The sequence below is a fragment of the Pleurodeles waltl genome, chromosome 5, assembly GCF_031143425.1.
Source record: "Pleurodeles waltl isolate 20211129_DDA chromosome 5, aPleWal1.hap1.20221129, whole genome shotgun sequence".
Classification (NCBI taxonomy): domain Eukaryota; kingdom Metazoa; phylum Chordata; class Amphibia; order Caudata; family Salamandridae; genus Pleurodeles; species Pleurodeles waltl.
Window position 1 is genome coordinate 271,872,683 of NC_090444.1, and position 576,716 is coordinate 272,449,398.

The 576,716-nt window shown below is 46.5% G+C and overlaps 1 protein-coding gene, 1 long non-coding RNA gene and 1 pseudogene across 4 annotated transcripts; 1 reads left to right on the plus strand and 2 right to left on the minus strand.

Moving 5' to 3' along the window:
- Positions 1-41,962: 41,962 nt before the first annotated feature.
- On the minus strand, positions 41,963-310,826 carry LOC138295610 (uncharacterized). 3 transcript variants are annotated; one of them, XR_011203642.1, is made up of 6 exons: positions 310,619-310,826; positions 309,733-309,787; positions 154,478-154,624; positions 98,569-98,758; positions 49,359-49,481; positions 41,963-44,979 (listed from the first exon to the last, which is right to left on the minus strand). It is a non-coding gene; the product is annotated as an uncharacterized lncRNA (long non-coding RNA). The 3 variants fall into 3 exon arrangements; XR_011203640.1 differs by having other exon boundaries at positions 310,595-310,826; XR_011203641.1 differs by having other exon boundaries at positions 49,271-49,481; positions 310,595-310,826.
- Positions 125,406-125,529, minus strand: LOC138297651 (U4 spliceosomal RNA; annotated as a pseudogene).
- A 3,227-nt stretch (positions 310,827-314,053) lies between the features above and the next one.
- On the plus strand, positions 314,054-322,746 carry SIX3 (SIX homeobox 3). The gene is made up of 2 exons (XM_069234009.1): positions 314,054-314,958; positions 319,124-322,746. Exons 1-2 carry the CDS (start codon positions 314,228-314,230, stop codon positions 319,320-319,322), a joined length of 930 nt encoding a protein of 309 aa, XP_069090110.1. The 5' UTR covers positions 314,054-314,227; the 3' UTR covers positions 319,323-322,746.
- Positions 322,747-576,716: the final 253,970 nt, after the last annotated feature.

Here is a 576,716-nt window from a genome sequence, read left to right on the forward strand (position 1 = left end):
TGACACAACACAGGTTTAGAAAAATAGGAAATATTTATCTAAATAAAACAAGACCAAAACAACAAAAATCCACAGAACACAAGTCAAGTTATCAATTAAAAGCAAAAAGAGTCTTCATGTAGTTTTAAACACACACTGACACTGTTAGCGTGAAAATGTACCCTGGGTGCATCAAAAATAATCCCGCACGGGTGAGTGTGTGTCAAAAAGGGCTTGCGATGCGTCGATTTCACTCACGAGCAAGACCATGCATCATTTCTCCTTTCGTCGGGTCGTGTGCGTTGTTTCTTCTCTCTGCAAGAAAGCGATGCGTCGATCCGATCAGCACTCTTGGGTCCGGACAGGCCTTGCGTTGTTTTTACATGCCCAGCGGTGCTTGCGTCAGAAATCCAGCCGCACGATGATCCAACAACCATGCAGCACGGGTTGCGATCTCACGAGCCTCCATCAGCGATGCTGCACGTCTTTCTCCAGCTCCATGCGTTGATTCTTCGGTCGCGTTGCAGGCACGTCGATTTTTCAGCCGCAGATCGGAGCCGCGTCGATCTTTTCCTTACACGGCATTCTGTGCGTGGATTTCTCCCTCTGAGGGTGCCAGCTTCTCCTTTCAGGGTGCCAGGAACTGGATGGGCACCACAGGGCAGAGTATGAGTCTCTCCAGAGACTCCAGGTGCTGGCAGAAAGAAGTCTTTGCAATCCTTGAGACTTCAAACAACAGGAGGCAAGCTCTAAATCAAGCCTTTGGAGATCTTCACAAGATGGAAGGCACACAAAGTCCAGTCTTTGCCCTCTTACTCTGGGAGAAGCAGCAACTGCAGGATAGCTCCACAAAGCAGAGTCACAGGCAGGGCAGCTCTTCTTCCTCAGCTCTTCAGCTCTTCTCCAGGCAGAGGTTCCTCTTGGTTTCCAGAAGTGTTCTAAAGTCCGTGGTTTTCGGTGCCCTTCTTATACCCAATTTCTCCTTTGAAGTAGGCCTACTTCAAACCGAAGTGTCTCTTGAATGTGAAATCCTGCCTTGCCCAGGCCAGGCCCCAGACGCTCACCAGGGGGTTGGAGACTGCATTGTCTGAGGGCAGACACAGCCCTTTCAGGTGTGAGTGACCACTCCTCCCCTCCCTCCTAGCACAGATGGCTCATCAGGATATGCAGGCTACACCCCAGCTCCGTTTGTGTTCCTGTCTAGTGTGAGGTGCAACCAGCCCAACTGTCAAACTGACCCAAATTCCCTTTTAAACTGTGACTCCTCTTACCACTTCTTAGGGCATAGGTCTGGTCCCCTTTCTTCCCAACTCCACCTCCTCCTCTCCTCTTACCTAGATTTAGCCCCCTTGTGCTCTGCATACTAATATTGTTATTATTTCCATCCCTGAGGGGGAGATCAGAAATCTTAGTCACTTTCCCACTCAGGGTCGAGTTACCTCTCTCCAAAACAATGCTTGTGCAGGGGTCACAATTCCCCTGACGTCCCCTGCCTTCCAGCAGCTTCAGCATCCTCTCGACGGCTACTGGACTTGTGCTGGCTCTTCCCTCGCTGCCCCGGAGGGGAATCCTGGCAGCTACATGCCTAGCGCTTTGTAGCTCCAAATCAGCCCGTGCCCAGATCCTGGGTCGAAAACTTGGCATCACCATGTTCCAGGGCAGGTAAGTTTTGCCCCTGTTCCCTCCACAGCAAGCAGCAATTAATCCGGGTACGGAGCGCTGTGCGCATCTCACAGCGTTTCCTGACGGAGCGTGTCCTGGGAGTCCTCTGCGACCCACGTTTGCCAGCCGCCATGTTCTCTCTCGACTTGCCTTTGTTTTCTCTTTACCCGTAATTTTGTTAGTAATGGTGATTGTGGTGGTGGGAATGGTGTTTAATGGTGGCAGTAGTAAATGTGGTAATTGGTAATGATGCACAATCGAGTACTGACAAATAACTTTTAATAACCTTTTGCAGTAAAAAATATACAGTGCACTAGAGGTGCCCAGGGACTGTAAATCAAATGCTACTAGTGGGCCTATGCATTGGTTGTGCCACCCACATTAGTAGCCCTGTAAACGTGGCTCAGACCTGCCACTGCAGTGTCTGTGTGTGCAGTTTTTGACTGCCAATTCGACTTGGCAAGTGTACCCACTTGCCAGGCCTAACCCTTCCCTTTTTTTACAGGTAAGACACCCCTAAGGTAGGCTCTAGGTAACCCCATGGGCAGGGTGCAGTGTATGTTAAAGGAGGGACATGTACTTATGTGTTGTATATGTCCTGACAGTGAAATGCTGGGAAATTCGTTTTTCACTTTTGCAAGGCCTATTTCTCTCAAAGGTTAACATGGGGTCTACCGCTAAATATGATTAAAGTGTAGATAACCTTTGGGAGCAGATGGACGTGTGGAGTATCGGGTCTCTGAACTCACAATTTAAAAATGCATCTTTTAATAAAGTTAGTTTTGAGATTGTGTGTTTGAAAATACCACTTTTAGAAAGTAGGCATTTTCTTTCTTAAACCATTCTGTGTCTCTTCCTGTTTGTGGATTCCCTGTCTGTGTCAGTTTGACAGTTGGGCTGTTTGCACCTCTCTCTAGACAGTGACAAAAAGGGAGCTCGGGTGTAGCCTGCATATCCTGATGAGACATCTGTGCTAGGAGGGAGGAGAGGAGTGGCCACTTACACCTGAAAGGGCTGTGCCTGCTTTCACACAATGTAGTCTCCAACCCCCTGGTGTGTGTCTGGGGCCTGGCCTGGGCAAGGCAGGATCTCACAAACAAGAGAGACTTTGCTTTGAAGTAGGCCTACTTCAAAGGCCAAAATGGGCATAAGAAGAGCACCCAAACCCCTGAAAAATTAGATTACTTCAAGGATTCAAGAGGAACCTCTGCCTGGAGAAGAGCTGAGGAGAAGTGCTGCCCTGCCTGTGACTGTGCTTTGTGGAGCTATCCTGCAGTTGCTACTTCTGCTTATGCAAGGCAACAGAGAATGGAATTTGTTGCATTCCTGCTTGAGAAGTGACTCCAGGGGCTTGGAGTAGAGCTTGCCTCCTGTTTTGAAGCCTCAGGGACAACAAAGGCTTCACCAATCAAACCTGAGTCGACTTGATGTAGACCCTAGCTTGCCAGAGGGTGCCATTCTAGTTCCTGGACCCCTGAAAGTGAATTCCTGGTGAAAAAACAGTCTACCGATGCTGGACGATGCCATGCGACTTTGCAAAGGACGCTGCTGCCTGTAACCACAACGCTGCTTGTCCTGAGGCCATGCACCTCAGTGAAGTGCAAATCCGACGACCCTGTGAGCTAACGCCGCTACCCCGGAACCGCAATTCTGCCTGCCCCGAGGCCGTGGACTTCATGGAAGCCCGCCAACCTTGTAGGCCTTGCGTCGCTGGAACTGCTGATCCTGGCCGACTTCGCTGACATCGGAGTGTCGTAAGTCCATTGTTGGTAACGTTCCGACGCATCACGGAACCTGCGGCACTGTGACGTCATCGTGACCCTGTGAGGTCACATCGAAGCATCGTAACTCTGCCGGACTTGCATCTGCTGGAATCAAGGGACCGACTTCGCATCCGATGCCGCTCACCTCCACTGCCCTGTAGCGAGGACCCGACACCGCTGCGCAACGCTGCACTCTTCCTAACCTGTGGCACCAGAACCGATGCCGCACTGAATCCAGTGAAGCCACTCTCCCAGACTCCGTGGACCGGCTTGTTTTACACTTGTTCTAAAGGTACTGTACCTGGAGTCGACCGACTCCATGAACGACTTTGTTACGACGCCGTGGTTTACCAAATTGCAATGTTTTCACCTCAGATCGCTGTTTTCTTGCTTGTAAGCGCTAAATTCATATTTTTATCTGTATATTGTGGAATTTGATCGTATTTGGTCTTGTTTATTTAGATAAAATATTGAATAGTTTTCTAAACCCGTGTTGTGTCTTTTTGTAGTGGTTCACTGTATTACTGTGTGTGTTGGTACAAATACTTTACACCTAGACTCTGAAGTTAAGCCTTCCTGCTCGTGCCAAGCTACCAAGGGGGTGAACGGGGGTTAACTGAGTGTGATTGTCCTTTACCATGACTAGAGTCAGAGTCCTTGCTTGGACAGGGGCGTAACCTGACTGCCAACCAAGGAACCAATTACTATCACTATTGATCAGCGGTTGGGATTTTAACTTGTATTTGTACTTGACATACAGTGATTAAGTGCACACTACTGTTTTCAGTGCAGGCCATTACGTGGCCACGTAAAGTTTTTCATTTTGCTAAATTTTTTTACTTTTTTTTCTACTTCCATACTTGGTGATCTTTGATTGACTTTTCTTTGAGCTTCATTGTTAACTTGTTTTCTGCCTTTGGAACCTTGCACTTTTGTTGATTTTTCAACATGTCCCAATCTGGAGATGCATCAGTTGCAGCTGCTTTTGACCTAGGGAAACTGGAGAGCTATAAAGTGGCTCAGTTGAAGCAGTTCTGTAAAAATCTTGCCTGGCCCATTAAGGGCTCCACAGGAAGGAGGAGCTGCAAAAGTCGCCAAGGGACAATCAAGGAAACTGAAGGGCATACAGAGGATGAGGAGGAGGAAGAGCATTCCATACACAATGGTATTGTGGGTCTGCCTGTTTTGTCCAGGGGGAGGGTCTCCAGGGCAGGTAGCAGTGTCTCATCTAAGGGTGAGACTCCTGGAGAGCTGCAGGACAGACAGGCAGAGAGGGCTCACCAATTGGAGTTGGAGAAGATGAGGATGGCCATGGAGGAGAAAAAGTTAGTGTTGGCCCACGAGCTCAACTAGAGGGAGCTGGATCAGAGGATCCAGTCTAGTAGGGATGGTGGCAGCAACATCATAGTGCAGCCTGAGAGGAGGGTGCACATTCCTAAAGATATTGTGAAGGATTACAAAAAGGGAGTATAACATATTCTTGAGGTTTAAGGGGTATGAGTCTGCTCTACATATGAATCTGGTCCCTGAAGCTCATTGGGGAGCGGGTCTGTGGAAGCACTTTGAGGTAGAGGGGAGGGATACTCTGACATCCTCAGGGGATACTCAGGGGCTCACCTACTCTATCAGGAATGATGCCCTACTGACAAGATATGGTTTCACCCCTGAGCAGTATAAGGAAAAGTTCAGGTCCTATAAGAGGAAGGAATCCCAAACATGGTTGGAATGTGTTGATTCATTCTGCAGATCACTGGATGGTTGGATGAAGGGTATGATGGGCTTTACAATTTGATTGCTTGGGAGCACTTATACAGTTTATTTTTTCCAGAGCTGCGCCAGCACCTAATTGATAGCAAGCTGACTGACCACAGGAAGCTGGCGCAGGAAGCGGACTTCTGGGAGAGCACCAGGGTCCAGAAGAGGTATGGGGGAGACCACGCCAAGGGTGGGCAGGGTCCCTCTCAGAAGAAAGGGGGAGTAAGGGTAAACAGTGGGAGTTCTCTAAATGGCCCCAACCTATTTCCCATGGTAAGGATTCACAACCCCCCCTCTGGGGAAAAGAAGCCATGGTTCTCCAAAGGGAGACCTGTGAAAGGGGGTCCCCCCGTAGGTGTTATGCATGTGACCAGTTGGGTCATGTGAGGGGGGCCCCAAATGCCCCACAAGTACACCAGCACTCACTGGTGCGCAGTCCCATGGTTTGGCTACTGTAGCGCTTGGGGTGGAGTTGGTTCCAGGTGGGTGGGAGCCAGCTGAGATGACCCTTGTCTTACTAGGGGACAGTGAGTTGGTCCAGAGAACCCTAGGGAACACTAAGAAGTACAGGCAGTGGGTGACCAGCAATGGACAGCGGGTAGAGGCTCTGAGAGACACAGGAGCCAGTGTGACTACAGTGAGAAGTCACCTGGTGTCTGAAGAGCATATAGATCCCTGGTTAGTTCACCAAGTAGTTGCAGTGGACAACTCAGAGCGCCTGTGGAGAGTGGCGCAGGTTCCCTTTGAATGGTGGTAGTCTCAGGTTCCCTGAAGGTAATTGTGAGTCCAACCATGCCTGAAGATTATTTGCTTGGCAGTGACCTGGAGGATTCCCCTTGGAAGGAGGGGGAACACAGGTCACACTTGGAGATGTTGGGACTGCCTGGGTGGGTATGCTTATCCACCAGGTCAATGGCAGCCCATCAGGGTGGTCAAGAGCCCCTATAGCCTGACACAGTGATCCAGGGGACCGCCAAAAAGAGGAAGGGCAGGGGGCATGGGAAACAGGCCCCAGAAGTTCCCACAGTCTGGAAGGAGGCATGGCCTTAGGGTGACCCCCCAGAGCCTACAGGGGAACCAGTGGCTGAAATGGGGGAGGTCCCTGAGCCGTCACAGTGGCAGCAGTAAGGGGGACCCACCAGGGAGGCATTCTGTGAGGCACAGGAGACATGCCCTACTCTAGAGGGTTTGTGGCAGCAGGCTGCAGACCAGGCGGCTGGCAATGAGCCAGGATCTCACCTTATCTACTCGGAGGACAGTCACCTGTACAGTGAGCCTAAGGTTCCTGAGCCTCGGTCAACCCGTGTGCTGGTGGTACCCCAGTGCTTCAGGACCTTCCTACTGGGGTTGGCTCATGATGTGCCTTTAGCAGGACATTTGGGACAGGTCAAGACCTTTAAACAGCTTGTCACCCACTTCTACTGGCCCCTAATGTGCAGGCACTCAGATGCTCATTGTAGGTCTTGCCAAAGTTGTCAGGTAAGCGGCAAGAGTAGGGGGAAATGTAAGGCTCCCCTCCAACCTTTTCCTGTAGTTAGTATCCCCTTTGAAAGGGTTGGTATTGACATTGTGGGGCCTCTGGATCCCAAGACAGCCCTGGGCAACAGGTTAATCCTGGTCTTGGTGGACCATGCTACCCGGTACCCAGAAGACATTCCTCTGAGGTCAATCACTTCCCCTGAGGTGGGTTGTGCATTGATGGGGGGTTTTACCTGCATGGGGTTCCCCAAGGAAGTGGTATCTGATGGGGTACCAACTTCATATCTACTTATATGAAGTCTCTGTGGAAGGTGTGTGGGGTAACATACAAGTTTACCAATCCTTACCACCCCCAGAGCAATGGTCTGGTTGAGAGATTCAACCACACCTTAAAGGGCATGAAAATGGGCCTGTCAGAGCCCTTGAGGTGGAAATGGGATGTCCTCTTGCCATGACTTATGTTCGCTTACAGGGAGGTGCCTCAAAAGGGACTTGGCTTTAGTCCTTTTGAGCTGATCAATGGCCACCCTGGGAGGGGGTCTGGTGAAGGAGGCTTTGGAAAAAGATCCTAGTAAATTTCCCCAGGATGTATTCAGTTACATGCTGGCTCTGAGAAACCAGACTGCCCGCTTCAGGGGTCTCGCACAGGAGATCCTAGAAGCAAGCCAGGAGGATATGAAACGCTGGTACGACCAGAATGCCACTCTGGTCAAGTTTCAACCTGGTCAGAAAGTGTGGGTGATGGCACCAGTGGAGCCAAGAGTGCTGCAGGACAAGTGGACTGGGCCATTTGAGGTGGTGGATCGCAAGAGTGAAGTCACCTACCTGGTGGACTTGCAGACTCCCAGGAACCCTTTGAGGGTCCTGCACGTGAACCAGCTCAAGCCACACTTTGAGCGGACTGAATTGTTCATGCTCCTAGCGACAGATGATGGGATGGAGGAGGAGAGTGAGCCTCTTCCTGACCTCCTGTCTGCAGGAGAGAAAGATGGGTCTGTGGAAGGAGTGAACCTCTCCCCCTCCTTGACTGCAGTGCAGCAGAGGGACTGTTGACAGGTGCTGGGACAGTTCACCTTACTGTTCTCCTTGATCCCAGGGGTCACACACTTGTGCACACATGATGTGGACACTGGGGACAGTACACCCATTAAACAAAAGGTTTCCAGGGTGACTGACAAGGTCAGGGCTAGCATCAAGGAGGCGGTATCCAAGATGTTAACCCTGGGGGTTATTGAGCATTCCAGCAGTCCTTAGGCCAGCCCTGTGGTTTTGGTCCTAAAGGCTGCTGCACCTGGTGCCACTCCAGAACTCCGGTGCTGCGTGGACTACCGGGGACTCAATGCGGTCAGTAAGACTGACGTGCACCCCATACCCGGAGCTGATGAGATCATAGATCGGTTGGGAGCTGCCAAATACCTCAGCACGTTTGATTTAACATCTGGGTATTGGCAGATTGCCTTGACTGAGGGGACCAAAAAGAGGTCTGCATTTTCTACCCCAGATGGGCACTTTCAGTTTTAAATGATGCCATTTGCGATTAAAAATGCCCTTGCCACCTTTCAGAGGTTGGTCAACCAGGTGTTGGCTGGACTGGATGAGTTCAGTGACGCTAACCTGGATGACATTGCTGTCTTTAATTCCACATGGGAGGAACACTTGCAACACCTCTGCAGAGTGTTGGAGGCCCTGCAAAAGGCACGCCTCACTATTAAGGCAAGCAAGTGCCAAATAGGGCAGGGTTCTGTGGTGTATTTAGGACATCAGGTGGGGAGTGGCCAGGTAGCACCCCTACAGCCTAAGATTGATATCATTCTGGCTTGGGAGCCTCCCAAGACCCAGACTGAGGTGAGAGCCTTTTTAGGCCTCACTGGCTACTACAGGAGGTTTTTCAAGGGATGTGGCACCATTGTTACCCCCTTGACTGAGTTGACTTCTAAGAAGCAACCAAAGAAGGTGACCTGGACAGAGGCTTGCCAGACCGCTTTTGATGCCCTGAAGGCTGCCATGTGCACAACAACTGTGCTGAAGGCACCTGACTACTCCAAGGACTTTGTTGTGCAAACAGCCGCCTCAGAGCATGGTATAGGAGCAGTACTCTCACAGCTTAATGAAAGGGGCCTAGGTCAACCTGCAGCCTTGATTAGCAGAAGTTTACTTCCCAGGGAATGAAGGTGGAGTGCCATAGAGCGTGAAGCTTTTGCTGTGGTCTGGGTGCTGAAGAAGCTAAGACCGTACTTGTTTGGGACTCACTTCTGGGTTCAGACCGACCACAGGCCCCTCAGATGGTTAATGCAGATGAGGGGTGAGAATCCAAAACTGTTGAAGTGGTCCATTTCCCTACGGGGGATGGACTTTAAGCTGGAACACCGCCCTGGTACAGAACACTCCAGTGCTGATGGTCTGTCCAGATTCTTCAGCCTTAGTGATGAGAACTCCCATGAGGTTGGGTAGTTTCTCCCCACTTTCAGTTGGGGGGACATGTGTTAGACTTGGCATCCTTGGCGTGGTCTCCCCTAACTTTTTGCCTCTGTTCCATAAGTTGTTGATGTGTGCTGGACTCTGTTTTTGCAGTTTTTGTCACTCTGGGCACTTTAACACTGCTATCCAGTGCTAAAGTTCAATTGCTCCTATGTAAAATGTATGTGTAATTGGATTTCCATGATTGGCATATTTGATTTACTGGTAAGTCCCTAGTACAGTGCATTAGAGGTGCCCAGGGCCTGTAAATCAAATGCTACTAGTGGACCTGCAGCACTGGTTGTGCCTCCCACATTAGTAACCCAGTAAACATGGCTCAGACCTGCCACTGCAGTGTCTGTTTGTGCAGTTCTTGACTGCCAATTCAACTTGCCAAGTGTACCCACTTACCAGGCCTAACCCTTCCATTTTCTTACAGGTAAGAGACCCCTAAAGTAGGCCCTAAGTAGCCCCATGGGCAGGGTGCAGTGTATGTTAAAGGTGGGACATGTACTTATGTGTTTTAAATGTCCTGACCGTGAAATACTGCCAAATTTGTTTTTCACTGTTGCAAGGCCTATCTCTCTCATAGGTTAACATGGGGGATCACTTACACCTGAAAAGGCTGTGCCTGCCCATACACAATGCAGTCTCCAACACCCTGGTGTGTGTCTGGGGCCTGATCTGGGCAAGGCAGGATCTCACAAACAAGAGAGACTTTGCTTTGAAGTAGACCTACTTCAAAGGCCAAAATGAGTATAAGAAGAGCACCCAAGACCCTGAAAAATTAGATCATTCCAAGGCTTCAAGAGGAACCTCTGCCTGGAGAAGAGCTGAAGAGCTGAGGAGAAGTGCTGTCCTGCCTGTGACTGTGCTTTGTGGAGCTATCCTGCAGTTGCTACTTCTGCTTATGCAAGGCGACAGAGACGGGATTTTGTTGCATTCCTGCTTGAGAAGTGACTCCAGGGGCTTAGAGTAGAGCTTGCCTCCTGTTTTGAAGCCTCAGGGACAACAAAGGCTTCTCCAACCAGACCTGAGTCTACTTGATGTAGACCCTAGCTTGCCAGAAGGCGCCATTCCAGGTCCTGAACCCCTGAATTCTGGGTGAAAAAACAGTCTACTGATGCCGGACGACGCCGTGCGACTTCGCAAAGGACGCTGCTGTCTGGAACCACAACGCTGCTTGTCCGGAGGCCATGCACCTCAGTGAAGTGCGAATCCAATGACCCTGTGAGCTGACACTGCTACCCCAGAGCTGCAACACTGCCTGCCCTGAGGCTCTGGACTTTAAAGAAGCCTGCTGACCCCATAGGCTTCGCTTCACTGCTGATCCTGCCCAACTTCGCTGACATCAGAGTGTCGTAAGTCCAACGTTGGTGATGTTCCATCGCATTGCGGTGCCTGCTGCCCCGTGATGTCATCGCAACCCCATGAGGTCATGCCGAAGCATCGTTACTCCGCTGGACTCGCATCTTCTGGAATCAATGGTCCGAATTTGCATCCTACGCTGCTTACTTCCACCGCCCGGTAGTGAGGACCCAATGCCACTGCGCGACGCCACACTCTTCCTAACCCATGGCACCAGAACCGATGCCGCATCCAATCCAGCGATGCCGCTCTCCCTGACTCTGTGGACCATCTTGTTTTACACTTGTTCTAAAGGTACTGTACCTGGAGTCGACCGTGAACGACTTTGTTACGATGCCGTGGTTTACCAAATTGCAGTGTTTTCACCTCAGATCACTGTTTTATTGCTTTTAATTGATAAATTCATATTTTTAACTGTATATCGTGGATTTTTATTGTATTTGGTCTTGTTTATTTAATTAAAATATTGAATATTTTTCTTAACCTGTGTTGTGTCTTTTTGTAGTGGTTCACTGTATTACTGTGTGTGCTGGTACAAATACTTTACACCTAGGCTCTGAAGTTAAGCCTGCCTGCTCATGCCAAGCTACCAAGGGTGTGAGCGGGGGTTAACTGAGTGTGATTCTCCTTTACCCTGACTAGAGTGTGGGCCCTTGCTTGGACAGGGGGTAACCTGACTGCCAACCAAAGACCCCATTTCTAACACTTGTGTTTTGTTACCTTTGCTCCACCCTTATTAAGGTTATGCTCAGACCATCTGAGAATCATGTTAGCTTCTTGGCTCTCACCTGCACACCTTTAGAATTAAAATAAGTTCAGAAGGACAGCATTTTTCAACTAAAATAAGCTTCAGACCTCATAAGCTAGAGATAGGTGGATTGCAACAGCATCAACTTTCCATTAGAGCAAGCTGTCATGATCCATCGTCTGCTGCCAACTATCAAAGACATGTGTTAATGGAGATGCATGTCTCTGAACTTCAGAGGTTCTCAGGTTTTCTACTGTAGAGGGGGTCAGCAATGTATGCAGAGTGTGGGCTCCGCTTGGTGTGGCGCTTTGCAGCTGTGACATTTACATAATGCAAAACACACAAGTGGAGTCAAAAAACACTAGGGGCCTCATTACCACCCTGGTGGTCTAATGACCGCCAGGGCCACAGTGGTGTTCGGACTGCCACCAATGTGTTGGTCCAAGCACCATATTATGACTGCGGCAGCACCACTAGATTACGAGTTCACGGTTGCCTGGCGGTGCTGGCTGTCCTAATCTGCTAGCCCCTTCTTCCCTGCCAGCGATTTACTGCCATAAAAAGGCAGGCAGGGACAAGGGGCAGGGGACCCCAGGGGGGGGCCATGCATTACCCATGCACTTGGCAATGCAGTGGACCCCCTGGCCAGCCCCGGGGGTCTGCTTTGCAGACAGTGAACATTGCGACGGGTGATGGTGCACCCTATGCACTACAGCATTGCCGTTGACTCTATTATGAGCCGGAGACAATGCTGTAGGCTGTTTCCCACTGGCCCACCAGGCGGAAACTGAGTCTCTGCCTGCTGACCCAGTGGGTAACTCATAATGGTCCTGGAGGGGAGGCTGCCACACTGGCAGCAACCTACCCGTCGGGCCTTTGGCGGATGAGCTTTTCCACCTGCTGAAGTCATAATAAGGCCCTTTGTGTCCCTGAAAGTCACAAAACTCTCATGAGATTATTATGGTGAGGGATAGCTTAGATTCACAGTCTAAACGTTCTTCTTCTTGTGTTTCAGAGCATTCCATGCTAGGTATTTGAGATACTTAGTTGCTTCAGTCAGGACATTGTTGACAGGAGATTAGAACTCACTGTGCTTTCAACTGGAGTTATCAAAGACTTACTGGTCTAAGTAAATGCAGACTTATAAGAATACCTCTATTAAACTACAAGAACAAGTTTGTAAAGCGGTTTCAAGAAATATCAGTTACAGTGAAACCAGGAATTTGGAGGGAGGTGCTGGAGCATAATACAGCTTTCTTAAGAGGGGCAAACTAGGAAGGCATGCAAACATTCGCTCAATGGTTGGTATACTATATAACCCTGCATCATTGCGTAAAAGAAATCCCAACATATGTAATGATTCTTCAACATGCTTAGGAACTGGTGGATGCATGTGTTTTGGTTATGTACCCACCTAAGGGCGATTCTGGGATAAGATATGAGGCCAAGTAAGGTAATGCTCAAATATTCATCCTAGTGTTAAGACCCAATCCAACAAGACTATGGCAGCCATCACATGTTTAATAGCAATGACGTCATTACTGCTTTCAGGAAAAACAAAGAGGCACCCTCCTTTACTATATGGTAAAAAAAATGTGAAAAGTTTATAATAGGGAAAAGCTATATGCATATGCAAGACAAACTGGTAATATCAAAAAGTTTAATTAGAAATTATAATATATGAGGAACACTTCTTGGTTAAAAGTTATCTTTTAATCGTATAGCTTGGAAATTAATTGTTTATAGAATGATTATGCTTGAATACTGACAATGTAAACAATTTACTGTGCACATACTGGTCAAATTATTTTTATGTTAATAATACATAAGATAAAAATGTATATATATATTTTTTAAGATGAATCTGTATTTTTTTTAAATAGAAATCCTAGTTAACATTAACAAAAATGATTTTTTTTAAATGCGTTATGAAGGACTTAATGGTTAAAATCTGAGATCAAGGCTTTAGAATTGTATTGCATATTGCTAAAGGATGTATCATTCGAATATTTACCATTTTTGTTGAGCTTGTTATTTTATAAGGGGAACTCGCAGATTCCTCGATTTGTACAGACTCTGTTTATGTTACTTTGAGTTAAGTACAGTATTAAGGCATTGCCTATGGTGGGGAGCTGAATGTATATTTCCAGGCGCAAATGCTCTACAGTAATGAGGATTTCATATGTTACTGTTACATTGAGAATTGTTCAGACCAAAGACTTGGTTTACAATTCACTGAAAGTAATTTTTGATATAGAAGTATATATTATGGATCAGGTTATTCCATACATCTACTATAAAGGGTTTGATTCCCTTTCGGCCCTAGGAAATCATAGACCTTTACCAGTTATATTAGAAAGAGACAATTATAATGCAAACTCTACACTGCAGCTTAAGACTAGAAGTAATAACAGGTAGAGTAAAGATATGCAGACTCTCTGTCTCTCACTCTCTTGTCTCATTCCCTCACAACCATGGCAGAGCAGCCTGCAAATGTAGAGTACATGGCCCACCACTGTGTCTGGCTGAATCAAATGAGGTAAGTCCATCAACGACCGTTATAGGATGTGTATTTGAACATCCATCAGAAAGAAAGTAAAGGTCCCTAACATGTTGGCAAACCTCTTCCATTTTTTGGGTATATTTTTCTCCACCGACCACTTGAATTGGTAGAGTTTCTACTTGGTTTATAAACCATGGTGGCATCTCACATTCCTCCAACAGTTACAATTGTGGAGACTCATCAGTTGCTCTGGTAGATAAATGTTTCACAAATTGGGATTCCACTTCCAAATCAGCCTTCTAACCTTTTTCAAAAACTAATTTTGATTATTTTCCTCTTTTATCCCTTTCCCTTTTTATATTAGCTGAACTATGCCTTTGAATTTTATCCATTTTGATTTCATGTTTTTACCTCATTCACCTGCACACTTCAAGTGATTTATAATACAATTTTGCCTTTCTCTGTCTGGATCTTACCTTCGCTATTTCTCGGTTGGTTTTCTTTGTGAGTGTATATATCTTAAATATCCCTGGTGCACTTCCATGAGTAAGCATTGAGTTCAACAAAGGTTTAGGGGGGAAAAGCACAAATGAAAATCAAAGAATGACTTGGAGATCCTTCGGCTGACCTCTGTTTGAGAATAGTAAAGTCAGTCTTGAGACATATTTGAAGTGAAGGTCGTTTCGGTATTTAAATATGCTGAATTGCTTTCTCGGCTCATTCAGCCAAGTTTAGTTAAGAATTCGAAAGGTATTATTTTGCGCTAACATTCCAAAAAAAGGTCTAAATGCACGGCTGGTCCCTGAAGGGCACCGACAAGAATAATAAGGTAGGGGGCTTGTTCCATGACTGGCAGAGGAGGCAGGCCTCTGACAGAACCTCATTTCCATCAGATAAACAACACCACATTCCGGCAGATGCAGCAAGAAGAGCTGTCATTTGGCACATAGTTAAAATAAAATAAGTTTTTTGGAATATACAGTCGATCACACTACGAATTGAACATGCATTTTGTACACCTTTGATAGACAAAGGTGAGCAAAAATGTTTAATAATTGGTCCCAATTTAGATTTATCAAGCATTAGTGATATATTTTAATTTCGAGAAAGCATTGTCAGTTTAAAGTTTAAAAAGTTATCTTCTCAGACAGTATAGGTTATTTTGTCACTGATTGGTACATCGCCCCAAAACGTGTCGACTCCCCATGTTTGAAATGCGGGCATTTTTTGTGCGGTATAGGCGTTACATTATGCGATGTAATGTGATAAATGCCTGTCATTAATCTGTCATGTTGTAGTTTATTAAATGTATGCATAGAAGGCTAAGCAGCTTTAATTCCTATTTTTCCTTCTGTGTATTTGTGATAGCGTTAAAAAACGTTCCCGTTGCTTGCGGAGTTTGTCCTGTCTTTTAAAAAGCAAATATTATTCGTACTCCCTGTGTCATCTACAAAGGGTGTTTTCAAGTTTGCTGAGCTACGAATTACACTTCCTTCAGTAAATCAGAATGAGTAGCCTTGTCAAAATGTGGTTAGTCAAGGGATTTGTTTTTTACTCTCCTTTCTCACTATTTGATTACCACAATCAACATCTCTACCATTTCTCATTCCTTTGTGTGCAAATATTGATACTGCCCAATTATAATTTTGCACAATGTCGATGGTGCAATTGTAACACGTTTTAAGCTTTCATGAAGTTGAAATCTAATTTTCAGATTATTTGCTTAATTTTACCTAAAAGTTAGATTTTTCATGTTTGTTATGGTTAACTTCAAGGCTTTAGTAAAAGTTAATTCTGAACATGACTTGTCAGCCTAAAGGCCTCATTTAGGGTTTAGTAGAGCAGAAAGACCACTGGAAAAATGATCACATTTGTGACACTTGAAACACTTTATCCTCATGGCTTGGCAAGTTTTGCTGTTAGCTTCATGTGAAGATGAGCCACAATTTGGGTTCACTTTTCAAATACCTATTTAAGATTTTGTTAAATCATTAGTTCAACAATCTCTTTATTAGCAAATAAAATTACAGAACAAAGCTTATAGGCCCTCATTTTAACCTTGGCGGTAAAAACCGCCTAACACCGTGGCTACGGCCGCCAAAAGACTGTCGTTGCAGCTACCGGCCGTCTGCCATATTATGACCACAGGTTGATATCCGACACAAGAATGGCGGAAATCCGGCTGTGGCCATGCCGGCAGATGACGGTAAAGTGGCGCTGCTACCACCAGCAGCGCCACGCCAGTAGACTGCCGCCAGCCGTATTATGACCAATAAAATGGCTTGCCGGTGTTCTGCTGGTGGGCGCTGCTGGCACTAGCATCGCCCCGTCCATCTCCTGCCAGAGGACCCCCTGGATCCAGGTAAGTTAGGTCTCTGACAGGGAAAGAGGGTTGGGGTGTCGTGTGTGGGTGTGTGTGTGAATACGAGTGTGTGTTGAGTGTTAAATGCATGTGTGCATGTACGGACGTGTGAGTGCGTGTATTTTGTGAAATGTGAATGCGTGTCTGTGTGTATGTTTGAAAGTGTGTGCTGATGTGTGTGTGAATGGATGTATGCATCCGTGTAAGCATGCAGGAATGGGTGTCTGTATGCATGTGTGTGTGTGTGTGTGAAGAGGGCATAAGTGTACGGGGGTGGAGGGATTTGGAGAGGTAAGGGCGTTGGGGGGTAACTAGAGAGAAAGGGGGGGAGATCCCTATCAGTGACAGGGAGGGAATTCCCTGTCACTGATATGGCCTACCGCCACGGTTTTCGTGGCGTTACGAATGCCACGAAAACCATGGCGGTAGGCGGGGTCATAATCCCGCAGGCGGAACAATGGCGGCGTCTGGGATGGAGATCGACCATCTCCAGCCCGGTGGCTGTTACCACCATGGCAGTCGGAGTGGTACATTGGCGGATTGGCTTCATCCAACCCGCCAATGTCATAATATGGCGGTAAGTACCGCCAGCCTGTTGACGGTACTTACTGCCACATTATCGCCGACCGCCGGGGTCGTAATGACCCCCATAGTGTGCCCCATAAAATTTAGACCCTAATTTAGTTTCTAATAAAATTGAAGTTCAGCAGAACATAGAAACAGCTTTCTTCTCAGATGTGGAACCATACATGTTTTCTAATAGAGCAGCTCACAGGGAAATTCAGTAGAATCTCTCAGAAATATGTTTAAGCAGAATGAGGCCATCTTAGAATGAACCCAAAACACATCAGCAAAATAATAGGACAGAATCTGTCAGGGTGTTCTCAGAAGCCTCTCTGCCAGTCTTTGACTGCCATCTATTAATCCCTTCTCTGCCAGGCCTTTTCCCCCTCAGGTGCCAAGCCTTTTTTTGGCTGTCTGGGGCAGTTCACGGTTAGGCCCTCATAACTTTCTGTCCACATAAGCTACCTACGCCAAATTTGCGTCCTTCTTTTCCAACATCCTAGGGATCCTAGAGGTACCCAGACTTTGTGAGTTCCCCTGAAGGAGACCAAGAAGTTAGCCAAATTACAGCGAAATTTCTTTTTTTTTTTTTTTAAACTGGAAAAAAGGGCTGCAGAAGAAGGCTTGTGGTCATTTTCCTTAAAACTGGCATCAACAAAGAGTTTGCAATGCGAACATCACCATCTTCCTAGCTTTTCAGGAACAGGCAGACTTGATTCAGACAACCCAATTTTTCAACACAATTTTGGCATTTTACTGGAACATACCCCATTTTTACTATTTTTGTGCTTTCAGCCTCCTTCCAGTTAGTGACAGAAATAGGTGTGAAACCAATGCTGGATCCCAGACGCTAAACATTTCTGAAAAGTAGACAGAATTCTGAATTCAGCAAGGGGTAATTTGTGTAGGTCCTACGAGGGTTTCCTACAGAAAATAACAGCTGAAATAAAAGAAAAATATTGAAATAGAGGTAATAAAATAGCCATGTTTCTCCACGTTTTTCTCTGTAACTTTTTCCTGCTATGTTAGATTTTTTAAAGCAATAAACCGTTACGTCTGCTGGACTCTCCTAGTTGTGGGGATATAAAGGGCTTGTAGGTTCATCAAGAGCCCTAGGTGCCCAGAGCCAATAAATAAGCTGCAGCTTGCAATGTGTTTTCATTCTATACCGGGTATACAGCAATTCATTTCCTGAATATAAAGAGTGAAAAATAGGTATCAAGAAAACCTTTGTATTTCCAGAATGGGCACAAGATAAGGTGTTGAGAAGCGGTGGTTATTTGCACATCTCTGAATTCCGGGGTGCCCATACTAGCATGTGAATTACAGAGCTTTTCTCAAATAGACTTCTTTTTTACACACTGTCTTACATTTGGAAGGACAAAATGTGGAGAAAGACCAGGGTCAATTACACTGGTTTTGCTATTCTGTGTTCCCCCAAGTCTCCTGATAAAAATGGTACCTCACTTGCATGGGTAGGCCTAATGCACGCGACAGGAAATGCATCATGGATACATCACATTTTTACATTGAAATCTGATGTATTTTAGCAAAGTCCCTAGCTGTAGATTTTGGCCTCTAGCTCAGCCGGCACCTAGGGATACCAAACCTGTGAATTTTTTAAAGCTAGACACCTAGCGGAATCCTGGGCGGGGGACTTGTGGGCCTCTCACCAGGTTCTGTTACCCACAATCCTTTGCAAACCTCAAAATTTTTCCTCACATTTCGTTGACAGAAAGTTCTGGAATCTGAGAGGAGCCACAAATGTCCTTCCACACAGCATTTCCCCAAGTCTCCTGATAAAAATGGTACCTCACTTGTGTGGGTAGGCCTAGTGCTCGCAACAGGAAATGCCCCAAAACACAACATGGACTCAACACATTTTCCCAAAGAAAACAGAGCTGTTTTTTGCATAGTGCCAAGTTGTGGATTTTGCCCTCTAGCTCAGCCGCTTAGGGAAACCTACCAAACCTGTGAATTTTTTAAAACTAGACACCCAGGGGGGGAATCCAGGATGGGGTGACTTGTGGGGCTCTCACCAGGTTCTGTTGCCCAGAATCCTTTGCAAACCTCAAAATTTGGCCAAAAAACTATTTTTCCTCACATTTCGATGACAGAAAGTTCTGGAATCTGAGAGGATCCACAAATTTCCTTCCACTCAGCTTTCCCCCAAGTCTCCTGATACAAAGGGTACCTCACTTGTGTGGGTAGGACTAGTGCTTGCAACAGGAAATACCCCAAAACACAACATGGACACATCACATTCTCCCAAAGAAAACAGAGCTGTTTTATGCAGAGTGCCAAGCTGTGGATTTTGGCCTCTAACTCAGCCGACACCTAGGGAAACCTACCAAACCTGTGCATTTTTTAAATCTAGAAACCTAGGGGAATCCAGGATAGGGTGACTTGTGGGTCTCTCACCAGGTTCTGTTACCCAAAAGAATCCTTTGCAAACCTCAGAATTTGGCCAAAAAACACTTTTTCCTCACATTTCGGTGACAGAAAGTTCTGGAATCCGAGAGAAGCCACAAATTTCCTTCCACTATGCATTCCCCCAAGTCTCCCGATAAAAATGGTAGCCCACTTGTGTGGGTTGGCCTAGTGCCCGTGAAAGGAAATGCCCCAAAACACTATCTGGACACATCAAAATTATCAAATTAAAAACTACCTGTTTTTGCGGTGGGGGCACCTGCATTTTTAGTCCTGGGCTAAGCAGCCATACAGGAAAACCTACCAAATCCAGACATTTCTGAAAACTAGACACCCGCAGAAGTCCATGGAGGTATGACTTGCGTGGATCCCCCAGTGTTTTCTTGCCCAGAATCCTCAGCAAAGCTCAAATTTAGCTAGATAATCAAATTTTTCCAACATTTCTGTGTGGGATCACTGCATTGGGACAAATTTCCTACCACCCAACGTTCCCCTCAGTCTCCCGGTAAAAATGATACCTCACTTGTGTAGGTGGGCCAAGGTCCTGTGACAGGGAAGAGCCAAAAACATGTCAAAACTGGGGGGGAACCAAAGCGGGTCCAAAAGGGCAGTTGGAAAAATAACATTTTTAGGCTGACAAGTGGGGGAGAATTGTTATCAGTATAGATGAGACAATGCTGGGAGGTAGGAATTCTGTGGATTCCTGCAGATTCCGGAAGGTTCTATCACAAAAATGGGGAAAAAATGTGTGATTTCCAGAAAAGTTGGAGGTTTACAGGGCATTGTGGTTAAGAAAACGGTGTCGGGTGCATGTGAAGTACACCACTCTGGACTCACCCAGATGTTTAGTTTTCAGATGTGTCTAGGTCTTGTGCCTTTTTCTAAATGGCTGCTTCCCAAAGTACAAAAAGCGCAGCCCTCACCATTCCAAGTGGGCCGATTTTTAGAGTTAGCCAAGCTCTCATGGCCCAAATGTAAAATCAAAACCCAAAATAATCAAATGTCCTCTTGCTTGCTGTGGGATAAGATGTTTTAGTGTGTGGGGGAGAGCTGAAAGACTGTTACCCCCTTCAGTTGGGGTGGGGGCATAACCAGGCCCATACTGGTTGGTAGCCACCACCCCACTATTTTTTGTCTTTTTTTTATTTTTATTTCCTGGCATCTAGTAGACTTTCTGTCCCCCAAGGGTGTGGATCAGGGGTAATTGCTCTATCTGCCCACTGGTGGGCAGAACAACTTTGGCCTCATTTATTTGGGGTGGGGGTATGGCCATACCCCCACCTTCTTATTTTGGAAAAAAATCTTCCCTGGTCTCTGGTGGGCTTTCTGCCCCCCTTGGGGCACATGGGCCTTCCAAAAATAAGGCCAACAGTAAAGTGCCCCCGTATGTAGAAAGCCTTGCCCAAGGGGCTGCTCCCAAACAAAACACACACAGACACACACACCAATCCCCGGTGCCTAAGTGGTTTCTGTCCCCCTACCCCCAGGGGCAGATCAGCCTAATACAAATAGGCCGATCTGCCAACAAGGGGAGCAGAAATTACCTTAAAAAAAATCCCCCCCCCCCCCCAGGGGAGCGACCCTTGCCTGTCACTCCTCTTGTGTGAAATTGGCGCCAAAAATAAAAATCCTGGTGCCTAGTGGTTTCTGCCCCCCTTGGGGGCAGATCGGCCTAATGAAAATAGGCTGATCTGCCCCCAAGTGGGGCAGAAAAGGCCTACAATATATTTGCCCCCCAGGGGAATGACCCTTGCCTAAGGGGTCGCTCCCCTTGTGTGAAATTGATGCAAAACAATAAAAATCCCTAGTGCCTAGTGGCTTCTGCCCCCCTTGGGGGCAGTTTGACCAAATTAAAATAGGGCGATCTGCACCAAAGGGGTGCAGAAAAGGCCTAAAAGTAATTTTGCCCCCTCGGGGAGTGACCCTTGTCTAAGGAGTCACTTCCCACATATTAAAAAAAAAAAGCAAAACAAATTAGCCCTGGCGTCTAAGGGGTTTCTGCCCCCTCCTCCCCCCCAGGCAAAAATGGCTTAAAAATAATTTGGCCCTCTGGGCTCCCTTCATGTCACAAACCAAAAAAAAAAAAACTCCCTGGTGTTGAGTGGACATTTCTGCTGCCCGATCGCATCGCGATCAGGCAGCAGAAATTCTGAGAAAGGCATCAAAGGCAAGGCCTTTCCTTTGATGCCTCTCTCGGTCCCTCCACATGATTGGAGGAGAAATACCAACGCATTTGTCCTCCGATCCGCACTGGAAGATGAGCTTCCAGTGCAGAGGGGCAGGCCTCTGATGAGGTGCGCTGACGTCATTAGACATCATGGGGCAGAGCGGAGGGTGGGGGTGGAAGGGGAAGCGATTCCCCTTCATCCCTGCAGTGGGGGTACCAAAGCGAGGCTCATGGGGGGAGCGAGCTGGTCCCAGGATGTAACAGTTACGTCCTTGGCGCCGCAGAGACTATCACTGACAGCAGCCACTGCTTTAGGGCAATCAGGTAATGTGGCAGCTAGAGATTCAGGTGTAATTGAAAAAATAGCCCACGTGCATTCTGGCATCATCATGCAACTGTGCAAGCAATGTGAGAGCACAGTCCTCTCTCTCAAAGCAAAACAATCTAAAGTTCTTCAAATAATCAGGCATTCCCAGTGCCGGGCATGACAGAGATTTTCTCTTAGCTCCAGGAAAGCTTTTATGCATTTGTTGTCCAATGGAATTGGATCAGGCACATCTCTATATGTCAACCTCAGAGAATGCTTTGTTACCAAGGAAAAGTTTGTTATTCACTGTCTACAGCAGCCAGCTATTTCCAAAAACATTCTGACTGATCTTTGGAGGACACATTCTTAAAATGGCTTCCACTCTTTCTCATGACACTCTCCTTTTTCCTTTCTCAAAGATATGTCCCAAGAATTAGACCTCTTTTTGACTGTATTGCAACGTGTTCAGGAACACTTTGGCCCGTATTTATACTTTTTTTAGCGCCGCATTTGCGCCGCTTTTTGACGCAAAACGGCGCAAACCTACAAAATACATTGGCATTTTGCAAGTTTACGCCGTTTTTGCGTCAAAAAACGACGCAAATGCGGCGCAAAAAAAGTATAAATACGGGCCTTTATGTCCATTCTCAACCAAGTGATTCAACAGTGCAATGGTGTTTTGTTTGCAAGATTCTTTTATTTCTGAGGCCACTAATAAGTCGTAGTGAACCAAAACTGAATGACAAGGCATGATTAATGAATCCAAATCTTTCTTTGGAATCTGATTAAAGATTGATGGACTCCCTGTGTACCATTGTGGGATTCAACACCATGCTAATATTTTCTCTCAAAATGGAAAGGAGGATAGATACTGACTATCCCTGTGCAACAGAATTAAGAAGAAAGCTTAGAAAAGATCTATAACAGTGAAACATTCTGCATACATGGAATCTGGTAAATTATGGTGGCTGGATTTGGTACCACAGGACACCATGGGATTACAATTTTGTAAACATCTCTCAAATCTTCAACAATCCTAATTTTCCATTGAGCTTTTGTAATCCCATAATCGGTGAGTTGCATGGATTCCTGATTACTTCCTTCAGGATTTCTTTCTGTATGATGTCCTCAATTTTGGTGTTATACCTTGTTAGAAATGGGGTCTCTAGCTGGCAGTGCTTTGTACCCTGTCCAAGTAGGGATCCTCACTCTAGTCTGGGTAAAGGAGACACACAGCTAAGATAACCCCTGCTCACCCACATGGTAGCTTGGCACAAGCAGTCAGGCTTATCTCAGAAACAATGTGTAAAGTTTTTGTACACACACATTAACACAGCGACAACACCACAGAAGTACTTCACACCAGTTTAGGAATATAGCCAATATTTATCTGAATAACACAAGACAAAAATGACAAAAATCCAACAAACACAAGCAAAGATATGAATTTTCAAAGATAACGCTTAGAAACACGATAGCTCCAACTAGGGCTATCACAATGTCTTAACAGTCATTCCCAACAGTCTGACGCCACTCACTAGGGAGTGTAGGCCGGTCACAAAGTTGTACACACCCCAGGTACAATACTTTTGTAAATGATGAAACAAAGATCTTGCAAGTAGTTGGAGCCGGTGTGGCATCGGTTCCTTTCTGCCACTGGGGAGGCAAGCCATTGGTTCCTTACTGCTAGGCAGGGGAGGTGATGCATCAGTTCCTTACGGTTGCAGGGGAGATGATGCAGCATGTGTGGCGAGCCATCCGTTCCTAATGATCCAGCGGGATCAATGAATCTTGCAGATAAAGACACAAGATGTCGACTTTGTGGTGTCGCGATCACTACACAGGGGGCCACAGGTGTGGTGGTGGAGTCGGGTGTCTCGGACAGTGGGGATGCAGAACTCAGGACTCACGTTGTGGCAGAACTTTGGAGGGCCGGAACGACATGAGCCTGAGGCATTGGTCGCGGTCATTGCACTCAGGGGGACCATGGCTCCGGTGCAGGCAGCAGAGCGGAGTCGGACAGCAGCGCCAGTTCTTAAGTCGCTCTGGAGTTGATGTACTTGGTTTCTTCTTAGTGCCCCAGGACTCACTCCCAAGGGCCCAGGTACTTGATTTGATGCCACCTGGTGAGTCAGGACTCTCAGCAAGAGAGCTCCGGTGCTGAGAAATGAAGTCTTTGATGTCCCTGAGACTTCTAACAGGAGGCAAGCTCAGTTTTTGGAGAACCTTTGGAAGCAGTATGTGGAAAGTGAAGTTGAGTCCTTTCACTCCGGGGACAGAAGCAGCAAGCAGCAGGCCAGCACAGCAAAGCAATAGGCAGAGTGGCAGTCCCTCCTACAGCATCCAGCTCTTCTTCCTGGCACAATGTCCTCAGTCCAGAAGGATTCTGAAGTTGTGGTCTCAGAGGTCCAATAGTTATACTCATTTTTGCCTTTGAAGTAGGCAAACTTCAAAGCAAACTCTTGGTAGTTTACAGGACCCTGCCTTTCCTGCTGTGGCCCCAGACACACTCCATGGGGTTGGAGACTGCTTTGTGGAAGGACAGGCACTGCCCTATTCAGGTGCAGGTGTCAGCTCCTTCCACCACTCTAGCCCAGTAAGATCTATCAGGGTACGCAGGACACACCTCAGCTCCTTTTGTGTGACTGTCTAAAGCGAATTCACAAACAAACAGACTGTCATTCTGACCAAGACGTGCATTCCAGCGGACAGGTAGAGGCACGGAATGGTTAAGCAAGAAAATGCCCACTTTCTAAAAATTTCATTTTTGAACTTACAATCTAAAAACCAACTTCACCAAAAGATGTATTTTTAAATTGTGCGTTCAGAGGCCCCAAACTCCAGATCTCTATCTGCTCCCAATGGGAAATTAAAGCTAAAATATACTTCAAGGCAATCCCCATGTTAACCTGTGGGAGAGATAGTCCTTGCAATTGAGGAAATTGAATTTAGCAGTATTTCACTATCAGGACATGTAAAACACACCGATACATGTCCTACCTTTTAAATACACTGCACCCTACCCATGGGGTTGCCTTGGGCCTACCTTAGGGATGACTTACATGTAGTAAAGGGGAAGGTTTAGGCCTGCCAAGTGGGTGTACATGCCAGTTCAAACTGGCAGCTAAAACTGCACACACAAACACTGCAATGGCAGATCAGAGACATGTTTACAGGGCTACTCATGTGGGTGGCAGAATCAGTGGTGCAGGCCCACTAGTAGCATTTGATTTACAGGCCCTGGGCACACATGGTGCACTATACTATGGACTTACTAGTAAACAAAATATGCCAATCATGGAGAAACCAAATTTAGACAGGGAGCATTTGCACGTTATCACTCGTCAGTAATGGTCAAGTACCCAGAGTCCTAAATACAGCAAAAACAAAATTCAGCACAGGATCCAAACAGGAGGTCAGAAGCCAAAAAGACAGAGGAAATCATGCCAAGGGCTGACAGGTCTAGCATCCCTGCTATTATTTCTGGAGTCTTTTGGTAAGGTGGTGATCTCTGAAAAAATATAATTTGGCTTGACTGTAATTCACACTTGTTCTACACATTTGATCAGTCCGATATCTTTTCCTGTGAAATCCCATTCTTCTGGATTTACTGTCTCATTTAAATCTAGGGGTAATTATTTTGCTGCTATCATTCATAAAGTCCTGCTGTATCTTGTTGAGCCAATTTAAACTCAATATCCTCATCACATTTGAAACTCAAACCCAATTGAGTTTACAAAACAAGTCAGTTGATCGACAGACTTACAGGACTTGAATCACAAACAACAAATTGGTGATTTTCTTCAAATGAGCCTATTTTTACAGGAACTTCATTTGAGATCAGATTTGTAATTCGCTTGTTTGTAATACCTACAACTTGGATCTTCTGTGTAGGGGTGGGACTTCCACTGTTATAACACTGGAATTGGATGCTCTAGTGTCAATCAGAAATGAACACTTGGTGGCCATTTACTTCGACTTGTACAAATGGTCCACTCCAGTCTAACTCTAAGACTGTGCAAACACTCAGGGCCTGATTACAACTTTGGCGGAGGGGGTTAATCCGTCCCAAATGTGACGGACATCCCGCCCGCCACATTACGAGTCCATTATATCCTATGGAACTCGTAATATGGTGGGCGGAATATCTGTCACATTTGGGACGGATTAACCCCCTCCGCCAAAGTTGTAATCAGGCCCTCAATCTGCCACCTCTAAGCAACTGTCATTGCAACATGCCCGAGTCCAAGCTCTCGTCATTAAACATAGGAAATTGTTAAATCACATTTTGATTTTGTACCTGCATTGTATTTTGGTTTACTTGGGGCAATTGATTTTGATTTAATCTTAGGTTACTCACATTCTGTTGAGCCATAGGGGATTGTGGGACTGGCATCATTTGTACTTGATTCTACATTGGTAATTGCACCTGTTGTGCAGGTACATTTTGTATCTGCATTTGGTTTCTTCTCTGTGTCTGATTGTTTATTCTGTCTTCATTGAGCCTACACTTGTGCTTCCAATGTCCCATTCTGTTACAAAGATGAGAAGGAGTCATTTTCTTCAATGGAGCAACATACACATGTATTTGGATCAGTTTGAGCTCATCGACCTGTCCCTGTGAGACAGCCATACCTCCCTGAACACCTTGCATTCCGGCTTGAAATCCAACTCCTTGTATACCACCTTGAACAAGAACACCTTGCGCTGCACCACCATTTTCTATGAACAACTAATTCTGAAAAACTCTGTGCCAGTATGAAGCACTAACCTGTTTGTCCCATGGAGACACAATGTTGACCAAGTTGTTTATTCCCAATTCCTCCTAGACGCTGTGTGCCTCCCACTTAAATGCACATGATCAGCGTCAAAATGCCCCAGGGGAAAGCGGAAAGGTGATAGATGAAAGAGAGAGAGAGAGCCACTGGAGCCACAGGTCTGGATCTGAACGACTAGTGATGGTCCTTGAAGAGTTGCGATTTCCTATGATAAATTACATTTCAGCTCATAACTCATAACCGTTTGCATACTAGTCTCTGACTACTGTGTGTAAGCTAGGTGTACCTGTTAGGTTCCCCTTCGGGCTTTAGATGGCTCTCCTTCTCTCTAGAAATTTTCAGGAAAAGATGTGGAATACCTGTGAGTAAATAAGAACTTTGAACCCACTATAACTACTTCCACTGTAATCACAGATTGATCACATGCCACCTTAATTAATGCCTAACTAAATGTGCTTGAAGTTCTGTGGATATCTTTTTTGATGACCTTGCTGAGATTTCCTAAGATGCTGACTCACTCGACTCCATCGTCATTTAAATAGGTAACAATTAGTGACAAGAAGTTCTCAGGTAATTAGGTTTACAGACATTCATGGGTTAATTTACACTTTGTACTTAGAATTCCAAGGAAGAAACATTCAGTGTCTTTTGATCACACTGAAAACATAGGGTTAATATCAAAGATTACGGTTCAAAGTTAGCATCACTGTAGAAACATAGGGTTAATAACAGAAGATTACAGTGCAATGTTTGCGCCACTATGGGGTTAATATCAAAAGATCACAGTATAATATTTGTAACACACTGGGGAAAAAAAAGGTTAATATCAATAACACAAGCATTCTGTTTTATCATTGTTACATCTCAGCGTAAGTTGAGCATAGCAATGAAACTTTCAGGCCATTCACAGAATGTTCTGTATCACTAGCACCAATTACGCAAATATCATATTAAACTTAGCGATAAACATATTCATTACATCATTTTCAAGATAATTGCACAAAATAATTTTCTTTCAGCGATATATAGCAAGCAACAACGATAAGTGTTACTACGCGACTGGTGGCGAGCATCCTAGTGACCTTAAACGCCAATGATGTGCCTTCTTAGGTGGATCGTGCTCTGAAACATAAGACTTCCAAATATGACATCAGCAAGTGTTTTCACAAATAAATGCTTTTCGAGCGCGCACAGTATGTTACTATCTTTTTAGTAGTCAACTCTCTCGATCTCTTCCACTCCCCAGAAGCGGCATCCAGGATACAGGATTGAACACGAAGATCAAACCTGGAGAAGCAGAGACTCCTTTTCTGCAGCCGGTGACCTTTGCAGCAAGCATTTCACTCAGGCCAGGTGAGGTTTAAATACCTGCTGCATCCAGCCACACCCAGTCTGAGTCATAGGAATGCTGGAGGCTTGAGCAACACATGTTCTAAACAAGCATTGGTTCCAACAAGTATTGGTCTTTGTAAACAAGCACTGGTATCTGTAAAACATTCTTATGGATTTTCTCAAACATTGGTCCCTGCAAAGGCAGATAATTGGTATAAGAGTTCTTTACTGGAGCACATCCAGGTTTTCAGGCCCAATAGCCAGCTTCATTTGTGCTAGCATAAACTTTTCCTCAAGCTTCCTCTGTTTCATCTCTTGTTCATCACTGGAATACTTCACTCATTTCAGGACCTCATTTAAAGACTTAGGGCCCGATTGCGAGTTTGGCAGTCCGAGGACAGCCAAACTTGCGGTAACGGTTGGACCACCTCAGTCCTGGAGGTCCGTCTGCCAGATTATCATCATGGCAGTCACACTGCCAGATTATGATCCTGGCGGTCGGACCACCAGGACACCACCTCCTCCGCCAGGATAAGGGATCCTGATGGGTTTGTAGTGGTCAAAGTCGTTGTCAACCAAGTTCGGCACTGCCGTGCTGATCACAAATTCTCTTTCTGCCAGCCTTTCCATGGCGGTTGCACTGCCATGGAAAGGCTGGTACAAAGGAAGTTCTAGGGATCACAGGGGGGCCCTGCACTGCACACGACTATGTTGTGGGCAGTGCATGGCCTCCCCTACCAGCAACCTTGGAAGGCACAGTCTGCTATGGCGGACAGTGCACATTCCGAGGATGCATTAATGCACATTTGCCTCTTGTGATGACTAAGTACAAATAGGTGATTACTATTCTGAAAGGCAGAGTCCATCCAAGGGATTTGGATTATGGAACGTTAAATCAAATTCAGCAGGAAATAAAGAAGTCTGTGCCATAGAGATGTTGGAGGCATTTCAGCAGCGTATGGGTCAAATGCATCTTGAACCTACGGACATGGGATTCTTTATTTCACAGTTCATGCTTGGTGTGAGGCCTGAGATTAGTTAGCATATACAGCAGAATGTGATTTGTTGACAGACTAAAGCCCTCATTATGATCTCAACAGCATTGCCCGACACCGACAATATGGCGGTGGTGCAGTGCTTAACCTTAGACAGTGGTTTCCGGTGCGGGGCACTAGCATTTATTTTTGATGGCCGGTACTTATTTTAATGCCTCAAACATTTGCTGTTAGCAAAAGATATCTGAGAAAGATGGGGGAAGAGAAAAACGAAAAGGCTTCACAAAGGGAAAAAGCTGCAAGAGTGAGCTGAAAGGGCAGGGAGTGGCTGTAAATGGATTAAAGAGGCCCAAGATGGCTTCAGGATTAAACTGCCTCAAGATTTAGTGCTCACACATTTAATTGCAGCAGTTGCGAGTTTCCGGAGAGCTTTGAGCACCAGCACATTTTTATTTACAAATTAGGCACTGCGGTGGTGAGGCTGCAGTCAAGCCGGCAGCCTCACCCTGTCATATTATGATGTTTCCACCAGGCTGATGGGTGGAAACATCGTATTACAACGTTTCCACCCATCAGCCTGGTGGAAACAGTGTGGAAGCGTTGGCCTTGACTCCCTCATGGTGCCTAGGCCAAGGTCTTCGGTTCTTCTTGTTGGTTTAGCATCTGGCCACTGAGCAGCAATTTGACCACTGCATATGGTTCTCTCTTAATTTAGGAAACATGTTCGTAAATGATGCAATATCCCCCCTGTTCCAAGACACATGAACATATCCTCCACCTGTTAATTCTCTCAGTGGGTAAGCTGTAGTTCCTTTATCATCGGGGGATCTAATTGTGGCTGTCTCCATTGGTTTCTATATTTTCATGTTTTTTTTGCCCATTTGTTTACTAATTTCTCAAATTCACTACATCTGTGGTCACATTTACCAATTCACTGATGTGCAATTGCATTCCTGAAGAACGCATTGCCTTAATTGACTCCTCTTTCAGCTGTACCTTCAAACTCCTCTGCAAAGAGATACTTTTAGAAAGATCAGCTTCATATTTATTTGCTAATTCAGTCAATTTATAATGCACTGTAGCCACTCTCCTTGTAATCTCCTTACAGAAATAAATCAGTTCTTGGTAATGATTCACATGGTCAAGGTGAAGGTTTAATTCAGTTTTTAATCTTGAGACATTCAATGGTCTTTCAGTCTCTGAACCTGAAGTAGTACTCGGTCTCTCTGTGTCCTCTGTCTTTGTGCCCTTGCTAGCAGCTTACTACAAACCACGGAGGAAAAATCCCATCTTCAAACAAGTTCATCTCTCACTATGCTGTTTGTATTGTGAAAACAAATCACCTTCTCTCGCCTAATGCCTGCATCGTTTCTGGGGACATCCACACAACAATCTGTGAATTTTGTGAAGTCAGAATATATCCTGTCACTGATGTATTTCGAATAGCTCCTTGGGCTACTGTAGTCGGTGCACAATTGATCTGGGAGTTTGGTACGTTTGTTACACGTCTCTACTGGATGGGCTGTAGTTACCCTAGTAACACATGCTGGTATTATCACTACAGAAGCAGTAACACCTGTAGGCATCACTACCTGGGCAAGCCCTATTTGAGCTGTAACATTCTGAATTACTTGCTGAAAAATAGGCTGTGTTGTAGCAGGCTGTACTACAACCGGCTGATTCACTGAAGGTTGAGCAACAACTGATTGAGTCACTGATAATAATCTTTCAATCTGATATTCATTTGGATCAATAGGAACTGTAGCCACTATCACATTATAAGTTGCTGTTGTACCAGTATTTGTAACAAGACCCACATCAGGTGGTGAACATGCAGCCAATAATTCATCTAAAATATAATTTCCTGAATCAGTATCAGTGTTTGATTTTGTTTCATCTTTTGTCTGCTTCTCCCCTGTAATCTTTTTCCTTTTGGGCTTTTCATATTTTTCAGATTGTTAATTTTTCTCATTTGTTATAGCAGGGTATAGTCTTGTTCCTTCTACTATTTTTTTCTTCATCATTGCTGTTACTCATGCCATATTGTATCTGTATAATTTCTCATAGCTCTTTTTGATCATATTTGATGTTTTTCTCTCTCTCTGGTGCAAGCCATTTTCTCCCAAGCACTTAAAGCTTCAAACTCTGTAGGTCTAGGAGGTGGCTTCATTTCACAAAGTATTTTTTTTAAATCTGTCAATAATTCTCAAATTAAAAGAACCGCATCTTGGAAAACTCAAAGGACATTCCTTCTCAGTGATCTTGTACCATTGACAAAGTTATGCACATGTATGTACATCTTTCTCAGTCATCCTTAGATATGCTGGCATACCTTCAGGAAGTGCCTCCTCACCCTCCGAACATTTCACAACCTGCACTTGAAATCATTAACAGACAAGAATAAAATAAATTAACTCTTATTTGTCTATCCTGGGATCTTGGACTACTTCTAAGTCCGATAACTCTTTATCTCTTTCTGTGACAAAAGCGCATAAGCTTCAGTAATACAATGTCAACACATCAACAGCAATTCTATAAATCACAATTAAATATGTGATCACAAATGATATTAATCATCACACATGATGCAGAACCCTATTTATACTCACACCCGAAGCACGAAAATCAGCAATCTGCAACTGCAACCAGCAACCACTTCAGAAACCGCACTCCGTCAATCTTTGAACTCTGGTTTTGGACAATGGGCATTTATCTTATTTCAGGGCACTTATTATTTTTTTCAGTTCTTGTTTCTACTATCTAACTATAACTCTGCTACCAACCTTGTTGAATCGCCTCTTATAGTGGTGCCTCTGAGGACTAGTGGGAGACTTAAAAAATATATGATGTTCCGCACCTCTGCTGAGCCCTAGAGGTGAGGTCTTTGAGGCCGATAGTATATGAGATTAGAACTGCACATTCTTAAATCATTACAATTTAATTTGCTTCACTTTGAGTCAATAATGAGAGTTTGAGTTCTATTTAAAGATTTTATTAAATCATTAGTTCATCAATTTATTTATTAGCAAATCAAATTACAGGAAAAAAGCATATAGTGTGTCCCATAAAAGCCAGTGCCTAATCTAATCTAGTTTCCAGTCAAATTGAAGGTCAGCAGACCCATAAAGAGCTCTTATCTGAGATGTGAAATCATATATTGTTTCTAATAAAGCATTTCACTGAGAACTTCAGTAGAATCGTTCAGCAACCAGGTTAAGCAGAATTAAGTCAGTCTCAGAATGAATCCAAGACACATCAGCAAAAGGAATAAGACAGAATGTGTCAGAGTGAGAGTGCTCTTGTGACTACGATCTATTAAGGTAAGTGTCTCTCACGGAAAAGGATTGAATTTGTCTGGACTGGTTCCTCTACCTAATCTGAGAACATGCTTTTATAACATCAGTCAGAGCTTGATGTCTTCATGTGAACAGGACAGCTTCCATCCAGATGGCAAGTTTTAACAAATAACATTCTAAACATGCAATACATTTAATTATTATCCATAGTTGTAAAGAAACATGCTGGTTTCTTCCCACCAACTGGTGTCTATAACTCAAAGAACAATCAAGGTAAATATGATACAGTTTTAGGATGACTTCACACATCTTTTGAACAGAGTCTATTCATGAAGAAACTGTTTTTAAGATTAATCTAACATTGCAGTAATTCTTCTCATAGATTAAATGGTCAAGAAACAAAGCTTTAATACTCTCCCTATTCATCTACTTATTACCGTAGAATGTTTGCGTCATCAAATGTTATACTGATGACCATGACACAGATCAAAACTAACAAAGAAGAAAGAACAAAGGAAAGGAAAGAAAAAATAGTTTGTCCTTGTCAGCATATCAGTCAAATGCATGTCGTTGTGCAAGCATTTTGTGCAAGCATCCAATGCAAATTCACATTTAAATGCAGCGTTTGGTTTAGGCCTGCAAAAATCCTTTTCTAAAGGTTAATATTATAATGTTTTAATTCTTATAAAAGACTCTCTATTACCAGCATCCATAAATAACCAGTATTCATTAATGAAATAATTATAACTATATTTTGCGAATAGTTATGAGTATTGGGCAGTATATTACAAGGTTTCAGCCCTGGAGGGATTGTTCCCACAGTTGGGGTGTTTTTTAATTTGTATGCTTGTGTTATACTGTTTTGCACTGTATCGTTGGATGCAGAGATGTTACATTACACGTGGGACACTACCAAGGTGGATGACTATGGGAGGTATCTCTTAGGTGAGACTGGGGGATAGTGAAGGTCAGGACACAACTGATAGCTCAATAAGTACTTCTTCCACTTACTGCATTGGTCATGGCATATAAAACTCCACCATCAGAACATACCCGCAATGTAGAATTTTGACATGGAATGTACAAGGCATGGCATCTCTTATTAAACACCACCGGGTGTACTCATATCTTAAACGTCAACAGATTCACATTGCAATGCTACAAGAGGCACACCTCACAGAGCTAGATAGATGACGGTCTAGATGGTGGGGACAGACGTCTGGTACTGTTGCATCCACTTACACCAAGGGGTTCTCATTTCGGTGGCTCCAGGAGTCCCCTTTGCACTAACTACTCAGAAGATAGACACAGAAGGCCGTTACGTTATTGTGGAGGGCCAACTGGATGGGACCCCTCCTAATTTAGCAGCAATATATGCTCCTAATTCCACTCAAACACACTTTCTAGATTCTTTAACACCTGCACTCTTTTGGGACCCACTAGCTAAAGCGATTTGGAGGGGAGACTTTAATTGAGTCCTGGACCTGCACTTAGATCGCTCCCATCCACCGCTATCTTCTGCCACAAGCAGCCGCATCTCCCACCACGTCAGATGATTGTGCACCCATATGCATCTCTATGATGTATGGCGCCTAGGTCATCTGCAAGAGCATGAGTAATCATTATATTCATGTGTCCATGACTTGCATACCAGAATTGACATCCTTTTTGACACCACCAACATGGGCCGTCTTTTGACATGATCAGAGCATCTAGCACGAACGCACTCAGACCATAACCCGCTGATGGCGACTCTGTCATGGGGCATGCTGTGACCCCTCATCCCCAACTGGCGCCTCCATCCGGAGGCTCTGTTGGACCCCCCATTCCATGACGCACTATTGCAGTGTATCCAACACTTCTTCTAAACAATGCTGGTTCTGCTTCCTCTCGTGCCATAGAGTGGGAGGCACATAAGGTGGTGATCCAGGGTCACTGTCTGATGACCATTTGGGGGGGGGTTCGTCGGCAGCTGCTGCGTGACCTCTCTGCTGCGGAATGTGATTTGCATCAAACAGTACAGATCGCTGGACAAACTGCATCGCCTTCAAGGCTTCGTCAGTATCGTCTCCACCATAATGAGGCGGAGTCCACCTTGGGCTATCGTGACTTTCGCACAATGATGGCTCTACAACACGCTCAGGGAGAATGCTTGGGCAGATTGCTTGCCTGGCTCCTCCGGGGAGAACATCGTGGTGCTCCAGCTCTGGTGATTCGACTAGCTGTTGACACAATAGTTACTTCATAGATGGCTATTACTGAAACATTTGGGGGCTACTATCAAAAGCTCTATGAGAAACCTACTGCCCCAAGCATGAGAGATGTGCAGGAATTTATAGGTAGGGTGACCCTCCCCAGGCTTTCAAATACCCAACGGGATGTTATTGAGGAACCTCTTCAATTAGATGAGATCAAGGAAGCCATCTCGCAAATTGCTCGTAACAAAACACCTGGTGCAGATGGCCTCCCGATCGAATATTATGCTACTTATTCCGCTGCTGTTCTGCCGTGACTCTTGGAGGTGTTTCAGGAGTCATTTGAGAGGGCCACCTACCAGAATCCTTGTGCGAAGCCTTGATAGTGGTGCTACCTAAATCAGGAAGGGATCCATTAGATGTTAGGTCGTACCAACCCATATTCTTATTGAGCTTGGATTACAAGATACTGGGAAAGATCCTGGCAAACCGATTACTCCCTGTAATGCAGGACTTAGTGCATCATGATCAGTCAGGCTTCATTCCAGTTCACAGTACTTTTCTCAACATACAGCGCCTGTTACATTTAATCCATAATACCCCCCCCCCCCGATGACTTGCACCGGGTGGCAGTTTGCTTAGACATAGAAAATGCCTTTGATAGCCTTCTATGGTATTCCTTTTTGCGAGTCTTGAAGCCATGGGATTTGGACCGCGGCTTCTGAGATGGATCAATACGTTATATACAGAACCGCTAGCCAGGGTGAAGACGGGTCAAGTGATTTCTAATTGTTTTGTTATACAGAGGGGGACACGTCAGGGGTGCCCACTCTCACCACTTATCTTTGCCTTAGCCATGGAGCCCCTCGCCTGTTACCTGCATGACCGCACTGTGATCGGGGGGTACCCGACTTGGGGTGGTACCACGTCAAGTCTCTCTATGCAGATGATGCTTTCATTTATCTCAAGGATGTACAAACCATGCTTCAGGAGCTCCAACAGCTTCTGGAGACCTTCGGGGAGGCCTCAGGTCTCTGGGTTAACTGGCCCAAGTCGTGTGTGTTCCCGCTGGCCCCATGCCCTCCCTCCAACAGAGGGGGTCATGGCTGACTCCCACTTGCAGTGGAATTATGACTCCTTCAAATACTTAGGTGTTAATATTTATCACATAGCGTGCGACCTTCTTGATGGCAACCTACACAAAGCAGTGGCAAATCTCTGTAATTCTCTTGCTTTCTGGCGATCTTTTCCGCTGTCGCTGATCAGCCAAGTGGTGATATCCAAAATGCTAATCCTACCCAGACTACATTACTTATTTTCACCACTGCATGTGGTAGTGGCGCATGTCTTCTTCAAAACGCTTGATGGCTTGCTCCTTGACTTGATCTGGGGTGATGGTCGTTGTAGGGTAGCTCTATCCAAAATCCAGAGACCAATGACAGAGGGCGGGCTGGGGTCTCCAAATTTTGAACTATATTATGCAGCGGCGCAACTACAACGGCTGATGACCTTGTTGGTCTCGCTCGCATGCCAGGAGTCGCTCACTATACGGGCTTGCATGGAAAATGTTGCGGTGTACACTTGGCTAATAGACTCTAGCGGCCTTCGCAGATCAATGACGCAACTAATGAAAGTAGCACACACATGCTGGCACTGCTTTATACAACCTAAGGGCCCACACATCCCAAATTCACTGGAGATTCACAGTTGGTAGATGCCTGGGATAACAAAGAAAATACGAGCGACTGACCATGATCATTGGAATGGAAAAGGGATTATCCAGCTGGGGAATTTATTTTCGGACGACACACTTATGTCATTTCATGACATCATCACAGGCAATGGCATTGCCCCGGGCAATTTCTCACTCATTATACTATAATGCAGGTCATGCATGGTCTATGGGGACCGGTAGACACAGAACCACCTATGTCCCAAGCACTACACACTATTTTGCTGACCAAGGGTATACGCCATGCCATTACCATATTATATACTACATTACATGCATCTGGAGTTAAACCTATGCAGGCTGCACAAGAGAAGTGGGACACAGTGTTGCCGCAACCACTAACTGACATGGAATGGAATAGTGCCTTACAGAATGTGAAGGGAATATACCGAAATGCCAGGTTCAGATTCACACAATTTCATTTTATACATCACGCTTATCTGGATCCCCATCGTATCCAACGCATGTTCCCCACATACAACCAGGGATGCCTACGCTGTGCCCTACCCTTGGCAAGATTTTATCACATGGTGTGGGATTGTCCAGCTTTGCAGACTACCTGGCACACAGTGATTGAAATAGTATCAGACATGACCACACATCCCCTTACCGTCACACCTACCTCTTCTCTCTTAGGCCTCCATCCCCGTAAGAAAGACAATAAATATATTCATAGATATATTGACTTAGCTTTTGTACTATTCAAACGTAGGATAGCCATGGCATGAAAATCCCCAGCTCCTCCGGCCGTATCCCAATGGTTAAAAGACCTGTTAATCTGGGCCAAAGCAGAGGTGCGTCATATTCGCTGGCTCCGAGCTTGTGCAATTCCCTGCAAAGGGGGGGAATGCTGGGGCCCTCTCGTACTCAATGTGGCGGCCAAAAATGATATACATCCCCCCTGAAAAGAAAGTTGCACACCGAAAACATGAATTGCTACACTCCCTGCATGCACCAAAGACGAATACACTGTACATTTCTACTACGACTTATCACATATGGCGGTTAACTTTTGCGTTAACGATAATAGAGATTTCTTCCCATTACAACATACATAGTCCCACGAATATAATGCTATGTTCTATGGTTTCTTGTTTCCCACGACGCTCGTGTTTGCTGCTTACAAAAATGTTTACAGGCTCATATCGAGAGGCGCTCTTTGGTAATCCTCCAACTAGAAAATGTTCAATTATATGCAAATAGATACTGTTTGTGATGACAATAATTTGATCAACGAAACAATTTACTGTACTGTCTCGTATAACATTGACGAATCAATAAATAAACATTAAAAAAAGGATTTCCCCTTACCCAATGCCCCTCAAATCCATGATATTATTGATGTCAGATGGTTCCAATGTGAGGCAAACACAATGCCAGTGGCTGAGAATATTTGCTAGCAGTTCACCCATCACCTTTGTGTTTTCTTTAATGTTTAATCACGTGAAACCTCACACTTTCCGCATGAGAATTTATTTTGCATTCAGTTCCACATTCAAAGTCACATTTCCCTCTTGAGGTTGTGCATTGCATTGGTACTATCAGAAGAATTGTTGGCTGGGTCATCCCAGCAAACTGCTTCCTCCAGATTCTACTGTAGCCTAATTTTCTCACTGGACATGCAACACCCTATATATTTGGCAGTATCACACCAGACATGTTCTTCCTATGTGTTATCATCAAACCACTGCCCCTCAATGCATCATGTGCCTTGCATTTTCCTAGCATTTCACCTGTGTTATACAGTACTTTCAATTCTATCACCTTGGAAGTATGGCTCATGTTTAACCAAAATAAGCATGTGCATTGTTCTTTACATATGACATATGCAAATATAATGGCAAAGCCAGATTATCAATCCCACATGCGCCCCTGAAGTTGTATATGATGTGAGAAGAGTATATTCATTATGTTCTATTATTTGTTGGTACACAGGAAGTGTCAGAATTAGAGATCTTCACTCCACTCTGTAACGTAAGTGTGAGACCGATGTTGCCGTTTAAAAACTCAGCAAACTGAGGCACTGGTGTCTAGACCACAGTGTCTGTGCTCTGACCCCTACAGCATAGTAAAATGTGCTAACTCCTTATTGCCTACTTAACTTTCTAGTAAAGCCATAGTTTATGCTATTACAAAATTCATCAATGGCATGGAAAGGTTAAATGTCTTCTGTGGACTGCAGCGCATGTGGTGGCATTCCCTAGGCTGACAGAAAGCGTGGATTCTGGCCTACCTGTGTAACCTAATTCCTGTAGGTTTTAAACCTGCTGGTGACCCTTTCAAAAGAACCATTTCAGACAGGAAAGAATCCCACTTTTAAATATTTGATAAGTTTCCCATAAGTAGGTCACATGGTCCCCAAAGTAAGATGCCTAGTTGTTAAAATTATTACATGCACGATTTTCATGTTGGCATGCACCTACAGTAACCAGCCCCCAACAGCCATTTAAACTGTGATAGGCAGTACCTGTCACACAAGGAAAACTAAATTCCAGAATAAAATCATAACTCTGCAACTTTGGTTTTGTGCAAACTACCAGAATATTTCAAGCACTATTTATATTGTTTGATAAAAATTCAATTCAGTGGTGAAGTTGGAATGTTAATAAATATTGAGAAAAAGTGACTTTACAAAACTTAGGGCCAACACACAAAGGCCCTCATTCTGACCTTGGCGGTCTTTTCGCAAGACCGCCGAGTTACCGCCGCGGTGAAGACCGCCGACCGCGGCGGTATGCCGCTGTGCGCATTCTGACCGCTGGGAGCGTCCCGCCGGGAAACCACCAGCAGCCACACTGGCGGTCGGCGGGAAAGTGGAGACTGGTCAACCTCCACCGCCACGCCAGCAGAACACCGCCCACAGAATTACGACCCACATTTCTGTGTGGCGGTCTTCTGTTGGCGGTCTTCTGTTGGCGGTCACCTCCCCATGGCTCCCGTCGCCTCCCGGAGGACCAACGCACAAGGTAAGTTGATCGTCCGTGAGGGGAGGGGGTGGGGGGGGTGTTGTGTGATGTGGGCGTGCATGGGGGTGTGCGTGTGAGTGTGTAGAGGGGGTGTGTGAGTGCGTGTATGCGGGCGGGGGGTGCTGCTGTGTCTATGGGTAATGTGTGCTGTTCGGCAGGTGCGCGTGTCTGCATGTATGTGTGCGGGTATGTGTCCCCGTTGTGTATGTGTGTGTAGGGGGTGTGTATATGTGCATGTTGGGGGTGTGTGCATGTCGGGGTGCATGTATGTGCATGTCGGGGTGGGGGTGGGGAGGGGGTTCGTACCACCTCTGGGGGGTGGCAGGGGGGTGGAGGGTGTGGGGGGAGGACTTGGGTGGGTAGTGGGGGGTGGGGGAGACCCCTATCAGTGCCAGGGAAGGAATTCCCTGGCCCGATAGTGCTTACCGCCATGGTTCGCACGGCGGTTCCCGCCCGCAAGAAACCGCGGCGGTAGGCAGGGTCATAATACCCTTGGCGGTCTTGGGACGACCGCCGGGCCGGAGTGCGCAAACTCCAGCCCGGCGGTCATGACCGCCGTGGCGGTCGGAGTGGAGAAGTGGCGGTCGGTCGCGGCGGGGACCGCCGCGGTCAGAATGCCATTTTTAATACCGCCGGTCTGTTCGCGGTCCGACCGCCGTCTCTCCGCCGACCGCCAGGGTCAGAATGAGGGCCAAAGTGACTTACGACTCATAAAGTTACAGATATGGCATCTCCTCACTCATGGTGTAATCTTCTCAATAAGGAAGAATTTCTGCATTGCAGTATTCAGTGCAGAGATTCTGTTCTTAGTGTGGAGATTACACCACTAGAGAGGAGATTCTGCACTTGTAACTTTAGCAAGTCGTTTGTCCCTTTGTGAATCAGGCCTGTAGACTTTGTCTACCTGAATATTCAGTAGGCTAATTAAACTTAGCATGCAGGTAGCTGGCCCCTGACAGTGGTTTCCCTTAATTTGGTGTGAAAAATGATCCCAGAGCAGAAACAATGTGTTAGGCATTTTGGCAGAAGAACTAGGTGGGAGTGTCAGCTAAGGAAGATAAGTTAAAGGGAGACCTAGGAAAGAAAAGCTTTTTGGGCTGTCTCTAACCAACTCAGTGAGATGGTAAGCTAGTCCCAGAGCCAGCTTAGTGTAGCTGAGGAGGAGGGGACTTCTCATTTCCCGAAACATACCTCCGGCTGGCACCCCAGCCACCTCTAAAGGCAGAAAGGTTGTGCTATCTTGGATTTTACTTCCAATAGTGTTTTGTGAGAAAGTTTGCAATAAGGAAAACAGGATGTGCTACAAATGTTAAAAAGGTTTGCTCTTGGTAACTTTTTCTTCATTGGTCAGGAAGTGTCCAGGAGTCACCCCATGCACTGGCTAGTACACCTACAAGGTTGGCATCTCACCCACAGCTCATCAAAACACTTTCTTTGCCTCTGGATGAAAAGAAGACACCTGGACTTGCTGTTTGTGACCTGTGTGGAGATTTCAAGGGCTGAACCTGCTCCCACTTGTATCCAGGAGTAAGGAGTAGACAGTGAGGGTCAGGAGGCTTAACTCCTTTGTGGCCACAGGAACACACATTGAAAAAATATTTTTTCCTAAAGTGGCCAACTGACAAGGAGTAACTCCATCTCCAGCCCGGTGGCCAGCAATGTGCCGCCTGGAGGATTATGACCCCGCCTACCGCCATGGTTTTCATGGCATTGGTAATGCCATGAAAACCAGGCGGTAGGCCATATCCGTGATAGGGAATTCCTCCCCTGTCACTGATAGGGGTCTCCCCACTTCCTCTCCAGTTACACCCCCACACCCCTACCTCTCCAAACCCCCCCTACCCTACCTCCCTACATTCACAGCCCCCTTCACACACACGCATAAACACACCCATTCCCACATGCTTATACGCATGCATACATCCATTCACACACACATCCGCACACACTTCCAAACATACACAGAGACACACATTCACATTTCACAACGTTCATGCACACACATGTCAGTACATGCACACACGCATTCAACACTCGACACACATCTGCATTCACACACACACACATACATTCACACACACAACACCCCCCACCCCTCTCCCATGTCGGAGACCCGACTTACCTTGATCCAGGGGGTCCTCCAGCAGGAGATGGGACAGGGCGCTGCTACCACCAGCAGCGTCCACCAGCAGAACACACGCCAGGCTGTTTTATTGGTCATAGGACGGGTGGCAGCGGTCTACTGGCATGGCGCTGCTGGTGGTAGTAGCGCCACCTTACCGCCATCCGCTGGCATGGCCACAGTCTGATTTCCACCATTCTTGTGGCAGAAATCCGGCTGTGATCATAATATGGCAGACGGCTGGTAGCCACGGCGACGATCTTTTGGCGGCCGTCGCCACGGCAGTAGGCGGTTTTTACTGCCAAAGTTGAAATGAGGGCCATGGTGTGTGGGACATTTCTGTCTCTCACTTAAACTTCAATTTTTCTCCCAGGCTATTTGAAGATCTCTGGGATACGTTTGAGCATTACACTGCATGCATATGTTTGAGGATCACTGAAACATCATTATTCTGTTGCTCTTTTGAGGGTGGCTTCCACAGAAGTATGTTAACTTTGCCCATACAAAGTGAGACCACTAATAGCTGTCTGAGAGCCCTGGCATTGGCAAAAGCATACTGCTCATGCAGGTACCTTGTATGCTTTTCGGGGTCAAACCCTGGGACATCTAGCAATGCAAATTGTGGCTGCTTGTGGTATTGCATAGATGCCCGAATTTTCTTACAATCTCTGCAAAGATAGCACACGTTTATATAAGTTAGGAATATGACCCACAAAGGGTTTTTGTCATTCAAAAGGGAGCAAGCTGCTATACCCTACTTCACAATTTGATTAGAGCTTCAGATAAGGAGTGGCAATTAATGAATTTAAGTATATATCGCTAAGTGGAAGAAAAGAAAACAACTATGATACCCTCATTAAGAGGAGATGAATGAAAAGCTAATTTTGGAATCCCTGACTAACTGTAGACACATCAAATCTAGTATTTAGAAGAGCGGTGGTATTATGATAGTAGTGGTCCTTGATGAGCTATAAATGTTTGCTTGTGTTTATTCCTAGGAACATATGGCTCTGGAGGACTTTGGTCCTGCCAGGAAGCACATGCCTCCCAATATGCATAGGGATGGGTGACAAACATAGCATGCATGGCCCACATGAATGACATGGCTCACATCCAGATTCACCACCCATGTCACTACAGCATGTGACCAGCACTGCTTAAAGCTCATACCTGAACTATTTCTCGAGTGAGAATTTCCCTTAAAAAAAACAAAAGACAAGAGGCATCTGGCAAAACAGGAATGGTTCATTTAATTAAGCATTACTCCCAGGAGAGCATTTACAACCCTGGAGTCTGAGGACTGTCTCTCATTGTACATAGGATTGAAGCAACTTTTATACATTTCTATAGGTGCAATAAATTCATAATAGACATTCTTTCCTTGGTACAAAATTGTGAACAGTTCACAAGGAGTCATAAATACACTTCCAGATAGAGAAAGCAGGTGATCTTCGACCTCTGATGGACATGATGTGGTCCAGTGCATACATGTCCAGATGTACGGCCTGAGGGTTATGTGGCCACTGCGTGTGCTGTGTCCTGATTGACTAAGTATACCTGGCTACGTTTGGCATCTAACGTTATGGTGTTTTGGGGCTTGTAGGTATCCCTCTGGCCAGGTATGTTTTATTGGGGCCAATCTCCAGGGGCCATTGTGGTGTTGCTGCCTATCTGTGGGATCTGATCTAAGTTTTCCTGTTTGTCTGTTTGGCTGCTGACTAAGCGTTACCCCATCTGTGACCTGTCAGTCATTAACCTTCAGGCCTGAGTCTCAGAGCCTACCTGACCCCATACCTACTTGATGGAGAGATTACAACAGGGGAATCTAACAATGGTGATGCGACTTCATTCATGAATGAAAACATATCGCTATGCACAATGACAATGATTAATCCAATATTAAAATTTCCCCCTCTGGTTGAATTTTCAACTACCATTAAACCCACATGTTAGGACAGTCACATTGTCGGTACCTTATTGCCTCACCTCCTTCGCTACTTGTACTCTACCCAATTTTATGACTCTGTTTTCACAGCATGAAACTCTCAACTGTAGGAAATCACACAAAAACAGTAACACGATGAAAACAGCAAACAATGATGTGCACAGACCAGTAAGCCACCAGGGGAGCCAGGAAAACCAATTTGTGAACCAATCCCGCTCAGGGGTACCTCCCTCTTCATGCACGCTTTCTGCAGTCAGTGCAATATTTGAATGGCAAGTGCCAGAGTTTCATTGTCCATGTCATTGCCAGGTATGAAAGCACAGCAAGATTAACCAATCTTGGCACACACCACACCCGCCATTGCAGTCATCAAGTCCAAGACATACTGATGTTGCATCACCCTGAGGCAGACAGCTGTCAGTTCTTCCTTGATTGCATTAAGGTCAGGCTCAGCACGTTTCTTCATTTTGAACATTTCCCACTGGGTTATTTGCAACCAGTGGACATTTGCTTTTTTCTGCAAGGTGAAGAAGGGTATGGACCCTCCCACCGATACTTGGGTGTTGGTGAACAGTTTAAACTCCTCAGGAATGTGCTTGTACTGAACCCAGACAAAATAATCAACAGTTCTTCTCCTTCTAGCCTAGTGCAAATGTGTCATTTTTTCCCTCTCTGGTATTGGTACAGTTCAGACAGATCCTCTCTGGGGATGACCAGGGTTGCGGTGTGTATATTGGCAAGGGAGCAGAGGCCACTTCATTCAGGGACAAGCTGGGTCTAAGAGAACTCGCCACACTGCCAGTAGGTCTGACAATGTGGAGGTGCCCCATTGCATGTCCGCAATGTGCAGTATTGTGCCACAATTGCATTCGTGTCTAGTAGAATAGTTCCTGTGCCTCTGAAACAGACGGAATACAGCTTGAGTTTCTATACAATTAGGGGTTACCCCCTCCCTTCTATCCATGTGTACTTATCTATCTCAGTCTCCCAGATGTCCAGACACAGGGTATCTATTTAACCCTCCCCTACAAGACCCATTTCCTTTCATGTCATCGAGGTGGATGGCTACGCACTGAAACTCCATGTCTGGGGTCCATTTGTTGTTAACGAAGCCAGCCCTAGACATGCTAAGAGCCACCCTGAGACCACAGATGGAAGTGGGAGGGGACGTGTTTGCGCACTGGCTAGGTGGTTTAGATACCTCCAAGAATCTCTTGTTGTGAAAATCTCGGGGCCAAACATTGTCCTCCCCTTTAGCTACATTCCTGCACATCCTGTCTAGCTGAGATTGGATATCGCAATGCTCAGTGAGAAGGTACAGTGCTGTAGGATTCGTCTCACAGTGGGTCAGATTTACTATTACCCAATGGGACTCTACTCTTTTAGGTTGCATTTTGCCCCTAATTCTACACAGGTACAAATGGAGAAGGCATTTTGCTTTTTCAGGGGCTACCTCTTTGGATAAGTAAAGCTTATCTGCACCTACTGCGTGTTGTATCAACGAACAGACTTAACATGACCCGGCTGATGTTATAGAGCCCACGTTGGTCATGTGCTGATACCACATGTTGTGCAAAAGAGCACAGTGGAGTGCATGTAGGATGCTAGTATTGGTTTTGCTGTAATTAAAGGTGACAAGAGTGAGATCCCTACGCAAGTGCTGTGACATTTTGTGAATAGACTCCATAAGACCAGACTATTCTTTGAAAATGCACTGACGCAGTAGCATTTCTAGCAAACAGAGAATGTAAAAATGCATAAAGACAAATAACTTAGGACACATTGTAGGTCTTAAGGTGATTCCGGTAGACATTTCCGGGGTCTTCTTGGTGATGGGAGTTTCTGAGTTGAAAAACAGTTTGAGAAAAGTCTTTGGAGCAAGGTGAGGTACGGGATCCCATTTGGGGTATGAATGTGAAAAGTCCTTGGGGCGTGTTGAGGCTCTTGATCCTGTTGGATGTGAGAGTTCTTTGAATCAGTCTGTGGCTCTTGATCCACTCAGGGTTCGGGTTCAGCCGCAGAAAAGGCAATGGTCCACTCTAGAGCTGTTGCATTTAACGGCTCAACTGCAGACCTGTTGGGCAAGAGCTATGTTTGGTTATTATAAAAGAAACAAAAACATTGCATCTTTGGATGTCGCCAATTATTCCTTAGGAATTTCTGTGCTTTCCATGAATTTGAAGAGGCACCAGATGGTGGCCCCACATGGGATACCTGGCTGGGAAAAAATGGGTTATTTTTATGAACATTTTAAATTTTTATGTGTCTCCCCCATCTCCGTGCTTGACCAAGTGTTCGTCTGAATAGTATGCTTTTACCGGGTGACTCTCATACATGTGGGTAATTTTAACTTTTAGCTGGTACTCTGTTGGTGTCGACGTCCCTTCAGTGCTCTAGTGTGTGCATGGGGGATGTCATCAGTGCAGTGCATTGTTTTTGGCCTACACGTGTGACGGAGATTTAAAAGAGGAGGCGTATTACACTGAACGTTAGTCGACAATCACAGTGTGCCCTAAGGTCACATGTGCACCCCTTTGGTCCTGGCATGTGGCATGCAACATGATCTTCCAAACTGTTTTTTTGGTGTCCTGACTATGCCTTTTTCTCAAGGCTTTATTTGGGCTAGCTTTGGACTTTTTAAAAAAAACATTTGGGGGGCTTTTCCCTAGACCTCTGATCTTTACTGTCAGAGAGCTGTTCGGCAGCTGTCTTGTGCCTCTGATTTGTGGAGTTCGAAATTGGGTTTGTTGTTCCCTTCAAATGGTGGCGAGTCCTTGTGTGTTGTCCGATTGCTAGACCTGCTGTGGGGGTGAGCATATTCTGTGTTTTAATGTACTCCGAGCTGCAATGGGTGTTTTGGTCTCCCTTTCCTGGCATCCCCCCTCTCCTTCGGACCATATCTTTTTGGGACTATGGTTCCCAGCTGCTGTTGGGACGTTCTAAGGGAAAGATGGAGGAAAATGACATCGCCGTACAGAGAGCCTGGAGAAAGGTTGGGAACTTGTTGAAGTTTTCCCGGATCATGGGGATGGACAGGGATGGCTGGATGTCCTGGTAAACCCCTTCCACCCCCTCAACACCATGCAGTACTCTGCAATCTGTTGAAACATGCATGCACTGTGAGAGTTACGTGTTCTTAACTACCCCAAGAGCACAGGGAGCCTGGCTCTCGAAGCTGGAGTACAGCTTTGTTTTGGAACCAAAATGGGGGCCCCTATTTGGTCAGGGGCCACTGGAGGCACTATTGCTGTTGGGACTAAAAGACACTTTGGTCCCAGCCGGGGGCCAAAGAATGGGGACCTTTTGAATTGGTAATAGGGACCCGTCCCATTTGTTTGTGGGTTTAAGGACCTGGGGTGCCTGCCTTTTAAGCAGTGGTTGGGGAGCCACCCTACCCCTCTTCGTCAAACTGCCCTTACCGTGGGGTATGGCGAACTAGCCATTTGAGTTTTACTGTAGTGGATTTTAAGGTGTATGTGAAGAGTATGCTTTGTAATGGGGGTACTAAGTCTTACTGCTTACTGGGTTCTGCATCTCCATGAAGGCATTGCTTCCTCAAACAGCTACCCCTCCCTGTCACAGTTGTGGACCGGTCCTTGTTGGGCTGGGATCCCTTTCCTCAGTTGCTGATGCCATGAATTAGTCCAACCTACCTGACCCCTGTTGCAGTAGTGCTGCAGTGGACTGATTTCTCTGCTGCTGAATATAAGGTGCTTTTAGGTTTCCCTGGGCTTACTTCTGTGGATGGGAGTTCCTCAGAGCCTGGACTTGTCTCATAGACTTCTTCTCATGGTGTGCCTTCAGTCGGCATCTGTCGGCCATGTGGCCCATTCCATGGCAATAGTAGCATTGTATGGGGATTGCCTGCTGCCAGCCACCCTGGTTTCTATCATTGTAGCTATCTTGGAACGCTCAGGGGTCCTGAAGTGGAGTTCCCTTCATAACTAGTGCCATTTTAATGCTTGCGGCCAATGTGGCCCCATCGAGGGTGGTCTTCCTAAGCCAATGTTGGATCAACTTAGCGTTGTCTCCTCGTCCTTTTCCTATTTCCTTCTGTTGAAATGCATTATGTGTGCTTGTATCTCCACCAGAGTTTAGTGTCTATCCCTACCACGCTGTCCAAACCGCTTCGTATTTTGGTGGACAGCCCCTTATTGAGGCGATTGTAGAAAAAGATGACCAGTCCATGGCAGTCCTGTCTCCTGTCCCCCACATTTTCTCATCTGATCTAGGACATCTGTTATGGTCTCCCCAGGCTTCATGGTTTCTGCCACCAACCCTCCTACAGCTGGGCAGTCAGGGAATATTTCCCTCAGCACCATCCATATCTGGTGCCTGCATGAACTGAATATGGCCCCTTCATACTCTGTGTTGGTCAGCATGATCACTGGGATGCAAGCTTGGGCAAACGCTGTGTTAGTCTGTCACTGATAATGTTACTTAGCAAACTCTTAACATTGACTATTGCTAGGGTGATTCTCAAAGCATGAAATCTATTTTCGGGCCCCATCTAACAACGGCAGCAGTTTGGCTCTTAGCCCCTACTTGTCCATCTGAGCCCATGTCACATAGATGATCCCTGACGTGCCCTTCTGTACAGCGGGCATATTCTTGTTTTGGGCCGCACCTCTGGTTTTCCTTTGACATAATGTTCCCATCTCCTCAGACACTCCTGCATGTAAGAAAAGTTCCACTTGGGATTGCCCTCTCCATGCCGGATGCAGTCTTCTGCAATCGCTATGTCCTCTGGTTCTAAGGATCCCTGCTCTGGCCAGGGTCTATCATATTGATCACTGATCTTGATCCAGCAGACTAGCAGGTGGCAAAAGGGTCACGTGAAGATTCTGCGTTCCTCCGGAGCTACTATATCCCTTGGGATTGGTTTGCCTGTCCTGTGCGTTCAGGGGGAGCATAGGACGTCTTTGTCGCTACTTTCCTCATGCGTACGCAGAGGGCCATTTTGGTCCTCGTATGTCTAAGCTGGGTCTGCACCAGACTGCCTTGGGCCCTAATTTCCTGGTCAGCCCTTTTCTTTCATTGGCATTTGGGTGAGGCACAGACCCCAGTCAAAAACATTTCTTCTGACTCTACCTTGGACTCTTCAGTGACTGGGGCTCTGTACCTAACCCACACTCTCCTAGGGTGGAGGGTGCGCTACTCTAGTCTCTGGTAGGCCTCCAGGGTAGGAGCTCTCTATCTCTCCTCAGCGCTTGCCTTTCCTCTGACTCCCAGCTATATTGCCTCCTTCACTCAAAGCTGTGGGGACACAGTCAGGACCTGCTCTTCTGCTCACTCTCTGTGGTCTCCTCGGCTACCTGAGCATACCCTGTGGCTCCCTTTTCACCACCAGATCTCAGCGGACTGGGACCTCTTCCCTCACTCGCTCTAGCTGTCTCACTGTCCAAGACTGCTATGAATCTCCCTTTCACTTGGGTTTGCTCACCAGAACCAGTGGGGGTGTATGCTCTTATACGGCTGAGGCTCCGTCCGCTGATCGTTGTGGATGGAGGGGTTAAGCTTCAGGGTGTTCTAGTGCCGGGTTGGGGTAGTGCATGGAGTGTCGGGTTCTGTTGGCCTGTAGGCCCGCCATGCCTAGACCTAACATCCTGCTGTTCAATTGGGCCCCTTTTGATCCCTAGACTGGCGAGCTAGTGTATCCTAATGCAGGGATAGCAGGCATCGGGGAGAGCACCTCCATACCCACTTATGGCAGGGGAGTAGAAGACGCCTTGCTCACTGATAGCGGATCAGTGTTATTGGCCTGGACTTTCTCAAAGATGGCCCATAGTTCTAGCAACTCTTCCCTTTTGTCATTCTTTTGCCCTTTGTATTTCTTTTTAAAATATGTTCTTATGTGTTCTATGATATTAATGTTCAAGGTTCCCTCTTTTGGCCAGGGGAACGGGTGTTCCTTGGTGTGTATGTGTAACTCATGGCAGGGCTTGCTCAGCTTTTTAGCCTGAGTGGGGAACTTACTCTGCATGTGCTTTAAAGGGGATTTCATTGTGGAATTTGAGTGGTCTTGTAGGGGACTGTTGCACTACTAGCTTTTAATTTTGGGGGATGTTAAGTTATGTCCCACTTCTCTGTTTTTAGGGATTTTTAAGTTGCTAACTTTTCAGTTTTTATAGAATTTCTGAGTTTTATTCTAGTGGTGGGGAAATATGTACAAGGGTATTACTGGACCTTCTCCGGTAGTGGGAAATATATACACAAGAGGGTTTGTAATCTGTGTTACACCCAGTGGTCCAAGCGTTCACCCTTTCTGACACTAACAATCAAGAAAGTGACTTCCGTGGATTATGCCTTGTCCTAGTTTGTCACATGACAAATGCTATGACTAAGGCTCTGATGTAGTCTCTTACCCTTGTGATAGCGGATTCAGGATGGACCTCAGCACTGTGGATTCAGTGGATTCAGCAGAGCTTCCAATCAATTCCAGCGCCTGCTCACCTTTCTTGTTGCACAAATGTTAATCTGTCCGGGCCGGGTCCTCTTCATTTGGTCATTGTCCCGTCTGAAGAACCAATCAACTCCTATCTGGCATGCAAAAGTGCTGCACGAATGAGAATTTACCTTAAAAAACAAAAGACAAGAGACGTCTGGCAAAACATGAATGGTTCTTTTAATTAAATATCATGGCCAGGAGAACAGTTCCAGAACTAAGGTCTGAGGACTGTCTCTTGTTGCAAATCAGATTGAAGCAAATTTTATACATTTCTCTGTGCGCAATAAAGTGATAAAAGACATTCTTTCCTTGATAAAAAATACAGTTGTCAAGGAGTCGTAAAAACAATTCTCGATAGGGAATGAAGGTGGGCGTCGATCTGCCGTGGACATGCTGTGTATCAGTGAGTACGTGTCAGATGTCCAGCCTGAGGGGCGCGTGTGCTGTGTGCGTGTGCTGTGTGTGATGTATTCTGATTGGCTAAGTGTACCCAAATACATTTGACATGTATCTTTATGGTGTTTTGGGATTGCACACATTTCTCTGGCCATGTGTGTTTTTTTGGGGCCAATCTCTGGGGACCATTAAGGTATTGCTGCCTATCTGAGGTATCTGATCTAAGTGTTACCCCCTCTTGTGACTTGTCAGTCATTAACCTTCAGCCCTGGGTGTCAGAGCCTGCCTTACCACGTACCTACGTGCTGGGATTGAGGGAGAGCTCACAACGGGGAATCTGTAAATGGTGATGCGACATTTGTGTATGAAAGCATATTGCTGTGCACATCAACATTGATTAATCCAATATTAACACAACCTAGCCAACATAGATCATCCTTATTCTGAATTTAAGCATCTAAATGTTCACCTTGATGACCTCTCTAACTTTTATTTTTCAAAAGAGGCTTTTCACTTTGAGGCCTTTTGTGGATATGTACACTGGCTTAACCCTCTGTGTGCCCAGGACAAGGTGATCTCGTCCAAGGCGCCGGTTCCCCGGTGCCTTGGACGAGATCACCTCGTCCTGCTAGGGCCCCCCGGGGGGAGCACTAGCGCTCCCCCCAGTGGCCAGGCACCCCCCCCCCCAGGCAGGGATGGAAGGGGAATCGCTTCCCCTTCCACCCCGTCCCCTCCCCATGGCGTCTGATGGCTTTCGCGCGCTGTCCTCATCAGAGGCCTTCCCTTTGGCGCTGAAAGCTCAGCTTCCAGCACCGTATCGGAGGAGAAATGCAAAGCTTTTCTCCTCCGATCACGTTGAGGGGGTCAGAGAAGCCTGAAAGGAGAGGAAAGACCTTTCCTCTCCTTTCAGGCTTCTCTGAGCATTTCTGCTGCCCGATCTCGATGCGATCAGGCAGCAGAAATGCCACTAGACAGGAGGGATTTTTTATTTTTTATTGACTAAATAAGGAGAGCAGCCCCTTGGGCAAGGGCCGCTCTCCAGGGGGGCAATTTGTTTTTTGGCTATTTCCGCTCCCCGTGGGGCAGATCGGCCTAAAATTATTAGGCCGATCTGAAATCCACTAGACACCAGGGAAAATGTTCTTTTTTTTGCTTTTGTTTTTTTGTATGTTTGGGGAGCGACCCCTTGGGCAAGGGTCGCTCCAGGGGGTACAAATTATTATTAGGCCATTTCTGACCCACCTGGGGTCAGATCGGCCTTGCGATCTGCCCCCTTGGGGGGGCAGAAACCACCAGACACCAGGGAATATATATTTTTGAGGGCTATTTGAAGTAAGGGGAGCAGCCCCTTGGGCAAGGGCTGCTCCTCGGGGGGCAAATTATTTCTAGGTCATTTCTGCCCCCCCGGGGGCAGGTCGGCCTAATATTAATAGGCCGCTCTGCCCCTAGGGGGGGGCAGAAATCCAATAGACACCAGGGAAAATGTTCTTTATTTATTTTTTGTTTTTTGTATGTTTGGGGAGCGACCCCTTGGGCAAGAGTCGCTCCAGGGGGGGCAAATTATTATTAGGCAATTTCTGCCCACCCAGGAGGCAGATCGGCCTTGCGATCTGCCCCCAGGGGGGCAGGAAACACTAGACACCAGGGAATATATATTTTTGTGGGCTATTTGAAGTAAGGGGAGCAGCCCCTTGGGCAAGGGCTGCTCGGTCGGGGTGAAAATTATTTCTAGCCCATTTCTGCCCCCCCCCGGGGGCAGATTGGCCTAATATTATTAGACTGATCTGCCTGTGGGGGGGCAGAAAACCACTAGACACCAGGGATAAAAAAAAATTGGTTTACTTTTATTTTTTTATGTTTGGGGAGCGACCCCTTGGGCAAGGGTCGCTCCGGGGGGGATTATTATTAGCCCATTTCTGCACCCCCTGGGTGCAGATCGGCCTTGTGATCTGCCCCCGGGGGGGCAGAAACCACTAGACAACAGGGAATATTTTTTTGTGTGGGCTATTTCATGTAAGGGGAGCTGCCCCTTGGGCAAGGGCCGCTCCTCGGGGGGCAAATTATTTCTAGGCCATTGGCCTAATATTATTAGGCCGATCTGCCCCCGGGGGGGCAGAAAACCACTAGACACCAGGGATAAAAAAAAATTGTTTACTTTTATTTTTTTATGTTTAGGGAATGTCCCCTTAGGCAAGGGTCGCTCCTGGGGGGCAAATTATTATTAGGCCATTTCTGCCCCCCGGGGGCAGATCGGCCTAATATAATTATTCAACAAATTGTTGAAAGTTGTTCTGCCCACCAGTGGGCAGATTGGGTAACTACCCCCGATCTAATATAATTAGGCCGATCTGCCCCCAGGGGGGCAGAAACCACAAGACACCAGGATATTTTTATTTTATTTATACTAACGCATAAGGGGAGCGGCCCCTTTGGCAAAGGCCACTCCCCGGGGGGAGGCAAAATATTTTTAGGCCTTTTCTGCCCCCCCTATAGGCAGATCGTCCTAATATAATTAGGTGGATTTGCCCCCGGGGGGGCAGAAACCGCTAGACACCAGGGATATATATATATGTTTTTTATTTACTTTATGTTTTTTTATGTATGAGGAGCGACCCCTTATACAAGGGTCGCTCCCCAGGGGGGCAAATTATATTTAGGCCATTTCTGCCCTCTTTGGGGACAGATTAGCCTATTTTAGTAAGGCCAATCTGCCCCCTTTGGGGCAGAAACCTCTAGACACCATGGATTGGTGTGTGTGTATGTGTGTGTTTTGTTTGGAGGGGTTAGCCCCTTGGGCAAGGGTCTCTCCCCATGGGGCACATTACTGTTGGCCATAACTGCCCCCCTTTGGGGCAGACTGGCCTATTTTGGAAGGCCCATCTGCCCCCAAGGGGGGCAGAAAGCCGACCAGAGACCAGGGAAGATTTTTTTCCAAAGTTATTTTTTTCAAAATAAGAGGCCACACCCGCACCCCAAATAAATGGGGCGAAAGTTGTTCTGCCCACCAGTGGGCAGATTGGGTAACTACCCCCGATCCACACCCGGGGGACAGAAAGTCTACTAGATACCAGGGAATACAAAAAATAAAAGAAAATAGTGGGGTGGTGGCTTCCAACCAGTATGGGCCTGGTTATGCCCCCACCCGTACTGAAGGGGCTAACAGTCTTTCAGCTCTCCCCCGCACACTAAAACATCTTATCCCATGGCAAGCAAGAGGACATTTGATTATTTTTGGTTTTTGTTTTACATTTGGGCCATGAGAGCTTGGTAACTCTCAAAACCATCCCACTTGGAATGGTTAGGGCTGCACTTTTTTTTACTTTGGGACGCTGCCATGTAGAAAAATCCACAAGACCTAGACACAACTGAAAACTAAACATCTAGTTGATTCCAGGGTGGTGTGATTCACATGCACCCCGCACCATTTCCTTACGCACAATGCCCTGCAAACCTGCAACTTTGCTGGAAAGCACACATTTTTCCCACATTTTTGTGATGGAACCATCCGGAATCTGCAGTAATCCACAAAATTCCTACCACCCAGCATTGTCTCATCTATACCGATAAAATTTCTGCTGCACTTGTCAGCCTAAAAACGCAAGTGAGGTATCATTTTTACCGGGAGACTGAGGGGAACGTTTGGTGGTAGGAAATTTGTCCCGGTGCAGTGATCCCACACAGAAATGTGGGAAAAATGTGATTTTTTTTAGTTAGATTTGCGGTTTGCTGAGGATTCTGGGTAAGAAAATATTGGGGGATGCACGCAAGTCACACCTCTCTTGACTCCCTCGGGTGTCTAGTTTTCAGAAATGTCTGGGTTTGGTAGGTTTTCCTAGATCGCTGCTGAGCCCAGTACCAAAAAAGCAGGTGCCCCCCGCAAAAACAGGTAGTTTTCTATTTGATAATTTTGATGTGTCCAGATAGTGTTTTGGGGCACTTCCTGTTGCAAGCACAAGGCCTACCCACACAAGTGAGGTACCATTTTTATCGGGAGACTTGGGGGAACGCTGGGTGGAAGGACATTTGTGGCTCCTCTCAGATTCCAGAACTTTCTGTCAACGTCGAGAAGAGATGCGCAGTTCCGACCAGCGCAGTGATGGCGATGCAAGGATTTCTGTAGAAAACAGCTATTGAACTGAATTCTAAAGGACCAGAACTTGATTGGAACCACTTAGCAGGGTAGGACTCACAGTTGACAGAGTACAGCAGCTGTAGCAGAGTGGAGTAAAGTCTTTAGTGCCCCTGAGACAGTAGAACAAGAGGCAAGACAGCAAGCCCTTGGAGTCACTTTGGTTCTGGGGATGTAGAGATGCAGGTCCAGCCCTTCCCACTCCCAGACGAGGAGGGCAGCTGGGCAGACGCAGAAAAGCAGGAGTTCAGCAAGGTCCACCAGAGTTCAATCGAGTGACTCTCCCTTCAGCAGCACAGGAGTCTTTCTTCCTGGCAGAATGTCCTCAGGTGCAGAAGTGTACTGATATAGTGGAGTCAGAAGTCCAGTTCTGATACCCAATGGTGCCTTTAAAGCAGGGAGGCTTCAAAGCGAGGCCTTTGAAGTTTGCAAAGCCCCTACCCTTCCTTCCCTGGCTCCACACACTTCAGGGGGTTATGCAGCACTTTGTGAGGGCCCAGTACCAAGCCCATTCAGGTGTAATTGTCAGCTCCTCCCTCTCATCCTGCTCATGATGGGCTGCCAACATGCAGATGGCCACTCAGTCACACCTAAGCTCCCTCTTTGTGTGGCTGTCTTGAGGGAATGCACCACAGCCCAGCTGTCACCCCCCTAGATGTGTACTGAGAGACACGCAGAAGGTACTAGATGATTTAAAGTAATAAAATGCCAACTTTCTATAAGTGGCATTTTCAGAATTACAGTCTACAATCCAACTTCACCGTAAATTGTGATTTTAAAAAGTGATTCCCATTTCTTCCCATTTGGAAAATACACTTAGAAAATGTAATAAGGCAATTCTAATATTAATCTATTGGGCCGATACAGCTTGCAGTAGTGAAAAATGAATTTGAGAGTTTTCACTACATGGACATTTAAAACTTAAATACACTGTAACCTGCCATTGGGGCTGGCCAGGGTCTACCTTAGGGGTGACCTATATGTATTAAAAAGGGAGGTTTGGGCTTGGCAAGAGGGTTAACTTGTCAGATCGACATGGTAGTTTAAAACTTCAAACGCAGGCTCTGCAATGGCAGACCTGAATGATGTTTAAAGGCATACTTAAGTGGGTGGCACAATGATCAGTCCTGCAGGCCCTCTAATTTACAGGCCCCAGGCACATGTAGTGTACTTTAGTAGGGACCTGTAAGTAAATTAAATATGCCAATTGTGGATACACCAATGATAACATGTTTTAGGGAAAGAGCACATGCAGTTTAGCACTGGTCAGCAGTGGTAAAGTGCCCAGTGTCCTAAAGTCAGCAAAAACAAAGTTAGCAAAACAGAAGGTCAGAGGGCACAAAAGTCAGTGGAAACTACACCAGGGATGCCAGGCCTAACAAACCTAAACCATATTTGAAAAGTACAATAAAACGTTTTAACAAACTAAATGACACAAAATGACAAAATCCATCCAATAAGGGGATCATATTATGTGACTTTTTAAAGCTTAAAGTAGAAATTGACCTAAAAATTACAAAACACCAATGATAGTCAATGATCGTGGTAGACAAGGACAGAATTTAAGGCTGACTGGGATATAGGGTGAGTCAAATACACCCAGCAGGCTCATCCTGGTCTAAGTCTCAGCCTTCCACACAAGTACACTTCTAAAACCACAAGGTCCTCACAGGGTGTCTGCAAGAAACCAACAACATGGTCCAGCCCAGGTCCAGTTGCCAGTGGTCTGCTAGGTACTTCCAGGAAACAGCGTCTTTCAGCGTGTTGTCTTCCTGTAGCCACACAGGAGGTCAGTAAACTTACCTCTAGATTCCACTTCTTTGCCCCCTGGGGACAAGAGGAACCAGGTTCTCTCAGGTCCTCAGTAGCAGATCCTCTTCTGATCATCCAGAGGTGCAGAAAGTGTTCTAGTGAGTGCCTCAAGGTGCCGCATTTATTCCTGGCACTAACTGGTTGGTGGGAATGACTCCTGAACACACCCCACTCAATTGGGTAAAGGTTTCCAGTGGTAACCCTACCCATGTTTGCAGCAATTCCTATGTGACGTACCACACAGCGGCTCAAAATCCTATTTTTCTTTTATATTTCATATGGAAGGGACAAAATTAATATCAAACAACATATGTACATCCAGACATAGCATGTCAAGTGAGGGGAATTCAGAGCAGAATGAAAACATAAGATTGCGGTTGGATTAACCAGAAAAAATAAAAGCAAAAGAGGGGAAGAAAAACCACCATAACTGAAAACCACCTCCCATGAGGGCCTAGATAAGTTGGATAATTACACTGAAATATCTGTCCCCAGTCACTAAGAAGCCTTAAGCATCCAATTTTCCCTTCAGTTTTCAGTTCAGCAGACTCTAGTTTAAAATAGTAGCCCATAATAGTACGCTAAGAGTTATAAGCTAGTTGAAGCTTGCTTTCCCAAGCCCGGGCCAAACTGATCCTAGCAATAATAACGGAGAAAAGAAGGACTGGCGTATTTCTTTGTGATGTCTTCAACTCTATGGAAAGCATAATATTCAGAGTATCAATGTCTACCTGGACCCCGAGTTTGTAAGAAAGCCAACAGCTGTAGCATCCAGTAGCCTTGAATTCTAGGGCAGACTAAGATTAGGGACAATATTTGCAGCCATTTTACCACACCTAGGACAACTAATAACACCTGCCTTGACCCCACCTATTTTGCTAGTCACTTAGTTGTATAATAAATCATCACAGTAGTTTTATATTCCTGTAGCTTCAGCAAGAAGTTAATTGAGTAGAAAATGTAGTGAAAGCCTGTGTGATTATAGGGGCACCCATCACTTGCCTCGACATATTGAACCATTTTGTTGCCAATATCTCGAGATCGTGCTACTTAATCTGATTGACGCAAGTATTTAACCTGTTAATACTGATCCGATCTTCCCCTTTGATGATTAAATCCAGTACATTATGCTCTGCGACATACAGATTCACTTCTGATTTAAGAAATCTCCCATCAGGAGGTATTCAAAGAAGCTTTTAGCTTAGAGAGTAAACTCCTGTTGTAAATCATAAAAAGAGGTGATTGTACCAGTTGGAAAAAGTGTTTGTGTTGTGGCGGTGATGCTCACACCGGCTCAACCCGGCCTGGCATATATACTACCTGCAGCAGCAGTGGACCATTATCAATAATAAAATTTAAGGTGGAGAATTCTAACTCCCCAAATGGCTGTACTCCACCCTGATGAGTTGTTTATGTTATGCTTTCAAATCACAGACCTGCCAGTATCCAGAAGAATCACAAGTAAAGGTTCAGCAGCACCATGGGTGTTACACACCACATACCTTGTCAGTCAGCTTAATGATAGGCCTGGGTGGCCTCGTAGCGTGGATGCCAGGTGAGTGATATTCCAATTGCAGTGCTCAAGGGCTCTGTTGGAGGTCTGGTGTCAATGGAGGAAGCCTATACTGGCGGGCAGTGCACCAAGTGGAGTTGTTTTGAATGGAATGGGGGCTGCAGGGTAGCTTCAGGAGGTCTGCTGTCTCAGTGAAGGTGAGGTAGAAGTGCTTCCAGGTGTGTGTCAGGCCTAGGCATGAGATTTTTCGGTGTGCTGATCCCGTTGACTCTTCTGCAGCTAAACTGACTGCCTTCACCCCTGCACTTCACTCTTGCCTGATGACAGCTAGCGAAAAGGAGGAATGAAGGGCCTACATAGGCTATCTCGCAAGCCAGGAAGCAAGGGAGCTTGCAACGAAGCTGCAGAGCACATGACAGAGAAAGCAGTGGTTGTGGGCACAATGGTGGATCTCCTTAAGGAGATCCCTGGAGCTGAGAAATTGGGATCTGAAGCTTCTGTGAGTATTCACATGGATATTCTACATTCTTCATTTACCCCCAAACCTGAGGCTGTTTCTTCCCCTGTTTGTGTACCAGCTTTCCTCACATTTGGAGGGAGGCAGACATTTCCAAGGAGAATGCTATTGATGCTTTAAATACAGGGGTATCAAGCGATTGTTGGAAAGGTCATAAAAACAATCCGGAGAACAATCATGTCTACTATAAAGGTGATGGGAGCTCAGTGTTGATGGCAGACTCTTTTGCATCGGAGAGGGGTTGTCACAAGTGGCTGTGTAGTGATGTTCTCTTGGACCCACATCAGTTTCCTCTTTTAGCTTCATTTTACATTTACATGTTTTAGCTGCATTGTTTTTAGCACAGCCTTTTAGCAGCAACATTTTACACACTTTACTTGCATGGTTGTTTAGTTAGCCTTGTCTCGCAATATAATCAGTACATTTTGTTCTAGGAACACAGTACATGAGATCCTAGTACTTCTGTTGCCTGTTAAGGAGACAGCCTCTAACATGTAGACGTAGCATTACATCAGAGCTATGCTTCCGACACAGTGGCTTTTTATTATATAAGTGATGCACTGACCCGGGAGGAGCAGAGGAGCACTCTAGCCGTGACCGTCTTGGGACAAATGCTGTATTAAGAATGCAGCTTTGCTGGTGCTAATCTACCAGCTTCCCACGAGCATTGTGATCCACAATACAGGCTCACTCCTTAAGCAATTTACAGGTATGGGGTACGGCCAATCCCTTAGATCAGGCAAAGGCAAAATCATGTACATCCGCTATGCTCTCAATATAGTCTTAGGGTTATGCAGGAACACTGAAAAATCATTTATCATGGTTGGTTTATTTATTCTCTTTACCATGTTTGTAATATCTGATCATGTAGCTTTGATTCATCTGCATAATTATAGCAACTCACTCTCTTTATACAAGATTACTATTGTTTCAACAAATATATTGAAAGCTTATTTCATATCTCTATTTCACCTGGGCATGCATGAGTGTTACAAAAAAAGGGTGAGATCTGTTTCAACAACTTCCGTGGGAGTTGGAGTGTCATGTTCAGGTTGCCACAATCACCTTTTACCCCAACACTATTGGAGATGTAGGTGAGGCACTGTTAGCTTGCCAGAAGTTGAGCCAGCAGTTTCTGATGGTGTGGACAGACATAGTCTCACACAGTCTGAAGTTCTGTCTAATAAGCAGTCCTGTTATTTTACTACAAAACGTATAACAGCTGGCCCGACCGTCTCCTTAGTACAGGATCAGCGCTTACCACCAGTAGCACAGATCCTTGATGAAATGGTCCTTATGTTTATGTGGTGGAAAGTCAGAGGCCTAAATAGCCATTTTAAAAGACTTGTGAGCAAAGGTACAGTAAATCTTTTTAAGCCACAAATCTTATGCTTCATCAAGACACATGTCGCATATAAGGATCAGACAATATTCAAGAAATTAGGTTTTCAATTGGGGGAGTAACAACTCAACAAATGTCACTAAGAGGTGCTGCTATTCTTTTCTGTTTTTCCTCTGAATTAAATCTAGTTAAAATGGTGGAAAATAGTCGAGGGAAGTGGGTCATTACACAGATTGAGGTGCATTCTGCTCATACCACAATATATGCGGTCAACGTCCTGAAACAGGATGATCCCCAGATATTCGATTCAATGAAGGTGGAACTCCTGTCTTGGTCAAGGGTCACTTTTTTGTCATGATTTCAACTCTGAACAAAGTCTGACAAGCAATCTGAGCACTTATGAGGGTGCACGGGTTGGTGGATGTATGGCAGACACTCAAACCTGGGAGCCCTAGCTTTGTTTATTATTCAACTGTTCACTGTTGCCACATTGATTATGCTTTCGATCCGCTTGGTCTGAGGTACACCATAAGTTCACATATGACCACAATCCCATAATTTTCTCCTTTAAGACCTGTCAAGCAGTGATAAGGCTACCTCAGTGGTCTTTCAAGCATCAGTTTTTACTGGAGCCAGAATACATTTGGATGACGATTCGTATAAATCTGGTTGAATATATTGGACATATTTTGGACTCTGCCACTATCTCAGTGATATGGTATTCCCTAAAAGCATTTATTAGGGGAAGTACAATTCAGTACATGGTCAACCATAATCATAGACTGTGGGATAGAAATAAACAGGTAAAGTCGAGTTTGCACGTCTGGAAGGGCTGCATTCTTCTGTGATTGTCTCAAAATCCTCAACCAAATGGGACTGCTTCATTCGGATGGTCAAGTGTTGAAGTGAGATTGTACATGCATTGAGAGAAAAAGCTCAAGCTGCTTTCTTGTAAAAGAAGGGGGAGGATTATGAGTACAGAGAATTGATTGGTAAGATCTTGGCTTTTAATTTTAAGGAGAAACAAAATCAAAATGGTATTGAGTGCACTGACGATGATTTAGGGCAGGATATGTGTCATCCTGTGTGATTCTTGAACAATTTTGTTCATTTTATCAATCTTTATTTAGTGCAGAGGTCAAGAGCAGTCATAACCCTAGTAAGCTAAGTGTGAATTACTTAGCATCCATCAAGATTCCCTGCCTAGGCTGTCACCATTTGAAATGCTTGGGATTAAATTAAAGATGTAACTCCCTCACTGGCAAAGCTGCGGGAAAATATTGGATTCCCTCTCAGATTTATAAAATCTTTGCTGATGTTCTGATCCCTCTTTTCACATTACGTTCCAAGAATATTGATCAAGGGCAGAAGCCGGAGAATCATGGGAGTCCAGCAATACAGCGGTCTTCCCTAAAAAAACAGGAAGCCCCCCACAGAGCAATGATCAAATGGGTCAATCTCACTTATCAAAGCCAAAATCTACTCCAAAGTCTTATCTGTTAGGTTGACAGTAATGATTTATTCTTTTGGTAGTATGCAACAGCATGATTTTATTCCAGGGAGGTATTGCACTATACATACTAACATAGATATTGTCTTATTTTATGTAACAAATAAACTGCATAGACTGGCTGGTATGATCCTACTCAATGCAGAGGAGACATTTGTTAGACTTGGCATCATTGGTGTGGTCTACCGTAACTTCCTGCCTCTACTTCGCAGGTTGTTTCTATGTGCTGGACTCTGCTTTTGCTGTTTTTGTACTCTGGGCACTTTACCACTGCTGACCAGTGCTAAAGTGCGAATGCTCCCTTTGTGAAATTATTTGTATAATTGTTTTTTCCATGATTGGCATATTTGAGTTACTAATAAGTCCCTAGTAAAGTGCACTAGAGGTGCCCAGTGTCTGTAAACCAAATGCTACTACTGGGCCTGGAGCACTTGTTTTGCCACCCACATGAGTAGCCTTGTAAACATGGCTCAGACCTGCCACTGCAGTGTCTGTTTGTGCAGTTTTAAACTGTCAGTTCAACTTGGCAAGTGCACCCACTTGCCAGTCCTAAACCTTCCCTTTTTTATACATGTAAGGCACTCCTAAGGTAGGCCCTAGGTAGCCCCATAGGAAAGGTGCAGTGTATGCTAAAGGTGGGACATGTACTCGTGTCTTGCATGTCTTAACAGAGAAATACTGCCAAATTCGGTTTTCACTGTGGAAGGCCTATCCCTCTCATAGGTTAACATGAGGGCTGCCTTTAAATATTATTAAAGTGCAGATTCCCTTTGAGATCAGCTAGAACTATGGAGTTTGGGGACTCTGAACTCACACTTTAAAAATGCATCTTTTAGTGAAGTTGGTTTTTAGATTGTTAGTTTGAAAATGCCACTTTTAGGAAGTGGGTGTTTTCTTGCTTACCATTCTATGACTCTGCCTGTTTGTGGATTAACTGTCTGGGTCAGTTTGACACTTGAGCTGTTTGTGCATCTCCTCTAGACAGTGACTCAAAGGGTGCTGTGGTGTAGCCTGCATATCCTGATGAGCCATCTGTGCTAGAGTGGAGCCATGAGTGGTCACTCACCCCTGAAAGGGCTATGCCTGCCCTCACACAATGCAGTCACCAGCCCCCTGGTGTGTGTCTGGGGCCTGGCCTGGGCAAGGAAGGATCTTGTGAACAACAGAGACTTTTCTTTGAGTTCGGCAACTTCAAAGGCAAAAAGAGGTATAAGTATTGGTCCCAAAACCAGATTGCATCAAGGATTCAAAAAGAACCTCTGCCTGGAGAAGAACTGAAGTGCTGAGGAGAAGTGCTGCCCTGGCCTGTGACTGTGCTTTGTTGGGCTATCCTGCAGTTGCTGCTTCTGCCTGTGCAAGGGGACAGAGACTGGACTTTGTTGTGCATTCCTGCTTGAGAGGTATCTCCAAGGGCTTGGAGTAGAGCTTGCATCCTGTTTTAAAGCCTCAGGGACAGCAAAGGCTTCACCATCCAGTTCTGAGTCTACATGCTGTGGACTCTAGCTTGACAGAGGGTGCCATTCCAGTTCCTAGGCCCCTGGAAGTGATTCCTGGAGAAAACCTGTCTAACAATGCCAGACGACGCCGTGCGACTTCTCTAAGGACGCCATTGCACGGAAAACACGACTCCACCTGCCCTGAAGCCGTGGACCTCGCAGAAGCATGATGACCCCAACGACTCCACAGTCTTCGTGTCGCCGCAGCTGCTGACCCAGCATGAATTTGCAGTGATCATATTGACATCTGTGACACCTGACCCCATCGCAGCGCCTGAAGCACTGTGATGTCATTGCGACCCCATGAGGTCACCCCGGAGCATCATGACTTTGCCAGACTTTGTATCCGCCTCACCTCCACTGCTCTGCAGTAAGGTTCTGATGCAGCTGCGCGACGCCTCTGCTCCTCTGCCCTGTAGCACCGGAACCGACGCCACCTTGGATCCAGTGACACCTCGTTCCTAGACTCCGTGCACCAGCCTGTTTTCTACTGGTTTACAAAGGTACTATACCTGAGGGTCGTACAACTCCGTAAACGGTGCCAGTGGTGCCACATTGTAGGAAATGACTCCGTCATGATGACACTTAACATCAAATTGCAGCATTTGCACTTCTAGGCACTATTTTTGTGTTTTTAAGTCCTAAAATTATATTTTTTATGGTATATTGTGGATTTTTATTGTATTTGGTCTTGTTTATTTAGATAAAATATTTACTAGTTTTCTACACCTGTGTTGTGTCATTTTGTAGTGGTTCACTGTGTGTGCTGGTACAAATACTTAACACATTGTCTCTGGGTTAAGCCTGCCTGCTCGTGCCAAACTACTAAGGGGGTGAGCAGGGTTAACTGAGTGTGATCCTCCTTTACCCTAACTGGAGTGAGGGTCCTTGCTTGGACAAGGGGCAAACTGATTGCCAACCAAAGGCCCCATTTTTAACAACATTCTATAGGGTTTCCTGACCCTTTCTTTGGGCAGTTATGATTAGGATAGGATTCAGCTTAAAATACATACACTTTGTCCACAGTTTCTATCATAAACGCAGTGGCAGGCACTTATTAGTGGAGAAGCATCCCAGGAGCTTCAGAATCAGTGGCACACTTGCCAGCATTGCCCATTGTCACAGTTACTCATTTTAGTTTATCAGGAACCATATCTATTCCAAGTTCTTAATCATGAGTTGTAATCACCCCTAGAGGTTAATGGTGTTAAGGAGGTATGTTACTGCTTTTGTGCATGATGTTGCCACATACTTAGTCAATGTCATTCTGGGCATTGCCATAATCGAGTAGGAGGCCCTATATTTTGGCAAAGAATGTGGCTATAAGCTGAATATCCTAATTTCATTAAGGACCCTCGTGTTATATCTTCGCAACCTATCTTGGCACTAGTACTAGGAGTGATGCACAATAAATAACTTTTTTGCTTCCATTACCATTGTGTGCATGATTTCAAATTTTGCAACGATTCTTGGTGTCCTCTAACCCATTGCTACATCAACTGTATTTTGCATAGCTGAGGACCTACATATTTGAGCAGGAATTCCATGACTTTTCTATCTGGTGAAGTAATATTATTTATTTGAGCCAAGCCACAACTCCGTACATGATTGTGAGAAGTTCTGCTCTCTATTATATCCTTTATATATTGAGCATAATGTTTAATTCCATTAAAGGTTCAATCCTTAGAACATTTTGATTACGTCACATATCATCACTGCTTCTCTGTCACCGAACCGCTCTGACAAAGCAGCTCACCACATCAGCTTCTATACATCTGCATACTTTTTTCTGTGTTCTCTCTGATTGGCCCTGAGAGGTAAAGGGTGTGTTGCAGAGTGTCGCCAACTTCATTGCTACTCATTGATGTAGGAATTCTGCATGTGATGCTGAGGGCATGCAAAGCTCATGCAACATGTCCCCATCTTTAATTTGGTGCAATTACATGTTTCTATACTGAATTGCACTGCTTGTGCAATACTCTTTTGTTTTGAATCTATCCTCCACATAATTACCAGCGGTGTGTTTGCTCCTGTATTCTAGTGTTCTCAATTTTCTTTGCCACTGAATAATTTTCTTAGATGAGACTTTGACTTCAACATTGCATTCATATGTTGCTAGTGCTAGGCTGTGACATCGTTATTACCATAACTAGTCACCACTATGTATGGTATCAACTGTTTGTTACTCTAATGAATACTTCATATCCTTATTTTTACCTTCACTTTGCCTGATTTATTTACACTACAAATTACATGATATGGGATCAGGAAATGTTTGAAACACGCAGCCTTAATACATTTTCCACATACATCTAGGTAACCACCCTCATTAATTTAGGATCAAAACTTGCAATGGTGGAACATTGCGTATATTAAACTTAACCTTTGCAAAAGCATTTTGGCATTCAGTAAACCACAAGCATTGGTCTTATTTTTCAAACGCTGATGAATGTGGTGGGTTTTACATAAAAAAGTTCAACAAATTTTGAACAAAATTCAGCAAGGTCAAGGAATGTTCTAATATGATGCTTGTACCTAGGGGTGGGAGAATCCCTTATTTCTTTCACGGTATTCATGGAACACTTTCCTGACACTCGCTGACCAAGGTCTGTAACCCTATTCCTTGCAAACTTACATTTACTGTATCCTGCATATCCTTACAAAACTTTCATTACTAGTGCCAATTTCATGTCATGTTTTGCTCTATTTCTACCTATAATTAGATCGTCATCGTGAAAAAGTATCAGTTTTTAAATGTTTTTAAATAATTTGCACATAATCTGTGAAACATTGCTGCTGCAGATGCTAGAGCAAGCGGCACCCTAACAAACAACCAAAATGAGTAACAAATGTTGTAATACTCTTGCTCTCAGGATTCAGTGGCTGCTGTGAGATCCACTGAGGTAAACTATTTAATCCCTTTCATTAGAGACAACTTTTCATTGATTTTATTAATATGTTGTGATTAAGATACCTTGAGTTAGCACATAGCCTTAACTTGCCATTGGCAAGTCTAGCTATGTCCGAAGGGACAACAATTCAGAAGACTTCACAGGTTCTAGAAGACCAGCAGAATGTAATTTATCCAACTCTTTGGAAACTTTATCTCTCAATGTTATCAGTATATTCCTAACTTTATTGACAAAACAGATGGCTCCTGGTTTAAAAAATATTTTGGGTTGATATCCAGTTAACTTTCCAATTCCACCTTAAAAGTCTTTTGGATAGGAAATAAAAATTATGGGCCAAGTGTATCAAAGCCTTTTACTGGTCGCAAATGGCCAATCATGCCGTTTGCGACTAGTAAAAGTATTTTCCCCATGTAACAATCCTATTCTGCGAGTTGGGAACCTGTTACCGACTCGCAAAATAGGTTTGCGAATCGCTATTAGGAAGAAGCATGCCAAGGTTGTCCCTTCCTCATTGCGAGTCACAGGAGGAAGTAAAAAATGTTTGGAATGCACTTACAAATCATTTGCAATTACCACCAACCACACATTGGTGAGAAGCCATTCGCAAACATGAAGGAGTCCTCAAGGGGCCCCTTCCCCTTTGCGAATGGAGGTGCAAACATTTTTTAACAGCAAGCAGTGGTCCCACGGACCACTGCTTAGTCTTAAGAAATGAAAAGAAAACTTTTCAGTTTTCTTTTTGTATTGCATCCGGTTTTCCTTTTCTGTCCTACCGCACACCAGTCTTCATTGTAAATCCTCTAAGATGATCCTAGCTTTTCTGGGCATGTTGTAAAAGAATAAGTAGATGAGTGTAAGTGTGAGTGTAATGCTTGCTTGGTCATTTGGACCAGGAGGGTCCCACAGATCTCTTGTGGTGAAGCAAGTTGCCCACTATAAGCCCAAGTTTATCTGGGGTTTTCTCTTAGAAGTGGTGGTCGCCACTGTGTAGTTATGGTTTATAGTCACTATTCACTTAAAGGGTGTTTTCGATTTGCATGTAACATTTGGCCTCACAAACCTATTTGCATGAAATGTATTAGTCTTCTCGTCACCTACGGCCCGAAATGCATAATTTCATGCAGATCTATGCAGAGGGGGAGGGGAGTTAAGGGGTTGAATAAAGACGTGTTTTCCTGTTTTAGCTCCCATTGAAAAGTTTGCTCATGCACGGCTCAAACCTGAACTCATTTACCCAAAACTTAATATGAGAACAAACCTTTTCTCCGAAAGTATGCTTTCATTGGTTTGGTGTGATTCTTCTCAGCTGCTAAAAAGTTTCTTAGTGGTCTTGAAAGAGTTAAGATTGTAAGTATCTATTGTTTTAAATCACAAGTCATGACTCACAACTCCTGTCAATCACATTTTCATTTTTTTCTAAAAAGTAGTTAGTTAGAGAAGCGCTCAAATATTTATTTGACTATCCTAAAACTCGCACGTCAGTACTGATTCACAGGTTTTGTACCTTAGAAAAAGAATGTACATAGACATGGGGACAGCATGAGAGGTGCCCGATTCCAGGAGGTATCTGGGAGGCACTCAAAGTTGTGCAAATAGACCATGAAACCCAAAATAAGAGCTCAAATTGCAAGCGTTGTTATTTAAGTAAAAAATGCTATTGAATGGCAGCTATTCAGGGAGCAGGGAAAATAGGCATAATTTTCTGCTGAAAGTCTTGATTTTCATTAGGATATTGGGTTTTTAGGCAAAATAATATAAATAGATGATAGATAGATAGATAGATAGATAGATAGATAGATAGATAGATAGATAGATAGATAGATAGATAGATAGATAGACAGACAGACAGACAGACAGACAGACAGACAGACTGGGTGCAGGACCTCAGCAGTAGAGGTTGGCTGGCTGCAGCTGGTTGGACAAAGGCTGTGCGCACTCCTTGGGCTGGGCGCAAGAGATCACGTTCTGCTCCCAACCCAAGGAGGAAGACCATATGCAGTGGAGGTTGCCTGCCATCAGTGGGTTGGGTTCAGTGCCCAATCGCTGCAGGGTGCAGTTCCACTCATCCCTTGCTGAACACAACCAAAGGCCATGCTAGGTGGGGGTTGCATGCCTGCAATGGTTTGGGCCCTGGACATGGTGCCCATCTCCAACTGTGCATGGGCTATAGTATAGAAACTGAGCTCAAGATAAAAAAAAACAAAGAAGATCACTGAAGAAAAACAGTTAAAAACCAGCGTAATGCTTCTGACGCTACAGATTAAAACATTAAGGACCTCAGCAGCAGAGGTTGGCTGGCTAAAGCTGGTTGGCCAAAGGCTGTGTGCACCTTGGGCTGGGCGCAAGAGGTCATGTTCTGTTCACAACCCAAGGAGGAAGGCCATATGCAGTGGAGGTTGCCTGCCCTCAGTGGGTTGGGTGCAGTGCCCAATCGCTGCAGAGCGCAGTTGCACTCATTCCTTGCTCAACACAACCAAAGGCCATGCGAGGTGGGAGTTGCATGCCTGCAATGGTTTGGGCCCTGGACATGGTGCCCAACTCCAGCTGTACCTGGCTTATAGTATTGAAATTGAGCTCAAGATGAAAAAATAAGAATTTATTTGAAGAAAAACAGTTAAAAACCAATGTTATGATTCTGACGCTAAAGATTAACCTCTTAGCTGCTGGGCCTTTTCTCCCCCAGTGCTGAGCCCTTTTTTGGCTATTTGGAGTAGTTCGCGTTTAGGCCTTCATAACTTTTTGTCCACAGAAGCTATCCACGCCAAATTTGCAACCTTTTTATTCCAACATCCTAGGGATTCTAAAGGTTCCAAGAGTTTCTGGGTTCCCCTGGAGGAGACCAAGAAATTAGCCAAAATACACCTAATCTTTTGTTTTTTTCAAAAAAATGGGAAAAAAGGGCTGCCGAAGAAGGCTTGTGGTATTTTCCCTGAAACTGGCACCAACAAAGGGTTTGCGGTGCTAAAATCACCATCTTCCCAGCTTTCAGGAACAGGTAGAGTTGAATCAGAAAACTACATTTTTCAACACAATTTTGGCATTTTACTGGGACATACTTCATTTTTACTATTTTTGGTGCTTTCATCCTCCTTCCAGTTAGTGACAGGAATGGGTGTGAAACCAACACTGGATCCCAGACAGCTAAGTATTTCTGAAAAGTAGACAAAAGTCTGAATTCAGCAAGGGGTCATTTGTGTAGATCCTGCAAGGTTTTCCTACAGAAAATAACAGCTGAAATAATAAAATATTGAAATTGAGCTGAAACAACAAGCCATTTTTCTCCACGTTTTACTCTGTAACTTTTTCCTGCAATGTCAGATTTTTTAAAGCAATATACCGTTACGTGTGCTAGACTGTTCTGGTTGCAGGGATATATAGGGCTTGTAGGTCTATCAAGATCCCTAGGTACCTAGAGGCAATAAATGAGCTGCACCTTGCAATGGTTTTTCATTCTATACCGGGTATACAACAATTCATTTGCTGAAATGTAAATAGTGAAAAATAGGTATCAAGAAAACCTTTGTATTTCCTAAATGGGCATAAGATAAGGTATTGAGCAGCAGTGGCTATTTGCCCATCTCTGAATTCCGGTGTGCCCATACTAGCATGTGAATTACAGGCCATTTCTCAAATAGATGTCTTTTTTACACACTGTCTTACATTTGGAAGGACAAAATGTAGAGAAACACATGGGGCAATAACACTTGTTGTGCTAGTCTGTGTTCCCCCAAGTCTCCCAATAAAAATGGTACCTCACTTGCGTGGGTAGGCCTAATGCTCGGGACAGGAAAGGCAACATGGACACATCACATTTTTACATTGAAATCTGAAGTGTTTTTTGTAAAGTGCGTAGCTGTAGATTTTGGCCTCTAGCTCAGCCGGCACCTAGTGAAACCTACCAAACCTGCACAGTTTTGAAAACTAGACACCTAGGGGAATCCAGGATGGGCTGACTTGTGGGGCTCTGATCAGGTTCTGTTACCTAGAATCCTTTGCAAACCTCAAAATGTGGCCAAAAAAACACCTTTTCCTCACATTTTGGTGACAGAAAGTTCTGGAATCTGAGAGGAGCCACAAATTTCCTTCCTTCCAATCAATCAATCAATCAATAATATTTATAAAGCGCGCTACTCACCCGTGAGGGTCTTAAGGCGCAAGGGGGAGGGGGTTACTGCTGCTCGAATAGCCAGGTCTTGAGCTGCCTCCGGAATGCGAGGTGGTCCTGGGTGGTCCTGAGGTTGGCGGGGAGGGAGTTCCATGTCTTGGCCGGCAGGTAGGAGAAGGATTTCCCACCTGCCGTGGTGTGGTGGATGCGAGGGACGGCGGCGAGTGCGAGGCTGGCGGAGCGAAGTTGACGGGTGGGTGTGTAGAAACTGAGGCGACGGTTGAGGTATTCGGGTCCCTTGTTGTGGAGGGCTTTGTGTGCGTGGGTGAGGAGCCTGAAGGTGATCCTTTTGTTGACGGGTAGCCAGTGCAGGTGTCTCAGGTGGGCGGAAATGTGGCTGTGGCGGGGTATGTCGAGGATGAGGCGTGCGGAGGCGTTTTGTATTCGCTGAAGACGATTCTGGATTTTTGCAGTGGTTCCTGCGTATGGGGTGTTTCCGTAGTCCAAGCGGCTTGTGTCGAGGGCGTGGGTCACAGTTTTTCTCGTGTCGGCGGGGATCCAGCGTAAGATCTTCCGGAGCATGCGGAGAGTGAGGAAGCAGGAAGACGAGATTGCGTTGACTTGTTTTGTCATGGTGAGAAGCGGGTCCAGGATGAATCCGAGGTTGCATGCGTGGTCTGAGGGGGTTGGTGCGGTGCCCAGGGCCGAGGGCCACCAAGAATTGTCCCAGGCAGACGGGGTGTTTCCGAGGATGAGGACTTCCGTTTTGTCCGAGTTCAGCTTCAGGCGGCTGAGTTTCATCCATTCTGCGACGTCTTTCATTCCATCCTACGGGTTGGTCTTGGCGATGGTAGGGTCCTTGGTGAGGGAAAGTATCAGCTGGGTGTCCTCGGCGTAGGAGATGATGTTAATGTTGTGTTTGCGTGCGATGTCGGCGAGGGGGCTCATGTAGACATTGAAGAGAGTCGGGCTGAGCGAGGAGTCCCTGTCGGACGACGCAGATGATCTCGGTGGGGTCCGAGCGGAACGGCGGGAGGTAGACTCTTTGGGAGCGGTTAGAGAGGAAAGAGGTGATCCAGTTCAGGGCCTGTCCTTGGATACCGGTGGAGCGGAGGCGGGATGTTAGGGTGCGGTGGCAGACAGTGTCGAAGGCAGCCGAGAGGTCGAGGAGGATGAGGGCGGCTGTTTCTCCGTTGTCCAGCAGAGTTCTGATGTCATCGGTGACTGCGATGAGGGCGGTTTCCGTGCTGTGGTTGGCTCGGAATCTGGACTGGGAGGGGTCGAGTAGGTTGTTGTCTTCAAGGAATTTGGTCAGTTGCTTGTTGACGGTCTTCTCGATGACTTTGGCAGGGAAGAGGAGGAGGGAGATGGGGCGGAAGTTCTTCAGGACGCTGGGGTCCGCCATAGGTTTCTTCAGGAGAGCGTTGACTTCCGCGTGTTTCCAGCTCTCGGGGAAGGTGGCAGATGAAAACGAGCTGTTGATGATGGTCTGGAGATGGGGGGCGATGATGTCGTCAGCTTTGTTGAAGATGAAGTGGGGGCAGGGGTTCGAGGGGGCACCGGAGTGGATGGTGTTCATGGTAGTTTTGGTCTGTTCCGTGCTGATGTGTGTCCAGGCGTTGAGGGTGATGGCTGGGGCTGTGGGTTCTGTGGTGGTAGGCTGGGTCTGAGGACCGAAGCTGTTGTGTAGGTCGGTGATCTTTCGATGGAAGAAGGTAGCGAGGGAGTTGCAGAGTTCTTGTGAGGGCGTGATGGAGTTGGAGTTGGCGTTAGGATTGGAGAGTTCTTTGACGATGTTGAAGAGTTCTTTGCTGTTGTGAGTGTTCTTGTCCAGTCTGTCTTTGAAGGATGTTCTTTTGGTGCCGCGGATCAGCTGATGGTGTTCGCGGGTGGCGTTTTTGAGGGCAGACATGTTTTCTACGGTGTGGTCTTTGCGCCAGGTTTTCTTGAGGGTACAGCAGGTTTTTTTGGAGTCCTTGAGGGCGTCTGTGAACCATTGAGGTTTCCTGGCGTTGGTCTGTCTGGGGAGGCGTCTGAGGGGTGCGAGGTTGTCAGCGCAGTTGGTGATCCATTGTGTGAGGCTGAGGACTGCGTTGTTGGCGTCGGTGGTGATGGTAGGTTGGTTGTGGCTGAGAGTGGAGAGTAGCTGCGTTACCCCAAGTCTCCCGATAAAAATGACACCTCACTTGTGTGGGTAGGCCTAGTGCCTGTGACAGGAAATGCCCCAAAACACAACATGGACACATCACATTTTCACAAAGAAAACAGAGCTGTTTTTTGCAAAGTGCCTAGCTGTGGATTTTGGCCTCTAGCTCAGCCGGCACCTAGGTAAACCTAGCAAACCTGCACAGTTTTGAAAACTAGACACCTAGGGGAATCCAAAATGGGGTGACTTGTGGGGCTCTGATCAGGTTCTGTTACCCAGAATCCTTTGCAAACCTCAAAATGTGTCCCAAAAAACACTTTTTCCTCACATTTCGGTGACAGAAAGTTCTGGAATCTGAGAGGAGCCACAAATTTCCTTCCACGGTGTGTCCCCCAAGTCTCCCGATAAAAATGATACCTCACTTGTGGGGGTAGGCCTAGTGCCCGCGACAGGAAATGCCCCAAAACACACCATTAACATATCACATTTTCACAATGAAAACAGAGCTGTTTTTTGCAAAGTGCCTAGCTGTGGATTTTGGCCTCTAGCTCAGCTGGCATCTAGGGAAACCTAGCAAACCTGCAGTAGCTGTATGAGTGAGTATGTGGCTCTACAGGTGACTGGTTGTATGAGTAGTTGTATGTGTGAGTGGGTGGTTGTCTAAGTGCCTGTATGAGTGATTAAGTGGGTGTGTGAGTGCCTGTGTGGGTTTATCAGTAGCAGCATGAGTGACTCAGCCACAAAGGAACTGCATCTGCCTGTTTATCCAACAAGAGTCCACAGTTTTGCACAAAACTGAAATACTTTCTACTGGTTAATTAGTAGGTTCTACCTTGTGGGTTAAATGTCCTGTGTGTATTCTACACTACAGCTGCATAATGGACCACAAGGAAATGTCTCCAGCGACCCCGTGTGCATATAGCAATGTGATTGTTCCTCCTATGTCTTTCTCCAGAATTCTGGGATAACATTAATCCTCCTATAGAGAGGCCAACGACCCTACAAAGATGTAAATCTCCTATAAACCAGGGTCCTCCCTCTGAGTTATATGACATAAGTGCTTCTTTGTTTTATGGAGATGTCCTCCTCATATTCCTCTGCATCAAGAATGCTCCATCAAAATCGGTGGGAAACACAAAGGGTGGCCTCTTGGTAAGTTGTACATCATCCTGGCAAAAGGCGGTAAGACATAGACATACTATTAAGGTAATTATTAGAAGTGGAGGGGGCTGCGCATGCCCTGGGCCGATTTCTGCCCTAGAGACCCCATCCCCTGGGGCCCTGGCATGTGTCCCTGGGTGCCCTGGTCTCAGCCAGACACCCAGTGTGCACAATGGGGACTGTGGCGGGAGCCTCAAAGCCCCTGTGCTTCCAGATGGCTCCCCACCTCCTGCAGGAGTCGGCATTGCTATTGCACACTGTGCTGCTTAACATGCAGCTCTGTGTTCAAGAGCAATCATTTCATCTCTTTCCATGTCTGCATCCCTGCAGGCAGATAAAGAGATTAAACCTCCCCCTCCAGCAGGCGAGACTACTTTGCTTCATCTTGGTGGGAGCTGTCAAAGCTCCTGCCAAATCAGAGCAAATAGTTGGCAGTCACCAGGGCCATTAATAGCTCCAATCTGACAGCCACTCTCACCGCCAGATAAACCCTCTCACACCTATACTCACTCCCAGAGAGGCTGCAACTAGCTCCCCCCATGCACAGCCAAAGGGCCATGCACAGCATAGGGTTGGGTGGTTGGGGGGGTTGGCCGCAGGATCTGACTGCAGGCCAGTTGTTGTGGGTAACCTCTCCTGCGCAAGGGTGAAGGCTGTGCATGGTGTAACGTAGGGTTCTTATAGGGGATGGCCTGGACCTGTGGCCAACCATCGCCACGCACGGCGGTGGTGGTTTGATTAACATAAAGAAAATTACTATACATTGAAGAAACCTTACAAATTCACTGAAAAAAACAAAGGTTACAGGGATGTAATGGTAAAAAAATGATTTTTTTAAACAAAACAGAGAAATTCACTTAAAAAAAACAAAGGTTATAAAGATGTAATAGTAAGGCTTACATTTTAAAGGTATGAAACCATGGAAATTCACCAGTTAGTGTTACCTCAAGTAAATATAACTTGTGTCTTAAGGTAACTATAACTCGCTCCCCCACCATGCACTGCTGATGACCCCACCAATTACGGCTCTCATGATATATACTTGAAGCACATGAATCATGAATTAGCCCAGTATCTTTTGGACCATGATCGTCTAGACCCTTCGCAGAATGGTTTTGGGAAGAATCATAGTACCAAATCGGCACTTATAGCAACCACCGATGTCATCCGCATGCAACTTGACCAGGGAGGAGTGGCAATTTTAGTATTATTAGATTTGTCTGCAGCCTTTGATGCCATTTTTTCATCTGTATTGGTGCAAAGGGTGAGGCAAGCACGGCTGAGGGGTTCGGCTCTAAATTTACTGGAGTCCTTCCTGAGGGATAGAACTATCATAGTCAGCTGTGGGGATTTTAAAACCATCCCTTTCCAGTTCCTTTGTGGGATTCACAGGGGTCTTTACTCAGTCCTACTTTATTTAACTTATATGTGTCCTCCTTGCAAAACTAATGTACTTCTTTGGGTTCCAAGTGTCCTCTTACGCAGATGACGCCCAGATCATCATATCCATCGATAGTGACTGGAGGTGGTGGACAGATTTAGGATGTGCATGACAGAAGTCCGCAAGTGGATGAAAGGGAACTTTTGTAAGATGAATGGGGAGAAAACAGAGATTTTGGTCTTCACTATGGACAGAGCAATCTGGTCTAGTTGCTGGTGGACGGATCCCGCTGGTAGCAACCTATTCCGGCATCTGCAGTTAAAAATTTGGGTGTGATCTTTGATAGCACGCTGTCTTGCGACACCCAGGTTAATAAAACAGTTAGCTCCTTTTTCTGGATTATTAGGAACCTGAAGAAAATCTTGCCTTTTCTGCCCAAAGAGCTCAGGGTAGCAGTTGTCATTGCATTGATTACATTTTGTTTAGATTATTGTTATGCCCTATGCCTTAATGCGAATAAGCATTCACTGAACAAGCTCCAAATTATTCGAAATGTGGCTGCACGTCTGGTTTTGACTTGGCCAAAATTTTGTTTTGTATGGGAGGGTTTGAGATCCCTTCAATGGCTGCCGGTGCAGAAACTGGTGTTTTTAAAGCCCTGTGTCTGACATATAGGGCTCTCCACCTTCAGGGCTCGATTAATTTGAGAATGGCCTTTAATTGGTATGTTCCGGGCAGATCCTTGCAATCGGTAGTACGCAGAAAGGTGGAAATACCCACGAGTAGGAAAGTTAAATGGGGGATCAGGTCTTTTCTGTGGCCCCTGCCAGGCTTTGAAACTCCGTCGCAGAAAACATTAGGAGCGTAAATAGAAAAAGACGTTCCAGAGACAGGTGAAAAACTGGTTATTCTCAAATTAAGCAACCAGGGTCTTGGCTTCTTCTGCTAGGGTCAGTTTCCTCATCATAGTCTTCTTCAGCTTATCGGTTCAATGCCTACACATTTTGTGCACTACAAAATAATCAAAAAATTACTATATATATATATATATATATATATATATATATATATATATACACACACATATATATACATATATATACACACATATATATATTCACTGGAGAACCCAAAGGTTAAAGGAACGTTATAGTTAGACTCACATTTTAAACATACAAAACCATAGAAATGAATCTGTTCATTTGGTTCGTTCGAGTATTTCAAGTAACTATAACTCGTGCCCTAAGTTAAATATCACTGGCGCCCTCGCCAAACACAGTTTTTTTAGGCAAATGTTGCAGTGATATTATTAATGATGTTATAAAAGATGTCATGTGTGCTGTAATATCTGGGGTAGTTAGAAGTGCATGGTGAGGGTGAGAGTTATAGTTACCTTAGGGCTCCAAATTGGGGGCTGTGTGACCCCCTCCAGCTTTTCAATTTTGCCCCAGGGAGATGGTGGTCCCTGGGACTGGGGGTCCTCGTGGATCCTGTTTTCATTTGTAGCCCTGGGGAGGTGGCGGTCCTCAGGGTGGTAATATGGCCCCCCCAACACATTTTCCACATTTGGCCCCACGGAGGTCGTGGTCCCTGGGGCCTGTTGGGGTTCCCAGGACCACCTTAATGATTTAATATTCTAGCTCCGGGGAGGTGGTGGGCACCAGGGCTCAGAGGATCATGGGGACTCCTCGTATTTCTATTTATTATTGCTCCAGGGAGGTGGCAGTCCCCAGGACCCAAGGGGCTCCAAGAGGCCCCCTGCAGTTTTTTTGCATGTCTCCCTGCGGAGTTGGTAGTCCCCGGGCTTTTGAAAGCCTTAGAAGAGGGGCCCTGTGTGCCCCCTCCTTATGTTTATATAAACCTACATGACCCCGGGTCCTCACCCACATGTGGGCAAAATTAAAAGTAATCACAGGAGACCTGGCTTTCTTTTTTTTTTTCAATTCATGGCGAAATTTGCAAATATTCACATATTTTGCTGTGATTTAAAAGAAAATGCTTTTTTGCCCTGACAGGATACCAGGGGGACCCCTGTACCAAGGCTAGGGATCAGGGTAAATGTACCCTTCTCCCTTTTTTTAACATTTGTTTTTAAAACTCAGCTTAAGTCGAGTCTCAAAATGGCTGCCAACACTTCCTGGTTGATGTGATGGCAGCCAATCAGATTTCTGCACAAGATCGGAAGATTTGCAAAGTGTTTGCACCTCTAGATATTCACATTTTGTGTTCCTTTAATTTCTCTTACACTACTGAACGAATTTACACCAAATAACAAAAAGCGTAATCTGAGGACTAAACCTTTCTGCAGTTGTAGTTGTGTTCAAAACTCTATGGGAATGAACATGGCAAATGTACATTTGTTGAGCTTTTTCTCTTCCCCTAGTTTACGGATAACTCTGAAGCTTCCCATGCAAAACAAGATTCTCCACTTCTTTTGGAAAATTTTGTGAAGATTCAGCAAACACTGCCAAAGATATAAGCAAATCAAAAAACACTTTTTCTATGGGAACTAGGGGCCAGATGTAGCAAAATTCCAAATTGCGAGTTGCATTTGCGAGTCCCAGCGACTTGCAAATTGCAACTCGCAATTTGGAATGCAGAAAGGTGTCTCAGACACCTTCTGCGAGTCGCTATGGGGTCGCAAAGACCCACCTCATTAATATTAATGAGATGGGTTGCAATTTGCGACCCCATAGCGATTCAGGGCACTCACGGGGATGGTGGCCTGCTGGAGACAGCAGACCACCATGTCCGTGACTGCTTTTAAATAAAGCAGTTTTTTTTTTCAAAGTGCAACCCGTTTTCCTTAAAGGAAAACGAGCTGCACTTTGAAAAAAAAACGAAACCTTTCGTTTCGGTATTTTTCAGGGCAGGTAGTGGTCCATTGGACCACTGCCTGCCCTGAAAATTTGTTTTTTTCTCCAGACACAAAGGGGAAGGGGTCCCTTAAGGACCCCTTCCCGTTTGCGCCTGGGTTACCATCCACTTCAAGTGGATGGTAACTGCGCTTTCATTTGCGACCGCAATCGCCGTCGCAAATGAAAATGCATAGCATTGCGAGTCGCAAATAGGAAGGGAACACCCCTTCCTATTTGCGAGTCAGAAATGCATTTTGCGAGTCGGATCCGACTCGCAAAATGCATTTCTACATAGCAATGAGGCTTTAGCGACTCGTAAACGGTGATTTTCGCCGTTTGCGACTCGCTAAACCCTTGCTACATCTGGCCCTAGGCCCCAACTATAACTACCTACCACAAAAAGTTTCAGGGTGATCTGTCGAGCAGGGGCCGAAAAAAAGGAGGGATCAAAAAACATGTTTCCCATGTTAATTACCATAGGAGTTTTTAACACAACTACAGCCCAAACCACTGGACAGAATTACACCAAATTTGGCAGAAAGGTAGGTTTTGGTACGCAGATTATGATTTTGCATATTTGGTTTAAATCCGTTTTGTAGTTTTTGAGAGATTAAAGGAGAAATACATTTATATATCTAGGGCCGCGGATACGTTTTTGTGGCAATTGAAGAGAATTTGTGAATGCGTGCTCCAACAGGAATGCTCTGATTCGCTGGACGCAATCTGACTAGAAAGTTGTGGCTGCCATTTTAGGTATTGGGACACAGTCGCTGAGGCTGAAAAATTAAATGAAAAGTGGCATAAGGTTAGGGGGAAGGTACCCTGACCCAGAAATGTGATACAGGGCTCTGTGAGGGTGAAAATATGTCCATAAAAATAGTTTGTTTCAGGCCACATGATATTCACGAATACCTCGCGATGGTCAGCGCAGCCCCCCCATGTAACGTTGAGATGAATTCACGAATATCGGCAACAACAAAAAATCACAAAGTTGTTCACACACTAATTCATTCACTCAATAGTAGAACTGTCACACCCAATCAGACCCAGTTAGACATTGACGCACCCACTCAGAGACCCACTAAGACCCTCATGCACCTACTCACAGCCCCACTCTGACCCTCATGCACCCACTCACAGACCCACTCAGACACTCATGCACCCAACTCACAGACCCACTCAGACACTGACACACCCACTCACAGACCCACTCAGACCATCACACATCCACTCACAGAACCACTCAGACCCTCATGCACCCACTCTCACACTAGATAGACACTCTCACACCCAGAGACACTCTCTCATACCTATTCTCACACCCAGACAGACAGACCACTTGGCTGTGCATGATGTGTGTTGGGTGGTTATTTGGGTTGGCCGAAGGGTCTGGCCACAGGCCAGGCTCTGCAGCCAACCCCGCCCGAGCACGGCCAAAGGCCATGCGTGGCAGTGGTTGGATTGACGTATAGTAATTAAAATTACTTTACATTAAAAAAAAAAACAAAGGTTACAGGGACGTTATAGTTAGGTTCTGAATCTACTCATATGAAACCATAGAAATTCAACAGTTATATTTAGAGCTATTTCATGTAATTATGGCCATGTGCGGCACGGGGTAGGGTGGTGTTATGCCATTAATTGTGGTTGACCAATGACTTTGTGTTTCACCACTGCACATATTAGTTGTTCAATGTTCATCAGGAGCACATTACATTCTGTATTCAGTTTAGCTGCCTATTGGCTTTAACGTGGCATTAGACATTACATTTGGTATTTAGGTTAGCTGCCTAGTGGTTTTAACGTGGCATTAGACATTACATTCTGTATTCAGTTTAGCTGCCTATTGGCTTTAACGTGGAGTTAGATATTGCAGTTGAGACATTGCAGATGAGCTGTGTTTTTGCAAGCTGTGTTTTTCCACATGGTAGACCAAGCTGTGTTTTTCGTATTGAACTCACACCAAACCCTAGCTGATAAGAGAGCGTAGATTTTGTGTTTACGTCTCAATCCAGCCTGGGAACGAGTGAAGTTTGGAGACTTGGCCACTCTCCAAACTTGTTCGGTTCCCACACTGAGCCAGCATTTTTGCTTTTAACGGAGGCCCTGGGCAGCAACAGGGGGAGATTCTCCAGGACTTCAGTCAGGAGCAGACGTCAGCTGCCTGGCCTCCCGTTTTGGTGGAAAATCTCCTTCTCGCAGTTGAACAGGAGTCATCAACTGGCAGGCATGAGAAGGATGACGAGCAGTGATAGGCCCTATGGTGATGAACTTTTGGCTTTTATTCTTTGCTTTGAAGTTATGCTATCATATAAATACATGTATTTTCTGTGTACATTGCAACTGAGAAGTACTTTGATATATTTTGCTTTCATTGCTGCGACTACTTTTAAACGTGTGCTTCCAACCTACTAATCTCGTCTTTCAGGAACCTCGTGGTGAAGTAATAATAAAAATAAATGTCTTCTTTAAACTAAGAAGTGCATTCCAGAGAAGTTTTGTAAGCTCGTCATAAGATAAGAGAAGGAAAGCAAAACAGGTGGTTAGCAGGAGATGGCGGAAGGGCCCTGAGGGCAACCCCCTCCGTGCACGTCCGAAGGAACATGAGTGGCGGTGGTTGGATTACCATATAATAATAAAAATTAATTTTCATTAAAAAAAATAGAAATTCAGTGAAAAAACAAAGGTTACAGGGATGTTATAGTTAGGTTCTGAATTTACTTGTACAAAACCATTGAAATTCATCAGTTATAGTTAGAGTTATTTCAAGTAACTATAACTCACGCCCTGAGGTAACTATAACTCACGCCCTCGCCATGCACTGTTAATTACCCCAGATCTTACAACACTCATGACAACTTCTATAATTTAATTAAAAGTATAAATGAAACATTAGCAGTCAAATTATTGAAGAAAACACTGCGCATGTTGGACGTCAGTTATAGTTACCTTAGGGCACAAGCTATAATTACTTGAAATAACTCTAACTATAACAGCTGAATTTCTATCGTTTTGTATGAGTAAATTAAGAACCTTTGGTTTTTTCAGTATATATATTTTATATATGTATAAAAAAACTACTGGCATTTGCCAGTAGGTAGGAGGACCTAGTTTCCATAAGAAAAGTAATTTTTGACTTGACTATGGGCCTCATTACAAACCTGGCGTTTTTCCGCCACAATGGCCCCGGCGGTTGTAATCCGCCAGGGCAGCGCTGCTTGCAGCGCTGCCCAGGGGATTACGAGTCCCCGACCGCCAGCCTTTTTCTGGCGGTCTGAACCGCCAGGATAAGGCTTGCGGTATGGGGAGTCGTGGGGCCTCTGGGGGGCCCCTGCACTGCCCATGCCACTGGAATGGGCAGTGCAGGGGCCCCCTGACAGGGCCCCATGCGGCTTTTCACTGTCTGCTGTGCAGACAGTGAAAAGCGCGACGGTGCAACTGCACCCGTCGCACGGCCGCAACACCGCCGGCTCCATTTGGAGCCGGCTCCCATGTTGCGGTCCACATCCCCGCTGGGCCGGCGGGCAGAAACTTGGTTTCCGCCCGCCGGCCCAGCGGTGATGTCCAAATTGGCACCGCGGGAGTGCAGCCGCATTGTCGGCCGACCGGTGGTTACAGCTTGGCGGGCGGGGGTAGCCGCCCGCCAATGTTGTAATGAGGCCCTATATATTTTGTGCCATTTGACAAATCTTCATGAATTTGTTTTTAAAAAGTGTCTTGCTGTGCATGGAAAGTTTCAGGGTGATCTGTCAAGTGAGGGCCAAGAAAAAGGTGGGGGGGTTGTCATAAAAAAACCATTTACCGTGATAATTCCCATAGAGATTTTAGACATGACCGCAACCCGAACTGCTTAACAGAATTACACCAGATTTGGCAAGAAGCTAGATCTTGGTTCAGAAAGCATGCTGTTTGTTAATTGGTGTGAATTCTTTCAGTAGTTTTTGAGATGTTAAAGGAAAAAATAATTTGTATATCTCAGCAGAGCCTAAGCACAGATCTCATGGTGAGATCTGTTTAGCTGTCAGCACTAAAATCAGAATGTGATGGCAGCCATCTTGTGACCAATATACATGATAGCACCCCATTCAAATTCATTATAATGATTGGCAGGTTTTGAGGGTCACAAAAAGGAGAACGTATAAAGGGTGATAAAAGATTTTAGTTACAATATAAATCATTTGTTGTTAGAGTGATTTTACCCTGTGAAAAGCCTTCTGCTAGGATTTCATGAATCATGTTTGAGAGAAAACTGTGTCTCATGATGTTCCCATAGAAGGTATGGAAGGTTCTCCAGAAGCTAAAATGAGAACATATTTTCTGTACATTCATACTATTTTTCTCAGCCATATGAGAATGAAGTATGACATTCTCAGGAAAACATATACATCCAACACGAGCAGCCTGTCAGTTGATTCCCTTGTGTTCCACGGCAGCCTCAAAGAGTGTTCTAAAGAACACTTAGAGCGGTAACCGTCTACGCATGACAAAGGTGTGGCACACCTGAAGCCATCTTGATTAAACTAAATTTGTAAAACGTAAAAAATTTCGGGGCATATTTATAATCTGTTTGCGCCGAATGTGCGTCAAACATTTTGACGCACATTCATGCAAACCGTGCACCATATTTAAACTTTGACACCCGAGCCCGCGAATGCCAAAATTCCGCCATGTGCGTCATTTTCTGGATGCGGGAAACTGGCTTGCGTTAATGACATGCAAGGTAGGCATTCCCGTCCAAAAAATTACTTAAACGCCCGTGCGCCTTATTTATGCTACTGCACAAAAATGACGCACGCCCGGGAGGCGGATTCGGAAAATGACGCACAGCCCGATTTGCATAAAAAAATAACGCCTGGGTTAGGGCAGGCATTAAAATGGGGCAAACACACCTGTACTTAATTAAAACACACAGAAGCAACAGCAGAGCTCCAAAAGGAAGACATTGAGGTGCTTTTCATCCACGCAGACGCTGAGCACAACACCAACAACAGCAGCTTCCACAACACCAGCAGTGTCCCCAAAGGCAACGCAGAAGGCAGGAGAGGATATTCTGCACCAGGACAACCCTTCTGGGACTCAGCCAACAAGACATCATTCAGAGGTACAGGCTTAACAAACCATTCAGCAGCTGCTGCGCAACATAAGAGTCACAGTTTGCACCCAGCTGCAGACACCCCGCACCATTCCACCAGAAACCAAGCTGCTAGCTGTACTACACATGTTGGCAAGTGGCTCCTTTCAAACCACTGGCACCCTGGTTGCTGGGATCTCACAGCCATCATTCTACACCTTCTTACCCAAGGTACTGGATGCCATCATCTCCCTCACACCCCGCCACATCAGCTTCCCCAACACACAGCAGAAGCAGCAGGAGGCAAAACAGGGATTTTACCAAATTAATGGCTTCCCACACGTCCTTGGTGCCATTGACTGCACACATGTACGCATAGTGCCACCTGCTGCAACCGAACATCTATACCGCAACAGGAAGCACACACACTCCATTAATGTGCAGGCCAATGTCGCTCACCGGGGTTTGATCACCAGCATCGTGGCAAAGTATCCTGGGAGTGTACATGATTCATTCATCTTCCGTCACTGCACCATCAATCAACACTTCCAGGATGGACAATATGGAAATGGACTACTTTTTGGTAAGTAAGGAAACCCAGTTACATACACCCTGCACAGCAACCCCCTAGGACACACAACACATACACCACAACATCGACATGTGGACAGGAACACACTGAGGTTGTGACACAGCTAGACATGTTTGATATCCTCACCCAATGGGAGACACACCTAGGGACAAATGACAGTTCCAAATAACAACAGATGCCACTACACAGACTCAAGGGAAAAATTTAAAATAACACAATGACAAACGCATGGCCCCAACTGGCAGTAAATTTGGGAAGATTAATCTTTCAATATCACATCAATAACACTCAATCCAGCACCCTTCAAACCAATACGTACTGTGTAGGGGGTGTGTAATGTTTTTTGCTGCAGGTCAAACACCATGACACACATAGCATGATGATGACTCCTATGAAGGTCACGTGCAATCATTGAGGCTGTACCAATATCTCACATCACTCCTGCTCTCCCATTGCCCACTACCAAGAAGCAAGTGGACTGTGCGAAGAACACATATTGATGGGACAATATTGAAAGTGCACATTCCGACACATACACATTGCGACAAATTAACACACACACAACAGATGTACTGGCATACGGACCTTCTGAAACTCAAAATGACAACCTCACAACCAAGTTAGCCATCTGAACTAGAACATGTTCAGTAATGTAGGTACACGTTACAACCTGAGTAGACTTGGCAAGGGCAGAGAAATAGGTCTGTAGTGAACTTGTCACACAAGTGAAATTAGTGCAAAGTCAATTGTTAACACGTCAGTGCTCACAACGTACGGAGATGTTTTGCACATTGTCACCTTGCAAAATCCAAGGGTCTCACTGATGGTTAAATAATTCTATTGCATATGTGAAATTGTATGGGATGTCCAGGGTATATTGATGCAACCGTGTTACCACCACTGTCAAATTGATTCTGTGTATGGAAGTATCATGTCACCCCCAGTTAAGACACAGGGACACCTATTTCACAAGTCACGATGCAAGGGAGTACACACTGTATTGCAACTCTACAAAAATACTGCTGACATCCGGTCAACAGCCAAACACCTGTTCAGATAAGGAAACAACCCAATGCTGATGGTACATCCTAGAAGTCTAGGATTCCACACAATAACACAAACACCAATGAGTCACAGACAACACAAGAGAACAACTGCCATGCAAAATTATATTTATGGTGCAAGGTACATCAACATGTTATCACTCATTTTCTCTTTCAGCTGATCAGGGCTATGGGATTCAGCCATGGATCATGACCCCATTGGCAAACCCAAGCACTGCAGCAGAGCGTGCCTATAATGAGGCACATAGGAGGACACGCACCATAGTTGAGAGGACCTTCGGCATCCTGAAGTCAAGATTCAGGTGCCTCGACATCACCGGAGGCAGCCTCCTATACTCACCAGAAATGGTGTGCAAAATAATTTTGACCTGTGCCATCCTGCACAACATATGTGTAAGAAGGAACATTCCCCTATATGAACCCGACCCACAAATGCCTGAAGAGGAGGAAGAGGAGGATGCTGTCCATCAACATGAGGGGGACCATCCAAACACAGCTGCAGGATTGCGTCGGAGACAACATATTGTCCAAAATTTCTTTTAACTCTACTCATCCATCACCACTGTCTTACCATATGTAAATAAATACCTATACTAATCACTATATCATGGTCTGGATAAGCATTTTTGTATAACATTATCTCTAACTATCAGAATCAGAGTGTAGCCTCATGGAGCATTGCTGAAATACCGATTAGGACACAGAAAATTCCTAAACTAGTTTGATACGTATGAACGTACAGCCACATTCACTCATACTGTAAATGACATATATCCTGTACATTTCACATTTGAAGGGCAATTGCAGAGGACCACACCTATTTTACACATACATTTTGGCAACATGGTTCATCACAGCATATGACTCACAACAAGACACCATCAGTCAATAAGGGAAAAATTGCCTCATACATGAGGCAGTGGATGTGCTATTGCATTGGTAACTGGAATGTATGACCAGACCCTTGACAGCAGTAAGTCTTACATCACCTGTCTTTGCAAGGACTATGTGTGACTAGATTTCCATACAAGCAGCAACTTCATAGCACAAGTGCCCCAGGTATGACAAGCATTGCTCACATGACATCCCCTGCACATGGCAGCCCATGTCCTAAGTCCAGCCACACCCATGTTCCCTGTCTCAGCCACCCTTCTTCAGAGGTCCCTGGAATGGGAATATGTGTCCCCAGATAATCCCTCCTCTACACACTCCCAGACTCACAATGTAAATCCAGTGTGCTTCCCTCTTCAGTATGGTATGCCATAGTCATTGTACGTCTGTCTGCATGGATGTCAGGTTAAATAATGCACTGGCTTGTAGTCTGTAGGACCTGTAATCACCTGTACATTGCTTCCCATGTGAAAGGTACTGTTGGCCCTTTGAACTTGAATCTCACCTACAGGACTTGTGAGAGACTGATGCTGCACACACCTGTGAGCACCTCCATGGAGACCAGCCATTTGAACATGCATTGCCCTTGCAGCTGCTTGGAACAGCACAGAAGCAGCTATTTTATCTATAACAGTGTTATGCATTGCCGTATAAATCAGCTGTGTAACACAGCCCTTGGGTTAATATGTTACGTTGCAACACACAGGACAAACACAGTTTTCCGTTTCCACAGTCTTCTTCCACCTTTGACCAGTCTCAGTCTGACCACTGTGTATTTACATTGTGAAATGTTTGGATCCTGATTGACCCTGCATCCTGTTACCCTAAAGGTTCCTTGGGCCTAAATTTGTATCATAGTTGCTTTCCCAAACCTCATATTCCTCTTGGGGTATTGTGTCAGAAGGGTCTACAACGCATACTCAAATACATTGTATAGCATAATCAGTTTATTTATTGTACCATGGGGGGGAACTTGTCTCCAAATAGCCGAATCAGGGCCTAACCCTTGTCTGGTTTTCATGTATGCATGAGTGACAAATTGTGACAGTGTACCATGGCTGTATGCATGGATTGGGTATGGTGCCTCCAGCACAACAAACAATGTCAGATAATGTGCATGAAATGTCTACACATGTTAGGACCCAGACAGTCCACGCGCTGATTTACATTGCTCCCAACATATTGATGGTGCTTGTGTGGTGAATAGCTGTGAGATTAATCAGCACAGAGGCACTGATGTTCTCAGATGCAGTGGGAATTTTAGAGGCCAACTTGTGTACAAATGTTGTGAGGACACCTGCCGGTATAAGAATCCTGAGACATTAACTTTGTCAGCACACCAAGGTTGCCCTGTTGACAGTCTCATAACACGTCTGTAGTGACAGGGTTGGACCATCCCCATGTGTGTTCTCAAATCCTCATTGGCTTTCCTTCTATTGATCTGCGAAGGATACTTTGTAGATAGAAAAAATGGCTCCACATACTCATGACTAGACCTGCAAGTAACTGTGACAACATAGACCCCAATAATTATACAGGCTAAACATTGGCCCACACACATGAACCAGACACCTCTGTGCATTTTACCACTGGAAATATGTGAACACGTGCTGTTTGGTCTGCTGGTCCTCCACTGCCACAGGAGAGACATGGCTCAGTTATATGACTCCAACTGTGGCGTAGCATTACAATTGTGTATTAGATTTGGGACTCTGTGTCACAAACACGGTACCCACATAGTATGATCCCATGCCTGACTCATGGTGGGTTAACAAACAAGTGCCTAGGAAGTAGTATCCAACATTCCAGGACATGTGATGGCTAAGTTTTGGAACATTGACATGAACAACCGTCTGCTATCTATCCAGTGCATGCTTTGTCATTGGTGGTGTTTATATTCCAAAAAACCTAGGAAGTGCACACAGCAGTTGTTGCTATGTGTATGACTAACACATGTCCTCTCTCATTTCCACACTGACTTGCATCTGAGGGTTGGACACATTGACTCCACATGCATACAAGCAGATTTGCAAAAATGCATCTTGTGATGCTCACACAGTGGGTCAACAACAATAGTAGTAGCCAAATCACACACATTGACCCATAGGCATTGAGTTATTGTAGTGAATTGTGTCGCCTTGCTATCCTCTCTCGACGCAAAACATGCCCAAACTGGGTAATACATAATTGTATCCAACACGTTTGGCCATCTATTGCGTCAGTGAAGAGTGAAAATCCGGTACACCAAGTAGAGGATCATGGTCCGCAGTAGTATGATCTGTCACATGTGCCCATACACTGTAATGCCCAATGTGGGTGCAATCAGCCTATCTCTGTATTGTCACAACTGCCATGTCCCATTACAAATGAGAAATGACCCAAACCCAGTTAATGACAGAATTGTTGACGCACATGCGTCAAAAAATGACGCATATGCGTCGAAATATGACGCACATTGCCATGAAACATCCATTGGCCCTGAGCGGTAATTCCCACACTGTACCCCCGGAAATTGGTTAAGTATGAAACATATTTGACAATATGGATGCGGGGTTATTTCTAATCATGTGCGTCAAAACAAATGTCACACAGAGGCAAGGGGGCTCCGGTGGGCAAAGGTGTTGTACTATCTGCAGAGAATATACAACACGCAGTGAAATGACCACCAGCTGAAGCACCGCTGGGCTGACCTTGTTGCCAGGGAGCAAGACCTGCTGGACCACCTGGGGATTGTGAATGGTGGCCCTGTTGGTGAGTACAAATCAGAGTAATGGGCACGTTTAAATGCTCTGTAGTGACAGTAGCTCATTTGTTCATATTCTGCTAGCAATGTTTTTGAACATGTGGAATGCTAGTGGAACATACAGAGCCATATTTCTACTTTGTTAGCAACGCAATTGCGACCTGTTTTGAAGCAAGAGCGGCGCAAACTTACAAAATACAATAGTATTTTGGTAGTTTGCCCCGCCTTTGTGTCAAACAGCAACACAAATGCGGTGCAAAATATGTACAGATATGGGCCACAGTTGCCTAAAGAGGTATACAAATTTCCTACACATTACCGTCATTTGTTGACGCAACAGCTAGACTAACTTTCTAAACACAACAGGAGCCTGTAAATTAGTGCTGGCTTCACGTCAATTGATGATGGCAATGTGGCTCAAACATATGTTTCATGTGCAGTCGGTGAGTGTATCAGGAAACATATCTTGGAATTCCAGACATTTTCAAGAAATATTGTGTCTCTCAATTGTTTTCGGATACATGTCTGAACTGGATTCTGACACATACGTAACAAGTTATAGCTTACCCCACGTAACATCTTAGACTGATATTTTGAGTTTGCAGTGCCACATTTCAATTAGGGATGGCTGGCAAAAGGTATGCACACGGGTTCATATCTCTATGGTTGGTGCAACTCACCATAGCTGTGGCACATCAAATGAAGAAAATGATACAAATTGAGGGCTAACAACTGTCCCTGGCCCTCTGTACATTGTACCTGTGTGTCTAAAATTGGTCTTAGTCGCAGTGTCTGGGTGACTGGTATTGCAGTCCTCACGGAAAGTGGCTTTGCATGTCTCTCATGGATACATATGATGAGAGGAATACACTCCATGATTTTGTCTGCTCACTAATGAAGGAGCAGGTTTGCCACCACATGATAGTTAAGGCCACTGCATGTGTGCAGATATGTGCGTATCACTCAGTGCGTCTGTACATGTTTGCAGTGGTATGTAGGATGCAGTATCATCATGTCTGAGAGGCTTTACTTTTGGAGTTAATATTACACACAGTATTTGTATTTGGAAGTGCTGTACAGTGCACAGACATTGAGCACATTTCTCCCTTTGATGCCTTACAGGTGGACCTGCACCTTCTACTATCGGAGAGGTGTCTCGATTTGCAGACCCAGACATCTCCAGTAAGTGTTGATATTTCTGTTCTGTGTTGTGTTTGCTGATGATGTGTGATTGACTCCTGTGTGTTGGACACATGGCAAGTTGTGATGCGCTGATCAATGATCTGTATTGTTCCTTGAGTGGAGTATCACTTTTTTCCCATCTTTGAGTTGGCCCATCCTTATCGTATTGTCATATTTTGGGATTCTAGGTCAGTCCTGTAGGCACGGCAATGTGAAGAGGGATGAGTTATGTGGATAAAACTTGAAATCAGAAAATGTAGCAGTGGACCATATTAGTGAATTAGTCAGCCAGTCAGACCCTGATTCTCCCAGAATAGGGATGCCAAAGTCTTACCCACAGACTTCAGCTTCCCTATTCACTAATGAACATGTTTGACTGTATGTTTAACTTCCTAAGAGCATGTAGCTCCACATGTTGTGCTACGAGTATGAGGCACTTGAGTACAATGGCCTAGGTGTGCATGCAGCTCATGGCCAGAGGTGTTCTTGCATCTATCTGTTTGTTGTAAGTAATGGGTTACTGGTAGGAAATGATGTTGACAATGGTCTGCATTTCCAAACATAAGTGTTGATGGGATTGCCCAAGGTTTGGGTGTATCCTATTTGGAGTTCCTCCTTACCTGTGGTTTGCTGGGCAAATCTATGTACAGCTTTCCAAAGCTTCCTGGGTGTCCTTGTTGTTAGAAATTATTAGTTGCTTGTCCACCCCCCCCCCTCAGGCACAGGCGTAGGGTTGTGAATAGTGTACCTAGGACTGAATATCCAAGTTTGATACACAGACATGTAAATCTGCAAATCACTTTTCCAAACCTAGGATACCCACTCATGATTAGCACCTGCATTCTATACTGGCAATACCATTTACAACTCGCAGATCTTGTGGCCCTAGATTGCCATCAAGAACATAGAAATGTGTTGGCCTGTCAGTGGTGGAGGATTTGCAGCATGATTTTTACCTGACAAGTGGCTGAACAATGAGGCCAAAGTCATTCCACTTGTTAACCATCTTGTAGGGTTTGGATGTGCTGTTTGATAATAGGACATTTGTAGGCTGACTTGCCATGTACTTCCTCAGGGACAATCAGTGATCTGTATGATGATATGGGCTGTTACAGGTACATTAGATGTATTGTCTGATTTACTTCTTGAGCCATTTCACACAATGAAGTACCTAATGTTTGGTTTTCTATTTGTCTTAACAGCTGCCAATATGACTCCCATCCAGATTCGAGAGTTTCAGCGCAGGGCAATGCGTTACCGCCACATTCTGGATGTGGATTCCGGGTACCACAACATGGCAAGACAATATCGCCATGAAAGAGCCTCTGGAGTTTGGAGGGCATTTGCCCAAGGGGGCCCTTCCGTGTCCACCACAGCCACCACCACCAGCAAAACCACTACCACCCAGGTGGCACCAACAGTAGCAGGGACCTTTGCTGGACCATCAACATCGACAGCTCCAGGACCTGTCACAGCACCACCTGCACCTCAGCCTACGGACATGGCAGCGACAAGGGCCCATACTTCATCCACTGGCACCCAGACCACCCCTGCTGCAGTCATAGACCCAGCAGCTTTTAGCCAGATGCAAAGGAACTTGGACCGTGTCCTATGTAAAATGACCAGACTGCAGCAGGCGGTGGCACAAGTAAACCAGAGGGTGAGTGCCATCAAAAAGATCCTGCAGAGGGCCAACTTGTAGGCTTATACTCAGCCATGATTCCCTCCCCTCCCTCCTCTTTCCTGGTTCTTTAACTTAGTGGGTTTATAGGGCTTAGTGTTAGGTTAGTATAGGCTGTTAGTTTAATTAGTAGTAGTGGGTGGGGGGTGGGGGTTTCATACTTTTTTCAACAGTTTTTTATTATGTGTGTGTTGACAATGTTGGGCTTTTGGTATTTAAAAAAAAATAATTTAAAAAGAAAAATACAAAAATATATATATTTGTTTAGTATAAGATAGTATGTGTTTAGGTAAGTATCTGTTGTCCTCTATGTGTCCCGTCTTATAAGGTGGGTGGGGGGTTTATGTTTAGATCGTTTCATTAAATGTGATAATGTAAGTTTAGCTTAGGTTAGTTAGGGACAGTTGTGGGTAATGTGTAGTTAGAGAAGTTTAGGTTAGGTAAGGTGTTTCCCCTGGTTTTAGCTTCTGTTTTTATCGTTTAATAAATATCTAGGTAACCCTTTACAGTATGTTTCAAATGCTTGTAGATAAGGGCCTTGCCATGAGAGAACAGTGTCTCTTTTGTATTAGCGTTTGTGTCCCATGCTGCAACCATATCCCAACTAAGCTGTTACATTGGCAGCTACACCAAATCTACTTAGCTAAGATTCGGCCATCCATTGCACCCATCACATACGGTTACTATGGATCCCAAAGTGTGGTTATTTTGTGATGTATGTTTTCAATGTCACATACTTTGCTAACAGATTTGGTATTGGGGACACTGTGCTAAGTCTGCCAACAGCCTGATGTCCAAACAAATCCTTATAAGGTGAGTGGTAGTATTCTCTCATGTAGTATGGTATACATAACTCACACCTATCATTTGTTACAATGTTCAGCACGGTTACTTATTTGTATGGAAACTCATACACATCCCTTCATGCTGTTTGGTGTGTGTTAGGTAAAAATTGGGGAAAATGTCACCTACGTAAGTTTTGACTTTCAGTAAAAATTTAAGGCACTATTTTCTGGATTAGACATCCCTTGAGGAGGTATTATTCTGTACATTGCAGCAGTTTGGTGTATAGTTTATATTTTCCTCTGAAATAACCCTCAGGGAGGGCAGATGATGGTAAAATCCAGGTCACTGTGCATAGTTATCAGCCAAGATTCGTTCAGGTCAGGTGTATAGACAATCAGTGATCACTGACCTGAGGTAAACATCACTGATGGCCATCACGGTTGATGTGTCACATTACACAGAGACAAAGTTGTTGTGTAAGTGTTATTTATTTAAAAGTGCTGTAGTGCTATATGTACATTGTCCATGATTGTGAGTCCATTAGTGTGACATCTTCCATTGTGGTCCTATGCAAGTGCAAAAAGACATGTCATTGGACATGCTAGGGTGAAGTGTCAGACAGTGCAGAGGGACATGATTTGCCAATGAGTTAGTGAGAGACAATCACAGGGCAGGGTGACAAGGTAAACAGTGGGTTGAAGAACAGTGCTTGAGTACAGTTGTTGCAAGACTGGCATGTTACAAAGCACAGGACCTTGGTAATAGGTGGCCATGTGGCAGGGACTAGTGCTACTGGGTACTCTTACGGGTGAAGGTGATCTGTTCCACGTCTTCATCTTCTGATGTGTGTGTAGTCTCCTCTGCCTTGGTTGTGGTGGTTGTGAAAGGGCAACACACACCTCAGTGTTTGAAGACATGGAGTCAGACATCCCAGTAGCTGCTAACTGTGGGGGGTCTTAAGGGCAGTACTGCAGCAAGGAGGAGCTGCTGGTTCTTAAGAATAGCAGCCACATCACGTGGTAGGCAGCCAGGTCGGCCCTGAGGGTTCAATAATGCATTCGTGCACGCGTTGACAGGATTGTTGTTGTAGGTGTTGGGTCAACTCTATTACAGCTGTGCTGATTTCCTTCAACCTTTTTTCAAGTTCCTGCAAGATTGTTGTTCGCCCTTTCATAGCTGCTGCCTGTTCTTCAGTTGACATCATGCACAAAGGCACCCCCTCTAGGCTGGCTGCCATAGTTTGCATCCCCAACTGCACCTCAAAGGCCAGCTCCCGCTGTACTCCAACTACAGATCACTCAAAGAAAGCTGGTGCCAGGGTCGTCAGAGTCCTCAGCTGTGTTGGAGCTGGCAGGTCGTACAATTGGGGTGGTGGGCGGGTCCTCTGTGATGGCTGCTAGTTCTGTGCTCCTCCTTGTGACTGAAGGTGGGGTCTGGAGGGTTCCAAGGACATCTTAGAGGGTCTGTTGGCTGATGTTTGTCAGCTCGTCTTCCATGTCATCAGGGTAGTCCTGGACAGGCATATCCACAGGATAGCCATAGTCCTCTGCAATGAGATACAGTACAATTGGTGTGTCTGTGTTGTGGGCTTTGTAATGTGACATGCCTGCCTTCCGATTATTTTCACATTGTGATATTCGTTCCTGTTCATTGTTCCTGTCTTTCATATTAGCATTCTCCCAGGCCTATGCCCCACCTGCATGTCACATGTATTGTGGTCAGTTTGTGGACTTGTCAGCATCACATCCTCTAGGTGTTGATTCAGGCCAAATTGTGAATTGCTACCTTCTTGTCCTACTCAACCCTCTGTCTACTAACATTCTCATGGTGAGGCCTTTCACTGGCTGTGGGTGCTCTGATTGCACTAGCACCACACTTAACAATCTGGACCTGCCCCAGTCTCTGATCTTTCACATCCACCTATATGTAGTTGAGATCTAGCATATACTATGTATAGCTTTGTTATGGCACAATATGGATGTCAGCATTGGTAATGAGTACTGCTGATGTTGGGAAATGTGGGGTACATTGGATTGCACTGATAGTCCTAGCAGTGTTCTATTTCCTCCTCTGACTGTGCAGGTGTTTTTCTGTAACCAGTTACATGTGTCCTCCCCCTCAATGCTGTTGTCTGAGCAGTATGACATTTGGGATGTTGCATGGTGTCATTGGAGCTATTGTGACCCAGGCACAGGGTGGACCCTGACATATGCAGCATGGCTATGGCATTACTGCTGTGTACCTCCTAATGATAATGACAATGGCTGATGTTTGAGAAACTTTGGACAATCACATTTGACTGGATTGGAACATTTGTCTTGATTTCAGGGGATTGATAACGTCACCCTGAACCCTCTAATTTGGGTGTGTTTGATCCATGGGGACGTTACTGCCATTAGCTACTTGACCTGCACACACAGAAGAGGTGGTAGTGGCAACTGTTGTCAATGTTACATTCCACTTGCAGGTATGGCCAGAGGTTGTTAATTGGGCCCTAGTTACTGTAGGGAGAATACTGGCTGACGTGTGACGGGCTCCCAGTTTTACGTTGTACCCTGCCCTCCTGGCCTGGCTTTACCTTTGCAGCATCCCCCCATGCAAAGGTTGTTGGTGTTGTGTAGTAGTGTGCCCCAGGTTTCCTCAGAACGGGCCATGCCCAGGTGCCGTGCCCATTTACACATTCATTCCACTCCCTGAATTTCAGGACTTACATGCATTGTGTAGTAGGTATGTCCACCCCCCTGCTTACAGTTAACATTTGTGCAATTTAATTCCCCATGCGACTTACCCTGCATTGTCTCCTGGTAGTCTGCGTTGTCCTGTCCTTGAATGCCTGTGACGATCTCCTCAGGGATGACGGCTGCGACCATCTCCTCCATGTGGTCCAGGGCCTCCTGCGGTGCTGGACTCCCACCTCCAGTCTGCAGTGCTGCCTTCCTGTTCCTGGCCATCTTTTCCTTGGTCCTGCGCTTGCAGTCATGCCAGCGTTTCTTGCACTCGATGACTGTTCTCAGTACTTCTGCCACACTGTTGATCTTGTCAACAATTTGTTGCCATATTGCCTCTCTCCTACTGATTGGCAACTTTGAGGTGATAAACAGTTGGTGCTGGTGTTCCGTCACCTCTTTAACCAGAATTTCCTGCTCCTCTGCACTGACGCAACACTGTCTTTTCTTCTTCTCCCTGTCCTGGGTCTTCTGTGGGCCCTCCTGGCTGGTTCCTGGTCTGTTGTCATTTTCCTGGGGTCTGTGCAAGCATCTGGGATCCATTTTGGCTCTCCTATGCACATTTTGCAGTGTTTGCGGCGCTTTTTGATGCAATTGCGTAAAAAAACAGCGCGTATCCTGTGTGCGACGCCGTAAACCGGCTCACAGTCATTTTCGCTAAATTAACGTTGTTTTCCTTTATGACGTGACGCATTGGTTTGAGTCCAAAAAAATGACTCACACCTGTGGTTTGTGCCGCTGTGCGTCAAAGTATAAATTTGACGCCCGCTCGGCACAAAGAAATAGCATTAGCCGGCGGTAATACTGTCTGCGCAGTTTTGTGTCAAAAAGTATAAATATGGCCCTTAATTTAGAAATGAACAAAATGAAGGGGTTTATTTTGTCATAGAAATTATGGTTAGTGCTGTAGAAAGAAAAATTAGGACATCTTTCAAGTGAGTTCTAGAATATCTTCTTGTTGTACTTCCAACAGAAGCAGCCTGTCAGTTGATTCTCTTGTGTTTTACTGCAGTCTCCCATAGTGGTCTAAAGAACAACTAGAGTGATAACAGTTTTACTTATGAAAAAAGTGTGGCTCACCTGACGTCATCTTGAGTGAATCATCCTTGTAAAACTTAAAACATTTAATTTAGAAAAGAACAACATGAGGGGTTTCATTTTGTCGTTGACATTATGGTTAGTGCTGTAGTAACAATAATTAGGACATGTTTAAGTGAGTTCTCAAATATCTTCCCCATCTATTTTAATGAAACATTCTTACATGTAGACTGAAACATGCACTTTCAACACCAGAAGCAGACTGCCAGTTAACTCTCTGGTGATCAGCAGTTTACTACAGTGTTCTAATGAGCAACTAGAGTTCTAACATTCAGAATTTATACCAAAAAGGTGGCACATCGCGACTGCCCTTGTAATGGAATTGAAGTGGAAAACTGAAAGTATTTTCTACTGAGGATTCTGCAGTAAATAAAGAGATTCAGGAAATAATACTCCCAAGATGGCCAGCAGAGAATATCACCCTAATGTAGCTCAAGTATAGCCCAATGACAGAAGTCTGCAAAACACCTAATTTGTTTGTCTTTTTGCAGTTTTATATAGTGCAGACTTGACCTGAAGGCATTCGAGTGCTTTACATGAGCATCAGTTATGTTACACAAGTACACATTTCCTTTGGGCTTTAGGTATTGGGAGATTAAGGCCCTCATTCCAACCCTGGCGGTCATAGACCGCCAGGGTGGCTGTCCACGGAAGCACCGCCAACAGGCTGGCGGTGCTTCATGTGGTATTCCGACCGCGGCTTTGCCCAGCCGGGTCCGGCGGTTTCCCGCCGGATTAGCCCCGGCTGGGAGAATCCTCCATGGCGGCGCTGGATTCCGACCCCCTTCCCGACAGCCTGTTTCTGGCGGTTTTCACCGTCAGAAACAGGATGGCGGGAACAGGTGTCCTGGGGCCCCTGGGGGCCCCAGCATGATTTTCACTGTCTGCATAGCAGACAGTGAAAATCGCGACCGGGTTTAACTGCACCCGTCGCACCCCTGCAACACCGCCGGCACCATTCAGAGCCGGCTTCTGTGTTGCAGGCCCTTTCCGCTGGGCCGGCGGGTGCTCTCTTGGCGGGCGCCCGCCGGCCCAGTGGGAAAGTCTGAATGGCCCCCGCGGTCTTTTGACCGCGGAGCGGTCATTTGGCGGCGTAGGTTTGGCTAGAATGACCCCCTAAGTGATTTGCCCAGAATCACAGGATGTCAAGCAGACGCCCAAACTTGAAACTGGTTCCGAAGCTGCAAGGTCCGCAGCTCTGGCCGTAACACCTCATTCTCTCCCCTAAGTGTTACATATAATCAAGTGATCAAAAGGATAAAACAAATCAAGAAAGCAAATAATTTAAAAGTGCTTTGTCGCTATTTGAGAACTATGTCCTCATTTTAGTCATTGAGAGCACTAACCATAATTTCTATGGGAATAAGACCCTCTTACTTTTATAATTTCTAAAGGAAATGCTTTAGATATTACAGTTTTGATCACATCAAGATGACGTCAGGTGTGCCACACTTTTGTTATAAATATAGGGCCAGATGTATGATTCTGGCCCATTGCGATTCGGTAATTGCGATTTTTAAGAAATCGCTATTACCGACTCGCAAAGGGCCATGTATCTCATTTGCGAATCGGTAATAGCGATTTCTTAAAAATCGCAAATGCAATTACCGAATCGCAAATTGCGATACTGGCCCCATTCGCAGCTATGGGCCTGTTGGCCCATAGCTGCGAATATTTTGCATTTCCAAAATTGCGATTTCTCACAGAAATCGCAATTTTGGAAATGCAAAAGGGCAGGGTGCTGGGGGCCTAAGGCCCCCTCTCCTGCACCCCATTTTTTTTTTTAAACATGTAAAGTACACACATGCCAAAAGGGCATGTGTGCTTTACATGTTACATTTAAAAATGCAGTTTTACTGCATTTTTAATTTTTGCACCAGGTTACCACCTGGTTGCAGACCATGGTATTTTGCATGTGCAAAATACCATTCTGCGAAAAATCGCAATTTGCGATTTTTTGCTGAATTGCCTTGCCACCTGGATTTTGCAAATCGCAAATTGCGATTCTAAAAATCCGGGTCGCAATGCAAAAAACCGCAATTTTTGCGATTTCTATTTTGTGGTCTGCGAATGCCTTTGATGCATTGCAGACCACTATTTTGCACCCGCAAACGGCCGATTTTGCCGTTTGTGAGTGCACATTTTTTTGATACATCTGGCCCATAGAATGTTAGCAACCTAGTTGTTCATTAAAATAATGTGGGAAGGCAGATGTCAGGGGCATGGACTTGGATAATTGAGGGTAAGGAGGAGGGTGCAGAGGCAACAATTTGGCCATGCTGGAAAGGTGGAGGGGCAATGGCAACACAACGGACCACAGAGGGCAGGAGAAAGGGAGACAGGGGCAACAAACCAACTGTTCAGGACAAGCAGGAGAGGCTGTGGTGATATAATAGACCAGTGATTCTCAACCTGTGGTCTGGGAACCCCTGGGGGTCCATGAAGCCTCCTCAGGGGGTCTGCCACTTCTTGGAAAATTAAATCATATTAACAGATCAGGGGCCAGATGTAGGTAGATATGGTTTTGTGACTCGCAAATTGCGAGTCAGAGCGACTCGCAATTTGCGAGTCACAAAACCATATGCAGAATGGTGTCCATGACACCATCTGCAAATCGCAAGGGGGTCGCAAAGACCCACCTCATTAATATTAATGAGGGTGGTCGCAATTTGCGACCTCTTTGCGATTCCCTGCACTCACAGGGATGGTGGCCTGCTGGAGACAGCAGACCATCCTGTCTGTGACTGCTTTTTAAATAAAGCAGTTTTTTTTATTTTTTATTGCAGCCCGTTTTCCTTAAAGGAAAACGAGTTGCAATACAAATGAAAAAATGAAACTATTTGGTTTCATTTTTTCAGAGCAGGCAGTGGTCCACTGGACCACTGCCTGCACTGAAAAAATATTTTTGGCAACATTCACTAAGGGGAAGGGGTCCCCTGGGGACCCCTTCCCTTTTGATAATGAGTTAGCACCCACTTCACATGGGTGCTAATTGCGAATTGCTTTGCGACCGCGTTCGTGGTCACAAAGCAATTCTGCATTGCGGTGCGAATCGCAAATAGGAAGGGAACACCCCTTCCTATTTGCAAGTCGCATTCCCATTTTGCGAGTCGGTACCGACTCGCAAAATGGGAATGTGCATCGCGATGCCCGTTTTGCATGGCGCAAACTGCGAATTTCGCAGTTTGCGCCATGCAAAACGGTCCCTACATCTGGCCCCAGGTCCCCAGCTTTCAGTAATGACTTAGTGGGGGTCCCCGGATACCAATAATGATTCAGTAGGGGTCCCCAGGTTCCAGTATTGATAAAGTGGGGGTCCGCAGAAGTCAAAATGTTGGGAACCACTGTAATAGACCAATGAGGGCAGAAGGAAGAGGCAGTGGCAGTACAACCATACATTCCAACAGCCCTGATCTGATTCAGGCAGGAGACTCCCGATGTTTTTTGCCCAAAAGGGTTTTATTTTATCTGTCTCCTGACTAAAAAATCCTCTTTTTTAATGTACGTCAATAGGGAAAATCAATTCCCCAGGTTCTTTTCAAAATCTCTCTTACCAATTTCAAAATGTAGTCAAGAATGGTACATTGGATCACTGAAGGCGGGAGGAATGGGGTAGGCACATGGACTTGGATAACAGAGGCAGGAGAGAGATGGGCAAGGGCATCAAATTGAACTTACAGGGCATGTGTCAGGGTTTGTAGCAGCACAATATACCACACAGGGCAAGCGGGACAGCACTACAGCACCAACGGACCATGGGAAGCAATGGGGAGGTGACAGGACCATGCACAGAGAGGAGGGGAAAAAGGCAAGGGCAGCAAACTGACCATACCGGACAGGTATGAGAGATAACTGCAGCATGACGGACCATGAAGGGCAGGAAGGAGGGGGCAGGGGCATGAAAACAGAGCGGACAAGGAAGGATGGAGGGGATTGGGGCCTGTGTCAGATACAGCAGACAGGTGTCAGGCCCAGCTCCCTTAATGGGTGGAGTGCCTAGCCTTTAAGCTCGTTGTTGTGAATCTCTCATTGATGTCCCTGGATTCAGCTTACCTACTGCCTGACATCCGCTCCAGTTGCCGATGTTCCTGCATCCTGCTTACCTGCTGCCTGACTTCCGCTCCAGTTGTTTCTTTGCCTGTCTTAGGTGCATCTACTTCCGGACTTCTGACTTCGATGCAGGGCTTCTTCTTACATCGTATTTTGATTCTTTGGACATATATCGCTAACGTGTAGTGTCTGGTCCGTCAGCCTTCTTCTGCATCCCAGCATTGACTCGAGCTCTTCAGCCTCCTGTAAAACATAAAAGACGCAGTAATATTGTTGCCCTGTATCATATCTTAATTACTGTAGTAACTATTGAAAAACGTATCTGAAGTTTTCGGGACTTCTACTTGAATTGCAGTACAAACTTATTGAATTATTTTGGAAACAGAGCCATAATCTTTCTGAAAAGAAAAATCAGAACAAGAGTTATTCATATTGGTGATTGTGTATTACTCCCACATGAGATTAAAAAAACTACTAATCATCGGTATCTATTCTTATTGAAGTAAGATTATAAAATGTATGCACAGGAAATGATGAATAGTGATTGACTCAATTATGAGACAGCAACCTTTTTGACAAGTAAATCAATAGGTGAACATTTTGCCTACAGGGACATATGCTATAATGTAGTTAGGAATATGGACTTACATACTTACTGTTTTTAAGTTCTATTTGTTGAAGATGTAGCAAACTTATATTGACGCATTCTGCTTAACAATCAAGGAGGAAGGGACAATAGGTATGGGTAATATTTGTTGCACTTTTGTTGAGGTACGCCTCTTTTATTTGGAACACTAACAGTTTGTTGTCTGTTTTAGGTACACAGAAGGCCTGGAATGAAGTCATCAAGTATTAGTCTGGGTTTCGCACTGTCCTGTAGCTATCCCTTTATCCGGGTGAGTCAGGCTAGATAGTTATACCGATCTGTCGGACTTGCTGGGAGGTAGGGAATTATATCTTGTGCCCATTTCACTCGTGCGAAAAGGTAGGTTTGTGATAGTGTTAGCGCGTCAATTTTTAATAAGTAAACTTACAAGGGGATGTGTATAGGTCGATGAACTTTTGACCCCTTTAAGATGTTCTTACCATAGATCCAATATAGGGAACAACAATCAATACACAATAATCAATAATCATTGGTCAAACCAATAATAAATAATCAATGGAGTCAGTAATTGTCACACACCATGACTTTCCAGCCATGAATAACCACGCCTTTGGTAAAAGTTTAGTAATTTTATTTACCTCATATTAACAATGCTAAAATCACGTAGATTAATCTCAAAGGCCAGTCGAAACGCATATAAGAACACATTTTATTAACCAAAAAGGCACAAGAAACAAAACCTAATGAAAGCTTGAATAACAATACATTCTAAAGCATCAGTGCAAATCATTAGCAAAGTTAACTTCAATAAGGCTACGTAGTCCATAGGGTTCAACAAAGAAGTCCGCCAACCATTTGTCTCTGTAATTTGTCAGTAGTCTTGCAGATACCCTCAACTAATCCAGATTAGCACCAGCATGTGGGGCTTCATGCAAAACAATTTAGATCACAAATTTAGGGAACATCTACCTAAGGAAAACTAAGAAAACAAAGAGACTGTGCTTGGTGAGCGTGGCTCACAGGTGACTGAGGACAACGTTCCTCAAAGGCCTCCTTCCAAGGAGGGGAATTCTCCATCTACCTCTGGCACAAAGTCAATGTTCAAGACCAAAAACTTACAGAACAGTCATAAAAAGTCATAAAAAGATAGTTATTACTAGAGTCCAGAATACGGATGATGACATGGAAGCCGCTGACTCTGATAATGACCCTGATGTTGGGGATGATTCAGATTTTTGGACTGGACCTAAATCTAAAATTTTTAAGCTCTCTCCATCCTCCTATGACCCTTTCTCCTCCAAGATTATTTTGGATACTGAGGTAATCCCAAATTCGATCCCCAATTAATTCATCATCCAAATTCTACTGAATGGATCCCTTCAGATCATGTCAGTGAATATATTGCGGCTAAATTGTGCCTTCTTCTAGAGCAAAACTCAGGTCAGAATGGCCTAGACCCTCCTTACCTTTCCATATTACTTCCACCCCCTCCGTAGACTCCAACATGCTGACTTTCTTCTCCAAGTATGGGAAAGACCCTCGGAAAGGCGTGGACAAGGCTTTGTCTTCATGCCAAGACAAATTGCTTGACATTGTTGGTCCTTTGTCACATATTTTTCATATAGCCTAATCAGAAAGATTGGACAAAGAGGATATTGATGCTGATGAACTCTCCATGTGGTTCCAGAGAACCTTTTGTTTACTGGCAAATGCAAATTGAGCCATTACCCATGAACGGCGCAAAGGCTTGCTTCTAAAACTGGATCCAAAGTTTGCTAAGCTGGCCTCCAGAGATCTTGGCCTCAAAGCGAATGGACTTTTATTTGGTGACTCCTTTATTAAGGGGTTAAGTAAATATGTTACAGCCTTCTCCTCCCTCGACAAGGACTAGCAATCCCTTAAAAAAGATATATCCAACCAGGTTTATGCCAGGGCCGGTAGAGGCACGAACTGCTTTACCGGCCGATATCCCAAAAACCAGGGATACAAGAGTTCCTTTGTAACAGCATATCAAGACTTCTGTCCTCAATTCTATCCACAGCGTTCAAGAGGTTTACGCGACCAGAAAACTTCATATTCTCTCAATCTTCAGGTAGGTCTACCTTCTGGCCCTCCTTCTGTAGGGGGTCGTTTACAGTTCTTCCTCATCAAGTGGTGTACTATTACATCGGATCCTTGGGTTTTAGCCACAGCCCAAGGCTATTTCATAGAATTGTATGAAACTCCTTACAAATCTGCTCCTCCTCTTCTTCTCAAATTCTCAGAAAAAGCGTCTCTTTTCATTTCCCAGGAAATGTTTTCCCTGTTACAAAAAGGAGCAATTCAATGTTCTCATCCCCATCCCTTAGGCTTCTGAAGCACACTTGTCCTAGTTAAGAAGAAAAACAAAAAATTAAGACCAGTCATAAACCTCAAAGCTTTCAATCAATTTGTTGTTTACAACATTTCAAAATGGAAATTATTATACATCTGCTGGACTCTTTGCTTCAGTTCGACTGGATGGTCCATTTTGACCTCCAAGATGCTTATTTTACCATGCCCATACACTGCAGCCATAGGAAATTCCTCCAATTTCAATGGCAGGGGAAAACATATCAGTTTTCCTCCCTTCCTTTCGGACTATCTTCTGCTCCTTGGTGTTTTACCAAGATTATGAAGCCAGTAGTGTCTTTTCTCAGGGCCCAAGGTATCATTTACCTGGACGATATCCTTCTGATGTTCCAGAATCTCCATTCTCTTAATACTCAAATTACTATCACCTCCTTTCTTCTAACAGATCTCGGCTTTCTTATAAACAAATACCAGTCTGTTATGGTCCTAGCACATCAGATGGAATTCCTCTGGTCCCTCATAAATTCCTTAGACGCCACTTTACACCTCCCATAGTCTAAAGTTCATGCCATCAAACAAGAAATTCTTCATACTCTGAAACTCCCAAATATTTCCCTCAGATCTCTTGCAAGGATTGTCGGTCTGCTTTCCTCATCAATTCAGGCCATTTTTCCAGGACCGCTACATTATCAAGCTCTTCAGACACTGAAGATTTCCCATCTCCGCAATGGTCTTGCTTATTCAGACTCCGTTCCTCTAGACCAAGAGTCCAAACTAAAACTTCAGTTATGGCTAGACCATTTAGATGCCTGGAATGGCAGAACTATTTTTGTTTTACCCCATATTTTGTGTTAGAATCCGATGCAAGCCTGATAGGTTTGGGTGCCTGGTGTGGTCCGATATCGACTGTAGGTTCATGGTCTCCTCTGGAGTCCTCACTGCACATCAATTGTTTAGAGATGCTTGCAGGGTCCTTTGCCATCAAAAGCTTTAAAAAAAACAGAATCCAATGCTCCATTCTTCTCAGAGTGGACAATCTCTCTGCAGTTCGCTACAAAAACCATTTGGGTGGAACTAAGTCAAACCATCTAGCCGAGTTAGCAAAAAGCTTCTGTGAGCTCTGTCTCCTTCACAAACTATCAGTTCACGCAAAATATTTACCTGGCTCTCTCAATTCCATTGCAGATTGGCAGTCTTGTCATCTTCATGACTTCAGCAACTGGAGGTTTCATTCTTCAGTTTTTGAGCTTCTTCATCAAAAATGGGGCCCTTCCCAAATAGATCTATTTGCATCCCACCTCAACCACCAACTTCCCAAGTTTTTCAGTTGGCGTCCAGACCCTCTTGCCTTAGCAAAGGATGCTTTCCTTCAACAATGGTCTCAGCCTCTCAATTATGCCTTCCCCCATTTCATACTGATTAACAGAGTCCTTGCTCAGATCTGAAGCCAAAAAGCAGTTGGTGGTCATGGTAGTACCTTTCTGGCAATCCCATGTATGTTTTACCCCTCTTCTGGAATTGTGAACAGATTTCCCCTTCTCCTTCCATCTTTCCCGGACCTTCTTCTCAGTCTGGAGGGACACAGACACGACTTGATCCTCAACAACACCCTACCCCTGTCAGGCTGGAGGATTTCGGGACTTCCCTCTCTTATGCAGGTATTTTTCTGGAAGCTTCCCACTATATCAGCAAATCTTGGGCCCGAGGCACTACCAAGGGCTATAGATCCGCCTGGTTTCTTTGGTCTATCTGGTGTTTGGGAATATCTGTCAATCCCTTTTCAACAGATATATCTATCATAGCAACTTTTCTCACGTCACAAGCAGGTACAGGTAAGACATATTGCACAATAAACCTTTATCGTTCTGCTATTTCCATCAACCACAAATACGTCAGTGGGAAACCGATCGGAGAACACCTGCTCATCTGTCATCTGTTGAACAGAGTAAAAGCTTTCAATTCCCCATGCCAAAATATAGTCAAGTGTGGGAAGTCAATTTAGTTTTGCAATTGTTTATTTCATGGCCAACATATAAATTGCTATCTTTAAAAATACTTTCAGCCAAGTTGACAGTGCTTGCATGCTTAATCCCTATTAAACGTTTATCTGATGTCAGAGCTTTAGATGTTTCCTCATATTTTTTCACTCCCACAGGTATCCTCTTTAAGATTCTTAGACGCACCAAAACAAATTTATCTTCAGTATTTTACCCTTACTTTCCCGCTCAACCAAATCTCTGTGTTGGAAATTGTCTTAAAGTTCATGAAGAAAGAACAACACTTCTCGGAACATCCTCTCAATCACAACTCCTCAACTCTTTTCAAAGATCCCACATTCCAGTCTTCTCCCCTACATTTGCCTGGTGTGTCAAATGGGTCATGTCCCTAGCTGGTATTGACACCTCCATTTTTTGGGGCCCCTTCTACTCGTTCTGCTATGGCTTCAAAAGCCTTTTGGGCAGGTTCCTGATAAGAGGACATTCTGAGATCTGCTGACTGGTCTAATGATACTACATTTGGAACCTTTTATTGTAAACCTGTTGTAACTGCTTCGTCTGTTGTAATTGATATGCTATAAACAAGCACAATATGAGCCTCCGGTCTTGCCATAAAATATAGGTTTTCCTAGTATTTATGACGGAAAGTCTTCATTTTATTAAAGACATGGAGGCGAGTATTATCCCTCCACAAGCACTCTCTCTCTTTTTTCCCTCCCACAGTTTCTACTACACCGGCTTCAACATCTGCATAGGAAGAGATTGTTTCCCTATCAGACTGCACCATTGTCTACTTTGGAGACGTTTTCACCATCCTGCTCCACATCTTCTAGGCCCACGAGGATCCCTCTCTTTTCCTTTGGATAAACTTTCTTCAAGGCAGTTTTATTTGGATTTTGGCCTTGACTATTATATGTTTGATTTTTCCTATGCTTACCACTTAATCTTACTTCTCACTCAAGAAAAGAGGGCTGCTTGCAGTCAAGTTAGGTATAAGTCCTTATGTTTGGCCTCTAATTGGGTCATTGTACTCTGTTTTTATCTATGCCCATTAGCCTACGTTGCCTGGCCTCATGGGATTTGTAGTTTGTTCTTTTTCCTTGACTGCTGCTATTGAATAGAGCAAGATTAGAAATGCAGTGTAATAATACTCGCCTCCATGTCTTTAATAAAATTAAGCCTTTCCGTCTTAAATACTAGGAAAATCTACATTACCCCAGATATTAAATCACTCACTACATTTTCTTTGACATCATTGATATTACTGTAACATTGCAGTAAAACTGTTAATGGCGAGGGCGCGAGTCATATATATAATTGCATTATATGCAGGGGGTCGCGAGGTCCCCCCTCAGCCCTGGGACCATCACCTCCCCGAGGCAAAAAGTAAAAAAAGTGATGGAGGTCCTTTTCAGACTGCAGTAGCACGGGGGAACACCACATCAACACCTCCCCAGAGATATTGTTATATTGTGTGTGGGGTGCCACGCGCATCCCCCCCGCAGCCCCACTAGGGACTACCACCTCCCTGGGTAAAGAGTAAAAAAAGTGAAGGGGGTCCTTTTCGGACCCCCTGTAGCCACGGGGACTACCACCTCCTTGGGGCTTTAAAAAATAATACACAAGGGGACCCAGGCCCCTCCGCAGCCCCAGTGACCACCACCTTCCTGGGGCAAAGAGTCAAAAAAGTGAAGGGGACCATTTTCAACCCCCTGTAGCCCCGGGGATGACCACCTCCCTGGGGCTCGCACGCTGGAGAGGGGCCACACAGCCCCCCCTGGAGGAGCCACTTTTGGCCCTAGAGACAGCACCCCAGGGCCGACTTCTGCTATGTCCCAGGGTGCCCACTCCCAGGACATAGCTGTTTGTTTTGGATTGGCTGCAGCTTTGACAGCTGCAGCCAAGTCACAGCAAACACTTCAGTTTCTGACAGCGGGAAATGTCAAACAGATCCTGCTGTCAGAAAGAGGAGTTTTCATCTCTGTTCCCTGCAAGCAGGTATGCGTGTGCAGGGAACAGAGATGAAAGCATTGCTCCAGTGACCAGGGAGTTTCTGTTAAAAACAGCTGCCTGCTTGCTGGAGCAATGGGACTGCGGGGGGAGGCCTTGAGGCTCCCCTGCAGTCCCAGATAGCCCATAAAGGGCATATAAGAAAATAAATTAAGAAATGGTCAGGGACCGCGGGAGGCCTTGAAGCTCCCCTGTGGTGCCAGATAGCCCATAAAGGGGTACAAAATATAAACATTTTTAAAGAATAGCTCAAGTGTGAAGATCACAGATCTCCACACTGAGCATTGAGGGTCGAGTCCAGGTGTATCTCTGGTCATTTCCCTCCTTTTTCTTTCAATTGCAAATGTTTAAGGCTCATACTGAAAGGTGATCTTACTGTTTTTAATTGATAAATACATTTTTCTTTTCAATTTGTGCAGAAATATCTCATTCTAAGTGCATCATCCATCAAAGCCTAAAAAACTCTCTATTTCCCTTTCACTCTCACTCTCTTTTAATCTTTCTCCCACTCACACACCCACTCACACCCTTGCACACTCACTCAGATAGTCAAGCACCACTCACAGACCCACTCAGACCCTTGAGCACCCACTCACAGCACCACTCAGACCCTTGTACACCCACTCACAGCACCATTCAGACCCTCAAGCACCCACTCACAGACCCACTCAGACACTTACGCACCCACTCAAAGACCCACTGACAGCCCCGTGCAGCCAATCACAGACCTGCACAGACACTGACACACTCACTAAGACACTGATGCATGCACCCTCACACACAGACAGAGATTCACACAGCCACTCTCATGCCCAGATACACCCTTTTACACCTATTCTCACACCCAGAGAGATAGGCTGCAGCCAACTACTACCACACACGGCCAAAGGGCTGTGTGCAGAGTAGGGTTGGGTGGTTGGGAGAGTGGCAGAAGGAACTGGCTGAAGGCCAGGCCTTGCGGGCAGCTCCTGCTGCGCACAGGCGAAGGCCGTGCCCGGTGCAAGGTTGGTTGCTTATAGGGGGTTGGCTGCAAGGCCTGGCTGCAGGCCAGGCGCTCGGGCCGATGCCACCATGCTCAGCCGAAGGCCGTGCGCGTCGGTGTTTGGAATAACATATAGTAATGAAAATTACTACATGTTAAAAAAACACATAGAAATTCACTGAATAAAACAAAGATTACAGAGACGTTATAGCTAGGCTCACATTTTAAACATACAAAACCATAGAAATGCACCTGTTATAGTTAGAGTTATCTCAAGTAACTATAATTCGTGCTCTAAGGTAACTATAACTCATGCCCTCACCATGCACTGACAATTACCTAAAAAATTACAGAACTCATGATATCTTTGATAACATCATTGATAATATCAATGTAATATTTGCAGTAACATTTTTGATCAAAAAATTGTGCATGGCAGGGCCGTGAGTTAAAGGTACCTTAGAGCACGTGTTATAGTTACTTGAGATAAGTGTAACTATAACAGGTGAATTTCTATGGTTTTGTACGTTTAAAATGTGGGACTAACTATAACATTGTGCTAACCTTCATTTTTTTCAGTGAATATATATATATATGCATATATATATATATATATATATATATATATATATATAGTTAGTGAAAAAAACAAAGGTTAAAGTAACGTTACTGTTAGCCAAATGTCAGTGACAACATTAATGTTTTGAAACACCATAGAAATTCACCAGTTATACTTAGCAGAGCTAGCTATACCTTGCGCTCTTGCCATGCACTGCTTACGACCTCAAATATTAACCCAAGCTCAATCCACTGGTAACTTGGCACAAAGAAGTCAGGCTTAATTTAGAAGCAATGTGTAAAGTATTTGTGCAACACTTCAAACAGTAATACTGTGAAAATACCATGCTAAAAGATTACACACAAGGTCAGAAAAATAGAGCAAAATGTAATAAATAAAACAAGACCTAAACGGCCATATCCAATCAATAGACCTGGAGTTATGAATTTTTAAAGAATAAACTGTAAAATAGAGCCTCAATCCAGAAAGCACCAACAATGGTTATCTGGTTGCACTGGACTGGGTCAAAGTCAACATATCAGGCCAATTGTGATGGAGCACAGTTCAGATACAGTTCCAGATTAGTCCTGCTGAAAATTTAACTTCTCAAGGTGTGTGCTAAGAGTCCTGTTCACATTGGAGAGGGTCACAGGTAGCAAGGAGAGTGTTGTGGGTGGTGGTTGGCATGAAGAATAGGCTGTGCGTCGCAGACAAGAGGGCTGGTGTTTCACACTGGCGGTCCTCGATGGGCAATCGATGCTTGCTCTGTGAAGGTGGCAGCTCACACTGATTTGCATGCAAGCAACAAAGGGTCCATGTGAACGGGCCCGTTTGCAGTTGTGAAGAGTCCAAAAGCTTGATTCCAGGACCTTTGAGACACACCAAAGGTCCAGAACCTGGGAGGCACCACTTGAAAGTTCAGGAACTCCCTGCTGCTGGGTCCATGAGCTGGAGCTGGTTGGGAAGCCTTTTGTGTCCCTGAGACACAAATCAGGAAGCTATCAGTTTAGCCTCTTCGGTCACTCTGCGGTCCTGAGTTCATTAAGAAGTTGCAGGTCCGTTTTTTCTTCCCCAGGCAAGAGGGCAGCAGGCAGTAGGTCAGCACAGCAGAGCAGCAGTTCCTTTAGAGCAGCAGGCTAGCAGAGTGGCAGCCCTAGTAGCAGCACAATAGTCCTTCTTCCTGGCAAATTATCAAAAGTGTACTGAAGAGTTGGTGTCTGAGGTTCATTACGTATACCCAGATGTGCCTTTAAAGTGGGAGAGAAGCCTCTTGAAGCATGCCTTTGAAGTGTACAGATGACCTGCTCTCCTGACTCTGGCTCCATACTAACTATTGTGGGTATGCAGCCCTTTATGTGGTGACAGGACACAGCCCATTCAAATGTAAGTGGGGTTGGGCCCACCTCTTCCCACTCATCCTGCCAGTGATGGCCCATCCAGTCACACCTAAGATCCCCATTGTCTGTGGCTGCCTATTAGGAATACACAAAGCCCAACTGTCAGCTACCCCCAATCATGTGTCCCAAAGAAAGGCTGCAGGCATCAAATGGCTAATTCAAGCAAATGCCAACTTTCTAAAGGAGTCATTTTCAGAATAGGAATTTAAAATCCGACTTCACCATAAGTTAAAATTTTAAATTGTGATTCCAGAGACACCAAACATGAACTTCTTATCTCATCCCATTTGGAAGTTACACTTATTAAATGTAATAAGGCATCTCAAATGTTATCCTTTGGGAGAGATGGACCTTGCAGTAGTAATAAATGAATGTAAGAGTTTTTCACTATCAGGACAAGCAAACTTAAAAGTATACTTAAAAGTACTACTTTTTAAATATATTGCACCCTGTCCTCTGGGCTACCTTCCAGGACCCAATACAATTAAGCCTGTAGGAGGACAAGCAGACCCCCCACCCTGAGCCCTAATAGGCCCCGGGAAGCCCATCCTCTGAACCAAATCAAGAAAGAAAAGAGGAGGAAGGCCTCCCTTTCTGAGCCTTCTTAGGCCCCGGGGACTCACTCTCCCAGGGGCATAAATATAAGGGGAGGGGCATGCCAACCCACAGCACCCAGCTAGCACACGTTGTGGGATGTGGGGGGGCAAGAGGGCCCCCGCAGCCCCAGCCTGCTCCCCGCATGGTTCGGAAGCTGGCATTGCTCCAGCTCAGAGAGGGCAACTAGTTCTGCTGCTCCCTCCTGGTGGGAGCAATATGTGCTCTTTTGATATGGGCAGGGAAACAGAACATGGCCTGTTCCTAGCCGGCTGGAGCATTTTTAAATCTCCCAGAATCTGAGAGCAGATTTAGTGTTAGTGTTAGTCTCAAACACATAAAACCACTGAAATTCTACAGTTATAGTTACCAATGCCCACACGCTTGATAACTTGCACTATCCGCGCTGCTCATATATGCACAGATAAATATATATATATATATACATATATGCATATATATGTATATATATATATATATCTATCACACAAGTCCAACATTTATATTAGTGACAGTCACTCCAACACGATGGACATGATAGTGACAACGGTCATGGCACCTAACACCCAGAATCACCAAGGTGTTCAAAAGAGTGTGTATGGGGTTCCCTTCCCCTTGAAGGCAGATAGATGCACCAGTCAGAAGCCAGGGAGAGAATGCAGTATCAGAGGCAGGGGAGAACGACACCAGGAAGCAATCTACTTCAGAACCAAGTAAATGGACAAGACAAGATAATAGAGTGTGTGTTTGTACTCACCAAGATGCTACCATAGCTCCAGGAAACTGGGCTTATTGGTCAGTGGTACAATGAGCTGGAGCTGTGTGTCCAGCTGCTCCAACACGTCACTTGCATGCTTAAATCAAATGTCTGAAGCTATAGCTAGCACACTTACTTCCAACTTTTCATTCCTCTTGGGTTTCATGAGCATTCAATGTGAGGAGGCTTACTAGTATATATGTAGAAGAACATTTGGGGAGGGTGGCTGCTGTAGTGGGCTTCACCCATGCTGTACCTGGACCAGTTCGCCAGGAAGGTGCCAGTCACATATGAGGGGCCTCCACTGGCTTTGTGCCTCAAAGTACCTTGTGTAGGGGCTCTTCCTTCCAGTACAAGAGAGACACAAGAATGAAGCTACCTTTGAAGGACGGTTCAACGCAGGCTGAATTGATGATCCAGAAAGATAACATGTAAACAAATAACTGTTCCCAGATGAATGATTTACAATCGAATGTATAATTTCTATAACTGTATGTTTACGGGTGACACCACTCACTATCCCTACAATACCTCAACTCTAATAAATTCAGTATCCCACACTATGGTGAACAATAACTCATTTTTTTCATTTTATAATTATTATACAATTCAAAAGTGTACAGTGTAATTTACACATCGACAGGAGAGAAAGAGACTAACCCCATACTTATATGATGCACAAACCAGGTGGGGGACAAAAGAAAACAATCAATAGCATAAAAGTACTGAAAATGTGTTAAAATGCTGCTAAATAACGTCCGATGTCCTAGGTCATCACAGGAGCATCTCGACTCAACGATGATGCATTAATTAGCAAATCGTTAGCCGCAAATATTGCATCAATTTCTGAGTCTCCTAAAACTGAAATGTGCACAACACAATCTTCCGAGCTATACAGTACAGTTTAATGAAAGTGAAAGTAATAGTACTTTTATTGTTCGGTTAATAAAAAACAAAAAAGCGTTAACGAATGCAATATTTCCTCAATAAATTTAAGAAAGCTGAATTTCAATTGGATGTTCAAACAATGAATTAGAGCTTGTCTGCTGTTTCTTATTTTTCAAATGTTTAAATGGAGGCGAAGAAACTGTCTTCCTACATAAAAATGAGAACTCTCACCATAAAAACATAAAAAGCTCTATGCCAGCCTATTTGCAAAGTTACAGACTCACAGCATGAAAGATGTTCATTCCAGGCTAGCACTGTACATTCGCTGCTCCCTTTATTTTCTAAGGCGTCAGAGTGTACCGATCCAACAAAACGTCAAAAGTTGTTCCGCATAAAATTAGTGTACAAAAGGTCACATCCTGCATGATTATACGCTTTTTGATATTTCATCATTCTGTGACACTAAACTTAATTTTTTACAAGTGGGGTTGGACGTGACAAGCAATTTTCCCTGGAAATACATAACTGTGAGAGGTAGTAGTTCTGTCATAGTGCAATACTCGCCTGACATTTTTATACCTATTTCCATTACCACTCTACACATGTATATATTTTTTAGGAATATATGGTGAAAACTTTTAAACTCATTTGTCAGGATAATGTTAATGATAATATTTTAAATATAGTGTTTGTCTGAGGAAACCCCATTTCAAGTTAATACTCCTTATAACTGTTGTTGTCAGAGCGGAAATGTCCCCCGCATGGCCGGGGAGAGCTTGTGTACCTCACCATTTAGGCTGCCATTAAAGTCACTGTAATGTGTACAGAATTCAGATTTTTGCCTCAGTGAACAAAACACAATCGGATTCACTGATGGCCTTAAACTGATACCCAGACCATGGCTTTGGGGTCTGGGAGGGTTAGGAAGGGGGGTCCCTGGGGAGACCCTATTATAGGCCTCCTTTTGAAAGTAAACTATATATTGTTAACAAGCTGACAATGCTAGCAAAATGAATATTGGTGGAAAGGACAGGCCACTTTGTCTGTCACTTCTTTTTGGAGAGGTCAGCAGCGACCTTTCCTTATGGGCCAGGAGGCCATGCCAGCCTCACCTTTTGACATAAAGAGTGTTTGTCAGGCCGAGCTAAGGTCTGCCTGACAGACACTCTTTATTTTCAAGTGAAGCAGCCAGAAGTTAGGCTTCTGGCTGCCTGCGCTGAACTTTGACTGGCTAAAGATGTTACAGTTCCTGTGGGTATGACCTCTTCAGCCTGGCAAGGCGCTTGGAGGATCTCCCCCTGATGATGAGAGGGCGAGACCTGGCGTTTCAGTTTTAAACCTTGAAGTGCCCAAGACTGAGTGTCTATCACTGATACCTCATCACAGAGTGAGGCGGGTCAGAAACTCTCACTGACCCATCCTACTCTGTGACGAGGTAGGGAGTGCCACCTCATCAGCCATCAATCTCAACTCTCCTGGAACCTCTGAGGTTTCCCCCTTCAAGACACTGCAGAAGGTAAGTGTTGTGTAATGTTTAGTGCACTTGTGCATGTGTTTATGTATGAATGCATCTGCATCTGTCAGTGCGTGCAGTGAATGGGTGTGTGTGTGTGTTATGTTGTCATGGTGCTAGTTAGGTTCGGGAATGGAATGCGTGCGGGTGAGCGGGGTGGAATCGGGGGAAATTGGGAGTTGGATGTGACTGGGAAACAAGGAAGGAGACGCTCTTGTTCGGCGGAAATAAATCTTACGAGTTATACCAAACAACGCGTCAGTCCCGTCACTACACCTTTTTGGCGACGAGCGTGGGATGTGATGCAGTCACATCAGGCATGCTGACACTCGAACAAGACGCGTTTCTAATTGCGGACAGCTGTCAGTGTGCATCGGAGTCTGACGAGCGACGTACTGGATGAGAGGACTTTGATGGAGCTGTAGTTGCTGTAGCCGATGATCTGTGCCACAATTGATGAGACTTTTGGGATTCGGGTGAGGTCTCTGGATTCTTTGTTGGAGAGAGCAGTTTGTGACTGAGAGCGTCAATGTTTTTTTAAATCTCAATGTCACCCAGCTACGCTTATTCACTACATCTTGTGCACAGCAACTTATAGAAAGAAGGACTTTAACGACTATTTCTTCAGTGAAACTGTAACTGAACTATAAAGAAAGTACTGCTACTGTTCTGCAGCTGTGTTTACAGTTATTTGTATTATGGCTTCCTCGATCAATTTACCACCTGTTCTTTTAGACATGCATGGTCAACTAGCCATTCAATGGGAGGAGTGGATAGATTTATTTGATAATTATTTATTGGCGTTGGATGGCCAACATTTTTCACCTTTGAGGAAGAAAGCTTTATTATTAAGTACTATTGGCAAGGAAGCCCATCACATATTTAAGTACTTACCTGAAATTTGCGATGATGATGGTCAACCTTTACAGAATGTTTTTGAGGAAGCAAAATTACGCTTGGAGAAGAGATTTTCTAAAGAGGAAAACATCGTTATGTCACGTTACAAATTTTACACCAGACCTCAAAGAGAAGGAGAGTCACTAGATGATTTTATTTCAAGCGTACGAGAACTGTCAGTGAAGTGCAAGTTTGGTGCAATGACGGATGAACTGATTCGAGACCATCTTATAGTTCATTGTCGGAGCAAGAAAACTCAGGAGCGGTTATGGGCAGCGAAAAATCCATCTCTTAAGGACGCAATTGGCATAGCCAAAATTGTTGAAGAATCGGAACATTGCATGAAGGAAATTAGTAAAAAAGACATTTCCTCGGGGGCGGAGGATGTAGCGTTTGTTTCAAAGAAAAATTTGGCTTCTAAGAATGGCAGCTTAGGTAGTAAACAACCTGTGTATGAGGGTAAACTTGGCAGATCAAAAGGATGTTCTAGGTGTGGGAGTTCTTCTCACAACAATGATGCCAAGTGGTGTTATGCACTAAACAAGGAGTGCAGAAAGTGTGGTCGCAAAGGGCATTTTGCTCGCATGTGCAAAGATATGCATAGAATGCGTGTGGCTATGACTGATTCAGTTGCAGAGGAGAGTGGATTGGAGGATCGGGTACTCCTTGTGAACTCTGATGGAGCAAATGTACAACGAGAAGTGAGACCGAGGGGCATTTTTTTCAGTTTTAGGCAGAAATGTTGAGTTGATGGTAGATTCAGGCTCATTGTATACTATTGTACCAAAATCAATGTGGATGGAGAACTGGTCTGAGGTGCCGTTGTTACCCAAGACATCAACCCAAGAGGATATCAAGGAGCTGAGATCAACGTTTTAGGATATTTTGTCTCACCCATTCTCTTTAAGTCAAGGAGCATTGAAGGGAAAGTATATGTAGCTGATAGCGGTCCTCCCATATTAGGTTGGGCTCATCAATATGACTTACATATTGTTATCGATCCTCATTCTGCTGAGAAGGTGTTAATGGTGAGTGATGCAAGCCTAAATGAAATTTTAAGGGATGCGAAAGATGTTTTTAGTGAAAGGTTGGGTGAGTTGAAAGGTTATGTTCACAAAATAATTTTGCAAAAAGGAGCAGTACCTGTAAAGCACAAAGTTAGAAAGGTACCTATAGTAGTTAGGAGTGAAGTGAAGAAAATGTTAGATGACATGATGAAAGAGGGTATCAGCGAGCCGGTAGAGGCGTCTTCCTGGATTTCTCCAGTTGTTATAACCAAGAAGTGTGATGGAAAACTTTGTTTCTGTGTGGATTTGAGAAGTGTGAACCAATTTGTGGTGACTGATGTATTTCGGTTATCAAACATAAATTAACTTCTGCTATTGCTTAAGGGAGGTAAATTCTTCTCTAAGTTAGATCTCAAGAGTGCATACCATCAGATTAGGTTGCATGAAGACTCCAGGCAATTTACAGCATTCATAACTATGGAAGGCACTTTCCAATTTACCAGAATGCCTTTTGGACTGTCTTCAGCTGCCAGTGTTTTCCAACGAGCGATGTCACATATCTTTAGAGGGTTACGAAATGTAGTATTTTTTCATGATGATATCTTGGCTTTTGGTCAAACGGAAACTGAGCACAATTCGGTCCTCAAGGATGTGTTGTGCATACTCGGAAAAGCAGGGTTAACACTGAGGAAGGATAAATGTACATTTTTAGCTGAGGAAATTGAATATTTGGGCCATACGATTTCTGGTGAAGGTGTTAAACCCAAAGAAGACTTATTAAAGGCTATTAAGTCTGTATCTGTTCCATCCGACAAAGAACAATTGCGTTCTTTTATGGGGCTCATTGAATACTACAGCAAATTTGTAGAAAATTTTGCGATGAAAACAGAGTGCCTGCGGAAACTGTTGCGTAAAGGAGTTGGTTTTGATTGGGAACTTGAGCAACAGGAAGCGTTTGATGTGGTGAAACAAGAAATTTGTAATGCAGGTATATTGACACCATTTGACACACTCCGCAAAACAATTTTAACTGTAGATGCCAGTGCATGTGGCGTAGGAGCAGTGTTGTCACAAGTGCAGGGGAAGAAGGAAGTAACAGTAGCTTTTGCTTCGCGCTCACTGACAGAGAGTGAACGTAATTATTCGGTGATTGAGCGTGAGGCGCTAGCTGCTACTTGGTCTGTAGAGCATTTTAGAACCTTTTTATGGGGCATAACGTTTACTTTGCGATCTGATCACAAACCCCTACTAAAAATCTTAAGTCCAGGCGGGGCTGGTAAGGGCTCTGCCAGGTTGGCTAGACTAGCCTCTAAGTTACAGGAGTATAAATTTGTGATTGAACACATTCCAGGTTGGAGAAATTCCCAGGCGGACTGCTTATCTAGATTACCGTTGGAATGTAAAATTGTCAATGATAGACATATGGTTTGTGAAGATGAGGAAGGTGCAGTAGCTTGGTTGTCTGATGTAGTAGTCTGTGGAGCTGGTACCTTTGGGGTTGAAGACTGGGAGCGATGTATGGAGAAGGATACGATATTGAGTGAAGTTTTACGTATGGTTTTAAAGGGAAAAAAAAGAGAGAGTGCAGTCAGTTTAGCAGTGCGACCCTATGTGAAATTAATCGATGAATTTACATTAACCAATGGAAAGCTCTTAATGAGAAATGACAAATTTGTACCTCCAGAGGGTATTAGAAGGAAGATTTTTGCATTAGCTCACGAGGTTCATCTGGGACAGACTTTGACAAAGAAAAAAGTTAGAGAGAATTTTTGGTGGCCTAGTATGGATGATTTGATTTCTCAATGGGTGGAGGATTGTGAGGTATGCAAAGAAAGTGAAAAGAGATTAAAAACTGGAGCCACGAGTGTGTGTGGACACATAGAAGATCCAGGTTCAACATGGAGTACTGTTTGCTTAGATTTCATTGGTCCTATTCAGGATATAAGGAACAATTTTCAAAATGCTTTAGTCATGGTTGATGTTCATTCAAGATGGATCATAGTCAAATTCCTGCGTGATATTACAACGAGAAGTACCATTGATACCCTAAACAGTGTTTTTCTTGAAGAGGGTCTTCCACGTATTTTGATAACTGACAATGGAACCCAACTCACTTCAAGAGAGATGAGGGAGTTTCTCGACAATCAGGGAATTATTCATCACCGCACTGCTTTATACAATCCTCGTGCCAATGGTATGGTTGAGAGAATAAATTGGTTGGTGAAAGGTACCATTCTTATGGTCATTCAAAGTGAGAAAGATGTGACGAAAATGGTGGAGGATATGGTGTGGGCTCATCGCACCACCATTAACAAAGCAACAGGTTGTTCTCCGTTTGAAATGATGAGAGGCAGGAAACCAGGTTCGAAATTAACTCCTGCCTGGTTGTTATATACTAACCCCAAGTCTGTTGAAACTAGGATTGAAATTTTAAAAAAAAGTGACATAGTCGAAGGGGATTGGGTTAAAATCAAACGAGGAAGGTTATCTGGTGGTCTTTCGAAATTTATAGGTCCATTTAAAGTCAGTCAAGCATGTAAAGATTATGTAGTACTAGAGAATGGAAACAAATGGAATATACGGAGAGTAGCATTATATCAAAAAGGGAGCGTTAAAAATGTGAAACTGTTGCGTGATGTGTCAAGTGGCAATAATTTTATGATGATGAGTGATGAAGAATTGGGCTGTGCGTCCAAGAATAGAGTTGCCAATCATTCTGGTAGCAATCTTTCTCAAAGATGTGACAGTAATCCTGGTGATTGCACTCCAGAGGTGAACATGTACTGTCGGAGTCAAAGAGCTCGCAAACCACCTCGCTACTTGGAAGACTATGTTCAGTTCAAATGAATCCATTGTTATGTCTCTCTTGTTAGTGTTGTGTACATTATATTTGTTTTTTTGTTTTTTCTTTTCTCTGAGCATTGATTGTGCTTTAGCAAATTTGTTTTAGTGTTGTAAGTTTTCTTTTTCAGAAAGGAAGGAGATGTGTTATGTTGTCATGGTGCTAGTTAGGTTCGGGAATGGAATGCGTGCGGGTGAGCGGGGTGGAATCGGGGGAAATTGGGAGTTGGATGTGACTGGGAAACAAGGAAGGAGACGCTCTTGTTCGACGGAAATAAATCTTACGAGTTATACCAAACAACGTGTCAGTCCCGTCACTACAGTGTGCTTGTCAATGGTGGGTGTATTTGTGCACACTTGTGAACGCATGAAAGTGTGAGTGGGTGTGTATTAGATAAATTAGTGTATTTGTGTGTATATGTAGCCCGTCTGTCGCCATTCTTGCTTTAATTACCAGCCACTGGGAGAGGTGTGTCCTGGCTTCTTTTGTTGAAAAGTTTTCTAGTCCCCCTCAATGGAATCTTTTGCCCCATTTGTGTCAGACATGGGTGGAGAATATGGGTCACTTTGTGTGTGTCCGAGGGGAAGCATGGAGCATGTGTGCGTGCTTTACTGTATGAGGATATTAATTCATCTTGGGATTTGTTTGTTTGGATGGCAAGTCCCAGAATAGATCAGCATACCAAGACTGTTCCTCCATGTCCAACTGCAACCCTTCTCTTGGATCGCCCTGACGGTCTAAAAAAAGTGATAGTAAGCACGTGCATGTTTGATGCTTTTGGGAATAATCAGTCCTCTGACCTTGGAAGCTTGAGTGAGGCTAAAAAGAAATATTGACAAAATGTGCAGCCTAACAGAGGATCTGGATGAATCTTAAATAAGCATTTTTCCAGGAGACCTTTTGTTTACAACATGGGAGTTCAATAAAGCCTGTAGGCAGTGGTTTATTTTTATACAGGAGACCTTGATAAAAATAAATAGGCAGTCTCTTGATTGTGAAAACCTTTTGTCAAAGACCATAGACAATGAATTTGTGATTCTGAACAACTTCTTTGTTAAAGCCAACTGGTAGGGCTCTGTTGAAAGTGAAATCCATTTTAGTAAATATAGTAGTCAATAATTATTAATTGTGAAAAGGTTTGTGTAACATTGCTTCCTCTCTATCCATGTTCATTTATATTTTCATGTGTAGTATTTAACTGTGTGTAATGTATTATTTTTTTTTTTTTAAATAAGGAGCACTTCCTGGGTCTGCAGCGTTTTAGGGTGAAGGGGGGTTGAGTGGGATGTAAAATGTGGGGGTCTCTAAAAGGGCATGGTAAAAAAAAGAGTAACCCTGAATCTTTCCCAAAAGGAATTGCCTATGTAATTAAGGGGTGGCTTAAAACATGAACACAAAAATCCTATGCTTCTGACATAACGCCACTTAACTAGCAATATCTGTGAGAGTTATTGCATCCAGACATCACACAAATTACAGAGATACATGTACAACAAGCTAGAGCCATTGTCTTTTCAAAAGCAGGTTATTAATATTGTATGAAGCAATAACAATGATCTTGTTATAAAAAGGTAGAATTGAAAATATTTCAATTTTGAAACAAAAATATAAGATTGTGAATTAATCATACCAAGGCCTGTGGAAGGGGGTTGTGATACGCAGAGTGTGGCAATCACTCCTAGTATCCACTTTGCACTACTTTCCTCTGCAGTTATTCTATTGGATATGTGAACATTCTTTCCACCCCACAATCTTCTCAAGTCGTCCATATGCATATTTGACTCCTCAAGCCTCCCCTCTTCTGCACCTTCTTCTTACTCTCTCCTTCTCCACGTACATTGCTTCTCGTTTATTTCACCTTCCTCTACACAGATTCTCATTCACACACCATTCTCTTTTACTTTTGGCCAGCCTTGTACCTATTTCACACACTTCAGCATAGTTTAGAATCACAATTACATTGACACATGTTACCAATGCTCTATGTGCTTTGCAGAGAGGCCGAGGACTGGATGAGCATGTGTTCTGAACACCTTTTTGTCCCACTGACAAGCACTGAAAGTGTGTTGTACTTTCTTCACCTCAAAGTTCACAGCTCTCAATTATGATTCGTTTATGCTATCACCAACAATCTGAGCTTGCACAGACACCTACAGTTGGCCCAGTTCAAAGTCCACAGTCCACAAAATACAAGATTATTATGCTGCATGAAGAAAACTATTGGAATACTGCATCCTAGAAGAAGCGCATACACCTATTGAAATAAATTAAGACAAATGTAAACAGGAACTACCAGACTAACATGGATTACTTTAATGGTTTTTACTGTCATAGTTGAGATATTGATCACCATTTTCCTGTAAAGGGCAGCAAAATAGCAGCCCATAGAGAGACATTTCAAAGCCAGTTTTAAATTACTGCTGGGCCTGGGAGCCAGAGAGGCCCAGCCCACTTAAAGCCCTGCTGGGGTGTTGTTACTGCTGAGTTCTGGGTCTCTCACCAACCACCTCTCTGTGAGTAAGACTTGAACCACTGTGCCCCACATTCTTGGTCAACTTCTAAAGGCTTGCAATGGATACTCAGTTTTTGGTCCTATAGTGAGGCTGCTCAGCACAAGAGAAGTAAAGGTTTCAATTGACATGACTGGATCTCAGTTGGGACCATCAGAACCAGTTCCCACACATGCGCTAACCCTCTGCCTGTTCATTCAACTATTAGTACTTGTACATCCTTGTGCTGTTTCGCAAACGCCCAGGTCCCTGAACCATAATAGGATCCGGAGGCCTCCAGACAGCCCACACTCCCCCCACCAGCTATACGCGGACCGACAAACTTAAATTGTTGGAAGAGGTTTTTATTTAACACCTTATCTTTAAAGCAAATAGTCATAAATCAAGTATAAAGAACATTCCACAAATATTTACAATATGCAAGTCATGAGAATTAGTGACCATAAATCTTTTCTGACAGGATCCTTTCCTGTCCTGAACCACCATTAGACCACACAAGTGACCCATATCTCCCCTGTATCCTTAGGAGGGGCGGTTACACTGACTACACCGTTCCTTGTCCTCACGCTCAGGGTTCCGCCCCCCAAACACCAATCAGACTCGGGGTGTAACAGGCGGCCAAGAGCTGGAGCCCCATGGACCCTCAGCGATCTGAGCTCCCTTACCCCTTGATCTGGTGTCTACATCCGCAGGTTGGCTCATAACTTCAGGATCCTATCCCTGGTGTCCTCCCGGGGCCCCAACCTTGGGCGAGGGCGACCAGGGCCCCAAAGGTCCTTCGCCCTCCCCACCCATGAAAAGACTACGAGCAAAAAAACACATGTCATGGATGAATTGATCAGTACCCGCATCAGATAGATGCACCTGGTCCTTGTGAAACATGTGGGGGCCCTTTAAGAGTTTGTGGGGGATGTTCCATAACCGCCCTGGGCCCGGGCAAAGTTTGGCCATCTCGGCGTTAAGTCAGCGTACTGAAACATTGATTGTCCTTGATTTGATCCCTGCGCCCCATTTGCGTTGAGGACCAGGCAATTGCAGCATTTGGGAATTGATTTGCCAACTTTGTGACCTCCAAGAATATTGTTTATCTTAGCGCCTTGTGACCCAACCGCACCAAGTCGTTGCCTCCTAAGTGAATGATGATAAGACCTGGGGACTGGAGCCCCCCAAAACCCTTCACTACATTGACCAATTGCTGGAGTTGAGTGATTCCCACTCCTCCAATTCCACACCAACGGAAAGCCACGCCTTGGACCATCATTGGATTCGCCCCACGGAGCTGTTGCACCCGGTACGCCGCCCGTCGAACAAATGAATGTCCCAAAATCCAAACTACATGCTGAGACATTGCACTGAAATGAAAAGAAAAGAGCGTGAGGAGATCACATACCAGAACCAATGCCGACATTATACTAGTTCGGGCCTAATGTATCGCCTACAGCAATCCGATGACCAACGCCCGATACCTTTCACCGCGGACGCCGACAGGCCCGCGGCTGCCGCCAGTGTAGCTGCCCCAATTCGAAAGGAATGGGAGGAGTACCCTTTATGGTCAATCCCTATTGCCCTCAGCGCTAACTTGAAGACCGCTAAGAATTGGTAGCGTGAGAGGCAGTCCCCGTTAGGGTGGATGAACAAGGCAGAAGAGCCCAGTGGAGGGCGGACTGAGAGGTAAGTACTCGTCAGAGTCACAGGACAAAGGGGGGAGCCGATCACGGCACTGAGTGTAATGCGCACTCCTCTTTTTAGCTGATCCGTTTTTGACTTGCGCAGGACTATTGTTAGAAACCCAGCACTGACTGTCACGTCTCCCCTCTGTAACCCTCCTGCGTGGTCGCCCCTGGAGGAGCCCACCAATTCGCTGATGCGAAAGGCCCCGTAGAAGGCTACCGAAAATGCTGCTGAAAATAAAGCTGACTCAGCCTGTGAGGAGCAGACGAATGGGAGTGCGCGCAGAAGATTCTCCAGCAGGGGAGCAGTTACAGGGCGCCTTGAATCTGCGCTAACATGGACAGCCCTGGCCCAACCCGCTAGAGCCTGTTTTATAATAAAAGTGTTCAAAGGTGCCTCCATGTTCTTGATTCTAGCGAAGAAACGTATCACAGACAGGTAAGCCTTTGCACAAGACACAAGGCGCCCTTTGTTTTTTAAATGCTGTAGGAATGCGCAAATTGCTGACTCAGAGAATACTTCAGAAATATGCTGTGCCTGTAAAAACCGCCTGTATTGGTAGAAATCGTTCTCATATGCCCTCCTAGTACGAATTGCTAGAGATGTTGCTACTAAATCTGGGAGGGCGGGGCACCAATTTTCCACAGAGATTCTGGGAACTCCGTCATCTTCTCCTTCCCCCGGGGGTGGTACCGCAGATAATCCTGCATTAATGAGCGAGACAGGGCGTCAGCAGCGTTGTTATGAATCCCTGGCACATGTTTAGCCCTGAAGGTAATGTTGTGTTGTAGGCAAGACAAAATTAAACGCTTTGACAGGCGTAGGACCAGTGGGCATGTAGCCCCTTGGCGATTAATGACTTCTACTACCGCCATGTTGTCAGACCAAAAGATTACAACTCTATTCTTCAATTCCTCCTCCCAAATTTTAACTGCTACAACAATAGGGAAGAGCTCCAGAAAAGCTATGTTCTTAGTCCAGCCCCAGCTAACCCATTCAGCTGGCTAGTCTGCCCCGCACCACAGGGGGCCCAATATTGCTCCAAAACCTATGCTACCTGCCGCGTCAGTGTACAGGCCCAGCGTAGGGCTGGAAATCGCCTGGTGGGGCCAAATAACAGCCCCGTTGAAATCTTGCAGAAAAACCTCCCACAACCTTAAATCCTCCCTATCCTCCAAAGACAACCGAGTATGGTGATGTTTTTCTGTTAGCCCGGCCATTGACCGAGCGATAGATCTAGAAAAGGGGCAGGCCATGGGAATGATCCTAAGCGCAAAATTAAGCTGACCCACTAGCACCTGGAGCTGGTGGAGGGTAACCTTTTTCTGCGATAACATTGTTTGAATGGACTCCTTGAATACCTGTAGCTTCTCCTGAGGTAGACGATACTCCCCTGCCACAGAATCAATCTCTATCCCCAGGAAGGTGATGCAAGTAGAGGGACCGGCAGTCTTGTCTGGGGCCAAAGGGACCCCGAATTCCTCAAACATTGAGATCAACGCCTGGAGCGCCCACTCACATTTTGCAGATCGAGGAGGGCCCAAAACTAAGAAATCATCCAAGTAATGAATGACGTTGCGGTGACCAGTGCGAAGTGAAAAAACCCACTGAAGGAATGTGCTGAACTGCTCAAAATAGCTGCATGATATACTACAACCCATGGGCATGCATTTTTCATAGCAGTACTCCCCATGGAATTGAAAACCCAGTAGGTGGTAATCTTCGGGGTGGACCGGAAGAAGTCAGAAAGCTGACTCGATGTCGGGTTTTGCTAACAAAGCTCCATGGCCTAAGGCCCTGACCTTTACTAATGCGCTGTCAACAGACGCATAGCGGACCGAGCACAGCTGAGGATCAATGGCATCATTTACTGATGAACCCCGAGGGGCAGACAAATTATAAATCAGCCTGAACTGCCCTGGGTCTCTCTTAGGAACAACCCCCAAAGGAGAACAAACAAAGCCTTCCAGAGGCGGGGCCCGGAAGGGGCCCGCTAGTCTGCCCAGCGCACATTCTTTTGCTAACTTCTTGGCCTCCACAAATGGGTTCCGCGAAGCGGAGATTACGTTTTTGCAGTGATTCACTGGTGAGACATTAAAGGCAGGAATCCTAAAACCAGAGGAAAAACCTTGAAGAAGTATCTTTGCAGAATCTGATGCAGGGTAAGCCCGTAACCACGGGAGCAGGGTGACTAACTTGATAGGGGACGGAAAGGGGGGGGTCAGTTAGATGGCTTACTTGCATCTCTACCTTTTTCTTTAGATTTCTTGATGCATTTAAATTCGGGGTGGGAAGGGTGCCCACAAAAGGAACAGTTGTGCCTGAACTTGCAGGACCCAGCGGGGCGCGAACTTTGTTATTAACGCATTCCAACCAAACGTTAACCTCTGTTTGACCCCAACCAATGGATGGATCTTCCACTTTAGCCCAGCGGAAATCCCTATCATATTCCAACCAGGCAGACCCCCGTAAGTGTGCTCAGCCTTCAATATCTTGTTTGCATAGTAAATCAATGAGGTGCCCAACTCTGGTTTCTTTTCTAACAACACAGACATGAATACATTAAAACCAAATGACCAGTTTGTAATGTTCTCCTCCACTTTTGGCTTCCTGTCCCCATAGGAAGATGACTTATCCTCCTTATCTTTAGCATCCACCTCCCTTCTTCTTGCCCTAATTAATGAAAATATGTCCACAAATTCTCCCTTCCAAATTTTATCTTTTACCTCTGCACTAACGTGTGCTGCCAGCTTACCTGGTCTCAATAGTAATACATCTGTTGACCCTTCATTTGCAGAATAATCCTGGCCTGTATTTTTGATGATGTTGGGCAACACATTTGAAACTACAGGGGTTGCAGTAATTACAGTGCTCGGTGTCGGGGTGACACGCGGACTGTTTGATGACGCCTGAGATGTATTTGAGGTATGTGCTGCCGCCAAAGCGTCTACCTGGCGTTTCAGTTCCAATAATTAATTTTGCAAGGAATCATTTGCAACCCACGGATTTGTGGGCGGGGGCGTGTTGCTAGCTGGGCCGTTAATGCTGGATAATAGGGTATATACTTCTAATAAGGCCTGCCTGGACGAATATTGTACCTGCACCTGTTGCTCGGGTGCCAGGGTGTAGGGGAAGGCAAGGGCGGCGCCGCAGGCATTGGCACCACAGGGAAGGGGGCTGTAGGGGCCCCTAATTGGCTGAGGGTGACAAGGAAGCCAATGATTTTGGAATATTAGCTAAGACCTCCTCCACACCTAGAGCCGGTGTCATGGTTGTGCCCTCACTTGAGCCCTGATGCACGGGTGGAGCGGCTACCGCAGGAACCGGAATCTCAGTCGGGGCAACCTGTGCCGGGGGACTGACCACTGCGGATGAATCCTGTCTAGGGGGAGCGGAAGCCGATGCCTTCCCATTCTTCCTACGTTTAACCGGGGGGAACGTGGCGCGAGGGGCTACATAGGACCGCCGTGGACGGCTGCTTTTTTCCCCATTAACTTCGTTATCTGATGTCACGTCACTAATGTCCGTGTCATCATTCCCTAACTTCTCCAAAACCATTTTTAATAACTGGGATAACTCTGGGTCCCTCCCTTCCCTCTTCGCAGCGCTAGCCTTGCTAGGTGGCATGATGAAATGCAAAAACAAAAAGCTACCCTACGGTGAAGCTTTTTTTTTTTAAAGGCGTTGGTGATGACCCTGCAAACCAAATTATATAACTCAGTTATCCAAACAGGTCAGCAAAACCACTAGCCTTAACGAATAGCAAGGACAGTAAAACCTGCCAATAAAGCTCACCCATACATGCTGCGCGCCAGTGCCGTACTCTTAGGACAACGACTTGAGCCAAATGTTTTAAAAATTTACAAACCCCACAAAAAGAGCAATGTCAAGATGCCATTAAGCGCAGAGCACCAAGCAAAAAACAATTGCTTCCACTAAAGGCCACACAAGTATAAACCAACACTAAAACAGCACAGTGGAAACCAAAACCCAACATAACATGGTCAAAAAACAAGCATGGAAAGGCATAACAAGCGTTTAACGGTACTACACGTAATCCACCTAAATAAAAAAAAGCAAGGTTTGGTCAATGAGCGCGCGGAAATCTCATGCCAAGCGAGGGCCCCTTAATGCTGCCCCCAAAAAACGCTGTGCACGCTGCCCAATTAGGTAGCCAGACATGGAGGAGTTAAGATGGAAAGCATATACAGCAGGAGCTTATGAGGATTGAACTTGAGTCCCCTGGTTCACAAAACCAAAGCTCTGCCCCTGAGCTACAAAGCCCCGCTGACTACCTCTGCCCCACGCTCCCCCTCTGAAGCTCAGGAGGCCACGAGGCACGCGGCGCAACCCGCTAACGATCGCGGCAGAACACGGGGTAAAATTTTCAATGAGCAATAATCGTGCCTCGCTTAGACCTCATTGGCTACGATACTGCCCCTGCGCCAAGACCAGCGCACGGCTACATACATATAATTCCAAATGCAGTCTGAAACGCACCTTGAAGACACGCGGCGTGCAACAAATGCACTATTTAGCTGAGCGTGATACTTACAGCTCCGACTTCGCTTCCAAGCACCTCTCGAACCAGGGCGAGCGGCAGACACCACGACCGCCTCACTGGCTCTGACTGCTCCTGATGAAAAAAGGGAAGTCCAGAGGATCCAGACGCCGATGAAATGTGGAGAAAAAAGAAGCGCCCAGTGGATCTGTCAACTGCGGGCCCCGTACTCGCCCGGCCGCCACAAATGGAAAAGAAGGTCAAGCCTTCCTGGAGGGGGCTCTTAAATAGCCCCCCACCGGTTTGTGGCGGCCGGATCCAGCCGGCAGCCAACGCACCCGCCACGTTAGCCCCCAGTTGCACTTCCGCCCCCACGCTTCACGAGGCTTGGGGGCGGAAGTTCCAGCCAGCCCTGCTCACCACCGGTGGGTAAGGGGATCGTTGGGCCTCGGAGGCCCCGTCCCCTAGCAGGCCACGCCCCCCCCTCTTTGGAGGGGGGCTTTACCCAGATTGCTGCATGTCTTTTTCTGTACACTAATAAAATGCAGTGCATTTCAATTGACAGTCTTGGGTGTGCACACACCATAAGCAATTCTTCATTTCCCTTTTTAGGGGGTTATTACAACTTTGGAGGAGGTGTTAATCCGTCCCAAAAGTGACGGTAAAGTGACGGATATACCACCAGCCGTATTACGAGTTCCATAGGATATAATGGACTTGTAATACGGCTGGTGGTATATCCGTCACTTTACCGTCACTTTTGGGACAGATTAACACCTCCTCCAAAATTGTAATAACCCCCTTAATGTACTGATGGCAAAATGGCTGCTCTGAGATTCGGAGATAGCATGTGCACCGGCAACCATTGTAAACATGTGGTGCATGCTAAGTGCAGATAACAGGCATCTGGGAATTAATCGGTCAACTGAATGTGCATCAATGTGGGTATCAGACCTGCGACTTACGATACTCTTTTGAATCATATAGCATCTCGGGAATCTGTGGTTGGCATCGCCAATAAATCCCTCCTGGCCAGTCTGTTCTTTACCTCGTCATGCATGACCGCTCATATGACTTTAAAAAGTCTATTGTGAAGCCTGGGCAGAAAGGGAAATGTGACTGCACATACAATTGGTTTACTTCTTGTAAAAGAGTTGTGAACAGTGTCATCTTGGCGTTTTTTTGGAGAGCACTTTAAGACATATTTTGGGAGCCTTTGTTCAGAACAACCTTGAATTTATTACCCATTTCCAGCTGGTTCAAGCCCTCAATGCTGAGCAATGTTGAAATTTATTAAACTTTCAGAAAGGGGAGGGCACTAAAAACAGCTGAAAGTTCAAGCTGCTCCAAGTTCAGCAGCCATACAGCAGTAAAAAAATCATTGAATATTGGACCCAGATATTTTTGTTTTGCAACATTTTCAAATTTTACATGGAACTCCGCTTATGGCTAGAATATTCATACCATGGCAGGATAGATATAAGAACTACTTGGTGGATGTTCAGTGAGCTATCCTTAAAAGCATCGCTTTGCGCGTGGGATACTTGTGATTATAAATAAACCCCCTTCACAATTACCTTTTTCCCTTCAATAGGGAAAATGAAATCACTGCTCTGAGGATGTTCCCTCTTTTGTGCAGTGAAATCTGATAATGTTCTTCTTAATTCGCTCCCCCTGCCTTGCCACGCCTCTTCAATGACTTTACCATGGGTCCCTTTCCAAGGTGGGATGCTAGGCACACTGTCCATTCAGATCGCACCCAAACACAGCTCTGACTCTAGGAGAACCATTCAGATTCCAGTGGTTGTCTGTGGTTTACCCGAGGTAAGGGGTGCCACGCTGCCTGTGGCCTGCTGCCCTCCTTGTATTGTAGTGGGCACTTACAGTGCGCATAGCCACCCTAGGGCATCACAGCCATGGGCGTAGGAAGTGTGGGGGACGCGGGGGATGTATCCCCCCCAGATTTTGGAGGGTGGGGGACACGGGGGATGAAGGTGGGGGGGACAAGGGGACACAATAATTTCCCCTCTCACATCTATTATTCAGAGGGCCATTAGCGTACAAAAGCTCTACTTATAACAGCCCTGTACCGACCATCCTCCAATCTGATGGTAACAGAATGAAGGTGAGTCAGGAGGCCCCCTGCTCTTTTGTTTGTCCTGTTCACACCTGTGGGCATTAAGGGTGCTCATAAGAACAAAGGGCACGAGGAGGAGAAAAGAGTTTTGGATGATTACTGTCTGCATCACCTGCCGCCTTGAAGAGGAGCACTGCAGGATACCTTCAAGAGGAGCTGCAAGACATTGAGCAAGATCTAAAGAGATAACAGAGTCCCACTCAGCCTGACACCTGCAGGCTAGAAAGGAGACTCTGTGAAACACAATGTTTGTATTTGCTTAAGATCACACCAGTTGGTGAAACAGTGAAGTCGAGATTGGGCCCAGATTTTACCTTTTCACACAATTTAGCTATTAGAAGGGTATATTTTTCTAACATTTATGTTTAATGTTTTGTTATCTAGGTAATGAAGGGCTTGATTATAGAGTGGCTAACAGGGAGAAGCCATATTTCATTTTGGGGCATTATGTCTATCGTTATTATTTATGTTGTTATCGTTACATACTTCAGCATATTGAAGTATATTATCTTTTCTCTATCTTTTCTTCACTGTACTCTGAAACAATCTACCCTATGCCACTGCACCCTACACCACTTGTCTCCACTCTGTGCTACTCTACGCCACTGCAATCTATGCTGTGCCACTCTACTCTACACCACTCTACTCTGCAGCACTCTACACGACGCCACTGCAATCTATGCTATTCTACTCTAACCATTGCACAATACACCCCTACACTCTTCACCACTTTACTCAAATCCAATGCACTCTATGCCACTGCACTCTATGCCAATATACTCTGTACCGCAGCACTCTATTCCACTGCTTTCAATGCCACTGTACTCTGCGCCACAGCACTCTAGGCGACTGCACTCTATGCCACTCTACAATACACCACTGTACTCTGCAACCCTCTAATCTGCAACATTGCACTCTGCCACTGAACTCCACGCCACTCTACTCTGCACCACTGCATTCAATGCCATTGTACTCTGTCCCACTGCACTCTTTTCTGCACCACTGCACTCTAATCTACTCTACTCTACACCAGTGGTTCCCAACCTGTGGTCCGGGGACCCCTGGGGGTCCGCGAAGCCTCCTCAGGGGGTCCGCGACTGTTTAGAAAATGATATAATACTAACAGATTAGGTCCGCGGCTTTCAGTAATGATAAAGGAGGGGTCCACAGAAGTCAAAAGGTTGGGAACCACTGCTCTACACCACTCCACTGTAGGCCCTTCACTCTACTTTGAAATCATCTCCTCTATGCAACTGCAATCTACGCAACTCCACTCTATGCTATGCCAGTCTAATCTACCCTGCACCACTCCAATGTACCCTGCGCCACTCCAATCTGCTCTGCACCGTTCTATGCTACTGCACTCTACATCACTATGCTCCACTCTGCAACAATCTACTCTTCACCACTATACTGTACTCTGCAGCAATCTACTCCATGCCACTGCACTCTATGCCACTCTATTCTACTCTGCACCACTGTACTCTAAGCCACTCTTCTCTGTATCACTCTACATGACTGCACTCTACACAATGCACTCTATGCCACTCTACTCTACACCAATGCATTCTATGACACTCTACTCTACACCACTGCCCTTTATGACACTCTACTCTGCAACACTGCACTCTGCCACTGAACTATACTCCTCTCTACTCTGCACCACTGCAATCTACTCTGCACCACTCAACTATATGCCACTCTACTGCACTCTACACAAATGTACTATATGCCACTACACTATGCCACTCTACTCTGCACCACTGCACCCCACCATTGCACTCTACACCAGTCTACTCTACCTTGCACCACTCTACTCTACGATGCACCGCATCACTCTATGACACCGCACTCTGAACCACTGCAATCTATGCTGTGCCACTCCACTCTGCTCCCCTCTACTCTTCACCACTCTACGCTACTGCACTGTACGCTAAACCAGTGCTGTCTTCGTCAATGCACTGTACACCACTTTACTCAAAACCAACGCACTCTATACCACCACACTCTATGCCAATCTACTTTGCACCACTGTACTCTATGCCATTTCAGTCTAGACCACCCAACTCCACTCTATGACACTTCACTCTGACATTACACTCCATGATACTAGACTCTGACACTCTATTCCATTAAACTCTAACACTTTCTCCACTCTGTAACTCCCCACACAACTCCCTGTACGCCACTCCATTCCACTTTACTCCACTCTATGCCACTCCACACCACTCTATGCCACTTCAATCTACGATACTCTACTCAACGCCACTGCACAGCCCTCTATGCCACTCCACTATTCAACAATGTACTATGCTCAACAACACTCTACCCATCTTTCTCTATGCTAGTTCATGTTACTTTACTTCACTCTACTCCAGTTCACTCTTATTTATGCCTTTCCACTCTACGACACTCTGCCACTCCACTCTACTCTATTACACTGTGACACTACTCCACTCTACTACTACTTTATGGCATTGGCGCTTGATTAGAGATTCAGATCTCCATTGATTGCCTTGTCACTCATATGAGACGTGAGTCAGATTTATCTTCGCCGTTTTGGTTACAAGCATTATGTAACCCTTTAACTCAAGCTTAACAAAGGCTTAGGATGATCCTGATACCTGTCTAGGGGATAGAAATATCATCGGCCAAAGTACCTTGACTTGAATTTGTGATATTGTACATAAGTTGGCATAAGCATAGGTACTATGAGCTAATGACTTCTTGATTCACTATTTGAGTCATTCATGTAAAAGTGGGTGTATAACAGTGTGTAAATCACTATTGTGGATGCTAACCTTGTAGGAAAGTAGCCTCTTTCTAGCTCGGTTACCCCCACATTTGGCCTGTTTGCCAGTGTGTTTGAGTGTGTCTACTGGGATCCTGCTAATCAGGACCCCAGTAGTTATGCTCTCTCCCTTAAATTATGATTGTTGCATACTGATAACCCAGTATTTCACCCAAGATTGGCATACTGGTGCCCCCTTATAAGTCCCTAGTATATGGTACTTAGGTACCCAGGGCATTGGGGTTCCAGGAGATCCCTAGGGGCTGCAGCATTTTTTTTGTCACCCATAGGGAGCCCATGCAATGGCTTCTAAAGAACTGCCATTGCAGCCTGCGTGAAAAGGTGCATGCACCCTTTCACTGCCAGTTACACCACACCAGGTCACTTATAAGTCACCCCTATAGCAGGCCCTCCAGCCCTGAGGGCAGGGTGCATAGTACCTGTGTGTGAGGGCACTCCTGCACTAGCAGAGGTGCCCCCACGACCTCCGGGACCATTTTCCCAGACTTCAGGAGTGTGGGGATGCCATTTTACACGTGTACTGGAAATAGGTCACTACCTATTCCCAGCTACATAATGGTAACTCCGAACATAGGTATGTTTGGTATCAAACATGTTGGAATCATACCCCCAAGGCTTTTGCAAGCATTGGTTGTATGATTCCATGCACTCTGGGGGCTCCTTAGAGGACCCCCAGTATTGCCATTCCAGCCTTCTGAGGTTTTCCAGGCAGCCCCAGCTGCTGCAACCTCCCAGACAGGTTTCTGCCCTCCTGTTGGGTGAGAAGCTCAAGCCCAGGAAGGCAGAATAAAGGATTTCCTTTGATAGAGGGGTGTTACACCCTCTCCCTTTGGAAATAGGTTTGAAAGGGGTAGCTTCGTTCCCCAGGCCACTGGAAATGCTTTGAAGGGCACATTTGGTGTCCTCCTTACAGAATCCAGTCTACACCGGTTCAGGTACCCCCAGTCCCTGCTCTGGCACGAAACTGGACCACCACCCCAGGTGTGCTGCTCAGAGCTCCTCCAGAGGGTCCCTGGGTTTTTCCATCTTGGATTCCAAGTTGGCAGCAAACTCTGGGAGCATCTGAGTTGCCAGTGCCAGCAGGTGGTGTCAGAGCCATCCCCTGATAGGTGCTTACGTGTTTAGCTGACCAATCCCCCTTTCAGGGCTATTTAGGGTCTCTGCTTTGGGAGGTTCTTCAGATTCAGATTGCAAGACTCTGCATCCTTTACTTCCCTTTCTCACCTAAGAAACTGCATCTGGACCCTCCAGGAACTCCACAAACTGCAACAACGAAGCAAAGACGACTTCTGCAACATTGTATCTCCAGCTCTTGCCAGCAAATGCAACTGTTTCCCGGTTGTGCATCCTCAGAGGACAGCCTGTCTTCAGTCTGCACCAGAAGAATGAACGAATCTCCCTTGGAGTGAAGGAGTCACTCCCCTGCTTCAGCAGGCACCTCTCCGCAACGATGACCATCTGCATGGGTCCCCTCTCCTGATGAGTTGCATGGATCCTGCATCACGGGTGGTGGACTGAAGTGGTCCTGATGGTCCTGATGTCCTACGGTCCAACTTTGGTGGAGGTAAGAGCTTGCCTTCCCACGCAAGACAGTACTCCTGTGCACCACGTGTTTTTCAGTTGCCAAGGCTTGTTGGCATCCTTCTATGAAATTCTTTGTGTACCATGTAGCTTCGGACCCCAGCACTCCTTCCTGAGATGCACCGCTTCCTCAGTGGTTCTCTGGCGGCGTGGGATCCTTTGTTTTTGTGCTGCATGGGCCTCCTTTTGCAACTCCTTTGTCCCCATGCTGGGGACTCCTATGTGCGCTGCCTGGTATTCCGTGGGCTCTCTGAGTTGCTGAGAGCCCCCTCTGACTCCTCCTCCTGGGTGGCCATTTTCCGCTAACCATGAGCTTTGCCTGTGCCAAGGCTTGTTGGTGGAATCCAGCGATGCAAACCATACTGCAATCATCTATCCGGTGTGAGATATCATCTGCACCAACCACGATCCCGCATCCATCTTCTTGGGTGCAGTACTGACTGTTGTTCTTCACCAGTGGTTCTTCTTTTGCACCTTGATTCGGGTTAGCAGGGGCTCCTGTCCTCCCTGGACTCTTCTGTGCTTCTTGGACTTAGTCCCATTCTTCCACAGGTCTTTAGGTCCAGGAATCCACCCTTTGTGTCTTGAAGTATCTTCTGGTTCTTGCATTATCTTCTTTCTCGTGTTCTTGTGTGTTCTAGGAAAGTTACTGTGATTTACTTCTGCTTTCCTGGGCTCTAAGGTGGGTTCTATTACTTACCTTTGGTGTTTTCTAATACTCCCAGCGCCCCTGTACACACCACACTTGCCTATGTGGGAAACCGATATTCGCATTCCACTTTCTTAGTATATGGTTTGTGTTTCCCCTAGGCCCATTTCTAACCATTGTGATTTTCACTAATTGCACTGTTTTCTAACTGTTTTTATTGCTATTGCTGCATACTAGTGTATATAATTGGTGTATTACTTACCTCCTAAGGGAGTATAGTCTTTATGGTATTTTTGGCATTTGTTTCACTAAAATAAAGTACCTTTATTTTTGTAACACTTAGGGGGTCATTCTGACCTCGGCGGTAAAAGGCGCTTACCGCCGGTCAGAAGACCGCCATAACACCGCCGCGGCCGCGGAAAGCCGCCACGGTCATTCTGACCCACAACGGCCAAACCTCCAAAAATCCGACCTCCACTGCATCCCGCCACATCTGCGGGCAGTGATAAACTGGAGATGACCAAACCTCCACCGTCACGCCAACAGAAAAACGCCCATGCCATTACGACCCACGAATCAACGCGGCGGCCTTTCCAACGCGGTATTCCATTGGCGGTACACACCGCCGCGGTCAAAATACACACACAGAACCAAAACACAGGCACATTGGACAATTACAAATACACACACCTGATACACATACACAACCCACTCCCACACAATCAATCAACTATAAAACACACCCCCACATCACCCACAAACCCCTACGACCACAATTACTGAGAGAAGGAGAGAGAGACACAGCAGACAATCCATAGCAATACACACTGAGGCACACTACACCATCACACACACCACATAGTAGCACAAAGCACCACACACCAACATACTCATCATCACATACACCACCCCACACCTCACCCACACCACCCCATGGCACCCCAAAGGCACCCACGCTTTTCGGACCAAGAACTCCGGGTCATGGTGGAGGAAATCCTAAGAGTGGAACCCCAGCTCTTCGGCTCACAGGTGCAGCACACCAGTATAGCTAGGAAGGCGGAGCTATGGCAGCGGATCGTGGACAGGGTCAACGCGGTGGGACAGCATCCCAGGAATAGGGAGGACATCCGCAAACGATGAAACGACCTACGGGGGAAGGTCCGATCGATGGTCTCCAGGCACAACATCGCGGTCCAGAAGACTGGCGGGGGACCCCCACCCACCCCTCCCGAATTTACATCATAGGAGCAAGAGGTCTTCAACATCCTGCATCCTCAGGGCCTCGCAGGAGTAGCCGGAGGAATGGACTCTGGTAAGTCCAATCTCAACTACTAGATCCCCCCCACCCCACCAGCATGCCAACCCACACCCCCACCCTCACCCCCAACCCCCCAGCACACATCCTCCCTGACAATGTCTCACCAGCACAACCCACCCATCCCAACACCAACTCCTGCATGCCAACACAATCCATGGACACCCATCACCCAAGCATGACCACTGCACTTACCCCCCCCCCTCCACTAACTACCCTCACAACACCTCCCTCAAGGGAATGCCTGCACTGGGGGACGAGGGCACCCATAACACGCACGCTATTGCACACACAGAAACAATAACCAAACTCTCTTACCCCATGCAGGACCCGAACGCCAAAACACCAGCCAGGAGGGTCCAGAAATGTCCATCCCACCCCCGGAACAGGCCCACAGTGAGGACAGCAGCTCTGTCGACACTGAACCTGATGACCAGCCCGGACCATCGGGGACCTCTGGGCAGTCGGTTCCCCTCACCCAGACACAGGCCACACCAGACCCGACCCCCTCTGCCAACACCAGCACAGCTCCCACCCAGCGGGCCCATGCCTCTGTCTCTAGGACACGTCAATCAGCGGTGTGTCTGCCACTACAGGGCACCCAGGCTAACCCAACACCCCAACAACAACAGGGACCTGGGGGCAGTGGGAGCGGGCACACCGTCCAGGAGACAGAGGCCGGGGGAAACCGGGCAGCTCGGAGGGCTGCTGTGCGACAGGGGGGGGAGGAGAGGCCCAGGGAACCCACTCTCCAAGAGGCCCTCACCACCATCATGGGGGCCTACCACCACTCCCAAGAGACGATGGCGACGGTACTGGCCAGGTTCACGGAGATCCAGGCACAGCAGGAGGAACGCTACATGGGGTTCAGGGAGGAGCTGAGAATCATCGGGACCGCAATGGGGACCATCGTCCTGGCCCTCAACAGGATAGAAGACGCGTTGCGGGACCATGTGGCACCACACAGGGCCCCTGTCACTAGCCCGGACCAGGAACAGCCTACCACCTCCGCCGGCGCTAGTGGACAGGAGGCCCCAACACCACGGCAGGCCACCAGAACCCCACCTCCTGCTGAAGAACAACCACCCCGTAAGAGGAGCCTGAGATCCAAAAAAAAGACAGAGTAGGATGTCAAGACCCCCGCCAGCAGGACATACCCCCTGAACTCTTCCCACTGTCCCACATTGCCACCCTGTCCAACCATGAACTGCCTCTGCTCAATCCTTCCACAGGCAAAAGGACAATGCACCTGTGAGACTGAGAACTGGACTCTGCCATGGACATTACTCCACCCCCACCCATCACCCTTATAATCACATGTACCAATATCTAGCCCTGTAAATAAATCACATATTGCACACAAATCAGTTTGGAGTCATGCTGTATTATTAGCAAATGTATTACATATTACTGTTCAATATCTGTTCTGTCAATTAGTGATGACAACATACCAATGTCAATACGCTGTAGTTCATGGGCAAACCAAGCAGAAGTCAGGCACTGAGTCATACAGCACTGAGAAGGGAAGGGAAAAACAAAAATTACCCAAAAAGATCTGGTGGGAACTACAGAAAGTACAGATGCAGGAGGCTAGAACCAATTGTGAAATGGCGTGGGTGATTCTTACCTGGGTGTTACTGGAAATACTGTTGTATCACTCTGTCCCTATTGTCTGTGTCGTCCTCTGAGTCTTCCTCCTCTTCACTCTCCACAGGCTCCACGGCTTCTACAACACCACCATCTGGACCATCCTCCTGCAGGAAAGGCACCTGGCGTCGCAAACCCAGGTTGTGAAGCATACAGCACGCCACGATGATATGGCACACCTTCTTTGGTGAGTACATTAGGGATCCACCTGTCATATGCAGGCACCTAAACCTGGCCTTCAGGAGGCCAAAGGTTCGCTCAATCACCCTCCTAGTACGCCCATGGGCCTCATTGTACCGTTCCTCTGCCCTTGTCCGGGGATTCCTCACTGGGGTCAGTAGCCACGGCAGGTTGGGGTAACCAGAGTCACCTATTAGCCACACACGTTGTCTCTGTAGCTGCTCCATCACATAGGGGATGCTGCTATTTCGCATCACATACGCGTCATGCACTGACCCTGGGAACTTGGCATTTACATGGGAGATGTACTGGTCAGCCAAACAGACCACCTGGACATTCATCGAATGATAACTTTTTCTGTTTCGGTACACCTGCTCATCGTCTTTTGGGGGTACCAAAGCCACATGGGTCCCATCAATGGCACCAATGATGTTGGGGATATGTCCAAGGGCATAGAAATCACCCTTCACTGTAGGCAAGTCACCCTCCTCTGGGAAAATGATGTAGCTCCGCATGAGTTTCATCAGGGCAGACAACACTCTGCTCAAAATCTTAGAAAACATAGGCTGAGACATTCCAGATGACATGGCCACGGTGGTCTGGAATGACCCACTGGCCAAAAAATGGAGGACTGACAAAACCTGCACCAGAGGGGGAATCCCTGTGGGTTGGCGGATGGGGGACATCAGGGCTGGCTCCAGCTGGGCACACAGTTCATGGATAGTGGCACGGTCAAGTCTGTATCGAAGTAATATATGGCGTTCTTCCATTGTCGACAGGTCCACCAGCGGTCGGTACACGCGAGGATTCCTCCTTCTCATCGCAAGTCCCAGCGGACGGTGCCTAGGAAGGACAACATGGAGCACAGAGTCAGCCAAACCACAGGTACGTACAGACAGCTTGCACAGTTAAAGAATGGCAATGGGTTGAAAGGCGTGTATGTGTGGCAATGCAAGGCCTAGGCCTGTGTGTCACAGTCAAAATTAAGCCATGTAGGCCCTTGAAATGGCGGCTGCCTGACCTGTGAAGTGGGACAATGGGATGTGAGGTCAATGCGCTGGCGGGGCACACCGTGGTGGTAGGCGGTCGAAGACCGCGGCGCAAAGCCGCATTGGTTAACATTGAAGCCTATGGGTTTCAGGAGCCAATGACGAAGTGCGCCGGCGGTCGCGGTACGCACCGCCGCGGTACGCACCGCCGCGGGCGTGACCGCCATTTTCTATCTGCTTAATCACTCGAGACCTGATCATCCACAGGAGAGGACCTATACTGCAAGTGTTGCTGTGACCTCGGTCTGGAAGATACAATGGCTGCTGCGACTGGGGAAAGGGCCCCTGCCTTCACGTCTGAAGAGTTGGAGAAGCTCGTGGATGGGGTCCTCCCCCAGTATGCGCTACTCTAAGGTCCTCCAGACCAACAAGTGAGTACACCGGGTGCACATGGAATGGGCTATGCCTGTGTGGATTGGGGTGGATGTCAGTTGGTGGGGTGGGGGGCGAATGAGGAGTGCAACGCCCGACAGATGAGAGCATGTGCCATATGGCAAAGTTGGTGGGGGGGGCCAATCACATCTAACATGCAGGTCATTCATGATTTCCTCCTTTCCACCCTGTACATGTCAAATAGGTCAGCTCCCATCAGAAGATCGAGATTTGGCGTGCCATCGCCAAGGAAGTCCGGAACTTGGGGGTCCACAACAGAAGGGGCACCCACTGCCGCAAGAGGTGGGAGGACATCCGCCGCGGAACAAGGAAGACCGCAGAAACACTGCTGGGGATGGCCTCCCAACCTAGGAGGGGTGCCAGTCGCACCATGACACCCCTGATGTCCCGGATCCTGGCGGTGGCCTACCCTGAATTGGATGGGCGCTTTAAGACATCACAGCAGACACAAGGGGGTGAGTATCAGCACATTCTCCTATCTTTCTGCGCAGTGGAGGCGTCTGGGTGGGGGAGGAGGGCTGTGGGTGACATTAGGCCAGGGCGCTTTCTGTAGTGTAGTCCTCTCCCTTAGGCATGGCTCTGTGCCCCCGGCCCCCACCTCGGTAGGGTGACAAGTACAGCCATTGAAGGTCCAGCATCTCCCATGTGCGCGTTTGACGTCTCTTGGCCTGTTGTCTTAGTCAGTAGTACTGAGTAGTGTACCCCGAATGCGCGGCTTAGTGCATTAGGCACCTGTGTCTGTCCTCTCCGCCAACGGTGTTGACATTGCATGCACTCAACCTGGTCTTCTTTTTTCTCCCCCCACCCTTTCTCTTCATCTTCTTGTGCATGTGTGCATTAGCATCATCAGGCGGAGGAGATTTGGCATCGGAGCACGAGGGAGCTGCAGGACACAAGGCCCCGGTGGGCCCAGGAACAGACACCGAGGGCACCAGTGATCCGGAGGGCGAGGGGAGCACCACGACGGGGACCGCTGGTGAGAGCAGCGAAAGCGACACGTCCTCGGATGGGAGCTCCCTAGGGGTGGCGGCAACATCCGTGCCCCCCGCCTCTACAGGTACAGCCGCCACCCAGCGCACCAGCCCCGCCCTCCCAGCAGCCCCTCAGTCTTCGCTCCGTGCCGGTTCGCCCAGGAAGGCGCGCGTCTCCTTCGCCCCAGGCACCTCAGCCCCTGCCCCTGTTGCCCCTGCTGCCCTCAGTGCGGAGCTCATTGACCTGGTAAGGACGCTCATTGTTGGGCAGACGACCCTTTTGAATGCCATCCAGGGTGTGCAAAGGGAGGTGCAACAGAGCAATGCGTACCTGGAGGGCATTCATTCGGGTCAGGCTGCCCATCAACGAGCGTTCACTGCTCTGGCCTCAGCACTGACGGCAGCCATTGTCCCTGTTTCCAGCCTCCCTCTTCTTACTGCCTCCAGCCTTTCTCTGTCTCCTGTTCCTCAGCCTATCCCATCCACACCATCAGACCAGCCTGCACACACCTCAACACCCAAGAGCAGCTCATCCAAACACAAGCACCACAGATCCCACAAACACTCACCCAAGCAACACCCAGATGCAGACATGCCAACAGCCACTGCCACCCCTGTGTCCCCCTCCTCCTCGTCTCCCTCCTCCCTCCCTGTGACGTCTACACTCACACCTGCATGCACCCCAACATCAGCCAGTGCTTCCATCACCACCTCACCCTCCAGTACAGTCCACACTCGTGCAGTCACCACCCCCACTGCCATTTACACGTCCCCTGTGTCCTCTCCCACTGTGTCTGTCACCCCCTCTTCCAAGACACACAAACGCAGGCAGACACCCACCCAACAGCCATCCACCTCACGACAGCCTACAGCACCAGCACCTTCACCCAATGACAGCACACCTGACTCTCCTACAACCACCTCCTCTACCTCCACTTCCATCTCCACTTCTCCTACCCTTTACCTTGGCCCTAAAAAACTTTTCCTGGCTAACCTTAACCTCTTTCCCCCCGATGAGCTCCCCCATCCCTCTTCAAAGAGTCCCAAGAGCACCGCAGCCACCACCAGCCCAGCTTCGGGTGTCACTGTTGTGCCTGGGTTCTGGAGCCCACCCTTTGCCAGCAGTGACACATCGATCAGCAGCAAGGTCACGTCCAGCCCCCCCCCCCCGGCAAGAGGACCCGCAAAATCAAGGGCCGCCGTGCGAGGACCGACAGGGCTGCCCCCAAGGAGCAATGTGCGGCCACTTCACCACCCACACCATGTAGGGGAGGCAAGGGCCCGAGAGCCCCATCAAAGGAGCGGAAGGGCAGCAGGAGCGCGGAGAAGGTGGACCCCACATGCCACATCCCAGCTGGGAAGGAGGACACTAAGGAGGCCAGGAGTCCGTCCCCGAAGGGTCCAGAAACGTCACGGTCTGAGGGCGACTGAGCAGGGAGTCCAGGCCAGGTCTGGCTCCCTTGACCTGCTGGATGAGCACCGCTGAACAGGGCCCGCGGTGCAGAAGAGCACCGCTGAACAGGGCCCCGCCGTGGAGTAGAGCACCGCTGAACAGGGCCCCGCCGTGGAGTAGAGCACCGCTGAACAGGGCCCGCGGTGAAGAAGAGCACCGCTGAACAGGGCCCCGCCGTGGAGATAGGCACCGCTGAACAGGGCCCGCAGTGCAGAAGAGCACCGCTGAACAGGGCCCCGCCGTGGAGTAGAGCACCGCTGAACAGGGCCCCGCCGTGGAGTAGAGCACCGCTGAACAGGGCCCGCGGTGAAGAAGAGCACCGCTGAACAGGGCCCGCCGTGGAGATAGGCACCGCTGAACAGGGCCCGCGGTGCAGAAGAGCACCGCTGAACAGGGCCCGCGGTGCAGAAGAGCACCGCTGAACAGGGCCCCGCCGTGGAGATAGGCACCGCTGAACAGGGCCCGCGGTGCAGAAGAGCACCGCTGAACAGGGCCCGCGGTGCAGAAGAGCACCGCTGAACAGGGCCCCGCCGTGGAGATAGGCACCGCTGAACAGGGCCCGCGGTGCAGAAGAGCACCGCTGAACAGGGCCCCGCCGTGGAGAAGAGCACCGCTGAACAGGGCCCCGCCGTGGAGATAGGCACCGCTGAACAGGGCCCGCGGTGCAGAAGAGCACCGCTGAACAGGGCCCCGCCGTGGAGAAGAGCACCGCTGAACAGGGCCCCGCCATCTCAAGCACCGCTCCGCTGGGCCCTTCATCTCAAGCACCGCTCCGCTGGGCCCCTCCTCTCAAGCACCGCTCCGCTGGGCCCTTCATCTCAAGCACCGCTCCGCTGCGCCCTTCCTCTCAAGCACCGCTCCGCTGGGCACCGCCGTCTCAAGCACCGCTCCGCTGGGCCCTTCCTCTCAAGCACCGCTACGCTGGGCCCTTCATCTCAAGCACCGCTACGCTGGGCCCGTCTTCTCAAGCACCGCTCCGCTGGGCACCGCCGTCTCAAGCACCGCTCCGCTGGGCCCTTCCTCTCAAGCACCGCTACGCTGGGCACCGCCGTCTCAAGCACCGCTCCGCTGGGCCCTTCATCTCAAGCACCGCTCCGCTGGGCCCTTCATCTCAAGCACCGCTCCGCTGGGCCCTTCATCTCAAGCACTGCTCCGCTGGGCCCTTCCTCTCAAGCACCGCTCCGCTGGGCCCTTCATCTCAAGCACCGCTCCGCTGGGCCCTTCCTCTCAAGCACCGCTCCGCTGGGCTCCGCCGTCTCAAGCACCGCTCCGCTGGGCCCTTCCTCTCAAGCACCGCTCCGCTGGGCACCGCCGTCTCAAGCACCGCTCCGCTGGGCCCTTCCTCTCAAGCACCGCTCCGCTGGGCCCTTCATCTCAAGCACTGCTCCGCTGGGCCCTTCCTCTCAAGCACCGCTCCGCTGGGCCCTTCATCTCAAGCACCGCTCCGCTGGGCCCTTCATCTCAAGCACCGCTCCGCTGGGCCCTTCCTCTCAAGCACCGCTCCGCTGGGCCCTTCATCTCAAGCACCGCTCCGCTGGGCCCTTCATCTCAAGCACCGCTCCGCTGGGCCCTTCCTCTCAAGCACCGCTACGCTGGGCCCTTCCTCTCAAGCACCGCTCCGCTGGGCACCGCCATCTCAAGCACCGCTCCGCTGGGCACCGCCGTCTCAAGCACCGTTTATGGTTCACTGTGCCCACCATGCCTCCTCCTTGACCAGTGGAGACTGTCATCCACCTGATGGACTGTGGCTTTGCACTCCCCAGGATGGTCCAGTGGGCAGCCCACCCACTGTGGAGACATTGAGAGACTGTGGCTTTGCACTCCCCAGGATGGTCCAGTGGGCAGCCCACCCACTGTAGAGACATTGAGAGACTGTGGCTTTGCACTCCCCAGGATGGTCCAGTGGGCAGCCCACCCACTGTAGAGACATTGAGAGACTGTGGCTTTGCACTCCCCAGGATGGTCCAGTGGGCATGGTGGCTCCTCGTGGATCTGGCGTCGTGGACTCATGTGGCTGTGGTGCCCCCCCCTTCCCTTCCCCCTGAGGTGCCTGTAGTTTTTACATCTGATGCCCCTGCAGTGTTCTCTCCAAAGGACTCAGGTCTCCTGTGTGGGCTTTGCCCTTATTTCTCAAGACTTTGGCCCATGGACATGCTGAATTCGTAGGATGTGCAGGACTTGGTACTTCAGTTATACACTGATGTGTATGTCATTAGTTTTGTTGTGAATATCTTTCATGGTTGTACGATAATTTTCTGGAGCTTTTTGGTACATAAATATTTATTCCAAATTTGATTATGTCCTAGCATTTTTCAGGGGTGTTTGGGTGGTGTCACTGTGACTTGGTGCTCTGCATTGGTGAGTACATAGTTGGGGGGGGGGGTCGCATATGTGTGTGCCCGTAACCTTTCGTCCTCCCCCTCCCGTGTGTCGTAGGTGCAGTACTCACCGTTGTCGTCTGCGCCGGACTTCGTACTCGTGGTAGATGAGAAGGTAGAAGAGAGCAGGTAGGATGTTTAATTCGGGTTCCATGCTGTCCTCCTTCCTCCTGGAGTGCGTAGTGGTGAGCGTTTTCCCGTCCGTAGTCTGTTTCCGCCATGTTTTTATCGGCGGTGCTCCCGCCCCGGAAAAGGTGGCGTATTGGTGAGTTGGAATAGTGTTGGCGGTACATTGTCTGCCGCCTGTCTGTTGGCGGTGACCGCCGCGCTGTTTGCTTGTACCGCCGTGGCGGTCGGAGTGTTAAGGTGGCTGTCTGTGTTGGCGGTTCCCGCCAGGCTCAGAATCCCATTTTTTTTACCGCCAGCCTGTTGGCGGGTTGGCCGCCGCTTTAACACCGACCGCCAGGGTTAGAATCACCCCCTTAGTATTTTCTTTCATGTGTGTGAGTACAGTGTGACTACAGTGGTATTGCATGAGCTTTGCATGTCTCCTAGATAAGCCTTGGCTACAGCTACCCCTAGAGAGCCTGGCGTCTAGACACTGCCTACATGTCACTAATAAGGGATAAATGGACATGGTATAAGGTGTAAGTACCATAGATACCCACTACAAACCAGGCCAGCCTCCTCCAAACCACTGTACTATATAGGTTACTTTTTACATTTTTCTTGTAATTGGTGACATTGGGTCATCCAGATAACTTGTGTAATGCCCGAATACCAGTCTTTCTAGATTTCCCCTGTTGATGTTTTCCCACTACATTTGATCTTTTATATTTTGATTGAATAAATGCATAAAACATTCCATTTGCATACTACTTTAATATCATTGTTTATGGGAGTGGTGTTGCATTTTATTCAAGGGACCCCTGTTCCTTTAAAGTTAGTTTACTGCTCCATTCTAGGACACTCTACTTACTCCATGATACTACGCCACACCAGTCGGTGACACATCATTCTCCTTTATGCCGTTAACTTTGAGCCATGCTGAATAGTAGTCTCACTAGTGTACAACATGGCTAAAACACATTGGCAAAGGCAATATAACTTGCATAGGCGAGACCTATTGGCTATGCCAATGCTTGTTTATAAGGTATGAACTTTAAGGTGACTTGCAATATCCTTATGTACACAGGGTGTATTTTATCCCATATAATACATGGTCACACTACCAACTTTCCCACAAACCACTTAAAACCCTAGTGCATAGCTTCTGTCATTCCAAGCTATTAAAGTACAGCAGAAGAAAGAAAAGCAACATTCATTTTTTTTGCTTTAAACAGCTGCATTAATTATGCTCTGTGACCTGACCTGCCTTTTACCTTGGCTGCTAGCTCTGGCAGAAGACAATGTAATGTCAGAATTCGACTGTAATAACCCTATCATAGTCATTTTCTGATGTCTTTTCTTTATAATCAGTGAATGTCTTTTCTTTACACACAGTGACTTGGTGCATCACAAACAGCCGTTTCTAAAGAAATTAGTGACTGCAGTTTATACAGAGATTAGAGAATCCATGTTTATATAGCCTGTAACTCCAAGAGCTGCTTCAGTTGAAATGCTCCTAGTTATGATTGATGTGGAGCTGAGCTTCCCAAGATCACACAAAGGAGCAGAAGTGTTATTAGAACTATGGTTTCCGAGCACAGTTTACAACTCTTGTACCTAATCGCTTTTGATCTCTCCAGTGCGGTTCCAATTGGCATGAGGCGAAGGGCATTACTGGTACCGGCACTTTTTTATTTTGAGAGGGAGAGTACCTGCACTTCTCCAGAAAAATGTAATACTTGCAATTGCAGAGTACCGGCACTTCTCAGTAACAAGCAGGTACTCTGGAGGAGACTACCTGCACTTCTATCTTTCCATTTCAAGCACTGGCTATATTGGACCACACATTACTCAGCGGTGACGATGTTTAACATCTGACATGTGTACTGAGCAGCACCACGGGCCACCCGCGCTGCACTCGGGGTGTTGGATTTCACGAGCTCTTTTATTAGCAGCTTCCCTTTAACATAACTTGGTTACTTTGAAATGACTAGAAAATAACGGGAAAATATTAAGGCAAAAATGACTATTTTAAGAATACTTAATAACCCCGAGCTCACACTGCAAAAAGAAATGTTGCTATAAAAATAGATTCCTTCTTTTTGTTATTATTCTCGATTGTGCGCGCGCCTGGTTCCTTCACTCTCGGCAACCTTGTAATTAAAAATGGTTAAAAGTCATGCCTTGGTAGCGAAATTTTTTCTGCTTTTTGGAAACTGTAACATGATAAAAAAAACTTGGTGGGAGAGCCTGCTCCAGTGGCTGAGCTGCTGGCCTTGGGATCAGGACGGCGGGTTACAATAATGCTTTCTTATTTTTGCATAAAATCGCTTATCCTGGGTCAAGCCACGTTGCCTCGTGTCGTAACTACATCTGAGAACCAGGTGCACAGAGCCCTTATCCTCGTCGTGTGCTTCCATTTTTTCTGGTTGCTGCGGACCGTGCGTCGTTCTATTTACAACGCCGTTCAGGCACTCTTAAAATAACTCATAAAGCAAACGCTGCTTCTTGGAGCTATAACAAATTCCTTTAAATTATGGTACACCAACTGCTTAAAATCAGTGTGCATGCACGTGTGTTAATGCGACGAGTTGAGAAAAAAACACTTGAATAGAAAACGGGCATTGTAGTTCGTTGGGGGAGTAGAGGCAATTGTCCAGGTGATAGTGGATGGACCGGCTTTCGGCGGGGGAATGTGTTTTGGGACGGACTTGAAAAGCAGCTCATTTGACACCCTTCTCGCCGCCTCCAACTCGTTAGGACTCCAGAGTCCGTCCCCCTAGCACCCACAGGATGCAGTAGGTGGGGGGATCCCCGGAAGTAAAGATGTACACAGGAACCGCCTCTCGTCCTCTTTCCGCACTTCACTCTCCACAGAAGTAATCCACCGACCCGCCCACTGCACGTCGCACACATCCAGTTAACACCATTGTTGCAATCTTTATTTAAAACTTGTTGCCAAGGTTACAAATTGCCGGCGCGGCATGCAACAGGTTCCTCTTAACTAAGCAATATCATTGCAGATTATCAGTAATGTGTGGGATTACAAGGAAGCGCATCGAGGATTATGCATAAAACTACTGTAATGTCACAAAGATCGCTACTTTTCACACTCTCAATGGACAGAACCTGCACTTTAATGCTCAGGGAGGCTGGGGCATAGCTAGGCACCTCGGATATTAACATTAGTCGGCGTTGCTAGAGAGTTGTGTTTGTCGAGGAACATGAAAAAACATACTTGCCAACTGTTGCGGGCAGCCAAAGTTTTTTTTTTTTTTTACAGCATGCTGCAATTCCTGCTTCCATTTTATTGAAACCATCGTCCACCTGTGCATGTAGATATGCATTTCAGGCACTTGCAGTGCCTTAACTGGAGACATCGAAAGTTGGTGTTGTACCTAGCTCAAAGGGGTGAGCTCCTTCATTGATGCTCAGTCAGAGCAGTGACGTGGCAAGTGAAACATTGCTGACTGTGATTTAAAGAAAAAGTGTACACTGCGCAAAACTGCTCAGCAGCAACCACCTTTGAGGAGTGTCCCCTGAAAAGCAAGGCTCGCGCTCATGTGTTGGTAGTCACATTGCAAATCTGAGATCACACACATCTTTGTTTTAGAGGCAGGAGACAGGAAGCGCGGAATGATATCTTTAACGAAAAAGGTGCCACTCCACTACAATAAATTTGCCACACATAGTCGGATCAGAACACCATACATTTATAGGTAGCTCGCTGTGTTCAGGATTCATCATTTGATGCCTTGGGAGAGATGAATAAAGAGGGTGACAGAAGTCATCACCACAGAATTAAAGAAAAGAACATTCTGGAATGAGCAGAATAAGGAAGCCTATGTAGTAGAACTATACTGGTATGGCAGAAAATGTGGTAATATAGTACAAAAGAAAGCTGCGCAGGAAAAATATACCCCTGAGGTAGAAGTGATGCTCATGAGTTGGGGAAGATACTCATACAGTATGAAATATACTAATGCTGGGGAAAAGATGCTCATGATGTAGAGTATTAAGTAGGTAGGGCGATCCCCAGGAGCTATCAGTGATAGTCCTGCAGCAGAATAGATGGTCATACAGTAGACTAGATTTTGGCAGAGATAGGGAGATGCTCAGAGAGTATCAGTGATACCCATTTAGTAGAAGAGAAGCTCCTGAAGTAGAATAAATACTGATGTAAAGAGGAGGATGCTCAGGCAGTATCATTGGTTTTCCCGCACTAGGTACTGGTGAGGTAGAATCGAAAGGAAGATCCTGAGGCAGTATCTGTGATATTCCTGCACTAAAAGAGAAGCTCCTGAAGTAGAACAGATATTGACAAACACAGGAAGATGCTCAGGCAGTATCATTGATATTCTTGCAGCAGAATAGATGATCATGAAGTAGAATAGATGCTGATGTAGGTAGGAAGATGCTCAAGCAGTTTCACTGGTATTCATGGAGCGGAATAGACGCTCATGAAGTAGAATATTGATGCAGGTCGGAAGTTGCTCAGAGAGTATCACAGGCATTCCTGCAGCAGAATAGATGCTCATGAAATAAAGTAGATATTGATGTAGATGGGAAGATGCTCAGGCAGTATCACTGGTATTCCTGCAGCACAATAGATGCTCATGAAGTAGAACAGATGCTGATGTAGGTAGGAAGCTGTTTAGGCAGCATCACTGGTATTCCTGCAGCAGAATAGATGCTCATGAAGTAAAGTAGATATTGATGTAGATAGGAAGATGTTCAGGCAGAATCATTGATATTTCTGCAGAGGAAGAGGTGCTCATGAGGTAGAATATTGCTGCGGTTAGGAAGATGCTCAGGCAATGTCAGTGATATTCCTGCAGTAGAATAGATGTCTATGCAGATAGGAAGACGCTGAGGTAGTAACAGTGATACTCCTGCACTAGATGCTCATGCAGTAGAATAGATATTGATATAGGTAGGAAAATCCCCAGACAGTATCATTGATATTCGTGAAGTAGAATTAGATGATCATGCAGAAGAATAGATATCGATGTGAATAGGAAGATGAGATGCAGGATCAATGATAGTCCTGCACTAAATGTTCTGTAGTAAAACATATGTTGATGCAGATAGGAAGATGCTCAGAAATTAGCAGTGATAGCCCTGCACTAAATGTTCGTGAAGTAGAATAAATATCGATGCAGGTAGGAAGATGCTCAGTCAGCATCAGTGATGTTCTTGCAGTAGAATAGATGCTCACGTAGTATACATCTATGCAGTAGAAAAGACATGCATGTAACTAAAAATAAACTCACTCTCCTCCAAGTACGACTCGCGCAAACCTTATACTTAATATCTGTCGTAGGGAAAACCTTTTTGCACCGTTATATGTTAAGCGACCGCAGCAATGGTGGAAATGGAGCTTTGCTTCATTTAGCATCAGTGCCGCCGTTAGGTTAAAATTACAGTGTGTTTGTCATATTATATGTCATATTATAATATTTGATGCAAACTGTAGTAAACCGTCCTGGCTTAAACCTAATTTATTTAATTAATTACTGTGCAAACGCGCTTCTAGGTGAAGGTGCTCAGTTGTATAACTTTCAGCATTATGCCCCACAGTTGAGGAGCGGTCTTACTGTTCCTGTCACTGAGGTGGTCACTGGTCAGGGTCTCAGTCAATGCACTGAGGGACAGACTTTCAACGACCTCTGCGTAAAAACGAAACACGTTCTGAGGAGGTTACGAGTAGAGCTCAGCTTTGTATTTAGGGGTGATTTCGCAGAACAGAGGGGCAGGATTTGCAATGGGTACAAACTTGGTAAAGATGCAGTTGCGCCCCTGCAGCCCCCGCGGTGCGGGGGGGGGGGGGAGGGCGGAGCCGAGCTCCTGGGGGAGGGGGGCATAGAACACTGTGCACGGTCGGCAGGTCCCTGACTAAGTCTAGTGATGTGGGGCCCCCATCCAGGTACTTTGGAGGGGGCCCCCTCAAATTTCGCTGCGCCACTGTCGTGCACTAATTAGCAGGTATACACTAAGGGCGTGCTACTAAGGTCAGCTCTCCACGTCACTTGGCACATGACTGAACTGGTGAAATGGGGTGTCATCCACAGACGATAAAAGGGGCGTCCACACGCAGACAAGGTCTGTGTTGTACTTCCTCTTCTCTCTCCCGGGTACTGTGAGAGTGGAACTGGAGCCCTGTCCTGGGGAGAGTTCTCGGCCATGCGTCCAGTGACGCAGCGATGCTCCTGGTTTCCTTCTTGTGGGCGATTGCTAGTAGCCCTAGAAAAACAAACATGAGGTCAGTCAGTGACATAGCTAGAGAAGGCTGAGAAGTTTAAAAAGCGGGCGCTTCCTTTTGGAGGAAGGAAAAGGGTTTGTGAAGAAAGAAAACACAGCCGCGCTCACCCCACCGTGAACTAGAGACCTGGCGGGCGCGTGGGGAGGGGCCGCCTCCCCGGAACCCCCATGCCTTCCCGAAGTCTTTGCTCCTTCCCACAGACAGGGCACGCGATCTTCGCGCACTGAGGTTACCCCGAACCAAGTATTGTCCTAGGACAATGGGCTGCCGGCTGCTCCTGACGCACCGAGACACTGGTCTGCGCAGCGCATTCCTGTGGGCGCCTTCACGCAGCGCCGCCATGAGGCCTGCCAGGGTGTTACATCTCCATCCCCCGGCAGAAGGCACCTGTCTCTGAGGACAGACTAAAAAACACAAATGCGAGCGCTGCAGTCAAACAGATGTACCGCAAAGAGCCTGTGTCACACAGCAACTCCCATACCCAAAGTATTTAAAAATGTCGGATCGGCGCAGTGCGTTCATACCAGACAGAACCTTCGAATGTCATTCTGGGCTCAATCCCTTTATGGGCCTTTATAATATCTGCAGATGAAGAGGATATTTAAATCTCGCAGTGTGTATATGAAACATTGATGTGTGAAAAACAATATTCATCCATTCCTTAATTCATCACCCCCGTCGTTTTTTCTTCCTGTTTCTTCCTCAAGTGGTCTGATTCTGTCCTTCTTATTCTTCTTCTCTTTTCCTGTGTTTGTCCTTTACTCTTTCGTTCTTCTCTCGCTTTCGTTCCTTCGTTCGACCGTTCATTGGTCGTTCGTGTGTATTCATCCATTCGTCCAATGCGTCATTTATTCACAATTTCATTCACTCACTGCTTTGCGAAACTCGCACTAAATCCCCCACGTACCCGTCTTTCTCCCCGCTCCTGCTCAGAGACACCTGGGGGGGCAGGTGGGGGCTGGTATGATGCTTTCGGCTAATGGGACCCTGTTAGCGCTAGGGTGCAGCGTGTTTCCAAAAAGTAAACACAGTCAGCAGAACCACCCCCGAGGAGAAGATTGGCAAAGCCACAGGGGGCGCCCAGAACACAATGAGCTCTGTTATCACTGAAACAGCCAGCACTAAAAATGTTAGGACTAGAGGACATCTCCGCAAACAACACTGCCAAGGGCTGCAGCAAGGGTGGCCGCGGGCTGTTAATTTGGAGAAGTAATACGCCTTAATCTTAATGCTGATCTGCATATGCAGTGGTATCCATTACCCCTCTCAATTCTCACGCGCTTGTAGTGAGCTTCGTCAATGTAATTAGTCAACATTCAAGTGCTAACCGCGGGAAATGAATGTGGATTTAAGGGCACAATGAGGCCCCTGCGCGCGCCGTAACGCACGGTGCCGGCCAGGCCCTATAGAGGAGCAGCACGGCCCCGGCTGCCAACTTTACGCAGGCAGGGACCTTTTTTTTTATAAAGCGGGCGATGGCTAACGAGTCCACGGGAGGTGACTGGCCCAGACAGCTGCCTTTCATGCATATTTTATCCAGCAATCAGATAATGCGTCCCGCCATCTTCTCAATTATTCACGGATAAACATTTTCGCGACGTTTTGACATCCGTCTGGGTGCCTGCTATTAATTTAGCAACCGCCGTGGTTAAAATGTGCGGGACCTTTCCTGACAGCGTCCTTTTAATCAGTCCTGGAATATGGATTTATGTGACGTTCATACAGGCGGGCCTTACAGCCACATATTCTTCCCACTCATGTATAAGCCAGACGCCACCTTCGCGTGGGTATAGCCTGGCTGGCACTAGCGTAAACGGAAGGAGTAATTTTGAGTGTAACACAACACACTAAAATATAATAAAATGTAAAAACAACAGACAGACGTGATTTACACACAGCTGGGTGCATATTTGGAGAAGTCTCATACTCCCTTTGTGTTTCATTTTACCAAAATACTGCATGCTGCTGGTTTTCCGGCTGCTTGCCAGAAAGTCAGTCCACCTGTGTTCCAAAGCCAGAGTTTGTGACCTTGAGGTTCCCTTGAACTAACGTCTTCACCTGAAACACAACCTTTTCTCTCTTGTTTTGGAGCTAATTTATCTAAATGTGACCGCGCATGGGTAATAATTTGCGAACCAGAAATGACCCAAAACTTACACTTGAAGTTTTGAAAACGGCGACACGTTTTTCAGAAACGTTTATGTTCCGAGACTGAGAAGAAACAGTATATGCATGTATGTCACTACAGAGAACAATTTGCACGCCAGCGCCAGCCTTACTCGTGAGGCAGTTTCGCCCCCTCCGTGGTGTTTGCTCTCCCTCTTAACGCGTGACCCCGTGACCTCTGCCGGAACAGCGGGCCACGCTAAGGCCCAGTCTGCCAGCTGAAGGAGTCCAGGATAATGCAAAGAACACACGGCATTTTGACGGGCTCACTTTACTAGAATTGGTTTTAACGCCGCGTAAATTGGAACACTCAGAAATCTTCCGGATTGGTTGAAAAAGGACACAAACTGGCATAAGAAGCAAATACTTCAGACCTTTCACGGGCCTGAAACTCAAGCTTCAGCAACAAGGCCCTTTGTTGCAGCTTCCTGGCACTAATCCCTTCGTCTAAAATCGAGACTTTCGCTGAACTCGCGGTGGCTGCCCGCAGCTCCGCCGTTTAGGGCGACACAAAGGGAGCACGCATCGCTCCCACCGCCTTAAAACTGCCTCCCTCATTGTGCGCGCAGATCGGCCCTGCGCGCTGAGAGACGGCGGCGAACCGAGAGAAGGGAGTGGAAACAAGCTTTTATATGTATTTTAGAGAAAGTCCACAAGTTTCTCCTTTCTTTCTACCTCTGTCCTCTTTACTTGCAACACTCTCAGTTTTCTATTTCTCCTCCCTTCTTTCTATCTTTTATTTCATTATTATTACCTTCCTTTCCATGTTATCCCTCCTACATCCCAACCGTCCCTTCCTTCACTCGGGGCCCTGAAAGGCTGTTTGCTAGTGGTGAAAAGTAGCCAAGAAAGGGGCTGTCAGTCTGAATCTCGGGCAGGGGTATATGTGCTGCATCTCTTGTTTATGTGATGCGACAATACCCTGCGTTGGGTGACAGTGGGACAAACACGGCTGCATGTGAGGGGGCACCTGGGTGAGCTCATTCGCCCAGAAACATGTGCTTCCAGGCCAGAAACTGATCAGGGGATGTGGCGAAGACCCCTGCTCCCTCCCTCCTCCCACCACACACACTTTTTGTGACAGCCTGAAGTGGAACAGAGAGCTCAGAGCTAACGGCTGTACAACACGGAGGGGCGAAGGGGCCAATTCTACGACATGTGAGGCGCGGGAGGGACTCGAATATTTTGCAAACTGTCACCCGTCGCTATATGAAGGAATTTGAGGCAGCTTTGATCCTCACCCTCTCGGAGCGGCCGCTGCTCTTAAGAGTTTAATAACTCGCTATAGCTCAGGCTTGACAGGGCGGGAGGACGAGTTTGAAAGGTGCCTTCACTTCAAACGGATTCTTGGAAGAAAAGTGATGTGGTTTCACGATGTATGTTTTTACCAACGCGACAGCAGAAACAACCAAACACAACTAGAGAGAGTGTGTGAGAGAGAAAGAGATGAGGGGCGGGGGCAGAGAGACAGAAAGGGAAATGTAGAGATAGCGCGTGCGTGAAAGAGCGGAAGAGAAATGGAGAGGACAGAGAGAGACAGAGGGGTAAAGGGCGGGAACGAGAGGTCGTAGTGAGGCCGAGACACAGGGGAATGGGGCGAGACAGCGACTAAAATGGAAAGAGATGACAGTTTGAGCACGAGAGATATAGAGATGGGGGTAGACAGAGTTCACGCGAGCCAGAGAAAGAAAGAAGAGATATTAGGGGGCGAGACAAAAGCAGATGGAAAGAAGAGAGTGGGCGAGAGATGTGGCTAGAGACACAGATGGTGAGACAGGCGGAAGGGAAAGGGAGCGAGAGACAGAGAAAGGAAGAAAGAGCGAGAGACCGCTGCAAGCAGCTCTTCTCATACAGCAGACACACATTCCTGAAGCGGACAGCACTTGGCGTGGCTTCTGAGATGCTCGTGGGGTCAGGAGCCTGCCGCGGACTGAAAGCCCCTTCCACACTCCCCATCCTCGCGTGCAGAAGAGCGCTCGGTACATTCGACAGACTCCGCCGCCTCCTCGTGCCCAAAATGGCACTATATTCAAAATGATATGAAAGCATGTGCTTACACACGGTATTTACCCACAAATATCCCTTCACCACTGTGGTAGACGCGGCCAGTGGCCAGGTGACTACCATCCCAATCAGAGAGACAGAGAGTGACCTCGTTGCCTTGGTCCGTGCTTGGTGGTGTCCGTGTCAACTGTTTTTACCACAGAAATGATACTTCAGACGCTGCTGTGTGAAGACGAGCAGAGGTGTGCATCACGAAATCACACAGTTGCACTATATGTAGTTCCCGTGCCACCTGAACCAGCACTAGGGCTCACTAACCGCTGGTTTCACTGATAGGAAACGTGGCTCAGCACAAACTCGCTCTCTCTAAAAGCAGTTGTCCCACTTGCCTCGAAACACTCCAGCCGCGCCTAGTGTGTGTTCAGCCGCAGCGCTACTTGTGCACCTGTGTGTGTGCGTGGTGTTTAGAAATGTCCTCGCTGATTGAGGATTTCGGGCAGAAGCTACCGTTTCTGTAGCTTATCGGCTAAGAGGTTGCCCAACGCATACAGAGCCCGCTTCACACCGCTATTGGTCACTAGATATAAGGCGGCCGATTCAAGGCATCCCGTTTTGCTTGCTGTCACCACTGAGAGGTTATGTGAGTGTGAACAGCTATTGTAGCACTGCAAAGTTATTTATAACGGCGCAAGCACCCCCTGGACTCAAAGTCAGAAATACCATCCATGAAAAAAAAAAAAAGTCAATACAGTGATGCATGCAAACTTCGAACAGATGCGATAAAGTGCGCGCTTCCTCAGGGGCCGTGTGTAAAATAAAGTTGGAAAATCACTTCTATGCGCTACTTGTCTCAGTTGATAATTTATCAAGACGTGGTGCCTGAATGCAATCGCCGACTAGCTATTAAATTATAGACATTGTTTGCTGTGTGAACGACATGTTGTTGCATGAGCTACATAATAAACAAAAAGAGATGCTATTTCGGTCTTGTTTTCCTCTAAATTGTAATTGCTTAGTATTATTAATGTCATAAAACATCTTGCTGTATTTTTCGCCTGAGGTTCGACACTTTTAGTGATTTTGAAAAGTGAATAAAAGTATAAAATACACCTACAAGTTCACACTAATTTGTTTACCGCCAAAAATAAGACAGGGCGTTTCGATTGCAAGACGACGTTTTTAAAATACACGACGACGAGTGTGTCCTAATTCCTGGAACCTTTCCAAGACTTTACATTTGGACAGTCTGCATTAAACAAAAGAAAGCACATAGAACTCTTTATGTGGCATTCGCAAGCTTGTTAATAAAAATGTCTGCTGGCAAAGCACCTACAAGCTGCGCGCCCCCTCCAAAAACAGGTCATGGGCTGCCCCACACTCAGGGCCTTATATACGTTTCCCAAAGGTCAACGGAAGCGACCCTTGACCCCATCCAAATGCAGGTGCCTGGAGAGAAGTCTCTGGGTTGTTGTCCACTGCTAGGCAGTTCACGAGAGCAGCGGACGCCACTTTTGAACACAACGTCACGCAGGAAGAATGGGCAGTGCTCAATGCGTGACGCCCCAAGCGGACATCGCTGCCCATTGTACTCTGGCCTTAGCATCAGCACGGGTGCCTAAGACCCCTGCCTCAGAAGTCGTTGCACTCTGTTCCCCGTGTTTACAACACCCACGCCCAACACAGCCCCACTCCTCCCCTCGATCGGCTGCAGGAGACATTACATTTCCAGGATGGGTGAAAAGCTCGGCACACAACCTCTTATGTGTATTCATGGGTAGGGGTGGCGTTATTTACCTGCACTGGCCGGACGGCTCCAGTCTCTCTAGCCTCCCCCTCAGCCCCTGCTCGCAGCCGGCAGCAGCGGTCGACGCACACGGAGCTTTACACGCCTCCGGAGAGGGTCGCATCACGTCTGACCCACTCACTCAAACCTTTGGTCTTCTTAATGTGGGTGTTTCTGTGACAGAAGAGAAAGAGAGAAGAAAACAGAATTTGCTCCTGGAGGTCAGCACGACTTCTGATGTTTAATAACCACCGGTACATCATAACTCCCCAGATCACTTGTGTCTTTTGCAGATACCCAGTGAACTGACGGCTGCTGTTCTGTGCCAAAGAGGCGTATTTCAAAATACCACAGTTTACCCACTTTTTTGTTCTGCCAATGAGAGCTTCAGGTTTACAAGATTCCGTTTGCGCCAGTCGGCAGTATAGTACCACACCCCGTGCGGCGCTGATCTGCAGAGGCAAGTGTGAAAGTGCAAAGCAGTTTGGCACGTGCACTATCAGAATCATGTTAGTGTCTGAGGGGGACTTGTTTCATAGTCCGAAGCCGAGAATTGTTCACTTCCGGGCCAGATGACAGAGCAGTACCGCATTATGTGCATTGCCCTGCACAGCAGAGAGGGGTTTTACCCATAGGCGCTCACCAGCAGGCAGTCCAGCCTGGCATCCTTTACACTTCCGTAAGCCTTTGATGCGTTCATGGATGCCTGCAATTATGTGCCCGCGGACTATGGTACTAATTGTACTCACGGATACATTTTTGCCAAGTCATTTTTAATTGTAGCAAAAAGAGAAGGTTCACGAGTGTGACAGTTTTGTGTCGAAACATCATGCATTGCAATGGTCTCTTTCTTGCCACCAGTATTACGTAAAATACATGTTCGACCACGTGTTTTGGGCACAACTTCTAGTCCACATGCCAAACTCTCACTGTAGCCAAGGGGACGCGACGTGAGCTCTGCACTATACGCCAGACATTACTTGAAAGTATTCCACGCCCACCACCAGATAGTGCAATAGCACCTACGCTTCACTGCTCAAGGAGGGGGCGGGGCAGGTCATCAGAGTCGTGGACCCCGCCACAGGCTTTGCAGCGACAGTCATCTAGAACTTGGCTGATGACTGGTGCTTGTGCTGCACGTGTGCGAGTGGCCCTGCAGTGCCTAGAACGAAACCTGTCAGATTCTCAGTCCCCACGAGCCTAAAACTGTAGCATCTCACGTATATATTGTGTAGGGTGAGTAAACTATACATCACACTGAACAAGAACTCAGGCTATGATTCTCAGTGGGATTAGAGACATTGTTTGAGAGCAATGTAACGTCATAGATAGTCTCAAAGAAGGACCTAACTGTTATTCAAAATAGGTCCATACTTTTTTTATATTCCCACGAACATAATCCACATTACATCTAGAATTCAGCATATAGAGTATCTAAATTACAAGACGTCATTTATTTTACTCGGGGACAAAAATATGATATAGACTGAATAGAAGTAAAGAAACAAAACCCCTCGCTACTAAGTGAAATACATGCACACTTGTTTTATAACACTGCCCGCTGTCGCATATGTTACTTAACTAACCGTGTATTCAAATGACGAAAGCAGGTATCCAGTAGCATGACAGCACATATGACGCTTTATCAAAAGTCGATATTTCATTCCTGTTGCAGACATGTTTTACAGGGCACGTGTTGCTCCTGATGTGCCAACGAGAGAAATGTAAAAGACTGCAGTTTACAAAACGAGTTCTCGGTTGTATTGCACAGTTTACAGCGCTCAGAAGCCTGCGAATCTCTGCGCAGCGCGCGAGCATAGAGCATGGGGGACCGTGGACCATCCTTCTGCTCCCTGGGCAGAGAGAGTCCCTGCGTGCAGCTTAGGTCTGGCGACATGTTCAAGTTCCCAGTGCCAGTGGGCAGGGTGCTCTCCAGGGCTCTGCCCACACCTCAGTGCTACCCGCACCGCCGGTTCTGCTCGTAGACTCCGCGAAACACGGCGGAAATATGGTGGAACAGACCCTGCGCATCCAGCGCCCGCTTGTTTAAAGGATAAACACTGGCACATCCTCACAAGTGTACTTAAAGCTAGGAGGATTTCCAGAAGCGTTCTTTGCGAGTGGGGGTTCTTGTGGTCCCATGCGCAAGCAGTGCTAGGTTCACTTTGTGTGGGCAGTGAGAGTGTTTGTGTGTGTGGAGAGGATGGTGTGTAAACCTCACACTTATGCCCAAATCCACAGAAACGCAGCTCGTTAACATCACGTATACAAGCTAAGAGTACAAAACACAAGCTCACTTACCCCAGAGTCCGCTGTTAGAGGGCGGGCTCGCTGGATCCACGCGCTTGGCGGCAGCAGCAGAGCTCATAGGCACATTGTAAAGTTATTTTTGTTAATTTGCAGGAGAGCAGTCTGTCAGACGAGGCTCTCTACCCACTCCCCGGTTGTCCAGTGCACACGTGCTGTCCCCAGATGTCCCCCCTTTAGCTAGGCTTTGAGCACTCGACTTGACTCACGGTCTCAGAGACTTCAGCCCAGACTTCTTCGAACAACTGCTAATAAAGTCAAGAGCGTTGGCGTTTTCCAACTCCCTCTCCCCTGACTCAAAACCCCCAACGGCCCTGACCTCTTCGTGGTCTGAAATCGGCATTTCACGGTTTCTTTCATGAATCTTCGGGTCTTCAGGCCCCGCTGTAAAGCGCCATGTTCCGCACTCGGGGTGCTCAGGGCCTCTCTTTGTCATAGCTCCTCGACAGACCAGAGGTCGGCGAGGCCAAGCTTTACGGCTCCCTGTAATCCGCCGCCATTTGGATGTAAATCACAGAGCGGGCCTGGACGGCTCCGCAGCCCGGTGAAAGCCAGAGAGTGTCCCTGGCCTGTTTGCAAGGCAGATTTCATACGTGAGAGATTAAGGGAAAATTCCAAATTGCGAGTTGCAATTTGCGAGTCGCAGCGACTCGCAAATTGCAACTCGCAATTTGGAATGCAGAAAGGTGTCTCAGCCACCTTCTGCGAGTCGCTATGGGGTCGCAAAGACCCACCTCATTAATATTAATGAGGTGGGTCGCAATTTGCGACCCCATAGCGATTCAGGGCACTCACGGGGATGGTGGCCTGCTGGAGACAGCAGACCACCATGTTCGTGACTGCTTTTAAATAAAGCAGTTTTTTTTTTTCAAAGTGCAACCCGTTTTCCTTAAAGGAAAACGAGCTGCACTTTGAAAAAAACCCGAAACCTTTAGTTTCGGTATTTTTCAGGGCAGGTAGTGGTCCATTGGACCACTGGCTGCCCTGAATTTTTATTTTTTTTCCAGACACAAAGGGGAAGGGGTCCCTTGGGGACCCCTTCCCGTTTGCGCCTGGGTTACCATCCACTTCAAGTGGATGGTAACTGCGCTTTCATTTGCGACCGCAATCGCGGTCGCAAATGAAAATGCATAGCATTGCGAGTCGCAAATAGGAAGGGAACACCCCTTCCTATTTGCGAGTCGGAAATGCATTTTGCGAGTCGGATCCGACTCGCAAAATGCATTTATACATAGCAATGAGGCTTTAGCGACTCGCAAACGGCGATTTTTGCCGTTTGCGACTCGCTAAACCCTCGCTACATCTGGCCCTAAACTTCTTCTCGTACCCTAAATTGGCGCCTTTTAATCCCCTCTACTAACTTGCTTTGTTCTTTAAAATGACATATTCATGGATGACCCCGTGAAAGGTGTATCAGCCATGACCTCCAAGTGTACGTATTTGTCCACATGGCGGGCGAGACCGAGCTGCCAGTGCGATAACTGACGCACCTTTTCTCCCCTGGTCAATATTTTCCTTCCAATTTCCTCTCTTGAGAATGTAGTGTTCCTATCATCGTTAGCAGTAACGTTGTCGTGCAGTCGAAGTTATAAATGAGACCGAGGACCATCATATTAAGGCTCGCAGAAGAGCAAGGAGCGGCCATAGAGAGCAATGCACTGACGTATGAAGCACTTAAAAAAACACAAGGGCAAGCAGATTTTCTCAATATGTCACGCAACAAGACAACTTTGCCGTGCTGCTTTGCGGGAAAGGGAGACATCAGAAATGAGTCTTATTTACAAAAATACGTTGCATTTCTGTTGCCTCCTTGCGCTGACGCACTGTGTACTGCCTAGCGCCAATGCAGGCACCCTTGCACATCAGGATTGTTTTTATGCAGAAAGAAGCGCCTTCCCCCAAAAAAAACTATACTTAAAGGCATTTTCCTTTTTCTGCAGAAAGCAGCACACCTGGAAAAAGGAAGTAACTAGGAGAAATAAAGATATTTCTCCTCATTGCGCCTGGAAGGTGCACCGTTTTGATGCATTCCCAGGTTTAAAAATCCTAATAAATCTGGAAATGCTCCAAAATCAATGGGTGGATGCATTGGAACTTCCACACATGGAACACCTCCCTGCCCCAAAGTAACTCAAGGCAGCGAAATGCGCTGCCTTGTGTCACCCTGGATTTACTAAACCTGGCCGAGCCACACAAGGTGTTTTTTTGTGGCCTAGTAAATTTCAGTTAAGGGCTTACCTCATGGCAAGGGCAAAGCAAGCATTAGTAAATCTGTCCCGAAGTATTTATGGTAAGTCTGGCGAATACCTGCAGTACAGCCCTGTGAGACGAAGCCCTGAATACTTGCTAGTAAGTAATCTTCATAGTTTTTTGTAGTATTCTATATATCGCGTAAACTGGATCCAAAGGTATTGGAGTGCTCTACATGAGCATCAGTTACAATACACAAGAATCCATTCATTTTTACATCTCAGCTCTATACAGCGTGCATGCACTGTCTCAAAAAGAGACATGTTGTATCTACTTCATGGGCTTCGGCCTGCCAGTAGGATTCCGATTTGCTGGCTCCATCTTCGCTTCATTATTCGTTCTCCCCATTTGTCCATGGCATGCACACGTCATGCCTCTTCCAGGGTTTACCCCTTCCTGAGAGCATGGACCAATTACTCCTAAATGTATGTAGTGGCCATTTTAGGGCATTGTTTCTGGACTACTTTTTTATTTCTTTAGGAGCGCTTACCACAGGTGTTCCTGTTTTTACTCGCATCGTTCTCAGTGGCAACAGTTGGGCGAACCTGAGTGGTTTGTTTTTCCTTTCTGTCATCGCATGTGAGTTGGGGGTTCAAACAGATGCTAGGGTTACTTGTTTTGGGCAGGACATTACAGCTCTTTACAACACGAGGCGCTCGAAGAGCCGACTCCCTTGAAGTCTAATATGCCTGCCCCCTTCCCTGCCCGCTCGGAGCAACCACCTTTGGCCTGCTCTTCCTCGTGAGAATCCACCTCTTCCTAATATGAAACACATTTCCCCAGCATTTGAAGGGCTACACGCCTCGGATGAGCAGGCCTCTTGCGATAGTGCTCAGCTTTTTTAGCACAATATGCACCATTGCATATTAAACCAAACAGGTACTATCCATTGCAACAAAAACAATTCTGGTCATTGGGCAGTGGCTTTTGATAATTACAACCCAACACTGTCCCAATGAAAACTGTCAAGAAGGTAAATATATATATTTCAACATTTTTAAAGCGCTGCATGTAACCCGCCGGCTACTTCAAACAGCAAAATTTATTATATACATGTGCACACTTTCTTTAGAGTTAGGAGAGGTACGATGTTAATGGGTTTGCTTAAAAAATGGTTGAGTATTTTTGAAGGGTATGGGGGAAGGGAGTAGAGTTTTATAAAGGGATCTCTTTCCTATAGAGTTTTTTTCTTTCCACTACAACAAAACCACCGGCTGCACACATGAGGAAGAGTACAATTAATTCACGCTGAATGGGTCTTTTAAAAACCCCTTCATCAGTAGAATGTCTCTTTCTGACATGTTCGGCCAGAGCTCTATGTGATGTCACACACACAGAGGTGGCTGAATTGCTTAATAAATATTGGCTATCACACACTTTGAGGACTCCCCTGTAAATGCACTGTGCTTTTTTTTTATTCCACCCAGGAGCACCCAAATACATTACACAAGTTCAGATTCATTTTTCAAGGCATGGGGAAATTAACAGATTTGCCAATAATCACAAGATGTTGAGTTAATGCCAGGGTTCAAACCTGATTCTACACTTCCCAATGTGGCTGCTCTGGCATTAGGTCACAACCCCTTTGTGACCCAACCACTGTGAACTTGGTGAATTGGCTTTCTGTTGGCACAGTGATTTTCTACAGGACAGGCTTAGTCTGACCTGACTCCTCCTTGTAGCAGGTTCCATAGCACAGTTTACCACTGCCAGTCACCCGGGCCGTACATCCTTATGTGGCATATCACTTCCTGTAGTCCCTCGGCTTCCCTTCCTGTCCCTGTATTCGAGGACTTCAGTTATTCATACTGGCTGAGCCAGCGGTTTGTTACTTGCTGCCTTTACTGAGTGCACCTTGTGTGCACCGGGTTCAACACACTGAGCTGACAAGTGGACAATCTGGTCTCTACTTTTCTAACCTCCAACCCTGCTTCTCTGACACCACTCCGGGCTACCAATGTGGTGAATAACTAACCTGAAGGAGGGGATTGCTTTGAGGCTCTGCATCGCATCTCCCTTCCTCCAATCAATATGAGATTTAGCATAGCTGGTATCACTAAAGGCCTCTCGGAGGGCAGGGCAAAGCCTTCTAGTTACTACGGCTAAATATCCACTCCATAACACATGGCTAAAAGACAATAACATTGACAGTGCCAATACATCTCGGATTTCCGAGACCAATGGGCTTTGGCAATGCTTGTTGTTCTTTAGGCACAGGGAGATTAAGTGGTTTGCTCAGAATTACAGGATGGTGAACCCACACTGAGACTCAAACCTGTTATGCCACATCCTAACATTCATGTCTCCTTTTGTCCCATCTCGTCCTAGTGCCAGCAACTTGATGTTGTTGTCACATCAAACCACGCACCAGATGACCTAACTTAAAACCATTGGGCAGTCCCTTCCACTCCCCTTCATCCTGTGTAAATATCCTCCCCAGCTCCGCCTCTTACTTGGAACCTTAAAAGAGGGAAGGGCCTTCCCTAGCGTGGTCACCTTTCACAAAGGCACAATCTGGGTAATAACTGTAAAAATCAGGCTTAAGGGTCAAAATTCAAGACCAAAATTCAGGAGAAAAGGTTAATTTTATGGGCACATCTGAGTAGGTCAAGTAATAATGTAAAAGTAAATGAACACACAGCTTGCAGAAGAAAAAGTCAGAAAAGGTTTATGTTCGTTGACACACGACAACATTGAGCAAACATTCATATGTTACTGGACTTATTTAAAAATTAAAAACTAACAATTATAGGTACAATGGGCAAACTGCGACAGCCAACATAGGGGAAAGCTAGCACATGATTCTACCACTTTACCTCAAATGAAAGTACCGGAAGCTGTGCTTTGTTGTTGAGTGAGGATTTCCAGCTCATAGTCCGTAGTAAAAGAAATACTAGAGGCAGCAAGGGAGCAGAATGTTGAGTAAGTGTTTATATCCTATTACAGAGAGATAGTGCATGTGTGGATGTGTATTTCATTGGGATTGTTTCCGACAAAACTAGTGCAGAGATTCAGCCAACCACTATTCCATGCCATTTTCTCTAGCCCTGCATTCATCAGCATAGACTCAGGCCCTCATTACGGCTTCAGCGGTCTTTTTAAAACACCGCAGAAGCCACTGCAGCCAGCATACCGCCAGTGCTGGCAGTGTGCTGCCAACCCTATTAGGAGTTTTCCGCTGGGCCAGCAGGTGAAAACAGTATTCCTGCCCGCTGGCCCAGCAGAAAACTCACCACAACATGGACGCTGGCTGGTAATGGCAGTGCACAATTTTCAGGTGTAAAATAATCCCTCATGCATGCAAAAGAAAGCAGTTAGGTGCACACAAACAGACAATAAAAAGGAAGTGAGACTAAAATACTTCTGTGTTAAAACCAAAGAAGCTATTGACAATGTCTTGAATCAATAGCTGAAGGTCTCGGAGGCAAAGAAGCTACTGGTTAAAGAAGGCTAAACCAATTACAGTATTCTAAATGAGGGACAGGGAGATTAATGCAGTTTATCTTAGAAAGTGACCAGAGATTAGTAGATTGACAGTACAAGACGTATTGAGGTCTATATGTGTAGTTAAGGAGAAGTGTTGAGTTTTATGGTCCTGATGAAGCATCATGGATCCACACGGACCCCTGAGACGCGAAACGTTGACCCATTTAATAGGGGTGTAAGGTAGTTTCTTACTCCCTTAATTGAGAGAGTGAATGAGCATTATCTCAAATCTCACTCTCCTTTTTGTTTTAACTTTCGCCTTGACCCTTCCTCCATCAATAAATTTGTGGTGGTGTGTTAGGTTTTGAGCCAATTTTATCCTTTTTCTGCTCTCCTATCCTTGATGTGCCTGTAGGTGGGCATTGTCCTCTTTTCCTCTTACCACGGTACAGAGACATCGAGAAAAGATGTCCAGCAAAGAGCCCCCTTGATGTGGTGCCTGTCATACATTGCAGCGCTGGTCTGACGAGGGCTTTTGCTTCTAGCAATAGGATTGCCCTATGTCCTTCTATTTTTTCTTTCTTTTTGGAACAGTGTATTTATATTTGTGTAAACCAATTACAGGTCAAACCTAAAAACATGAATAAGAGGCACAAAAGGAGCACACATAACAATTTAAAGAAACCTAGACATGTTCACCTCACTCATCATACTAGGGATGTGCCAAACAGCGCGCCACCATGCACTGCACTGCAACATGCAACATTACTCACTGCATGCTGTACCACAAGCAATGACAGTGCACCAGCCTGCATGGCACAGGGCACTATCAGTTACACAAAAGTGCACCACTGGCCTCAGCGCACTCAAATACAACCTTAGGCACATTACATAATCACTTTTAGAACAGTATACCAAACCCACCGGAACAGTGCATGACTACCCACAGCGTAATGTAACCCCATCAAAGGCATAGTGCACAATCACACACAGCATAATACACTACTACCACAAAACAGTGCACCATCACCCTTAGCAAACTGAACACCAAATTTCAGTATAGTCCATCTACACCCTTAGGACATCGGACCACAATCAGCGGCACAGTGCACCACACAGGCAAGCCACTGTGCACAGCTTGTTTCCGCAAAACACTTCCTTCCACACTGCCTCATTGTCTCCATTTTGGAAGCAGAAGTTCAGGTAATGCAGTTGAAAAGCACAATTTCTGTTTTCATGACGATACGCCCCCCCAATTACCCTCAGTTCTTGTTCACATTTCAATTTTGTAGAACCGTAAAGCATATCATGGACTTTTCCTGGGCATCTAACGTGTATGTTTTTGTTGAAAAATACGCCTAAGGGCAGTCATTACTACCTTTGATTGACAACTATACCATATCAATGAAGACTTTGCCATCTACACACCCTGAAGGGGTCACAACCATAATGACAGCCATTGTCAACATCATTTATGTGTTTATAACTGTTTGGCATCCAGACATGGAGGGGGGAGTTTTTCCACCTCAGATAGGCATTTAAATCTCCAGTCTATTCGTAAGAGTGCAGGTGCTGAACAATAGACGACATTTTGCACCAGTCAGTGTTTTATAATGAATCCCCAACTGATTGCCGCTCCATGGCATGCCAAAAAGGTGATGCATTCCTTTTTTTTCTCTCATAATGAGAACTACTGCCCTCTAATGGCATTTTTAAAGCAACTGTATTTTTCAGTTGTTAAAGTTTGAGGTCATGGATCCCGTCCGAGAGAGTGTTATTGGGCGCCTGGAAAGAGGTCTCTGCAAAGAAGTCAGGCACTGAAAAAACAATGCATGTACATCAGTGAAACATCTTGACAAACTCTGGCAATGCATTGATGGTAGTGCTTGTGGAGAGCAAGATGGAGTTGGGTTGGTCCTGTCGGTTGCCCAGTGGCCTGGCCCCAGTAGGCGTAGGTCGGGGTCTTGATACAGTGATCATCTCATATGTTAGTTGGCTCCTTTGGAGAACAAAAATCACAAAGAAGCCCACTGCATCAGGGGAAAAGAGGTCATCCTTCGGCCAAAGGCAGGCTAGGAAGCCAGTAGGTAAAGACATGTATAGGGCCACTGAGCAGTCAGCATGCTTTGTAGAGCACTGGGATTATCTGGCTGACGTACCAGACAATCCAAGGGCAGAACACATACTGTGGCCACAGTTGATGGTGGCCTGGCTCAATGTGGAAAGTGGATCAGTGCTGTAATTATTGACAATTTCTGACTGTTGTCAGATTTGTAACAGACAATGGACATCAGGGAGGATTTACAGACAGTTTGTAAAAGTAATGGATCTGTGGGCACTTTACCTCAGGCAGGCATTCAGGGGAGCTACACAGGCTGCCAGAATCTAATTTTAAAGCTGAATGTGATAGTTTTCGCCTCATTCAATCTATCAAAATTTTTTACTAACTGTTTGCTCATTTTGTTTTTTTGTAAAGTATATTTTTGGCCATAAAATGCCAGTCCTAGGTAAAGTTTACCTTCCTATTTGACGCAGCTAAGATATTGCTGAGCCGGGTACAAGAACAATGGCCTACTCTGTTTCTGTCGCATAAGGTGAATAACCACTCTAATTACATAGTAGCATTGTAGTTTTACCCTACCGATGGCAGATGGTCAATTGAATTGTATCACAAGAAACGTAAGAGCAAGTTTGTGTGTCTGAATGAAGCTCTCCAAGACCTTGAAACTACCTCTGGTGTTTCTTACAGACCTTCCTATGGGTGTCAGCAGCCTCTTTATATTAAAGCTGAAGACAGAAGCCCTCAACCCGTGCCTGATGCAGCAAGCTGAAGCTCATCTAATAACAAGGTTTACAAAAAGGTTAATAATTTACTGACCAGAATGTAAGCAGAATGCATCGAATTTGTTCCTTTCAATCCCTTTTTTCATCTGTCCATCCAAGCACCCACAAAAATCCACCTATATCCAGCCATCCACCAACTCACCAAGATCCATCAATTCACTGAGAACTATCCATCTATTAAATCTATTAAATCACCCACCGATATCTCCTTCTGTACATCCATCCTTGCACCCAAGACTCATCCATCTGTTCGTCCATTTATCCACCCACCAAGACCTAGCCATTCACACAGATCTATCCATCCAAGCACCCATCCATCCAAATCAAGCACCCATCATCCACCCATTCATTTATCTAGCAATCTATTTACCCAGCAAGAGCCATCCAACCACCCTAAACTATCCATCATACAATCACCCACACATCCATCCTTCTGTATATCCATCCCTGCACCCACCAAGATCCATCCATCAAACTATCCATCCATCATCTATCCATCCATCTGTCCAAGCAGTCATCTGCCCATCCATCCATCCATCAATCAATCCATTCAAGCATGTATGGCCTTTCCATTCATCAAGCTATCCAACCATGTACCCAGCAAGATCTATACATCCATGCACCAAGATCCAAGCATCCACCAAGATCTATCTGTCCATCCAAGCACTAACCAGCCATTCTTCCCACCAAGATTCATCCATTGAAACAGATCCATCCATCCAAGCACTCACATATCAATCCTTCCATCATCCATCCATCAATGTACCCTGCAATACCCATCTATCCAACTGCCAAGATCCAGCCATCAACCCTGATCTATCCATCATTCAACAATCATGCTTGAATGATGGCTATCCTTCCATATAACTATTCATGCACCATCAAGATCCACCCATCCATTCAGTCATCTGTCCATCCATCTATCAACTCTTCAAAATCCATACATTTACACAGATCTATCATCCAAGGATCCATGCACCAATCGATTCAAGAACCCATCATTCATCCAACTATCCATCTAACCATCCATGCACCCAGCAAAACCCATCCATCCACCAAGATCCAGCCATCCTCCTTGATCTATCCATTATCGAAACACTCATCCATCTTTCCCCATCCATCCTGCACCACCAAGATACATCCATCTGTTGACCAACCAACATTATTTAATTTACCCACACTCCTTTCTCCATCCACCCAACCACCTGTCGTGCCCATCCATCCATCCGTTCATTTGTCTGTCATTTCATTCATGCAAGCACCCATTTCCATCCATTTATCTATCTACTCTTCCATTCATCAAGATCCATCCATCCACTGAACCATCCATCCATTGATCCATCCATCTTCCTGACCACTGCAACACCTACACTCTCTTCCATTCATCAGTCTACCTATACACCCATTTGCCCTTCTATTCATCAATTCATCAAACCCAACACCTACCCACCTCAAACAATAATAATATAAATATTGCATTACCCAACTTTAATGAAAAACTACCATGCAAGTAAAATCATAATGCATATGTATGAGACGAAAACAGTAAACAAGAAAAAAACAGTTCAAGCATCAGACTTGAGCTTTTTAGTTGCCCTTCAAAATGTCACTGTGCTCTTTTAAAAATATGTATCTGTTGCATTCAGTGTTTAATAACCTTTCACGCTGTACTGGAAGCCAATTCTAGTATCTGCTTCACGTAGCTGCCAGTTGCATAATTTGCCAGAAAGCTGTAAAAAGTGACAGTGCTGAAATTGTGAACAAATGCTGTCCGTTATCAGATCAATAAGTACAATGTACATCAGGCTGAAACTACGGACAGTCTGTGTAATTCACGGGCAGGTGGTCACCCTAGCCTTCCTTATATACTGTAGCTCTAAAGCACAGGGAATCAAGGATTGCACAATGGTTGGGGGGTGGGGAGAGATGCAAGGTCTTTAGACAATTAAGTGAAATTATCGTAATGATGACTGGCAGTAAGTAGTCAGGAATCACAACACCAAACTATAGCTTGTCCCAGTCTTTACAACATGAGAATGTACCAGAGCTGATATTCACCACTCAGTATCAACAAATAGACCCACTGCTCTAGTATAATGCTGAACATGTATTCTTTAGATACAGTTGCAGTACATCACTGGAAATTATTTCAGTGCCAACTGCCAGGACTCTAGTTCGAAATTCTAATTGTTGTCCAGCCTGTCCTGGGATTTAAAGGTAGAATGGGCCAACCATGTGGCAGTCTCGCAAATGTTCTTAATGGTTACCCCTATTGCCTCTGGCCAATATGCACCAATTGATAGGATATTGCAGCCAGGCTGCCAATATTATCCAGGACTTTGGATGAATTAATTTAAATCCAGGCAGTATCCTTGTTAAGCCACATTTAGTGGCCGGGCATCTTTAATGACTCTTTCCAAACTTGATAGATGAGTGAGACCACCTCCAACCGGAATCTCTGGTAGAGTGGCACAATCGGGATTGTTGCTTACGTTTGGTGCTAAAGGAAGAACGGGATCCTCAGCCTCGAAAGGATGCCCAGAGGCTCTCCTCCGGAACAGTGGGAAAGCCAACATTATAGAGGGTGTGACTGAGTTAGGTGGTACGAGATGGCAGGCCAGTAGTCTCAGTATTTATGCTGAATTTGGCCTACCATATTTTGTCCTCCTGTGCCACGTTTTTTAGGTGATCTTGGAGCAGCTGGGGGTGTCGATGGGCGTGGCCGCCGGGCGGCCCTGGGAGTAAAAGACATGGCGAGGTAGGGCACAGTCTCTTTGATTCTTGCCCTCCCCACTGTGCAGAATGTCACAACCAGTCACTTCGAGATTCAAAGGGCATCGGAGCCGATGTGGCTGGGGATCTTGTGTTTGTTTCCTCTCACTCCTATCCCTGTTGTCACTAGTTAGTTTTCTTTAGCAATTGTGATTAGTTTGTGATACAATATGTATGTTGGCAATATATACTTGTGGGAAAAGACAGTACCAGTAACTTTCCTTTTGTTGCAGGTTGACACTATGTTCCATGTTTTTAAGTCGTGTAATTGATGCCTTTTGTCATACTTGGGCTCGGTGAGTTCATGGTTGACAGGGACACTTCAACTCCCCATGGCATCTCACATGTTATGCATAGAGAACACCAGGCTATCTGGAACTCAAAGGGGGCTGCTTGCAGCAATCGGTAAAGATTTTGTAATTTGGAGGGGGTGGGGTTGGATGCTTTCATGGCCCTTTAATAAATTTTTGAGCATGTGAAATTGACGATTCCAGGATACTGAGCCCTTTGAGTGTTTGCGGGGGAGGCAGCCTGCATCATGGAACCAAGACATAGCCAGGTTGCCCAGACGTTCTCCCCGGCAGCTGTGGTGGTGCCCCAACTAGGGTGTTTCTGGGGTGAGCAGGCCTCCCACATGAGTTTAGAGAGCAAGGACTTACTTAGCAGCAAGTGTCCGGTTTTCCTCAGCAGATGGTCCTTAGAGGGCCTATGAAGTTTAGAAGTGCCAGGGGGACCTGGTTGAAAAGCAAACCATGGGTTCTCAGAACGTCTTGTTGCACCGGGAGGTATTGGGTTGTAGGTGACACGATGTCTAGAGGAGAATATATTGTGGGAACTATATTACTGCATGTAAATATTAGTGCTGTGAAGTAATATCTAGTTTGATTTTGTTTACTTAATTATGGCCTGAGAATTGTGTATCTTACCAAAACTAAGACCATTGTTCTCAGGCTTTCATTGGGTTTGGGGGTGGTTGGTGAGTGAAATTGTGTTGTTGTGAAGGTTATCAAGATGTCCCCTCTCTAAGGGGACTCAGTGCAAGTGACCTCACCAAACAGTAGCCTGGAATTATCACTGTCAGTGCGTGTGAAAAGGCCAACAAACAGTTTTAGTTATCTAGAGAAGACAGTAGAACATTTGGGCTTGTTTTCAATTCCTAATTCCTACCACTCACAAAGTAAAATAAATTAAATTGTTCAATCTCTTTTTTTACTGGCAAAGAAGGAGGGGGTGCACCTGGAGCTTCATAAAACTGTGTTAAGTCCCATACAGAATGGTTTTGTATTCTGTAAACCCCCTGTTAGAGACAGTAGTCAGGTGTGGGACATGGTGAATACCTTATTTCAAGCAGAGTAAACAAGGGAAGGTATTGAGTCAATGGCCTTTATAAATATAGTAGGTAGGTTCTGGATATTGTATTGGATAAAGACTCGGTGTCAAAAACAATAGACAAAGGCTAGTACATTCTAAAAATGCCTGTTTACACTGCAATACGAAATTGGGTTATTGGTTGAGGGGAATGGAAGCCCCACTCAGGCATCAACCACAGTCCTTGTTAGGATAAAGAACTATGGGCCAGATGTAGCAAACCATTTGCGACTCGCAAACGGCGAAAATCGCCGTTTGCGAGTCGCAAACGTGGGTTTGCTATGCAGAAATGCATATTGCGAGTCGTTACCGACTCGCAATATGCATTTCCGACTAGCAAATAGGAAGGGGTATTCCCTTCCTATTTGCGAGTCGCAGTGGGATGCAATACCATTTGCGACCGCGTATGCGGTCGCAAATGGCATCGCAGTTACCATCCACTTCAAGTGGATGGTAACCCACTCGCAAATTGGAAGGGGTCCCAATGGGACCCCTTCCAGTTTGTGACTGGACCCAAAAATATTTTTTCAGGGCAGGGAGTGGTGCAAGGGACCACTCCCTGCCCTGAAAAAATACCGAAACTAAAGGTTTCGTTTTTTTTTTAAGTGCAGCTCGTTTTCCTGTAAGGAAAACGGGCTACACTTAAAAAAATAAAAAACTGCTTTATTTAAAAGCAGGCCACGAACATGGACGTCTGCTGACGTCAGCAGGCCTCCATGTTAGCGAGTGCCTATACTCGCTATGGGGCCGCAATTTGCGACCCACCTCATGAATATTCATGAGGTGGGTCATTGCGACCCCATAGAGAGTTGCAGTCGGTGTCTGAGACACCGTACTGCATACGAATTTGCGAGTTGCAAATTGCGAGTCGCATGGACTCGCACTTTGCAACTCGCAAATTCGTCAGTTGCTACATCTGGCCCAAAATTCACTAAATAAACCTGTGCCTAACCCTCTGGTATCTTGACAGAAAGCAGTCAGGCTTAACTTAGAGGTGATGTGTAAAGTATTTATGCAGCACGCCAACAATAATGATGTGAAAATACAATAAAAGAAAAATCCCAGACCAGTTTAGAGAAACAGAATAAACTGCAATTAATACAATGATACCACAATCACAAAAATACTATCAGTAGAACCAGAGAAAACAGTGCTTAAAAGCACAAAGTGCCTGTTACGGTTATCTGGTCACGCTAGACTGGGAGAAAGTCACAAGTTTAGGTTGAACGCAATGGAGCATGGGTCGATACAGAGACCAGGGTAGTCCCATGGAAAACTTACCTTCTAAATCTGGCACGAAGAGTTCTGTTCATATTGGAGGAGGCAGCGAAGAGGAGATGTCTCACTGACGGTCATTACTGTAGTACAAATAGCAAGCCAGGGGTCATGTACAGTCATCGCTGTAGTGTGAAGGTTTTGCTTTGCTGGTCATCGCTGGTGGTCACTGTTAGTGCAAAGAGCAGGTCTCTCTGAAACGTCTCAGTGGCAGTAATTGCGGGTGGCAGAGTCTTAGTGCAATTGGGCCAGTTTGCAATCAGAAGGAGCCCAAACATCAGGATTTTCAAAAAATTCACTTAGAAGGAACTCTCACTGATGCCAACAAGGGGTAGAGGACCTGTGGGAAACGTGTTGGGAACAATGACCCACTCTAGCAGAGGCCAGCAGCAGAGTTCAGGCAGGCCCAGTTGCAGGTCCAGGCAGGTCCAGGTGCTATGGGTTAGCTGAGCAGTTGCATGGACTCCTCTGAAGCTTGTGTCCTGTATTTCACACAGTAGGCCTGCCAGGGTAGTCTGTGATGAAAGCAAGCAGGTCCAATTTTCCTTCACGGACAGCAAGACAGTCCTTCAAGAAGAAAGGCAGTCTTCTGGAATCAGTGCAGTCCTTATTCTGTAACTTTCAAAGGTCTACGAGTTTTCTGATGCGAGCTCTGGAGGTCCAATAATTATACCCGTTGCCAGCCATTGTGTGTGGGGGCTCCCTCTCCTACCCCCAACACTGGTTCAGGAAAGTTCTTCCTCTTCCCCTGGCCAAAGCTCCAAACCCAGGAGACAAAGGGCAGGGGAGGCCTGGTGTCAAGTTCCCTTGTGTGTGATGTAGGCAAAGCCTTTTGATGTGTCAGTGAGGCTGAGTACAGCTCCCCCCAGTCATCCTACCAGGATGGCCCATCTTGGTCACACCTAAGCCCCCTTTGTCTTACAGTCTGGAAGCAATACACAAACCCCAACAGCAGAACCATTCACTGTCATGTGAGCCAGGACACTGGCAAAAAGGCACAATTGTTTGGGAAAAGAAAATGCTAACTTTCTATAAGTAGCATTTTCAGAATTCTAACATAAAATCTGACTATACCTTTAAAAAGGATTTTAAGTTTCAATTCATTTGAGTGTAAACATCATGTCTCTATCTGCTCACAATGTAAAGTTAGCACTTATTAAATGTGATAACTTAACCTATTTGTTAGTCAGTTTGGCAGATAGGCCTTACAACAGTGAAAAACAATCTGGAGTTTTTTTACTGTCTGTACAAGTAAAATGTAAGTGCAAATGTTCTACTATTTTAATACACTGCACCTTGTTCTATGGGTATTTAGGGGCCTACTTCTAGGGTGACTTACAAACAGGGCCCACTGGAATTATGCGGTAAGGCAGTGACAAATTATGTGCCAGTGTTCAGTAAATTATGCAGCAGGAAAAGCCAAATTATGAGGGGTAATGCTGCACATTTTGTGATGCAACTTAATTATATTGTCCGGTTTACACTTCTTAACACTGTCTGGCCAAATATAGCAATAATCAATAGAAAGGTGACCAGTCAGCCTTTGAAAAGGGCCTTCACTAGTCACTGCGTTTTTAGTGACTTTTGAACCATTAGAGCTAGAAACAATTTTTTGCTTAAATCTGCAGATTATGCAGCAGATGCTGAAGTATGTATCAAATGCAGTAAGCCTATAATTATGAATAAAATGCAGCACCCACACAATCGCATAATCCCAGTAACCCTGCTTTTAAGTATTAAAAAAGAAGGTTTAGGTCTGGAAAGAGGTTTATTTTGCCGGGTTGAAATGGCTGTTTACAACTGCACACACAGGATACTGTGGCATGCCTGAGAAATGTTAAAAACTGCTTCCTTTTTTGCATTTTTTATGCATAGTATTCAGCTGTGAATTTAGATTTGAGTAAAAGCATAGGCTGGACTTTAATTCATTTTTTGGTTTTGTTTGTACTACTGAGTTTTGAGCCTCTAGCACTCTGCCCCTCCTTGAGTAAGCCATGGACTGCGCTGTTTCGCTGCCCCAAGTGCCAAGAGAGTGCTCTTAGTGCTCATTTTAGGTCCAACACTAATGTGCCCACTGGACAGCAGAGGTGAAACATTCTAAAGGACATGATTGCAGCCCAGTAGCCCATGATTGCCCTGCAACACCTCAACCTGTTGCCAAATAATAGTTTTTGGTTCTGCTCCTCTGGCAACATGGGGAAATTAGCACACATATGTCTATGCTCTAAGCATGGGTATTTTCTACATATGTAATATATCTCTACATTGGTCTGTCCAGTACTAAGGCAAAATATCGAAGCAAATAGACTGTGTCAAGAATATTGAGGACAACAATATTGTGAAGGTAAGTTTCTATAGGTAAGCAAAAGTTACTATAAATAACTCCGTATATTTGCTCCTTGATGATATATAAACATCTTCAAGGCATATAGATGTGGTGTTAAGAATAGAAAATCAACACATCCCTCCCAACCCCCCTTGTTATCCCAAGTACTCTACCAGTGAATACACAGGTGAATGTTCAGGGATTTCTCATGGACCAGGGTTCAGATTCCACATAGCAGAGCAGGGAGAAGATTTCTGAGCTCCAGCACTGGTGTGTTTGACAGCCAGCTCCATAACACAGTTTGAACAGAACCTGAAACCCTGCAGTCTTCATTAAATTTGGCTTCCCAGCTTCATTCATGACTTAACAGACAATCAAACACCACAAGACATAGATAGAGACCATTACACGCTTTTACAAAAACCCCATACAGATTTGAAAACTTACATGACAATCCCCCTGCACACATACTTGCTTAGTAAGAACTTGCATCGTTTTCACATATAGAACACACACAATTCAGATCAACTTCTATATACACATATATGGACACAAAAGTGAAACCTAAAGCCACTCTAATTTACATTAATCAAAGATGCATCAAACAGGCCCATAAAACACATCATACCAACTTGAAAGATATTATAATTCTAACACACCACTAAATATGAAGGATTATGAACAAAAATAATATTGCACCAAGTATGAACCTACAACATAACTCAGTACATGAGCATGTGCGAAGGGAGCAGACACACACTCAACACCACTAGTTTTCACGGACATTATAAATGAACAATGCAATCCATGCATAAATACTGAGCTTCCTGTGACAATCCCAACATTGGAGAGTCTAATATAAATGCAAACACTTAGGGACAGATGTAGGTATATTCCATTTTGCGACTTACAAATTGTGAGTCAGAGCTACTCGCAATTTGCGAGTTGCAAATTGGAATGTAGGATGGTGTCCCTGACACCATCTGCGACTCGCAAGGGGGTCGCAAAGGCCCACTTCATTAATATTAATGAGGTGGGTCACAATTTGCGACCCCCTTGAGACTCGCGGCACTCACAGGGATGGTGGCCTGCTGGAGACATCAGACCACCATGTCTGTGACTGCTTGTAAATAAAGCAGTTTTTTTTTTTTGTAATGCAGCCCGTTTTCCTTAAAGGAAAACGAGATGCATTACAAAACTTAAAAAATGAAACGTTTTCGTTTCTTTTTTTCAGAGCAGGCAGTGGTCCATAGGACCACTGCCTGCTCTGGTAAAATGTTTTTAATGCCACTCACAAAGGGGAAGGGGTCCCATGGGGACCTCTTCCCTTTTGCAAATGGGTTAGCACCCATTTGAAATGGGTGCTAACTGTGATTTCTTTGCGACCGCTTTCGCGGTCACAAAGCAATCTGGCATTGCACTGCGACTCACAATTAGGAAGGTGACTCCCCTTCCTAATTGCGACTAGCAAACCCATTTTTTGCATCAGTAACCAATCGCAAAAGGGGTTTTGTGCATTGCCAAGTGCAGTTTGCGCGTCACAAGCAGTTAAATTCGCTGTTTGCGACGTGCAAACTGTGTGCTACAACTGGCCCTTAGCGTAACATTTTCCCGTTACAGATTTATACACAGCTTTTCCCCAAAACACATATTAATTCTACTGAAAAATAACTTTGCAAAAAGACGACATAGATGAAAAAACGATGCTGTTTTAGAAGGCAAACAAAACAACTCTCTCTGGTTGTAACCTGACCAACACCCCTATCACACAAAAAAAATGCCAGGAACCTCAAACTGAGTTCCTTGATCCATAGACCCATAGAAAGGAACTCTTCTTCCACACTCCCCGTTAAGAGACCCTGATTTCATCAGTTAGAAAGAATGGTAAAGTTCTATTACACTACATAGTGTTAAAACAATTCTAAATACACCAATCACAACAATAGAAAATTAAATCAACCAACCAAAGGCCACATGTACATATATTTGGAATCACAATTAGGGAATCGCAATCCCAAATGTAAGAAACTCCACTGAGTTTCTTTTGCGATTCCCGGTGGGTCGCAAATAGAACTGCCTCATTAATATTAACAAGGTAGGTCGCAATTTGTGACTCCCCAAGAATCGCAAAAATCACAGGGATGGTGGCCTGCTGGTGTCAGCAGACATCACGTCTGTGATTGCTTTTAAATAAAGCAGTCTTTTGTTATTACACGCAGACCGTTTTCTTTGAAGGAAAACAGGCTGCGTTTAAAAAGAAATAAAATGAAAGTTTCAGTTTCATTTTTGAAGAGCAGGCAGTGGTCCTTGGGACCACTGTCTGCTCTTCAAAAACGTTTTTGCATGCATTCACAAAGGGCCCCCTTCCCCTTTGCGGAAGGGTTAGCACCAGTTTGAAATTGGTGCTCTCTGTGATTGTTTTGCGACCACATTCACTGTCACATAACCATCATACATACCATTTAAATTCGGTATTTAGGGCCAGATGTAGGTAGGCTTTTGCACCTCGCAAACGGCGAAAAACGCCGTTTGCGAGGTGCAAAAGCCCTCAAGCGATGCAGAAACACATTTTGCGAGTCGGAACCGACTCGCAAAATGTGTTTCCGACTCGCAAATAGGAAGGGGTGTTCCCTTCCTATTTGCGACTCGCACCGCGATTTAAGTTGATTTGTGACCGCGAAAGCGGTCGCAAATCAACTCGCAGTTACCATCCACTTGAAGTGGATGGTAACTCATTCGCAAAGGGGAAGGGGTCCCCACGGGACCCCTTCCCCTTTGTGAATGCTCACAAAATTATTTTTTCAGAGCAGGCAGTGGTCCTATGGACCACTGCCTACTCTGAAAAAAAACCGAAACAAAAGGTTTCGGTATTTTTTTCTATTTGCAGCTCGTTTTCCTTTAAGGAAAACGGGCTGCAAAGAGAGAAAAAAAAACTGCTTTATTTAAAAGCAGTCACGGAGATGGTGGTCTGCTGTCTCCAGCAGGCCACCATCCCCGTGAGTGCCTAGACTCGCTATGGGGTCGCAAACTGCGACCCACCTCATAAATATTTATGAGGTGGGTCTTTGCGACCCCATAGCGAGTTGCAGAAGGTGTCTGAGACACCTTTCTGCATTCCAAATTGCGACTTGCAATTTGCGAGTCGCAGGGACTCGCAAATTGCAAATCGCAATTTGGAATCTTTCTACATCTGGCCCTTAGAAGGGACGCGCCCTTCCTAATACCGAATCGCAAAACCCAAATTGCGATTTGGTAGCAAGTTACCAAATCGCAGTTTGGGCTTTGTACATCTCAAAAAGCATTTTTCTAGTCGCAAACGGGGCAATTCTGCAATCGACCCGTTTACGACTAGAAAAATGCTTTGTACATGTGGCCCCAAATCTCATAAACAATTAACAAATCAGCATAAAATAAGTAAACGTTTTAGTATACTTGTGCCTGCACCCAAATGAGAAGAAATAATCCAGCGACGTTACCCAGACATTTACAAACCACTACAAAAATAAGTGAACTACAAATCATTTCCCTAACTAACTCACTTAAAATAATTTTAATACTGCTTCAATGTGTATGTAAGAAAGCAAACACAAATAGTTGTAACTAAATTGCTTACGTAATTAGCATAACACAAAAAAAGGACGATATATGCGTTTATTATTTCTAAATATAACAGACAACAACATGTTTGAAAAAGCAAGATACACTTTCACAGAAAGAAACTCCTGTTAAGCATATGTAGGTTACACCTACAGCAAAACATGTAGCAGCAAAGAATGTAGCCAATGGAAATGCACCAAATGCTACTCGTATGGTTGCAATGAGAGAACAATTACTGTAAATGATGCAGTCAAAAGCACAACTGAGCAAAACATCCACCAAATATGACAGAAACAGATGTCAGAAATTAAGTTCAAAACCTCAAGCAAGCTTCCACAAGCTCAAGCGCTCCACGTGCAGCAGCACTTAAAGATAAAACGGACAAAATCCCAACCCAAAATGTTCTGACAAAATAGTTAAACAAACCACTAAAACCGTCACAGAGATAGACATCCCCAAAAATGTACTAATTGCTCACACAAAAAACCCCACAATATGGAAAACAAATCTGCAAACATAAAAACAATATTCCATGTAGCTAATGGATGGCACGTTTCTACCGAGTGTATACTATCCAGGGACTACTGCATGAGAATAATATACAATTGATATTCACTTTCTTACACAAATAAATAAATACCTAATTAGAAATGTTTAGTGCAATAAAAGAAAAAATAAATGTACCAATTATGCACCATCTAAAATGATCATAGATTTGGGGTGTGCTGTGATATACACAAATATTCAAAGTGTATCCAAGCACAGCAAAACAAGGATGCTAATTCCATTATGACAGAGCCATTTGGCACCACTTAAAAAAATCCCCTTAATTATTTTATACTCCACAAGTAGCACATTCCAGTTCCAACTTAAAAACATGTTTGAGCTAGCATTTGTGCCTCCCAAAAAGATTGTAGAACTCTCTAGTAGATTTTTAATTGTACATAGAAAATGAAGACAAACTAACACTGCTCCTAGAACATTTTGAGGACGCCTGGGTTGCTTGACTCCACCACTGTGGAAACAGATATCAAGCCAGATTCCATAATAGCTGGTGTAATCCCAAACAAAAAAAATGGAGTATAAGGATAGCACACACATTGCAAGCCACAATTGGCAGACACTATCCAACTATCTTACAGTAGTAGTAAAGTTCTATTTTTCGTAATCTGCACATCAGACTGAGCCCTGACACACAGATCCATTAAGCATTGACATCTCTCCAGTCCTACCTTTATTTCATTAACTTTAAACAAGATGAGACTTAGACAATGAATTGCATGAGAAACTGGCATCACAAAATTCATGTTGTGATCCATGCCAGGAGCCTTTGCCAAAGAGTTTACCGTTTCCCTCTTTGGAAATAATTGCAGCCCATGCCCTTGACCTCTCCCAAAGAAGAATGCTAACCAGATCAGCAAAAAATGACACTTGAATGAAGGCTTCCTGAACAGGCATACGCTAATTGTTTGCCAAGTATAACATAGGCACAAGCACTCATCCTGCTGTTAAAAAAAGAACACTGTACCATAACTTTAACACTGTCAAGTGTTCAGTGAGACTCTAAGTTAGAGTACATGTCAAGTGTTCCCTGCTACAGCCCTCTCTCTCTCGTTTGGTGCCAAACAGAGCACCAGTGCCTAACTCAAATTTTGAATAGTAATTGTGCTTAAAGTAAGAATCACCAATTTTCGTAGCGCTTACAACTTGTGCAACTGCATCATGGGTACTTAAAAAATGTTGACAAGACAACCCCTGATCCCAGCGAAGAGCACTTCTCATGCGCAGTGCCTCTGTGACATCTTTTTTCCTGAACATGAATAAATTTCTTTAAAATTGATGAAGCACTGCTCAGCTCTCTACCATCAGTTGAATTCTCAACCATGAACATGGTAAACACATGAAACATCTATTATGGACAATCCAAAAACCTCATTGCAGCTTTTTTCCTATTTGTACAGTTTAACTCCTTTCTCAGCACATATCCACAGTGCTGGTAACCAAGGGGCATATTTATCCTCCCGTGCAAAAATCACACACGAGAGGAGGAGGGCCTTACATAAAACCGCCAAGCCTGCTTAGCCTCATGATTTAACACCTGGTTATGGGCAGGCATTAGGGGACCTGTGTGCCTTTTTCTATTGTCAGAGACCATGGAAACAGCCCAAAGGTGCCCGTGTCCCTGCCCTAAGGGACACCCTCACCCACACCTGGAGGACACCTAAGGATGGGGGGACCCATCCCAGGTAAGTCCAGGTGAGTGTTTTAACATTTATTTCAAAGTGCCATAGGGGGGCCTAACTTGGACCACCCTACATGGCACTGAGCCAAATGGCCATGCCCAGGTGACATAAATCCCCTGGGCATGGCCACTGGGGTGGGGGGCATGTCTCCTGTCTTAACTAAGACAGGAGTTATGTCCATGGGGTTTTAACATAAAAAAATGACGCTAGTCTGGGCAGAGGCATTTCTTTTTGCCTTTGCCCGTATTAGCGTCATCCTCTGACGCTAAACCCTCTGTTCCCCCTACGCCTCCCGCTCCTGGCTAGCGTCCTTTTCTATGATGCTAGCCGGACCTTACTGCCGGCTAGCGTCATACAATAAATATGAGGCCCGCCCGGCATCTTAGTTTGGCATTAGCCAGCTGTAAACTTTTTGATGCTGAACTGCGTTAGCACAGTTCAGTGTAAGTGTTTCTGTCAAAGCTGCTTCAGAGCAAGTGCACTCGGGAATCCCTGATGTTGCATGTGTGGCTACTCTAGGATCTGGAACAACAAGAAGCATCCTTCTTATTATTCCACTGAATAAAGACTTTTGTCTTTTTGTCAATAGCTGAGCAACGTGGACAGAAGACCTGGTCATCAGTCTTCCAGGATAATGGAAGACAAGGCTAGAAGCAGTGAGTGTGTCACCTCGCCATCAACCTGGTGGAGAACACTGGCATAACTGTTCATGTAGCAGACATTTTAGTACTGTCCCTAATGTCACAGTGAATATCTATACGTGACAATCTATGCATTTTGTTAGTCAAAGTACTAATAGGTTATTGTAAAGTGGTGAACTGAAAGGTAGATTAACATGCATTCACTGTAGGTCATTATTCAAAAGTGATGTGGTATAGCCTAAAAACCTTATATTTAACACATTATTTTGTTTTTATGTTCTAGCTTAGTATGTTAATTAACAGTTTGCACTAAAACAATGATTCCTATGAAAGAAGTATTTTAAAAATAATGTGCAAAAGAAGAAGTCTGTAGTTCTGTGCCATAGTTACATGAATGGGTTAACAGAGTTATGTCATTTAAAAAAACTGTAATATGAACACTGTTAAAGCTTACTAATGATGAAATTATAATTTTGAATGTTAAATGTGCCTTATTTGCATAAACGAATGTGCCATTTTAATTCACTTTGCTTAACCTAAGTGAGGCCTGCAAGGCCTTGTTTCCTGACTTTGCAGATAATGTTCAGAGATTCTTGCTAACATGCACTTTTCTTTCAGTCATCGTTCTCATGATAATGTTAGCTTGGAATTATATGTTCTATTGTTTTACGCAAAGTAAGTCTTAGAAATTAACCTTGAGCACAGTACTTTCAGGAAATGGGAAACTAAAACTGTATACATTTGTTTCAACTCGCACAGATGAGCGAAGACGGAAGACATTTCTCTTAATGAACCCGGGAATCTACAGTGATGTTGCAGTCCGTTTTGCATGACCAATTTCCATTGGATAATTTCAACAACTGAGTCATATGGAGTGATGGATGGATGGATCATTGTACCATATGAACTTTAATATACCGTTCCCCACTTGGATTTTCAGCGCTTCTTTCGTCACCCTCTCTTGGAGAGTTCCTCTACAGACTCCATTGAGGCTGTCTGCTCCATCCTACCCTTCTTGCTGAACACCGTGGACTCCAAGACGTATAGTCCCCTCTACCCTTGGCCCTTTGAAATGCCTTACTGAGACTTAGGCCCTCATTACAACCCTGGCGGTCGGTGATAAAGTGGCGCTAATACCACCAACAGGCCGGCGGGAAAAAAAATAGAATTATGACCACGGCGGAAACCACTCACAAAGAGAGCCATTTTAACACACCGACCGCCACGTAACCGCCAACAGCCAGGCCGAAGACAATATACAGCCCACACTATTACAACAGGCCTACCTGCCACCTTTTCCGGGGCGGTACCAACGACATCAAAGCAAGGCGGAAACAGTGCACGGAAGGGAAACAACTCACCCCAGGAGACTTAAGGAAGAACCACGCCGCCATGAAGCCTGAGTTGCAGGTGTTCCCCATGCTCGACTATCTCCTTCTTCACCATGAATACCAAGTCCGACGAAAATGACCACAGTGAGTACTGCCGCCTAGCACACATGGGAGGGAGAGGAAAAAAAGAGTGACACACACACGCAACGTCCCCACCCCCAACACCATACACACAAACAGATGCAGTAACATTACATATCTACCCCGTACCCCTCAGGAATAATGCAAGGACAAAAGGAATTGATTAAAGTGAGTGTAATAAGATAAAATACTAGAAATACATCCTTCAAAATCAAAACAGTATATACATATATACAAATGGAGGGACACTGCCCAGTCCACAATGTCTGTGGGCCACAGGGCAACATCACATAGGCCAAGGCCCCACTTGACTCCTGCCACAACACGGAGAGAACACTGCAGGCGCATCAGGTCGAAAATACACATGCACCTCAGGGGGATGGGAAATGGGGGGGCACCTCAGCCGGAAGATGGACCAACACCATTGGTCCGGGAGGGGGCAACATGCCCTGTGCGATGGCTTGGGGAGTGCAAAGCCACTGTCTCTCAAGTGGGTGGTCTGCTCACTGCTTGGTCCTGGGGAGTGCAAGGCCACAGTCTCTCAAGTTGTTTGTCTTCCCACTGCGTGGTCCTGGGGAGTGCAAGTTCACAGTCTCTCAAGTGGGTGGTCTGCCCACTGCTTGGTCCTGGGGAGTGCAAGGTCACAGTCTCCCAAGTGTGTGGTCTGCCCACTGCTTGGTCCTGGGGAGTGCAAGGCCACAGTCTCTCAAGTGTATGGCTTCTCCACTGGTTCTGGAGGGGGCTTTGTGCCCAGTGTGCTTCATCCTGGCAAGGAGGGGGTGAGTGCATGCCTTCTTCCAGTGGTTCTGGAGGGGGCGTTGTGCCCATTGTGCTTCATCTTGGCAAGGAGGGGGTGAATGGTTGCCTGCTTCCACTGGTTCTGGAGGGGGCTTTGTGGCCAGTGTGCTTAATCCTGGCAAGGAGGAAGTGAGTGGATGAATTCTTCAACTGGTTTTGGAGGGGGCTTTGTGCCCTGTGATGCAGCACATGGGGAGTGCAAGGTCACAGTCTCTCACCTGGGTGTCACACCCACAGGATTTGCTTGGGCCAGGACACACTACAGTCCATGGAGGCAGGACTACACACTGCCCGCAGACGGTGATGGCTGCTCAGTGGTGGCAGTGGTGGGGCTGGTGTTGGGGATGCCACTGGTGGGGTGAGTCTCTAGCCCTTCCCCTGCAGCCTCAGACGGCTGCCCACTGGGGCTGCTGCTGGCACTGCTGCAGGCAGTGATGCTGGTGGCGGCGCTGGTGTCAGGAATGCCCGTGGTGGGGTGAATCTCCAGCCCGTCCTCTGCAGCCTCGGACGGCTGCCCACTGGGGCTGCTGCTGCTGGCAACGCTGCAGGCAGTGATGCTGGTGGCAGTACTGGTGTCGGGAATGCCCGTGGTGGGGGGAGGCTCCAGCCCGTCCCCTGCAGCCTCGGACGGCTGCCCACTGCTGCTGCTGCTGCTGGCACTGCTGCAGGCAGTGATGTTGGTGGTGGTGCTGGTGTCGGGAATGCCCATGGTGGGGGAAACTCCAGCCCATCCCCTGCAGCCTCGGACGGCTGAACCGCCATGGTTAGTGGTGGGGGCTCTGATTCAGTCCCTGCACCAGGCCTCCTGACCTTCCTGCCTGCAGGGGCAGGCCCCTTGCCCTTGCCCTTCCCAGCTTGTGGTGCCTCCTTGTCCTTGTCCTTCACAGCTGGTGGTGCCTCCTTGCCCTTGTCCTTCACAGCTGGTGGTGCCTCCTTGCCCTTCACAGCTGGTGGTGCCCCCTTGCCCTTGCCCTTCACACCTGGTGGTGCCTCCTTGTCCTTCCCTTTGGCAGCTGGTGCAGGCACACTGTCAGTGGTTATGGCTGGTTCCCTGGAGCCTCTCTCACCTGTAGTAGCTGCCAACACTACTGTGGCCGTGGACTGGGTGGCTGAGGTGCTAGCCTGGGTCCTGACCACCCTGGCCCGATGTGAAGGACGGGGGGGGGGGGAGTAGGGAAGAGGTCAATGGCGGAGAGGAAAAGCTTCTCAGGGACACTGGGGCGGGAAGAGGGTGAAGGTCTGGGAGTGGAGGAAGACGGAGTGGTTGTAGGAGGTGTCAGTCTTCTGTGTTTGGGTGCAGGTGCATGGGCTGGATGCTGTTGTGAGGTGGATGCCTGTTGGGTGTCTGAGTGCTTGCGTTTGTGTACTTTGGGAGGAGGGGGCACAGACACAGTGGAAGAGGACACAGGGGACGTGTGTATGGATGTGGGGGTGGTGACTGCCAGTGAGGGGTGTGTAGTGATAGGCATGATGGTGATGGAGGTAGTGGATGAGGATGTAGTGCCTGCAGGTGTGAGTGGAGGTGCTACTGGGAGGGTGGTGGACGAGGAGGAGGAGGAGGACACAGTGGAGGCAGTGGATGTTGGTGTGTCTGATTCTGGATGTTTTTTGTGTGAGTGCCTGTGGGATGATGTGTGGTGCTTGTGTTTGCCTGAGCCACTCCTGTGTGTTGTCTTGGGTGCATGCTAGTCTGACTGTGTGCTTGGGATAGGTTGGGGTTGAAGGGAATGGGACTGGGGAGAGGAAGTTGGAGGGGGGAGGCTAGAGACAGGGACAATGGCTGCCATCAGGGAGGAGGACAGAGCCTGGATTGATCTTTGTTGGGCCACCATGCCAGAGTGAATGCCCTCCAGGAATGCATTTGTTTGTTGCAAATGGCCTGCCAGCCCCTGGATGGCATTCACTATGGTTGACTGCCCAACAGAGATGGATCGCAGAAGGTCAATAGCCTCCTCACTCAGGGCAGCAGGGCTAACTGGGGCAGGACCTGAGGTGCCTGGGGCGAAGGAGATGCCCACCCTCCTCGGTGAGCGGGCACAGGAATCTCGCTGAGGGGCTGCTGGGAGGGCAGTGCTGGTACGGGGGTGGCAGCTGTACCTGTAGTTGGGGTGGGCACGGAGGTGTCCGCCACCAGCAGGGAGCTTCTTTCAGAGGAGGTATCACTGTCAGAACTGTCCCCTCCTGTCTCCTCTGTGGTGCTCCCCTCGCCCTCCGTCCCACTGGTGCCCTCACCATCGGTTGATTCGGCCTCCTGGACCATGTGGGATGCAGCTCCCTCCGTCACCGGTGCCTCTGCTTCTCTGCCAGATGATGCTAATGCACACAAGGACAGGGTGACAAAACAAAAAGGGGGGGGACAAAGGATACACTTGGTCAATGGCTGCCCCAACACCACCGTTGGCGTACAGCACACTCACACAGGGAACAGGCATATGCACTAAGCAATGCACTACATGTCACAATGCTAGTCACCACCCCTAGGACAGGCATACCTAAGGCCAATAGCAGCATACCTGAGAGCCACAGACCCCTGCCCAGTAGTGGAGGCCTACTAGGTTGGTTGGAGGACTTTCACAACAGAACCCTGCCCAACATGGGACCTACCATGCAATGTCCTGCCTGGCTTAGGGGCACCCACAGGCCCACATCCCCCATCCGAAGACCACCCCACCACCATATGCAATGCACTACATGTCACAATGCTAGTCACCACCCCTAGGACAGGCATACCTAAGGCCAATAGCAGCATACCTGAGAGCCACAGACCCCTGCCCAGTAGTGGAGGCCTACTAGGTTGGTTGGAGGACTTTCACAACAGAACCCTGCCCAACATGGGACCTACCATGCAATGTCCTGCCTGGCTTAGGGGCACCCACAGGCCCACATCCCCCATCCGAAGACCACCCCACCACCATATGCAATTTGCAGATATGGAAACTATACTCACCCCCTTGTGGCTACTGTGATGGCCTCAAGCACCCATTCAGCTCCGGATAGGCCACGGTCAGTATGTGGAACATCAGGGGGGTCAGGGTTCGATGGGCACCCTTTCCTCGTTGGGAGGACATCCCCAGCTGGGCCTCCATCATCTTCCATGCCCAGTGTCTCAGGTCCTCCCACCATTTCCGACAGTGGGTGCTCCGCCTGCTATAGACCCCCAGGGTCCACACGCCATATACCCTTTTTCTGATGGGCAGTGGCCTGCAGAAAAATAAACATAGAAAAAGGTGTCAGCCATACCGTCCAGCCTCTTACACTCATGGCGCCACCACCTCCCTCGCATCCCCTTACGCACAGACATTGCCCACCATACATGCAGCACGCTGCCCAGGACCCTTCCACCCCCCTTACACGAGGCCCTCATACACAGCACTCCATGCGTTCATGCCCCATGCACCGTGGTCACAGTGTACTCGCCTGTTGGTCTGGAGGCCCACACAGCTTTCGGTACTGAGGTAGGACCCGATCCACCAATCTCTCCAACTCCGCAGCGGTGAAGGCAGGGGCCCTTTCCCCAGTGACTCGGGCCATGGTCGGTTCCAGACACAGGTCACAGCAGGACTTGCAGTGTAGGTCTTCTCCTGTTGAAGGTCAGGTAGCAAGTGAGAGAACAGATAGAAAATGGCGGTCACATCTGCAGCGGTCCATACCGTCACCGCCGGAATACATCATCATTGGCCACTGTAACCCATAGGTCCCGTAGACAACCAATGATGAGTTGCACGGTGGTACTCGACCGCCTCACAACATCAGTGGCATTATCTCATTTCCACCTGTCCATCCACACAGGAGAGGCGGACGACATTTCGGGGGGAGGGCAGGCCATGGCATCCAATTGCGTCACAGTACACATAGGCACCATTTGGGCCTATCCAACAACATACTGTTTCAGTAACAACATGCAATGCAGTGTACAGTTTGGAAATGTAGAATACTTACCAGATGCTCATAGTTTTGGCCCCTAGATTGCAACTGCTGCGGATGAATAGGAGATGGAGATATTCCCCCATGTACAGACCCCTGGTGGACTTGGCAACAATGGAGGACAGGCACATTATCTTCACCTACAGACTTGACAGGGCCACAATCCAAGAGCTGTGTGACCAATTGGAGCCAGACCTGATATCTGCTATCCGTTACCCCACTGCGATCCCCCTCTTGTGCAGATGCTATCTGTGCTCGATTTCTTGGCAACTGGTTCTTTCCAAGTGACAGTGGGCGTGGCAGCAGGAATGTCACAGCCAATGTTGTCAATAGTGCTAACAAGAGTGTTGTCTGCCCTGATGAAACACATGCGCAGCTACAGTGTTTTCCCCCAGGTGGAGGATTTGGCCACAGTGAAAGCTGACTTCTATGCAATGGGACATATCCCCAACATTATTGGGGCAATCAAAGGTACACATATTGCCTTTGCTCCCCCCTCGGAGATTAAAACAGGTTTCCAGAAATCAAAAGAGCTTTCACTCGATAAATGTTCAGATAGTGTGCCTGGCGGACCTGTACATCTCCCATCTCAATGCAAAGTATCCTGGCTCTGTGCATGATGCCTATATCCTGAGGAATAGCGTTGTGAGTGTGTGGGTGTGATGTGTGTATGTGTGTCAGGTGTGTGTATTTGGAATTGTCCAATGTGGTTGTGTTTTATAAATGTGTGTGTATTTTGAGCGTAGGGGTGTGTACCGCCAATGGACGGTTGTAAGTCCGCTGTGCTGATTCGTGGGTCGTGATAGTGTGGGCGTATTCTTGTTTGCGTGACGGAGTAGGTTTTGGTATCACCAGTGTATCACTGACCTTTGGTGTGGCGGACTTGTGTGGGTGTCTGTATTGTGGCGGATTTCGAGATGTGGGTCGTAATACCTGTAGTGGAATTCTGCTGCCACAACGGTATGTTGGCAGCCTTCAGCGCGGAGGAAAGCGGGATTTACTGCCAGGGTTGTAATGAGGGCCATTGATTGGCTGAGGATTGACAGAACCACTCAAGAATCTAAGGAGTCGATTTATTCCTATTATGAGAGATTGTTGCAAGCTTTCAAACATTACAGTGGTATTGAAAAAATATGAGCTAAAGATATGGGTCATTTTGTGTTCAGATTTGTGCAGGGATTGAAACCAGACATAAGTGAGATGATTCATCAGCATTTGATTTGTTGGCAGAAGAAACCGGTTGATGAAATCTTGCGGTATGCAAAATACTGGAGTGATGAACTGAAACTGGAGCAGAAAAAAAAGTGATGGTTATGTAATTAAAAGCTACACAGAAAGCTAGTCAAAGTCTGCAAATGGTAGTGAACACTGGTGGTATGCAAGGACTGCAACAGCAGGGAGCAAATGTTTTCCAACTTAGAGGCAGAGGACGTGGTGGTCAGGTAGACCAGAATGGCGTTGAGAATGGTCAGACTTTGAAAAGAACTGATCCCTGTCAAACGTTTGGAAATTTAGGACATTGGAGAAGGGAGTGTCCCCTTAATGTGAATATTAATCAGATGCAAAATGGAGGTGTAATGCAGCATCAAGATAATAAACAGGTTCAAATATAGAGAGTTCAGAGACCCTGAGTGCGATGTGTAAATGTGCCCCATGGACAGTAGATGCAAATACCACAAGTGCTGATGGCTCAGCAGCACACAAATGTTTCCAGACAGAATTTAAATTGGGTTGCCAATGTAGACTTGAATCAGTTGGCATCGTAGTTTCCTTTAATGGATTTGAGTGATGAGGATTTTTCAGAAATTCTTCAAGTCGATTGCTCAGATGCTCAATATTGCACACTATGCACAGCCTGGCAAGTAGATCAACGTGGTCCCTATGTAGATGCTGATGTAATGGGTCTCCACATCGGTCGTTTTTGGTTGACAGTGGGGCTACAAGCTTCACTGTCACAACATCAGAAGTACTGAATTTACCCCTTTCAGGAAGAAGAATTAAGGTTGTAGGAGTTGCAAATAAACGCAGTAGCAGAATCTGTCGCCATGAAAATAGGCTACTTTGAGGATGAGCATCAATTTGTGGTATGTGATTCTAGTCCTGTAAGCTCGCTTGGGCTTGACCTGTTGTGTAAAATAAATTGCTCTATTGCACTTCCCATGGAATAGCAATCCAGACAAGTGATGAAGATGTACCATGCAGAATTGTAAATCAGTACCCAAGTGACCATTGTATCCAATGCTGACATGTAATAATTTGAATGAAGATCTGATAGACAATGTATCACTTGAAGTTTGGGATTTTTCAGGAAAAGTGATAGGACTCATTAAGACAGTGAAACCAAATGCAGTGTATCTGAAAATTCACCCCATATAACGTGACACCTGAGACGATTGCAGGAATTACTCCCTTGATAAATTGCTTAATTGAAAAGGGTATCCTAAAAGAGATAATGGGAAGTCCATGTAACCAGCCCATTGTGGGACTGTGGAAGCGCAATGAAAAATACTGCATAGTCCAGGAGCTTAGAAAAGTGAACAAAATTGTTTTTCCATGTTCTGCCGTGGTACCAAATCCAGCAGTGATTTTATTCCAAATTCCATGTGAAGCAGAATGGTTCACCATGATTGACCTATGCCAAGCATTGTTTTCCATATCATTGCACGAGGAGAGACAATTTTTCTTCATATTTTGATTTGGCAGTCGTGTGTTTTGGAATGGTGCCATAAGGGTATACTGAGTCCATCGATCTTCAACAAGTTCTTGAAAAAAATCTGGAATCCCTTAACATGCCCTACCATTCAGTCTGGGTCCAGTACATTGATGACCTACTTGTGGAATCAAACACTCAATAAGCCTGCAGGAGAGACGCAATTGCCCTTTTGAATCATTTAGGAGAAAATAAACATAAAGGTTCTCCAACTACATTACAGTCTTCTAAGAAAGAACCTAGGTCACTACATTGAAAAGGTGTATGAAAGGTGTTGGAAGAAAGAATCGCAGCAATTTTGAAAATTAACACCCCATCACTCAGAAAGAAGTCAGAATGTTCCTGAGAATGGTTGGCTACTGTCATCAGTGGATTCCAAACATTTCCCTTTTCCCGAGGCTGACACACAAGGATGTGACTGTTTCGGTACCATTGCATGACAATTACAAACGTGCCTTCGCAGAGCTGATAGAAAATAGCTGTTGTGCCCCTGCTCTCGGAATGCCTACTTATAACAAATGTTTTTCTTTCTACTGCTGAGAGAGGGAGGAATGCACTCTCTAAGTTTTCACTCAGTTGCATGAAAATGCAAATAAGCCTGTGGCTTATTTTTTTACCACACTTAATCCTGTGACTTTGGCTTTGCCTGGTTGCCTTAAAGCTGTAGTAGCTGAGAGCGTCAACATAGAACAGTGCAAAGGCATTGTTATGGCTCATCCCCTGAACATTTTTGCACACCAGTCCGTGGAAATATTGTTAACCCAAATCAAAACCCACCATCTTACAAGCAAGCGATTGACCATATATGAACAGGTCACCCTCGCTGCACCCAATGATCATTTGAGGTGATGCATTATGTTAAATCCTGCAAATCTGTTACCTACTGTTGTTGAAAATGTAAGTTATTGTTTTGATGAGATTGAGCATGACTGTGTTGATGTTGCTGAACTATTCACAAAGCCGAGACCTAACATTCAAGATGTTCCCCTAACTGAAAATAATTATCATGTTTGTTGATGGCTCCTGTTTCAGAGAAAAAGATGGTATCCTGAGAGCTGGTGATGCAGCTTCCACAGTGTGAGAAATCTTCCTGGCTTGAAGAAGTATTTTCTGCCCAGGTAGCTGACTTAGTTGCTCTTACTAGAGCATTCTGTGTTTTGGAACAGCTGAAAATGACAATTTTCACTGCTAGTCAATATTGTTTTGTGTCATTCACGACTTTGGACAGTTGTGGTTCCAGAGAGGCTTTATGACCTCTTCTGACTCACCAGTTCAGAATGGGAATAAAGTCTACAATTTGTTGAATGCACTACAATTGCCTGCTTGAATTGCGGTTGTGGATTGCACTGCACACCGCAAATCCACTGAACATGGAACACTAGGAAATATGTATGTCGATGAAGTGGTGAGATACTGCTCCTCACTTCCTTTAATGGACCGCGGGTGCTGAAAGACCACCAATGCTAGCGGTCTTAAGACCACCCATTTACAGCTGATTTCTGAATTCCACCTGAAATCGGGTGGAATTCCAACACAGCCGTTCCGGCGGTCAGTGGTGAAGAGGCAGTTCCACTGCCGGCACCGCCATGCCAAAAGGACGCCATACACCATATTATGACCCATAATACGGCGTGGCGGTGTCCTGAATGGTGGGGCTCTGCTGGCGGTGGAAGTGCCAGGACCCGTCCCCTCTGGGATGACCTCCTCGACAGACGAGGTAAGTGGATTGTCTGACAAGAGAAGGTGTATATGTGTGTGCGTGTGAGTGTGTGTGTGAATGTCGTGAATACGGGGGTGGTGGGGTGTTTGTGGGTGTGTGTCTGCATGTGTGAGTGATTGTGGATGGGGTGAGGGGTGTGTGTAAGTGTTTGTGGATTGGGTGGGGGTCTTTTAGTGTTAGTGGATGGGGAGGGGGTGAGTGCCTGAGTACGTGTGTGCGGGTGTGAACGATTGAGTGCGTTAGTGTGATTGAGCAGATGGAAGTGGTGAGTGCATGTATGCATGTGCATGTGTATGTAAGTGGATGGAGTGAGTGTGTGAGTGAACGGGGAAGGCGGTGCGTGTTTGCGTGAGTGAATGTGGAGAGCGGGTGAGTGCGTGTATGCGGTACGGGGCAGGGGGTTGTGAATGTATGTATGCCCTGGGAAGAGGAGGGTGTGAATCTATGTATGTGCTGTAGGGGGGAGTGAATGCGTGTGTGAGTGTGGTGTTTGTTTATGTATGTTTGTGTGAATGGGGATGTATGAAGCGGCCGAGTGGGGGGGGTTTGTGTGTGGGAGTATGTGCGAGTGTGTCCTGGCGACAGGAATGCTTACAATGACAAAGTCCAAGGATGCTATCAGTGTGATAGCAAATGGCAACTAGGTGATGCAAACAATTCTAGGATGGAGGGCTTTTTGCTTGGATTTGAACCTGGGTCTGAGAGTAGTGAATATAGTCAAATATGACTTGAAAAGTAGTAGGACAAATTCAACAAGAGAGAAATATGTGAGTGATGATGAAGGTTATGTTTGAACCATTAAGGCTAGGAAAGAGAATCTCTTTTTAGTATCATGCACATAAATAGAGTGGAAGTGTGTGTAACATCTGAATCATGTTTGCCCTATACCTTAATCAGTGAGGATGTGTCTAAACATTTTGTACAGATTAAATTGGAGGAGTCTAAGGTATGAATGGTTGTCTATGTAAAGAGAATGATTGAAGTGATTGGGGAATTCTATAGAGAGTAATCTTTCAAGAACGGTGTCATAAATAGTACCACAATTTCGGTAGCAAAGAATTGGTCATATTTGTTGCGTGGAGGTGAACAAAAAGATTTCAACAATTTGCTTGAGCTAAATCATCCCAACCAAGTGATATGTTCAAGTGAGAGCCATTGACTTTCAGACAGCAAGTGGGAAAGGATACCTGCCGAAGTATTTTCAGGAAAATTAAAAGATTTAATCCATAGGATAAAGTTGATGGATGGTTTAGTTCCAGATGTGCATGAGGAGACTGCCAGTAAGTTTTGGAGATAACTTGTGTAAAGAGTTGAAAAGATTTTTCAAGTTGGACATTATAGAGGAAATCAATTGTTTTTAATGTTTAGTTCTTGTGGTGTTGGCATGCATGTTCAATGATGATTTAAGAATATGTGTCAACATGTGTGGTCTAGGTAAAAATATTTGATTTGAGTGGCATCTCTCATCCAATTTATTGGAGATGTTGACTATACGTGAGGGGCTAACATTGTTACCACTTTAAATATATCATCTGCTTATCATCATGACAAACGTAATGAAGAATCACACAACATACCATCTATTGTGACTTCAGAAACAGCATTCCACTCTTGGCTAGCTTAAACTTTTTTCCATAGAACCATGAATATTTTATTTCAAGAAGTGGTTGCAGTAGCATATTTCTGCTATTTGGACAGTTTATAACTGAGTGTAATAGAATGTTGGAAAAGGTTCCGAACATTTTGGAGGAGAAATTTGAAATGTAAGATTGAAGTGGAAGCAGTGGACTCTTCATTCATCGTGTGTCTGGAAAAGGCTATGGACCAAAGGAAGATCTTTTGAAAACTGAGGCAATGAACCAAGAGAAGATCTTTTTATCAGGGAAAACCCAAGTCCTACAAAAAAGGCAATTATGATGCTTTTGGGGCTAACAGAATTGTGTGTGTGAGTCACTCCTGTTTTGGGAATGATAGCTGCAATAATGAGGAGTCTGCTTATAAGGAGCCAGAAATTCTTGAGGTCAAAAGGATGGGAAGAAGCTTTTTCATGTGAAAAGGTGGGAATTGTTTTGTGTAAACTATTGAAACCATTTAGTGATGAAGATAAATGTGTTAATACGACAAATGATAGCAGGTGTAGTGTGGAAGCTGTTTTGCTTCAAGAAAGGGATGCATATGAACATGTGACAGCTTTAGCTTCAGAGCAATTATGTGGAGTAAGTTATTCAGTCACTGAAAAAGAAGCTTTGTCATGTTGGTGGGGAATGCACCATTTTAGAATTTATGTGAGGGGATGTCAATTTTTGTTATGCACTGACCATTAGGAGTGTAACTATGCAACATTTTGAGCTATATTGTAACACATTGAGAAAAAGGCCTGTGAACAACAGCCATATGTATTGTTGTTCATGTGTATTTGAAATAAATACTTACAGAGAATAACACACATTTATAGTGAATAACACATAGCTGTACAAAGTAGATTGATGGTGAAATGTGAGAAATTTCACACAAAAAGCTTGACGTGAAATTCCTGAAATTAAGTGAATTATACTGACATGAGGAAGGAGAACAATATGTGGTTAGGAGTTCAGAAGGGCGTTACTGTGGAACCCTATCAGGAAGTGGATGGAAGGAAGAGACAGATGTCCATTTGAGCAATGTCAGAAATATATTTGTGAAGCTGGCCTTATAAAAGTAATATGTATGAGGAAGAAGGTGCACACTTACATGACACTGAAGAATTGTCTGTTGTCAAGATATCATTCACTGGGTGAAATTTATTTATCATGCCAAGCGGGCTGCAATATTTTTGCAACTTGCCCATGGAGAAAACATTAATACCAGGGCAATAAAAAGGGAAGTGAGGAGTGGAAAAAAATCGACATCACACTAGGCCTGGGAGGAGTTCACAGAGTCCGACTCTACGGAATTTCGCAGAGTTGAAAAAAAACTCAGTGGAATTCCACAGAGGTGGAGTTCCGTGACCTACGGAGTCCTGAATGTGCCTGATCTCGGAAGTGCTAAGAAGGGTCGGGCCTGGTCAGCCAGACTCGACCCTGCTTAGCGCTTCCAAGATTAGGTGCATTCAGGAGAGGGCCTTGGCAGCGAAAGCTGCGGTTTTAGGCCTCTCGTGCACCGGCCTGTCCCTTGTGCACTACGCATGTAACAGAGCAGTGCCCAAGAGGCCTGAAACAGGTCAGGGTCGTAGGCAGCGAAAGCTGCTGTTTCAGTCCTTGTTTGTGCACCAGTGTGCACAAACAATGATAAAAAGAGATGAGGATTTACCTGGGTCTTCCCAGAGGTAATCCTCTCATCATGTCTGGCAGCGACGAGTCTCCCTGCAGTGGCTGCCTTCCTCTGTGCTCCGGTGTGCGCTGCAGGCCAGCTATGGGCTGCACAGTGCAAGCGCAGACTGTTTGAGCTTTGCAGCCCATACTGGGCTGCAGCTTACACTGGGTGATCACCGCTCCACTGAAGGGGCTAGCAGAGTTTTTGAACTTTTTCCGCACCTCGCTTGAGTTCCAAAATTTGTGTTAGATCCACCAGCAGAGCACCCCACATGGGCCTACATTGCACATGAAAGTAATTAATAATATAATAACTATAAAAAGATAAATTCTCCTCAAAACTATTATATATATATATATATATATATATATATATATATATATATATATATATATATATATATATATATATATATATATATAGAGAGAGAGAGAGAGAGAGAGAGAGAGATGTCATGTTCGAAGATATACATGGCCCTTCAACCAGTTGAATTAAAAAGCTATCAAATATATGGGAGGAATTCAGATTGATGGGAAAAGAAAGGACTCTGAAAAATTGGAAGAAAGACAATGGAAGAGGCAGAGGAAAAAATGGAAGATGGCCAGCAGAGGAAAACAGAACAGGAAACTCATCTCCCATGGGAATTGTTACAAGAGGACAGGAGACTGGACAATAATGGGTGACAACATAAATGTGGGAAATATTTCCACTTGTATGTTTAGTGAGACGGAAGTAGGATTAATTAAAATAAGACTTTATTTTTTCTGACCAATACAGCTGTGTTGACCTTTTCCATTTCACTCAGAAACTTAAACTACACAATGGTTTACTTTGAAGGTTACTTCTGTCCCTGGACCTATCCGCAGGGAGAGAGTAAGCAGCCTAAATATCAGTGATATAGACACTTTGTTCACGCTGGTGTAATTGAATACAGAATCCACTTACAAAGGGGACGCATTATTGAATCTAAGTGTCACGGGGATTGATGTGGAAATGAGATATCCCAACCAATTCAAAGTCAAGTCTACATTTGTTCCTAAATTAAACCATGATGCCATTGATACCTTTGAATCTTTGATCATATGTGATCTCCACTCTGCTAAAAGTTAATCTTGGTATTCTGATAATTTAACCAAAGAGTAAAGGGAGGCCATGAGAAACCTGCAAAATGACAAGACATTGTGAGCAGGCAGTCTGACAAGGGGGGGCAACGTTGCTGTCCTCACTAAAGAAATGCATGTTAAGGAGTGGTAATGTCAGCTCAATTAAATTGATTGTTATGAAAGTACTGATCTTGAAATGATTTGCAAGTCCAAAAGGTTGTACTATGACAAACTGGTGGAATGGAGAGACAGGGGTTCATTAGACTGAAATGAATTCATATTCCTGTATCTCATTTTATACCTTTTGCCTCAACTACACACAAATCCACAAACCCATCCAGTAGACCTATTTTGTCTTCCGTCAATGTCTTAGTGTAAAATACATCAAGATATAGTGATTGCTTTCTATGTCCATTTAATCAGACTCTACCTTCATACAAACAGGACAATAGGGATTTCCTCAATAGGACTGATGGAATAGTATGAGAGAATGATTTCTTATTACTAACGGTGGTTGCAAGAAGCCTGTACACAAACATTAAACACTCTGATGGCATTTCTGTCTGCAGTCCCTTCCTAAGGGCTAGATCCCTCTCACTATTCCTTCACACTGACATGCTTTTACAAATGATACAGTTTTCCCTTGAACATATTTTTTTCTGGTTTGAGAATAAATTATTTAGTCAGAAACAAGGGACTGCGATGGGTACCTGCTTTGCTCACAATTATGCTGGTCTCTTCATGGCATAGTGGAAGCAGGAGGTAGCTGGAGCATTGGAATAATTCAAATTTAAAGTAAACCTGTGGTTACACTTTATTGATGAGTTATTCATAATTTGGAAGGGAACTAAAAAGAAGCTGAATATTTTGCAAAACAGCTTAATAACAATGTATATAATATTGGTTTGACATCACAAATGGACACTAGGGCTATAGAATTCATAGACATAACTGTAGAAATCATCAACAACAAATTGATAGCTAGACTCCACAGGAAATCTACAGCAGGCAATACATGGATTGATGCCTCTTCCAGTCACCTAAGAAACTTAATTGAGAGCATTCCTTTGGTGACCTCCTGAGAGTCCGCACAAATTGCAGTACTGATGTAGACTTCCAAAATGAATGTGAGACCATGTTACAGAGATTTACACAAAGGGGTTACATACCAGCGATTCTGAAAGCCGTATTACAGAAGGTACAGAAAGTCAATAGGGAAGACCTCCCGATGCATAAAAAATTGCAGGTTGCAGAACCTGATACCAAGTGTAGATTTATCACTACTTATAATAATACTGCAGGTAAAACTAAAAGAATAATACATAAACATTGGTCAACTCTAACTTTGGAGGACAGCCTTAATTGCTACAAAATGAGAGTCCTAAAATTACCTTCAGGAAGGGCAAGAGTCTGAAAGACAAACTTAGCAAGAGAGATATATGTTGAGGGACCAACATTAAACCTATACAATTATTTTATCCATGTTCTAAGTGTAAAGCATGCATACATAGCAGCATGTTATATAATATAGATGTCCCTTGACAGGAGCCACCATCAAAATAAACTCTCATTTCACTTGCTTTTCTGAATTTGCCATCTATATACTTAAATGCCTGTGTGAACTATGGTACAAAAAGAATACTTGAACACACTAACACTAGGGCGAACAGTTAGGCAGATCCACATTTTCCTGTAGCACTCCATTTCAATGCACAGCATAATAGAGACATCTCTAAACTCCTATTTTTTGTCATTGACAGAGTACTGGAAAGTACAAGGGGAGGTGATAGAGAGAAAGCAGTCAGAAAATTTGAGTCATTTTACATTATTGAACTTAATACAAAAGCTCCTAATGGTCTGAACTTGGATAAAGAACTGTCTGTACATTTAGGATACGAAGATTCTGTAACAGGTTCTGAATCCTGCAGGACAGAGCACATTATTCTCCATCTTTAAATTAAGATAGTCTGTCCAGGTTCAGCAAGGCTGATAAGCCCCCTTTTTTCATCCCATATCCTTAGAGGACAGCTGTACACTTCCCCCAAAGGAAAGGTTTTAATTGATTTTATTTAGTAGGTTAGGCAGAGTAGAATGTTAGTTTATATGGTCTTTTTCTCCACTGCACTTGTTTTTGGTATTATGTGTATTACATACATTCTGTCTTGTTGGTTGTGTCTCCCACAGGTGCACACTTTTTGGAAAGTGTGATATGGTTTATTTGGATTCATTTTTTAAATACATTGCTTTGGAGCTCTATGATTTAACAGGAACGCTTCTGAGCTATTCTGTATGGTAAAATCATTCCTTCGTTCTGCATATATGAACAAATATTTTGGCCAATATAGGCCCCCTTAATATACTTCATCCCACTTGGGCATGATTATTTGATTTGATTTCAGTGCAAAATTTGAGTTGTTAAAATTTCTGTATTTTTTCATTATGGGCAGGTGATATCTCCATCTACCTGTGTATCCTTTTCTGGTTCTTCTTTTCTTTCTTCTTTTTTCTATTTTCTTTTTGTTTTTCTTTTCCTCTCTTTTCTCCCTTTGAGGTGGATAATATGTGATTAGTTTGTGATGGAATTATTAACACAGGATGTGCACAAAATATTTAATGTAATGAGTCAGATATGTGGTTGATTAATAGGGAATTGTGCATTAGCTCAATTAGGCCACCTGGGTGGGATGATTTCATTGGAACATTTTTGAGTCAATTGTCTGATGTTTTATTACAGTTACTACTGCTGCAATGTATCTGAAACTTTTCAGACTGCCATGGAAATTATTTACTAGATGGTAATCATCTCTGTCCTCTGTGGGTGTGTTGGTGGTTTTCTCAAACATTGAATATTATTATTTTTTTGTAAAACAATACAACTCAGTATTTAATTTAATTCTCACCTCATTTACTATCTTTCATGTTTAAGTATTTATTAGCAAACAATACTGAACAGTTATAACTCTACATTTATGTCAAATTCTTGTATGGTTCTAATATAATTATTCTATCATTATAATACTAATTATAAAAAACTAGCTATAAAAACCAGTGTGTCTTACAAACTACAATATGGCTAGCAATTTGTGCCTATCATCAGGAGACACTTGACCTTTGTCTTTGCACCTTTTGGAAATACAGTGATATATGCTCCATGTTTCTATGGTCACTCACCCGTAAACAAGGCGTCGGGAGCAGCAAAACGCATTGAGTGGTTTTTCATCCATTTGCTGTATGAGGTGATTTGTGCGCAAATTATAAGTTTGCACATCTTGTAGACTGTTGGAGTGCCTGTTATTTTTGCTCGACGACAACACATGAGACCTAGGAAGTTTGCTTGTGTATACGGGTAGTGTTGCCGTTGCTTGCACCACTACCGCTGGATATAAGGGGCAGGAAGGCGCTGGTGATATATATATATATATATATATATATATATATGGCTCTTTGTATCCTTTGGGATCCAGATTTTTGCCCTGGCTGGCTGTTGTTTTCTTGTGATCCTGCATCTTCCAGTATATATATATATATATATATATATATATATATATATATAAATAACCAAGAATTTTCACTGCATTCCACAACGTCTCAATAATGTGTATTTATTTTAAGTAACAACCACCAACGCGTTTCAACTCCCCATGAATTGTGAACAAGACTCCATGGGGAGTTGAAACGCATTGGTGGTTGTTACTTAAAATAAATACACATTATTGAGACGTCGTGGAGTGCAGTGAAAATTCTTGGTTATTTATACTTTTCGAGATTGGTCCTCTCTGTCACTGGGCACCGGCAGTGGAGTGCGCCGCCCTGCAACTCTCAGACCATTTTGTTCGACATATATATATATATATATATGTATATATATATATATACATATGTAATGCAGGGCACAGTGGGCACCGATGGAGACCTACATCTATGTGGTATTCCATAGCTGTCAAGTTTCTAGATTGCTGATTTTTAGACACTTAGGTCCATATTTATGCTTTTTTGCGCCGCATTTATGCCGCTTTTGACGCAAAAGTGGCGTAAACTTGCAAATTACAATTGTATTTTGTAAGTTTGCACCATTTTTGCATCAAAAAGCGGTGCAAATGCGGCACTAAAAAAGTATAAATATGGGCCTTAGAGTGACACTTTTGCACATGTAAAACCAAGCAATGATGTCCATAGGAAGAGGTAAATATCAGAAATTACACCCTTTTGAACAGTGAGAAGCTTTAAAAAGATCTTGATACTGTTGCATAACCCTTGAAATGGAAGGTTTGTAAAATGACAATTGCATAGTCGCTGTGCTTTATTTGCAGATTAGCATCTCTTGTACTATGAATCAGAAGTCAGCATTCTTCATGGCATCAAGGAGAACTCAGTTCTGTTTCTCACACATACACACACACACACACTTTCTCTAATATTCACTGGGATTGCTCATCAAACAAAGATACACACCCTAAATTACATCATGTCCCTTTTGGGTTTCTCTCAAATGGTCACTAATCCCATGCATTCGGGGGCAACATACAATTGATTTAGTTTTCTCTTCTCTAGTTTTAGAATGTCTCTGCCATACCCTATCCCTTTAACCTGGACGGATCATTGCACGATCAAATTTATCTGGTACATCGTTCCTATAGGCAGGCAAAGTGATCATGCAGTTCCTCACCTTACCAGACTTTTCTCTAAGATCACTCAAAATAGCCTGTTGTTAGACCGGGAATAGGGCAAACCGACCTTGATGCCTCAATCGAATCTGACACGCTGGTGTTCACAACTAGCTGCAAACTTCAGTAGAAAAATTAACCCCTCCCTCAAGTCATAATCCTAGTCGTAATAGGATTTCTAGTCCCTGGTTCTTTGATGCTCTAAAAGAAGAGAAAAAAAGATCAAAAAGGCAGAAAGGGCTTGAAGAAAAAACTATAGTGTAGAGACCAAAGTAATGTATTAAAAGGCACTTCAGACTTACATGACTTTTATTATCTCTATGGAAAGAGAATATATTATGAAAAATTGATTGAAAGGGCAGGAAACAAACCCAGAGAAATCTTTAAGATTGTAAATGATTTCTCGGACCCAGCCGCCTGCCACAGAAGCAAGGCTGCCTCGGCCAAACGGTGTGAAGAATTGGTCTCATTTTTCCACAACAAAATATAGGAAATTCGAAATAGTCTTTCCGCAACTTCGACTGTGGAAGCCAAGGTTTATACATCTACTCATTCCTCTAACACAGTGCGGAGAACACTCTGAGTTCTTCGCAATCTCGCTAGAGGATTCCAAAGACGCTGATTTACATCTCAAGTCGGTATCTCCCTCTGACCCATTCCCCCCTTCCATCCTGGATCTTGGAGTTGATGTTATTAACCTCGTTATGAACTTCATGTTAAATAAGTCCATGGCCACAGCTGCAGTACCGCTCTGTTAGAAGCAGGCCGAAATTATACCTCTTTTTAAAAAGAAACAAGTGTAGACCCCGATGTCCCTAGCAGCTATAGGCCCATTACACTCTTGCCCGCATCTTCCAAGTTATTTGAAAAATGTGTGACTCATCAGAGCTCCAAGTATATCGAGGTTAACAAGCTAATACATCCTGGCCAATCAGACTTCAGACCAAGGTTCAGCACAGAGACTGCCCTACTGGAAGTCTCTGCACATGTTGATGAGCACCATTGGTGTGGGCAGAGTGGCTGTTCTGGTATTGTTAGACTTATTGCCAGCATCTGACATGTTCCCTCATGATAGGCTCACCCTCTTTCAGGAGACTGGCATCAGAGATTAAAGGCCTGGAAGTGGATTAAATCTTTCCTTAAAGATAGGATCCATGAAGTGTGGCAACCTCCTTTCGCCTCTGGTGTTCAAAGTGTCTTAGTAGGAGTCCCCCAGGGCTCGACCCTGAACCCCACAATGTTTAATATCTATATAACTCCCCTTGCTGACCTGGTTGAATCACTTGTGGTCATAATAATATCCTATGCGGATGACACACAGATTATATTTCCCTATGGCCAGGAGGAGCCAAGGGAACAGGATGCTATTAAACCTTGCCTTTCAGCCGTCTTTTGCTGGGTGATACTGAAAATACGGAGGTTCTCAGTTTAGGATACAATTTTGACCTTAACCTGGAAGTTCACTAGCCGGAAGGAGCTTCACCACCGAATACCCAAGTAAAAACAATAAAAAACTTGGGGGTCAAATTAGACAAAACTTTGTCCTTTCATAATCAAATCAACTCTGTGGTGGACTTGTGTTTTGGCATCCTGCGCATGATAAGGAAATTCCTGCACTTCCTTTCGGTCTCGATAAGGATTACAGTGGGCTTGGTCTTAGTGATGTCTAGGCTGGACTATGCTAATGCTCTATATGGATGCCAGGAGCAATATCTGGTGAGGAAACTACAGACTGTAAAGAATGCCGGCGCTAGGTTAGCTCTCAGTCTGCCCAGAAGGAAGCATATTTCTTTGTATTTGCAAAATTTGCACTGGCTTCCTGTGATTGAGCAGATCTTATTCAAGACTTCCCATTTGACACACAGAGCGCTTCATAATTCAGGGCCTAACTACCTGTCCTTCCTGATCTCCTATTACATTCCTTCAAGAAACATGCGTTCTGCTAAAACCTTTCCGGCCATGATTCCTAGGATACATCTTGCTTAGGTAGGCAGGCATCCTTTTTTCTTCCTTGGGTTACTGGGCTGGAACAATTTACCTTTAGAACTTCGCCAGATAGAGAATGTAGGCTTGCTCAGGAAAAAGCTCAAAACTTGTTTTTTTGTTCAGTGGCCCTATCTCTTTCTTCCATTAATGTACTGCATAGCGGAGTTACATTCTCTGAGTAGTCGCACACTCTATAAATCCCTCTACATCAGCATCATCATCTACATCATCTCTCTGCAGTGACTGCATCAACCAATTGAGTTTTATATGAATGAATGAATGAATGAATAATCTTTCTTGTACAGTTAATTAAAATCATTACAATGGTGTGCCGTTTATTGCCAGCATAAAGTCAAAACAATTGTTTTAACATATAAAAAATGCATAAATATTACACTTAATAAATAAATACAGTATAAAACCATAAAAGTAGTTGTTGTTTGCCCCCCTCCTGTCTTATCATTCTGTTCATTTTCCTAAAAATTTCTTCTCAGCCGTCTTTAATATTTTCACCATATGTGAGTTCAGGATTGGGTCACCTGGTTTTAGGCATGATATTACTGCTTGTCTGTATGTCCTTATACCACGTTGATTAAAAAGCGATTTTGGCAAGCATTTTCTCTCTTGCTCTAAGGCAGGGCACAGTTATAAAAGGTGAATCATATTCCTCTTCCCCTTATTACATAACCTACAAATTTCATTAGGGCTCTCCTTTCCCCCTGAATAGTCTTTATTATCACCAGGTAACTTTCCTAGTCGAATATACAGAAATTCCATTCCTAGAACAGGGCACCAGCCTTCTTCGAAATAGAGCTGCTATCGTAAGCATTTATACTAATTTAGTACCCCCCAGGCATGCGATCTTTTCGATAATATTTCTTCCTCCTTCAAAAGAGATAGCATCTTGGTTTTGTTTTTTACTACTCTTGTGAAACATGCTACAGATAGGTTTAGCTTTCGTGCAGCCCTAAATCATTTATTGCCTTGTTCAGATAGACGCAGCCGGATGCTCACTATTTCTTTGGAGCTCTTGCCACAGAACCTGACACAGGTCATTCCTCTTATTAGTTTTTCTTCTGTGCCAAGTTTTCATGTAGGCCCCTTTTCTATCTATTGTCTGGTTTATTAGCCCGACCTCCAATGTATCTGTGCTGGCGATGCATTTGGGGGTAGGCGAAATAGCTGTCTATATGTTCTTAATATACTTGTATTTAGACATTGTGCATTGCGCCCTCTCAGTGGCAAACTGCCATACGTTAAGCTAGGTGCCAGTTTGGCAGATCTCACCATTAATAATGGGAAGATGCTAGGGCCTTTCAAGGTTCTTTTTAGGGTTGAGAGCGCTATGCGCAATGTTAGACCTTTCTTTTTTAACTCCTCCCTATATTGGGTAAAACACCCCCGTTCATCAAACCGTACTCCCAGGTAGCAATAGGAATGCACTAATTCCACCTGTTCTCCGTTCATGAACCATCTATATTTTTTATTTAACCTACGGCTACATTCCATTACCTTGGTCTTTTCCAAGTTTACTATCAAACGATTTTGTTTTGAGTAGTTTGCTAGCCCTCCCAGTAGTCTTAGAAGCCCGACCTGCATTTGGCTTATAAGAACCACATCATCTGCATATAGCAGATTAGATGTAGCTATCTGGCCTAATCTCGGTGCATGTGAGTTTACTATTTTTAGTTCTTGTGATAGGTCTGATAAAAACAAATTAAAAAGATAGGGTGCCAGGACACAGCCTCGCTTTAGTCCTTGAAAGGTATCTATTTTTCTTGACAAGACAGACCGTCCCCTATCCGTATCCTCACCCAAGTATCAGTGTACAGGAGCTGTTTTATATGGTAAACATATAACAAAGAAAGAATGAATTTTCCTACCAATTTAACTTGCATAACTTACGATAATCAGTCATTTAAAGTGCATCATTGTTATTTTTATATGATTTACTGAAGATGAGAATCCAAAATAGTTGTAGAATATTCTTCATTTTAGTAATGTCATGTCTATGACTACTCAACCACATTCTAACAGACAGAAGAATTGCCCGCATGATTGTACAGCAGTAAACTAAACTTCATGTATCCTAACTTGGAGTCTGAGTACTGGAGCACCATTCTCTTCCTGTTTTCTTTGACAGAGATATTGCAGGTAAATAAATGAACCGCCTTTCTCCCTCTGGTGTCAACTGATTGAAACACCTCTATTAAAAAAGATTTCAAAACTTTGCAAAGGAAAGATGCTTTGATATCTGAGTTCCCAGTTGACCACTGGTTGCATGGACCAGACATGTGACTTCTGTGCCAACGTGCCCTCCCCAGCCCCTCTCATCCTTGAACATATGTGAAGGACAGCAGTTGTTTTCTAGAGCTTACCTGGGTGGCAGCGAGTCCTGCTGAAGACAGGTGCTGAAGCCAGGGTGACAGTACTATTAATAGGCCCCACATGTATTCAGACACAGGGCAGCATACAGAGCCGAATTCACAAAAAACTGCTTAAATAAATAAAGCTCCATGCTGTCGAGCACCTCATAGGAGGTGGTCCCTTAAAGCACTATTAATGCATGATTAATGCATTTTAGTGCAGTGATGTGGAAACCACATTAAAATATGTTAGTCTATCCCCTAATGCGTGGCACATGGGAGGGCTGGTATTCCTTTACAAATCAGACCTTCCTAAGAGAAAGCATACACGGCACAGCACATTCTCGTACTGTAATTAATTGGAAGAATGTACACATGTAACATGAAGTGTTCTTTAGGATATTGTGCTGCCCCCCTCCTTGCCATCCATTGTCCAATCCATGCCCCTGCTCTTTCATTGCAGCCCTATGTGGCCATTATTCTGCCACTGCCCTTCTACCTTGCATTGAATGGCAAGCTTGCTGCCCCATCTACCTTCTCCCTACCCTCTGCTGACTGAGTCCATGCACCAGTCCCCTCCCTCCTACCCTGCATGGTCCAATGTGCTGCCACTACCCTCCTTTTAGCATGATGTCCCTGCCCACTCCTCTTGCACTCGGTTACCCAGTGCTACGACCCATCATTGCCCTCCTGCTTAGCCTCTTGCTTAGCTTGCTGCCCGTATCCTCCTTCCCCCTTCCCGCTGCCCTCTGATGTCTGTGTGCATGCCTGTGCTCCCTTCTTTTTGCCCACCATGTTCCATGGATCTGCCACTACCTGTGTTATCTACTTTGAGTGTTCTATTAAGCTTGCACTGCCCCACCCACTTGCCTAGCATGGTCAGATGGCTGCCATCTGTCCCTGCCACCTCCACCCTGCCTGTCCAAGTTCCATACCCTTATCCTCTCCCTCCTGTCCTCCATGGTCCATCTAACTGCCACTCACTTCTGCCCTCCATGCTCTGTTGTGCTACAACTGTTTCTCCTACCCTAGTGGTTGGTTGTGAAGCCCCTTCCCTGTCTTCTCGTGTCTGTGTCCAGCCCCTACCACTCCCTTCTGTCCTCCATAGTCCTTTGTGCATGCCCCTTGTTGAGCTGCCAATAACTCTCCTGCATGCCATGCATGGTCTTCTGTGCTGCCACAGCCCCTCCCACCTGCCCTGTGTGGTCAGCTTGCTGCCCCTGACCCCATCCCACCATCCCTCTATTGTCTGCGTGTATGCCATTATAGTCTCACTGTTGCCATGGTGTGTTGTGCTTCTAGTATCCATCCTGCTTGCCCTCCATGGACAGCTTGCTGCTCCTGCCCCTTTGCTCCCTGCCCTCAGTTTTCCATGTGTGGGCCCCTATCCCTTCCCTCCCTCCTGTCTTGTCTGGTCTGTTGTCATGCCCCTGCCTCTCCCTCCTGCCCTTCATGGTCCGTTATGCTAAAACTGTCTCTCCTGTCTGTATAGTATGGTGAGCTTGCATCCTTTGCCTCTTTACCCGCTTCTCCCTGTTGTCCCTGTTTACGCCCTGTCCCCTCCCTATTGCTTTCCATGGTATGTTGTGCTGCATTGCCATCCCGCTTGCCCTTTGTGGTGTATTGTGCTACTGCAACACCTGATGCCTGTCCTGTACGGTCAGTTTGGTGCCCCTACCCATCACCCTCCTGCCATCTGTTATCCGAACCATGTGCCTACTTCATTCCTCCTGCCTCCATGATCCAAGGTACCATACTTCCCAACATTTTGAAATTGGTAAGAGAGGATTTTGTCAAACAAAACCTGGGGAATTTATTTTCCCAATTGAATTACATTGAAAAAGAGGAGTTTTTAGGTAGGAGACAGATAACATAAAGCCATTTTACGCTTACAAAGAATTGGGAGTCTCCTGCCTGAATAGAGTCTGTTGGCACGTATGGTTGTACTGCCACTGCCTCTTCTTTCTGCCCTCAATGGTCTGTTATATTGCCACAGCCTCTCTTGTCTGTCCTGCATGATTGGTTTGTTGCCCCTGCCACCCTTTTCCCTTGCCCTCCATGATCCGCTGTGATTCCACTGCCCCTCCCACCTGCCCAGCATGATAACTTGTTGCCTCAGCTACCTCCTTTCTGCACTCGTTTGTCAGAGTCCATGCCCCTGACCTCTGCCCCCCGCCAGGGGGTTTTAATGAAGAACTAGATTCCTAACATGCTACATTTATTACAAAAGTATGGCGCACCTGGCATCATCTTGATGTAATCAAAACTGTAATACCTAAACAATTTCCTTTAGAAATTATAAAAAGGAGGGAGTCTTATTCTCATAGAAATTATGGTTAGTGCTCTAAAAAAACTAAAATGAGGACATATTTTCTCCATTCTCAAATAGCGACAAAGCACTTTTAAATTATTTTCTATCTTGATCTTTTTTTATTCCTTTGATCCCTTGATTATATGCTACACTTAGGGCAGACGACGTGGTGTTACAGCCAGAACTGCAGACTTTGCAACTGGGGAACAAGGCTTGAGTTTTGGCGTTAGCGTGACCTCCTGTGATTCTGGGCAAATCACTTAGGGCCTGATTTAGATTCTGGCAAAAGGGTTACTCAGTCACAAATGTAACGGATATCCTGCCCACCGTATTACGATCCCCATAGGCTATATTGGGGTCGTAATAAGGCTGATGGGATATCCGTCACATTTGTGATGAAGTAACCCCCTCTGCCATGATCTAAATCAGGCCCTGCTGCTGGTATTGAAAGTGCATGTTTCAGTCTAAATGTCAGAATGATTTAGAAGATATTTAGGAACTCACTTAAAACGTGTCCTAATGTTTCTTTCTACAGCAACTAACCATAATTTCTATGACAAAATGAACCGTCCCAATTTGTTCCTTTCTAAGTTGAATGTTTCAAGTTTTACCAGGTTGATTCAATCACAATGGCTTCAGGTGTGACACACTGTTGCCATAAGTCAGACTGTTAGTGCTCTAGTTGTTCTTTACAGCACTCTGGGAAGCTGCACTAGAGCACAAGGGGATCCACTGACAGGCTGCTGTTGGAAGTACATGTTTTACTGAGAATGCCAGACTTCATTCTAATATGACTGAGAAAGATAGTGTGAATTTACAGAAAATATGCTCTCATTTCAGCTTCTGGAGCACCTTCCATAACCTCTATGGGAAAATCACTGGAAAACGGTTTCACCTCAAACATGGTTCATGAAAACCCAGCAGAAGGCTTTCTCACAAGGTAAAATCACATTATAACACACTATAATTCCTAAAATTAGTATGGCACTATCAACAAATGATTTATATTATAGCTAAAACCTGTTACCACCCTTTATACTTTCTCTTTTTTGTGACCCTTAAAACCTGCCATTCACTACAATCCATTTCACTGGGGACCACTCCTCAGCACTGCAAGTGCTGCCACAGCATGTTGTCCATGTTGTGGCCAAATAATAAAAGGTGGGGGTTATTTGGAACCTGCATATATTCCCTTTGGGTCTGGGTGCGACACACTTCCCATTTGCATATTTTTATTTAATTCATTTTCAGGACACAGTCTTGTAATTGCTGCACAAACTCATTGTTCAGGTTGTCACCAACCAAGCATGATTGACTAGTATTCTTTAATTTGGCAAATCAGGGCATATCTGAACTCAACTGTCCAGATATGCACATTTTTTTTACCTTTAATGTTTCACAAACTACTGAAAGGAATAGCAAAAAGCACGCTTTATGGACCAAATGCTACCTTTCTGCCAAATTTGATGTAATTCTGTCTAGCAGTTTGGGCTGTAGTTATGTTCAAAATCCCTACTGGAAATTGCATGTGGAAAACCCGTTTTGGGTTCTCCCCATTTTCTCAGCCCCCCCCCCACTTGACAGATCATACCAAAACTCACCTGAACTGAGTGGCAAACTGGTTTTGAAAATTGTGAGATTTGTCAAACGCCACTAAAGTTATATGCAAAAACAGAAGAAAGAACTCTGGGTAGTTCCGTAGTTTAGGTGGAGAGCAGCTCTAGTAATGAGCACCCTGCAACACCAGTGACACTCTATGGGCCAGATGTAGGAAACACTTTGCGAGTCGCAAACGGCAAATTTTGCCGTTTGCGACTCGCAAATGCGTGTTTCCTATGCAGAAATGCATTTTGCGAGTCGGGACCGACTCGCAAAATGCATTTCCAAATCGCAAATAGGAAGGGGTGTTCCCTTCCTATTTGCGAGTCGCAGTGGTATCCAACTCCATTTGCGACCGCGTACGCGGTCGCAAATGGAGTCGCAGTTACCATCCACTTGAAGAGGATGGTAACCCACTCGCAAACGGGAAGGGGTCCCCATGGGACCCCTTCCCCTTTGTGACTGGACCCCAAATTATTTTTTCAGGGCAGGGAGTGGTCCAAGGGACCACTCCCTGCCCTGAAAAATCAGAAACTAAAGGTTTCGTTTTTTTTTGTAGTGCAGCTCGTTTTCCCTTAGGGAAAACGGGATACACTTCAAAAAAAAAAAAACCTGCTTTATTGACAAGCAGGTCGCTAACATGGAGGCCTGCTGACGTCAGCAGGCCTCCATGTTAGCGAGTGCCCATAGTCGCTATTGGGCCGCAATTTGCGACCCACCTCATTAATATTAATGAGGTGGGTCTTTGCGACCCCATAGCGACTTGCAGAAGGTGTCTGAGACACCTTTCTGCATCCCAAATTGCGACTTGCAATTTGTGAGTCGTAGAGACTCGCAAATTGCAAGTCGCAATTTGGGAAGTTGCTACATCTGGCCCTATATATATTTATATATATGTATAAGTAGATATACATATGAATATGCATGCCAGCGCGATCCCGACCACTTTCGCCTATCAGGGTCGGTGCCGGGCAGCAAGCAAAGGACCCTCTAAACATCCATCGTCACCAAGCACCTTACACAAGCAAGGAGAAGCCCTCACTTTGTGGTTCACGTCCATTAAATTTGATTTAAAAAATGGCTGACGCGTTTCTACCTGTCAAAGCTGTAATAACAAAAAACATAGTGCCCTATTTCTTTTTTAAAGCAATCCAATGCACACATAAAGATAGTAGACAGACTATAGTGCTCTTGCAAAATCTACAAACATCACATATATAGACTTTTTTTGAAAATCACAAAATATACATGTAATGAAACAATTGTAATAACCCCCAAAAATAATACTTAAATTATACCTATTCCCTTCAAATAACATCCATCTTCTCACTGATGTGGGCATTTCACGTTTCAATGTAGTGGGGACCCGAAACATAATACTCATTAGACCATAATTGCAAAGTAATACTGAATCATAAAGAGGACCTAATCAAAATTAGATACCCAGTGGTATCATCAATCCCCATAGTTCATCTTCATTTCCACTCATTCAATCATAAATAAACCCCATTTAGTGTAAAAAGCCAAGTTGCTGATCTCAAAAAGCACCCTATCTAAAATTCAAAACAATTATAGAACAAAGGCACCACAATATATCCTAAAATACATATAATAACATAAAGTAAAGAAGAAGGGACAAAGGGGAACAGGTGGAAAAATGTAAATACTTAAAAATACCTTCTCCAAATTAATTCCAGTAAATGGTCTGGAATCGCCAAAATTAACAATAAAAAACAGTGAGGTGCTTCAAATCTTAAACACCATTGTAATGATAGCAGCAGTAAGACTTACAAGTCTTAGTCACCATTAAAATAAAAAGTACAGTGAAAGAATAAAGATAATGAGAAAAAAAGGAGGACAAACACATTCCTTGGAATCTTCAAAAGTTCAAAACATAATTGTCCCATGATGCTCAAAATGGCCGTGGGTCTATATGATTCAACCCATATGTACACGGAGTTCCTCATCTTGATTTAATCCTTCAGGGAATTTGCTGTTCAGTCTTATAATATATTCTGATTCCAAATGTCTTAAGATGAGCTCTCTGTCTCCTCCACTCACATTTGACCTCACCCTATCAATCCAAAAGAAAGATAACTCATAAGGGCCCACTTTATGTACTTGGTTACTATGTCTTGCCAATGCGTAATTCAGATCATTATTCCTGACTGCACAAAAATGCTCAAGTATCCTTTTCTTGACAGGAAACACAGTACTTCCCACATACTGAAGGCCACAGGGGCAAACCAAGACACATACCACAAAGTCTGTGTTGTAATTGATAAACCCCTTGATCCTAACGTCTCGACCCGTGGGTAGTGTATATGTCTGTCTGTTCGTACTATGGCCACATGCCTTACATTTCTTACATGTGAAAAAACCCTGTTATATACACAAACATACATAGAAATAAAACCCAACAAACATTAACAAAAATAGATTCAACTTGGATACAGGGGGAAAATATTTAGAAAATGTATCTCATGTCTAATTAATATTTAAAAAAAAGCACATGAAAAATAAACCAATCATTATAAGTCCATTATAAAAAGTCTGTTGTATGGCTTGAAATTTAATTTTATAGATAAGAAAGAGTTTAAGATACAAATAACGAAGCGTGTAAATTTTTACCTCTTGTTCTCTTTTAGTCCTGAGACCAGACATTCCTTGTTTTTTGCTGAGCAAAAAAATATTTTATTGTTTCTGCTAGCATTGTACTGTAAAGCTGTTTATACTTTCTAGTGAAGTATAAATTAGATTTATTCATTCACTGGCCAGAATACTATACACCAATAGGCATAAACATATGTTTGTGAAACATAGTGAGACTGTGTTTACCTTTTATGCAAAACACAGATTTGGTTGTCTAGAAGATCTTATTGTACCAATATTGCATTTCGGTAGACCTAGTAAGCATTTCTTCCAGGGGCGTAGCTCCCATTGGTTTAGCAGATTCAAATGCGCCAGGGCCCCGAGCCCTGAAGTGCCATTTGAACCCAGACATTGCTGTATTTTACTACCCCAACAGTAGTCAAAGAGGTCATGTACCTTGCTTGCATCACGGTCCTTGGCATCCTTGGTATGCTATTGATTTCTTCACTTGGATCCAGGTATATACACTAACCTGGATATCTGATTTTACACCCTGGCTTGCACTGGGTGTATACCTTACTAAGAATCCATTGTCTGTATTTATAGGTGCAATTGAGTTACTTGGAGATTCCACTTTGTCCTCATTGTCCTTATGAAATAGATTCTACCCTTACTGCTTTGAAACATGTTGATCACTTCTTAATTAGGACCTAACATGTCATACTGACTTTAATATGTGCAGGATATGAACAGGAGATAATATCACATCTCACAAATGCATTTTAGTTTCACATTGTTGTCAATACTCACTTAGTGGAGGACACTACATACTAGCACTGTAGTGATACACCCTTTCAACAACTAAACTTAGTGACCCGATTAGCTTCCTGAAGGTTTTTTCTACATTTCCCATCACCATCAAGTTTAAGCTAACATTCCCCTCTTATGAACATTAGGCCCCCTCTCAGTACAAAGCGAGCACCAATGATAATAATCCAGGAACACAGTAATGTGATTATATAGTTCCCTTCTGTTGCTCACTTGCAGTTTTGAGATCTCTCTGGATCCACAACCTTCAAGTAGTGTTCCTCCTCTATGTACAACTTTCACCAAAGATTTATCTAACAAGGTCACTTGAGCAGATATGAGCTGTGACAATTATTTTGTTTCTGTAAATTAAGACATTTTCTTAAGTGAGCTTATTCTTAGGTAGGGGTCTAGTTTGTATATCACACTCCTTCCCGTCTAAGAACTCTCAAAAGGTAAACAGACTTCAAAGCTCTATACAGATCCTCAGCTCCTCCCGAAGAAAGTTACTTCAGTTGATATCCCCTTATCTCTGAGAAACTGACTTCCAAGGAGAAATCAGCCATGGTCATATAGCAGTCCTTTCAGTACTCTGAGTAGCTCTTCTTTCCTTGCTCATGAAGAACTGGAACTAAGAGAGGTAGCTTGGATCCCACCTTCTATACTTATCTTCAAGACAGAGGTATCAGGACTAAGGTATTAAAAACAGTTAGGGTTGGCTCTCTTTCTGGATGTTCCTTAGGCACAACTTTTCTGGAAGGTGATGGCTTTCACAGCAGATAGAAGTGACACTGAGTCCTATCAGGACTATCCAAAAGAAGACCACAATAAAGTGTGAGATCTCTGCAGCAGGCTCTCATCAGCCTTTTTGAAGCAGTAATCAGAGACAGACAAAAGGTCAGGCCCTACCTAGAAATGTAATAACATTGAACAACAGAAACTGCAGTTCCACCACTGACCCCGACCACCTGCCAAATGGCAGTGCTCAGGCAGACCTAATCAACACTCTAACAAGGCTCTCACTGATTTTCTTGGTGCAGCCATCCTCTACACTGTCTCACTTTAGTGTCTGGATTTCCACTCTCCAACTAGGGAATTGCAGTATATATACTTCCATTGTCTTGAGAAGCAGTATCCTCCCTCCATTGTGGGTCATGCTAAACCAGTGGAAAACCAAAATGGAACCAACTTGTCTCAATGCGCAGCCACTCACCATGCACAGAGACTACTACCAAACATGCTACATACCCAGTGCATATACACACACACTTAACAAACACATGAAATGTTATGGTAAAAATCTGGGGTTCGAACAACAGTATAACATTATACTAGAGGGGTCAGTATTCTCCTTGATGCATAGAAAAAGATCATAACACCATACTGAGTCACAAAAATTGTGCTTTATGTAGCTCTCCCAGGCCAGTAGTCCTATTGCTGCTATAAATATGCACTTTGTGGCCTTCCAGATCACAGAACAGATTGTGGATCTCGCATTGCCAGACACAGGCCGATGCCAAACAGAAAGTCAGAATACCAGTTTCACATGCATTCAGGATCACAAATCATGGGTACATGTCAGTTTACCATGCAGGAGACATTTCTGTCCCAATAGATATCCCTCTCAGATCAAACTACCCGGAATGTTACTCCACTATGGGAGAAGTCTAGTCATTGGATTAGAAAATCCTCCTGAATCCATGGTTCATTCAAGCTCTATGCTTCATTGTGAAACTCTGGGTCTCATAATGAGATAGACCATCACGATAACCTGGGGTTATTCCCCCTAAGTGTCTTCAACCTCATGACTAGTTTGTGATCTGCCTTGACAACAAAGCTGGCACCAAACAAATAATGCTGAAACCTCCTCATGGCCCAGACTAACACAAAGTATTCCTTTTCAATGGCTATCCTGTTCTTTTCCCTGGGAAGCAATGTGTGGCTTTTAAATGCCAATGAAGGCTCTCTACTCTTGGCATCAAGTTTACCCAGTACTGCTCCAAATCACTTTCTTAGGCTTCGTTTTGGATGTGAGGCTATCAATTTGTCATTTAGAGACCAAAGTTGGCCACAAAGTTCCTGTAATATCCAGTGACTCCTAAAATGTTCTTACTTCAGTCTGGGGGTGGAACCTCCCACTGCAACACAAACTGAATTTTACTATCCAAAGTATGGATCTTACCATTGCCCACCTGATGCCAAAGGTATACTTCTGTCACTTGGTTGGCCTCATGTCCAAGTTTGCTCCCTGTCTGCTGACCAACACCTGTTTCATGAATTGGTAAAGATGGCAATGTTATCAAGGGAGGACACACTGAGCTCTTCCAAACCTGAATAAACATGGAGCCTGAGGAGTCCCAGAGGGCTGGTGGTGGTTCTCCCAGCCCCCCAATACAACTTTTTCCCTGGGAGGAGATGGTCTGGCAGATCCTACTTTGTGAAGGCTTGATAGGAATCCCCGATGGAGTGGAGACTAGCAAGTTAGACTTATATATATCTCACTAGACATAAATGTAGTTTTGCTCTGGGAGTCCTGGTGCCAGGCAAAGCAGGGGGCAGGGCCCCTTAACTTCTCAGCTGCGGAGTTGGAACTGCTGACAGTGGAGGTCATGTCCTGTACTGCCAGATGTTTGGGAACGCAGAGGAACAGGTACATGTTTGAATGGAAAATGTATTTCTAACTAACTTGTTTTTTTAACATTGGCTAAATTGTCCTTTTTAGTTCCTGAATGAAGTGTTGTGATTGGAGTGTAGTCAACTCAATAATCTATCTGTTGTTTAACAAAGTTTTTAATTGTCTGTAATTGAAATGTAAAGTTATCTGGATGAATAAGGTGACCTTTCAATTCTATTTGCTCACAATTCAAAATGTTCCATTTACAAAGTGCGTGTCCCTTAATTCCAGTGGCCAGTAGAAAATATGCCATAAGTATAACTGAAAAATACAGCCATATGTACAAATGAGAGAAATGTAAAGTGCAGGAAAAAAGTGTCAAGTTATGAATTTGCCTGAATCTTTGTTTTTTGCACTTCAAATTTACCCCATTGTCTGTGTTATGAGTATCTGTATGTATTATACATGTAATGGTGCCACATATGGGGAAAGGTATGTCCTGTGCAGCTAGTACAAATGACATAGGCTCTCCGTCACCTATACAAATATATCCCATTCCTACACACACTTTTTTATATATCACCAAAAACCGTAGTCTCACTGACACACATGGCAGCCCTTCCATACTATCCTTAGTCATAGTTTGTGGTTCTAACCATTGTATCTGGGTCTCAAAACATTAGGCATTAAGTCAATGAAGCTGGGTGTGAGGGTGTGTACTAACAATGTACAAGTTATTTAGCCATCAGTGGTTCACAATGATTTGTACTCATCAGAAGTAGTTCTTACTACAGGAAATATTTCAGACCCCTGTCCTAGATGATGTTTGTGGCTTGAATTTGTAACATGAGGACATTTAAAGTGATGAGGGTACTCAACAGGTCACTACTAATTAGTATTTCCTAGGAAATAATACAATTTAGAAAATAATCTGTACTAACATTTTATAAATGCTTGTGATTGATTTTACAAAATTGTGTTACAGTAATACAGACAAACAAAACCTCACAAAATATTTGTTACTTTTTTTTCATAACCATACAGGTTAGCACCCTTCAGAGAAAGGCAATCTGGAAGGCCTTGGGGGTATACAAGCAGCACAGCATTCATTGCCATAAGAGGTAGGAAGACCTATGATGTTGGACCTGAAAGTCATCTGAAGGTGAGAAGCATGTGCGCTGCACACTGATTGCAATGATGGCCCACATACTTGCGGTGGCATATCCAGACCTTGATGGGCAGTTGAGAGCCCAACAGCAGCATCAAGGGGGTAAGTTATTGTTTGAGTTCTTATTGTTAGTTAACTATTTTTTGTTAGCAATAATTTCTGGCATCAACATAAAGGTTAACACACAACCAGCACATAAAAAGAGTTCTGGAAGGTGAAGGTTTTGTACAAGGTGTATGATGATGAGTTTTTTGAATTGATTTGTGTTAAAGGATTCCACTAGATTCCTTATCACTGCCAAAGGATGGTTTTGAGCAGACACATGCCTGTCTAAGAAAAAAGAGGTACCTGGATTTTGTCTATCTTATTAGGGACAGTTGTACCAAACAAACCACAACTGATGTTTCTGTCAGGTGTGATGCTCTATCACATCAGTGTTGAGCTTAGCTTGGGCCTGTTACAGGTGACATAGCATACAATGTACTTATGATACAGTGAATGTATCTGAATTCACATTGGTGATTTGGTATAATGACCAAACAATATTGGGCATCTGATCCAAAATGACTAGGAATGTGAGAACAATGGCAACATTTCTTAGCAAAACATTTAATACATTTGTTTTCACTGCAAAATTCAAGTCAGTTCATGTTAATAGTTGCAGATTGGAATGAAGCCTTACTTCTTTGCAAATATGCACATAAGCCAGTGTGTTTCATTGACGTGGATTTAGTAGGAAAACATTAATAATTGAAACAGACATGACTGTGTACACATTGGTGAAAGAGTTACATGTACCCCAAACAACATTTTTGTGTTTGCTGTTATGTCCAGATGTTAAATCAGTGTTGCAGCAAAGGAATAATTGACAGGGACTTTTGCAGATGGACAATGCACATGGTATAAAGGTTTATTGGTAGATATTTAGATTTTGTGACATTAGTTTTCTGTGCAAGGCATACAATCTGTACCATTCAGAGGTGTTAAACAATTCCATGATAAACTTGAAGCGTGTTTGAGAAATCATCTAAAATGAAATGGGACTAATGACGGTCATTTAGAAACCTGTGAGCAAATGGGTCCATAATATGTTCCCTACATGCATGAGGTAATGGTAAAGTATACCTAAGTTTTATAGTCTTGAAGCCAGTGAGGATTCGAAATTAGGACATGTTTTGTTAAATAACCTTGTGATTATTTTGATTTGCACTGATAGAATAAAAATGCTGTATGTGCCTTTTCAGCATCTTCAGGGCCAGGTGAAGGAGACATTGGCCAGGAAGGAGGGGAAGCATCTGGCCACTGTGTGTCTAGTGGAGAAACATCAGACACCGACGGACACAATGGCATGTAGGGTGAGGAAACTGGTAGGGAGGCCACCAGCTCAACATCTTCTTCAGAGGCCTCCACAAGTGACCAGTCCCTAGGGTTTGCGGACCCAACAGGACCTGTTCCATCTGCATTGTTGTCTGTAACCCATATTCCCGTCTCCAGTCCCACTCTTGCTCCAACTCCTAGTTAGCTAAACCCACCCTCCTTGAAAGGGCTGGGGTTTCCTTTGCCGCAGGCACCTCTCCCCACCCCGTACCCCCAGCTGGTGATCCACATTCCACCTGCGTCATGGCGCCATTGGCAAAAAAAGACAGGAGGTGGGACAAATGCCAGTTTTGCCGTTGGGCTAATCAAGATGTGCCTTCCCGCTGACATACCTGTGGCAGCTAAACCCCTACACCTGAGTTTGCAGAATCAAAAGGCATATAAGGACAATACTTACCTTTTTTCTACTTTTTAATTTTCTTGCCACCATTAAGCTGATTTTACTAGTCCTACTTTTGCTGCTGCTACTGGACTATGATGAAAATCAACGCCGTTGTTGCAGAGACCAATAGTAAGTGACTGTTTTACTTGTTACTTTCGGAATTGTCTGTGTACATTAGCTCTGGACTTGTGCATTTTTTTTCAAACAAACTTGAAAGCAATAGTACAATAATGTTCAATGCTTATGTGTGTAATGTGGTAGTTTAACAAATTTAAAGAGACACACTTCCATATTTAATTTACATTTACCAATTTGGTCCAAACTGCCTGCATGCTAACGGACACCTACACAAAAGTCACATTATTTCCAAATGTAAAATGTGTCCATACAGGTATGTTGAATCATTTTCTCTAAACTACAAAGTCAGATACACATATATTACACATTATTATAACTACAGAAATCTAATAAAATGTAGTAATTGCACTACACAATGCAACAAGTGGGTTTACAAGAAATGTACATTCAATGTCCTGCTTTGCTTCAGCCAGAACCTGCTGTCTGTTTCCCAGTCCTGTTCCTGCTTGTTCCAGCCAGAGCCTTCTCTCTGTTTCCCAGCCTTGTTCTTGCTTGCATCAGTCAGAGCCTGCTCTTTGTTTCGCGGACCTGTTCCTGCTTGTTCCTGCCAGAGCCTGCTCCCTGTTTCTCAGCCTTGTTCCTGCTTGCTTCAGCCAGAGCCTGCTCCCTGTTTTCCAGTCCTGTTCCTGCTTTGCTTCGGCCTGAACCTGTTTCCTGTTCCTGCTTTTGCCTCCTAGTTTGTTCTTTCTGTTTCTGTTTCCTCTTGGGTTCTTGTGCCTGGTAAGTGTACTATCAGTCCTCACCTGTGTGTAAGTGTTTTCCTTTATACTGGGGTTGGCTCCTGGTTTCCAGGAGGCAATTCCGGCCCCATCCTTTGTCTAGTGTTGTATGTAGTCTTAAGTGCCTAACAGTGACAGTGTGCTATTACTGTTTTCCAGCAATTGCTACTGTGTTTCCAGCTGGACCCACAAGGGCTTGTCTTGTGTATGTAAGTACAATCCTTGTTTGTGCCCTAAGGGTCCAGAGACAGAGTCACTTCTGCTGCCTCCTTTCTCTGGGGCTTGTGGGCTGACTGCCTGTAAGAGCAATCTGCACAGAGGCATTGATATTCCCTGTTGCTGTGGGAAGTTGTGATCCTTACCTGTGTACTACCTTAGTGGTAACCCCAGTGTGATTGTCCATTTCTGATTTGTTCCCTGTTTGTTCACACTAAGGTTGTTCTGCCTTCACTATCCTGTTTCTGTGCCTTACCATAGCTGTCCCGTCCCAGTGTATGCCTTTAGCTTCTCTTCTGCTTCGGTACACGACCTCCATAGGGAGATATTCTGTGACCTTAAGTGGTGTCCAAACCAGAGTCCAGACAGACCCGCCTGGAACTGTGAGATAACCCCTCTTTTTTAATAATAATGTCCCCCCTAAGTAGGCCATAGGTGCCCATAAAGCCAGGCGCATGGTATTTAAAAGTAAAATATTTAAAAGTTTAATGTTAAACTCGCCCTTACAGAGACAAGGCCATAAAAGCTATTTTCACTGTAGAAGATTTTGCTGTTTCATAGAAAGCATTGGGATATAATATTAATATTAATTAATGTTATCTCTGCCTAGAAAACAACTACAAAGTTTATTTTTGGACATTTAAAAATACATATTACAAACCCAATTCACTGGCAAAGTCATAATTGTACTGAATATTTGATCAAAAGTACTTTTATAATGTCATTTTGTACCTGCCTAAAGCCTCTAGAGGTTCATTTGTATGAGTTTCCAACTGTCACCCAGGAGCTGATTAGTTCCATCAGTGAGGTGTGAACTTGCTCCCAGAGCTGAGATAAAGGCCATGGGTTTGGTGAAGTGTTGTCTTCCTCTGACAGGATGACCATCTGGGCAATGCACTGGAACTTAATTAACTTAAAAGAGGCCAACCCAGTAACAGGTAGATGTAGCTAATACTTAGGTGTACCCGGTCCTTTGTCTCTCTGGTTAGCAAAGCACCAATATCATTGGGAGAGGAGCTGCATCAGAGCCAGTTTTGAGTGGCCTCCAAGGGTCATTTGATGGACCTCCTGCTAAACTACAGGGACACAACATGCTGCTAGAAGTCCCTTTCTGAAGAGAGTCGGCTGACCAGTTCCAATGGGATCTGCACTGGAGTGTATATGTGGCTTCTGCTAAGTGAGACTTGACTTCTCCAGTGCTGTTCTTACGGTCTTGGGACCCTAACCTCCTGAAAAACCTGGGACTTAGAAATATTTTAGTACCAAAGATCTTGGAAGGACTGGGACAAACCGGTCAAATCAATCCAATGAAGGTGCGTTGCTGATGGGCAAGATTCAGATTGATACTGCACAAAGCTTTTCTGCAGCAACAAATCTTTTTTAGTGGGACGTCGCAGAAAGGCTATCTGGCTTTGTGGAGCCCCATTTGGCTACAATGTTGTCTTTCCCCGCTGCAGGAATCTAAGCTCCAAAAAACTGACAAAGCCCAAAGGTAGAAATCTTCACAAGGCCAAGGTACCAAAGAATCCACTGGAGAGGGAACTTCCTTGGGCATAAATTTTGAATTTCTCATGTTAAGAGATTACCCACCAATGGTTATCTGCCTCACCAGCCCCTCGTCCAATGGCTATCCAGCATCGTGGAGCTCTTTCTGTTCCACATACTACTGCCATGTCACACTAAGGGGCATATTTATACTCTGTTTGCAGCAAATTTGCATCAAAAATTTTGACGCAAATCCGGCACAAACCTAACACCATATTTATACTATGACGTCCGACCCTGCAAACGTCAAAATTCAGCAGTGTGCGTCATTTTCTGGATGCAGGAAACCGCCTTGCGTAATGACATGCAAGGTAGGCGTTCCCGTCCAAAAATGACTTTAAGGCCTGTGCGCCTTATTTATACTCCCACGTCATTTTGACGCACAGGAGGGGGTGGCCCTTAAAAAATGACGCACAGCCTGATGTGACCGGGCGAGGGGGAATGATTCCTGTCTTTGCTAAGACAGGAGTCATTTCAATGGGGGTTGTGCGTCAAAAAATGGCGCAAGTCCGGTTAGAGCCATGATTTTTTACTCTATCCTGACCTGCACCATTTTTTGACGCACAACCCCCATTCTTCCCTACGCTGGCGCTGCCTGGTTTGAGTCATTTTTTTTTTACTCTGACCAGCCCGCAGCACCGGCTAACGTCAATCCATAAATAGGGCACCCACCTGGCGCATTGGAATGGCGTTAGCCGGCAGTCATTTTTTTTACGCAAACCAGCGCCGGCATCAAAAAGTATAGATATGGGCTCTTTATCAAAGCCATGTTCAATTGTGGTCAGCCTTAAATCTCTCTTAGGTATTGGGCAAGCAAAACCAGACAACTGTAGTTGGCGCATAACACTTTTTGGCACTATATATATTGAAAACATTAAACCTTCATATTTCCAGTCACCATTATTGAATTTTTTTGTCATCTTGGTGCTATTTTGGTAATGAAATTATTCACTATTGTTATAAATTGGAGGTCGTCTTTTTAAATTTTTTACTGTGCTGGTACTTTTAAATGCTTTACACATTTTTTTTAAGTTAAGCATGTCTGCTCTGGGCCATAACTTCCAGTTATACTGAAACCTTTATTGGACCTAATAAGAACAGTGACCCTATCACTTGTGGTGGACTACCATCCACACCAACTAATATTCCACTTTTTCACACCAGTAAGAAACCATTAGCTTCAGAAATCTGACTGTGTAAAAGATCCTAGCCTTAGCTACTACCTTAGTAGTTGTGCTGTTCAGTGGAACCACTTCTGGAGCTGGTAGCTTAATAGGCCACAGTCAAGATGTACTTGTTGCCGGATGTTGAGGGAGAGGGTTCAAATGGACTAACAATGTCAATGCCCAACTGCTTAAAAAGAACATCTACTACGCGTAGTGGCGCTAACTGTGCCTTGGTCTTACCTCCTGACATGGCACTCATTTGTCAAGTTGGTCTACAGAACCTCTCTTTGTCTCTCGGTACAACCTTGGCCAATAAAACAAAGAGTCTAGCCTATCCTGGGTCTTGCTTATGACCAAACAACCTGCAAAAGTACTCTGTGGGCTATTGACAGAACAGAATATGTCTGAGCCTTATGCTTCTTCCTAGCTCTTGGCTCATGATTTACAGGATTTCTAACTATCAGTTCATCCACCAAGTCAATATATTGACTTCCAACCATTCCCTTGTAGACCTGTTACTGGGCTTCCTTATAAAGTACCACAAGTTTAGGGTACTCAAATCGTGCCTGGTTGAATTCCTTCCTGATAGGTCCTCCAGAAGCTGGCAAACACTTACCTCTAGCAATGACCCAGACTCTAACACATCATCTATGTTTGGTGAATTTTCCTTCTCCCTGTCTAGAGCAGGAAAGATGGGTACCACAGCTTGCATATTCTGAGAGTCTACACTGATCCACTCACTATCCTTCTTGGGTCCTTGCAAATCTGAGATGGTCCCAGACTCGTCTAAGACTAATGTACAGCCTGTGCTCTTTTTCTACATAAATGACTCAGTCCAAGCCATGTAGGTTTCTGATCCTGGTACTAATTCAGGGTCAATCACATAATTTCCCAAGAGTCATCCTGTGCTTTGCTTCTCTCATACCCCTGCATCAACCACGGTCAACTTGCCATTGATTTGTAACTCAGCTTGGATAGTAAGGTACTCCGTGTCATTCCCATAGGCTACCAAGCTCGATCTCCTTGTGTTTGAGATACTTCCTTTCAACTATGGTCCTGTAAACACTTGTATCCCTCAGGGTAGGAATCCTTTTTGAGGATCCTTTAAGAAGGTAAGGTCATAGCTTATAGGGGGGTTATTTGGGATGTTGCACCCCCCCCTAATAAATTTACTTTCAGGTAAAGAGTTGGGTGTGGTGTCTGTTGGACTTCACAAGGAAGTGTTGCACAAACACAGACAAAAATGCACACACAGTATCTCCTTCTCTGCTTTGGAAGTCTTCAAAAAATGTAGTCATTTGCAAATTATTTTATTTTCTCTCACTACCCCTACCAATCTGCATTTGTCCCCCATACCCCTGCCTCTTTATCATCTCTAATGTGTTCTGTTTGTCCTAAAATGCATTTGAACATTATGTGCCAGTGTGATTATTTGAAAATATGAAGTTTGCACTCCCCCAGAATTAAAGGCCAAGCTACATACCTGCATGTGGGAGCAGTGCCATAAACATGGAGCCAAGAACTTTTGCTCTGTGCCTAGAGCACCAACCTTTTGCCTGTCTGTCCAGACCAGTGTACCTTATGAGGAAGAGAAGAGTGCCTTGGGAGCAAAGCCCAGCAAGGATCCTGGTGAGAGGAACCCAATGAGCAGAGGGTGAGGCATCCGATCCAGCCAGGACAAGTGTTGAGAGAGAGACATCTACTCTCTTGTGGAAGTTAGCAAGCCCCATTGGACTGCCATGAAGTTGTGAGCTGCAGTTTGGTGCTGCGAATGTCATTGAGGACATCATCTGTGTTTGTGACCCCCTGTGTTCCAGGAGGGAACCACTGGGGCTGCTTGGACCTTGCCCTTTACTATTGAAACTGTTAGGGCCATCACCCATTCACCTGGGACTGTGGGATGTCGCCTGTATCTGTGATTCCTTTATGCGGTGAAGGCCCCTGAGACTCTTGGTGCCATCATGCAGTAATTCAGACCTGGTTGGGACTGTTATCCGTATCTCCGACTCCAAATGCCAGGGTAGGGCCGCTAGGACCATTGGACCGTCACTATGTCAAAGGAGTCCACTTGACTAGCAGAGTGACTCAGGAACAAGTCCGAAATGTCTGCAGGAGCACTGCTCCTTCACTGACTTAACAGTAGGAACTGCAAAGAAGAAGGAGCTGCTGTACCCAAAAGCCATTGTTGTCAGAGACAGGGGGAGAGAAGGACCTTTGCTTCTGGTCTGTTCTGAAGTCTGAATTAGGGGTATGGTGGGACAGTCACAACACCAATAGAAAGCAAATGTGAGGACACACTTGGTGTGTGACTTAGAAAAACCTGTCCTAAGGGACAAAGAGAGCTTGACACAACAGCACTCCATCCTTTGATTCCTGTGAAGATACTAGTAAGAAACCTATAAAAACCAGAGCTGCTGTTCGACCTTTATTCTCCCTAAAACCCGAATGACTAACAATGTTTTGGGTACTGTGCTGAATCATAGGGTGCTTAGGCAAACAGAGGAACAAAACAATGGAAGAGGGGCAATGTGCTCTGTCTGATAGTCTTATAGAGAACTGCAAATATTGGGAGATTAAAACAAGGAGTAAGTTCCTATTACTGAATATATTAGCTAGGAATGCAGTACAAAGGACATAAATGGTAAACACATCCTCCAAAGGCCAGATGGAACCTCTAGTGTGAGGAGCAGCTTTGTTGACTTTAAAGAGGAGGAGCAGCTTGGTTGACTCTCCTGGAACTATGAACAAGGAGTGGGAAAATAAAAAACAAACAAAGCAACAGCAAGCCCACAAATGAAGGGAGTGTTAAAAAAAACAAAGGTGCGGAACTCAGGCAAACCTGGTGCGATCTTTATGACAAGCAAGAAAACCTATCTTGTATTGTTGCTAGGCAAAGAGTGATTTTACTTGTGGTCTTTAAGACTGTCTCTACCTAATGTAACATAGAAGTAAAACCATCATAGGAAGTTAAGTTCATGGAAGATGTGGTAAAGCACAAGGTCACAAAGCATTATGGACAGTGGCCAAATGTTGTTCCACTGGGCCCATTCTGTGCAAACCCTTTTTCTACCCAATATGGTGAAACAGCATGCAAAAGACTGTACTTTTAGGATACCAACTGCACACAGAACAAGCCATCATTCCATTCCTCCACAGCCCCCAATGCCACAATTCTCACTGATTTCTTCTCTTAAGAGCCGCACTCTGTAAGTAGCCACACACAACCTAGCACAATGAGGTGACTGATGCTGAATCCCAACAGTTTCTATCCTGTTATCCTCCCTAGAGTTTACAGCTTCTCCTCTGATGCCCCATTTCTCTAATGGTTCATAACAAACCTACAATGCTCTCACTACCCTATTTTTGGGAGCTCTCCACCCACTCTTCAAACACAGTTCCTTCAACTCCTTTGAGGACAAAGGGCCAGATGTATCATACAACCGATTTGCGATCCTCAAAAGCGATTTTTAAGAAATGGCTATTTAAAAAATGCAAAAAGGTATGTATGATTTTTGCGATTCGGTAATAGCGATTTCTTAAATGGCAAATGCTATTACCGAATCGCAAATAGAGAATCTGTCCCCATTCGCACCTGTTGGCCCATATCTGTGAATTTTTTGCATTTCCAAAATTGCGATTTCTTAACCAGAAATCGCAATTTTGGAAATGCAAAACCCCAGGGTGCTGGGGGCCTAAGGCCCCCTCTGCTGCACCCCCAATTTTTTTTGGGGGACATGTAAGGTGCACACATGCCAAAAGGGCATGTGTGCTTTACATGTACATTTTAAAAATGCATTTTAAATGCATTTTTAAATTTTTCACATGGTTACCACCAGGTTCAGCCTGGTGGTAAATATCGATTCCTAAATGGCCAAATCGCATTTAGGAATGGCTTCATACATGTGCTAAGAAATCGCAAATAAGGAATCCTTATTTGCGATTTCTAATTTAGAGAGTCGCAATTTGTGACTCTCTAAACAGGGTCGCAATTTTAAGGAATCGCTATTTTTGCGATTCCTTAAAATTGCGTTCAGAATGTCTTTCACACATTCTGAACTGGCTTTTTGCATTCGCAAACGGGCATTCGCACCGTTTGCGAATGCAAAAAACCTTGATACATCTGGCCCATGGTCTCAAGATCTACTTCTACCAGCCTTGCATCTGTCATTGAACTGTGTACTTAGAACTAGAACTTGCAGATCCCACACTTCTTACAGCCAATGTTCAGACACATTTAAGCGCACCATGAAGCATACAGCAACTACTTGGGTCCAACTTAGGTGGTTGAGGTCATCTGCCACTGGCATCCTGGGGTTCATCCTGCTATGACTCTGCAAACTGGGACATATATATACCCTTTTCACATTTAACTTTCAGGATAGTGAAGGCAAGCAGTAAACGGCTTCTCAGGGATGTTATGTGGGGGGGCATGAGCTCGGGACTCAACAATCAACAAACAGATCGTCAGGTATTCGGTAGGCAGTAAGTATCACAATAATCCACCAAGCTCCCTGGTATGCACCTCTGCACTTATAAATAATGTAGGCTTGTGCATGAGGTGGTTTTCAGGGGTAAAGGGAATGGGTTAGAGAGAAAGAGAGACACAGCTTGATTCCACCACAACCACTCAGCAGTACCGTTATGCAGAGTTAACTTCGATAATGCGCAGTATCACAGGGTATCATGAAGTACTTTTTTCTCACTGTAGTTATGTACTGTAGTACTTAAACCTGTGTAACCCATTCTTCCCTTTTGGTGTTTGCACTCACCAGCTTCCCTTCAGCAGGACACTGTGAACCTAGGGCCAAATGATTAGAGAAGCAAATTGAGGCTGGAAAACTACCAGATTCAGAAGCCAAAGGAATGATGGCAGTCAAGACCTGAATGGCACTGAAGACTGAGAGAAAAATTAGAGATACCTGAATTTACATCAGAGGAAGCCTACAAGAAAGAAAACAAAAAAAGGTGAAGGATAATGAACAGTGAAAGAACTAGCATGAAAGCAGACAAACGTGATACCACTCATGGAACCTAAATACTTATCTGTCTATTTTGACCCTAAAGATAACCCCGTCAGCCTGCAGCTTTCTTTGCTCCATCACCTCAGTCATCACATGCCCGTCTAGCATAGACACCATCCAGCATAACATTTGGCCCGATTCACAAAGGTAAACTTAGACTTAGGCCCTCATTACAACATTGGCGGTAAAAGCCGCTTACCGCCGTGCAGAAGACCGCCAACACACCGCCGCGGAATTCCGCCACAACTATTATGACCCACATCTCAGAATCCGCCAAAATTCAGACACCCACACAAGTCCGCCACTGTCACGCCAACAGAAATACGCCCACACTATCACGACACACGAATCCACGCGGCGGTCTTTCAACCACGGTATTTTATTGGCGGTACACACCGCCACGCTCAAAATACACACACATCTCCAAAACACAACCACATTGGACAATTCGAAATACACACACCTGATAATCATAGACACACCACTCCCACACACCCAATACAATATAAAACACACACCCACATCACCCACAAACCCCTACGACAAATTTACTGAGAGAAGGCCAGAGAGAAACACCACCAGCAAGAACAACAGCATCCACAGGCACACAACACCATCACCCACACAACTTCCACGCACCTCACACAACACACTACTACATATCACCACACTTATCACCACACAATCCACCCCACACATCACCTACACCACCCCATGGCACGGCAAAGACACCCCAGGTTCTCGGAGGAGGAGCTCAGGGTCATGGTGGAGGAAATCGTCCGGGAAGAGCTACAGCTATTCGGATCACAGGTGCAGCACACCTCCATTGCAAGGAAGATGGAGCTATGGCGAAGAATAGTGGACAGGGTCAACGCAGTGGGACAGCACCCAAGAAATCTGGAAGACATCAGGAAGAGGTGGAACGACCTATGGGGGAAGGTGTGTTCCGTGGTCTCAAGACACCACCAGGTGGTTCAGCAGACTGGCGGCGGACCCCCACCTCCTCCCCCACAACTAACAACATGGGAGGAGCAGGTTTTGGCGATTCTGCATCCTGAGGGCCTCGCAGGAGTGGCTGGAGGAATGGACTCTGGTAAGACAAAGCTTTACTATTACATCCCCCACCCTACCTGCATGGCAGAACATACCCCCACCCTCACCCTCACCCCCAGCACCCCTACTCCTCACAAATGTCCCAACATCACAAACCACACATCCCAACACCAAGCCCTGAATGCAACAACAAAGCATGGACACACATCACCAAAGCATGCCCACTGCACATACCCAAACACCCCCCTAAACCATCATCACACAAGCTCCCACACAGGAATGCTAGCACTGGGGTACACGGCCACGCACCCATTGCACACCATTACACACAGAGGGGGTCATTCTGACCCTGGCGGTCATCGACCGCCAGGGTCGACGACCACGAAAGCACCGCCAACAGGCTGGCGGTGCTTCAATGCCCATTCTGAACGCGGCGTTAAAGCAGGGCCCCATAAAGATTTTCACTGTCTGCATTGCAGACAGTGAAAATCGCGACGGGTGCAACTGCACCCGTCGCACCCCTGCAACTCCGCCGGCTCCATTCGGAGCCGGCTTCATTGTTGCAGGGCCTTTCCCACTGGCCCGGCGGGTGCTCCTTTGGCGGGCGCCCGCCGGCCCAGCGGGAAAGCCAGAATGGCCACCGCGGTCTTTTGACTGCGGAGCGGCCAAGTGTCAGTTCCCGCCCGGTGGGCAGCGCCCGCCGCCCGCCGATTTCAGAATGAGGGCCACAGATTTAATAAACATCCTTTTATACACCTGCAGGACCCCTACCCAACGTCACCGGACAGGAGGGTCCACACATGTCCACACCACCAACAGAAGAGGCCCACAGTGATGACAGCACCTCTGTCCAACTGGATCTAGATGACCAGCCTGGACCATCGGGGACCTCTGGACAGTCGGTTCCCCTCACACAGGCACAGGCCACCACAGACCTTCCCCATCTGGAAACACTAGCACACCACCCACCCAGCGGGCCCATACCTCCATCCCCAGGACACGTCAATCAGCTGTGTGTCCACCACTACAGGGAACCCAGGATAACCCACCACCCCAACAACAACAGGGACCTGGGGGCAGTGGTAGTGGGCACACGGTCCAGGGGACAGAGGCACTGGAACACAGGGGAACTAGGAGGGCTGCCGTGCGACAAGGGGCGGACAGGCCAAGGGAACCCACTCTCCACAAGGCCCTCTCCTCCATCATGGGAGCCTACCACCACTCCCAGGAGACGATGGCAACGGTACTGGCCAAGTTTCAGGAGACCCAGCACCTGCAGGAGGAACAGTATATGGGCTTCAGGGAGGAACTCAGAACCATCAGCTCCACCCTGGGCACCATCGTAGGGGTGCTGAAGGAAGTACTCAACACCAGGAGGGACACTGTGGTACTACAAGGGGCCACTGACACTAGCATGGATGATGAACTGCCCACCACCTCCGCCGGCGCTAGTGGACAGGACGCCCGCCACAGGACCACCACACAGGCACCCCACCCCCTGCAGAGGGAGAACCATCCCGTAAACGGTCCCTGAGATCCAGGACAAAGACAGAGCACGATTCCAAGACCCCCGCCAAGAAATGAGACCACCCTGATTGTCATCCTACTATCCCACCTTGTCACCCTGACCATAATTAAACTGCCCCAGCTCCACTTCCTATGCCCACATGTGCAATGCACCTGTGAGACTAATAGACTGGACTCTGCCATGGACACTCCTCCGCCATCACCCCTTACCATTTCACTACCCCCTCCAATTTTGGGCATTTAAGTAAACACACCTAAAGCACAAAAAGATCTGGAGTCTGTCTGTGATTTCGAAATAGTGTATTAGCAATTACAGTGACAAAATGTTTTTTAAAGTAGTTATGTCAACATACCTATGTCACACAGCTCTAGTCCATGAGGAATCTAAGCAGATGTCACATAGTGGGACCCAAATCTGTGAAACCGTAAGGGAAAGTGACAACTCAGTGACCATACACTGGGTGAAAACGTTAGACAGTAGAGAGGTAGTAGTGGTAAAGTACATGTAGTAGGCAGGATTGTATTCTTACCTGTGTCTCACTGGAAATATTGCAGGATCACTGAGTCCCTGTTGTGCATGTCTACTTCCTCTGCTTCCTCCTCATCACTGTCCACAGGCTCCACAGCTGCAATAACACCTCCATCTGGACCATCCTCCTGCAGAAAAGGCATCTGTCATTGCAAAGCCAAGTTGTGAAGCATACAGCAGGCCACGATGATCTTGCACACCTTCTTTGGTGAGTAGAATAGGGATCCACCTGTCATATGGAGGCACCTGAACCTGGCCTTCAGGAGGCCGAAGGTCCGCTCGATCACCCTCCTAGTTCACCCATGGGCCTCATTGTAGCGTTCCTCTGCCCTTGTCCTGGGATTCCTCACTGGGGTCAGTAGCCATGACAGGCTGGGGTAACCAGAGTCACCTGCAAATGGTGAGGGGCAACTGTTAGACACACACTAACCTGGAGGGATAACCCCAGACCCAGACACCCATTCCCACTGACTTGCCTCCAGGTGCTCACCTAACAGCCACACACGGTGCCTCTGGAGTTGACCCATCACATAAGGGATGCTGCTATTCCGCAGGATGTAGGCGTCATGCACTGAGCCAGGGAACATGGCATTCACATGGGAGATGTACTGGTCTGCAAAACATACCATCTGTACATTTAAAGAATGATAACTCTTCCGGTTTCTGTACACCTGTTCACTCCTGTGGGGGCGGACCAAAGCCACATGGGTCCCATCAATGGCACCTATGATGTTGGGGATATGTCCCTGGGCATAGAAATCACCTTTCACTGTAGGCAAATCCTCCACCTGAGGGAAAACGATGTAGCTCTGCATGTGTTTCAGGAGGGCAGACAACACTCTGGACAATACGTTGGAAAACATAGGCTGGGACATCCCTGATGCCATGGCCACAGTTGTTTGAAAAGTGCCACTTGCAAGGAAATGGAGCACTGACAGCACTTGAGGGGGGATTCCTGTGGAATGGCGGATTGCTGACATCAGATCTGGCTCCAACTGGGTACACAGTTCCTGGATTGTGGCACGGTCAAGCCTGTAGGTGATTATCAAATGTCGCTTCTCCATTGTCGACAGGTCCACCAACGGTCGGTACACCGGAGGATGCCGCCATCTCCTCACATGTCCCAGCGGACGGTGCCTATGAAGGACAACAGCAAGCACAGAGTCAAACAACTCAGAGGTACGTCCCCACAGTTTACCCAGAACACCAATCATACACAAAAGGTGGACTGTACGTGTGTTGAGTCTAGGCCTATGTATGTGTGACGCAATTGAAAAGTAAGCCATGTGGGCCCCTGAAATGGTGGCTGCCTGACCTCTGAAGTGGGACAATGGGATGTGAGGTAACTGCGCTGGAGTTGTACACCGTCGCGGTAGGCGGTCGAAGACCGCAGCGCAAAGCTGCATTGGTTAACATTGGACCCTATGGGTCCCAGGAGCCAATGACGATGTAGGCCGGTGGTGACGGTACGCACCGCTGCAGACGTGACCGCCATTTTCTATCACTTCAATCACTCGATACCTGATCTTCGACAGGAGAGGACCTACACTGCAAGTGCTGCTGTGACCTCAGTCTGGAAGAGACAATGGCTCGTGCGTCTGGGGAAAGGGCCCCTGCCTTCACATCGGAGGAGTTGGAGAAGCTCGTTGATGGGGTCCTCCCCCAGTACACGCTACTTTACGGTCCTCCAGACAAACAGGTAAGTACACAGGGAGCATGTTGTATGGGCTATGCCTATGTGGAGAGGGCTGGATGTAAGAAGGAAGGGGGCAGAGTGCTGCGTGCATGAAAGACGGTGAGTGCAAGTGCCACATGGCAAGGGTAGGGATGGGGGCCACTCACTTTGACGGTGCAGTTGGTAATGACTTCTCTTCTTCCCCTGTACATTTCATGTAGGTCAGCGCCCACCAGAAGAAAGATATTTCGTGTGCCATCGCCAAGGACGTCCGGACCCTGGGGGTCTACCACAGATGGAGCACCCACTGCTGGAAAAGATGGGAGGACATTCGCCGCTGGAGCAAGAAGATGGCGGAGGCTCAGCTGGGGATGGCCTCCCAACGTGGGAGGGGTGCCCGTCGAACCATGACCCCCCTGATGTTCAGGATCCTGGCGGTGGCCTACCCGGAGTTGGATGGGCGCTTGAGGGCATCATAGCCGACATAAGGGGGTGAGTACACTCTCATTCAGCTGACTTTGCGCGCAGTGGAGTTGTCTGGGTGGGGGAGGAGAGCTGTGGGTTTCCCTAGGCCAGGGCGAGTTCCATAGGCTAGGCCCCTCCGTAAGAAATGGCCCTATGGCACCCCACCCCACCTCTTTAGAGTGCCAAGTACACCTATTCATGCCCCTGTGTCATCTATGTGTGCAGATGTCGTCCATAGCCTTGTAGGCCATTTCCCAGGAATTGAACTGTGGAGCCCAAGAGCGCGGCATAGTGCAGGGGGCCTCTGTGTCTGTCTTGTCCGCCAACGGTAGTGGTAATCCATGCACTCAACATGTCTTTATTCTATCTCCCCCCCCCCTTTTTGTGGTCTTCCTGTTCTTGTGTGCATTAGCATCATCAGGCGGAGGAGCAGTGGCACCGGAGCACGAGGGAGCTGCATCCCACATGGCCCTGGAGGGCGAGACTACGGACTCGGAATTCACCAGTGGGACGGAGGGCGAGGGGAGCTCCACGGCGGGGACAGGAGCTGAGACCAGCGACACAGACTCATCCTCTGTTGGGAGCTCCCTTGTGGTGGCGGCAACATCTGTGCACCCCGCATCTACAGGTACAGCCGCCACCCCCCTACCAGCACCGCCCTCCCAGCAGCCCCTCAGCCTTCGCCCCTTGCCCGCTCACCCAGGAGGGTGGGCATCACCTTCGCCCCAGGCACCTCAGCCCCTGCCCCAGTCACCCCTGCTGCCCTCAGTGAGGAGGCCATTGACCTCCTCAGGTCACTCACTGTTGGGCAGTCTACCATTTTGAATGCCATCCAGGGTGTAGTAAGGCAGTTGCAACAAACAAATGCATTCCTGGAGGGCATTCATTCTGGTCAGGCGGCCCTTCACTGAGCTTTTCAAACTCTGGCCTCAGCACTGATGACAGCCATTGTCCCCGTCTCTAGCCTCACCCCTCCAACTTCCTCCACCCAGACCCAATCCCCTGTACCTCTGCCTATCCCAAGCACATCATCAGACCAGCCTGCACACACCTCACCACACAAGGGAAGCTCAGGCAAACATAAGCACCACACATCCCACAGGCACTCACGCAAGCAACACACACATGCAGACACACCAACATCCACTGCCTCCACTGTGTCCCCCTCCTCGTCGTCTCCCTCCTCTCTCCCAGTCTCGTCTACACTCACACCTGCATGCACTACCTCTACAGCCACTACGTCCCACACCAGCACACCCACCAGCACACCCCGCTCACGTGCAGTCACCACCCCCACTACCATTCACACGTCCCCTGTGTCCTCTCCCAGTGTGTCTGTGACGCCCCCTCCGAAGATACACAAACGCAGGCACATACCCACCCAACAGCCATCCACCTCACGAAACCTCCTACTACCACCACCTCTTCTTCCACTCCCAAACCCCCTCCAGCTACCCGTCCCAGTGTGTCCAAAAGAATTTTCCTGTCCAGCCTTGACCTTTGTCCCACACCTCCCCCACCCCGTTCATCTCATAGGTCCCGAAGTAGCACCTCAGCCACAACAACTCCGGGACCAGTGGTGCCTGTGGTCACAGGTATGTGGAGTGCACTGGCCACCAGGACCACAGCACAGCCACAGCACAGCCAGTCCCCCCCTTGTGAAGCATCAGAAGTTGGCCAGTGCCCGGCGGGAGAGGGGGAAGACTCCAGCCACCAAAGCCGCTCACAGGGGTCCCGGTGGGAGTGTGGAGTCAGCTGTTACACCTCCCAAGGTGGGGAAGGGCCACAAGAAACCCGGCAAGTCTGGGAAGAGCTGCACGGCGGAGAAGACCGCCATCATCCCCGCTGCCCAGGAGGCCACCACCAGCCCCAGCCCAGCTGCCCAGGAGGGCCCCGCCAGCCCCAGCCCAGCTGCCCAGGAGAGCCCCGCCAGCCCCAGCCCAGCTGCCCAGGAGGCCACCGCCAGCACAAGCCCCACTGGGCCATGAAGGACCGCCAGCACAAGCCCCGCTGGGCAGGGCACCGCCAACTCAAGAACCGCTGGGCCATGAAGGACCGCCAGCACAAACCCCGCTGGGCCATGAAGGACCGCCAGCACAAGCACCGCTGAACAGGGCCCGCCAACTCTAGCACCGCTGAACAGGGTAACGCCAACTCAAGCACCGCTGAACAGGGCACCGCCGACTCAAGCACCACTGAACAGGGCCCCGCCGACTCAAGCACCGCTGAACAGGGACCCGCCGACTCAAGCACCGCTGAACAGGGCCCCGCCAACTCAAGCACCGCTAAACAGGGCCACGCCGACTCAAGCACAGCTGAACAGGGCACCGCCGACTCAAGCACCGCTGAACAGGGCCCCGCCGACTCAAGCACCGCTGAACAGGGCCCCGCCGACTCAAGCACTGCTGAAAAGGGCACCGCCAATTCAAACACCGCTGAACAGTGCACCGCCAACTCAAGCACCGCTGAACAGGGCCCCGCCAACTCAAGCACCGCTAGCCCATGAGCGGCAGGGGCACTGACGCAACTGGGTCCGTCACGGGGTAAGTGATGCACTCTGGGCACCAGTCCCCCTCCAGAACCAGTGGAGAGATCCATCCACTACCTCTGTCCTTCACAGGATGAAGCACTCTGGGCACCAGTCCCCCTCCAGAACCAGTGGAGACATCCATCCACTACCTCTGTCCTTCACCGGATGAAGCACTCTGGGCACCAGTCCCCCTCCAGAACCAGTGGGGAGATCCATCCACTATCTCTGTCCTTCACAGGATGAAGCACTCTGGGCACCAGTCCCCCTCCAGAACCAGTGGAGACTGTTATCCACTTGAGAGACTGTGGCTTTGCACTCCCCAGGATATAGCAGTGGGCAACCCACCCACTGTAGAGACTTGAGAGACTGTGGCTTTGCACTCCCCAGGATATAGCAGTGGGCAAACCACCCACTGTAGAGACTTGAGAGACTGTGGCTTTGCACTCCCCAGGATATAGCAGTGGGCAACCCACCCACTGTAGAGACTTGAGAGACTGTGGCTTTGCACTCCCCAGGATTGAACAGTGGGCATTGAGCCCCCTCGTGGATCTGGCGTTGTGCACTCATCCGGCTGAGGTGCCCCCCCTTCCCTTCCCCCTGAGGTGTCTGTTGTATTTCTATCTGATACCCCTGCAGTGTTCTCTCTGTTTTGATCGGGTATCGAGTGTGGGCCTCGCCCATGCATTTTGGGCCCAGTGGTCCACGGACTATAAATGGTGCAATACCTTGACTTGTATTATTGGTGTATATATTTGTTTATAGTGTATATATATATTTTGGAGTACTGGATTTTAATATATTACAATTGTTACAATCATTTCCTTTTGTCTTTGCATTCTTCTGGGGGGCTTGGGGGGTGTAACTGTAATGTATCAACATGTATTAGTGTGTGTGTTGTAGTGGGTGAGGGTGGGGATGGGGGTGTTGCGTGTGTGTCCCCCTGTTTTTTGCCTCCCCCCTCCCCTGTGTCGTAGGTGCAGTACTCACCGTGGTCTTCGCCGCCGGCGTTCGTACTCCTGTTAGAGGAGCAGGAAGACTATCGCAGGTAGAATTTGATGTTCCGGTTCCATGATGTCCTCGTTCCTCGTGGGGTGTGTAGAGGTGAGCGTTTTCCCTTCGAAATTCCTGTTTCCGCCGTGTTTTTATCCGTGGTGAATCCGCCCTGGAAAATTGGCCTGTCATAATAGTGTGGGCGGTACTTTGTCCTCCGCCTGTCTGTTGGCGGTCACCGCCGCGCTGTTTGTTTGTACCGCCGTGGCGGTCGGAGTGTTAAAGTGGCTGTCTTTCTTGGCAGTTTCCGCCACGGTCGTAATTGCAATTTTTTTACCGCCGGCCTGTTGGCGGTCTTACCGCCGCTTTAACACCGTCCGCCAGGGTTGTAATGACCACCTTAGACTTTTGGTCAAAGTTTAGACCAAAAATGGAAGTTATCGATTTTCAGGTATTCACAAAGGTAAGTTACGAGAAGTATCTTTATATCCACACTCTGGGCGGATCATCAGCACTCAGGGCAGGTCATCCGACCCCGGGCCAGTATCAGTGCAATTACATGCACATTATCAATCCCACCTGCAACCCAGATCCAAAAACCAGATAAAAGCAGCACACAAGCAAGGTTCTGGTTTCTCCACAACCACACTATGCCTGCCTGCACTGCATATCCTAAAGCCATGCTGCCCACTTGTAGGAAAATAAACTACACAGAGGAGGAGACCACCATGAGCCTGACATTTATTGTGAGAAACTACAAGACACTGCATTGTCTCCCACTCTACAGCAGCAGTTCCTAACAGAAGGCAGCCTTATGGCAGCAGTTGGCCATGGTAGTCACTGCACTGGGGGAGGACATCCGGTCTGTGAATGACATTAGGAAGACGTGGCAGGATGAGAGGAGGAGGGTGAAAGAGAAGTACACCAGGATAGAGGTGGCCAGAGCTCTCCCGGGTACACAAATTGGAGCCCGCCTCCAACTCACCCCAATTGAAAGGGATGTCCTCTTCACCATAGACCCCCACTTGCTCCATGGGCTGCCTGTGAGTGAGGACCACAATGTGGTGCCAGGTAATATGCAATGATACTAACAATTACATCAAATGAGTAATGTTTGTGATACTCAAAAAATGTGACCATGAATGTTGTCCCAAGTAGGTGCAATCTGCATGGTGACTCAGACCCTCTTATGTCTCAGCTAGTCCATTACACTAGAAGTACCAGAACCCTTTGTGTTGGCAATTAAAAATTACAAACACTCAGTCCCAAACAGTGACCCATCACTGCTACCTCATGCACTTAACACTGGTGCATGGCTATAGATAATGTCCCTCATTCATTTACTACTGCTGTTGGCATGTAGATGCAAATGTGTAGTTATTTAACAGGTTGCACATATTCAAATATCTTGGTCATGTCTGATGACCTTTCCCTTCTGTTGCCACATACAGCCAGAGAACAGTCCCACACTGGAGCACAGGTCTGTGCACTATCAGGGAGGCAACGCTATGGAGCACAACATCCCATACCATCAGCCCAAACTGGTATATAAATATTGCCAGGGGAGGACATTGTCTCCTACATTGTTACCAGTTAACTCACTTATACTACGTAGAATTCATAAACAGTGCCAAACCTGTGAAATGAACTAGGTAATGTTGTTTATCACATGTCAACTAGTATGTTAACTGAGCACACATATCATTGTAGGCCCTGTGACGTTGTGTGACATCTGGTCAGGCATCACACACTGGGCAGATGTCAGGCACTGGTACATGAAAATGACTTTACCAAATGCTTCTGCTCCTAAACTGTAGTGTAAATGTCAGCAGTATGTGGTGTGTGTCTGTTTTCACTGTTGTCACTCATCCTCATATGCTCATATGTTGCTCATAACAGTATACCACATCCTAGCATGTTGGCAAATGATAGGTTAACCAAAAATGTATCTGTACAGTACCTACCTAAGGGTTCATATTGGCCCTCATGTAGGTTGATTTTGCGTGGGTCAGTGCAGCATGTCTACATGTAACAAGTGAGTATGCCTCACCTGATTAGGTTTAATGTGTTTGTGCCTTCCCAGGTATGCATCGGTCTGTCATTCTGGGGAACTGTCACAAGTGCCCCTATTGTTCATGGAATGCCACTCAAGTGGAGAGTGAGGCAACACAGTGATTTGTTCAGCCTTGACATAGTCCAGGAGGCCATTTCAAATCATACAAAGTGGCTTGCTTTGACCTCATAGACATGATTTACTGGTGTGTGCAGCTGGAGGTGCACAAAGAGTGATCCTCCGGTGCATTGAGGGGCACATACATTTGTCCCCAAGTCCATCATGGAGAGGTGGAGATACAACCTGTTTCTAAGTTTATGACATGGATACTTGCTGACAAAGTGCTAGGAAACAACATCTAAAGTAATGATGTTAGTCAGGCGTGTACTGATACTAGCAGGCTTGCATTTTGGGAGTGTGGCAGTGGCTGGCACATTGGGGTAGAGGAGGGGCATTCTAGACATCTAGTGGTTGAACTGCACAATGTGAAAACAGTAAAGATGGGGATCAGCCCAGCTTTTCCATGTGACCAAGTTGTAGGATCCTAGAACAATGTTCATTTCACTTTGCCACCATCATCACAAATGAGTGAACCTCTAAATAGAGGTCTATAGGATGTGTGCAGTACATGCCCATATTCAGTGTTAGGTAAAATAGACCATTATGTTGTACATGTACATTGGAAACATAGGCCAAAGGAAAAGCGCACAGCAAAGTGGCTGACCTCACAGTTCAAAATTAACAACGTTGTCCTGCTGGGAGTAGGGGCCTTTGAATAAATGTCACCCATACCTTGGTTGATAATTGTGTATATCAAACATGTACTTGTCAATGTACTGACAAACTCTGATGTGCAAACATTCATATGATGCATATTGACAATAAAAAAAGTAGGTGTCTACAAAGGTAGCCAGTGCAGGGCATCCTACTTATTTACATCCTATACCTCTCAGTAACCTCCAAATAAATACTTATTTGCCTGTAATTGTGGTACCTGGTTGATATGAGTGCCACCTGTAACGTGTAGAGCACTTGTCCATACCTCTGTTATGTACATACAGAATCATAACCATAACCCTTTACACTCCGTAATGGATACTTATATTGCATTACAGCTGCTGCCTGGACTAGTTCAGTGACATGAATGATACCATCTAGGAGTTTAGGAGACATCCTGGCTGTAGCAGTCAAACCCACTGCCATCCATCCATCAGGTAAGTGTGCTACATAGTGTTGTAATCTATTGATACCCTACCCATGAACAAGAACCAAATCCTTGTGGAAGGTGATGAGCAGATATTGCCATTTTAGCATTACTCTTGTAGTTGGTGTTTAAAATATACCCAACAAGGTCAGTGATGCATGTGTTGGTGTGCATAATCATATATAATCAATGCAGAACATTAACCATGGTGTTACTTCTTTTCAAATCTGCTGGATCACAGGCCAGTTCTGCTACATACTCAAGGAGCCCAGTCCAGCTGCTGACATCTAGGGCGATCTCAATACCACACATACCTGTGGTTGGAGCTGGTGAGTTTGCTTTTGCATTTCACATCTGCATTGAACACCTCAGTGCCACAGTGTGAGCTATCATATGTAGAGGTACACAAACCAGGTCACATGTGTAACATCCATTGATGTGAAGATAATTTGACTTAATCCCTGTGTTGCACCAGATCATGTTGTAAGCCAAATACTTAGCCTGTTGTAACCTCTGTCTCACAGGTGGTGAGGACAAAAACTGGATGAAGGACCATCTACCAGTGATGGACGCCAGGCAATCTGAAGGGAAACCCCATTCCTCTTCCAAGCTGCCTTATCAGCTTTTAGAACACCACAGAAGGAGGAGGAGGAGGAAAATCAGGAGCTGATTTCAAGTGATATGGAAGCCGATCCCATGACCACTCTTGTTGGCCCATGCGGCTCACCAACAAAATCCACATCTGCTGTGGTTGGCATGGTGCCTCATCCTACATCCCAAAGGATTGCCAATTCCCCACATACCCGACCCAGACCTCACCTCTTCACAGCCCTCATATCCAGGCCAGACATGCTGGTTCCCCTACACACTCCTACTCTGACAATGTCTCCCAGGCCTTCTCTCCAACATCTGAGGAAAATACCAGCCCTGGTGAGGAGCAGGTAGCTCCTAGGTACATATCTACTCCTCAGAACCTCCCACTTGATCCCCTCTCCCCCGCTGGTGGACCTGCTGGTCCCATCTGAGGCTGTCCCAGGCAGTGAGGGCTAGCAAATATCCATGTTGGAGAGAGGGAGGAAGATTTTTTCCAGATGCAGTCAGATGTGAAGCAGGACAATTGTGACATGGGGGCTACACGGTCTGACATGTCTGCCTCAGTACAGGACATGCGCCGACTCCCAGAATTAGTGCACAGAATGACCCAGGTGTTGGAGAGGATGGATAGATCCTGGGAAGACATGGGGAAGAGGCTGAATGACATCATGACCATACAGAGGGAAGAGAGTGCAAAACACCATGCATTGGCTATAAAGATGATGGAGGGGATACTCAAAATGATACCAAATCCTTCACAGTCAATGTATGGAAGGGAGCCACCACATCTACCTGCACCATCCCACCCCCAACCCATGGTCAAGCAACCTGCACAGGGCCCCCAACAATCCACAACAGGAACACTCCCACACAGTACAGGGAACATCTCCCCCTGTCCAGGCAGACCCCCACACTATACAGGGAACACCACCTCCGTCCAGGTAGACACTCACACTGTATAAGGAACCCCACCCCTGTCCAGGCAGCCCCAACCCTGTACAGGAAGCACAACCACCTGCACCTAAGAACCCCAGGAAACATGCCACATCGCAATGATCCTCACCACCAAAACTGAGAAGACGCAAGTGAGATTCCCCATGAGCACTGTAACATATGTTTGCACAGCACTATGTAAATAAAAGACATATTAGACATTTAAATTGAGTTGGGCATTAGTTGATGATGATGATCAAATGCTTAATGTGGCTATAGGCTACTTATGTGTCAACAACGTGGGTAAGACATGTTCATCACTAAAACCATCTGTGTGCAGTTGTGTCATCTGGAAGGCAGAGCTGACCAGCTCCCGACATACAAGTCCATACTTTGGTTCCAGCACAACAAACTACACAACACACTATTTTTGTTTTCTTCTTTTTTAATATATAAATATTATGGTAAAGTAAACAAAAAACATCTATTGGGAAGAGAGAAACAAAATCAAATAATATTCTTCACGGAGTAGGGGCAGGGGACATGGAAGGGGGTTAGGAAAAAAAACACATCAGAAAACGTCAGGGAAATCAGTCTAGGTAAAAGTGGCAAAGGAAAAGTCCAGTTGAAGCGTAAGGTCAAGTCAAATGTCATCCTGGTCATCCTCCTTTTCAATGACAATCAGATGCTCTGCAGTGGTAGTCTCTTCCTGGCTGGCCGTTGGAGGACCTGACGCCGCACGGGACTGAGACACAGGGAGGTTACGACAGGTATGGGGGTAAATAGAGTTGGAGGATGAACAGGGAAATACATGAAGGGTAGTATGGGAGGGACACTGACACAGGGCAACCATCATGGTTGCACCCAAGGAAGTGAGGATGGCATTGATGGTGGAAAAGGCACAGGCATTCTCCTCTCAGGACCTATGTAGTTGCTCAAGGATCTGCTGTAGGAACTCAGAGGAGGTGCCCTGCTCCCGCTCAGATGCCACCATCCCTTCCTGGGATGTAGCCACGGGGATGACAACACAGGGAGGGGTTTGGGTAGAACATGAGGGATGTGGGGTGTCGGGTACCCCATGTGATCCCATGGGGCTTTGGCCTTATGACTGCTGAGGCAATTGCCCAGAATGTGTACATGGTGACATGTGATACATATTGGTACAGCCTCACCACTACTCAGACCATGCTACCAGACACAGTATACAGCCCATGCACCTACCAGGTCTCTGCTGCTCCAACTCTTCCAACAGGGCACGGAGGGTCGCCTAGGCTGTCCTCAAGACCCTCCTGTACAGTGGCGTGAGGTGGGGCTGGTGTACGTAGGGCTGGGAAGACTGTCCCAATAGTTCTTGGCCTTAGTCAGGCCCAACAATTCAGGTCCTTGCAGCACTTGCGGCATGTCCTGGTCCACCGGTAGTAGACACCCACTGCACTGCAGCACTGCTCAATCTCCTCCCAGAGTCGGGCTTGTGCTGCATTGCTCAGCTGGTCCTGTGGGGCCCCATAAAGCTGAAGTTAATTGTCTAGCGCTCCCCAGCTACAATGTCCAATTCAGCCTCACTGAAGGGGGATGCCCTCTCATCAACTCCCTCAGCAATGTTGAGGGCAGTTAGGGTGAACAAAGCAGCAGGATATCATAGGATCCTGTCTGTAGGTGAGGATGACTCAGAATGACAAGAAAATGGTTGCCTTCATCTTCCTGTCACTGACCTCCTGCCTTGCATTTCCTCTGTGTCATTTCCTGTTGAATATCATTGGGTTCCAGCCTATCTCTGGATTCTATGCCCCGAGGGTGGATTATCCATACCTGGAGAATATGCTCCACAGGCAGAGCGTAGGATCTGCATTTGAGGCAGAGGCTCCGCATGTGAGGCATAGAATTTGCAATCAGAGCAGGATAAAAAAAAGACAAGTCTGACATATTAAAACATGTAGGAAGGACAGGAATACTAAGGGAGGAAGTGAAGGTTTTGTAGATACACTCTACACTACAGCACTTCCCAGTACAGTTTGGACCTCTGCATTGCATCATGGAACATGTGGTCAACATATCTTGCTTACATCTAAGAAGATTGTACTGTATCACCAAAGTAGGTGCAAGTAGTGATGTCAATCCCTGGACACGTAGGCCCTCATTTCGACCTCAGCAGTCTTTTTTAAAGACCGCCGAGGTACTGCCGTGCTGAAGACCGCCAGTGCAGACTTAAGTGGTTGGCACCTCCACCACTTTCATGCCTTGTTTGTGTGAGATACATGTATATAGGCTGCTTATATCCAAAGCTATTAGAAGGAAATTGTCCTCTCATTTAATCCTTTCTATGATTCTCATAAAATCTGTTGTGTCTTTGCCAAATGAACTCAAATCCTTCATGAAGGGAAACAGGAAAAAATTACCAAAGCTCAAAACGTGTTCCAGGAGGCTTTCCTTGGATGACACTATTGGATGCCTTGGAGGGACCGCCACATTCTTGTGCACCTTTGGCAGGCGATAGAACGTCGGTATACATGGATGATCAACTCTGAGAAATGTATACTTTTCTTAAATCAGAGTCCCTGATTCCTCCAGTGTTCCAATAAGTTGTAAAAGTCTTGGATGCTCCTTACATATTGTTCCCATGTGATAGGACTGATAGGACTGATAATGTGTCCTATCTTCAAGTTGCCTGAGAGCCTCCTTGATAAACAGTCCCTTTGTTTGTAGGACAATAGTCTCCCCGTCTTTATCCAACGGTTTGATTACTAACGTCATATTATTTTTGAGATCCAATAATGTAGCAATAATGTGGGGGGCCTCCTGTTGCCCCCACAGCCTTAGGGACTGCTACTTCCCCAGGTCAAATATTCAATGAAGTGTGGGGGGGGGGGCTGTGCACCCCACCCCCACACACACAGCCCCAGGTGCCACCACCTCCACAGGGCTGAATTTAAAAGAAATAGGGGGTCCATTGCAGACCCCCAGCCCTGGGGAGCACCACCTCTCAGGGGCACATTCTAATGTTGGAGGGGGGCCATGCAGCCCCCCCCTGGTGGAGCCAATAAGTGCCCTGGAGACCACCCCAGGGCTGACTCCAGCTATGTCCCGGGGTGCCCACCCCTGGGGCATAGTTATGTACTCTGACTTGGCAGAAACTTTGACAGCTCCCACCAAGTCAGAGCAAACCCTCTGATTCCAGCAAGTGAGAGATGCCAAACAGCTCTCACTTGCTTGAAGCAGAGGTTTCCTCTGTTTACCTGCCCACATACATGCGGGCAGCGAAACAGAGGAAATGATTGCTCTCACTGACAGGGCGCTGCAACTTTAGCAGCTCCCTCTCTCTGACAACAATGCTGGCTCCTGCAGGAGGCAGGGAGATGGCTGGGACCATGGGGTCCTTGAGGCTCCCCCTGCAGTCCCTAATGCACACTGGGTACCCAGGACAGATGGCCAGGCCCTGGGGGATGGGGTCCCTGGGGCCAAATCAGTCCGGGGAGGGGGACCATGCAGCCCCCCATCACAGAAAAAGTACATGGTGAGGCCAGGCCCCAGGGGATGGGTCCCAGTAGCCAAAATCTGGCAGGTGGCTGCGTGACTCCCCCTCCAACCCCCCCCCAAAAAAATAGTAAAAGGCTGGGCCCTGGGGATGGGGTTCCCAGGGCTGAAATTGGCTGGGAAACGGGGGACATGCAACCCGTGGAATTATAGTGGGCCTCAGAGGATGATATCCTGGGTACAAAATCAGCCGGGTTGGGGTGTCCTCAGCCCCTCTCACCCACAATGGACATTTACCAAATGAGGTAGCACATACTACCTAGCCAGTAGAAAGAGTTCCATTTGGCTAGCTTGTGCAAAACTGTGGACTCTTGTTAGATAAATGAATAGGTGATCTTCTATTCTGGTATGATGCTCATTTCACAGAAATTAAACCTCAACAGGAAGCACTTAGAAATATATACGTATCAGGTGTTGCAGTTGAAGCTCCACTTCTGAAAAGGACAAATGAGCCTAACTCCTCGGCTAGGCAAAGGCAAAGCAAGTGTGCTTACGCAGAGATTCAATATTGAAAAACAATGTGAAATCCTTTGTGAAGGTGAATGCATCTTTCATCCACTGGAGCACAATCAGACACTCTCACACCCACATACACCCTCTCTCACCCACTCTCACACCCAGACAATTTCACAGCCACTCTCACACCCAGAGACACCCTTTCACACCTATTCTAACACCCAAAGAGACAGGCTCTGCGGCCAGCTCCCACTGCGCATGGCCAAAGACCATTCGCAGAATGGGGTTGGGAGGTTAGGGGGTGTTGGCTGCACATTTGTCGAAGGCTGTGCACGGCAGTGGTTGGATTAATGTATAGTAATGAAAATTACTTTACTTTAAAAAAACATACAAATTCACTGAAAAAACAAAGGTTACAGGGACGTTATAGTTAGGAAATAGAATTTTAAAAAAAACATAGAAATTCACTTAAAAAACAAAGGTTACAGGGACAGGACATTATAGTTAAGTTATGAATTTACTCGCACAAAATCAGAGAAATTCAGCAGTTATAGTTAGAGTTATTTCAAATAACTATAACTCGCTGCTTAAATAACTATAACTTGCGCCCTCACCATGCACTGCCGCTTACCCCAGATATTACAAAACTCATGACAACTTTTATAACGCCAATAAAAATATCAATGAAACATTAGAAGTCAAATTAATGAAGAAAACACTGTTCATGGCAGGGGCACGAGTTATAGTTAGTTAGTGTGTGAGTCTACAAGTCTACGAGTGTGTCTGAGTGACCACCAGCATGTAAGATATATAGGGTACTGCCAATAGGTAGTAAATACATATATATTTACTACCTATTGGTACAGTATCCTATATATCTTACATACTGGTGGTCACTCAGACACACTGGTAGACTGCCAATAGGTAGTAAATATATATATATATATAAATGTATTTACTACCTATTGGCAGTCACCGGTAATAAGCTATAGTTAGGACCGTGTTTTCATCGAAAAAAGTTTTTTGACTTGCCTATATCTTTGCAACCGTTTCATAAATCTTAAACAAATATTCCAAATAAAGTGTGCCAGCGATTCTTGTTGCTCACAGAAAGTTTTGGGGTGATCCACCAAACAGGGGCTGAGAAAAAGAGAGTGTCAAAAAACATGCGTTTCCCATGTTAATTCCCATAGGAGTTTTGAACACAACTACAGCCCGAACTGCTGGACGGAATTACCCTGTATTTGGCAGAAAGATAGGTTTCGGTACGCAGATTATGGTTTTGGATATTTGGTGTAAATCAGGTCAGTAGTTTTTGAGATACTAACGGGGAAATATATCTGTATATCTAGGACCGCAGATTCTTTGTGATGTTTTGCAGAGTGATCGTGGTGTATTTGCGAATGTCACACCAGAAGGAATGCTGTGATTGGCTGGCTGGTACCTGACCAGAAGCCACCGTTTTAGGTTATGGGACACAGTACTCAGGGCTGAAAAAGAAAAACAAAAGTGGTATAAGGGTTCACGGTGGAGGTGCCCTGAGTTGAAGATTTTTTTTCATGATGTGTGATTGTTAGACTTTTCATCCTTGCCGTGGTCTCCCCTAACTTTTTGCCTCTGTTCCCAAGGTTGTTGATGTGTGCTGGACTCTGATTTGGCTGTTTATGTTACTCCGGGCACTTTACCGCTGCTAACCAGTGCTAAAGTGCAAGTGCTCCTTTCCAAAATGTGTATGTAATTGGCTTATCCATGATTGGCATATTTGGTTTACTAGTAAGTCCCTAGTAAAGTGCACTAGAGGTGCCAGGTCCTGTAAATCAAATGCTACTAGTGGACCTGCAGTACTGGTTGTGCCACCCACATGAGTAGCTCTGTAATCATGTCTCAGACAATGCAATGTCTGTGTGTGCAGTTTTAACTGTAAATTCGACTTGGCAAGTATACCCACTTGCCAGGCTCAAACCTTCCCTTTTCTTTCATGTAAGGCACCCCTAGGGTAGGCCCTAGGTAGCCCCAAGGGCAGGGTGCAGTGTATGGTTAAGGTAGGACATATAGGTGGTCATTCTAACCCTGGCGGTAAAAACCGCCAGGGCGAATGACCGCGGTAGCACCGCCAACAGGCTGGCGGTGCACCGCTGGGCATTCTGACCGCGGCGCTTCAGCCGCGGCCAGAAACGGAAAGTCGGTGGTGTACCGCCGACTTTCCGCTGCCCTCGAGAATCCTCCATGGCGGCGGAGCGCGCTCCGCCGCCATGGGGATTCTGACACCCCCTACCGCCATCCTGTTCCTGGCGGGTCTCCCGCCAGGAACAGCATGACGGTAGGGGGTTCCGCGGGGCCCCCGTAAGAGGGCCCCACAAAGTATTTCAGTGTCTGCTATGCAGACACTGAAATACGCGACGGGTGCCACTGCACCCGTCGCACCTTCCCACTCCGCTGGCTCAATTCTGAGCCGGCGTCCTCGTGGGAAGGCTGTTTCCCACTGGGCTGGCGGGCGGCCTTTTGGCGGTCGCCCGCCAGCCCAGTGGGAAACCCAGAATGACCGCCGCGGTCTTTCGACCGCGGTACGGTCTTCTGGCGGTTCCCGCTTGGCCAATCACCCCCATAGTAATCTGTTTTATATGTCCTGTCAGTGAAATATTGCTAAATTTGTTTTTCACTGTTGCAAGGCCTGTCCCTCTCATAGGTTAACATGGGGGCTACCTTTAAATCTGATTAAAGTGTAGAGCCCCTTTGGGAGCGGATGGACATGTGGAGTTTGGGGTCTCAGAGCTCACAATTTAAAAATACATCTTTTAGTAAAGTTGATTTTAGGATTGTGTGTTTGAAAATGCCACTTTTAGAAAGTGAGCATTTTAAATGCCTATACCATTTCTGTGACTCTGCCTGTTTGTGGATTCCCTGTCTGGGTCAGTTTGACAGTTGGGCTGTTTGCACCTCACAGTGACAGTGACACAAAAGGAGCTGGGATGTAGTCTGCATTTCCTGATGAGCCATCTGTGCTTGGAGGGAGTGGACGAGTGGTCACTTACACCTGAAAGGGCTGTGCCTGTCCTCACACAATGCAGTCCCCCCCCCCGGTGAGTGTCTGGGGCCTGGCCTGGGCAAGGCAGGATTTCACATTCAAAAGAGACTTTACTTTGAAGTAGGCCTACTTCAAAGGAGAAATTGGATATAAGAAGGGCACCCAAAACCACAGACTTTAGAACACTTCTGGAAACAAGAGGAACCTCTGCCTGGAGAAGATCTGAAGAGCTGAGGAGAAGTGCTGCCCTGCCTGTGACTGTGCTTTGTGGAGCTATCCTGCAGTTGCTGCTTCTGCCAGAGTAAGAGGGCAAAGACTGGACTTTGTGTGCCTTCCATCTTTTGAAGAAATCTCCAAGGGCTTGATTTAGAGCTTGCTTCCTGTTGTTTGAAGTCTCAGGGACAGCAAAGACTTCTCTCTGCCAGCACCTGGAGGCTTTGGAGAGACTCCTGCTCTGACAAGTGGTCCCCTATCCAGTCCCTGGGACCTTGAAAGGAAAGCTGGTGGAAATCCAAGGTAATCGACTTCGGATGACTTCGGACCAACGCCGCTGGTGAATCCAGTGACGCCGCCTGCACCCGACTCCGTGATCTTTGCTGGAACGCGACGACCTTCGCAGGCCCGATGCTGCTGCAGCCCCGCTGAAGTCTGCAACTCCGTGGAAGTCGCCGCACGACATCGTGACCGACGCCTCTCAAAGTGCGCAGATTCAACGTTTTGCACAGATGCCACGATCCCCGACTTCACGCATTGGCTTGTTTTCACTCTTCACCAAAGGTACTGTACTTGGGGGTCTACGCGACTCCGTGTCCGGCACCGCTGGTGTTGGCTTGTTGGGAATGACTCCATCACTACGCCGTGTTAACACCTCATCGAAGCATTTTGTCTTTCTAAGCGCTATTTTTGAGTTTAATCTTTAAAAATTCATAACTTGACTTGTGTATGTCGGGTTTTTGTCGTTTTGATCTTGTTTTGTTTAGATAAATATTTCCTATTTTTCTACACTGGTGTTGTGTCATTTTGTAGTGTTTTCATTAACCGGTTCTGTGCCGAGGACGTAATGGTTACGTCCTGCGGCACAGTGCTGCTGTGCCCAGGACGTAACCATTACGTCCTGGGCACCCAGCCCAGAGGGAGCGCTAGCGCTCCCTCTGTGGGGTACCCCCCCAAGTCAGGGATGGAAGGGGAAGCCCTTCCCCTTCCACCCCCGGCCTCCCCAACCTCCCCTGTGACATCAGCGCATGAGCGCGCGCTGATTGTTACAATGCCTCCTCCTTCGCGCTGGAAGCTCAGCTTCCAGCGCGATGTTCGGAAGAGAAATGCAAAGCATTTCTCTTCCGATCACGTGGAGGAGGCAGAGAGGCTTCAAAGGGAAGGAAATGTATTTCCTTCCCTTTGAAGTCTCTCTCTGCGTTTTGGCAGCCGGATTGTAAAGCAATCCGGCTGTCAAAACGCCCACTAGACACCAGGGATGTCTTTTTGAAAAATGAAACTGGCATAAGGGATCGACCCCTTGGGCAAGGGTCGCTCCCAGAGGGGGCATTTATTTTGAAGGCCTTTTCTGCCCCACCCCCCCCGGGGGCAGAGCGGCCTATGATTAGGCCGATCTGCCCCCAGGGGGGGCAGAAACCTCTAGGCACCAGGGATAAATTTTTTTTTTTTTGTTTAGTTTTTGGTTTTTGAGGTGGGGAGCAACCCCTTAGGCAAGGGTCGCTCCCCTAGGGGGCAAATTATATTTAGGCCATTTCTGCCCCCCTTGGGGGAAGATTGGCCTATTTGTATGAGGCCAATCTGCCCCCAAGGGGGGTAGAAACCACTAGACACCAGGGAGTTGTTGTTTTTTTTTTTCCACGTAAGGGGAGCGACCCCTTAGGCAAGGGTCGTTCTCCTGGGGGGCAAATTTATTTTAGGCCATTTCTGCCCCCCATGGAGGCAGATCAGCCTATTTTCATTAGGCCGATCTGCCCCTAAGGGGGGCATGAACCACTAGGCACCGGGGATTTTTTTTGTTGTTGTTGTTTTACAGATGGGGAGCGTCCCCTTAGGCAAGGGTCGCTCCCCTGGAGGGGCAAATTGTATTTAGGCCATTTCTGCCTGCTTTGGGGGCAGATCGGCCGATTTTAGGTCAATCTGCCCCGAAGGGGGGCAGAAACCACTAGGCACCAGGGATCTTTTTTTGCGCCATCACGCAAGGGGAGCGACCTTGTAGGCAAGGGTCGCTCCCCGGAGGGTGGGGGGGCAAATTTATTTTAGGCCATTTCTGCCCCCCCTGGGGGCAGATCGGCCTATTGTTATTAGGTGATCTGCCCCCGGGGGGCAGAAACCTCTAGGTGCCAGGGCTAATTTGTTGTTTGTGTTTTTTGTTTTTTTTTTAGAGATCGGGAGCTCTAAAAACTCCCTAGGTCTCTAGTTTAAAAAAAATGCACAGGTTTGGTAGGTTTCCCTAGGTGGCGGCTGAGCTGGGGGCCAAAATCTACAGGTAGGCACTTGGCAAAAAACACCTCTGTTTTCTGTAAAAAAAAATGGGATGTGTCCACGTTGTGTTTTGGGCCATTTCCTTTCGTGGGCGCTAGGCCTACCCACACAAGTGAGGTACCATTTTTATCGGGAGACTTGGGGGAACGCTGGGTGGAAGGAAATGTGTGGCTCCTCTCAGATTCCAGAACTTTCTCTCACCGAAATGTGAGGAAAATGTGTTTTTTTAGCCAAATTTTGAGGTTTGCAAAGGATTCTGGGTAACAGAACCTGGTCAGAGCCCCACAAGTCACCCCATCTTGGATTCCCCTAGGTCTCTAGTTTTCAAAAATGCACAGGTTTGGTAGGTTTCCCTAGGTGCCGGCTGAGCTAGGGGCCAAAATCTACAGGTAGGCACCTTGCAAAAAACACCTCTGTTTTCTGTAAAATAATGGAATGTGTCCACGTTGTGTTTTGGGCCATTTCCTCTTGTGGGCGCTAGGCCTACCCACACAAGTGAGGTACAATTTTTATGGGGAGACTTGGGGGAACGCTGGGTGGAAGGAAATTTGTGGCTCCTCTCAGATTCCAGAACTTTCTGTCACCGAAATGTGAGGAAAATGTGTTTTTTAGCCAAATTTTGAGGTTTGCAAAGGATTCTGGGTAACAGAACCTGGTCAGAGCCCCACAAGTCACCGCATCTTGGATCCCCCTAAGTCTCTAGTTTTCAAAAATGCACAGGTTTGGTAGGTTTCCCTAGGTGCCGGCTGAGCTAGAGGCCAAAATCTACAGGTAGGCACTTTGCAAAAAACACCTCTGTTTTCTTTAAAAAAATGTGATGTGTCCACGTTGCGTTTTGGGGCATTTCCTGTCGCGGGCGCTAGGCCTACCCGCACAAGTGAGGTATCATTTTTATCGGGAGACTTGGGGAAACGCTGGGTGGAAGGAAATTTGTGCCTCCTCTCAGATTCCAGAACTTACTGTCACCGAAATGTGAGGAACATTTGTTTTTTTAGCCACATTTTGAGGTTTGCAAAGGATTCTGGGTAACAGAACCTGGTCAGAGCCCCACAAGTCACCCCATCTTGGATTCCCCTAGGTCTCTAGTTTTCTAAAATGCACAGGTTTGGTAGGTTTCCCTAGGTGCCGGCTGAGCTAGAGGCCAAAATCTACAGGTAGGCACTTTGCAAAAAACACCTCTGTTTTCTTTAAAAAAATGTGATGTGTCCACGTTGCGTTTTGGGGCATGTTCTGTCGTGGGCACTAGGCCTACCCACACAAGTGAGGTATCATTTTTATCGGAAGACAAGGGGGAACGCTGGGTGGAAGAAAATTTGTGGCTCCTCTCTGATTCCAGAACATTCCGTCACCAAAATGTGAGGAAAATGTGTTTTTTTTAGCCAAATTTTGAGGTTTGCAAAGGATTCTGGGTAACAGAACCTGGTCAGAGCCCCACAAGTCACTCCATCTTGGATTCCCCTAGGTCTCTAGTTTTCAAAAATGCACAGGTTTGGTAGGTTTCCCTAGGTGCCGGCTGAGCTAGGGGCCAAAATCTACAGGTAGGCACTTGGCAAAAAACATCTCTATTTTCTGTCAAAAAATGGGATGTGTCCACGTTGTGTTTTGGGGCATTTCCTGTCGCGGGTGCTAGGCCTACCCACACAAGTGAGGTATCATTTTTATCAGGAGACTTGGGGGAACATAGAATAGCAAAACAAGTGTTAGTGCCCCTTGTCTTTCTCTACATTTTTTCCTTCCAAATATAAGAGAGTGTGTAAAAAAGATGTCTATTTGAGAAATGCCCTGTAATTCACATGCTACTATGGGCACCCCGGAATTCAGAGATGTGCAAATAACCACTGCTTTCTTGATAGCTATTTTTTACTCTTTATATTTCAGCAAATTAATTGCTGTATACCGGGTATAGAATGAAAACCCACTGCAAGGTACAGGTCATTTATTGGCTCTGGGTACCTAGAGTTCTTGATGAACCTACAAGACCTATATATCCCCACAACCAGAAGAGTCCAGCAGAAGTAACGGTATATTGCTTTCAAAAATCTGACATTGCAGGAAAAAGTTACAGAGTAAAACGTAGAGAAAAATTGCAGATTTTTTCACCTCAATTTCCATTTATTTTTTCCAGTTGTTATTTTCTGTAGGAAAACCTTGTAGGATCTACACAAATCACCCCTTGCTGAATTCAGAATGTTGTCTACTTTTCAGAAATGTTTCGGGTTCTGGGATCCAGCATTGGTTTCATGCCCATTTCTGTCACTGACTGGGAAGAGGCTGAAAGCACAAAAAATCATAAAAATGGGGTATGTCCCAGTAAAATGCCAAAATTGTGTTAGGAAATTGGGTTTTCTGATTCCAGTCTGCCTGTTCCTGAAAGCTGGGAAGCTGGTGATTTTAGCACCGCAAACCCTTTGTTGATGCCATTTTCAGGGAAAAAACCACAATCCTTCGTCTGCAGCCCCTTTTCCCATTTTTTTGAAAAAAACGAAATTTTCACTGTATTTTGGCTAATTTCTTGGCCTCCTTCTGGGGAACCCACAAAGTCTGGGTACCTCTAGAATCCCTAGGATGTTGGAAAAAAAGGACGCAAATTTGGCGTGGGTAGCTTATGTGAACAAAAAGTTATGAGGGCCTAAGCGCGAACTGCCCCAAATAGCCAAAAAAAGGCTCGGCACAGGAGAGAGAAAAGGCCTGGCAGCGAAGGGGTTAAGTTACTGTGTGTGTTGGTACAAATACTTTACACCTAGCACTCTGAAGTTAAGACTACTGCTCTGCCAAGCTACCAAGGGGGTAAGCAGGGGTTAGCTGAGGGTGAGTCTCTTTTACCCTGACTAGAGTGAGGGTCCTTGCTTGAACAGGGGGTAACATGACTGTCAACCAAAGACCCCATTTCTAACAGTGATATTCGCAAATACGTTGTGATGCTCAGCTCAGCCCCCCATGTAAGGTTGATGAATTTGTGGATATCGGCGACAACAAAAAAACATTAACAGAGTCATTCAAACCCTAATTAATTCACTTATAGTAGCAATCAGAAACTCATGCACCCACTCACATACCCAGTGAGACCCTCACACACCCACTCACAGACCCAATTAGACCCTCATGTACTCACCCACAGACTCACTCAGACACTCATGCACCCACTCACAGACCCACTCAGACACTAATGTACCCAGACACAGACCCACTCAGACATTGACCCACCCACTGACAGTTCTACTCATACACTCATGTACATACTCACATACCCACTTCGAGACTTACACCCCAACTTACAGACTCACTAAGACAGTGCACACCTACTCACAGACCCACTCAGACCCTCACGTACCCTTTAACAGACCCACTGAGACTCTAATGCACCTACTCACAGACCCATTCAGATCCTAATGCACCAACTCACAGACCCACTGAGAGACTGGTGCACTCACTCACAGATCCACTGAGAGACTGATGCACCCACTCACAGACCCACCTATACCCTTACGCACCCAGTCACAGACCCACTCGGACACTGACGCACCCATTCACACACCTACTCAGATCCTAACGCAGCTACTCACAGACCCCACTCAGACCCTCGTGCACTCACTCACATACCCAGTCAGACCCTCACGCGCCCACTCACAGACCCACTCAGACATTCATGCACCCACTCACATACCCAGTCAGACCCTCTTGGGCTCACTTAAACCCTCAGACACTCATGCACCCAGTCACAGACCCACTCAGGCACTGACACACTCACTCCTAGACCCACTCCTACACTCATGCACCCACTTACAGACCCACTCAGACACCAACTCACAGACCCACTCAGACACTGACACACTCACTCGCAGCCCTACTCAGACCCTCACACACTCATTCACAGACCCACTGAGACACTCATGCACCTACTCACAGACCCACTCAGACACTCACACACACACATTCACAGACCCACTCAGACACTCATGCAACTACTAACAAACCCACTCAGACCCTAATGCACCAACTCACAGAGCCACTCAGACACTGACACACCCACTGAGAACTTCACACACCCAGTCATAGAACCACTCAGACACTGACATACCTACTCACATACCCACTCAGATCCTAATGCAGCCATTCACAGACCCACTCAGACCCTCACACACCCACTCACATACCCACCAAGACACTCATGCATCTACTCATATACTGACACACCCACTCACAGACACACTCAAACCCTCACGCACCCATTCACAGACCCACTGAGACACTCATTTACCTACTCACAGGCCCACTAAGATCCTAATGCACCAATTCACACACTCACTCAGACACTGACGCACCCACTCACAAACTCACTCAGACCCTCACACACCCATACACAGACCCATTAAGACACTCATGCACCTACTCATTTACTGATACACCCACTCACAGACCCACTAAGAGCCCTCAGGCACCCATTCACAGACCCATTGAGACACTCATGCACCTACTCACAGACCCACTAAGATCCTAACACACCAACTCACAGACCCACTCAGACCATAACGCAGCCACTCACAGACCCACTCAGACCCTCATGCAACCACTTGCGTACCCAGTGAGACCCTCACCACCCACTCACAGACCCACTCAGACACTCATGCACCCACTCACATACCCAGTCAGACCCTCGCACACCCACTCACAGACCCACTCAGACCCTCATATACTCACTCACAGACCCACTCAGACACTCATGCACGCAGTCACAGACCCACTCAGACCCTAACACAGCCTCTCACAGACCCACTGAGACTCTCACGCACCCACTTATATACCCAGTCAGACCCTCCCACACCCACTCAAATGACATCACTAATGACATCATCCACACAACCACTCACACACCCGCTCACACACCCCATACAAGCTGACATACATACACTCACACACAAATACTCACATACCCATTCACACACCCAAAGAATTACTGACACACACCCACTCATTCACTCAGTGAGAGAAGTGTGGCACAATGGTTAGAGCAGCAGACCCTGATGCAGAGATCTGGCCTGGGACCAGGGTTCAATTCCTACCTCGGCGGGTCTTGGGCTCAGTTCCCTTGGACCAGATAATTCTCGCCTCAGTGTCTAATCTAATTAATGGATCTCACTCTGTAACTCTGGGCAATAGCTTGTTTAATCTCCACAACAGCGCTTGGATGCCTGGCTTCACCCTGTGGCTGTCCAGGAGTGGGTGCCTCACAGGGAAAAGCCAGGAGGGGTTCCACAGTGGTATGCATACAGCGCCTTGAGACCCTAATGGGTGAGAAGTGTGAAGTTTACAGTTTACTCACACAGCAATTGACATAACCACTCACTCATCCATACGGCACTCACTCATCTATTCAGAGACTCATACAGCTACTCACTCACCCAGTTACTGACCCATACAGCCACTCACACACATACTCATACACCTTTACAACCACTCACATACCTCCTTCCAAACCCACACAGCCACTGACTCACTCACCCATACAACCACTCTCATACTCGCACACTCAGTCATTCAGTCATTGACTCACTCACAAAAGCAGCAACTGACACACCCACTCATTCACCCATACAGCTACTCTGACACCAGCTCACACACTTATACAAGCACTCACACACCCACTGACTCACCCATATAGTCACTGACTCACCCAGTTACTCATCAAAATAGCCTCTCACTCACCCATGCAGCTACTCGCATACCTATTTTATACACCCATACAGGCACTCACACACACACACACACACCAATACAGGCACTAAGACACCCACTTACACACAGATACACACAGTCACACAGCCACTCACATAATATATGTTAGAAATAGTATCATTCATTAGTAGTACAGAAAGTGTAATATTTTAGCTTTTGCAGTACCTTGGTATATATGCTTAACACTCATAAACTTTTAGAAAACACTCACTGGATGATGTCATCAGTGATCTCATCAGTGATGTCATTTGTGTTGTCATCAGTGGTGCAATCAGTGATGTCATTGGCCATGCCATAAGTAATTTAATATGTAAGGTCATAATCTGTACATTATGGGGGCACAAGTTATGGTTAGCTCAGGTAACTATAACTGAATTTTACTGATATTGTACAAGAGAAATGTGAGCCTAACTATAACGTCCCTGTAACCATTGGTGTTTTGTAGTATATATATATATATATATATATATGAAATAATATCCTGCAACAGCTGACTTCAACCACCGAAGGGGCCGGTGCACGGCTCCGGATGCAGGCTCCGTAATTATACACGAATTTCCTTTCAGTCCATAATCATGAAAGAGAACGCCAGCACTCTGTACTGCTGCACAATGTTTAAATTATTCCATACCGAAAAAACGAAACTGAAACAAATCCAAAGGCTCTTTGATCATTTGGAATAAGGTGGGCTTTGAAGAAGACTGTTCCGGTTGAAACGTGTTGCCCAGAGCCTTTGGATTTGTTTCAGTTTCGTTTTTTCGGTATGGAATAAATTAAACATTGTGCAGCAGTACAGAGTGCCGGCGTTCTCTTTCATGATTATGGACTGAAAGGAAATTTGTGTATATATATATATATATATATATATATATATATATATGTACAGATTTATATTGTGTTTCTTCGTATCATATAAAATATGAATATTATACGTTTATTAAATAATTGTAATTCCATACTTACTTGTTAATTTTAGATTATTTCTTTTTATATTTTTGCAGTTATAAATTTTTAAATATTTTTTCACATTTTTATATTGCATATATGTCTACTTTTTTTAAAGTCACTATAATGTAAATAGTTTTAAATTGATATACTTACCTCTGTAATGTCGACATTTTTTACCTCAATATTCTTCCAGCTATAATGGAAGTGCAGCGCATTGCACTATTCTTGTAGTCACACAGACTCCTGAATAGTGAAATCTACTGTACAACTAAGCAATGTAAGTCATCAAGTATAATTTGATGCAACTTTTTTTTCCAGAATCTAATGCATATGATTATATCTGTGTTGCCTCCTTGTATTCTGTCTTTTAATTATGGCATTCTTTTTTTATCATATATTGTATTTTTAGGTCATCTTTTCATATGATGTAACCTACAGCGCTCTGAAACCTATTGGGTGAAGTTCACACTATAATAAAGAAATGCTAAATAAATGAAATACAAATATTACCTGGCCATTAGTGGTTTTTTCTGGTAATCCAATTTGAGGGATCGTTGGTATGTGCAGCTACTCACACTTCACTTAGATTGATTATTGTTAAAATAAACAGGGGAAGCTGACTGTATTTACCTTATCTGTGTTTGGATTGAAATTCAGGATTTCCCTAATTCGATAGCTGGGAACATTTACATCTTTTATCAGTTAACATAGCAGCATACAGATCTTCTGTAGCCACAATATTACAATAGTTGTGAGTCATCTTCAAGTTTCTATTTAGATATTTCCGGGTCACTGACCACTTGTAAACACACATGATAGGTTTGATCCATCTTTAGAAGATAGTTCATATTGTCAATAATTTCTGTGCCAGATGCACACTATCACCTAACACTAAACACTATAATATAGCAATAACTGCTTGAAGCTCTAATTTGAGAAAACAGACGTATTGATTAAAAGTGGTCCCCATCAATGTGATCCTCAGTATGGCTGGCCACTGACTTTTGTCCCGCACATATTTTCTGTGAATTTGCTGATAATCTTGGCATACCTTTCAATCCCACCCTGTCCTTCTCTGTCTATATTCAAAAAGTTGTATGTAATTGTTTTTGTTATACACAAGTCCTCTGTATATGTTCAAGTATGGGAATAACCTCTAGTGAATAAGTGAATAAGTGGTACATGTTTTACCACTGAGGGCGACCCTCATTTTCCAGCTTCAAATGCGGTAAGACAATGTTAAAGAAATAGGACAACAATATGCAAAATAAACAAGAGTACCTTTATAAATGCCAAAGAGAATGGAAACTAAAGTGTAATGTGAAAATGATGGGGGTGCTCTGAGGTGACAAAGCTAGCGTTTGGATCACATAACATTTTTGACTGGCTGTACTTGGTGTCCGTAGCGGTAAGTTAAGGCAGTGCTTGCTCTAAACACCTTTTACTAATATATTATGACAATGGGAATCTTGAGGAGGTAATTTGTGACAACTTGTCTTGTACATATTCGTTTTGTGGTGTTTTATGTGGTTGTAATGTGTTATGTTGTTTTGTGCAGCTGTGTATTTGTGCTGCAGTACTGCAATGTGAGTGTTTTGTGCTGCAGTTGTTATGTTGCGTTCACAGTTTTGTCATGATGTGCCCCGTTATGTTTAAATTACGTTACTTATTTTGGTTTGTGTGTGCTATTGCGTTCTCTTCTTTTCTTTACTTTAGATATGAAACAAGAGCACATGCTGCCACAGTTCTAACAAACAGCAGCAAATGCCTTTAAAATTCCTCTGGAAAGTAAACATTAACCACTGTTTAAGATGGTAAAATAGTACTGCTTGGGATATTGAACTACTTAACACACCAGTCATCCCAAACCTGTGGCAGAGACTATGCCTTAACTTTGCTTTGCCAGTGCTAACTTCATGTGTTAAGGCACTAGTTCTGAACAGGATGTATAGATTCAAAGGAGCTCCAACAGAGCTACCAATTAAAGAGCAGACAAGAGGAGAAGACCCCCAGAAAAAAGGTGACAAAATCTAGCGTGCATACTTAATAGATGTCTCATATCACAGTTTTAGTTATTCTCCTTCACAGACATTTGCACTAGAATTTGATCAAATAAATGTCGAATGGCGGATTGTACTCAAGACAAGTATGTAGAGCAACCACTATAGCCACTGGCCCATGATTCATAGCAGATGTGAAGCCAGGAGGGCAGCCTCAAGTATATACCCTAGCCCACCAGTGACTCCAATTAGACATCAATGGTGGCAAGCACACTTATAACTGAAAAGACTTGTAGGTGGATATGGATGCAATGTCGAAAAAGCACAAGTATAAGGCCAATTCCTTGAGCTCATTTTTGCAACTCAGATGACATCACAAAGGCCACGTCTAAACTAAGGGTGTGTGAGCTGTCCCCACTCTTATCTCACAACCTTCCCCTAATTCTTGTGAATACCACAATTACGATGCCAAATTCATGTAATTTTCTGCATTTCAGGTTTTACATTAAATTGGGACATGTGTGCATCTTTAGTTTCGAGAAAATGTTTACCACAATCCATCCTGTTTAAAAGTTGCTGTTGCTATAGTGTAGAACCATGGCACTCAAGGGATCCATGTGATGCTATGAGTCCACCGTGGTAACAAAAGAACTGTATTTTGGGAGTTAACTGTTGAAGGCAAAACAGCTGAGCCCGGCTGTGTGTCATATGTTGGTGGAATAAATGAAGATTCAAGTTTCATGCATTGTCCAGAGTGCTTCTTACCATTGGCGATGAGTTCTTGTGAGGGGCAGGACATCCACCAACATCCATCAGTGATGAAATATAAATGAACCCATGTGTCGATACTTCGTTAAATGGACATCTAAATGATAAGCATTTTGCACTATTTGCCCCGTACCATGAGTAACAAGCTGCAAAAGCGTGAATTTGAGCTTTTTAATCGAAAGTGAGTGTTTTCCTAGTTTTGGTGGCACTCAGTTGGTCATTTTTCAGCACGTGGTGGGTCTGCCTCGAGGTGATGGCTGTTTGTGAGAATTCTTTTTTCTACATTGGGAAAAGCGCCCCCGCCAAAGTGGGGGGGCGCGGCCCGTTAGGAGCCGGGGGCTACGAGGCCCGGCACTCCTCTCAGGTGCGCACCTGTGGTGCGCAGGTGGCCGGGCGGACTTCCGTCCCCAGGCCTCGTGAGGCCTGGGGGCGGAAGTCTTCCCCGGAAGGAACGTTGGGTCCGCTTTGGACCCTGACTGGTTCCGGCTGCCGCGAACTGGTGGGGGGCTATTTAATGGCCCCCCCAAGAAGGCAAGCCCTTCTTTACTATTTCGCGGCGGCTGGACGGGAGCGTCCGCTTTGTTCTTACACCTTAACGGGGATTGCTTATTGGGTTACCAATTCTTGATGATCTTCAAGTTGGCCTTGAGGGCATTAGGCGTGGAACAATCAGGTTACTCCTCCCATTCTTTTAGAATAGGGGCAGCCACACTAGCGGCAGGTGCTGGCTTGTTGACCACCACAGTGAAAGGCATCGACCGGTGGTCATCGGAGTGTTACAGACGGTACATTAGGCCTGAATTGGTGTAAAGGTAGCACTGTGCTAGTATATGAAGGCCTCACGCTCTTTTCTTTTCATTTCAGTACAATGTCTCAACGTGTAGTTTGGGTTCTGGGGCATTCATTTGTTCGTCGGGCGGCGTACCGGTTGCAACAGCTCCGTGGGTCGAATCCGGCGATGGTTCAAGGTGTGGCGTTCCGCTGGTGTGGAATTGGCGGTGCGGGCGTCACTCAGCTACAGCATTTGGTCAATATGGCGAAGGGATGTGAGGGGCTTCAGTCCCCGGATCTTGTCATTATTCACTTAGGAGGCAACAACTTGGTGCGTTTGGGCCGCAAGACTCTAAGAGAAACAGTATTTTTAGAGATTACTAAATTGTCAAAGCAATTTCCAAATGCTGCGATTGCATGGTCCGACATGGTGCCACGTCGAAAATGGGGTGCTGGGATCAGGTCAAGGACTATCAATGTTTCGGTACGACGGCTGAACGCCGAGATGGCAAAACTTTGCCCGGGCCCAAGGCGGCTATGGAACATCCCCCACAAACTATTAAAGGGCTCACACATGTTCCACAAGGACCAGGTGCACCTATCTGATACAGGGACCGATCAATTCATTCATGACATGTGGGCCTTTGCATGTAGTTTGCTTTCTGGTAGGGAGGGCGAAGGACCTTTCGGGCCCTGGTCGCCCTCGTGGTGGAAATTGAGATATAAATGTGACTAGAAGCAACAGGGGGGGTCCCCAAGGTGGGGCCCCCGGGAGGACACCTGGGATAGGATCCTGAAGTTCTGAGCCAACCAACGGATGTACACACCAGATCAAGGGGTAAGGGAGCTCAGATCGTTGGGGGGAACATGGGGCTCCAGCCCTTGGCCGCCCCGTTACACCCCGAGTCTGATTGGTGTTTGGAGGAGGGGGCGGAACCCGAAGCATGAGGACAAGGTACAGTGTAGTCAGGGTAACCGCCCCTCCTAGGGATACAGGTGATAGATGGGTCACCTGTGTGGTCCAATGGTGGTTCAGGACAGGAAGGGATCCTGTCAGAATTGATTTATGGTCGCATAAATGCTCATGACATGTAGATAAAGAGATGTAAATATATAATATGCTTGAAAAGTTATGAGATGTTTGATGTTTGAATAAACCACTTCGAACGTTTAAAAGTTGTCGGTTTGTGTATTTCTGGTGGGGAGTGGGGGTCGTATGGAGGCCTCCGGGTCCTAGGGAAAAGCGCCCCCGCCAAAGTGGGGGGGCGCGGCCCGTTAGGAGCCGGGGGCTACGAGGCCCGGCACTCCTCTCAGGTGCGCACCTGTGGTGCGCAGGTGACCAGGCGGACTTCCGCCCCCAGGGCTCGTGAGGCCTGGGGGCGGAAGTCTTCCCCGGAAGGAACGTTGGGTCCGCGTTGGGCCCTGACTGGTTCCGGCCGCCGCAAACTGGTGGGGGGCTATTTAATGGCCCCCCCAAGAAGGCAAGCCCTTCTTTACTATTTTGCAGCGGCTGGACGGGAGCGGGGTCCCGCTTTTGACCCACCCACCCTCTCCTTTTGTTAGGCAGTAGGCATGCGTATTGCAAAATTGAGATATAAATGTGACTAGAAGCAACAGGGGGGGTCCCCAAGGTGGGGCCCCCGGGAGGACACCTGGGATAGGATCCTGAAGTTCTGAGCCAACCAACAGATGTACACACCAGATCAAGGGGTAAGGGAGCTCAGATTGCTGGGGGGAACATGGGGCTCCAGCCCTTGGCCGCCCCGTTACACCCCGAGTCTGATTGGTGTTTGGAGGAGGGGGCGGAACCCGAAGCATGAGGACAAGGTACAGTGTAGTCAGGGTAACCGCCCCTCCTAGGGATACAGGTGATAGATGGGTCACCTGTGTGGTCCAATGGTGGTTCAGGACAGGAAGGGATCCTGTCAGAATTGATTTATGGTCACATAAAGGCTCATGACATGTAGATAAAGAGATGTAAATATATAATATGCTTGAAAAGTTATGAGTTGTTTGATGTTTGAATAAACCACTTCCAACGCTTAAAAGTTGTCGGTTTGTGTATTTCTGGTGGGGAGTGGGGGTCGTATGGAGGCCTCCGGGTCCTATGAAGAACGTTGCTATGGTCAACCTACCACGTGTGAGAAGGATGCATTGTTAAGGCGCTCAGATGGCTCGTATGGCCAGTTGTGTCACTTGGCTCTACAGCTAATAAGTGAAGCTGCATGTTTGAGTGAGATCGCGTTGTTATGGACACTCAAGCAGCTGAGCACATGTTGCAGAAACACAGCTTATCAGCAAAGGAGGGTTCTTGGACTTTTTAGAGTAAGCAGCGCAGACTGGAAGGGTGTGTGATCACATTCAGGAGGCCTAATGACTAATGTGCATGTTTCGTTGCCAATTGGATAGTGGCAAGGAAGGACATACCTAACATTGTGGCAGCCAATTGGAGTGTACCCAGAGAATGAGCTAATGTGCTATTTGTGAGCCTTTCAAACAAACTTAGTGGCACATTAGCTGTGAAGCGCCACTGTTCTTGCGCCCCCTTGCGCCCCTCCTAACGACACCATGAGTGGGCCGTGTTTACATGACGGTGCACCATGGTACACGTTAGGACAATAGCATTAAAATGTATGATGCTATTGTGGTACTTTGCAGGATTAGCGCCATAAATTGTGGCTCTAATCCTGCAAAGTAAAGGGATGCCCATTGAAAGTAATGAGCACGTCATTTTAACACCTTCTCTGAGCAGGCGTTAAAAATGACGCTACAAATGGTGCAGTGAAATGTTGTAAATTACACTGTGTCATTTTTGCAGGCCTCCCTACGGGGAACGCCCCCTTGCATACATTATTGCCTGGTGCAGGCATAACGTGGCACCAGGGGGAGCAAAGTGGTGCAATGCAAGCATTGCACCCTTTGTAAATATGGTGAAGGAGAATGACCTCCTTAATGCCACATTAGCATAAAAAAGTACGCTAATGTGGCACTAAGAGGCGCTAGGGCCTTGTAAAGCTGGCCTTAGACTGCTGACTGCCATAGTTTATGATTTTCTATGGTGTTTAGAAGAACTAGTCTATAAGATATGCAAAAATGATAAATCTACAAACAGTGGAGTGCATAACAAAGACTGCTATTATAGTAACATAAGAGCAGTTCCCAATAAATACTTTTGAAGCCAGATTTCCTACATTTTGAACACAAACTAGATCCAGTGTTATTATTTTGTATTATTGTTTTAGTCTATTATTTATGGAATTGTTGTTTTAGCTTGTTTATTGCACAGTTGTCGTTTTTAACTGTTGTTGCAACCTGTTATTCTGTTTTGCTATTTTTCCTTCCTTTGCTGGTCAGTATGGCAGCAACAACTATGTGTCAGCCTCCACAATTCTTATCTGACTGCGGGGAACCTCTTTTGCCCTGGAAAAAAATGAAGGAAGCTTTTTGACTCATACTTAATTGCAATAGGGGTGAAAAATTCTCAACAGCCAGGAAACAGGAAATGTTGTTGCAAAACCTAGACATCGATGGTTGGAATATATATGAGACTCTCAATGACATCACTCTTGGGCATGAGGAGGGCCAAGTTAGAGATGTGTTTGCAATGTCACTTGTTATTTTAGAACAACATTTTTGCCCACGCACCAATGTCTTCATGAAGAGGCATAAATGTTTTTCCAAGGTGCAGGCAAAAATTGAAAAGGTGGATAACTACATGGCCTCACTGAAGAGGTCAGTACGCACTTGCTAATTTGGTGACCTATTACATTCACTAATCAGGGATCAGCTTGTGCGTTATCCCAATGACACAGGAAAAACTCAGCTAAAAATCCTACATTGAAAGAGGCAATAGACATTATGGAGGGGATGGAGCACACTTCGGGCTGGGTTAAACAGATACAGACCCGGTGGAGAGAATAATAAGCACTAGTTCTGGGGAAGAGATTAATGAGGACAATAAGAAACCCATTAAAAAACCTGGTTGGGCCAAGGGCTCAGCCCAGAAGAAAGATGCCAAATTTAAGTGTGAAAGCTCTAACAATCTGTCTAATAGCCCTACTTGTTTGTGCACAATGTGGTCTGTTGAAACTGTGTATGTAATAACAACAAGGTGCAGGAAGTGTTTTTAGCGCAAGGGAGTGAACAGAAAGATGCTTTGCAAGAGTCTCTTCTCTCACAATGTATTAATATTGTGGATGCCCCTTCACCCCCGCCTCCACCTGCTGGTTTGCCATTGTGAGGTGGGTGGCCCACCCTTTCTCCTGCTTGTATGGAAGGCCCTGACTGGGGCCTGGTGGAGTGTCTGTGGGCCCGGATAGTTGCCTACTCAGGGCCTGATTACAACTTTGGAGGAGGTGTTAATCTGTCCCAAAAGTGACGGTAAAGTGACGGATATACCACCAGCCATATTACGAGTCCATTATATCCTATGGAACTCGTAATACGGCTGGTGGTATATCCGTCACATTTGGGACGGATTACCACCTCCTCCAAAGTTGTAATCAGGCCCTCAGTGTGCTCTGTCAGTTTGGTCTGTCTGGCTTGTGTCTGTAGTTTTCCCTCCAGAATTAGATTTAATGCATCAGCTCGGTGACAGTAGCGCACACTGGTTGGCTCTGAAATATTTTCCACGTTGTAACACTTATGGTAAATGTTGTACATTTCTCTGTTGCCCACGTATTGCATGTCAGATGACAATTGTTTCTGCAGCCACATTGGTTAGTTTTGATCTACCCTCTCGTGTGTGGGTAACACCTTATGTATCGCTGGAGACTCTGCTGCGGATGTGATGCAGGCATCATGACTGTCGATTTGGAATGTAATGCTGTACTGATGCATTATACTCCATGAACGGTGCAGTTCACGTGTTGTTATTATTTTAATAAATAAAGTTTAAAATAAATAATAATGTGGATGGAGATGCTGACGGAGGGCAAGTAAGAATGCCAGAGTATAAGATGACCATTGGTGAGAAGGAACTGGTTGTACTTGCTGATTCAGGGTCTCCATTTACACTCACTGGTAGATAAGAATTGGGAAAAAGACTATGGGAAAGAGGATATAAAATTGTTGCCTCCGAACATTAACCCGGAGGATTATGGGGGGGCTACCATGGACTTAATTGGATATACTCTTCATAAACATCAACTTTAAGGGTAGAGAGACACTTGCCAATGTTTATGTAGACAAGCTGAAGACAGTCTTTTGGGGTGGCAACGCGAAAGAGACTTAGGTACAATCTCCAATCCTAACTCAAAAGAATAGATCATTTTTGGTCAATAGTGAGTGCTCAAATGTTATTCAAAACTTCAAGGATGTTTTCCATGATAGATTACGTATTCTGAAAGACTTTCAGCACAGGATTACCTTGAAAAAACATGCAAAACCTGTTGTCCACAAAATTAGGAGGTAGCCTAACTTAATGCTAAAACCACAGAGATCGATAAACGTTTGATCCTGGGAGTGATTGATGAAATAGAGTCCTAGAAGTGGTTGGCTCCAATTGCTTTTGCTCCCAAAGACGGTGATAACAAGATCAGACTGTGTGTGGATCTAAGGGACCTCAATTAAAACATTTGGGTGGATCCCCAACCCCTGCCTAATATAGCAGAAGCCTTGGCTCTAGTCACGGATGCATATGTGTTTAATGTAATGTACTTGTGTGCAGCAAACCATCAAGTGCAGTTGCATGAGGACTCTAGAGCACTAACATCCTTTGTGACACCACTAGGAACATTTAGATTAAAAGGATGTGTTTTGGGCTAGCTTCGGCCACAGGGTGTTTCAGCGGTTCATGAAGATGGTGCTCAAGGGGACTGATTCAGTGATGCTCTTCTAAGATGACATCTTGTATGTGGAAAGGACACACAGAGGGGGTCATTCTGACCTCGGCGGTAAAAGGCGCTTACCGCCGGTCAGAAGACCGCCATAACACCGCCACGGTCGCGGTAAACCGCCACGGTCATTCTGACCCGCAACTGGCAAACCGCCAAAAACCCGACAACAACAAAAGTCCGCCACACCAACGGCCAGCGAAAAACTGGCGATGACCAAACCTCCACCGTCACGCCAACAGAAATACGCCCATGCTATTCCGACCCACAAATCCCCGCAGCGGTCTTTCAACTGCGGTATTCCATTGGCGGTACACACCGCCGCGCTCAAAATACACACACCTTTACAAAACACAGCCACATTGGACAATTCAAAATACACACACCTGAGACACATACACACACCACTCCCACACACCCATTACAATATGAAACACACACCCACATCACCCACAAACCCTTACGACCACAATTGCGACTGAAGGCCAGAGAGAGACAGCACAGAATAGAGTACACCATCACACAGAGGCAAATCACAACATCACCCACACCACATCCATGCACAAAACACCACACACCACCACACTCATCACACTCTTCAACACATACACCACCCCACACCTCATCCACACCACCCATGGCACCCTAAAGACACCCCAGGTTTTCTGACGCAGAACTCAGGGTCATGGTGGAGGAAATAGTTTGGGTAGAGCCCCAGCTCTTCGGGACACAGGTGCAGCACACCACCATTGCCAGGAAGATGGAGCTATGGCAAAGAATAGTGGACAGGGTCAACGCTGTGGGACAGCATCCACGAAATCGGGACGATATCAGGAAGCGGTGGAACGACCTACGGGGAAAGGTGCGTTCTATGGTATCAAGGCACAACATTGCGGTGCAGAAGACTGGCGGCGGACCTCCACCTACTCCCCCAGAATTTACAGCATGGGAGGAGCAAGTCTTGCACATCCTGCATCCTGAGGGCCTCGCAGGAGTAGCTGGAGGAATGGACTCTGGTAAGTCAAATCTTCACTACTTCATTCCCCCCACCCCACCTGCATGCCAAATCATACCCCCACCCTCACCCCCACCCCCATCACACCAACTTCTTGCAAATGGCTCACCATCACAACCCACCCATCCCAACACCTAGCCCTGCATGCGTCCACAAAGCATGGACACCCATCACCAAAGCATGCCCACTGCACATACCCATCTCCCCCACAAGCCACCGTCACAACAACCCCCACAAGGGAATGCCAGCACTGGGGTACACGGCCACCCACCCATTGCACACTATGGCACACACAGAAGCAATAACCATACTCTTATACCCCTGCAGGACCCGAACGCCACCACACCGCCCAGGAGGGTCCAGAAATGTCCATCCCACCCCCAGAAGAGGCCCCCAGTGATGACAGCAGCTCTGTCTCCCTGGACCCTGATGACCAGCCCGGCCCATCGGGGACCTCGGGACAGTCGGTTCCCCTCACACAGCCACAGGCCACAGGCCACAGCAGACCTACCCCCCTCTGGGAACACCAGCACAGCTCCCACCCAGCGGGCCCATGCCTCTGTCTCCAGGACACGTCAATCAGCGGTGTGTCCACCATTACAGGGCACCCAGGTTGACCCACCACCCCCAACAACAGCAGGGACCTGGGGGCAGTGGTAGTGGGCACACGGTCCAGGGGACAGAGGCCCAGGGAAACAGGGGAACTGGGAGGGCTGCTGTGCGACAGGGGGGGGACAGGCCCAGGGAACCCACTCTCCACGAGGCCCTCTCCTCCATCATGGGAGCATACCACCACTCCCAGGAGACGATGGCTACGGTACTGGCCAGGTTCCAGGAGATCCAGGTACTGCAGGACGAACAGTACATGGGGTTCAGGGAAGAACTCTGAGCCATTAGTTCCGCAATAGGGACCATCGTCGTGGCTCTTAACCAGATTGTCACCACATTGCGGGACCATGTGGCACCACAAAGGGCCCCTGTCACTAGCATGGACCAAGAACAGGCCACCACCTCCGCCGGCGCTAGTGGACAGGAGGCCCCCACACAACAACAGGCCACCAGAACCCCACCTCCTGCAGAAAAAGAACCACCCCGCAAGCGGTACCTGAGATCTAGGAAGAAGACAGAGTAGGATGCCAAGACCCCCGCCAGCAAAGGATACCCCCTGATGTCATCCCACTGTCCCACATTGTCACCCTGTCCAACCTTGAACTGCCCCTGCTCCATCCTTCCACAGGCATATGGACAATGCACCTGTGAGACTGAAAATCTGGACTCTGCCATGGACATTACTCCACCATCACCCATCACCGATTTTCAAGCATTTTCCTAAATTTAGCACTTAAATAAAATCACTTATTGCACTAAAATTATCTGGAGTCTGCTTGTCTTTTGAACAAATGTATTAGACATAACGGTGCCAAAATGTTCAGTTACATTGTGATGACAACATACCACTGTCACACAGCTGTAGTCCATGGGCAAACAAAGCAGAGGTCACGCAGTGGGGCCCACATCTCTGAAAACGGAAGGGAAAGTCACAACTCAGTTAACATAAACTGGGGGGAAACTCAGACAGTAGAGAGGCAGGAGACTGTAAGTATATGTGAAATGGCGGTGTTGATTCGTACCTGTGTGTTATTGAAAATACTGTTGTATCACTGTGTCCCTGTTGTCTGTGTCGTCCCCATCGTCTTCCTCCTCTTCACTCTCCACAGGCTCCACAGCTGCCACAACACCACCCTCTGGACCATCCTCCTGCAGGAAAGGCACCTGGCGTCGCAAAGCCAGGTTGTGAAGCATACAGCAGGCCACCATGATCTGGCACACCTTCTTCGGTGAGTACATTAGGGATCCACCTGTCATATGCATGCACCTAAACCTGGCCTTCAGGAGGCCGAAGGTCCGCTCGATCACCCACCTAGTCCGCCCATGGGCCTCATTGTACCGTTCCTCTGCTCTGGTCCGGGGATTCCTCACTGGGGTCAGTAGCCACGACAGGTTGGGGTAACCAGAGTCACCAATTAGCCACACACGGTGTCTCTGTAGCTGTTCCATCACATAAGGGATGCTGCTATTTCGCATGATGTACGCGTCATGCACTGACCCAGGGAACTTGGCATTTACATGGGAGATGTACTGGTCAGCCAAACAATGTAGCTCCGCATGTATTTCATCAGGGCAGACAACACTCTGGACAAAACCTTAGAAAACATAGGCTGAGACATCCCTGATGAAATGGCCACTGTTGTTTGGAATGATCCACTTGCCAACAAATGGAGTACTGACAGAACCTGCACCAGAGGGGGAATCCCTGTGGGTTGGCGAATGGGTGACATCAGGTCTGGCTCCAGCTGGGCACACAGTTCCTGTATAGTGGCTCGGTCAAGCCTGTATGTCAGTATGACATGTCTTTCTTCCATTGTCGACAGGTCCACCAGCGGTCTGTACACGGGAACATTCCTCCATCTCCTCGCAAGTCCCAGCGGACGGTGCCTAGGAAGGACAACATGGAGCACAGAGTCAAGCAAACCACAGGTACGTTACCACAGCTTGCACAGTACACGATTCGCTATGCATTGAATGGCTTGTATGAGTGGCAATGCAAGGCCTAGGCCTGTGTGACGCAGTAGAAATTAAGCCATGTGGGCCCTTGAAATGGCGGCTGCCTGACCTGTGAAGTGTGACAATGGGATGTGAGGTCAATGCGCTGGCGTGGCACTCCGTGGCGGTAGGCGGTCGAAGACCGCGGTGCAAAGCCGCATTGGTTAACATGGAACCCCATGGGTTTCAGGAGCCAATGACGAAGTGCGCCGGCGGTCGTGGTACGCACCGCCGCGGTACGCACCGCCGCGGGCGTGACCGCCATTTTCTATCAGCTTAATCACTCGAGACCTGATCATCCACAGGAGAGGACCTATACTGCAAGTGCTGCTGTGACCTCGGTCTGGAAGAGACAATGGCTGCTGCGACTGGGGAAAGGGCCCCTGCCTTCACTTCTGAAGAATTGGAGAAACTCGTGGATGGGGTCCTCCCCCAGTATGCGCTACTCTACGGTCCTCCAGACCAACAGGTTAGTACACTGGGACCATGCTTTGTGGGCAATGCCTGGGTTGAGTGGGGTGAATGAACGATGGTGCGGAGGGGAGCGTATGAGGCATGCATCAAACGACAGATGAGAGCATGTGCCACATGGCAAGGGTGGGGATGGGGGGACACTCACATCGAGCATGCAGAAAATTTTGATATTTTATTTTCTCTCCCTGTACGTGTCACATAGGTCAGCGCCCATCAGAAAGTCGACATTTGACGTGCCATCGCCAAGGACGTCCGGACCCTGGGGGTCCACAACAGACGGGGCACCCACTGCCGCAAGAGGTGGGAGGACATCCGCCGCGGGAGCAGAAAGACCGCGGAGGCTCTGCTGGGGATGGCCTCCCAACGTAGGAGGGGTGCCACTCGTCAATTGACCCCCCTGATGTCTCGGATCCTGGCGGTGGCCTACCCAGATTTGGATGGGCGCGTGAGGACATCACAGCAGACACAAGGGGGTGAGTACAAGCACATTCTGCTATCTGAGCGCGCAGTGGAGGTGTCTGGGTGGGGGAGGAGGGATGTGGCTATCCCTAGGCCAGGGCGATTTCTGTAGGCTAGTCCCCTCCGTAAGGCATGGCCCTGTGCCCCCGCCCTCCACCTCTGTAGGGTGCCAAGTACAGCTATCCATGGCCTTGTGTCACCTATGTGTGCAGATGTCGTCCATTGGCTTGTAGGCCAAGTCTCACTGATTGAGTAGTGTACCCCAAGTGCGCGGCGTAGTGCAGGGGGCTTCTGTGTCTGTCCTCTCCGCCAACTGTGTTGCCAATGCATGCACTCAACATGTCTTTATTTCTCCCTCCCCCTTTTTTTGTCTGCTCTTCCTGTTCATGTGTGCATTAGCATCATCTGGCGGAGGAGAAGTGGCATTGGAGCACGAGGGAGCTGCATCTCACATGGCCCCAGAGGGCCATGCAACGGACTCTGATTTCACCAGTGAGACGGAGGGCGAGGGGGGTTGCACAACGGGGACACGTGGAGACATCAGCGACACCGACACGTCCTCGGAAGGGAGCTCCCTTGTGGTGGCGGCAACATCCGTGCCCACCGCAACAACAGGTACACCCACCACCCAGCGCACCAGCTCCGCCCTCCGAGCAGCCCCTCAGAGTTCACCCCGTGCCCGCTTGCACACCAAGGCGGGCATCTCCTTCGCCCCAGGCACCTCAGGCCCTGCCCCAGTTACCCCTGCTGCCCTCAGTGAGGAGGTCATTGACCTCCTCCGGACGCTCATTGTTGGGCAGTCTACCCTTTTGAATGCCATCCAGGGGGTGGAAAGGGAGGTGCATCGGAGCAATGCATACCTGGAGGGCATTTATTCGGGTCAGGCTGCCCATCAGCGATCGTTCAACGCTCTGGCCTCAGCACTGACGGCAGCCATTGTCCCTGTCTCCTGCCTCCCTCCTCCAACTCCCTCCACCCAGTCCCACTCCCCTGTTCCTCTGCCTATCCCAGATACACCTACAGACCAGCCTGCACACACCTCAACACCCAAGGTCAGCTCATCCAAACATAAGCACCACACATCCCACAGGCATTCACACAAGCAACATCCACATGCAGACATGCCAACAGCCACTGCCTCCTCTGTTTCCCTCTCCTCCTCGTCTCCCTCCTCCCTCCCTGTGACGTCTCCACTCACACTTGCATGCACCACTTCATCAGCCACTACGTCCATCACCAGCACACCCACCAGAACACTCCGCACACGTGCAGTCACCACCCCCACTGCCATTTACACATCCCCTGTGTCGTCTCCCAGTGTGTCTGTCACCCCCTCTTCCAAACCACACAAACGCAGGCAGCCACCCACCCATCAGCCATCCACCTCACGACAGCCTCCGTCACAAGCACCTGCACCCAACGACAGCACACTTGACTCTCCTACAACCACATCCTCTTCCTCCACTCCCATACCCACTGCACCTACCCTTCCCATTGCTCCTAAAAAGTTTTTCCTTTCCAAAATGAACCTCTTTCCATCACTTGACCCACCCCCTCCATCTCGTAAAAGTCCAATCAGCACCTCAGCCACCACAAGCCCTGGACCTACAAGGACCATTGTCCAGGGATATTGGAGTCCACCACCTTCGAGGGCAGCTACATCAGCCAGCAGCAAAGGGACAGCCAGCCCACCCCCTGGGAAAAAATCCAAAAAATGCAAGGGCCGGTGCGAGAGGACAGAGACGGCAGCCTCCACAGGCACCACCCTGGCACCGTCAGGAAGTGGGGTGCCACCTGGCACATCTCCAAAGGGAGGCAAGGGACACAGAGGAACAGGCAAGGATGGCAAGGGCAGCACGGCCGACAAATCCGGCAGCAGGCGAGCTGCCCAGGAGGGCCCCACCAGTCCCATTCCGGGGGTGAAGGAGTACACCCACGGGCACGGGACACCAGCACAGGAGGGCCCCGCAAGCGAGAAGTTGGATGGCGAGTGAACACCATATATTGGCCAGATCTGGTGCCCTGGATACACATGTGAAGAACTGCTGAACAGGGCCCTTCAAGACAAGCACTGCTGAACAGGGCACTGCCGTCTCAAGAACCGCTGAACAGGGCCCTTCAAGACAAGCACCGCTGAACAGGGCACCGCCGTCTCAAGAACCGCTGAACAGGGCCCTTCAAGACAAGCACCGCTGAACAGGGCACCGCCGTCTCAAGAACCGCTGAACAGGGCCCTTCAAGACAAGCACCGCTGAACAGGGCCCTTCAAGACAAGCACCGCTGAACAGGGCACCGCCGTCTCAAGAACCACTGAACAGGGCCGTTCAAGACAAGCACCGCTGAACAGGGCACCGCCGTCTCAAGAACCGCTGAACAGGGCCCTTCAAGACAAGCACCGCTGAACAGGGCACCGCCGTCTCAAGAACCGCTGAACAGGGCCCTTCAAGACAAGCACCGCTGAACAGAGCATCGCCGTCTCAAGAACCGCTGAACAGGGCCCTTCAAGACAAGCACCGCTGAACAGGGCACCGCCGTCTCAAGAACCGCTGAACAGGGCCCTTCAAGACAAGCACCGCTGAACAGGGCCCTTCAAGACAAGCACCGCTGAACAGGGCACCGCCGTCTCAAGAACCGCTGAACAGGGCCCTTCAAGACAAGCACCGCTGAACAGGGCACCGCCGTCTCAAGAACCGCTGAACAGGGCCCTTCAAGACAAGCACCGCTGAACAGGGCACCTTCAACTCAAGCACCGCTCCGCTGGGCCCTTCCTCTCAAGCACCGCTCCGCTGGGCACTTCCTCTCAAGCACCGCTCCGCTGGACACCGCCGTCTCTGCACCGCTCCGCTGGGCACTTCCTCTCAAGCACCGCTCCGCTGGGCACCGCCGTCTCTGCACCGCTCCGCTGGGCCCTTCCTCTCAAGCACCGCTCCGCTGGGCACTTCCTCTCAAGCACCGCTCCGCTGGGCACCGCCGTCTCTGCACCACTCCGCTGGGCACTTCCTCTCAATCACTGCTCCGCTGGGCACCACCGTCTCTGCACCGCTCCGCTGGACCCTTCAACTCAAGCACCGCTCCGCTGGGCACCGCCGTCTCTGCACCGCTCCGCTGGGCCCTTCAACTCAAGCACCGCTCCGCTGGGCACTTCCTCTCAAGCACCGCTCCGCTGGGCACTTCCTCTCAAGCACCGCTCCGCTGGGCCCTTCCTCTCAAGCACCGCTCCGGTGGGCACCACCGTCTCTGCACCGTTCCGCTGGGCCCTTCCTCTCAAGCACCGCTCCGCTGGGCACCGCCGTCTCTGCACCGCTCCGCTGGGCCCTTCAACTCAAGCACCGCTCCGCTGGGCCCTTCCTCTCAAGCACCGCTCCGCTGGGCACTTCCTCTCAAGCACCGCTCCGCTGGGCACCGCCGTCTCTGCACCGCTCCGCTGGGCCCTTCAACTCAAGCACCGCTGCGCTGGGCACCGCCGTCTCTGCACTGCTCCGCTGGGCCCTTCAACTCAAGCACCGCTGACACATTGGCAGAAGGGGCAGGCCCGTATCAGTGTCGGACAGGGCTGCATGATACACTCTGGGCACCAAGACTCCTCCAGTACCGCTGGAGTCTGTCATCCACTTGTGAGACTGTGGCTTTGCACTCCCCAGGATGGCACAGTGGGCAAGCTACCCACTGTAGGGACTTGTGAGACTGTGGCTTTGCACTCCCCAGGATGGCACAGTGGGCAAGCCACCCACTGTAGGGACTTGAGAGACTGTGGCTTTGCACTCCCCAGGATGGCACAGTGGGCAAGCCACCCACTGTAGGAACTTGTGAGACTGTGGCTTTGCACTCCCCAGGATGGCACAGTGGGCAAGCCACCCACTGTAGGGACTTGTGAGACTGTGGCTTTGCACTCAACAGGATGGCACAGTGGGCAAGCCACCCACTGTAGGGACTTGTGAGACTGTGGCTTTGCACTCCCCAGGATGGCACAGTGGGCAAGCCACCCACTGTAGGGACTTGAGAGACTGTGGCTTTGCACTCCCCAGGATTGAACAGTGGGCATGGAGGCCCCTCGTGGATCTGGCGTCGTGGACTCGTGTGGCTGAGGTGCCCCCCCTTCCCTTCCCCCTGAGGTGCCTGTAGTTTTCCTATCTGATGCCCCTGCAGTGTTCTCTCCAATGGATTCGGGACTCATGTGTGGGCTTTGCCCATGTGATGAGGACCAATGGCCCACGTACAATGACAGAAAGCCAATTTTGACGGGACAATTTACATATGTGTATATAGTTATGGGATGTTCGACTTACTTATTTACTTAGCCTTACAATATATTTGAATTCCAATAACATATTATTTTGTCTTTGCATTCTTCTGGGGGGTTTGGGAGGTGTCACTCTGAGTTGTTGCTCTGCATTGGTGTGTAGGTAGTTAGGTGGGGGGGGTGTGTGTCGCGTATGTGTGTGCCAGTATTCTTTTCTCCTCCCCCCCTCCCCTGTGTCGTAGGTGCAGTACTCACCGTTGTCTTCTGTGCCGGCGTTCGTGCTCCTGGTAGAGGAGCAGGTAGACAATTGCTGGTAGGATGTGTAGTTCTGGTTCCATGCTGTCCAGATTCCTCGTGGAGTGTGTAGGGTGAGTGTTTTCCCGTTCGTAGTCTGTTTCCGCCGTGTTTTTATCGGCGGGGCTCCCGCCCCGGAAAAGGTGGCGGATTGGTGAGTTGTGATAGGGTGGGCGGTACATTGTCTGCCGCCTGTCTGTTGGCGGTGACCGCCGCGCTGTTTGTTTGTCCTGCCGTGGCGGTCGGAGTGTTAAAGTGGCGGTCTGTGTTGTCGGTTCCCGCCAGGGTCAGAATTCCATTTGTTTGGCCGCCTGCCTGTTTGCGGGTTGGCCGCCGCTTTAACACCGACCGCCAGGGTTGGAATGACCCCCAGAGTCACAATCATGTTTTGAGGCAGGTGTTGGTGGGACTCAGAAACAGTGGCCTCACCCTCAAAAGGGAAAATGTAAACTTGGGGATGATTCTGTTTCTTACATTGGACATGTGATTTCTGGGAATGGGATAAGCCCCAAGTCAGAGTTGGTAAAACAAATTCTGGAGACACCCACACTGGCCGATAAGGACCAGGTTAGATCACTCATGGCCTCGCAGAATACTATACAAAATTCATTCCTAATTTTGATAGTGTGATACAACCAATTATATTGCTTCTTAAGAAGGAGGCTAGTTTTGTTTGGGCACAAGATTGTGTGAAGGTGTTTTGTGTAATCAAAGAACGTATAGCCAAGATATCTACTTTGGGACATTTTGACACCTCCAAGAAGACCTATCTCACAAGCATGAGAGGTTTGGGTGCTGCGCTGTCTCAGGTGATGGACAGAGAAGGTTGTTGCCTTTGCCTCTCGCTCACTAAGGGGGGCAGAGGAAAGGTATTCGGTCATTGAGCGGGAGGCTTTGGCCTGTGTGTGGGCAGTGTACCATTTTAAATTGTTACTACGGGGCTTGCCTTTTGTTTTAAAAACTGACCCTAAACCCTTTTTCATTTGATGGGATTCAGAAATATTGACAATACCCCAGGCCTTGGAATTATGCGGCAGGGAGGGAGAAATTATACAGCAATAAAATGCAAATTATGTGGCATAATGCAGCACATTTTGTAATATTATTACTTCATTATTTCATCATTTTTTAACTTGGCAATACTGTATGGGCATTGGTTGCACCTCATAAGTAGCAGAAAAACAGCCAACTATAGCAGTAAGCAACAGAAAGATGACCAGTCCAGATTTGATAGGGTCCTTCACTGCACTGCAAGACGTCACTGTATTTTTAGTAACTTTTGAACCATTTGAGCTAGACACAAATGTTTTTTGTTAAAATCTGCAAATTATGCCACAGATGATAGGATTATGTGGCAAATGTATAATTATGAGAGAATTGCTAAGGCCATAGAATCGCATAATTCCAGTGGCCCTGACAATATCTCACTGCACATCAAGAGATGGGTGGAAGCTTTAATTGAATACAACTACTGTGTGGAGTATCTGTCGGCAGCTCGAAATGTGCCAGCAGATTGTTTGTCCAGGTTACAAATGGAAAGCTGTTTGGGCAAGATAGAGTTGACCATCAGTTTATGTGAGTCAAGGAGGCAGCCACAAATGAGTCTGAGTGTGATGAGGAATCAGGTTATGCATTTCATGGTTACAAGATAGCCTGACCTAAGATATCAAGCCATTCTGGGGAGTCAGTGATGAGTTATGTATTCTGGATGGAGAGTTACATCGTGGAGAGCGCATGGTCCCACCAGTGGGTTTGAGGAGTAAAGTTGTCAATCTTGCACATGAGGGACATCTTGGCATGAACCTGACCAAGCCTAGAGTCATGGTATGTTACCAGTGGCCTGGTGTGGATAGGCAGGTTGAAGGGATGGTTAAAGATTGCCTACAGTTGGGAGTGATTAGACTAGCTCTGTCAGGACAGTTCCTCTGCCTCCTGTTGAGGTCCCGACTAAACCCTGGAACAAGTAAGGGTTGGACAGTGTAGGCCCATTTCAATTGTTACCCACATCAGAAAGGTTTGTTTTAGTCCTAGTGGACTATACCTCAAAATGGGTTACAGCAAGTTGAGTGAGCTCAGTAACAAGGCATGTGACTGAGTTTTTGTTTAAGGTGTTCTCATGTGAAGGGGCACCCAAGACCATCCTAACCGGCAATGGTGTACAGTTTGCCTCATTTGAAATGAGAGAGTTTCTGGATAACCGTGCCATTAAGCATTATTATACAGCTTTCTACTCTCCCCAAGCCAACGGCTTGGTGGAGAGCATGAACCAGTTAGAGCTTGTGGTCAAACCCCAGTGTAGAATAGAATCTCTTTGAGGGGTGTACTCAGGGAGAAACTCTGGTCACATTGATTCCCTACTCATTTGATAACAAAGATTTCTTATTTTCAGTGTTCGAAAGGATGGAGTAAACGGAATCCATCCTGGGTGAACTTCAAGAAACATGCACAAAGAGTTGACCCACTGGTAGTCAACCTTCCCAGGAAAAAATAAAAGTGACAATTTGATGATAGACATTAGGTGCGAGTTCATGAATGGAAAATAAGGGATGTGGTCTTCATAAAGAAGCCGGCCTGGTCACCAAAAGGCAGATGTAAATTTCTGGGTCCTAAACACATAATCAAAGTGAAAACAAATGTGGTGGATGTAGATGATGGAGGGGTATGGAGGATGTTCCATTTAGCTAAGAGTGCAAGTAATGGTGGGCATATGAGTGCAAGTGATGATGGGCATGTGAGTGCAAGTGATGAAGAGCATCAGGGTGTTTCCACCGATAGGAGATTAAAAAATGAAAGGAAGGTGGTGAAGGAAAACAGTGTACCAGGTCAAAGTGGAACTCGCCGCAGTCACTGTCCCAGCAGGAAACCTATACACCTCAAAGATTATGTGTAACAGGCTGACATTAAAGTTTTACCTTTAGACATTCTTGCATTGTGTATGTAAAGGGCCTTTTATAGTTTATATAGACTTTTAGCGCAGAATGCTTGTAGAGAATGTATGCTTCTAGATTTGAAATGTTCTTTTTCACTATGTTTATCCTTCAGCAAAAACATCATTCTTCTATTGTTGTTTATATTGTATTTAGGTTAATTTCTCTTATGTATTAGTCTCATAATATTTTTTTTCCTTTCTGTTGTTAATAATTATAATTGTGTTCAGTTGTCTGTGCATTTTAAAATACAGTTATTTCTGTATATTCTGTTGAAAACGGAGATATGTTGTAATCTACGGCAGAGTAGAACCATAGCACTCAAAGGTCCCATGTGATGCTATGAGTCTACCATGGTAACAATAGAACTGTATGTGGGGAATTGGGAATTTACTGTTCTTGCAGTGGTCAGAGTGCTTCTTAACAATTGCAAGTAAAACAATTTACTGGACTAATGAAAAGAAGCCTTTGCAAAGCCAATAGATCTGGTTTTGCAGGCTGCACAAGTACAATGAAGGGAGCAGGAGTGGGGAGCTAGGTCTCCAATTGTAAAATAATCCTTCATACAGTTCAATGAAAGCACTGAGTGAAGACAGGAGGATGCAATCAAGCAGCCAATAGCATGGTGAGAGAGGAATACTTCACTGGGTCAAGCCAATAAATAATTGACAAATGTCTCAAGCCAATGGCTTGAATCGACTGGTGGAAGAATGTTGGGGGTTGAAAGGGACAGACCCAAAACTCACTTTTAGGTTTGACATTAACCAAGACCTTACCTGTATAATATATTTACTTAAAGAGGCTTTTAGCCACCTCTCTTCATACTTTGGTCTGTTGTTTTGTTATTCACATAGTGCCTCTGCCTACTACAACATATAGCATAGGAAAGTGACCCAGCCTAATTCAGCCTCTGGTTAACTTCACTTTGAGTGACTGCATTTTGCCTGCATTTGTCTTTAATTTGCTCTTTTACAATCAGCACATCCATACACAAGGTAGTTCCCTACAGTGCCAGTATTTTTGCTTTTACTTTATATTTACTTTAATGTTACCTTTTTGTTTAGAGCCTGAGGTAAAAGTGGGATCTTTACCAGATGTGCACAAAGGCCATCTTAAAACCTGTATCAGTTTCTGTCTACTGCTAATGTTGCTGTAATTTCCTTTTGAAGTGAACTTTGTTTATCTGACTGCTGGTGTTTCACAGCAGAGCAGATTGAGTCCATTTGAAATTGTTCTGTATTAAGTTATCCTCCTTTAACTATGTATGCAGTACACAGACCAAAAGTTTCAATATTACACATGTGAATTCATAAGTGAACAACTCTTCAGAACATGTTTATTCTGAACTCATGTTCAGCAATGGCTCTTTAATCAACTTTGCCTAGGAAGAAATTCAGCCTTTATTTTATTTATTGTGCTTGTAACGTGCTTTTATTTCCAACTTTCCTACTTTCTTTTGTCCTTTTTTCTTTCCTTTCTACTTTCTTTTTTTTCCTTCTTTCTTTCGTTCTGTCTCAAAGGCTGGGGGACAGTGCAGGATAATTGGCTTTTTAGGTCTATATTAGCCAATACCTTTTGATTTTATCAAAATTATGTGCATGTCAGAGTTACTTATAGGGTTTTTCAGCCACACTTCATCCATTTTTTGTGGTTGTGTCATTCACATTTTTCTCCAACCCACTCAAGCATGCATCAAGGGGCTATGCGTCACTCCACTTTAACCACGATGATTACATCCACACATGAAGTAGTTCCCTCTGCTGCCAGGGAGTGTCATGTTAATTTGTGTTTTTTGAGACCAAAACCCCTTTTGCCTTTAGTCAATATTTTTTTTTAGATTGATGGACATCTGGCAGTTTCCCAAACAATACCGTTTTGCAAAAACCATGACAAACAAAACAAGAATCGTCAAAAGACTGGCAGACAAAGCCAGACAAATTGGCTTTGCCAATGCTTATTGTATGCTGCAAACAATTAGGCTGTGATATCAAAACCCACCTTAAAGATGGCACATCCATTTGTAGTGCAAATTCATTAGGAAATATTGCCAGTTTGTGCAAAAAATTTATGCAAGTGTAAATGAAATTAAATACAGATTTATATAGCACAGCTTATCACCCGTGAGGATCTCAAGGTGCTGTCTATGGGCACCTGGAGATTAAGTGATTCGCCCAGAATCACAGGACATGGCGCCGACCCCCAGGCTTGGCCCCAGATCTCCAGCTCCCGAGGTGGTCGCTCTGATCGCTGCGCTACATCCTTTCCCCGAGGGTAGATAGGTCAGTGTTTGGGATATACACAAGATTGTTGCTCGCATTATAAAAACTGCATAATCTTAGACTAGACTGTGAAATGACGAGGGGAAATAACAGGTTACCTTACAATACATGTATTGAAACAGATACTGAGTCAAGTAGCATTTGAGAAAAAAACTTTATTGTAGTTGACTCAACTTTATTGTAGATAACTGCAGCTTACAAAAGTAATATATAGTGTAATTAAACAATATCACTAATTATTCCCCTACCGTGACTATAATTAAACAATATCACTAATTAGCCCCTAACGTGGTCCGTGACGGCTTAGAAAATTTAATAATATTAAAATATGAATAAAGTGTTTATAAATAAAGTGGCTGAATGTGCAATTGAACATTTTAAAACGTACAGTAAATGTCAAGGAATTTGAAATTGGAGGCTAAAAAATAAATTATTATCCTCAGATTGATTTGTGGGAGCAGTGCAGGTGCATCAGACAGAATATAGTATGGAGGATGTGTGTCTTCAAATGAATTTCGAAAAGCTCTAACCTGCCTATTACATTTAAAAGTGTATTTTGTATTTATATTTGTTTGCAGATTAAATAAATGTGTTATCATTTGTGTATTGATTTGATGGAATGCTTGTTTCTGTAATCTTTGTGTAATGTTTTGCAGTTCCAGTCGTTATTTAGGCCGGGTCCTGGTTTCCAGTAATGACTCAGTGGGGCGGGGTGGAGGGGGGACAGGGGTTGCTCCCTGGATTCCAATAAGGATTCAGTGGGGGTCCCCAGATTCTAGTAATGATAAAGTGTGGGGGGGCACTGCAATGGTGTAACGAAACGTGAGGGCGGCCCCGTGCAAAGTACGTGGAGGGGGCCCCCTCCCACCTGGACCCAGTCAGGGGCCTGCTGCCGGTGCACAGTCTGCTGTGCTAAGGGGGCCTCCTGGAGCTCACCCCCTTCACTACCGAGGCTGTGGGGGATTTTGTTACACCACTGGGCCTCTAAAGTCAAAAGGTTGAGAACCACTGCTTAGCGATCTCAACTACAGAAACTAGAAAAGGTTAATTCTAGAAGATATAAGCTATATAAAGAATCAATACATGAACTAAGATACATTTCTGTGGTTCCCCGCGCGCTCCTAGTAAACTCTGACTCAGGGAGCAGGAAGGATCAAACTGGGAGATGGGACATGTTCCACATCTGCTTACATGTAGTGTGACGTCAGGGGCTCTCCATCAAGTTACACTGCTATCTTGTTAGCTCTGCTGTCTTTGCCGTACTGCACATTTTCCTCTGCTCTCTCTTTAACAGCATATATTTTAACCTCTATTTCCTTTTGCTGGACCATTCTTGTTACCTCGATAACTCTTCCCCAGGCAAACTTGCTACTTCTGTTGTATGTGTACCAGCTCACACAGTTACATCTTCTCATTCTGTGCCAGAGCACTCTATTACATCTTCTTACTCTCTTCCAGGACACAATACTTCTGTCGGTGTAACATGGAATATGGAGATGTGAAAGAAACCTACAGTGTAAATGTACTGCTTGGAAACAGTGTTTTAATTGAAGAACATATGATTCGTTTTTAAATAGAGCAAGCTTACTTGGAAGCTAGGCTCTTTTTGACATAAAGGGTCTGCATCTGTGAACACTAAAACTCTAGCTACGGAGCAGCATTACCAAAGTATGAGTGCGGTAGAATCCTTCCTACCCAAAGATAACAGATGTCGGACTAGCTCATAGCTCTAAGGAAATAGACTAGATTGGTCAACCCTACTTCCGGGTCACAGATGGAAGTGACACCAATTTTGTGGCAGCCGTTTGAGGACAGGAATGACTACACCAAGAGCTGGCCTTTTTCTGTCACTATCACTGCCTGCAGAAATCTGCAACTTGTGGGCACTTTTCAAAGCAGCTTAGCCTTCTTTCTTTACATCATATTATCCACTGGAGAATAAAGTTGTATGTGTTGATTAAATTTCCCCAGTTTGAATGAATGTTCAAGAAAGAGACCTCTAAAAAATATTGAAGTCCAAACATCAAGGCGTCCTTGTTGAACTGAGTCAAGGGTTTCACTGTATATCAGTTTGTGCTTCTCTACACCTTACCTGAGTTGGAGCCTCAGTTAACGTTTTACCTTGAGATCATCGGTGTGCATGACGACGTTAGTGGGGCTGCTTTGAAGGAACGTGGCAGGGGCTCAGCTGAGAGAAAGTTGCCAATCCAAGCACGTGTTGGGCCAGACAGATGTGAAGGGGTGGACTGAATTCATGATGTGTAGAGGCAGACCAGTCCTATTGGGCCCCAAAAAAACAGCCTTCTGAACTTTATTAAGAAGTTATGAATTCGCCCTGCTGGTAAATTTAAACACAATTGCTCAATCTGTCGACTCCCACACATTCAGAAACTGAGAATTTTAAGAAGTCTAAAGAGAAAAGACCCCATAAGTAAGAGGGACCTGGGCTCCTTGAACCTTTGGCAAAGCACTGACCTGAATGGAGCTGCTGCCCTACAGCTTTACTTTGGTTTCCGGGACAGTTGTATGCTCTTGTTATACATTTGGTTGCAGACCATAAGACAGTCATTACTGGTAAAACGGTTAGCAAGAAGTTTGAGAAGTGGCTGGGTTTAAGGAAAAAGAAGACATTTGAGAAGTGACTATGTGTAAGGAGAGTTATGGGCTAGTTCCCAATTTCCCCCTTAAAACATGTGTTTGTGCCATGCTGGATTCTGTCCCTAAAAGGGAGTCTGGATAATTTAAAATGATACTCAACCTGTCTGCTTCATTGGGTGTTTTCTTGGTGTGTTACATCATTTTAGTCACGTTTGTAGCCATGCACAGGTCCTATCATTTGCTGGGTTCGCACTTGCTTTAACAAATGGATAAACTTTGGGTGCTCCGTGTCCAGGGCTTACTGTCAGTAATTCTGCACTTTCTGGAGTGGGACATAGGCTACCTGGATGGTTTCCTGTTCCTGGGTCCAGGTGCTTTCGACCAATGCAACCAGTCCTTGAATTCCTTCATTAGGTTCATGGGAAAGATGGGGTTCCCCTTTTAGAAGAAGATAACACCACCAGACCTTCGACTCTTCGATTTTGTTCTGTGTACTGCAATGAACATAGCAGAGGTTTGTGTTGCATGCCACAGGACAAGGTGTCTTAGTTGAAGTTGGCAAAAAAAACACGCTTTGACTCAAGGAAAGTATTTTACAGAAGTGTTAGTGGGACAATTTAATTTCACCCTGCTCATTATTCCTAAGGGGCATTATTTTCCAGTGCATTGACCAGGCTCATTCTGATTTGAATGCTAATAAGAACAGGATCCACCTCTCTCCATGGTGAGGTAGGATGATTTTGAAGGTTTAGGATAGTTTACTATTCCAAAACATTAACTGCTGCAGCCGGTGGTGTGGTTTTAGTACTATCTTGGAGTAGATGTGGTGCAGACAGACATGACCTGGATGATGGTTTGCCTCTGAATTGATTTGGAATTTATTTGGACCTTCTTAGAGGTATTCCAGTCCTAATGGTGCTTCATGTGTGGACAGGCCAGTTTCGGATCTGTTCAGTAGTGTTTTTGGTTTGACAGCATGTTCTAGTGCACTCAAATTAACCAATGCTATCCTAGGTGCAAAATTGATTGTTGAAGTGTTAAGTCCTCCTCTGTCTCAAGTATAACATTCTCTTTAGAGCAAAAATGATTCTTGAGATGATTAATATAACATCTGATGTTTCTTTTTATTCGAAGAGGCAGGAATTGGGACATTTCATCCCCAGACAGGTGAGGAACGTGCTTTCTTTGCTATTTTTTTAAAGTCTGGTGCCCTGACCTGCTAGATCTTAACTCTGGGAGGTTAGAATTGAAAGATAGGAAGGCCTGTAAAAGAACTTTTGGACACTGTAATAGCTTTGGAGAAAACCAACAAGCCTGGTAAAAGGTAATCATTCCATACTGTTATATTGAACTCCAGACGTTATGCCCATAAAAGAACAACGTGTGCAAATTAACAGTACTATGTATATAAAGTGATCAAAGCACAGAAGATTGTAAAACACGTTGCTGTCAAGTTCCTAAAAGGAAGCTTATGAGAGCCTGCCTCAGGGGATTGAAGTTATTGATGACTGACACACTAGAAAGGGTCATTGAGATTGCTTACACAGATCTAAACGTGGGTTTTCGTACTAGTGACTGCCATATTATTGCCCACATCTGTTGAACTGTGCCCAGGGGAACTCATTCAGGCCCTGCGAATACGTTATGAGCCTGTAACTTCACTGTTTTTGGTGTAGTAACAAGGCGGCTGTCCTATCCAGTTCCATTTTCTCGAAGATGGACCACTCAATATCATTTCCAGTATATCCATACTCAAGGTAATGTCTTGGCAAATTTTTGTGTTGTCCTTTTTGCGTTAAAGGTGTTCCCGTGCTCACCTATAATGACGCATATTTTCTGTGTGGTCATACCTCTGTAGAAAAATGAGCAGGGGAATTTTATCACATAGATGACATTACTGGAGTTTCAGTTTGTTAACCCCTTAAGTTGCCATGGAGACCCTGTTAAGAGACTCACCTCACAGCTTATGCAGGGGTAATATCACTTGGCTGGTGGGAGCTCTCTTCTCTACTACATGTGTCTTCGGCCATGTGTGTACCAACATGTTGCGAAAACTCTGACCTCTTATAAAAGAAAACATAGGTCTCTTGATTTTGATACCACCCGAAGTTAAAATGTTCCAGTGTTTATTTTTGTTAATGAGTTCATCCACTTACTGCAAACAACACAGTTGTTAGACATCTTGATTACCTTGTAATTATTGTTTTTGTTGTTCATCTGCACAAAAAGTGTGTGACTACAGGAGTCGCCAGCTCGTGCAAGACCATTAAGTAAATTATGACCCATGTTAGGGTAAGTTGAAAGCTCGCATGATTGCATGGACTTTTGCACTAGTCACCGAACATGTGTGTTGTGTAAGTCATTTGCAATGCCATTTCCTGTCACGTGTGCTGATAGAAGTGTTTATGTCACACGATTATTACGGAGCATGATCTCTGTAATCAATTAATTGGGACAATGATGTTTAATTTTTTCCCTTAGTTTGGTTCATATAATCGGTCAAGGTAGGAGCTCCCTGTCTCAGCTGGTGTGCTTGCACATAACATGAGGAAATAGGTATCCTCTCACAGCCTCGATGAACGCTCTTGATCAAACCTCAGGCACAGGAATGGCATAAACATAATGACATCTTAAAAGGATGACAGGGGCATTGTAACCATAACCATTCTAGCTTAATGTTAATGTTTTAATCGTTCCTAAGGTACGACCTAATAAAGGGAACTCCTGTGGCATACCATGAGGTATTTTTAAATCTGCCTGGATCCCTGTCCTAACCAGGCATAAGTTTATATCAAGAACTCCCTCAAAAAAGAGATTGATTCTCCCTGGTAGTATCATCTTATCGGAGTGGGAGTAAGTCGCCGATTATAAAGCATGCCATATAATATGGGTGTGGCCTCCTCACTCCAAAATGACTGATTTCTAGTTTTTACCATAGGACTTTGATTGTAAAGGAAAGTAAATCATTCTTCCATAGCTATACACTGCAGCCTTTGTGTTTTGAGTTTTTGAGTCAGTCTTTACCCGGAAGATGTATGGCGATTTTTTCTCCCTTCTCTCTGTTTGGTGGTACAAGAGCACGTGCCTTGTGTCTCGTCATCCTAGTTTGCTACTAACTAAGAATCTGTGCAAGAGAACCTAGAGACCTGTATGCTGCTCAAAATGGTGTTTGGATCTTTTTGAAGAAAGAGGCCAACTTGCTGTGGAGGAGGTGCTGGTAGGGTAGAAGAAGAAAGATTTGTAGAAGAGGAAACCACACATTTGATGACTAGTGACTTAGGAGTTGTGCTGAAGGGACAGCGGAACAATCTATCATCAATGCAGCATGGGGTCCTTGGGGAATTGCTTCTACAAGAATCTTGGTGGTGAGTCCTCTGTGTCCACGGCCCCCAAGATGACCCATGTGGCATCCAACAGTAGAAGATCAGTGGGGTCATTATGGAAGGCTTCCCTAAAAAAGACACCACAAGCCATGAACAAATCGCAGCACTTGAGAAATAGTGCTTTAAATTCCTGCTTCGTTAACGCTGTTTTGTCAAGGACTGAAAGCACTGAAGTTCTCTTTTGTTTCCTTGGGGATTGCGGGAAGAAAGGAAGTCTCATCACAATAACCATAGTGCCATGTGGAAGATGGTATGTGTCTCCATAGGAGTGTCCCATTTAGGCAGGAAAAGACACAAAAAGCCGAAGCAGAAAACCCCTCCTTGGCAAAATGAATAGTTCTTGATTAAAGTTGAAAAGCATTACAATTTTTGAGAAGCAAGGCATCAAAAGTAACCTGACAGAAAGTAGAAAGTGTGTCTAGCATAATCTTTGAGAGACTGAAGAATTCGATGGGGAAAAACAGCTGCAGAAACAAAGCAAAAGCAAGAGACAAAAAGGATCTAGGGTGGGTGTTGAATATGATGAAAAATGCGAATAAAAGGCATTTTGATGTATTCTTCTCAGATCCAATCTCTCCTATATATATAAGTAGAGCAGGAAAATAATTTACAAGAACATTGTTGAACACCATCTTGGTCAGGGAAGCTTTGGCCACACTATTTGGGAAGACAACCATCTCGGTTAAAAATAAATACATCCCTAACCATACACATCACCATAGGAAAATAGCATTGTCTTTGTATGGCAGACACAAGACCAGTGATTTATTGCCCAACATTAAGTGCTTATGTCATTGAGGCTCCTTGTGATGGTACTCCTTCTTCCAAGCTCTCTGCTGGGCATCCTGGACTGCACCCAGAGCTGTGGACTGTCAATGGAAACCTTACATAGTTACCGTGGTTGCAAGCACACCAATGCAAGCTAAAGGTGTTGGGTGAAACGGATCAAGAATCATTCCTGCGTTTCAAGCATGGCGCCTTACTATCTGTTGATAGTGAACCGAATGATTATGTCACCACCTCTGCATAACTGAGGCCGGACTCAGGTGATTTTTAGCTGCACCTTCTGTGCTCCATTGAGCTCCTTTTTTCTCAGCTCTGTGGATGTCTATGACATAGAAAATATCAACATTAAACGGTTTTACAGCTTTTGAAATGTGTTGTGGCATTATAATATTCTGCCCATGTCCATCAGTTCCCTAGGTAGGCTGATACAGTGTTGTGGCATGAAAAAGCTTAACCATGTTCAGCAGCTCAAAAGACATATCAATAATTCCTTCTGATTTCCACTGCAGTCTGGAGATTATACTGCATAAGCACTGGAGGACAGCTCTAGTCCCACATATGCCCCATCCCCTTGTTCCCCCCTCTATTTCAAGGGAACATCAATTATGTTGCCGGAGTGGGACCTTTGCTATGTTTGGGTAAGGGCTTGTGTTTATGCCTACATAATATTTCCACAGTTCTGGAGTCCATAGTAGGACAATTGCACTAACCTTGCTAGGCAGGGTAGACATTGGTGCAGTGCGGAACCCCCCAAACTGCATAGCAGCTTTAGGGACTCTTTCTAATTTGGCAGCGCCATGCATCTGCCTGTCTTGACCACAAGGCACAATCTCCCCTGTGGCCGTGTACTGATGTGCACAGCACTTAGCGGGGAGCATGGAAGAAATGCTAAGTTGTGGTACCAATTTGGGAAGCTCATTTTGCTCATGAGAAGCATAACAACAAAGAAAGTGGCTACGAACATGTTACCTTTTTAAAATTATGGAACTGTTAAAGAGATATGGAAAGTGGAAGCTGTATTTATGCAGATTTCTATCTCTTTATTCATTTTAACCTCCTGGATTTATGCCTGCATTAACCTATCAATGCTCATTTACTTCAGCCTTCTTATTAGGGAAGGCCTTAAATTCAACTGCTCCCATTCCAACAAAATGGCATTCAAGAGTGCCTCAATTTTGTCTTAAATACAAAATGTTAGTGCTCTAGTTGTTCATTATAATGCTGTGGTGGCACTATCTGTGATTGCTAGGGTGTTAAATGACAGACTCCTACTGGTGGTAGAAGTACGAGTCTCACTCCATGTGTCAGAATGTTTTATTTAAATGCATGATGAGTATATTCGAGAAGTCACAGAAAATGTGTCTTCATTTTAGCTCTCTAGATCACCAACCATAATTTCTATGCCACAAAAAGCCCCCTAGTGTCTTCATTTACTGTAGAATCCTCTGTATGAAACTACTTTCAGTTATATAGCTTTGAGTCTATCAAGATGGTGTTCAGGTGTGCCACACTATTGTCATAAATTCAGAATGCTAGCACTCTAGTTGCTTATTAGAACTGTATGGTGAATCAGCAGTCAATCATCACTAGAGAGTTAACTGACAGGCTGCTGCTAGTGTAAGAAGCACATACATGTTTTTCTGCATTTCAGAATGTTTTGCTGCATGGATGAGAAAGGTCTGGTAATAACTTTTAAAAAACTACAGATTTTAAAAATCAAAGAAAACACTGAAATTCACCAGTCATGTGTTACCAATCTATGTGTAACTTGCACCGCCACAGATTACACGTCATCAGAGATGTAACATGTGAAGTAATGAGAAGTACACAGCGGTGCAAGTTACACATAGATCAGATATGTATAACTGGTGAATGTCAGTTGTTTTTTAGCTTTAAAACAGATGTTTTGTTTACTATTGGAAGACTGACTTACTCAGTACTCTACATTAACCTTAGTTTTTTCATTGACTTTCTAAGGTTTTTTAACGTAAGTTAAAATCTTACTACTTTACTTACATAATATTTTATTACAATAAATCTACAGCCAACCCCCCACCATGCACGGCCTTCTGCCAAGGGGCTGGCCACAAAGACCGCATTCACCCTCAAGAGTCAACTGCCTGCACATAAGACCATAGGCTGTGCATGACATATGATTGACCAAAGGGCCTGGACACAGGCCGGGCCATGTGCCAATCCCCATGCAGGCGCCCAACCCCCTGCTGTGCCTGGCCACCCCTGCATCCAGTACCCTCAGACAGACAAGCCCCTGTGAGTGGTCAATGGCCCATGGACTCATATTATTCCTTTTTTAAATGATATATTTGGTCTTGGAGGACTCCAGCAAGAACATAAGGAGGGGCTGCCCTGGCTCCGCATGACAGTGACAACACAAAACATATTTATATTTTTAATTTTGGCCATTTGGAGGGTCCCTCTGGGGCTCCCCCCTGCCCACCACTCACAAGGGCTAGGAGGCCAGATTATCCCTACCATGACCCCTTCTCTGTTTTTAAATTTGTTTTTCAGACCTCTGGGACCGAGGCACCAAATCCTGTAATAGTGACAACAACATGCTTTTTTAGCATTTTTTCCTGGTGAACTTCTGCAGGCATCCCTCAGAAGTGCTAGATATCGCTATTTTTTAAACCTTAATTTACTTACCACAGCTGAGCACATTTACCACAAATCACAAAAAGCATTGTTTCTGACAAACTTGTCAAAATTCTGTACAGCTATGTTTTTTAAGGTTGGCATATCGCTTGCAAGACTCTGCTGTGTAAAAAAAAGCCTGTCTGTCACCCACCATTTGTTGATTTGCCTGGCACTCTTCTTTACAACCTCATAATTCATCAAGGCAGGTCTGGCATCATTCCTGTTCCCATCTGGGGAGCAGGGATCAAGCACTGATTGATTCAACTTAATTAGTGCCCGTCCACTGCTCCTAATGTAATCGAGGTACTATTTTGTTCTTTTTAACTTCTAGTGCCCTACAAATAGAAAGCTTGTGACTGGCAAAAATGTGCCCAGCAGGACAAAAAAATTGCAAAGTTTTACTTTTTAAAGCTAACTTTCTTTTCTCACTTTCCGCTCATGTTTTCTTTTGTTTTTGCTCGTGCGTGCACTTCTTGAAAGATGACGATTAACTTGTTCCAAGTATTGCAAAGCAACATTGTTTCTTTGTTATGTGTAAGTTCTGGAATCATGCTTTAACACATAATCCTGCAGTGCACCCCAACCCACCCCACTCAAATCCGCCCCACTCCAACACACCCCACTTTATCCTACACCAGTCCACCATACTCCAATGCAAACATCTCACCCCAATCAAATCCACTTCAACCCGTCCCACTCCAGTCCTCCCAACCCACTCCAATCTACTCTGCCTCACCCCAATTCTCCCCACTCTAATCAAAAACAATCTGCACCACTCCAAAACAGTTTGCCCTACTCCAATCCAAAACAATCTGCCCCACTCCATTCTGTCCCACTCCAATCCACCCCACTACAATTCAGTCCAGTCCACCCACACCAATCCAATCCACCCCATGCCAAACCAATCCAATCCAGTCAAATATGCCCCATTATAATCAACTACACCTCACCCTAATCCAATCTACCCACCCCAATCCACTCCAGTCCAATCCACCCCACTCCAGTCCAATCCACCCTACTCCAGCCTGATCCACTCTACTCCAATCCAACCCACCCTAGTCCAATCCATCTCACCCCACTCCAACCCATCCCACCCTACTCCAATCCAACCCACCCTAATTCAATCCAACCCAACCCACTACAATTCAATCCACCCACTCCAATCAAGTCCACCACTACCCAATCCACCTCACTTCAATCAACTCCACCCCTCTCCAACACAATCCACTTTAATCCACCCCATTCCAGTCCAGTCCAGTCCACCTTAATCTACCCCACTCCAGTACAGTACACTCCTCTCCAATCAATCCACCCACACCAATCCAATCTATCCCATTCCAATCCAATCCACCCCCACTCCAGTCCAATCCGGTTTAAGCTTCACTGCTTTCTTGCTGAAAGGGAAATGCAATTAAAAAACCTTTGTTCATCTTTTTTAACAAGTCTGTTGGTACTCACAATTTTATGCATGTGAATGACGTTTGAAAAGGGGCTGGGGTTGTATTTATCACATTTGACCACTTGTGTAAATATATCAAGGAAAAAGGCTGCAAACGTGACCTGCTCAGTTCCCTGTGCTGTAGACTGGCCTGAGCCAAACTGCTTCTTTGCTGATAGCATAGAAGAAAGACTGAGGCACCTGGAAGTGCCCCAAGACATTAATCACGGGCTATGTACTAACAATACCCCTACAACATTAGAAGAAACAAGGCACCAGTTCCCACAAGCAGATAAACGAGTTCATGGTAAATTTATGGGGGGTGTCTGACTAGAGGACAACAGAAAATTCATATGAGAAAAATGCTGTTAACAGTAGTGTTAGACTTTTCATCCTTGGCGTGGTCTCCCTTAACTTTTTGCCTCTGTTCCCCAGGTTGTTGATGTGTGCTGGACTCTGATTTTGCTGTTTTTATTACTCTGGGCACTTTACCACTGCTAACCAGTGCTAAAGTGCAAGTGCTCCTGTTTAAAATATGTACGTAATTGGTTCTCCATGATTGGCATACTTGTTTTACTGTTAAGTCCCTACTAAAGTGCACTAGAGGTGCCCAGGGCCTGTAAACCAAATGTTACTAGTGGGTCTGCAGCATTGGTTGTGCCACCCACATAAGTAACCCTGTAATCATGTCTCAGACCTGCCACTGCAATGTCTGTGTGTGTACTTTTACACTATAAATTCGACTAGGCAAGTGTACCCACTTGCCAGGCCTAAACCTTCCCTTTTCTTACATGTAAGGCACCCCTAAGGTAGGCCCTAGGTAGCCCCAAGGGCAGAGTGCAGTGTATGGATAAGGTAGGACATATAGTAATGTGGTTTATATGTCCTGACAGTGAAATACTGCCAACTTCGTTTTTCACTGTTGCAAGGCCTGTCTCTCTCATAGGATAACATGGGGGCTACCTTTAAATATGATTAAAGTGTAGATTCCCCTAGAGAGTAGATGGACATGTGGAGTTTGGGGTCCCTGAACTCACAATTTAAAAATACATCTTTTAGTAAAGTTGATTTTAAGATTGTGCGTTTGAAAATGCCACTTTTAGAAAGTGAGCATTTTCTTGCTTAAACCATTCTGTGACTCTGCCTTGTTTGTGGATTCCCTGTCTGGGTCAGTTTGACAGTTGGGTTGTTTTTCACCTCGCACTAGACAGTGACACAAAGGGAGCTGGGGTGTAACCTGCATTTCCTGATTAGCCATCTCTGTTAAGAGGGAGGGGTGGAGTGGTCACTCTCATCTGAAAGGACTGTGCCTGCCTCTGACAATGCAGGCTCCAACCCCCTGGTGTGTGTCTGAGGCCTTGCCTGGGCAAGGCAGGATTTCACAAGTAGGTGTGAGTCCCCTTTGAAGAAAGGTGACTTTAAAGACTAAAATGGGTAGAAGAAGGGCACCCAAATCTACAGACTTTAGAAAACACTTCTGGAACCAAGAGGAACCTCTGCCTGGAGAAGAGCTGATAGCTGAGGAAGAAGTGCTGCCCTGCCTGTGACTGTGCTTTGTGGAGCTTTCCTGCAGTGCTGCTTCTGCCAGAGTAAGAGGGCAAAGAATGGACTTTGTGTGCCTTCCATCTTGTGAAGAAATCTCCAAGGGCTTGAGTTAGAGCTTGCCTCCTGTTGTTTGAAGTCTCAGGGACAGCAAAGACTTCTCTCTGCCAGCACCTGCAGTCTCTGGGGAGACTCCTGCTCTGACAAGTGGTGCCCTATCCAGTCCCTGGGCCCTTGAAAGGAAAGCTGGTGGAAATCCAAGGAAATCGACTTCGGACGACTCCGGACCGTCGCCGCTGCTGAATCCGGTGACCCCGCCTGCAACCGACGCCGTGACCTCCGCTGGAATGCGACGCTCTTCGCAGGCCCGACGCCGCAGCAGCCCCGCTGAAGTCCGCGACTCCGTGGAAGTCGCCGCACCACGTCGTGACCGACGCCGCTCGAAGTGCACGGATTCAACGTTTCGCACAGACGCCGCGATCCCCGACTTCGCGCATCGGCTTGTTTTCACTCTTCACCAAAGGTACTGTACTTGGGGGTCTACACGACTCCGTGTCCGGCGCCGCTGGTGTCGGCTTGTTGGGAACGACTCCGTCACAATGCGGTGTTAACATCTCATCGAAGCATTTTTGTTTCTAAGCGCTATTTTTGGAGTTTAATCTTTAAAAATTCATAACTTGACTTGTGTATGTTGGATTTTTGTCGTTGTGGTCTTGTTTTGTTTAGATAAATATTTCCTATTTTTCTAAACTGGTGTTGTGTCATTTTGTGGTGTTTTCATTGAGTTACTGTGAATGTTGGTACAAATATTTTACACCTAGCACTCTGAAGTTAAGCCTACTGCTCTGCCAAGCTACCAAGGGGGTAAGCAGGGGTTAGCTGAGGGTGATTCTCTTTTACCCTGACTAGAGTGAGGGTCCTTGCTTGAACAGGGGGTAACCTGACTGTCAACCAAAGACCCCATTTCTAACAAGTAGTTTAAGGTGGGACCAGACATCTATAAACTTTTGATTGGAATATATGCAACATAGTGATACACCTTAAAAAACAACCTTTTCCTTTCACCCCTCATATGGGCGAGGGACAGGAATCAAGAAAAAGCGTGTGTGCTAGCCTTTCAATAGGAAAATCCGTACCGCATTCCAAGCTAACTTCAAATTCAGACATATCAATGCGGTCTGTGCGACGAATCACTGGTTCAGGCCAGTAACCCCACATCCATATCTGGGGATTACAAGTTATTTCTCCAAGAATGAGGGACTCTAACTCTGGGATATTGGGACCAATTCTGTGTGTTTTTGTCCTTTACAGGGGAAATAAAGTTCCCAAAACTGCATATGTTTACCACCTGCGTATAGCAAGTGAGAAGTCTATGAGGGGCCTTTTCAATTGACTGTGGGGTGGAGCGTGGAGTGGTCCAGAAGTGGGGAAAAGGAGGGTGAGTTTAGTTACAGCTTGGTGTCCAGGGTAATGGCAGGGTCGAAAAGTTCATTTTTGCTAGGGGAGCTTTTTATCTTCCCCCCTTGATGCAGAGTATGGGCAGGCATGGGGCATGTGCTGCACCTATCACCAACCCTTGAAACTCTACTACCATATCCAGGCTTGGTATCTGTGGACCAGGCTTTCTTGGGTCCAAAACTTGAAGATCAATAATTTCAGGCTCAGAAAGACTGTGAAAATTGTAATTGCCCGATGTGCTATATCCTCGAGGACACTGCTTAAAGCATCTCGTCATGAAGGCCTCGGAAGGTACTGCTGAGCTATTTAATTGAGGATGACTTGAATGTGAATCTAAAATAATGTGCAGTGCTGCAAAATCTGTTTTGCTCTTCTGTACTCACCTGGCACACTATGAGTCCTAGAAAATGGTTAGGGGACTGGCTCTAACCCTCGGGCGTTGAGTAGTTTTGTTAGGTTAAATTCACATTCTACAACTTTGGTGAGTGGACTTTAGAGGGTTAAATTCATTCTTCACAAAATGATACTGGGCAAAAGCATGTTTGACAGAGATCCATTTGTCCAATTTTAAGACACAGGCGATTATGGATATATTGCTTCTTTTGCTGCCACTGTGGAGCTGGTGGGGAAGGGCAAATGGAAAAGACCATTGTCGCCTTTGTGGCTGAATTTGTATTGCTGCTGGTTAATAATGCTATTGGCAACCTTTACATCTCACAGTTTAACATGTTAAAGGACGTGTAATAGCAATTTTGCTCCCAGGGTGGTCCACAAACAAGCTAGTACTTTTGCTGAGCACAGGACGAGAACCATGCTTCTGGCCCTTCTGTCCCCAGACCACGAGGGCCAGGAGGGTAAAAAGGGGGATTGGATCCAGGACAATGTGTTTAGGTTTAGTTGCTCTGGATTAATCAATCAAACATTTATAGAGCGCAGCAAATCACATGTGAGGGTCTCAAGGAACTGGAGCTGTATGCTGCTTCAAGGAAGTATAATCATTTGAGCATCCAGGTCTTTAGCTCTCCTCTGAATCGCTGGAGTGACGGTGCAGTCCTGAGGTGCAGGGGGAGGTTCTTCCAAGCCTTGGCTGCCACGTGCAAAAAAGAGCATCCTCCTATTTTAGCTCGACAGATACGTGGGGTGTCTACAAGGGAGAGGGAAGCTGATCAAAGGTGTCTGGTCAGTTGGTGGAAGGCCAGACATTTATTGATGTAAGCTGGTCTTTCATTGTGAGGGCCTTGTAGGCATGGTTCAGCATGTTGAACTGGCATCTCTTCTGAATCAGGAGCCAGTGTAGTTTCTTAAAATGGGGTGTGATGTGAGTCCTTCTCGGGAGGTCGAGTACAAGTGTTGCTGCTGAGTTCTATATTGTCTGGAGTCTCTTCAGGAGATGTGCTATGATTCCTATATAGAGCCTGTTTCCGTAGTCCAGTCTGCTGGTGATGAAGGCCTGCATGACGGTCCTTCTGGTGTTTGCTGGGAGCCACCTGAAGATCTTTCAGAGCGTGCAAAGGGTGTGGAAGCAGACTGATGAGACTGTGTTGACTTTTCTATTCCTGGATAACTTACTATCAATGATGATTCTGAGGTTGCAAGTGTGGTCTGTTGGGGTGGGGATTGCCGAGCTCTGTGTGCCACTATGTGTCAGTCCATGGTGAGATGTTGTTCCCAGAGATGAGGACTTCTGTTTTTTTTAGTGTTGAGTTTGAGACAGTTGTCTTTCATCCAGTCCACTATGTTCATCATGCATCTGTGGAAGCTAGCTTTTGTGGTGGAGGGATCTTTGGACAGTGAGAGGATGAGCTGTGTGCCATCGGCATAGGAGATAATGTTGAGTCCGTTTGGTTTGATGGTGATGGCCAGGCCAGGGGGTGCCATGTAGGTGTTGAAGAGGGTTGCGCTGAGGAACGATCTTTGGGAGACTCCACAGATAATCTTCTAGGGCTCTGAGGTGAACAGTGGGAGATGGGTCCTTTGGGTTCTGCCAGTGAGGGACGAGGCAATCCATTTGAGGGTGTTTTCTTGAATCCCGATGTGGTGGAGTCTGTTGATCAGGATGTGGTGGAAGATGGTGCCAAACATAGCGGAAAGGTCAAACAGGATGAGGGCTGCTGTTTCCCCATGGTCCAGGAGGGCTCTGATGTCATCTGTGGCTGCAATCAGGGCTGTCCTAGTGATGTGGTTAGCTCGAAATCCAGACTGGGAGGGGTCCAGGAGGTTGGGGTCTTCTAGGTGTTGGGTGAGTTGCTGGTTGATCAATTTCTTAAGGACTTTTGCTGGATGGAGGAGCAGAGAGATGGGACGGTAGTTATTAAATTCGTCTGGGTTGGCTGATGTTTTTTTTAAGGTGGAGCCTCACTTCAGCATTTTTCCAGGCCTCCGGGAAGAATGCAGCATTGATGGAAGTATTCAGGACCATCCTGAGCTTGTTGCCGATTGTCTTGCTCCCAAGGTTGAAGATGTGGATGGGGCAAGGGTCCGTGGGTGCTCCAGAGTGTACAGAGGTTTTGATGAAGACAGTGTGGTGAGGAGTTCCCAGAGGGTGAGAAGGTGTTCGAGGTTTGTGTTTTGCATGTGAGTTTGTTGATGTTGTCTGTGGTGGAGGGTTGGCGTTTGAAGTTTTCATAGATAGCCGAGATCTTGTTGTGGAAGAAGGCCGTAAGATTGTCGCACAGTTCCTGGGAGGGAGTGATGTCATTCTCGGTGGCTGCAGGATTAGTGAACTCCTTCACAATGGTGAAGAGTTCTTCGCTGTGGTTTGTTCTGGCTTTGATGTCATCTGCTAGTTCATTCCTCTTTGTTTCTTTCAGGAGGCATTGGTACTGGTTGAGAGTGGTCTTGAAGATGGTACGGTCTTCTGTTTTTTTGCTGTTACACCACTTCTTTCAAGTTTGGTAGAGTGTAGTTACTCGATGAACAAGATTGCTCTTTTGCTATGTTCTTTGACCGTGGCTGCCTTGGTGGGGATGAAGGAGTTCACACATTTTGTGATCCACTTGGAGAAGCTCTTTGCTACTTGTTTAGGGTCGTGTGGTTTAGGGTCGTGTGAAGAGTTTAGGAGGTTGAAGTAGACATTGTAGCTCCGCTGGTCTTCTGATACCTTTTTCCAGTTTCTTCACGTAGATATGGAGTGACGTGTACGTTGTGGTGGTCAGACCATGTGAGTGGTGTGGTGTGGATGTACCTGACTCTGTCTCTGAAGGAGAAGATGGGGTCAAGCGTGTCCTGCAATGTGGGTAGGATTGACAATGAGCTGCTTGAGGCTGATGTTGCTCAAGCTTTTCCAGGAGGTTAGTGGAGTTGGCGTCGCTAGGGTCGTTGAGATGGAAGTTAGGGTCCCCTAGGAATATGTAGTGCTCGGAGTTGGTTGCTTTCGGGGTGATGAGTTCTGTGATTGCGTTGCAGAAGCTGGGGTGTGGTCCTTATGGTCTGAAAGCAACAGTGCCTCTGATGGTGCTTTTTGTGTCTGTGTGGAGTTAGAAGTTGAGGTGTTCTATTACCAGTGTCGGGCTGTGTAAGGGATGTTGTGCAGTGGATGGTGTCCCTGTAGATGATGGTGATTTCACCTCCTTGCTTATTGGTTAGGTCCCAGTGTGCTATCTTGTAATCTTGTGATCTTCAGGAATGGTGGTGGTGATGTCTGATGTGGTGGCGGGGCTGAGCCAGGTTGGTGACTGTGAGGAAAATGACATCCAGGGTGAGGGAGAGATTGTGTCCCAGACCTTAGTTGGGTGTTTAACATGTGAATGTGCATTGAGTAGGATGGACTGGAGTTGTGTCGTGGTGGTCTCAGTCAATGTGTCGGGTGCATTGGTTGCTTCAATGCTGAAGGTAAGGCGGAAGTGTTGGCAGGAGAATGATCCACTGGTGGTACAGTGGTTGTTGGTGCGTCTGGGGTCCAGTGTTTGGAGGTCAGTGGCTGTGAATCTTTGTGTGGTGAAAGAGCCAGGGGTCCTGGTGCTGGGCACGGTCCAGGCATTAATTGGCAGAGATGGGCTTGCCTTTGTCACACCAGTGGTGCGCCCGTCGCATGAATCAGCTGCACGGCCATGCTGTGGCCTCCATTAAGTAGGTCCTTGGAGGAGGTAGGGGCGGTTGATGTGGCTAGGTGGGAGGCAGGAAAACAGGAAGCAGTCGGGAGTGGCAATGGGGAAAAAGGAATGAACATTAAAAAAAGGAGATATAAAGCAGGAGAAAGTACTCAGAAAAAATGGGAGAAAGGAAAAACAAGGGAAAGGAAGTAGAAAGCAGTGAAAAGCAGGATAAACCACTCAAAAGATTGGGTGAAGAAGGGAGAAAGCAGCAGTAACACAGCAGAAACCAGGAGAGAGCACTCAGAAAAAATAGAGGAGGAGAAAATAGTAAAAAATGAGGCAGAAAGTAGAAGAAAGTACTCAAAAATGGAGGGACATGAGGAGAAAGCAGTAAAAACAAGGCAAAAAGAAGGAGAAAACACTCAGAAAAATGGGGAGAAAGGAAGGAGAAAGCAGTGAAAGCAAGGCAAAAAGCAGGAGAAAGCACTAAGAAAAATGTGAGAAAGGAGAGGGAAAGCAGTAAAATAGAGGCGGAAAGCAGGAGAGAGCACTAAGAAAAACGGGGGAGCAGAGGAGAAAGCAGTAAAAAACAAGGCAGAAAGCAGGAGAAAGTACTCCGAAAAATGGAGGGAGAGGAGGAGAAAGCAGTAAAAATGAGGCAGAAAGCAGGTGAAGGCACTAACAAAATGGGGGCAAGGAGGGAAGAAGCAGTGAAAACGAGGTAGAAAGCAGGAGAAGGCACTCAGAAAAACAGGGGGGAAGAGGAGAGGGCAGTGAGAACAAGGAAGAAAACAGGAGAGTGTGATGCAGTTGCAGGGGACAGCTGGCCTGGGATCTGCTGGAATCAACTCCAGAGCGCGAATGTTCAAGTGTACTATGGACACTCCAGTATGACAATGGCTTTGCAGTCTTAGATAAAACATTTTAAAGGGGCATACAAGGGGTGGTTTAGGGGCTGTCAACATCTTGGCATGGAGGAAAGTGGTAGCTCCTGATCTCACCACACTCCGCTCGTCACATGGACTCTGCATACACAGCGTAGCCGTCTCCTGCTGGGGGTCACATGGGCTAGAGAGCTTGTTTTGTCACCCAACCCAGGTACTTAGGTACTCGGTGGCGGCTCTGGTGGAGGGGCTGTTGTAGCTGTAGGAAAGAGGGGCAAAAAGTGGGACATTTATTGGCGTTTTTTCATGAGCAGGCTTTCCTTGTGCTATTTTGTACTTGTGGTAAACAGGCATTGGGCAATTGGTACTTGTTGGGCTTTTTTCTGTTGTTGTGAATGCTAAAGATGAGGGGAGCTGCAAAGGTGGCATTTGACCCATTTTTGTGCAGGCAATTTTTCCTGAGGGTTATTTGGCTCAACCTGGTCAGGCATTTTGTGCAATTTCATTTGTTTTGCCACTCTTCTGTTGTGGCTTGTGGCATTCTTTGGACTGTTTTTCTGGCCAGGAGGGGCAAGTGAGGAGTGTTCAGCCTTATTTCATGGGGCAGTTTAGCTAAGTGAGCATTGAGTCTGTCCTAGGGATACAGAATTGTACACTAAGTGTTTTGTTGTATTCTTGGGATGATTTTTGGGCCACACTGCTGTGAATACATCAGCTTGGCAGTCAGTGCGAGTGTAGTTTGGTAAGAGCTTTTAAATTTGTTACATTTTGTGGACTCAGGGTCTCTTACTCCCGTTGGTAGGTTGTAGAACTGCTGGTTTGGTGAGTTCTATTTCGTGCTTGTTCTAGGACCCTCTTGATTTATTCTGAGGATGCCTGGTGGTGCGAGCAAAGGTTCCAAAAGTCTGAGGTACATTTGGAGGCCTTAATTCATAGAAAAGATGCAAAGGACGAGGTATTTGGCTTTGTTGAGGTCCCATGTGCACGTGGGGCAACATAGGTTACCTGCAGCACAAGCAGAGGGGCCTAGAAGACCAGGAGTTGCTCCTAGGCTGGCATTTCCACTGGTTCCTAAGAGGGCTAAGGGGCAGGGAACAAGGAAGGGATCGACAGGGGTTCCTGAGGGAGACCCATCAGCAGTTAACCGTGATCTAGTAGGGGCTCAGGGCTGTGTCCCAGCAGTGGTGGAGCCTGCTGCGCAGACCCTGGTGGCAGGTAACTCTGGACAAGTATTGTCTCAGGGTAATGTCTCAGCTGTAGTGGAGCCTTCGGCGGGTGGTAGTATTGTCCAGAATGGTAACAGTTATATGGCAAATGGAGTTACATCTGTGGTGGCCCTGGCCAGCCTAACTTGGTGACTAACTTAGCCAGCGTTTTGCTTTGGCTCTCCAAAGTTGGAATGTTATCCACTCCCCATTGGGGAATACCCTTGTTGGTGTGGCTGATGGTGATGATTTGGAGAGGGTCAGGTGATTTGTGGCCTCCCTGGCTAATTGATTGGCAATGATTCCATGTCTCAATGTGTACAATAATCCCACAGCAGTGCAGGCATTGTATTAAGGCTTCAAAGAAGGTTTCAGAATCCCAGGAAAGGGGTATGTGGGCATCTCTTATTGCAGGAATAAAAAGTTACTCAGGTCGAATCATGGCGTGGCTAGGGCTCAGAATCTCAAAGAAATTATCCTGGGGAGGGTGGCAGGTCCCTTCGATTTAGTACCTTTCAATGGATTTGTCTGTTCTCCTTTGGGGGTATTTCCCAAAAAAGGAGTCTGGGGAGTACAGATTAATACAAAAGCTATCAGCACCCAGGGGCCAGTCAGTGAATTAAGCCATTGATAGGGGCCAAATGCTCAGTCAGGTATTCTTCCCTGGACCAAGCAATTTAGATACTGCAGGAACTGGGACCTAGGACTCTTTTAGCAAAGTCAGACATAGGATTGGTTTTCCGTACAGTTACCAGTGCATCCGCAGGATTTCCATCCTCTTGGTTTTCAATTTGAGGTCTCATTTTATTGCGATAAATGCATGCCTATGGGCGTTTAGTCTCATGCTCCTATTTTAAGAAGTTCAGCACATTCCTTGAATGGGTCTTTAGGCTGAGGTCGGCCATCAGATTGTGTTACACTACCTCATCTGCGTTCTCTTCCTGGGGCCACCTAGGATGGAAGAATGTGCTGAGGCCTTGCAGACCTTCTATGAGCTGATTGTAAAGTTTGGGATACCACTGGCTCAGGGCAAGACCTTGGGGCCTGCAACTTCCATTGCATTTCTAGGGATAGAGTTGGATTCTATTGCTATTATCTTGAGGATCCCCTTGGGAAAGGTTGACTCCTTTTCACAAGCTTTGAAGGCATGTCTGGTAGCTGGTAAGGTCAACTTGCATCAGTTGAAAATGGTGGTCGGACAACTGAATTTTGCTTTACGCATCATCCCCAGAGGCCGCCCCTTTCCTTGGTCAACTGCTAATGCTATGTTTGGCCGAAAGGAGAAACATCGTCACCAGGTTGTCCAGTGAGGTTAGACAGAATTTGAGGATCTGAGTATTATTCTTGCAGGATTTTAATGGGAAGATGGTGTGGCCCAGGCCACCCAGGACCAATGAAGAAATAGGCCTGTTCACTGATGCAGCAGGCAGCGAAGATTTTGGTGACTTTTTAGGCCCAGCATGGTATGCTCAGTGGTGGCCCAGTAATTGGGTGTAGCCCGCTCTGGTTGCTAACATTGGTTTTCTTGAGCTTTTCCCTCTTCTGGTTACGTTATCCATCTGGTCAGAGCAGTTCCGCAACCAGTCAGTCATAGTTTGGTCTGACAACACATCAATCAACAGACAGCAATATGCAAAATGTTCCTCAGATTGTTGAAAGAAATTGTATTGCGGTGTTTGAAGTTCAATGTTCTATTTAAAGCCAACCTTTTCCCGGGCATGTTAAACAATGCTGCTAATGCTTTACCTTATTTCAAGATGCAATCTTTCAAGTGCCATCACCCAGGAGCAGTGGAGTTCCGTTTGCCCTTCCCAGACCAACTGTGGAGACTTGGTGCCCAAACTTACCGGACCTTGTGGCAGCCAGCCTAGCGCCCAGGACAAGGCATGCCTATGAGGGGGGATTTAGCACATATTCCAAATTCTTAGGGCACGTAGGAGCAGGGGATTGGTTTGCCTCCACTTCAGTCCATGCATTCCTGGGGTCCCTAAGGGACGAGGTGCAGTTGAATGCACATGCTAGATGCCACACTGCGGCAATATCTTGTTTTGCAAAGATGCTGGGGCACACAGAGGAGACTAAAACGTTCTTAGTGCAGAAGGCGGTGAGGGGTTGGCAATGTCTACAGGGGACCAGGCCTGACTCCAGGTGCCCCATCAACACAGGCAAGCTGGTTGCCTTTTGGCAACCCTGTAGACAATTTGTAGGCCGCCGGATGAGGTCTGCCTCTTTATGGGGGCAATCGCCCTTGCTTTCTATAAGGTCTTCAGGATAGGTAAAATTAGTGGCCAAGAACAAGAGTGATTTTGAAGGGGGTTTGCAGCAGGTGGAGTTTGAGTGGGTGGATGGCTCCCTGAATATTAGTGTTCCCCGCTCCAAGATGGAGCAGGCTGGGAGGGGGATCACATCCATTATATTTAGCTCCAGGTAATGAATGCTGTCCCCTGAATAACCTGAAGTAATTTCTGGCTCATTGGCCCCGGGAATTTGGGGCCCCTCCTGGTGCATTCTGATGGGACAGCTCTAACCAGATTTCAGCTCTGCAAAATACTTAACAAGGCCCTGAGGGTGGCGGGGTACAATCCTACTGAGTATGGGTCTCACTCTTTTAGGATAGGTGCTGCCACTGCTGAAGCGGCAATGGGGCTTACAGGCCTGATGGTGCAAAAAATTGGCAGATGGTCCTCAGATTGCTACAAGTGTGATGTTAGATTGCACATGTTGTAGAGCCTATAGCTAATTCCCATCTTCTCTACCTTTCTCTCGTGTGGACGCAGATGGAATGCATGGGGATTCGAGTCAGCTGCTGGATTTCTTGCCAAATCCTGTTAACAAAGAGGCAACGTTGATTACAGAAGTGCTGGGCTATTCTTAAGTGCAGCGCACTCATGCCTTTTATTTTGCAGTAGTTTTGCTACTATGCACATCAGGCAGGTTACCGCCTGTCCTTTTGTGAGCAAGGAGGGCTGCATTTGGCCGATTTCAGATCTTCACTGGACAAAATGTTGCCCAAAGGTTATATGCCCCCTGGGGTCATTATAGTACATCTCGGTGGCAACGATTTGGTGCACCTTCTCAGGAAAGACTTGTTTGAACTGGTGATCTCTGAGACTGGTTCTCCTGCAAGGAAATTTCTGCATGCTATGCTAGCATGGCCCAAGGTTGCAGTGGAGGGGTGCTCATTTGGTCGGATCACTCAACGACTCAATGAAGCGAGTGAATAATAAAATTGGTACGTTGTTCATGCCACCCAGGCTGTTGTCCATCCCTCATGGCTGCATAAAAGGTGAGCATTTTTTCCTACTGGGCAGAGTTCACTTGTCAAAGATAGGTAATGAAATGTTCCTAGAGAACCTGCTGGCCTTGTTAATTTATCGCCTGCATAGCTTGAGAGAAATGGAGGGAAGCCAGATAGTAGGTAAATTATGCTGGCCTATGGCGGGTGTAGTCATGCTTGATGGGACAGTTTGGGTCCATAGAAGGTATCCTTTCCTTTTAGACAAACATAACAGCTGTGTCATGGGACCCTCTAAGGGGTGATAGCAGTTAGTTGAATGGAGGTTGCAGAAGTGCGAGGGGTTGGAAGCGATCACCGGCATCCGATCCTTCTGGCCAACCACCCACACAGGCACAATGAGTGTCATGCTATCACAGTCCCATGAGGGGTGTTTATGATGGGTTTAGGGGGTGTTTGAGGAAGGTATCCTAGTGAGCACATGGGCCCCCTGCACAGGCCTATCCTGGGAGGAGATGTGGGTGGGTGCGGTCCTCCCCTAAGGAGGGACCCATCCAGGTACATTTTGACTGAGAAGGCGGGTTCCCGAGCAGGAGACCCTGGCACCAGTCATGATCTCACTCAGAGGCCAGTTTGTGGGTTTTTTTGTAATTTTATGTATAAATAAAGATGGCCAGATGTTTACAATCCCCACTGGAGTACCCGTTAGAGTGGAGCAATGAGGCGGTGAAATATTTAGGGATATGGGTACATAAGGATCCAAATGTAGTGATGCATGCTAACTACAGCAATGCTATGTTGATGTTAGAAGATATGGTGGACAGATGGATTAAGATGCCGTTGTCGCTTGCAGATAGAGTGGTAATACTCAGTTTCTTTACCTATTTAACAACATCCTCATTTCTCTTCCCAGCAGCTTCTTCAAACACATGAGAGCACAGCTGATCAAGCTAGTCAGGGCGGGTACACAGCCCCGGCTGGGATGGCAACTACTGACTCTGCCTATGAAAGGGGAGGCTTTGCAGCACCCGGTATTATCGCTGTGCACAAGCGCAACCTGCTTATTACTGGTATAAACCGCATAACTACATATCCCACTTAGCAGTCGAGGTAGAAGACGCACACCCAGTACCACTATGTCACATATTACCTCACATGTGCAGAGACACGCTGCACACGGAAATAAAGCAAGTGCTGGAAACTCAAGCAAACAAGCTGCAGGTATATGCCCCAGCGCTACCGCTTGGACATCACCCGGCACCGTCCATAACACAGGGGACTAAGGCACTGATGCTGATGAGATCAACTGGAATTTCCACAATGGGCGATCTTTATCACGAGGGAACCTTTCGGGCGCTCACAGACCTGCAATACATACAGAATGACACACCGCTTTTCTCTTTTTACTACCATCGCCTCACCCTCACTATACAGGACTTTTACACTGCATTCCCAACTGAGCCTCCGACACTGAATGTTCTTCAAAGTCTACTCACTAGCTCCGGTCGGCAACATTTGATCATCAAACTGTATGTAACCACACAGACTGACATACCCCTGCTGACTGACAGATCATTGGGACGGTAGAACCCCGGACTAGTCCCCTCCCCCCCCCCCTCCCCGACGCAAGAAGAATGGCAATATTGCTGATCATTAACTGGGTGCCTCACTTTCAATTCTAACATATGCATTATCCATTTCAAGGACCTTCGACAAATGTATTACACACCCCTGAGGTTGCATTACTATGAGATCAGAAAGAATGCATGTTGCAACCGCTGTGGACAGGCAGGTGCAGATTTCATTCACCTGGCCTGGCCTGGGACTGCGCTAGTATACAGGGGTTCTGGAGGGAGGTGGTGGCTGACCTGTGCACTTTGACAGCAGACTTCACACAATGCTCAATCCAGGTGTGTCTACTGGGGCTGCTGAAATCGATCCAACAGCAGGGGCGTCGATTGGTAGCGGTAGCGCTTTTGTTGGCAAAGAGACTGGTAGCTATCCACTAGGGAAAACGCTCATACCCTACACGTGCAAAGTGGCTGACGGATCTCTCATATTGTAGGGATATAATGGAGACTTACGCTGAGGAACTGCCCATAGCGTCTCGACTAAAGGATATCTGGGCCCCTCTCACAAATTATCTCTTGGGACAAGAAGGGGCCACTCTACCCTCATTGTAGCTTTGGGAGTAGCACATACCTAACAGTATGCAGGAAAGCCCAGATGTATTGATAATGAAAAACGCATGTTTGTATCTCTTAGATATGACAGCTATGTGCCGCTGCAGGCAAGTGTTGCTGTATGTTAGTGTGTTTTGTTCGTATATGATGAAAATCAATAAAAAAAAGAGGGCAAGAAGACTACCACGAGGACTGTGACGTCACAGATGGGTCGATATTGAGGGAGATCGTTGTTATTAAGGCAGAAGCCATTTTGAGCTCTGTCTTTCCTCCTCGTGATCCCAAGACTGGAGAAGAATCTGGTTCCCCAGTTCCAAAGTCAGCGGCTCTAGCAACCGGGCCACAGCTCCTCCTGCAATTTTGCACGTCATCAGCCCTATGTTTTTCTACGATATTACTGAATGTTTCATCTGACATGGGTTTTTTGCATTACCTAGTGAAATAACGATAGATTTTAAAAAATACAATTGCCATTTCCTTATAGAAGTTGACATGTAAAAGACAGGACCTAGTGTAGACCCATATGTGAGCTCTGCGAAATATCTCTGAGAGGAGAGGGCACTCTTTGCTCAAGGTCCGCAGGAAATTGCTGTGTAAAGGGGATTTCCTAAACATCCCGGTTCGAGAGTAGAGAGTGCCGGTGCCGAAGAACCCGCTGCACCGATGGAGAATGGAGACCTGGTGTAGACCCACATGTGAGCTGTGTGACTTGTCTCTGAGGGGACAGGGTAATCTTCTCTCAAGGTCCACGGGATATTGCTGTGCCTTTTTAAAGCAGCCCTGTTAGATAGTGCTGGTGCCAAGGCACCCGCTGTAGTGATGGAGAGGGGACACCTGAAGCCAACAGGCGTTTCTTGCAGAATCCCTAGAGGAATGTTGAAGGTGGGAAAGTGGAGATACTGACATGCAGACTACAGACGGAGGTGTGGTACATTGACGGATAGCTCCTGAAGCATCGTGTGTCGGCCGGCATAAAATATTGTGCAAGCAACATGAATCGAGCCAATGGACTAAAAAATCCCATGTAATGCCCTATTTTGAACCGCACACTACCACGAATACTCATGGAAAACATGAAGCAACGGCGAAAACCATTCCAAGACCAGGTTGAACACGCCGTCCATTTAAACGCATCCTTGCTGAATTATTTTCCCATATAAAAAAAAAGATCGTGTTCCACTTCTTTTTCCTGATATTTTATTCGGATATCCCAGCATGGCATGTGCCAGCAGGTAGAAGCATTTCAGACCTAGGGGAACAGTTCCCGCTGAAACTGCGGGGCCCAGGCCTCGTAGGTGAAGCATTTCAAGTGGAGCTTGTGACACATCATGCCAACATAACTTGGCTGCACGCGCTTTAAACACCCTTCCTGATTATTTCCATTTTTATCTGCTAAGCGTATTTTTTCGTTTGCATTTTTACCTGAATTTTAAATTCAAAATACTAGTTCAACTCGTCTCTTAATGGGTCCTTACAAAGAATATGAGAAATATAAGAACTCGTTGTTATAATAATAAAAAACAATGGAAATGCATAGATGGATGGATGAACAGACAGGAAGATGGATGAATACATGATTGAATGGATGATGCGAGAGTGTGGAGTGGATGGATTGATGGCTGGGTGGATGGATGGGTGTATAGATGGATGCATGAAATGAGCGATGGATGTGTTGGGGGATGCATGGCCAGATGAATGAGTGTATGGATAAATAGGAGGGTAGACTGACAGATCTTTCTGATTACCCAGCAATCATTATTTAGCTCTTGACTAGGACTAATCTCTTGCCTTTGTGCACTCACTCTCGGAGCTGAAACAGCACACCACAGCCTAGAGTTAAAGGTGAACGCTGCTGCCGTAGAAGCAATTAGAACCCTGTTTATTCAAAAGCATAACAATGAGATGAACAAACAATCTAAAAAAGCCATCAAAATAAAATGACCGAGTTTAGTTGTTTTAGTTGCGTGCAGCACGATTCCAAACAATGTCTGGAAGACCAGAGGCTGCTAATATGTCTCCAGCTCCGAGTCACATTCACGCGCCATCGGCCTCTCGAGAACTCACGCGCACTTTGACGCAAACGTGGCACACGTTTACGCACGCACGTTCAACTGCCCGGGAAGGTCTTGACCGCACTCTGCGTGAAATCTTTTGCGTCACGCGGAAAGTGCTGGAATACCAAGAATGTGACGAGAACAGCCTAAACAATGTACAGAAAATGATTAAAATGTTTTCCGTATGTCAAATCACCCTCGTTTGTACTTTGATTAGCAAGCGCTACCATTCTAACCTTTTGATTAAGGATAAAGTGTTTTTTTAACTTCATTATGCCTAAAACTTTGGTGAAAATACGTCTTAAAAAAGAATTCCCTACACTTTCGAAATAAGGATCTTAATTAATTCTGTTTATATGCCTAAAGCCGTCACGTCTTAGAATTAATATACAAATTTGGTGAGAGGATAAAGACGTAAAATACCATCAATATCCTAAATGAGAGAGAGACGGGATAACATCACAAGAGTGTTCCTTTGCCCTTCCAGCACCGTAGCCTCGCCTCACTCACTAGCACAATAAATGTATCGCGCACCACCTACTGGTGCATTTTATACTTTCGCAAACACACACGCATAAACATATACGGTATACTTAAAACATGCAACATGCAGAGGTGCACACAAATATACAGGAAACAAAACCAACGGAGATGTCAAATAATTATTAATAAATATAAAACATACAAAAACATAACATGGATTAAATTTTCGCGCGCAAATTATTTTGTAATGCTTTTTAAAAAGAAAAAAAATAAGGGATTCGGACCACACTCGCGCAGACACAAACACACATGTCCCTATGTATTTGTAAGTGTGCGTGAATATACATAATAAATACGCGTCATAATACAAAGTAGTTATTATATGTATTCTTACATCGAGAAATAGCTAGATGAATAATAATTAAATATGTCATTTGAATGACAATCGTTAAGTGTTTAAAGTGTGGAATAACGTAAATAATCCCCAGTATAACGTAATTACATTCAACCAGTCAGAAAATTATTTATCGGATGTGGATACCACATTATTTCTAAATCCAGAAAATATTTTATCTAGCACCAGATGCACACTGCACATATTAAACACATTGAATCTGGCGTCTGTGTTTTCCAGTTTTCTTCGGTTGTTTGTATACGTCGTATATATTTCTGTGTATCTAGAGGGAGAGAGACAGAGAGATCTATCTCGCCTGTCTATATCTATGTGTTTACGTTTCAGGACTACACAATCTAAACTGTAGCTGTGCGCGTTCACGTGTGTTAATTTGTGTTTATGTTGTTTTCCATTAAGAAAAAAATCCTTTCACTAACAAGAGGACTGCGGAATATTACATGTATCATATATATATATATATATATATATATATATATATATATATATATATATATATATTTATATATATATATATATATATATATATATAGTTATATATATTCAAAACATATATCTAGAATAAAGATAGATAGATAGATAGATAGATAGATAGATAGATAGATAGATAGATAGATAGATAGATAGATAGATAGATCTTCCTTATTCCCTTATTTGGCTTGGCTTTGTCATTGGGAAAATACGATAATACAATGATGAAGTCACTGTTCAGGGTTCAAACATAGCTATCAAAAACTATTGTCCCGAAAAATCACAGTTGCGAAGTTAATGGATAATAGCTGCTGTGTGTCATTTTTATGATGTGCGTGGATTTGGGCAAGTGTCCTTTCTGGAAGATCAATGAAAGTATGGATTTAAGTGGCGGGCTGCGCGGGGACGGTCGGCGTTTGCTCAGCAGCGGTGGTTCTCTGCTCTACCCGCAAGGCTCAGTGGAATCAGTGCACAGAACGGAGCAAAGGCCGCGAGCCGTAGACTGTGGGATTAAACGGCCTGCTCTGCTTTTTAATAATAATTGTGTGGTCCCGCCAGTCCAACGCACCTGTCTGTGAATATGGGGTGTGGCCTCCATGTTTGTGGGAGCAGGGTCTGCGCCCGGAGAACCCTCCGTGCCATTTAGCCATCAGCTGTACTGCCCCTGGCCTTGCGTCTACTTTTCTTGTTTCTCCTCGCGGTTGGAAAAGAACCCCTGTGTAGCCGGAAACATATTTTGTAATTTGTGTACCTCATGATGAGGAAATACACATTGATATTCAAATGCTGCCCTCAGGGAAGCAGATTGTTCCACATTGCACCAAGGTGTACCCTAGGTGGATACTAAAGCGGAGGGCACCCTTTTGGAAAGGGCGCCTTGAGTCGACCCATACGTCCTGCACACAGCATGCGGAAAGAAACACTCCTTGTTGACATAAGGTGCAATAAAATGTGCCCACCTCTGGCACAAAGGTGGCTGCGGGGATCTCTGGTGGTGGCCTGGCTTGGAGGGGGGCTGCCTTCACATTGCAGCTCACCCCGGGCGCTTTGCGGGCTCCCTCCCAGGCAGGCCCCACTTGTGGCGCGCATCATTAGAAGTAACGAGTTGACGTGAGGTAAACTGCACTGAGGGGCCTGTGCCCCCAGTGTGTGGCGAGGCGTCATTAGCCCGGCTAACAAGGCGTGCAAATGCTCTGATGGGGCCGCTTTCTCGTGCCACCGGGCCCCCTTAGCAGGAAGCCTGCTTAATGAGGGTCACTAAAAGCGGCTCATAACATATTCACATTTTCCACCACACCAGGAACTTTTTTTCGCCGCGGATAAAGTTGAAGCAACTTTGGGGTTGTTTACAGTCGGCTCGCCATTGGTCGCCGGTTCGAGAACAGTCTTTGGAAACATTTCCCCCGAAGCCCTGCTTGCTTTTTTTCCAAGAACATTTTCACTCGACTGCGCTTGTCGTGCCTGCCTGTCCTGCCCCATAAACGTAATTATGTTTTTACAGGTTCAATATGCTAAAAAAGAAAACTCTGAGACGTTTTTTTCTGCGCTTCTGACAGAATTATTAAAAGCAGCGTGATGCCTTAATGACACGCCAGTCATCCGACTGCTGCTGCGTGTTGTTACTATGTCAGCTCGCGTTGCCATTAAATGCGCTACCTTCGTCACTTTTCCTCAATTGCGGCATTAACTTCGGAGGGATGGTATTTATTTCTACGGCTCCTGCTTATCTGCGGAGCCAGCCCTCAATTTCCAATTAATCGGGATTATCGTTTAATATTTCATTTACATTCCTGAGGGGAGGCCGGCGTTGCTGACTCACTTGTCCCCTTTTCGTCGATTTCACGCGACATTTTGTTGAAATCCGCGCAGCTGCAAGGTGTTTAAATGTAGGCTCGCATTGACATGGCTAGCTCAATTATTTTCACATCCGTTATTAGGTCAAAATGTGTAGGATATATTTGGGGGGTTGGGGGCTGCTTGTGTCCTGGACACTGTAAACATGCCTGCCCCAACGCCTGGACAGGAACAACGAGCGTCTGGTCTATTTGTTGTAATAGAGGGGCTCTCGGGCAGATTTATTATTAGTTGCATTAAGCAAACCGTTTTAATTCCAGTGCCTAGAGTTACCATGCATGGACTACTTTGTTTGGCGAGCCAGGGATCAATAACAAAATACAGCATTTTACAAAAAACGTTGTATAACTATCAATTTGCAGGGATTCGCCACAAACATTTCACCAATGTGCCAATCAGCGCTTTGAAACTACGAGTTTAAGCGTTCTATACTTATTTTGAATAGATGAATACATTAAATGTCCTACCTTATTTCACGAATTTATCACAAGCGTGCTTGAGTCCACTGGTACGTTGGAGGCACTGAAAAAACATTAACAGGTCATTTCTCATATAAAGCTAAATGTTTTCAGGTGTGCCGACCTTGTGGCAAACTTTACAGTGGGCTTGTGGGGTGCTTCGAAGCAGCGAGAAGCACACCGCAGTGCGCGCAGCCGCTGCTTTCCACTGTGTGCTTTGCCCAACTCGCTTCAAGAAAGATGACATCTATTTTGAAGCTTGTTAGGTGGTGAATACAACCGGTTTCAGGAGACTTCAGTTCTCAATTCAGCATTAGGACAGATAGCTTCACAAAAGGGGATACCACAATGTAGGGGGATATATTCATTCTACACAGAAACTGTAAAATCAACAGTAATAATATTACAAGTCGTCCGCACAGGCACATTCGCGCGCGCACACAAGAATCACCATCACTCACAAACATGCGCACGTGCACGTGCTTGTACTCACGCATGCGAGACACTCCTGGTCACTAAGTACGCTTGGCAGAGGCTCCTCGGGCCTCCTGGAAGCCTTGGTAACAAGAGTGCAGCAGGTGCAATGGAGCTGAGGCCCAGGAATGCGTGGGCCTCTACTGCAACACATATGGCCGGGCCTGATAGTCACACGGGATTCAGTGGGGGAACGTTTTCCACGTCTGCATTGGGGCCCTTGCTTCGGTTTTCCTTCTGACCGTGGGCACTGCCCGACTGTGACTCTTGAACAATCCAATAGGAGTATAAACCGTAAGACACAGCGTGGCAGTTGATTAGGAAATGGACATGGCGAATTTGTAAACGTTAAAAACTGGCACACTCCGACGGCATGCCCCCACCCCTCACTCCCCACCTTAAAACTGCTGAGCGATGATACCAGAAGCTGGCGTGCGATCGGGGCCCTGCGCGTGAAGCCAGGATCTGTCAGGTCCAGTGGCAGGGCTTGGCCGTCCGCCTCTTGATTCCTCCTCTGCCGGCTGTGACTGCTTGCCTTGCCACCGCTCTAACCCCCGGCTCTCCCTGTCGGCCCAGTCCCGGGGCCTACCGGGTCCACACCCATCAGCTGCCTCCGGCAGAACCCATCCCCACCCCAGCTTTGGCGCACAAAGATAGAGTCAGCTCCGCAGCCCCCGCCCGCGCACTTCAGGACAGGAGGCTGTGCCCCTAAGAGGCTCGGGAAGGGCTGCCTCTCCCGCAGCCTACAAGTACTGACTGCAAGCTGCACCCTCCCGGCATGAATTACTGACAGCTCACACGTGAGATCTAGAAATGCACAGAAAGGCACTGACTGCCTTCCAACAGGCTGCTTTTAACTGCGCGTCTTCGCCAGCGAGCCATTTCTGTGTGATGCGCGCAAGAGCACAGCGCGGGCGCCTGGGTGAGACAGCGGGGTACACCCAAGGACACCTCTTGAAGGGTCTTACGTGCACTCACTACACTGGAGGCCAGCACAAAATTATCTAAACACAGCCTTCCACACAAACAAACCAACTTTTTGAGATGGGCATGTTGTATTAGGACACAAATCACAAATGGAGTCCCAAGTGGAGCCATTTCATTACGTATCCTAGAATATTAACTATTCTGGAACCGTCGAGTGCTAACTTATCTCCCGTGTCCCGGAAACGCGAGCATTCGCTGGCGATTGGCTCCAATCTACAAATCTCTATTAGTACTCCTCCCCCACACACCTTCACCACACACTGACCTTCACATTGCACCCGAGCATCCGAGCATGCCGGGCACGGGGTAAAACGAGAGCTCGCCGCCCAGGCAAACAAACGTAACTCAAACCCAAAGAAGAGTAAACTGGAAAGTCAAGATGCAATGTTATTCTCTGCCCTCCCCTTCCACCCTCCGCCCCCCACAAGGAAGACATGTAGCTGCGCTGATGGCAGTTTAGTGGAAATGCGATGAATGTGTAATACAGTGAGATTCTTCCAGTCCACTGGGCCTTCCCACTGCACCCATTCAGCTGCCACTTGGGATTATTTCACGAGCAGCGCCCTCTGAAAGGATCGCCAACAGTTTAGGAGCCTGGCTCGCGAACACCCGCCACCGAGAGCGGTTATTTTTACCCTCGCGAGGGCCAAGTCACGCCATGTTTTCGCATTTTAAATGTAATATCGCCTTTCTGTCCCCATTGACGCTGGGAGGTAATTCGGGCTCCGTGCGCTGCCTCCCGATCTGCATCGGAATGCAGAACAGATCTTTTTTTCAAGTTTTTGAATTCCTCAATGATTTTTTTTCTTCTACTAGGAAGGCGGCTTAGGATAATTATTTCAGCTTTATTGAGGGCAGATTAGTTGGAGTCTGGACGCTGCGTTTCAATACGCGTTGTACATGCACCCACAATGCTGGCATTGTTTGCTACTGTGTGTGACTCCATTCAAAATATACACTTTTTAACACCAGGAAAAGTCCCCTCTAAATATACAAAGTGCGGCTGGAAAGGCGCTCCTGACCCGTGCAAATCTCTGCACATCACACCCCCACAGCCACAGAAACCCGACAAAGGACTGCCGGCTCGAGCTGGTGATTAAGTCTACTTACAAGCGACATAGCTCCTGGCAAAAAATAGTTGCATGGCAGCTAAGTCAAGCGGGCAGTCAGATTGTGTAGGGAACACGTGTATGTGTGTATGTGTGTGAGTCTGTCTATTTGTATGGGTGTGGCCTATCTGGGGAGTATTTGTGTGTGTAGGTACGTTTGTTTGTCTCTTTGTGTTTATGCGGGTATTAGTGTGAGGGGCTTGTGTGCCTGTTGGCCTGCCTTTGCCTGCATTTCTGTGTGTAAGTTTTTGTATGTGCGTGCGTGTGTGTGATTTGGGGGTAGATGTGTGTGTCTGGGTTGTTGCTGTGTCGATATGTGCGTATTTCTGGGAACCTGTGTGTGCCAGCATGTGGCTGTTTTTTGTATGTTTCTGTGTGTGTGTATGAGTGTAAGATTCTGTGTGCTTGTGGGCGTGAATGCGTGTGGCCCTGTGTGTGTCTGTGTGTATGCGTGCGTGAGGCCCTGTGTGCCTGTGTGTTCATGTTTTCGTAAGTGCGTGTGGCCCTGTGTGTGTCTGTGTGGATGTGTGCGTGAGGCCCTGTGTGTGCATGCGTGCATGAGTGTGTGTGCTTGTGTGTGCATGTTTTCGTGAGTGCGTGTGCCCTGTATGTGTGGGGGAGAGGCATACGTGCCTATGTTTGTGGTGTGTTCTGTGTGTGATGGAGATGGTGTGCGGGGGTGTTTATAGAGGACGTTCGGTGTGTGACATGGACACACGTCACCTATATGGAACTACATGCGTGCTTAAAAAAGCCTTTGTCCCATATAGAGACATCGAAGACCGGTTCTATAACCTGAGCCGTCAAACACAGAGGCGCTGTGGCTGGTTGCATGTACGCAATGAAAACAACTTCAGCAGCAGCGGCTAAAACAAACTAAAAGTGCGACTCTACGCAGAACTAGAAGCGAAGACCGGAGTGCAGGGAGAGGGATATGTGCACCGAGGGCTGGCGCTAACAGACACACGGCCAATTGACAGAGCTGGAAAGAGACATCACCTTAAGATCAACAATGTCAGCCCCACTGGTGGCCAAAAAAGGCATGGGCGGCGCGGGACACCAACGGGTTAAACCAAACAGCGGGGAGGGGTGTCCTAGGCGGGCGTCCAGTGCAGAGTCCTGGGGCGTCTGTGAGCTCCCAGCAGGGGCAGAGTGGTGCCCTCTCCCACCCCGGGGTCTGCAGCGCACACGCAGACACCGGGGTCGCCGGCTCCGGGAGGCAGGTTCCAAATGATCTCATCTCTCCTTTCTTCCTCGACACTATTAGTGCTCAGATGGGCAGAATGAAGTGAAACTACGTGCAAGTCATGTGTAAACTGCCTCAGCCAGGGGGCTTTTATCCCGGCGTGTATATTCCAGTTTTGCCCATTTATCTACCCCCCACCTACACACAGCACCACAGACCCCCCACTTCCCTGGAGCTCCTTAGCTCTAACGAGCCTCGTTAGGATCACAATAATATTCCACCCTCTAATTGCTCATCCCATTCAAAAAAGAGTGCGTGCACAGCTCTTCCGCGCTCCGCCATCCCTGGGTGCAGGGGGAGCCCAGTGCCAGCCACAGATAAAATAAAACATACAAAAAACACAGCATCCTCCGCCTCCTCCTCTTAGCCTCTTCCCTCCCCCTGTGCCGAGGGCCGAGTGGTAACAGCCTCTTACGTACGAGGCTATGATTGGCACGCTTGACAGTGATTGGCAGCGCAGCCATGGCAACCCCACAACGACACCGGGAAGACCAATAGAAAAGCGAAACAAAATGTTTCAATGCTGCACTCACGGCGGATTTAGGGGAGATATCATGAGGCTGTTGTCATTAGGCGATTGCCCTTGAATCACTGAAATCTCGCCTGTCCCACAGTTGCTGCTTTTTGTGTGTGTGTTGCATTGTGTGTTTTTTCTCCCTGGTCATTGCACCTCTCTCAGGTCATTCCCATGGTTTTCAGGTCCCCTTTAGAGCTCTATCCTACCCATTTCTTTTTGCCAAACTTCCCGGACCGCTCCTCGCTGCTCCTGGCAGGAGGCGGCAGTGGAGGTGGAGGAGGTGGCGGAGGCGGCGGCGGCGGCGGCTCCCGGGCCCCGGAAGAGCTGTCCATGTTCCAGTTGCCCACCCTAAACTTCTCGCCCGAGCAGGTGGCCAGCGTTTGCGAGACGCTGGAGGAGACTGGGGACATCGAGCGGCTGGGCCGCTTCCTGTGGTCGCTGCCGGTGGCGCCCGGGGCATGCGAAGCCATCAACAAGCACGAGTCCATCCTGCGCGCCCGCGCCGTGGTGGCCTTCCACACGGGCAGCTTCCGCGACCTCTACCACATCCTGGAGAACCACAAGTTCACCAAGGAGTCGCACGGCAAGCTGCAAGCCATGTGGCTGGAGGCGCACTACCAGGAGGCGGAGAAGCTGCGCGGCCGGCCGCTGGGGCCCGTGGACAAGTACCGGGTGCGCAAGAAGTTCCCGCTGCCGCGCACCATCTGGGACGGCGAGCAGAAGACGCACTGCTTCAAGGAGCGGACGCGCAGCCTCCTGCGGGAGTGGTACCTGCAGGACCCCTACCCCAACCCCAGCAAGAAGCGGGAGCTGGCGCAGGCCACCGGCCTCACCCCCACGCAGGTGGGCAACTGGTTCAAGAACCGACGGCAGCGGGACAGGGCGGCGGCGGCCAAGAACAGGTATGTGTTCGGGAAAACTCTTCCAGAGGGGGCGGGGGACAGCAGGGGAGCTGGGAGGCACCACCACCACCGGGGGTGAGAGTGGGGTTCAGACCGGAGCAGCAATGCGCACAGAGCGCACTCAGTCTCGTAGAAATATGCCCCTGTGCCATGGCCACCCAGGAGAAATAGTAGCATGCAATGCTTCCTTCCGTGCTTAGGGAGGAGAAGCCCCCTTATTTCTGCAAAACGCGCTCAAAGTTATCTGCTGGTTTTCTCTATACTTTTTAAATTGTCATTTCCTCCCACCACGTCTTGTGGACATGATCCCCCCTTTGCGTGGCGTGTGCTCCCAGATGCTAGCATGGATGATGTTGATGTGTGCAATTGAATCTCACACTCACACCTAAATAGAGCACACTATCTCTGCTTAGTGCCTCCGGAAGGATGTATTCCGAATTAAACTCAATCGGCTAATTGTGCAGCATTTATCCACCCGAGGCGTCCACTCCCAGCCATAAAACTCGAAGAGAAAGTTGCAGAAGTTTACACAAAATTCCTCCGAGCACATGTATAAATTCCAAGTGAAATTATAAATTTAAAAAATGCATATAACCGCCCAACAGCTTTGTTATTCTTCCAACTTCATTTTCGAGATTTGAGTAGTTGAACCTACGGTGTGGTTTTGTAAAGCTTTGCGCTGCAGCTATTCCTCTAGGCTGTGATTTGTGACTCTAAAGTTGCAACCTCCCCATTGTAGGACAGAGCAATATGCTGCAGTATCTTACATTTTCTTCAAAGATATACTTTGCAGTGGATGGGCTGCTTTTGTATAAAGCTGCTTAAATAATTACAGATAATTAAAAACACTTGCATGTGAAGCAATTATGCATGTGACACGTTTTACACACAGATTCCAAAATAAGTTTCCCCGTTTTTGGCGTGTATTTCGGTCCCTTCCCTGCTCAGACAAAGGCAGCATTTAAGGTGATTTCACCTACAACGTTTTCTATTTAATTAGCACAGCATGGGTGTAAACAAAAGCAGTCCCATTGTTTGGCAAATTAATTCCCAAACATTGACAAACCGCGTAGTCGTAAAAGATTGCCGGTGAGTTTAAATAACACGCTTTATTCATTTCTAAAACAATACCAATCATTGTCAATTTTAATATCTATTTTTATATATGCATTAAGCACAACCTTACGCCTGATATTGAGTTTATAAATGTACGTATAGGTGTGGGTATTTTGCATATACATCCACACATATTCGCATGTATAATATAGCTCCCATGCCACGGCACAAGGCAAATCTTGCTCCAAGAAAGAAAGCGGGAAATGAATGGGTCACATTCTTTAAATGTGGACTTCTAGTTCTTTCGGCCTAAATTGGATTCTTTTTCGAAGTCCGGAGACAGTCTGCAGCAAGTCATAAGGACTGAGGCGGGAAGTCTGTCGGTGCCCTTTACACTCCGTTATAACTTACATAAGTGTGTTCAGTGCTGTTTCTTGTAAAGTGTGTTTTAAACATACAATGCTTATTCTTTTAGAAAGTTATTTCCCCCCACTATCAATGCTTGTGGTCTTTGATTTGTAGACATGACCGTGTATAATTTTAGGCGGAAATAAGACACTGTTTGCATGCGCTTGACTGTAAATGTTTCGCTAAGCCTGTAGAAAGGGTTGTATATTTTTTGGTTTTATTCTGACTGTTGTGGTAGCTTGTCTTCTGTGTGTTTGTTTCAAGCATCTGGCAGCTTCGGCGTTTGCATGCACGTTGTTTGCTGCTTGTACGTGCTCAGTGTGAGATGTCAACACGGTGTCCACCTGGTGGGCCCAGTAATCCCGTCTGTAAGCAGACATGGGGGCACTGCTGCAATTATTGCATGTACACAACCCCGGTAAGGCCCGCGCCGGGGGTGCCGGGGGGCTCACGGCTCGTAGGGGCTGCTGAGAGAAGTTTAGCCAGCTTGCCTTGAGAAGGGGTGCAGGGGAGACAGCGCCGCAGCCGGCGCTATTGAGTGGAGAGGGACAGGCCGAGGTCATCTCAGGCAGTGACGAGCTGTGCAAGGGACGGAGCAGCGTAAAGTCAAACAGGCAACACCAGATCACTCGTGGCCGCGGGGGGTGCCCGCTCTGGTCCCGCTGGTGGGGCCTCCGAGCTCGCCAGCTTTTTCACTATCCTTGGGCGCAGTCTCTGTCTTTCGGTTGTGCCACCTAACTGCTGGCTGTGGGGACAGCTTACATCTCCCCCAGTATTACCACAAGTGCTAATCAGTTGTCCTTGTTCGCTCCAGATGGTAGTTGGGGTATCTTGTGGATGTTGCTACCGGGGTAATACAAGCAGTATTGTCGCCTGTGGTGGCGGGACCTCAGTCGAATGATGTTGCCACATCCAACGGTAATGCCAGCTCACTGCTCTTCCCTGCTATTGGCAGAGATAGTGGTGGGCTCACAGTCAGGACAACATCGCCCTTTTAAAATCGGCCTTCTCGCAAGTGCAGGCTGAGAGCACGATTAAGTAAAATCTCAGAAGCCTTTCTTTTGAGGGACTATTGACCAAACAACATCCGCAATATATATATATATATATATATATATATATATATATATATATATATATATATATATATATATATATATATATATAAAATGTAACCCACCCCAGGCTGTTGTGGAGGAGAGCCTCCAAATCACCCAGGTGTATGATTCCATGGATGATTTTTTATTTATATATATATATATATATATATATATATATATACTCCCACATACATACACTCTGTCTCTCTCTGTTAAAACAGCCATGGAATCATACACCTGGGTGATTTGGTGGCCCTCCTCCACAACAGCCTGGAGCGGGTGAACAATTCACTGCTCTGGGGGTGATGTGCGTTTTGCACAACAACTCTCCATGGATTGTGGCTGTTGACACTACTAGTAATACCGGACCATCTATTAGCGGTTGTGGAGGCAGTGCCACTAGGTGGTAAACTGTGTGAAAAACCTGGCGTGAGACGTTGCGGTTATTTATTTTTGGTGTGTGTGTGTTGGTGGTGGTAAATAAGGTACAAGATCCATGATTTAAGATCTGGGGTAGTTCTCCTTAGGGGAGTTGCTGTGATGCATTTTTGGCCTGGGTTAGTGTCAGAAGGTGCTGGGAGAGTCTCATTTGGAGATGTTGCCGAACTTGCCGTTCTTTGTTTATTCTGCGGTGTCTATGAAGCTCAGCTGGAGTTGTTGCAGTGCTTTGTTTTGATGTGTTTGCTCGATGTTTTAGTAACTTCTAGGCCAGGGCACACCTTGATTTTACACGCTTCCATGGTCGGTTTTGTTTTATTCTTATTGGCAGCAATAGTAATTGCTAGTTTGTGGGGGTCACTGTATGTGGCTTGCCGTGGCGTGTTGCGTTTGTGGCTGCGGTAATACCCGCTAGTATTTAGTGTAAGTCTTAGTTGAATGTGTTGGCTACTTATGTTGATATTGTGTGAGTGTTTCGGGGACACTAAAAGTGGCTTGCAGTGGTGCGGTGTGTTTGTGGCTGCGATGATACCCGCTAGTATTAATTATAAGTCTTAGTTGGATGTAATGGCATTTTTGTTTTGATGTTTGTGTGTGGGGCAGTGTAAGTGTCTTGCCGTGGCGTGGTGTTTGTGGCTGCGATAATACCCACTAGTATTTATTGTGAGAGTTTTGGTTGGATTTGCTGTTTTTTTTTTGGTTTTTTTTAGGTGTATGGTTTGGGCACGATAGTTTGGATGGCTCTGAGTTAGAGTTTTTCCCGGGCCTTGTTGCGGCTGAGGTGGTAACTGGTAGAGTGTGTTTGAGATTTTTAGTCTGGAATGGTTCCGGCCCAGAGTATGTGTGGAGGCTGTAGGTTCGAGGTGGTATTGTCGTGCCATTCTTTTGCGTGTCTTAAGGCGGTGGTGGTAACTCTGGAGTGTGTTGAGAGACTCTCGGTTGCAACTGTTTTGCTTTGGGGGATGACAGGAGCATAACTGGACATTGTTGGTTTTTTCTCCCCGCCGCACTATATTTACTCTGTGAGGTGGCGGTAGTTAATGTTATCTCTGTGTTGAGCTCACTGATTTGTTTGTTGTGCTAAGTTTTTCGTGCTCTTCTTTGCTGACAATCTGACCTTGCCCGTCTTGTCTCTCCCCTTCTCTGACATTGCCCGGCTCCAGGCTACAGCACCAGGCGATAGGACAGAGCGGCCTGCGCTCCCTGGCAGACCCCGGCTGCCCGACGCACAGCTCGGCCGAATCCCCCTCCACGGCGGCCGCCAGCCCCACCACCAGCGTGTCCAGCCTGGCCGAGCGAGCGGACACGGGCACGTCCATCCTCTCGGTCACCTCCAGCGACGAGTCCGAGTGCGAGGTATGATCAGGGCCCGGCCCAGACAGACTTCACCAAGGCATCAGGAACACGGACTCGGAGAAAGCAATGGACCTGAACTTGGGCTCGCAGAGGGGGGAACGTGACAACTTGCACTCTTCACGGACGCGACCCCCCGCGCCTTCCACGGACGCTGACCCGCTTGCATGATGATTCAAACTCGATATCTGGGAAACATTCTCTGCCCAACTCCGTTCCGACCCCGCACCAGAAACTCCTCGGAGAGGGAAGTCAGACACCTTCTGTCGCCTTTTTTTGTTGGGTTTCCCTTTCTTCTCTGTTTAGTCCAAGTGATGGTCAGCCAAGATGCAATCCTCAGTTTTTTTTTTTTTGTTCCGCAGACAATCATTTTCTTCGTAAGCACCTTTTATCTACACTTCTGTCACTGCCTGTGTGGGTACTGGTCAATGTGGAAAAAGAAAAGTTTATGGCTGTAAACAGATTTTTATTTTTATTTCAAAATTTTATATGAATTATGTATATCTGAAATGATTGCGGTCATTTTCCCAGCTTGTAATATATGTGTAGAAATGCTTGTAAATGGATCTGAGGACCCCTTTGTTTATTGTCGCCCCCCCCCCCTCTTTTTACCTTGCCTCTATGCGCCATGTTTCATTGTGTTTGCTCTCACACTTTCATTTTTCTCTCCTTACCCTCCCACATTCTTTCTACTCTCCATAGCCTCGCCAGTTTCTCTCATTCACTCTCTTCTCTCACCCCACATACCTAGCCGTCAGTGTCTCATCCTTACCTCCACCCCTCTCGGTCTCACTTTCTAACTTTTTTTCTCTCCCACAAAATGTTCTATTTAGTTAATGATCTCTTCCTGTTACACCTGCTGTATTTCTATTTTTTACACGTCCCCAGTCTCTCCTGTGTCTCTCACACAAGCATCCTCTCCCCGCCTCTCACCTCTGTCTCTTTTCTCTCCCCACTGTCTTTCCTTTCCTCTCGTTCTCCAATCCTCACTGTCAGTGTTCCTCGCATTTCTTCTTGCTTAACTTTCATTCTCTCGCCCAATTTCCCTCTCACTTCATCTCCGAACTACCTCCATTATTTATCCCCCAGCTCTTGTCTCCTCTCGACTCTCTCCTTCATCTCTCCCTCTCTGTTTCACCCTCTCCACCTGGCTCGAGGTCTCTGCCCTCTGCACCTCTGTCTATTACGTTCTGTCCTTCACACTTTCCTAAAATTTCGCGCTTATACTCGTTCTTTTCTCGTGACCCCGTTTTTTTCTCTCTCTGTCGCTACCTCTCCCGCTCATCTCCCTTTTTTATTTCTTTCTCTGTATCTCAACGCAACCCCTCTCGTTCAGTTTCTCCGCCCGTGGGTTTCTGCTTTCTTTCTGTGTTTTCTTACTCGTTTCTCTTTTGTTTCCCTCGCTATCTCCCTCCGTCTCTCTCCTCCCCTTCTCTCTCTCTTTGTCTCACTTCCCTATCTCTTCACTCTCCCCACCCTGCGCTCTCTCCCGCACTTACCGCTCCCAGACAAACCTGACTGTCCGCCCTCGGGGGGCCCGGAGACCCCCAGGCTCTCGAGAGCTTAGGTGTGCAGCTGTAGTCATTTTATGCAAAGGCTCTGCTGAGAATCTTATAGCAGCTTATGGCCCCCCGCTAAGCTCCCTCAGGGGCTGGCTATTGTTCCCTTAACTTGCGTGTTTATCTATATGTAAAAAGAACTTTCTAAATCAAATACAGTATTCCATTTTCTTATCTACCCAGCGATGTTGGTGTTTTTGTCGATTTTATATAAAAGGAGCCTTTTCCTTATTTGAAGTAATGACACGTTTGTGGACACGATGCAAAAAAGAACAAAATACATTAGAAATAATCTGACAAAAGTCATGTCTGAGTTGCTGGCCACTCTGCAAACTGGGTGGAGCAACGACTGTGGGATTGTTGGATTCCGTTGTACATAGTGAAAACTGGGTGTGATCCTTGCAGGCGCGTCTTGGGAAGTACAGTGCAGTGATTGTGATGTGTGGAGAAGCGCACGAGAGCAGGTGTATCTCTATGGCCGTAATGTGAAAACTCATTTTATCAGCACAAGTCGCAGCCGGTGAAGAGACCGCATATCCGCCACCGCCCACCCTTAACCCACTCGCCCACCACGTCCGTCCACCGCTTCTTATAGGTGCCACAATGTGTATCCGTGAAGCCTCCGGACCCTGAGCATTTCACCCCAGGGGCCTCCAACTGGTGGCCACTCAAGGAACACTCGAGACTGGTGAGTTTTATACCTATGCTCGGCTCTAAATGTAAACAAACTTAGGCTACTAACACCCTCCCCCCCTTCCCTGAAGCTCCCACACTCTCCGCCACCACCGGCCGAAATACCATGTAAATCTCGCGGAGAGAATTTTTATTTGAATTACTAAGTACTGCGGCACCCACCTCTCCCGGGAAGAAACTTCTGCCCCAGGCGGCCCCTTAGCCGAGCTCAACACCAGATGAATTAAGGGACGTGTTTTTACTTGAAAACGCCATTTTCAACCAAAGCGGCTGAACAGGAACGCACCAGGAATGTGTGGTCCAAACGCGGAAGAAAACGTCACTTCCGACCTTCTTGCATTTGTTTGGTAGCCCCTAACTTCCTCCACCCACCTCTCAATCCTAGCACAATGTGGCCTCCTCACTGGGTAGCAGAGGGGCAGAGAAGGACCCGCCCTCCAACATCCGCCTTAGGTACCTTGTTGAAAGGAGTGACAATTCGAAGTGCTGTGGACCTGCCAGCACCCTGGTTTACACGATTTTGTATTTTCCCAGAGGGCGGCACGGGACCATCACAAACAGCCCTCTGCGAGCACGCCTTTCCAGCTGGGTGCTGTTGGGGAAGGGGGCTCATAACAAAATGTGAAGCAATATTCATTTCCAACTAAACCAGAAGTTAGTTGTTTGAAAACCGCGAACTGACGGAAAGAGGCAAAGTCGCTAAATATGAAGTTTCTCCCACGTTTTGTGCAAACTAAATTCTTCTTGTCCGTATGTAATTTTTATTCATTGTTGTTGATTTAAACAAATTTGTAAATAATGCAATTTACCTGGAATTTGAACAAGCAGAGGCCACACGCAGGCACCCCCAAATCCTGTCCCGCACACACCGCACGCACATCAAGTAAGTATTAAATTATATTTATATATATATAAATAGATATTCTTGTGCGTTGCTCCAGCACGTGGAAACTATATGTAAAAGGCGAGGATCACTTTCAGCCAGGTCCACGCGTCTTTGCTGAAGCCACGGATCTATGCGTTTTACGTTATCGTTTTGTAAGCGATCTGCCATAATATATTTAGTCTAATTATTATTGTTATACCAAAGTCATCGGAAATGTTAATTCCAGAATGACCCTGTGTTGGACTCTATGGACTCTAATAAACAGCATACTATTTTTTAAAAGGTACCCTGCTTCTTCTATATCTGGTGTTGTTTTGTGGTGGGGGTTGTCCTGCAGTCAGTACATCCTTCCTTGGGTGTTCGCTCTCAGGGCAATGTGGGGCGATGAGGGGATCTTACGGCTATGTTTCTAGCGCCCAAAACCCTGAAAGAGCTCTTTTTTTTTTTTTTTTTTTTAGTGCTCATTGCAGCAGCACAGGTGAGAGAACCGCGGAGACATTTGTAGAGTGAAATACTTTCTGAAACAGTAGTGTGAAATGGGGTCTCCAAGTGTCTGATGTCTGTTGGTGACTGTAGAGCCACGGAGCATGCATTTTAATCTGGACTTCACTACTTAGTCTGATGTGTGATCCTTGGCGCATTCATTTTATTGCCCCGGAACAACACTTTTAAGTAAATGCCCAAATCCAGTGTTTTTAGAAACAGCCTTTAATCCAGTATTAAGCACCAGAAACACGTCGCTGCCAGAAATATTTATTTTTTAACCCGATGAGTTTGCAAAAGAATGCTGGTCCTGCCTAGCACGTCTTAGCGGAGCAATTGTATGTTTAGGAAGTGTGCCCCATTGCCACCTCATACGAGTTTAGGTTCTTGTTAGTCAAGGAGCAGGACACGTACATCCGCAAACTGACGATAGCGCTTCGTTTTAAGGCGCTTACATTAACGACACAGTACCCGCCTGCCAGAATATTCTCTCCATCCCTGTTTCCTGAGAACACATATCTCACAATTGACAAGAGACAGACGCCATGCTAAAGCTTGCTAAACTGGGACAAGTGATCCACTCCACAAAATTGCTCTCATCATGTTTACCTTTCTGTTTTTTTTTTTGGGTTCGCTTGCGTTAATGTGTTATATAAGATGTGGAGGCAAACCGTCTAGGGGTTGGTTGTGTAAGTGGGGGATGTGTGCAGTCGCTCAGAACCGTCAAAGGGTGGTGCACACGAACAAGTACTTGGTGCTCTCAGCACACAAGTCCTTATACTGTGTTTTGAAAGACACGGCGGGCAACACCAACATGGCGTCCAGAACACTGTAACTAGTGTTAGGAAACGTGCAGTGTCCTAATATCCCCTGCACGCACTCCACGTGGCCCACCGGGACTGCGTGAAGTGCGGCCTGCCACCGGCCAATACTTCCCACTAGGCATATGTCAACCGTGCACTGTAGAGCAAGACACTTCTGTATATCATATAAGAATAAAAATATATGAGCCGAGTAGCGTACATCGGGGCGCAGTTCTTTCCAAACGCTTTCAATTTTGGAAAATAAGGGGAATGCGTTAGGTGATTAACTGTTGTGCCCATGACTAGCCTTGGATTCATGTGGGTAAACCTGGATAACATTTTGACTTCAGTTGGCCATAATGGATCATACCACCACTTCACTCGAGGGGTGAGAGAGGCTGGAAAGACCCAAGTAAAGTTAGGACACAGTTCGAGCCCTCACTAACCCAGTATCATCGCCCCTTCCCCCGGTCCGAGCAGGCCACGTTTATATAGAAACATGTGCCCACATTCCATGCAATCCCAGGGAATCGGGCTAGATTTAAGCACTAGGGCTGGGGATAGGAGTCGCCAATCCCTCACTCAATGGTGGAGATTTACAGAGTGACTGAAAGGTGAGAGTTCAAACAGGGGGGCAGTAGGTGCGGATCCTTTTCGCTTCAAACCTTCTGCACACAATGGATCGAAACAAATAAAGAAATCAACATAAAAGGCAGCTCCCGGTGCAGGGGAATACTGAAGCAGGCTTGACTCCGTGCTTAATTTGTAAACAAAATAATAAAAATAGTTAATAAATAAACACATTTAAAAAAGTGCTAGGAGCCAAAGTATTTCTAGGTTGTCCGCAGCAGCTGGCACTGCCCAGGGCTCATGTCACCGTTTCCACATGCCAGTGACAGCAGTGCTACATGCTAGTTTTTTTTGTACAAGGGATAGCAAAGAGTTAAACCTCCACGGATTAATTCAGCTAAAAAAAAAACACATACATAGCGCCACCACCTGGTGGATAAATACGTGCGCTTTTAGGAAGAATTGTGGGTGCTGAGCCCTTGCAAACACCTGAACAAATAAAGCAGTGTGACCTCCGCGGTCCCTAAGCCCCACAGTATCTGCACTGTGACCTCCGCAGCCCCTCAGCCCTACGTATCTGTACTGTGACCCCCGCAGCCCCTCCTTCCTACGGTATCTGTACTGTGACCTCCGCAGCCCCTCATCCCTGCGGTATCTGTACTATGACCTCCGCAGCCCCTCAGCCCTACGGTATCTGTACTGAGACCTCCGCAGCCCCTCATCCCTGCGGTATCTGTACTGTGACCTCCGCAGCCCCTCATCCCTGCGGGATCTGTACTGTGACCTCCGCAGCCCTTCCGCCCTACGGTATCTGTACTATGACCTCCGCAACCCCTCAGCCCTACGGTATCTGCACTGTGACCTCCGCAGCCCCTCATCCCTGCGGTATCTGTACTGTGACCTCCGCAGCCCCTCCGCCCTACGGTATCTGTACTGTGACCTCCGCAGCCCCTCAGCCCTACCGTATCTGTACTGTGACCGCTGCAGCCCCTCAGCCTACCGTATCTGTATTGTGACCTCCGCAGCCCCTCAGCCCTTCGGTATCTGTACTGTGACCTCCGCAGCCCCTCATCCCTGCGGTATCTGTACTGTGACCTCCGCAGTCCCTCAGCCCTTCGGTATCTGTACTGTGACCTTCGCAGCCCCTCATCCCTGCGGTATCTGTACTGTGACCTCCGCAGCCCCTCGGCCTACCGTATCTGTACTGTGACCTCCGCAGCCCCTCAGCCCTTCGGTATCTGTACTGTGACCTCCGCAGCCCCTCATCCCTGCGGTATCTGTACTGTGACCTCCGCAGCCCCTCCGCCCTACGGTATCTGTACTGTGACCTCCGCAGCCCCTCGGCCCTACGGTATCTGTACTGTGACCTCCGCAGCCCCTCCGCCCTACGGTATTGGTACTGTGACCTCCGCAGCCCCTCGGCCCTACGGTATCTGTACAGTCCTACATGTAGCTGTACCCAGGAACGACCCTATTCAGAGTCCGATCTCTGGCAGATTCAGTGGGCGTATGCCTGTGTGTTTTCAGAAAGGCCTTTAAAAGAGGGCACTGGCTGGGGTCAGAGAGTGAAGATAACACTCCTCCTCGGCAGAAAGTGGGCCCTGCTGATTTCGCGCCTCTGCTAAGGCGCGGGGTTTACAGCCGGGTTGGCAGAGGGTGACAGCACATGCTGCCTGGGCTAGTGATGGGCCATTCATGGCGCATTCCGAAGTGTAGTAGTAGGCGATATCAGGGCCCTGAGACTTGTGTATGTGATTATAAATTGCACAGAAGCCTCTTGAGCGCCCGCCTTTGTTTGAAAATCAGATTTAATGGAGCATTTGCGCAGGAAAGAGCCCATGTCCTACCGCTTCTAGTAGCAATGCTATAAATCCGCCTCTCCCTGCCCTTTCGGATACTCGACGACCTATCTCTGACAGCCCCACCTGGAGAGGAGATACCAAGTCATCCCCCCCATAACTGATTGTCCCCGCCTCTCCTCACAGACAACCTAAAGAGGGGTGCCATCCGCCGGCCCGTTTCAGATGATCTATTGCCCCTCTTCTCGCAGACAGCTCCCCAAAAACGGTAGGCTCTGTCAACCGGCCTCACAGTTTCCGATAGGCGCAGCCCCCACCCTCAGAAGGATGTGCTGCCCGCCTCCCCCTCCCCGGTCGTGGCACACACGAGGTTAGACCCCGGCCAGAGTGAAAGGAGACCTGCACGTTGGTGCCCTGCCTCGGCTCTCATTTCCTCGCTCAGCTGAGCACAACTTTCTATTCGTGTGTATTCATGCAGCGGTCATCGAGCCCCTCGCAGCGCTGGCCTGGATTCACGGGGGTGAGCGTTGGGGGTGGTGATCCCGGGGTGAGCATGCACCAGCTGTCTCCAACTTTGCGCACAAGGCAAATCTGCATTTACCAGTGGCGCAAAGAAACATGAAGTGTCACCCCCCCCCCCCATTCCCCGCAACGTACATGGAGGGTCCCCTCTGGGCTCACTCTGGAGCTGTCAGATAGGGTACTGGGCTGAGGGCCCCTCCTGGAGCTCGCCCCTCTCGTGTCTGCCGCCCCCCACCCCCTCCCCCCCATTGCGGGGGCTGCAGGGGCCTTTATTACGCCACTGGTATTTATGTATACACGTATGTATTTCTATCCATATAAGTGTGTGTGTGTACATTCGGTGTCACGATGCTATGCTAGTGAAAATAAATGTGGCTGAACGAATTAAATTACAGAGAGCGAGTGAATCAATGACAGCAAACTGAACTTGTATTATTATTGTGTAAAGGTCGAAAAAATGTGGTATTTACACGGTGCAGTAAGGCGTGTTCTCTGTTTAGCTTGTTCCGTGGTGCAGTCACTATCCAAAAAACAGAAACAGACCCATTCTTTCAATGCCTAGCTATTTCAATTAGCCTCTGGTTATGTTGTATACACCTTCTAGCAAAGTAAAAAGAACATGAACAAACAACATATGCAGATGTCCAGAAATATATTCAATCACAATTCATGGCAATTGGAAGGACATTGCACCCCAGGCAGCAGTAACAAGTAGCAGATTACATTCTATGCCTATGTATATTCTCAGAAGGAAGGGAAAAAGTGATATATATATATATACATATATATATACACACACACACACACGCGCTGTGGCATTGGAAATACATCTGACTCAGGAACTCGTTATTTAGAGTAACTGTCCTAGTAAGCATACATTCTCACATTTATTACTGCACTACAAATATCCAATTTGTGTTTATTACCACAGTACAGTACAAATGATAGAGAAAAATCCCCTTTAGTGTGCAAGATTGCATTTAACAATTACTTTACACAGAGAAATAACTATCTTCACAGTCACAAAATCTGTTCAGTGTGATTTTATTTTGCTAAACAAATTTAATCCTTTGAATCTTAATTTTGGTTAAAAACATTCTGTTGAAACTAATGGCCATGAAAAAATGCCATAACATAAAACATGTATGCAGATGGCCAGGTGATAATGTGCAATGCACTGCCAGTGTTGAGAGAGGGGCCACAACACACGCAAGTCATGCCCCTCTCCACCCTCAACAATGGCAGTGAATAGCATAGGATACTCTGCACGCACACACACACATTTATCATCATATATCATGCAGCAGAAAAATAACTGTGTTCCAATAACATGTGTGCCCACAATATTGTAAGAGTACGAATAAATGCACATTCACGCAGTTATTACAATGATGAAAAGGTCTCCTTAGAGTTTATTATCAATGACATAAGCATATCACTTTTTATTGATTGCATGTTACAGCAACTACACAAAGGGAAAGAAACAGCTCTCAAAATATTCACAAAGTCTCTTCAGTGGGATGGAACACTCTGCAAATCTCTCTCTCTCTCTCGATGCCCCTAACATCCCTCAATATGATTATACATAATATGTTACAGTCTGAGCATCTGCGTTTAAAGCTTATGTTATGGTACTTCATTTGTTCACGTGTATGTGTTGTTCAAACACAATGCAAGGGGTTCATTTTGTGCAATAAGGTAAAAATACCATTGAAAAAACCTTCTGGTTCTTAGGGGAGATATTCCATAAGTAAATTCAGTGAAACCTGCAATCTGTGGGGGACTAAATAGTGTATTTTAGGTTACTTTCTCTATACCGTTGTAATAACATGACATTTGGCATTTGCTTTGTAGTAAATAATTCCTGAATGTATGTTCATTACTACAATAGCTCTAAATAACACATTAACAGGCCACATTCATTTTATTTTGACTGATATATGCAAAGTGTGAAATACTTGTGAGGTTAATAATTTTGGTTTGGAGGAGCCTCTTTGTTTTGTTAAAAAGAAATTATATTCTGTCTGTAAAATGAAGGCATTTTTGAAGCGTAATGAAGGTAACAATAGGCAACGATTGGCATTAGAATGTCTAGATGCTGCTTAACGTTCATAAATAGAAAGTTTGTTAAACAAAAGAAACCAGCAAAGATGCTCAAAAGTGTTTGGGGCTGTGACTATGATAATGAAACTAATGGCTTACAGAGACCTGTGAAATATTTTCCATACCAAAATTCCACAGGGACAAATGAAATATGTTCCTTATTTCATGGTTGCCTGTGAAAACTTTTTTCCATCTTCAAAATGGCATCTCCAATCTTCTATGTATTTTTTTAATTGTTGTGCCATTGTTTAATCAACAATTTGTGCAATGAAGATGCCCAACCTACATTACAATATATATACATATGCACACATACATATTACTATAGCTCTAGATATCCCTCTGTAAATAGCTATACAAATATATGTATATGCTGCCCTTTCCACACACACGCTCTGATTTCCTTATTTTCTAAATCGCAGCCCACTGGTGACATCTCTAGTCTCCTGTAATAAAGAAATAAGTAGCTGCTCACCTGTCATAAGTGTTACATCTGAGTTGTGAAGTCAAAGTTCCTGCTAAAGGTAAGGGCAGGTCGCAGATCATAATTACAGCTGCAATTTCAACAAGGAAAACGAGATCTGTGGATTCATGTTTCTTTCTTCTAATCTAATTTTTCCTCAAATGAAAAGCGAGCTGCAGCAAGAAGTTATTTATGGCAGCATGTTAATTTTTTCACGCTTGTTGTTATTATAACAGTCATCTTTTTTATTGGTTGGGTCAGTGATTCTGCGGGACAGGCAGTGGAGTGTTCTACAAGGAGTTGGAGACGCAGGGAAGGAGACTGCCTGTCTGCAGACAAGGATGCTGCGATGGCTGGCATGTGTTGCATGGGGATGGACGGAGGGCCTGCTGCAGCGGTCAGGTCTGTAGAGAACTCTTTGAAGGGGGTGAGCAGGGATCATGAGAAGGGCAAAGAGCTGGCACTTCATGGGGCGTGTGAATGGATGCACAGGGTGGGCATGGTGATTGCTTAGATGGCTAAATGTATGCACGTTTTGGGAGAATGTGTCTGAGTGGGTGTATATGCGCGCACTCAGCCGGCAAGTACACATCTTAGTACCGGAATCAGTCTGCCCATGGCTTTTGTAAATAAATATTAGCGAACACATTGCCCTGGTCCTAGTTGGAAATATACCCTGTCTCCGGTAATAGCAGCCACTGGGCTGTAGGGGGCAGTGTGCATGAGCTCACCGTGTGTCTGTTGGCTTCTTTAATTTACACGTATGTTGCATGCACGTTCATACGCGTACCCAGTGGCAAGCGGACTTGTATATTCATGAGCTATATACACATACATAAGTGCACCCAACGACAAGAAGGCTGACTTATACACGTCTGCACTGCATGCGCACACCGGTTCGCGCACAGAGGCGCGTGGGCGTTTTGAAGTAATAAATATCTGCATGCACAGACAAAAGCGCACAAAGCGGCAAGATAGGTTTGTTTATGCACATATGTCTACATGCACACGCATAAAGCTGCAACGCAGGCAGGCGGGCGTGTTTATACGTTTGGGTATACCTATGCGCACACAGCGGCAAAAAGGCTGGTTTATATACGTGACTGCGTGCACATGTATGTCCGCACACAGTTACAAGCACACTTGTTTATACACACACACATATATGCGTACACGGCGGTAAGAGGGCTTATTCACATATTTCTGCATGCACCATCATATGGGTATACATGGTCAAGCAGGCTTGGTCGGACACATTTCACAGCGTTCACATACATATACGCACACAGCGGCAAGCAAGTTTGTTTATGCAGCGGCAAGAGGGCTCGTTTCTTCATGTGCTTGCATAAACATACAGACCTGAGCAGAGCTGTAAGAGGACGTTCATACAATTATGCGCACACAGTGGCAAGCGGACTTGTTTACACGTGTTTGCATAAACATAGATATGGACACACACACACACAGCGGCAGGCGGGCCTGTTTTATCTGCCCTGCATGCATGTACACACATTCGCACACAACTGCAAGCAGGCTTATCTATACACATAAGAACATGCACATACATATGAACATTGAGCACACAGTTAAACGCAGGCTTGTTTATACAATGGCAAGAGGATCTGTTTATTCGTGTGCTTGCTTAACCATACATACATAATTGTACACAGCGGTAAGAGAGCGTGTTTATTCACATGTGTCTGCATACACGTGGCCGTACGGGGTCAAGCAACCTTATTTATACACATGTGTTTGAATGCACATGCATGTGCTCACGCACCAGGAAGCGGGCTTACTTTCACGCATGTTTGCATACACTTACAGTGCTCACACAGCGGCAATCTGGTTTATTTATAAACATATGTTTGCATGCAGACACATGAACACACGAGAAACTGGGCGTGTTTATACTCGTTGCCACACAGATCCATATGTCCACACGCAGCGGCAAAGAACAATGCAGGGGAGTCATGTTGTGCTGCTAATTCGTGAGGTCTGTTTACTTCCACCATAATCACTGCCACTCCTCCCCGGAAATAATTGTAACGTCACACCCTCTCCACGTGCACACTTGGGACAGATCAGATTCTTTTAATTCTTAAAGATTGTCAGATTGTTTAAATGTTTACAGTTCCTGTGCCCCACAGCGTTTATGGGGACCTATGTATTTTGATTACTAGGACAGAGCATTGCATCTGTGTGGCTGGTAGTGGGGGTTGGAGGGGTTGACCCACGTGCATGGGTGTGACACCACCCCTCTCCACACAAAATGAAATGCAAGCATTCCCCGCTTCTTAAGAACTCCTGGCGCGTATATTGCAGACTAAACCCGGGGTCCTCAAACGTTATGCTCTCTGGCCACCCTCGGGTGCTACTGCTAGAGGCGCGAGTGGCAATGCCGCAGACAAGGCCCTCAGCCACAGCTATCCCAGCTGTGCCTGGCCCTGGCGCCTTGGATTGGCTAAACGTGCACTTTAGATAGACAAGAGCCGGTTTATAGCGTGAGACGTAACGTAGAGGAAACAGCACGGTGATGACGTCATATATTCGCTACAAGACGAAGCCGTCGCCACCTTCTGGGGCACTCGGGCTTTGTAAGAGGCAACTTTCTGGATGAAAACAGGTGACCGCTCCAAGTACAGGCCCCGCCATTTTAAAGATGGGTGGGTGGTGGGGCATCCCTTCACGTGTGTTCGTCACCAACTGTCTTTCGGACGTCCTATCTGTTCTGTCTTCGACGGGGGTGCACTTTCCGTGAGATACTGCCAGGGGCGTGACGGGAAACCGATACGTATGTACCATAAGGCAGTGGCCATTTTTGCCTTTTCTCTGAGCCCTATAAAACTGCACATAGTGACCCCTCCAAGCCGCATTGCCTGCCCCCTTTCACTGTACAGTAGATCGCTAATGGACTCTAGAAAAGACAGGAGGACTCTCAAAGCCAACTTTTCCATCTTTCCCCTCTTTGGTCCCTCCCCTCTTTGGTCAAAGATAATTTAAAACTGTTGGGTTTTGAAAGTGTAATTCTATTAAATAGTAATTGAGGGGTCAAGGGCAGAGACGATGATACCAGCTCAGCAGCACATAAGCCGCACGTTTGAACTTTAAATTGGAATCCCAGGCAGACGGGCGGCCTGCAGGTGATGCTGCAGAGTAAAGAGCCGATTCCACTGCAAAATGAACCGCGGGTAGGAGAGCGCGAGCTCCGCGCAGAAGTTCGCACGCGACATCGCGCAGTTTGCGCAGGTTCTGCTCTGCGCAGCAGAGGACGCGCCCTGCTCGCTCACTGCCAGTGCAGTTGGAAACGACAGGAGGCATCGATCGAAACAAGCAGGTTCGCGAAACATAAATTCCTTTTTGAGATCCTGTTCACATTTACTGTGAATTTGTTTTTCTTCTCAGTAGGTTGGAAGCCCGCTCAGCATATTTAAGGCAATTTTATTTTATTGATTTGTTTGTGACATGGAGTGGGATAGCAAATAGAGAAATAAGATCACAGAAAACAACATACGTGTTACACACATTTTCTACTCTTTGCACAGATCACAATCAATACCAAGGTAGGTACTGGCAGGCATATATTCGCCACAGGCGCTCATTTCTTTTTTGCACCTCTGTTCGTAGCGTCCTTCCACCCGTCCGGTTGTCCATCCGTCTAACGTTCATCTTTCTCTCCATCAGGCCACCCATCCGCCTGTCCCTCCGCCCCTGCATTCATTCATTTGCTCACTCTTTCACCTGGATACACAGAAACACGCTGCTCCAACTCTTGGCGGCAGAGTCAGATTTCACTCGCTGCATATTAAGATCTCATCTCACTAAATCATTAATCAAGCGGTTTATTTTTAAATATTTGCGGACCAGATGGTTTACATACATTGCTGCCTAATTAACGCTCCCACCTTTTTTTACAGCTGTGTACTTGGGCGGGAAAAAGGGAGGGTGCTGGCAGGAGAAGAGACAACTCGATAGTGGCCCGTGACACCCGCCCCTGTGTGAGGAGAGATTACTAATCACTGGAGTCCTTCCAGCTTGGAGATGGCTGCAAAGGCTGGATTTTCAGACGAGTGTTTAGCATCACAACTAATTTAAGGACATTATTAAATTGCAATTCTCCACAGGGCCGGTAATGACGGAAGACCGCGCTAATTATAGAGTTTATCCCCAGTTGTAGAGGGGCCAGAGGGTGCGGGGGTTGGAAGGGTGCTCTCTTGACAAGTAAGAGGGCCTCTGCACTCGGGTGTATGCATACGCTTTTGAGGGTACTTTTGCTCACCCCCTTACGAACCGATGAGAAGACTTCCTTTGATTACGTGAGACGCCTAGCAGCACATTGACAGTGACCTCCAGTGGAAGATGGTCCCGTCTGGAGTCGGATTGGCCTGGCAGGGTCAGGCCTGAACTGTTTCCATTGGAGTAGGTTCAAGACTGATTTGCATATGGCTGGGTCAATACTGAGGTGGGGTGGTGTGTAAAATAAGGATGGACTAAGATGTGCCAATAAATTACCAGTGACTGTAGCCATCACTTTTTTTAGGACCGGAACACCATCAGTCTGGTCCGTGCCCTTCCCCAACCCAAGAAAGGTGCTGACAGAAAACACAGCATCATGTCTGAGTCATATTTATTACAGGTAAGTAGAGTTATTAAAGGTAAGTAAAAACAGTCAAATTAGCTTAACGTCATGGGCAGTCAATACACAGGTGAGATAACAACACACAATAGGCAATTCAGTACATTTTGGTTAATACAATTATAAACGTGTCCAAAATCATAACAGGCCTAGGCTCTAAAGGAAACAACAGAATACATAAGGTAATGAATCAATGGGCATTTCAACAACAGGGTCTTCTGCAATCCCAAATACCTTTGGATCACACAGGTGTAACCACTTGTATCTGTGAGGGGCGGTCCCCGCCTCACTGTACCCTTATGTGTCTTTCAGGGTACTGCCCCTCAAACACCAGACTGCCTGTGTGGGTGAGATTAGGTGACCAGGAGCTACAGCCCCATGCCCACCCCAGGTAAACCGTGAGCACGAGCCCCAAAGTCGGTGTGTACATCCTCAGGTTGGCTCAGGATTGCTGCATGCTACCCTCAGTGCTGTTCTGGGGATTATGCACTGGGGGACCCCTCTGCTGACCAGAAGTGAATTTGGGATTAGAGTTCCTGCCACAAGAGTGACCAGGGCAATGAGGTCCTTCGTCCTCCCCACCACAAAAAAGGAACTGGGCAAATACCCATATGTCGTCTATAAACAGGTCCATTCCTGCCACAGAAAGATAGACGCTGTTAGAAATTAGGTCTTTCATTGGCAGTCAGGTTACCCCCTGTCCAAGCAAGGACCCTCACTCTAGTCAGGGTAAGTCACACACAATCCAAATTATCCTGTGCTCAACCTCTTGTAGCTTGGCAATGAGCAGTCAGGCTTAACTTAAAAGGCAATGTGTAAAGTATTTGTGCAATAAATCATACAATAACACAATGTAGCACAACAAAAGTACACCACACAGTGTTTAGAAAAATATATAATATTTATCTGGATATTTGCAGGTCAAAACGATCAAAGATGCAATAAGTAAATGTAGAGATATCACTGAAGAGTGATATCAAGTGTCTTAAGTCTTTTAAAAGCAAACAAAGTCTCTTTCTAGCACAAAGTAAGGGGAGGAGAAGTGTGGAAACAAAGGGGTGTGCGTCAATTTCTTGGGCCACACACGGTCGATGCGTTGTTTCGTTTCCACGCAGGGACGGCTGTGCGTCGATTTCCGGCACTCGGTCTTGGATCCTCTTCGGGTTGCATGGTTTTCAGATGCCCCGGGGTCTGTGCGTGGAATCCTGGGCTTGTGACAAGCTCTGCGTCGCTCCGGTGGGCGTTGCGGGGAAATTTCACCCGCACGGCAGGCGCTGCGTCGATTTCCCCTCTGGAAGTCGGGCAGCGTCGTCCCAGGTCGTCTGTGCGTCGATCCAGTGGGCCGTGCGTTGAAGTTCCGGTCGCAACACAGGCACCGCGTTGATTTTTTCCTTGCGAAGTCGAGTTGCGTCATTCCGGTTTGGCGTGCGGTGAATTTCTCACCGCAGGACAGGCTGTGCGTCGGTTTTAGCAAGCTGGGCGTCAAATTTTCACCTCACAAGGAGTCCAGTTGCAAGAGAGAAGTCTTTTTGGTCCTGAGACTTCAGGGAACAGGAGGCAAGCTCTATCCAAGCCCTGGGAAAGCACTTCTTCACCACAGACAGGGAGCAGCAAGGCAGCAGTGCAACAGCAAGGCAGCAGTCCTTCACAGAAAGCAGTCAGGTGAGCCCTTTGGGCAGCCAGACAGTTCTTCTTGGCAGGATGCAGGTTCTGGTTACAAGTTTCTTCTCCAGGAAGTGTCTAATGTGGTAGGGCAGAGGCCCTGTTTTATACACAAATGTGCCTTTGAAGTGGGGGAGACTTCAAAGAGTGGCTTAGAAGTGCACCAGGTCCCCTTTCAGTTCAATCCTGTCTGCCAGGGTCCCAGTAGGGGGTGTGTCAGTCCTTTGTGAGAGAGCAGGCCCTCCACCCTCCCAGCCCAGGAAGACCCATTCAAAATGCAGATGTATGCAAGTGAGGCTGAGTATCCTGTGTTTGGGGTGTGTCGGAGTGAATGCACAAGGAGCTGTCAACTAAACCCAACCAGACATGGATTGTAAGGCACAGAAAGATTTAAGTGCAGAGAAATGCTCACTTTCTAAAAGTGTCTTTTCTAAAATAGTAATATTAAGTCCAACTTCACCAGACAGCAGGATTTTGTATTACCATTCTGGCCATACTAAATATGACCTTCCTTCTCCTTTCAGATCAGCAGCTACCACTCCAACAATGTATGAGGGCAGCCCCAATGTTAGCCTATGAAGGGAGCAGGCCTCACAGTAGTGTAAAAACCAGTTTAGGAGTTTTAGACTACCAGGACATGTAGACTACACAGGTACATGTCCTGCCTTTTACCCACACAGCACCCTGCCCTAGGGGTTATGTAGGGCACACCTTAGAGGTGATTTATATGTAGAAAAAGGGGAGTTTTAGGCTTGGCAAGTACTTTTAAATGCCAAGTTGAATTGGCAGTGAAACTGCACACACAGGCCTTGCAATGGAAGGCCCGAGACAAGGTTAAGGGGCTACTTAAGTGGGTGGCACAATCAGTGCTGCAGGCCCACTAGTAGCAGTTAATCTACAAGCCCTGGGTACATACTGTATAGTGCCTTCTAGTAGGGACTTATAAGTAAATTAAATAGTCCAATTGGGTATGATCCAATGTTACCATGTTTAAAGGGAGCGAGCATATGCACTTTAGCACTGGTTAGCAGTGGTAAAGTCCGCAGAGTCTAAAAACCAGCAAAAACAGTGTCCAAAAAGTGGAGGGAGGCAGGCAAAAAGTTAGGGGTGACCACCCTAAGGCTGTCAGGTCTAACAGATGCCATCTTTGTGAAACATATTGTCACCCCTCAGCAATTTATGGGGGATGTTTGACAGCCAGCCTGGGCAAAGGTTAGACATATCTCAGTCACCGAATGGAATCATTATTCATTCTTGACCATATGTCCATACCCCAGTTGTGACGTGCAAGCATGAGACCAGGGAATGGCAGCATCTGGAAAAACCCTACCCAGATGTGCAAACTCCTTCAGAATAGCCTCCCTGAGACCCTTGCAGCCCACTTTTAGCAAGTCATTATTACCTAGCAGCACAACTATCAGGTCTGAGAACTGGAATCCCTCATGACCCCATGTCTCCTCCATCAGCTGCTGCATCTGCGAAATCCTGATACTACCAACCCCACACCACTGGAAGGAAATTACCTCAGAGTCTCTGGCTTGGGTGTACGGAGTAGGTGCAACCTGTGCACACAGACAAAGGAATAGTCAATGACCGACACAATCTTAGAGGGCATCCTACTGAAAGAAAGAAAAGGACAGGCATGAATAAATATACACGCAGAAGGATATAGAATCAATGTGCTTTCACCATAGGTCTGGGTGGATATAACGCTTGTAAGCGTATGAAAACCATCTTCCTATTCTCTTGACATCCTCATGAGACAGGTCTGCATCTGCTGTGACCATTGCCACCCTTATTCTGAAGGAGTATGAGGAGTAGCCATTCGGATTGACACCAGCTTCCTTAAGGATGCAAGACAAGACCATGACAAACTGATAGCATGACAGGCAGTACCCATTGAAATGATTGAATAATGCTGGAATGACAAGATTGGGTTAGATAGCTAGATTGGACCCCATGTGAGACACAGGACACATAGAGGAGCCTATGGCTGGTCTGAGTTTGAGAGATGTCTCCTTCCTTTTCTGATTAGTTTTAGATTTCCTTAATTAAATGCAGAACTTATCCTCATCTAACCAGACATCCTCCCTTTGTAGGCCCCCGTATAATCAGACTTTGACAACCCTACCAGTTTCCTGACTCGACAGAAACCATAAAATTGTACTGTAAACACAGCTGCAAACATTGTAGTCTTGTTAGGAGAGCAACACAACTTCTGCAAATCGCTTAACAGAAGGCCCAGTATTGGACCTGGGATTTTTTTGCAGGATCATCCCCAAACTTGTTGCCTCCTTCCTCCTATTTTTTCTGACCAGTTTTTGTTGGATTTAGGACTCTGGGCACTTTACCACTGCTAACCAGTGCTAATGTGCATATGCTCTCTGTGTAAATTGGATTGTTGATTGGTTTATCCATGATTGGCATATTTGATTTACTAGTAAGTCCCTAGTAAAGTTCACTAAAGGTGCGTAGGGTGTGTAAATCAAATGCTACTAGTGGGCCTGCAGTACTGATTGTGCCACCCACATGAGTAGCCCTGTAAACCTATCTCAGACCTGCCACTGCAGTATCTGTGCGTGCAGTCTTGTACTACCAGTTCGACGTGGCAAGTGTACCCAAATTGCCAGGCCTAAGCCTTCCCTTTTTATACATGTAAGGCACCCCTAAGGTAGGCCCTAGGTAGCACCATGGGCAGGGTGCAGTGTATGCTAAAGGTGGTATAAGTACTGATATGTTTTACATATCCTAACAGTGAAATACTGCCAAATTCAGTTTTCACTGTGCAAGACACATCTCTCTCTAAGGTTAACATGGGGGCTGCCTTTAAATAATATTAAATTGCAGATTCCCTTTGAGAGCGGATGGAAATATGGAGTTTGGGGTCTCTGAACTCACAATTTTAAAATACATCTTTTTGTGAAGTTGGTTTTTAGATTGTTAGTTTTAAAATGCCATTTTTAGAAAGTGGGCATTTTCTTGCTTAAACCATTCTGCGACTCTGCCTCTTTGTGGATTCCCTGTCTGGGTCAGACTGACAGTTGGGCTTTTTGTGCACCTCCTCTCGACTGTGACACAAAGGGTACTTCGGTGTAGCCTGCATATCCTGAGGAGCCATCTGTGCTAGAGTGGAGGGACGAGTGGTCACTCACACCTGAAAGGGCTGTGCCTGCCCTCATACAATGCAGTCTTCAACCATCTGGAGTGTGACAGGGGCCTGGCCTGGGCAGGACAGGATCCTGTGAACAACAGAGACTTTCCTTTGAAGTTTGCCTACTTCAAAGACAGGAAGGGGTATAAGTATTGGACCCAAAACCCCAGATTTTAGATCACTTCTGGAATCAAGAGGAGCCTCTGCCAAGGAGAAGAGCTGAAGAGCTGAGGAGAAGTGCTGCCCCTGACTGTGAGTGTGCTTTGTTGGGCTATCCTGCACTTGCTGCTTCTGCCTCTTAAAGGGGACAAAGACTGGGCTTTGTGGTATATTCCTGCTTGAGAAGAATCTCCAAGGGCTTGGAGTAGAGCTTGCCTCCTGTTTTGACGCCTCAGGGACAGCAAAGGCTTCACCATCCAGTTTTGAGTCTACATGCTGTGGATTCTAGCTTGCCAAAGGATGCCACTCCAGTTCCTGGGCCCCTGGAAGTGAATTCCTGGAGAAAACCTGTGAGGTTGCCCTGCAGCATCGTGACTTCACCGGTCTTCGTATCTGCCAGAGGTACCAAGGGACCAACACCTCGCAAGCGATGCCACCTCTCCTCCATCGCTCTGCAGTAAAGACCCAACACCGCTGTGTGACGCCTCTGCTCCTCTGCCCCGTAGTACCGGAACTGATACTGTATGGGATCCATGAACCGGCCTTTTTTCTACTTCTTTTATGAAGGTACTGTACCTGGGTTCCAGCACGACGTGTACGGCGTCAGTTGCATCGCATTGTAGGAAACGACTCCGTCACAATGCTGCTTAGTATTAAATTGCATCATTTGTGCCTCTAGGCACTATTTGTTATGGTTTTAAGTGCAAAGAATTTTTTTTAATGGTGTATTGTGGATTTTTATCGTATTTGGTCTTGTTTATTTAGATAAAAACTTTACTATTTTTCTAAACCTGTGTTGTGTCATTTTGTAGTGGTTCACTGTTTTACTATGTGTGTTGGTACAAATACTTAACACATTGTCTCCGAGTTAAGCCTGCCTGCTCGTGCCAAGCTACCAATGGGGTGGGAGGCGGTTAACTGAGTGTGATTCTCCTTTACCCTGACTAGAGTGAGGGTCCTTGTGCGGACAGAGGGCAACCCGACTGCCAACCGATGACCCCATTTCTAACGCCCAGCATATGTGTAGTAAGAGGGTGCCAGCCATCTTTAACACTCCCCTCAAGCCGAGACCAACCAGACAACGCTTTCTTAATCAGAAAACAATCGCCCCAATCCCTTGTGTGCTTAAGCTTAGCAAAGAATCCAATAGCTTAAAGATGAGCCCTCACATAAGAGACTGGCCTGCTATGTTCTCTGAGGGCACTTAGAAAGGAAAGAGGCCAATAGCCTCCACAGTAAACAGGTCTGTAATGTTGTGCTTACTCAAGAAGGATCTATAATACACAAAACATTTTTCATGTGACAATCCCATGCGCTTAGATAGCAAAGCCACCACTGGCTCTGGTAAGGCAGGACTCCAATCCTCCACAGATATGAAGGGTACTTTGTCATTTTCTGGGCCGCCTGCAGGTGAAAATTCTGATGAAAGTGATGCAGCATGGAGAAAGACAAGAATTCAGCAGCATTATTATGACTACCAGGCACATATTTAACTGTAAAAAATGTGTTAGATTTCAAACACAACAACATGAAATGTTTCAGTAGTTTCTAAACAAACTTGCAAGAAGCCCCCTGCCTGCTAATGGCCTCAGCTGCTTGTCAGACCACTAAGACTACGCTTCTATCCTGGAAAAATCCCCCTATACAGTTACTGCAACAACAATGGGGAAAAGTTCCAAGAAGGCCACATTCCTAGTGACTACGTTGGCATGCGGGGCTGCAGGCCAAGCTCCCCTACACCATTCTGTGCCCAATATGGTTCTAAACCCCACACTGCCAACTGCATCAATGAAAAGGCCAATAGCATGACTAGAAATTAGTTGTCCTGGGGACTGGTGCGTATTTCTGTCTCCTCTCCCTTCCCCAGCTTCATTGACTTTCCAGCACTGGTGAAGGCCCCCGCTGACGTTGTGATGCTGAGTTTCTGGGTTTGGACCTTTGCCCTTTAGATGGGCGGGGACTGCGTCATAGCTGTGAACTAGTGCTTGAAAGCCTGTTACTGAGGAGAGAACCCTCACTCTTCCTTCCTTTCTCTACTGCTACCACCCACCCTCATCCTTGTGGTCTCCTGTGAGCTACAGTGGATCCTGCCTCATCTCACTTTCCCCTCTCTCCCCGACTGATGCCAACATGGGCGAGTACAGACCCCCTACCTTCACCTCTCAACCTAAAATTGACCAATTTACCACCAGTGCTCCTGATACAAACAAACACTGCCTGATGGAGACCCCAATTTGATGTCCTCCACATCTTTAGACATACATCATATCCTCAAAGCTATTCAGACATCCTGAGAGACCCAAGTGTCCAACATTGGAGAGGTAGGCATTGAGGTCATCCAGTTGCGACCAGACCTCAGAACAGTGTTGGGTTGGGTGGCAGAGGTTGAGGACCACCAACCTCAAATCCACAGTGACCTCTCTGATGATGAAGACTGTGCCCTGGAAGCTAGGGCGGAAGATGCGGAGGGCCGCTCCCGGAGAAGTAACCTCTGCCTGGTGGAAATTCCGGATAGAGTTGAATCCCCCTATCCAGTAATCCCCATCCAGTAACCTTTGTAGAGTCACAGCTTCGTTCCAGGATGCCAGAGGAATCACTGTCATCTTGCTTTGTGATTGAACGGGCACACCATTGCAGCAGCCTTCTCCAAGGGCACCTCCGTGGCCACTGATTATTAAGCTCCTAAACTTCCACGACTGTGATGCAATCCTCAGGGAAGCCCGAAGTTACAGCCAGCCTCTCCACCAATCCTCCCAAATTATGATATTTCCATACTATACCAAAGCAACGCAAGCCCCACAGAACTCCTTTGATGCGGTCAAGCAGAAACTCAGAGAGATGTCCATTTCTAACGCACTACTCTTTCCTGTGAAACTCCAAGTCAGGTCAGGATAACAATTCTTCAATACCTCCGAGGCTGCTTGGGAATGGGCCATTGACAACAGTCTCTTTGTAAATATGGCACCCTGAAGGGAGGTTTGCAACCCGTCACTACCATTCCTAAACCAACTTGTATCCGGTCCAGGTCTAGACTTCGTCCCCTAGACATCCTCCCAAATGCAAGCACAAGAAGGCAGGTGAGAGAGTTCTCCAACAGCCTCAATGACTGATCTTAAAGATTCCCAACCTGAAACCCCAAAGGAATCATGCCTCTACCTTCCCAGGTCTGGTCTGAGTTTGGGGGTGATTCAACAGCTGCTGATAAAAGTCTCATGATGGAACCACCAACACTATAACTCTCTCCAATACATTCTGTTAGATCATACCCATGACCCAGGGTGCTCAATGAACATATGTTTCCTTTAAAAGCAATACATGATGATGGGGGGGGGGTGATCTTTCTCAACTGCCCCAATTTATGATTTTATTTGTTGTTGACGGGTGTTCGGTGGGTGTAGGATGCTTCTGGGGTAGAAGTGTGTGTGGGAGGGAGGTGGAGGGTATTGTTCTGTTGGGTGTTTTTAACTTGTTTTTTTATTATCTGTTACTATGAAGGTATGCTCTTCTGACCATCCTGTCTGCTCCATGACTCAGCCGTTGTTACCACAAGCATGGGTTTTCCCCCTGCCTACTACTGGTCCTACCATGCAGTTTACTCTCATCTCCTGGAATGCAAACCATCTGTTGGACCATATTAAATGCACTACTGTCCTCAAATCCCTTCAATGCAACCATCCTGCTATAACTCTCTTGCAAGAGACCCTTCTTCTTGGCACTCAATGTCTCTTTTAGTTGGTTCATTTATAACTGAATCTTTTACTTGAGGTTCACTTGAGGTTTCAGAGGTGCAGCAATCCTTCTATATAAGTCCTTTCCATTGGTGATCACCCAGGTACATAACAACCCACTGGGTATATATGTTGGTGTGATATGCAAATTGGAAGGGACGCCTTACACCTTCTTTAGTGTTTATATTACTCCACAATAACACAAACATATATTTCAGAATCTAACTCAATTGATTGTGACCCTCCCCCACTGCCCACTCCTCCTGGGAGGAAACTTTAACATGGGGTCTGACTCAACTCTGAACATCTCTGGGCCATTCACTTGGGGCCACCATTCTCACTCTTATTCCCGTACTTCTTGTCTGTCTTCCTTTGGGCTCTGCGATGCCTGGAGAGTATAGAACCCCAGTGGTACTGCCTACACACAACTCAGCATCCAATTGTACCCTGCATAGGCTACATTTTATTTCCAGCGGTTGACCTTCCTGTCACAACAGGGGCTTCTATGCTCCCTCGTGGCATTTCAGGCCGCCTCCCACAGCTCGTCCGACTCGGCGTAGGCATCTCAATGCATGGTTTCTTATAAACGGAACCAAATGCCTGGTCACACACCTGACTGAAGAACCTCAATTCTATTTTGATACTAATAAAAGCACAGTGGCAAATGCTGGCACTCTGTGGGCAGTGAGTAAACTGACAATTCGGGTGGTGGTGAAATGACACCTGGGACAGAGAGAGAGAGAGAGAGAGAGAGAGAGAGAGAATGTCATGAATGACCTTAAGGAACATATGCTCACTACCAAAACCACACTTGCATTTCACATAACTGAAACTCTGACTCAACAACTTGAATTAGATAAAACAGCACTTTGACACCTGGTCTCACATGAGGTCTGTCAGTGCTTGCGTAGAACTCTCCAATGCATATATGAGCACGCAGATAAAAGCAGCGTCCTTCTGTACTGTCTGGCAACCAGGTGCTTTGGATCACACTTCATCCCCACTGTGATGACTAAGGGGCTGATTTAGAGTTTGATGGATGGGTTATTCCATCAAAACGGTGACGGATATCCTGTCTACCAAAATATAAATCGCATTATATCCTATGGGATTTATATTTCACCGTTGTTAGGGAGTAACTTGTCTGCCAAGAAATAAAGCAGGCCCTAAGTTGGGAGCCCTGCCTTCCACAGCTAAAGACATAGCAGCAGCTTTTGCTAAATATTACAAATGCCTCTATACCCATCTCCAGCGTGTACCCTTTTGCAGTGAGCCCAACCACTGGCCTAACCACTTGCAGATGTACCCCTCCACATTATTACTAGGGCCCAAGAGTGTTCCTGGATGAACCTCTTACGGTCTAGGACATTTGAGGGGCTAGTAGGGATTTAAGACCTGGGAAAAATCCAGGCACGGATGGCCATCCCTTTTAATACTACTGTAATCAGATGACAGTGATTCCTCTACTAACCTTCTGCGATATAGTATTCCCTCACCTGCTTCAAATTTATACAGAAACGCTACAAACAGGGTCTTTCTCATTGGAGCTCAACCTGGAGACTATCGTTGTTACTCCCAAGACTGACCAAATGTCCTTTGACTGCAGGATATACTGCCTTATCTTTTTAATTAATACTGACATTAAACTGCAAAAATCTTAGTGGCACAACTTCTGATGGTCATCGGATCCCTAATACAACCAGACCAATGGAGCTTTATGCCTGGCCGCAGCACAAGACACTTTAAGATGCCTACAGGTTGCCCTCTCACACTCATACATTTTGTACAGATATTGTCCTCATACTGGTCAATTTCAAAAAAGATTTTGACAGTTGACTGGGAATATTTGCAGACAGTCCTTGACTGCATGGGGTTTGGTGCTCATTTTTGAGCAATGATCTCTCTCCTATGTACCCATCTGACAGCTCAGGTCACGATTTACTAGGTGCTGTCTGAATCATTTCTAATTGAGCATGGCACTCATCAGGTTGTCCCCACTTCTCCCTCCTCTTTGCCCTTGCTATTGAACCCCTATCAAGACTGATTAGATGTGACACAAAGATAAGAGACTGGAGGTGGGAGGGAGCGCCTGCGGACAGAATCCCATTGATAATGTTCTCCTGTACTTCTGGCACATCCACCCTTGAGCTTCTTCGTCTCTTTGAAGAAGCTTCTGGCATTCACTTGAACAATGAGAAGTTGTGGAAATGTAGAATAATCCTCACTCAGATACACCAAGTATCATTTGAAATGATGTTTTATTCATCAAAGAGACGATCTCATCCGTCTGCATTAACCTCATCTGAGCAACTGTCACTATTTATAATATAATTTTTTTTATCCCTTTACAGTGTGACATGTGCAGTGTTCCATCTCTTCCACTAAGATAATGACATATGCAACATTCCTTAACACTGCGAGGCTCATATACCACACACCTCCCTTCCATCAATTAACAAAGCTTATTTACAATGACTAAATCACACAATAGGACTTAAATTGCATTACGCTAAACAGGCACTCAAATATCCAGCTTTCTTTATGATTCTTCCCAACCTCCTTTTTATGGCATCATCTTCAATTCTCACAGAGGTGTCATCATTCCCCACCTTCAGTTTCTCATGAACCCTGGCCTTCTTCCCAACACCACCACCCTGTTCAAATTCCATATACAGTGATCTTGTGTTTTGATAGCATTGTTGAAATTCTTAATAACCTGTATTGGCTGTGATAACTGTGTCCCATCACTACCTTTTGTACCATGTTTTATCACCACAAAATCTCCTACAGTATCCTCTGTCTTCTTTGCCACCTTCCTCACATCCAAATTCCCTTTCCTGGTCTTTATTCTTTCTGTCTCTCTATCTTGCAAATGCTCCTTTAATCTACTTTTTTCTAATTCACCCTCATACTTGTTAACCCAAGGTGGTTCCATTGAAGTGTTGGGAAGCCTTCCTCTCTAGAGTTTAAAAGATGTTTTTCCCATTGTGCTATGGGGAGTAAATCTACACATTTTAATTTTCTTTTGTACTTTCAATTTCCAGTTAATTGCATTATATTTGGCCAACACAATTGTTTCCTTGAGAACTCTGTGCAATCTTAGAGTACCCCTGAGGCAGAAGCCTTGTACTCCTGAATAATGGATCTTTGCATGTACTCTGTTTATCTTGCACACCCCAATACATTTTACAAGAAGCAGATCCCAGCTTTCTATTAGACCAACCACCCCGTACTAAGGATATCACTTTACACAACACCTTATCTGAGTTTAGTTCCTCCCTCTATCTTCATTCTGAAATAATCTCACATACTAATTCATATACCAATTCTGTGTCTTCACCTAACTGCTCAGTGTCTGTTACCTCTGTATCTTTTATTGGAATAAGTCTTGAACGTATATCTGCAACCCCATTCTCAACGCCTGGAATATATTTTACTTCAAAGCCATATTCTTGAAGGGCAATCACCCATTCAGTTATTCTCCCAGAGATTACATCTAAGCATTTTGTACTGAAAATCTCAACTAGGGGCGTATGATCAGTCCTGATTTCAAACTTGGTAACCCACAAAAATAGTTTTCAATTTCTTCATCATGCAGTATACTGCAAGAGCTTCCCTTTCCACAACTGAACACCTTGATTCTGCATCTTTCAATCCTCTGGAAGTAAACATACGGAGGGTACGGTTTCTGAGAGAAGCGGACGCGGAAGTGACGGAAGCTCTCACGGGATCTCGCTGTGGGTCAGCGGTGCAGGTCGGCGATCTCAGCGGCTGCAGGTGCGGCTGTGGCCACGTCATCCCTGTGCGATTCTGCATTCCCGCATTTCCCCCTTGGCCCTCTTCCTGTATGGGCGTTCGAGTTCGGGGGCAACGGGACAGCGGAAGAGCTACTGAGCAGCGGAGGCTGCCTGCACTGGCAGTGTAAGCAACAGTGGCCAGTTGCTAGCAGCTAGGGGCAGACTCGGTGGTGCAGCTAGGTGCAGCGAGGGGCTGGGCACCCAGGAGTGATGCCGCCCTGGACTGTTGGTGGCAGGTGGCTGGTGGATTGTAACCTGGCTGGGAGCTAGTGGCTCGTGGCAGCTAGTTGAATTGTAGTTGCATTGGAGTGGGTTCCCAGGCCTTGGGTTCGGAGAACCCCCCCCTCCACAGCTCGGCATAGCGCTGCACAGCTCCACACCGCCATACTTTACCTTTCATCCACGTTTTGCTAATTTTGGACACACGGCTAGAAATAACGCCGGTGCGGACGGGTGAGGACCTTTGGGCAATTTCATGTTCCCTCTAGGAGCTCCCTCCAGGAGAGACAGTCAAGCTAAAACTTCGAGAAGTACTGAACAAAAAGGTCAATATTGTTGATAAAGACTACATAGACATACTAACTTACTGGGAGCGCCCGGCTTGGCAACTAAAGTTTCTGGGAGTGCCTTTTGTTCGACGATCCTTACCTGTTTAAATGACCTTTTGCATATTTTATCTCACTTTAATCCTCCTACTCTGGTCTACTTGTCGACCTGGGATTATTCGGGTCTTTTCTGATATATGAAACCTTCCAAGTGGGGAAATTAAGGTGCAAGTTGGGAAATTAAAGCACTGAACAAGAGTCAATAAGTAGATAAAGAGCCTGAGAGAGTCGAAAACAGGGGTTAAGAGGTAAAGGAGCTGTCGGCCAGTTCCCCAAGGTAATCCCTCCCCTGGATATTACGGCCAAAAGACTTTGAATAGGCAGAGCTTTCCTTCACCGGGCATGTAAAAAGACTAAATCGAATCCTCTAAGAAACAAGAGCATTTCTATCCTGAATACAAACATTGTTGCACTATTCTTCCCTTTTTTCAAAAGGAGCTACTTGATGAGTTACCACCCAAGGAGGAAGCTTTTGCAAACTCCAATGCTCTCGATAACCCCCAAAAGGCTATGGCTCTTTCTCCCTCTATTAGTAAGTCGCCTATCGTTGGGGAAATCTGGAGAACACTAATCTTCCTCCTTCCAACATGGGAGCCCTTCTCCCCCGGGATGTAGGGGATTTTACCTTCCCGGACATTGAGGTGAAAGGAGCGTATAACATAAAGAGCTTGTCCTTATGCTGTGTGACCCCGTCTCCTGGCCTAATACTTATTAGCAGTACACCTTTGGATACCACTTTATCTCCAGTATTCTCCTCACTTCCCCCTGATTTTTTGTTTCCTAGAACTTCTCCAAGTGCTCCTTTGGATCAGATCTAACCCTGATAGAGAAAGTCCCAATTCTTGCAAAGGAAGTCTCCAATAAACCGGGGTGTAGTTGTCCTAGCATACCGTTGTGTTCCTTGGATGCAAATTTGAATAAGAACTCAACCAAATATTCCGTCCAGTCTACCAAGGGAACCCAGGCTGGTAAACCACAAGTGTCTCTCAAACCTGTGATATGTGAGGACATTTTTAACTCAGAAAGCTTTGACTATTCTTTGGAAAATGTATTTTCACCCTCACCTCCTCAGTTGAATATCTCGGCGCCAGTAAACCCGGAGTTAAAGGTAACTTGCCCAGTGGTCCTGTTCCCAATCTTTTTACCGAAGTCTAAGATACTTCCCATCTGTTGGATTGCTGAGAACAAGGGGAATGAATCTATTAAGCAAGTAGACAATGAAGGGAATATAGGAAAGTCTTTAAAAGGGAAAAAGCTGGGAAGAAAAGCTAAAAGGCGAATTTCCAAAAGAAAACCAAGGAAGGTAAAGTTCGATGTCTAGACACCCACAGGAATCCCCTCTCCTAAGGAAGACAATAATAAAGTCCCATTCAAGGATAGGACTAATGACTTGGAAGACTTGGAAGACATAGCATCTTCCCCGTCTAGGGAAGAACTTGATTTAGTACCCTTTTGGGTCCCTCCCTTGGACAATTTAGATGAGCTACCTATTGTAAAGAAGGTGAAATCTTCCCTAAATCCACATGCCAATTCATTTTGTAATACGAAAACAAACTCAGTGACCTTGTATTTAATTTCTGACAACTGGTGGAGTAGTTAATTGTGAGATGGAGAATCCTTCCAGTCAATATGAGATGACGTTTTGCCTCGAGTTTTGTGTTTTAGTTGACTCAAATTTACTTCTAAACCGTTCTCCTTTAATACCTTGCTTTAGAGATATACCGGAGTTAAAACTAATTGAAAGTAGTGATATCTCTCATGTATTCCTGATGCATGGTCTCGATTCTGTAAAGACAAAAGTCTGGTTTTATTCTAAAACAATTGTAAACCTGGTTTTAGTAAATTGCAAACAATTGCAACATAGAGGCATAGATGTGGTCCCAGTCAGGAGAAAGGATTCCCATTGGTTTAGAACGCAGTCCCCCACTGCCCCATGTGTGAACAAAAGTAATCTCTTTCTTGGGTGAGAGTCTTCCGCTTCCCCCCTGGAAAATATTAAAGTCTCTCATTGCCAGGGAGGAAGAGTGGTGAAGTTCATTAAAGATGTCCTGTCTTGTCCTCGGAGTCCCATCCAAGATAACTGGAGCTGGTTGGCGTGGGATTTCAATAATACTAGGGTGAAGGGGAAATCACTACAACATGGTTTTAAACCATAAACTCCATGTGGTCTCTTGGAATGCTGCGGGATTAGAGAATCACACGGGCAAATTAGATCATATCTGCTCTCTTCAAGCGGACCTGATCTGCATCCAAGTGACCTGGAGTGTAACCAATCTCTCTTGCCCGAGGTACACGGTCCTTTGTCAAAAGGCACAGCCGTCCAGGAAGGGGCATGCAAAAGGAGGTACCGCTATGCTCCTAATTGATAAGTACAAATGGGAGTTCGAAAATATTCTTGTCTCACAAAATTCTTACCAGATAATTAGAATTAATCCAATATTCGAGGATGGTAGGAAAACGCCTATTTTAGTGGTAAATGCTTAAATCCCCCCTGACATGGAACATGATAGAATGTTATTGCATATGCTGAATTGTATTTCTTCTTTTTGTTTAAGCTCTCATGAAACTGTATATGGAGTATTGATATCGGGGTATTTAAACTGCAAAATCTCTAATCTGTCTCTCTCCACTTTTTGTGATATAGAGAGAGAATCTGTCCTCAACATTCCTCCTATCCTAGTTCCTTTAAGAATCAAGACGGACAAAAGGGGGTATATTTTATTAACATGCTTGAGGGAACTAAGTTGCATAATTTTGAATGGTCGATTTCAGTCGGACTCCCCAGCAGCCTTTGCTCATAAATCTCACCTGAATAATTCCATCATTGATTATTTTTTTGGCCTCCTTTTCCCTATTACAAGTAGTGGAGGACATGACAATCATCGTTACCCCATTTAGTGACCATAAAATCTTGAGCTTTACGCTAAAACTCCAAGGCCCATATTTATACTTTTTTAGCGCCGCATTTGCGTCGCTTTTTGACGCAAAAGCGGCGCAAACTTACAAAATGCAATTGTATTTCGTAAGTTTGCGCCGCTTTTGCGTCAAAAAGCGACGCAAAAGTGGCGCTAAAAAAGTATAAATATGGGCCTAAATGTCTTCTATTGAGCCATGGAATTTTAAGGGCCATAACATTATTTTAATGGGAAAACAGGTAGAATCTATTGGTCACCTTTGAAAATTTTATCTGGGAAAGAAACACTTGAAAGGGTCATGAGAACTATTGATGATTGGTATGAAGAACCGCTAAAATGTTTCTGTGACTTCATGGGAAACATCATTCAGAGAGACCAGTTAAAATGTATTAAGCCTTCACAAAATAAATGAAGGCTTCCTCTTTTCCTTTTGAATAGGAAAATCAACAGATTGGTTAGGTTGCAACATGGGTGGGAATCTGAGGAGAGGAGTAGAAGAACTTCCCTTCTCAAGAGGAGAAGAGTACGGATGAAGGTGGGAATAAGGAAGGAAGAGGCAGATCAGCGTTGGATAGCCTTGAGGGAAGCAGTCAGGGTTAAAAATACTCGTAAATTTTGGTCGCTCATTTCTGAAGGCTGCGGGTTACATAAAACTCCCTCAGCCCCTCTGATAGATGAGGCAGAATGGAGGGACTATGGGCCAGATGTAGAAAAATCCTGTATTGCGACTCGCAAATTGCGAGTCTGAGCAACTCGCAATTTGCGAGTCGCAATGCAGGATGCAGGATGGTGTCCCTGACACCATCTGTGAGTCGCAAGGGGGTCGCAAAGGCCCACCTCATTAATATTAATGAGGTGGGTCGCAATTTGCGGCCCCCTTGCAAGTCGCAGCACTCACAGGGATGGTGGCCTGCTGGAGACAGCAGACCACCATGTCTGTGACTGCTTTTAAATAAAGCAGTTTTTTTTTTTAATGCAGCCCGTTTTCCTTAAAGGAAAACGAGATGCATTACAAAATGAAAAAAATGAAACGTGCTCTGAAAAAATGTTTTCAAGGCCATTCACAAAAGGGAAGGGGTCCCCTGGGGACCCCTTCCCCTTTTCCGAATGGGTTACCACCAGTGTGACACTGGTGGTAACTGCAATCGCTTTGCGACCATGTTCGCGGTCACAAAGCAATCGTGCATCGCGCCACAATTCGCAAATAGGAAGGGGAACACCCCTTCCTATTTGGGACTCGCAGTCCCATTTTGCGAGTCGGTAACTAGGTTACCGACTCGCAAAAGAGGAATGGGCATCGCGATGTGGGTTTTGCGCGTCGTGTCGTGTAAAACCCTTTCTACATCTGGCCCTAGATTCTCTCCCTCTATGCGGAAAATGAGGAAGTTGAGTTAGGTGAATTGGACCTTAAGATTGGTAGTTGGTTGGAGCCTGATGCCTTCAGTGCCCCGTCAGTTACTGAGATCGAGGGGTTTATAAGGACAATGAGGGCCTCGGGAGCAATGGGCCCAGACGAGGTTCCAGTGGCAGTAATTAAAAAAGAGTCCTCACTTTGGGCAAAGATTCTTAACCCTGTATTCCACTCCTGTTACTCGAATGGTATAATCCCGATGTCCTGGTCAGGGAGTATCATAGTCCCTTTGTACAAAAAGGGTGATAAATCTTTAACCATAAACTATCGGCAAATAGCCCTGCTGGATGCTGTTGGTAAGATCTTTGCTAAAAGCATACTCGTGCATTTAACATCTTGGGTTGAAGAACATTCGATCTCCCTTTTGAACAGGCAGGTTTTAGGAAGGATCACAATACCTTAGACAATATCCTTTTAATGCTAACTATAAAAGAAAAGTATGTACAGGTTAGAGGTGGTGTAGTAAATGCCGCTTTCATAGACTTCTCAACAGCTTTTGACAGGGTGGACCGTAGGATATTATGGAAGAAATTATAAAAATTGGGTGTCCCTACAAATGTGCTACGCTTAATCATAGCCCTGCACTCTTCTACATGGTGTAAAGTACTTCTAGGTGGAGAGCAGGGTCTGTCCGCAGAATTCGTTACAAAAAATGGTCCAAAACAGGGTTGGCTGTTGGCACCCCTCCTTTTTTCTACATATATTCATGATCTTCCCTCTGTTTTAGGGAACACCCAAGGCTTTGTGCCTTTAATTGGAGGTGCTTCAATTTCTTGCCTTCTTTATGCTGATGAGATAGTGGTGCTTGATCTTACCACGAAAGGTCTTAACAGGCAGCTGGCTGCCTTATATGATTACTCTAAGCAGCATCACTTAAAAATAAATGCATTCCAGTCTCAAGTGGTATGCTTCTTGGGGAATAATTCCAGTAAAAAAATTAAGTTTACATGGTTAGTTGGTCAGCAGAGTTTGGAGCGGGTGAAATCCTACAGTTTTTCGGGAAAAACCTTATCCTGTTCCCTTAGTGATCAAGACCATATATGTAATAATATCAGCAAGGTTCTGTCTCAGTCACATGGTATATTAGCCTTTTATAATGCAGTGGGCCGGCAGCATTTTTCTCATTTACTATCTGTTTATCAAGCAAAAATCCCACCCACCCTCCTGTATACCATAGAAGGAATACAAATCTCAAAATGGGAGTTTTTTTAACAAGATAGAAGGCCGGATTTTAAGAAGCTTGGTCTCCTGTAATAATTCTGTATCTGTGTCAGCCTTAAAGCTAGAATTTTGGATCAAGATTATTTTAACACAGGTCCTAGCTGCAGTAATTCAGAGACCCTTCTGTTTAGCTCAGAGTGCAGATCCTTCCTTAAGATTCTTAGCATATAAAGAAATATTTGGTTCATTAAGAGATAAATATCCGTTTTTTTTAGAAATATTAACTTTGCTATGCAATTGCTTCAGTTAGATGTTCATTCATTTTTATCCCAACACCCCTCATCATTTAAAAAGAACCTAAAAGAGGCTATATGGGGCAAAAGCTTTTCATTGGATATGGAGTTTTGTCGTAAAAAGAGGAGGCTTAGGACATTAACTAATTAGACGACTTTTAATTACCCTCAACCTTATTTATTGTGGAACTTACCACATGGTGTACGACGTTTTCTAATTTTGTTGAGATCTAATAGAATACCTCTTAAAGATTTAACTGTTAAGTGGGATGGGTCCTCAAATATTTGCGATTTTTGCCAGCTGAGGATACAGAATTTTAAGCATGTGCTATTCGTTTGTCCCACCTTAGTTGAGTTAAGGAAACAATGGCTGAAACCGCTTTGTGCAAATTTTGATATACGTTCACCAGATGAGGTATTGAAATTTATGTATAAACCTCCAAACAAAATATTTTGTTTCAGGATTTTTAAATTTTTTAAGGCTTTTTAAAAATCTTTATTGATTTTATCACTCTTTTGGTGGACCTAACGGTTGCTACATTTTTAATGCTTTATTATATTTTACAGCCTGGGACGTGCTGTTCTGGACCCTCCTAGAAGCTATTTGTTTTGCTGTATGCACTAAACGTTCTGTAGATTGGTATCTAATTGTTCTTTTGTTGTTGGGATTTATATCATAATGTTATGCACTGAATTTTATATGTGTAATTAGTTATAGGGGGATGAAGACTAAAGTGACCAAACAGTAGTTTTTTCTGCGATTGTCGTTTCCTCCATGTAAATATTGTATGATATCTTAAGTCACAAGTGATGGGTAGAGACCTGATTGTATTGTACTGTAAATATAACTTTGTTTTACATTTTTCTCTGCTTTTTTGCATAGTATTTAAGATAGTCAGTATATATGTTTTGATGGGTTTTCTTTTTATTCTTACTTTTTTGTATAGATGATGAGGACATGTTGACCTCTTTGGAGTTTCAAATCGTGAAATAAAATAAATTGAAATTGGAAATAAACATGATAGTGTTCATACTATCCTGAGTTTCATGCAGATGCACAGTCCCCTATACCTTCATGCTGGCATCCGTGGTGATAATAGCTTTCCGGTTGGGATCAAAGTTTTTCAAATTAGGTGCTCCACAGAGTTCCTTTTTAATTTTTTGAAATTCGCTTTCACAATTGCTGTCACATACAAATTCAACTCTCTTCCTCAAAAGGAACCTCATCTTAACAGTGAGATCAGCAACAGCAAAATTCCTCACAAATTTGCTGTAATATTCCATCATTCCCCAAAACTTCACCAGTTCTTCTTTAGACTTGGGTAAACACATATTCTTAATTGTCTCTACTAATTCAGTTTTGGGTTTTATACCTTCACCAGTAATGTCATGGCCCAGATATTTTATAGTGTTAGTACAAACTTGCACTTTTTGAACTTCAACGTGAGGTTACATTCATCCAGTCTCTTTCATACCGTCCTAAAATGTGCATTATGTTCCAAATCATCCTTACCAAAAACAAGTATGTCACCGTGATTTATGCACATATCATCAATTCCCTTCAAAACCCTTTCCATCACCCACTGGAATACAGATGGGGCAGATACCAAGCCAAAAGGAAGCCTAGCAAATCTAAATGTGCCAAAAGGTGCTATGAAGGCAGTATAATCTCTTGATGACTCTTCCAACCCAAAAGTGATGATGGGCTGATGTGAGGTCAATTGTGTTAAATACATTTGCAACTCCCAGTAAAAGCAACAACCCTGTGATATTTGGTAGTGGTTATTTGTCTATAATCAAATTCTTATTCAGTTGTCTTAAATCCACACATAAGCGTAAGTTTCCATTTGGGTTCCTGGCTACAACAACTGGTGCCAACCATTCTGTCTCTTCTACCTCTTCTATTATCCCACAGTCTTTTAACCTCCTAATGTCCTCCTGCATTTCATCCCAGAGAGCAATGGGTACATTTCGAACTTAACAACAAACTGGTTGTGCATTTATTGTCAGCCTTATCTTATGCTTGTAATTCTTCAAACATCCCAGTTCTTTTCGAAATACATTTGGAAAATCAGATTTTATTTCTTCCACAAATTCATCAGACTGTAATGTTTCCACACAACACATTGCGTCTCTTTCCTTTAATATAATAGGTGGGTCGCTATTGGGATCAAACATTACACCTAAATCCCATTAGTGCAACTAACTAATGATGCTGTCACCTTTTTGTGAAACAAATCTTGCCAGAAGCAAGACATCCCCTATATTCAATAAGCCCAATGAAGTACCCTTGTAACTTTATAGGCTCTCCCCCATACGCACAAAACTTCATATCTGGTTTCCACAAGATGACTTTGTTTTCCAATTTGTTGCAAAAGGAACTATTTGAAGCAATTGTGATTTTAGCACCAGAGTCAAATAGTACTTTGGTTGCATCTCCTTTAACCAGTACGATGTAAATAGGGCTGTTTTTTTTCTACTGCATTAACCTGTAACATTATTTATCCACATTTGAAATCATCCATGTCAGAGTTCTCACCCTCCTGATTCCCCTGAACGTCTTCCACATCCACCCTCTTTACCTTAGTTTTACTGTTTCTCCTTCTGCACATCACAGGCAAATGACCCTTCATGCCAAATTTCTTACATGTGACTCTCAAGGCGGGACAATAATTATCATTTGCTAGATGTCCCGTTTTGTCACACCTGTAACATTTACGCACAGTGGTTTAAGTTTTACTTCTCATGCCACTCTCCTTTATCTATATTTTGTACAATTTTTCCTTTACCACGTGTCCCTTTAGGTCCTTTTCACCTTTTTTTTAATGACATCAACACGTTTTATTGAGTGTTCTATTCTTTTAGCAATTACTTTAATTTCATTAAGGGCAGGCTCATCCCTTAGCCATAACTCTCCCCTAACCTTCTCAGTATTATACCTTAACATAAATTGATTGCAGATGCGCTCATCTAATAAACTCCCAAATTTACATGAGGCTCCAATTCTTCTTAATTCAGTCACATAGGATTCTACAGACTCCTCATCTCTCTGCATTCTCTTAGTAAAATGGTACCTCTCTAGGATGGTGCTTACCTTTGGCAAGTAATGCTTATCTATTTTTTTTAATGCATATTTAATATTAATTTAAATCCCCCAACTCGTGTTTCTGAAGATAAGGCAGATGATCAAAAACCTCTTGTCCTTCTGGGCCCAATCAATAAAGAAGCAGAGATGTTTTCCGGCACTCAATGATGTACCACATACTTTCGCACACCTTTCAAAGACCTTCTTCCATTTCTGCCATTTTAAAGGAGGTGTACCTGGACTAGAGAGGAAAAAGACTGGTGCTGGTATGTTCTGCATAATGCTAGCCTATTCATTATGCTCTTGACAGTAAAGGTTCCCGACAACAAAGTCATTGTCCCTCCACAGAGGGTTTAAGTAGCACTGTCAAAAATTGCACCTCACATACATTGTAAACAGTAAAGCTCTGATCACATGAGTACATACCCCTGCAGAGCAATGAACAAAGAAGATGCTGGCAAGTGAGCGTAACACTGAATTAAATGTCGTTTAGAGACCTGGGCTTCGATGACATGCTGGAAAATGAGGTATCACTGTGTTGAGGCAGGGTCCCTTCGCCCAATGTGCATGCTCTTCTTGACGCACTTGCCGTTGCACTAAAGCATCACAGAAGAGGATACACCAGGAAGTGAGCGTATCATTGTGGTGTGGTCATGCCTCTTCCTCTCTACAAGAACCCTTTAATTGCCAGTTTGTGACAGAAAATATTAGAATTTGTGCCATAATGGTATAACATTGATAGAAGTTCTTAAACAATTTAAAGGTACTTCTTGCCATTCTCAACAGAACACACTGAAAGTGTACGTATCACTGCAAAGTGTGCATAACTGTATAACTGGAATAACTCCACCACTTCAACATGGACTCACTATTTGCCACATTTCTCCAAGCGCTCCAGTTGAAAGCAGTGATGTTCCTGAACGCTAAACCGTCACTCTGTTTACGTGCTTGCTTGACCAATATTTATCCACAGTGTGTCTTGCCACACTCAACAGGACATGCTAGAAATGTGTGTATCATTGTAAAGTGTGCATATCACTATATAATTGGAATAACTCCCCCACTTTAACATGGACGCACTATCTGTTACATTCCTCCAAGCGCTCCAGATGAAAGAGATGACGTTTCTAAAGATTAAACCGTCACTGTCTTTACGCACTTGCTTGCCCGATATCTCACCAAAAATCTCATCCACCGAAAGTCAGGAAGGTTGTAGCAAATAATGGTGAGTCAAGATTTTTCTTCCTTTATACTTTGAAATTTGCAGACGAGGCAGTCGCTCTATGCCTAACGTGACAATAAACGCCACGGGCTTTACAGGTGTCAGAATCTAAATGCAATGAGCAGAAATTCCTTACCTGAAGTCATACTGCCATGAAGTGATAACTACCAGGATATAACGTTAACAATCAAACTTTCCTGAATGCGGTGTTTTTAGCACAAGACCGTAAAGGAAGTGCTGCGAACAACACTAATCTTGCCAGTTTTTGAAGAGTAGGTATTCCAATCTTCTAACAATTTGTGCAACATCTAAAGAACTCCTGTGTTGCCTTTTGTTGAGATCTTCACAGCAATCCTGCTGACTATGCCAGTGTGGGAATATAGAATAATCTTCACTCAGATACACCAAGTATCATTTGAAAGATATTTTATTCATCAAAGAGAAGGTCTCATCCATCTGCTTTAACCTCATCTGAGCAACTGTCACTATTCATAATGTAGCATTCTTTATCCCTTAACAGTGTGACATGTGCAGTGTTCCATCTCTTCCCCTAAGATCATGACATATGCAACATTCCTTTACACTGTGGTGTTCAGATGCCACAGACGTCCTTGCTGGTTCAGGTGCAGGGAGACAGTGGTTCGAGTGCTTGGCAGGAAGGTATCCCCATTCAGTCTTATCTTCTTGTATCTGGGGATCCACATTTCCACACTGCCCGATCATACTCACACATTTAACCTGATGCACCTTATGAAAGCCACTAGAAACAACCTAATGGCCTGGCAAAACCTCCACCTTAATCTCCAGGGAAGGATCTCCCTCCTTAAAATGGTACTACCCCGCTTCTTGTTCAATTTACAGAACTTCCCATATCACATTTTTTATGCCAGGTTTCGTGAGGTAGCTGCACTATTGCTCTCCTTTCTTTGGCGTGGTGCTGGCCACCTAACGGGCCAGACCCCTCTATGGAGAGGTCGTATGCTGGAGAAATTATCACTATTGAAGGGCTTCCACAGATGGGACTTACTGGGGATCACTACTCTGGCTAATGTGTGTCAATGGTCCGCCATGTATTCATTCACCGACCTTTAAACCCAGTTCTCACCTTCCCATACTCTTTTCCAGATATATCACCAATTATGGCATATTCGTAGGTGTTATACAACACACCTTCAGGATCTCTCAGAATTTAGCCCTCTTGGGACAAAGCTATGGACTGGGAGGATGGGATGGGGTGGTATCTCCCAGCTATATTGCACACTGTTAAACAACGCCATGGAGACACCGGAGCGTCTCCACCGGAAGTGGGAGGAGTGGGTCAGGGAGATGGAGGAAGCTGAATTGGTTGAACCATGCATGGCCCCTTGAGAGCTGTCGATCTCAGCTCAACTACGTGAAATACAACTGCATGACCTACACTAGTCTTGCATGTTCCCCAGCACCTCCATGTGGCAGTCATCCTTCCTGATTCCACCTGCACACTCTGTCATGCTCCCACAGCCAGTTGTTTTCATATAGTGAGGCAATGTTCAAAAATTGCTGATACTGGTCTAGCATTGAAAACATGCTCTCGGCCATCCTTGACACCTAAATCCAGCTAACTTCTAAACTGGCACTGCTGAGTGTGATGGAGGACCTCGGGGGCCCTCGGGAGCTAGAGCTCTGGTGGCCAAACAGGACATAGTGCAATCCTGTAAACACTCTGATTCCCCATTGTTGAATTGGTGGCATGCTTGCATGATTCGTTGCGTCAGGCAGGAGGAACCACGGGTGCCCCGAAAAATTCTCAAAAATCCGAGGTAAACGGTGGGAATGCTACAGTTTATATACTAAATTGGACAATGGGGGTCATTTGAACCCTGGCGGTCGGAGACCGCCAGGGCTAAAGTGGCGTCCATACCGCCAACAGGCTGGCGGTACGGAGACCCATATTTTGACCGCGGCGGTAGCGCTGCGGTCGCACCGCCGGGGCCGGCGGTTTCCCGCCGTTTTAGCCCCGGCGGTGATAATCCGCCAGGGCAGCGCTGCAAGCAGCGCTGCCCTGGGGATTATGACTCCCCTACCGCCAGCCTGTTTCTGGCGGTTTGCACCGCCAGGAAGAGGCTGGCGGTAAGGGGAGTCCTGGGGCCCCTGGGGGCCCCGTGCAGCTTTTCACTGTCTGCATAGCAGACAGTGGAAAGCGCGACGGGTGCTACTGCAGCCTTCGCACGGCCGCAACACCGCCGGCTCCATTAGGAGCCGGCTCCTATGTTGCGGCCCAGCTGGGATGTTGTAATGGGCGCCGCCCGCCAAGCTTGTAATGACCCCCAATATATCCTATGTTGCTAATGGAAATGTGGGAACTGGAAGGGGGAGTAGTAAATCAGGGATGAGGATTGTACTTAAACACAGGGGCGGGGAGTTCCCCCCATGTTTCCCTTTGATTGATACCATGCCTTCTCTGTACCTTTAATACAAAATTTAATAAAATGTGTTATCAAACAAATAAGAGAACCATTAAGTTGCTACAGAAAAACTGCGCCATATTCTCAGGTCCTCTTTTATGTCGGTTTGGAGTCTTGTGTGATGGCGTTTGTGTGTAAGTTCAGTCAATCAATCTAGAAAATGGGCACCCCTGGAAATAAGCCTTAAGGGGAATTTCAGTTAACTGACTAGCACTGGTAGCTGGTTCAGGGTCACTTTCTTTAGGCCAACATGGAGTCAACTGACTGCTTAAAAGCGAGGGCTTTTTCTGAGGGAAGGCAGCACTCACCAGCCACGGTATCTATTTCAATCCCTAAGAAAGTGAGACATATAGTGGGGCCCACTGCCTTATCTGGCTAGGGGAGCCCCCAGATCATTGAATAACACTGTCAATACTTGCAGTGCCCCTGCACACGCCACAGACTCAGGCAGTACCAAGCATAAGAAATCATCCAAGTAATGAATCACCTCTTGATGTCCAGTCTTTGCCGTGAGAATCCACTGTAGCAGCGAACTGAAATGTCCAAAGTATGAGCTTGACACTGCACAGCCTATTGGCATGCATTTGTCATAGTAGTATGAGTTCCCAAATTGCAAACCTAAGAGGTGGTAGTCATAAAGCTGTACCGGAAGGAGTCTAAAAGTGGACTCAGTGTCTATTTTTGCAAGTAGAGCCCCAGGACCGTACTTTCACAGTCTAGACAATGGCTCTTCTACTGAGGAGTACCAGTCTGTGGGCCAATAGCATCATTCACAGAAACTCCCTTGAGTGCCGAAAGATTATGAATCAATCTAAATTGGACAGGTCCCTTCTTAGGTATGACACCCAGGACTGAACAGACAAAGTCCCTAGAAGGGAAAGGCCCAGCAGTCCTCCCCAAGGCACCCTCTTTAGCAAATGTTTTGAAGACTATGTGATGCATGCTGGCTGTAACCACATTGATATGAAGAGGAATGGGGGCCACTCCAAGTGCCAGAATCCTAAAACCCATTGAAAAACCTTGCTAAAGCAACCTGGCTGCTTCCTTGTTGGGATACAAATTCAAGCATGGGAGTAACCTGGTAACCTGTACTGATGACATCAATTGAAGGCTAAATGGAGGGCATAACAGTATCCTTTCCTGTATCTCTGGACTTTTTGCTACACTTGTATTCAGGGTAAGAGGGGTGGCTGCATAAAGGAACAAACATCCTTGTACTTGCACATGCTAACCTGCTTGTGCATAGCTTCCCTTTGAAGGCTCAACAAGACCCCTTCCTGTCCCTAGAGAGCTGGGTATGAAAAGGAGGCTTCTGTGGGGCCTTGTTGTTTACACTTTCTTGCCAGACTTTAACTTCTGTCTGAACCCACCCTATGTCAGGGTCCTTCACTCTAGCCCATCTAAAATCATAATCTAGCCACACAGTGCCCCCACATACATGGTGTGCTTTGAGAATCATGTTAGAATAGAATATCATAGAGGTTGTAGCCTCTGGTTTCATTTCAAGCATTACCGACATGTAAACATTGAATCCAAACAATTAATTTGTAATGGACTCCTCAACTCTAGGTTTTCTATCTTTTGCTGATGTGTCTTTTCCTTTCTTATCCTTGTCCTTGCAGTCCCTTCTCTTTGCCTTTATTAGTGCAAAAACATCCATAAAATCACACTTCCAGATATTCTCTTTGAAGTGTGCCAGCACATGGGAGGCCAACTTGCCCCTGTCTAGACAGCAATGTGGCTTGGCCCCCATTTGCCCTGGTAGATGTAGAAACACCTCCATCCACACTTGCATCAGTCTCTTTACCTGCTTTGACTGTAGTCATGTCCTTAGCCCCAGATGTCTTAGCTTCACTGCTCTTTCCTGTCTGTGGCCCCACCTCTACACTAGTGCAAGTTTTAGGGATTGCCTCCACCTGTTACTTTAAGTCAGCAATAGCGGAAAGAACCATGTTAAATGGGGCCCACAGAGAAGTCAGGGAGGAGTCCACCATCACCTTGTCATCTGGGGTCTCTAACTTAAAGAGTAGTTGGGCTACTGAACACAGAAGCTCTGCCATAGCACCTTATGAATTTGGTAATTGTCCTTCTGAAGGGTGTCTTGCTCATGTCAGAGGAGCAGTGTGGGCTGGCCTGGGGTGACTGTCCGTGGCTGGCCTCTCAAAGGCAAGGTTGCTACCAAAAGAGGGGTTTGGTCTACAGGAGGTCCCTTCAGGCCCAAAGATAGGGCTGACACAGCCTCCCTAATGTCTGCTAAGGTGGCAAGCACCTCATTGAATTCAGATGAGGTGGTCTGCAGAGGCGCAGCCACTAGCTCAGAGGGTGCAGGGCTAGACTGTTGTTGGGGTTCCGTAGTAATAGAAACAACTCAAGGGATGTGTTGACCCCCAGCTGCACCCACGGGCACTGTCTGTGCATCCTGAGCTGCCCCTACCTGGGATGGTACCTCAACCACTATAGGATATGAGGAAGCCTGTATACACTTTGTCACTCTGCGCATGACTGGTGGAAAAGTCACCCGGGGGGGACAATGGACTGCTGCAGGAGGTCAGACACAGCTACTTTTTCAATGAGCTATGAATCAGACCCAGAAGCATCAGATCCCCAATGATCGCCCAATTTGGCAAGTACCAATTTTAATAATTGCACCCAATCCGGGTATTGCCCCTTCCTCTTACCCATCAGGCCTCCCCTGGCTGCTATTCCCAATATAAGCCTAACAATTAAGGTCAACTGCATAGCAATGAAACACACGGACACAAGAATTAAAATAACACTTAAATTATGTTAAACAACTTATACTTACCCAACGATCACCTGGTCCACGCTCCTGGCTCTGCGAAGCTGGATATCTAATACAGGTGAAGGCAAGTGCAACAGGACTCTAAACACTGGGCAACCATACCAGGCCAGGGAAGTGGGGTAGGCCAGACAAAGGACAAGTGGATAAAATCCACACTGATGCAGTAACCCTTTAACCATGCCATGAACCCCACTGCCACGACCCCCTCTTGTGCCCTCTGTACTGTGGGTTTGACACACTGGGCACATGTAATATTTCCCTTGTGGCACCTTTCTGTCTCGTGCAATTCATGACCTCCCTCCCAGAGCTCCTGAACCATTGAACCTCATGTACTGTTGCTAATTTGTTCTGACTTGCACCTGCAGATAAACCACTTGTTCCCTGGACAATTAGCTGTATCCACCTTGACCTGTTGACTTTACCATACTGCTTTGGGTACCATTAATCATTGTTAGTTTTTTTCCAACTCCCAACTGCCACTTGCACTTGACACCTTCTCCAGGTACTTTGGCAACTTCCACTCTTCCACGTGAGACTTATGCCTTACTGGAACAGTCTCTCCATTCAGCATAAATACCCCATCTGAACCTGAATTGGCGCTTGGCCGCATTCCAGTCCTATGCAAGCATCTTTCCTGCACTCACCTCCTGAGTCGCACAGAACCTCCTGTGCTCTAGTTTTCCAAGCCTACATGCTGATCCCGTGATCCTGAGTTCTGCAACGCTTCCTGTGTCTTCATTCGTGGCTACGATTATGCCACCTTCTTGGGCTTCTTGCACCGCAGCCTCTTGTCTTCCTTTGGATTCCAGCTAAAGAACTAAGACAAGGCTAAGTGTTCAATCCCCTTAGGTTACAGAGCACAAATCTATAGTTTATTATCCAAGACTGTGTTTCTTGAGGGCATGAGTACGTTTTTGGAGATCAGAGATTGTAGGAGTCCCACAGGCACAAAGAGGCCCAGCGCTCCAGACTCTTTTCTTTGGAGCGCTTCAAATTTTATTATACCCAAATTGAAGGATTTTCTACAGTATTCCTTGATTTGTTGTATCAAGTATTGGAGAAGATTCTAGCGCACAAACTTGATTTCGAGTTTTGATCTGAACATTGTATATTATGACTTTCTTTGGAGTGCCAGAAAACTCCAGTTTAATTTTTAAATTGTTCCTGCTCTCTTTTGCATTATTTATGATGAAGCCTGTAAGTGCACGTTATTTGTAAAGCAAGTGCTAAAAACATTATGAGCTGAGAACTGTTCTCAAAGAACACTTCTTGTTGTTTCTAGTGCTCCATGCCTGCATCAACACAAATGAGATCCAGGGAGTTCAGACTCTTCTAAGTAGTGTCACAAGACAGCAAAGTAGGTCCAGTCTAGTGCAGATCCTATGATGTGGGCAGGTTGAATTCCATTCTCATCATAGCAGATGTTTTGAGGATCTCCTGATATATCAAGTGGTTTAGGGTGCATATCGCTAGTATTTGCCAATTGTACCAATGTAATGCGAAGACTAGCATTTCCTCATAACAATGCCTGAGTGTGAAGCCTGTTGCTGACCTGTAGGTGTTTATGGGCATAGTAACATCACAAGATAAAATAATGAATGGAGCGGTAAAACTATTCAAACGCTCACATCCAGTCACAGATCTGGGTTGAATCCATCATTTTTTTGCTTGCCACGTCACCCCAGTTTGGACCCAGCCAAATGCACATCAGTCTTGACCCTGCTCCCCATGGGAACAGTCTAGCCCAAGCTGCCAAACCTGGTCCTCCCTGAACCAGAAACAAACATCCTGGGACTGGTTTGGGAGGTATCATCCCTCATCAGCCAGACTAGCTTGAATCCAAGTGGCACAGCAAGCAATAAACACACATCTGGGCATACCCTAGCCACACAGGGCGCACATTGCAAGATCATCAAAATAAAATGATGGACTGAGTGTTGAAACTTTTCAAACACTCACCCCCAGTCACAGATCTGGGTTTATCCCATTGTTATTTTGCTTGCCACGTCACCCCAGTTTGGACCTAGCCATATACAGGATGCTTGTTTCCAGTCAAGCGAGGACCTGGACTGGTAGTTTGGACTGGACTGTTCCCATGGGGACCAGGGTCTAGACTGATTTGCAGATGAATGGGTCCAAACTGGGGTGGCACGGTGAGCAAAAGAACAATGGCTTAAACCCAGATCTGTGACTGGGGGCAAGTGTTTGAAAAATGTCAGCACTCTGGCTATCATCCTTTTGTGTTGCTAAATTTGCCCTAAGTGGGAAGGGTATGGCCATATGTGGGTCCAATGTTGACTGTGCCACTGGATTCAAACTAGCCTGGCTGATGAGGGGTGATAAACTGAAACGGTCCCAGGATGTATGTTCTCGGTTCAGGGAAGTCCTGGCCTGGCAGCTATGCTGGACTGTTCCCATGGGGAACAAGGTCAAGAATGATTTGCACATTGCTGGGACCAAACTGGGGCAGCATGGTGAGCAAAGGAAGGATGGATTAAACCCAGATCTGTGACTAGGTTGAGTATTTGAAAAGTTTCAACACTCTGTCCATCATCCTTTTGTAGTTTTTGTGGACAGCCAACCAGGTTCATGTCATAGGCTGTTGCCAAGGGTTGGGTGGGAGAGAGCGTGGTGTTTTGTATTGATAAAGTAATTGGAGATCGGGTCTACTCTGCACAATCTGCCTCTTCAGATGGACACACAGCTGTGTGTCTTTGGATCCCAGCCAAAGATATGGTAAATGTGATAGGTGGAGGACAGTTTAATAGTGTGCTGCACAAGAGAGGCCAAGGCCCCCGTGTCCGCTGTGTCCAATCAGTTCGGAAATTCATGTCCCCACATATAAACTGTTTGATGTTGTTACGTATAATCTGCATAATTAAGGGCTTTACAGGGACCACAACCATGTTTACCATTTGTAGCCTAATCCACAATAAAATATGTAGTTGTGTCCATTATCCAAAGTCCGACTGGGATTTAGAGATTAGGAGATCAAGATTATCGGAGACCATTTTGTATCAGTTGACATAGATGCCTAAGTATCGAAGATGTTCTGCTTTCCATTGGAATGGGAATCCTTCTATGGCAGCTCTCATCTCTCATCATAGCTCGCATCAATGACAGGGCCTAGCTCTTCCCCCAAATGACCTTATAGTCTGACAACTTGGAGAAATCATTGATGATTGACATAAGGGATGATAGTGAAGTGTTTAAATCCGTAAGCGTAGAAAGGATATCATCAGTGTACAACAGAATTTAAGAGGTGACTGCCAGCGTAGGGATCCCTCAAAGTTTGGGTGATTGTCGCATAGCTGCTGCAAAGGACTCTAAAATGAATAGGAACAACAAGGGACACCTTTGTAGTGTTCCCCTGTGAATGGAAAAGGGATCTGAATGGAATCAGCCACAGTTATGTACACAGTAGGGGAGTCGTAAAATGAACTGACTTTGTTGATGAAATCAACACCAATGACCTGTCACTGCAATGTACATAAGTCCCATTCTATCTGATAGAACACCTCCTTAGCACTGAGCGACAAGTTGAGAGAATTGTCTGCAAAGTCCTGTGGAAGCCAAAGAGAAGATCTAAAGGTGTGTACATATGATTGTGAGACGTTCGACCAGGTCAGTTTGACCCAGTGCAAAGCCCACTTGTGAGGGGTGTATAAGATCTGGAATAACCCGTTTGAGTTATTTGGCCAGAATACTTGCCATTATTTTAATATAAACATTAAGGAGAGAAATTGGATGTAACTGCTACAGTCCAGGGGACCTTTCCCAGGATTAGGGAGGACCAACATTAATGCCTTATTACAAAAGACCAAGTTGCCACCAGAGTGTTCTGCCTCCTTAAGGGCTTCTTAAAGAGAATGTTTGGCATCGGGCTTTTCTCATTTGTAAAATTCTCCCGGAAAACCATCTTCACTTTGAGATTTATAGTAACACTTGTGTGACTTTTTTTTTCATGAGCTCCCCCTCCAAAAACACACTGCCCTCCGCAATAAGGCATGGCAATGTGACGCTGCGATAAAAGACCTTCTCCCCAGTCTCAGTGCCTGATAGTTCAGTCCCATATAACCCCTTAAAATAAACTGCAAACGTCTGAGCTATCTGCTGGGGGTCCCATAACAGACAGCCATCTTCATCACTAGGAAGGCCATGTGTGCCCCCCTCTGCCAGAGTTGTGCAGCAAGAAGTCAGCCTTCTTTTTCTACCTGTTCATAATGCCTGGCCTTGAGTATATATATAAATATATATATATAGCCTGTATTTCACCTTAGCAGTTTAGAGGGTATTAATGCCCATCTTGGACTTCTCTAAATTACGTCTGGATGTTGAACACAGGCGGTCAGTATGCGTCCTTGTGAGGGAGTGGACCTCCCTTTCTAAAATGGATTGCTGTTCCACTTTATGTTTGTTAGTCAGTGCTGCATCTTTCATCATTCACCCCTGAATGGTACCCTTGGCTGCTGCCAAAAGGATTTGTGCAGAGGACACAGAACATGCATTTCATTTTCTGAGAGGTGAGTGGCAAGTGTGATTGGAGATGGGCCTTTTTAGAGGGAGCTTTGTAGTAGATATTACTATACCAGAACTTCTGCATGGACTTACTCAATGACCAGACCACAAGAAGTTGAACCAGGACATGGTCAGGGATGGAAGCATTCTAGTACCCCATACAGTAAGACAAGCAGGAGTTGTTGGGTGGGTGATCAGTAAGTAGTCCAACCTGGACTGGGAGCCACAGACAGAGGAAAAGTAAGAGTATTCTCTGTCTGTTGGATGGAGAAGTTTCCAGTTGTACAGGAGGCCCTGATTCTCAGAAAAGTGCTTTGGTTAGCTATATCAGGCAGGCCCTCTTATCCATAATCCTGTCCTGGGCCATATTTCAGTCACCCCTTAGAAATATGTGAGTGGTGCCCAGTTTGGTGATGAAGTGATTAATTCATAGAAAGAAATAAGTCTTGTTGCCTAAGAGAGCACATGTAGAGCCCAGCATGACCACCCTGGTATACAGATACAATTTAGTAAAAACATATCTCCCTTTCTCAACAGGCCAAGACTGCAACACTTTACATGGAATGGATTTCCGAATCACAATAGCAAATCCGCATTTTCTCTAGCAAGTCAAGGGTAGGGGTGTTCGGGCCATTGGTGTCATTTGCTAACTGGATATGACTGTCTTCACCCAATCCCTTTTTAGTTTGCAGACTTCCAGTCGAAGTAGGTGGGTCTCCTGAAGGAAGGGGCACATCCGCTCATCTAAAGGCTAAGTATGAAAGCATTTTTAATTCCATTTAATATAATTTGTGAGGCCATTCACATTCAGGGAAACTATATTGAGAGACCTGGTCAACATATGAGCAGCACCATGGGTCGAGGACAGGGGGAAAGTAGTGAGAAGATATCACAGGAGGGGGGAGGTGAGGAAATCCCTGGACAGAAGGAAGGGCGAGAGGAATGAGATAGTCCCAGGCCAAGGCAGTCAATGTTGGTTGTGAGGAAGTGAGAGGTGTACCCTCTAGCAATGCATGTCAGAAGAGAGTGGTGGTGAGAGCGTGTGACAAAACTCAATAAGTGTGCAAGCGTTATGAGTATAAAACATTTGTTAGTAGTACATTGCGGTTAACCCCAGGTAGCTATGGAAGATGCCCTAATGGTGAAAATGACCCAGAGTGATGTGGGGTAATGTACATAGTGTGGGTAATAGAGCATTAGCAATCACCCCATGAAGAACCCGTAACAAAAAAACAGCAGAGGATTCTGCAAAAAAAAAAAATGAAATTGTCAGGCCTCTTCATTACAACAGAGACATCATCAGTGGGAAGTCTGACCTGCAGTAGGCAAAGGATACCCAGTCTTTCAGGCTCTGGCAGGATGGACAGTCCTGTAGGTGTCTCTGATTCTAAGACCATTGTCGATTTCAGTGGAGATTAGGATTCATCTTGGGAGGATTCCTGAGTGAGCTCTTCTACTGTCTTTATCACCATGTCCTATTCAATTGAGGACCAGAATGAACAATCTAGTTGGCACCCATGGCCTCTAGAGGCACTGTCATCCTTGTGAGGAGGCCTGTTGGTGGGTTGGTGTGGCAGTGTTACATTCATGTCATGCAGACTGTCCAGAAAGATTTCCAATTCCTCTGGACTGATGTAATCTCTGGATTTGTCATTAAATGAACCAGGAAACAATATTTAATGTCCCATTTTTTTGAGTCATGGCTAGCTTTGGCCAAGAAATTGGCAGCGATCTGGATCCTGTTGCCTTCCCAACCATAGGGGCCATATAAGCACAACACCATCAGTAGTTTTCATGCTTGTTTGTGCTGGAGAAAACACCAGGCCTGGGTGGAACTTAGAAAGCTTTACTCCTTGGATTTCCGTAGAATTACAAAAAAACTCCATGAGATTCAGCAGAATTCCACCAACGGGCGGAAAAATGCTTGTCCGGCTGCACACTACTTTTTCATGCCAGTAGCATGTTCAGCACAAAAAAAATCAGCATGAATGGCAACACGCGGTGCGCAAGGGCATGGCCATTTTGTTTTGCCTGCTTCTGTTCCTCTCTCCTTGCTGGCTGCCTTTTCCTCCATCCAACCTAATCCAACCCCATCTGCTCTTCCCTATTCCCAATCCCATATAAAAATATTTGCATATTACCCACTGGTGATAGCCAGTAGGTAGTTATAGTTAGGACCTTGTTTCCATAGGAAAAGCATTTTTTGTTTTGCCTATAACTTTGGTGACGTTTATCGAATCTTCACAAAATTTCCAAAACTAGTTTGTCACTCACTTTTACTGCTGTTTGGAAAGGTTCGGGTGATTCATCAAGTGGGGGCCGAGAAGATATCTAGGGACATGGATCCTCATGGATCCATGGATCCAGAGGAAAAGTATGGCTCTGATTGGCTGGCTGGAACCTGACAGGAAAGTTGTGGCAGTGATTTTCTTTCTTGATTGGGTGAGGGGAGGGAAAAAAATGGGAAAATTATATAAGGGGTCAGGATGACCCCATAGGACACATAAAGGGGTCAGGGGCCCCTCATGAGCAATTTTTTTTCCTTTTTTTGGGGTCGACCCGCGGATCCGCAGGTCAAATGTGGGGCTCATCGTGACCTCCAATGTAAATCCATGATGGATCTGCAGATCCAATGCAAACAGAAAGAAATACACCTATTCATGCACAAAACCCTTGCCACACACAGGCCAAAGGCTTTGCACAGCATGGGGTTCGGTGCATGCGGATGGGCTGGCCATAGGGCCTGGCTGGAGGTCTGGACCTGAGGCCTACTTCAGTCACACTTGGCCGGGCACAGCGGTGGTTTTATTAACATAGGGTAATTATATATTACTTTACATTTAAAAACAGAGACATTCACTGAGAAAACCAAAGGCTAAAGGACACTTGCAGCCACAGCTCACAATTATTGCTATATCTATATTCCCTATATTGATATCTACATCTATTTATATACATATTCACTGAGAAAACCAAAAGTTACAGGGACTTTATAGTTAGGTTGACGTGTTATCCACACAAAACCATAGAAATTCAGCATTTACAGTCATAGTTATAGTTATAATTATCTGAAGAAACTATAACTCGTGCTGTTAAGTAACTTTAGGCCATGAGCTATAGTTGCTCAATTACCTCCTGTGTCTTTCTCAATAATTCTGCCCTGTAACCTCGTTGTAAGAAACGCTTCACCGTTTCCCATGGACAGACTTTCACATCATATTCATTACTGCAATTACACTTAGCGTGCACTATTTCCCCATACGGGATGCTAGCAATCAGATGTTTGGGTGGAAACTGGAGGCATGCAATATTGTATTACCCGCAGTTTCCTTCCTGTATAGCTTAGTCCCAAGTGTGTCATTCATGCAAAAATGTTAATCTTTTTGACAAAATCATATGCAGTCTCCATGGATACATGCCACACCACAAACAAATTATCTATAAATTGCAACCAAACTACTATGTGCTTGTCCCATGCCTCCCTGTGGTCGACGGGAGCACCTGCTCCTCCCACCAGCCTATGTGAAGACGTGTACCTGGGAGCAAAGCAAGTGCTAATCACCATGCTACGTAGTTGGTGGTGTAGTTGGTTGCCAAAAAGAAAGTAGTTATGTTCTAAACACCATCTGATCATTCTGAGTAGCATCTGCATATGTTTATACAATGTTATTGGACTGCCTCTCAGGAAATGCTCGACCACCCCCAATCCATTCTTGTGGTCAATACTGGCTACAGGGCTGTGACATCCAACATCATTAACAACTACTCATCCTTCTATGGTGTGTCATATGTTATTCTCAAAATGTTTCCAGTGTCCTTGACATATGATGGACGACTTTTCACAAAATCTGGAAGGAAATAGGCTATATATCTTGATACATTTTGAAACAAACCCCCTATTCCCGCTATGATTGACTTCCCAGGGGGTACAATGGTGTCCTTATGAATCTTTGGGATCAAGGACACGATAGGATTTTCGAATGATCCTGTGGCATAAAACAAATATGATACTGGCTAAGGAGGCCCAGATCACGCTGTTCATTTATGCTGACGTCACCTCGCCTTTTACTCCTCCTGTTTGACCAACCTGCTACATTTTGCATAACACCTTCAGTCACTAAGTTGCTTCAGTGCCTCTTGTTCAAACAATTTATGCACCCTTTGTCTGAATTTCTTATCACCACCTTGTCCTGTTTATGTTATTTTTTCACCAATGCTTGATATCTTCTCTGATGTGAATTTAAGGTGCTGCGTTTTGCATTGGCTTTCTTAAAAAAATATTTGTTGCCCTGAATGAGTACCTCATTCAAAACATCTATTGGATCATAAGGTATTGCAGGTATAAACATGGATGCACGCTTAAAAAGCGGGCTCCCTCTGTCCCCATATCTCCATCCCTTTTCCATCAGCTACAGCCTGTTCCGTAATTTCGTCTGTTATTCCCAAACATTTGTTTTCCAACTCTGTCAGTTCTATCATAATCTGCATGTCACAAACTTTCAAACCCTTATTCTGTTTCTGTGCAGGCTGCACTAATTGTTGCTGCTTATTCTTTGCCTGAAAATATTTCAACAACTTGAGTTTACGAATTACTTTGTATATATCCAACCTTGCGAATAGTTTAATTAACTTTCTAGGACAATACGACAAGCCCAATAATAGTTGTTTTTCTGCCTCATTTAGTGTGACAGTCGATACATTTATGATGGAGTGGTGTTCCTTAATTCGATCTACTTTTTCCTCCTCTTTGACCTCTGTGGGCAGGATTGCTTTTTGTGTACCTGTTGTGTTATTTACACCGCTTCCTTCTTCTCCTTTGTGCCTTGGTTCCCTTGGTCTTAACGTTTCCTGCCTGTCCTTTCTTAAAAAACCCAACTCCTCAACAATAGTTGCTTTTATGTTAGCACTTGCCATTCCCACATTGTCACTCCTTACACTATCATATATATATATATATATATTATATATATATATGCATCACTTCCAGTTCCATACTTGTTGCTGATTACTTCCACCTTTCTGTGTCGGTGCCATGCAGGGGTTAGGAGACCCATAATTATTAAACAAACACTGCAAATGACTGCCAGGCACTCCTTCACGGTGATTAAATATTTGATTGCAACAATGTCAGCGACAACACATTTCAGGTATGGAATCCTCTCTCTCTCTCTCTCTCTCTCTCTCTCTCTCTCTCTCTCTCTCTCTCTCTCTCTCTCTCTATATATATATATATATATATATAAAGAACAGAGAACTCTGGGTAGTTCCCAAGTTTAGCTGGAGAGCAGCTCCAGTAGGCGGGAGCGCCCTGCAACACAAATACTGATGCTATGCTTAAACACTTTGCTAGATAAACATACATTTAAGGTGAGCAAATCTAGAGTGTCGCTGATGTTGCAGTGTGCTCCCTACTGGACCCTGAGTTCTCTGTTCTTTTTTGCATAATTTATGTATAGATGCATTTCCTAAATTTAGGTTTAATATTGCAGATGGTTTACACCCAACATGTTAAATGTTCGGTGCCGCGTACCGTGATCAAGGCTACAGCCGAAACACGATGGGTATAAACCGTCTGCAATATTAAACCTGAATTTGGCGAATGCATCTACAAGTGTCCGAGTCTTCTTTTGAAAGAGAAGAGTTGTTGTGTGAAATATATGTATATGTATACATATATATATATATATTTTTTTTTATATATTCTATAATGCATTATTGGCACAGTGCATGTGATACATATAATCAAGCCCTCTCTAATCTTTTGCACTTCTGTAGTCTGCTCTTCATAGATCCATTTAATTGAAATTGGTACCCTCTGCAATTTGTGCACAATAGCAATTTTTGCACAGGCAATCTCAGGAAAGCATGAATCTTTAGCACTTTATTGCTAGTTTGCACTAATAACTTTTGCAATCTGTTCTTTATAGAGCTATCTAATTGAAATTGGCACCCTCTGCAACCTTTGCACAACAGCAGTTTTTGCAAAAGCAGTCTCGGGAAAGCATGGTTCTTTAGGGTAGCATAATGTAAGCTTTATCTGGGACAATGTACTTTACATAGACCAGATCGATTGCCATAGTGCATGTGATTCATGTAACTAAATTACCCTCCCCTTTATTTGCACTTTTTGGCTAATTTGCACAAATGACCTCTTGTTGACTGCCCTGTATAGTGGAATTTAAAATGAAGTTGGTACCTTTTGTGCCTATGTACATTACCCTCAGGAGGATTAGTTATCTGACTATTTTGTAAACAGAGAAATGATAAATAATGGTGCATCCAAATATCTACTGTAACTTATGCTTTATGCAGTATTAATTGAACAAATATGGCATCTTATGCAACTACTGTACAACTCATATTGGAATGGCAAGGTATTTGATTAACTCATTACATCATTGCAGAATAGCCTTTTGAGGATGAACTATTCAGATAAAATGACCATGATACCTGTTGCAGCTCTTTGAACATACATCTCCAGAAAGAGCTGGTGTGAGTAAGCAAGGAAGATACTTACTTTCTAGTTGTTGGTTTTAATTGACAGGAATGAGGGACTGTACTGTGTGAGCACTTTAAATGAGACACTCTGGAGAATAGGACTCTATAATCAAGTCTGCTTCACGTTATTTACTGCCAGTAAATAACGTGAAGCAGAAAAAAAAATTCCAGGCTTTATTTTTCTTCAATTCGAGGATTAATAGTGTGATTGGATGTGAAGCACTTGCGCAGTTCAGCTGTGCACCCACGACATTAGGCGGGAGTGGCTTTTTTTTCCGCTACAGAGTATGTATATATATATTTTCACCCACCGAAACATATATATATATATATATATATATATATATATATATATATATATATATATATATATATGCCTTGCTCATTAACAACAGGTAATTTAACATTCACACACATAAAGTATCTCTTCAGTATCACGATGAAATACTTTTAAAAAATCACATTTTGATGATGTTGGTGTTTTGGCTTAGTTCCTTGCAGTCAGTGCTATGATTACAGGCAATGATCGGATGCATTGTGGGGGGGGCAGGAGATTGGCACAGGCTGTGTGACTAGTCAATATCATCAATCATCACATCCAAATTAAATTCCAGTGGCCATAGGGGACCTGCAATGTTATTCTACTGTACTATTCCACTAAAGACAGTATAGACAAGTGTTTGAGCTAAGCATCACAATTCTTGTTTGTGTTGTTCTTCTTTCTTTGTTGATGTAACTAATCCTGCTGCTGGAGCTGACAACAAACAACAACCTCTGGCACCATCACAGCAGGGGATAGCCACCCAGCTGTGGCAAAAGTAGTTGGAGGTAGTGGCTGCTAAATATCACCAGCTGGTGACCCTGGCGGGTGAAGAGGAGGAGGCACAGGTCTCAAGTTTCATGGGCCGTCAGCCGGACCCACCTCAAACTTGTCCATGACACAGCCACCACCAAATGCAGCATGGGTCTTGCACTGCTGCCCATACTACCAGCCTCCTCCCTTGTCATCAGACTCATCATTCTCATCACTCCTCCTCCACCATTTCCTACGTGAACCGTCACATCTGAGGAGAGATGGAACTGCTCTAGCATGGGCAGCAGAACTTGGTCCAGAAAATGGCCAACATCTCCACTAAACTGGGTGTCCTCAAAGCCCTTTTTTAACTGATTTTTGTTTTATTGTCAGGGTATGTAATGGGCGGCATTGCTGGGAAGTTAGGCAAAGGGTGGAAGGGACTTATGTTGCTATGGGAGGGGGTTGGCCTGTTGTGGGTGGAAAGGGTGGATTTGAAATATGTGATTATCTGTCTTTCCATTGCTAGTTTGCATTGTATAGCATTCATGTTTTTGACATGAGAGTGCAATTAGAAGCTTCCCTCTGAAATTTTCACACTTTATACATAAACTTTTCCCCTTGGACTTTCCATACCTGAAGTCCCTTGTGATGTATGTATTCCTCATTAGGTTACTTCCCCCTTCCTGCTGTCAATTAATTAATTATACCCCACCACCATAGTGGCACTGTGTTGAAATAGCCAACTTAATTTGATTAGGTTTTGCAGCGCCCAGCCACCTAGCAATTATATTGTATAGTATACTAGTTAGTGAAGTTACTGCCCTTTTCATCACCTCTGTAACTATTATTGACCACTAATGGGGTCTGCCAACAACATACACAAAAATGCAATATTATCTCTCCTTCCACAGAACAACTTTACTACTAAGTTAATAATTAATTCTTCAAGTTCGTAACTGAATAGTTGAAGTGATGGTACCTCTGAAAATCTTCCCAAACCGTATTTCAGGGTTTCCGAAATAGTTGTCAGAAGGTTATTTGAGGTTGCAAGGGACCAGTGCAAATCCAAAATACAGGCTGTCCACAATGGAAGGTAGGCCGGCTACAGAACTCACGGAGGGCCCGCTGAAACACTACCTTAAATGGAACAAAGCATCAATGTAAAGGGCTCGATGAGGCAGTATTTTCCATACTATCGGGTTACTGTGTAGTCTGGGTCCACTGAAGTGAATGTGATGCGTCATCGTTGTGCTTCGCAGACTCTGTGGATCCGCTGTCACCAAGGAGCTGCTGCGTTGATATCGAAAGAATGATACAGCACAATTTCTCACACACTCAAGGCGATGTGTCAGTTTTTGCAGAAATCAGATGCAGGACCCGCTTCTGAGGCCCAGGGCTCAAGGGGGCACCTCAGGGAAGGGTATGACTGAGAGATGGCAGAGTCTAGTACCATCAGTAGAGTTGTAGGCAGTCTTTGATGTCCCCAAGACCACAGGAGAACAAGGGACAAGCCAACAAGTCCTTGGAGACTCTTGCGTTCAAGGATGTAGAGGACAAGTCCAGTCCTTCTCACTGCAGGCAAGAAGCAGCAGTCAGCAGGCCAATACAGCAAAGCAAGTAGCAAAGTGGCAGCCCCTCATACAGCACACAACAGGCAGTAGGCCAACACACCAATGCAGTTGCAGAGTGGCAGTCTTGCCTGGCAGCACAGCAGTCCTTCCTGGCAGAATGTCCTTGGTTCCAGAAGAGTTCTGATTTGGTGGGGTTGAGGGTCCAGTACTTATACCCAAATGTGCCTTTGAAATGGGGGGACTTCATAGAGTCCTTTGAAGATCAAAAGGTCCCTGCCATGCCTTCCCTTGCTCCTGATACTCTACAGGGGGTTATGCAGCCCTTTGTGTGAGGAGAGGAACAGACATATTCAGAATTAAGTGTTAGCTCCTCCCTCCCCATCTAGCCCAGGAAGACCTATCAGCCTGGTGATGGGTCATCAGGATGCAAATGTCACACCCAACACCCTTTTGTGTGAGACTGTATAGAGGGAATGCACAAAGCCCAGCTGTCATCTACCCCAGATGTGTATTCAGAGACATGTAGATGCCCAGAATGGTTAGACAATGCCATCTCTCTAAAAGTGGCATTTTCAGACTTACAATTTAAAATCCAACTTCACCATAAGTTGTGTTTTTAAATTGTGAGTTCAGAGACACCAAACTCCATGCTTCTATCTTTTCCCAATTGAAAGTTATACTTAAAGGATGCTTCAAGGTAACCCCAATGTTACCCTATGGGAGAGATAGGCCTTACAGTAGTGAAAAGTAAATTGGATTTTTCACTACCAAGAAATGTTAAACATAAAAGTAACATGTCCACCTTTTTAAATACACTGCATCCTGCCCTTAGGGCTAACCAGGACCTACCTAAAGGCTGGCTAATATATAATAAAAAAGAAGTTTTGGGCCTGCCAAGTAGGAGCACTTGACAGGTCAAAATGACAGTTTAAAACTGCGCACACAGGCTCTGCAGGGCTGCAGGGCCACTAGTAGCATTACATTTACAGGCCCTGGGCACATATAGTGCACTTTAGCAGGGACGTACAAGTAAATGCAATATGCCAATTGTGGATACACCAATGTTACCATGTTTAGAGTACAAAGCACCTGTATTTTAGCACTTGTCAGTAGTGGTAAAGTGCCCAGAGTCCTAAAGCCAAAAAAAATGTATTCAGCATAAAAGTGAGGAGAAAGGCAAAAGTTTGGGGGGGGTGACCCTGCAGAAAGGACCATTTCCAACAGGGGGTGTTAAAATATGGAAGCCAGCAGTGGTGGTGGAACCACATCCCTCTGATAAGGTTGAATAGGAGAGGTAATCTTGTTGTCCTCTGAACAGCCCTCCATACTGACAGTCACTGACTCATTGTCATCACTGTCACCTTCCATAATTTTAAGGCGTTCAGGAACTTTTCCTTTCCTTGTCTTGGAATTGTCCAGGATCCAATCCATGTCCAGATCATCAGAAGGGAGGCTTGGAGAAGACGAGGAGTACCCGTTCTTTTTCTTGCTGGAGATCGTGAAGCCAATGCTTGAAGAACAACATCTTGCTCTTCTGTTTTCCACTTTCTTACAACAATTGGGTACATTGCAGCTGAGACAAAGCCAGTTCAGACTGAGGGCTCATCGCCATGATTGTAGTGGCTGCATGGCTGAGAGACATGGGCTTGATCTTACCCATAGGTTGGGATGGTGCTGTTGATGATGCGGAAGTGCTGCTCCTAACCTTTTACTGAAACGTTCGTGAAATGATTCTGAAAAAGGTAGAGTGCGGCACACCAGTGGCGGCCATATCCTTCTTCCTCTCCTGCTCACTGGCCACTTTTTTGGCAGGAACAGCATTAGCTGGGGCCATCTTTGAGTCCTTTCTTAGCTCTGGCAGTTACGACTTAGCTGCACAAGCGTAAACAGAGGAGACTTAGATGGTGTGTGTCACTGCAAACCTTCTGTCTGGCTGTAATGTGTGTGATGATGTTTCTTGTGCACCTAAAAGCAAACATACAAGAAACAAATTCAGTGAAACAGTTCATTTCCAGTTGGAATCTGCAGACAATATAATTTAGTGAGGTCACATCAGAAAGAAATAACAATAGTTTACCCATTCCAACCCATAACATAATATTTTAATAAAATAAAGATTGAAAAGTTTACTTTGTGTGCCTCTATGGCCAATGAGAAACTTGTGGCAGGCAGAGGGTGCAGGGGACAATGAAATAATCCCTAAAACAATATTGCAGGTGTGTGCCTACAGGACACCTATGGCAGGCATGGGTATCTCCCTAGGAACTATGAAAAATCCTATGGGAGTCAAGGGAGAAAAAATAAAAAACAAATGCATAAAAACTCAGTTCATACATACTGGAATCATCCTCAAGCACATTAAATTCACATCAGGGACAGAAGAAAATAATAAACAAAAAAGAAAAAGGCAAAAGCCTCTTCTATCAATATCCTGTTAGAAAATGGAGACGGAGGCTTCCCAGTAACTGGAAATCGCACTAGGGTATGCCAAATCTTGTTCACACTCTTCAACTCTCTTTCTGGAGCCTCGTGTTGTTCCTACAGGGAGTGCAGAATTATTAGGCAAGTTGTATTTTTGAGGATTAATTTTATTATTGAACAACAACCATGTTCTCAATGAACCCAAAAAACTCATTAATATCAAAGCTGAATATTTTTGGAAGTAGTTTTTAGTTTGTTTTTAGTTTTAGCTATGTTAGGGGGATATCTGTGTGTGCAGGTGACTATTACTGTGCATAATTATTAGGCAACTTAACAAAAAACAAATATATACCCATTTCAATTATTTATTATTACCAGTGAAACCAATATAACATCTCAACATTCACAAATATACATTTCTGACATTCAAAAACAAAACAAAAACAAATCCGTGACCAATATAGCCACCTTTCTTTGCAAGGACACTCAAAAGCCTGCCATCCATGGATTCTGTCAGTGTTTTGATCTGTTCACCATCAACATTGCGTGCAGCAGCAACCACAGCCTCCCAGACACTGTTCAGAGAGGTGTACTGTTTTCCCTCCTTGTAAATCTCACATTTGATGATGGACCACAGGTTCTCAATGGGGTTCAGATCAGGTGAACAAGGAGGCCATGTCATTAGATTTCCTTCTTTTATACCCTTTCTTGCCAGCCACGCTGTGGAGTACTTGGACGCGTGTGATGGAGCATTGTCCTGCATGAAAATCATGTTTTTCTTGAAGGATGCAGACTTCTTCCTGTACCACTGCTTGAAGAAGGTGTCTTCCAGGAACTGGCAGTAGGACTGGGAGTTGAGCTTGACTCCATCCTCAACCCGAAAAGGCCCCACAGGCTCATCTTTGATGATACCAGCCCAAACCAGTACTCCACCTCCACCTTGCTGGCATCTGAGTCGGACTGGAGCTCTCTGCCCTTTACCAATCCAGCCACGGGCCCATCCATCTGGCCCATCAAGACTCACTCTCATTTCATCAGTCCATAAAACCTTAGAAAAATCAGTCTTGAGATATTTCTTGGCCCAGTCTTGACGTTTCAGCTTGTGTGTCTTGTTCAGTGGTGGTCGTCTTTCAGCCTTTCTTACCTTGGCCATGTCTCTGAGTATTGCACACCTTGTGCTTTTGGGCACTCCAGTGATGTTGCAGCTCTGAAATATGGCCAAACTGGTGGCAAGTGGCATTGTGGCAGCTGCACGCTGGACTTTTCTCAGTTCATGGGCAGTTATTTTGCGCCTTGGTTTTTCCACACTCTTCTTGCGACCCTGTTGACTATTTTGAATGAAACGCTTGATTGTTCGATGATCACGCTTCAGAAGCTTTGCAATTTTAAGAGTGCTGCATCCCTCTGCAAGATATCTCACTATTTTTGACTTTTCTGAGCCTGTCAAGTCCTTTTTTGACCCATTTTGCCAAAGGAAAGGAAGTTGCCTAATAATTATGCACACCTGATATAGGGTGTTGATGTCATTAGACCACACCCCTTCTCATTACAGAGATGCACATCACCTAATATGCTTAGTTGGTAGTAGGCTTTCGAGCCTATACAGCTTGGAGTAAGACAACATGCATAAAGAGGATGATGTGGTCAAAATACTAATTTGCCTAATAATTCTGCACTCCCTGTATTGTCATTGCGTTGCTCCAACAAGAACAAAAATTGGCCATGCGGCGACTAGTGGAATTTTGGCCAGAAGTCCATGTTACAAGAGTAATGTGGGGTAACTAAAATCCGCCAGTTCCGTGAGTGGAATTAAATTTTCCACCCTCCCTTACTTTTTCCCCCACACCTTCCAACACTATTACACCATATGCCCTTCAATGTTGTTCCCTGCCCCATGCAATAAAAAGTGCTACGAGTCAGCCAGCACTGGTCGCTTGATAGTGTTCTTTTTTTACATTCAACCATACTGCACATTAGCCATTCTGTTGTACAACATGGGTAAAAACATTGTCAAAGCCAAGTTCTCGTCTCATAGTGAGACCTATTGGCTTTGCCAGTGCTTGTTTTGAGGACACTGCTGCTCTCAGTGGGCTGGTTGTAGTGCGAAACCACGATTCACACTTCACCTTTCAAATGTTACCCCACTCCCTCCCTCCTTTCTTGGGCCTGTCCCCAGTGAGAGGAAGAGCGAGAGCCTTCCCCACCTCTTCCTTCCACAAAGACCACCACCACCTACCGCGATTCCGCCTGGTGAGCAGGAAACCATTTAGAAATTGACTCATTCTATAAATAATCTTTGACGTCCCCACAAAGACGCCATTGGGGAGGAGTTTATTAGCAAGGAACCATTAAAACAGATGTCATGTTAGCTTTTCTTTGACATTTGGGTGACACATCCCCCCTAGTGAATCGCTAATTGTCTTCTGGTCAGTCAGTAAACACTCTGTGCCATTGTCTGCCACGCAGCGAGTAGCAGCCACAAAATGAGGTCTTTAGCACGCAGCCTTAAACACGAGGCCTCAAAACGCATCTCCGATCTGCGGAGCCCAGACAGACCCCTGCTCCGGCAGATTGCAGCCCTTCTCCCCAAGGACGCGGGTTGCATGTCTTCTAACAACAATGAATATGCTGACATCTTGCAGCAGGCCTACTACGCCTTGATTACACACTTATAACAGGGTCCTTTTGTCGCGGAAACTGCCCAGTGAAGGAAAATGTTTTTTTTTCAATAATGCGAAACGGACACGACGGCATTAATGCGCTTTAGGTGAACACCAGAATATTTCACACTTTTGTAGGCACGAGTAGATTACATGATTTGCCCATAATCATAGAGCTTCGAGCCGAAGCCGTAATTTGAACGTGGTTCCCCGGTTTCAAAGTAGTCTGCTCTAGTCTCAAGTTTGGCTCTTTGTTAAGCCACGAGAAGTGACACGGTTACAGGTTGATAGCTGTCACTTACAGTATTAGATCTGCAGCATGTTAGCGCTATAGTAAATGCTGTCTGTTACTGGAACCTAAAAGGAATGTACTGTTCTTGTCTGGAAACATAAAATAAGTTGCAAACTGCATATGAACTCCACCACACGACAGAGCTAATTTACAGAAAAATAACACATCAAGACAACAAAAAACAAAATCAGACACAACAGAGCATGCCATAAAGCAACCACCACAACATAGTTTACAAAAGCTTAACAATACAATGGCAGTACAATCGTAGGGACGATCGTCTGCCCACCTAACGGATGGGTGATTGCCCTGCCACCGGGCTCTCAGGGGCCTTGGGGCCGATCTGGAACGTGATCTCAACTGACACCTTCATCTGGAGCTTGAATAGTACCTCTCCCTGCTGTGGCATGCTTTTGCCTAGCTGGGTGACCATTGGGCTTCTCAGTCCTGCAGGAACCTGTGCCTCTGTGTGCACACCTCAGCGCAGCCCCTTCAGTGCTGCCATGGAACTGATGCATTGCTAGGACCCAGCTGAGATGCTTCATTGCAGGTGCATAACAATGCTCCTCCCATGGCAGATCTTTTGAGGCATCATTAAGTGCCAATGTGTGCACCACCCTTTCCACTCTCTCCACTGCAATTTACCCTAAGCCAATAACTTGGCTCCGAAATCCTACAAGAAAATTGAAATTGATACCCGGGTCTGCCCATGCACTAACTCCTTCTTCTGCTCCTAAATCATGTCAAGCTTATTCTAAATGTGTAATTTAAGGTGACAAATTACTTTTGACTACTAATCATTTTTATAATGTGTGCAGTCATAACCAATTAATTAATAGTGTTGTGCTTGCAACAATTTTATTTAGCGGTTTAGTTATGCCACATTTTCACAGACACAATTTTATTTAAATGGATGCTGTTTATTTGTTCTGTTCATTTTGTTCCTGCTCATTACCCCACCCGCTCCATGTCCCCCTGTGTGTCTTTGCTCCTCCTCCTTTCGTGGAGCGCAGGCCATTTTGTCACAATTGGTTATTTTCTTTAGAGAGCATATATTGTGAATGAAACTTTCATCATTTTCCTAAGGTAACCTTTAGAAGGACACTTATGCTGGAAGTTCTGATGCAGACGTGCTAGCACACTAGTGTAAGAGTCTTTGAAAATGTTTCATATTGTGTTCTACATCTTTGGACTACTCTGCTGCTGTGAAAGCTTGGAGAATATTTCCTCTACATTACAAAAGAGTTATTGTTATAGAGTTATTTGCGTGATGATCTTTGTTCAGATTTGTCCAGTATGTGTTATCATTAGTCATGCCATGCTGAATTATCAGTTTTGCTTATTATCTATGCGTAAAATGTGTACAAAAAACTTTTTTGGGGGGTGAGTCAGAGACTTTCCCTTTTTTTACTTTAGATGTTGTTGGTGTCCTTTATGATCCTGACAGACAGACTTTTCATTTTTCTCACTGTACTCCTCCCATTTAGTTAGATGACTTTCTCTTCCCTCCTAGAAATGTGATCTGTTCCACTTATGATTTTGTTGCTTAATTGGGACTTGGGATAATTATTCTGTTTTCTGACTATGTACTCTGTATCTGAGCCTCTGTGGCATATATAAATTTTGCATCTTTCTGTAATGCCTATTTTGAGAATTTGTAATAAACCCCTTTAACTTTTTATCGATCTATAACTTAGTTATTGAATGGTCCCAGTCATAGTTTTAGTACTCTGCTAAGCTGAAGTTGTGGACCAGATGTCGAGGAGGGTGGTGACTTTGATCATGAAATCAAGGGTGCTGGTGCTGAGTTGCCGAAGGTGAATGCTGGGCTGATCAAAATACTGAAGAACAGTAATATATTAATGTTCGGCTCCCACAAAAATGGTATGTTTGTGTAAGAGCACCTCGTTTTGGTGGAACCTCTAGAGTAATCCCCAAACATTTTCCCCTAATTTTAATTCTTTAATGTCCATTCTGAGCTAGAAAAGAGTGTATGAAAGTCTGCCAAAAGTCATGTGTCTGAGAGACTCTGCAAAAGTGATTTTCCGAGTGTTTCTGAAATATTTGAAGTGTAAGAATGAATAGGGTGCATTGATTAGTGTGTGTGGTGTGTGCATTTGTGATTTATCTGAATGTATATGTTTGAGGAATGTATTTTTGTTTGGTTGTGAGTTTCTTAGGTATACTATGATAATTATGTTTCCTATAGGTGAAATGATTACTGTTGTTCTACATCTCATATTTGTAAACATATGTGAAGTTCACTTGAAGTTCAGTTGGTTCTACTGGTTGGTTTGGTTATCAGATTTGGTGAAATGCAACATCTCATGACATTGTTTTTACTTATCTGTAATTATGAGGTGTAGAGCAATGTGCTGCTTACAAATTGAAAGGGATTCTGAAGTAATAGGTTTTCTTTCCTAGGTTGCATGTTTAATTTGGGGTGGTGATTCTTGCTCTTGAGCAATGTTCCCTGTAAGGTGCGCTGTAAGGTGCGCGTGCACCTTTTCTTTCCCCACCGCGCAGGCCTCTTTGCCAAGCATGCACGTTTCTCGTCACGTCTCTGCCTGCATCACACATGCTGCCCACATCACACGTCGCTGCCTGCATCACACGAGAGAGTAAACCATACGTCAGCGCTGCGTTTAAAAAAAGAAACAGTGCGAAAACACAGTCACTTTCTTCGCAGCAGAGCAGGACGAGAAACTGCAGTACAGCGACCCAAGGAGAAATCCCTGCACAAGGAGAGCACCAAATGATAGCAGGTACGTGTGCTTAGTGGGCATCGGGGGGGGCAGCGGAGAGCAAAGAGCGAGCCGGTGTCGCAGCAGTGGACAGTGTAACACACTCAGAGGAACGGAGAGGGCTAGAGCAGAGAGATAGGACGGGAGATTGACAGATATAGCGTGAGCATGTGTCTTGAAACAGACCGCTTAAGGAAGGGTATGGAGTGTTCAGAAATGAACCACAGAACAAAATACCAAATAAATTGTTTCATGATGTTAGCAATGGAAGAATACAACTCAGCCAGTCAAAAGTCAGAAGAAATATTCTAGGTTTGGGAAAATGCAATAGGTTGGAAAACCGATCTAATAAAGAGCAGGGCACTAAGACAGACATGAAGGACATCCAAGTATGAACGGTGCCGGGTGACCCAAAGCATCCTGTATATAGTATTGTATGCAGTGTTCTCTAGAAAGTCAGTTGAATCCGTCTGTAGCAACAATACAAAAAATGGGGATTAATGACAGTAGCCTTTTTCATACTTTTCACACTCCGCGATTGGAAAAACCTCACACTGATTTTTAAACATTCAACGCCAAGGTGTGCAGAGATATTTTGAAGCCACCCTTTGCAGTCAAAATACAAGGCACCAGGCACATGCCTTTTCACAAGGAATACCTGTTAAACATCTGTAAAAATCCCAGGAAGCAGGCAAGTGACATAAAACTGACAAATAAACAAACAACGACATTTAAGAATGGTATGAGGAGTGAAAAGGACCTTCATGACCTTTCAATTACAAAACACCACCAAAGGACATGTAGAGAGTGAAGGAGAAAGAAGAAAGTATCTTTAAAAATACCAGATCAATAATATTAAGTTGACATATAGATTGAATGGCATGCAATGAAAATATTTGCACAGTTGCTAAATCACAACATTCTTACAACTATGGCACAAATCAAGCAGAGGAAATCATAGAGTAAGCCTCAATTTTTAGTTCGGCCTTTGAGACAATTTTAGCTGTTTTGCACGACTTTGGCTTTTGTAAAAATTATTATACAAAATATACACATATATTGGGGATACATTGTTTATATTACCTTTAAATGTGAGCTACTTTTGCCTGCATTTTGAATGCACAAATTAGACGGTTTTCCATTTCCTTTTAAACTTGCTGTAATTGTTAAAGTTACTTTGTAACACTGCAGGTGCTTGTAAGTTCAGTGCTTGGGTTTGATGGTGATTTATTCTTGTTTCATTCAACGACAACAACAATAATAATAAATGCATGCCACAACTAAAAGGCTTGTTGTTTGAATAATATCACTAACATAGCAGTCACATCAGTGACTGTTTTTTTAGTTTTGAAATTCTACTGCAAGCTTATGCAGCCACATTTATGTGACCGCATAGTTTTCCATTTTATTTTATAATGTTTGCATTACAAAAAAGAAATGCAAATAAACATCACACCAGTAAAGGCCTGATCTTTTGACTTTGCCGATGCTCGGTGATTCTGGTAATAACGCCAATCTGTGGAAAATTAGGGTATCGATACATCCGTGTTATATCAGATTATTGCGTTGCCTGCCATTTGGGTGTGCATGTGTGTGGGTAATAGATACAACATCTGATAAAATGCTTGTTTATCAAGGGCTGAAGCGGTGTCTTTAAGTACCTTTGTTGTTTAGCTGCGTACTACAGGCATAGGTATAGCCTGGTTCGAGGTACACTGTTCTTATCCTTAACATGGCGGAAGCAGCTTCAAGTAACATATGTTTGTACTTAATGCTGCTTGGAGAGAAGAGATTTAAACTGGCCTTCAGCATTTGAGGACTAAAATTGTGAGAACAACTTAACAGTAAACACTTTGATGACAAAATGTTGATTTCAGAGAAATAGGTACACAGTGAAATACATGTTGAGAGTGAAGAATTTATTTATGGATGTCTGTAATGTATTTTAATATTTATGGGAACTTTTAAAGTTCACCGTTAACCCTTAAAATGACTCATAGAATTATTAAGTACTGAAATTAAGCTAAGTGGAAGAGTTTCAAGTTTAGATTGTGAAGACTCACTGAAGCGGCGTGGAAGAAGTGAAATTCAGAGCATTACTACTTACACATAGAATGCTCTACTGTTTCATTTTTAGGTCTCGCGTTTACCGCAACCTTTTGCTTTTTTAAAAAAGTATTCATATTCATTCTTACTTACAGGGTCTTTCAGACAGTCATCTTCATCCATTGGTCTACTGTAGTGTCCTTCACATTTTGCTTCCACCCCCCACAAAGTACATCTTCAGAAACAGACTCATTCCACTTCAGACTTTGACCTAACTGACTGTGAATGATGGCATTTTACTCGTGCACAATGTGAACAACTGCACTAGATGTAGTCTGCTTTGGTGCCAGGGATTACTGGTGCAATGTGTGCTGTTACATAAAAAAGGCATATTCTGTTTTTTAGACAATGCTTATTTTCATCCAATATCTGCCCCTTGGCTTTCACTCCATTTCATCCATTGCTGTACACCTGTCCCATTTTTCCAACTTTATTTTTTGTCTATTTTCCCTGGCGCAGTGCTTATATTTTTCACTCATTCCTGTTCAAAACAACTTAATTCTGCAATTTGCCATCAACGTTCATCAACATCACAATGAAGTAAAAATACAGTTCTGAGATTCACCTAACTACAAATACAAATGTGATAAAAATATTGAAAATGCACAAATCCAGACAATAAATAAATAAAAGCAATGAGAGGATAAACACAGACATAATGGGTAGGCTAAACATCATTAGTTCATAGTGGCTACAGTGGAGATACTTTTATGTCTGATCCTCCACATGGCCAGGAAAAACCTGGAGACCACAAAAAACACCCATTGGCTTGTGTCTGATAGTAAAATCCTCAGTGCCTTTATGAGCCCTGAACCCTAAATTTAGGCAAAAGGGCAAAAATAATTTCCCCCTAATGCTCTGATATGTGGGACAAAAAAAAAACCATGTACAACTGATTCATTATGAGCAATACATGTGGGCAATTTTCCAGCTCTAGGCCTTGATTCTACCCCCCAACCAATGTACCCTTCCTTCCCCCACCGCACAGCCTCTTTACCAAGAGCGCACGTTTCTCGTCGCATGCATGGCGGCCAGTTTAGAATGTTTTTTCTGTAACTTTAACACACTGCAAAGCCATAAGAGTGGAGAAGTTGACTACACAAGTGAATGCTCATGGTCTCACCAGATTCTTCCGCCTTACTGATGAGAGCGTCCGGGGGCTGGGTAGCTCACCCTTATAAGATCTGATTAGTCATAGCGAGTGGGTGAGCAGATAACTTGAGGCATGTAAAGGCAGCATCATCGAAGTCTAACACATGATGTAGGTTTCTAAACAGATGATAATATGTAACCAGAGTTCGTCTAAAATGAAACATCAGGTAACCATTCAATTGCTCTGGAACTGTCATGCATAATGTTTTTGTAACTCCTATTACCTACCTATGCTAAATATCTTCTTTCCAATTACAGACGGTCAACATTTGGATTTGAACGGGCAGGCGTGAGTACCAAGGAAGACCAAGTAATTCTGTAGACGTTCCAGGTGGTATTAAGGGTCTCTAGATAAATCACGTTCATGATCCACACCTTTGCTTCTATTATAGGTTTGTTGGTCCAAGCAAATTATAGATTTGAATGGGCCGACATGCGTACAAGCATAAGGACAAGGTAATTATTTGGTAGGTCCCCCATCTGGGTCACCTAGCACATTGTAATATGGCAACATGCTGTAACCCACTGTTAACCATCTTTTCTTTTGTTGCAGGCATCTCAGACAATACTGTTCATAGATGATGACAGGCAGACCAGAGTAGCACCAGAAAGAGCAGGGTATTATTTGCTAGTATTTCCTTATGGTGCATCTGAGACGTTGAAACAATCAGGTGCTTTAATCATTTTTTCCTCACACGTGAGTAGAAGCAGAAAGACAAGGTAATAATTTTGCAGATTTTCATTGTGGTGTACCTAGTACAGTGGAATATGACAACCTACTTTAATCATCTTTTCTTCTCTTGCAGGCATCTCCGACAGCACTACTCATAGATTACAAAAGGCACATGTGAGTAGAAGCAGAAAGACAAGGTAATTATTTGGTAGATTTCACTTGTGATGCGCCCAGTACATTATAATATAACAACATTCTTCAACCCCCTTTTTTTTGTTCTTTTGAAGGCTTCTTAGACAGTGCTAATCATAGACTAGAAAAGGCAGAAGTGACTACAAGCAGAAAGACCAGGTAATTATTTAGTAGTTTTTCCTTGTAGTACATCTGAAACATTGGAACATAAGCATGTGCTGTAATCTATTTTATTCTTCCATTGCAGACATCTCAGACAGTGTTACATCTACAGGCAGGTGTAAGAACAAACAGAAAGGCCCCGGTAATTACTTGCTACATTTTCCAAGAGATGCACTCAATAGCATAAGAACTAACTTTAAATAATGTTCCTCACTTCAAAAACTGTTCCTCTTTTTTTTTTGCAGGCTTTGCGCATAGCAGGCTCAGACTGATTGCCACCAAGATGTTCAAGCACAAAGCTGTGACTTCTGCAGAGAGCAGTGCTTCACCACAAAGGAAGAAATACTGTGTTCAAAGAAGGATGGCTAAAAGAAATTGTGGAGATTGAGACACAGAAGTCATGAAGCAAGGTTTGCGTACAACTGGGAGAGCTATTTCTATACAATCCAGAAGTAGGCCAGATTTACAAAGTATGTGCAGAAGCAAAGATCGCAGGGGACTTTTCTACTGGGAAGAAATGGAGTGATGGCTGGAAGCTGGACTACTTGAAATGCCATCTATGTAGCAAAGTTCATAAATCTGCTTTGGTGACCCTAAGAAATAAAAGTGCCGCTGCCAGGCTGGGTTTTGGAGTGGCCACCATGCTGACTGAAACCGCCAGTGACAGAGCAAAGAGACTAGGGTGGTCATTACAACCCTGGCGGATGGTGTTAAAGCGGCAGTAAGACCGCAAACAGGCCGGCGAAAAAAAAAGGGAATTATGACGTGGCGGAAACCGCCAACATAGACAGCCACTTTAACACTCTGAGCGCCACGGCGGTACAGACAAGCAGCGCGGCGGTCAACGTCAACAGACAGGCGGAAGACAAAGTATCGCCCACAGTATTACAACAGGCCAATCCGCCACCTTTTCCGGGGCAGATTCACCGTGGATAAAAACACGGCGGAAACAGACATTTCAATGGGAAAACGCTCACCTGAACAAACTCCACGAAGAAGGAGGGCACCATGGAGCCGGAACTCCATATACTCCCTGCGCTTGTCTTCCTGCACCTCTACGAACATCAGCAACGGCGGCGCCGAAGACAATGGTGAGTACTGCACCTATGACATAGGAGAGGGGGAGGCAAAAGTCACGGACACTCACATGCAACACCCCCACCCCGAACACGACCCTCACCCCCTACAACACACACACCAATGCATTTCCGAACATCACAGTAACAACCCCAACCCCCCTGGAAGAATGCTAAGACAAAAGGAAATGAGTTCAACCATTGTAATGTATCAAAAAATAGTTAGCTCATATACACATCAATATATACACATTCAAAATATATACATCACGATTAGTAGTACAGGTATGCACATTTCAATGTCCGTGGACCACTGGGCCCAAAATGCATGGGCGAGGCCCACACACGATACCTGTCCTGTAACGGAGAGAACACTGCAGGGGCATCAGATAGAAATACAACAGGCACCTCAGGGGGAAGGGAAGAGGGGGCACCTCAGCCGGATGACTGCACCACGCCAGATCCACGACGGGGCTCCATGCCCATTGATGTATCCTGGGGAGTGCAAAGCCACAGTCTCACAAGTCTCTACAGTGGGTGGTTTGCCCACTGTACCATCCTGGGGAGTGCAAAGCCAAAGTCTCACAAGTCTTTTCAGTGGGTTGTTTGCCCACTGCTGTATCCTGGGGAGTGCAAAGCCACAGTCTCACAAGTCTCTACAGTGGGTGGTTTGCCCACTGTACCATCCTGGGGAGTGCAAAGCCAAAGTCTCACAAGTATTTTCAGTGGGTGGTTTGCCCACTGCTGTATCCTGGGGAGTGCAAAGCCACAGTCTCACAAGTCTCTACAGTGGGTGGTTTGCCCACTGTACCATCCTGGGGAGTGCAAAGCCAAAGTCTCACAAGTCTTTTCAATGGGTGGTTTGCCCACTGCTGTATCCTGAGGAGTGCAAAGCCACAGTCTCACAAGTCTCTACAGTGGGTGGCTTGCCCACTGTACCATCCTGGGGAGTGCAAAGCCACAGTCTCTCAAGTGGATAACAGTCTCCACTGGTTGTGGAGGGGGACTAGTGCCCAGATTGCTTCATCCTGCCAAGGATAGATGGAGTGGATGCATGTCCCCACTGGTTCTGGAGGGGGACTGGTGCCCAGAGTGCTTCATCCTGCCCAGAATAGATGGAGTGGATGCATGTCTCCACTGGTTCTGGAGGGGGACTGGTGCCCAGAGTGCATCACTCACCCCGTGACGGTCCCTGTTGCGTCACTGCCCCTGCCGCTCATAGGCTAGCGGTGCTTGAGTTGGCGGTGCTTGCCCTGTTCAGCGGTCCTTGCCATGGCGGTCTTTGCCCTGTTCAGCGGTGCTTGCCATGGCGGTCTTTGCCCTGTTTAGCAGTGCTTGCCCTGTTCAGCGGTGCTTGCCATGGCGGTCTTTGCCCTGTTCAGCGATGCTTGCTTCACAGGGGGTGGACTGGCAGTGCTTTGGCTCTGTGTCACACTGGCTGCCCTGGTGCCCGGTGCACTCCACATACCTCGAACAGGCACCACTGGTACCGTTATCTTTTTGGCTGAGGTGCTACTACGGGACCTATGAATTGGAGGGTGGGGGTGATGGGACAGAGGTCAAGGTTGCTCAGGAAAAGTTTCTGACGAACACTGGGACGGGTAGCTGGAAGGGGTCTGGGAGTGGAGGAAGAGGAGGTGGTTGTAGGAGGTGTAACTTTTGGTGATTTGGGTGCAGGTGCATGTTCTGGAGGCTGTCGTGAGGTGGATGGATGTTGGGTGTGTGTGCCTGTGTTTGTGTACTTTGGGAGGGGGCGTCACGGACACAGGGGACGTGTAAATGGTAGTGGGGGTGGTGAGTGCAGGTCAGCGGGGTGTGTTGCTGGTTGTTCTGGTGCGAGTCCTAGTATCTGTTGTGGTAGTGCATGCAGGTGAGAGTTTAGACGAGACTGGGAGGGAGGAGGGTGACGACGAGGAGGGGGACACAGTGGAGGCAGTGGATGTTGCTGTGTCTGTATGTGGGTGATGCTTGTGTGAGTGCCTGTGAGATGTGTGGTGCCTATGTTTGCCTGAGCTGCCCTTGTGTGTTGAGGTGTGTGCAGGCTGGTCTGATGGTGTGCTTGGGATAGGTTGAGGTACAGGGGATTGGGCCTGGGTGGAGGAAGTTGGAGGGAGGAGGCTAGACACAGGGACCATGGCTGCCATCAGTGCTGAGGCCAGAGATTGCAGGGTTCGATGATGGGCAGCCTGACCAGAATGAATGCCCTCCAGGAATGCATTGGTGTGTTGCAACTCCCTTTCTACACCCTGGATGGCATTCACAATGGTAGACTGCCCAACAGTGAGTGACCTGAGGAGGTCAATGGCCTCCTCACTGAGGGCAGCAGGGGTGACAGGGGCAGGGGCTGAGGTGCCTGGGGCGAAGGTGATGCCCACCCTCCTGGATGAGCGGGCACGGGGCGAAGGCTGAGGGGCTGCTGGGAGGCGGTGCTGGTAGGGGGGGTGGCGGCTGTACCTGTAGAAGTGGGGGGCACAGATGGTGCCGCCACCACAAGGGAGTTCCCATCGGCGGACGAGTCCGTGTCGCTGTTAGCTGATCCGCTGACCGCCGTGAAGCTCCCCTCGCCCTCCGTCCCACTGGTGTATTCGGAGTCCGTGGTGTGGCCCTCCATGGCCATGTGGGACGCAGCCCCCTCGTGCTCCGGTGCCCCTGTACCTCCGCCTGATGATGCTGATGCACAAAAGAACAGAGAGAGCACAAAAAGGGGTGGGGAAACAGAAGAAAGACAGGTTGAGTGCATGGCTTACCGCTACCGTTGGCGGACAATACAGACACAGCTGCACCCTGCACTACGCCGTGCTCTTGGCCTCTACAGATGCAGTTCCTGGTATATGGCCTACTTGCCTATGAGTGTCATCTGCCCACATAGATGACACAGGGGCATGCATACCTGTTTTTGGCACTCTACAGAGGTGGGGTGGAGTGGCACATTGCCTGCATTACAGAGGGGCCTAGCCTACGGAACTCGCCCTGGCCTAGGGAAACCCACAGCCCTCCTCTCCCACCCAGACCCCTCCACTGCACGCAAAGTCATGAGAATGTGAATGTACTCACCCCCTTGTGTCTGCTGTGATGCCCTCATGCGCCCATCCAACTCAGGGTAGGCCACCGCCAGGATCCGGAACATCAGGGGGGTCATGGTGCGACGGGCACCCCTCCCACATTGGGAGGCCATCCCCAGCTGAGCCTTCGCCGTCTTCTTGCTCCAGCGGCGAATGTCCTCCCATCTTTTACGGCAGTGGGTGCTCTGTCTCTGGTGGACCCCCAGGGTCCGGACTTCCTTGGCGATGGCACGCCAAATATCCTTCTTCTGGTGGGCGCTGACCTACATGAAATGTACAGGGGAAGAAGAGAAGTCATTAACAACTGCACCGTCGAAGTGAGTGGCCCACATCCCTACCCTTGCCATGTGGCACATGCATTCGCAGTCCTTCATGCTCGCAGAACTCTGCCCCCTTCCTACTTACATCCAGCCCTCTCCACCCAGGCATAGCCCATACAACTTGCACCCTATGTACTCACCTGTTGGTCCGGAGGACCGTAGAGTAGCGTGTACTGGGGGAGGACCCCATCCACAAGCTTCTCCAACTCCTGTGCAATGAAGGCAGGGGCCCTTTCCCCAGACGCACGTGCCATTGTCTCTTCCAGACCGAGGTCACAGCAGCACTTGCAGTGTAGGTCCTCTCCTGTCGAAGATCAGGTATCGAATGATTGAACAGATAGAAAATGGCGGTCACGTCCGCGGCGGTCACGTCCGCGGCGGTGTGTGTCATCACCGCCGGCGCACTCCGTCATTGGCTCCTGGGCCCCATAGGGTCCAATGTTAACCAATGCAGCATTGCGCCGCGGTCTTCGACCGCCTACCGCGACAGTGTACAACGCCAGCGCAGTTACCTCACATCCCATTGTCCCACTTTAGAGGTCAGGCATCCGCCATTTCAGGGACCCACATGGCTTCATTTACAACTGCGTCACACATACCTAGGCCTGGACTCAACACATATACAGGAAGATTTTTGTATTTTGTGTCGTGTTCTGTGTAGCTGTGGGTGCATACCTCAGAATTGGTTGACTCTGTGGTCGCTGTTGTCCTTCCTAGGCACCGTCAGCTGGGACATGTGAGGAGATGGCGGAATCCTCCGGTGTACCGACTGCTGGTGGACCTGTTGACAATGGAGGAGCGACATTTAATCATCACCTACAGGTTTGACCGTGCCACAATCTAGGAACTGTGTACCCAGTTGGAGCCAGATCTGATGTCACCAATCCGCCATCCCACAGGTATCCTCCCTCAAGTGCAGGTGCTGTCAGTATTCCATTTCCTAGCAAGTGGGTCATTTCAGACAACAGTGGCCATGGCATCAGGGATGTCCCAGCCTATGTTTTCTAACGTATTGTCCAGAGTGTTGTCTGCCCTGCTGAAACACGTGAGGAGCTACATCGTTTTCCCTCAGGTGGAGCATTTGGCTACAGTGAAAGGTGACTTCTATGCCCTGGGACACATCCCCAACATCATAGGTGCCATTGATGGGACCCATGTGGCTTTGGTCCCCCCCCCCACAGGAGTGAACAGGTGTACAGGAACCGGAAGAGTTATCATTCGATGAATGTACAGATGGTATGTTTGGCAGACCAGTACATCTCGCAGGTAAATGCTATGTTCCCTGGCTCAGTGCATGACGCCTACATCCTGCGGAATAGCAGCATCCCTTATGTGATGGGTCAACTCCAGAGGCACCGTGTGTGGCTATTAGGGGACTCTGGTTACCGCAACCTGTCATGGCTATTGACCCTAGTGAGGAATCCCAGGACCAGGGCAGAGGAACGCTACAATGAGGCCCATGGGCGGACTAGGAGGGTGATCGAACGCACCTTCGGCCTCCTGAAGGCCAGGTTCAGGTGCCTCCATATGACAGGTGGTTCCCTATTCTACTCACCAAGGAAGGTGTGCCAGATCATCATCACCTGCTGTATGCCTCAAAATCTTGCTTTGCGACACCAGGTGCCTTTTCTGCAGGAGGATGGTCCAGATGAAGGTGTTGTGGCAGCTGTGGAGCCTGTGGACAGTAATGAGGAGGAAGCAGAGGAAGAAGACATTGATAACAGGGACTCTGTCATACAGCAATATTTCCAGTGACACACAGGTGAGAACAATTTTTTTACTAATATATTTACTTTCACACTTCTACCTCTATCCTGTCTGTCAATTTGAAGCAGTATTTGCTAACTGAGTGGTACATTTCCATTACGGTTTCACAGGTGTGGTTTCCAACGTGTGTCATCTGCTTGCATCCTTCATGGGCTTGTGATGTGTGACATAGGTATGTTGACATTACATTTTCGAACTGATTTTGTCATTGTCATAGATAATACACATTTTCAAAATCACAGACTGACTCCAGATTGTTTTGTGGTTCAAGGGTGTTTATTGAAGTGCTAATTATTGGAGGGGGTGGCAAAATGGTGATGGGTGATGGTTGAGGAATGTCCATGGCAGAGTCCAGTCTATTAGTCTCACAGGTGCACTGCCCATATGGGCATAGGAAGTGGAGCTGGGGCAGTTCCAATCTGGACAGGGTAACAAAGTGGGACAATGGGATGTCAATCAGTGTGGTCTCAATTCTTGGTGGGGGTCTTGCCATCGTGCTCTGTCCTGTTCCTGGATCTCAGGAACCACTTGCGGGGTGGTTGTCTGTCTGCAGGGGGTGGGGTGCTGGTGTGGTGATCCTGTGGCGGGGCGTCCTGTCCACTAGCGCCGGCGGAGGTGGTGGGCAGTTCATCGTCCAGGCTAGTGTCAGGGGCCCCTTGGAGTGCCACGGTGTCCCTCATGGTCTTCTGTATGTCCTTCAGCACCCCTACGATGGTGCCCAGGGCGGAGCTGATGGTTCTGAGTTCCTCCCTGAACCCCAAATACTGTTCGTCCTGCATGCGCTGGGTCTCCTGAAAATTGGCCAGGACCGTAGCCATCGTCTCCTGGGAGTGGTGGTAGGCTCCCATGATGGAGGAGAGGGCCTCGTGGAGAGTGTGTTCCCTGGGCCTGTCCGCCCCCTGTCGCACAGCAGCCCTCCCAGTTCCCCTGTGTTCCTGTGCCGCCGTCCCCTGGACCGTGTGCCCACTGCCACTGCCCCCAGGTCCCTGTTGTTGTTGGGGTGATGGGTTATCCTGGGTTCCCTGTAGTGGTGGTCACACAGCTGATTGACGTGTCCTGGGTACGGAGGTATGGGCCCGCTGGGTGGGTGCTGTGCTGGTGTTACCAGAGGGTGGAAGGTCAGTGTTGGGCTGTGCCTGTGCGAGGGGAACCGACTGTCCCGAGGCACACGATGGTCCGGGCTGGTCATCTGGATCCAGTTGGCCAGAGCTGCTGTCATCACTGTGGGCCTCTTCTGTGGGTGGGGTGGAGATGTCTGGACCCTCCTGTCTGGTGGCGTTAGGTAGTGGCCCTGCAGGGGTGTAAAAGCATGATTATTGCATCTGTGTGTGTCATGGTGTGCAATGGCTGGGTGAGCGTGTACCCCTGTGCTAGCATTCCTGTGTGGGGGCTTGTGTGATGATGGTTGGGGGGTTGTTATGGGTATGTGCAGTGGGCATGCTTTAGTGATGGGTGTCCATGCTTTGTTGTGTCATGCAGGGCTTGGTGTTGGGATGTGTGGTTTGTGTTATTAGTACATTAGTGAGGAGTTGGAGTGATAGGGGAGGGGGTGAGGGTGGGGGTGTGTGATAGCATGCAGGTAGGGTGGGGGATATGATAGTTAAGATTAGACTTACCAGTGTCCATTCCTCCACTGACTCCTCCGAGGCCCTCTGGATGGATAATGGTCAAGACCTGCTCCTTCCATGTTGTTAGTTGTGGGGGAGGAGGTGGGGGTCTGCCGCCAGTCCGCTGAATCGCGATGTTGTGCCTGGAGACCACTGAACGCACCTTCCCCAGTAGGTCGTTCCACCTCTTCCTGATGTCCTCCCGATTTCTTGGGTGCTGTCCCACTGCGTTCACCCTGTCGACGATTCTCCGCCATAGCTCCATCTTCCTAGCTATAGAGGTGTGCTGCACCTGTGCTCCAAATAGCTGTGGCTCTACCCTTACCCTTACGATTTCCTCCACCAAGACCCTGAGCTCCTCCTCCGAAAACCTGGGGTGTCTTTTGGCGTGCAATGGGTTGGTGTAGGTGATGTGTGTGGGGTGTATGTGGTGATGAGTGTGGTGATGTGTAGTGGTGTGTGGTATTTTGTGCGTGGATGTTGTGTGGGTGATGGTGTTGTGTGCCTCTTTGTGGTGGGGTTGCCTATTGCTGTGCTATCTCTCTGTCGCCTTCGTCTCTAATTTTTGGTCGTAGGGGTTTGTGGGTGATGTGGGTGTGTGTTTTATATTGTGTTTGGTGTGTGGGAGTGGTGTTTGTATGTGTATCAGGTGTGTGTATTTTGAATTGTCCAATGTGGCGGTGTTTTGGAGATGTGTGTGTATTTTGTGCGCGGCGGTGTGTACCGCCAATGGAATACCGCGGTTGAAAGACCGCCGCATGGATTCGTGGGTCGTGATAGCATGGGCGTGTTTCTGTTGGCGTGACGGTGGAGGTTTTGTTTTCGCCAGTTTATCACTGACCTTTGGTGTGGCGGACTTGTGTGGGTGTCTGAGTTTCGGCGTATTCCGAGATGTGTGTCATAATAGCTGTGGCGGACTTCCGTGGCCGCGGCGGTGGATTGGCGGTCTTCTTCACAGAGGTAAGTGGCTTTTACCACCAATGTTGTAATGACCCCCTAGAAGCGGTTGAACGGCAAAGATCCCTGCCTGAGGAGCTAAAGATTCTCATCAAGATACCAGACAACTGGAGGAGCAAGAACTATGCCTTTGAGTTTTTGGAGGCCATCAACAGCGTGATACACTCTGACTTCATGGCAGAACTTCGCAGTGCTCGATATCACACATTGATAATTTATGAGAACACAGATATTTCAGTTACAAAATTGCTCATCCTCTACTTCAAATTCTGATCTGTAACTTCAACAGAGCACAAAACAGTGTTTGGGGAATGGTAGCTCTGAGTACGTGCAATGCGGAGGCTACCACTATAGCTGTAAAAGACTTCTAAACTGTCAATAAACTGGACCTTATTAAAATGGTCATGTTTACATCAGCTTGTGCATCAGTGATGCTGGGAAAGAACAATGGTGTTGCTACCTGCCTCAAACAATCCATTCCCCATCTAGTTGAGTAGCACTGTGTTACATACAGAGATTTTGGAGTTGATGATACCTGGAAAAAAGTGCAGATGATCAGGTAAATGGAAACATTACTGAGGACTGTCTACACTGTGTTCTCCCTCTCACCTGTAAGGAAGTCCAAGCTGGATTAAATTGCTTTGGTCACTGAATGTGAAGCAGTCTCCTTTCGGCCCCTCAATGAAGTGTGGTGGCTTTCAAGGCCTTTTGCTGTTGGTGCACTCTTGTGTAATTATGAGGTTGCTCTCAAATACTTGAAATCATGAAAGAGTTGAGGAGAATGACCCAATCGCTAAATATTGCTACAGAAAACTATCTGACGCAAACTAACATATTTCCTTTGCAGCACTGAATGACTTTCTGGGTGAACTTGCATCTTTGACTACTGTTGAAGCTGTACAGTATGCAAGAGCAAAACTTGGCCAAATAAAGGAACAGTACTTGGGCGACACTGTCTTTTGGAGCAACACAGTAAGAGATCTGATCACTTAGTACAGAAAGGACCAAGAGTATGATAGTGTGCCGATGTTATCTTTCATTAAACTTCTTTGTGAGCACATGGAAAGAAAGTTCCCAGAAGAGGAATTGAAGGAATGGACAAGCTTTGATTTCCATGAAGTAATAACACAATCACAGTTTGATTTGGGGACTGAGAATGTACAAAGACTTGTTGAAAAGTATCAGAAAGTCTTTGTCCTGGGTGATTGTGACACCCCTGATGATGTTGCTTAGCAATAAAGAGATTATAAATATGTGGTGGCAGAACATTTAAAAAGCGGACTGTTTAGGACCTTTCAAGACATGGTGAATTTCATTCTGTGGAATGCTGCACAGTATAGTGTTGTATCTCAGCTTTTTGATGTCTGTGAAACTTTCCAGGCTTCAAGTGCAGACTGCGAACGAGGATTCAGCCCCATGAATGCAATCAAGTCCAAATTAAGAAACAGACTCGAGGAGAGTCACCTAGATATGCTAATGAGGACAAAGGCCTACCTCTCAAATGAGAAATTTGACTTAGACCAAGTTTATCAGCACTGGAAGAATGGCAAGGACCGGCGAGAGAGACAAACATGTCACACATCTAATATTGGCACCTGACTTGTCTAAACTCTGATGCGGCTCCTCCTACAGTCCATGTATGGCTTGGGTAAGAGCATTTCTCAGCCTGTCTCTTGGCAGGGCCTCATGGCATTTATCAATAGTGTGTCAAATTGTAAATGTTAACTAATTGTACAACTTGCTCTATTTGATGTGCATGGCCCTCTGTAGCACACTGAGAGTATTCATTAAAGTTTCATAATGGTTCAACCTCTTAATTTCTATTTTCGCTAACTGGGGTGCAGCTGGCACTCAATAGGTCATGTCCTTGGGGTGTGCCACCAGGTCACAAAACTGCCCTAATGCCCTATTACATGGAGCAATGTTTATACATATATCCTTTTTTTGCTTTAGTGGTAAAACAAAGCTATGGAAAGGTAAATGCCAAAAGATCTTGGTAGTTATGTGCTGCGCTCGCGTGAATGGTCAATTTCTTGGCACACGTATCCTTGGCTGCAGTGCACAGAGACCTTACACTGCCTCACACAATGGAAAAAAATTAGAGGGAACATTGCTCTTGAGAGCACTGGAGCAAGCGCACTGACTAAGGTGGATTACTGCAGGACAGAATATGCCTAGTGTGAATTGTAGCTCTTTATTTTCTGGCTTACTGCTCATGTTTTGAATTTTACTAATTTCTAAAGCTTTATGGTTTTGATTGAATTGTCTTACTTGATTTACTGATTTATCCTTTCTTTCTAGGGTAAAAAGACAATGATTTTATTTACGGTATTGTTTTTAAAGAGACTTTGAGATTGTTTCCTTGTTCACGGATAAGTCGTGCTGTCATTAATTAGTCAGTCAGAGAACTGTGCTGGGATTTATGATACGTTATGACAAAGCAGTTCTTGGTTGGTTGGTTGCTGGTGAAGCTGTGCTGTAATAAACTGACCGTTGACAGACCTGCACTGTGATTGATCGCTGCCTGCCAGCTTGTTTGTTGTGACTTTGAGTTGATTTGTTTAGTTTGTTTTAAGTGAAAAGAATGTAAGAAAAGCTTAAGGTTACTGTACTACATAAGGGCAGGAATTATTGGCAGACAGAATGCCAACATACGAGGTGATGAAAGAAGTTGGGTACTATACATGACCCTGGATTTCAGACTGGAATAAATATACTGCACATTATGAAGTTTTACTATTCCTATTGGAAGATACCTTTAATGTTAGGAAGTTAGATTTCTTGGGACAAACTATGTATGACATGAAGCTGATGCCTAGCCCTACTTGGGTCGAGGCGCTTAATAAATGAGATCACATGGTGACAGAGAAAGGGAAAAGGAAAGTGACAAAGTAGGTGAAGAGTTCATTTCGACATTGGCTTGAGAGTAAAATGAATCTGCTGAAAAAAAGATGGAACAAGAATATGATTAGGGCAGGGTGGAACTTGCAGAGTTTAACTCCATGGAATTCTGTTGAATTACATACAAACTCAGTGAGATTAAATGGAGTTCAGTGAGAGGGTGGAATTCTGGCATGTTGTGCTGCTTGCACTGATTTTTTAGCATTGGGAGCTCATTCCACGCTGTAAAATCAGCATGAATGGCACCACGTGGCATGCCAGAGACTGCTTCTTCATTCTGCTGCTTGATTAGATTTTCTACTCGAGCATCAGCTTTCACAACTTGAATGGGCATGATCTGTCTTGACTGCCCGTGCAGAGAAATCTCACTGGAAGGTGTTCTAGCACCTGAGAATTGTGCTAGGGGATGCAGATTCTCCCTCAGCTCACCAACTTAACATTGGTTAGCCACGCAAGTGGACACCGGCACTCCCTCGTGTTCAGTCAGGGAGGAGTGGCCAGTGTAGCACTTGGGGAGGAGTTGGTTCCAGAAGAAGGGTGGGAGTCAGCTGAGATGATGCTTCTTTCATTAGGGGGATAGTGAGAAGGTCCTGAGGACCCTGATGCCAGAGAACACTAAGAAGTACAGGCGACAATCAATGGACAGAGTGTGGAGGCTCAGTAAGACACAGGAGCCAGTGTGACTACTGTCAAGTGTCACCTGGTATCTGAAGAGCAGGTGGTCCCCAGTGTGTTTTACCAGGTAGTTGCTGTGGGTGCCATTACACATTGATGCATGTTCCAGTTGAATGTGGGGGGGGGTCTCAGGTTCCTTGAGTATAGCTGCAAGTCCAATCATGCCTTCTGATTGTCTGCTAGGTACAAACCTGGAGGATTCCCCTTGGTGTGAGGTGGAATGCAGGTCACACTTGGAAATGGTAGATCTGCCTGATTGGGCATGCATGACCACTTGGTCTATGGCACCCAGTACGGGTGATCAGGAGGACCTAGAGCCCGAAAGAGTGACCCAGGTGCCTGCCAGGAAGAGGAGGAGTGGGGGCACAGGAAACCCACCCCAGAAGTTCCCATGGTCCGGGAGGAGGCAGAACCTGGGGGGATGCCCCAAAACATACAGGGGAGCAGGTGGCTGAACTGGGGGGTGTGCCTGAGCTGACCCATTGGCAGCAAGAGGTAGGTCCCACCAGAAAGGAGTTCTCTGAGGTGCAGAAGACTTGCCCTTATCTTGAGGGTCTGCAGCGGCAGGCTGCAGACCAGGTGCTGGGCAGTAGTCTGAATCACATTGAATTTACTGGGAGAATGGGCTCCTGTGTAGTGAGTCTCAGGTTGCTGAGCCTGGGGCAGCATGAGTGCTGGTGGTACCAGAGTGCTTCTGAACCTTCATACATGGTCTGGCTCATGATGTGCCTTTGACAAGACATTTGGGGCAGGACAAAACTCTTGAAAGGATTGTCACCCGCTTTTACTGGCCCCAAATGTGCAGGACCTCTGATGCACATTGTAGGTTTTCCCAGACTTGGCAGGCAAGTGGCAAGAGTGGGGGACATGCAAGGCTCCCCTCCAACCATTTCTCATCATGAGCACCCCTTTTGAGTGGGTAGGGATTGACATTGTGCGGTCTCTGGACCCAAGGACTGCTTTGGGCAACAGGAACATCCTGGTCATTGTGGACCATGCCACCTGGTACCCAGAGGCTATCCCACTGAGGTCAGTGACAGCACCCTTGGTGGGCCGGGCATTGATGGGGATCTTTTCCCGCATGGGTTCCCAAAGAAGGTGGTATCCGACGAGGTACCACCTCATATCTACCTATATGAAGTCTCTGTGGCAGGAGTGTGGGGTGACCTGCAAGTTCACCACTCTTTACCACCCACAAGAAAATGGGTTGATTGAAATGTTCAACTGTACCCTGAAGAGCATGATCATGGGACTGACAGAATCCATGAGGTGTATGTAGGATGTCCTCTTGCCATGCCTTCTCTTTGCATACAGGGAGGTACCCCAGAAGGGACTTGGCTTTAGGCTCTTTGAATTGCTGCCTGGGCATTCCGTGAGGGGACCTCTTAGTCTGGTAAAAGAAGGCTGGGAGAAAGTTCTGAGTAGGCACCCTCAGGACGTATTTAGTTATGTGCTGCCTTGGGAAATTCGACTGCGCACTTCAGGAAACTCGCTCAGTCAAACCTGGAAGCAAGCCAGAAGGATATAAAACTATGGTATGACCAGAATGTCACTCTGGTTGAGCTTCAGCCTGGCCAGAAATTGTGGGTCAAGGCCCCAGTGGAGCCTTGCACTCTCCAAGACAAGTGGACTGGGCCTTTTGAGGCAGTGGAGCGCAAGAGTAATGTCACCTACCTGGTGAACTTACAGATTCCAAGAAACCCTTCAAGGGTCCTACATGTGAACAGCCTCAAACTACCTTTTGAGAGGTATGAATTGACCATGCACTTGGAAACAGATGATGGAATCGAAGAGGAAAGTGAACCTCTTCCTGACCTCCTATCTGTCAAGGAGCAAGATGGGTCTGTGGAGGGTGTGAACGTCTCCCCCTCACTGACTCTGGAACAGCAGAGGGACTGTGGCCAGTTGCTGTCACAGTTTGCCTCGCTGTTTTACTTGACCGCATGAGTCACCCATTTATACACCCACAATGTGGACACGGGGACAGTCCACCTGTGAAACATGAAATCTACAGGGTGACTGACAAGATCAAAACCAGCATCAAAGAAGACTTCTTCAAGATGCTAGCATTAGAGGTGACAGAGTTCACCAGCAGTCCTTGGGCCACCCCAATGGTCTTGGTCCCAAAGGCTGCTGTCCTAGGTGCCGCCCATGAACATAGGTTCTGTGTGTACTACCATGGGCTCAATGCTGTCACTAAGACTGACACGCACCCCATCCCCAGAGCTGATGAGCTCGTAGATTGAATAGTGGTTGCCAAGTTCCTCAATACCTTTGACTTAAGGTCTGGGTATTGGCAGATTGCCTTGACCGATGGGGCCAAAGAGAGGTCAGCATTTTCAAATCCATAGGGGCACTACCAGTTCTGGGTCATGCCATTTGGGTTGAAAAATGCCACTGCCACCTTTCAAAGGATAGTCAACCAGGTCTTGGCTGGGCTGGAAGATTTAAGCGCTGCCTACTTTGAACAGACATTGCAGTGTTCAGCTCCCACTGGGAGGATCACTTGCATCACCTGTAGGAAGTGTTGAAGGCCCTACAGAAGGCAGGCCTCACTATTAAGGCCAGGTAAGTGCCCGATAGGGCAGGGGTTGGTGGTAAACTTAGGCCACAAGGTGGGGAGCAGCAAGGTGGCACCCCTACAACCCAAGATTGACACCATTCTGGATTGGGAACCCCAATACCCAGACAGAGATAAGAGCCTTTTTAGGTCTCACCGGTTATTACAGGAGGTTTGTCAAGGGCTATGGCACCATTGTTGCCCCCTTGACTGAGCTGACTTCCAAGAAGCAGCCCAAAAAAGTGATCTGGACTGAGGATTGTCAGACCGCTTTTGATGCCCTGAAGGTAGCCATGTGCACAAAACCCATGCTGAAGGCACCTGACTTGTCCAAGGAATTTGTTGTGCAGACCAATGCTTCAGAGCATGGTGTGGGCACAGTTCTAGCTCAGATGAATGAAGAGGGCCTAGACCAGCCTGTAGCCTTCATTAACAGGTGGTTACTCCCCAGGGAACAGATGTGGAGTGCAATCAAGAGAAGCTTTTGCTGTGGTCTGGGCACTGAAGAAGCAAAGACCCCAATAGTTTGGGACTCACTTCCAGGTTCAGACCGAACACAGCCCCCAGGAGCTTAATGCAGATGAGGGGTGAGAACTCAAAACTGTTGAGGTGGTCCATCTCCCTACAGGGAATGGACTTTACAGTGGAACTCTGCCCTGATACAGAACACACACATGCTGATGGTCTGTCCAGATTCTTCTGCCTTAGTGATAAGAACTCCCATGAGGTTGGGTAGTTCTCCCCACTCTCAGCTGGGGGAGACGAGTGTTAGACCTGGCATCCTTAGCTTGGTTTCCCCTGTCTTTTTGCCTCTGCCTCCTGTATTTTTGGCAGTCTGCTGGGATTTGTTTTGCTGATTTTGGTACCCTGGGCACTTTACCACTGTGGATCAGTGCTAAAGTGCAAGTGCTCTCTGTGCAAATTGTGATCATGATTGGTTATCCATGGTTGGCATAATTGATTTACTAGTAAGTCCCTAGTCGAGTGCACCATGTGTGTCCAGGGCCTGTAAATCAAATGCTACTAATGGGCCTGCAGGGTTTCTGTGTGTGCAGTTTTAAACTACCAGGTGGACCTGGCAAGTGTACTCATTTGCCTAGTCGAGTGCACCATGTGTGTGTTAGGGTTTGTACACAGCAAAGAGCATGTCCCCTCTCACTGCACTAGTGGGTTCTGTAATAGCTCCCTTTTAAACTTACTATTGAAAGCCTTTCTTGTTATCTCACCTTCCCCCCCCTAGGCTTCTGTGTATGTTGTTTAATGTGCTGTTTTGTTTACACATTGGGCCTTGCTTTTACCAAGGCTTCTTTAAAATACTCCTCCCTAGGCCATGTGTTAATCCAACTCATTTGTATAATAACTGAAACTCTGCACACCTTTCAAGAACATGTGCAGCATGTGAGGACCACACCCAGCTCCTCAAACCACACCCAGCTCTGCACACCTTCCAAGAACATGTGCAGCATGTGAGGACCACACCCAGCCCTTCAAACCACACCCAGCCCTGTCTATAAAAGGCATCCCCCGAGCCTCACCCAGTGCTTGTGCTCGTCTACCTCCCGCTTACCTGAGAACAGATCCCTCGGCGCTGGCACTCCTGCTCTTTACAGACTTTCATTGACTTCAATGGACGCAGCTTCTGGCTCTTCCTTCTTCCGGTTTCCGGTTCCTCCTTGCTTCAGCCTCTCTCCTATGAGTAACCTGCAAAAGAGAAAGAAGACAAGGTTAGACTGATCAGTATCTCTTGCCAGCAACAAGTAAGTGCAAAACCTTTTATTACCTGAAAGAACTTTGACAACAATTTCTGGATTCGTGTATAGACAATTTGAAACGAAATACCTTCCACGAACATTGTGATTCAAACTCTTTGTTACAAGAATATTTTGCAGAACTTTGTGAAGCAAACATTGTTTTTTCTCATGGAACTTTTAAGAATCGAACAGTGGAAACCATTAACAGCAAGGCAAACAGTAAATCAAGGACTTGCACAAATTACATGCTGTATTTTGATGTGAAAGTACAGTATTTGTTTTATAAAAGATTCTGGAAATATGGGAAAAGTGAGTCTGCTGGAATTTAGGCTTTAGTTATATTATGATGAATGTTTGATATTGGTAATTCTGATAACGGTATTTGTTTAATGTTTTAGAAGCTTTACAGTAATAGAAAACACATCCCAGAGCAGTAACACATTCCAAACCTGGAAACTAGAGACCAGAATCCAAGAGGTACTTTTAGAAGAGAATTTCTAATAAATAAAGGGATAGTCAGGAACCCATTTAGGAATAGGTTGCACTTATCTGTTCTTTGTTTATGTTTCATTAGGCACCAGTTTCTACAGAAGTCAGAAAGGGCCGCAGATTTGTGCAGCACTTCAACAGTGGAAACGCAAGAACGGTGTTGTCTCTCTTTTTTATTTTATCCACTTCCCCCCTTCCCTTGAGCTTCTGTTCTTAGTGCACTGTTTTAAAAACTAGTGTGCTGGAACAAGCAGTTTCAGGGTGGGGTCGGATTGTCTTCAACCTCCATCAGAACTGAACAAGAACTCAGGTGAGCTGGACTTTGACAGTGTGTCCAGGGCCTGTAAATCAAATGCTACTAATGGGCCTGCAGGGTTTCTGTGTGTGCAGTTTTAAACTACCAGGTGGACCTGGCAAGTGTACTCTTTTGCCAAGCCCAAACCTTCCCTTTTACTACATGTAAGTCAGCTCTAAGTTAGGCCCAAGGTAGCCCCATGGGCAGAGTGCAATGTATTTAAGAGGTAGGACACGTACTGGTGTGTTTTACATGTCATGATAGTGAAATACTGCTAAAGTCAGTTTTCACTATTGCAAGCACTATCTCACCCATAGCATAACCTGGGGGTTTCCTTGAAATATCTTTTAAGTGAAGTTTCCCATTTGGAGCAGATGGAGATAATGAGTTTTGAGTCTCTGAAGTCACAGTTTAAAAATGCATCTTGTAGTGAAGGTGGTTTTAAAATTGTGTGGAGGGAGGAGCTGACACTTGCCCCTGACTAGGGCTGTGCCTGTCCTTACACAAAGCAGTCTCCAACCCCCTGGAGTGTGTCTGGGACCAGGACAGAGAGAGGCAGGGTCTTGAGCACTATAAAGACTTTCCTTTAAAGTTTGCCTACTTAAAAGACAGAAATGAGTATAATTATTGGACTTCCGAGCCCCAACTTTAAAACACTTCTGGCTCAAGAAGAGACTCTGCCAAGGAGAATAGCTGAACAGCTGTGAGGAGGAATACTGCCCCTCAGCTGTGTGTGCTTTGCTGGGCTGGCCTGCAATTGCTGCTTTGTAGAGGACAATGACTGGACCTTGCTGTGTATCCTGCGTATGAAGTTTCTCCAATGGATTGAACTGAGCTGACCTCCTGTTGTGAAATCTCAGGTTCACCAAAGAATTCATCTGCCAGCGCCTGGGCTCTTCTGCTAAGAGTCCTGCCTTGCTAAGTAGTGCCAAATCCATTCCCTGGGCCTTTGGAAGTGGAAGCTGGTAACCTGAGTGAAAATCCACCCACTGGAGCCGTTGCAGCAGAGGAATCAGCGCAGCATCTGCACCACAGCTGAAAAATTTACGCACCGCCTGTCTCACGGCTGCGAAATAGAGGCACCGCCTGCTTCAGCGTGGATCTAACATTGCCGTCCATCGTGATTTTCCACGCATCATCCCTGGGCATCAAATCTTCAACATTGGCTCTAGGACCAAGGCTGCGTGCCCATAAATCGCTGCATCGTTCTCCTGCGGGGGAAAGAATCGATGCCTCGCCTACCTGGCGGGGAAAGAATTGACACACGGCCTCACTTGCGAGCAAGGAATCAATGCATTGCATGCTTTTCTGATGCATCTCCTCTCCTTCGGCTTTATTTTTTATGCATTCTAGGTACTTTGTGCTAAAACAATGAAACCATTGACATTTATAGGTTAAGGGGGTCATTATGAGTTTGGGTGTCTTTTGGCAAGACAGCTTTGGTGGCGGCTGCCAAAAGACTGCCATGTTGGTGGTATTCAAACAGCCGTATTAAGAGTCACACGCTGAAGACCGCCAGAAAACAGACACAAATCTTACACCGCCAGGGCACTGGAGGGCGGGAAAGAGGCGGTTCACCACCAGCACCACCAGCCCGACAACTTTCCACCCACAAGATTAGGACCCACAAATCACCACAGCGGTTCTTCCATGAAGGAAAACCACTGGCAGTCCGAACCTCCATGCTCAGCAACTCACCTCAGACACAACACAACTCCACATTGGACAGTTCGAATACCCCACACCTGACACACATACACACACCAGACTCACCTACTCACTTACTCCCTGCACCATATAGCACACCCCACCCAACCCACAATCCTTTGCAACAAAAACCACATACAGAGACAGCGAGGACCTACGAACGTATTACTTAGCACTTATACACCATAGGCACATATACACTTCACACTCAGCACACACCATACAACTGCACGGTCAACACTATATACACAAACTGCTGCAAACAAGCACCACAACCGACCAGCACATACAACCAAACACCTCCACCCTCAAGCGAGGACATCAGGAAGAGGTGGAATGGCCTATGGGGGGAGGTGCATTCCATGGCATCGAGACACCAAACTGCCATCCAAAAGACTGAGGGTGGGCCTCCGCCTCCAGCCCCAGAGTTCACATTCTGGGAGGGGAAGATCTTGGACATCCTGCAACCAGAGGGCCTGACTGGAATACCCGGAGGACTGGACTCTGGTAAGTAACTAACACTCCCCTGGCACAAATTTGTCTGGTCCAGCATGCTACCTCACCACCCAATCACTCCAAAATTCACTCTCTCTTCCACCACACCTCCCACCTAATCACCTAATGCCCCTCTCCTGCATGCCACACCACCACCCAGCCCCAGTGTCCACAGGGTCCCTGCCAAGTGCACGTATAGCATTGCCAATCACGATCACTGCAACTCCCATAATGCACCTTGCCATCTCCATCAAAACCTGCAATGTGCACATCACACCACATCTCTTGCGTGTATGACTTTTGAAACAGCTACACCATCTGTATGCTTTGCCTGCTACGGCAAAACACAATGCCAATCAATGCCAAACACAGACATAACAGTACTAAGGGCCACTTATCTAGATCAACAACCCTGAAATGGACTGATCAAGGGCTTGAAAGTAAGAAGGTATACTCCATGCACAACATGCACAGTCAGGACAAGCAATCTTGCATACACATATAACCTTCTCCCACTTGGACACCATGCTGCAATGTACAGCCACACTCACTCACATCTAGCAAGCTTGAACTGAAACCTGCTTGCAGGGCACACCTGTCATGTGAACCATCATACAGGTATGGAACCCACCCACCTAGCTAAAGTTACCAAGCCTGATTGACAACAACCCCTTAAAGAGCATGGTACATATGTCACAATCCACTATCCACAAACTGTGTTAGCAGTGCTGCACCTTTCATTGCCATTGTGTGGAATCAAGTCAAGCCACTGCATGCTTCAGAGAAAGAGACAACCATTCACACCACCACCATTTAACCCTCTCCTACTTCATCCACAGGTACTCCTGCCAGTGCAACCATGGAGAGGATACCAGAGACTGACAGACCTCCTCAGAATATAGGCCCCAGTGAGGACAATGCCGCTGGATGCCTGGACAGTGAGCACCTACCTGGCCCATCTGGGACCCCTGGTCAGTCTACCACTCCCTGCCTCACCCTGCCCAAATCAAACCCCCCCCAACCTGTGGTACCAACATCACAGCCAACCCTTCATCTTCACACCTGTATCCCAAGGACTGTTCAAACTATTGTGTGCCCCACAGTACAGGTACCTGAGTCGACCCCTTACACCCAAGACAATGATGGTCCTGCTGACACTGGGAGTGGGGCACACCATACCAGGGGCACAGGGACATGAGGGAGGGGAGGGTTTGGAGGTAACCTGTGGGCCACGGGACGGGCAGCCAAGGGAGTCGCCTGACCAGGAAGCCATCCCCCAAGTCCTGGGAGCATACCAACAGTCCCAGGACAGGATGGGCAAGATCATTAACATGTTGGGGGAAAACCAAAGGCTGCAGAGGGAATACCACCAGGAGGTCATACAGCGGTGGCAGGCCCCCAATGCCATCATGGCCTCAATTGCAGGGGTGCTCAGGGACATTAACACTACCTTGCGTGCTTCCTCAACCCACCAGCAGGCCCCTTCCACTAGCCACATCACATCTGAGCCTTCAACATCTGCAGCACCTGCGGCACTTGTGGCATCTAGTGGAATGGAGGCTCTGCCAGGGGAACCACAGGCCTCTGGCACCCCTCCCTCTGTAGCTGAAGAACTCCCCCCGCAAACATGGACGTCCACCCAGACATCTGGCTGGAGCAGATGGCAAGACCAAACCCACTGCCAGGAAGTGACCCTCTCCTGATTTCTCTCCCTCGTGTGCCACTGAGACAACCTGTTGACTGTTCAATTACATTTTTCCATTTTACAATGGCCCTTGGACAATGGACCTGTGCTACCTACAGCTGTGCCACATACTCTGATGATTTCATCCACATGACTCCATTCATCACCTGCTGGACAAATAATGCACAATGTAGATCTCAGCAACGGCATATGCGTCTTTAGTTGTACATACACAATTGTTTGGTCAGCAAAGCGTTATGTGGGTATGGCCCCCTAAACCAACAGGCAGTGTAATGGACAGCAGAGGGAGGCATCCTCTGCAGGAGACACCAACAACAGACATGTCCCAGGGCAGATGTAAGGGAGTCACTAGTCCAACCAAACACCAGATATATCCACTTATCCAACCTGCAAAAAGACCATGATAGACACTTCCATCAGGATAGTAGGCATGTGGCACACAAAGCACATATGTAGTTCATAGTTGTCATGCCCAGTGTAGATTGCCAACTAAACAGGGCCCAAGAGATGTCACTTCTACATCACCAGTCTCAGGAAATACATCACAAAACACTGTAGCTGGCATCTGTCATGTGCAAAACTCTACTCTCTAAACAGGAATGCCTCAAGCAATAGGTAGGAGAGGCAAAGATTCACAGTACACAGTTACTCACTGGAATGACATGAGAACAGGAGAAAGCAGGACACATAGCACACTACAGGTTGGAACATAGGAGATGTGATTCTTGCAACCTGCATAGAGTATACATGCTAGAGATGAGACATTTTAACTCTGCACCTTACATGTAATCAGTCACCTCCCACAACACACACATAGGGATAAGAACACATTACACCACTGATGATCCAAATCAGGAGGACCATTGACACCAATCAGTGTGGAAATACAACACTTGCAAATACACACACAACATACCTGTATGTTACTGGAAGTACTGAGTGATGAGCTCAGTCTGCACCTTCCTTATCTGCCTCCTCATCACTTTCCATGTCTGCATCACCAGCCACTTGTCCAGCTGCCTCATCATCATCAGCTAGTAATGGTACCTCTGTTGTGACACTGCACTGAGTGGATGTGTTTGGATGTGTTATATGTGGTACACGGTCCATTGTAGATGCACTTAGGAGTATGCTGAGTAATCATATATGTGTGGGGTGTCAGCTGCTCTGGCTCTGTGATAGGGTCTGACTGATCACATGGTTGTACCACAAATTCACATAGTACACATCAGATGTGAACTGTTTGGGTGTCTGACTTGTATTGGTGGGCTTCTCCTTCACCGCATGCACCTCTGGCCCTGCCCCAGTCAGCCCTGCTGCCTTCAGTGAGGAGTATATTGACCTCCTGAGGTCCATCTCTGTGGGTCAGTCCGCCATTGTGAATGCCATCCAGAGACTGGCAGCTCAGGTCCAACAGAGCAATGCGTTCCTGGAGGGCACTCACTGTGCCATGGCTGGCCTACAGAGATCCTTTCAGGCTCTGGCCTTCACTCTGACGGCAGCCAGTCTCCCTTTGTCTCTCGTCCCCCCCTCCACCTACCTCTTCCCAATCCCAAACTCCTCTCCCCATACCCATCTAAAGAACACATACACACAGGCATGCATCCACCTCAACAGACAAGGGTAGCTCAGAAAAACACAAGCACCACAAGACCCACTGCCGTCATGCACACAAGCAACACCCACCTGCAGACACACCAACATCCACTCCCTACACTGACTCCCCTGCCACTTCCTCCTTCACAGACACTACACCAGACACACCTGCAGCCACCACACCATCATTCATGGATGCAACCACCAGTCCTATCTTACCCACAGTCAGCACAATAGCAGGCCTGCAGACATCCACCCCAGTCACCACATCCGCAGCCACCACAACCACCGACACCCCACATGCAGCACATGTACCATACCTGCAGACACCACCCCAACAGACAGTCAACTATCTACCACAGCATCTCCTCGCACCTCCTCCCCCATCATCTCAAGGCACCTACACACCCACACTCACCCACCCAACAGACACCCAGCACCCACAAGCATTCTACGTATGTACTTGCACCCAAGACATCCATCAAGACACATATCACAACCACTCCCTCTCCCTCCACTCCCAAACCCTTTTCCCATGACCGCCCCTGTGTGTCTATGAAGCATTTCCTCTTGGAGTTTTCCCTGTTCCCTGTTCCCTACCCCTCACCCACTGTGTGATACCCCAAGCACTCTGTGTCCCTCCCCAAGTCCAGCCCTTCCATCTCCAAGTCCTCCTCTGCCCCCCCGGTAGTACCCATGCCCCTCCCCCTTCCAAGAAGTCTACCCCTCCCAAGCCCAAGCCTAAGGATCACCCTCCCAAATCCAAGGACCCTCTTGCAAGCACAAACCTCCCCTCCACCCTCCGCACCCCTAATGTGCCTACCTGTCCTTTTGATTCCCCTACCCTCTGGAGGTCATTTTGCAGCCAGGAGTCAAGTAGGGGCACAGTGAAGTGCAATTTGTGCCTTTGGCACTTTGGACTGGTCAATAGCCTTATCATTGTACATAGTTATTTTCATTTTGCCATTTCACCTTATTGATACATTTGGGCCAACCTGGCGTTGGATTTGATGATAACATACTTGTACTGCCCTTCATTCTACATAGCTGTTTTGTTTTTGTTGGCTTTGGTTTGTGAGTGTGACATGTGTGTGTGTGAGGGTTGTGCTGGCTGTTGAGCCTGGCCTACATGTGTGTCTGTGGCTCTGACATTTGTCCCACTGTCAATGCTGTGTATTGTGTGTAGGATATATCTGTGTTTGTTACATGCATGTATGTATATGAATTGTGTATTGTTTGTGTCACCATGTGTAATGGTGGTGTTGTGTGCCCTTGTGTGGTTGTTGTGCGCCTGTCCATGTGTGTGGTGGTGGCTATGTCATATGCAATGTGTGTGGTGTGGGCATAGTGTGACATATGCTTCCTTGCATGGCAGTGTGATTGTGTTGATTAGTTGTGTGGTGTTGTTAGATGTTATTGTTAGTATGTGTTGTCATGTGGAGGTGTGCAGTGAGATTGCTTGGCCTAGTGTTTGTGTAGTTGTGGTTGTGATGTCGCTGTGGGACTCAGCGGTGTTGTGTATAATTGTGTTAGACAGTGCCGGTGCTGTGTGTGTGCAGGTTGGTGTGTGCATGGCACGTGTGTGTTGGCCATGGTGTATGTAGTACGGGTGTGCATGTGTGTAGTATGTGTGTGCATGCGTGTATGTAGGTGTGCGCGTGTGTTCGTATGGGTGTGTGGTTACGTGTGTGTGTGGCCATCGCAAGCCATCCCGGCTGTGTATGTTGTATGTGCATGGGTACTGATGACTTTCCCTCCAGTGTCTGGTGGAGGTTGTTGTCTTCGTCACCGTCGCTGGATCCGGAGTCATTGTGCGAGCAGTGGGAGGACTTCCATTTCAGGTTCCATGGAGGCTCTGGGCAGGTATGTGTTCCTGAAGGTGAGTCTTTCTTTTTATACAGTTGGTTTCCGCCAGGGTTTTGGTGGCGGTGCGACCGCGCCGGAAACCTTGATGATGTGCAGCCTAGTAATGTGTCCGGTGGAAACATGGTCCCCACCGCTCTGAATGTGCCTACCGCCATCCGCGGCGGCCTGATCGTACTAGCGGTACTGGCGGTAGTTTGGCTGTGTTCTGTTGGGAACACTGCCATGGACATAATTTAGCGGTCTTCACCACTGTGCCACCCGCAGTACGACCGCCAATATGGCATTCCTGAGACCGCCAAACTCGTAATGACCCCCTAAGACTCTTTTAACTTTAAATAGTAATATCTTTATTTTTTATTTGTGTATGTTGGGTTTTTGTCGTCTTGGTCTTGTTTTACTTAGATAAATATTGGCTATTTTTCTAAACTGTTGTGGAGTTCGTTTGTGGTGTTTTCACTGTGTTACTGTCTGTGTTTGTACAAATACTTTACCCATTGCTTCTGAGATAAGCCTGACTGCTTGTGCCAAGCTACCAAGGGGGTGAGCAGGGGTTATCTTAGGTGTGTGCCTCCCTTACCCTGACTAGAGTAAGGGTCCCTACTTGGACAAGGTATAAACTGACTGCCAACTAGAGACCCCATTTCTAACAATGTGCCATGGACTAGAGCTGAATTTTATGCATTTACTAATAATTTTATGAAATTGAGAGAGGGTCCAGGAAAATGATATAAAGAGATCCATAGATTAACACATATTTCCCAGATGTTGTGAACTGCTTTGAATGCAATGTTTGAAACTGTGGTTCCTGGTGACTTGTGGGTTAAGTGTAAGGCTGTTGTTGGATGGTCCACTCAAGAACCAGCAAAGATTAACCTAGTGGTCTTCCTTCCGAAGCGGTAAATACCAAAGGCAAGAATGTGATAGAGCATTTGAAAAAAGTGAGTTCCTGAGAAGGATGTAAATTGGAATACAATTTTGAGACCTTCACAAAAGGTTAAAAAGTCAGTCCAGGCCATTGATGAGAAACTCATGCAGAATTTCAAAAGGCATAATGGAGTCAGAAACTCAGAAATGGATTGGGCTAGTGGATTCATGTTCGTTTTAATAAATGGTTTAAGGGCAGAAATTAGTAATCTAATTCAGCAAAGTGAAAAAGCAGAGCATAAAAATACATCCACAGTACCATCATGTGGTGGTTTCTCATAAATATGTGCCAGTGTTTACATATAAGTGCCGGTTTCGAGCACCGGAGAAAACCGGCATAAATTACGCACAGCTATGTACTCTGTATCTGAGCCTTTATGACATATAATTTTCATTTTTCTGTAATGCCTATTTTTAGATTTTTTAATAAAATCCTTTAACTTTTCATATATCTAGAACTTAGTTATTGAGTGGTCCCGATCACTGTTTTATTACTTTGCCAAGCTGATTTTGTGAGTCTGATGACGAGGAGAATGGTGGCTCTTATCACTTAGATCAAGGGTTCAGGTGCCGAACTGCCGAAGGTAAATATTGAGGTGATCAAAATATTGCTGTGCAGTAAAATATTGGGGTTTAATTCCAACATAGGCAGGCATCTTTTCCACCCCAGGCATTATAAACAGAAGTCTGCATAACAAAAACTTCCTCAGGTTCAGATTTCTTGATAGATTTTGCTAGGAATAGCCATATTAGCTGAGGACCGCCTGCAATATCTTAGGCTGCCAACAGTGTTTTAGTTTGCCTACTGCATAACATTGAAATTAACTCCAGTAGAGGAAAATATCTCATCCTCCACCCCAGGAAGATTAGAGCCAACCAAAGCACAAGTGTACAGGCACTTCTATGGACTTCTTAGAGATAAAAGCACTCATTGACTATTGTTTATAAGCTGACTAGCACCCTTTAAAGCTGCTTTTCTCACTAGATCATACTCTAACACCTGACAAAGAACAGCAGAAGCTTAATCATCCACCTACTTCACCTTGACAAGAAGTACTAGAGAGCCTAAATAGTAGAAGTGACACCAGAACCTCATAAGCAAAATATCACCTAATTGAAACGTTGTGCTCTACATATTGTTTGCAAAAATATTAATTCATTGGAGTTAACAAAAGAAAATCTACCCCAAGTATATCATATTTTTGTAAGCCAGATTGTTTACAGATGGTATTTTTGCTATTGTATTCTGACATACAACCAAATACAGATTATTCAGTGTTGGCACAGAGAGCTTCTGTCTTCTACTAATCAACAACACTGTCTAACAATGCTAAAAAAAAAGGAAAATACAGCAGATACGAGCCAACCAGGAAAGCTTTATCGCTAGCCACCACACAAAAATAGAAAACCACATCTCTTCATCTCACCGAACAACTGCAGAATCTACTCTTGCCAAACCTCACTGTAAATAAAAAACATTGGACTCCTTAGGGAGTTGCTGACTCAACACTTCCTTCTGCTGAGACACAATTATAAAGCAGACCATCAGTATCTGCAACTTCAGAATAGTTATGATCCAGGCCAATTATTTGATTTTTCTAGCCTTCAAGGAGATCTTCCAGCTACTCAAAAATCCCAAAATATTAAAAAAACTCAATAACACACAAATGATGCAAGTAATCTAAAACATTCTAGCAGCCCCTGATCTCCAAAATTCAAGAGAACATCCTGCATCCCCCAAGAGCACAGAAGAACATTACCAGCTTGATAATCCCAGCCTATTTGTGAAACCCATTAATACTCTCTCAGTCTTAAAGCATGCATTTGACAACCACAACCACCTATCTGCATTGAGCTGCCATAGAGGTGTCTTCAGCAAAACACAGTTTGGAGCCAGCTCTCTCTAAGACATTCTACCACTGGACCATAAAGTCATCCTAAAGACTAGAGACGGCAAGAGAGGGGTGGTAAACTGGCATGCACAATTGATTTTAACTACACCAGTATTCCTAACATAAAAAACTAATCTTTTGAGGGCACAGCAACGCTCTTCTCCATCAACCCTGACTACTCTATCATTGCAGCTGTAATTCCCCTTGCTAGAATCCCAGTTTCTTTGAGAATTTCTTGGAAATGACGCTACACTTTTTAAGGGCAACAAAATTATGAGAATTGGTGACTTCACTTTGTGGACTTATAGGCCTCAACTCAAAGCTTTATCAGAGTTAATAGAGAAAATGCAAGGTCTCTGCTGCCTACAGAAAGTTATCATCCCAACACTTACAGGAGGATACATCCAATATTATCTTCATATATAGCTTCAAGTGAGGTCTTCAAACTGGGTGGCCCACCTCCTAGGGGTCTGCCACTGCCTCAGCAGGTACTTATAAATATAGACTACCTGGTATTGTGACCTTGTTAATGTGACACTTTTCCAGGCTGTGTCTGTTTTCTGGCGGTCTTCAGCGGGGGTCTCATTCAAATGTAGAGCGCTGGTCGCCCATATCTCTGGGGCCTCTGTGTAATGGCTCAGGAGAAAGAGAAAAGAAGTGAGGTCGATTCATAGCATTGAAAAGATATCCCAGAGGAGGGGGCACTAGGGAGGAGGGGGGCTAAATGTTTTTGTATACAAATTGATCAAGACAGCTTCCTTGGAGAGGTGTTCACCCTGAAAATCGAACCTACAATATCGATGAGACAGAATATTGAGGACAAAATGCTGAAAGAAAAATACCAATGGGGAACTAAGTCTGGATTTTCTGTACCTAACTTCGCATATATGTGACTGCGTGGTACATATACCTTCAAGGATCGTTGATGTGGAGTTAGAAATATTAAATCAACACTTCTCTATATGCACTTACCTTTCAATATTTGTCCCTCTATATTCTTCTATCTCAGTATTATTGGTGTGGATTTTCAGTAGTAGTAACCCCTTAGAGAGAGGCACCAGGGAAAGGGTCTAAATGTGGAGACTTGTTATTTTTTTAAAATAAAAGGGCCATCACTACAGTTAATGTATCAGGCCCATTAGGTCCTAGAGGTGTGAGGAACCACTGCACCCCAATTTTCTTTAAATATTTTTACCGAGTTTAAGACACGAAATGCAAACAAAACAGCTCACACATACAAACCTGTGTACAAAAGAAACACGTCAACCCAAAACAACTACACTGAGGTCATGCACTTTTGGGGGACACAATTCTCTCACCAGGATCAGTGGGACATAAAAGCATATAGGGAGTATCCAGTATAACAAAGCGAAGGGAATGCAAGGAAATGAGACCGGCAGGTGAGCCATAGAGAGCTCATAGGATGGGGAACATGCTGTGTGGTGGGTCTAAGGAGTCAGGAGATTGAGTAGGGATAAGGCAATTCGGGAACACAGAGAGATATACTCTAGGTGGTGATGCTCATAGCAAAGAGGCAGCAATGAGGGAAAAAGGGTGATCAAGAGAATGGCAACTGGATGACAGAACCCTTGACAGGCAGGGCAATAGGTCAGGGTCAAGACAGCGGCCAGTGAGAAGGAGGAGGCTGGATGGATTGTGCTCATGCAAACCAGCAACAATACTAACAACCAGACCCTAAAGCACAAACTCAAGGGGGCAATGATGAATAGCCACCTAGTAGTCCGGGGTCGATAGGGACGATAGCCTATCATGGGGCCTCACCCGGGAGGGGGCCCCTGATGTCTGTAAACAAAGGCTCCTGGTCATTCAGTCAGTAGAGCAGCCATTTATATGCCACCATGGTCGCCACATTTTCAAGCCTGTCCTCCTGGGTTGCAACAGCCGGAGTGGTCCACTGGAGAGAATGCATAGCTTAGCTGCAGTCAGTACGGAGGTCACCCAGTGAGCTTTGTCAAGGGTAAGTGTCAGAGGTCCTATGTGCCATGAAGGATCACTAGGGGGAAATGGAGAGGGGTGGAGTGGACAAGCGCATCTCACAGGAACCCCAGCCCAGAAGGATGTGAGCATTTGGCAAGACCAAAAATTGTGGACACTGTCACAATTTGGTGACTAACAGTGCTAACCATCTGGCATAGCTTGTTGAGCAGTACATAGTAAACATCGTTCATAAAAGGAAACACATCAAGCCTGCTCTGAAAGCCATTTACTGGCTTGGGGTCAAAACCAGGATCAAATTTAGTGTTCTCAATACCGTCTACATATCCTTCTGTGAAAAAGGTGCCAAAAATCTGCATAAACTAGCTCTACAATCCAGCAAAAAAACGTTTGCTCAGTGGCTGCTATCTTGATCTTGCAACTGTTGTGCAAATGGATGAAACAGAGAAAAATATCCCCGGCTGTGCACGGCCCAAGACTGTAGAGTACCTTCAGCCCAAGACTGTAGAGTACCTTCAGCCCCACTTTGAGAGAGAAACACAGCAACTTGAGTTTCAGTAAACTCTCTAAACAAACTGTTCGGAGACTCCTTCTAGTAGAACTACTAACTATGATATGAATGAGGACACTTCATCACAGATTACCAGCACCACATATTCGTTTTCATGGTACAGTGATAAATAATATATGCAGCAAGCACTGGATTTTTTTATCACAACAACAATTGTGATGTCCTCGGCAGCTGTTTTTATGCAATAGAATGTTTACAGCTTATTTCTAAACAGAGAAAAGTGCAGTTTGTCCATGCTCACAAGGAGTTGTTGGAGTAAATTGTAATAGGAACAGAGGAATTCACCTTATAATGTTATAATGTTTTTTTTTAAAATATTTGAGAAAATAGGGACATAGGCAAGATGTCAAAGACTTAAAGAAAAAAGTGGGTTTATATTGTGGTGTTTGGCCCTGTGCTTCCACCACCCAACTGACATTCAGATCCTCTTCAGGTAACCAGTTTCATAAACGATTTAAATTATAGTGGAACTCAAACTACATAAATATAGAACATGACATAATATGCTCATATCATATAACAGAGAAATTAACATAAAACACTAAAGAGAACAAACAATTGTCTTTAGTGAGTTTCTCACGCAAACCATTACATCAAAAGTTTTACTGTTGGGGGCATGGCTGAACTGCCCACAGGATGACCGCACCCTGCTGAGACTCTGCACCATCACTGAGCCTTAATTCGGAACCAGATGGCTGTCTCAAACCAGTCATGAAGTAAACTACACTGGTACACGAGCGTGGGGGTAACAGGTATTTCTACTCAACTTGTTTCCTGAACCTGTTTTACCTGCTTTCTTCCCCCATGCCCGCTCTTCTCACTCACGACAGTTGCCATTTTGAATGTATATGCGCGGTAGCACTCGAATTCTTTTTGCTCAGCCGCCTTTGATAAAATAATCAAAACACCAAAGTCTTCCCTGTTCATATGGAGGAAATGCTCATATGATGTTCCTGAATTTGACTGAGGTTTTAATTTAACATTACCTTGCCTGCATGGGTCATACTATTGCCTTCTGTACAGCACAGGACAGTATTAGTTATACTACAATCATTATGGTGGTGGACCTATGCTGTATGTAACCAGGTCTACTCCTTTTCGCCTGCTAATCGTTTGCTACTTGTAAGAGACTTGTGGCGAGGGTAGAATAGGCTAAGTGCAACAGAGCCCGCAAGACAGCCCAGGGGTACTATTGATGGTGAATTTCATGGTGTGGCATTCCAGAAAAAGGTAAAGTTTGGTTCAATATACTTTATTGAATCAATTGCGTTCTATATAAAATAGCATGTACTGCAATGATCATGATGATAAAGCAGAATAATATTAATGTTGTGGCAATGAAAGTGAAACAAAAGAAAAGTCCCACTATAGTGTCAGAATGCTAGGTATTGGAATTCCCACCTATGCCACTAATGTACTATATTAGAGCACAGTAGTGCTAGTCCTAATCAGCCCATCAGAATCCCTAAGAAGACACCATCCCAAATACCTGGATTTGATAGTAGTGCAGAGGGCTCTTAGTCTACCGAGAGTCCTCTCTCTTGTAGGCAGGTAAAGACATAAAGGCCCTCATTTCACCGGTTGCATTCCCGCAGGGTCTGTTTGGTGATCCCCGCTGGACTGGCGGGCGGAAACCTGGTCTTGGTCTTGGATCTTGGCCGCAACACGAGAGCCGGATCCAAATGGAGCCGGTGGTGTTGCGGCTGTGCGACTAGTGCAGTTGCACCTGTTGCGCTTTTCACTGTCTGCTATGTCTGCTTTTCCCGCCATGAAAAGGCTGGTGGGAGGGGGACTCGTAATCCCCTGGGCAGCGCTGCAAGCAGCGCTGCCCTGGGGGATTTAAACTGCCGGTACAAAAGTGGCGGGAAACCGCCGGTCCCGACGGTTCGACCGCGGTGTGACCGCGGTGCTTCTGCCACGGTCGTAATTCCCAGGGAAGCACTGCCAGCCTGTTGGCGGTGCTTCCGACAAAACAGCCCTGGCGGTCAAATACCGCCAGGGTTGTAATGAGGGCCAAAGTCTCAGCAGACAGCTGCAATGAAGCGATAGCATGCACTGGCAGTCTTCTGGCTGGAACTCTCCCTTTTATGTATGGGGGCACAGAGACATTTTAAAATAAAGCAACTAATGTTTTAGGAAAACTGCCCTAACTAAAACACAGGTTTCTGTGAAGTGGCAGAGATTGCGGTGTTCTACTTTGTGACTGCAACATATTGGAGACAGCTTTGAGCAGAGCACAGTATAAGAATGTCAGGGTACAAGGAATGAAAATAGTTTCTATGCTAAGAGCATTCAAGATAAAGGAAAATACAACATCACTGCAGAAGAGAGCTTCTGCTCACAAAATAAAATTAATTTCAACTACGCCAAAGGGTACAGGCTTCAGGCCTATGGCTAAAATAATGTGCTCATAAAGCTACTAAGGTACCCTCACAACAGAAAAAAACATTGACTGGATTAACTGTTTTTTCATGATTCATGCTCTTAAATGGCATGGTTTTGGTCCTGGAATTTTAAAATACATACATATGTGTTACTCGTCCCCAACTACCTCCATTTTTGTTAATAGCATCCAATCCTCTTATTTTTCCTTCCTTTGTGGCACTAGGCAGGGATGCCCATTATTGCCATTACTTTTCATATTAACGTTTGAACCATTTTTACACTCATTGCAAGACTCTCCTTCTTTTCAAGATTTTACACACAAAAACGTCCAAATTAAATTTACAGCTTACACAGATTACATCATCTTATATGTTTCAAACCCACAGTCATCTATACCTGCATTACAGATATCTTAAATATATATTACAATCTATGTGGTATATGGTTATAAATTAAATTTTAATAAATTGGAAGTACTTCCCTTCAACAAATTCTGTTTAAAGGAAATGTTTGTAGAAACTAGCATTAAATGGATCTCCAAATACATTAAATGCTTAGGAATCAAATACACTTGTTCAATCAAAACAACTATTCAAATTAATTCAGAGGACCTTCTTCAAGAGATCCTTCACCTATTAGATAAATGGTCACCCTTTTACTTCTCCTGGTAGGGCAGGTTAGAATCAATTAAAATGATGATGCTCTCTGTTATTCATTTTTATCTGTCCATGCTTCCTGTTATAATCCCCTTGAAATTCTTTAAATCCTTTAATAGCACTGTGGGTAAATTTTTATGGAATGGATTGAAAGCATACAGAACTTTATCCTCCTTGTGTAAACCTAAAGATATCGGTGGAGTCAATTTTCCTAATTTTCGACAGTATCATTCCTCTTTTTTATTAAAACAAGTTCTACCTTATATATACTCATCCGTTGACACTACCATACTGATCTGGCAGAAAATTGAGGACCCTTTGATTTCCCTATTTTCATTTCAGTCTGTAGCTTATTTTCCCGACTCTCCAAAATCTTTTATATCTCCCACCATTTCACACTCTATATCAATTATTTTTCTGGTTCTTAACAAATCATTATCACAATTGCATGCCTTTCTTGAGTCTTGTATCTGATACAATAAAAATATCAAAATATCTAACTGTACAATTTTTGAGAAAGATTGAGTTGCTAAAGGAATTATTCAAGTTAAACAACTTTTGTGAGACATGCAGACCCTCTCCTCTTCTGAACTGTAGTCTACACTTGCTCTTTCTGCTACCTCCATGTTAAAATAAAATTTTCTAAGTTTTTCTCTTACACAACAATTATCCTCCCTATCACAGGCCCCTTCCCCGAATTCGGCTTTCTTTCCTATGCTATTATCTCCCTCTATATCTATTAAAGCCTTGTACATATACAAATTTCTACCTTACCATCTTCTCAATCATCCTAAACATAAAACTGAACTTTTATGGGACTCTGAACTACAATTCTCTTTCTCTGTTCAAACACGGAATTCCATATGGTCTAAAATAGATCATACCAGCTGTAATGCTAGCACCACTCAAACTATTTACTACTTTTATCATAGGCTTTTTTTGACGTCTTCCTCCCTCTCTAAATATAATCCAGATTTATCAAACCTCTGCTGGACATGCTTTAACACACCAGGTACCTATTTGCATTTCTTTTTTCATTGTCCACATATTGATTCCTTTTGGTCCAAAATATGTAATACTATTACATCACTATGCAATAAGAACTTTCCATTTGAGATTACAAATATTTTTTGGGAAGCTCTTCGCCTATGTGGACTGATGCATGTAAACTTGGCAAGTTTGTTCATTTGCTTATAGATGTAGCATTTCAAATCATTACCTCTAATTGGAAAGATGCTAACAAAGTCATCTTTTACCCCTTCGCTGCCAGGCCTTTTCCCCTCAGGTGGCAGGCCTTTTTTTGTCTATTTGGAGCAGTTCGCGCTTAGGCCCTCATCACGTTTTGTCCACATAAGCTACCCATGCCAAATTTGCGTCCTTTTTTCCAACATCCTAGGGATTCTAGAGGTACCCAGACCTTGTGTGTTCCCCTGAAGGAGATCAAGAAATTAGATTTTCCCTGAAAATGGCATCAACAAAGGGTTTCCAGTGCTAAAATCACCAGTTTCCTAGATTTCAGGAACAGGCAGACTTGAATCAGAAAGCCTAATTTTTCAACACAATTTTGGCATTTTACTGGGATATATCCCATTTTTACTATTGTTGTGCTTTCAGCCTCCTTCCAGTTAGTGACAGAAATGCGTATAAAACCAATGCTGGATTCCAGAAAGTTAAACATTTCTGAAAAGTAGACACAATTCTGAATTTAGTAAGGGGTGATTTGTGGAGGTCCTACAAGGGTTTCCTACAGAAAATAACAGCTGAATTTAAAAAATATTGAAATTGCGGTGAAAAAAACAGGTATTTTTCTCAACGTTTTACTCTGTAACTTTTTCCTGCAATGTCAGATTGTTGATAACAATATACCGTTACGTCTGCTGGACTCTTCTGGTTGCGGGGATAGATAGTGCTTGTAGGTTCATCAAGAACCGTAGGTACCCAGAGCCAATAAATGAGCAACATGTAGGAGGCTGGCCTGGCTTATAGTGGGTTCCAATGGTTCTTACACCTTGTGCCAGGTCCAATTATCCCTTATTAGTAGAGAAGAAGTGTTCTTGCTGCTTAGACTGATAGAGGTAGCTATAGCAGAGCAGCTTAGGCTGAACTAGGAGACATACAAAGCTCCTACTATACCACTTATATCACATAGGTACTATATCCTACGAAAGACAATACTCAGAGTTACAAACAAATAAAGGTACTTTATTTTAGTGACAATGTGCCAAAAATATCTCAGAGGATATACTCTCTTAGGGGGTAAGTAAAATACACAAAATATACACAGAAAACAAAATCAGGTAAGTAACACAGTCAGAAAGTAGTGCAAACACTGTAGAATACAATAGGATGCAATAGGCCTAGGGGCAACACAAACCATATGCTAAGAAAGTGGAATGCGAACCACGAATGGACCCCTAGGCTAGTGTAGTGTGTAGAGGGTCGTAGGAGTGTAAGAAAACACTAAGGGTGTCCAAGATACCCCACCCCAAGACCCTGGAAAGTAGGAGTAAAGTACCACTATTTCCCCAGAAACACACTAAAGTCGTTATAAAGGATTTTGCAAAGACCACAACAGACTACAAAGCAATAAGGATGGATTCCTGGACCTGAGGACCTACAAAGGAAGGGGACCAAGCCAAGAGCCGCGAAAGTGTCAAGGGGGGCAGGAGCCCGTTAAACCCCGGGTGAAGGTGAAAAATGGCTGCCTCTGGATGGAAGAAGCTGAAGATTCTGTAACAACAAAAGGTGCTAGGAACTTCTCCTTTGTGCAGAAGATGTCCCACAGAGCGCTGGAGGATACAGAGTTGTTTCCTTGGCAAAATACCTCACACAAGCCTTGCTAGCTGCAAGAGTTGCGGTTGAAGAAAAAGGGTGCTGCCTGGGCCCAGGAAGGACCAGGTAGCACCCACAGAAGTTCTTGAACATGGGTTCAAGAAGTCTGAACACGGCGGTCATCTCAACACTGCAAAAGAGGGTCCTACAACACCGGAGATTAACTCAGGGAGCTGAGCATCGCAGGATAGAGTGCTGGGGACCTAGGATTGGGTGTGCATGCAGGATGTTGTGGAAAGGTGCACAGAAGCCCTTGTATCTGCAGTTCACACGGTGCACAGGATTACTGTCTGGAGAGGGGAGGCAAGGACTTACCTCCTCCAAATTTGGACAGTCTGGATCACTTGGGTCCACCACCTGTGTTCCAGGGGCTATGCTTGTCAGGATGAGAGGGGTCCCAGAGTACAGGTGATGCTGAAGTTTGGTGCCTGCTGAAGCAGGGGGAAGATTCCGCCGACCCATGGGAGATTTGTTCGTGGCTTCCAGAGCAGGATGAAGGCAGGCATCCCCCAAAGCATGCACCACTAGGAAACAGTTGTGAAAGCCAGCAGGATTAGGCGCTACAATGTCACTGGAAGTCTTCTTGCTACTTTGTTGCAGTTTTGCAGGCGTCCTGGAGCAGTCAGCAGTCGATCCTTGTCAGAAGTCGAAGAGAGAGGTGCAGAGGAACTCTGGTGAATTCTTGCAAGTCCTTATCTGAGGAAAAGCCCGATAGAGAGACCCTAAATAGCCCTCAGAGGAGGATTGGCCACCTAGTCAGGTAAGCACCTATCAGGAGGGGTCTCTGACATCACCTGCTGGCACTGACCACTCAGAGGCCTCCAGAGTGCCCTCATACCTCTGGATCCAAGATAGCAGAGGTCTGGGACACACTGGAGGAGCTCTGGTCACCACCCCTGCGGTGGTGATGGACAGGGGAGTGGTCACTCCCCTTTCCTTTGTCCAGTTTCGCGCCAGAGCAGGGACTGGGGGTTCCCTAAACTGGTGTAGACTGCTTTATGCAAGGAGGGCACCATCTGTGCCCTACAAAGCATTTCCAAAGGCTGCGAGAGGCTACCCCTGCCCAGCCTTTAACACCTATGTCCAAAGGGAGAGGGTGTAACACCCTCTCTCAGAGGAAATTCTTTGTTCTGCCTTCCTGGGATTGGGGTGGCAGCAGCGGTAGCTGCAGAGAAAACCCCAGAGACCTGGGTTGGCAGTACCCAGGGCCCATAGTGGATCCCCAGGGATGCATAGAATTGTGTCCCCAATACCAGATTTGGCATGGGGGGACAATTCCATGATCTTAGACATGTTACATGGCCATGTTCGGAGTTACCATTGTGAAGCTACATATAGGTATTGACCTATATGTAGTGAACACGTGTAATGGTGTCCCCGCACTCACAAAGTCTGGGGAAATGACCCTGAAATATGTGGGGGCACCTTTGCTAGTGCAAGGGTGCCCTCACACGTTGTAACTTTGCATCTAACCTTCAGTATGTGAAGGTTAGACATATAGGTGACTTATAAGTTACTTAAGTGCAGTGAAAATGGCTGTGAAATAACATGTGTGTTATTTCATTCAGGCTGCAGTGGCGGCCCTATGTAAAGATTTGTCTGAGCTCCCTATGGGTAGTAAAATAAATGCTGCAGCCCATAGGGATCTCCTGGAGCCCCAATACCCTGGGTACCTAGGTACCATATACTAGGAAATTATAAGCGTGTTGCAGTGTGCCATTTGAAATTGGTAAAAGTGGTCACTAGCCCATAGTGACAAATTTAAAAGCAGAGAGCGCATAAGCACTGAGGTTCTGGTTAGCAGAGCCTCAGTGACACAGTTAGTCACTACACAGGTGTACACATTCAGGCCACAAACTATGAGCACTGGGTTCCTGGCTAACATGCCAGGCAAGATGGTACTTTCCTACACTACACCTTTCAATGGGTTTTCATTCTGTACCGGATATACAGCAATTCATTTGCTGAAATATAAAGAGCGAAAAACAGGTATCAAGAAAACCTTTGTATTTCCAAAATGGACACAGGATAAGGTGTTGAAAAGCAGTGGTTATTTGCACATCTCTGAATTCCGGGGTGCCCATACTACCATGTGAATTACAGGGCATTTCTCAAATAGATGTCTTTTTTACACACTGTCTTACATTTGGAAGGAAAAAATGTAGAGAGAGAGACAAGGGGCAATAACACTTGTTCTTCTATTCTGTGTTCCCCCAAGTCTCCAGATAAAAATGGTACCTCACTTGCGTGAGTACCCCTAATGCTCGCGACAGGAAACGCAACATGGACACATCACATTTTTACATTGATATCTGACATGTTTTTTGCAAAGTGCCTAGCTGTAGATTTGGCCTCTAGCTCAGCCAGCACCTAGGGAAACCTACCAAAGCTGCATATTTTTGAAAACTAGACACCTAGGGGAATCCAGGATGGGGTGACTTGTGGGGCTCTCACCAGGTTCTGTTACTCAGAATCCTTTGCAAACCTCAAAATGTGGCAGAAAATACACTTTTTCTTCACATTCAGGTGACAGAAATTTCTGGAATCTGAGAGGAGCCACAAATTTTCTTCTGCCCAGTGTTCCCCCAAGTCTCCCAATAAAAATGATACCTCACTTGTGTGGGTAGGCTTAGCGACTGCAACAGGAAATGCCCTAAAACACACCATGAACACATCACATTTTTCCAAAGAAAACAGAACTGTTTTTTGGAAAGTGTCTAGCTGTGGATTTTGGCCTCTAGCTCAGCCGGCACCTCAGGAAACCTACCAAACCTGTGCATTTTTTAAAACTAGACACCTAGGGGAATCCAAGATGGGGTGACTTGTGGGGCTCTCACCAGGTTCTGTTACCCAGAATCCTTTGCAAACCTCAAAATTTGGCCCAAAAAACACTTTTTCTTCACATTTCGGTGACAGAAAGTTCTGGAATCTTAGAGGAGCCACAAATTTCCTTCCACCCAGTGTTCCCCCAAGCCTCCCGATAGAAATGGTACCTCACTTGTGTGTGTAGGCCTAGTGCCTGCGAAAGGAAATGGTCCAAAACACTGTGTGGACACATCAAAATGATCAAATACTAAACTAACTATTATTGGGCGGGGCACCTGCGTTTTTGGTCCTGGGCTCAGCAGCCATATAGAGAAACCTACCAAACCCAAACATTTCTGAAAACTAGAGACCTGAGGGAGTCCAGGGAGGTGTGACTTGCATTGATCCCCCAGTGTTTTCTTACCCAGAATCCATTGCAAACGTCAACATTTGGCTAAAAAAAATGTTTTCCTCACATTTCGGTGACAGGAAGTTCTGGAAACTGAGAGGAGCCACAAATTTCCCTCCACCCATCGTTCCCCCAAGTCTCCTGATAAAAATGATATCTAACTTGTGTGGGTGGCCCAGGTGCCTGCAACAGAAAAAGGCCAAAAACCTGTAGAGATTGAGGGGATAGCACAGCAAGTTGATATGCACATATTTTTCTTTTATACATCTTTATGCTGACTCTGCTTTAGGAACCCACACAAGTGGGGTATCATTTTACTTGAAAGACTGAGGGGAATGCTGGGTGGTAGGAAATTTGTGCCACAGCCGTGATCCTACAAAGAAAAGTGAGGAAAATATGCTTTTTAAAGCAAATTTGGAGGTTTGCAGAGGAGTCTGGGTAATAAAATGTTGGGGGATCCAGGCAAGCCACACCTCCCTGGACTCCTTGGGATGTCTAGTTTAAAAAACGTCTGGGTTTGGTAGGTTTCCCTAGATGAAGGCTGCACCCGGGACCAAAAACATAGGTGCCCCCCTGAACACAGGTAGTTTTACAATAGATCATTTTTATGTGTCCACATACTCCTGTGATGTTCCAAGACCTAAAATTGTGAAAAGAAAAGCACTTAGGTTATGTTAAAATGACCACTTACCCACCATCCAAGTTGTTGGCATGCTTCATCGTGTCACGGGGGTGCTGCAACGCCAGATTACAGCAGAGCAGGTTTTGTCATTTTTAGCACACATGCTGGTTGGATTTGGCACGAGGGTGAGTAATGGTTCAGTGAAATGCACTGTTAATAACTGAAAGGCCAAAAAATGGAACCAATGACTCACAGCTCGTGAGCTGTAAAGCCGCGTCAAGGCACCAACCGCTTTACAGTCCATTCACACACCTTTCATATATGACAAACAAAAGAACATTCACGCCACCAGCCACGGTCCCAGCACATTACAACACTCGCATCAACAGAGAGCGCCATTCAAGGACCCTATACTTTCATACGCCCACATGCCTGATACAGCAATTATAACAGCTGATGGGAGTGAGTGGACTGGCATTTGACTGGCACTGCCAGCCAATCGCCACCCCACACACACCACCAGCCAAGCGCCACCCAATGCACACCACCAACCAAGCGCCACCCCATGCACACCGCCAGCCAAGAGCCACTCCACACACACCACCAGCCATGCGCCACTCCATGCAGACCACCAGCCAAGCGCCACCCCATGCACACCGCCAGCCAAGCGCCACTCCATGCACACCGCCAACCAAGCGCCACCCCTTGCACACCGCCATCACTTTTTTTTGTTTTTAAACAACAAATAGACCACTAACTAATTATAAGTACAAAACCACAAACACAAAAGCTCTAACTGAATGCATGACAGTAATGCCAACAGTGAAATTGAATATATGAAAATACAAAACAGGCAGTGTACGCTCACAGTATTTCCCCCAAAAAGTTTTTGGTGTGGTAACTCCTGAAACAGCCTCCCACACACAGCCCAGGCTTTAAAGGATAGTCCGGACAGTACATCTGGCTTTCCTTCCGGATACCTCTTCGGGCACAAAATTTACATTTCTTAGCGGGAAGTGGGTGGAATCTGATCAGGAAAGTGGCAATCTTTCAATCTAGCCACATCCTCCACAATTGCCACTCTAGGAACTCTTGCATGATCCACCATAACAAGGCTCTTTATCACTGACTCCTGAAATTTAACAAATTTCATCCTTGACTCAGGGGAACAATCCTTAAACACTATAAAAGCATTAAAAGGTGCCAGTTTGAATAAATGGACGGACAACTTTTTATACCACACGTAAGACTTACGAACAGCAGTGTAGGGTTGCAACCTCTGATCTACTCTATCAACACCACCCATGTGCTAATTGTAATCTAAAATGCATACAGGTTTGTGCACTTCAGCAACTTGACCCCAAACAGCCACAGGTGAAGTACTCTCATCATGGATGGTAGTTAGCATGTACACATCCCTCCTGTCTACAAATTTCAGAGCTAGCAGCTCATCATTCCGCAAGGTACTGCACTGTCCCCTCTCAAGTTTTTTACAGACAAGCTCCCTTGGATAGCCTTTCTGGTTAGAGCGGATTGTACCACAAGCAACAGTGTCCACTCTGAGCAACTCCTTGAACAACTGAACTCAGGTGTAGAAGTTATCTACATACAAATGGTGACCTTTGTTAAACAGTCGTCTACCAACTTCCCACACAATTTTCTCGCTAACTCCAAACGTGGGCGGACAACCAGGGGTGTCAATCCTGGAATCCCCACCAGTGTAGACCCGGAAATTATAAATATATTCTGTACTACTTTCTGATAGCATGGTACAATTTAATTCCATGCCATGACCTCTTGCTGAGAAGGTACTGCCTAAAAACCAAACGACCCTTGAACAGGACCAAAGACTCGTCCACAATTATTTCTTTGCCTGGCACATAGACCTCTGAAAACCGATCTACAAAATGATCAAGGGCAGGCCTAATCTTAAAAAGACAGTCACAATCGGGGTGATCTAGTGGCAAGGTTAAAGCATTGTCAACAAAATGCAGCATCCGAAGAAGAAGCAAATACAGATTACGATTCATCGTTGCAGGAAATATAGCCGTTGCTATCAAGGGACTAGTAGACCAATAAGAAGCCAGTGACGGCTTCCTTACCAACCCCATCAAAAAGTCAAGCCCAAGAACTTTTTCATCTCTTCCAAATTTGTGGGAATCCAATGGGTAGCTCTAGACTGAGGCCTAAGTCTGGCAGCATTGTTCCTCAAATACTGCTCTGCATACAAATTATTCTGCTCAACAATGTCTTCCAAAAATACCTTGTCCATAAACAACTCAAAGAAATTAATAGGCAAAACGTTTTCTGTATTTACTCTACACCCTGGGAGACTAGTAAAGGCATGCAACTGTGGCTGCTTCATGTTTGGGGCAACCCAGGTGTTAGGTCTTCCAATGGGAAGCCTTTCAGCCTCTGGCTGCTGCACCATTGGCACATCTATGTCCTCCTCGAAAACAGGCCTTTCATCTGCACTGAGAGAGGCTTCCTCATCAGAAGATTCCTCTCAGACAGAAAACTAACTCCCAGATTCTCTCTCTTCCTCCTCTGCCTCAGATGCAGAGTCCGTCTCATAATCATGGTCAGAAGACGACTCAAAAAGCATGCCAACAACCTGCTGAGTGGTCACTCTGAGACTAGCCATGATCCTTTCCAAGAAGTGTAAAGTGAAAAATGCGGCAACAATAACCAGCACTGTCTAAAATAAGTAATAAACAAAGTGTGGCTTTATTACAAGTTATGTATTCAAAAACTATACTACTCACTTGCCTGACTCACCAGCAACTAATCTGCACAGACTAAGCAATCACCAATGATATCAGATTAAAAAGAAAAAAAAAAAGCATATTAGACATAAGACAACACAAATATTGTGCAGAAATCTAAGGACAATTTCACACACAATCCTGCATTTTGTACACCACCTACAAACATGTCATTCATGCATGGCAACAATACTCCTTTTGAGTAAATTTACTTACCTAACACATTCAACTATGCAAACCGCAGGTCAACCACTGCCAAAACGAGCCACATCAAAAGAAGCAAAAGCTTTGAACTAGAACAAAAAAAATAAATTAACTGTTATAATCACAAACGCAAACACTTCGCCAGTTGAGAAACACCCCGCCACCAAAGGTTAAAAATTTTCCCTGGTGTCTAGTGGTCTCCGGGCCTAAAAAAATACTAGGCAGTTCTGCCCCCAAAGGGGGCAGAAACGATGTAAAATATTATGCCCCCCTGCACAAAGAACACACACACAAAAATAAAATCCCTGATGCCTTGTGGATTCTGCCCCCCTTGGGGACAGATGGGCTGAAAAAAGAAGGCCAATCTGCCCCCAAGAGGGGCAGAACTAACTAAGAGTGTTTCTCCCCCTTTGGGCAGTGACTTTTGCCCAAGGGGGCGCCCCCCCACACAAAAAAAACAAATAAAAACTCATCCCTGTTGCCATTGTGGCTTTTACCCCCCCAGGGGCAGATCGGCTGAAAAATAATTAGCCAATCTGCCCCCGGGGGGGGGGGCAGAAACAGGGTATAAGATTATGCCCCTTTGGGGGAGCGGCCCTTGTCCAAGGGGCCACCACCCGCACAAAAAACTCACACACATGCACATAATCCCTGGTGCCTAGTGGATTCTGCCCCCCCTTGGGGGCAGATGGGCCAAAAAAACAAGGCCCATCTGTCCCCCAAGGGGTGCAGAACTACCTAAAAGTGTTTGTCCCCCTTTGGGAGTCGACCCCTGCCTAGGGGGCCACCCCTGCACAAAAAAAAAAAAAAAACATCCCTGGTGCTATCGTGGCTTCTACCCCCCCTTTGGGGCAGATGGGCTGAAAAAGAATGAGCTGATCTGCCCCGAGGGGGAGCAGAAATGCCGTATAACATTATGCCCCCTTGGGGGAGCGGCCCTTGCCCAAGGGACCGCCCCCACACAAAACACACACACGCACTTACAACAAATTCCCTGGTGCCTAGTGGGCATCGGGCAGCAGGAATGCTAAAGGAGGCATTGAGGGAAAGGAAAACCCTTTCCCCCGATGCCTCTTTTGTATCAACCCCCCTCCGGTCGGAGAAGAAACTTACCTTCTTCTCGGTGACACGCAGGAAGCAAATGGCTGGGAGTTGGAGGGCGCGTGAGCTGAAGGGAAAGCGATTCCCCTTCCAGCCCTGCTGGGGTGGGAGGGAGGCCCTCGGAGGGAGCACCAGTGCTTCCCCCGAGGACCGGGTGCAGGACGTAACAGTTATGTCCTGGGCACATGAGCGGTGCTGTCCATGGTGTAACGGTTACGTCCCAGGCACCCTAGGGGTTAATGGATGGTGGAGCTTACTTTGTCATCATCACAGAGTCGATAGAGCACCTGCCACCTCCATGCAACTTCTTCAAAAAGAATCTTTCTGATTACATCTAACTACATATCTGTGTAGTCAATCTTTTCACACTGATAACAGTAATTATGTTTTTCAACCACCATGATTCAGTAGTTTAAATCACATTACATTGTCAAATTTATGTTTTATGATATATTGTATTATGCTGTGATACTCAATAATAATAGACACTAGTAATGCTGTTTTTATTTTCTATACATTGTTTATTTTTCCACATCTCTATTCCTCTTTTAATTTTCTTATTCTTCCTTTCATGGTCTATTTCTTCATCTTTTTTGCTTCTTCTCTATCTTTATCACTTCCCTCTCCTAATATACACAAATATAGAACATAATATTGATAAGGTACCTGCTAGACATAGGGTCTCTAGTTGGCCGTTGGTTTGCACCATGTCCAAGAAGGGACCCTCACTCTAGTTAGGATATGGGAGATACCCGCTCAGATAACCCCTGCTTACCCCCTTGGTGGCTTGGTACGAGCAGTCAGGCTTATCTGAGAAGCAATGTATAAAGCATTTCCACAATAACACACAGTAATGAGTAAAGACACTACAAAACGATACCACACCAGGTTTAGAAAAATAGCCAATATTAATCTATATAAAACAAGACTATTTAAGATAAAAATCCACCATACAGCAAAAAACGTATGAATTCTGCAAGGTTTACTCAAAAATACAGTTACTTGATGTTGATAGCTCAACTTGGCGTCATGATCAACAAAACTACCACTTCAGGCCAGCCTCGGTGTCGCGGGCCAGTTACAGTGTCAGGAAAACCCACAAACAGTACCTTTGGAATTGTAGGGTTTTGTCATCCTCGCGGTGAGCTCCAGAGTGCAGTGCCGCTGATGTTGCAGTGTTGGTTCCAGAGTCAGGTTCGGAGTCGTCGGGCCCTTTAAGTCACACGCCTTGGGGATCGAACTCCGGGCTGATGAAGTCAGGAGCGCTGGTGTGGATGGCGTCGTAGTTGCGGTGCGAAGCAGGATGATGCGATGTGCAGTGCCCACAGGTCATGGTGCAGGCAGCGGCTCGGTGACAGCGTCCAGCAGCATTGGCAAGACAAGGGTTGCGGTGTGAAGCAGGGGGTGCAACGTATGCTGTCACCAGGTCACAGTGCAGGCAGCGGCATTGTTGTTGCTCAACCGCTGTTGTCAGTAGGCCCAAGCCAGCGGTGCGGGACGGGACGAGGCTTCGTGTCCCTCACGAACGGTGTCCACAGGCCATGGTGCAGGCAGGATGCCTGGCGGTGACGCTGGAGTTGATGATGCTGATGTCAGTGGACCGGGGCTGCAGTGCGGGACAGGACGGTGCTTCGTGTACCTCATGAGCAGTGTCCATAGGCCACGGTGCAGGCAGCGGCATCTGTGTCAGCAGGAGCAGCATTGTCGGGGGATCCAGGCTGCGGTGTGAGTAGGCGATGCCGGAGTGCTGAGCCCACAGGTCGAGGTGCGAACAGCGGCTCGGTGAAGTCATCCAATGACGGCGTCAGCGAGACCAGGGTCGTGATGCAAAGTGGGGCAACACGACTCTGTGCGGCATCGGCAGGTCACGGTGCAGGCTACTGGCTTCGTTGGTGGTGGCGTGGTGGTTTCTTTTCTTGAACAGAACAAAACGCAAACTTCCCAGTGTTGCAGGTTGAGGAAACTGAAGTTTTTAGTGTCCCTGAGGCTTACAACAAGAGGCAAGCTCTACCCCAAGTCCTTGGAGAACTTTCTCAAGCAGGACACAGAGTAAAGTTCACCCTTTGCACTCTTTAGAGGCAGAAGCAGCAACAGCAGCAGCAACAGCAGGCCAGTCCAGCAAAGCGACACAGCAAAGGGGCAGTACTCCTCCTCCAGCTCTTCAGCTCTTCTCCTTGGCAGAGGTTCCTCTTGATTCCCAAAAGATTCTAAAATTCAGGGGTTTGGGGTCTTCTTCTTATATCCCATTCTGCCTTTGAAGTTGGCAAACTTAAATGCAAAGTCTCAAGTGTTTGCAAGATCCTTCCTTGTCCAGGCCAGGCCCCAGACACACACCAGGGGGTTGGAGACTGCATTGTGTGACGGCAGGAACAGTCCTTTCAGGTGTAAGCGACCACTCCTCCCTCCACTCTAGCTCAGATGGCCCATCAGGATATGCAGGCTACATCCCAGAACCCTTTGTGTCAAGGTCTAGAGGGAATTCACAACAGCCCAACTGTCGAACTAACCCAGACAGGAAATCCACAAACAGGCAGAGTCACAGAATGGTTTAAGCAAGAAAATGCCTACTTTCTAAAAGTGGCATTTTCAAAATCACAGTCTAAACACCAACTTCACTAAAAGATGTATTCTTCATTGTGAATTCAGAGACCCCAAACTCCATATTTCTTTCTGCCCTCACAGTGAATGTGCGCTTTAAAGTTATTTAAAGGCAGCCCCCAGGTTATCCTATGAGGGAGATAGGGCTTGCAACAGGGGATCCCGAGTTTGGCAGTATTTCATTGTTAGGACATGTATAACACACCAGTACATGTCCTACCTTTTAAATACACTATACCCTGCCCATGGGGATACCTGGGGCCTACCTTAAGTGTGCCTTACATGTACCAAAAGGGGAGGTTTGGACCTGGCAAGTGGGTACACTTGCCAGGTCGAATTGCCAGTTTAAAATTGCACACACGAACACTGCAGTAGCAGGACTGAGCCACGTTTACAGGGCTACTTATGTGGGTGGCACAATCAGTGCTGCAGGCCCACTAGTAGCATTTGATTTACAGGCCCGTGGCACCTCGGGTGTACTTTACTAGGGACTTACCAATAAATGAAAAATGCCAATCATGGATAAACCAATCAACAGTACAATTTACCTAGGGAGCACTTGAACTTTGGCACTGATCAGCAGTGGTAAAGTGTGCAGAGACAATAAACCAGCAAAAACAAACCTGAAAAATAGGAGGAAGAAGGCCAAAAGTTTGGGGACAGCCCTGCCAAATGGGCTATTTCCAACAGTACCTTTACATTAAGTACATACATTATTCATGTTATGTTTCATTGTTCACAATTGTTTGTTATATTACACATTTCTGTATTTCAATTATGACATAAGGTTTATTCTGTACCTTCTTGTTAAATGTTTTCAATAAAGCTTTCCTAAACAACTTTTATTCTTCAGATTGCTAAGTTTCCATGTCAGAGTTCAGACTTGTAGCATACTCCCTAGCCAAGGAACACACCAATGACTACACCACACACAAAGCTGAAAAATACCTTCTTTATTGATCTCGGTGTAACTGTGAACCCAACATTATAAACCAAGCATTAATTGCATTCTGCTCTAACAACTATGTCACACATCTAGAAGTCCATTCCGAGCCAAAACGATTCTGTCACAAAACTCACAAGAAACTACAATACTGACAGCCAACATATCTTACACTATGCACATAGCATTGTAAAGGTCACAAAGATTACTTATCAGCACTCAGACTGGGCAGCTGTTCCATTATAAGGATCATGCTTGTCGAATACTGTACTTTTCTTAGACAGCAGCAATATTTATTGAAATATAATATAGTTATTCAATGATGTAAGCAAATTATTAAATCTCAGTAATGACACTATGTACATAAAATTTATTGGCCCATAATAAGGCATCCCGCTGAAATTTGACCTGCTTAATCTATAACTGATATTTACTCAATGGAGAGGTGTATATAAACAATATGATCCCTTTAAACACGTGCATAGCTACATTGTATTACAACAGTATTTCCTAGACTGTTTTCAAACTTTAAAGAGAGGTCAATTTAAAGATAGAGCATGACAAAACAGACACAAGGTGCATAGCCTACATAGGCTTAATCCTGGAGGCTTCAAAGATCACGAGTTTCAGATTATTTTGGTAGTTTTCAATTAACCTTCTCTATGACATCTCATTCATTTATGACAGTTTGATTTTGGGCTATTGAGTTATTTGACATAAGAAAACAACAGACGTAAAACTGTGGTCATCCCCCTTTGGCTATGACAACCTATGTTTGATGTGTTTTGTTTTCTTTGGTTTGGTAAGTAATTATAGAGCAAACATATAAATAATATTTGACATTTTCACCAGAGACATTTCCTTTGAGGAGATCATCTGATTTTTTGTGTGTGCTACCTTTCCGTGATTGATCAATGGCTTTAAACATACATTTAGTAGGTAGACATTTTCCCTTCAACACAGTGATTGTACTTCTCGGATGTCTGATGCCTGCCTAAAATGAAGTTTTTTTTATGTGGCCCCATATAAATGCATCACAATCCAGAAATAACATTCACTTCACCTGATCTTAGCATGTTTCAGCCAGGTAAGCATTAATCTATATTCTTCTCCAAACATCTTTGACAAAAATATACTAAATGAACTGATAGTCCCTTTAGTATTAGTGCACTGGTATTTGATTTTTGTTGAACGTTTTCTACAAACATTGAACTTAACATTTAATCAAAAATTTCACATATTGCCCCAATAAATCAATTGCAAATGATGATCAAACAGCAAATAATAACTGGTTGTTAGAAACTGGGTCTCTGTTTGGCAGAGATGTGCACCCTGTCCAAGTAAGGACCACAGTCCTACTCATGGTAATTCACAACACAACCTAAATTATCCTGTGCTCACGCTCCAGTAGCTTGGCACAGAGCATGGAGGCTTAACTTAGAAGGCAATGTGTAAAGTATTTGTGCAATACCTTATACAGTCACACAGTGCAAACACCACAAAAAGTACTCCACGTCAGTTTAGAAAAGTAGATAATATTTATCTGAATTATATAAGTCCAGAACAACAAAAATCCAATGTGCACAAGTCAAGATATTACTTTTTAAAGGTTTAGATGAGTCTCAGTGGTTAAGAATCAGTGGTTGTATCCTCTTAACACACAGTACCTAGGATGCGTCAAAAATAATGATGCAGAGGGCCGCAGAGGAGGAGATGCATCAGAAAGTAAAGCGGTGCATTGGTTTTTCTGGTGCAGTGAAGGTGATGCATCATTTCTTTCCTCGCGGGAAGGTGATGCTTTGGTTTCTGGGAGCGCAGCGGGGATATCTTGATGTCCAGGGGCAATGCGTGAAAAATCCAGAATGTGTTGTGAAAAGACAACAGATGCTGCAATGATATGGCAGGCGATGCAGTGAGTCTTCTGCCACGAGACAGGTGTTGCGTCATTTTTTTTTATGCACTGGATTTCCTTCTGTTTGGTGAAGTCTTTGATGGCCCTGAGACTTCAGAGCTGGAGGCAAGCTCAGTCCAAGCTCTTGGAGTGCACTTGTGGGGGAAGACAGAGTCCTTCCAGTAGAGTCAAGGGCCAGCAGGCAGAGGGCAACAAGCTGGTCAGCACTCCTTCCAGCAAAGCAGTCCAGATAAGTCCCTCTGACAGAGTCCAGTTGTAGGTCCAGAAGTGTCTGATTTGGTGGGGTCACTGATCCAGTATATATACACCCAGAAGTGCCTTTGAAGTGAGGGAAACATCAAAGAGTGTTTTTGAACTGCACAGGGTCCCCTTTTAACCCAGGCCTGTCTGCCAGGAGCCCTGTTTGTGTGTCTGTGTGGGGAGGGGTATCAGTCCTTTGTGTGAGGGCAAGCCACTGGCCTTTGAAGTGTGAGAGACCCTCAACCCTTCCTGCCCAGGAAGACCCATCAGTGTGTAGATGAATGCAGATGCAGCTGAGCGTCCTGTGTTTATGGCTGTCTGGGTGGAATGCACAAGGGGAGCTGTCAATCAGCGCCGACCAGACGTGGATTTGAGGCACAGAGAGCAGAAAGTGCAGAGAAATGCAGAGAAATGCAGACTTTTTAAAAGTGCCATTTCTAATATAGTAATGTAGAATCCAAATTCACCAGTAAGCAGGATTTCTAACTACCATTCCAACCATACCAAACATGACAAGGCTATTCATCTTAGATCAGAAATTACCACCTAAAAGCATATAAGGGAATTTCTAATGCTGGCCTATGATAGGAGCAGGCTTCACAGAAGTGAAAAACGACTTTGGGAGTTTTTCACAACCAGGACATATACAACGTATAAGAACATGTCCTGCCTTTAACTTACATAGTACCCTGCCCTATGGGTTGCCTAGGGCCTACCTTAGCGGTGACTTATAGGTAATAAAAGGGGAATTTAAGGTTTGGCAAGCAGTTCTAAATGCCAAGTCAAAGTGGCAGTGAAACTGCACACACAGGCTTTGCAAGGGGAGAGCTGAAACATGGTTAAGGGGCTACTTATGTGGGTGGCACAATCATTGATGCAGGTCCCACTAGAAGCATTTAAATTACAGGCCCTTGGCACATCTACTGCACTTTCCTTTGGACTTATAGGTAAATTAAATATGCCAATTGGGTATGAGCCAATGTTACCATGTTTAGGGGAGAGAGCACAAGCACTTTAGCAATGGTCAGCAGTGGTAAAGAGTGCAGAGTTCTAAAACCAGCAAAAATGAGATCAGAAAATTGGAGGGAGGCAGGCAAAAAGTTGGGGGAAGACCACCCTAAGACTGTCAGGTCTAACACTGGCCTAGATTGTAAGCCTATCAAAGGGGTTATAAGCTAGACTGATTAGGTAGTATCTAGACTTTCTCTAGTTTCTTGCATTGCTGTGATGGGAGTTCTAGACTTATAGGTAGGAAAAGCATTCTAGTGTTCTAGACTGTTGGAGTTTTGTATGTGAGCATCCCTAGAGACAGTTGATGCAAGATATGTACATGGATGGGGTATTGTCTAAAGAGAAGCATTACTCTTGAAATACACCTTTTATTTGATCAACACACCTTCTGTGTTATCTGATAGTGTCATACTCAGAATCCACACAGACAACAGGAGTGGTATTCTCCATGTCTATGCCCCAGTACCAAAGTTGTGTCATCTGATTTTTGCTGGCCGAAACACCTGAACTCCTGATGCCACCTACCTAGTATCAGTCTCCACAACTTCTGATGATGCATGTTTAGTATAGTTCTCCTTCTACTGAGCTTGCTGGCACAGACGTGACCTGCAGATGACTGTGCTATTCTGCCTGTGATGTCATCAGCATAAGGCATTGTGGCTTGCCTGATCCAAATGTCCAGAAAGCAGTGACATTACTGAATTAGAAAAATGCCTGATGCAAGTTGCACACATTTTGAACGGTGAGTATAACTGTTCATTCCACCATATTTCTGCGTCTATTTCTTCCACATGTTTTCCTATGTGTTTGAAATCTATGGATACAGCAACTACATTGGACAAAACGTTACTCAGGTATCTGGTCAGATACCAGTGTCTTTGTGTGTTTCCTTTTATTGATATTTTACCATGCAAAATGACATGGGGCCTGATTATGATCTTAGTGGATGGAATACTCCATCCACTATGTGACGGATATTCTGTCTGCTGTATTATGATTTCCATAGGATATTAATGGAATCGTAACCCATGGATAGGATATCCGCCACATTTGTGACGGAGTAACCCCATCCACCAAGATCGTAATCAGGCCCAGAGCACCTCCATTTTGCTAATGTCTCATGGTGAACGACTCATTAAGCAGTCAAAATTGAAGAAAGCTTTTACTTGATACTCCAGAAAATGTTAAACCAATTTGATTGTTGTAGGAAAATAACACGGTTGATGCAGTGCCTGGAAATTGAAGGGCATGAAATGTTCAATAGTTTAACTAATTTCGAAAATGAGGTGGATGTTAGCTTGACTGAATTAAATATTTGTACAAAACATGTTGGATAAAATTACTTGCCTAAGATTAATAATCTTTCAGAACTTTGTAATTTTGGAATGTGGGTGCAAAAGGATGATAAAAATGTTGAGCATTTCATCACTGTTAGAATCTTAAGGCAAGCATTGAGCCAACATGGAGGGGAGAATTAGGATGTTGTTTATGACTGTATGTAATTATGACAAAGTTAGAGAAGAGCTGTGGCTCAAGGATGACATTGATTTGAATAAGGTGGTTGAGACTACCAAATGAATAGAACACTCCCTGACATGTGTGGAGGAACTCAAAATAGAGAAAGAGAGTACATTATGGGCCTGATTACAACTTTGGAGGAGGTGTTAATCCGTCCCAAAAGTGACAGTAAAGTGACGGATATACCACCAGCCGTATTACGAGTCCATTAGATCCTATGGAACTCGTAATACGGCTGGTGGTATATCTGTCACATTTGGGACGGATTAACACCTCCTCCAAAGTTGTAATCAGGCCCTATGTGTGAAGAGGAATAAGCCATTTATTAAAATGAAAGATCTACCCAAGCTCAAGTTCCTGCACTTTAGATGTGTTAAAGTTAGACATTTGGCCAGCAGAGAAGACTGCACTTCATTAAAATTGTAATCCGAAGAGACACATTGCAAAATGTTAAAGGAATGGAAGATAATGCACTATGAATGAAGTTAAGAAGGAATATAAGAATGTGATGTCATAAGTATGTGGTAATACCAGGAATACCGAAAGATTGCATCATATCAATAATGTTAAACCAATGGGATTGATGTTCATATGATGAGGGATTAAGGTGTGTGTTTGGCTCTCAAATCCAATGTATGTTTTGTAGATAAATGTGATAGCAAAAAATTGATAGTGATGATACCTTATGGCTATAGGGGAAGTCAAGTGAACTGAAAGAATAATTTGAGTCAAAAACAAAGTTTAAAAGGAGGTGTAGCAAATGTAATGTAGGTTGGCCAGTTGAGGAAAGTAGGGTTCTTGGATTGCTTCATTTTAAAGACAGGTATTTTTTCTGGATCTTAATGCTTATTCTCAGGCGTAGAAAAATAGTGTGAATAAAAACTCACGGACATTTGGGCCAGTGTTCCCAGAGATATTTGTAGAGAATATTGGGTGCATGAAAGTGTACGTACACAACATAAAATATTTTTACAAATTATTCTGCCAATAGTTAGCAAATTAAGAAATATCTCAATACTTGTCAGACATGCAGGGTAGGGTAAGCTAAAGAAATTATGTAAAGAAAGCATATAAGACATGTGAAAGCAACAGAATGACAGGCCCCAGTACTGACAGCCTATAAGCTCAATGGCAAAATAAGACTATGCACTGATGTAAGAGAGTTTAATACATGTGCGAGTGTGGATACGTTTTCAGTTCCCAATTTTTCAGAGATGGTAAACATGGTGGCTGATCTGTAGGTATTTAAACTCACCTTTAAATAAAATCTGTTTAAAGGGAGATTTAAAAAATTTAACATCTTTTGTGACATCTTTTAGTGTGTTCATATTTGTTTGCAGGATTTCTAATGTGGTATCTGCAGCCTCAGTATTTCATTAACTTATGAATGATTAATTAGAGGAATGAAGGGGTGTAACATTGGAAGGATGCTGTCCTTATTTAGGGTAGTACTGAAAAGGAACATGATGAACGAGTAATAAATGTACTTGCAGTTTTGAGGAAACGTTTATTTCTAGTAAAAGAAAACCATGTACATTCAAAATAGTTCATATAGGAAACCTGATACTAAAGATGAGATAAAATCAAAAGGCAATCTGGTGATTACAATTAAATATGAATATGCAAGACCACTAATGATGAGCCCAGTACTTTCAGGGAATGACAGAGTACTACGGTAAGCCTCTAGGACATTTTTCTAGAAAATAAGATGTTTTAAGAAGTCTGCATTTTTATGATTAAAAAAGCGTGAGAGAGAACTAAGGAACATGAAGATGAAATTGATGCTCATGCCTTCCTTAGTTATATTAATGGAGCATTGTGTAGCAATGCACAGGTGCTAGTGCAAAGATGTTGGGCGTTGCACTGATTCATAAGGTAGAGTATATGAAAACTTTTGTGTTCATGTTGAAATCAATTAGAGTCAGAGAGGGATTATTCCACTATTGTAAGAATGGCCTTTGCGGTGTATTGGTTGATCAACACGTTTAAGAATTTACTTTGGGTGTTTTGTTTGAGGTTCTCATGAATCATAAACTGTTAATAGAAATATTTTTCTTGCAAGGCATGGGTCAAGTATCCTCAAGGATTTGCAGATGGGTGATTGGGTTTTAAGATTTAGATTCCATTGATTTTTTTGAAACATTTCTTTATCTAGTTATTTAAATAGTATCACATATAAGTCATATTTGGGTGTGCAACAGTTATACATAAACAGCAAAAAGAGAAAGGCTAACAAAGGGAAAAACGGCTAGTGAAGAAAGAAGGAGAGGCCTCTCTTGCCCCAAGTTCTCATGAACAGCATGAAGGCACATAGGGGAGGACTTCGTAGATATGAAAGTGGACCACTTACTGTCAAAGTGAGGGAGTTTATCCAAAAAGTGGTAAATTATTTGTTCACAGGAGGCAGTCACTGCCATGTCCTGCAACCAGTCAGCATGAGAGGGAGATGCCACCTGCCAAAGGCAGAGGATTGCCAATGTGGTCACCACCAGTGATGTGTCTATCCAACAATTCAGATGAGGGTGCAAGTCTGCTACTTCCAAGGTATAGTGGAGAAAAATCAGTTCCGTGAAGGGCCATAAAGACAGACTATTGCATGAGTTAATTGCTCCAAGAACTTGTAGTCAGTACACATGAAGTGAAGAGCAGAAATATATTATATGCACAATGTCACTATCTCGGTCATTGCATCTCCAACATACTTCTCTAGGGGTCAAATTGCCCATTTTAAGTCAGTGTGGAGACCAATGCCAATCATGTAACAGTTTGAAAAAACTAAACTTGAGTTGGGCTTCACAAAGGCTTCTTACTTGAGTATACAAAAGTTTGAGTTATTCTGTATCAGAGTAGACTTTGCCTAAGTGGCCCTGCAACCTGTCCCGTAAGAGGTGCCAAAGAGGGATAGAATGGAGCTTATCAATAAGTACTTTGTATAAACATGAGATACTTCCTTTATTGGAGCATAATTTCCATAAGTAGTCATGGATCATTGATTCAGGAAGTTGGGCTTTCAGAGGTATCTTTGTACATTTCAAGCAGTATTTGAGTTGCAAGTATTTCCACAATTGCCTTTCCACCAACCGAAATTTGTCCTGGAGACCTAAAAAAGGTTTATAACCCTCTGCACTCCAAAGTTGATCCATTGTGTGAATACCTCAGTCTGACCAATCCTTCCATCTCATTGGTTGATCACCTATGCAAATGGATTTGTTGTTCCAGATGGGAGCTTTATTGTGGATGTAGGCATGCGACTTAAGGAGTCGATGCAAGGGCTTCCATACGCAGAAGGATTTCTCTAGTACAGAATTGGTTTTGCCCTCCACCGAGTTTTGTGCATAGTAAGGGGAATCACATGCAGTGGTGCCTGTAAGGAGAGCACATTCATTCAGAATCCAGTCAGGGCGTTCTCAGACAGTAGAGATAAGGCAGATGTGCCAAGTGGTTTGCCTTAAAGTAGAATGACATATCCGGTAGACAAAGACCTCCTGCTTCTATTTCAGCCTGAAGCTTGGTAATTTTAAGTCTGTGTTTATGTCTATCCCACACACAAAGTTTGATAAGATTATCAAGTTTGAAAATCATGTATGTTGAGTTAAAGTTCAGGGTCATTCCAGAAAGATAGTTAAAGTGGGGTACAGTTACCATCTTCACCTTTTGGATGCAACCCCTTATCGACAACCCCAAGGTAGACCATTTTTTAAAGTCCAGTTCTAGTGAGCAGGGCCTCCATGTTATCTTTTGTTGTCTCTGTTAAGTTGTTACTTCTACTAACTTCAAGATATCTGATTGACATAGTGGACCATGTTCAAGGGGGCCCTGCCAGGGGTAGTGAGGTCGTGCTATTTAGAGGTAGAGCCTCACTTTTATTCCAATTAATGTGATATTTAATTTCACTATTAAGTATATTCTAGAAGATTGTCCATTACAATTGGAGGAGAAGGATAGTGAGAGTTGTGCATAATAATTGGTTGAATTTGTTCAGGAGAGTAGAATAATTGTTAGTGTACCACATACAAATTAAAATGAGATCTTTCCAAAACTTAATATCAAGAAATGGGACCAGATAATGTTCATTGCTTTAAATAATTTTCTTCTAGCTTCCCAGTGATATTTGAGTCATTGATAGCAGAGATTGTTAGTTCAATGAATGTCAGACATGTTGTTAGCTTTTACTAGTATATTTTTTGTATCCTCGTGATATTTCAATCATTAATAGCAAATATCATTAGTTCAACAAATTGCACAGATATGTTTTGTGCACTTCACTTTATCATGACTATGGTTATAAAAAAACAGGAAAAACAAAATAAATTTCATGAACGAAATACTTAACAGAATACACCTTTTAACAGTTCAGGTTTAATACCACCCCCAAGAGCCTGAAAAGTTGGAGCAAAGTTCAGCTATATTTTGGATTTATACAATGGGTATGTAAGAGTCAGACATTTTGGACCACAACTTTGCCAAAAAATCTAGTTCACTCAATTATCAAATACATCAACTCATTTCACCTGGAGAGAGGCAGTTAAGAGATTACTAGTGTAAGCCTGTGAACTTTGTATAATGGTAGTCCTTAGGTTAGGGAAACATCCTTTTTTATGACTTTTTTTATTACGAAAGTCGTGGTTAACGAAAGCGTAATAACGCTTTTTTTTAACCACGACTTCGTATTTTTGTGCCTTAACTACGTATGTTCTGAACAACGAACATGCGTGGTTAAGGTACAAAGAAGGGAGTTGGCGAAGGTAAGTGGTGGGTTTAGGTTTTGGGGTGGGGTTGGGGGGGTGGGGCATTTTTGGTTTTGGGGAGGGGGTGGGGGTCCAGGGGGTTTTAGGTTTTGGGGTGGGGTTGGGGGGTGGAGCGTTTTTGGTTTTGGGGAGGGGGTTGGGGGGTTAGGGGGTTTTAGGTTTTGGGGTGGGGTTGGGGGGGTGGAGCGTTTTTGGTTTTGGGGAGGGGTTGGGGGGTTAGGGGGTTTTAGGTTTTGGGGTAGGGTTGGGGGGGTGGAGCGTTTTTGGTTTTGGGGAGGGGGTGGGAGGTCAGCGGGTTTTAGGTTTTGGGGTTGGAATGGGGGGTGGGGTGTTTTTGGTTTTGGGGAGTGGGTGGGGGGTCAGGGGGTTTTAGGTTTTAGGGTGGGGTTGGGGGGGTGGGGCGTTTTTTGTTTTGGGGAGTGGTGGGGGGTCAGGGGGTTTTAGGTTTTAGGGTGGGGTTGGGGGGGTGGGGCGTTTTTGGTTTTGGGGAGTGGGTGGGTGGTCAGGGGGTTTTAGGGTGGGGTTGGGCGTTTTTGGTTTTGGGGAGTGGGTGGGGGTCAGGGGGTTTTAGGTTTTGGGGTGGGGTTGGGGGGTGGGGCATTTTTGGTTTTGTGGAGTGGGTGGGGGGTCAGGGGGTTTTAGGTTTTAGGGTGGGGTTAGGGGGTGGGGCGTTTTTGGTTTTGGGGAGTGGGTGGGGGCTCACGAGGTTTTCGGTTTTGGGGTGGGTTTGGGGGGTGGGGCGTTTTTGGTTTTGAGGAGTGGGTGGGGGGTCAGGGGGTTTTAGCTTTTGGGGTGGGGTTGGGGGGGTGGGGTGAGGGATGTAGGGTGAATGGTGCCTATTGCTAATGATTTTATCAGGAATGCCTTTACAACGAAATATCGTTGTTAAGGCATTCGTGGTAAAATCATTAGTAGTAGCAACGAGGTCGGTGTTCCGACCTCGTTGTTAAGGCAGTAGTTGATTTTGCAGTCGTTGTTTCATCATATATTCCTTTAAAGGCATTCCATTTGATGATCATAGTAGGTGCAGTGTTGTGATTTCTGGCAACATTTTGCCAAATGTGGTTTTCCTGTGTTTCACGAAAGACTGGATCCTCCTGACCTTTTCGGGGGAGCCACCATGTAGGTGTTGGGGAAGGTGGGGCATTTCATTGTACAGTATGCGCATTGTGGTCGGAGGTGATATGACTGAGATAATCAGTTTGGAGAACCGAGGGAGCAGGGAGTAGGAGAAGAGGGTGCAGTCTTATTGTGCATATAAGTGATGGGATGCTGAGTAGAAGGATTCAAGTCTAGGGTGCTCACTGGCACTTGATATATGAGTAAACGGAATACCTTTTTCTTGCCATATGCATGCCTCGCACATTTACGTGAGGAACCTGGTGGTATTGGGAAGAGCCATGGTGAGCATGAGTTTGGAAGTGCAGCTTGTGGGGAGGAGATTTCCCCAGGACCATCTCCATGTGCCAGTGCCACATCACCATAGTAGTGCGATGGAGCAAGTGCCTGCCTGTCCAGGTGGAGTGTGTGAGTGAGGGACGGGGTGGTATCAACAGGGGAAAACAACAATATGTAGGGCATACAGCAAACCACAGTATGCACAAACAGTTCAGAATTTGCAAGCTGTTAGTAGTATGGAGGTGATGGCTCAACAATTGGTTGTGCAGTCTGTAAGCATGAATGCCCCAGTTGAGCGTTTCTGAGATGTACCAGGCCCAGTGATAGTAACATGAGGTGTAAAAGAGTGAAATTGGTAATTAGTGGAATCATGAGCTCTGCCAGGTGTGATAGTGTCTGACTGTGTGGTTGCACAGGATGAATGTAGGGTAGAGAGTGAGACAAGCTACCTTACCGGCCATGACAAGTATGTAGGAGGAAGATTAAATTATAGCATCTGCTGTTTGAGGAGCCACCAGTGGCAGGGTCTGAGAGCCCTACCGGGAATTGTCAGATGGACCAGATACCTCACCTGAAGGGAAAATGTGTGGACAACTCTTGTCGCCTGATATTCCGGTGCCGGTCCCCAGGGTTGCCGCCACCCAGAGGGCTCATTTATGATCTTCAATGATTTGTTCCAGGGAGGGGGACTTTGATGGTATGTGCCTTGGGGAGGTCCCCGATCATGGTTTGTTCCTCCACTTCTACCAAGGTTGGGGGGAGACCACGAGGCACCCCACCTCTTCTGTAGAGGAGCTGTAGTGGTACTTGCCTGCCCAGTTACAAGCATCCTTGGGGGTCTGTGAAAATGATGGAGGCACCCTTTGTCATGATTTCAAGGCAAGGTGGAAATAACAAGGAATACAGAATCCACAGTTGTCACAGCCATAGTTTGACCTCTAGGAAGGAGCACTGCAGCTGGATGGCTGGAGTGTAGTCTGGACACACAATTATGAACTTATTCCTGAGATTCAGGGGTCCGGCCAGTCTGGCAGTTCTCAAATGATATTGCCATCCTTGAAATGTAATAACTTAGCCAGTGGGCAGCAGAGGCACACCTCGGAAGAGGACGTGAGACAGTAATCAATGGTCTATCTCCAAGGAGAAGAAGGGGGTAAGGTCTGATGCAGGGACAAATGACTTGAACCAGGTTTCCAGGTAAGCCAAGGGATTGTGTTCCTCAACTCCGTCTAGCGGACCCAGGATCCGTATGTTGTTCCTGCGTGAACAACCTTTAGTATCCTCTGCCCTTTCTTCAAGTTGTCTGATTCTTGGAGATCCAGAATCGTACGCTAATTATCGGTGGCTAGCAGTTGCAGGGAGGCCAATGTTTTTCCCCCCTTGGAAAATTTGACTGTGAGCTTGCAGTGGTCATCACATAAAGAACTCAGTTCCCGTCACCAAGGAGCCAAGCTTTGTTTCCATGGAGATTTGGGAGTTCTCGATTGTGGCAAGCACTCTGTCAAGCTTGTCTGACACTGAGAGGTGCAGTGTGTCACCAGGCATTGGAGTGTCCACAATGGTGGCCCGGGGGAGTCCCTCACCGTGAGTGCCTGTTTAGGCGTCACCAACCACAGCCTGCCCGTATTGGGATGGTTAAGGGTATGCCAGAAAGGGGTGAGGGAAAGTACGGCAGAGTAGCTGGCACTGATGGTAAAAGGACTGTGTCTTACAGAGGGTAATGTGTTTTTCTTTGTCAGTTGTCAGGTGATAGGAGTGGGGGTGACAATGACTTGCCCTGTGCCAGCTGCAAGAGGAGCACTGAGGCCAGCAAGCATGTGTCCTAGCTAAGGGCCATATAGTCTGTGTGGGGTGATTGCTGTTGGGTCCCCCATGGGTCACTACAAGAGGGCAGGGTGGGACTTGGAGCCAGCCATATTCGGCAAGCTGTCAGAAGTAAGTTTGCACATATTGGGGTGTTGGCACTGTATTTGAGGCTGAGTGGGGCACCCAGTTGCAGTCTCAGCACCCTGATGGATCTAGTCCACGTCCGTGCCCTGTCAAGCGGGGTTCTCTTTCCGCCCAGTTCCAAGAGTTCCACCAGTCTCAAATCACTCCACAGGGCCTGCCATGGACCCAGACTAGGTTATGAAAGATGGAGTGCAAGGGGGGAGCAGGGGCTCAGGTCTCCCCTGGCTAGCAAGTCTTAAACGTTGCACACCTTGTCATGGGGGGGGGGAATCCCGGTGTCTTCCTGATGGGCGCTCTGTAGTCCAGACAAACAATTGTGTGGGTGCCAGGGGCCATAGGATAAATCATGTAGTCCCCGGTGGAGCCACCCACTGCAGTCTAAATGCTTTCCCTGGTGCTCTATCTTAGCACTGATGCAGTGAATATCTGGAGTGACTCCAAGCCCTGGTGGGTAGTGTCCCACCCTCCACTGGGCCACCACCACAGGAGCACAGATTTTTGGCCTGCCTGGGATTCTCCGGGGGTGCTGTTGCTGCAGTTAGCTGCTGCAGCTCCCCTGTTCACTCCGCACTACAAGTTGAGTGCCGATGTGGGGCGTAAGGAGGAGTGTTGTGAGCCATGGCCTCATGTAGTGAGAAGCAGACCCTCAGCTCTCAACCGGGGAAGTGGCTTAGGCGACTGCAGGGCATTCCCTGTAGGGCCTCTACTCCACAAGCCTCATAGGTTTTATCATTTCCCCAGGCCTCCAAAATTGCCTCAGATGGGACAGCTGCCAAGCGTCAATGCTGAGGGATGGCAAGCTGCTCAGGTCATCCTCAAAGCCAGGCCTGGTGGTCGGATGATGACAGATGGTAGGGCCAAAAACCACAGCTCTAGCGATGAGCATCTACCATTTTAGTCAGTTAAGCCAACACCCCCCAAAACCAGTTTACCATACATACCTTAATATCCTTTTAATTCATTCTGTTATATCCTTTTTATTTCCCCTAACTGTAGGTGAGCTACATTACAACAACTACCTGGTATAGGCACTGTTTTATAGCAATACCAGATCATAAGATCATTGGACTCACACATAGGGGGTCATTCCGACCCTGGCGGTAAAACCCGCCAGGGCCGTGAACGACAGAAAGCACCGCCAACAGGCTGGCGGTGCTTTCCTGCCCATTCTGACCGCGGCGGTAAAGCCGCGGTCAGAAAAGGGGATCTGGCGGTTTCCCGCCGGATTTCCCCTGGCTGGGCTGAACCTCCATGGCGGCGCTGCAAGCAGCGCTGCCATGGGGATTCCGACCCCCTTCCCGCCAGCCTGTTTCTGGTGTTTTTTACCGCCAGGAACAGGATGGCAGGAATGGGTGTTGTGTGGCCCCTGGGGGCCCCTGCACTGCCCATGCCACTGGCATGGGCAGTGCAGGGGCCCCCTAACAGGGCCCCAGCATGATTTTCACTGTCTGCTTAGCAGACAGTGAAAATCGTGACGGGTGCAACTGCACCCGTCGCACCCCTGCAACACCGCCGGCTCCATTCGGAGCTGGCTTTTGTGTTGCAGGGCCTTTCCCGCTGGGCTGGCGGGCGCTCCCTTGGCGGGCGCCCGCCGGCCCAGCGGGAAAGTCAGAATGGCCTCCGCTGTCTTTTGACCGCAGAGCGGCCAAGTGGTGGTTCCCGCCGCCCGCCAGGGTCGGAATGACCCCCATAGTGTTTTATTGCAGGAATTACCTGTTATGATCACTAATTCCACGTCCAAGCATATACCTTAAGTTCTGCAACCCACTGCTTTATAAATCATGTAGCCGCTCCTCAACCTCACACAACTTAGGTTAAGTATTTGTGCTATGTGTGTAATCACTGTTGCCTATGTCAAACCTTTAAATTATCTTTGGGGTTACAATGTTCCATGTGCTTGTAATTATCCCTAGGTTTGACTAAGAGGCCTCATATTTTTGTCCCACATGTTTGTACAAGTCTCTTTTTCTCTTATTGTAATTATTCATGCGCTTGAGAATTATCCATATGCCTGCAGACAGGGACTTTCCAGTCAGGTACTTTCCAGAGTGATTCATAATTATCCATGTGCCTGCAGATAGGGACTTTCCAGACAGGTTCTTTCTAGAGTGATTTGTTGCCACCAATAGGGGGACTTTCCAGCACGATTCACATGCCCTTCTAGAAATTACTATCTATAAATACTTGTTCAAACCCCAGTTGGGTGCTTGGCTTTATGTACTGAAAAAGAACCCTTATCTTTCATCCCACTCACCTGGATCATCGCTCGCTCTTCTCCCGGATCCAAGCTTTTTACCCTGACACAGTCGCACCTGCGTCCACACAGACATCTCTGAGCAGCTCATCGGACTTCTCTGATCCCCACATTCCAGACAAGACCTGCCGTGAGCGACAGCAGGAAATCTTCTCAGCTGCAGCCGTTCAGGAACCGGCCCATTGGTCATTCCAACATGCGAGTGTGTAACCTCCAATGTAAGGAAGGACAAAGCAAAAGAAGAGAAAACAAGGTTAGAGCACTAGTCTTTGTTTCTCGTGTGCAACAATTCTAAAAAGATAAAAAGATTTCAAGACTTGTGAATAATCCAGGCATAATACTCCCACACTACCTGCTGGAAGTTCAAGAGACAATTTGAGAACTTTCAAAGAGAAAAAGAGAATTCAAAACAAAGAACAGTCAAAAAATAAGAGCTATTGACGTAATATGCCGCCAGGAAAAAAACTGTGAACTGTTATCCAAAGCTCAAGAAAGGAGTCGGAATTTCTATCCCACAAGAACTAAAGGAGTACATATTTTCAGTGTTGTTTTAAGCATAGCTGAGTGTGTGTATTTTCATTGCTCCAATATTATTTGAACTACCAATGTTAACGCCTGCCAATGCTAATATAGTGTGTGTGTTCCTTCCCTTTAGTTGACTCTCCTGCACACCCCAAAAGAGAAAGACACTTGACGTGTTCCTGAACAGGAGAGCGAGCTAGACACCACTCAGAGGGCTTCAGTCTTTGTCTCTTTTATTATTTTGTTCCAACACCCTTCCCTCCTAGGACCTTATTTGAGGTTATCATTCCTTGGTCATACATTATGCTGGGAGAGAGTATGGTCCAATGTCGTCTCTGCAGATAAGTTCTCCAAGTGAGTGGCTTGACATTACCAGACCAGATTTATAAAAGTGTCTAAAAATTCTATGATTGTGCATGTTTGTGATATTGCTTCCACCTGTGGTGTTTTGTGTTGCTTTTTAAACTTATATAATTGTCTGGGTATTACTTGTCATGCTTTTCCTCTGTATAATGTAATTCACTGTGCACCTTAGATCTATTAGTGTGCTCCTTTAAGTAAAAAAAATACATAAAGCAAATGACTATACATGCTTACAAAATCACTCCATGGTTTCATCTTTAGGTCTTTTGATATTTGAAGAGGTGAGTTATTAATTCTCTCACTCGTTCTCTAAATAATTGAAATTACTTTGTACATTACATCAAGTCAAAAGTGTGCTCCTTTCTTAAAAACAAACTTTTACATCCATTAATTTGAAAACAACATACTATGACAACTAAATGGCAATGCACCAAAAGTCTTTTGCACAACATTGAATGCATTCCAATAATCAATTGCGCTTACATACTCAACATCCTTAAATGATTTCTTGATTACCAAGTAAATACTGATGCTTTCAAACACTGACTGTTAGATCATGTTAATTTAATTTATTGTTAACAATGATATCTCCATGACTTTAAATAAGATTATTATGGTTTAATTTTCCAAATAATCAGGCATAGTTACATACTTGATGTTTAAAGCTTTCAACTGCAATTGTTCATTGAATGCCTACCAATAAAAGTGAACCACATAGAGATGATGAAAATTAAGCTTACAGTTCTGAGATCCTATTCAATAACTATGATAAAGATAGGGTTACCTAAGGATTATATGACGGAACACCGAATTAAAAACAACTACTAACCTTAACAACGAGGTCGGAACACCCTCAACCCCACCCTAAAACCTAAAACCCGTGACCCCCCACCCACTCCCCAAAACCAAAAACGCCCCACCCCCACAACCCCACCCTAAAACCTATCTTGGAGATTGTCACAACCTAAGGTACTACTCTCCTCACACAAGTAATATCCTTCAGGCATTTCTCAGATATTTTTCAACTGCATACGAGGCACCCCAAACACAGCTGCAGATGTAGCAGATGCCTCACTGTCGGGCCTCACCCTCCCAAGTATCTCCATTAGTGACAGAGACTCCTTGAATGACGTGATCTCTGCGGCTACAACAGACAGGCCATCCGGGATCTAGCTAGAAATAAAACCCCAGGCCTGGACTGGCTGCCCGTAGAGTTCTACCATACCTTCTCAGGCAGCCTGGCAGCCCACCTGGTGGAGATGTTTAATGATGCACTGAAGACCAGAGAATTACTGCAGTCACTCCGGGGATCCCTTTTAGTCTCCATTCTCAAGCCTGATAGGGACCCCACTACTTTGGCATCATACTACCGCTATTCTCTGAGTGGATTTTAAGATCTTAGGGAAGATTCTCTCCAGTAGATATGCCCAGGTTCTACCCGAGCTCATTCATTCAGATCAGAATGGCTTTGTGCCAGGGTGCTGTACCTCTCAAAACATCAGACACCTATTTCATACAGGACCAGACACGATTTCAGTGCGTAGCCTGCCTCATATTAGATCTTGAAAAGGCATTTGATTTATTATCATGGTATTACCTTTTCCAGAAGCTCTCCCAAATGGGAATAGCCAATCACTTGCTCACATACACTAAGCCTATTATACACTAATCCCACCTCCCAAATTTGGTTAGGGCATCTTATCTCACCCTCCTTTCTGGTGGGACGTGAACCAAGCAAGGGTGTCCATTGTCCTGCTTTTCACAATGGTAGTGTAATCCTTTGCCTTCAGACTATGGAGAGAGGGTCAGAACTGGGGCAGCCCCCTGCTGTGTCCCTCCATTCCAATGATTTACTCTTGTACTTACAAGATGTGGATGTTGATCTCTCCTCACTACACACAACGTTGGCTGATTTTGCCTGAGCAGCAGGACTTCTGGATTAACGGGATAAATGTGTCTTTTTATCCACTTAGCCCTAGCTTGGCCCTATGGGAAATTCATCTCAGATACCACCCTTGGATGGCGTGTGACTTCAGTCTGCTACCTGGGGTAGCTCATGCTGGTAAGAGAGCCCTCGCTAAGATGGTAATCCTTTCCCATCTTCTTTATTTTGCAAACCTCCCCATAGTCCTGCCTCTGACTTTTTTCAGTGACCTGGATAAGCTGCTATGTGCTCTCATCTTGGGAAACAAACACCACCGAATTGCCCTGGAAAAACTGCAGCTGTCAGTTGGTCGGGCCAGCCTCAGTGCCCTCTCCTTTGAAGCTTACTTGCTGGTGGCACTGTAACAATGAGGGGCACGCTAGATAGCTGGGTGCAATCTGGGAGATACATGTCAAGAACCAGGCCCTTTGTCTCCGGCTATGATCCGGAGATTTCTGCACCTCAAGGTCACACTCCCATCCCCCTGATCTCTACAGGTAGGATGGCTTACAGATCCCTGGTCTGAACCCACAGCCTCACCAACAAATCCCTGCATATGCTCAGCACTGCCTTTGGTGGGCCTCCCCTGCTTTCCTGGCTTCTACTAGACTCATAAGCTACAGAGCTGGTAAGAGCAGTCGCTAACCTCAATCGGAGATCTATTCACTGATGGAAAACTCCTTTACTTTGATCAAGTTATAACAGACTATGGTGGTCATTCTGACCCTGGCGGTCAAAGACCGCCAGGGCGGAGGACCGCGGGAGCACCGCCGACAGGCCGGCGGTGCTCCAATGGGGATTCCGACCGCGGCGGTAAAGCCGCGGTCGGACCGGCACCACTGGCGGGCTCCCGCCAGTGTACCGCCGCCCCATTGAATCCTCCACGGCGGCGCAGCTTGCTGCACCGCCGCAGGGATTCCGACCCCCCCTACCGCCATCCAGATCCCGGCGGTCCGACCGCCGGGATCCGGATGGCGGTAGGGGGGGTCGCGGGGCCCCTGGGGGCCCCTGCAGTGCCCATGCCACTGGCATGGGCATTGCAGGGGCCCCCGTAAGAGGGCCCCTACATGTATTTCACTGTCTGCTGCGCAGACAGTGAAATACGCGACGGGTGCAACTGCACCCGTCGCACAGCTTCCACTCCGCCGGCTCGATTCCGAGCCGGCTTCATCGTGGAAGCCTCTTTCCCGCTGGGCTGGCGGGCGGTCTGAAGGCGACCGCCCGCCAGCCCAGCGGGAAAGTCAGAATTACCGCCGCGGTCTTTCGACCGCGGAACGGTAATCTGACGGCGGGACTTTGGCGGGCGGCCTCCGCCGCCCGCCAAGGTCAGAATGAGGGCCTATGTCATCCCACCAGGACCATTCCTCATCTATGGGCAACTGGGCACAACCTGTCAGGTCCTCTGAGATACGCATGATGCAGAACCCATCATACAACCCTTTCTCTATTTATCATTTTTTGCTCCCCTTACAGTCATTAAGGTTTTTGGGAACACTGTAAGGACTGAAGATCATAAGATGCGGAACCTGGGAAGGGTAGTGAAAGTCAGGGGTGGGTCAGAAATGTCTGAAGAAAACAAGGATGGTAAAAACAGGATGATGTATGTAAAAGAAAAGCAGTTGTACATGGACAAGAGGTGAGGAGGGCAGTCATCTAACTACTTGGATATACAAGGCCATTTGGGAGCTACCGTAGCTTCCCTAACTGCTCTGAGGGGCAAATGAAATGACAACTTTAGGTGGGTGCTCCATGACGCTGAATGGGAGTGGGCCTTAGAATTTCTCCACCAAGTGTATAGGAATGCCGCTTTAGGAACATACAGTTCTTCATCCTTCACAGGGCCTATCAAACCTCTACACAACTCAACTTCTATTTCCCTACTGCACATCTCTGTTACCCCGGATGCCACTCACCAGAAGCTGACCTACTTCACATACTGTGATCCTGCACATCCCTTCAGGGTTACTGGCAGTCAATACATGATATGTTGTGAGAGGTTACAGCACTCCCCAACGTCCATACATGGGAGACATGCACTTTAAGTATCTTCAAGCATAGGAGATATTTGAAGGTATGGACACACTTTGCAGGAATGGCGCTTCAACCAGCCAAGAGAGCACTCGCCCTCCAGCGATGGCATGGCAAGGAGCAATGAGAAAGTGGAGGAGGGTGGTGAAGGAAGTCCCATTTACGGAGAGGTCCATCACCTTTGTAGGTGCCCTATCCCACCAGAATGACCTTCTCTTCTTACCAAAATCTTACAGCTAATGGGAAATTATGACCTTCCCCTGTAAACTACACTGGCTTTGCCAAGACTAGCCACCACTGCCCAAAGAATTCCAAACCTGCTTTATATCAACTCCTTTCCTAGTCCCCTCAGTTTCCCCCGTTAGCCTTGGGGTATCCCCGCCGCCCTCCTATGACCTTGCAGGCCCCATGCATTATGGAAAGATCATGTAAACTGAGAAATGCTTCCACCAGGTGGCCCATGTAACTGCATGAACTCACTGTGTGTGCCACAACTCTTCCTGGAGTTGTGGCAGGTGTTATCGCTTACTCTGGTGGTCCTGGGGTCCACCACTCTTCTGTCCATATATCAACCTCCTCCCCTCGGCCGCGTCACTGTCTCTGTCTTCGTCTATCTGCCTCTCATGGGCTGATTCCGGGTTACCGGAATGTGGGTCCTCCCTGAAACACCGTATCTCTCCCTCACTTTAATTTTATCCTCCTCAGTGACATCCGTGCTCTGCTCTGCGTCATCTACTCCGGAAGTACCTCTAGTGAACCATCCCTCCTGCTTTTCTCCCCAATACAGGCCGTTTTGCTTGGAAGTGATTCCTGGGCCTGGCTCCTGAAAACATAAGTCCCTTGTTATTGTCTTTGTTGTTTCCTCCTTTGCTTTATTATGATTGTTGGTTTTGTTTTCTCTTGCTTGGTGCGTCGAAGAACGGGTGACACCTGGGAGCTACGCCAATAAACTAAGTAAGAGGGGTTCTATATCGGGGTTCTCTTCATCGATTGTTTTAGGGCTGAGAATGCATGTATTTGGGACCCTCAAGTAGAATCATATTTCTATTTCTTAGGCTCCTTGTGCCTCATGATATGGAAAGGACATTGGATATGTATGAAAGATTGTTATCAAATATGCTTTACAGGCCAAAGAGTAGATTTAGAATTGAGCCCTCCCTGTGATAGAGCTGGGGGAGATTATGGAGTGCAGGGTTCATTTCCCTGAAGTTTTGATGAGCCTGGCGGTGGAGTGTAGGGCACCTTTTCTTTGAGTGGTGGGATGGAGTCCTGTGGATATCCTGCTATTAAGGCATTGACAATCCTCCACCTTTTTCTTGTGCGTGCGCATTAATATTTATTTAAAGCATTGCACCATTTTGGCTGCCCCAGCTGCACACTCAACTGTACCTCTTTAAGAACCATTGTTGTATTTATTAATGTAAAATCTCCTCCATATTTTTCAATTTATGTCTTTTCCTTGGATCGCTTTCTAGTTATTTTGTGTTGGTATATTAGGATACACTCAATAAAAATGGTTGCATGTGTATTCTGATGTAGTCTAAATTTTAGGGCTGTCTTACATGTCTAAAAGTCATTAATATGTGGCACTGTATGCCCTATGCTAGACAAAGCACAAATGATTTGAATGTTGAAGTTGCACTGACACGTCTTTATTACATTTGTTTACACTGTAGAGTGTGACATAGGTATTTCTATTAAATCAAATGTTAGAAGGAGTAAACTGATACTATGATGTAATTTAGATTTTAGACTTATAGAATGTATTGAAATGGATATTGAATTTCTAATGATTCATGAATTAAATATGCGTGCAAAAATAAAGAAATGTAGTTCCACATTATGCTGACTGACATGGATTAACTGAGTCTTTTCGTTTAAAGTGAATGTAACACATATAATAATGAAATATTAATAATGTTGAATAAATAAGTTTATATATTAAATGAGTGTTTAAAATGTATCAATTAAATGTATTGCTCTAATTCTCTTGTGTGAGCCTCAGTGAGGCCTGCTAAGCCTGTATTTCGTGACCGTGCAGGAAACTCTGATTCATTCATTTCCAGGAAAATTCTAACTTTGGGAACAGGCCCATATTGTTTTAGACATAGAGAGTAGTACAGCAATGTCCTTGAATGTAGTAAGTTATGGAACATGGACTGTTATTCTATAGAATTGGTTCAAACTTCTGTGGAGCCACATGGATGGAAGATGTTTCCATGACAGACCTGGGAAGATTTATTGGTGTTGCAGTTTGGAGTTGTGTGATCGGTTTCTATTGGATGATGCCCCTTCAACGTGAAAATTGTCTGTCACATTTGGCTAATCCGAATGCCGTGTGAACTTTGATATATTGATGACCAGTGGGACTTTGGTCAGATGCTTTCCTGATTTCCCACTCGGTCTTTACAGATGTCCTATGACCAGATACTTTGCTGATGAAGAACCCTGCAAGCTGTGACTCTTGGAGAGGTATCTTCCTCTGTGCCTACGTCCCTTTGAGGTGCCCTGCTGAGACTTAGAGATTTTCTCCATAACACTTGCAGAAGACTCTTGGTCAAGCTTCTGGTATGCTAACAATTTCCCTTTTTACCTATCTTTTGCCCACCTTATCTAGTAACTTTATGTCCAAGATTATCTTTTTCCAAATTCTTTTTGTCCCTTTTGCCCAGATGTGTTCCTCCCCACACATGTCTTTCCCTGATTTGGCAAACTAGGTTTTCCCCAGTGCCCAGCTAAATTATGACTTTGCTAAACTGAATTGACTGACTGATGATTGCTAATCCTGAGCAATGCTTGATTTCTGTATCTCAAATATTTCTGTTGATAATATATATTATCCTTCTTGAATGCTTAATTTTATTAATGTTAGTCTGCCTGAACTTATTTCATCCCCTTTGGCAACCATTGGTGATTAAGGCCCTCATTTTGACCCTGGCGGTCTTTTGACTGCTGGGGTTAATGTGGCGGTATCACCACCAACAGGCTGGGGGAGTATACTGCCACAGTATGGTGGTATGAACCGCCGGGCCAGAGATGTGCATCTCCGACCCGGTGCTATAATGAGCTGGCCTACCGCCATAGTTTCTGTGGTGGTAGCACCACCACAAAAACCATGATGGTAGGGTTACTGGTGACAGGGTATTCCTTCCCTGTCACCGCTAGACGGCTCCTCCAGCCCCCCAGCAATCACCTGGCCCCTCCTACCCCCACCTAGAGTAACAGCACCCCCACCTCCCCTAAAGTAACAGTGCCCACCACCTCCTTGAGTAACAGCCCCCCACCCTCAAGCCCCCTCCCCACACTCACACACCCACACGCATATACCCATTCACCACCAATTCCATACATGGATTCACTCACACATACTCACACGCATTCACACTGACATACTCACATGCATTCTAACTGACATACTCACACGCATTCACACTGACATACTCACATGCATTCACACACACAGACACCCCCACCCTCCCACCACCCTTCCCTGCCGGATGCCGGACTTACCTTGTCCAGTGAGGAAGTCGTCCAGCAGGGAACGGGAAGGGGTGCTGCTACCGCCAGCAGCGCCCCACCAGAAGGACACCGCCAGGCCGTCTGTTTGGTCAAAATACAGCTGGCGATGTACTTCTGGTGGGTGGTAGCACCGTCCAGGCACCTTGACTGCCAGCATGGTTACTGGTGGATTTCCACCCTAAATGTGGCAGAAATCCGGCAGTAACCATATTATGGCGGGCGGAAGACTGCCAGCACTGGCGGTGTTCTGGAGCCCGTGGCTTTGGCGGTCTCGCTTTGAGACCGCCAAAGTCAAAACGAGGGCCTATGTATCTTCATAATCTGGTTTTGCAAACTTTTCACATGACTTTGAGCTTGAGTTTGTAATAAATCCTTTAACTTTATTCTTGACTGGATTTTTCCTTCCAAGGCCACATTGGTCATGGTGAAAATGCTCCAGCAATTCTATGCTTTCTGTTTTTATGGACTGGTGAAACCTATACCACCACATCATTTTAAGTAAATATTTACCAACTTCTCTATGTATGAAATGAATTTGGAAAAGTAGCTTTTTAGATTTTATTGCTGCATTGCCCCCTGAAGGGAAGGATCTCCCTCTTTTAAAAGTAGAGGTTTTCAATATGAATAAATTCCTTCCAAGTAAATGTTTGTCTGTTCCTTGCTGCACATGTACATTTGTGTAACTGAAAAGTTAGCAATTATTTTGTATGGTATTTTTGCCTATATATTAATCACATGCTCTTCAAAGACTCCATATGCAGACAGCTGGAACAGGGGAAGAGCTAGGCAGAGTTAGTATGTGGTTGCAGTTGTGGTGATGGAGCTCCGCGCAGAGGACCTTAGCGTGCTCCCTGACATTTCACCTTAGCGTCCCTTTTCCCCAGAGGGGTCCAAGGACGACTGTGACCAACGAGGCAGAAGTGACTGGAACTGTGACTGGGGGTCACCAAAGGACCGAAGCACACAGTAGTCCCAAAGCACAATGGGAGCAGGCAAAGCAGGCAAGGTGAGTGCGCTGTGCTCTCACCGCTCATCCGCATGCTTGGAATGCCAGAAAACATCTGCAGCACTAGCTGCTTTCCCTGCTCCCTCGTCAGAACTCCCAGAACTGCTTTGAGACTCAAGACGGGCTAGCGTCAAAGTGCCTTCCAGAGCAGTGCCCGACTCAATGCGCAGATCAGTGGCACTTGAGAGGCACTTGTGAGGCATTCGATTGGCAAATGCAGTGGCTGTAGCTAGCCCCCACTGAGTGAGAGTCCAAGCTCCACTGCTCCCCAATGCCAGCAGACGACACCACAACCCTCACTGCGAATCCCAGCAGAACTAAGAAGCAGTAAGTAAGAAGTGGGCAGCCCTGACTTCGTGCAAGACCTGCCAGGACCCACATACGTCTCACTATCCTTGCCCTAAGCCTACATTCCACAGTCATGGGCAAGGGCTTACATCGGTCTAGTGCCTCCTTGTTTACCTCAAGCCTCCCTGCTAGATGCACTATTCTTGCAAAAAGTCCTGGCGAAGCACAAAACAGGGGAGTCCTCAGATCAATTCTCATCATCATACCCAGAAGGTGACCTACCGCCCATTCCAACTCGGTTACCAGGAGGAGAGCCACCACAAACCTATCCACCACAAGGAACACTCAGAGAACCATACAAATGCACCATGCCCTGAAATCTTCCAATAAGGCTCTCCAAACAGGGCTTATCATTCAGTTCCTCATAGCTCCTCCTAACCTCGAAGCTTCATTGGATCCATCTATCTCTGGCTACTATGAGGATGACGAAGGGGTCTCCCCGATGGTCGGCCTGAGCAAGAGATCAGATCAACATAATCCCACTGCACTAATTGTGAAGCAAAGGTCATATTCATACCCTAGGCTCAATGGTGCACCAGGGTGTCATACATCCATGCCTCGGCAGTCCTTCAACATCTTCCTTAACTCCCAGGCACCAGACCCTTCCCAGCTGGTATTACCAAATTCTGAAAAAGCTGCATGCTCAGTAGAGCATTTGAAAAATGAACAAGTAACCACAGTGCAAATCCATCATTATACTCCTCCAGTTACACATGCTTCAAACCAGTCTATCCTTCCAGAGTTACCTGGAACATCTTGTCCGCAACCATCCCAACTGTCCAAAACCCTGACACAGGAGACCTTTCCGCCTCCTTTCTTCATCATCTGGAGTCCAAAATAGAAAGAACATTGGAGCTTACCCCAAATTTGTTTAGAATGCTAGCAGCATCCAGGGAGTTACTCCCAGACACACAAGACACCAACAGGAAGGGGAACCTGCATTTGACCGCAATAAGTGGAGCACAAAACTCCATAGGCAAGGCACTAATATGGCAGTCCACTAAAATGGAGCTATAAATATACCTTCTCCAGTCAATCGAGGAGCGCATAGAGAATTTGGGAACCAAGATAGACTCCATTGAAGACACCATTCAAAGATGTCTGGATTCCAAAACGTGCACCCGTTCATTTGTGGCCACCATTGACAGCTGGGCAACTCTCCCTGAGATCGTAGGTGAGCTTGTCACCGCAGTTAGGGGTAATGCCTGCAGCTCTGTTCCAGCAGCTAGAACACACACTGCCTATTAACTCAGGAGACTCGAAACACAGAGGGACCACTCCCCATCTCAATCACAAATGTAATCGCTAGCCCAAGCTAAATCTTGGCTCCCTTGGCCCTGCTGCATGAGACAACTTATTGTCCTCCCCAATGGGGCCCAGGTCCATTATCACAACCCAGTCTACCGGCAAGGACAAGGAGGCTCAACCCAGTCCTGTGCCAACAGGAGCCTCCCTTTCCAGGAGGACCAAGAAAAACTTTTAAAAACAGTACAAAAAAGCTACCAAAACAAAAGGAGTGGCATTACAGTCAACAATCCAGAACCGCCCCCCTTCTGTAGCAAACGACCAAGCACTGCCATACCCAATTTTCACATCTAAATTAGGTTCAAATAACCATACAATACCTGTGAGTTCAGGATACGTCCCCAAGACTCCTCTTACCCCCAAGATCAATGAGGAAGACCTGCCTCCTGGTACGACAATTACGGCCCCTGAGCCCACTATTGTGCACAAGAACAACAGCAAGAAGGTGGATGCGAGCACTCAGGACTCCCTTGCCACATGCCCCCCCACCCTAAACTCACCCTTACTGTCCTAATCAGTCCTACACTCTGGCATCCCCAGGCACCATCCAAAATAAACATCCTAAGACAGAGCTGTAGGGCATCGGTCCACTAAGCTCAACCCAAGCTTGTAGACTGGAAACAGAAGTGCTAAAAAATGCAAAGGAGGGGTCTGGCGCTTATGAGGCAGTGTTAACCCCTAGATACTATATTAGAGGACCACATGACACCCTAAATAGGGGTAACATACATTTGCCCTCAATATGACATTGGTGGTAAATCCCACCTACCGCCATGGTGACGGCCTCCAAAAGACTATTGCTGTGGCTACCTACAGTCCACCATAATATGACCGTAGCTGGAATTCCACCAGAAGGCTGGTAGAATTCCGGCTGGGGTCATGGTGGCGGACAGCAGCAGCACCACGCCAGTAGAACGCCGCCGACTGTATCATGACACATAATACGGCCTGGCGGTGTTCCGCTGGTGGACTCTGCTGCTGGCAGCAGAGCCGCGTCCTCCTCCTGCCAGAGGACCCCCTGCAAGCAGGTAAGTTGGGTTCTCCAACAGGGGAGGGAGGTGGGGGTGTTGTGTGTTTGGGTATGTGTGTGACTGTTTTTGTGTGCGTGCATGCATGTGTGAGACGTGTGGAATACGTGTGTGCATGAATGGGTGTGAGTGTGTGTGTATGTAGTGTCGTGTGAATGCGTGCATGTTATTATGTATGTTAGTGTGTGTTGAGGTGTGTGTGTATGAATGTATGCCTGCGTGGGTGAATGTGGGTATGCGTGTGTATGTATGTGCATGTAGGTGTGGGTATGTCAGGGGTCGGGAGGGGGACAAGGAGTGGGGGAGGACTCTGGGGAGGAGGATGGGGGCGGGGGAGACCCCTACCTGTGCCAGGGAAAGAATTCCCTGGCACTGATAGTGCCTACCGCCATGGTTTTCGTGGCGGTAAGATTGCCACGAAAACCATGGCAGTAGGCAGGGTCATTATCCTGAGGGTGGGATTGTGATGGTCGCCTGGCTGGAGACCGAAGTCTCCAGCCCGGCGGCTGTTACCGCCCTGGTGGACGGAGTGGTACATTGGCGGTTTGGCTTGAGCCAAACCGCCAATGTCATATTTTGTGGAAAGGTACCGCCATCCTGTTGGCAGTACCTTCCTCAAAAATAACGCCGTCTGCCAGGGTCGTAATGAGGGCCTTTGTTTTTTCAAACACTTACTATCTCTGGCCCTCATACATTCGGAAGACCTTGCTTGGGTCAGATACCAGAAGCTCCCCGGGGACATCCAGGGAGAATCAACTGTGGTTGGACTTTGCCAACAGCAACATCAAGCCGCAGTGCTCAAGGAGTGCCTCAACTGGCAGAATGGGGAATAGACATTAAACTCCTTCCCTCTGAGAAATTCCCTTATGTCCTCTACTCCTCTCCCCCAAGAAAAGGGAGACATTTTGTCCTGTGTGGCACCAACAGCACCAGCAATGACCAAAATCATCAAACTTGTCCTAAGAGCTTCAAGGCTATTTGAAAACCTACACGAGCAACCAAAGGTCCATGCTGGTCCAGCCCCCTCATGGCTGACAAAGCAGCAGATCAAAGACCCTCCAGTTGGCATCCCTAACACAAGCTCGAGACAGAAGCAAGGTCAGAAAGCCTCAGACAAGAGCTCACAATCATCACCTGGAATGTGGTAGGTCTCAAGAAACTCACCAAAGAAAATCCTAAGCTTGATTACCTCCGAACCGGTGACATCTTATGCCTGCAGAAGACATGGGCCGTAGCACCAACACCGCTCACAGGATACTATGAATTTCATGTCGCTGCCACAAAATGTAACATATTTGGCAAGTTGTTTAGTGGACTTTCTACCTTTATCAAGCATGCCTGAAAAATCGTGGCCAATGAAATATTTATCAACTGGTGCGCCCAATGAATTGCTACCTTAACCCCACTCATCATCAGAAGAAAGTGGCCCTGGATTGCTTACTAAACAAGATCCATGAGCTGCTGAATAAATATGACTCCCATCAGGCAATCATAGCCGGGGACTTTAACATAAGGGCCTTGGGCAAGCCTCCTAACTCCCTCTACTCGACAGGTGATGACACCCCACTACAAGCTCTCCTTCACAACCATAAAATAACTTCCATTCAAACCCAAAAAGAAGCATGCTATCCCCATTGGTGCACAATCCCCGCCTTCAGGAACATATCCACCATCAACTACATCTTTGTCAGTGAAGAGGAGGCTTCCAAACTTTGAAGTCAATGACAGGGATGAAAGCAACCAGAGACCCCTGCATGCAATTCTGCAATTAGTTCCTAAGGTCTCTCCATGACTACTTTCACTCTGGGAACCAACTATGGAAGAGTGCCAACAGGTCCTTCACATGATTAAATGGTCAGCGTCCTTTGAGGTAAACTCTTAGCCTGGATTGGGGAAGGAAAGACAGGCCCCAAGCCAACGAGCATGATAACACATTCGGATCATTTGGAGGAATTAGTAGAAGACCTCTAACAGACATTGGGGAGAGGAGAACGGAAATCCCCAAGAAGGAGCTCTCTTACCCTTAACATTTCCCCCATCCATATTAAAAAGCTCAGAGCTTGTAAGCGTATTCTCCTGGAGGGCCCTGGCCACCAGAAGAAGAGGTCACTAAATACAACATGGCCAAACAGTCACTGCTCTTAGAGCTTCCTATGAACAGAAAGCATGGCAATGCAAAAAGGAGCACCTTGATGCATAGTGTCTCAGAATGTACTCCCTATTAGAAGACAAAAAACATTCCCGTCTTTGGAAGTTCATAAACCGCTTGAGCAACTCGGCACCAACTAAAGAAAATGGTGTGGCAGAAGGGTTGGATCAGCTACATCAAGCAGCTGTACACAACATACCAGGTGGGAGCAGTTATATTTCCTCCATCTCACACTGCTCTAGATCTTTGGGTCCAAGGTGGTAGTCCCATAATGGAAGGTGCTGTAATGGCCACTATCAAGAAAATTAGGCATGACAGGGCACCCGGGCTGAACGGGATCCCTGCCTTTGTGTTTAAAACTGTCCAAGACTTTTGGGCCAGAGTCCTAATGCCACTTTTCAACCACGCTTTTGTTACTGCAGCGATACCATCCTCTTGGAGGTGCTCAATCCTTTTCCCAATTCATAAAGAGGGAGATCTATCTAATCCAGCAAACTATTGTCTCATCACCCTCCTTGATCTTGAAGCTAAAGCCTATGCCCATCTTTTCTTGGAGGAGCTTGAAAATTGGGCATCAGAAAAAAGGATCCTCCCTTTTTACCAGTCTGGATTCAGGCACGGCTGCTCAGTGATGGACATTATAGCATCAGCACTTTTATGCAACCAAGCCATAAGGAGCAAGCATCCCCCCCCCCCTGTTCTGCTGCTTCGTTGACTGCAGTGCTGCTTTCATCAGGGTGGACCGGGTCCAACTATGGGTAAACCTTACAGCATTGGGGATCCGACTCTTGCTCCTCAAGGCTATAATATCACTTTATCAGGAGGCATGGATCTGTGTAAAAACAAGCCCCTCCACAACCACTGTCAGGGTGCACACCAACCACAGGCTTAAACAGGGTTGTGTTCTGCCCCCTCCTCCATTTCAATCTTTACACTGCTGACCTATGCATTGCTTTGGAAGTGGTTAGCTTAAACACTTGAAGGCTAGGCAGCGTGCACCTTCCCATCTTGTAGTCCGCAGATGACACTGTAATCATGGACCATACCAGAGCCAGCTTACAGAGAGCCTCCAACACTGTCCACTGTTATGACCAGGAAAACAAACTCCAAGTGAACCAAGGCAAAACTAAGGTCATCGTCTTTGATAAATACCAACTCAAAAAACAAATCCATCTGCAGCCAGGATACCTACATATTTCAACAACCTTTCTGGGTCTCTGGTTCACGGAAGTGGCCAAACCAGCATCTCACTTTAGGCACCTCAGAAATAAGCCCCCCTGTGTCATTCACAGTCTGAAACACCTAAGCAATTGATTACAAAGCCCAACTGCAGAACCAATACTGTCAGTCTTAAGAGCGAAATTGATCCCAACCCTTGAATATGGCCATTTAGCCTTTCCTGGAGCCTTTGACATGCTTCATAAAAACTCCCAGATCACTGCATACAAGAAAGTCATACATGCCCCCAGGCAGCCCGAAGAACTAGCCTGAGACTGGAGCTGGGTCTTGGGAGCCCAGACCTTGTGTGCCAGGGGGATTTATTAAAATACTATTTTAGGATCTTGCGGGCCCCAGAGCCCTCCCTCAAACATCATCTCAAATCAATCTGTGAAGTAGAGGGCACCCCATGGCAAATTTGGTTTTAGCACAGGCCATCAGTAGTCTGAACATTGTGGAGACTAGCCTGCACACCCAAGAAATTCCATACCCGGAAAAGAACTCTGAACAGGCAGGTAATGCCAACTTCCTTTGAGCAGGACATTGAAAGAATATCCTCCAGTTCCATCACTGAGTCACTGAATGCATCCTACATTCGGGGGAAGTCCCAGCCTTACTTTCAACATGCACTCTCACCCCAGGTATGTAGGAAAATCCTCTACATGAGGCTCATCGCTCTGCCAATTTCGGATTTTAATCCAGCCTGGGTTCGGCACGCAGAGGCAATCTCTTGCAAGCTGTGCAACTATCACAAAGAATCTTGGTTACATCTGCTGTGTTACTGACCCAAACTTGGTGATGACCATCGCTGATTGCTTCTCTCCCTGTTCTGGACCAATGGGATCAGATGGTGCAGAGAGGCCCCGGAACTGTGCTTGAATGACAACACTCCAAGACCCTTATCTAGGCTGGGGAAATTCAACGACTCCATCCGTCTTGCACTTCTCAATGCCCCTACGGGGTGTCACTGGCCTTCGGCAGTGCACTTCACACCTCTTGTGCTACCCTCATGAGTAGCTGCCAGCCCTTACTGTCCATGGCTAGGGCCACTTGCAAAGCTTCACAAGTCCGGGAGGCTTAGAATATCACATGATGACCGCTTTATACTTTCCATCTCCCTTGTGGACCTCACCCAGTGAGGGCCGGGTCGCCAAATCAGTCTTCACTAACATCACAACGTCTCCATTAGTAAAGCACTCCGAGTACCAAAACTGAATCAGGACAGACCACCTTGCACATTCCACTCTTGTGGATTCCACTTCCTTTGCACATAACTGTCAAAACCTTCTGGTTTCACTTATTTAAAAAATAAATAAATAAATAAAGATCTTTATAGGGCACTGAACTTTTCTTAGAAACATTACTGCTTGTATTTTATGCATTGTTAAACGCTCCTATTAATTATTGTTGCCAATGCACCTATGTGTAATCATACTGTATGGTTTCAAACGTACTGATTTTAATTAATCAAACATGAATACATTTGAAATCAGACTCCATATCTGATTAGAGAAGGCAAGAGCCAATGGCTGCTCCTAAAAGAAGTATTTACAAAGCCAAAACGGTGTTGTTAAATATGTAAGAATGTTTTTAAGTAGCCAAGATAGAAACTAGTCTTTGGTAGAACTATTAAAAAAAAAAAAAAAAAAAAAAAAAAAAAGTGTTTACGCAGAAGGTAATTCTATTTTTACTGTTAATCTAGGGTAGCAATTTAGACCAACACAGAGGGATCATTTGGCGCACATGGAGAGGTCAAACATTCTTCTGTCAAAGAACCACATCTTAGGAGCTCTGGCGTCATTTGGGAGTAAGTAGAAAGTGACCAGACATGTCCAGTGGTCCAGCTGTAATTGCCCTGGCCCTTTCTTGTATCCCACCAATGGCAGCCATCAAAAACAAACAGAGGCTGCCTGGCAAAGCCAGACTTACCCTATCGGTCACTGGGCATTTACTCAGAACACAAGTGTCATGGGGACATCAAAGACGATGCTTGCAGCATTCGTAAAAAAATCAACAATTTCGGGGAAGGGGGGGTGGGGGTGGGATGGACACTTTCCCTGGTCCCTTACCCTACTTTACACTCATGAGCATTGACGCTTCAGGACATTAGCCCTTTTGGGGGTTGGAGAATGCAGTCATTGCAGCGAGCCAAGTCATAGCTCGGCTGTTCAGACTGGCCCTTCAGCAGGTGTGTATGTGTGGGGGGCTGGTGCCTCAGGCAGGGTTGCTCTGAGGTAAGCAGGCCTCCTGCATGAATTTTAGAGAGCAAGGATTTCACATAAGAGCGATTGTCTGGGTTAAGCTCTCGGCAGGGTACCCCTTAGTGTGTTCTTCAGATGTTCAGAGGTGCCAGGGAGCCAATTTGAAGGGCAGACCAAAACTCATCAACTGATTTTTGATGCATAGTGAGGTATTGGGTTGTCGGTGACTCAGTGTCTACCTTACTATGTATTATGGGGACTCTGTGTACAACCATGTAAATAGGAATGGTGTGCTATGTCGTTTAGTATATAAAGGGCATATTTATAATGCCCTAGCGCCACCTTGCGCCACATTAATGTCATTATTTTTTAGGGTCCGGAAGCCTCCAGACAGCCCACACTCCCCCCACCAGAAATACACAGACCGACAAACTTAACTCGTTGGAAGTGGTTTTTATTATCAAAACATTTAAAAAAACATCTTATAACTTTTTATAGCAAACTAGTAATAACAAGTGTAAAAAGATTATTCATTGCATCAACATTTTCATATTTACATGTCATGAGAGTTTAGTGACCATAAATCAAATCTGACAGGATCCCTTTCTGTCCTGAACCACCATTGGACCACACAGGTGACCTCTATCTCACCTGTATCCATAGGAGGGGCGGTTACACTGACACCACCCTACCTTGTCCTCATGTTTCGGGTTCCGCCCCCCCTCCAAACACCAATCAGACTCTGGGTGTATTGGGGCGGCCAAGAGCTGGAGCCCCGTGTTCCCCCCAGTGATCTGAGCTCTCTTACCCCCTGATCTGGTGTATACATCCGCTGGTTGGCTCAGAACTTCAGGATCCTATCCCATGTGTCCTCCTGGGGGCCCAACCTTGTGGACCCCCCCAGTTGTTTCTAGTCACATTAATATCTCAAATTCCGCTGCACTTCACAACCTAACAAAAGGAGAGGGTGGGAGGGTCAATCGCAGGCCCCATCATGAATCCGGCCACTGCAACAGGTAAAGAAGGGCTAGCCTTCTTGGGGGGGCTCTTAAATAGCCCCCCACCGGATTGCGGCAGCCGGATCTGGCCAGGAGCCAACGTCGAGCCAATGCCTAGCCCCCCCACTGTACTTCCGATCCAACGCCTCACAAGGCGCGGGGGCAGAAGTCCAGCCAGCACTGTGCACATTCCGGTGCAGGAAAGAAAAGGGGAGTGCCCTGGGCCTCGGAGGCCCCGACCCCTAACGGGCCGCACCCCCCCACTTAGATGAGGGCGCTTTACCCTAGGGTCCGGAGGCCTCCAGACAGCCCACACTCCCCCCACCAGAAATACACAGACCGACTAACTTAACTAGTTGGAAGTGGTTTTTATCATCAAAACATTTAAAAAAACATCTTATAACTTTTTATAGCAAACTAGTAATAACAAGTTGTAGACGGGTCACGGAGACCGCGTCTTCATTGCCCAGGATCTGCCATTCTTCGGCAGGCTTTCCCGAGACGGCGTTGCGTTCCCCTGGCAACGAGGGGACGCCGCGCCGTAACAGCTGCAGCGACTTCCGGGTTCGGTGCGGTGAAAAGAGGAAGGACAACGATCCTGAGGAGAGGAACGAGACGGAGAGAACGCCGACCGCGGGAGCAGCCATATCAACAGCAACGCCAGAGACGCAGGAGCCCGACTTCGGAAGAAGAGAAGAGACGCCGGAGATCATGAAGGGAGAGACGCCGAGGACGCGAGAACTCCGCCACGACCCTGGAGGGTCGTGGCTTATGAAGGTACGGTCCCTCTTAGGGGCAGGAGGGTTACGGGGAAGCACGATCACTGGGAAAGGGCACCAGGGAGGCGGGAGGAAGGCCGGGGAGGGTTATTGAGATACAAGGGAAGGGGAAGAAAAGGAACCGACACTGCACGGACACCGGAACCCCAAACCCCACATCCAACACCCCCTCACGGACCCGCCCTGCTTGCTGCCCTTACCTCTTTGAACACAATAAACAAAACCCGATCCCACAGAGGGACTTACCCGTTTCTTTCTTTTCCTTCATGCCCGGAATCTGAGGGAGACGTCCACATCTTCCACCGCCGGGACAGACCAGAGGGAGAGGAATCCTAAGGAAGAAAGAAACAAATTAAGAAAAGCTGCAAAACCAGAGACTTACCGAACCTATATACCCTGAACAAGTGAATATCCTGTGAATAGAAACAGAGAATAAAAACTTAAAGCATAAAACCTATATACGACCTCTCTGACTCTGCTTGCTCCGCTCGCATATCAGCCCACCACACAAGTGTTAAAAGATTATTCATTCCATCAACATTTTCATATTTACATGTCATGAGAGTTTAGTGACCATAAATCAAATCTGACAGGATCCCTTCCTGTCCTGAACCACCATTGGACCACACAGGTGACCCCATCTCACCTGTATCCATAGGAGGGGCGGTTACCCTGACACCACCGTATCTTGTCCTCATGTTTCGGGTTCCGCCCCCCCTCCAAACACCAATCAGACTCAGGGTGTATCAGGGCTGCCAAGAGCTGGAGCCCCGTGTTCCCCCCAGTGATCTGAGCTCTCTTACCCCCTGATCTGGTGTGTACATCCGCTGGTTGGCTCAGAACTTCAGGATCCTATCCCATGTGTCCTCCTGGGGGCCCAACCTTGCGGACCCACCCAGTTGTTTCTAGTCACAATTATATCTCAAATTCCGCCACGAGGGCGACCAGGGCCCAGAAGGTCCTTCGCCCTCCCCACCCAAAAACAGACTGCGAGCAAAACCCCACATGTCACGAATAAATTGATCGGTTCCCACCTCGGAAAGATGCACCTGGTCCCTGTGAAACATGTGGGAGCCCTTTAAGAGTTTGTGGGGGATGTTCCATAGGCGCCCAGGGCCCGGGCAAAGCTTGCCCATCTCGGCGTTAAGCCGGCAAACTGAAACATTGTTAGTCCTTGATCTGATCCCTGTGCCCCATTTTTTCTGCGCACCATGTGCGACCAAGCAATTGCTGCGTTTGGAAATTGCTTCGCCACCTTAGTGATTTCCATGAATACAGTTTCCCTTAGTGCCTTGCGGCCTAATCGCACCAAGTCGTTGCCGCCTAAGTGAATAATGATAAGATCCGGGGACTGCAGCCCCCCACATCCTTTCGCCATATTGACCAAATGCTGAAGTTGCGTGATGCCTACTCCACCAATTCCACACCAGCGGAATGCCACACCTTGCACCATCGCCAGATTCGACCCACGGAGCTGTTGCACCCGGTACGCCGCCCGTCGAACAAAGGAATGCCCCAGAACCCAAACTATATGTTGAGACATTTGACTGAAAAGAAAAGGAAAAAGCGTGAGAGGTCACATATTAGCCTCAGTGCCACCGTTATACCAAATCGGGCCTGATATACCGCTTGTAACATTCTGACGACCACTGCCCGATGCTTTTTACTGCAGTAGCCGGCAGGCCAGCAGCCGCTGCCAGCGTGGCTGCCCCTATTCTAAATGAATGGGAGGAGTATCCTTTTTGATCCATCCCAATTGCCTTTAGGGCCAACTTGAAGACCTCAGAGAACTGGTAGCGTGATAGGCAGTCCCCGTTAGGGTGCATGAACAAGGCAGAAGAGCTCGCTGTAGGGCGGACCGTGAGGTAACTATTCATTTGCAACACCGGGCATAAGGGGAATCCGGGCGCTGCCCAGAGTGTGATGCGCTCTCCTTTTTTAAGCTTGTCTGTCTTTGATTTGCGCAATACTATAGAAAGGGACACTGTGCTGACTGTCATGTCACCCCACTGTAACCCCCCAGTGTGGTCGCCCCTGGAGGAGCCCACCAATTCGCTGATGCGGAAAGCCCCGTAAAAAGCCACCGTGAATGCTGCAGCAAATAAAGCCGACTCAGCCGGTGAAGAGCAGACAATGGGGAGTGCACTCAAGAGGCTCTCCAGCAGGGGAGTGGTGATGGGGCGCCTGGCATCTGAGTTAACGTGGGCCACCCTTGCCCAGCCCTCAAGCGCCCGCTTTATAATAAAGGTATTCAAGGGTCCCTCCAGTTTTCTGATCCTTGCAAAGAATCGTATCGCCGCCAGGTAAGCCTTTGCGCAAGACACAGTGCACCCCGGATTTTTAGATGCTGCAGGAAAGCGCAAACCGCAGACTCTGTGAAAATTTCTGAAATATGCTGCGTCTGCAAGAACTGTCTGTAATGGTAAAAATCATTCTCATAGGCTCTCAGTGCGTGGTGCCAGAGATGGTGCTACTAAGTCTGGGAGGGCGGGGCACCAATGCTCCACAGAAATTCGGGGAACTCCGTCATCTTCTTCATCGCCTGGGGGTGATACCACAGAAAATCCTGCATTAATGAGCGAGACAGAGCGTCAGCTGCGTTGTTATGAACCCCCGGCACGTGTTTAGCCCTGAAAGTAATGTTGTGTTGCAGACATGTCAAAATCAGGTGCTTTAACAGGCGAAGGACCAGGGGGCAAGAAGCCCCTTGGCGGTTAATAACTTCCACTACCGCCATGTTGTCAGACCAAAAGATTACAACCCTGTTCTTCAATACTTCTGCCCAGATATTTACAGCTACAACAATAGGGAATAGTTCCAAAAAGGCTATGTTCTTGGTCCAACCCCTGCTAACCCAATCTTCTGGCCAATCAGCCCTACACCACAAGGGGCCCAGTATTGCGCCAAAACCTACGCTACCTGCAGAATCTGTGTACTGGCCCAGTGTGGGGCTGGAAATCGCCTTGTCTGGCCAAATGACTGCTCCATTAAACTTCTGCAGAAAAAGATCCCACAATCTTAATTCCTCCCTGACCTCCACAGACAACCAGGTGTGGTGGTGTTTCTCCGTCAGCCTGGTCATTGAACGAGCTATTGATCTAGAGAAGGGGCGGGCCATAGGAATGATCCTTAGTGCAAAATTCAGCTGACCAACTAATACCTGAAGCTGGTGAAGGGTCACTTTCTTCTGAGACAACATTTTTCGGATGGACCCTTTGAAAGCCAGCAACTTATCCTGAGGCAAGCGACACTCGCCAGCCACAGAATCAATTTCAATCCCTAGGAAAGTGATGCAAGTAGACGGGCCAACCATTTTTTCTGGCGCCAAAGGGACCCCGAATTCCTCAAACATTACGATCAACGCCCGAAGAGCCCACCCGCATTTTTCAGAACTCGGAGGACCCAGGATTAGGAAGTCATCCAAGTAATGAATGACCTCGCGGTGACCAGTACGAAGAGAAAAAACCCATTGAAGAAAGGTGCTGAATTGTTCAAAATAACTGCAAGATATACTACAACCCATGGGCATGCATTGATCATAGTAGAATTCTCCCCGGAATTGAAATCCAAACAGGTGATAATCTTCGAGGTGAACAGGAAGCAATCGGAATGCTGACGCAATGTCGCTTTTTGCTAACCACGCCCCATGGCCTAATGCCCTGACTTTTTCGACTGCGTTGTCCACTGATGCATAATGGACCGAGCAAAGTTGAGGATCAATGGCATCGTTAACCGATGACCCCAGAGGGGCAGACAAGTTGTGAATTAGCCTGAACTGCCCTGGTTCCTTCTTAGGAACCACTCCCAATGGGGAACACACAAAGCCTGCTAAAAGCGGACTTTTGAAGGGTCCTACTAGTCTGCCCAGGGCCCGTTCTTTAGTGAGCTTCCTGGCTACCAACAAAGAGTTCTGAGATGCGGAAATTAAGTTCTTACAGTGATTCACTGGTGTGACATTAGAAGCAGGTATCCTGAAGCCAAAGGAAAAACCGTTAAGAAGTACCGATGCGGAAGCCAAAGCCGGGTAAGCCTGCAACCACGGGCGCAACGCGTCCAGTCTAATAGGGGAAGGCAGGGGTCGATCAATTTGATGGTTTACTAGGATCCCTGCCCCTCTCTTTTGACTTCTTAATACATTAAAATTCTGGGTGGGAGGGGTGCCTGCAAAAGGAACAGTTATGCCTGAACTTACATGAGCCAGCGGGACGTGAACACACCTTCCTTTTGAACGCCCAGCATGATCCCTTCTTATCACCTGGCACTTGTGTCCGAAAGGACTGCCTCCCAGAGACTTTGTTATTAACGCGTTCCAGCCACACGTTAACCTCAGTTTGATCCCAGCCAATGGATGAATCCTCTACCTTAGCCCAACGAAAATCTCTGTCACATTCCAACCAAGCAGACCCCCCCATAAGTGTGTTGGGCCTTCAGTATTTTATTTGCGTAATAAATCAAAGAGGTGCCCAATTCTGTTTTTTTCTCCAACAGAATTGACATGAATACGTTAAAGCCAAATAACCAATTTGTAATGTTCTCTTATATTTTGGGCTTCCTTTCAGCATGAGAGGATGACTTAGGTTCTTCTTCTTTCTTCTCAACTTCCCTCCTTTTTGCCCTTATTAATGAAAATATGTCCACAAATTCCCCCTTCCATATATTTTCCTTAACCTCTGTACTAACGTGAGCCGCCAGCTTACCTGGTCTAGATAGTAATGCATCTGTTGTCCCTTCCTTTGTATGGTTATCCTGACCATGAGCCTTGCTGGAACTAGGCAAGACGTTTTTGCACTATGGGGGATGATGCGAGGACGGCGCCTGGTGTCTGTGTGACACTCCGGCTATTAACTGAAGCTTTCAGAGAGTTTGAGGTATGCGCCGCCGCCAATGCCTCCACCTGGCGCTTTAGGTCATGTAGTGAATTCTTCAAGGAGTCGCTTGACCCCCATGGTGTTGTAGGCGGCGGTGTGTTGGAAGTTGGGGGATTAATACTGGCTAACAGCCTGGATACCTCTAGTAACGCCAGCCTGGAAGGATCCTGCATTTGCGACTGCTGTTCGGGAACCCACGCAGGGGGTGGCACAGATGGTGCAGGCAGAACTACCCCTGGTAAAGGAGTGGGTGGTGCCCCTGATGGTGATTTAGGGGCCAAGGTGGACAGGGACTTACGGATATCAGCCAAGACCCCTTCTATGCCCATACCCGGTGATGGAGTGGCCGGAGGCGTGGGGGGGCTGCGTTGGGGGCAAGAGGTTCAGGTCGGGCAATCTGTGCTGGCTGGCTAACCGCTGTGGAGGGCGCCTGATTAAGGGAGGCCGGGCCGGGCGTTTTCCCCTTCCTACTGCGCTTAACCGGTGGAAAAGCAGCACTGGGCGCAACATGGGACTGCTTTGGGCGGGGGCTCCTATCTCCACTAACTTCTTTCTCAGGGGACCCATTGACCTCTATTGCGTCATCGCTCCCCAATTTCTCTAAAACCAATCTTAACAGCTGGGACAATTCGGGGTCCCTCCCTTTGCCCTTTGGGGTGCTAGCCTTTTTTGGTGGCATGATGACTGAAAAAACAAGCAACTATCCTGAAGCTGAAATTGAAGAAGGAACAACATTTGTTTTTTATATAGTGTTAACGATGACCAATTTCCCCACGCGAAGACAGTCACCCAAGGAAACGGCATGGCAAGCGGGAAGCTTTAAATTGGATGTCTGGATTCCGACTCCACCAATTCCGTCTCGACGAAGACCCAGCAGCCGGCAGTAAATCAATCGCAGGCCCCCTCGTGAATCCGACTGCCGCAACAGGTAAAGAAGGGCTAGCCTTCTCGGGGGGGGGGCTCTTAAATAGCCCTCCACCGGATTGTGGTGGCTGGATCCAGCCAGGAGCCAACGTCGAGCCAACACCTAGCCCCCCACTGTACTGCCGCCCCAACGCCTCGCGAGGCGCGGGGGCGGAAGTCCGCCCAGCACTGTGCACCTTCCGGTGCAGGAAAGAAAAGGAGGCCCCGACCCCTAACGGGCTTTGGTGAGGGCGCTTTACCCTACATTAATGTGGCCCAACAAGGCCTAAATCCCCATGCTGTATTTACAAAGTGGCGCAATGCATGTATTGCCTCACTCTGTAACTCTTTACCCTACATTATGCTTGTGCCAGGCATAATGTATGCAAAGGGGGGTTCCCCCATTAGGGGAGCCAGAAAAATGGCGTGAGGAAATCTATGAGATTTCCTTGCGCCACTTTTTACAGCACTTTTAGTGCCTGCTCAAGAGCAGGCGTGAAATGGGGGCTTCCATTCTGTAGAATGGGGGCTTCCATTCTGTAGAATGGGGCCCTATCTACTCTGCAGGAGTAGTGCCAATATTTTGGCGCTACTTCTGCAGAGTATATCAATAGCATCATGAGAAATGACACTATTGCTCCCTACCCTGCGTCATGGTGCACCGTATTTTAAATACGGCGCACACATGGTAGTGGTAGGGGGTGCTAAGGGGCACGGGGAAATTTCCAAAAATCTGCCCCAAAGTGTTTTTGAGTCATAAAGTTTTCAATTCCTGCTTTGAGAATAAATACAGCCTGAGGTTGTGACATATCTAGTCAAGCAACAGGATTATGGTCTCAGGCTGTGATTTCATAGCTTGCATTCATTGAGAGGTGTGAGGTCACCCTTTGATTTGGCTGTGGGCATTGATGCATCCCCTTCCAAATGCACCTTTTATCACGAGTGGGCCACTAACCAGATTAGCAGGCCTTGACTTTCCTAGATTACTGCTGGTGTATGTGACTAAGCCAGCAGTGTCGGGCACCCTCTATAAAACCTTCTCAGCCTATCACATCATAAATAAGCCCCAGCACTGCTCTTCTTCTGACATCGATAAGCGATAGTGACGTGACTATTTGAAGTTTGTATGTCTCTCACTGTTCAGGACACTCTGAACTCATCTCTACTCCCTGGTCCAATTTTACTCTGAGCTTATGGCACAGATCAATGTGATCATACTTTTTGCTGCAAGTGTCACTGAGTTATGTTTGCTGTCATTTCAGTGACTGGCCATGCAATGGGACAATCCTGGGCCCATATTTAAGAATAAGTGTCACATCAGCTCTGATGCACCACTTTTCTTGCGCTCCCTACTGGCACCTAACAACACCATAGTTGTGCTGTATTTATAATACAGCGCACCATGGCGGTCATTAGCACAATAGGGTCAACATTTTTTACGCTATTGTGGCACTTTGCTACAATACCAAAAATCAAAAATGTTGACGCTAGTGCTGCAAAGTGCAAGGAGGCCAATAGGTTACTGTGGGAGCGTCATTGCAATGCTTGCTCTTAGAATGATGCCAAAAATGGGGCTGTGAAATCTTTTAAATTTCACTGAGCCATTTTTGCAGGACTTTAAGTGCCGGAACCCCCCCTTGCATACATTATGCCTGGCGCAGGCATAATGTAGTGCAAGGGGTTACAAAGTGGTGCAATGAATGCATTGTGTCACTTTGTAAATATGGCGATGCAGAAAAGGCACTTTAGCGCTGCCTTAATGTAAAAAAAATTAAGTTATGGTGGTGCTAAGGTGGCGCAAGGGACTCTTAAATATGCCTTCTCGGGCTAGGTTTTCAAGGTCCTTGTGCCACCGAAGCATCACTTTTTGTGATGCTCCAGTGGCGCTGTGCACTGCGCTGTATTTAAAAGGTGGCGTTAAGCCACTTTTTGTGGCTTAACACCACCTTGTAAATATGGCCCCTTCACATGCAACACTTTGCGTGGTGGGACGTGCAATGGGTGTTGCTGAGGGCATTCCACAGCAGCACCGATTGCATTTTGACGCTACTCCAGATCTACGAGGAACAGTAAATATGTGGCAACGCCAAAATACAATGCCACCCTAAGGGTGTCGTTAGCATGGCGCAATGAGGATAAACGCTTTCATTTCTCTTCCTTTTTTCTCTTTCTATGTGTGCATAGAAAGATCAAATCGCCATTAAAGATTGTTTTTGTGCAGGAAGGTGGGCTTTCCTGCACAAAAACAATCCTCCCCGCAACTCAGCCACCCTTGCACCATGGCGCAAGGCTGGCTGCGTTGGCACTTGGCAGCATATTTTGCATCGGCGCAGGGGGAAACACAGGGATGCGCGGTATTGCAGTTAATAATGCACATCCCTGCGTCTTGAAGATGACGGAATGCGCCGCCGTCATTTTTGTGTAAATCTGGGCCCTAGTTTCTTCTCTTCAATCAGTGGCTGCCCGCAGTCACACCTTTCACCAATAAAGAATAAACACATACAGACATACATACGCATGTGAAGAGCGAACCGTTGTGTGAATAGAGTTCACCATTTTGTTTTCCCCAAAAAGACCGACTAGCAACACGAAATAGTTTTCTCCATCTTTTTAAAATGTTACATAATTGTTTTACAGCGTAATGATCTTACCAATACCAGGGCACATCAACCACGCAGCGTGTCCAATGCTCTTCTGTCCTGACCTCCAGAACCCTTACCATGAATGACTGGGGGGGGGGGGGCGGGGGGCTTTGCTCCCCCAGAGCTCCCCAATCTACAGCACAACGCCGTATTAATTACAGTGGTTGGCACTTAGAGAGCTATTTCATTTCATCTCAGTTTTTATAGGTAGGGCGCCATCATTTAACATGTAGATTATCTCTCTGCAGCATTACCAATGCTCCTAAAAACTGACACTTTGAACCTGCTGCCTTGACACTGATAAAACCCGTACGGTTCTTGGTTTATACCACGAGGTGGACATGCTCAGCACTCTGCATTCACACCTTTAGCATCCCTCTAAGCTCCGTCGATTCTGCCTATTCTTGTTATACCGAATACTCCGACTTTACACTATTGACCCACTTTTCAGTGCTCTGTTAATTCATCTCATTCTTGACCGGTCTGCACAGTGACCACGAGCTGAACGGGGATGTTTAATGAGTCAGCATTTGTTGACAAGGTGAGAGTCAGGTAGAGCCTGTAGCATGAAAGGTGCCCTGCCAGGGCCGCAGAGTTTTGTGCAGAGCCACTTCCTCTTCTTGCCTTATCCTCTCCTCAGCATCAACAGCACAAGGGAGAACAAATGCGAAGAGGAAGCTCAGTGTTTCCCCTTCTGATCCTTTTAATCAGTACATGCAGCACAATGTATGCAATCTAACTAACCATATATGAAGATTTTGTTTGGAAATGGCACTCAGTACTTTAACGACTTATAGTAGCTTCCAGATCTCGTTGTCATAGAAAAAGTTAGGCCCAGTGAAGTGACGTATTTTGCTCGGGATCAAAAATTTGGACATTAGGATTTGAATCTATAATGCAGCCACTGATCATCATACATTTAAACTAAGTCATAATACTCTTCCAAGCAGCTGAAGTCAGACCATGGCAATGCTGACAGAGTGCACTGAGGCAGAGGCTACCGGCAGAAGGAGTGAGGGCGAGAGTTAGGGAGCGAGGGTCCAGGCACTAGGGCCCTGAAGAGAGAGAGACGTGCAAGTGAAGGTGGAGGGAAAGGATTCTTACAGACAGCCTTCAAAAAGGAGTAGGGGTGAATGCAGAGGGCATGAATGCCACTGGGGACTATCTGGGTGGATGGCCTTCCTGAGGATGGATTTAGTAGTTGTCTGATTTGTTTGATGCCTGCGGTACTGGATATTACGACTATATACCTTTAGTTTGGAACACAGTTTCCCGCTTGAGGTGACGGCCTTAACACAAGTCTGTACACCCCGATTACTCAAATCTCAGTTATGTAATAGATGAGCGCCCTCTTGGGGTCAAAATAGTGAAGTTATTTATCTTCATCCGATTAATAATGTGGAAGATGAAAAGCAGGATGGAAAGATATAATCATTTGAGATCACGTGGCTAACAAAAATTAACTAAACTAACAGGCGAACTTAATGGAAGCAAACAGTGGTTGTCTGCATTGATTTCCTCGGCCAACTTTAGAAAGCATCCATAACCAATGAAATAGCATAGCAACTAGTTCACGGGTCATCTTTACCGAATCGCACAGTTAACATATCTTTTGTGAAGTCTCTGTTTTTAAAAAATGATTTTTATTGGCATTTGTTTTATTTGCATTCAAAGTTGATTTGGAATAAAATATAAAAAACAGAACAGTCATCAGGATACACAAATATGCACATGAAAATTTCAGTTCTGAAGGGTGGTTCAAAAAGAACATTATATACCGGTGCCAACAGTGCAGGACTAAGATCTATTCACAAATCTGCAAATTAAACCTCAAAAAAGTATCAGCAATTAAAACAGCAATCTGCAGCCCTTAGTCTGAGGGAGTGGGGTGCGCTAGGAGGCAAGGTAGCAAAGTTATGGAATACAATCAGTATATGCTGTAGCATGATAGTAAGGTAAATACTATGGAATGGGATGATGTAATGAAGTGATGTGGAGATGTTCTGGAATGGGATCTTTAGAATGTAAGCCCTCAGCAGTCATTGTGGTGCTGCAGGGAAGCAGTGGTTGGTTCATCCTTGGAATAAAGTTCCTGTTTAATTTGTATAGGGATGACTGAATTGGTCTCTCTTGCTTCAAAGGCATCATTCTTTTAAATGTAAGCAACTGGTTGAAGAATTTATAGCAGACTATTTAGCTATTCTTAGAGTTTTAGAAGCAAAATGTGACTTTGGTCCAAACTTAAATATTAATTTATGAGATCAGTTAATGTTTAACTGTTATAATAAGGACATTCAGGAGTGTATTTTAAAGTGTAAAAACCCATCTTTGGATGGGGTCATGGATATTGCTTTTAGTATTGAACATTCTGTAATATCTTCAAGATTTCTTATGGAAGATCTGAGAAGTAAGATAGGTGATGGACAAACCACTGCACAAATTGCCAATGTGAGTGAAATGGATAGGGTTGGTGTCAACACTGTTTCTAACAAGAATAAGTACATTTAGAAAAAGTTTTCAGCTGCATGTTACAAGTGTGGATCGAAATATCATTTGGGAAACAGTTCTTGTCCGGCACAAGGCAAGAAATGTAGTAACTGTAAAACAAATTGGACATTTTTACACATTTTAGAAATCTGTCAAGCCCAAAACCAAAGTGAGTTGAATATGTATGGAAGAAGACAAGTTGTGTGACAGTTTGAACAATGCTTTATTGACAGTGGAAGTTAATACTTTAGGTAATAGACATAAAAGATGCCGAGGGTCTATTTGTGATGTGGAAATTGGCACTGTCAATCTGGGTGTGAATGCAGATTCTGGTTTTCCTATAACTATTCTAGCTGATGTCACTTTTGAAAGGTTTTGGTCAAATCAGTTATTACTTACTGATATTAATCCAAAGGCTTACGGTGAATATGATATACTCACGAGGGGTTATTTCATGGACGTGATTTCTTTCAAAGGCAGGAAGATATTTATCACAATTTATGTAGCTGAGAATGAACATGATATTTTAGGACGGCTGGATCAAGTAGATCTAGGTATTATTCTCAAACCGGACCACAAGGAACCAGTAGTGTTAGGAGATTTGCCTGTGTTATGTGTGGAACATTCTATGCACAAAGCAGGTGCAAGTGCACTGAAGGTTCCCCTAGATAAGTATCCAAATGTGCTCAATGAAAAAGCTGGTCTTATAAGAAATTTTCAGCACATCATTAAAACTAAAAAGCAAGTTTGACTTGTTCCAATGTCTGTACGGAAGGATTTAAAGATATTCCTAGACAACATGTGGCATTATTACTCCGGTGGAATCCTTGGAGTGGGTGTCTGTTGCAGTTATAGACCAGAAGAAGAATGGAGACATCCGCTTACGTGCAGATTTGAGAATTTTAAACCACAATATTCTTGTGGACTTTTATTCTCTGCCCAGGATTAATGATATGCTTGCCAACAAAGGTTCCAGTAAACTTTTTTTCTACCATAGATCTGTGATCTGCTTATCATCAAATACCATTGACAAAAGACTCTGAAAATCTGACCACGTTTATTACCCCTTTTCGGGCTTATATGTACAAGTGAATGCCATTTGGACTTGCATCCACTGCAAGTGTTTTTCAATGATTAATGGATAATATTTTTGAAGGGCAGGAAGGCATTCAAACGTTACAGGTTGATGTCTTAGTACACACTGATGATGTTGATTACTATACAGACACTGTTTGGAGGTAGTTATGCAAAAGCCAGAGAAGCATGGTATGACTGTCAACCTAGGTAAGTGCAGGTTTATGGAAAGTCAAGTTGACTATCTTGGTCATGATATATCATGTGAGGGTTAAGACCCAAAGAAACTCTCTTGAAAGCAATCACTGATACCCCTGTTCCTGATAACAAAGATACCCTCAAAGCATGTTTAGGGTTCAGTGAATATTTCTCCAGGTTTGTGCAAGGATATGCTGTCACTGTGCAGCCATAGGGATTCCTCCTAAAAAAAAAAGTTACATTTGTGGTCAGATGAAATACAGAAAACATTTGATTGTATCAAGAAGTTAATTGTAAATGCATCTGCCATTAGTCCTTTCATTCATGATGCAAAGAGTGTCATCACTGTGGTTGGTAGCCCCAGGGGCGTGGGGGAGTTTTGAGAAAATTTGTCAGGGGTCAGGAAAGAACGATTGCATTTGCTTCCAGAATGTTATGTCCAGCAGAGGTGAAATACAGTACCATAGAAAGGGAAACTCTTGCATGGTCATGGACAGCTAAAAGTTTCAAGATGTATATCTTGGGGACAAAATTCATCCTAGTCACTGATCACAAGCTGTTAATTTATATGTTGTGGGACAGCTGTTCCAATAAGGCCTCCTCATGTTTAATTAGGCTGTTATCGAGGTTGCAAGAGTTCAGTTTTGATATCAAGTATGTTCCTGGTTGTAAAGAATATTAGGGTTGACTGGTGGTAATGTCTCCGTGTTAAAGATGAGGAGTATAGCAGTATAGATGAAGATGAGAATGAGTGTGTCATGACCGTGACTGATGCCAGTGAGTATTTCAGAAATTCTGACATTGAATGGGATGAATGTTGTCTCAAGTTTGAGGGTTTGAGCTTAGTGGAGAAGTATCTAGTGGAAGGATGGCTTCATGACAGGAGTTTGAGTGTTGAGATGAGAATGTTTGCTCAGGATGCATCTGAGTTGTCAGTTGTTAATGGCATTGTCATGCAAAAGGATGCTTTTGTACCGCCTATTGGCCTACATGATGAAATAATTACTTTATCCCGTTCAGCACATTTAGGAATTTCAGCAACTATCAAGAAAGGTAAGCTGTGTTTCTGGTGACCTGGTGTTGATAGACAGGTTAGGATATACATTGAATATTGTGGTGAATGCTTGTGCTCTGATAAGCATTGGAAATCTTCGACTTCCCCGTTATGTCCTGTGGAATGGCCCTTGGGCCCTTGGGAGAAAATTGGACTGGACTATGCTGGTCCATACAATTCGCTGAGCAATGATAAAAAGTACCTTATTGGGGGTGTGGATTATTTGTTCTAAATGGCTGTATTGTGCATTTGTTAGTGCATCTGATTCTTGCAATACCATTACAATTTTTGGAACATTTATTTGTGCTTGAAGGGAATGTTAAGGAATTCGTGTCAGATAATAGGATGCATTTTGCATCTGGTGAAATGGCTTTCTCAGTAGACGGGACATAAAACATGTTAAAGTGCCATTGTACCGTCTTTCCTCTAACGGTTTGGTTGAGAGGGCAAATTGTCTGTTTAAAGAGGGTGTGCATACTGCTTTTTCCAAGAGGTTGAAAGTAGCAGCATTTTTGAAACAGAAGGATAATACCACCACACATAGCACTACGAGTGTTGCTCCTTTCGTTCTGTCGAGAGACACAAAAACATTGTTTTTGTAGAGTCCAGCTTGGTTGGAAGGTAGAGTAGGGCATCAGGGTGTAAGTGTGGATTTGGATGAAGTTCGTGAACGTGTTAAAATGAAACAAGAAGCCAGTAAAAAGTATTTTGACTGCAGGAGACAAGAGAAAAAAGTGTGTTTGGTGCCTGGAGATTGGGTTGAGATAAAAAAAAACATGAGAGTGGTGAAAGGTGAATCTAGACTTTCTGAGCCGGTGCGAGTTATAAAAGTGTCCAAAATGGCTGTATGTTAGCAGAGAAAGGATGGTGGAACAAGAATGCTTTGGTTAAAGTGACAAAAAAACAGGTGAAAATCATTAGTGAAAGACCTATTTCTAGAGAAATGAGAGAGCAGAAAAAAGAGGGTTAGTTCATTATGGAGACTTGAGTGACAGAAAGAAAGGTACTGACTCTGCTCCCTCTTCAGGGAGTGGTGATTGTGGATCTGTTGGTAATGCTAGAGTGGCCAATCCAGTTGGAATCAGGTCTGAGTGTGGTGATTGTGGCACCACTAGACTAAGCAATCCTGTAGGAAACAGCTCTGAGAGTGGTGGTTATGGCAGATTGACAAAGAGTAATATAATTAGATCCTGTTCCATGAGATTCAGGGATTATGTTACATACTGATGCTTTGTTTCATACTCGCAATGTTTGTATGAGAGTGTTTTGTCCTCCTTTTAAAATGTTTATTTTGGTATTTAGGTTTTTAATTTTGTAGTTCAAAGTGTCATTTTGTGTACTGAAAGGGGGAAGGTGTAGTATGGTAGTAAGGTAAATATTATGGAATAAGATAATGTAACAAAGTGATGTGGAGATGTTCTGTATTGGGATCTTTATAATGTAGGCACTCAGCAGTCACTTGTCCTGCTACGGTGCAGGGAAGCAGTTGAGGGTTCATTGTTGGAATAAAGTTCCTGTTTAATTCGTATATGGATGACTGAATTGGTCTCTCTTTGTTTACCCTTTCACTACGTATGCAATCAAACCAATGCAGATTATTAAACAGTAAACATAATAAAGAAACAGGAAAAAACTGCACTTGCACGTGGTGACAGTATAAATGAACACAGGGTATATGAATCCAGACAGTGGCTTAACGAAAATTGAGGAGGCCCCCTGCAATGTACATAAAAAGCCCCACCTCTTGACTCATTTAGGAGCTCTCAACCCATGCTACTGTGCTGAGGGGGCCCTTGGAGCTTGGGAGTCCCCCCGCACCGCAGGGGCTTCAGGGACCTATGTTGCGCTACTAAATCCAGTGGGTGACCAAAGGGATTAAGTACAACAAGGCCATATGGTTAGGGATATCCAAGTCTTCCAGCGGAAACATAGTATTACAGGGGAAGAAGGGGCAAGGGGAGGAGGGATAGTGTGTAACACTGGAGGTGCCAAGTTGAGAGCGCAGTCAGGGTCACTCCATCATGGAATTTATCTAATAAAGCATCCCATGTATGTGAAATAGGATATTTACAGAGTCCCTTCACTTCCTCACAGTATAGAAAGAGCCCATGCCAAGGTCACTGTAGATATAGCCCTGTCGGCTATATCGAAATAACACACAGACACTTGTGTGGTGTACTGGGGAAGAACTGCATCAGCGCAGCCCCTTCTTTATTTATAGCCTCTGTTCCGCGCTCCGCCCGGACGCGCGGAACAGGATACAAATTATAGGAGAGGCCGGATGGCTCTCTACATCCCTCCCATGTTTTAGTTCACACGGGCAAGTAAAACAAATACACATACCCGACCATACCTAAACAAAAGAGTCCAAAATGGAACACCTGAGACTCACACAAAACAAAAGAGAAAGCAATACAGAATAAAGAAAAGAATGATCAGAGAACAGAACTGACTCTTGTCCAGCATCCAACATAAGCAACCAGACATCAGATAACTGTCCCTGCTAAAGATGGGCAGTGGTTCACTCCAAACCCTGGAAGCAATTTTTCGGATTCCACCTTGCAATACCACAGGAGTGCCATCACCGGACGATGACACCAGGACTCCACTTGTGACTAGTATAGATGACAAACAAAGTCTTTGAGTTGACTGTTCGGCATGGGATTAGGACGCAGATGATACCTTCCACCTCTTTTGGGCAACCCTTCAGGCTCGACATCCCTCCCCGATGGGTTATACATACCCGGGATCGATACCATACCACTTTCAGCCCCTCCCGCATCACTCGGGAAGACACCAGACTCTTCATCGATCTCTCCATCTTCCCCGGACGGGGTTGAGACTCCCGCTCTCCTGAAGTGTGACACATTCCTGGTGACTCTCTGCCTTCCTCGAGCTGCCGTTACCATGGCACCTTTTACACCAATGATCTGCCACAGTTCAGGTTCAAAAGTTGTTTGGAACTTTCCTCCTGGCCAACGACTTTTGACTACCACCATGTCACCTTCTTGAAAGTCTCTAAACCTACTTCGCCGTTTCTCCGTAGCTTTCTGGTTAGTGAGTTCTCGGCGGCGCTGGGTAGCTTGGACATCTAGTTCTGGGGCCACCCAGTGAGGACCAGCCGGGATACAATCTCTTGGTGGAACTTTAAACATCAACGCTGCAGGGGCGCACCCAGTGGTGCTGTGCGGGGTCTGGCAATAAGCACCAAGGAACTGCTACAAACATTTCTCACCATCTTCTCTTTGTTCCACACCTATCCGTATATCTCGGTTTAGAGTTCGCATAAACCTTTCAACATCACCGTTAGCCTGAGGCCAATAAGGCATGACCTTACAATGACGTATGGCCAGACCATCAAGATAAGACCGAAACTCTTGTCCATGGAACGGGGGCCCATTGTCGGTCCTGATCTCGTCAGGGAGTCCAAGCATGGCGAACGTCTTTTGAAGTACGGGCCGTACATTCTCAAACGAAGTCAATGACACGACTTCAATAACAGGAAACTTTGTATACGAGTCTATAAGGACGACTGTCAACCTCCTGTCTGGGAAGCTTCCGAAGTCCATGCTTACTTTCGTCCACGGCTTTTGACTAGCCGGCTCAGTGATAATTGGGCAGCTTGGTGGCTCTCCGGATGTGATAATGCATGAATGACACTTCCCCACCAGCTCATCAACCTGACCGTCCATGCCAGGGAACCACACTTTCGCACGCAACCTCGCTTTGGTCTTGGCAGCACCCTGATGACCCTGATGGGCCAACTCCACCACTCGAGCCCACAGACTCCGAGGCAGCACAATTCTCCTTCCCCGAAGAATCAGCCCTTGACCATCCGTGGACAGCTCATCTCGCACCTTCCACATTCCCTGCATGGTCTCCTTGTTTTCCAGATTGGATACTTTTGTCTTTTCCAGGAAATGTTTCCATTTTCTGTGCTCTAAGGCTTCCCTGACCTGATTCAATACCACATCTGTTTTGGTGGTATCCACAATATCGACTACCCTAAGGGCATTAGGACATGCCGACTGCACAACCATGTTAATGAACACTTCCGTGCTCTCTTCATCCTCTTCCTGGTATTCATTATTGGAGACGGGTGACAAGACAAGTAATCAGCTGGGTTGTTTACCCCCGGTTGATAGACCACAGTGAACGGATAGGGTTGAAGCAAGACAGTCCACAGCTCTATTCGTGGAGGCGCCAGACGCGGGCTTCCAGCAAATAAAGACACTAAAGGCTTGTGATCAGTTACCACTCGAAATTCTTGTCCATATAAATACAAATGAAAATGTCTGCACGCCTGTCGAATTGCTAAAGCTTCTCGCTCAATCTGGGCATATCTGGTCTCAACTGCAGACAATGCCCTGCTGGTGTATGCAACCGGAACCCACTCCTGATGATTCTGTTCCTGGAGAACAACGGCACCAAGGCCTACGGGGCTGGCATCAACCACGACCTCCGTCTGTCGGTGGGGATTAAAGTTCGCCATGGTTGATTTATCTAACAGCGCTGCTTTGATGTCTGTGAACACTTCGTCTACAGTCGGGCTCCACTCCCACCTATGTACTCCTTTCGTGAGTTGTCGGAGGGGTTCTGCCATGGTAGCGAGCTGTGGAATGAACCTCCCACAATAGGTTGCCATGCCTAGGAAATTTCTCACTTCCGTGGGATTCTTCTGAACCTTGGCTTGCCAAATGGCATCGGCTTTATGTGGGTCTACTTGCAACCCTTCGTTGGAGATAACATAACCAAAAAACTCCCCCGACGTTTGATAAAATGCAAATTTTTTCTTGTGGAGCGTCAGCCCTGCATCTGCCAGTCTCTGCAGAGTGGCTCTCAAGTGATGATGGTGTTCGTCTCTTGTCTTAGAATGTATGAGGATGTCATCACTCAGATTTATCACCCCCGGTAACCCAGACAAAGTCTCTCGAATAGCATTCTGGAAGACCGCTGCAGCCGAGGATACCCCAAAGCTCAACCTCTTATACCGCCGGAGCCCCACATGCGTTAAGAACGGGGTGATGTTTCTACTCTCTAGATCGAATTCTAACTGATGATACCCAGCATTCAGGTCCAATTTCGAAAACCACTGTGCCCCATTCAGGTCTGCTATGATGTCGTCCATGGTAGGTGTTATGTGTCTCTCTCTCTTGATGGCTTTGTTGGGTATGCGCATATCGACACACAGACGAATAGCACCAGGTTGCTTGGGTTTTGGAGCTACTACCAGAGGTGAAACCCACGGTGTTGGCCCTTCTACCTTTTCAATTACTCCTTGGCTTTCGAGTAGCTGCAACTCCTTTTCCACTGCAGGTCGCAAATGAAACGGCACACGTTGCTGTCTTAAAGCAACTGGCGGGACACTTGGGTCTATGTGAAGTTTGACTTGTTTGCCTTTTAGCCGTCCCAGCCCTTCAAAGAGCTGCAGAAACTCCCCAACAAGCTGTTCAACATGGGACTCATATATTTGTCGCGCAAAGAACACCAATTCCAGCTCCTCCGCAGTGTGACACCCCAACAGTGTGCCTCGGTCTCCTGTTACCACATAAAACTTTCCTTGCGTTGAAACACTTCCACGGGCCACAGACACTTCCACCGTGCCTTTCAGCGGAAGCGGCTCTCGACCTCCATAGTTATATATTTTAGTGGTGGTTGGGGTAAGAGATGGTGTCGGGACCAACTGTCGGAACAGGGTGTCATCCATTACATTAACAGATGCCCCTGTATCGATGAGTACTGTTGCTGACATGCCGTTAACTTGTATGTTGCTCATTGGTGGAGGTCGCTTCTTTTGTTGTCTCCCACCGGTGAACGAGATCACAAAGATGTCTCCGTCCTCATCTTCTTCAAAGACGGGCATCCCTTGAGTTGTGCTTTCTCTAGAGTCATCATTGTCTTTACTCACACTCCTGACTTTGGCGTCTTTTCCCTTCTGATCTACTTGCCTGTTTCGTCCTGAACTGCACACTTTAGCAAAATGGTTGTTCTTGCCACACCGGTTGCACGTTTTCCCTTTTGCCGGGCACCCCGCCGTTGTTCTGTGTTCATACCCGCAGCTTCCGCAGGTGCGTTCACTGGGCCTGAAAGAGTTCTTCCTGCGTCCAGATGGTGGACGAGTGTGAATGGCCTCTATCTGCTCTTCCTTTACTTGAATTGGACGTGTGGTTGACCCGGCTGCCAACGATTGACCCCCTCACCGCCGCCATGGCATCCACCCGCACCGCCGATAGTTCGTGTAATTGTGCCAAAACCAGTATGTCGTCAAGAGAGATGCCTTGCTGGAGTAAGATGAGTTTTCTCAGGGTGTTGAATCGGCACCCTTGGATGATCTGGGCTCTAATCTCCTCTTGCTGATTAAGCCCTACTCACGAACTTGCTAGCTTTCTCAGCCGCGCATAAAACATGTGCACTGACTCGACATCAGTTTGTTGAGCCTGGCAAAGCTTGAAGCGTTCGTAGTCTGAGTTTAGCTGTGGGTCAAAATGTCTGTTCAATGCTACGACTGCAGCGTCAAAATCTGACTTATCACCTGTGTCTGGGAGTGAATCAAATAACTCTTGCAGCTCGTCTCCGCCCATCAGCAGCATGAGGGATCTGCACACCACTCCATCTGTTTCTCTTGTGGCGCAGAAGTAGTTTTCCAGACGATTCAACCATAGGCGCCATCTTGGTGCTGCAGTGGCCGGATCAATAAGTTGACTGAAATGGGGCAGCACAGTGACTGAGGAATGAGCACTGGTGTTCACTTGCGCAGGCAGCTGAGGGTTGTCTTGCTGTGGTGCACTCATCTTCCTTTTCCACTAAACTGTTGGGTCATTTTTTTTTCCTTCTAGTGTCCTTGTTGTGGTTATGTCTCTTTAGTTCCCTTTTTTCTGCTGCTGCTGCAATTATAACTTGTAGCGTCCTTTTTTTTCTGTGGGGGCTCTAGTTCCCCTTTTCACTGCTGCTGCCTTTATGGCTTGCTGTGTGTTTTTTTTTTTTTCTCTGTGTGCGCTGTAATTCCCCTTTCCACTGCTCTGTCGCTTCCCCTTTTCCTCTCTTTGTTGTTGGGGCCTATTTTGGGAATGTTTTCCTACGATGTTGCATTAATTATTATTATTTTTTTTTTCTTCTTCTTCGTCTCTCTTTTTTTTTTTTTCCATGGAGCTCTTCCACTCCTGGGCTGTAGACTGTACGGAGCCCAGGCGCTCCGAGACCAGCCAGCGCGCCCCTCGCTCAGGGGAGCGCGGCTGTGTACTCGCGTTGCCGTCTCCCGGCAACCGAGCGTGCGCGACAGTTCCTTAGCGCACGGCCGCCCCCCACGTGGTATTTACAAGCCTCGGACGGGAGTGCTGAAACAGACTCACCATCCGAGGTAGCGCCGCCTCCTTCGTCCTTTGGTCCGCGTCATCGACCCACACGGCACCGATTAGCGCGCCGGGCACAGATGGGCAGTGACCCGGCAGGCGCGCAGCGGCTCTCACCAGTGGTGCAGCGGGCCCACTCCGCTCCGGTAAGCCACGAAGCACACGTTTCTTTGTCACACGGCTGGGCCGGGGTGGGCGGAATCACTGGTCGTCACGGGCGCGTTCGGGTGGGCTCCGAACTCGTCTTTCCTCCACTCCTGCGTGGCACGGGTTTCATGGGCCCACTCGTCGCCAGTGTAGATATAGCCCTGTCGGCTATATCGAAATAACACACAGACACTTGTGTGGTGTACTGGGGAAGAACTGCGTCAGTGCAGCCCCTTCTTTATTTACAGCCTCTGTTCCGCGCTCTGCCTGGACGCGCGGAACAGGATACAAATTATAGGAGAGGCCGGATGGCTCTCTACAGTCACCAGGGGGTTCATCGCCTTCCACTTACAGGTTATAAGCCTTTTTGCTAGTAGGAGGGTGAGGTCTGCAATCATGGCACTGCTCTATGCTTTTTGACCTATCAGTAAAGACCCAGAATGCATAGCTCCCAAGTGTAAATCAGGATAGATTCCATGCAGTGAGTCATGTGTGTGGTTACTTCAGCTCAGTAATTTGTGAGTAAGCGGGAGAACCACAGCATATATAGAAACTCAGCGTCATGTAGTTAACAGCAGGGAGAACATTGCATCATTGCGTTTGAAATAGCGGTTAATGTTATGTGGGTTGGGGTAGGCAAGGTGCAGTATTTAAAATTGAATCAATTTAAAACAGGTGTTTCGAGACACCAGAGGAGGGTAACCTGGAGCAAGAGCCACTCACCATCAGCGCATGCGCAGCCGAGGTCAGTTTACCAGCACACTGTCAATTTGGCAAGTGGCACTGCTGCGTGTGTGAGCATTGCGCCTCCTAACCATCAGATCTGTTGTCCGCCCTCCTAAAACATGTAAGTATTGGGCAATTAGATATTGGGAGGGCTCCTGTTGTAGCTCTTCACAGGCTTGGCGTAGCTCTCCAAGGAAGGAAGCATATAGTAGGAATTGGCCAGGTGGGAGTTCAGTACCAGTCAAGAAATCCTCCATCGAGAGGATCAAACCATCTTCATATGAGTAGCCCACCGTATGTAGCCCAGCTGCGTGCCAGTGTGTTACTTCTCTTTGTGTGGTGGAGATATGTCTGTGCTGCATTTCAGGAAGTGGAAGGGCCAGAGCATAGGGTGTGCTCAATCAAGTAACAAACAGTGCTCTAAGATAACATTGGTATGCTGTCTGGAGGAGGGAGACATCCCGTGCTGGGGGTTTAGTAAAAGGCGTCCTCCTGCCTTCCTCCTCAGTCTTCTTACTGAGCGCTCGGCCTTTTCCGTCCCTCCTGGATCCCCGCAGGTTTGTCCTTTGGTGTCAGGTTCGTCGGGTTGCCTTTTCCCTGGTGGTGATCATTATTTCCTCATGGTGACCTGCAAAATATTAAATAAAAAGTCCGTTAAGCGGCAATCGCTTCATATTGGGTAAAATAATACAAACTTTTGATAAAATATAAGTATGCTTATCTGATGAATTCTTGTTTAAGGAAGTAGTGAATTTAACCGTCTTTTGTTGTACTGAGGAAAAGAAACACATTATTATTTGATCAAGATCTGGTGATTTGATAAACATTAATATACCAGGAGATGGACATTGATGTAAAACTATAAATGTAATAAGCTTAATAAATTTATGAACATTGCTAATACCGGGAGAAGAACACTGATTTTAAATCTGTAGGGTATTACATCTGTTAAACTCTTGAACACTGACATATATATATATCTATAAATATATACATATATATATAAAGACAACCCCAGCGTCGTCAGGTAGGAGGCTGGTGTCTGCCTCAATCTAGCTTCGTCTCCTCGTCCCGGTGGGTCAGGCTTGACCATTATTGTGGTCTGCTTGATTTGCACAGAAGCAGGGAATTACATCATGTCCATTTCACTCCTGCAAAAAGGTAAAGCCTGACAGAGAGGTGTCATACAGCATTTTCAGACCGGGGTCAGCAAAGAAGCATATACCTTATAAAATTCGGCCACTAAGCCACCAGGCCCTGGGGCTTTGCTGGTGGCAAGGGACTGGATCGTCTCTAATATCTCAAAGTTGGAAATCTGTCCAGTGAGCTCTTCCCTGCCACTGGCGAGATCCACTTTAAGCTATCCCAATGAAGAAGTCACATATGGTGCCTGGAGGCGGCACAGAGGTTGATGTATTTAGTAGCATTTAATGACGTGTGAAGGCCGAATGAATGTCTCTCTGTGTGTGAATGAGGTGCCCCTTAGCAGTATGAATAGAAAGGAAAGGGCACCTATCCAGCTCCTGGCTAATCAACCATGCCAGCAATGAACCTGAGCGGTCAGCAGCAGCATGCATGTGTTCAGTATGTCCGCATAACTGAGGAACCACGAATTGTCCAAAAGGGCTGAGTAGTCCTGACGGGTCTGACCAAGTCGGTCTCGACCAGCATCAGAGGCACGAGCCAGCTACTCAAGGTCTAGCATCCTACCTTCCAAACGTGAGATGTCAGCATTAAGGTGATGGTATATATTAAGTCTAGTATCCATACAATAACCCCAAATAGTCACTGTGAAGACATCCCAATCCACTGAGGGAGAGGAGGCCGAAAAAGCATTCAGATAAAAAAATACTCTATGATATTTGTTGTAATGGATGCACAAAATGGGGGATCCTCAAAAGAGGATGCCTAGAGTCGCCAAAGGGGAATTCAGGCAGGGACGTAGTCCCCACAGAGTTGCAGTGTGACTAGGTTATGATCAGTGTGTGTGCGGCCCAGATAGTTTGTGTGCATAATATCTGGAATAATGCTTCAAGTGCAGGTAAATCTGTCTCTACAGACATGTAGGTCATGCACATGTGAATACCGGGAGCATACTCTTGCACTAGGGTTGTGATGATGCCAAATGTCTATCAACCCCCTGTGATCCAGCCACCTACTAACTGTGTGTGGACTGGAGGTAGCAAGCGCAAGGGAGTGGTGGAAAGGGACAGTCCAGCCCTATGTCGACAACACTGTTGAACCCCCACCCACCCCCCCAAGGATCCAAAGAATAACACTCAAACCTACCAGAGTGGAGAAAAGAGACTGGTCTAAAAAGCCTTATCTTCATTACTGGCATATATAGCACCAAGAAGCAGTCACCTACAATCTAAGGAGCCTTCTACAAGCTCATATTGGCCTCTGGGTTGACAATTATTTGTATGGTGCTAAAAGGTACTCCTGCCCTAACCCAAATCAAGACTCTACAGGTGAAGTAGAAAAATTGGTAGAGAAGACTTGGCCGCACCACCTCTTCTGTAGCATGGATGCCTCTAAACTTGTAAGATGGGACTCCTATAGATACGCTATGTGCGTGTGGCGGTAGAGTAATTAAGAGTGTACCACATATCTACTAGAAGCGATGTGAATACCTCTCATATTCCAGGTAACAACATTTGTGAAGCCCATCGCTTGGTAATAGAGGATGTGAATATATCAGGGATCCGAAACATGGATTCCTGTACATAATGAAGCTGATCGGGTGTAAACGAGTGCATTGTGTAACAGAAAAAAACTACATCTGGGGAGAACAGAACAATGAACAGTGAATACCACAGAGAGCAGGTACACAACGAGCACCCTCCCAAACCAGTGTATTAGAAAACCCAGTAAGAAGGTGCCGGCCTAAGGGAGTGTACCAGGAGCCAATAAAAAAGGGGGTAAGTGCCATTTCTCATGTTAAATAGTAAGAGGGAATGCTGGTTCCCTCAACCACCCAGATCCCCACATTACTGGAGTAAACAAGGCAAGGTGTGCTATGGACGCCAAGAGAGACCACAGAAGGGTCCTGAAGCATCAACATGTAAATGAATCCCATTCTCCCCACACAAGGAAATCAAACTGTGTTACAAATGGTACAGTTAGGACAGGGGGTGGAGAGGGAGATAAAAAAGAAATTAAAATCTGGAGACAAGTGAATAAGCACATGCTTATTAAAGGATGTTGATAGAAGATTGAGGAGTTACTACAGGCATCCCCTTGGTGCTCAGAGGGACAATGTCAGAAGTAAGAGAGTCATTGTCTCCAGATGTTTTGGAATCCCCTTCATTTGCACTGTAGTGTGGCACAGGATCACAGAACTCCGCAGCCATCTATAGAGAACTGCATCACTCCTGACTAATTTCTTCTACATTGGGGAATCTATGTTTCCTCGGGGCCAGCAGCTACAGGTGTTGCGCGTGTCTTTGCTGTTTCTTCCTCAAAGGCAGGACCTGCCCATGTCTGGTAGGTGAGAAACGATTAGCCATCATTCCATTTTGTTCCATTCAGGACCATACGTCTGCTGGGTCAGTGTAAAAGAAAGTTTCTCCATTCACTTGGATGAAGAAGCACGCCAGGAAGAGAAGTGCATATTGGATGTGGTGTTGACGGTGGGTGCACTTGACCTCAAGGAAGGAGTGGTGCTTCTGTTGCACAGCAAGTGTATAATCTGGAAACATCATAACACGGACATTGTCCATGTGCATGTCACCATGCCTATGTGCTGCACTCAGTAACTCACCTTTGTCTTCGTAGTGCATGAGATGGGCTACCTGTGGTTGGGACAGAGTCCTGGGGGTGAGGGGCGGTGCACCAGGTCTCTGAGGGGCGGTGCACCAGGACTCTGAGAGAAAGGTGACAGCAGTTCCGCAGGGGTCAAACTGCATATCCAAGTGTCTTTGTACGCCTCCGCATCCCTTCCATCAACTCCCTTGGGAAGGCCAACCGTTCATGTTTTTCCATTGAGATCTCCCTTCAGCATCTTCAGTGCATTCTTCCAGAATGCGTACTTTAACTTGCAAGGCAGTAAGGTGAGTTCACAGATCCGAGGTTTGTGGTAGGAGTGCTGTTATTGTGTGTTCTGCAGTGCACACTGTATCCGCAAGTTTCTGATGGTCATTGCATAGCAAAGTAAGCTCTGCGGCAACGGCATTAGTATTAAATTCCATGGAAGCATGAGCTCATTCAGTGGCTTCAAGTACGGCATCCAGCTTATCAGAAACAGTTGTGGCATCAGACGGTTTACTAGTAGGGTCCGTATTCAGCTGGCCACTGGTTGGAGGCATTGATTGGCATGAATGGCTGATTGCAGCACCAGTCCTGGGGCGCACCACACTGAGGTATGTCCAGGAGGGATTGCCAAACGGGTGGAAGGACATTAAGCGACCCCAGGTCCACTTGTGAGTTCATATTAAACCACAACACCTCACAGCATCAGCAGCCCACCGTGAAGGATCCTGCGGAGAACAACAGTTTAGAGTCTAGTGTCTGTAGAGGGTGCAATGAGTAATTTGTGATCGGTGAGATGTCGCAGGTAGGTACAACTCAGGACCACTCCAGAGTCAGTAGTCATTGCAGCATGTAGCAGTTTCACAAATGAGTGACAGCAGTGCTGGGGTGGTACTTGTGGATAACAGGCTGCTGTCCGTGATTGTAAGCTGCAGAGGATGAGAACCAGCGGCAAAGACATGCATGGTAAAACAGTCTTGGGGGCGCTAGCAGGGTGATGACAGAGTGGTACTAGTAGGTGGGTGTTTCAGATGCAGGGGGCTGAGGAAGGTGCCCATATAAGACGTGTTGTGTAATGAATGTTTTGTTGCACCTATATTCAGTTTCGCCCTTGCTGCAGCCCCGATCCGTGCCACACCACAATACTAGCAGAGGTAACAAGATGCTGGGGCCAACAGGGGAGAACCACAGCGTAAGTGGTGAGGCACATAAATCAGCCAGCCATCAGTGCAGGGCCAGTAAGGTGAAGATATGGAGCTGCGTGGTCCAGGGGACCAGCTGTGTAGGAGGAGAAATTTAGGAGCACCGTAGGATTGCACCAGGTCAGGCACAGATGGGTCAATCCAGTAGAATGGGTCATGGGGTGGCACAACAAAGTTGAACGCAGGGCTGCTAAAGGAAGAAGGCCACAGTTCGGAAAGCGAGGCATCCCCTGGGGATTCTAATTAGGCACACCAGTAAGAATAGTGGCCAGCACATTTGCAGTAGTATAGTGCAGTAACCTTGCGGTAAGGCTGGTGGAATCACATAGAGCGCCCTCAACGGTGACGATTCAACACAGCACAGATCTCAGGGTAAACGCTGTCTACGTAGGGGATGGGGTTCCCAATGTTCATCTGGGTAGTCGTCAGGCAGCTTTGCAAGGGTCTTCTAGGATCACAATGACAGGCAGTTACCTGCAGAGAGAATGCCAGTCAAGCCAGTTAGTAGTACACCGCACCTGCAGTGTTTATGCACCCTTTCACACCTCACCAAGGCCCCTCAGCTGTCCTGACACGTGATGGGGTCAAGCAGGTAGCATCACGAACATACTGTGATCGTCTAATATGGGTATTCCAATTCTCCACAGGCAGAGTACAAAGGCCACGTCAGGCCCGCCTGAAGGCCCCTGTTCCCCGCAGTCAGAGTGAGCAGTGGTACTGTGTCTTAGAGAGGCCAGAAATCCCAATCTCCAGGCAAGGCAGGTCTCTAGTGGTATCCACAGCCTGGGCAGCAAAACTAGGGGACTGGATGGGAATTCATCACAGCATGTTATTTAGGATGATGGGAAGTAGTCACCCCATAAGAAAGAGGTTAATTTGCCACAGCTAGTTATCTGAAGGAGTTAGTTGACAAGTCATATATGTAAAAACACAGAAATAACTAACAATGCTGACCATCAGCTGACTCTTAAAGGAGCTATCCAGTGTATAAAAAACACAATTCTATTCACCCAACCCTGCATCTCTCTCACTAATAAAAGGAATTACTGAATTCTGCTTTGTTTGATAAAGTCAGCTTGAATTTGTAGATCTGGCCCATAGAGTGTAATAGTGTATTGTAAAGTGGGGTAGAGTGGAGTGGTGTAAAGTGGAGTTGCGTATAGAAGAGTGGCATAGAGCGGAGTGGCATAGAGTGAAATATGATTGAGTGGAGTGGTGTAGAGTGGAGTTGAATACCATAGAGTGGAGTGGCGTAAAGTGGAGTGGAAAAGGGTGTGGTCCTCCCACCTCAAGTTCCTTTTCTGAAAACTTCAGTTTTCTCTTCCTGCCAGAGTCTTCCATTCTTGCTGCTGTTCCTCCAGGTGGTTGCTCAGCAGTTGGAAAAGGGTGTGGTCCCCCCTCCTCCCAGGTGTGGAGTGGAATACCATAGAGTGGAGTGGCGTAGAGTGGAGTGGCATAGGATGTAGTGGTGTACAGTGGAATAGCATAGAGTAGAGTGGTACATAGTGGAGTGGCATAGAATGGATGGGGTGCAGAGAAAAAAGTAGGCCTGGGTGGAGTTGACGGAGTCCGACTCCGCGGAATTCTGCTGAGTTGAAAAAAACTCTGTGGGATTCCATGGAGGCAGAGTTCCGTGACCCGCGGAGTCCTGAATACACCGGATCTCGGAAGCTCTAAGCAGGGTCGGGCCTGGTCAGTCAGGCCGGACCGTGCTTAGTGCTTCTGAGATTGGGCACATTCAGGAGGACCGTAGGCAGTGAAAGCTGCTGTTACAGTCCTTGTTTGTGCACAAACAATGACAACAAAAGAAAGAGACAAGGACTTCCCTGGGTCTACCCAGGGGTCCTCGTCGATGGCGATGAGTCTTCTTCAGTGGCTGCCTCCCTCTGGATCTGTACCAGTGCTCATGCTGCAGCTCAGTTATGGGCTGCACAAGCGCAGACTGTCTGCGCTTGTGCTGCAATATGCACCGGGTGAGCTCTGCTCTGCTGACAGGGCTAGCAGAGTTCTGAAAATTCCGTTAGCTCCGCCAGCAGAGAGGAGCTCCCCGCACACCCCTAGTAAAGAGGCATAAAGTGTAATGGCATAGAGTGTAATACCATTGAGTGGAGTGGTATAGAGTGGATTGGCCTAGAGTGTAGCGGCATAGAGTGGAATAGCATACAGTATCGTGGCCTACAGTGGAGCGGTGTGAAGTGGAGTGGCATAGAGTCAAATAGCGTAGAGTGGAGTGGTGTAGATTGGGTGTGGCATAGGATGGAATAGCATAGAGTGGGGTAGCATAGAGTGGATTGGCATACAGTACAATGTCATAGAGTGGAGTGGCATAGAGTGGAATGGAGTAGAGTGGAGTGGCGTACAGAGAAGTTTTGTAGGGTGGAATAACAGTGGCATGGCATAGAGTGGTGTAGAGTGCAGTGGCATATAGTGGAATTGTGAATTCTGGAGTGGCTTATAGTGGAAGTAGAGATGTGTACAGTAGAGTGCGGTGGAGTGGCATAGAGTGGAGTAGTGTAGAATGGAGTGGCATAGAGTGAAATGGAGTAGAGTGGAGTGGCATAGAGTGGAGTGATGTAGAGTGGAATAGCATAGAGTAGAGTGGCGCATAGTGGAGTTGTATAAAGTGGAGTGGCATAGAGTAAAGAGGCATAGATTGGAGTGGTGTGGAGTATAATATCATGGAGTGGAGTGGAGTAGAGTGGGTTGGCCTAGAGTGTAGTGGTGTACATTGGAGAGTTGAATAACATAGAGTGGAGTGCTGTATAGTGGAGTAGCACAGAGTGTAGTGGCACAGAGTGGAATAAAGTGGAGTGGTGTAGAGTGGAATAGTGTATTGCGAAGTGATGTAGAAAGGATTGGTGTAAAGTGGAGTTGCATAGAGTGGTGGAGAGTGGAGTGGTGTAGAGTGCTGTGGCCTATAGTCGAGTGGTGTAGGGTGGAAAAGCATAGTGTGGCGTGGCATAGAGTGAAGTGGCTTAGAGTTGAGTGGTATAGAGTGGAATAATGTAGAGTGGAGTGGCATAGAGCAGAGTGGCATACAGTGAAATAGAGTAGAGTGGAGTAGCTTAGAGTGGTGTAGAGTGGAACAGCAAGAGTGGAGTGCTATACAGTGAAGTGGAGTACAGTAAAGTGGCATAGAATGGAGTGACATAGAGTGGAATAGCGTAGAGTGGAGTGTGTAGAGTGTTGTAGCATAGAGAAGGCATGACAGAGTGGAGTTGCATAGAGTGTAGTAGTGTAGCATGGAATAGCATAGAGTAGAGTTGTGTAGAGTGGAGTGTCATGTTGTAGAGTGGTGTGTCATAGACTGGAGTGGCGTGGAGTGTTATAGAGTGGATTGGACTGTTGTAGAGTGGAGTGGTGTGTTGTATAGTGGAACACACATGTAAAGGAGTGGAGTGAAATGTCTTATCGTAGAATGTCGTTTTAACAGATGTAGCAGGAAATTTGGCAGGAATATGGAATTTGGAGGGGAAAGATTCCTTTTTTAGTAGATCTAAATTGGTTCAGTAGTGTTAAAGTTAAAAGGCATAAAAACCACATATTATGCCATGTAATACCTCAGTAATTTGACGATATGCTCTGGTACAACAAAATGACAAAACAGCATATGATTGGGTAATGAAAGCCCTTACAAAATTAAGAGTTAGCCATAATGTTTAGATCACACGTAGGCCCTGACGTAAGAGGGCCTAGTGCCATTTTAGCGCTGCCTTAACATCATTTTTTTCTCTCTAAGGAGGCGCTAAGGTGTCCTTTTCCCTGCAACAGATTTACAAAGTGGTGCAATGTGTACATTGCGCCACTTTGTAACCCTTTGCGCTACCTTATGCCTGCACCAGGCATAATGTATGCAAAGGGAGCATCCCCCCGTTAGGGGGGCCGGAAAAATGGCGTAAAAAAATCGAAGAGATTTCTTTGTGTCATTTTTTGGGGCACTTTTAATGCCTTCTCAGAGCAGGCAGTAAAAGGGAGCACATCATTGTTTTCAACAGGCCCCTATGTAAGGTTCAGGGTTAGTGCCAACATTGACGCTAACATTGATCAGTACATCAATAGCTTCAAAAAGTTTGACGCTATTGCCCCTTACCCTGTGCCATGGTGTGCTCTATCTTAGATATGACAAACACATGGTGGTGGTAGGGGGGCGCTAAGGGGTGCAAGGAAACTGGCACAGCAAATCTGTCACAATTGTGATGAAGCAATCCCCTCCTCAACACTGTAAATCAGGCTCTTAGCCTGTGTTTTCGGTTTGAAGTGGAAATGTAGTGTAGTATTGCATTATAAGTGCAGAGGAAGGAATCTAGCAGTTTTAGTAAGTCTGGGATTAAGGAAAAAGCAGTTTTATTATTTCATATATTGGAAAACAAGTTTACTGCTCTAGTAGCTACAATAGTTATATAAATAACAAAATAAAATATATTAAAAAATTAAAAATAAACTGTAGTACATTATACTTCACTTTAAAATCCAGAAAACAGACTAAAAGCAGTCTTAACACTATGGTTGTCTTTTAATTTTGAAAGGGCGAAATATTGTTTAGACCACACTAAGGGGGTCATTACAACCTCGGCGGTCTTTTAACAAGACCGCCGAGGGACCGCCGTGCGGAAGACCGCCAGTAGTGGCGGGTTGCCGCTCGGCGTATTATGACTGTTGGCTGCTCTCCGTCCTTTTTACGACGGAGAGCTGCCAACAGCCATACTGGCGGGCGGCGGGGAAGTGGAGGTTGCTCCACCTCCACCGCCACGCCAACAGAACACCGCCCAGCGAATCACGTCCTGTGATTCGGCGCGGCGGTGTTCTGTTGGCGGTGTGGTGTCAGCGGAGCAGCCCCCATGGCTCCCGTCCCCTCCCGGAGGATCGGCGAACAAGGTAAGTCGATCGTCCGTTAGGGGAGGGGGGTGGGAGGGTGTTGTGTGTTGTGTGGGTGCATGGGGGTGTGCATCTGTGAATGTAGAGGGGGGTGTGAGTGCGTGGATGCTTGCGGGTGTGTTGCGTGTGTTGGGAATGAGTGCGTGTATGTCTGTATGTATGTCTGTATGGATGTGTGCGTGTATGTCTGTATATGGGTGTGCGTGTCTGACTGAGTGTGTGGATGTAGACATGTATGTTGGTGTGTGTGCGTGTATGTGTGTTGGTGGTGCCTGCGTGCGTGTCTTGTGTGTGAGTTATGTGATGTTGGGGGTCGGGGTGGGGAGGGGGGCCCTGCCACCTTTGGGGGGTGACAGGGGTGGTGGGGGGTGTAGGGGAGGGAGTCGGGGTGGGCGTGGGGGAGATCCCTATCAGTGCCAGGGAAGGAATTCCCTGGCACTGATAGGGCTTACCGCCATGGATTTCATGGCGGTTCCTACGGCTGGAAATCCACGGCGGTAAGCCGGGTCGAAATACCGGCGGCGGTATTGTGAGGGCTGCCGGGCTGGAGACCCAGGTCTCCAGCCCAGCGGTCGTCTCCACCCTGGCGGGCGGAACAGTGAAGCGGCGGATGACCATGGCGGTTACCGCCATGGTCATAATACAAAAAAAAAGACCGCCAGCCTGTTGGCGGTCTTACCGCCGCTTTAACACCATCCGCCAGGGTTGTAATGACCCCCATAGTGTAGTACAGTGTTTTTTAAACTTTTTAAATATTTTGTTCATTCTTTTAAGTGCTGTGGTACTCTGTAAACTTTTTAAATATATAAAGTAATAAAACTACCTTTCCCTGCTATTAAAGACTTACCTAAAGTGTCTCAATCCTTCCTAGGCACTTTAAAAACCCTACTACATTTTATTTCGACTGAACCAGAGAAGACTGTCAAGTCGACGGTGATCCGCCCGTCGTATTTCGATGTTACCCCCCTGCAAGTTGAGGACTTGCGACATATTGCTGATGGAGGGGGATGGCGGCGAGTTCCAATTAACTTTGTACAATGGCAGTGGCTATGGAATAGAGGTAAGTGACACACACAACAAACACACACACACTCTACCTTAGACATATGTGTCCCCCTGCACTGCACACTACACAACACACCACATGCACACCGCCACCTATCACAGTTCTAACAAAACGCAACCCATACATGCCGAAAACACACATTGACATACATCCATGACACAACATACACACCATTGACACTGCACCCACATATGACACAACCACAACAGCCACAGTTACACACTCTGCTATACAAACACACACAACTATACATATCACAACACTGTTTGCCACAAAACAACAACACTCTCCTGAGTGTGTCACATGGCAACACAACATACACAACAACAGTGGTCTCACATGAAAATGACACATATACAGATACAACCACATCACCCACTGCAGCTCCCCCGCCTCAAACAGCCAATTCACACACACACACAAATATACACATACTAACTCACACACACAACAGATAGCACAAACCTATCTATACAAGTCAATTTGCAATGTGCATACATGAACACCTTTGTTCAGTGTGAGTGTACCATTGTTGTGGTGCCAACATTCATTTTTCAATAATTGATGACACCACAATGAGAGTTGTGTATGTGTGTGATGTGTGTTGTGGCAGTGTGTGCCATGCCATTTGTGACACAATTGTCTCCTCGACATATGCACGTCAAAGTGATTTAAAATAATTATTGTGACATGTATATGCCTGCAATGGTCCTGACCTCCCATGCAGTGCCCACCTACTATATCCTGGCAATGCAGCATCACTATCTTTGAGTCCAGCAATGGAGGGGAGGGTCGTGTGATCTCTGTTGGTCGGTGGCAGCAGTGATGGTAGGTGCTGTCTAGTCATGTCTAGTCGAAGACAAAGGTGGAATGGGGGAAAAAGGTGAGCTTTCTCCCCCCCGCCCTCCTCCAATCTGCCTACCGGCAGAAGTGGAGGTTGGATCGCCACTTTTTCTGTGGTGGTAAAGCACATCCAAATTTACACAGTGGGAAGGGTGGCTGGAGTCCCGCCAACAGCCACTTTTCCCTCTCCCCCCTGTTGGCCCGGTGATGTTTCTTGCTGGAGACAGATGTTTGAATGCAGACTTTCATCTATGGGAACCGCCAACATCTAAATAAGACGGGCGGCAAACAGGTTTTCAGTCAAAAAAATCGATGGCAGGACCATTACCACCAACATCTCAATCAGGCCCAAATTGTGTGCTAAACAACATGGCTTCCTTTTAAATTTTGTAAGGGCTTTGTTTACCCAAGGATATGCTGTCTTGTCATTGACTTGTACCATTGTATGCTGCAGCCCAATACATCACTATGTTTTTGTACCTTATAACTTTTTAACCAATGAAACAATTTGTTATCAAGTAAGAAAAAGGATCATTTCTATAGTCCATTATCATTACAAATTTGAACAAATTCTTTCTGGCCATTTTGGAGCTACATCCTAGTAAAAGGTGTATGGAAAATGCATTGGAGGGAAAATGTGTTTTAGCACCCTCCTTTTATCTTTGCACCTACCTTAATGAAGCACCATGAATCTTTGCATTGTCTACCAATGGAGGAAGGGGGATAGATCTGCAAAGTTTCATAGAGATTTGTCAAAGAGTAGCAAAGTTATTGCCATGCTAAAATCTTGTGAATACTAACTATAACTAGAGAATGGCTACTGCCACTCTGTCATAATCCACACACACACACACACACTCAAACACACACACACATATTCACTGAAAAGGACCAAAGGTTAAAGTAACATTACAGTTAGGTGTCATAAAAAGATCTGTTATTGTTAGGTGAATTTGTCAGTGACAACACTAACATTTTGAATTAAAAAACACATCAATTCACCAGTTACAGTTGTCAAAGCGAAGTATAACTTGCGTCCCCACCATTCCTTGCTTATGACCTCACATATGGCATCACTCATGACAAAGTCTATGACATTATTTATGACATCACTGATGACATTTCAAATGACCCACCCTGGAGGGCTCATATTTTAAAAGGATGGAAGCCCACTTTTTTTAAACAAGACCACAAATCAATGAATCATTCATAGGTTCACAGTACCATAAAAAAAATATGTTTTTGACCCCATAGGGGTCCCTCTAGCACCGTCGCACCCGGTCTAAAGAGGCAGTGTATCCCTACCCTGTTTCCAATATGTTTTTTAAAATCTTTTTACAGGGCAGGCAGATAAATCCCTAAGTCCTAAAATGGCTACCGCCACTTCTTTGATTGTGTGGTAGCAATCAATCAAATGTTATCTTTTGATGCGTTTGATCCTTGGATCCTCTGCGGTGTGATATATACATTCAATGAGAACCTTCATTTCTCAAAAAATATTGAATTAATTGCTAATTACCCCACAAATTACGGCACTCAGGACATCTTTGATAACATCATTGATAATATCAAAGCAATATTTGCAGTAAAACTTTTGATGAAAACACTGTGCATGGTGGGGGCGTGAGTTATAGTTACCTTAGGACACGAGTTATAGTTACTTGAGATAACTTTAACTCTAACAGGTGAATTTCTATGGTTTGGTACGTTTACAATGTGAGCCAAACTATAACATCCCTGTAACCTTTGGTTTTTTAAGTGAATTCCTATGTTTTTTTTAATTCTATTTCCTAACTATACCATCTGTGTAAGCTTTGTTTTTTTCAGTATATACATAAGCCCATTTAAATCATCCAAACTTCCTTTTTTAATCATAAAAGAGCAGTGTACTCTCAAGTTGGTGAAATGCTATGATATGTATTGATGTTTAATTATATACACAGGCATCCGCATGACACACCAGGTTTTAGCAAAAGCCTTTGCCATAGGTTAGGGGTGTCTCCTTCGTACATGACTTAAACATGAAAAGTGTCTTACAAACAACAATCTGCGATCACATCTGTGAAGAAAATAACCGCCATTTTGTAACACAGAAATACAACTTGCAAAAAGCATTGCAAATCATACATTGTATATCAGACAATAGAATACAAGATACGAATTGCGCCATTTAACCGCAGACTATAACATACAAGTTACATTAATAAGGAGTATGGTTTATACTGGTGTTCCTACATATATCGTGCTAGTCGTAATGTTGCCTGATAATGTGACCGTCCTGTGAAAATCAGAAAGGAAATAATATTAAAGCAAAAGAACATTTCAGCCTCAAACCAGTCAATCTTATTTATCATTATGGCTATCGAACATCGCATTCAGCTTTTGCTGAACATATCATGTTAAATTGTTTCTATTTTTAGTTATAGTTACTTCAGTTGACCTCTATATTTTGAACTTAAGACAATATGTTTTAGCTGACATTGACACCTAACTATAATGCCACTTTAACCTTTGTTTTTTCAGTCAATTTCGGACTTTTTTTTATTGCAAAGTAAGATATTGTTACCAGATGTAACTATAACGTCATCTTAACCTTTGTTTTTTCAGTGCACTTCTGATGATTTTTCAAACTTAAAGTAACAATATAAAGAGATGTTATTTTTTAGTAAGGCAGACTTACTGTCTGTGTCAAAGGGTCAGAACACCAAAATATAAAAAGCTGGCCCATTAGCTTCAGCAAGGATTCAGCACACCAACCTATACAAAGCAGGCCTACTGGCTTTATCAAAAATTCACCACAGTAATTGTCAATAACCATTTCCCAAAGTAATCCTTATCAATATACATATTGTGAAGCATACTAATTATTGCCATAAAACTATTTCAAACAAAACATTTTTATTCCAACCAACTCTAATGGGGTCATTTTGACTACGGCGGTAAAAACCACCAACTGCTGCGGCGACAGCCGGCAACAGACCGTTGCCGCGGCTACCAACTGTCCGCCAGATTATGACCACAGCCGGATGACAGTAAGGTGACGCTGCTGGCAGCAGCAGCACCACGCCAGTAGACCGCCGCCCCTAAACACAGGTAAGTGGGTGCTCTGACAGGGGAGGTGGGTGGGGGTGTTGTGTGTGGGGGTGTGGGGCTATGTGTGTATGACTGTGCATCCTAACAAAATTGTCTTTAGTCTGTAATCTGTAATGTTGGGGAGTGCAGAAAAGTTTACTCCTCAAAAACGACTGGGAGACCATTTGATGTTTTTTTTGTTACACTGAAACATTGATGTAAAATCATGCAGAATGGGACGAGATCTCCCCCCTCCATCACAAATGGGCATGGGTGAAGCATCCACTATTTCTTACCTGCCTGTAGGCCTCTGTTCATCTGCTGCAGCTGGAGGTCAAGATGACAGTGAGATGTCATAAACACAGTTACTCCACACTGAAAGACCAAACTCAAATCAAGGGCCAGGCCTAGGGTAGCACTGAGCATGCGGTAACCATGTGCCCTGAAAGCGGCAGCCTCAATCCCAATCAACAGGTCCATACTCTGCTACTGAAACCTAGCTCAAGGCTCATCAAATGCTTAAAAACAGCTTATCAAAGCTTGAGCACAAATGGATTAAACTACACCATGCAAGTGGTATGTAGCAGCCATCCTTGACTGAGGCAAAACGTCACAGTAGCAAGTTCTGCTTTGTATTTGTACTTTGGGGGTCATTCTAACCCTGGCGGTCGTCGACCGCCAGGGCTAAAATGACGGGGGCACCGCCAACAGGCTGGCGGTGCCCCGCAGGGCATTCTGACCGCGGCGGTTCGGCCGCGGTCAGAAGTGGAAAACCGGTGGTCTCCCGCCGGTTTTCCGCTGCCCTTCTGAATCCTCCATGGCGGCGCAGCTCGCTGCGCCGCCATGGGGATTCAGACACCCCATACCGCCATCCTGTTCCTGGCGGGCAAACCGATGGCGGTATGGGGTGTCGTGGGGCCCCTGGGGGCCCCTGCAGTGCCCATGCAAATGGCATGGGCACTGCAGGGGCCCCCGTAAGAGGGCCCCACAATGAATTTCACTGTCTGCATTGCAGACAGTGAAATGCGCGACGGGTGCCACTGCACCCGTCGCACCTTCCCACTCCGCCGGCTCCGTTCGGAGCCGGCGTCCTCGTGGGAAGGTTGTTTTACACTGGGCTGGCGGGCGGCCTTTTGGCGGTCGCCCGCCAGCCCAGTGTAAAACCCAGAATACCCGCAGCGGTCTAATGACCGCGGTGCGGTATTCTGGAGGGGGGAACTCTGGCGGGCGGCCTCCGCCGCCCGCCAGAGTGAGAATCACCCCCTTTGTCTCTAATAATTAGGAGTGGGTGCCGCCGCACTGGTAAACTGCAAATGGTGTGTGGAGTAGGCAGACTCCACTAACTCTGCTGATGGAGTGGTTTGCTCCCACATCTACATAGAACCCACCACAAGATGTCCATGCACCTCATATGTTATAGAAATAATTGCAAGCTCGCCTGGGGTCATGCATTCAATAACCAAGAAGGCTTATATATTTTGTTTTAAAAAACTTTCCTAGGAAGCCCACTGTATTAGAAAGTTCCTACATATATTGGAGGACTGTGTATTAGACCAACACTACTTGACCGTATCGGTATTTAGTTCACATAGGTAGGCTTAAGCTAGGCTTAAGCTAGCCCACAGTAACATATCCAACCCCTAAACTAAACAGGGTAGGAGATGTTATTAGCAACCTCGCACATGACACTCTGATTCCCAAGAAATCCGTGAAAATAGAAGTAACCCTTTTACTAGTCATTCTTGCATGCCCAAGGTAAACGCAAGATACGACAAAGCATTTTCAAGCATTTGTTGAAATGATTGTATTTTTGTAAAGAAAACTTGATCTGCGATTATTAGAAAGATGAGACATGTTACTCAGACCACAAAGAGACCTGGACTGTTCTTATACCTTTGTGGAAGCTGACAGAATTGTCTCTGGGTCCCTAAAACAGTGAACACCATCAAGTCTCTAATTTCAGGCACTATATTTTGACAGAAAAAGCCTTTGAGAATGTTCAATGTTGTTTTGTATTTTTTATGAACAATGTTGTTCATTAAAGCTGCTCTGTGTGCATTTTGTATAGCAGGTATTACTGTTTGAATGGCTATAGTCTAAGACTATGCAGTAGGAATGATTTGATTTAAATACCTGAATAATGGATTGTTCATAGGTGAGACACAAGGCTCAATTATGCATTGATATTCTAGTTGCAATAGAATTTCCCTACCATGGCACTGAAATTCATGTTTATCCTAAAGGTATGATGTGATGATGTGATGTGATGATATGATGAACGAGACCTTATCCTAGCCTTCTTTATTGTGATATAGATGCATAGGTCTCAGAAATTATTTTATGTAATTTGCGTTCCTGATCCGTAATGAGATCCGAGACAAGGCATTGGTGTATAGCCAATGGTGCGGCCTCCACTCTTACATTACTTAAAATCATTGAGCAAGAATATTTTGGTAAAATTGGCAATTAATTTTATCCCTAACTCCAGGGCAGGGGCTACCACATGGTCATTTTGAATCTGTTTTAGCACTTCAGGCAAAACAGCAATTGATGTGTTAATGGTATATATGGCAGTGAAAACAGTACCTGATGTAGTGCAATCTTCAGCTGGGAGAACCATGCCAATTGTGAGTCACAGAGTGAGAATTGTAAATTTATTTTGGGGTCAAGTTGATTTGTTTTTTGTGCTATCCAAAGTGGAATTTCCTCTCATTTGGTTGGTATTTTACCCATAAAGGCGTTGACAGTAACTGTAGACTAACTGCAGGCACAGCTAACCATGACTACCCTGCTTTAACATTCCTTTCTGGGGTAGTTGTTATAATATGCATAACAAACTCCATTAGGCATCTATACAGTTTAACTAAGTGTGGGTAAGGACCGTGATTATATAATCCTCCTTCATTTGGAAAAGGTGTGTAGCCGGTTAAGACTTGCCAGGTTGCCCCGTCATTACCGAGGGGACCCAGTCTAACATGTTGTAATGTGTGTGGGAGGGTGCCTTGGAACCAACGCTGATGTTCCTGAAATGTTAATGATATTTCTATGTATTCATAAGGTCTATATGCAGCTGGAACTCCTGGTTCATTGTAAGTGTGGAATGGTAGTATGTTAGTGTCGACTGCAGAAAAGTGAACCTGGGAATAGAAGACTTTACATTTATAAGGTTTTTGTGCCTCATCCACAGTTGGTAACATCTACCCCACAATTGGCGCTCCCATGTACAGTTAAATGTGCAGTTACTGCCTGTCTACAGTTAACAGAAATAACAATTGCCTATGCCATGTTTAATGAATGGTATTCAAAGAAAGGTTACACTATTGCGGGGTAATCCTGTTTATGCTTGAACAACCTGCAGACATAACTGGGTGCTTCCGATTAAGCTGAGGAGGATAGATCGTTTTCACCACTGTTGTCTCCCTATAGAGGTGAAAAGGAGCCTTGGGTCCACAGCAGAAAACTACTCAGGAGACCTGTTAAATAAGTACAGGACCTAAAATATTAGTGTTGCCATGCTATATGGTTTCTAGAAATATAGCAGGACTGTCTATTAGACCAACACTAATTGACAGTATAGGGACTTAGGGGGTCATTCTGACCTCGGCGGTAAAAGGCCCTTACCGCCGGTCAGAAGACCGCCATAACGCCGCCGCGGCCGCGGTCAACCGCCACAGTCATTCTGACCCACAACGGCCAAACCTCCAAAATTCCGTCCTCCACTGCAGGCCGCCACATCAGCGGGCAGCGATAAACTGGAGATGACCAAACCTCCACCGTCACGCCAACAGAAATACGCCCATGCCATTACGACCCACGAATCCACACGGCGGTCATTCAAACGCGGTATTGCATTGGCGGTACACACCGCCGCGGTCAGAATACACACACATCACCAAAACACAGCCACATTGGACAATTTGAAATACACACACCTGATACACATACACACACCACTCCCACACAATCAACCAACTATAAAACACACACCCACATCACCCACAAACCCCTGCGACCATAATTACTGAGAGAAGGAGAGAGAGACACAGCAGACAATCCAAAGCAAGACACACTGAGGCACACTACATCATCACACACACCACATAGTAGCACAAAGCACCACTCACCAACATACTTATCATCACATACACCACCCCACACCACACCCACACCACCCCATGGCACCCCAAAGGCACCCACGCTTTTCGGACCAAGAACTCCGGGTCATGGTGGAGGAAATCCTAAGAGTGGAACCCCAGCTCTTTGGCTCGCAGGTGCAGCACACCAGTATAGCTAGGAAGGCGGAGCTATGGCAGCGGATCGTGGACAGGGTCAACGCGGTGGGACAGCATCCCAGGAATAGGGAGGACATACGCAAAAGATGGAACGACCTACGGGGGAAGGTCCGATCGATGGTCTCCAGGCACAACATCGCGGTCCAGAAGACTGGCGGCGGACCCCCACCCACCCCTCCCGAATTCACATCGGGGGAGCAAGACGTCTTGAACATCCTGCATCCTCAGGGCCTCGCAGGAGTAGCCGGAGGAATGGACTCTGGTAAGTCCAATCTCAACTACTATATCCCCCCCACCCCACCAGCATGCCAACCCACACCCCCACCCTCACCCCCAACCCCCCAGCACACATCCTCCCTGACAATGTCTCACCAGCACAACCCACCCATCCCAACACCAACTCCTGCATGCCAACACAAATCATGGGCACCCATCACCTAAGCATGACCACTGCACTAACCCCCCCCCCCCTAACTACCCTCACAACACCTCCCTCAAGGGAATGCCTGCACTGGGGGACAAGGGCACCCATAACACGCACGCTATTGCACACACAGAAACAATAACCAAACTCTCTTACCCCATGCAGGACCCGAACGACAACACACCAGCCAGGAGGGTCCAGAAGTGTCCATCCCACCACCGGAACAGGCCCACACTGAGGATAGCAGCTCTGTCGACAGTGAACCTGATGACCAGCCCAGACCATCGGGGACCTCTGGGCAGTCGGTTCCCCTCAGGCAGCCACAGGCCACACCAGACCCGACCCCCTCTGCCAACACCAGCACAGCTCCCACCCAGCGGGCCCATGCCTCTGTCTCTAGGACAGCTCAATCAGCGGTGTGTCCGCCACTACAGGGCACCCAGGCTAACCCAACACCCCAACAACAACAGGGACCTGGGGGCAGTGGTAGCGGGCACACCGTCCAGGGGACAGAGGCCGGGGGAAACCGGGCAGCTCGGAGGGCTGCTGTGCGACAGGGGGGGAGGAGAGGCCCAGGGAACCCACTCTCCAAGAGGCCCTCACCACCATCATGGGGGCATACCACCACTCCCAAGAAACGATGGCGACGGTACTGGCCAGGTTCACTGAGATCCAGGCACAGCAGGAAGAACGCTACATGGGGTTCAGGGAGGAGCTGAGAATCATCGGGACCGCAATGGGGACCATCGTCCTGGCCCTCCACAGGATAGAGGACGCGTTGCGGGACCATGGTGCACCACACAGGGCCCCTGTCACTAGGCCGGACCAGGAACAGCCTACCACCTCCGCCGGCGCTAGTGGACAGGAGGTCCCAACACCTCGACAGCCCCCCAGAACCCCACCTCCTGCTGAAGAACAACCACCCCATAAGAGGAGCCTGAGACCAAAAAAAAAGACAGAGTAGGATGTCAAGACCCCCGCCAGCAGGACATACCCCCTCAAGTCTTCCCACTGTCCCACATTGCCACCCTGTCCAACCATGAACTGCCTATGCTCCATCCTTCCACAGGCAAAAGAACAATGCACCTGTGAGACTGAGAACTGGACTCTGCCATGGATATTCCTCCACCCCCACCCATCACCCTTAGAATCACATGTACCGATATCTAGCACTGTAAATAAATCACATTTTGCACACAAATCTGTTTTGAGTCATGCTGTATTATTAACAAATGTATTACATATTACTGTTCAATTTCTGTTCTGTCAATTAGTCATGACAACATACCAATGTCAATACGCTGTATTTCATGGGCGAACCAAGCAGAAGTCAGTTACTGAGTCAGTCAGCACTGAGAAGGGAAGGGAAAGGCAAACATTAATGAAAAACATCTGTGGGGAACTACAGAAAGTACAGATGCAGGAGGCTATAAGCAATTGTGAAATGGCGTGGGTGATTCTTACCTGGGTGTTATTGGAAATACTGTTGTATCACTCTGTCCCTATCGTCTGTGTCGTCCTCAGAGTCTTCCTCCTCTTCACTCTCCACAGGCTCCACGGCTTCTACAACACCACCATCTGGACCATCCTCCTGCAGGAAAGGCACCTGGCGTCGCAAAGCCACGTTGTGGAGCATACAGCACGCCACAATGATATGGCACACCTTCTTTGGTGAGTACATTAGGGATCCACCTGTCATATGCAGGCACCTAAACCTGGCCTTCAGGAGCCCAAAGGTTCGCTCAATCACCCTCCTAGTACGCCCATGGGCCTCATTGTACCGTTCCTCTGCCCTTGTCCGGGGATTCCTCACTGGGGTCAGTAGCCACGGAAGGTTGGGGTAACCAGAGTCACCTATTAGCCACACACGTTGTCTCTGTAGCTGTTCCATCACATAGGGAATGCTGCTATTTCGCATAACATACGCGTCATGCACTGACCCTGGGAACTTGGCATTTACATGGGAGATGTACTGGTCAGCCAAACAGACCACCTGGATATTCATTGAATGGTAATTCTTCCTGTTCCTGTACACCTGTTCATCGTCATTTGGGGGGACTAAAGCCACATGGGTCCCATCAATTGCACCAATGATGTTGGGGATGTGTCCAAGGGCATAGAAATCAGCTTTCACTGTAGGCAAATCACCCTCCTCTGGGAAAATGATGTAGCTCCGCATGAGTTTCATCAGGGCAGACAACACTCTGGATAAGATCTTGGAAAACATAGGCTGAGACATCCCAGATGACATGGCCACTGTTGTCTGGAATGAGCCAGTTGCAAAGAAATGGAGGACTGACAGAACCTGCACCAGAGGGGGAATTCCTGTGGGTTGGCGAATGGGGGACATCAGGGCTGGCTCCAGCTGGGCACACAGTTCATGGATGGAGGCACGGTCAAGTCGGTATCGTAGTATTATATGGCGTTCTTCCATTGTCGACAGGTCCACCAGCGGCCGGTACATGCGAGGATTCCTCCTTCTCATCGCTAGTCCCAGCGGACGGTGCCTAGGAAGGAGAATATGGAGTACAGAGTCAATCCACTCACAGGTACGTACAACACAGCTTGCACAGTACAGGTAAATTTATGGTTTGATATGTTTGTATGTGTGCCATTGCAAGGCCTAGGCCTGTGTGACGCATTAGAAATTAAGCCATGTGGGCCCTTGAAATGGCCGATGCCTGACCTGTGAAGTGGGACAATGGGATGTGAGGTCACTGCGCTGGCGGGGCACACCGTGGCGGTAGGCGGTCGAAGACCGCTGTGCGAAGACGCATTGGTTAACATTGAACCCTATGGGTTTCAGGAGCCAATGACGATGTGCGCCGGCGGTCGCGGGACGCACCGCCGCGGTACGCACCGCCGCGGGCGTGACCGCCATTTTCTATCAGCTCAATCATTTGAGACCTGATCATCCACAGGAGAGGACCTATACTGCAAGTGCTGCTGTGAACTCGGTCTGGAAGTGACAATGGCTGCTGCTACTGGTGAAAGGGCCCCCGCCTTCAGTTCAGAAGAGTTGGAGAAGCTCGTGGACGGGGTCCTCCCCCAGTATGCGCAACTCTACGGTCCTCCAGACCAACAGGTGAGTACACTCAGTGCACATTGAATGGGTTATGCCTGTGTGGAGGGGGGGGGATGTAAGTTGGTGGGGTGTGGAGGGAATGGGGAGTGCAACGCACGACAGATGAGAGAATGGGAACCATGACAAGGTTGGGGAGGGGGGGGCATGTACTCCAAACATGCAGATATGTGACGGTTTCTCTTTCCCACCCTGTACATGTCAAACAGGTGAGCGCCCACCAGAAAATCGATATTTGGCGTGCCATCGCCGAGGAAGTCCGGAACTTGGGGGTCCACAACAGACGGGGCACCCACTGCCGCAAGAGGTGGGAGGACATCCGCCGCGGAACGAGGAAGACCGCAGAAACACTGCTGGGGATGGCCTCCCGACATAGGAGGGGTGCCAGTCGCACCATGACCCCCCTGATGTCCCGGATCCTGGCGGTGGCCTACCCTAATTTGGGTGGGCGCTTGAGGACAGCACAGCAGACACAAGGGGGTGAGTATCCGCACTTTCTCCTATCTGTATGCGCATTGGAGGCGTCTGGGTGGGGGAGGAGGGCTGTGGGTGACATTAGGCCCGGGCGCTCTCTGTAGTGTAGTCCGCTCCCTTAGGCATGGCCCTGTGCCCCCGCCCCCCACCTCTGTAGGGTGCCAAGTGCAGCTACCCATGCTCCAGCATCACCCATGTGCGCGTGTGTTGTCCCTAGACCTGTTTGCCTAGTCAGAAGTACTGAGTAGTGTACCCCAAGTTCGCGACTTAGTGCACGAGGCACCTGTGTCTGTCCTCTCCGCAAAGGGTATTGCTAAGGCATGCACTCAACTTAGTTTAATTTCTCCCCCCACCCTAAATCTTTGTCTTCTTGTGTTTTAGCATCATCAGGCGGAGGAGATTTGGCGTCGGAGCAGGAGGGAGCTACAGGTCACCAGGCCCCGGTGGGCACTGACACAGACACCGAGGGCACCAGTGATCCGGAGGGCGAGGGGAGCACCACAACGGGGGCCGGTGGAGACACCAGCGACACGGACACGTCCTCGTTTGGGAGCTCCCTAGCGGGGGTGGCACCATCTGTGCCCCCCGCAACAACAGGTACAGCCGCCACCCAGCGCACCAGCACCGCCCTCCCAGCAGCCCCTCAGTCTTCGCTCCGTGGCCGCTCGGCCAGGAAGGCGCGCGTCTCCTTCGCCCCAGGCACCTCAGCCCCTGCCTCTGTTACCCCTGCTGCCCTCAGTGCGGAGCTCATTGACCTGGTGAGGACGCTCATTGTTGGGCAGACTACCCTTCTGAATGCCATCCAGGGGGTGGAAAGGGAGGTGCATCGGAGCAATGCCTACCTGGAGGGCATTCATTCGGGTCAGGCTGCCCATCAACGAGCGTTCACTGCTCTGGCCTCAGCACTGACGGCAGCCATTGTCCCTGTCTCCAGTCTCCCTCTTCTATCTGCCTCCACCCTTTCTCTGTCTCCTGTACCTCAACCTATCCCATCCACACCATCAGACCAGCCTGCACACACCTCAACACCCAAGGCCAGCTCATCCAAACATAAGCACCACAGAAAACACAAGCATTCACCCAAGCAACACACAGATGCAGACATATCAACAGTCACTACCACCTCTGTGTCCCCGTCCTCCTCGTCTCCCTCCTCCCTCCCTGTGACGTCTACACTCACACCTGCATGCACCCCAACATCAGCCAGTTCTTCCACCACCAGCAAACCCTCCACTACAGTCCGCACACCTGCAGTCACCACCCCCACTGGCATTTACACGTCCCCTGTGTCCTCTCCCACTGTGTCTGTCACCCCCTCTTCCAAGACACATAAACGCAGGCAGACACCCAAACAACAGCCAACCACCTCACCACAGCCTACGTCCCAGTCACCTGCACCCAAGGACAGCACACCTGGCTCTCATACAACCACATCCTCTTCCTCCACTTCTCTCACCACTACTCCTACCCCTTACCTTGGTCCCAAGAAAAATTACCTCTCCAGTTTTGACCTCTTTCCCTCCCCCGACCCACCCCCTCCAACTGGGAAAAGTCCCAAGGGCACCTCAGCCACCACCAGCCCAACTACTACAGTGCAAGTGGTGCATGGCATGTGGAGTGCACCCTTTGGCGGCAGTAACACTACGGTGAGCAGCAAGGGGACAGCCAGCCCCCCCCCAGGCAAGAGGACCCGGAAATTGAAGGGCCGCCGTGAGCGGACAGAGACGGCTGCCCCCAAGGAGGTGACTCCGGCCACTTCACCGGCCACAGCAGCCAGGGGAGGCAAGGGCCCGAGAGCCCCATCTAAGGAGCGAAGGACAGCGGGGCGGAGAGGACAACCACCAGGAGCGCGGAGCAGGAGGGCCCCACAAGCCCCATCCCGGCTGCAAGGGACGACACCAAAGGGCCCAGGACTCACTCCCCGAAGGGGCCTGACACAGCACGGTCGGAGGGCGACTGAGCAGGGTGTCCAGGCCAGGTATGACTCCCTTGACATACTGCAAGAGCACCGCTGAAGAGGGCCCCGCCGTGAAGACAGGTACCGCTGAAGAGGGCCCGCCGTGCAGAAGAGCACCGCTGAAGAGGGCCCCGCCGTGCAGAAGAGCACCGCTGAAGAGGGCCCCGCCGTGAAGACAGGTACCGCTGAAGAGGGCCCCGCCGTGAAGACAGGTACCGCTGAAGAGGGCCCCGCCGTGCAGAAGAGCACCGCTGAAGAGGGCCCCGCCGTGCAGAAGAGCACCGCTGAAGAGGGCCCCGCCGTGAAGACAGGTACCGCTGAAGAGGGCCCCGCCGTGAAGACAGGTACCGCTGAACAGGGCCCCGCCGTGAAGACAGGTACCGCTGAACAGGGCCCCGCCGTGCAGAAGAGCACCGCTGAAGAGGGCCCCGCCGTGAAGACAGGTACCGCTGAAGAGGGCCCCGCCGTGAAGACAGGTACCGCTGAAGAGGGCCCCGCCGTGCAGAAGAGCACCGCTGAAGAGGGCCCCGCCGTGAAGACAGGTACCGCTGAAGAGGGCCCCGCCATGAAGACAGGTACCGCTGAAGAGGGCCCCGCCGTGAAGACAGGTACCGCTGAAGAGGGCCCCGCCGTGAAGACAGGTACCACTGAACAGGGCCCCGCCGTGAAGACAGGTACCGCTGAAGAGGGCCCCGCCGTGAAGACAGGTACCGCTGAAGAGGGCCCCGCCGTGCAGAAGAGCACCGCTGAAGAGTTCCCCGCCGTGAAGACAGGTACCGCTGAACAGGGCCCCGCCGTGAAGAGAGGTACCGCTGAACAGGGCCCGCCGTGCACAAGAGCACCGCTGAAGAGGGCCCCGCCGTGCAGAAGAGCACCGCTGAAGAGGGCCCCGCCGTGAAGACAGGTACCGCTGAAGAGGGCCCCGCCGTGAAGACAGGTACCGCTGAACAGGGCCCCGCCGTCTCAAGCACCGCTCCGCTGGGCCCCGCCGTCTCAAGCACCGCTCCGCTGGGCCCTTCCTGTCAAGCACCGCTCCGCTGGGCCCCGCCGTCTCAAGCACCGCTCCGCTGGGCCCTTCCTGTCAAGCACCGCTCCGCTGGGCCCGCCGTCTCAAGCACCGCTCCGCTGGGCCCTTCCTGTCAAGCACCGCTCCGCTGGGCCCCGCCGTCTCAAGCACCGCTCCGCTGGGCCCTTCCTGTCAAGCACCGCTCTGCTGGGCCCCGCCGTCTCAAGCACCGCTCCGCTGGGCCCTTCCTGTCAAGCACCGCTCCGCTGGGCCCCGCCGTCTCAAGCACCGCTCCGCTGGGCCCCGCCATTTCAAGCACCGCTCCGCTGGGCCCTTCCTGTCAAGCACCGCTCCGCTGGGTCCCGCCGTCTCAGGCACTGTTTATGGTTCACTGTGCCCACCATGCCTCCTCCTTGACCAGTGGACTCTGTAATCCACCTGAGAGACTGTGGCTTTGCACTCCCCAGGATGGTACAGTGGGCAACCCACCCACTGTAGAGACATTGAGAGACTGTGGCTTTGCACTCCCCAGGATGGAACAGTGGGCAACCCACCCACTGTAGAGACTTGAGGGACTGTGGCTTTGCACTCCCCAGGATGGTCCAGTGGGCAACCCACCCACTGCAGAGACTTGAGAGACTGTGGCTTTGCACTCCCCAGGATGGTACAGTGGGCATGGTGGCTCCTCGTGGATCTGGCGTCGTGGACTCATGTGGCTGTGGTGGCCCCCCCTTCCCTTCCCCCTGAGGTGCCTGTAGTTTTGACATCGGATGCCCCTGCAGTGTTCTCTCCAAAGGACTCAGGTCTCGTGTGTGGGCTTTGCCCTTGTTTCGCAGAACCTTGGCCCACGGACATGTTAGATTCGTAGGATGTGCAGGACTTGTTACTTCAGTGATACACTGATGTGTATATCTTTTTGGTTTTTGTAAATATTTTTCACGGTTGCTCAATTATTTCCAGGTGCTTTTTTTGTAAATGAAAATTTATTCCAAATTTGGTTGTGTCATTGTATTTTTAAAGGGTCTTTGTGTGTGTCACTGTGACTTCCTGCTCTGCATTGGTGTGTACATATTGGGGGGGTGGGGGGGTCGCATATGTGTATGCCCGTAACCTTTCTTCCTCCCCCCTCCCGTGTGTCGTAGGTGCAGTACTCACCGTTGACGTCTGCGCCGGAGTTCGTACTCGTGGTAGATGAGCAGGTAGACGAGAGCAGGTATGATGTTCAATTCGGGTTCCATGCTGTCCGGATTCCGCGTGGAGTGTCTCGAGGTGAGCGTTTTCCATTGGAAATGTCTGTTTACGCCGTGTTTTTATCGGCGGTGCTCCCGCCCCGGAAAAGGTGGCGGATTGGTGGGTCGTGATAGGGTGGGTGGTACATTGTCTGCCGCCTGGCTGTTGGCGGTGACCGCCGCGCTGTTTGTTTGTTCCGCCGTGGCGGTCGGAGTGTTAATGCGGCAGGCTGTGTTGGCGGTTCCCGCCAGGGTCAGAATTGCATTTTTTTTACCGCCGGCCTGTTGGCGGGTTGGCCGCCGCTTTATTACCGACCGCCAGGGTCAGAATGACCCCCTTAGTCCACAAATACCATCAGTGAGTGTTAGTAGGTTTTTGGCTAGCTCACAGTACCATATCCAAACCCTAAACTAACCAGGGTAGGAGATGTTGTTGGCAACCTCGAACATGTCACTTTAATTATCAAGGAATCTGTGGAAACAGATTTCACTCTTTCACTAGTCACTCTTACATGCTCAATATAAACACAAGAAAGAGATGTGATTATTAGAAAGATGAGACATGTTAGTGTAATCAGCATTATTAGAGTGTTAAACAAGATAAACAATTCACCCATGTTAATTGTTGCTACTGTTTGCCTACTCCTATTTGTAGCTACCAGTACACTAATGAGAGCATAGTGGGTGTACCCTTCTGCCAGATCAGTTGGGATAGTTTGACTCCCATACCTTGGTGTTAGGCGTATGGAAGCAAAGGTTATTCTTCTTAGCAGTATGTAAGTCAGGTCAGGTTCAGCAGGACTGTATCTTAGTCACAGTTCATAGAAGTTCTGTGATGATCCCATCATGGAATTATTCCTTTCACTGACCTCTACCATGGAAGCTGTTTATATAACAAAGTGTTGTTCTTATCACACTGTGGTAGAGGCGCAGAGCAGTTCATTTTGTTCTACCTGTCTAAAGGAAAGTGTCTCTTAACGAGTAGAGCAAGAAAGCAAAACAATGGCATTGTGTTCTGAAATGTGCAGCTCCGGAACTAACTGTGCAGACTAAAGGGCATCAGTACCTATCAGAAATGCACATACAGCACATTTACACGTTAGCAATAGAAATGTGGAAAAAAATAACACAAGAAAGAGATGTCAACTTAAGACTTTAAAAGGAAGATTACACGCAAGCCATACAACAGCTGTGTGCCTTGCAGACCCCAACAATGCTGTAATAAATTATAGGTGGTGCTCCTGCCCCTGTGTGGGACACCACAACAACCATAATTAAAAAAAAGCCCATGCTAGGCATTCTGGGGCGCTCCTGGGATTGCTGTTTCAATAGTAAGTTGGTTAGGCTGTTTCTTTTTTTAAATATAATTGAGTGCCACTGCCCCATCCAAGGCACTCATAATCTATTTTATTTTCATAATGGCAGTGCGAGGAACACGCTGCCTGTGCTTTTTAAAAAAAAAAACAGTAGGTGCCTTGGTCCGTTCCAGGGTACCCACAACATGCACTATTGATGGGGTCCACGAGGGAAGCCACATGACCCTCAGTGCAACATTAGCTCCCCTGCCAGCACCCAGGATGTGTGCTGGAAGGAGCCTGCTCTATTGTTTTGCTCCTGCAAGGCAGAAGTAGCTTTTGTTTTTGCTTCTGCTGGGTGGGAGCAAAACTATGTTCACTACTTGAGAGACTTTGAAAAGGGAATTAGATTTACATTTTCTGCCTCCACTCTTCTGGGCAGGGAAGAAGGCAGTGTCCCTGGAGATGGGGTGTCCAGGACACTGATCCTCTTCAGGTCATCAGGGGTGAGGTCCCTCGGCCCAACCTATGGATCCAGGAGGGAAGCCCCATACCCCCCTTCTACCAGACTACACATTGGGCCTGATCGATTGGTCCCCGGGAGCCTTTAAATTGCATATCTCCTCCAACAACGATTTCAACATTCCCAGGGGATGGGGTTCCTTTGTTCTCTGTTTACGGTTCAAAGAGGGGGCAACACAATCTCCTCCCCAAAATGATTACACTGGCCACATAGAATGGGGCACCTGGGGATTTTTAGTGGTTTGGGTATGGAGACTGCACAGCCCCACAGTGTAAAGTTTTTTAGTGCAGACTCCTTAGGCCCAGGCCCACCTCACAGACAAAAGTCTGCCCTTCTTTTTAAAACACCCTGCAGACTTGTAGTACTACTGTGATACTATTTAGAGAAATCATTTTTAGCCCTGAGGTGGGTTCTGCACCTGGCCCAAGGGGGCAGAGTATCCCTACCCTGCCCCTGCATATTCTTTTTTTAAATCTTTCTTTCAGGACAGGGGACTGAGTCCAGAGTCCTAAAGTGGCTAATCCAACATCTTTATAGATGTTGTGGCAGCCAAGCAGATCTATCTTTTAATATGTCAGATGTGAGGAGCCTCCTTGGTGTTAAATATACATACATTTTGAACATTAACATTTCAAAAGTAACTAAACACATTTATACTATATCAAAAAAGCATGCCTTATGAATCAAGAGCTAGCTTTCTGCTAAATTTGGTTTAAGTTTATCCAGCCATTTTTCCTGTAGCTGTGTCTAAAGTCTCTTTGGAAAATTGCATGGAAAAATGCATTTTCGAACCCCATCTTTTTCTTGGCCCCTACTTGACAGATCACCCCAAAACCTTCTAGGAAAAAGCTTAGATAGATTTGACTTTTTTTGGAACGATCATGCAGGCTTGTCAAAGAGTGTCAAGGTTGTTAGCAAACCAAAAAATAAAATTCCTACATAACTGTGTCCTAACTATAACTACCATTATATATATGATTCATTTTACATTCTATAGTGATTTACTCTGTTTAATCTCTGCTTGTTGTGTTGGCTTGCTGAGTAATCCAAAATTGGCGGAAACTCTAAATGTAAATATAACCAGTGTGGACTGTCTCTACCTCCTTCCCCTTCATCTGGGCCTCTGTACTCTCCATTTGGCAACAGTACCCCCAGAACCCTGAGCCACTGGTCCCAGCTCCTCTAACACTGGTAGCAAGACATTTCCCAGAATGCAGTCAATGAGCACCTGGGGGATAACTATGGCCTTCCACTGGGTCACTTCCCCACCCCATTCCAGGCACCCTGGAGCCATAGGGTGGAAGTAACCCTGCCCATGGGCCTGAGCTGCCCTATACACTTGTTGGGTGTATTGCTCTAGAGAAACCATTCTTTGCACCATCATGGTTTGACTGGCACTGGGTTTCCTCAGGGCAGTGACAGGCATCCCATTAACTGTGACATGATGAAAGTGACAATTTCCTCCCTAAGGGATCAGACGTTTACCCTTAGAGTCTTTTTCCAAGCTAAAGGACATCAGGGCATGTTCTATCGTCTGCACCTGGGGCCACATTGGCCATCCCTGTAGGGTTATCCCCAGTGGGTGGTTTCTGAGGGCGGACAGAGTGGCTCTGCTTGTGTCCTAAAAAAAAAACAATTTAAACAACTGTGTTGGAAATGGGGTGCCATCAGCCATCGCCCACCAGAACCTCCCACTGTTTCTCAAAAGGGGCATGGGTCTAGGCCTGGGCGGAACTCGAGGAGTTTTGCTTCGCAGTATTCCACAGAGTTACAAAAAACTCCATGGAATTCGGCAGAACGCCACAAATGGGCAGAAAAATACTCATGCATCTCTTCACCCTGATTTATGTCCCCCTTGCCTGACATTTCACACTAAAAATCAGAACAAGCTGCACCACTTGGTGCTCATGGGTGCAGTCATTTTGTGTTAGCCAGCTTTCTGCTGCTCTGTGTATGCTACTAGGCCTTTCTGTATCCGTCTCAATCTTCCCCCATCTGGTCTTTATCCCACTCATCCACCCCTCATTTACTTATGTTTTATCAGTGTGTGTCTTTCTGTGTGTGTTTTTTACATGTTTGTCCTTGTTCTTTTTTACTTTTTTGTTACTTATTGTATTTTTTTTGTTTTCACTTTCCATGTATGACTGTCCTCTTCCTCCTCCACCCCCTCCTGTTCCACTTCCTTCTTTCTTTCTTATTACTACTTCGTCTTTCACCTGGCCCCGTGGCAGAAGCAGGCAGCAGCGGAGGCACCAGTGCCATGTGCCAAACCTATGGGCACCAACACCATTAAAATCTGCAGCCCCGCCACATTTTTACTGAGGTAGAGGTGGCCATGCTTGTTTTTTGGGTCTAGCACCACCTCCCCTCCATGCTGGCAGCAGGACTGGGAAAGGATATGCCCTGCGGGTGCATTGGCTACTGTAGGGGAGAGTGTGTCGGTGTGTGTGCCATAGCACAGGGATGTTATACGGTTCCTACTTTGGTAATAGTACTGTGTGCTTAGGATGGCTGCACCACAGATTGTGGAAGAATGAGTGCAACCCACACTGCTTGGTAGCTGTTGGGCCTACTCCTGGCTAGCTCACAGTGCCTCACCCAAACCTGCCAGGGTTGAAAGACCGCTAGAGCAACGTCAACCTGGCACGTTGACTCCTCAGGTAAGTCATGGAAAAAGATCATAACCCTTTCGCTCGGTTACTCACACACAAGATACAAACTGGATTTCAATGCATTTATTGAAGCAATCACATTCTGGAATAAAAAAGCATGTGCTGTGATAATTAGTCATATGAAACAAAGCAAGGTAACCAACATTACAATCAAAGTGAAGTAGATGATCAACCCCACCATGTTGTATGTTTCTAGATGGTATCGAGATTCCTACCTAACACTATGACCCTCATTATGATTATAAACCCCGCTTACCGCCACGCTGACGGGAACAACATACCGCCACGGTGGCGGATGTCCATTCACCATATTAGACATATACACCAATCCGACAGAATACTGCCACATACACAAATCCGCCAGACCAAAGGTCAGTGATAAATGGGGGTCCTAAAACCCATACCGTTACTCCAACAAAACAACGCACATCACATTATGACCCACGAATCACCACGGCAGACATTCAATGGCGGTAAACCATTGGCGGTATGTTCCGCCATGCTCAGAATAGAAACCCACATACAAAACAACACTAAATTGGCCAATATTAAAGACACACACCTGACACCCAGACACACACCACAAACACACACCCACTCCACTATAAAACACCCACCCACATTACCCACAACCCCTTATGAACACCAATTGCCACCAGGGCACTGAGAAGAAGAGCACAAAGACAAATAGACACACACACGACCTACACCCATACACCCCTCACGAACTCCACGTCACACACCTCCCCACATTACCCAACACACCCTCACCAACACACATCACACAACACCCATGGCACCACAAAGGCACCCCTGTTTCACTGGTGAGGAGTTAAGGGTCCTGGTGGAGGAACTTGTCAGGGTAGAGCCACAGCTCTTTGGAGCACAGGTACAGCAGATTTCCATTGCAAGGAAGATGGAGCTATGGCAGAGAACCATGGACAGGGTCAATGCCATGGGACAGCATCCAAGAACAAGGGACAACATCAGGACGAGGTGGAATGACCTACGGGAGAAGGTACGTTCCATTGCAGCAAGGCACCAGCTCTCCATACAGAGGATTGACAGTGGATCCCCACCTCCTCCCCCACAGCTCACAGCATGGGAGGAGCAGGTACTGGCAATACTGCATCCTGAGGGACTTGCTGGAGTTGCCGGAGTACTGGACACTGGTAAATCAGTATTTATTACCTATCAACCCCCCCAATACCTGCATGCCATCTCAAATCCACACCCTCCCTCCTACCACTCTACTCCATCGCACACACTGCACCTACACATCTCACTAACCCCAAAGCCAAGCCCTGCATGCCATACCAATGCAGTGACAAACCTCCCAACCCTGCATGGACACCCATCACTAAATCATGTATAGCATAGGGAAACTAACAATCCCACAATACATCACCATACACAAGCAAAAGCTGGCAGGGCAACACCAACCATAGAGGGCAAGCTAGGGAAGTACACATGGCATACACTTGAGGCATGTACATCCCCACAGGTACCCCAGCCAATGTCAGTGGAGAGGAGGTACCACCACTATCCAGTCCCCCAACAGAAGAGGCCCCCAGTGATGACAGTAACTCTGGACTTCTGGATCTGGAGGACCTACCTGACCCATCAGGGACCACTGGACAGCCGGTCACTCAAGCCCACCCACAGACCACCACAGAGCCTCCTCCATCAGGAATCAACACCAGCAGTGTGCCCACCTGTACAGTGACACCAGGCCACACCTCCTACCCAAGACAATCAGGGACCTGGGGTCAGTGGCAGTGGGTACACCATTCAGGGGAGAGTGGCACAGGCCAACAGGGAAACTGGGAGGACTGCTGTGCACCAGGGAGAGGACAGGAACAGGGAACCGACTCTCCAGGAGGCACTCTCCAAGATCCTGGGAGCCTACCAACATTCCCAGGATATGATGAGCCAGATCCTAGACAACGTGCAGGAGAACAGCTGGCCCCAACACAGGACCCACAGGCCACCAGCACCCCTCCCCCTGCAGAAGGTGAACCACCCCACAAACGTTCCCTGCGAAACAGACAGAAGCCAGAGACACTTGCCAAGACCACCACCAGAAAATGAGGCTCTCCTGAGTGTCCCCCTTGTGTCCCACTCAGTCACCTTGTCCACCTTGAACTGCCATTGGTCCCCTTCCTATGACCCCTTGGACACTGCACCTGTGTTACAAACAGACTGGAACAATGCTCTGGACTTTTCTCCATCATCACCCCATTCCACTGCACTTTCCCCTCTATTTCTTAGCACTACAATAAACACCCTTGGAATAAACTCGACTACTAGTATTTTGTGTATTGAAAATACATTTTTATTGATTGAAACAGCTGCATCCATTGCAAATGAACTGTACATAGTGAGAGCATAGAACAAATGACCTGTTGCTGGCTGTAGTGATCACATCAGGACATTGTTGTCATATCACCAACATCTGTAAAATGATAATCCATAGGTGACAGTAAGTAGAGGTAACAAGTGGGTAAAGCCAGCATGCCACTGCCACACAGAATACAACAATAGTCATATAAATGTGAAGTTGCACTGTCTCACCTGTGTGTCATTAGAAGTACTGATGGATAACTGATGTTCTGTTGTCCACATCCTCATCCTCTGCCTCCTCATCCTCATTATCCTCAGGGTCCACTGCTGCCACAGGGTCATCTTCAGTCACCTTCTCCTGCAGAAAAGGTACATGGCGTCTGAGGGCCAGGTTGCAACATGCAGCATGCCACTACTATCTGGCAGACCTTCTCGGGTGAGTAGCACAGGGAACCTCCTGTCAGATGAAGGCACCTGAACCTGGCCTTCAGGAGGCTGAAGGTCCTCTCAATTATCCTTCTGGTTCACCCATGTGACTCATTATAACGTTCTTCAGCCCTTGTCCTGACGTTCCTCACAGGGGTCAGCAGCCACAATAGGTTTGGGTAGCCAGAGTCACCTGCAGGTATTGAGGGACAACATTTAGCCACACACTATCCTACTAGGTTAACAGCAGAGGCATACACTAACATATGCCGGGTGGGAACCAAGGCTCACCTATAAGCTACACCCTGTGCCCCTGTAATGGGCCATCACATTTGGGATGCTGCTATGCTGCTATTCCTCAAGACATAGGCATCATGCACTGAACTAGGATATTTACCATTGGTGTGGGAGATGTACTGGTCCGCCAGGCACACCATCTGCACATTCATGGAGTGGAAACTCTTACGATTCCTGTACTCGTGTTCATTCTGGCGGGGGGGAAACGCAATACCGTGAAGACAGGTACCGCTGAAGAGGGCCCCGCCGTGCAGAAGAGCACCGCTGAAGAGGGCCCCGCCGTGAAGACAGGTACCGCTGAACAGGGCCCCGCCGTGAAGACAGGTACCGCTGAACAGGGCCCCGCCGTGAAGACAGGTACCGCTGAACAGGGCCCCGCCGTGCAGAAGAGCACCGCTGAAGAGGGCCCCGCCGTGCAGAAGAGCACCGCTGAAGAGGGCCCCGCCGTGAAGACAGGTACCGCGGAAGAGGGCCCCGCCGTGAAGACAGGTACCGCTGAACAGGGCCCCGCCGTCTCAAGCACAGCTCCGCTGGGCCCCGCCGTCTCAAGCACCGCTCCGCTGGGCCCTTCCTGTCAAGCACCGCTCCGCTGGGCCCCGCCGTCTCAAGCACCGCTCCGCTGGGCCCTTCCTGTCAAGCACCGCTCCGCTGGGCCCCGCCGTCTCAAGCACCGCTCCGCTGGGCCCTTCCTGTCAAGCACCGCTCCGCTGGGCCCGCCGTCTCAAGCACCGCTGCGCTGGGCCCCGCCGTCTCAAGCACCGCTCCGCTGGGCCCTTCCTGTCAAGCACCGCTCCGCTGGGCCCCGCCGTCTCAAGCACCGCTCCGCTGGGCCCTTCCTGTCAAGCACCGCTCCGCTGGGCCCCACCGTCTCAAGCACCGCTCCGCTGGGCCCCGCCATCTCAAGCACTGCTCCGCTGGGCCCTTCCTGTCAAGCACCGCTCCGCTGGGTCCCGCCGTCTCAGGCACTGTTTATTGTTCACTGTGCCCACCATGCCTCCTCCTTGACCAGTGGACTCTGTAATCCACCTGAGAGACTGTGGCTTTGCACTCCCCAGGATGGTACAGTGGGCAACCCACCCACTGTAGAGACATTGAGAGACTGTGGCTTTGCACTCCCCAGGATGGTACAGTGGGCAACCCACCCACTGTAGAGACTTGAGAGACTGTGGCTTTGCACTCCCCAGGATGGTCCAGTGGGCAACCCACCCACTGCAGAGACTTGAGAGACTGTGGCTTTGCACTCCCCAGGATGGTACAGTGGGCATGGTGGCTCCTCGTGGATCTGGCGTCGTGGACTCATGTGGCTGTGGTGGCCCCCCCTTCCCTTCCCCCTGAGGTGCCTGTAGTTTTGACATCGGATGCCCCTGCAGTGTTCTCTCCAAAGGACTCAGGTCTCATGTGTGGGCTTTGCCCTTGTTTCGCAGAACCTTGGCCCACGGACATGTTAGATTCGTAGGATGTGCAGGACTTGTTACTTCAGTGATACACTGATGTGTATATCTTTTTGGTTTTTGTAAATATTTTTCACGGTTGCTCAATTATTTCCAGGTGCTTTTTTTGTAAATGAAAATTTATTCCAAATTTGGTTGTGTCATTGTATTTTTAAAGGGTCTTTGTGTGGTGTCACTGTGACTTCCTGCTCTGCATTGGTGTGTACATATTGGGGGGTGGGGGGGTCGCATATGTGTATGCCCGTAACCTTTCTTCCTCCCCCCTCCCGTGTGTCGTAGGTGCAGTACTCACCGTTGACGTCTGCGCCGGAGTTCGTACTCGTGGTAGATGAGCAGGTAGACGAGAGCAGGTATGATGTTCAATTCGGGTTCCATGCTGTCCGGATTCCGCGTGGAGTGTCTCGAGGTGAGCGTTTTCCATTGGAAATGTCTGTTTCCGCCGTGTTTTTATAGGCGGTGCTCCCGCCCCGGAAAAGGTGGCGGATTGGTGGGTCGTGATAGGGTGGGCGGTACATTGTCTGCCGCCTGGCTGTTGGCGGTGACCGCCGCGCTGTTTGTTTGTTCCGCCGTGGCGGTCGGAGTGTTAATGCGGCGGGCTGTGTTGGCGGTTCCCGCCAGGGTCAGAATTGCATTTTTTTTACCGCCGGCCTGTTGGCGGGTTGGCCGCCGCTTTATCACCGACCGCCAGGGTCAGAATGACCCCCTTAGTCCACAAATACCATCAGTGAGTGTTAGTAGGTTTTTGGCTAGCTCACAGTACCATATCCAAACCCTAAACTAACCAGGGTAGGAGATGTTGTTGGCAACCTCGAACATGTCACTTTAATTATCAAGGAATCTGTGGAAACAGATTTCACTCTTTCACTAGTCACTCTTACATGCTCAATATAAACACAAGAAAGAGATGTGATTATTAGAAAGATGAGACATGTTAGTGTAATCAGCATTATTAGAGTGTTAAACAAGATAAACAATTCACCCATGTTAATTGTTGCTACTGTTTGCCTACTCCTATTTGTAGCTACCAGTACACTAATGAGAGCATAGTGGGTGTACCCTTCTGCCAGATCAGTTGGGATAGTTTGACTCCCATACCTTGGTGTTAGGCGTATGGAAGCAAAGGTTATTCTTCTTAGCAGTATGTAAGTCAGGTCAGGTTCAGCAGGACTGTATCTTAGTCACAGTTCATAGAAGTTCTGTGATGATCCCATCATGGAATTATTCCTTTCACTGACCTCTACCATGGAAGCTGTTTATATAACAAAGTGTTGTTCTTATCACACTGTGGTAGAGGCGCAGAGCAGCTCATTTTGTACTACCTGTCTAAAGGAAAGTGTCTCTTAACGAGTAGAGCAAGAAAGCAAAACAATGGCATTGTGTTCTGAAATGTGCAGCTCCGGAACTAACTGTGCAGACTAAAGGGCATCAGTACCTATCAGAAATGCACATACAGCACATTTACACGTTAGCAATAGAAATGTGGAAAAAAATAACACAAGAAAGAGATGTCAACTTAAGACTTTAAAAGGAAGATTACACGCAAGCCATACAACAGCTGTGTGCCTTGCAGACCCCAACAATGCTGTAATAAATTATAGGTGGTGCTCCTGCCCCTGTGTGGGACACCACAACAACCATAATTAAAAAAAAAGCCCATGCTAGGCATTCTGGGGCGCTCCTGGGATTGCTGTTTCAATAGTAAGTTGGTTAGGCTGTTTCTTTTTTTAAATATAATTGAGTGCCACTGCCCCATCCAAGGCACTCATAATCTATTTTATTTTCATAATGGCAGTGCGAGGAACACGCTGCCTGTGCTTTTTAAAAAAAAAAACAGTAGGTGCCTTGGTCCGTTCCAGGGTACCCACAACATGCACTATTGATGGGGTCCACGAGGGAAGCCACATGACCCTCAGTGCAACATTAGCTCCCCTGCCAGCACCCAGGATGTGTGCTGGAAGGAGCCTGCTCTATTGTTTTGCTCCTGCAAGGCAGAAGTAGCTTTTGTTTTTGCTTCTGCTGGGTGGGAGCAAAACTATGTTCACTACTTGAGAGACTTTGAAAAGGGAATTAGATTTACATTTTCTGCCTCCACTCTTCTGGGCAGGGAAGAAGGCAGTGTCCCTGGAGATGGGGTGTCCAGGACACTGATCCTCTTCAGGTCATCAGGGGTGAGGTCCCTCGGCCCAACCTATGGATCCAGGAGGGAAGCCCCATACCCCCCTTCTACCAGACTACACATTGGGCCTGATCGATTGGTCCCCGGGAGCCTTTAAATTGCATATCTCCTCCAACAACGATTTCAACATTCCCAGGGGATGGGGTTCCTTTGTTCTCTGTTTACGGTTCAAAGAGGGGGCAACACAATCTCCTCCCCAAAATGATTACACTGGCCACATAGAATGGGGCACCTGGGGATTTTTAGTGGTTTGGGTATGGAGACTGCACAGCCCCACAGTGTAAAGTTTTTTAGTGCAGACTCCTTAGGCCCAGGCCCACCTCACAGAAAAAAGTCTGCCCTTCTTTTTAAAACACCCTGCAGACTTGTAGTACTACTGTGATACTATTTAAAGAAATCATTTTTAGCCCTGAGGTGGGTTCTGCACCTGGCCCAAGGGGGCAGAGTATCCCTACCCTGCCCCTGCATATTCTTTTTTTAAATCTTTCTTTCAGGACAGGGGACTGAGTCCAGAGTCCTAAAGTGGCTAATCCAACATCTTTATAGATGTTGTGGCAGCCAAGCAGATCTATCTTTTAATATGTTAGATGTGAGGAGCCTCCTTGATGTTAAATATACATACATTTTGAACATTAACATTTCAAAAGTAACTAAACACATTTATACTATATCAAAAAAGCATGCCTTATGAATCAAGAGCTAGCTTTCTGCTAAATTTGGTTTAAGTTTATCCAGCCATTTTTCCTGTAGCTGTGTCTAAAGTCTCTTTGGAAAATTGCATGGAAAAATGCATTTTCGAACCCCATCTTTTTCTTGGCCCCTACTTGACAGATCACCCCAAAACCTTCTAGGAAAAAGCTTAGATAGATTTGACTTTTTTTGGAACGATCATGCAGGCTTGTCAAAGAGTGTCAAGGTTGTTAGCAAACCAAAAAATAAAATTCCTACATAACTGTGTCCTAACTATAACTACCATTATATATATGATTCATTTTAAATTCTATAGTGATTTACTCTGTTTAATCTCTGCTTGTTTTGTTGGCTTGCTGAGTAATCCAAAATTGGCGGAAACTCTAAATGTAAATATAACCAGTGTGGACTGTCTCTACCTCCTTCCCCTTCATCTGGGCCTCTGTACTCTCCATTTGGCAATAGTACCCCCAGAACCCTGAGCCACTGGTCCCAGCTCCTCTAACACTGGTAGCAAGACATTTCCCAGAATGCAGTCAATGAGCACCTGGGGGTAACTATGGCCTTCCACTGGGTCACTTCCCCACCCCATTCCAGGCACCCTGGAGCCATAGGGTGGAAGTAACCCTGCCCATGGGCCTGAGCTGCCCTATACACTTGTTGGGTGTATTGCTCTAGAGAAACCATTCTTTGCACCATCATGGTTTGACTGGCACTGGGTTTCCTCAGGGCAGTGACAGGCATCCCATTAACTGTGACATGATGAAAGTGACAATTTCCTCCCTAAGGGATCAGACGTTTACCCTTAGAGTCTTTTTCCAAGCTAAAGGACATCAGGGCATGTTCTATCGTCTGCACCTGGGGCCACATTGGCCATCCCTGTAGGGTTATCCCCAGTGGGTGGTTTCTGAGGGCGGACAGAGTGGCTCTGCTTGTGTCCTAAATAAAAAACAATTTAAACAACTGTGTTGGAAATGGGGTGCCATCAGCCATCGCCCACCAGAACCTCCCACTGTTTCTCAAAAGGGGCATGGGTCTAGGCCTGGGCGGAACTCGAGGAGTTTTGCTTCGCAGTATTCCACAGAGTTACAAAAAACTCCATGGAATTCGGCAGAACGCCACAAATGGGCAGAAAAATACTCATGCATCTCTTCACCCTGATTTATGTCCCCCTTGCCTGACATTTCACACTAAAAATCAGAACAAGCTGCACCACTTGGTGCACATGGGTGCAGTCATTTTGTGTTACCCAGCTTTCTGCTGCTCTGTGTATGCTACTAGGCCTTTCTGTATCCGTCTCAATCTTCCCCCATCTGGTCTTTATCCCACTCATCCACCCCTCATTTACTTATGTTTTATCAGTGTGTGTCTTTCTGTGTGTGTTTTTTACATGTTTGTCCTTGTTCTTTTTTACTTTTTTGTTACTTATTGTATTTTTTTTGTTTTCACTTTCCATGTATGACTGTCCTCTTCCTCCTCCACCCCCTCCTGTTCCACTTCCTTTTTCTTTCTTATTACTACTTCGTCTTTCACCTGACCCCGTGGCAGAAGCAGGCAGCAGCGGAGGCACCAGTGCCATGTGCCAAACCTGTGGGCACCAGCACCATTAAAATCTGCAGCCCCGCCACATTTTTACTGAGGTAGAGGTGGCCGTGCTTGTTTTTTGGGTCTAGCACCACCTCCCCTCCATGCTGGCAGCAGGACTGGGAAAGGATATGCCCTGCGGGTGCATTGGCTACTGTAGGGGAGAGTGTGTCGGTGTGTGTGCCATAGCACAGGGATGTTATACGGTTCCTACTTTGGTAATAGTACTGTGTGCTTAGGATGGCTGCACCACAGATCGTGGAAGAATGAGTGCAACCCACACTGCTTGGTAGCTGTTGGGCCTACTCCTGGCTAGCTCACAGTGCCTCACCCAAACCTGCCAGGGTTGAAAGGCCGCTAGAGCAACGTCAACCTGGCACGTTGACTCCTCAGGTAAGTCATGGAAAAAGATCATAACCCTTTCGCTCGGTTACTCACACACAAGATACAAACTGGATTTCAATGCATTTATTGAAGCAATCACATTCTGGAATAAAAAAGCATGTGCTGTGATAATTAGTCATATGAAATAAAGCAAGGTAACCAACATTACAATCAAAGTGAAGTAGATGATCAACCCCACCATGTTGTATGTTTCTAGATGGTATTGAGATTCCTACCTAACACTATGGCCCTCATTATGATTATAAACCCCGCTTACCGCCACGCTGACGGGAACAACATACCGCCACGGTGGCGGATGTCCATTCACCATATTAGACATATACACCAATCCGACAGAATACTGCCACATACACAAATCCGCCAGACCAAAGGTCAGTGATAAATGGGGGTCCTAAAACCCATACCGTTACTCCAACAAAACAACGCCCATCACATTATGACCCACGAATCACCACGGCAGACATTCAATGGCGGTAAACCATTGGCGGTATGTTCCGCCATGCTCAGAATAGAAACCCACATACAAAACAACACTAAATTGGCCAATATTAAAGACACACACCTGACACCCAGACACACACCACAAACACACACCCACTCCACTATAAAACACCCACCCACATTACCCACAACCCCTTATGAACACCAATTGCCACCAGGGCACTGAGAAGAAGAGCACAAAGACAAATAGACACACACACGACCTACACCCATACACCCCTCACGAACTCCACGTCACACACCTCACCACATTACCCAACACACCCTCACCAACACACATCACACAACACCCATGGCACCACAAAGGCACCCCCTGTTTCACTGGTGAGGAGTTAAGGGTCCTGGTGGAGGAACTTGTCAGGGTAGAGCCACAGCTCTTTGGAGCACAGGTACAGCAGATTTCCATTGCAAGGAAGATGGAGCTATGGCAGAGAACCGTGGACAGGGTCAATGCCATGGGACAGCATCCAAGAACAAGGGACAACATCAGGACGAGGTGGAATGACCTACGGGAGAAGGTACGTTCCATTGCAGCAAGGCACCAGCTCTCCATACAGAGGATTGACAGTGGATCCCTACCTCCTCCCCCACAGCTCACAGCATGGGAGGAGCAGGTACTGGCAATACTGCATCCTGAGGGACTTGCTGGAGTTGCCGGAGTACTGGACACTGGTAAATCAGTATTTATTACCTATCAACCCCCCCAATACCTGCATGCCATCTCAAATCCACACCCTCCCTCCGACCACTCTACTCCATCGCACACACTGCACCTACACATCTCACTAACCCCAAAGCCAAGCCCTGCATGCCATACCAATGCAGTGACAAACCTCCCAACCCTTCATGGACACCCATCACTAAATCATGTATAGCATAGGGAAACTAACAATCCCACAATACATCACCATACACAAGCAAAAGCTGGCAGGGCAACACCAACCATAGAGGGCAAGCTAGGGAAGTACACATGGCATACACTTGAGGCATGTACATCCCCACAGGTACCCCAGCCAATGTCAGTGGAGAGGAGGTACCACCACTATCCAGTCCCCCAACAGAAGAGGCCCCCAGTGATGACAGTAACTCTGGACTTCTGGATCTGGAGGACCTACCTGACCCATCAGGGACCACTGGACAGCCGGTCACTCAAGCCCACCCACAGACCACCACAGAGCCTCCTCCATCAGGAACCAACACCAGCAGTGTGCCCACCTGTACAGTGACACCAGGCCACACCTCCTACCCAAGACAATCAGGGACCTGGGGTCAGTGGCAGTGGGTACACCATTCAGGGGAGAGTGGCACAGGCCAACAGGGAAACTGGGAGGACTGCTGTGCACCAGGGAGAGGACAGGAACAGGGAACCGACTCTCCAGGAGGCACTCTCCAAGATCCTGGGAGCCTACCAACATTCCCAGGATATGATGAGCCAGATCCTAGACAACGTGCAGGAGAACAGCTGGCCCCAACACAGGACCCACAGGCCACCAGTACCCCTCCCCCTGCAGAAGGTGAACCACCCCACAAACGTTCCCTGCGAAACAGACAGAAGCCAGAGACACTTGCCAAGACCACCACCAGAAAATGAGGCTCTCCTGAGTGTCCCCCTTGTGTCCCACTCAGTCACCTTGTCCACCTTGAACTGCCATTGGTCCCCTTCCTATGACCCCTTGGACACTGCACCTGTGTTACAAACAGACTGGAACAATGCTCTGGACTTTTCTCCATCATCACCCCATTCCACTGCACTTTCCCCTCTATTTCTTAGCACTACAATAAACACCCTTGGAATAAACTCGACTACTAGTATTTTGTGTATTGAAAATACATTTTTATTGATTGAAACAGCTGCATCCATTGCAAATGAACTGTACATAGTGAGAGCATAGAACAAATGACCTGTTGCTGGCTGTAGTGATCACATCAGGACATTGTTGTCATATCACCAACATCTGTAAAATGATAATCCATAGGTGACAGTAAGTAGAGGTAACAAGTGGGTAAAGCCAGCATGCCACTGCCACACAGAATACAACAATAGTCATATAAATGTGAAGTTGCACTGTCTCACCTGTGTGTCATTAGAAGTACTGATGGATAACTGATGTTCTGTTGTCCACATCCTCATCCTCTGCCTCCTCATCCTCATTATCCTCAGGGTCCACTGCTGCCACAGGGTCATCTTCAGTCACCTTCTCCTGCAGAAAAGGTACATGGCGTCTGAGGGCCAGGTTGCAACATGCAGCATGCCACTACTATCTGGCAGACCTTCTCGGGTGAGTAGCACAGGGAACCTCCTGTCAGATGAAGGCACCTGAACCTGGCCTTCAGGAGGCTGAAGGTCCTCTCAATTATCCTTCTGGTTCACCCATGTGACTCATTATAACGTTCTTCAGCCCTTGTCCTGACGTTCCTCACAGGGGTCAGCAGCCACAATAGGTTTGGGTAGCCAGAGTCACCTGCAGGTATTGAGGGACAACATTTAGCCACACACTATCCTACTAGGTTAACAGCAGAGGCATACACTAACATATGCCGGGTGGGAACCAAGGCTCACCTATAAGCTACACCCTGTGCCCCTGTAATGGGCCATCTCATTTGGGATGCTGCTATTCCTCAAGACATAGGCATCATGCACTGAACTAGGATATTTACCATTGGTGTGGGAGATGTACTGGTCCGCCAGGCACACCATCTGCACATTCATGGAGTGGAAACTCTTACGATTCCTGTACTCGTGTTCATTCTGGCGGGGGGGAAACGCAATATGTGTTCCGTCAATCGCACCACTGATCTTGGGGATATGTCCCATTGCATAGAATCCGGCCTTCACAGTGGCCAAATCTTCCACCTGGGGGGAAAGCAATGTAGCTGCAAATGTGTTTTAACAGGGCAGACAAGTCTCTTGCTAGCACAATTGAGAACATTGGCTGTGACATTCCTGCTGCCAAGACCACTGTCAGTTGGAAAGAACCAGTTGCCAGGAAATGGAGCACTGATAGAACTTGCACCAGAGGGGGGATCCCAGTGGGATGATGGATAGCTGAGATCAGGTCAAGCTTCAACTGGGCACACAGCTCTGTGATTGTGGCCCTGTCCAGTCTATAGGTGAGTATAATGTGCCTGTCCTCCAGTGTAGCTAAGTTCAGTAGGGGTCTGTACACAGGGGTATGTCTCCATCTCTTATTCATCAGCAGCAGTAGGTATCTATGGGACACAAGAGTGAGTAGGCTGTCCCAATTGGAACAGCTATACCACAACAGCAGTCTGCATCGTGCAAATATGTATTGGGACAGTGTAAATTTCAAAGTATGTGCCTATTTATTCTGTGACACGACAATTATCGGTAGGCCTGTTCACCCCCCCTGAAATGGCAACCGCCTGTCCTGTGTGGAGGGACAGGTGTAAGTGAGGTAATTCCGCTGAGGTTGGGCGTCGTGGTGGTAGGCGGTCGTGAACCGCCATGCAATTCCTCATTGGCTAATATTGGGCCCTATGGAGTACAGTGGCCAATGGGGATGTATGCCGGCAGTGATGGTGTATACTGCCGCGGACGTGACTGCCATTTTCTAAATAATTCCTCACTTGTTTCCTGACCTTCCACAGGAGAAGACCTACACTGCATGTGCTGCTGTGACCTGTGTCTGGAACCTACCATGGCCTGTGTGACTGGGGAAAGGGCCTCAGCCTTCACTTCGGAGGAGTTGGAGAGACTGATGGATGGGGTCCTACCCCAGTACCGACTGCTGTATGGGCCTCCAGACCAGCAGGCGAGTACATTGTGGGCATGATGCATGTGGCATGGATATGTCAGTGAAGGCATTGTGTAAGGGGGGGATTATCTGTTGGTGGTGTACATGTCGTGCGCTGGGCAATGTGTGTGCCAATGATGTTGGAAACGGGTATGGTGGGGCATGTGTATGACAGCCTGGACTGTTAGTTTAATGGTGTTCTCCTGTCTTTATTGCTTTTGCAGGTCAGCGCCCATCAAAAGAAGGGAATATGGTGTGCCATCGCCAGGGAGGTGCAGACCGCGGGCCCGCACCTCCTTAGCAATGGCACCCCGGGGCAGGCGGAGCACCCACTGTCGGAAATGGTGTGAGGACCTGAGACACTCTGCACGGAAGACCACGGAGGCCCAGCTAGGGATGGCCTCCCATTGAGGAAGGGGTACTCGTCAGACCCTGACCCCCCCGATGGCTCGCACACTGGCAATGACCTACCCTGAGCTGGATGGGCGCTTGAGGAAATAACAGCAGCCACAAGGGGGTAAGTACAGTGGGTATCATTACAAATTTTGGCTGGTGGGGTGGTATCCGGGTGGTGGTTGTGTGTTAGTGGGTGCCGCTAAGGCCAGGCCAGACATTGCAGCGTGGGTCCTCTGAAGGTAATGGTTGCATGGCAAATACAGGTAACCTAGCTTGTTAATAGTCACTTCTAGGAAGGGCTGCGTCAGTCCCAGGTGTGCTGCAGTTGGCGGTGTGTGTGCTCCTCATCATGCCTTGGTGACTAGACATATCACTGGTAGAGCAATGCATATTCCGTAGGCCTGTTCCCTGTGTCTGAGGGTGCTGTGTACGCCAACGGTGGTGTTGGTGCAGTCAATGACCCAGTGTATTCTTTGTCTCTCTCCCCCCTTTCTTCTTTTGTCATCCTGTCTTTGTGTGCATTAGCATCATCTGGCGGAGGAGCCGGGGCACCAGTGACAGAGGGAGCTGCATCCCACATGACCCTGGAGGCAGAGTCCACAGACGCTGATGGAACCAGTGGGATGGAGGACAAGGGGAGCCCCACGGTGGAGACTGGAGGGGACAACACAGACTCTGAAACCTCCTCCGATGGGAGCTCCCTGGTGATGGCGGACACCTCTGTTACCACCCCAGCTGCAGGTACAGCCGCCACCCCCGTACCAGCACCGCCTTCCCAGTAGCCCCTCAGCGAGTTGCCCGTGCCCGCTCACCCAGGAGGGTGGGCATCTCCCTCGCCCCAGGCACCTCAGGCCCTGCCCCAGTCAGCCCTGTTGCCCTGAGTAAGGAGGCTATTGACCTCCTGAGATCCATCTCTGTAGGGCAGTCAACCATTGTAAATGCCATCCAGGAGCTGGCCTCCCAGATGCAGCAATGCAATGCATTCCTGGAGGGCATACACCGTGGATTGGGGGCCCAACAGAGATTGATTCAGGCTCTGGCCTCCTCTCTGATGGCAGCTATTGTCCCTGTTTCTACCGTCCCCCCTCCAACTCCCAATTGCCAGTCCCATTCGCCTCAAACCCAACCCATCCCAGGCACACATACAGATGTGCATGCACACAAGGCAACACACAGAAGTGGTACAGGCAAACACAAGCACCACACTTCATCCCACAGGCACTCACACAAACACCATGCAGTTGCAGACACAACAACATCCACTGCCTCCACTGTCTCCCCTCCTCCTGCTCCACCTCCCTCCCAGTCATGTCCACACTCATACCTCCATGCACTACATCTACATCCACTATCAGCATCATCACATGAGGCAGAATACACACCTCACTGGCAGACACCTCCTCAACTACCATGCACACGTCCCCAGTGTCCTCTCCCACTGTGTCTGTCCCCATCCCTAAAGGACACAAATGCAAGCACTCAGACACCCAACAGCCATCCACCTCACATCAGCATGCAGCCCATGCACCTGCACCCAAATCCAGCAGACATACACCTCCAACAACCACCCCCTCATCGTCCACTCCCATTACTCCTCCCACCCAAATGTCCGTAAAAAGCTTTTCCTTTCCCAAATTGACCTCTTCCCTACCCCTCCCCCATCCTGCACGTATGGGCAGGGTACCAAGGACATAGCCCAGCACCTCAGCCAAACAGTCCACGGGGACAGTGGTAGCACCACATACTCTTGGTGGTAAGGAAACCTGACCTACAACCCAGAAGGCGAAAGAGCCAGCACCACTTGGGAAGAAAGGGAAGAGTCCTGCACGACCAGGGAAGAGTGTGAAGAGTTCTGCACCAGCTGTGAAGAAGGGGAAGGGGCCTGCACCAGCTGTGAAGAAGGGGAAGGAGCCTTCACCAGCTGTGAAGAAGGGGAAGGAGCCTGCACCACCAAGCGGAGAGGGGAAGAGCCCATCCATCCCTGCCAGAAAGGGTAAGGCATCCATGACCCATGAACAGGAGGAGACGAGGCACTCTACGCCAGCGGAAGCTGTCAGGCTAACACCACCACCACTACCAGCTATCACGGGGCCCCCGCTGCCAGCTCTGGAAGTGCAGCCATCAGGGAGTGCAGTGGCTGGCCAGGAGGCTCCTCCAACCACCACCACAATGCAGCCATCAGTGAGTGCAGGGGCTTCCCAGGAGGCTTCTCTAACCACCACCACAGTGCAGATATCGGACAGTGCAGGGGCTGCACAGGAGGATCCTCCAACCACCACCACAGTGCAGCCATCACCACCGGCGGATGCCATGTAGGCCACCCTCCAGGTGTTGCTGTGCGGGCTGCCCCCTCCAGAACCAGTGGGCAAGTCACCCACTCCATAGACTGTGGCCTTGCATGGCCCAGGACAGAACAATGGGCATGTTGCCCCCTCCAGAACCAGTGGGAAAGTCACCCACTTCAGAGACTGTGGTCTTGCACTCCCCAGGACAAAGCAATGGGCATGTTGCCCCCTCCAGAACCAGTGGGCAAGTCACCCACTCCAGAGACTGTGGCCTTGCACTCCCCAGGACAAAGCAATGGGCATGTTGCCCCATCCAGAACCTGTGGGTAAGTCATCCACTCCAGAGACTGTGGCCTTGTACTCCCCAGGACAAAGCAAAGGGCATGTTGCCCCATCCAGAGCCAGTGTAGACGTTCCCATATTCGGCTGAGGTGTCCCCCCACCCCCTCATGAGGTGCCTTCCCACTTGCAAAATGATGTCCCTGCAGTGTTCTCTCCGACTGTGTCAGGAAACAGGTTGGGCCTTGGACTGTGGCCTTGTGTGCCCTCATGACTTTGTATTGGACATTGGCCCTTTATGGATATTTGTACATATTTGGTTTGTGTGGTGGATTTTGCCATGCTAATACATTTTCGTTACTCCAGCATTATGGTTAGTGTTTTATTATGCGTGTGTCTTGTGCGATTGGTTTACGTGTGCAGTTGGTTGTGTGTGTGGTGTGACACTCTTGTTTTCCTTCCACCCTCCCTTGTGTGCTAGGCAGCTGTACTCACCGTCGTCATCTTCGTCGGCGTTGGTGTTCCAGGTGGAGCATGACGTAGAAGATCATCGGGAAGACTTGCAGTTGGGGGACCATGGCGGCGTGGTTCTTCCATGTGTCTCCAATGGTGAGTCCTTTCACTTCTGAGATCTGTTTACACCAGGCTTTTGTTGGTGTTGGTACCGCCCCGGAAAAGGTAGCGGTTTGCAGTGTCTTCATTTGGTGGGCGGTACTTTGTCTCTACTGCCGTGGTGACTGTTGGCGGTATTACCGCCACTTTAACACTCACCGCCAGGGTCGTAATGAGGACCTAAGTCTAGATCTGAGAGTATAGTGGTGGTAGCCCTCTGCCTGGCCCAACCTAGGGGTTTAGCCCGGTCCCCATATCTGAATCAAATAACAGGGGTCTGCCTATTGTGTGGAAGGCAATCTTTTCAGGAGGCTGAGAAGTCAGCACCAGCAAGGTTGCCTGTAGCGTGGTACACATCCTAGGATGATCATGACCGGAATGTCCTCTCTCCTCCTCGGGCCCATGTTTAGTTAATATAATGATCCATGCATTGTTTAGGCAACTGTTCTGATGTAATGCTGTGCCTCAGAGATAGAAGTTGGCTCCTGAACTGACAACATGAGTTAGTATATCATGCACTGCATGTAACAGCCTTGGACAAAAAGTACAGCTTATATATGGTGCAACGACTGATTAAATGTGCAGCATGAACCTTGCCTTCCTAGAATGAAGCAGCTGACAAAATATGTAAAAGCAATTGCTAAAAGCAGGCTCACTAAAATATTAATAAAAATGTGTGCAAATATAAACTAAAATACAAGCAGTGAAACAGCTAGGACAGGGGTGCCCAACCAGTGGCTAGAAGGATCTTCATGACATCCTCCACTTGCTAGTTATGGAGTGCATCTTCTAATATCCCACAAAGGAATAAAAAGCTAAAAAAAAATCTTTAACAATACTATAAAAATGACCATGCTGACAAATAGAACAGTCCAAAAGAAGGCAGCTAAATCAAAAGACATTGTTGGTTTAATAAAAAAGGATCCAAATTAAAAGTCATCAGAATCCCGCATGATGTCATCAAAAACATCAGTGGAGATGGAATCCAGGAAGGACCCCAATTCTGCAGAAGATATCACCACCAATGCCTCATCCAAACGGTCAAAGAAACACACATGATCTGCATCCTCAACTGCAGCTGAGGGGGCAGCATTCCGTGCCATGCCAGATGAAAGGGCACTAGGAGCCTAAGCATCCTTGTTCATGAAAGATGGCTCATAGAAGGCATCATGAAGCAATGAGAGTGTCAAGGACAACTTCACAAAATCATCAGATTCATGCCCGTATGAAGTACCTGTTGCTGGACGAGGCACATTTCCATTACATTCTTGTAGGGGAACCAAAAGCAATGAAAAACAGGTTGCACACAGCAGAACACTGGTCTAAATGAAATGGGCCAGACTTTAGCAAGCTCCTCCAACAGTGATACTCCAAAGTACTGCATCTTACGATCATGACACAGTTGATCTGGTGGGAGTTCCATCACTCCTCTTACCCCAATTAATGTTAATACTAGCAAGAAGCTTCCAAAAACATTAAACAAAAAGTGAGTGTATGGCCGATGGTATTATTCCAAAAATGGTCTGGAATGTACTTACAATTCCAGACCCTATTACCTTAAAAACTATGCAATCCCTGAGTTGTTAGATGTATTTAAAATGTGACTCACCAGTTCACTGAAGCGTTTTGGGAAGTTAGTATTTAAGAGGGATTGTATCTCTGCTGATAACCGTGCTACCTGTAGGTCTTAGGTTTTATGGGCAGATCTATGCACCACATGTTTCTGAAACAATAGTGCTTTCAGTCTGCTCAGCTTGTTGAAATTGACATTAGAAGTAGCAATGTAAGGCCAAATATTTGCTACTTTATTCTCATGTGTGGGTGGGAAAAGTACATTTCCACAGCAGGTCACTCTTTGAGAAACAGAAATCAAATAAGGGACAACTGCTCTCATCCCACAACAATCTTGATCACTGAGCATCAAGTAACTAGCATTTGGAAATAACTGAAATACTGGGTGAATCAAAAAGATGGGAATACCTTTCAAGTAGCAGTCTAGGATAGCCGCCGACATGATGCATGCGCCGTGCAATGCCACCTGTTTACAAATCACTGAATGGCTTATCGAATTCTCACAGTCACATCTGCTTAGAAAAACTTCTTTTTCTTCACTCATACACTCGTAATTGAAAGGAAGTGCCTATACCTCATGAATATAGCTCTCTTCTAGATGTTCAAATCTGCCGATTGGAACATGTTTCAGACATTAAGTGAATTGGAATGCTGATGTTGGCAGAGATATCACTTCATGTATTAACCACACTGATGATGGTGTTTCAGCAACTGTGAAAGGCAACTTTTATACCTTACTATATTAAGCATGGTGTAACTAGCTTTCTATTTTGCTATTATCTGTTGTTTCTTTTTAAGGTTGAAAGGAGCAAATAACTCTTTTGTGTTCACATGCTTCCAAGGCACGCAATTCACTTTCAGAAGCTGTGAAGTCCAACTCAACTGCATAATGGACCTAAGTTGAATTTGTCCATGTTGTAATAATGACATGATTTTGAATATTATCTAATGAAGATGACACAATATTGCTTAATGTGTAAATGCGAGTGGACAGTGTGTTCATATCATTTCATGCAATGGCCAAGGCTTTCTCTAAGTTTTCCTTATCTATTTGCCTTAAATGAATAGCAGCTTCCATTTGTGAAAACCTTCCATATTTTGTAGTATATTGCATACAAGAGTCTGTTAGAGTGTGGTTTTCTGGAACTTAGCAATAAATCTTTCAAATCTATGTCTTCAGAGACGAGAGAGAGGTGTTCTTTAACAGCTGTCAATGTGGTGTGTGGCAACCATTGTTGACAAAGTTTACCCACGCTATATGTTGTGACTATAACTGTATGTTGTGTGCTGACATAATTAGGGTCGGGTCTGCTTGCTTTAAAACCCTGTGATGAGTTAATAAAATGTGCATGACAACCATTTGTGTCCACTGGCCAAAATAACAACCCGTTGGCACCTCAAAATGTTGAAGTAAATGTACCATTCTTAACCATACTATTGATTACCTTTAATTTGCTGACAGAGGTCACATCTAAGGACACACTGTTTGATCTGTTTATGTAGATCATGAAACCAGTAACATTTTTGTAAGAGTCAATTTGTAGCTGCCACACCACGATGGGCAGAAGCAACACCCTCATGAGCTGCTTCAATCAGTTCTAGTCTACAAACTTGGTTGGGGATCACACGATCTCCCACCCCTGGTATTGCTCCATAAGGAATGTTTTGGGCACTCAACTGGTAGGAATATTTTGTTGAGTATGCTTTTGGTAGTGGCATGCCATCAGCCGAAGTGTTCCAAGCAGCCAAAATTTCATCATCCACCCTTGTATGAGAACAAGATATCACACCTGCCATAACAATTGTAGATTTGGTTGCTTCATCAGCCGTCTACTTCCCTACAACATGTATTCCAACACATTAATGGTCCAATGTATGTATTAAATGAGCCTGTGGCAGTTTGTCTTTGAGCTCTGTCACTTTCCCACAGAGCAATATATGCTTTATGCTGTTTGGATTAGAATCTCTTGATCCATTAAGGTGCCAATAGTATAGATTTTCATTGAAAGATTGAACACAATAATACGAATCACACACAATAAGTGTAGGGAATTCAGCATATGTTTGTTCCAGAGCTAAAATCAATGCTTTGAGCTCAGAAAGTTGTGCTATGCAATCCCCAAGGGACCGTGTGAAGGTTTGTTGAGAGTGGAACTCACCATCCCTCATTAATCTGTAAACAGCTGCACAAGCCACAGAGTATTGATGTTTGGTATCTACAGCAGGTTGAGCTGAAACAACAGTGTAGATGATATATTTATAGTGCTATAGAGGCATGACATAAGTGGGCATGGGGTATTCACGTTTGCATTGAAGAAAATCTCGAGTCTGTAAATTTTGGTAAAAAACATAATCAACTTCACTGCCAGTCAAGGAGGTGGCCCACTGTCTCAGTTGTGAATGCAGTGTTTTTACATTTTGTAATGCTGGCTTTAGTAACAGCCTTGAGGGCTGGGACTGGGTTAATGACAATGATGCGCTTATCATGGGCTAACACTAACAGTCTTTCCTTAATGGCAGCTATCTGACTGCAGTCAGTATTTTCTCAGTGGATGCAAAATGCATTCCTGAATTTGAGTATAAATGTGATTTGTATGGAACTGGTATTGTGTCACCTTCATTGAATGTGACATATGCAAATCCAATGGCACCCTGAATTATCTGGATGACCAAATTTGTTTTGTTTTCACATGGATGTAAGTATTTTGCTTCAAGCATGTCTGTTTGTAATGATCTCAAATGTGCATGTTGCTGTGTCCAGTGTTTGCTTGAGAAAGCTAGATGTATTAGATCATAAAGTGGTTTATGTGCTGTGCATAATCTGGTATGTACGCTCTGTCAAAGTTAAGGAATCCTAAAAAGGATTGTAATTTTTAAATGGTATTTGATTGTTGTAATTGTGCACACTTCTCTAGGAAGTACGGTGCCAGACTCTCCCCTCATTTGAAAGCTTGTATTCCAAAAACAGAACACTGAGAAATGCAATTTTCATTTTCTTTGTAGCCTTGCTCAGCAAATCCCAATACAATGCGATCTACCCTGGTATTGAGGTCATCATCGGTCAGGTAAATGTCATCTATATAGGACAGCGCCTGAGGATCAATATCATATAATATTGATGTTACACAGGCAGAGAACAGTCCCAGGCTGTTTTAATATCCTTGGCGGTGTCAACAAAATTGTGCGTGAGAGCCAAGCATGGATAAACCAATTAGATACCTGCTTTCAGGTGCTATATTTTGGCAGAAAAAAGCCATTGGGAATATCCAAAGTTTTTTGTAGTTTTTACAGACAATGTTGTTCATTATATCTGTGTTAGGTGAGTTTTGTATTGCAAAAGTGTGTCTGTGTGCCTCTTTAAATGTTTATCATCTAAGACTATTCTATATGAATTGTCCGGCTTAGCTACTAGAATCAAAGGGTTGTTCATTGGGGAGACGCATGGTTTGATCACTCCTTGATATTCAAGTTGTGAGAGAATCTCCCTCACAGGGCTTTTCATCATTGTTTTATATGGTACTGTGGTTATACTTGTGAGGTGGATTGTATAGGTATAACATGGTAGGGGATCCCCTATCCCAGCTCACGTGGTTGCGGTACAGCACTGGTACCTGGCCAGAGCTCAATCTGCAGCATGGGCATCTTTTATTGGATCTGGAAGTAGGACTGAAAAAGATGGCAAAATTATATCTTCTCCTTGTGGGAGGGTCCTAACAAACTCTGGCTGCCAGTCCTTTGCTTCCAATGGAATGTCATAACTGTGCAATCTCAGAAAATTACCTTAATTGTGCACATTATGTCCCCCTCAATCTGAATTTTTAGTTTATAAACATGATGTGGAGGAGCGACCCGCCTACATGGGGTTTTGAGTTCAATGTAGTCGTTATTTGCTATCACATCCAGAAACTCTTGAAGATTCTGGTGAACTATCGTGACCTCTGCCGCATTGTCTAGCAGAGTCACTGCCCACGTCCTGTTCTTCAGTAATGTCCTTAATATGTGTGGCATACTAGGTGAGATCCCTGCAACCTTCTGTTTTAAAATATATTTTTTTTCTGTGGAAGTTTCTCTTCTTTTTTTATCATGATGCTAGATGAGTGATGTGAGCCCTTCTATCTTATCATGTATTCCTCTTTGCTACATTCTGACCACCCACCTCTCTTGGGTCTGTGTGTCAGATCAAAGGAGCAAGAAGGTTGTGTATCAGTTTACTGACACCTGTCAGGTTGTTTCAAATTATGAGGATTTCTTAAATTATAATATTTTGCCGAGGCCTCTGAATGCAGAGATTCTCCTCCTTGTTTACCTTTACCCTTACTTTTGTTTGCACTAGTGTTTTTTAGAAGACTCTTGCACTTTTGTGGTACTATCCTTTTTGGAGTTACCTTTAAGTTGTGGTTTATTTGGTCTGGCCCCCAAATTATCCCAACCCACACTAGTCTAAGTATTTGAAATTATTTTTGATAGCTTGTGTTCCTGATCTATTTGAGGAACTTATGCAAGCCATTGGTAAACTGCCAATGCTGGTACTTCCCCTTTAATATTTACTAAGACTATTGAAGATACTGTAGCAAAAGTGCCCTTTAATTTCATCCCCTTTATCTTGGGGTCCTGTATTAGAAAACACTGTTTCCACTTGGTTTGTTTTTTGCACAGTCCACAACAGAATTTCTTCACATATGGCAGGAATTTTACCCATAATTGCATTAGTAGTTGCTGGGTTTGTCCCTGGTGTAGCCAATTGTTGAACAGCTGGAGTAGCCCTTGCTGGGGCAGTATTAAATTTTCACGTTACAAATCTTGTATAAACGTATTACATTATTATTTAAGAGGTATAAATCCTCTGCCAGAAGGTTTTGTACATTTTGAAAAGGTGTATATGTAGCCAATACTTGCTATGTTGGTCCTTTATTGCTGAGGGGACCTAATCTAACATGTGCAACTAAGTGTGGAAGGGCATCTTGAAATCAATTTTGGTGTTATTTATATGATAAAGGAATTTCTAAATAGTTGTGTGATCTGTATTGTGCTGGTGCAGTAGCCACAGTGTATGTGTGAAATTTATTTGTATTAGCAGGAAAATTGACCCATGAATAAAATGTTTCTGTTTTGTACGCACTGTGTGCCTCAACCATAACACTCCAACCCCATTAGGTAACCCATTAGCAGGTAAATGTTGTGTAACAGCATGTCTACAATTTACCAGAATTGCTACTGGTTGAACCATTTCTCTAAAACAGAGTTCAGAAATAGAAACACCAAATGGGGTATTCCTTAAAGACTCAAGCTTAAACAACCTACCGACTAATATAGATTAGTTGAGCTGAACCATATATAGGTGCTACTTATATAGCTGAGGAGGATTTTCCCTAACACCACAGACGTCTCTGTCTAAAAGGTGAAAAGGGCACCTTTGGCATACAAGAAAAAACTACACAGGAGATCCGTTAAAAATGTACTTGACCTTGATACATTGGTGGTGCCATGTTATATGTCTCCTACTTTGGTAAAAGGACTGCATGTTTAGGACGGCAGCACCTTCGAGTGCGGGACACTAAGTGCAATCCATGCCACTTGGTAGCTGTCGGTCAAACTCCTAGCTAGCTCACAGTGCTTCACCCAAACCTCCAAACCTTCCAGGGTAAAAGGTGATTATGGCAATCTCAACATGACACTCTTACTCCTCAGTGAAGTCATGGAAACAGATCATACCCGTTTCACTCGGTTACTCACGCATGGCAAGACGAGACACAAGATGCCAACTGGATTTCAATGTGTTTATTGAAGCAATTGCATTCTGGTATAAAAATCATGTGCTGCGATAATTAGACATATGAAACAAAGCAAGGTAACCTGCTTTACAATCAAGGTGAAGAAGATGAACAACCCCTCCATGTAGTGTGTTTTTAAACGGTCTAGAGATTCCAACCTAACCCTATGTCTAGATCTGAGAGCATAGTGATGGTAACCCTCTGTCTGGCCTGAACTAAGTTATTAGCCCTGACTCCATACCTGAATCAAATAGCAGGGGTCTTGCTGTTGTGTTGATTACAATCCTCTCAGGAGGCTGAGGAGTCAGTGCCAGCAAAGCTGTCTGTAGTGCAGCATGCATCCCAGGATGATCATGACTGGACTGCCCTCTACCCTCCTATGGACTATGTGTAGTTTATATAATGACCCAGGCATTGTTTGGACTACAGTTCTGATGTAATGATGTGTCTTGGAGATAGAAGCTGGGTCCAGCAACACAAGTTAGCATATCATGTACTGCATGTAACAGCCTTCAACAAAACAGCTTATATGTGTTACAAAGGCGGATTAAATGTGCAGCGTGAACCTTGGCTTCCTTGAATGAAGCTGCTGATAAAATATGTAAAAGCAATTGCTAAAAGCAAGCTAACTAAAATATGAATAAAAAAGTGTAAATATGACTAAGATCCATGCCATGAAACTAAGCTAAGATCGGGGTGCCCAGCCTAGGCACTGAAAGGGTCTTCAGTGCAGGGGTGAAGCATACCACACAGCAGCTAATGCACCTCTGGGTGGACATTATTGATTAAAAACAGGACCTGCTCGACCGGCTGGGTGTTGAGATTGCAGTGCTTGATAAGAATAATTTTTTTTTGTTTCTAAAAATACATTTTGTTTTTAAAAGCATGCTGCTCACTCTCAGAGGTAAGTTAAGTTTATGTTATGCATATATCTGAGCTAGCTTGAGCTATACTGATGCTCGGCACTACCTATTCGTCGCGCGCTTGGGTTTATTATTTAAGAAGTTATGCAGACTCCTCTGTCATGTCACTAAGATAGTAGTATATCAGAGAGTTAGCGTTCTTTGTGCCTTTCTCTATGTAGCTCATACAGTCCCAATCTCCCAGTGATGTATAGCATGCATTGAAAAGGGAGACTGAGTTTGCCCATCAAAGGGGGTGGAGAAGCAAGATCATTCTCTGCAATGCATTAGTAGTTCAAAATGTAGTTGAGGAATTTAGAAATAGGGCACTAGATTATCTGACTTAGAAAAGTACAATGCTACTGGGTCTGCCTGTCAAAATATGTTTTTAGAGATTAACTATTAATCTTTTTTATCTTCTTTACTTATTACACCAGCACCCAAAGGCAAGAGAGCATCAGAGCAGGGCGAAGGGGCTGCCACAACCAGCGCTGCGGTGGGTGGAAACACCACCACTAGTGCTGTGCGCCCACAGCAGATGGTTCTTATGGCCTCAGTAAGTCCTGTCATTATTATTTCCCCAAGTTTTACCTCTCCCCGCAAGTAAAATACCTTTGCCTTGTGTTATTTTTGTTACTGTCTTTTTTTCAACTCCTCTTTCTAATGTTTTTTGAATTCTTCTTATCCCTGCATTATCATTTTTTTGTAGTTCCCCTGTTTCTATAGCTGATTTCCTCCAGTCAGTAACTTTCTTCTGCTCTTTTTTTAAGCTTTCCCTCTCCCCTTGTACGTCTTGTGGTACTGTAATACTAAGTTAATAGATTTATGGCACTGTGACGATTGTCTGCCCAAGTAAGCTATTATTCACCACACAAATTTGTTGAGAGGGCTTTTTTGCTCATGCTCAAACAATCAAAACCACAGAGAGTGGGCATAGACCCGCCAGTGTTGTGCTATTGTTCATTTATATAGCACACCAGCAGTTGCCATGGTGGTGCAGCATGGAAGGAAAGTAATGACATCCTATAGCATTTGCCAACCAAGACCATATGACCCTCATTGACCATCCCACAGCTTCATTGTGCTTCAATAATTCATCATAGCTTTGTCCCTCCATTACAAAAAATACATTTTTGGTTGGTTTAACTACCTGGCTTTTTTTAAAAGTCAGCCAACAAACCTCCTAAAGTGATAGTTTCAATAGAAGATACTCCTGACTGAATTGTAGTGAGGTATTGCTGTTGTACTTTGTTCAGAATAATAATAATTATGTAGGGGATTAATCTTGTACCTAAAATGGGTAATTCTTTTTCTAGCCGTACAGACCAGCAGTGCCAGAGACAGTACCAGCCATGGTGTAGCAGGGAGTGTGACGGAGAAGGACCAGGAGGTTGGAGGGGGAGAAGTCCCAGCAGTGGCAGGGACAAGTGGTGGTAAGTCACATTGCTTGCTTATTGACAAGTTAAGTATATTGTATTTGTTAAGGAAGGCAGCTATCCCACCCATCATCAACACCTCCCTGCTCATGGCATTTTTCCTCCAGTGACCTCACTGTACAATGGTTTAATGCGGCACTGCAGTGTTGGCTGTGCAATGTGCGCCTACTTCGTAATGAGGCATTACAACCGAAACCGAAAACAAGGTGTGTTCCCCAGTGACTACTCAGTCGCCTTCTGCTAGCACTTCATTCCCTTATTCTTTCCTAGGTTCTGTCCCAGACTACCTAAAAATCGTAAAATCAATTCTAGGCATGCATCACATTCTTCTGACCAAGTTTTTCCATGATGGATTTATGCCTGTTCAAATTTTCCCCCTTTTCATTTGTCAACTATAGTGACTTACTAAGGAAAAGCTTAGCACATGATGATCAGTGACACGCCACTATTCTATAGCAAAACCACTACCTAGCTTAAGCCCTCTAACTAACCTTGCAATAGAGGAATTTTCCTTAATGCCAAGTGAAGTTATTTGTTGAAAATAATTAGTGGCAGAGGGCAAGGCCAGAAGTAAGTGGGATTAAGTGCCTGATTTATAGTTTTAGCAGATGGGACACTCTGTGATGAACGTTCAAAATAAAATGTATATCCTGTTCCCTTCCCTGTAATGCAGTGCATAGTTTTTGCCACTGTCTACTTACAGCAGACAGGGTATCGATGTTGTACATGAAGTACGTAACTTGGTATTATTATTATTCATCTGCCTCTTAGGAATCAGGGTAGTATTGTAAGGCTGTCAGAGAAGAGCAGGGCCTTTGGGATTACTGTATGTTAATAAATTGTCCATTACAGCTGCCCCACAAACATACTGCAGAGAGTAGCAGATCGGAAACTAGCATGCCTCTATTAATACTTCAAAACAAGATTACTGTTAATTGTACTGCATATATGCGTTACTCATTATCGAGAGGTAATTTTTCTTTTTGCATAAGAGCCTGTTTAGTTTTTACTATGAAATCCTTTAAATGAAAAAAAAATCACTTTTGTTCCAGTGGTATTCTGGCTAATTCCTTGCAGTCAGTCCTATTTTTATATGATGCATGTGTGAGGAAAACCTGGCCCCGTCACTAATCACATTAAAAATTCCAATGGCCCTAGGGGACCAGCAATGTTCTGCCGCTATGCCACTATATAAACAAGTATTTGCACTGAGCATTACGATTTTTTTCTTTCTTGAAATAGGTCCTCTTGCTGGGCCATCATGATGGCAGAAGATAACCCGGGCTGTGATGCCACCGGATTGAGGCCATCCAGGCCCGATATCACCAGCTGGTGGCTTTGGAGGAGGACGAGGAGGCATCTGCCACTGCTCCAGTCCCTCCAGCAAGCCTGGCCCACCTCCATCCCAGCCACTCCATTGCCAGCGCCACTGGCAGACAGGATCCAGCTACACACCACACCCCACCCTCAACATTCACAGTCCGCCTCCTCTGCCAGGTCCCACTGGAACTGGTACTGCTTCACCAAGTGGTGGCATGATTTCATGCCCGCCTAGATGCCCTTCAAAGTCCTTTTTTGAACATACGTTCTTTGGTAGGAGGAACATTTGTTGTGGGTGGAGAGGGTGGGAATTTGGAAAGGCAGTTGGGGCAAGGACTTTGGACTTACTTTGGGCATTGGAACAATTCATTTGTTTGGGGGAGGGGCGGGCCTGTTGTGGGTGGAAGGGTGGGTTTTATTTGCAAAAAAAGTAGTTTTTTCTTCTAATGACGACAATCTGTCTTTTGTCTTTGCACTTTCTTTAGTGCAGCCTGTTTTTTAACTGATAAAAATACTGCCATCTAAATAGTCACATAATGTACATCAACCTTTCCCTCTAGACTTTCCCTAGCTGATTCCAAAATCCCTTCCAATATAAATATTTGCTAGGTTATTTACTTCACTTATACCCAAACAATACCCTTCTACCAGAGTGGGAACAACACAGACTAGGTCTATCTTATTGTTTGAGGATGTTAACTTTTGTAGGACCCAGCCACTTATCCAAGTGTATACCAGTTAGTTGTACCCTTGCCCTACCACCCCCTATAACTATATTGACCACAAGTGGGGTATGCCTATTGCCTACAACATCCATAAAAAAATCTTAATCATCAGTAGAAGTTGCCAACCAAACTAGTACACTCACTTCTTAGTTCTCATACCTGAGTAGATGAAGTGATGGCTGTTACCTCTCGCAATCATCACAAACCAGATCCCACTCCTACCTAGGCAAACTCCAACTGTCTGATTAGTCAGAAGCATTATCCATCACATGCAGTTAGACTGAAAAGAAAACCCAGAGTTAGGTTGTTATTCATATCATAACTTATCAAAGAGACCAGACTACTACCATGATACAAAGAGACGTAATATTATTGCAAAAACTAGCAGTAGTAACTTCTGAGAATGGGGAGCTAGTATTTAATTAATTTATTAAAACAATGAAAGCTAATCTTACGAAATCCTCGAGTCAGAAGGAGTGGACTCAGAAGAAGGTTAAGCGTTTAAGCAACACACAGCCTTTATGTTGATGTTGATGAATTATATTATATATGTATCCCCTTTATGAGTGGATGAGTAAATGGGGCTGGCATGGGAAATTGCTTAGGTAATAAAAAGTGCTGCAGTGAGCTGGTGTCGCTTTCACCACATCCGCCTCACCATGTGTGTGATCCATGTATAGTGTAAATTCATAAGTCAAACCTCAATATATCGCACAGCCTGGGGGAAGAGAGTTAAGGGATTGATGAAGGGATGGGAATGGGTAGTTAGGGAAAGGTGTGACAAAGACAAATGCTACACAGCAACAATATTCATCAGGTTAATGAGCAGCACATCATCATAATTAAATCTATTGTGGAAGGAAATGAAGAATGGCAGTCCTTTTAAATGCATTCTAAACAGTTGTTCAGTCCCAGAGACCCAAATTATTAGGGCCCTCATTGTTTTGGCTGAAGCACCGCCAACAGGCTGGCGGTGCTTCAGAGGGGATTGCGACCGCGGCGGTAGCACCACGGTCACACCGCCGGGGCTGGCGGTTTCCCGCCACATTTGCCCCGGTGGTTATAATCCACCAGGGCAGCGCTGCTTGCTGCGCTGCCAAGGGGATTACGAGTCTTCCTACCGCCAGCCTTTTCCTGGCAGTTTGAACCGCCAGGAAAAGGCTGGCGGTACGGGGAGTCGCGGGGCCCCTGGCATGGGCAGTGCAGGGGCCCCCTGACAGGGCCCCTTGCAGTGAAATCGCGACGGGTGCAACTGCACCCGTCGCACGGCCGCAACACCGCCGGCTCCATTTGGAGCCGGCTCCCATGTTGTGGCCCAAATCCCCGCTGCGCCGGTGGGCGGAAACAGACCGGCCCAGCGGGGATGTCATAATGGGCACTGCAGGAGTGCGGCCGCATTTTCGGCCGCACGGCGGTTACAAGTTGGTGGGCGGCGGTTGCCGCCCGCCAATGTTGCAATGACCCTCCATATGTCTTAATGTTCTGTCATCTAGGTTTGAAAAATGCAAAGCACGAAGGAGTGAACCCACACAGTTCTAAAAATTACACTTGTTAAAAGAAAAATGACCATGCATATAAATGCAGAATTGGGTGGTGCATCTGCGTTCTTCTCAGAATGTCCATCTTGGGTGCCTGGCTGAACCAGTCCTGAAAGATAAGTAGGAGTGTTATAAAGCTTTCACCTTTCATGCAGGAGAAGAAGAGGCCTGTGGATTATAAAACAGTAATGATATTGTAGAGTCAAGGAAAAGGACGGAAGGTAAGCTACATGTGGAGTGCACCAAGAGGCATAGCAAGAGCATAGGCTGCTGCAGTCATTCGTGATGATTCACAAGTGACTAACTGAGAAGTGAGAACAATTGAACAACCAATCCAGACAAGTAGCTGTAGGCACCTGACTGATCAATCTCACAACTGTCATAAAATGTAGGCAAGTGTGTCAATCATGTGATGATGTTACATCACGTCTGTCTCCAGTTACAGCCCTTCAACCACTACCACATAATGGAGGAGTTTGACATTTAAGCCAAAACACCACTCAGAATTTCCCAAATCAACACACCTCTCTCCAGTTCACAGGGCTGAGTAGGCCTCTTGGAGTCATCATCATGTTGTTTTCCCTTCAAAGTAGATAACTTAATTCTTCTGGTTGTTGAGGTAGTCCTTCCCGGAGTCCTGACTCCAAGTAATGAATCAGTCTGACTCCCAACCCAATTAAGCTTGAGAGAGATAGACCTGCAGTGCACTGTTGATGAACAAGAAGAGCCAGGAAAAAAGTACAGCATGTGAGAAAAGGCCTCTTTTGTCATGGCTAGTCCCCACCTTTTGTTTGGTATGTGATGTAGCTTCAAAGTTGTTAGTGTCCAGGGCCCCTGCTAGCCAGGTTCCCTGGGCCAGATCGCTTTCGCTAAAACTGTTGTGATGCATTGTCACAATTGGCAACACCTTTAGCTGCTCTATTATGTGGTTCTTTGTTACCCAGGGCATGGTGTACTAAGGGTAGGCCCCTGAGGGTAGCAGCATAGATTGTGCCTTCCCTCTAGGGCCATGCATCCAGAAGCACCCAGCACTGGCCATTGCAGGATGAGTGTTTTGATGCATCCTAAAATGCAAACTCGACATGGGACACAGCCTGTGTGCCCTGTACACTACACACTCCATGCACTATAGATAATGTACCCCTCTGGCAGGCATCCAGCCCTAAGGCAGGGTGCACTATACTGTATGTGTGGACATACATGCATGGGTCAGCTCTGTAAGGGAATGAAAACTAGAAGGATAGGCATGGGACGGAGGCAGGCATTGTCGTCATGTCCTTGAAGGGAATGGGGAGGCTAATTCACTGCACCATGGTCCAACTCCAATCCAGCCATAGAGCTGCATAAGCTAGGAACAAAATATATAGGCCCTCATTACAACCCTGGCGGTAAATCCCACTTACCGCCGTGCTGAAGACCGCCAACATACCGTTGCAATGGCGGAATTCCGCTACAGGTATTACGACCCACATCTCGGAATGCGCCACAATACAGACACCCGCACAAGTCCGCCACACCAAATGTCAGTGATAAACTGGCGATACCAAAACCTACACCGCCACACCCACAAAAATACGCCCACACTATCACGACCCACGAATCAACGTGGCGGTCTTACAGCCGCGGTAATCAATTGGCGGTACACACCGCTGCGCTCAAAATACACACACATTTACAAAACACAACCACATTGGACAATTCAAAATACACACATCTGATACACATACACACACCACACCCACTCACCCAGACCACTATAAAACACACACCCACATTACCCAAAAACCCTTACAATGAACATTTTGGAAGAAGCACACAGAGAGAGATTAGCAAACAACACCAGCATCCACAGACACACAACACCATCACGCATACAACATCCACACACCTCAAACAACACACACAAACACATCCCCCCCACACATCACAACAGACAGCACCTCACACATCACCCACACCACATCATGGCACCTCAAAGACACCCCAGGTTTTCAGAGGAGGAGCTCAGGGTCATGGTGGAGGAAATCATACGGGTAGAGCCACAGCTTTTCGGATTACAGGTGCAGCACACCTCCATTGCGAGGAAGATGGAGCTATGGCAGAGAATCGTCGACAGGGTCAACGCAGTGGGACAGCATCTAAGAACACGGGATGACATCAGGAAGAGGTGGAACGACCTACGCGGGAAGGTGCGTTCCGTGGTTTCAAGACACCAGATTGCTGTACAGAGGACTGGCGGTGGACCCCCACCTCCTCCGCCACAACTAACAACATGGGAGGAGCAAGTCTTGGCAATACTGCATCCTGAGGGCCTCACAGGAGTAGCAGGAGGACTGGACTCTGGTAAGTCATATCTTTACTACCATATCCCCCACACCCCACCTGCATGCAATCACATATCCCCACCCTTACCCTAACTCCCATCACTCCATCATCTCACGTATGTCCCACTATCACAACCCACACATCTCAATACCAAGGCCCTGCATGCAACACCTATGCATGGACCACCGTCACCAAAGCATGTCCAGTACAGATACCCACACAGACCCCAAATCAACTACCACAAAAGGCCAAACACAATGATGCAAGCACAGGAGTAGAGGGTACCTCACCCAATGCACAAGATGGCACACACAGATACTAACACTCTGCATTTACACCGCAACAGGACCCCTACCCAACGTCACAGGACAGGAGGTGCCAGACATATCCAGTCCCCCCACAGAAGAGGCCAACAGTGATGACAGCAGGTCTGCACGCCTGGATCAAGATGACCAGCCCGGCCCATCAGGGACCTCTGGACAGTCAGTTCCCCTGCCACTGTCACTAGCCACCACAGAGCCTCCCCCCTCAGGAAACACCAGCACAGCACCCACCCAGCGGGCCCATCTCTCTGTACCCAGGACACGTCAATCAGCAGCGTGTCCACCACTACAGGGAACCCAGCCAAACCCACCAACCCAAGAAAATCAGGGACCTGGGGTCAGTGGGCACACAGTTCAGGGGACAGAGGCACAGGATAACAGGGAAGCTGGGAGGACTGCTGTGCGACAGGGGGAGGACAGGCCCAGGGAACCAACACTCCACGAGGCACTCTCCAACATCATGGGAGCTTACCACCATTCCCAGGAGACCATGGGCACGGTAGTGGCCATGTTTCAGGAGACCTAGCGGCTGCCGGAGGAACACTACCTGGGGATCAGGGAGGACTTGAAGTCCATTAACACCACCCTGGTCACCATTGCAGGGGTGCTGGCAGACCTTGTCAACACCATGAGGGACACAGTGGGAAACAAACGGGCCCCTGACACTAGCCTGGACGATGAACAGCCCTCCACTTCCGCCAGCACTAGTGGACAGGAGGCACCCCCACAGGACCAACATGCCACCAGCACCCCACCCCCTGCAGAAGGAGAACCACCACGCAAACGGTCCCTGAGATCCAGGAACAAGACAGAGAACATTGCCAAGACCCCGGCCAGGAAATAAGACCCTCCTGAATGTCACCCTTCTGTCCCACTTTGTCACCATGTCCACCTTAAACTGCCATTGCTCCACTTCCTATGCCCCATTGGACAATGCACCTGTGAGACAAAGAGACTGGGCTCTGAATGGACATTCCTCCAACATCACCCCAGCCCATTGCACACCCTCCTCCACTTATTAGCACCGAAATAAACACCCTTGAATCACAAATCAATCTGGAGTCAGTCTGTGCTTTCACAAAAGTGTAATTGCAAAATCTATGAAATATAGCAATGTCAATGTACCTGTTTCACATACCAATGTTACATAGCTGTAGGCCAGGAGTAAATATAGCAGAGGGCAAAAATTGGGACCCACATCTGTGAAATGGAAAGCCAAAGTGACAAGTCAGGGTCCATACACAGGGGGTCATTACAACATTGGTGGTAAAAGCCGCTTACCGCTGTGCAGAAGACCGCCAATACACCGCCACGGCCGCGGAATTCCGCCACAGCTATTATGACCCACATCTCGGAATCCGCCGAAATTCAGACACCCACACAAGTCCGCCACACCAAAGGTCAGTGATAAACTGGCGAAAACAAAACCTCCACCGTCACGCCAACAGAAACACACCCATGCTATTACGACCCACGAATCCACGCGGCGGTCTTTCAACCGCGTTATTCCATTGGCGGTACACACAGCCGCGCTCAAAATACACACACATCTCCAAAACACCGCCACATTGGACAATCCAAAATACACACACCTGATACACATACAAACAACACTCCCACACACCCAACACAATATAAAACACACACCCACATCACCCACAAACCCCTACGACCAAAAATCAGAGACGAAGGCGACAGAGAGAGAGCACAGCAATAGAGAACCCCACCACACAGAGGCACAAAACACCATCACCCACACAACATCCACGCACAAAATTTCACACACCACAACACATCACCACACTCATCACCACATACACCACCCCACACATCACCTACACCACCCCATGGCACGCCAAAGACACCCCAGGTTTTCCGAGGAGGAGCTCAGGGTCATGGTAGAGGAAATCGTACGGGTAGAGCCACAGCTATTTGGATCACAGGTGCAGCACACCTCTATAGCCAGGAAGATGGAGCTATGGCGAAGAATCGTCAACAGGGTAAACGCAGTGGGACAGCACCCAAGAAATTGGGAGGACATCAGGAAGAGGTAGAACGACCTACGGGGGAAGGTGCGTTCAGTGGTCTCCAGGCACAACATCGCGATTCAGCGGACTGGCTGCGGACCCCACCTCCTCCCCCACAACTAACAACATGGGAGGAGCAGGTCTTGACCATTATGCATCCAGAGGGCCTCGGAGGAGTCGGTGGAGGAATGGACACTGGTAAGTCAAATCTTAACTATCATATCCCCCACCCTACCTGCATGCTATCACACACCAACACCCTCACCCCCTCCCCTACCACTCCAACTCCTCACTAATGTACTTATAATACAAACCACCCATCCCAACACCAAGCCCTGCATGACACAACTAAGCATGGACACCCATCACTAAAGCATGCCCACTGCACATACCCATAACACCCCCCAACCATCATCACACAAGCCCCCACACAGGAATGCTTGCACTGGGGTACACGCACACCCACCCATTGCACACCATGACACACACACATACAATAATCATGCTTTTTTACCCCTGCAGGACCATTACGTAACGTCACCACACAGGAGGGTCCAGACATGTCCACTCCACCCCCAGAAGAGGCCCACAGTGATGACAGCAGCTCTGGCCAACTGGATCCAGATGACCAGCCCGGACCATCGTGGGCCTCGGGACAGTCGGTTCCCCTTGCACAGGCACAGCCCAACACTGACCTTCCACCCTCTGGTAACACCAGCACAACACCCACCCAGCGGGCCCATACCTCCGTACCCAGGACACGTCAGTCAGCTGTGTGTCCACCACTACAGGGAACCCACGATAACCCACCACCCCAACAACAACAGGGACCTGGGGGCAGTGGTAGTGGGCACACGGTCCAGTGGACGGAGGCACAGGAACACAGGGGAACTGGGAGGGCTGCCGTGTGACAGGGGGCGGACAGGCCAAGGGAACCCACTCTCCACGAGGCCGTCTCCTCCATCATGGGAGCATACCACCCCTCCCAGGAGACGATGGCAACGGTCCTGGCCAAGTTTCAGGAGACCCAGCGCATGCAGGACGAACAGTATTTGGGGTTCAGGGAGGAGCTCAAAACCATCAGCACCGCCCTGGGCACCATCGTAGGGGTGCTGAAGGACATACAAAAGACCATGACGGACACCGTGGCACTCCAAGGGGCCCCTGACACTAGCATGAATGATGAACTGCCCACCACCTCCGCCGGCGCTAGTGGACAGGACGCCCCGCCACAGGACCACCACACCAGCACCCCACCCCCTGCAGACGGAGAACCACCCCGCAAGCAGTCCCTGAGATCCAGGAACAGGACAGAGCAAGATGGCAAGACCCCCGCCAGGAAATGAGACCACCCTGATTGTCCTCCCACTGTCCCACTTTGTTACCCTGTCCATATTGGAACTGCCCCATCTCCACTTCCTATGCCCATATGGGCAATGCACCTGTGAGACTAATAGACTGGACTCTGCCATGGACATTCCTCCACCATCACCCATCACCATTTTGCCACCCCCTCCAATAATTAGCACTTCAATAAACACCCTTGAACCACAAAACAATCTGGAGTCAGTCTGTGATTTTGAAAATGTGTATTAGCTATGACAGTGACAAAATACGTTCTCAATAGTAATGTCAACATACCTATGTCACACATCACAAGTCCATGAAGGATGCAAGCAGATGACACACGTTGGTAACCACACCTGTGAAACCGTAATGGAAATGTATCACTCAGTTAGCAGATACTACTTCAAATTGACAGACAGGATAGAGGTAGAAGTGTGAAAGTGAATATAATAGTAAAATAATTGTTCTCACCTGTGTGTCACTGGAAATATTGCTGTATGACGGAGTCCCTGTTATCAATGTCTTCTTCCTCTGCTTCCTCCTCATCACTGTCCACAGGCTCCACAGCTGCCACAACACTGTCATCTGGACCATCCTCCTGCAGAAAAGGCACCTGGCGTCGCAAAGCAAGATTGTGAAGCATACAGCAGGCGATGATGATCTGGCACACCTTCCTTGGTGAGTAGAATAGGGAACCACCTGTCATATGGAGGCACCTGAATCTGGCCTTCAGGAGGCCGAAGGTGCGTTCGATCACCCTCGCAGTCCGCCCATGGCCCTCATTGTAGCGTTCCTCTGCACTGGTCCTGGGATTCCACACTGGGGTCAATAGCCATGACAGGTTGGGGTAACCAGAGTCCCCTAATAGCCACACACAGTGCCTCTGGAGTTGACCCATCACATACGGGATGCTGCTATTCCGCAGGATGTAGGCGTCATGCACTGAGCCAGGGAACATAGCATTTACCTGCGAGATGTACTGGTCTGCCAAACATATCATCTGTACATTCATCGAATGATAACTCTTACGGTTCCTGTACACCTGTTCACTCCTGTGGGGGGGGGGCCAGAGCCACATGGTTCCCATCAATGGCACCTATGATGTTAGGGATTTGTCCCAGGGCATAGAAGTCACCTTTAACTGTAGCCAAATCCTCCACCTGAGGGAAAATGATGTAGCTCCTCACGTGCTTCAGCAGGGCAGACAACACTCTGGACAACATGTTGGAAAACATAGGCTGGGACATCCCTGATGCCATGGCCACTGTTGTTTGAAATGACCCACTTGCTAGGAAATGGAGCACTGATAGCACCTGCACTTGAAAGGGGATTCCTGTGGGATGGCGGATTGGTGACATCAGGTCTGGCTCCAACTGGGTACACAGTTCCTGGATTGTGGAACAGTCAAATCTGTAGGTGATGATTAAATGTCGCTCCTCCATTGTTAACAGGTCCACCAGCGGTTGGTACACCGGAGGATTCCGCCATCTCCTCACATGTCCCAGCTGACAGTGCCTAGGAAGGACAACAGCGACCACAGAGTCAACAAATTCTGAGGTATGTACCCACAGCTACACAGGACATGACACTAAATACAATATCCTTCCTGTATGTGTGTTGAGTGTAGGCCTAGGTATGTGTGACGCAGTTGTAAATGAAGCCATGTGGGCCCCTGAATTGGCGGCTGCCTGACCTCTAAAGTGGGAAAATGGGATGTGAGGTAACTGCGCTGGCGTTGTACACCGTCGCGGTAGGCGGTCAAAGACCGCGGCGCAATGCTGCATTAGTTAACATTGGACCCTATGGGTCCCAGGAGCCAATGACGAAGTGCGCCGGCGGTGATGATACGCACCGTCGCGGACATCACCGCCGCGGACGTGACCGCCATTTTCTATCTCTTCAATCACTCGATTCCTGATCTTCGACAGGAGAGGACCTACACTGCAAGTGCTGCTGTGACCTCGGTCTGGAAGAGACAATGGCACGTGCGTCTGGGGAAAGGGCCCCTGCCTTCACTGCACAGGAGTTGGAGAAGCTCGTGAACGGGGTCCTCCCCCAGTGCACGCTACTCTACGGTCCTCCAGACCAACAGGTAAGTACACAGGGAGCACGCTGTATGGGCTATGCCTGGGTGGAGAGGGCTGGATGTCAGTAGGAAGGGGGCAGAGTCCTGCGAGCATGTAGAAGTGTGATTGCATGTGCCACATGGCAAGGGCAGGGATGTGGGCCACTCACTTCGACGGTGCTGTTGCTCTTGACTTCTCTTCTTCCCCTGTACATGTCATGTAGGTCAGCGCCCACCAGAAGAAGGATATTTGACGTGCCATCGCCAAGGACGTCCGGACCCTGGGGGTCCACCAGAGACGGAGCACCCACTGCCGTAAAAGATGGGAGGACATTCACCTCTGGAGCAAGAAGACGGCGGAGGCTCAGCTGGGGATGGCCTCCCAACGTGGGAGGGGTGCCCGTCGCACCATGACCCCCCCGATGTTCCGGATCCTGGCGGTGGCCTACCCTGACTTGGATGGGCTCATGAGGGCATCACAGCAGACACAAGGGGGTGAGTACATCTCACATTCTCATGACTTTGCGCGCAGTGGAGGTGTCTGGGTGGGGGAGGAGGGCTTTGGGTTTCCCTAGGCCAGGGTGAGTTCCGTAGGCTAGGCCCCTCCGGAATCCAGGTCATGTGCCACTCCACCCCACCTCTGTAGAGTGCCAAGTACAGGTATACATGCCCCTGTGTCATCTATATGGGTAGATGACACTCATAGCCATATAGTCCATATCCCAGGAATTGCATCTGTAGAGGCCAAGAGCACTGCGTAGTGCAGTGGGCTGCTGTGTCTGTATTGTCCGCCAACGGTAGCGGTAAGCCATGCACTCAACCTGTCTTTCTTCTGTTTCCCCACCCCTTTTTGAGCTTCCCCTGTTCTGTTGTGCATCAGCATCATCAGGCGGAGGTACAGTGGTACCGGAGCACGAGGGGTCTGCGTCCCACATGGCCATGGAGGGCCACACCACGGACACAGAATACACCAGTGGGACGGAGGGCGAGGGGAGCTTCACGTCGGTCACCGGATCAGCAAACAGCGACACGGACTCGTCCTCCGATGGGAGCTCCCTTGTGGTGGCGGCACCATCTGTGCCCCCCACTTCTACAGGTACAGCCGCCACCCCCCCTACCAGCACTGCCCTCCCAGCAGCCCCTCAGCCTTCGCTCCGTGCCCGCTCATCCAGGAGGGTGGGCATCACCTTCGCCCCAGGCACCTCAGCCCCTGCCCCTGTCACCCCTGCTGCCCTCAGTGAGGAGGCCATTGACCTCCTCAGGTCACTCACTGTTGGGCAGTCTACCATTGTGAATGCCATCCAGGGTGTAGAAAGGGAGTTGCAACACACTAATGCATTCCTGGAGGGCATTCATTCTGGTCAGGCTGCCCATCATCGAACCCTGCAATCTCTGGCCTCAGCACTGATGGCAGCCATTGTCCCTGAGTTTAGCCTCCCCCCTCCAACTTCCTCCACCCAGACCTAATCCCCTGTACCCCAGCCTATCACAAGCACACCATCAGACCAGCCTGCACACACCTCAACACACAAGGGCAGCTCAGGCAAACATAGGCACCACACTTCCCACAGGCACTCACACAAGCGTCACCCACATACAGACACAGCAACATCCACTGCCTCCACTGTGTCCCCCTCCTCGTCGTCTCCCTCCTCCCTCCCAGTGTCGTCTACACTCTCACCTGCATGCACTACCACTACAGCCACTAGGACTCGCACCAGAACACCCAGCACCACACCCCGCTCACCTGCACTCACCACCCCCACTACCATTTACACGTCCCCTGTGTCCTCTCCCAGTGTGTCTGTGACGCCCCCTCCCAAAGTACACAAACGCGGACACCCAACATCCATCCACCTCACAACAGCCTCCAGAACCTGCACCCAAATCATCTAAAGTTACACCTCCTACAACCACCTCCTCTTCCTCCACTCCCAGACCCCCTCCAGCTACCCATCCCAGTGTTTGTCAGAAACTTTTCCTGAGCAACCTTGACCTCTGTCCCACCACCCCCACCCCTCCAATTCATAGGTCCCGTACTAGCACCTCAGCCAAAAAAAAGTCCGGTACCAGTGGTGCGTGTTAGAGGTATGTGGATTGCACCCGCCACCATGGCAGCCAGTGTGACACGGAGCCAAAGCACTGCCAGTCCACCCCCTGTAAAGCACCAGAAGTTGGATAGTGCCCGACGGGAGAGGGTGAAGACTCCTGCCGGCAAAGCCGCCCACAAGGGTCCCGGGGTGAGTGTCGAGTCAGCTGTGACCCCTCCTAAGGTGGTGAAGGGGCAGAAGAACTCTCCAAAGTCTGGGAAGAGCAGCACAGCGGAGAAGGCCGCCATCCTCCCCGCTGGCCAGGACGCCCCCGCCAGCCCCATCGTCCCTGGTCCGGAGACCACCACCAGAGTCAGTGCCCTGGAGGGCAGCACTGTCGTCACTGGTCCGGAGACCACCGCCAGAGTCAGTGCCCTGGAGGGCAGCACTGTCGTCACTGGTCCGGAGACCACCGCTAGCATCAGTGCCCTGGAGGGCCCCTGCACCCACAGCCGCGCTGGGCACTGAGGGACCGTCATGCCACCCTCCGCTGCACTGGTCACAGACAGCAAAGTCAAGCACCGCTGAACAGGGCAAAGACCGCATTGGAAAGCACCACTGTACCTGTTTAAGCACTGATGAACAGGGCAAGCACCGCTGAACAGGGCAAGCACCGCTGAACAGGTCAGAAATGGCAAAGTCAAGCACCGCTGAACAGGGCAAAGACCGCCATGGCAAGCACCGCTGAACATGGCAAGCACCGCTGAACAGGGCAAGCACTGCTGAACAGTGCAAAGACCACCATGGCAAGCACCGCTGAACATGGCAAGAACCGCTGAACAGAGCAAGCACCGCTGAACAGGGCAAAGACCGCCATGGCAAGCACCGCTGAACAGGGCAAGCACCGCTGAACAGGTCAGAAACGGCAAAGTCAAGCACCGCTGAACAGGGCAAAGACCTCCATGGCAAGCACCGCTGAACAGGGCAAGCACCGCTGAACAGGTCAGAAACAGCAAAGTCAAGCACCGCTAAACAGGGCAAAGACCGCCATGGCAAGCATCGTTAGCCTATGTGTGGCTGGGACACTGACGGAACTGGGACCGTCACGAGGAGCGTGATGCACTCTGGGCACCAGTCCCCCTCCAGAACCAGTGGAGAACTGCATCCACTACCTGAATCCTTCACAGGATGAAGCACTCTGGGCACCAGTTCCCCTCCAGAACCAGTGGAGAACTGCATCCACTACCTGAATCCTTCACAGGATGAAGCACTCTGGGCACCAGTCCCCCTCCAGAACCAGTGGAGACTGTTATCCACTTGAGAGACTGTGGCTTTGCACTCCCCAGGATGTAACAGTGGGCAAACCACCCACTGTAGAGACTTGAGAGACTGTGGCTTTGCACTCCCCAGGATGGTACAGTGGGCAAACCACCCACTGTAGAGACTTGAGAGACTGTGGCTTTGCACTCCCCAGGATGGTACAGTGGGCAACCCACCCACTGTAGAGACTTGAGAGACTGTGGCTTTGCACTCCCCAGGATGGTACAGTTGGCAAACCACCCACTGTAGAGACTTGAGAGACTGTGGCTTTGCACTCCCCCGGATGTAACAGTGGACAAACCACCCACTGTAGAGTCTTGAGAGACTGTGGTTTTGCATTCCCCAGGATGGTAACCACCCACTGTAGAGACTTGAGAGACTGTGGCTTTGCACTCCCCTGGATGTAACAGTGGGCAAACCACCCACTGTAGAGACTTGAGAGTCTGTGGCTTTGCACTCCCCAGGATGGTACAGTGGGCAAACCACCCACTGTAGAGACTTGAGAGACTGTGGCTTTACACTCCCCTGGATGGTACAGTGGGCAAACCACCCACTGTAGAGACTTGAGAGACTGTGGCTTTGCACTCCCCAGGATACATCAATGGGCATGGAGCCCCGTCGTGGATCTGGCTTTGCACTCATCCGGCTGAGGTGCCCCACCCTTCCCTTCCCCCTGAGGTGCCTGTTGTATTACTATCTGATGCCCCTGCAGTGTTCTCTCCGTTTCTGGACCGGTATCGTGTGTGGGCCTCGACCATGCATTTTGGGCCCAGTGGTCCACAGACATTGAATTGTGCATACCTGCACTAGTAATCGTGATGTATATATTTGGAACGTGTATATATTTCTGTATATATGAGCTTACTGTATTTTTATTCATTACAATAGTTATACTGATTCCCTTTTGTCTTTGCATTCTTCCGGGGGGGTTGTGGGTTGTTACTGTGATGTTTGGATATGCATTAATGTGTGTGTTGTAGTGGGTGAGGTTCGGGGTGGGGTGGGGGTGTTGCGTTTGTGTCCCCCTGACTTTTGCCTCCCCCCTCCCCTATGTCGTAGGTGCTGTACTCACCGTTGTCTTCGGCGCCGCCGTTGCTGATGTTCGTAGAGGAGCAGGAAGACAAGCGCAGGGAGTATTTGGAGTTCGGGCTCCATGGTGCCCTCCTTCCTTGTGGAGTGTGTGAAGGTGAGCGTTTTCCCATTGCAAAAACTGTTTCCGCCGTGTTTTTATCCACGGTGAATCCGCCTCGGAAAAGGTGGCGGATTGGTGGGTTGTAATAGTGTGGGCGGTACATTATCTCCCGCCTGTCTGCTGGCAGTGACCGCTGCGCTGCTTGTCTGTACCGCCGTGGCGGTCAGAGTGTTGAAGTGGCGGTCTGTGTTGGCGGTTCCCGCCAGGGTCGGAATTCCATTTTTTTCTCCGCCGGCCTGTTTGCAGTATTACCGCATCTTTAACACCGTCTGCCAGGGTTGTAATGACCACCACAGAGTTAAAAAGGAAGACTTATGCTAGGTCCTACAATAGTATGAGATGTGGGAAGCAGTTCCATCCTCTTACCTGTGTCTCACTGGAAGTATTGCATGATGATGTTATTTTGGTTGTCTACATCTTCTTCTTCTGCCTCCTCTTCTTCACTGTCCACAGGCTCCACAGCTGCCACAAGACCAACATCAGGCCCATCCTCCTGCAGAAAAGGCACCTGGCGTTGCAAAGCCAGGTTGTGCAACATACAGCAGGCCACAATATTCTGGCACACCTTCTTGGGTGAGTAGTATATGGATCCACCTGTCAGATGGAGGCACCAGAATCTGGCCTTCAGGAGGCCAAAGGTGTGCTTTATTATCCCCCTAGTTCGCCCATGTGCCTCATTGCAGCGTTTCTCTGCCCTTGTCCTGGGATTCCTCACTGGGGTCAGAGGCCATACCAGGTTGGGGTAACCAGAGTCACCTGCAAAAATCGAGGGACAACTGTTAGACATCCTCCAAACATTAGGGAATCTTCCATACCCAGACAGCAAATTAAACTGTGTGGGGACTTTAGGCTCACCTATTAGCCACACACGGTGCCTCTGAAGTTGCCCCATCACATAAGGGATGCTGCTCTTCCTAAAAATGTAAGCGTCATGCACTGAGCCAGGATACTTGGCATTCACATGGGAGATGTACTGGTCTACCAAACACACCATCTGCACATTCATAGGATGGTAGCTTTTCCGGTTTCTGTACACCTGTTCATCCCTGCTGGGGGGGGAATGCCACATGTGTACCATCAATGGCACCAATGATGTTGGAGATATGTCCCAGGGCATAAAAGTCACCTTTCACTGTGGGCAAATCCTCCACCTGAAGGAAAACGATGTAGCTGCGCATGTGTTTCAGCAGGGCAGATAACATTCTGGACAACACGCAAGAGAACATTGGCTGGGACATCCCTGATGCCATGGCAATTGTTGTTTGAAAAGACCCACTGGCCAGAAAATGGAGTACAGACAGGACCTGCACTAGAGGGGGAGATTCCTGTGGGATGGTGGATAGCTGACATCAGGTCAGGCTCCAACTGGGCACACAGTTTCTGGACTGTTGCACGTTCAAGTCTGTAAGTGATAATGATGTGTCTGTTTTCCATTGTCCACAGGTCCACCAGGGGTCTATACACCGGAGGATGCCGCCATCTCATCACCTGCCCCAGCGGACGTATGGAGGAGAACTGTGAGCAGAGGGTCAGACAACACTTAGGTTTCACAAGGCTGTTTAGCACAAACATTAAATTGTCTCTATGTGCCTTTGTCTGTCCGTATTCCTGGCCTAAATAGGTGTGACCCAGTTATTTGGCCTGCCATGTGGCCCCCTGAAATGGCGGCTGCCTGACCTGTAAGGTAGGACAAGGGGAAATGAGGTAACTGCGCTGGGGTTGTACACCGTCGCAGTAGGTGGTCGAACACCGCAGCGCAATTCAGAATTGGTTATCATTGGGCCCTATGGGTTCCAGGAGCCAATGACGATGTACGCTGGCGGTGACGGTACGCACCGCCGTGGACGTGACCGCCATTTTCTATCAGTTCCCTCACTTGATACCTGACCTTCTACACGAGAGGACCTACACTGCAAGTGCTGCTCTGACCTGTGTCTGGAAGCAACAATGGCTACAGTGTCTGGGGAAAGGGCCCCTGCCTTCACTGTGGAGGAGTTGGAGAAACTGGTTGATGGGGTCCTCCCCCAGTACACACAACTGTACGGTCCTCCAGACAAACAGGTGAGTCAACTGTGTGCATGGTGGATGGCACATGATTGTATGGAGTGTCATGGATGGAAGGGGGGGACAAGCCAGCATGTGAGGATGGTGTGTGTATGTATGTATGGGCCAGGGTGGGAGGTTTGTGGGCAATGTGTGAGAAGAACTGTATGGGAGAGTAACATCCATTACAACTTCACTTTTCCTCTAGGTCAGCGCCCACCAGAAGAAGGGTATTTGCCGTGCCATCGCCAAGGGAGTGCGGACCCTGGGGGTCTACCATAGACGGAGCTCCCACTGCCATAAAAGATGGGAGGACCTGCGCCGCTGGAGCAAGAAGACGGCAGAGGCCCAGCTGGGGATGGCCTCCCAACGTGGAAGGGGTGACTGTCGCACCATGACCCCCCGATGTACCGGATCCTGGCAGTGGCATATCCTGAGTTGGATGGGCGCTTGAGGGCATCACAGCAGCCACAAGGGGTTGAGTATACTCTCATTCAGCTGACTCTGTGCGCTTGACGAGGTGTCTGGGGGGGGTGGGCTGTGGGTTCCCGTAGGCCAGGGCAGACGCGCAAAGGTAGATCCATTGATTTGCAGGCTCATTCCCACTCCAACCCCAAAGGTGGTATTTGCCCTCTACACCTAGTACGGCTCTCATGGGTTCTTGCTGTGCATGAAATGGGTCTAGACAGAGTCCCCCTTGGGCATGTGCTTTTCCCCTGCCCTGTCAGTGCATGGCTTAGTGAATAGGGCTGCTCCCTGTGTGTTGTGTCCGCCAACGGTAGTGGTGTTGCATGCATTGACCATGTGTCCCCTCTGTCCTCCCCCCCTTTTGTTTTGTCACCCTGTCCTTGCTAGTATTAGCATCATATGGTGGAGGAGCAGTGGCAACGGAGCAGGAGGGAGCTGCATCCCACATGGCCCTGGAGGGTGCAGTAACGGAGTCAGAAGGCATCAGTGGGATGGAGGGTGAGGGGAGCTCCACAACGGGGACAGGAGCAGACACCAGTGATAGCGACTCCTCCTCTGATGGGAGCTCCCTTGCGGTGGCGGGCACCTCATCAACAGGTACAGCCGCCACCCCCCCACTAGCACCTCCCTCCCAGCAGCCCCTCATCGAGTTTCCCGTGCCAGCTCACCCAGGAGGATGGGCATCTCCTTCGCCCCAGGCACCTCAGGCCCTGCCCCAGTCAGCCCTGCTGCCCTCAGTGAGGAGGCTATTGACCTCCTGAGATCCCTCACTGTTGGGCAATCTATCATTTTGAATGCCATCCAGGGTGTTGAGAGGCATTTGCAGCAAACAAATGCATACCTGGAGGGGATTCATTCTGGCCAGGCGGCCCAACAGAGAGCATTTCAGGCTCTGGCCTCAGCACTGATGGCAGCCATTGTCCCTGTGTCCAGCCTCTACCCTCCAACTTCCTCCACCCAGACCCAATCACCTGTACCTCAGCCTATCCCAAGCACACCATCAGGCCAGCATGCATACTCAACACACAAGAGTGGACATGGCAAACATAAGCACCACACATCCCACCGGCACTCACACAAGCACCATCCCCATGCAGACACACCAACATCCACTGCCTTCACTGTGTCCCCCCTCCTCAACGTCCTCCTTCTCCGTCCCTGTCTCGTCTTCACTCACACCTGCATGCACTACATCCTCACCACACACCGCTCACGTGCAATCACCTCCCCCACTACCATTCACACATCCCCTGTGTCCTCTCCCAGTGTGTCTGTGAGCCCTCCTCCCAAAGTACACAAACGCAGGCACACACCCACCCAACAACCATCCACCTCACAACAGTCTCCGGCCCATGCACCTTCACCCAAATTCAGCAAACGTACACCTCCTACAACCACTACCTCTTCCTCCACTTCCAAACACCCTCCATCTTTCCATCCCAATGTGTCTAAGAAACTCTACCTCGCAAACTTTGACCTCTTCCTTACACCCGCCCCCGTCCTTCCCCTAGGGCCAGGCTGTCCAGGTCCCAGCCCAGCACCTCAGCCACCAAATCCTCCAGCACAGTGGTCCCAGCAACTCCGGTCTCATCGCGGGCGCCACCCATCAGGGCTGCAAGTGTGCCACCAAGTGAAGCCAAGGAGCAGGCCATTACGCCACCTGCCAAGGTGAAGAAGGTGTCCACATGCCGGAGGGAGAAGCCGCACCTACCAGCAAGCAAGGCCTCCTCCAAGCCAAAAGGGGACAGTGGCAAGGCACCAGCAGCGATATCAAAGGTGGAGAAGGGACACAAGCCGAAGAGTAGGTCAGGCAGGGCACGGTGGCTCCGGATAAGGGACCAGAGTCACCCCTTCTGTCAACGACAACATCAACCTGTACGGCGGTGGACACAGCCACCTGCACCGCCACCAGCACTGCCACCTGCATGTCTGCTGTCTCAGCAACAGTCCCCAGCATCATCCACAGTGGGCAGCTGTCCGAGGCTGCAGGAGACGTCCTGCTGTGTCCCTCAACAGGTGCAGACACATGCACCACCGCCAGCACCTCCGCCACAAACACCACCGCAAGCCCCACCACCAGTCCCGTGACGTGCTCACACAGGGGGTCATTCTGACCTCGGCAGTAAACCGCGCTTACCGCCGGTCAGAAGACCGCCATAACACCGCCGCGGTCGCGGTATACCTCCACGGTCATTCTGACCCGCAACTGGCAAACCGCCAAAAACCCGACATCAACAAAAGTCCGCCACACCAACGGCCAGCGAAAAACTGGCAATGACCAAACCTCCACCGTCACGCCAACAGAAATACGCCCATTCCATTCCGACCCACAAATCCCCGCAGCGGTCTTTCAACCGCGGTATTCCATTGCCGGTACACACCGCCGCGGTCAAAATACACACACCTTTACAAAACACAGCCACATTGGGCAATTCGAAATACACACACCTGAGACACATACACACAACACTCCCACACACCCAATACACTATAAAACACACACCCACATCACCCACAAACCCTTACGACCACAATTGCGACTGAAGGCCAGAGAGAGACAGCACAGAATAGAGTACACCATCACACAGAGGCAAATCACTACATCACCCACACAATATCCACGCACAAAACACCACACACCAACACACTCACCACACTCTACAACACATACCCCACCCCACACCTCATCCACACCACCCCATGGCACCCCAAAGACACCCCAGGTTCTATGACGCAGAACTCAGGGTCATGGTGGAGGAAATAGTTCGGGTAGAGCCCCAGCTCTTCGGGACACAGGTGCAGCACACCACCATTGCAAGGAAGATGGAGCTATGGCAAAGAATAGTGGACAGGGTCAACGCTGTGGGACAGCATCCACAAAATCGGGACGATATCAGGAAGCGGTGGAACGACCTACGGGGGAAGGTGCGTTTCATGGTATCAAGGCACAACATCGCAGTGCAGAAGACTGGCGGTGGACCCCCACCTACTCCCCCAGAATTTACAGCATGGGAGGAGCAAGTCTTGCACATCCTGCATCCTGAGGGCCTCGCAGGAGTAGGCGGAGGAATGGACTCTGGTAAGTCAAATCTTTACTACTTCATTCCCCCCACCCCACCTGCATGCCAAATCATACCCCCACCCTCACCCCCACCCCCATCACACCAACTCCTTGCAAATGGCTCACCATCACAACCCACCCATCCCAACACCTAGCCCTGCATGCGTCCACAAAGCATGGACACCCATCACCAAAGCATGCCCACTGCACATACCCATCTCCCCCACAAGCCACCGTCACAACAGCCCCCACAAGGGAATGCCAGCACTGGGGTACACGGCCACCCACCCATTTCACAAAATGGCACACACAGAAGCAATAACCATACTCTTATACCCCTGCAGGACCCGAACGCCACCACACCGCCCAGGAGGGTCCAGAAATGTCCATCCCACCCCCAGAAGAGGCCCCCAGTGATGACAGCAGCTCTGTCTCCCTGGACCCAGATGACCAGCCCGGCCCATCGGGGACCTCGGGACAGTCGGTTCCCCTCAGACAGCCACAGGCTACAGCAGACCTAACCCCCTCTGGGAACACCAGCACAGCACCCACCCAGCGGGCCCATGCCTCTGTCTCCAGGACATGTCAATCAGCGGTGTGTCCACCACTACAGGGCACCCAGGTTGACCCACCACCCCAACAACAACAGGGACCTGGGGGCAGTGGTAGTGGGCACACGGTCCAGGGGACAGAGGCCCAGGGAAACAGGGGAACTGGGAGGGCTGCTGTGCGACAGGGGGGGGACAGGCCCAGGGAACCCACTCTCCACGAGGCCCTCTCCTCCATCATGGGAGCATACCACAACTCCCAGGAGACGATGGCTACGGTACTGGCCAGGTTCCAGGAGATCCAGGTACTGCAGGAGGAACAGTACATGGGGTTCAGGGAAGAACTTAGAAACATTAGTTCCGCAATGGGGACCATCGTCGTGGCTCTTAACCAGATTGTCACCACATTGCGGGACCATGTGGCACCACAAAGGGCCCCTGTCACTAGCATGGACCAAGACCAGGCTACCACCTCCGCCGGCGCTAGTGGACAGGAGGCCCCCACACAACGACAGGCCACCAGAACCTCACCTCCTGCAGAAGAAGAACCACCCCGCAAGCGGGGCCTGAGATCTCAGAAGAAGACAGAGTAGGATGCCAAGACCCCCGCCAGCAAAGGATACCCCCTGATGTCATCCCACTGTCCCACATTGTCACCCTGTCCAACCTTAAACTGCCCCTGCTCCATCCTTCCACAGGCATATGGGCAATGCACCTGTGAGACTGAAAACTGGACTCTGCCATGGACATTACTCCACCATCACCCATCACCGTTTTTCAACCATGTCCCTAAATTTAGCACTTTAATAAAATCACTTATTGCACTAAAAATATCTGGAGTCTGCTTGTATTTTGAACAAATGTATTAGACATAACGGTGCCAAAATGTTCAGTTACATTGTGATGACAACATACCACTGTCACACAGCTGTAGTCCATGGGCAAACAAAGCAGAGGTCACACAGTGGGGCCCACATCTCTGAAAACGGAAGGGAAAGTCACAACTCAGTTAACATAAACTGGGGGGAAACACAGACAGTAGAGAGGCAGGAGACTGTAAGTACATGTAAAATGACGGTGTTGATTCGTACCTGTGTGCTATTGAAAATACTGTTTTATCACTGTGTCCCTGTTGTCTGTGTCGTCCCCGTCGTCTTCCTCCTCTTCACTCTCCACAGGCTCCACAGCTGCCACAACACCACCCTCTGGACCATCCTCCTGCAGGAAAGGCACCTGGCATCGCAAAGCCAGGTTGGGAAGCATACAGCAGGCCACGATGATCTGGCACACCTTCTTCGGTGAGTACATTAGGGATCCACCTGTCATATGCATGCACCTAAACCTGGTCTTCAGGAGGCCGAAGGTCCGCTCGATCACCCTCCTAGTCCGCCCATGGGCCTCATTGTACCGTTCCTCTGCCCTGGTCCGGGGATTCCTCACTGGGGTCAGTAGCCACGACAGGTTGGGGTAATCAGAGTCACCAATTAGCCACACACGGTGTCTCTGTAGCTGTTCCATCACATAAGGGATGCTGCTATTTCGCATGATGTACGCGTCATGCACTGACCCAGGGAACTTGGCATTTACATGGGAGATGTACTGGTCAGCCAAACAGACCACCTGGACATTCATCGAATGATAACTTTTTCTGTTCCTGTACACCTGCTCACTTTCACTGGGGGGAACCAAAGCCACATGTGTCCCATCAATGGCACCAATGAGGTTGGGAATATGTCCAAGGGCATAGAAATCACCCTTCACTGTAGCCAAATCGCCCACCTCAGGGAAAACAATGTAGCTCCGCATGTATTTCATCAGGGCAGACAACACTCTGGACAAAACCTTAGAGAAAATAGGCTGAGACATCCCTGATGAAATGGCCACTGTTGTTTGGAATGATCCACTTGCCAAAAAATGGAGTACTGACAGCACCTGCACCAGAGGGGGAATCCCTGTGGGTTGGCGAATGGGTGACATCAGGTCTGGCTCCAGCTGGGCACACAGTTCCTGTATAGTGGCTCGGTCAAGTCTGTATGTCAGTATGACATGTCTTTCTTTCATTGTCGACAGGTCCACCAGCGGTCTGTACACGGGAACATTCCTCCATCTCCTCGCAAGTCCCAGCAGACGGTGCCTAGGAAGGACAACATGGCGCACAGAGTCAAGCAACCCACAGGTACGTAACCACAGCTTGCACAGAACACGATTTGCTATGCATTGAATGGCTTGTATGAGTGGCAATGCAAGGCCTAGGCCTGTGTGACTCAGTAGAAATTAAGCCATGTGGGCCCTTGAAATGGCGGCTGCTTGACCTGTGAAGTGTGACAATGGGATGTGAGGTCAATGCGCTGTCGTGGCACACCGTGGCGGTAGGCGGTCGAAGACCGCGGTGCAAAGCCGCATTGGTTAACATAGAACCCTATGGGTTTCAGGAGCCAATGACGAAGTGCGCCGGCGGTCGCGGTACGCACCGCCGCGGTACGCACCGCCGCGGGCGTGACCGCCGTTTTCTATCTGCTCAATCACTCGAGACCTGATCATCCACAGGAGAGGACCTATACTGCAAGTGCTGCTGTGACCTCGGTCTGGAAGAGACAATGGCTGCTGCGACTGGGGAAAGGGCCCCTGCCTTCACTTCTGAGGAATTGGAGAAACTTGTGGATGGGGTCCTCCCCCAGTATGCGCTACTCTACGGTCCTCCAGACCAACAGGTTAGTACACTGGGACCATGCTTTGTGGGCAATGCCTGGGTTGAGTGGGGTGAATGAACGATGGTGCGGAGGGGAGCGTATGAGGCATGCATCAAACGACAGATGAGAGCATGTGCCACATGGCAAGGGTGGGGATGGGGGGAGCCTCACATCGAGCATGCAGAAAATTATGATATTGTATTTTCTCTCCCTGTACGTGTCACATAGGTCAGCGCCCATCAGAAAGTCGACATTTGGCGTGCCATCGCCAAGGACGTCTGGACCCTGGGGGTCCACAACAGACGGGGCACCCACTGCCGCAAGAGGTGGGAGGACATCCGCCGTGGGAGCAGAAAGACCGCGGAGGCTCTGCTGGGGATGGCCTCCCAACGTAGGAGGGGTGCCACTCGTCAATTGACCCCCCTGATGTCTCGGAGCCTGGCGGTGGCCTACCCAGATTTGGATGGGCGCGTGAGGACATCACAGCAGACACAAGGGGGTGAGTACACTCTCATTCTGCTGACTATGCGCGCAGTGGAGGTGTCTGGGTGGGGGAGGAGGGCTGTGGGTATCCCTAGGCCAGGGCGATTTCTGTAGGCTAGGCCCCTCCGTAAGGCATCGCCCTGTGCCCCCGCCCCCCACCTCTGTAGGGTGGCAAGTACAGCTATCCATGGCCCTGTGTCTCCTATGTGTGCAGTTTTCGTCCATAGGCTTGTAGGCCAAGTCCCAATGATTGAGTAGTGTACCCCAAGTGCGCGGCGTAGTGCAGGGGGCTTCTGTGTCTGTCCTTTCCGCCAACTGTGTTGCCAATGCATGCACTCAACATGTCTTTATTTCCCCGCCCCCTTTTTTGGTCTGCTCTTCCGTTCATGTGTGCATTAGCATCATCTGGCGGAGGAGAAGTGGCATCGGAGCACGAGGGAGCTGCATCTCACATGGCCCCGGAGGGCCATGCAACGGACTCTGATTTCACCAGTGAGACGGAGGGCGAGGCGGGCTCCACAACGGGGACACGTGGAGACATCAGCGACACCGACACGTCCTCGGAAGGGAGCTCCCTTGTGGTGGCGGCAACATCCGTGCCCACCGCAACAACAGGTACAGCCGCCACCCAGCGCACCAGCTCCGCCCTCCAAGCAGCCCCTCAGCGTTCGCCCCGTGCCCGCTCGCACACCAAGGCGGGCATCTCCTTCGCCCCAGGCACCTCAGGCCCTGCCCCAGTTACCCCTGCTGCCCTCAGTGAGGAGGTCATTGACCTCCTCCGGACGCTCATTGTTGGGCAGTCTACCCTTTTGAATGCCATCCAGGGGGTGGAAAGGGAGGTGCATCAGAGCAATGCATACCTGGAGGGCATTCATTCGGGTCAGGCTGCCCATCAGCGATCGTTCAACACTCTGGCCTCAGCACTGACGGCAGCCATTGTCCCTGTCTCCTGCCTCCCTCCTCCAACTCCCTCCACCCAGTCCCACCCCCCTATTCCTCTGCCTATCCCAGACACACCTACAGACCAGCCTGCACACACCTCAACACCCAAGGTCAGCTCATCCAAACATAAACACCACACATCACAGAAGCATTCACACAAGCAACATCCACATGCAGACATGCCAACAGCCACTGCCTCCTCTGTGTCCCCCTCCTCCT

Excerpts from the sequence above, each read along its gene's own strand:
- SIX3 (XM_069234009.1), top strand. The coding sequence starts at position 314,228 with ATGGTTTTCAGGTCCCCTTTAGAGCTCTATCCTACCCATTTCTTTTTG. Across the intron at positions 314,959-319,123 it reads GCGGCGGCGGCCAAGAACAG|GCTACAGCACCAGGCGATAG; the intron begins GTATGTGTTCGG and ends GCCCGGCTCCAG.